We start from the raw sequence: 484,178 nt of genomic DNA on the forward strand, positions 1-484,178 counted from the left end.
TTTTTCTAAAAGATGTTTAGGGGTACTCTCATTTCATCTGAGACTTGGGAAACACCATGACAGGAAATGAGGCTGCCATCAGGGGTAGCAACGGAACTGACAATTCACCGTACTAGAGAAGAAACTATTTTTTAAAAACGTTTTTAGTTTCTTCTCCTGTTAGATTCACAAAATATTTAGGCATATGTGTCCCCCAAGAAAAAAAGCACTGTTTCTGGGTATACAGTCGCTCACATAGTGAACATGTGTAAACAGGGGGCTGCCTGTACTCAGTAAGTCAGGCTCCAGGGGTCAGCAAACTTTTTTAGCAGGGGGCCGGACTACTGTCCCTCAGACCTTGTGGTGGGCCGGACTATTTTTTTTTTTGGGGGGGGGAGAACGAATTCCTATGCCCCACAAATAACCCAGAGATGCATTTTAAATAAAAGGGTATGTTCTACTCATGTAAAAACACGTCCATGGGCCAGATTTAGAAGGCAATTGGTGCTGGATCTGGCCCCCAGGTCTTAGTTTGCCTACGCATGGGCTAGCCAGTAGGGCCAGGCAGTTACTGCAAGACCTTGGATAGTTCCGAGCAGACAAATTGTATCCACTGAGCCCTTATGTATTCCTCCTGGCTTTTACCCTTCTCAGACTCTACCCATTTCATGGGACCTAAGAACCTTAAAGAGCATAGGACTCTGCCTCCCTGTTAGATCCTGCCTAGTGTGTTGCCTGTGGTGATAAGCAGGCACTGGGGAGCGTGAGATTCCTAGTGTAGAGAGAGCGGGATCCTCAGAGGAACCTGGCTTTTTTTGGGGGGGGGGGTTCCTTGTTCAGGAGTATGTGATTCAAGGGGCTCCCAACGAACAGGATCAGGCTCCAGCTTGGTCTTGGGTCCTGGGGCCTTCATGACTTGTGGTGCTGACTCTTCTTCTCTTCCTTCTCTGGGTCAGTGTCAACAGGTGGCAGCATTGCTCAATTTTGTATAAGCAAATAAACGCACACGCTTAAAACATGCATGGGTAGTATCAAATGCTAGCTGTTGGCACAGCTAGATATGATCAGATATGTTAATCACAGTAAACTAATGGGAGCTAAGATGCAATACAGTAAGTTGTTTATTTAAGCAGACTCCACTCAACATGGGACAACTTAAAAGTTTACATGGGACATGGTAAAGCTTAGACATTCCTGAATTAATAGCTTTTGTTTTGAAATAAATAATGCAAGAACATTTATCTTTCTTTCCCCCAAACATCTCAGTGCAAGTGTGCATTCTGTATCCGAATGTTACAACTAGCAGCCTGAACATTTGCTTAAGAATTGCCATAAGTAATGCTCTCTAATAATAAAAACACTATACCATACTTCTGGTTTAATTACTGCAAATTAGCTCCTTTATATAATGACTAATGATCAGTGTGGATTCAAGGCTGCCTCAGCTATTAAGTAGGCTTAGGCTGCAATCTTATACAGCAACCTGGGAGCAAATCCTCATGAACTCAGTGTGGTATAAATTAGATGTGTTGGAATCCACCGCTAAAGAATCTGGAGCGAGCTGTAAAATCACACTCTTTCCCCCAGTCCTTCCCATTGCACACATAACTAAATCTGTCCCTTTAAGCATGCTTTCTTGACTTTTACTTTGAATATTTTAAAAAATAAAAACAATGTTTTTATAGTGCTTGGGAGAACTTCTTGTTGTTCTGAAAAGCAGTATAGAAATGCTTAAATAACCAATTAGGACACTCCAAACCTAAGCCCTTGAAAACATGCCCTAGCCTTAATTCAGAAGTATATATTTCATTTCTATCAATAGACATTTCTCTTTAGAAGAGAGACATCTTAGACTATAATTTAGGATGACTGCACATATGTGTGGGGTAGGCGGGGGTGGTGGTGTCAAAATGGCAAGTACCATGCCTAATGTGTGTTCATTCCTTTCTTTTGAAGGTTAGAGCAGTGCTTACATGGGTAGGAGCTCCCTTGCCAAATTTGGGATTGAGGGCAAATTAGTTCTCCAGCCATTGTTGGACTAAAACTCTTGTCATCCCTAGCTAGCAGGACCAGTGGTCAGAGATGGGGATTATAGTCCAAAAACTGCTGGAGATCCAAGGTTGGGGAAACCCTGAATTAACATGAACAGTGCAAACAATGCTTGATGCTCAAATGTGCTGTTTAGGCCACAGTTCTAGGCAAAGTTACCTGAGAGTAAATCTCCATTGAACTTAATGGAGCTTACTTCAGCATATACATATAAAGGATTACAGTGGTAATGTTATATGTAATGCCTAAAGATTTTGAGAGCAGCCTAAGAGAATCCCACATTTTCGGATTTCGGAGTAAAAACAATTCAGAACTAGCCTCGCTACTGGAAAGATTCCACTCTAGTTTTAAGGTTTATTACAGATCACCTGCCTATGGCACACAGATTAGCTCCTGCAAGTAAGTTGGTTTAAACAGCCCTCGTACCCCCTTCACTTCAGGGATGCTGGCTTATTAAGACTGCAATCCCAAAAAACATTTTGGAAGAAGCCCTGTTAAACTCAGTGGGACTTCTGAATAGAAATGTATAGGATTGCACTGTAAACCTACTCAAATGTGTCCCCTGGATGAATTTTTCCTGTAAATACTAGCACTTTTAACAGCAGTTCTCAAAACAGCTGGGATGGTGGTTAGCCCTGTTCCACTGATGGAGAAATGAAGGCAGTTAAGTTGATGAGCTTCTAAAACCACAAAAGAAGAAAGAACTAAGAGGAACATTTGAGACTACATGATTTCCAGTCATGTAGCATGGTTATTTGATTATACATGCATGAGGCATCAAAGCAAGAGGAAGCCACTGTCCAATGAACTTGGATAAGGTTTTTGCAGCCACCAAGCTATAGTACCTGAAGAAACTGGGGGTATATCTCTCCCCACCCCGACCCCTGCTTCCAGAAAGGAATAGAAAATGCAAGTAAAAATTAATAAGCACAGAGTATAGAAATAAGAGTCAAGGAAAGCCATGGCAGAGTTTAAGTCACCTTTAATTCCAGGAGAGCCACAAAAGAAAGGGGGCTCCAGAGCTTTTTCACCAAAGGAATGTAAAAATGAAAATGAAAACACACACACACACACACACAAAACAGAACAGGTCTGATCTGAAAACGTATTCATTTTACATTTCAGATTTCCAAGGAATTTTTCCTTAAAATTAAAAACTAAAACCAGCCACTAAGCTGCCTGTCCACAGAGGATCACCTAGCCAACCAGATCCCAGCAGGTATGGAACTTGTGTGCAATCTCTATGCCCCAGCACTAATTAAAATAACCCAGCAGAGAACCTGGATTCTAAAGCAGTTTGGGGAGGCACAACAATCCTGCTGGATACTGATTGCTCCATGTGTCTCCTCTGTATCATTATTGCAGCAAAGATGTTCCAATTCTTCTACAAGCATATCCAACACAGATGAGGCAAGAAAAGGCTTACTGCTTCCAGTTTTTGTTTTTCCAAAGGGGTTTTAGACAAATATTCATAACTACTACAGACTTCTTTTTTTGGATGGATGAGACGGGGAGATGGTTCAGCTGTGGGAGGGTTAAATCAGGTTCTTGTCAACAAGAACTCATATGAAGTCTGAGCAACCCTTGAAGCAGCAAATGGGGCGGGGGGAATTAAGAAGCTAGATTGAAAGTATTTGGGGGAAATTACCACACTGGGTGCAGAAAGCTGTGTACATCTGATCCATGCATTTTCCAGATGAATGCAGGAATTATCTTAAAGTTGCCCCCAACCTCTGCTAAGGAAAAGACGCTATACATGCTCCAAGCTTGGATTCCCTTCCATCAGAGACTGAATATGGGACCAGCAACATAGCAGAAGCAGCTTCACCTCTCTGTGGAGAAAGGTGGTGCTTATCATAGGAATCTATCTTCCATTCCAAATGACCACATTGTTCTAAAGATGAATTTTGGTTTTAATTTTGTAAAAACGAGGCAACCAAACAGCCGCAGGGGAAAAAAATACTCCACAGTCAAATATTTTGTCCTTATCATTTAGCCAATGACAAATTAAAACAGTGAGCCTCTAATAAAGTAACAATAAAATAAATACCTAGAATATTTCAGATTAGAAATAATAGTTACAAAAAAAGCCTCAATGGAATTAACTTACTGATACTGCTACAGAACTGACTCCTTCACAGACAAATGCGCCTCCAAAATCAGTTGCAGCTTCCCTCCTTACTCCCTAGGCTTGGTCAGTTTCACTTATCCTTTGGAATACTTCTAGACAACAATACAATACAATACAAAGCACAAAATACACACACACAGTCTGCTAATTCTTTTTTTTGTGTGTGTACTGCAAATGGTGTAAAATGTTTCCCTCGATACAGGTCCTTGCAACAGTGCAAAAATAATGTCACTGCACTGGAGAGAGAGGGGAGGGGGGGACTCTGGTCATTTGGACATCCTAGACTTGGCTGCGGAGCAGATGACATGATGGATTACAGGAAGAGTTCCTTGGGGTTGTCCTAAGGGTTAGCTTTGAATTCTCTCTAGCAATGACAGTAAAGTTTCTCAAGTATCTAGCCTTCTCGAACACTGTCCCGAGGTTCTGCCAACGAGCTATGGATGATCCCAGTAATTGACTCGACACCATCTCCTTCCAGGATCGTGCGATGGTCCCCTTCAACAATGTGGACAAACACTTTTCCATCACAGACCTGCACAGGGCACAAAGATATAAAAGAGAACATCACACACACACACACACACTTTTTTAGTTTCATACACCTTCGGCCTTTCCATTCAGGAGAATGAGAAGGAACTCCTAACGACCCTTTTCTTCTTTTCACTACTTTCCACATTTTCTTTGTCTTCTTTAAATCAATCACAGCCAAAGTCGTGTCAAGCAAGGCCTAAGACCTTTTTATTTTAGGTTAATCATTCCATAACCTAGCAAACTAAATATTCAGCTGCTGTTGCTGCTTCATAGGCCAGAAAAATACTTGCAGAAAGTAAAGATAAGGAGTTGCATCAAGCCTTTGAGCTCTATATCATGTGCTGTTAAGCTTTGACTTTTGGAGCACTTCAGTTTTCAGTGAGGGGCAGAGATGTTTAGAAGATGGCTGCAAACCATCAAGCAAGCTAGTTTTGTTGGTTTCAATGGGACTTAAAAGCACACATAACTAGATGATGGACTGCAACCTATGTTACTTTAAGGGCTGTGGTGGGTGAAAATCTACAGAAAACCTTCCAGTTTCTTCTGTTAATGTTACTAACCTCTGAGAGCTTGTAGTCTCCTCCAAGACCTTCTCCGTACTCATTGTGGGTCTTTGCTTTCAGTAGCATCACGTTGCCATGATACTTGCTCTGAGGCACATACTTGTCTCCTGCCTTCAGTTTCTTGTAAAAGGAAGCAGCAGCAAAGGCAAGGGCCTCGTGGCTGAGGTCTCTGTGATTTTGAGTTATCAGATCAACAGACGTGCTTATACGAGCTTCCAGATCTGGTAGGGGTAGAAGAATCTCCAGCAACTGCAAACGGTACAAACAGGAAAGCTTTACTACAAGGTGCAGTTTCTAGAGTGAAACTGTTGTGAGCAAAATGTGCTCCCCCCACCCCAGCTGTGAACGGTGCCAAAGAGCATTACCTTATTGTATTCCATGCCAGTGAACTGCTGAACAAAGGCACACAATGCTTCGGTTTCTGCTTCAGCCTCGTTTCCTGGAGTTAGCTTGGCTCTGTAGCTCTGGCGGGAGAGGACGGAGCACCAGAAAATTCATGTTAAAATAATCTTAGACACAGAATTGAATTTTAGCAAAGGCACAAGCCCAAACCCCTTTGTGCCAGGCTCAGAGAAGGTGGGTTAGATTTTCCCAGCCCTGCCTGCTTCCACCAGTCTCTGCTTGCTGAGCGACAACGATGTCACTCTATCAGTGTGGAGCTCCCTCTTTCTCCCACTAATATTCAGTGGGATCTCAGTTTGGTCTCCAGCTTGCATTACAGAAATTGATTCAACAGGAAATGGCAGGCAATTCACATATGTGCACATGCAACAAAATACATGGTTGCGTGCTATTCCTACATGGAAGTGTAATCTTTTCCAAGTGGCTCTTGTAGCTGGATTGGTCTCTTACCTGAGTATGTGCTGCTACATAGGAGTGAGAACCATCAAGCAGGAACAGGCTGTTGGGTAAATGGGAGGGATTCTGCTGAGCTTCAAGCTGACGACACATTTCAAAAGCAACACAGGCACCAAAGGAATATCCAGAAATCCGATAGGGGCCTTCTGGCTGCACTTTTTTAATGCAGTCAATGTAATAGGATGCCAGGCTCTGTATACTGTCCACAGGAGCAGCTAGTAGTGAGGAGAGGTGAAATGAGGAAAAGAATCAGGCTATGGATGATCGTGGTCACAACGTTGCTCTAAAGAGCCAAAATTCCAAACTGTGGAACTGAAATAAATTAGACAAGTTTCTACCGTTTCAAAATTGTTACTTTTTTAGAATATGGATAATTTTTGTCATGAACAGCAGAGATGTTCAGTCTGGACTTGTTTATTTCTGAGCCTCTGGCAGCAAATGCTTACTTTTTGTAACATTTTTTCTATTAAGAGCCTTATAATATATATACTTGTGCTTGTATGTGCATGTATGTTTTCAAGTGAAAGTTAACCTCAAGGTTTAGGGGGGGAAACCTACTCTATATAGTTGTAGAAATCTTAATTCTGTAATTTACTACATGCTAAATGCAATGAAGACATCTGGATTCTGCCTACATGATTGAGGAACAGACTCATAATCAACCATCATGGCTAATTTCAGACTCCACTCTTTCTGGAACCCTTTCTATGTTTTAAAGCAGACTTCATCAACCTGGCGCCTTCCACATATTTTGGACTACAAATCCCATCATCCCTAACCATTTGTCCTGCTGGCTGGCTCTGATGGGAGTTGTGGTTAAAACCATCTGGAGGACACCAAGCTGGGGAAGGACCGTTTTAAAATATACCATTTTGACTTGGTGCTCTCCTCCCCAAATTAAAGGAATAAGTGTTTTGTCCCAAAGGAATCCTTATTCCAGAAGTAAATTATCACCATATGCCTGTCTTATGGCATGGAGACTTCCCCATGTACACACACACATGGACAAAATATGCTTGTATTCAGCAAATTGGAATGTTTGTGAAAGATGTGAATTGATCCCAGCTACATTGACAAGGATGACTTCTGGATTAGACAATCAATAAGCATCACAGAACTACCTTTTGTGCACTGAAGTCCATAGGCTTGTATACGTAGTTTAGAGACAAGGTTGTTGAAAACTGAGAGAGATCCCTCAATAGGGTGAATGAGGAAGAGAGGCGGCTCCGTGCTTTTCACCTCATTCAGTTGCAGGACAGTTGGTCCATCTGGATTAACCAACAGGTTGTTAAAGTCCAATCTGGGTTGCTCTGCTTGACTGCCTTTTGTCTCATGGGATGATGCTAAAAAAAAGCAAGTTACAGAAACAGATTATGAACCAGTTAATGCCACATTCAGTCTCATAAGATGATATAAGAGCAGATTGTAGGTTGCTTTTGGGACTAGTATCACTTGGCATACCCAGAATATAATTGGGCAGGTGTGGGTAAACCTCCCATTACCAGGACCGCCTATACAGTATCTGTTTTCTAATGCAGAATCAATTGTGCAATGAGCTTTTATTTTTTTGGAATTAAACCGGTTTCTCCATAAGTTATCCTCAGGGAAAACAATACGCAATAGTTCTAGACTATATGTTGACTACACAGAAAAAGAAACAAGTACTCATTCTCTGTTGCTTCTGTAATAAAATAAAGAAGAAGAGAAGAGTTTGGATTTGATCACTACCCTAAGGAGTCTCAAAGTGGCTAACATTCTCCTTTCCCTTCCTCCCCCACAACAAACACTCTGTGAGGTGAGTGGGGCTGAGACACTTCAAAGAAGTGTGACTGGCCCAAGGTCACCCAGCAGCTGCATGTGGAGGAGTGGGGAAGCGAACCCGGTTCACCAGATTACGAGTCTACCGCTCTTAACCACCACACCACACTGGTGTTGTTGCATCTATCTTCCCTGCTCCCAGGTAGCTAGTAGCAGTTTTTGGGTGGGTATTGGTGGGGCAAACAGCATAAGAGGAAATGGTGAAAGACTCCTTAAGCCCAATCCAATTGGCAGCCCAATTTAGCTAATTTGGGAGCTCTGAATTGTGGATCACCCATGTCATGCCAAGGCTGGCCCTGGAAACCAGAAAACCCTTTCTCTGGGTAGGTAGGGAGCTCCTACCTACATCACCCCTTCCTTAAGTGTCACAAACCCAAAGTAGGGCAGATTTTAACCCACCAGACATACTTACTGTCTGTGGTCCCTGGTTTTGAAGAAAATTCTCGTAGTTTGTTAATGGTAAGCAACCTAACATCTCTCATTGACATGACAATGTCATAGTCCCTCTCCAGGGTTTGCCGCACTTCCACACCCATCAAAGAATCCAGGCCCAGATCAGCCAGGGAGGTGTCAGCATTTAGGCTGCTTACGTCACGGACACCTATGAGAAAGAAATACAAGGATTTTTTTTTTACTGCTGCTCAAGTCCCTCCAAACTGTCAATAATTTCTTCACAGATCTCTTTTCCTCGCTGACACAACATTGCTATGTTCTTATTTAAATGGGTTTTTAGCATAGCTGTCAATGTTTCCCTTTTTTAAAAGGGAAATTCCCTTATTCCGAATAGGATTCCTCGCAAGAAAAGGGAAAAGTTGACAGCTATGGTTTTTAGCCCACTCTAGCGTAAAAACCCTCACCAAGATGATTGCTACACTTTAAAATACATAAGTAAATAAGCGAGCAGTAAAAAAGAAAAGAAAAACCAAATTTTCAGTACATTAATCATTAAAATAGTAAACAAGATAATAGTAGCAGATAAAACAGTAACCTAAAATTAACAAAATGCTGACTGGATTAAATAAGTCTTTAAGATCCTATAACAGGTCAGCAAAGAAAGGGTCATGTATTTTTCCATTCAGATGCCACACTGTGTTCTCATGGCATTCAGTTTTATATGATTTCCTCCCTTTCATTAACCACATTTGATGCACTATTTCAAACTGTATAATAATCAGATCAACACCTTCAGCTACGTTCCCAAACTCTTCCTCAATGTTTTATCTGATATATTTGTTTAAACTTTAAAGCAATGGTAGCTTTACAAACTGGTAGATGCTCTTTGCCCCAAGGAGGCTGAAATATAAATTAATAAATGTCTGCTGAATTCACCCTGAAGTATTCAGAGGGCACTCTTGCCTTGTGTATGAGTTGAGTTCCTGTGGCTAAGTATGGGACTGCATGGGCATAGACCAGGCATGGCCAAACTTGGCCCTCCAGATGTTTTGGGACTACAACTCTCATAATCCCTAGCTAACAGGACCAGTGGTCAGGGATGATGGGAATTGTAGTTCCAAAACATCTGGAGGGCCAGGTTCGGCCATGCCTGGCATAGACAGAGGAGCAGGATGTCACCAAAGGAGAAAGGGACAGATGCTGGTTTTTAAATGCTTGCCTTTTAAAACTGGTGGCAAAGAGTAGCCAACATTTCTACTCAGAGTAGAATCACTGAAAATAGTGGACCTACTGGTAAGTCAGTCACGTCCATTAATTTTAATGGAACTACACTGAGTATGCCTGATGTTGGATACACAGGTTATTTAAGCAGCAGTATAAAACTAGAAAACTATAAGGAGTATATTTTGCATTCACTACAGGGAATAAATGGTTGTATTGCAGATATGGAAGAAGAATATTTCAGGAAATCAAAGTAGGATATAATGAGGCCTTTACTACATTATATAAGAAGAAAATAAGCAGATCCAGAAGGTTCCAAGTCATTTAAATGTTGGGAAATGATCTGTGCAATGGAAGAGAAAGTAAGAGCTCAAATATATGTCTACATTGCTGGTGTGTTAGGAAGGAATGATAATGATGGTGTTGACAGAGGGAAAGTGAGCAAGGTAGCAATTTTAGAATGAGATCATCAAATGATGATCATCAGAACATTCGACCAGTGTTTTTCTAAATGAGAAACAATCAACATACATTAAAGGCTATATTCAATATGCCTATTGTGAAAAGAATAATTCACACTAAATAATTTGTTATATACAAATTATTTAGAATATAATATGAAAAAGTGAACAATAACATTAGGTCAAAGCAGAGGGAAAGAATCTGCATTTGTAGTACAACACTCCCACACTATATAGCCAGTATTTATGTAAGTGAAATATACAAATGGCTGAGCATTATCTTGAAATCTTATGTTCCAGTGGTTTAATAATCAGTGTTTGAAGTCTGCTGGCCATTTTGGTGAGGAGAACATCCTTTAATTGCAAAGTTTAAACCACCCTCTCTTGGCATGACTACAAGGCGAAGACTGGAAGTTCCACTTCTGTTTTAGATTAACTACAGTTAGCAATAGCGCTGAACTTGAAACTGTAGTTAATATTAACTGTGGTTTGTTGAAAATCAGCCAGTTTCATAAATAACATTTTGAAGCCGACTGATTTCATCTCCCAACATTTAAATGACTTGGCACCTTTTCATGAAAGCACAGTTAAGGTTAATGGTGGTTTGTCTGAATTTCGTTTAGCATTATGTGCAAACGCAGCCAGTGTTGAAAGACGGTAGGAGGAAGTGGGCAGTATTCTGAATAGTCAGCTGGAGCCAAAAAGATATAAGACTTTGGACAAGAGAAGCGGGGGGAGGAGCCAGCGGTGGAAGAAGAATCTCGGGCACCTGGGGCGGCGCAAACGGCAGGGCAAGCGGTGCCTATAGGGAGGGCACACACGGTGCCCATAGGGACGGCCTGTCCGCTGCTGAGGCCCCGCGACACACCCCGTCCCTATCAGTGCAGCGGCGATCCCCCCAGGGGGGATTTTGTCACCCCTCCCAGTGATGACACCCGGGGCGAGCCGCCCCCACTTTCTCCGCCACTGGGAGGTCTTTATTTCAGAGAAAGGATTGGAGCATAGTGGAAGAGACAGTTGCATGTAGAGAAAGTGGGGGGAAACAGGAGGGTTGTAAATGCTTCCCCATAATAACCCACTGTTTTGTGTAAACCGTGTAAGATGTGACAAGAATAGTGTGTTAAAAAATCGGATTTGCAGAACAAAAATCCCTATTTACAAAGGATTTATCAGATACCAAAGTAAAAGTATTATAAAAAATGTACAAACTGTTACTAAAGTGGTAAACAAAAGAGGAATTTGTGAAATCAAGTATGATTTAGTGGGCCCAGGATGTGGGTCATAATATTAATTATGAACTATGGGAGAATTTATGGACAGTAAATATGAATTTTACGGCATGTTAAGTATTAAAAGAAAATATGCTGAAAATGACCCACAGAAGGTACTTAAGACTTGCCAAACTAGCAAAAATGTTTAAAAAGGGGGGAAAGGTAGTTCTGATAAGGTGCAATAATGTCCTTTATATAAGGGGTATAGAAGAAGAAGGAGAAATGAGAGAATAACTATTTTGGGGGGAAAGTTGTTGCTATTTTTTAGCTGTGCTAAGATATTTAGTTGTCCGGTTTTATTTATTTGCTTTTTAAAGGTTTTGTCAAGAAACCTTTTTTATGGCCAAAAAAACAAACATTGTCACTGAAGAAAAATTACCACTATGGAAGAAAAATAAACATACTATTTCTAACAGTTCTTAATGGACAATTAAAGAAAGAAAGAAAAAGGGAAAAAGGGAAATGTTGGAAATGTAGAGGGATCTTTTCCCTACATGTGGTGGTCCTGTAAAGTGATCTAGGAATTCTGGGAAGTAATTTACAATGAATTAAAAAAGAAAATTCCCAAAAAAGCCTCTTGGGAATGGTAACAACAGAAGTCCCCCCCCCCAAAAAGAGAATTTATTATTATATGCCACCACTGCAGCTAGAATCTTATTGGCACAAAGGTGGAGAACGAGGATGGTACCCACTAAGGAAGAGTGGCAGTTTAACATGCTTGAATATGCTGAATTGGCAGGTGATATGATTGCTCTTACATATGTGACCAGCAACAGAATACTGCTGGGTGGAGCAGGCGCTCTGTTCCAGCCCACCTCCCTGTTTTCCACAATTCCTCTCCTACAATCAGTCGGTATCCCTTGGCCACTTCGTCCTCATTAGGTTACACGTTAGAAGCCCTCCTCCCCTGCAAATATTTATTGTACTTCTGCAAACCTTGGGGTCCCCCAAGCCTGCTGACGCCACCCTCTGGCGCATGGATGAGGTCACATAAACACTGACAGCCTTAACACTGGAAATTGAACTGGAAACTATTCCTTTTTTTCACATGTAAAGGTAAAGGGACCCCTGACCATTAGGTCCAATCGTGGCCGACTCTGGGGCTGAAGCGCTCATCTCGCTTTATTGGCCGAGGGAGCCAGCGCACAGCATGTGGCCAGCATGACTAAGCCGCTTCTGGCGAACCAGAGCAGCACATGGAAACGTCGTTTACCTTCCCGCTGGAGTGGTACCTATTTATCTACTTGCACTGTGATGTGCTTTCGAACTGCTAGGTTGGCAGCAGCAGGGACCGAGCAACGGGAGCTCACCCCGTTGAGGGGATTCGAACCGCTGATCTTCTGATTGGCAAGTCCTAGGCTCTGTGGTTTAACCCACAGCGCCACCCATGACCCTTTTTTCACATGTAAGTTCCTGCAAAGCGTTTCCATATTCTGGTCCCTACTCTAGTATAATTGTCTCACTTATGTTCTCCCGAGTTCGTGCCTTATCCCACTTTTATTCTCTGTTATGTTCTCTGTCTCTTCCAAGTTTCAAAAATGAGGGAGGTGACAGGTCCACACCTTTAAAATCCAGTCCTGTGCAAACCTCTGGCCATATTTCCTCCCACACCTAATCCTCCTTGCATCCACTTGCAATGCACTGTTTTCCCCCCTACGAAAGCCTACGCATGGCACAACTTTTCAAGAGCAATCCAGTTCTGTGAAATCATCCCCAGGGAAGAATAGGGCTGATTGTCTTCTGGTATGAAAAAGTATAGCAGGCAGTAATCAGGCGAGGAGATATGTTGCAGTGCAAGTAGCACAATACAATCCTGAAGTAACAGCAATGGATTGTGTGAGAAACAAACCACAGGAGTTGTAAAGAGGGCAACTTTAAATCTGCATAAATTAATCAGATTTCAAAATGGTTCTCTCTTTGGCTGGTACTCTTGCAACTACTTCAGCAGCTCTGAGGGGAAGAAAAGGCCTTAATTGATGCTTCTGCTGTTTTGGTGTGCCCTCTCTCTCTCTCTCTCTCTCTCTCTCTCTCACACACACACACACACACACACTTCCTGCATATCTACACAAAGGGTGTATGGGGCCACCATTGTAAAACTGTGGCTGTGAACCTAGAGTTGCCATATGTGAAAATCCGGACACAAAAGCCGTTCAGCTTTTTTGGCAAAGTTGTTGAAATTCTCCAAAAAAAATTTGATAGTTCCTACATGGGTTGCCACATATCCATGTTTTCCTGGACATTTTCGTGATTTCCGACAGACGAATCCAGGGTATGTCAGGGAAAACACGGACATATGGCAGCCCTACCATGAACTATAATAAAATACTGTAAAAATCCCCTCAGCTACACAGTGTAGCAAATTTCCTGGGCTGATTCATTACAAGCACCATAGCTAGCTCAGGCTGTTAATTCATTTCACACCAGGATAGTTGTTTTATGCTAACCACTGGAGGTTTTCAACGAAGACAATATCACAGAATTGCCACAGTTATCGAGAGTGATATTTACCGAGAATGTGAGCAACAGCATCCACGAGGTCTTTCTGGCTGGCCCCATCACTTTTTGCCAACACTTTTTCTGCCAGGACAAAACTGGACATGACAGGCTGAGGCTGGTTGAGGAAGTGATCCAGAACTTCCAAGCATGAGCTGAGCCTCTGTGGCAGAGTCCCTCCAACCACAGTATCATTGGTGCCCATTGTCTCCAAGACGACACCCACGTCACCAATAGCGCCCCACTGCACTGCCAGGGCTGGAAAAGAAGACAGAATGCATGGTGGTGTTTATAGAGCATATGACAAAACAAAATAGAGCAAGCAGACAGAAACAGACTTGGTGGTGCACAAAAGGCATCAGGTGGCATATGCCTAGTTCTGTGAAAATCGTTTTTTGCCTTTTACTTTCAAAAAGAAATTCCTCGGGGCTGGAGGGACTGTGCTGTTACCTGGAAGCCCATCATGCCGTCTCTGTTCACAGATGCGCTCCATGGTGGAGTTGGCAAAACCATAATTGCTCTGCCCAGCATTTCCTCTTCCACAGCTTACCGAAGAGAAAACGACAAAATGGTCCAGCTCTGGGCACTTTTGACGGGTTACTCTAGGGGGGGAAACATCACAGGGAAGATGATTTGTTACTCATTTTCATGAAGATTCCTCTCTCCCTCATCTTAAGTATCATCAAGTAGAACAGTTGTTCATATTCAGTCTTCACATGCTACTTACTGGTCCAGGTTAAGTGTCCCTGAATATTTGGGTTTGTTGACTTCCTGGAAAAGTTCTGGTGTCTGATTTTCCAGCATAGCATCTTTCAAGACCTATAGGAAACCAGGAATTAGTGTTTTTCACATTTGTCCTCCACACAGTCAAGTCAAGATACAAATCATGCTTTCCTTTTCAAAACAAATATGGAAACAGAATAGCAAATTCTGGACAAAGGGCCAACCTGGATGTACTGTTGTAAATTTAAATTGCATGTCTAAAAAAGCAAATGGTAGCCGTTGCAGAAGGAGGGGAATGATAATTAGTAGTTCTGCAGCTAGGGATGGTATGGTTAAACTCTCACACAATATTTGCCCTCCAGTGTGTGCTCTTTATATATATTTTTTTTAAAAATACAAGCATACATTTAAAGTCAAGTCTAGTTTGGTCCTAATAAATCTAGCTAAGATATTTTTGAAATATAAATTAGTGATTCTTCCTGATGAGGGTCAGATACGTTCTCCTCATGCATTGCTTCTTTTACACATGTACAATATTAACAACTAATAGTTCCAGTTACAGATAGGTAGCCGTGTTGGTCTGCCATAGTCAAAACAAAATAAAAAAATTCCTTCCAGTAGCACCTTAAAGACCAACTAAGTTAGTTCTTGGTATGAGCTTTCGTGTGCATGCACACTTCTTCAGATACACTGAAACAGAAGTCACCAGACCCTTCTATATAGTCACTATATAGAAGGGTCTGGTGACTTCTGTTTCAGTGTATCTGAAGAAGTGTGCATGCACACGAAAGATCATACCAAGAACTAACTTAGTTGGTCTTTAAGGTGCTACTGGAAGGAATTTTTTTTGTTTGTTTTAACAACTAATAGAACATGCCCCTCCTCGAATTTACTAGGAAACCTCACCCCTGCCCTTGAAGTTTTTCTGCTGACTACAAAATGAAGGGTAACATTCCATTTGGTGGCTGCTGCTTCTCCTATATCATAAGCATAACCCTAGCACCTCAGTATGACTTTCCTCTTTTGACTAAACGACAACAAACATGGAGCAATGGAGCGATAGTTTTCTGTCTTCATGACCAGCCTTCCCCAACCTGGTGCCCTTCAGATGTTTTAGACTATACTAGCCCTAACCACAGGCTATGCTGGCTGGGCTTAATGGGAGCTGGAGTCCAATGATATCTGGAGACCACCAGGAAGGTTGTTCTAGAGTCTAGATCTTTCCAGAACACACTGCAGAAGAAAGCTAATCAGAATTGTTGCCTGTTAACGTGGCCCAGCCAAAGCAAACAGCAGATAAGAAGCTATCACAGCCATGTTGATCTTGAGCCACTCACCATAGCCAAGTTGAAGGTGCCCCCAACTGGTCCAAGCTGAGAAGCTTCTTGTATTAAGTCTTGTGCCCCTTCAAGAGTCCCGACATCACTGGTTGACACGAGAACTTGGACACCCAACTGTTTCCATTCTTGGACACGCTTGGCCTGATAACCTGCAAATCGTGAAAATCTAGAAATGAGAATCACTGGGCACTGGATATACTTCTCATTGCAATTATTCTTCTCAGAAGTCTCACATTGCTTCACTTTCTGGTCAGTATTTTCCCCTTCTTTCTTAATAATGGGATTAATCGTTGTCTTTTGTTTAAAGATGAACAAGTGCCTTTGCTCCTATATATATTGTGAATTTCTTATGCTAAACCTAGATGCTTCACAACTCCATTTCAGGTTCTCTCCCCAACCTCACCCCACATAATTTCCCCACCTTTTTTATAAAAAAAAGCCTGCAACCATTGTTCTTCAACATCATGAACTAACCCAATTTCTTGACTACTGCTCGCAAACTCAAATCTTTCCTTTCAAATGCTTTTCATTATCAACTCACCAGTTCGGATGCCGGAACGAGATGTTAGCACAAGCTTCTTTGCTCCTCTTTCAATCAGCCACTGAGCCAACTCCAGCCCAAATCCCCCAAGGCCTCCTGTGATAATGTACGTCTTATTTGGTGGGCAAGAAGTCCTGGATATGGCAGAGAGCTGGGTTTGCTTAGCTTCCTTTGTGGAACATTCCTCTTCTTCGTGGACCTGCAAATGATAGTGCAGACAGTTCATGAAAAACAATAATCTACAGAAAAACTGAAGCATGCTCTTTGTTTTTATAGCCTTGGTTTATGCTCTGCTGGCAAAGGATATCCCATGCAAGAAGCAAATGATAAATAAAGTGGAAGCAGGTGCTAAATGCTTTAGCTCATGAGTAGGCAAACCAAGGCCTGGGGGCCGGATCCGGCCCAATCGCCTTCTAAATCTGGCCCATGGATGGTCCAGGAATCAGTGTGTTTTTATTTGAGTAGAATGTGTCCTTTTATTTAAAATGCATCTCTGGGTTATTTGTGGCACATAGGAATTCGTTCAAATTTTTTCAAAATATAGTCCGGCCCCCCACAAGGTCTGAGGGACAGTGGACCGGCCCCCTGCTGAAAAAGTTTGCTGACCCCTGGGTTTAGCTAGTCATGCAATCCCCTTTGGGCCAAGCAGAAGGTGGGAAAAGGCAAGGGCTGAATAGCTCTGTCTAGTGAAAAGCAGGGACATCCTCAGATTTCTGTCCCCTCCGCACATCTTGTTAAGTTTCAGCAGTGTTGTTGTGTTTTTTTACTGAGAGGATGCAGGGGTATGCATACCCCTAAACATTTTGTGAATCTAAGTTTGTCCTCATTGAGGGCCAGTATTTCAATATGAGTAGGAAAATGAGAACAACCCTAAACATTTTCTTTAGAAAAAATGCACTGAGTTTCAGTGAGAACAACAATCCCTCTTCAAAGTGTTAGGGTTAGAACTGCTCACATATTCCCCACAGTGGGTCCTATACTGAGTCCGATATATCTCCAGTAAAGGTGCCAACAGATGCAGCTCCAGCTAAATCAGAATAAACTTAATCCACACTTTTGAGGTGCCCTGATATAGTAAGGCTCAACCAGCTCACTAGTTAATGATCTTCCACTGGCAGGAAAAAGATTCTTCATTTAAACAGGCCTTTGGCCTTCTGAGCCAATTTGTTTTCAACTGCTCTGTGTTTTAATCTGCATTTTAAATTTCATTTACATGTCTTTTTTAAAATCTTATTTCTCTCTGGAGTTTTAACACAAACTTTTGTTATCTCGTTTGAATATTTCTGTGGATTTTTAAAAATTGTTAGCTGCCTCCAGAAAAAGTGGAAAAGTGGGGTTTAAATGTAGCAAATAAAAAATACTAGTTGTTTAAAAACCTGTGCAAAAAGGCCTTCATTAAACACCTTTAGGCGCCAGGCAAAAACATTCCCTCTTTAACCAGGCCTTTGGCTGATTAACATCCAAAGCCCTTATAAAATATGCTGGGGAGGAGGGGTTTGTGTTATTGGGTTGTTGTGGTTGTTGTTATTATGTATTTTGTGTCTTTATATTTTGATTTTATGTTGTAACCACCCTAAGACCTGTGAATATAGGGTGGTATACAAATTTAATAAAAAAAATAAAAAATAGTGTTAACACCGCCTCTCAGTGAATTTCCCTCTCTCACTCCTAGGCCTTACTATCACCACTCATAGCTGATTAGCACAGTTTGCACACACTTGGGTCACAAACGCAGTCTTTAGATCTACCAACCATACCTTGATCACAACTTTTCCAATGTGTTTTCCTTGTGCCATGTATCTGAAGGCAGCTTCTACCTCTTCTCTGTTGAAGGCAGTGGTCCGTAGAGGTTTCACCACCCCGTCTCTTATGCCCTTCATCAGCAAGTCAGACACTCTTTCCCAGTCTTGGTTTCCCTCCTCAAAAATGGCATCTAAAAGGATCCCATGGAAAGCCACGTTCTTCAAGAAAAGGGCCATTCCTACGGGGAACAACACAGGGTTTATGGGCTTTACATATGGTCTTCACAACCATCAAATTCCATTTGAATATTAAAAACAATTCACATACCAGTGGCACAAACAGAAACAGAAGCCTTTGAAACGAAACTGCTATTTTTGGGAGTAAGAACTACTGGATTACATGAGCAAGGCTTAAGAGAGGCCAGTTCCACAGAAACACCACCCACACAGATTCACTGCAAAATGTATTAGAGACAAGCATCATGTTATTATGATGCTAGGAACAAGATGTTTAGGGAGAAAGCTAGCTCAGGAAGTGGTTTGGGGGCCACTGAAGAGTAGCGTGGTTTTGTTTCTCTGAATGACCATACTCATAAAATAAAAATCTGAGTGAAATCTTACCAAGCGGTGTATTGTTGGATAGGTCATATTTGCCTATTTCCAAGAAGCGTCCATGTTGAGCAAGGCAACGCAGACTGGCCTGGAGCTTCTCTTCTGATAAGGAGTTCAATACCAAGTCGACACCTGCAAACAGGAACAATATAACATTCCAGCACTGCACAGGATTCATGATGCCCTGTCTTCCTACTAAATAATCCACACACCCAACTTCTGATTAAATCTTAAGCCTTGGAAAAGGCTTTATTACCTCTACCATTGGTGGTTTTCAGGACATGTTGCTCAAATGAGGTATTTCTAGAGCTGGCAAAGCTATTCGCATCAAGTTGTGGGAATCTTTTTTGGAGATATTCACGTTTCTCTTTAGAGCCTGAAATCAGACAATAAGCATTTTGTTTTAGTAAGCTCCAGTCCCTTGCAGGCAACTTTCTTCTGTAGAGGCCAACACTAAAGAGGAATAGAGCTGATTGTTTAATGCTTCCTGAAGAGATTCAAGAATTCACTGCCCCCCACAAAAAAGAATGAAATAACCAGGAAAAAATTTCTTAATCACTCCCTCCATCTTTATCTCTGTGGAATAAAACATAGGCATACTTGTGATGCATACGCTCTTAAAATACTGCTTCAAAAAATAAAAAATAAACTACCTCCGAACATGAATGCCTTGTTCCAACTGAGTGTCAGAATGATCAGTAAAGGCACAAAACAAGGATAATAAGGCCCAGGGTGACTAGAAAAAGAGCGTCTCTACTTACCCACAGTAGTAAAGACACGGCAGCCCATGCTGAGGGCAATAGCAATGGCTGCTTGGCCCACACCACCTGAGCCAGAATGAATGAGCACAGTCTCGCCCTTCTTCATGCCGCCCCGGACCACCAAGGAATAGTAAGCAGTAGCATATACCACAGGAACAGAAGCTGCCTCTTCTAGAGTCCTGAAGAAAAGGAAAGAGGCCTTTCTCAGGTATCAACATATGTTTTCTGAGCCAGTCATCATCTCTCGCAACTCTTTTTTACAGAGGGAAGAGGGATGGTGAACACGCAAGATCCTAGGGAATAAATGGGCAAACTGCACTATATTTTGCATCATCCTTGATCACTGGGTTATGCTGGCTGGGACTAATGGGAGTTGGAGTCTAACAGCATCTCTGTCATAGAGTACTAGCCAATGAATTTGAAACAGTTATACTACAAAAAAAACACAACCAACCGCCACAAGATATTTCTGTTGCTAACAATGCATTATTTACATTAAATCCCAATTTGCTTTTAAAAGGTCTTCAGATCAGACAGAGTGTGTGTAACCTAGCCCCCACAAGAAAGAAAATGTAAACTAGCCTACCATTTTTGTGGAACCTCCCACAGAAACCTCTTGTCAGAGTCAACCACTGTAGCCAGTCCTTTAGCTGGTAGCAATCCCATCACTTTTTTCCCTGCAGGGTCAAGTCCTGAGAATTCCATTCCCAACATGCACTGCTGCAATGTCCAGTTTCCTGAAAAAGAATGGAATGATCCCATGAAGCTACTCCAATAAAGTGTAACGCTTGGGAAAAAGTAACATCTGATGTCTAAAAGTTTGGAACGTGGCAGCAACCAGATGCTTTTAACATCTTTGCCCCTTCCCTCTCCAAATCAGTAACCAATGATGTTACATTTCTTGATTTACTCTCAAAAGCAAGAATAAGGTAAAGGGACCCCTGACCATTAGGTCCAGTCATGGCCGACTCTGGGGTTGTGGTGCTCATCTTGCTTTATTGGCCAAGGGAGCTGGCGTACAGCTTCCGGGTCATGTGGCCAGCATGACTAAGCCGCTTCTGGTGAACCAGAGCAGCGCACGGAAACGCCGTTTACCTTCCCACCGGAGCGGTACCTATTTATCTACTTGCACTTTGACGTGCTTTCGAACTGCTAGGTTGGCAGGAGCAGGGACCAAGCAACGGGCACTCACCCCGTCACGGGGATTCGAACCGCCGACCTTCCAACTGGCAAGTCCTAGGCTCTGTGGTTTAATCCACAGTGCCACCCACGTCCCTCAAAAAGCAAGAATAAGAACTTGCTAATATAAATAAGCTTTGCATATATATATATATATATATATATATATATATATATATATAGCTCAAGGAGCTTTCCTTAGATGTTGCATTAAATTAATTATACTAAGTGAGGCAAGTGAGTTAATCCAGTGCTATCAATGACAAAAACACAACTGAAGTGAGGAAAGGCCATTTGGCCTAGGGCACAGGTGTTCAATGTGCACAGGGAAATCAGTATCAGGAGATGTTTGCCATGTGACTCTGCTTTAAGTCAGGCCATCGGACCATTTAGCCCTGTACTGAGTATAACTGGGAATGCTCTTTGTCTTAGGCAGAAGATTTTTCCTAACAACCACTACTTGAGATTCTTTAACTTGGCGAAGAAGCTAACCCAGACTTTCTGCATGCAAATCATGACTGCGGAACTCTGAGCCCTCCCCTGTGTATTTATGCCTGGTTTTAGACATGGCGCCCCTTATTTTTTGATAACACACTTGCATGAAGCCCCCAAAATGGCTTACAGACAGTGTGTCACTCACAATGTCAAAATATCGTGAGGTCTCTCTTGAAAGAAAAATCCCCCCCAGCTCACCTGGAATGGCATCTGGGGAGAGTTTTCCTGTAGCCAACATAATGTCACGGAAATTGAGAGATGCATAATAGACTTTGCAGAGCTGGACATTGCGATTGGTTGTGTGGAAGTGGCGAAGCGGAGAAGCGATCCAACGAAGTGAGGAAAGATCCCCACGTGTCAATACATTCACAAATGCATATTCAGTCAGCTCTTGAGGTTGAGCTGTGGTAGAACAGGAGACAGAGCAGTCAGCATTCTTCCATTTTTACAAATAAAAGTGTGTTTGCTTGTTAATTAATAATAATAATAATAATAATAATAATAATAATAATAATAATTTATACCCCGCCCATCTGGCTGAGTTTCCCCAGCCACTCTGGGCGGCTTCAAATCAAGTGTTAAAAACAATACAGCATTAAATATTAAAAACTTCCCTAAACAGGGCTGCCTTCAGATGTCTTTTAAAGAGAGGATAGCTGCTTATTTCCTTCACATCTGAAGGGAGGGCATTCCACAGGGCAGGCGCCACTACCGAGAAGGCCCTCTGTAGGTTCCCGGAGCCTCACTTCTCGCAATAAGGGAACCGCCAGAAGGCCCTCGGCGCTGGATCTCAGTGTCCGGGCTGAACGATGGGGGTGGAGACGCTCCTTCAGGTATACAGGACCAAGGCTGTTTAGGGCTTTAAAGGTCAGCACCAACACTTTGAATTGTGCTCGGAAACGTACTGGGAGCCAATGCAGATCTCTGCATAATCTTTATATAATAATCTTTATATACCACTAGATCATGAAAAATATCAAAGCAGTTTATAATATCTACATATAAGACAAACACACAAACATTTAATATCAGAGACCACCCACTAACCATTATGGAAAGGCGTATTTTTAATTGCCGGCACAAGCCTGGCGGCATAGAAAAGTTTTCAGCAGACATTTAAAGGTTGAAAAAGAAGGTGCCCGCTGAATCTCTGCTGGCAGAGCTTTCAACAGAACTGAACCTATGACACTAAAAGCTGTACTTTGTGTTGGTGTCAAATATGCAGGAGACAACTAATTACCCTCCTACAGATGATCTCAGTCACTAAGCTGGTATATAAGGATTCACGCAGTCCCCAAGGTACTCCCAGCCTAAATTGTTCAGGGTTTTGTAAATTAATACAAGGACCTTGAACCTGGTTTGGTAGTAGATGGGCAGTCAGTGCAGATGTTTTAACAATAGCGTCACGTGTCATCGGCCATGTGCTGTAATCACAGTTGGAAAAGAACTCATACCACTTGCTCAACAGATTCCAAATGTTCAAGAGGGCATGTGTTATTTCACAGAAGCAGGATGATCATGTCCGAGAAGAACAATTACTGAGGAAAGAGACTGGGCCAAGGAGTGTCTTCTTACTTGTTGTTTTTGTTTTCCAGGCCTTATGGCAGGAGTAGCAAGCATGGTGATCTCCAGACTGGAAGACTGCAGCTCCCACCATTCCTGGCCACCAGCCACTTTGACTCAGGCTGATGTAAGCTGCAGTCCAACAACATCTGGAAGGCACCGTGTTGGCTACCTATGGTGTTGGGGAAATAAATACAGTGGTACAGTGGTGCCTCGCAAGACGAAAAGAATCCGTTCCGCAAGTCTCTTTGTCTAGCAGTGTTTTCGTCTTGCGAAGCAAGCCCATTGACGGCTTAGCGGATTAGCGCTATTAGCGGCTTTTAACGGCTTAGTGGATAAGCGGCTTAGAAAAAGGGGGGGGGGAGGAAAAAACCCCCGCAAGCCCATAGGAAATTCGTTTTGCGAAGCACCTCCAAAATGGAAAACCCTTTCTAGTGGGTTTTCCGTCTTGTGAGGCATTCGTCTTGCGGGGCACCACTGTACCTCAAGTTAAGTACTTAATTCGTTCCAGAGGTCCTTACTTAACCTGAAACTGTTCTTATCCAGAAGCACCACTTTAGCTAATAGGGCCTCCTGCTGCTGCCGTGCCGCCGGAGCACAATTTCTGTTCTCATCCTGAAGCAAAGTACTTAACCTGAGGTAATATTTCTGGGTTAGCAGAGTCTGTAACCTGAAGTGCATGTAACCTGAGGTACCACTGTATTGCTACAAGCTCGCTGACAATAAGAATCACCTTGTTTTAGCTGGAGATGTCTGAAAGAGCCCCACTTCCCATCACGATAAACATTCATCACTAGGTCATTCTGCAGAATCGTTTGCATCTGCTTGGTAGAAGGTGTGGTGGAGGGTTTAGGAGAAGAAGAGTCCAGGTTGGAAACAAAAAGGCACCTAGGAAGTAAAGCACACACTTAATCTATGTGTTAATTCGCATACATTTCTATCAGGTGTTCATAAGTAGCAACAGAATTGAATGCTGTCACTGGATGCTGAATTTTGGTACCTGATCCTGTTGCCCCCGGGCTCTTGGCGCAGGCAATTCACCATGCCAACAATTCCTGAAGTACCACAGCTGGTAGCCGTTAGCCACACGGGATGTTCAGAAGGTTCTGCTAGCATTTCCTGCAGCAGAGATCCCAGACAAGCTGATTAGTTAACACAGAAAAGAAGGATTTCCAGAACAAAAAAAATGAAAAAAAGCAGCTCTCTCTTTCACTCGAACTGAGAGAGTGCACTTTTTAAAAAGCCAATAACTTCATTGAGAAGTAGCTGAAAGCCCTGGGAACAAGAATGGAAAGCAGCTATTTCCTATATCAAAAACCATTACCTTCAAAGGTTCCACCCATTTGTAGTGAGTCTCATCCACCGGCAGGAAAACAGGCTCCTTCGTAGGAACTGGCCGACGGCATAAAAAGATGGTTGCGCCAAAGGAGGATCTTTTTACAGCTACCAAATTCAGACCAGCCTTGCTAAGTAAGTCCTCCCATTCTACCTGCCGAGACAATAAATTTTAAATGTATAAGATGGGACCAAGCAAATGATTCTTGAACCAACGATTGTCTCAATTGCTGGCTTCACAAAACAAAGATTTTGGAAATCACCACACTATTGTTGAGAGCTGATTTTAACTGCTGTTCTTGCCTTTTTGATCTGCTCTTTGCATCTAGTGAAAAATTACTGAGCTCCATGGGGCTGCATGCAACAGATGATAGATAGATATGATATGATATTGATCATATATTGAAACATTGAAAGAATGTTAATATTTTTGTTTGGGAAGTGTATTTATAAACCAGATACTTGCAGCCCTAACAATGCAATCCTATGGATGTTTGCTCAGAAGTAAGCACCACTGACTTGCGTTGGTCTTACTCCCAGGTAAGTGTGTAAAGGATTGCAGCCTAAATTTCTTCTCCGCGACCCTTCCCCTCTGCAGGGAGGTGGGACCAATTCGGATGGTCTGCCCCCGCCACTTAATGGATCCAAATGGTTTCCAGAGAGTGGTAGGGGATGCTTTATCCCATGTTGATGGCCTTTCAGCTGATTCCCTGGTGGCCCGCTGGAATGCGGAGTTAACCAGGGCTATCGACTGTCTGGCTCCGAAGCGCCCTCTCCGATTGCATGGAGCCCAGACAGCTCCGTGGTTTTCTTCGGAGCTGAGGGCGATGAAACAATCGCTGAGACGGCTAGAGCGTCGGTGGCAAAAAACTCACTCCGAATCTGACCGGACACAGGTTAGAGCTCAACGTCGAGCCTACCAAGTGGCGATAGCGACGGCGAAGAAGACTTTCTTCACCGCCTCTATTGCATCTGCAGAAAATAGTAGCAGAAGACTCTTTCAGGTGGTTCGTAATTTAACGGAACCAACTTTACCACCGGGGCCTTGTAAAGACCCCAAGATCTCCTGCAACGATTTTGCAAAGTTTTTTGCAGATAAAATCACTCATATTCGGAAGGAGCTAGACACCACCGTGGGAGCAGTGCCGGGGCGGGAGAGTGCTAGAGCTCTGTCTGGTCAAGTTGCATGGAATCAGTTTCAATCCGTTACCCCCGAGGATGTGGGCAGGCTGCTTGGACGCGTGAAACCAACCACCTGTCTCCTGGATCCTTGCCCATCCTGGCTAATAAAAGCAAGCCGGGAAGGGCTGGGCGATGGGCTCTGTGGGGTGGTGAATGCTTCCCTCTGTGAGGGAACATTCCCAGATCCGCTGAAAGAAGTGGTCATTAAACCGCTTCTTAAAAAACCATCTTTAGACCCGGCCAGTATGGCCAACTATCGCCCAGTCTCAAATCTTCCTTTCTTGGGCAAGGTGATTGAGCGCGTGGTTGCTGAACAACTCCAGGCACGCCTGGAGGATGCGGACCATTTGGATCCCTTCCAATCGGGATTCAGGCCTCATCATGGGACTGAAACTGCCTTGGTTGCACTGGTTGATGATCTCCGGCGAGCTAGGGACAAAGGTGAGAGTTGTTTCCTAGTTCTGCTGGATCTCTCAGCGGCCTTTGATACAATCGACCATAACATCCTTCTGGACCGTCTAGAGGGGCTGGGAGCTGGGGGCACTGTTATACAGTGGTTTCGCTCCTTCCTCCTGGGCCGTGTTCAGAAAGTGGTGGTGGGGGATGAGTGTTCACACCCCTGGGCCCTCACTTGTGGGGTGCCTCAAGGTTCCGTCCTCTCCCCCATGCTTTTTAACATCTATATGAAGCCGCTGGGAGAGATCATCAGGGGGTTTGGACTGGGTGTCCATCAATATGCAGATGATACCCAGCTCTACCTCTCTTTCAAATCAGAACCAGTGAAGGCGGTGAAGGTCCTGTGTGAGTGCCTGGAGGCGGTTGGAGGATGGATGGCGGCTAATGGATTGAGGTTGAATCCTGACAAGACAGAAGTACTGTTTTTGGGGGACAGGGGGCGGGCTGGTGTGGAGGACTCCCTGGTCCTGAATAGGGTAACTGTGCCCCTGAAGGACCAGGTGCGCAGCCTGGGAGTCATTTTGGACTCACAGCTGTCCATGGAGGCGCAGGTCAATTCTGTATCCAGGGCAGCTGTCTACCAACTCCACCTGGTACGCAGGCTGAGACCCTACCTGCCTGCGGACTGTCTCGCCAGAGTGGTGCATGCTCTAGTTATCTCCCGCTTGGACTACTGCAATGCGCTCTACGTGGGGCTACCTTTGAAGGTGACTCGGAAACTACAACTAATCCAGAATGCGGCAGCTAGACTGGTGACTGGGGGGGGCCGCCGAGACCACATAACACCGGTCTTGAAAGACCTACATTGGCTCCCAGTACGTTTCCGAGCACAATTCAAAGTGCTGGTGTTGACCTTTAAAGCCCTAAACGGCCTCGGCCCAGTATACCTGAAGGAGCGTCTCCACCCCCATCGTTCTGCCCGGACGCTGAGGTCCAGCGCCGAGGGCCTTCTGGCGGTTCCCTCATTGCGAGAAGCAAAGCTACAGGGAACCAGGTAGAGGGCCTTCTCGGTCGTGGCGCCTGCCCTGTGGAACGCCCTCCCATCAGATGTCAAAGCAATAAATAACTACCTGACATTCAGAAGACATCTTAAGGCAGCCCTGTTCAGGGAAGTTTTTAATCTGTGATATTTTAGTGTATTTTTGGTTTTTATGGAAGCCGCCCAGAGTGGCTGGGGAGACCCAGCCAGATGGGCGGGGTACAAATAATAAATTATTATTATTATTATTATTATTATTATTATTATTCAATTTTATTTGCCAATATCTATTGCCGTTAGGCTTAGCAACCTGGCTACATTTCAGCTTCTGAGATTACCTCTCCTTGTTGTTGTTGTTGTAGCGCTGCATTTTTTTAAGAGGTCTGGTGAGTGTCTGTCACACCCCAGTCATGTACATCGATGGGAATTGTTGCTTCTGAGAATCACTAAGGTAAGCAGTTATATGGCTGGTTGTATACTGAGCAATCCTAACCCCAGCTGGGTAGCACTGCAGTGTGGCAGATCAGGGTAACCATTGCCACAGGCATAACCATGCTCTGTTCTATGCCAGTCTGGGGATGACAAGTGGGGCCAGCTCATGATCCAGTGAACCCTGGGATGGCTCAGCTGCTCCCCCTTTCCACCCACAGAATTCCGTTTTGGGGATTTCTGCAAGCTGCTGCCAGTGGGAATCCCAGAAACGTTACCTCCACCTGTCTGCACTTTCAGCAGGCAGAACAGGGAGTTCCATGCCAGAGGAGTGACCCTGGCATCTCTAAGGGGATAGGTAGCTGGAATTCTTTTGGGCTGAGCAGAGAGACAGTCCTCTGCAATATGAACCGCTGGATTTGGAGTTTGGATTGCAGTCTTAGTTATTGTAAATACATTGTGATTGTCCCTAAGTAGAACAACAAAATAATTTACTGTTTTTCCAAGGCAAGAATCCTCTACTGATTCATTTTCTTTTCTAATCATAAAAATGCCCCCTCCCCCAAAACAAAATACTTGATACCAGTTCATACCATACAATTAGTATGCCTTTTCAATCCCTAAGAATAGGAACCAATAATCTAAACAACAGAGGAGAGTTCTAAATCTGCCTAAAACTACGGATTATTTCTGGATATTTTTTTTTTAATGAATAAAGGTAAAGGTAAAGGTACCCCTGCCCGTAGGGGCCAGTCTTGACAGACTCTGGGGTTGTGCGCCCATCTCACTTAAGAGGCCAGGGGCCAGCGCTGTCCGGAGACACTTCCGGGTCACGTGGCCAGCGTGACATCGCTGCTCTGGCGAGCCAGAGCCGCACACGGAAACGCCGTTTACCTTCCCGCTGGTAAGCGGTCCCTATTTATCTACTTGCACCCGGAGGTGCTTTCGAACTGCTAGGTTGGCAGGCGCTGGGACCGAGCAGCGGGAGCGCACCCCGCCGCAGGGATTCGAACCGCCGACCTTTCGATCGGCAAGCCCTAGGCGCTGAGGCTTTAACCCACAGCGCCACCTGCGTCTGTTTTAATGAATAGTTATCCTTTTAAAAGGAAAATGAAAAATGAAACACCACTCCAAACTCTTTGCTCTGAGCAAAGCATGATCTAGAGCCAACTGAAGAGAAATAACAAGGGCTTATAAAATTACCTGAGTCAAGAGACCAGGTTTCTCCTTCAGCTCGGGAGATGTGAGGAAGCTGACAATTTCTCCCAGAGTTTCTCCCTTCAGAAGAGTGTGCAGTAAGACAAAACCACCATCCTTCACTGTGGCCGCCATGTTGGAGAGCACCTCTGCTGGATTCTTGAAAGGGTTCAGTGCGCAGTTGCACACGAGGAGATCAGCATTTGCTAGATTTCCAGAAGGAGGGCTTGCAGGGTCCCACTGCTCAGTATAAACACCAAGTTCTTGCAAACGGCTCTCATTGGATGCCAATATTTCTGGGGTTCTGTCAGTGGCAGTGTAGTTCAGTTGAAGCATGGGCTGAGTGTTCAAGATGCTTGTGACGCGCGAGTATAAGTGCCCGTCTCCTGCCAGGGCCTGTAAACAAAAGGAGTAGCCATTAATGAAAAGCACTGTGTGTCATTAACACATGGAGAAAGCACACTCATGGAGAAAAGCTTTGCCTCTCTGCAGAGCTGCACCCCAGCTCACCTCGACTATCTTCATCTTGCGGCTGGTGATGTTCTCCAGTGCCACGTCCACACAGGTCTTCAGCTCAGCAAAATCCAGCAAGCCATTGAGGAGGGGGTCTTCTTGAAGATGCAGCTTCTCTCGAGTCACAACCTGTTCCAGCTCTGAGTAGAGGTTTCCATTCAGCTCCAGGCGACAGATCTCAGCAAGGATGTGCAGGAGGCCCTTCTGCTCAGGTTCCGTCTGTGCAGACGTCTTTATATTCTCTAGCCCTGGAATAGCCAACTTGACTCCATGCTTTGCTATCTTCTTCTGTAATTTCTGGATCAACTCTGTAGAGGAGAGAAGGAATATGAAAACAAAATTATTTATGTTGCTGGTGCTTTTGACTTTGCTAATATTTGTTCACAGGATGCATTTGACTTCCACGTTTGCCTAAAAAGGTAAAGGTAAAGGGACCCTGACCATTAGGTCCAGTCGTGGCCGACTCTGGGGTTGCGGCGCTCATCTCGCTTTACTGGTCGAGGGAGCCGGCGTACAGCTTCCGGGTCATATGGCCAGCATATGGCGAACCAGAGCAGCGCACGGAAATGCCGTTTACCTTCCCGCCAGAGCAGTACCTATTTATCTACTTGCACTGTGATGTGCTTTCAAACTGCTAGGTTGGCAGCAGCAGGGACCGAGCAACTGGAGCTCACCCCGTCGCGGGGATTCGAACCGCCGACCTTCTGATCGGCAAGTCTTAGGCTCTGTGGTTTAAGCCACAGCGCCACCCACGTCCCTTCCACGTATGCCTACCCGGACCCAAAGTTCATTTCCTAAGGGGCTTCTCCATACCTCCTTGCCAAAAGAGGAGGGGTGTCTACTTCATACCGGACGCATCAGAAAGCATAGTTATATAAGAATCTTCTCACCTTTGCAATGGTCAAAGCTGGAGTGAAGCTGGGCATTGGAGGACAAGCAGCCACTCTCCACATACGGCACAAAGCAAAATTTCTCCAGTGTGGGAGGGGTCTGCTCCTGCTGGCGCCGAGGAGCCACACTAGCGTGAAGACCAGCGATCTGGACAGCTCCTGCTGTGATGGTGTCAAAGCAGCGGTCCACAACAGCATCAAAAGCTACAAGGCAAGGCAAGAGTCAGCAGAAAGCATTAGAAAAGCAGTGAAAATGCAGTGCAGTCAGATGGAGAAGAATCTTTCAGAATTTTGTCTAAGAGAAAATCCAGCTGCTAACAGCTTTATGACTCCCATAAATCTATCTTACTGCTTTAAGGTAAAGGTAAAGGGACCCCTGACCATTAGGTCCAGTCGTGGCCGACTCTGGGGTTGCGGCGCTCATCTCGCTTTATTGGCCGAGGGAGCCAGCATACAGCTTCCTGGTCATGTGGCCAGCATGACTAAGCCGCTTCTGGCGAACTAGAGCAGCACACGGAAACACCGTTTACCTTCCCGCCAGAGTGGCACCTATTTATCTACTTGCACTTTGACATGCTTTCAAACTGCTAGGTGGGCAGGAGCAGGGACTGAGCAACGGGAGCTCACCATGTTGCGGGGATTCGAACCGCCGACCTTCTGATCGGCAAGTCCTAGGCTCTGTGGTTTAACCCACAGTGCCACCCACGTCCTTTCCATCTTACTGCTTTAAGTCGGCACAAATACTTTTGAATATTGTTGTCCATAAAGGAGCCCCTATCTTTAAAAAAAATGGGACTGCCCATTACCTTCAATCTCATCGTTGTATTTCTGTGCACGTTCTTGGTGTGACTTTGGATCAATGCAAACAGAGCGGATTCTGGTTGGCAAGCGCAGACTTCTTCCTGTTTCCCCCAAGATGATCAAATGCAGCAGGGTGTCAAGGAATGTCACCCAATTCCCGCTCCACAACACCTTCCCAACATTCCCTGGGGACAAGAAGCAATCTAATTAGCACTCAACAGCCACCGGCATGACAACAGCAGCACAAAGTGAGAAACTATTCACATCTCTGTCTTCTGTATCAACTGCACTGGCTATGCCCCCAAAGTCCTTGTGCTTTCCAAGCTAGCTAAGGGGAAGCAATGCCTAGACGGATCTCCAGTTTCTCAAAAGCTTGCCTAATTGAGAACATCTGTTATCAACATTTATGAATTAGAATTGACTTTCGTTTCATCATCAGTCACTGAGATGAAGAAGCTTCCAAAAAATGGAAGGGTGAACAAGGCTATCGATGGCTATTGGCTACAATGGCTATGTTCTAACTACACTTTTGGAGGCTGTACATTTCTCAACACCAGTTACTGGGAATCACAAGTATTCTTTTATTATCTATTTAGTTATAAAATTTCTATACTGCCCTTCATCCGAAGATCACAGGGCGCTTTACAATATGCAAGCACAAAAATACACACCATAATAACAAATGAAAAAAAAACAACCCACATCATCATCATCATTATGAATGCTGTTGCACTCAGTTCCCAGCTTTGGAGCTTTCCTACAAAACGACTGGTTGGCCACTGTGAGAACAGGATGCTGAACTAGATGAGCCATTGCTATGATTCAACAAGGGCCTTCCTACATTCAAAATGAATAGTAATAATCCTTAGCCCTATCTTTCAGTTAAGGTACATGGTCTTACCATTACTACTAGATTCCAAGAGTCCCTGGAATGTTGGCCCGTAATCATAACCACGCAGACGAAGCTCTTTGTAAATGTCCCCCTTGGTTAAACGGACGTCTGGGCATGTGTTTGGCTGGATCTCCAAATCAATTTGCTGGTTGCGAAAGTTATTCAGAGCGGTTTCTTCCAAAGGGCTTATTTTTCCTAGGAGACACAGTATGTAGAAGAAAGGGCAAGTGAATGGCGAGGCCAACACCCCTTTGATTTCTTCAGAGTACTTGTAGTGGGAGCAATTACTTACCACTCACAGCCAGATTTCCATTCCCAGACACTTCAAAACGCTGAGAAGCTGGCATGAGTCTCACCTCTAGCTGTGTTGCACCTGCAAGGTAGACAGAAATTGTCAGGATATTAGAGTTTAAACATAGCCTGCAGAAACAGACTATGTTAATTCCCAAAGCTGCAGAGACTTTAACTAGCCTCACCTTTCTTAGGTAGTATTGTTGCCTGGTGGATTGTAACATCTTCAAACATGACAGGTATTTCTTCCATGGAGGTCCCTAGAGATCTTGCCAGAGTGCGCCAGGCCAACACCAAGTAGCCAGTGGCTGGGTACAGAACCCTGCCATCAATGCAGTGACCCACCAAATAATTATCAGGTGATTCAGGATTCACATCTGTCAATGATGATAAAAAAATAATAATGAACAAAGCATATTTTTCAAACCTACATCTCTGGCCCAAGAAGATTCCAAAGCTGTTTCCCACAAGTTGCCAAAATCCAAGCACAAATGTTCCCACTTTCCCCACCACCACTATACAGTATAAGTTTCAGTGCTGCAAACATCTAAAAGAAAGCAGCTCTTTCCCCCATTCCCTAGTTTCCCATCATCAATTTAATTCTGCTAAAGCAACAGCAGCCTTTAGAAGCTTGTTTTACTTCAATTTCCACCATCCCTTACTCATTGGTCATATTGGCTGATAGATCTAGGAGCACAGCAATGTATGGAGGGCCACAGGTCCCCCACAGGTTCCTTTGGCCTCCCAAATAAAATATTTGAGGGGGCCACCCACCCCAGTTGATGGGCATCAACATTCAAATGTGAGCGATTCAATATTTTATTAAAGTTGGCACCCCTGCCCATCCCTGTGTCCCCAAGTGATACAAGGTGTATGGTGGTTCATACATTTCCCCTAGAGATAAATTCTGAAAATGCTATTTTGAGCATTTTAAGATGATCTGCTTTTGCAGAACAAAGTAGCTGGTACACACCAATATTGTAGACTGTTGCTGATCCAGAACCACCAGCGCCCGTTGGGAAGTCTTCAGCTTTCGGGATATCCCATGTCTGACTGTGGTCCCAGAGAATGTAAGGGGAGATAAGGGGAGTCCCCAAAGGTGCAGGATATTCAGCAGGTGGAAACAGATTGTTCGCAAGGACATTGATTCTAAGAACACACATAAACATGAATTTGTGAAGTTGCATGCAACAGTAAGAAGTTATAGTAACAATAGCAAATGGAAGGCAAACCAAGAGCTAGGAGCCAACATGGGACTAAGGACCCCCAACCACTATTTTCTGTGGTCCTGGTCTCTTCTAAAAATGTGCAATATTTTCTCCCTTCTCTACAAACAGCAAAACAGCCTATCGGAACACGGCAAGGAACTCAGGCATCAATGGAAGTTCTGGTTTCAGAGACACAGAGATTTATGTCGCTATAAAAGCTGGATCCTACATAAAGCTTTTGAAACAAATACACTAGGTTTTCAATTCACCTGAATGAAAGCAACCCCTGTCCATTTTGCTACTATGCTTGTGTCATAAATGGCCCTGCAGCACTTCTCCCCATGACATTCAACCCTGCTTTAAGGTAGCAACATAGCGGGGGGGGGGGGACTACTAACGGTATAATTCAATCTATTCCAAAAATGACTTCCACTTGCACAATGGGAATTTCATTGGCTCTTCATCTCTCTTCCAGAGGGTCCCCCAACCCTTGTCTGGATTTGAGTTTGAGGGTGTCCAAGGGCTGGAGGGAACAGGAAGTTTCCATTGGGCTCATAGAAGTCTCTTGTGCAAGCAGAGCTGCAGAGCTGGATATTGCCCGATGTTTCTCATTAGCTTTCACTCATCTCCTTACCCTGTAAGGTGGATTTTTCCAATATGTGTAAGGAAGAATTCCAGGTTGTTTTTATGTTCTTTCTTCATCAAGGGTAAAATGGTGCAGGTTGGCTTCAAAGCTCTTCTCAGGATTGCCTAGACAAGTGGAGTTCAAAATGTTATCAGAAAAGAAAAGAAATCACTGGCTTCCTTCTTCTAAAACAGACCATTAGCCGAGGTGGCCAAATGTTTTTCTGGCTCTACAAGAGAAAAATGTTGGCAACCCCAGAAGGAAATACCATTTTATATAACAATAATATTCTGCCTTCTGCAAATGGAAAGGACTTCTCCAATGGAGGTTCCTGCTGAACGTGGTGATTTTTGCTAATTACAGCCCTTGGCACCACCACCCACGCTGTTCCAAAACAGTTTTTGGAAGAATATAGGGGGAACAAGGAATCAATGGAAATCCTCTCCCTTCCACCTCACTTTAACCAGCAACAGTATCCTGTGAACAGAATTGGCTCAAGTAACTTGGAATCCTAGGCATTTCCTGGAAAAATCTACAGACACCCAGCACTCAGTGAAAGTAAAACACAAATCAAGTTTTTTTTTAAAAAACAACAACAACACTAGACTCCAGCAAACACTACTGGTATACATGCATAGTTTTACAGGCTGTGATTTACACTGTGAATCCATAGTAGAAAACCACAGACTAGACTAGAAAAACTGGAAAAGAAGTTATATGCAAAATAGCCAAGAGAGCAACAGAGCTTAATAACTGTTACACAATTATAGGTTACACAAACCAAACCTTTGCATTTACATTAGTACACTGAATCCCCTCCATAAATGAGCTATGGCTTCAAGGAACCTTAAGAGGCATCCCAAACAAATACATTTTGCCAAGACCCTTTTTTCCTTTTCAATCCTGCCACAAAATAAGACTTGTGCCTTGATCCAAACTACGTTTACATGGGATTTAGTTCTATTGGTGACAGCAGAACTAACGTCCAAGAAAAAAGGCTTAGGATTGCACTCCAAGCCTGCCATTTATAAGCTTAGTTACATGGGAGTGAGCCTCATTGTTGAACTCATATTCCAATAAAATCCCTCCATTAGCAGTCTCCCTTCACTAGAAGGATCTCAATCAGAAGACAAACAAAATAGCCTAGGCATGACTCTTGTGGGAGACATGTATTTAGAAGGACCACAATGGTGGACACTTGCTACCCATCTTTTCTCCAATGGCCCCAAGGAAATGGAAGGAGTGACTACAGCCCAGCCCTTCCACAGCAACATGGGCAGCTCTTGATGCAATGCTGGGAGTAGGCTCTTATGAAATTCTATATAGCTGCCTTGTGCTGTTTTCAGACAGAGGCATTGGGCAAATCAATGCCAACATCTCTATTCAGTAACAAACTGCTACTCCTTGTGCAAAAGCAGGGAGGAGGAACCTGTGGCCCTGCAGATGTTGCAGGACTAAAATCCCTGCTATCCCTTATTTAAAAGAAAACAAAACTACCAAAGGAGAATTCTTCTCTGACATCATATCAAAAAACACAAGTTACCAACGAACCAGAAGAACTACCGTAACAGCTATGCTAAGCTCAGGTAAATAGGACAGCCTTTACCTGGCGCTTTAAGACTATAACGTAGGCGAGAAAGGCTCACAACATTTTATTGCCCAAGGTGGAGCAGCAAACAGCCACAAGTCAAGGTGTACAGTACTGAAGGCCAGTGAAGTTATTTTGGCAACTGAACACCAAACGAACACATCTTCCCCTCCCTGGCAGTAAAAATACAAGAAGAACATTTTGCCCTTTCATGATCACCCCAATTTTGTTGCCTGAGGTTGCCACCTAACTGTGCCTAACAGTAGGGTGGGTCTTGACAGCAGGCCCACACGGATCTCTTTTGGGAAGGAGTCCTACACCTGAGGAACAATAACAAAAAAGACCCTATCTGTTGTCACCAATTCTTTCACTTCCTGCAAGAAGACAGAAAATACCTCTAATTTTGTCAAAAATTCATTGCTTACGTCTTTCAATGTAAGTTGCTCGGATACCTTGGTAATAAGTGACTAAGAAATCTTAATGGTAATGATAACAAATGTAAAGATCACAACCTAAGATGTTATTTCATTTATCCTCCCTGCCACTTTCTTCTCACACATTATATTCATCTATTTGCCGGATTCTGTTTTCTTCTCCTTGGTTTCTGGCGTATACACAGCAGTGAATGAATACACTTAAATTACCAGGTTCTTGAGGGAAAGCTGCATGGAAATTTAGGATAACTGATGAGGGATGGTGGTGGGAACCAGAGTGGAAAGCATTGTGGTCACTAGAAAAAGGAGAATCTTGTCCCCATGCCTCACCAGCTTCAGGCCATGAGTGAACCCCAAGGGTAATACCTGCAGAAGGGCATGTGGGGCAATCTCCACCACCACAGCATCTTCTGGAATATGTCTCAGGCCTTCCTGGAACAAGACTGGGCTGACAAGGTTATTCACATGGTACTCAGCAGAAGAGTTCTGAGCCAGATCACTTTGCCACTGAGATTCAGGGATGGAAGTGCTGATCCAGCGGGAGGAACGTGGCTTTGGACTGGGAATAACCTAGAAATAAAGAAAATGAGAAAAATTAGACAGGAGACGTAAGCAAAAAAAAAAATAAATCACACCATACAATGCATGTACAACCTTTCCGCCCCAGTGAGAAGCTATTTAGGAGCATTACCTTCTTCAGGGCACTAAGCAGCACTGGTGCGATGGACGCCATATAGTATGAGTGGAAAGCAACTCCTGCGCTGAGCACCTCTTTCGCAAATACACCTTCTGCTTTCAGCTTGGCTACAAATTTGGCCACAGAGTCCTTAGGAAAGCGAGAAAGAAATAGCATTGAACAGGTGTTACAGGGGCCTGGTACACTGCAATAAGCCTCTGCCTGTGAAGCAACCATCATTCTCCATAACTCGCTCGTACATGGCTTATCCGACATTCCTAAGTGTATATGCAATAATATCCACTATATAAACCCAAATCCCCCGAACACTGTGGAGCTCCAAGAACAAGAAATGGGCTGCAGCTGGAAGGAGGTGAGTTTTGCATTCTGACTGGGATTTACCGGCCAAATCTTTAGATTCAGGCTGCTAGCGTTAACTTTATTGCTAGCCTTCATTTTCAGATGCAAGTGATAGCATTTCCTCTGGTGAGTTTGCTTTCATTCTCAATTCAATTTGACATTATTTAATCAGGTGCCTCTTCTTGACCTCCTGAGGTTTGGCCTGGGGGGAAATTCCAGTGATGAGGACACGTCATTCGATATCCTAAACATGTAGCAATTTAAGTATTGGTTCATACTAAGTTCTCACCTGAGGCCCTGAAACAGTGACAGTGTCTTCAGAGTTGTGACAGGCAGGGACCACTCCGGCAGGGCACTTACGTTTACACTCCTCCCACGTCAGACCTGCAAAAGACAGATTGCTTTGGATGAGTTCAGCCCTCTTAGGAGTAGTCATGAAGGAAGTTGTTCCTAAGAGCAAGTGAGGCAAAACAACTCCCAATTTCCTAATGTCTTATTCCCCAGCTAGAACTAGACTGGACATTCTAGAACACATTCCTTACAACCATTTCAGCTGCATAATACTTAGGGATGGGCAAATATATCAATTTTCGTCTCTTTTAAAGGTAAAGGTAAAGGGACCCCTGACCATTAGGTGCAGTTGTGACCAACTCTGGGGTTGCGGCACGCATCTCACTTTATTGGCCGAGGGAGCCAGCGTACAGCTTCCAGGTCATGTGGCCAGCATGACTAAGCTGCTTCTGGCGAACCAGAGCAGCGCACGGAAACACCATTTACCTTCCCACCGGAGCAGTACCTATTTATCTACTTGCACTCTGAGGTGCTTTTGAACTGCTAGATTGGCAGGAGCAGGGACCAGGCAACGGGAGCTCACCCTGTCGCGGGGATTCGAACCGCTGACCCTCTGATTGGCAAGCCCTAGGCTCTGTGGTTTAGCCCACAGCGCCACCTGCGTCCCTCCTTAGTCTCTCTTAGTTTCTCATTTTTCCAATCATAAATTTGATTTTCCACCTCAGTTTGATTTTTTTTAAAGTCCTTATGAAAATTCATCAGCATTTTAGTGTTATTTTTTTCTTTAAAATTTTTTATTCCTCCGCAAAGCAATTCCCCCAAATATGTTATATGCATCTATATGCTCACTTAACCCTAGTATAAATATTTTTAAAAACACATACATTTAAGAGAAGTGTGAGTTTCAAAGGAAGGGTAAGTTTTGGTTCAGAAATGGTTTTAGAAATTGTGATTGAGGTAAGTTCATCTGTAAGTGTGAACTGAATCCCTCATCACATTAGAGGAATTATGAGGACCAGGAATGATATTTTATATTATTTAAAATATTTACAGCCTGCCTTTCATTGCAATGTGGCACCATGGCAGGGTACAATAAAGTAAGGTAAAGGTACCCCTGCTCGTACGGGCCAGTCTTGCCAGACTCTGGGGTTGTGCACCCATCTCACTTAAGAGGCCGGGGGCCAGTGCTGTCCGGAGACACTTCCGGGTCACGTGGCCAGCGTGACATCGCTGCTCTGGCGAGCCAGAGCCGCACACGGAAACGCCGTTTACCTTCCCGCTGGTAAGCGGTCCCTATTTATCTACTTGCACCCGGAGGTGCTTTCGAACTGCTAGGTTGGCAGGCGCTGGGACCGAGCAGCGGGAGCGCACCCCGCCGCAGGGATTCGAACCGCCGACCTTTCGATCGGCAAGCCCTAGGCGCTGAGGCTTTAACCCACAGCGCCACCTGCGTCCCACAAGGCAGGGTACAATAGTATAAATTAAAACCAATAACTACAATTATAAAACATAACAGATAAAATATATAGTAAAAAAACTACAGCAGAAACACCAGTACCAGTATGGTTTAAAAACAACAACAACAACGGGCAGCTAACCCACCCCACCCCCTATAAAGACCTGCTTGAATTGATGGGTTTTCAGTAAGTGCCAGAAACTCCTAAATGTTGGCACCAATCCTATTTCACAAGGGACGGATTAATACCATAGTTGGGGTGCCACCACAAAACAAGTCCTCTCCCTGGTTGCCACATACTAGATTTAACTTAGATGTGGAACAACCAACGACAGAATCAGCTGCTGATCTCAACACACACATAGGTTCTTATGAAAGGATGTTTCTTCAGACAGCTAGATTGAATGTTGCCCAAATCTCACATCCTAATCCATAAACAAGTAGGTGTGCAGTGCAATGCTATGCATGTTCACTCAGAAGTAAAAGGTAAAGGTAAAGGTACCCCTGCCCGTACGGGCCAGTCTTGCCAGACTCTGGGGTTGTGCACCCATCTCACTTAAGAGGCCAGGGGCCAGCGCTGTCCGGAGACACTTCCGGGTCACGTGGCCAGCGTGACATCGCTGCTCTACTGAGTCATAACTAAACGTGCACAGAATTACAGCTACATAAAGCACAATAATACTCAGAGGTTAGATGCTTAGAAATCAAGCTAATCTAGCAAAAGATCAAACCAACCATATGTTGGGTTGTACCCACAGCAGTGGGAGGTCCAGTCACAAACCTTTCCCCTTTGCAGTTAATACATTTCCAAAGCTACACAAAGCAAACTGAAACCAATATGCAATATCAGTATAAAAACCTGCTGCATCCCCTCAAGGGCTCATAAACTGACCAACCTAGCAATCACTGCTGTCTGTATATGTAACAATATTTATCTGTAACTGAGCCTCTGAGGCTTAGGCATCAACACTTACCCTGTAGAACCTCACTAATTCCTTAGTGATGGAGCTACCACTATCCTAATGGGTAAGGCTGATAGGAGCTGTAGTCCAGCAACATCAGGCAGGCATCATTTTGGCTACCCATGCAGATTATGGTCTGATTGATGCACATACATTGTCCTTTTTATAAAACCTTTTGAGTGCAGGCTTCAATGAGATCTTGTTAAGGAGCTTCCTAAACTATAGCAGATTTAATATAATCCTGTCTCTCAATCGCCCTCATAACAGTCTCTTCTAGGTCTATCTCTTACCAATTTTAAAATGAATACTTTATAAAGGAAATGTTCCATAGGGTATTTTGTTGAAATGTAGCTTTACTAGAGAGTCGTAATACTACCTTGTACTATGCATTAGGATAGTTTATAGTTATTGTCTACCATTTAGATAGTATAAAGAAGATGAATTGTTACGAGACAATTTTGTGACGCTTGAATTTCCTGTTTAAAAAAAATGCTCTTATCTGATTTTACAGTGTGCAATACCAACAGCACCTTGCTAATCCTAAAGAAACTATGTAAGTAGGTGTCGGTACCAATCTGAAAAGAAAGGACCTTTGGGGCTGGCAGTAGCTCAGAAGTAGGGCAGCTGTTTTGCACGCAGAAGATTCCAGAAGATCAAAGACATCGCCAGGTAGGGATGAGAGAGAACCCTGACTGAAACCTTGGAGACTGAAACCTGCCAGTCCATATAGACATTACTAAGCTAGATGGACCAATTGTCTGACTCCTTATAAGCCAAGTGACTTATAATCAACCAGTTGTACATAACCAATTGTCAGACATATTATATATGCTCTGATGAATGCTTGCTTGCCTGCTTTTAAGCATCACAAAACCGGTCTACAGAATGTCCACTTGGAGGCCGATTAACGGCATGTAACAGCAACAAACCTCAATCCATAAAAACTCTGATATTTTTCTGAATTTTATCAAATATTGCCCAGGGTAAATAAATCCAGCCTCTTTAAACCTGCCCCATACTGCATTAAGGCAACTAGATGAGAACAGTTCTGTGAAGTGAAGGTAAGATTAAAACAGATCATCTGACAAATAAATAATAGAGCACATCTAGTTACCTACCAACAGCAGCCATGCCTCCTGGTGGTAGCTTGGCCTCTTTGATGCATCGGCCCCTCCAATAGGCAGCAAGAACAGCTTCTTCGTGACTTAAGGAGTTATCTGCATAGCCACAGGCTAGCTCCCCAACCGAGTGACCAACAATTCCGTCAGGCTGCAAACCCATGGCCTTTAAAAGATCGATCTGTGCAATCTGGAGATTAGAAAATGGGCAGCAGTCTTTTATTTATGCCTTTGTGTGGAGTTCTCGCATGCCGCTTTCTATCAGTCAAGGCGGTCTCAAAGTGGTTTTTACATAAAAACAAGCAATGTGATTTGCAGAACTCATCTAATACAATTAAAAGCAACAGTAAAAAAGGACAATAAATGTTAAAATACAAAAATGGGGGGAGAGGAAGATGACAGGCTGAAAAAAATGACTCTAAACATGGCCTTTGAAATCCTGGGAAATGAGGGGAGTTTTTACCATGTGCTGGAAGCCCCTCAGTGCCATAGCCATACAAAATTCCTTTTCACTCCTCCTCTACTGCCTTCTTCATTCCGCAACAGCACAATGCTTATGGGTCTGCTGAATAACTTATCCTATTCCTACACTTGCGGAAATCTTGCTTATCAGTTGCTTTATGCAATCCACAGTCACATTCTCTTGCATCTCCTAGTAGGCCCACACACACTGCTCATTCACCTCCTCTTTGCCCTTATGCTGCCCTCTACCTACTCCTCAGCGGGAGCCAAGCAGGCTCAAAATGTAGAACAGCGTATGCAATCTTACCTTGGGGAGTTTGCCATATGATACATGAATCTTTTATTTGTTAATTATTACATTTATATCCCACCTTTCCTCCAAGGAGCTCTAGAGGCCTACAGTGTTTCTCCCCCTTACCATTTTATCCTCACAACAACCTGCTTAGGCCGAGGGAGAATGAGTGGCCCAACATCACCCAGTGGGCTTCATGGCTGGGTAAGGATTCCAGGCCCAAATCTAATACTCTACTCACTACAAAACATTGTTCCCTGGAAACAGGAAATGCCTAATAGCATTGATCCTTAACTCGCATTTCTTTATTTTTTAAAAAATCACATCTAGTGATTTTTCCTCCTCCCACCCGGCTTATTGAATGCCTGCTGTCAAAAAGGCATCTGTTGTTTTCCCTAGCTCTTTAGGAAAGTGCTGTTACGTGTACACAAAGATCCCATCACTAAATGTACTCAACAGAAACATCCCCCTATTGTCACACTCAAATCCGGACACCCACTTAGCAAGACTCTGAGCTAACATCAAAACTTTTGTCTCTATGTGCCAACCTGCAGAATAATGGCAGCAGATAGTATGCCTATGCAGGTGCAAGCAATCAGCATGGAGGCGTTGTAAAGGCTCACATCCTCACTCGGCCACCTTAAAAGGGCTAAGGACAGGACAGCTCAGATGGTGAAATGGGAGTGTTCAGAAATGCTCCTCTTTCCATTTTGCTTCCTCTACAGTGCCAGAATAAAAGCAAAGCCTTTCGCATGGAAACTGGAGCCAGTTGCCAGTGATCCCGGGCTGAAAAGTGGGTTGCAAAGATGACTGTCTACATGATGTACATCACTAGAACTGATGAGGAAAACAGTGAGCCATCAGAAGAGTCCCTTTTCATGGGAGGCCCAAAGCAAAGGGAGAGACCTTCCTTCTTACCTGAATAGCAGCAAGTCCAACGAAAGCATTGACAGTATCGTTAAAAGTGTTCTCATCCGTGCTCTGGAGTAGATCGGAAACCTTCAGGCCCGTGTCTTTCAGAGCCTCATCTGAACGCAAGATGGATTGCCGGAAGAGATCGAGCTGCATCAGGCTAAGCCCCATTCCTTTCCACTGGGTGCCCATGCCTATGGGATGGAACAAGCCGAGGAGTACCTTTTAGCGCTGATGGGTATGTGAAGAGCACGAGGATGTGACATTTTATTTTGACATTGTGAGTGGTGCTTCAGATGTAAAAGGTATGAAACCCTTCAAGCCAGGGCTTTTTTTTTTCAGCTGGAACTCAGTTCCAGCACCTCTCAGGTGGGCACCTTTGCCATTATAAGAGAACAACAGAGGTGTTCATGGTGAGTTCTCTCACCTCTTTTTCTAGAAAAACAGCACTGCTTCTAGCTAGCTAGAAGCATCATTTCATACTACCGGTGTGTGTAGCTGCCTTTTACTGCCATTGGTTTATCTAGCTCAGTGTTGTTCATATCAACAAGGCTTCAGACAGGGAACATTCACAGCCATACTTGGGAGATCCTGGAGATCTGAACCTGGAACCCTCTGCATGCGAAGCGGATGCTCTGCCACTGAGCAGCAGCGCTTTCCTAAATCTCTCTCTCTTTCTGTGTGTGTGTGTCTGTGCCTCCTATAATCGGTGTGAGCTACTCAGCTTTATGAATGTATTAAATAAATCATAAGGCTATTTGGACGCAGGTGGCGCTGTGGGTTAAAGCCTCAGTGCCTAGGGCTTGCCGATCGAAAGGTCGGCGGTTCGAATCCCTGCGGTGGGGTGCGCTCCCGCTGCTCGGTCCCAGCGCCTGCCAACCTAGCAGTTCGAAAGCACCTCCGGGTGCAAGTAGATAAATAGGGACCGCTTACCAGCGGGAAGGTAAACGGCGTTTCCGTGTGCGGCTCTGGCTCGCCAGAGCAGCGTTGTCACGCTGGCCACGTGACCCGGAAGTGTCTCCGGACAGCGCTGGCCCCTGGCCTCTTAAGTGAGATGGGCGCACAACCCCAGAGTCTGTCAAGACTGGCCCGTACGGGCAGGGGTACCTTTACCTTTTTAAGGCTATTTGGCACGACATAAAGCTTTGCAAAATTAGAAATCTAGGCTCAAACAAAAGGAGAGTGCATGTGTGATTAGTATGCAATTTACCTGAGCAGATGTACCACAGGGGCCGCCCTGAGGACTGAGCATTCTGAACCTCCTTCACATCGCTCTCGCTGCCAATCAAGGTGTAGCCCCTATAAGGCATGGATGACACAGGTATCCCAGAGATATCATTGAGCATGCTCAGAAGTGCTGTGTGTTGCTGCAGATTTCTGCTCTGTTCTATTAACGTTTCTACTGCTTCTTGAGTCCTTCCACAAAACTGCACCAATCGTGGCAAATTATGAGTCTCTGGGGAGGAAGATGTCTTCTCGTTGGGCCTCAGAATGACATGGGCATTTGAGCCTCCAAAGCCAAAGGAATTGATACCACAAAGGTGACCTTTTGTGGGGGTTGGTTTAGTAACGACTTGTATACGACCATCTTGTAAGGCAGGAATATCTGGATTTGGGGTGTTGTAGTGAATGTTGGGTGCCCACAGACCATGCTCTAAAGAGAGAACCACCTGAGAAATAGAGAACATAACAGTGCAGGCTAAGAACATTTTTCAATATTTTGCATAGTTTGGGATAGAAACCTGAGATCCTCAGAAATCAAATTTTACATTAGAAGATAATCATTGCAGTTCAATCTACTAATATATAAACAGGACATGTATCCTCACTTAGCACCTTTTATTGTGTCATATCTAATTATCAGACTAATCAATTCTTCAGAAGTTGGCAGGTCAGAATTATCTTCTACTGAGAATTTAAGGCTCAGAATGGTGAAGCAACTTGATAAATGCCTTGAAGCAAGTCAGAATGCTTGTCCAGAACCTGTTTCTCAAATTGTAGCTCCCACTCATCTAATCCCTAAATTTTGCTGTATCATACACTGTGACATATTAATTATAGTTGACTGATTAGTGGTACTGGAGCTATGATCCTATCTGCTATGACTATTCCACACATTTTGCTTTCTCACCATCCAGCTATTCTTTCCCACTTTTCACAGGTTCTGCTCCTCTTCCTTTTAAAATGTGTGCTTTCTGACTGGCTCAGAACTGTACACACTGGTGGAAGCAAACGTGTTGATCAGGGATGCTGAAATGATGGGTGTCATGGGGCAAGTGTATTGTGAAAGAAATGCTGCTGCAAACAAAATCCACAGAGCTTCTGTGAAACAAAGCCATTGTGGTTTTGCACTGCAATGAGTCAAGGCTTTAGGTTTCAGAGACTGGCTATGCACACTTCATTGGGAATAAGCCCCATGTACTCAATGGAACTCACTCACAAGCAGATATGCAGAGGACTGCACTATTCGTGCCATCATTATTTTGCATAGCAATGAATGCACCACCAAGGCACATTTTCCTTTGACAGATGAATAAATATGACAGAAAATGGACAATTTATTTGCTGAGGCAAGCAAATGTTCTTGAGGTCACAAATCTCCAGTGCAGCTGTTGCTTCCTATATCTGTCCCAGCTGCACTGAACCCTACAGCCACAAACACCATACAAAGCCAAGGGAAGACTCTTCAAGACATCTTTCCCTTCTGTCTTTCCCCCTCCCTCCCCCCTTCTCTTCCCTCTGCTCACCACTTTATCACTCTCCTTTCATCCCAAGGGACCAAGTTGCGCAGCTCTACCTCAGTGCATTGGTTTGGTTACAACAGGCATCCCCAAACTCGGCCCTGTTTTGGGGCTACAACTCCCATCATCCCTAGCTAACAGGACCAGTGGTCAAGGATGATGGGAGTTGTAGTCTCAAAACATCTGGAGGGCCGAGTTTGGGGATGCCTGAGTTACAACAAGGCCCGCTCACTTCTAGCCTTTGAAGCGCCTAGCCATCATAAATATTAAAAATAATGACACACGGAAACAAAATAAGGTAGCCAAACCTTCCCCCAAAGAGTAAGTAGTTTGTTTACATAACCAGCTGATCTAAGAGGACTTGTTTGTTGTGGTCTAACCAGAACCAAAATATTTTTATTAATATTTATGGACATTTTAACTTTTCAATATGACAAAATCCAGATCAGTTACAGCAGCAAAAAGATCTTTTAGCAAATCACATCTCTTATTTACTTAAATCTGCAACTCAGAGTGTGTGTCACATTTTGGTCTGATGCCCATAAAAACAAGTTGTGAAACTTGGCATTTGATAATGCCAAAAGATTAACACTTAACTACATCTGAGACCCTCCCCCCCTTGAACTTGAGGTCCATGCCAAGTGACCTTCTTACTTTCCCCTCCCCCACATGATTTGCCCTAATTACAACGGATAAATCTGAAGTCCCCCAACAGATTTTGATTCAACATCTCTCTCTCTCTTTCTCCTGCCCAACACAAACAAATGGACATCAACTTTTCTTTTCTTTTTACCTTTGCTAAAGCAGCAAGACCAGAAGCAGGTTCTGGGTGACCCATGTTAGATTTAGTTGATCCAACCAACAGCGGTGGTCGATCTGATTGGCAAAAGACGTTGACGATGCCGTTCACTTCCTGAGGATCTCCAACCTAGTAACGGAGAAAGCCAGGAAGTTAGGAGGAGTTACTGGGTAGATTTCAAGTCTGATTTTTTTCTGAACAGCTGTGTATGCAGGTGTATAACTAAATGTGGGGAAAGGAATACAATGCCCGCTGCCGCTGCTACGGTGGCAGTAATGGCTGAGGCATTCTCATTAGAGTCCAGATCTGCCACTGCCTTGGCAGCCCCCAACACCACCTGTACAGCACCCTGTTGGTAAACGGAGGTGCTGCTGGTCTCCTCCCCACCCTTGTTCCTGATGTAGATCTTCACTCATCTCTTCTTCCCTGGAATGAGAGGGGCGAACGCCATTTTGCAATTCGCCCTCAGGGGCCAAAATGTCTTGGCCAGGCCTCCCCACACATGTTCACATGGAGGAATTTAACACTGTGAAACCAGGGTGCAAACCCCAACGTTTCTGAAATATATTGAGAGGAATCGTGGAGTGAGTGGAGATGAGAGGAGGTAACCTATTAGATCCAGTGATAGCGTCAAATGGGAACTGCCGATCTATGAAAGCAAAGCATCAAATGGGAAATCTAATTGCTCTCAAACCAACTACAATAAATAATATAGAACTAAAAAGAAACTAGCGTTGAATGAAAGAAAAGAGAGACAGAACAGGGGACATGGAGAGAGGGCAAACCTTGGTGCCTGTGCCATGAGCTTCTATGTATTCCACTTCCTCAGGCTTAACCCCAGACTCCCTGTACAGGGAACTGACCAACTGCTGCTGCATCCATCCAGAGGGGAACGTTACACCTGAAGCAAAAAGAATGGTCAATTTCTGGATTCATACAAGGAAATTATCCATATGTCTTCCTTTAGGTTGTGAACTAAATCTTGCTTTGGCAGAATTTGCCTCTAAGTGCAGCATGTGCTGAATGAAGTGGTCAGAGGCCTAGTGGGCGGGTCGAGGGAGACCATTTCACCAGGCACAGTTTTTTCAAGGGCATGTTTTGCTTCTTAGACTGCCCCTGCCAGTCCCACGCTGCTTTGCAAATCTGATCCCACATCCCAGACTTGCGAAGCAGGGCATCAGGAGGACACAACAGGCATGTGCCCGTCCAATCCAGTGGCTTAACCCCACTCGGCAAACTGCTCTTGTCTGTGAGCTTTGATTCAGGAAGTTTCTCAGTTCGATCAGGGAATAAGGCTCTCCTAAGGTGCTTTGAACAAAGCACCACCTAGCTGCTATGTATTTTGAGGAGGATGCCACAAATTTCACATTGAGCATCCAACACTGTAAACTGCAAAGGCTACTTTCAGAAGCACCTTCCCCACCCCATCACCGCTAACACCCAAGAGAGCTGTGCTTTCCATATGCTCCCTAGATGACACATGACTATACCGCATTCCAAAATTTAAGGAAAGGCAGACCCAGTCACTGGGACGCACCTTCGTTTTTCACAACAAAGGATATGGATTCATTCAGCTTTAAGTCAGAGACGCTGTCTCTTTAATGGATTGCTTGGGTCTAAGCTGAAGCACTCTGCTACAGAAGCCCACATGGGATGAAGAGGGACGTATTATCAGTGGCGTAGCGTGGGGGGTGCAGGGGGGGCCGGCCGCACCGGGCGCAACATCTGGGGGTTAGGGTTAGGGGGCGCAAATCCACGGGTTAGGGGGCGTAAATCCATGGGTTAGGGGGCGCAAATCACTTGCCTTGCCCCGGGTGCTGACAACCCACGCTACGCCACTGCGTATTATAAGTGAGCTCGCAGCATGTGCCTTGGCCACATAGTAAGACCGGCTTTCCCAAGGAAATGGACAGATATGCGTGCCAGCAAACTGAATGCTGCTCAGCCTTCAGCCTTGCCCTTCCCTCCACACTTCAGGCACGCTATCTAGCCTTCCATATTTTTAACTGAATATCTGGGCATTTACACCAACTTTTGTTGTTGCTTCTCAAAAAGGATGTTGTTGGGGTTTTTTTTTTTAATGGAAAATGGCTTGGTGGGGAGGGGGAAGAGGAGATAAGCACCATGATGCACCATCAGATCCTAGAGAAGGGCAAGAACTGCATGCCAGAGCGCATGCAATTCCTGGCATCTCTAGGGAAAACCTCTTTCTGAAACCCTAGAGAGCTGCTGCCGGTCAGTGTTGACAGTACTGAGCTACATGGACCAATGGTCTGACTTTGTATAAGCCAGCTTCCTATGTTCCTAATCGCAAAAAAAAAAAACAGTTAGCACCCAAACTGAACAAGGCGAGACTATTCCTAACCCAACTCCACTGGGTTACATTCCATCGTCTACCAGGATGCATCTTAGAATGTCGCAAGCTCCAGATATTAATTTTAAAGAAATCTTACCTTGCTCCTTAAATCCATCGGTATTACACCCAGCATTGACTATGGTAGCGTAAACCCGTTTGGCTAGGGACTTCTTGGTCAGGAAAACAACTACAGCAGCTTCTGATCGGCAGTATCCATTCCCTGCAGAAATCCAGAGCCATGAGAAGCACCATCACCACCCCACATGTAATCCACTTTAGATAGTTGGGTTTCTAGCCATATTTTCTCAAGGTTGCTGAGCAAGCAAAACACAAAAGCCAGCATCAAATAGCCCTTATTCATATTTAAAATGGCTGGGCACTCAAATATCCCTCAATCTACTTATTTTGAGAAAAGGCATCAAGACAAAGCAGATTTTTTTTATTATATTAGATTTATATAGCACCCTTCATCATGAGATCTCAGGGCGGTTCACAGAATATAGTAGCGTTACACAAGGCACATGCGTTTATCCTGATTTGTTTGCAGGGAGATCAGACAGTGTTGCCTATTTGATAAGAACTCACTCCCATTTGACCGTGTGGAAGTTAGGTGACGTTGCATCAAAATAAGTGTTGTTATTCCTCACTTTCCAGAACACTTTCTTTATCATACAAAAATCTGATCTTTTGGGGAAGCAGGTTGTGCAATATAATTGTGCAACCTGAATTAGCCAGTATGTGACTGAATTCCACCTGAAAACGATAACAATCTGGAAGTGCCCAGAGAAGAAGTGGAAGGAAGGAAGTCCTATATCTTGTTTGTTTAGTTTTTAAGTATTTCATTTCAAGGTATTTAAAAACCACTTAATATTTTAAAAACTCCTGTGAGAACTACTTATAAAGCTCGTAATAGCTTTACTGATTACATCTCATTATAATGCTCTGTTCAAATAAATTTGAGCACTTGAACTACTTGAATCAATAAGGTTAGCAGAAGAAAACAAATTAAACAAATCATTGTCATATAAAATGCGGTAGTTTTAACAGTCTGTCTGTGTCTCACACTTTTCCTAGTAGTTCTTCTAAAGTAACTGTACTTCTGTTATTCATATAGATAGCTAGTGATATATTTATTCCAGTATTGTTTATTATTTTATGTGGATTTGAGGTATTTCCCCTGAAGTATTCTAACAAGCAGATTAAATGATTTAGAGAAAGTATCGCGGGTGTTAAACCACAGAGCTTAGGACTTGCCGATCAGAAGGTTGGCGGTTTGAATCCCCGTGACGGGGTGAGCTCCTGTTGCTCGGTCCCTGCTCCTGCCAACCTAGCAGTTCGAAAGCACGTCAAAGTGCAAGTAGATAAATAGGTACGGCTCCGGCGGGAAGGTAAACGGCGTTTCCGTGCACTGCTCTGGTTCGCCAGAAACAGCTTAGTCATGCTGGCCACATGACCCGGAAGCTGTACGCCAGCTCCCTCGGCCAATAAAGCGAGATGAGCGCCGCAACCCCAGAGTTGGCCACGATTGGACCTTATGGTCAGGGGTCCCTTTACCTTTATCATCCAATTAAGTTATAGATAAGATCTTCCCCAGCCAGTCAGTAAAAAAAAAGGCCCATGTGTGTATTTATAATTTTCTAGCTAGTTAAAAGTCTTCCCACACACAGATAGCGAAGAACCTGTTTTACTTAACTGCAACGTTCAAACTAGTGCAAGATACCAATGATACATAACTTTGAAGATACTTTCATTTGAAAAGGAAAAAGAACAAGGTTGAGGTTACCTCACATTTCCTTGTTTCCTCTCAGACCTGCCTAGTATTATGTATTCATAATTTGGTTCCATTTTGCTGTGTTTTGTATGACATCACCCTCTAAGCTTCCCAGAAGTTATTTATTTATATCTACCTAGTTTCTTATTAAAGAGCCAATCTTTTGGGAAAAGAACAGACTATTATTCTAAAATACTCCTGTACTTTGAGAACAAGCTGCCTTCCATGCCTACTTGGTTCGGTTCAAGCTTGGTTTGTCTACGACCCACAAAGAAGCTCTTAGACAAAACAAAGCAATTAAAAGCAATTCATTATTGCAGAATAGCCTTGAAAGAACAGTGATGCCTTCTCTGTCTTTTCTGGGGACCAGTTAAACAGAAAGCTTATAAAAACAGAGAATGAAGAAAGCAAAAACCAAACGGTTTAGCTACTGGAGGAGAACAAGCCATGCAACTGAACACTGCTGTTGTCAGTTCCGATATTTGTTATCCTGAGAAGAGCTGCGACTTCTTAATTTACCAAGAGAAGACCAAGATTTACACTCCCTCAAAAATGGGAGTGCTGCTGACTGCTTCCAAAACATGGCCGAATATAAAAACAAACCCCTTACCTGAAGCATCAAAGGATTTGCAGGCACCCTCAGGACTAAGCATGCCAAGCTTCATGAACTGCACAGAAGTGTTGGGCTTCAGTACGAGATTGACTCCGCCTACAAGGGCTGAGTCGCATTGTCCACTGCGGATTGCTTTGTAAGCACTGTCCAGAGCAACGAGGCCAGAGGAACACGCTGTGTCGATGGACATACTTGGTCCTTTGGGAACGAAAACCATGAAAGAAAGAAGACAACAAGCCACCATCAGTTGTTTTGCCTTTTCAGCTTTCTTAAGGCCATAGTTTCTGTTCTTTTGGGGAACAAAACCTTTAAGATGTGATAACACGAGAGGCTTCTGTTTACAGAGAGGAAAGTTAACTATGGTGGCACATTAATTCCAGCCCTGGTTTGACCCACACATGCCGAATCATAAAGAGTTTCAATTCATTTGTCAAGTGCTGTGATTCTAAACAATGCCATAGTAATTCACCCATCAGAATTTGCAAAACATCCATCAAGAATATACACTCTTTGTACTAGAGATTTCTGCAGCATTGTTATGGATCCTGTTCACCTACATCACAAACTTTCCTGCATCTTCCCCTGTCTGACCAAACATCTGCCCTGCCATGAGATAATCAGTCCATTGGCCCTCCATAGATGCAAACTTACCTTTGAAATCAAAGAAGTATGAAATTCTGTTGGCAAACATAGCACGTTGACAGCCAGTCATACTGTACCCCAGCAACTGTTCAGGGTCTACGCTAAATGCTTCACCAGCTTCTGACCCACTCACACCAATCCACACTCCTGTGTCCGTGCCCCGAATGGAAGCTGGATTAATTCCTAAAAGGGAAGAAGTCCGCCAAATGAAAGAAAATATTAGAAATATAATAATAAATATCACTGAATATTTGGAGGTGAGAAATGAAAAGCAGGGTGTGGAATGGTCAAAGAACTGATGAGGTCACTTGAAACATTTGGCACTCAAGTGCTTGGTCCATGAACCAAAGGGTTGGGGCGGGGAGGAAACACAACCCAGGACACAGAAGTAGGGACAAGAAGCGGGAGAAAGGCAGTTTATGAAAGATCTTAACTATTATTGCTTGTAAGGAAAAGTGTGTATGATCACAGAACTCAGGTAACCATGGAATTCAGTCACATGATCCCTAAAGGTAAAGGTACCCCTGCCCATTAGGTCCAGTCATGGCCAACTCTGGGGTTGCGGCACTCATCTCACTTTATTGGCCAAGGGAGCCGGCGTACAGCTTCCGGGTCATGTGGCCAGCATGACTAAGCCGCCTCTGGCGAACCAGAGCAGCGCACGGAAATGCCGTTTACCTTCTCACTGGAGTGGTACCTATTTATCTACTTGCACTTTGACGTGCTTTCGAACTGCTAGGTGGGCAGGAGCTGGGACCAAGCAATGGGAGCTCAACCTGTCACAGTGATTCGAACCGCCGACCTTCTGATTGGCAAGTCATAGGCTCTGTGGTTTAACCCACAGCGCCACCTGCGTCCCTCACATGATCCCTACCACATAGCTAATAGGATGTGGGCAAGGATGGTGGGAAGAAGCTCACAGGTGTTGTCATTCTGTGTCATCTCTCATGCTAAGCTAAATCAATGGTCCAGAAGCAAAAAAAAGACATGGAGAAGCAAAGTGGCTGCAAGGTCCTCTCTGGGACACCCAACATTTGTGTGTCCTCACTAAGCCAAAGTTTGGTTTAGTGTATCATATGAACCAGGCTATTATATTACTGAAATAGGTGCTTTGACTTTCTTTTTCCTGTTTGCAGTCTTTCTGATTGAAAATGCTATATAAATACCTGGAATCTTTTAAAAAAACACAACTTTATAAACATGGTCCTTCCCTCACGGCCTTTTGAGTATAAAGTTTTCTTGGCAGAAATGACCCGAAGCAAAGAGACAGGCAAAAATTACAACTTTACCCCACATTGTTTCCTGAAATATGCAGTGAATTGCTGAATGGGGGGGTGGGGTGGGGAGTATATTAAATGGGAAATGTGTTCAAAGAGCACAAGACAAGCCAATGCATGATGCCCCTGCTGATTATAAAAAATGCTGGCGAACGTGATCCTCTTTCTCTCTAAAGCAGATTATGACTCCCATCTGTGACATATAGGAGAAAATGTGTGAAATGAACCTAATTCTTAAGATAATTGAATCTTACTTTATTTTTTGTAGGAAGCATTGAAGCTTGCAAGAAAAGGAACCAGCATATAAACATTATATGGAAACCCAGCCGGATATGGGCAGGATATAAACTAAACTAAACTAAACTAAACTAAACTAAACTAAACTAAACTAAACTAAACTAAACTAAACTAAACTAAACAAAAATCAATAATAATTAACAGATGATAGAATAAGAACATAGGCCCACCAATGCATCTCAACTTAGATTCCTAAAAAATGGAAGAGTGTTGTCTCTGCCAGCCATGAGATTTCAAAAAGTTTTATCTAAACTTTCCACATTATTGGAAACTCTAATGTCTCCATTTTACACCAATGAGCAGGAAGGCTTCATTCGGAGGACATAGGAAAAGAGGTTGGAAAACGTGTCTTCAAGAGATCCCAGGAGCTCTGTCAGAGAGGGACGTGTCAGCTGTGGACACATTTCCTAACACGTCTTTTCAACACTGCTACCCGTTGTTACTGATACCAGTTATTAGTGTCGCTAATATTTTTGTATAATCTTTCTTTCACTGTCAAAATTGCAAGAAGCATGTTGCAACGGGAACTTTGCAAAGGTGTGACACTAATTTCAAAAGACACAGAAATGTCAAGGCCTTCACAACGGTGGTTTCATCATTTAGTTCCAAGGTAAGTTTATCAAAATGCATGGTCATGGTGTTCTGACAAACAATAGAAGCTAGATCTCTCAGCAAAGGCCTGGATTTAACTAAACTGCTGCGCTTAGCAGAAGCCAGTGCAAGGGCTCCCACTAGCACAACAGGGTTTCCTCCCCTCTTCCCCCTAATTTACTCCAATGGATCATGTACACCCCAGAAAAGCACATGGGGGGGGGGAGAAACAATCAGAAGAGTGCAACACTGAATTCCTCCAAAAGTCTGTTTTGTTTTAAAAAACGGCCAACCCTCATGTCACAGAGTGGGGAAAACCATATTTAGATTATTTCTTCTAGATTTGGAAGCCAGAAAGAATCTAGGCAGTGGACAGAATCTTTTTGCTTCGGTTCCCTGCCCCAACCCATGTCCCCCTACATATATGCTGTCCTGAAAACAAAGTTTGGTGTGCTTTGGGTCTGTAAATAGTTTACATTATCTTGTGCAAGCGACACAATTTGTACACGATTGATTTGCATGTTAATAGGGCTTTTGGAGTAGAATTCTAGAACTCTTTGCTCACCGCCATCTAAAATGGCCTCGTACGAGACTTCCAGCAGCAGTCGGAGCTGAGGGTCCATCGTGTGAGCTTGCTTTGGGTGAACTCCAAAAAAGGAGGCATCAAACTTGCTGATGTCCTTGAGCTTCCCATTTCTCCTGGGCAGTCCGTAAAGTCCTGAAATTTCAAAAGAAGAAAGAAAAATTACATCACGTCTTCTGTGATTAGAAATTGTATCTTGGTTGTGCTAATAATAATATCTGGGCAGCTTCCAATTGAATGTTAAAAAAATACAGCATTAAATATTAAAAACATCCCTAAACAGGGCTGCCTTCAGATGTCTTTTAAAGAGAAGATAGCTACTTATTTCCTTCACATCTGGTGGGAGGGCGTTCCACAGGGCGGGTGCCACTACCGAGAAGGCCCTTTGTCTGGTTCCCTGTAACCTCACTTCTTGCAATGAGGGAACCGCCAGAAGGCCCTTGACACTGGATCTCAGTGTCCTGGCTGAACGATGGGGGTGGAGATGCTCCTTCAGATATACAGGACCGAGGCCGTTTATTATGTATGACACTGCTATTTCTACATCACTTCTGTGATTAGAAATTGCATCTTGGTTGTGCTTATTAGGTATACCACTGCTATTGCTATTTCTATTTGCTATTGTACAAAACTTCTTGCAGAGTTGCTTATGCCATCTGGAGAGTTTGCAAAAGCACCATAGTTTAATTAGGTGTTTTTTTGGTAAAGGCAGACATCATGGAACTTATTTTCCTATTCTCCGAGCTTGTATGTGTTATTTGCTTCCTATTTATACAGGGGGGAAAGCCGGACAAAGATTTGGTTGGATTAATTTAGAACAGTGGTTCCCAACCTTTTTTTAGCCATGCCCCACCTAAGCATCTCTAAAATCCTTATTGCCCCCCACCCCCATGTCATATAATTCTTATTATTCAAAAGGTGAACTCCTATTCACGTGGAGGAAGCGTAAAAGGCCATTCACTTTTAGTAACTCATTCTCGAATTGCCCCTCTTAAAAATCAAATTGCCCTCCTGTGGGGCATGTGCCCCACGTTGGGAACCATGGATTTAGATGGATTCAACCTCTGAGGCAGAAGGATTGAACAGAGTGGTTCCTGTTCCTTAAAGGTCATACAACTCAATGACCCTTAGAGTTCATTCTTTCCAGTGTTTCTGTTTCTCCTGACAACAACTTGTAATTTGTATCCCACCCATCAGACTGGGTTGCCTCAGTTACTCTGTGCGGCTTGCAGCATACAGTGGTACATCGGGTTAAGTAATTCATTCATTCCGGAGGTCCGTTCTTAACCTGAAACTGTTCTTAACCTGAAGCACCACTTTAGCTAATGGGGCCTCCTGCTGCTGCTGTGCCACCGCTGCACGATTTCTGTTCTCATCCTGAGGTAAAGTTCTTAACCCGAGGTGCTATTGGTACCACTGTATATAGGTAAAGGTAAAGGGATCCCTGACTGTTAAGTCCAGTTGTGGCCGACTCTGGGGTTGCAGCGCTCATCTCGCTTTACTGTCCGAGGGAGCCAGCGTTTGTCTGCAGACAGCTTCCGGGTCATGTGGCCAGCATGACTAAGCCGTTTCTGGCGAACCAGAGCAGCGTACGGAAACGCCGTTTACCTTCCCGCCGGAGCAGTACCTATTTATCTACTTGCACTTTGACGTGCTTTCAAACTGCTAGGTTGGCAGGAGCAGGGACCGAACAATGGGAGCTCACCCCGTCATGGGGATTCGAACTGCCAACCTTCTGATTGGCAAGCCCCAGGCTCAGTGGTTTAGACCACAGCGCCACCCGTGTCCCTTCCAGCATATATAAAGCATAGTAAAACATTAAACTTTAAAAAGCTTTCCCATATAGGGCTGCCTTCAGATGTTATACTCCTTAACATCTGATGGGAGGGCATCCCACAGGGAGGGTGCCACTACCGAGAAGGCCATCAAGATCACTAGACCTACCTGGTTTCCATCTCCGGTCATCTTCTGTAACCATGTCCACTCCATTGATCAAATTTTCCCAAAACTCTTGCAAGTTTTCTGATTCTGGCAGCTTCCCTGCTATGCCTGCAACCACCACTTCCTCCATCTCTCAACTTGTCTCTAGACAGCAAGTGGAGAAAAGAAAAATCAGGCCTATGCAGCAATAATGAATCACGCAAGAAAATTACAATGCACTTGTTAAAAAAAATATATATAATTACCAGGGAAACACCGGGCAAATGAATTTCATATACTTTTGAGCAGCAGATCAGATTCTTTTAAAGATATACCTGTAGAACAGACCACATGAGAGCTATTTTATGAGCAGATGTGGTCTTTTATATACCAGCGGGCTTGGAGATCCTAGATGCAAGTGCTGAACTCTAAGTAACTCAATAAACAGCAAGGAACAAAAACTGCTGGAAAGCTATTGGTGCAACAACACAGTGAGTGAAATTATTCAAATAGAGATAGAAGAAGGCTTTAGCCTAAGGAGTTCGTGATTTATAACATCTAATTCCATATCACGGGTGGAACCCAACGTAGTACTATGGCAATTTTTCTACCTGTACAATGATTTCTATCTGTGCAGCTGAACGTTCTCTCCCTTTCCTCCTCCCATGCACAGCCTAAATTTGTTCCATGAGGGCCCCTCCCATGATTCTATATCAATATGTTGGTGGCACCACTTGGGGAATCTTGTAACACTTGGAAAAAGCCTTTCAACACCTTGGCCAAGAATCCACCCTGTCATGTCTATTACTTCCAGCAATAGTAACAGGGTCAAACATATTGCAGTGGCTTCCATCCTAGCCAGTGCTCCGTCCCTCCTCCTGAGGGACTGTCCTTTTAAAATAATTTTATTAATTTTAGTCCATTGTAGTCAGATAACTAGGGACGCAGGTGGCGCTGTGGGTTAAAGCCTCAGCGCCTAGGGCTTGCCGATCGAAAGGTCGCGGTTCGAATCCCTGCGGCGGGGTGCGCTCCCACTGCTCGGTCCCAGCGCCTGCCAACCTAGCAGTTCGAAAGCACCTCCGGGTGCAAGTAGATAAATAGGGACCGCTTACCAGCGGGAAGGTAAACGGCGTTTCCGTGTGCGGCTCTGGCTCGCCAGAGCAGCAATGTCACGCTGGCCACGTGACCCGGAAGTGTCTCCGGACAGCGCTGGCCCCTGGCCTCTTAAGTGAGATGGGCGCACAACCCCAGAGTCTGTCAAGACTGGCCCGTACGGGCAGGGGTACCTTTACCTTTACCTAGTCAGATAACTGCAAATTTAGCAATGTAGCAAAGGGGCACACATCTGGCTTTATGTGAATTTTGTGCTACTAGTGATGAATTGACCGAGATATTATTGGGCAGCAAGTGATTTTTGCTTTAGTGTGTTGTGGGATTAATATTACTATTGACCACGTCACCTGCTGAATAATGGATATATATACTGAATAGAGCTAGTCACGCACTGAGCAGTAACATCATTATGTTTAGGTGCCTATTGAAGGCATGTTTATTCAAGAAGGCTTGCCCCGATGGGTGACCCAACAACTCATGGAATACTGATTGCATACTTGCAGATATGGTTTTGTTGTTTTCTAGCATTTGTAAGATGTTGTTTTATTGGATGGGCTCTAACTAAAATGGGTTCTGTCAACAGAAGCCCACACAAGAACTTCTGCTTGCACAATGGGGTTCCCCCTCTCTTCCCCCACATGTGCCCCCCAAAATTGGGGGGGGAGTCAGGAGAACCCCCAAAACAGCATGCAGGGGGAGGAAAGGGGAGATTGCTCCATCTGACAAGCCAAAATGCTTGCCTTGGTGGAACAATTGTCAGAGTGCAACAATGAAGTGCTCCCGATGTTTTAAGAGCTTTTAAGAAATGATTTCAGAAACTGGGCACTGTGTTTTATCATCTCGTACACTGCTTTGATGAACTCTAGCCATGAATCAGTTTGTAATTTTTTCCCCTGTTGTTGCTGTTGCTATAGATGTTGTCAGCAAATAAAACAACAAAGCAGGTTGACAATCCAGATAATAAAATTCAACATAACATTTCGGTGATCTGTGACATACCTAAAGGTATGGAGGGGAAATATTTGCTTTTAAGTAGTGAGGTAGTATATTTTAGTATATAATAACATAGTTTATATTTAGTTCTGAATGCTAAGGAACCAGTCCAAAACACTTTTTTTTTGGGGGGGGGGGACAAGCTTGACAAGAAACCCTTCAGCTATAAAACTATTGCAGTTCTCCCTTCAATCACTCTGAGCAAGTTTAACTCATTTAAAGCTATTGTTGCTACTCTTCACCAGTCTGTAGGTAGGACTTCCTAGAAGAGATCATCAGAGATAAAAAGGCAAAACTAACTGTTGTAGTCAAAGCTTTCCTTGCCTGTAGTGATTCATAGCAGAGATTTGCTCTGGAGGGCAGAGCTGAGCTTAGAGCTAAAAGTGGGAAGTAGAGTGAAGCAGTGTGAGAGTGAAGAGACTGAGCCTTTCTAGGTCTTACGCCATGTCCTTTTTATTGTGCTTACATTATACAATTTGTGCTGATGATGGTATTGAGGTGGTTACACGCAATCCCACTTTCAATAATGCTCATGCTTGCAAAAGTTCTAGGGTGATCATACCACTTCGTTTCCAATGATGGTATATCCTGTAGCTTTCAGCTGAAATCCTGTCATACCACAAATATTCTGAGCACTTTTTTTTTTTTTTTGGTCCCTCTTTTGTTGTTATAGTGCAAGAATGCCCCTCCAGATGAAAATAGTGCAGTAAAATATGTAAGAAAAAGATAAGCTCATTTAAGGGCAAATGGAATATCAGTGGAAATGCATAATTGAAGACTATAATTCCTGATCATAGTCAGTAAGTTGCAAGCCTGTTCCTGTTGAGGTTGGTATAAAAATACCCCCCTTAATTTTAATGGAAGAGGACTGCAGTCTTCCATAATTATCAGTAACAATTATATTCTTTCATTCATCTATCAAGAAATTCCTTTCCCTTTCCCTTTCCTATGCAGGCAAGTATTCAATGCATACAATGGCATCTAAATACAGTCATACCTCAGGTTACGAACGCTGCAAGTTGTGAGTTTTCGGGATGCGGACCGCACCGAACCCGGAAGTACCGGAACGGGTTACTTCTAGGTTTCGGCGCTTGCACAGAAACACAAAATGACGCCACGTGCATGCACAGAAGCGCCGGATCACGTCACGCATGTGCGCAGACACAGCACTGCGGGTTGCGAATGTGCCTCCCGCACGGATCACGTTCACAACCTGAGGTATGACTACAGCAATTTAGCCTTATTTCTGCGCTGGCTTGTCTTGTTTGGGACATTCAAATGGACATCCATCATGCTAGTAGCACAGCAGGGTCACCCCTCAGCTCCATGAGGTGACTCACACCTACACTGAAGGATGTTCAGAGAGCTCCTTCACATGAGGGGATTCCGATTGGTCCAGTGATGCCCCCTCACACATGAAAGAGCTTTAAATGCATATGTTGGCACACACAGATTCCCAAGCTCGCCAAGGACACAGCTAGTGTGTGGGGGGGGCTATCTCATGCTGCCCTACAGCCCCCCTCCCTCACACTCCTTGTTGTTTAGTGGCATCAATTACACCTTGAATGACCAAAGATTGATTGTTCAGTCACAGGTGTCAACTGTTCTTCTGTAAGATAGTGGGTGGAATTCAACATGGTGCACTTCCAGATTTCCCCCCCTGTTCCCTCTGAATTTGGGGAGCAAGGAGTTCCCTGACACACTCCAGAGACCATTTTTGGGGTGTGGGGCACATGAGGGAAGGAGAGGGGGGAAGAAATGGAAGTCCTTGCACAAAGCTAATGGTGTTGGTTAGGTTGATCCTACATTATATCCCACCTTTCCTCTAAGGCGTTCAAGGTGCATACATGGTTCTTCTCCATTTTGTCCTCACAAGAACCTTGTGAGTTGGGGCAACTCACTACCTCTCAGCTTAGCCTTTTTCATGGGGTTCGTTTGGAGTTAAATGAGGAGAAAAACCATGTACACCACCTTGAGCTCCTTAAAGAAAAGGGTGGGATATAAATCCAATAAATATATAGTCCAGGGGTAGGGCGAGGCCTGTGACTTCCAGATACTGTTGGAGCTACAACTCTACAATTCTATGAGTCTATGGATTCTCATCAGCCTTGGCTGGCATCGCCAGTAGTGGGGACTTGGACTGTGAAGATCCAAATTCAAATCTGCACTCAACCATGTAGTTCACCTTGGGCTAGTCACTGTCTCTCAGCCTAACAAACCTGACATGGTTGCATGATAAAATGGGTGGAGAACCATGCATGCTTCCTGGAGAAAAGGTGGGATATATATATATATATATATATATATATATATATATATATATATATATTAAATCTTCCTAGGTATTCTTTCTCTGGTGTCCACAAGACACTTAAAAGTGATTCAGACAGCAGAACAGAGCAATAATGAAGAGCTCCCTGTTGTACAATATAAAATTTAAAGGCAGCATTAGGGTACATTATTTAATGGAAATGCTATCATCCTAATTTAAAGCAGCAAGCAATTCTACTCCCAGTAAATTCCTAATCATTTTATAATCCAGATGTACCATTGATCATCTGCACATCCCATTCTTCTGGTCGTGCCTATGAAAGCCTAGCCATTTATTTTCACATCCTATGCTCCAGACAACTGGGTCATTTCAAAAATCTGATCCAGTGAGCCCGATAATGATCATGGGTAGGCAAACTAAGGCCCGGGGGCTGGATCCAGCCCAATTGCCTTCTAAATGCAGCCCACAGACAGTCCAGGAATCAGCGTGTTTTTACATGAGTAGAATGTGCCCTTTTATTTAAAATGCATCTCTGGGTTATTTGTGAGGCATAGGAATTTGTTCATTCCCCGCCCCCCCAAAAAAATATAGTCCGGCCCCCCACAAGGTCTAAGGGACAGTGGACCGGCCCCCTGCTGAAAAAGTTTGCTGACCCCTGCTCTTGATGTTGTAGGAATACAGCTCTAATCAGCCCCAGGCAGCAGGGCCAATAAGTTTTTTTCGTTCAGCAACATCTGAAGGGCACAGTACTAACTCCCTCTATAAAGTGAATGATTTGCCTCTGAGGGAGGAAACGTTTCTGTGCTTTGGATCATATGTATCAGAATAAAGCTGAGAAATATTGATCTGCTCAGAATATATGAACTGAGATGGCCAAAGGGAAGAGATATTACAAAGATAAAGCAGAAATCTTTCTATCAGCTTCAGTGATACAATGAAAGACAAGGCAGAGGGAGAGTGGGATGCTAGCTACAGTAATTAAACTCAAAAACACAGGCTGAAGACCAGATAATTATTTTTTTCAGAGAGCTGAAAGTGCTATGAAGTAGGCATTGTACAACCATTTCACTGTCAGGTCTGGAAAATGGGTTTGCTAGGTGCTTTTAGTGTTTCAAGACCAGACCCCATTGCATGCTCAGTCGCATGTAGTTTCACACTCATAAAAACTACTGTCCTGTCTTTCAAAAATGGTTCCTTTCTGGTTTTCTGCTTGCAACCTATTCTATCATCGATCTGATTTTACAGAGTTGCTTAAAATTATCAATCCAGCATCAGGTTTTTCACAGTGTGAACGTATCTGTCCCGTTGTAATTGTGGTCTAATTATATCAGAATGGTGCAAGAGAGAGAATATGAAGATTCAGGGTGGAGCAGAGGCCAGGTATGCAATGTGAGTTTGAAGCAAGGGCAGCTCTATCATTAGGTGAAATGATGTTGTCGTCTCATGCAGCAGATGAGCAATAGCACTTGGCCACCACTTTCTTCATCCATTTCTTCCCTGTGTCTTCTTGGCCTAGTTTTACTTGCTGGTGAATGGCTCACAGATGTCTGCCATAGACTGCGGTGCTGCTGCTGCTGCTGCCCAGTGCCACTTCCTTAGATAGTGAGTGTGGCAAGCTACACATGCTCTGTGGAGTCTGTCTTTGTTAGCCTGGCAACCCTTCAGCTTACTTTTCTGCTCTTCTCCAAAATGGGAAGGCGGGAGAATAGCTTGTCTATCTGCTCATTGGCCAACTGTCCAGGCAAACAATTGGCTGATGGGGGTCCAGCAACACAGAAAGACACATCACATGCTGCATTGTGTCATGGGTGCTGCAGTGGGTGCAGCAGAAACCACCCATCACTCAGGCTGGAGGGAGAAGAGTAGAGACGGCAGAGCAGACAGACACCAGTCACCCAGGCATCCTCTGAGCCAAAACACTGCCATGTGAGCCAAGTAACCAGTCGAGGGGCAGGGTAGGACTGGGCAAGAGTGTTGGAGGCAGATGTTGGGTACACAGTGCCTGTGATGTTGTCTGGGATGAGATGAGGGGCAATTTAGTTTAGGGGGGACGGACATGAATAAGGACATTACAGAGGTGCAAACCAAAGAGGTGCATAAAATTATGCACGGTGTTAAGAAAGTGGCTAGAGAGACATTTTCCTCCCTCTACCATAATGCTAAACCAAAGATTATCCAATGAAGTTGCACATTGGAATATTTGGGACGGACAAAGGGAAGCTCTTCTTCACACACAGTGCAAAATGTTCCTTGGGAAGAGGGATTGTGAAACCACTCTAGGAATTGTGAGGGACACAGAGGTCTCCCAACAACTCTTAGCACCCTTCACAAACTACAGCTCCCAGGATTCTCTGAGAGAATATGACTATTTGAAGTAGCGTTATGGTGCCTTAAATTTATAGTGTGACTGTGGCCTAGGGCACAGACCAGAGGATGGGCAGTTAATTTACAGCATTTGCTCAACCACACATATGCTTAAGTGAGTACAAATAAGTATTACAGTAATTATGTTGCTTCTGAGGGCAGGTTTGCATAAGCAGTCCTCAGCAACCCCAGGTATGCATTAACAGAATATATTATGCATATTAACAGAATATGCATTAACAGAATATAGGTGAGAAGCAGTTCTCATGGTCATAGCAGCACTTTATGACTGGAGGCATAATGATCAACTATCCATCCTAGCTTGGTTCATATTTTACATTTGCCAAAGTGAGCAGGCATTCAATGAGCATTTGAGAACTCTTCATGAACAGAGGAAAGTGTCTATGAAGTAGTCCTTAGCATTTTCTCCCATAGTGTTCCTTTGTGACTGGCCTTTCTGCCGAATTTCACTTCTTCTTTTCCTATTGACTTTGTCAATAAGTTTAAATGATTGCTGTTATGCAAAAGGACCTTGCAACACACCTAGACAGCCTTTGGATTATTTTTGCATGCGTTGAGATTTCTGTAATATCCAGTGCAGTATTACACAGAGCTCTCTCCAATACGGATTTCTGCATTTTCTGATCTGAAATCATCCAAAGGAGGCCACACCATTGCAAGAGGGTACCTTATTTACACAGTATCTGTGCAGCCTTGTGGCACTGTGCTAACTCATTTATCATCCATAATAACCAGTCATTCTCACTGGCATTATGCACTAGTACCTACTTGTTTCATCACAGCACTTTGAGTACATTCATCGTACATTAACTACGCACTTACTCTTTTCTTGTGATTGTCCTGCAAAAGGCCATTTTAAGTGCATTTCAACAGGTTGCTTGTAATTCATTAAGTATCTCCCCCTCCCATTGTTTCTTTTCTTAACTGGAGGATATTTTAAAGATGTGTACTGAAATTCATTTCAAGACTGTGGCTGTGTTTCGACGTCACTATAAACCATGGTTTATTATGTTGTGAATGAGCTTAACCCTAACCTCCCCTGAGTTTTCGGGCTCCCTTCTCCAGCACTGCTGTGAGGGGAATTTCAGATATGTTCACTTTCACTTAATCATTACTTAGCCTATTTTCATTTAGCTAGTTTCATAAACTATGGCTTGAAGGAGGTTGTTTCAAACAAATCATTGTTAAAATTAACCATAGTTTGTCGGGATTAGGCAATGCAACAAGTTGTGGTTAAACAAAGATGCAAGCAAATGTTTCCAGCCATCTCCTGGTGGTTGCACTGGGGACAGGGGAAACCTCCTGAGTCCGGGGGAAGACCGTAGGGCATTCTGGTCCTAAGAAACCATGATTCATCTTTATTATGATATCTGAACACAGCCACACACTGTCCTTTCCAAATTACTCTGCTCCCTCTGAGAAGGGACATCCATCATGGCACATAATGAAGGTATGGATTTTTAAACCAAACCAAACCAAACCAAACCAAACCAAACCAAACCAAACCAAACCAAAGGACTTTAGATAATTAAAGATGACACACTTCTATGTGTATATTTTGAACCTCTTTGATGTAAGCATGTTCACTTCGGGGGCATGGAAAAATTATGTGCTTATTTTGTAGTGTCAGATCAGTGGTTCCTAACTTTGTTTTTATTAAAGGGACTCACCAGCTGAGTGTTGTCTTTGGCAGCCAATCTCTTTATACTGACCTGTGACCATGCAGGGTGGCCAGGTGAAGAAGAGGTCAGGGCTCCTGCACCTCTGATAGTTGCATCAAAGGGAGAGTTTCAGCAGGTGTAACTTGTCATGCAATGTATACATGCCAATATCCTCTGTTCTACAGAGTTACGCACTGTTCTCTTTTATATGCAGCCTCCAGTGACCATGAATACGCTCACAAAAGCCACTTCCTCCTACCCATAAGTCTCCAGTTAAATTAAAATGCTTGAATGTATAGTGTGATCCTAGCTATGTTAACTTAGAAGGAAGTCCCAATGATTTCAGCTGGTTTCACTTGTTCACAGCCAATGCTCTAATCTAGGGTTTCCCAAATTTAGGCCTCCAGCTGTTTTTGGAATAAAAATCCCATCATCCTTGACCACTGGTCCTGCTAGCTAGGGATGATGGGAGTTGGAGTCCAAAAACCACTGGAGACCCAAGTTTGGGAAACCCTGCTCTAATCCTAAACAGACTTTTTAGAGTAAACTCAAAGGGACATGCTCCTGAGTTACCATGCATAGGACTGGGCTGGTACAGTGTAATTCTGTGTTCAGGATTCTTGCTTGCACAAAAGTAAATTCCATTGTGTGAAATGGGGCTTATTCAATCATTGTGTTTAGGATTGTGGCCTGATTTTTCATTTTGGTACCACAAATTCCTGGGCTAGCACATAAATACTTGGGACAGGACATAGCAATAGTTCCTCTAGCTTAGTTTAACAAAACGTGGGTGCATTTGGGCTTAAATGTGAACTTTAAGCAAACGTAAATGAAATGTAAAGAATTAAATAAATAAAACCAATACAACAATCATTTACCCTAACACAGCAAGCAGGGTCAACCTTGACTGAATTGCTTGTAAATCGAGAGATTAAGTTCTTTGCCTCAATTTGTTTCAGTGGGAGAAGGGGAACTTTTGTCACCAATGCAAGCTGCAGTACTTCTCAGTTCCTAGAGACATTAAATAAATGTTCGTTGTTTTTAGATTCTTCTAAGCAAGGTTGAGAACGTATGACAAAAAGGGAAGTATTCTGACTTCCTTGGTTTGGAATCTTACTTCAGACACTTAGGACAACAGATTTGAGGATAAGCACACAAAAAACACAGACAAGGACAACTTTGCCACGGAGCTGGGTTAGCAAAGGGGGGCGTGGTACTAGTTATCCTCTATGATTTAAAATATCTAGTAAGATAAATTGCTGTAGGACACTTTTTGTCTTTAAATTCTCCATGTTGCATGACTATGTTACCGTATAAAGTAATTTAAAAAACAGAGAAATAAGAGAACTACCTTATTTTACCTGTTTTTATGCAAGTCTGAATAAAATTAACAGGCTGTAATACAAATAGCTCAAATTGCATTACAACTGCATCCCTTAGCTCTGAGATGGACAGAGTAAGGCTGTAGGATCATACTGCCGAGCTGAGGAATATGAATACAAGGTTACATTACGAGAACAATAGAATAATCACAAGCTCTGTGAATGTCCTGAAACAAAGAGAAAATCCTTCCCAATGCTGAGCAGAAATTGCTGACTTTTATTAGCTACCTGAGAAGAAGTGAAAGACTTGGGTTGCAAGTGACGAAGTAGAAACTATCTGGTGTCCTCATTTCCTAATGTCACAATAGAGACAGCAGAGAATATCTACTGCATGTCATATACCTTTCAAACTCTCCTTCTCTGTGCTTCTGCATATTAAAGGTAAGAGCTGGAAATTCAGGGGGGAGAAAACCCCCCCTTTTTACCTAGATCTGCTGAAATAATGGGCTTCAGTGTGCCAGTGTAACTGTCTTCCTTGCCTGGTATCAAAATGGCTGGATGCAGAACACTTACAATGCAGCAAGGCTTAGCCTCCATCTCCCTTATTGCCAAACACTCCTCCCCCTTTTTATTCCATAACCTCAATACCGGGGGAGGGGGGGGAACCACACCTCAAATCAACTTCACTGCTACCACATTACATCACAAAATTTCAAAGGCAGCAATTTACCTCTGCAATTTTATTCTGCCGTTAATTAAAAAATAATAAAATTAAATTTGAAAAACACACACTGTTGTTGTTTTAATCTCAAGAGCCACAGCTTTTGTTCGTTCCCCACAGAGCTGGCTATCAAAATGGAGAACCAAAACCTGAGCTAGCATCGGAAGCTTCTCCGGTGTTACTTCTGAAAGATGTTGCGCTCAAGCCGCAGAGCCACCGGATCCCACCCGCTTGCGCCTCCAAGGCCTCCTCCGGGTCCGAGCTGATTTCACTTGGGAGGGCTCATCCAACACCTGAAAATGGATGTCGCCTTCCGATTTCGAAGACGGGCCCGGACGACCTATTCAAAACAGACGTATTTCAGTCTGCCTAGATTTGCACAACTCTATTTGCATAAGGAGGGTGGGAAAATGAAAACGCATTTAGAGATCTGGTGCCGCCAAGGCCGGTTCCCCTCCCCCACGCCGGGAGAGGAGGAGGAGGAGGAGGAGGAGGAGGAGAAGGAAGAGATCATGGCTGCTTCCAAAGGGGCCAAACCAGCCCCAGCGGGCAAAGGCACCGAGGGCATCCAGAGGGCCCCCATCAAGCCGAGGACAGCCCTAGAGGCGCCCCAAAGTGCGCAGCAGCTCTAGCCGGCTGCTCCGTTTCATTCATACAAGCGCCATCCGGAGAGGAGGGCTGCCTCTCCCTCCATCCCGGCAACCCGAGCCGGTTACCTGCTCAGGTCCTTGAGATCGGCAGCCACCGCTGGAAGGTGATCGGCGAAGGAGGCGCGCTGAAAAGCCCCGCTGCTGCTGCTGCTGCTGCTACGCTGCCGGCCGCCAAGTCCCTCTCTCCCTCCTCGTCGGTGCCCGATGCGTAACTGAGGCTGCCCGCGCCGCCTATCTGCGCTCCGCGTCCCTTTCTCACTGTCTCCCTCTAGCTCTCGGCGCTTATTTAAACAGCCACCACCTCCGGTGGCCACGCCACATGGGCTGACAGCTTTGCTCCTCGCCGCAGTCCAATGAGAGCTGGGGCTGGGCCTCCCGGCGCAGACCCTGGGGCGATGCCAGCCCCCTGGCTCACGGCAGCCTCTCGCCATCGCCGCGCGGAGGAGGAAGCAGCGAGCCAAAGAGCAGCGCCCGCCGAGCACGCGCTGCCCCATACTCAGCCCGAATGCCCAAAAGCGCAACGGTGCCTGGCAGGAACTGGGCCAGCCGGCCGGCCTGCCCCGCGCGGCGGCGCATCACATGCCCGGGGGAAGCCTCCCCGCACGCACCGGCGTGACCAGGCCTGCCCTCGACCTGCGGGATCGCCCCGTCTGTACCTTATTTTCGAGTTTCGTAGGGATCCCCCCACGGAACTGAATCCCCGGTGGGGGGGGGGTCAAGCCTGGATAGCCCAGTCGCTTAGAGCCTGGCGGTGCTGATAACGCGCAAGTTGCGGGTTCAAGCCCGCGTTGCAGAGGGTTGGACTAGATGATCCTTAGGACCCTCTGCGATTGTGTGGGAGCCATTCCTAGGCACCCCGATTTATCAACACACCCACCCACCCCGTCGAGGGCGGGGGGGGGGGAGTTAACTAGTTTGGGCCTGGGATGTGTGAAGGGCCCTGCGCGTGTCCTTGCTTCGTGGTGGGCTCTGCAGCGCCACCCACAGGCACTTCTGCCCCCGAGGATGCGCTTCCTCTGCTCGGCCAGCCCGCTAGGGGAAGCCGGCGCCTCCAACCTTGCGGCGCTGCCTCTTTTTTCAGCGTCTGGGAAGTAAATTAAAACAAATCAGCCCGCCTCTCTCGGGGGAGCAGATGGACCGAGGTGCTTGGTGCGCGCTGATGCGCTGCTGGAAATACTCGACGTGAAGGAGATTTGGCTTTCTGGGAGAGAAGTGCACTTAACCCCCCCCCCCACCGCCTTGTTGTTGTTGTTATTGGTGTAACCTCGTAGCATCCCCCCCCCCCCCGCTATTGCTGCGAAAGGGGAAGAATTAATTAGGCTGATCTCTCCCTGGCTTTGCCGAGCGCGCGGCCTACAGGGGAGAAAGGAAGCAACTGGTGTCCCCGGGAGCTGAGCGCGGCGCGCTGCTTGCCTCGTTACACTCTGACCGAGTTCTTCCCCCGTCCCCTCCCGACAGAACCCGGCAAATGCAATGTACAAAAGAGAACCACACTTTCTTTAGGGGCCTAAAGTCATTGATTGGAGGTGTCCAATCAGGGGGAAGGGGGATGTAGGAGTGTACGTTGCCTGGCCAATCTGAGAGGCTGTGTGGGTGTTGCTAGGAGATAGGGTGATGTGGTGACTGTATTGAAGGGGATGGCTCTGTTTAGGAAATGAAGCTGATGGTGATGCAAGAAAGCGCCTGTGAATTGTGGCTTATTTCAGGTCATTCACCTCAGAAGAGTGCGAGCTTCCTCGGTTACTACAGTTCAGCCTTTAAAGCAGACTCTGGCTCTGTTAAATGGGCTCCCGGGATTATGTTCTCTCTACACGGGAGTATAGAGTCCCAGGCGACAGTTAACTAGCTTTCCTTACGGTTTGGGAACAAATAATGGTCTCCTCACGGAAGGCATCACGAGCTTTTCTTTGCCTCTCCGGATCTGGAGGGGAGAAAGGCTTCTCACCTCAGTTTTAGGGTTGAGAACTTGTATGATCTTGTTCTGCTGGCGCTGAGGTCTATTGCTGTCTGCTTTCCTTCGCCTCCTTCCCAGAAATAGAGCGAGCTCTGAATTTAACTCCGCACTGATCCACTCCCACTTGCTTCTCTGAAATGTAATACTCCCTTATAATGCAACACAATAAAGCAGCCACCCATATCCACCTACCCTTCCTGTAAATGCTTAATCTTAAAGTGACTTCTTAGGTTCTTAAGAAGAGGCCTGCTGTCTCTTCTCACAGTGGCCAAGCAGAGGCCTATGGGAAGCACAGAACCACAAAATGAAAAGGAGGATGAGCCTAACATCCCTTTATTATTCAGTATGGTCACTTTGTGAATTATATCCTTGCTTGCTCCAAGCTGTACTGTATTTCAAAACAGCATGGTATGGTTTTGGACCAGAACTGAGGAGACCCACACAGAACTTCCCATTCAGCCATGAATCTCATTGGGCAACTTGCCTAGTTTTCTCTCAGCCTAACCTAATTCACAGGCTTGTCAGGATAAATTGGGGAGGGGAGTATCATGTCTGCTTCCCATGAGTAATCCTGTTTATTTTTTTCCATGTGGTGTAGAGTCATTTCTAAAAAGAAGGAAAACAGCAACTTCCAGGGCCCCATTATTTCTTTTCTCTCATATTTATCATTTTTATGTTCATGCTTATTCCCCAAAATAAACATCATAATCATGTATTTATTTATATATGTACTTCTTGGTGCCAAAAGAGGCTTTCAAGTGGTATATTAGAATAAGAAGTGTTATTTTATATGTTAGATTGGGAAAACTGATTTCCCAGTGATAATAGTTTCCTTTCCATTCTCGTGACTTGGGATATTCTATGGAACCCAGCTTCATGGTAACACGACGTGGGAGCAAAGAGGTCATGATTTAAATGGGTAGATCCCATGGCCTCTCAGTATCAATGCATATTGTTATTAAAATGATCCATATTTTATTTGCTTGGTGAGATTTTGCCACCTGTATCCATCTGGATTCTCAATGTACCACCAACCCAGGCTTGAAGGCTAGGAAGGAGGAGTTGCTGTATTCTATAAGAATCCCTTCTCCTTGCCCAGGTGGATTCTAATTTTGTCTCCCTGCTTTAACTGATAAAGGTGTTGTTTGATCTGCTGTTGTAGAGTTGTTCATCCACATTGAGGCCATCTTGTTTTGGGTGCCTTTGAGTATAGATAGGTACTGTATTTTTTGCCCTATAGGACGCACCGGCCCATAGGATGCACCTAGATTTTTTTTTGGGGGGGGAATAAAGGGAAAAAAATATTTTTCCCCCCCGGCACGGGGCTGGGGCGGGGGAAGCCCAAGCTTTCCCCGACCCCAGCCCCCAGAAGGGAGCCAGAGCGATGCCGAAGCTGCGCGCAGCTTCAGCATCGCTCTGGAAGCTTGCCGGGCTGGGGGTATAGCTTCCTGAAGCCTGCATTCGCCCCATAGGACACACACACATTTCCCCCTCATTTTTGGAGGGGAAAAAGTGCGTCCTATAGGGCGAAAAATACGGTATATATATAATTTTTATTTTTCAAGGGTGCACAGTACTTCATGACCACCATGACAACCAATAGACTGTTCCAACAAAGCCTCACACTGCAAATTGTGAGTCACACTGTTGTTCTTGACAGGGCAGGAATATGGTGGTTTGGATGTGGCAGACCATTCATGGCTCCACAGTATGTTGACATGGTTTACTTAGAACAATGCTTTTTCAGACTCTTTTCTACCTGAGATACATTGGTTACATCTGAATCATCCGGATTCATGAAGGAGAGGCACCAGGGCTTTGTTCGTTTTCCCTTCACCAGCAGCCTGAACCTAGAGCAGGCCACTCAAAAGGATTGTTTTCTGGTTCAGATGCACTTCTGTGCAATCACATGATGGGCATTAAATACCACAACCCTACACAGGAAACCTATTGATTGTTAGTTACATGGTTCCAGCTTTTTATCTAGAATACGTCATGAAATCAATTGTCCACAGCAAAGCCCTACAACTGCATCTGTTCAGATTCACCAGACAGAAGGTCACAGCTTTAAAATTTACATTAGCTTTTCCCGGACTACATTTGTCTCCCAACAAAATAGAAATAACAATAGATCATGGCCAGACTGGTACCCAGGAATAATTTACTAGAGCACAGACTTAGAGGAGAAAATGACAGAACACCCTTGTCACTTTCAGTTTCCAACTGAAACCACTTATATATACCATATTTTTCGTCCCATAGGACACTCCGTCCCATAGGACGCACCTAGTTTTTTTGGGGGGAAATAAAGGAATTTTTTTTCCTTTTATTTCCCCCCAAAACCAGGTCAGGGAAACCAAACCAGGTCGGGGAACAGCGGGATGGCGGTGCTGCGCCTCCCCGCTGTCCCCCGAGCTTGTGGGGCTGGCCGATGTCTGCCCGAAGCGCAGGGCGCTCTGCTCCAGGGCGCCCCACGCTCCGTGCAGCAGGCCGCTATCCGCAGCCTAGGGAGCCCTCCGGGAATTCCGGCAGGGCTCCCCAGGTTGCGGATGTCTGCTCTGCTTCAGGGCGCCCCGCGCGCCGGGCGGCAGGCTGCTATCCGCAGCCTAGGGAGCCCTGCGGGAACTCCCACTGGCTCCCCAGGCTTGCTGATATCTTCCTGAAGTCTGGAGAGCAAGAGGGGTCGGTGTGCACCGACCCCTCTCGCTCTCCAAGCTTCAGCGAAAGCCTGTATTCGCCCCATAGGACGCACACAGATTTCCCCTTCATTTTTGGAGGGGAAGAAGTGCATCCTATAGGGCGAAAAATACGGTATATCACCCATGTTTTACAATCCATCCTGAGGAATAACATTGATAGGTCTGTAATTGTTTAGATGCAGCTCCTTTCCAGCCTAAAACAGCTGATCATGACCACTAACATTTGACATAATAGAGATACAGACACACAGATGAGAACTTGTGGCAGATTCAGATGCCATCTTTTACCGATGTCTAGTCTAGCAAACCCCTTCATGGATCACTGCCTTGCCGTGGTGAAGGGGCTTGAATAACTCAGAGAAGCTATGAACTATGCCGAGCAGGGCACCCAAGATGAACAGGTCATAGTGGAGAGTTTTGACCAAACGTGCTCCACCTGGAGGAGGAACTGGCAAGCCACTCCAGTATCCCTGCCAAGAAAACTCCATGGACAAAGACAACAGGCATATAAAAGTTATGACGCTGGAAGATGAGCCCCTCAGGTCGGAAGGCGTCCAACATGCTACTGGGGAAGAGCGGAGGACAAGTACAAGTAGATCCAGAGCTGATGAAGAAGCTGGGTCAAAGCCGAAAGGAAGAGCTCAGTTGCGGATATGCCTGGAAGCGAAAGGAAAGTCCAATGCTGTAAAGAAAAATATTGCATAGGAACCTGGAATGTAAGAACCATGAACCTGGGTAAGTTGGATGTGGTAAAAAATGAGATGGCAAGAATAAATATTGACATCCTGGGCATCAGTGAACTAAAATGGACGGGAATGGGCGAATTCAGTTCGGATGACTATCATATCTACTACTGTGGGCAAGAAACCCGTAAAAGAAATGGAGTGGCCCTCATAGTCAACAAAAGAGTTGCGAAAGCTGTACTGGGATCTAATCTCAAAAATGATAGAATGATCTTGATACGAATCCCAGGCGGACCTTTTAACATCACAGTAATCCAAGTTTATGCACCAACTACTGGTGCTGAAGAAACTGAAATTGGCCAATTCTATGAAGACTTACAAGACCTTATAGAAGTGACACCAAAGAAGGATGTTCTTCTCATTATAGGGGATTGGAATGCTAAAGTAGGGAATAAAGAGATAAAAGGAACAACTGGCAAGTTTGGCCTTGGAGATCAAAACGAAGCAGGGCAAAGATAATAGAGTTCTGTCAAGAGAACAAGCTGGTCATCACAAACACGCTTTTCCAACAACATAAGAGAGGACTCTACACATGGACATCAACAGATGGGCAGCATCGAAATCAGATTATATTCTCTGCAGCCAAAGATGGAGAAGCTCTATACAGTCAGCAAAAACAAGACCTGGAGCTGACTGTGGCTCAGATCATCAGCTTCTTATAGCAAAATTCAAGCTTAAACTGAAGAAAGTAGGAAAAACCACTGGGCTGGTAAGATAAAATCTAAACCAAATCCCTTATGAATACACAGTGGAAGTGAGGAACAGGTTTAAGGATTTAAATTTGCTGGACAGAATGCCTGAAGAACTATGGGTGGAGGCTCGCAACATTATACAGGAGGCAGCAGCGAAAACCATCCCAATGAAAAAGAAATGCAAGAAAACAAAGTGGCTGTCCAATGAGGCCTTACAAATAGCGGGGGAGAGAAGGCAAGCAAAATGCGAGGGAGATAGTGAAAGATACAGGAAATTGAATGCAGATTTCCAAAAAATAGCAAGGAGAGACAAGAAGGCCTTCTTAAATGAGCAATGCAAAGAAATAGAGGAAAACAACAGAATGGGAAGAACCAGAGATCTGTTCAAGAAAATTGGAGATATGAAAGGAACATTTCGTACAAAGATTACCATAATAAAGGACAAAAGTGGTAAGGACCTAACAGAAGCAGAAGACATCAAGAAGAGGTGGCAAGAAATACACAGAGGAATTATACCAGAAAGATATGGATGGCTCGTACACCTCAGGTAGTGTGGTTGCTGACCTTGAGCCAGACATCCAGCCATGATATCCTTCTGAGTAGCCTGTTTAGCTGAAGAACTGGGGGCATGGTGTTTTGGTGGTTCCATTCCCACCTGAAAGGCAGATTCCAGAAGGTGGAACTAGTAGATTACCTCTAGGTAGGTATGCTGTTGCATTCTACAGGGGTCTGTCTTGTCTTGTTCCCCATTCTGTTTGACATCTACAGTGAGTGAAGTCATTGGTGAAGTCATTGGTTTTGCTCCTTCCTCCTGGGCTGTGTTCAGAAAGTGGTGGTGGGGGATGAGTGCTCAGACCCCTGGGCTCTCATTTGTGGGGTGCCTCAGGGTTCTGTCCTCTCCCCCATGCTTTTCAACATCTACATGCAGCCGCTGGGAGAGATCATCAGGGGGCTTGGCCTGGGTGTTCATCAGTATGCGGATGATACCCAGCTTTACCTCTTTTAAATCAGAACCAGTGAAGGCTGTGAAGGTTCTGTGTGAGTGTCTGGAGGTGGTTGGAGGATGGATGGCAGCTGACAGATTGAGGTTGAATCCTGACAAGACAGAAGTACCGTTTTTGGGGGACAGGAGGCGGGCAGGTGTGGAGGATTCCCTGGTCCTGAGTGGGGTAACTGTGCCCCTGAAGGACCAGGTGCGCAGCCTGGGAGTCATTTTGGACTCACAGCTGTCCATAGAGGCACAGGTCAAATCTGTGTCCAGGGCAGCTGTTTACCAGCTCCATCTGGTACATAGGCTGAGACCCTATCTGCCTGCGGACTGCCTCACCAGAGTGGTGCATGCTCTGGTTATCTCCCTCTTGGACTACTGCAATGTGCTCGACGTGGGGCTAGATTTGAAGGTGACCCGGAAACTACAACTAATCCAGAATGCGGCAGCTAGACTGGTGACTGGGAGCGGCCGCCGAAACCATATAACACCGGTCTTGAAAGACCTACATTGGCTCCCAGTACATTTCCGAGCACAATTCAAAGTGTTGGTGCTGACCTTTAAAGCCCTAAACGGCCTCGGTCCAGTATATCTGAAGGAGCGTCTCCACCCCCATCGTTCTACCCAGACACTGAGGTCCAGTACCGAGGGCCTTCTGGCGATTCCCTCACTGCGAGAAGCCAAGTTACAGGGAACCAGGCAGAGGGCCTTCTCGGTAGTGGTGCCCTCCCTGTGGAATCCCCTCCCACCAGATGTCAAAGAGAACAACAACTACCAAACTTTTAGAAGACATCTGAAGGCAGCCCTGTTTAGGGAAGCTTTTAATGTTTGATGTATTACAGTATTTAAAAAAAAAAAAAATGGAAGCCGCCCAGAGTGGCTGGGGAAGTCCAGCCAGATGGGCAGGGTATAAATAATAATAAATTATTATTATTATTATTATTATTATTATTATTATTATTATTATTATCATCATCATCATCATCATCATCATTTGGGGTTTTGGAGTGGAGTATCATGAATATGCTGATGTAACCCACCTCTGTATCTTTTTAACATATTTTTCATATAAGAGCATGATAATTTTATTGGCGGTTAAGAGCTTATAAACTGATGCTTAGTCCTGGTAAAATAGTTACAGTTTATGAACAATTAATCAGTTTAGGCAAGGGATGTTAATCTGTTCTATACGGGGTTGCATTCCATCCTACAGGACTAGAGTTTTGGTGTGCTCCTAGATCCAGCCTTGTTACTAGAGACCCAAGTGGCTTCAGTAGCACAGAATGCCTTTCATCCGCTGAGACTGGTGCAACAATTGTGACTCTTCCTGGGCAGAGATACCCTGACTAAAACAATCCATGCAAAAGCCCTACTCAAATTATAGAGGGAAGAACTGAGGCATGGCATGCACAGCCCATTTCAATGCTGCTCATACCCCCAACTCATCTTATGAAACATCTTACTCCCCCTCCCTCCCTCAAGGGAAAATCTCAGTGCTTGTAGTCCATGCCCATCATTCTTGAGAAGCCTTCTGCCACCTTTCCCTTTCTTTCTTCCTATCTGTTTGTCCTTTGGGAAAGGTGGAGGGGTAGGGCGGTGGACAGTGCAGCTGTGCTCTTTTATATACAGAGAAACTGTAGGAACTGTTCAATAAGTGTAGAACCAGGAGATCTGGGAAAATAAAATACTGGAACATATAATTGAGATGTCACTTACTAGGTCTGTTCATATTCAGTGTTTCCTGTTTGTTTTTGTGTATTTTGGGCCTATAAACTGCAATAAAGTTCTCTGTGTGTGATAAACTCTTGAGGAATCTATCTGAAGCATACTGAAACATATATTTATTTACCAGCTCAAGATGTAGAGGAAGGTGGTTTAAATACTTTCTACAGTCAAAAACATTTATCAATGAAGTTTGATTAGCAAAATTGGAAATAAGAAGGAACTTGACTAGTAACATTAATTACAAAACCAAACATGGACAGAATAGGACTTAAACTTGGTATCACAACTTAATAACAAAATACTGTGCATAATTCAGATATAAAAATTTTGACTTCACTGAAAATCTAATCCTTTATGTTGTAGTTTCGGATTTTGGCCATTCGCTGGGGAGTGTGGGGCTTTCTGGATCGGTTGTAAGATGACTTGTTTGGGTTTTGCTTTGTCTGAACTTCAAACTTAGTCCCTCTGACAGTCAAGGCAGCTGCTGGTACTCTTTCTGCGTGGGCTTCTTCCTGAGAGTCTTCAAGTCTTTTTGGTTCATGGATAACCTGGGATTTCTCTGCAAATCAAAAGGAAGAGAAAACGGATATTATTTTAGTTTGATGCCAATTGCTCAGAGCAGCATAAACATATATTAAGTAGTGGAGACAGGAACGTCTAGGGGAGTGGGCAGAACACTTTGAAGAATATCTACCTACCCCAGTACCCCTATTTGCTATTGCCACCAATCGGGGAGCAGAGCCAGAAGTCATATTATACCACTATTTCATACTATCAACAGCATCTGTTATTGTGGGGACACAACCATCTGTCTATGTATCTAACTTTATTATTGTGAACTGCTTTGAAAACCATTAGGGTTGAAAAATATTATACAAACACTGTAAAATAAATAATTTTCACTTGCAGTTAAGAAGGTTGACATAATGGTGGGGGATAAGATAACTTTTAAATCCTTGTGATTTATTGCCTATGAAAGAGAAATAGGTTTGGCTTTGCAATTTTTATTTATTTGGATTGTTTTAATGTTTTCTTCTCCTGAAGATTTTTCATCTGATGGGAAAGTGCTGTAATCTGAGGCACAGAGCCTTTCCCCACTATATTCTTAATGGTGTAGTGAAGTATAGATACATCTGTTACTGTATAGACATATCTGTTACTGAAATTCACTGATCAACAAACTTCTTATTAAGTTCACCAACCAACTACATTTTACATTTATTTGTGGGCCAATTTGTTACTTCTTTGTATGAAAGAGACCACTCCATTGTTAAACATCCTGTACTGAAGTGACCAGAACACCTATAGCAAATCCCACTTCAAATCTCATCTTTACCACAAACTCACTGTTTTAAGATGTATCAGAAAGTGCATGGTAGATATCAAACAAGACTTTGAATTTTATTTTGCCTGATATTCCTAGGTCAGAAAGATGTTTATATTATCAGCTTGAAGGCTTCCATGTAAATACTGTTTTAAGGTGAAGGAGAACAGTCTTTCTGGAAATATCAGCTCTTCATCTTACATGTTTTTTTTTTAAACTTCCAATTTTGCCTTTGGCTAGACAGAAATGCAACTATTCAAACATAACTGAATGGATGAATATTTTGCATTTGTGCACTGCATTTCCCAAACACACAACATTTGTGTGATGAATTTACCCAGTCCAGCTCTGTTACGATTATTTCCATACGAAAAATCACTCTCATACTTACAAGCTCAGATTCTGATACTAGGAATTGTCAAGTATAGAAAATCACATCAGAATAAGTTAATATTTGTAAAGCACTTGAACGATGAAAAGTCTTGCATAACAGCAAAGTAAAATTGCATTTGTAGAGCCAGAAAGGAATTCAAATCTGTTGGTTAATATTCTACTCAGACCTCTCATTGTCTGGTGCTTTACCCACATGATGGAAAAAGTGTTGAAATTTTGTCCCATAAGCAAGAGTGAAAGGTAACATATGACCCAATAAGAGCCAAATTTCAGCCAGGACAACTGGACCAATCATAATGAGCTGTAATAAAAGTGGTTCTTCAGTTTTCGTCATCCAAGTTCAAATATTGCAGCACAACATCTATTGCAGTTCTAACTATTTCCCATTTCTCTACCCTTTGGCAGCTTTTTATATGAAGCTATAATTCCCCAAGGACTGGAGCTCTGACCACAAACCATAGAAACCTAATTTTTCTCTCTCCCCACTACTCAGCATATATGTTGATGTTATCAACTTAATTCTGTCAAGAATGCGGTAATTTTCTCAACGGATAAGGCAAATCATAGTCTAACAAATAAGGCAAGAGAAGGAGCTGGAAAACATTTGGTTTGTAGTCACTTTCTTCTTCTAACAGCAGCTCTTTGAGCTACTTTTAAAACTCAGGAGATGATCAAAATCCGTGTCAACTCAGTGCTGTTGTTCGTGAGAAGTACATGCAAATAATCTTTTCTAGGTAAAGTCTCTTTGTTCACATCTATAATCTCACCAACTAAAATCCCTTTTACACTGCTAAACGCCAGCTGCTGAAAGTTGGCCAAAAAAAGAATGTGTTAGGACACAGGGAAGACCGCTCTCCAAGTTATATGACTGTTCTGGGGAATAGGGTGTTATACCAATATTTTCTTCAGCAAACTGTAGCTCTGTTCCTATTGGGGAGGGGGGATCTTGGGTACTAGACAATAGCTGCAGAGCAAAAGAAATATTTAGTTCAGAACTGTGGCTCAACAACAGTCCGTCTGTTTCCTCTTGCAAGGAAGGGCAGAGATATTTTCCCAGCCTGGACCTCTGCATTCTGAAATGAGGAGAAAGAGTGATAACTAGTTGCTATGGTGACTAGGCCTTGGCCAAGCTGTGCCACAATGGCCATAGTATGAAGAAGGTACAAACTTGGATACTTTCAGTAGCTTGGGCCCACTGCACACCCTGATAAGACCCTGGGATCATGTAAGGAGAGTAAAGTGATATGATAAACTTTTCCCTCAATACCTGCCATTCACCAATGCAGAACTAGATTTCAGTTATAAGCAAAGTAGGGAAGGGGGTGTGGAGAAGGACCCAATTAGCAAGCAAGAATTAGGGTGTCGGGAGGAGAGAAAAGACTGCATTTTTACACATACACAGTTTGCTTTTAGATTTCATTCTGGCGGTTTGTGAGAATTCTATACTGGGTTAGGTTTTACTATGCTGACACACCTCTTTACCCTGGCATTTGACACTTGAGGTGTATATTGATAGGACCCACATTCTTTTGATGATTATAAGTTGTTTTAAACCACTTTTAATGTTGTATCAATGTTGTAACCTGCTTTGGGCCTTCAGGGTAAAGGGTGGGTAATAAACAAACAAACAAATAAATCAAGCTATTGGTCCTGCCAATAAAGTGGCAGGAAGGGAACAGGCTTCTTTCTCTGAATAACATGGGTAGATTGTCAAATCTACATTGCATCAATTATGTGCCCTCTACAGTGTTCCTGAATAAATGCAGCAAAGATCGTTTAGCAATGTATAAATCGACTCAATCTTTTGTATTAAGGCAGAGATGCAACAAGGACACAAAACGGTCCTTATTTTCACCTGTGAGGTGATGGAGGGTGGCATTTTAAAGTCTTGAGATATACACATCACTTGCATCTGCATTTTGAGAGCCAGAATTTCTTTTTTGCATTCAGGTTTCCAATACTAGATTAGGTAATTGGTGTCCTTGCAAACTGCCAGTTGAGTTTCACCTGCTGACAGCATGAAACATTAGGCAAGTTACTGTGACATCTGCATGTGCAAACACTGTTTTTGCTTTAGCAACAGGTTCTTGACCTGCGGTATCTTCAATATCTTCAATGTCTCAGTCTACCAAATAATTTTGCCATAGCACGTGGGACATTGCCAACAGCACACATGCCATCCTATACTGTTATCCCTGCTCGCTGCCACAGCCTATAGAAATGCTGCTTGACCAGGACATAAAAATAATCTGCAAGTGTATTACACACATTGCATTTTCAAAGCCCTTGGTAAACATTAACCAATTAATCAAAATCCTGAAGCTACTCGGGAGAGGATTGTTCAATTTGTGAAATTGTCTGGTGGATTCATTTAAACAAACAAGCGTGCCAGTAGGGAAAAGATTAAAAGCAAAAGAGACGGTCTAATACTGTAGAGGCAAAAAAGGTAGATGAGCTAAGACAATGAGTCAAGAATACAAGAAGAACCCGCTGGATGAGGCCAATGGCCCATCTAGTCCAGCATCCTCACAATGACCAACCAAATGACTGTGGGAAACCTGCAAGCAGAATTCGAGCATGAGAGCACTCTCCTCTCTTGTGGTTTCCAGCAACTGATATTCAGAAGCATTGCTGCTTCCAACTATTGAGACAGAGCATAGTCACAATGGCTTGTAGCCATTGATAGCCTTATCCTCCATGAATCTGTCTAATCCTCCTTTAATGCCATCCAAGTTGGTGGCCATTGCTCACTGCCATTGCTAGGAGTGAGTGCCATAGTTTAACTATGTTCTATGTGAAGAAGTACTTTCTTTTGTTTGTCCTGAATGTTCCAACATTCAGCTTCACTGGATGTCCACGAGTTTGAATATTATGAGGGAGAAAACTTTTCCTATCCTCTGTCTCTATGCCGTTGTCAGAGCTGCCCAAGGTCCCAGCTCACAAAGGACCAACGCCAGTTCTTGCTATATACAAAAGTCTTTATTAAGGTTCAGTTTCCATTTCAAAGCCGCGGCGTGCAGCTCTACGTCTCAACCCTAGACCGCTGAAGCTCCATCTGAATCTCCTCCCCCTCGACACCAGTTCAAGACCCTAGCCTTGCTCCACCTCCTCCTCTGCTCCTTTCTCCTCTGGGTCCTTCTGCCCTCTGGGGTGTCGCCCTTTCTGGACTCTTCTGATGCTGATTCCCCGGATTCTTCCCCCTGTTTCCGGCGTGCTTTAGGACCTGGCTCCCAATCCGACCTCCCTGCTGTCCCGCGCTCCTGTACATTTGAACTTGGCGCGCGCGCCCAGCCGGCAACCTTCCTCCTGACCGTTACACTGCTCCTGTCACTGCTTCCCCCTTCGGGGGGGTTGGCTGGGTCTGACTTCCCCTCCGTTCCCTCACTCAGCGATAGGGGCGTGGTCAGCCCTGCCTCATCTTCTCTCCCCACTGGAGGGGAAGCCGGCCCTGACGCATGGGACTCTTCCCCCCCGCTACGCCCTGGTGGGGAAGCTGGTCCCGATCTCCAGCTGCTGCTTTGGGAGTCGCCGCTGGCCCCTTGCTTCTGGTGCGTCCTTCCCGGGACCCCCCTTGCCCTGGCCATCGGTGCCCCCTTCTGGGAATCTTCCGAATCGCTGGAGAAGCTCATGGAATCTCTCGGCCCACTGTCATACTCCCCTACGCTGCCCTCGGATTGTTCCCCTTCGCTCTCCGTTCTCTCTCTCCCCTATGCCTCTGCTCCTGAACCCCTGACAGCCGTACATAATTTTATAAACTTCTATCATGTTACCTCTAACTCACCTTTAATCTTAACTAAAAAGTCCCAAATGCAGTGACCTTTCTTGAGAGGGGAGATGGTTCCATCCCCTTGATCATTTTCCACCTGTACAACATCCATTTTTACTCAAAAAGATTGAGAGTTAAGAATATAGGCCAGTTGTTTTAGATGGGATAAAGGGAGATCTACACAAACGGGATGGCAATAATCAAGCCCAGATAAGAGAATGAAGAACTTTGGCAGCATTTTCTATGAGAAAAGAAATGATAGAAAACAACTTCATTTTGAAAGAGCAACAAAATCACACCTATATCACAAGCATGTGAAACAAAGCAGGGGGTGGGGGGTGCACACCTTCAAGAGTTAAAGATGTTTAGGAGGGGAGTCAGAAGCTCCACTTCCCATCTCCTCACATTTCTTTCAGCAGCTGTGGGGCAGTCTTTCTTTGAAGATGAAATGATGAGCGTGAATAGCTCAGTTGATTAGAGATTCAGGTGGATAGCCGTGCTGATCTGTCACAGTCATCATAAATAACAAGATGAAAGGTAAAAAAAATCTTTTTTAACAATTCCAGTGGCACCTTTAAGATCAACTAAATATAAGCTTTCAAGGTATAAGCTTTTGTGTGTAAATATACTTCGTCAGATACTCAGTTGGATGCAGGTGGCGCTGTGGGTTAAACCACAGAGCCTAGGACTTGCCTATCAGAAGGTTGGCGGTTCGAATCCCCACGACGGGGTGAGCTCCCGTTGCTTAGTCCCTGCTCTTGCCAACCTAGCAGTTTGAAAGCACGAAGTGCAAGTAGATAAATAGGTACCACTCCGGCGCTGCTCTGGTTCGCCATAAGCGGCTTAGTCATTCTGGCCACATGACCCGAAAGCTGTATGCCGGCTCCCTCGGCCAGTAAAGGGAGATGAGCAAAGCAACCCCAGAGTCGTCTGCAACTGGACTTAGCAGTCAGGGGTCCCTTTACCTTTAAAGGTGCCACTGGAATTATTAAAAAATATTTTTCATCTTTCATCTTGTTATTTATTATGTCAGTTGATTAGAACAGTGGTTTCCAGTTAGGGGTCCAGGGATCCCTGGGCGTCCGCAGAACCATCCCCTCCCTGCCAGAGGACTCACTTATCTTGTTAATTGCACAGTGAAATACTTTCACGGATCATCTAGCCTCTGCTCTTGACCAGATTGCCTGCTTGTTGGCAGGGCCAAAACTTGTGAAAGAGTTGCTGGATGACAAGTGAGCTGGGATTGGGCAAAAACCTCTGACACAGTTTCTTGGGGCTCTTGCTATTGGAGGGGGCGAGGAGAGACAGACAGCTTGCTAGTTCATATTTTTTTTAAAATGTAAGGGATCCCTTCCCTCTGCTCTCTACTTTTTAATTGAAAAGAATTTCTAATTGCTTTCAACAACTTTCAAGTTTAGATGATTCTCCCACTGCTTGTACATAGGGTTTTCAGTGAATTTGGGGTTCATATCTCATCTTGGAAATCTAAATGGAGAAATAGCTAAGCAATTTGCCACTATGATTAGAACAACAGCTAATCCAGTGTTTCCCAACCTTGGGCCTCCAGCTGTTTTTGAACTACAGCTCCCATCATCCCTGACTAGCAAGACCAGTGGCAAGGGATGATGGGAATTGTAGTCCAAAAACAGCTGGAGGCCCAAGGTTGGGAAACACTGAGCTAATCCTCTGATGATTTAGTATTGTGCAAAAGGCAGCCTGTGTGGATTTTGTTTTCTTGTTTTCTGTGGGAAGCTATGTGGCTACATTTGGGGGTAGGAAGAAGCAGGTATATGGCAGAATCCTAATGAATTAAAAAGTTTCTTGTTCCTATTGGGTAATCAGCAAGAATAAAAATCTTACTCCAATTAAGTACTGTATTTAACTAATTACTCTATTTAAGCCAGGGATGAAACTTGGGCACAAAAGGAAATAAGAATAAGAATAAGAATAAGAATAAGAATAAGAATAAGAATAAGAATAAGAATAAGAATAGTGTGACAAAATGGGAAGCCAATATATGTTACTTTTGCATACAGAAGTATGTTGGCTGTCAAGGGGAAACATACTGAAGTGATTCTTTGAGTTAAGTGAAGTACGACTTTTTCTGACAGGTTCAAAATTTCCCTCTGATCAGTTGAACAACTTTGCATGGTTGTGTATGGTAGCCTACTTAGCAGATGTTTTCACATACTTGGAATACTTTCAACACAAACCTTCAAGGTAGTGATGTTAATATTTTTTACACTGAAGATAAGATTGAGGCAATGATTAAAAAGTTATGGTTATGGACAAGCCGAGTAGAAGGTGGTAGCCTTACTAACATCCCAACACTGGAGACATTTCTGGAGGCCACTGACGAAGAACTGATACCAGAAGTAAAACATTACATAAATGAACACCTGTGTGATTTAGCAACTAGCTTCAGAGATTACTTCCCTGCACCAAATTCTGAAAACTCATGGATAAGGAATCCTTTTGAATATGGTGGTGTACAACTAACAACTTTATCTGCGGAAAAGAAAGATGCACTTGTTGACGTGACTTGTGATGGTTCATTGAAATCATTTTTCAAAGAATGTAAGCTGGACCAATTCTGGGTGAAAGTTTTTGCTGATTGGGGCTACCCCACATTTTCTGTATACATAAATATATCTTCTTCTTTGGCGATCACTTGTAGTAGTGCTGGATTTTGGACCTTGTATAAGGAGAAATGATAGACACTTTCCAACGTTACACCATTGAGTTGGATTTGTGGTGCTGCAAAGGGGTTGTTTTGTGCTTGTTGGTGCAGCACTTTGGTCTTTTGGGTGTTGAATGATAGGCCAAGCTTTTTGTAAGCTTCTGCGAAGGTATTTAGGATGGTTTGGAGGTAATCCTCTGAGTGTGCACACACTACATTGTCATTAGCATACTGAAGCTCTATGACGGAAGTTATGGTAACCTTACTCTTTGCTTTCAGCCTACTCAGATTAAAGAGCTTTCCATCTGTTTGATAAATGATTTCTACTCTGGTGTGGAGTTTCCCTTCAACAAAGTATAGGATCATGGCAATGAAAATAATAGAGTTGGGGCAATAACACAGTCCTGTTTAACACCTGATCTCACTGTGAATTGTTCACTTTGAGAGCCATTGTTATCTGCGATTGTTGCTGTCATATGGTCACAGAGGAGCTGAAGGATGTTCACAAATTTATCTGGGCAGCCGATTTTCAGAAGGACAGTCCACAGGGCATTACGTTTTACAGCATCAAAGGCCTTAGTCAGGTCAATGAACGCCATATACAGGGGCTGGTTTTGCTCTCTGCATTTTTCTTGAAGCTGTCAAGCAGTGAAAATCATGTCCACTGTCCTCCTCGAAGGTCGAAAACCATTTTGGGATTCAGGAAGGGTAGCCTCAGATATTTTTAGGAGATGGTTTGGTAAGATCCAGCCGCAGCTAATAAAAAGATGCCTCAGTAGTTTCTGCAATCTGTTCTGTCACCTTTTTAAAAGAGATTGATAATTTCGGCATCCCTAAAATCTGCTGGGGCCACCTCTTTCTCCCATATTTTTTCGATGAGCTTGTTAAGTTGTTGTGTAAGTTCAATTCCACCTACTTTGAAGACTTCGGCAGGTATCCCATCAGGTCCGCTGGCTTTGTTTTCTTTCATTTAGTTAATAGCTGTACATAATTCTCCCAAATTTGGAGATGCTGCAAGCTCATCTCTAATTTGTTTTTGTGGAATTTGTGAGAGGACTTCAGCAGCTATGGGGGAGTTGTGGTTAAGGAGATGCTGGTAATATTCTTTCCAGCACAGTGCAAGAGCTTCTTTATCTTTCAGAAGTTTGGTACCGTCTATTGAACATAGGAGACATGATTTATTGGCCCATAGATGGGCTTTGGGCTTTAAAGAAACTCTGTGCATCATGAGTGTCGGCTAAGTGCTGGACCTCTTGAGCTTTTTTTATCCACTGGGTGTTATTTAGTTCTCTGATTCTTCTTTGAACCTCAGCCTTAGCGTCAACATAGGTTTTTTTCTTAGTGGTGCAGTTTCTGTCTCTTTGCCAGATCAGAAAGGCCTTCCTTTTCTTGTCAATAATGCATTAAATCTCATGGTCATTCTCATCAAACCAGTCCTGGTGTTTATTGGTTTGATATCCAATAGTTTGTTCACAGGCTGAAATAATGGATGTTTTAAGCTTGGTCCAGTGTTCCTCGATGTTGTCAGGAAACTCCAGAAGCAGATGGTCCTTAAGAGTCGTTTGGAAGCAATCCCACTTAATAGGATCTTGAAGGGCTTGAGTGTTCATTTTGTGCCTTGGTTTCCTTCCTAAATATATAGAAAGCTCTTGGCCAGACATTAGCAGTTCAATCCTAAATATGCATGATTGGATTAAGTTCAGCTGAATTCAATGTGATTTCAATATGTTAAGAACTGAAGACTTAAGCAATGGCCATGTTTGCACATCACAGTAAACCATAGTTAACAGCTTACAGTGAACATGTAAGTTGCTCTGACTTCATGCCTCCTCAAGTGTGGGTGGAAGCAGCAAACCACATTCCCTGGCTTAGTGTTGATCCTCATAATTGTAGATTCCAAAACAAACCTTGGCATCATATTATGACTGTTCAGATTCCACCCACATTAGGAAAGGAACAAAGCAGGAGCCACTTGCACATTCATTGTAAATCATTTGTTATGGTTTACAATACTGTGAAAGTGCAAATGCAGTCAAGGCTTACAATCACAGTTCTAATATGTACATTTCACTGTGCAAGGTGAAATTTATTTCTGAGATTTTTTACTCTAATACAAAGAACTAATTCATAATAACTTCACCTTTTATAAAGTCAGCATCAGAATATATTAAAGCTGTGCTTTTATATCTGCTCCAAACAAAGCTCATGTCATGAGGACAGGCAATGAATATTTACATTTCTTTCTTGGGAGATTTTTATCAAAAGTGGAATAATGAGCTGAATTATATAACTAACTGAGAACAGTGATAGTGTGTCTCTAACAAGCTTACCTGATAATCTCAAAATGGCCTTTCTGCAGCAGTCTCAAAGTTATATATAAAACTAGAGTAAAGAGTGGATGGCTGGTTCCCAGTACTAGAAAGAGTAATTTTCAAATTTTCTACTCTTGAGGAGTAGGAAGTTGCCTTGTCTGTCAAAGAATCCCTGAGCACCAATCTTGGATCTCTATCCAATACAGAGGCTATTGAAATAAGCTCTGGGCACAACATTAGTTCATCTGGGGTACATGCAGGCTTACTGGGATCCAAGAGAAGGGATTGCACTCCCTCCTAACATTGCAGGAGAAAGTCAGTAGGGAAGGACAATATGTCTTTTGGGAAAGTTCTGCAGAGCACAGTTTGAAAACCACTGTACTAGAGTAAGTAGTGGAGCTGAAACTACAGACATCTATTAATAGGGCATGCGTGCATGTATTCTCCACTCATTTCAAAACTGGCAAACAAAGAGCAAAAACACTGTGGATTGCACCATAAGTAGGGCAGAGGCATTCCAACGTCTACTGGTATAATGCGCCAAGAAACTGCTATACTGTACCTGATTCGAATACAAAATTAAATAGCCACTTCATTCTACACCATGCTTACCTTGCTCTTTGTTGCTTTGGGGGCTGAGAATAGAAGGGCTTGATCCCATCTCTAGAATCTGCCAGATTTCCTCCAGGGAGCCAGCAGTACCAGATGATGACAACAGGCTTTGCTGGAGTTGGCTGGGACTTTCTTTTGCAAGTAGTTGAGACTGGTATGGAACTAAGGTTTCATGCCTTGGGGTATCTGCAACATGATTTCCAACAATTGATTTTGACTGAACCTGTGGAAATGACAGAATGCCGTCAGTAATGGCTAGGGATCAATAACATCTGGAAATGAGTTGAAAATATCAAAAGCCAAGGGTAGGCTTGTATGGCTAACAATGTTTCCTTCCTCAGGTTAAGTTTATGGTCTACTAAGACCCCTAGATCCTTTTCACATGTTCTTCAAGTGCCTCCCCCCATCTTTGTGTTTGTGCAGCTGGTTATTCCTGCCTAAATGTAGAACCTTACATTTGTCCCTATTGAATTTCATTCAGTTAGTTTGGACCCAGTTCTCCAATCTGTTAAGGTCATCCCAATTTTGTCTTCTGTGGCATTAGCAAAGAATGGTGTCATCTGCAAATTTGAAGAGCATCCTCTCAATTCCTTTGTCCAAGTCATTTATAAAGACACTGAACAACAACAGGCCTAGGACAGAATTCTGTGGCACCCCATTTGTCACTTTCCCCCCAGGATGACAAAGAACCATTAATGAGCACTCTTTGGGTTTGGTCAGTCAACCAGCTACAAATTCACCTAACGGTTACCTTGTCCAGCCACATTTTACCAGTTTTTCCACAAGTATATCATGGGGGACTTTGTCAAAAGCCTTACTAAAATCAAGATACACTATGTTCACAACATTCCCCTGATCTACTAAGCTTGTAATTCTATTTTTAAAAAAAGGGAAAAAAAGAAATGACATTTGTCTGGCATGACTTGTTTTTGAGAAACCCAAGCTGGGTATTAGTAATCACAGCAACTTTTCCTAAGTACTCACAGTCTGTTTACTTTTCTGTTCAAGGACCTTTCCTAGTATTGATGTCAAACTCACCAGTCAAGATGGGTTTAAGATGGGTTGGGACTGATATTTCATAACTGAATGACCTGGAAATTCACATCCAATATAAAGACAAACTAAGCTTGACATAACACTACTAACAGCATACAAAGGGGCCAACTACATGTCACATAGAACCCCAATGCTATGGGGTTTACTATGTAAAAGCAGCTTGGGGAGTTAAATATGGAGTGAAGAAACAGTGGGAAGTGCTTAGTTCTTTTCCTGTTTGTGGGGACTCTGTTCCAAATTGCATCTCCACATGGTTTTCTGTCCAATGGGGTTCAACATTATTTTATTAGCTTGATTATAGATCCATCTACATACAGCCTGCTTTATTTACAAAGAACGAGGGGACGTGTTCCTATCCCAAAGGGTTTACAATGCAAAAATAGACACAAGAGAAAAACAGAAGGTGAGAGAAATGTAGGCAGGGGTAAACAGGTGGAAAATATACAATGATTCCAGTTAACTATACTTCAGCTTAGTTAAAGGAGAGCATTGGGTCTCTAGGAGCTTGTTCAAAAGGCTTCATAAAAAAGGGAAATTTTGGTGAAGGATTTGAAGTAAATTAAGGAGATGGTCACATGGAGATTCAGTTCAGGGAGGTAGTTCCATCCATAACAGGGAGAATGGTGAATAAGGCAGAGTTGTTTCAGGGAACACAAGACATTTGGGTGGCTAGAGATGAAGGAGCTGGATGATTTAAGATCACAGATAAGTGTTTGGACATATGTGGGGCTGCCTCTGAAGATGATTTGGAAACTTCAGCTGATGCAGAATTTGGTGGCCAGGTTGCTCACCAAGGCAAGACAGTTTGAACATATTACACCAATCCTAGCCTGACAGCACTGGCTGCCAATTAGTTTCTGGGCCGAATTCAAAGTGCTGGTGTTGACCTATAATGCCTTACATGCTCAGGACCACAATACCTCAAGGACCACCTCTCCCCATATGAATTGCAATCATCATCTGAGGCCTTTCGTCATGTGCCTCCTCCACATGATGTGGCAACACAAGAATAGGCCTTTCTGCAATGGCTCCATTTGTGAAATCCTCTCTCCCTTCAATATACATCTTTAGGCTCCAAGCAATAATGTTCCTTTTCAACCAGACATTCTATGTCTTTTAATGTGGGAGGAGGGGGTTATGGGTTTGCTTTGTTCTTGTTTTTCACGTGTATTTTGTGTTTTTATTTTGTATTTTATGCTGTGGACTACCCTGAGGTCTTCAGATGAAGGGTGGTATACAAATGTAACAAACAAACAAACAAACAAACAAACAAACAAACAAACAGAGAGCTACGGGGAAGCAAAGCAATAGAAGGTTAAACACCTATAAATACAAATAATAAACAAAAAAATATTTTAAACACTGATTGGAAGGAAGCAGCTTGGGGTGGGTGTTTGAATATAATATGCTGGACTATACCTGTTTCTTAGGGATTTCTGCTTCTTCACTACAGCTGCTGCTTCTCGGGAGATTTTCGGTATTTAAGTTCTCAACAAAATAAGGACACTTTCCTGGGGCATGCTTTCTCTGTGCATACTGTAACTCCTGCCATGAAAAGGAACAGTCTAAATTAGTAGCTTTGACTTATTACAAGCTTCTCTCTCAATTCTCTAGAAATATGTTTTAATAAAATGGGACAGGTTAAGCACTAATATTCTCAGAAAAAGAACAGATAAAGCTCTCATTCCCTAACATACTTCCACTAACAGTGGTGGTCGAAACTGATTTTCTACATACAATCCCAAACTCTGGTTATTGCACTGCTCTGGAAGACTGCAGCCATGATCCGGTTATGCATGCCAAACCCCATTAACAAACTGGAGCACTTACAACACATGCAAGTCAGTGCACCATCAATTAATTCTCTTCAGTTACGAAACTAAAACAATTCTATATTGCTTATAAATATTTTAATAAGGGATCACTGTAAGATTTTGTTGTTTTTGTTGTTGTTGTTTTTTACTAAGGCTGGGCTGGTGCTCCCAAAAGCCTTGTCTTCTCATAAAAGCCCTTTTTATCACTACAGCACTTCAGTTTGCCTGCATTTTCTAAAAGTTAGCTACTAATTTGATGGTGTCTTTTGTTTGTAATTATATTACTCTCTCCATATATATACAGTGGTACCTCAGGTTACAGCCACTTCAGGTTACATACGCTTCAGGTTACAGACTCCGCTAACCCAGAAATAGAACCTCGGGTTAAGAACTTTGCTTCAAGATGAGAACAGAAATCATGCGGCGGCGGCGTGGCGGCAGTGGGAGGCCCCATTAGCTAAAGTGGTACCTCAGGTTAAGAACAGTTTCGGGTTAAGAACGGACCTCCAGAATGAATTAAGTTCTTAACCCGAGGTACCACTGTGTGTGTGTGTGTGTGTGTGTAACAGTCTTAATCTATTTGTTGTTCTCTTTTAATCAATTAAGCTTCAAATGGCTGAATAGCATATATTTTTATTAAAATGAGCAAAAACAACCAATCAATTCCTCTCCTCAGTCCACCCCCCCCCATCCTAATATTACATTCCTATACATGTCTACCCAGAAGTAAGCTCCATCGAGTTCAATGGTGCTTCATTTCACAGAAATTCTAAAACAGAATTTAAGCTTCCCTGTTCTTTATCTCTTCCCATAACTGAAAGAGGTGAATAGCTATGGACTTCGCTACCCTTGCAAACTGAAGAGAGGCACTGGACAGAGCAGCCAGTTCTGTTGGTTTAATTTTACATCATGAGCCAGTTGGCTGTTCTACAGTATGACTGTCTCCCTAGGCTTGCTTCATGTAGGTCATTGACTCCAAGGACTCATGGGAATCACAGTAATCCCAGGGTCCTTCTTAGTGCATAAAAGTGATTACCGATTAGATCTGCTGACATCTTCATCTCAAACCTTGTAATACCACATTCCTCCAATACTTTGAGCTGTCTCTGATCATGATAGAAAAGTCAGAGTTGCAGTCAACTGTGTTCCAGCATGCCATGGAAGTGACTGCTATACACAGAGATAGCTAATCTTCTTTGGTGCAAGGGCTGCATTCACCTTGGTCAACCTTCCAGGGGCTGGATGCCAGTTCTGCAGTGTGGTCACAAGCAGGTTATTTCCCCCTCTCTGCTCATGAAATTAACAATCTGAAGACTAGGAAGGGATGATTTGTACCCCCATCAGAGCACTGGACTGGGTGGAGATACTTAAACCTTTCTGCCAACCCCTGTGCTGTGTCTACTTTATTTCTCAAAATCAGTGAGATCTTGGGTGGGGTATAAAAATTTTGCTGGGGGGGGGGATGCAGCCACTCTACCTGTGTAGTGAAGAGCATACTGCATGTCACTCTCCAGTCCACAGTTTGCACAAAGTCATTGCTGTGACTAGGAGAGGGATTGGCATTCTCAGGAAAGGCTTCCCTCCGAACCAGGCCTTATGGCAATACTCCAGAGGTTCTGCACATACGGCAAGTACTGAAATGTTGCCTAAAGGAGAGGCCTACATTACCTGTGTCGTAAGCTGGTACTGGAGGTGCTCTAAAGCCAAAAGACGGTGCTTAGTCTCCCTGACAAGTTCTTTAGGATGCAGGGCACAAGATGAAGTGTGACCCTGAGGCTGCTTTGAAATCGTGAAGTCCTGAGAGCCTAGAAATCCTAAGAAAATAAATAGGTAGGAGTTTTCCACATTGCACTTAACACGGCATTTTTAAATAGAAAATGTCTTGCCTACAAGAAACTGCTGCTCACAGCTGTAAATGAATTACACTGTTGTGGCAGTGTTTCAGCATATAAGTTTAAAGAGATGTGTAGAAACTAGCCTGGGAAAATCTTTTCCAAGCAATGACCTTCACCTTGTAACTTCATTCAAAGAAGCTGGGCCACGGAACACAAACTTTGAAATGAAATTCTCATACAAGGCTTCTATTTAGGCCTCAATTTTGTTAAACAATAATCTCATTCTGCATTGTTAATTTCCAGGAAAGAAAATCAAACATACAACTGCTTATTTCAGGAATATTCAAAAATACATGATAAGTACATAACATAGTTCTTTGCTGTTATGCAACATGCAGCTGCCACCTTAACCTTTCAGTGCCAGTACCAAAGGTTTCCAAAGCCAAGAGTAAGAAACAAATACTCTGTTCATGCTTTTCCACCATATTCAATACTTGGCACAACTTAATTACTAGTACTTCATTCTCAAGTGATAACTGGGATTTCTTAATCTCAGCAAAGAGCCTACAGACAACACTTCAATTTCCTAGTGTTCTCAATCTCAGGAAGCTAAATTTCTCATAAAAGAACCAAGGTCCTTCTACCTTAATGAGATTACCTTCCTTTGAAGCTGCTCCAAGTTCTGCTCTTAGTCTGTTTACCATTTCTAGTAGCTGATGCTTCTCTTTGCTCAAACTGCAGATCTTTCTCACAGCTTCCTTCAATCTACCTTGCCTCACTTGTGCATGATTTCCTATAAGTAGGTGGGGTCCATCGCCAGCCTCCATGCCAAATAACTGTTGCCTGAGATGTACAGAGTCCTCCTGAAGCTTCCTGGTCACTGAATTCTAGAAGAATAAATGACAAGGATCAAAATAAATGAAGAGAATTTTTGGCAGGATATATATTCCATTATAACGAATAAAATCTATGCCCGAATGACAGCTACCATAAAAAGATTGCAGTGTTGAATAGTGTGTTGTGTGCACCAAAACAAAAATGAAATTCCTATACTAATCCCAAACTGTGTGCCATGAGAAGCGCTGAAGAGTGTCTTGAGAAATGAAGCCACCACTCTGGAGGCGACTTCTACTCCATAGCCCTCTGAAATGGGGAGACCCCATGCAGCACTGATTGCTCCTTAATCTGCCAGGGTCAGAGTTGGCCCAAGACATTTTGCTGCCTGAAGTGAAGGACAAAATGGCACCTCTTCCTATTCCATGTATAGAGAGTGACTAGGTGGGCAGCTGAATATTACTAAGACTAGCTTAGAGGGCAAACAATAGGTAAGTTATGTGATATACACAGCTCTGCCCCCAACGCTTTGCTGCTGCTTCCCACCCCACCCCAGCATCTGCCATCAGAGGCAGCCACCTTACTCTGCCTAATGGTAGAGCCGGTCCCGACTAGTATACAGCAGAAACATCATCCCAATAAAGACACACTCCTGAGCAAACCTGCACTCTATCAGCATTTCATCTCCAATGCTGGTTCCTGAGCCTTCTGGACACAAAATGCAACGTGCTGTTTCTAGGCTAAATATTCTAAACAGTTTGAGGCCTGTAAATCTATACCTCATTGTGATCTCTTATCTCCTCTGAAAGCAGGGGATCCCTCTTAATTATTCCACCTGTTCACCAGCTTGGTTCATGAAGGATATGCAGAGAAGCACTATTATTGACTTCTCTTCCATGGAAAATCTCAAAGCTAAGTGAGTCCTTTTTGGCTCGACTTTTTGGTGGCCATGGTTAGGCTGGTATAATTCAAGTTTGATTCTGTGGTTGACATTATGTAAAACTGGAGGTGTCTGATGTGGATAAAATACTTGGGAATATAGTAAAGTGAGATAAATCTTATCCCTTTCAGATTGAATAGCTGCAATTTTAATGAAATGATTCATCCCCCACAGTATGATGGAATAATACAAGTTATTCTCCTTTGCAACCAGTATCAGTTAAATTAGACTAGCCCTCTTATGATAGTTATTCCTGTATCCTAGTACACTGGAATACCGGTAACTGTGATACATAGAGTTACACTGCCTCCTAGTGGAAGTTGATGGATAAGTACAGATTCTAACTTTTAGATTAAAATACAGTGGTACCTCGGGTTACAAACACCGGGTTACAAACTCCGCTAACGTGGAAGAGTTACCTTGGGTTGAAAACTTTGCCCAAGGATGAGAACGGAAATCGCGGGGTGGTGGCATGGCGGCAGCAGGAGGCCCCATTAGCGAAAGCACACCTCAGGTTAAGAATGGTTTCGGGTTAAGAACGGACCTCCGGAACCAATTAAGTTTGTAACCCAAAGTGCCACTTTATTAGAGGGTGCTGTGACCAGAGAATATTATGCTTTTTACAGCAAATATATAAAAAACTAAGTACTAGCTTTATTACGAATAAAAGAAGCCCATATTCCCAACCACTCATTGGCTATTATAACTTTGTTCCCTTGAAAACATTATTTTATAATCGTAAGAGCACAAAGATTCAGCATTTTCCTACCATTTGTGTTTCTTGTGTTCTCACTGAATCCACCTGAGGATTTTTCTTTATGCTTTGCTTTTCCAATGCAGTCTTGGTAGCAACTTCATCTGGATGCAATGTACCTGAAAAACAAAGAGCAGATAAAGCAGACAGCAAGCTGAGTTTGTGCAGAATGCTAAATATTACCATAAACATGTCTTTCCTGTTCACATGCCATCTATATACAGTATTAGGGTCAAGAAAAACAGGTCCACTATTGTGAAAAGCTGTTTGATTATTCTGTTAAATATCAAGGAAATTTACCTATCAGAATAATCATACGGTTTATTTACAGGGAAACAAAATGGCTGCAAGGGAAACTGGGTTTAGAAAATATCAATAATTTCACACACATATCCCTGATATTACAGGACCTGCGTATAAATTCCACTGTATAAAACAAATCAGCCTACTGTTTTTAGAAGGAAATTGTATTGACCTTCCAAGGCTACAAAAGGTGGCTTTCTCACATGGAAAGTTCTTCCATGAAGAAAAAAAGCATGAACACTGTGATCCACATGTATACAAAATGATGACCCAAACAGTTTTCATGATTTTTCTTCGACAGAAGTAAAACTCTCTTTTAGGAAATTTATCATATTTTAAGCAGATCTGTTAACATGTTTCTCTTACTGTCTCGTCCAATGGTAATGTGGTAGGAAGTCTGAGTATTTTTATCACAACTGGATGATTTCAGAGAAGATACAGATAACTTTCCATGAACTTCAGGTGCATCTTCATGTTGTTTGTCCATGTCTTCACATTTTTTCTTCAATACTCTGATCTCCTCTTCCAAGGACTGAACATAGTCTGCAAAAAAAAAAGACAACTATCTCAGCCAGGTACTTTGCAGGTGTGAATAAAGTATTCAAAGGCTCATTGTGTGTGCAAATAAGAATTACTTTCCCCAAGAAATGCCTAATGGTAGGGCCAGCCCTGGCTGGTATATAGCAGCTGCATCATTTCAAGGGGAAGGACAGGGCATACTCCAAAGAAAGCCTGCACTATATCAGCAGGTGGTCCCTCTTAATTATTCTACCAGTTTACCAACTTGGTACATGTATACAGCTTCCCATCCATTAAAAGTCTTGAAGCTATGTGAACCAATGCTGGCCTGGCTTTTGGTGGTCACGATTAAGCTAGTGTAATTTGAGTTTGATATTGTTTTTAATATTTAGGTGGCCTTTAAATAAAACTGGAAGTGTCTGATGTGGGATTACAGCAAAGCAAGATCAATCTTGCTGTCTCTTTCAGTTTACACAGTTGTAAATGTTTGTGCAAAAACTGAAAGCTATTTTATCAAATGATTTTCACTTTCCCCACATTTTTTTTGTAACTATAGGATTTATTCTCATAGGAATGTTTTGCTGTAACTATACTGTCTCAGTAGAACATTAGTTTTGGCTGTGCTGATCCTGCCCTCAAAATGTAACTGCAATGATCCCCCATTTGTTCAAATGTAGTTTTGATTTTTATCTATCATATGATCATGGTAACTTTTTGCTATGGATTGAAGATCTTTGAGAATGCATTGTATGTTTCATTAGCGGAAATGTATGAGACAACTGAAATAAGAATCTAAACATTTATGTTAAGAAGATGATGAGTGCTAAGAGAAGGGAAGCGCCTGTTAAAAGGCAAGTGTAGAAACGGGCATATACACTCTGCAGTTAATATTTAACCCAGTCGACATTACCAGCAGTACCAGAAACTACAGTTCCATCAGCCTTACCAGCATCTTGTGCTTCCATTTTGCTTTGGTCAGATGAAAGTGCCTGAATATTAAGGGTCTCCATTTCTCTCCTCATTTCTGCAATAACAGATCGCAAGGTACTGTTTTGCTCTTGTAACCTCTTCATATCAGCAGAAGGAAAACCTAGTTCAGTGGTTCTTACAGTATCCTGCATGGTAACCAAAGAATTAAAGAAACAAACAAGAATTATACCCTGAAAGGGCTCAAGCAAGTGAAATGCACCAAGAAAGCATAGTATCTTAAAGAAACATAATTATAATAGTCTGCCATGTGCACAGTAGAAAAAGGACCAATGCTGCCAAGCATATATGATGGATTGTACTGCTCTAAAACTTGTGAAGCTGCATTGATGATATGAATGGCAACTTGAATATGTGACATGACAGCAACCCCACAGGTTCAGGGTAATATATTGGTTTGGATCCCAAGAGGTGCTGGTGGAATGGAGTTGGCAGAAGAAGAAGAAGAGTTTGGATTTGATATCCCGCCTTTCACTCCCCTTCAGGAGTCTCAAAGCGGCTAACATTCTCCTTTCCCTTCCTCCCCCACAACAAACACTCTGTGAGGTGAGTGGGGCTGAGAGACTTCAGAGAAGTGTGACTGGCCCAAGGTCACCCAGCAGCTGCATGTGGAGGAGCAGGGAATCGAACCAGGTTCACCAGATTACGTGACTACCGCTCTTAACCACTACACCACACTAAGTACTGGCGTGTACTTAGATAATCTTCTGTCTGACTGTCATCCCCGTTGATATGCTGTGCTATGAATGAATGCTTTGAGATTGACCTGCCCAATGGAAGAGGTCCTCTGCCTCCCTATGTAGAAACCCGTGACCTGCCCTGGTGGTTCAAATACACTTTTGTGTTGGTACTGAGCAAGATAGCATTCTTGAGGTCTATCTCTTGGGCAAAGTATTTGATAGCAAAGTGAGCTGACCACAACTCCAACCAATTTATGTTGTATAGACAGGTTCTCATCTTGTGGAGCTCATACATATTTCACCAACAACGACCTTTTTCACACACAATAGCAAAGAGATGCCGTAGAACAGTGTTTCCCAACCTTGGGCCTCCAGCTGTTTTTGAACTACAATTCCCATCATCCCTGACCACTGGTCTTGCTAGCTAGGGATGATGGGAGTTGTAGGCCAAAAACATCTGGAGGCCCAAGGTTGGGAAACACTGCCGTAGAACACTGTTTTGAATGTTGATGATAGCTAGATAAACATGTCAGAGAGCAGGCCCCAAAGTATGTTTTGTTCCCAACCCTACCAATGCCCTTTGAGCACCATTTAACATGCTGAGAATGTGCAATATGACTACCAGATTAAGGTTACCAGACGTCCCCATTTCCCGGGGACAGTCCCCGGATTTACAAATCAGTCCCCATACAAAATCCATTGAAGTTGAAAAGTGTCCCCAGATTCATTGAAAAAAATCTGGTAACCTTATACCAGATGTCACCACAATACCACAATGTTGTTCTTGTTGAGCAACATTAAAAACAAAATAGAAAATATAATCTGAAATACAATTATTAAAGTGTAAAACCATCAGTGATATAATTATATCAAACAGAGCCACCCTTACTGTGCCTGCAAAGTTTTAAGGTGATGCCTGAACAAAATTATGTGGAAGACAGCTGGATCTGAATAGGGAAGAAGTTCCTGTATTATGAAATCATTCAAACTGACTACCTTTTCGAACACTTTCCAGATTTACAGGATGGATATTTGTATTTTGAACAGGTACCAACCACTAGAGTGCAGCAAATACACCTCTATCATCATTCAACATTCAAAATAGTCTTTCGCAATACAGTACCACTTAGCTACTGTGTGCGGAAAAAGGTCATTATCAGTGAAAGCCATACGATCACTAAAAGATCAGAGCCTATCTACTTGGAAATAGTATGACACTTCTCAGTCATTCATATGCCAAGACAGATTTAAAACCGGTGTAGGGATTGATATTACAGATGGCAATCATGGTAACAACAGAGCACAGCACTGAGGATTTAAACAGGCTTTGGTCACTAGCTCTAGCTCACTGCCACTGCTGTACTTAGCCTGAGCAAGAACTGGGAAATGAGCAAACCTCCAAGATGAACATGAAAGCTGACAGCAACTTGAAGTCAAACAGCTGCTGCAAGAAATAAGTATTTGCTACTTACTGAAAGGCAAGAAATGAGGGGCCCAAGCAGGCCTCCTTCAGGAGGGCATGGCACAGTTTTGGGTGTTGTGACTGGAAAGGCCCTGCCTTCAGTGCTCAGCCACCATACTTCAGCTGGCAGGGAAACACTGAGCAGAGCTTCAGAATGATGGTGATTTTAGTGCATAAATGGGCTCATGCGGCAGGAGGCAATTTGTCAGATAGTCTAGTCTCAGAAGGTTTAGGGCTTTAATGGCTAATAACAACAGCTTGAATTAGGATCAAAAGGGAGCCCCAGCCACTTGTACATCTGCCTTTCTGGATTTAGTTTCAGCTTGTTCAGTCACATCCAGCCCGTTCCAATCTCATACACTTGTATAGAACTTCCATCCTGTCCCTTAGGATCAGATGGATAAGAGAAAGAGTACTTTTTGTTGTCAGGATCCAATCATACGTAAGTACAATTCACACAGGGGCATATCACGATAATGCTAAATCACTGCTCATATTTCATAGATGAATGTGCATATATTTTGTTTTTGTTTTTTAAATGATATTTATTGTAGTTTCACATAATATACAGAAAGCCAAAAACAACTTTCCAGAGAAAATATAAAGAAAAAGAAAGGAAAAGACAGAAGAGAAAAGACAAAAATTAAAAAAGAAAAGAAAACATTCCTCATTTACAATCCTAATTTTCAATAACTTTTTTCTGCGACTTCCCCTCGCCTCCCTTTCTTGTATTCCATGTCCGAATATTAGTTCAACAAGTTCTTATCCCTAATTTTTTAACCCTAATTTATTAATTATACTTAATACAATTTATATATCGAATTTTAACTTATATACATTGGTCATTATGCTTAAAGACTTTTTCTAAGATCGACCCAGTTTCCCTTCCACGGATTCCCCATCTTTGTATTGATAACAAAGCAAAAAAGAAGAAACATTAGAAAGAATCAAAATATATTTGTACACCCTTCGGATTCCCAAACCCCACCCTCTCTTTCCCGGTTTCAATCCCTAAACCATTGTCCATTAGTCCATCTGGTATCAGCCTGGATTTCTCACATCAGAGGCTCTTAATTCTCTCTCAGTTCCTATCTGCCGGTTTTTTTGATAGTCCTTTGTATTAACCACCAAATCTCGGAAGGGCTCTGTCCCAAAAATGTCCATGTTCCTTCCAGCCGGGCCTCCATATTTAAAGGAGGGACTCAAAACTTGTTTCTTAATCCTTTTAGGTCCAAATGTCCCAAAACCTTCAGATCTCCACAAAAGGGGATCTTTCCATTCCTCCTTCTTCAATTCAAACCAAATTTTCATCATCCAGTCCTTTTTTTGTTTTTCCATCTTGACAGGCCTCCGGCTCTCCTTTGCCTTCTGCAGCATTTCAGCCCCTGCTTCCTGCTGCTCCTGTTCAGCCAATATCTCTTTCTCCACTTCCTCAAATTTCTCAAGTTTCTTTTCTTGTTCAGCTGTCTGGACTGTAGACAAAACATGACTTTGCTCTACCAATTTTCTCACGAGAAAGGCAACCTCATCCAGATCAGCTAGTATTTTCCGGCCTATTTCCATTCTTGTAGTGTCCCTGAACCCCCTCTAGAGGGATTCTGGTTATTAAGTATTCCTTACGCTTCCAGCCCAACAGTCCAGTTACCTTGTTTCAATTTCTTCTTTATTTTCAACAATTTATCACTATATTGTAGCGAATGTAACCAGCAAAAACATCAGAAACAAAGTTCTCTGTTTTTTCCCACTTTGACAGCTAATTTGACAGCTGTCAAAGTCTTCTATGTCTCCTCAGCAGGCTCCTCTCACTGATCACTCCCGGGTCTCGGGGGGGAAACTTTAGCTCTCAAAGTTAGCTCTTATCCTCCAGCACAATTACTTATACTGTCAATCCGTGTAGTTAATAGTTTAGTCCAATAAAAAGGAGATATTCTCTCGACCTTAATTATTTAGTCCTTGCTTCAGATTGTTTACAAGGCAGGGAAGACGGACTTCCTCTTTGCGTCTTCCCCGATCGTGCCAAATTCAAATTTTTTTTTTTTCTTTTAGAAGTCCAATTTCCGTATTACTCACGGGTTGTTGCTTTTAATCCGAATGTTCCCAGGAAAAAGTCAGCGCTCTCCGTCCATGGCATGCGGCTTCACTCAGCAGGGGAAGCAGAGGACTCTCAGCACCACGCCGCTCCCCGTCCCCCGTTCCGGAGCCTTTAAAAAGGCTCCTTCACAGGTCGGGGGGGGCGCAAATGGTGCCCGCCGAGTCACCAGGTCCACAGGCTTCCGCGCCTGTGTTTTTTTAGGGTCCCCGCGTCGCCGCCGCGGCAGGACCCGACCCCTGCTAAGCCGATTCCCTCCGGAGCTCGGAGGGAATCCGCCATTCGGCGATGGCGCTAACCCGGAAGTGAATGTGCATATATTTTGATGACTGTATAAATTCAGGTGACCATAATTTTTATTCAGTAAATATGTGTCTGGTATTCACTAAGTGTATAAGGGCCTTTAAATGGGTGTTCTCAAGGTGTCCTGCTGAACCAAAGTGAATTAAAGAGTTATTTGATATAGATACAAATGACTAGCCCTTTATTACAGAATCATGTCGGAGTTAAATATACTACAAAAATAGGTTGGCAAGCTGTCAAACCACCAAGAAAAAAACATAATATAGCTTTTAGGCATTTATTAGACCTCTGCACACGACAACGAGGAATCTGTATTACTCATGGAAATGCATTTGTTCTTCTACCAGTTTTGACCTACAACACTTGCTTGTTTTCCTTTCCTTTCCTTTCCTTTATCCTTTTGTATCAGGGGTTGGACTAGATGATGCTCAAGGTCCCTTCCAACTCTACAATTCTATGATTCTATGTCTATTACATTGTAAGTCTGTGGACAGGAAACGTTTTTGTTTTTTAATCTTTGTACAGCACTAGAAAACTGTAGGCATAAAACTACCTATGAATGTCTATATTTGGTTTTTTTTTAACATGGAACTCATGCTTGAAAATTTTGTAGCCAGAGACACTATGCACGGGGGAATTTAGGCTACATTCTAAGTTCAACCAGCAAATGTATTCGCATTATTTTCTGGTGTTCTTTTGTTGTAGTTAGTATAACATACCATAGTCTACTTAGTCATACTGCTAGGGCAATTCATGACTGCTTACACTTGTCTTCCTACCAACATAGTAAGCAGTCCCAATCTTCCCCCCAAAATAAATAAATGTTAACATCACATTGCTTTCTTATTTGGCCAGAAGTCATTTTCCCAAGAATGTTTTCATATTATACTTTTATATTTCATCTGCTCATTCTAGACCATGAAATAATCCCTCTAGCCCAACTCCCTTCTAAAAGATATGTATTATCCTATCCAGACACTGGCCAGATAGAAAATAATGCTAATTCAGTCGTTAACACCAAGCACAGCAGATTGGAGGGTTGGGGGTTTACTATAATGTGCATGTGCAGCCAGGCATTCCTGCATTGCTCCTACCTTAGCTGAGTGGGAAAACAAACCATGGGGTGACTGTTTTAGGATTACGTTCAAAACAAAGCCTATGGTTTGTTTATGATCAGGAAGTCAAGGGGTGGGGGAATACTTTTTCCTCTTCAAATCAGAGTTTGTTTGGAGAGAAACAAACCATCAATGCTGGTTCAGATGTGACCCTAATCCAGCTGTTCTGTGGCTTCGTCCCCCACTCAACTGCTCATCCACATTGTGATTTTTTAAAAAAAAACTTATATAGACTGAGTTAGTATAACTTGTGAATGTGGCCATTGTGTACTGTTTCATACAGCAGTGTAAGTATACTTTCTTTTCTAGGCAATTCCTCAAAAAAGTTTATAAAGTTTATTTTAGATTAAGGAAGATACACCCAGGAAGGTGATGAATGGAAAATGAAGGGTCTTTTGTGAGGGCAGAGCAGAGAGGATCTCCCAGGGTGGGAGGCTGGGGAAAGAGGGGGAAGCTGCCAGGTGAGAGATGGGAGCGTTCATCCTTCTGTGTGTGGAATATGTTAATATATAATTGTGATAGAGGGTGTTGTGTCCATTTTTCTCTCTCGCTTTCCTTTCTTCTTTTCTGTTCTCTCTTTCATTACTCTTTTTTATCTCTTTTCTATAGATTAAAGGTAAAGGTAAAGGTACCCCTGCCCGTACGGGCCAGTCGTGTCCGACTCTAGGGTTGCATGCTCATCTCGCTCTAGAGGCCGTGAGCCGGCGCTGTCCAAAAACACTTCCGGGTCACGTGGTCAGCGTGACGAAGCTGCAGCTGGCGAGCCAGCACCAGTGCAGCACACGGAAACGCCGTTTACCTTCCCGCTAGTAAGCGGTCCCTATTTATCTACTTGCACTTAAGAGTGCTTTCAAACTGCTAGGTGGGCAGGAGCTGGGACCGAACGATGGGAGCTCACCCCGCTGCAGGGATTCGAACCGCCGACCATATAATCGGCAAGTCCTAGGCACTGAGGTTTTACCCACAGCGCCACCCGCGTCTATAGATTAGTTTGGCTTTTATTGTATTTTATGTTGAAAACTTTCAATAAAGCTTGATTGAAAAATAAGGAATGTTGGAAAGGTAAAGAAAAGGAGGGAGATTTTTATCACATGTGGTGGACTTGTAGTACGTTAAAAGCTCACTAGGAAATGATATATAATAAGTTTTAAATGTTTAAAAGTACATTTGTGGAAAAACCAGAGGCATTTCTGTTAGGTATAGTAGGGAATGAGATCCCAAAGGAGATATAAAACTGTTTATGTATGCGACAACAGCAGCAAGAACTCTTTTAGCCCCAAAATGGAAGCAACAGGAAATTCTGTCGCTAGAAGACTGGCAGACGAAGATGATGGACTATGCAGAATTGGCAAGGCTGACCGAGAAAATCCGAAACCAGCATGATCAAGCTTTCCAAAAAGACTGGAGTAAATTTGTACAATATCTGAAGGACAATCGTAAACAATTAACAACACTAGCAGGGTTGTTGTAAGAAAACTTGCAATGTTAAGAATTTGTACCTTTTTATATTTATTTAAAAATTTGTGAAGAAGTGAAACGTAAATGGGAAAATGTATAAATCCTATGAAGTAATAATGTATTATGGAAACCATGAGATGAAAGGGATGGAAGTCAAAGCTCGATTGAGCAAATATGTAATGAGTATAATATGGATTTGTTTAAATGTGATAAAATGGAAACTTAATAAATATAAAAAAGAAAAGAAAAAGAAAAAGAAAGTTCATAATCTTTTGGATCTGCTCGTGTAGACTCCTCAACATGTTTTCTACATACCGCTCCAAAATAGAAAGCATCCCCTGATAACTGACTGTAGCACTATCCACTACATTATTTAAGGAGGAAGCTCTGCAGAGAGATTTCAGGCCACTTTCTATTTTGGTTGTACATAAACGGCACTAGAGCCAGTTACTCACACACTACAATCTTCAAGGGCAGAAGGTAGCAAGAATGACTCTGCAAATAATAAAAAAGCTACTCTCCTTCAGCTTATGTCAGGAAATGCAAAGCCTTTCAAAAGCAACCACAACACCAAATACATGCAAGATTAAAAGCAGGAGATGCCAAAAATTAGCAATAATCTAGCTCTGCAATCACATTTTCAGAAATTGCTGAACAATTGCTTAAATTAACTTTAAACTGCAATTGCTTCTCTAACCATGCAAAATAATAAATCTACTAGGAAAAAATCCATTTTTAATTCATCCTTATTCAGAACAAGAGGCTACAAAACCTCCCCCTTTTAATGCTTTGCTTAGACCGTAAGGGCACCAGGACTTCCAGTCCACTTTGCATTGTCTTATAAAAATTATCTCAAGGCTGCATCCAGTGCTGCACAATTCCCACATTGAAAGTACTCCTGCACAGGAAACAGTGCACAATCATTCTTTTAAGTTATCAGCTGTGGAGAGTGTGTGCTTTATTGCATGTACACATAGTGCATGTACATTGGAAAGCCATCTCTCGTCATGATTTTCCAATGTCTGCAGATGCAGTGAAATGCAAATATGTGCATATATAACATATAGCCAGTGCTCCGTTAGAACAAATTAAGCACTGACCCACCAATATATCCGCTATCCACCAGTCCCTACCTGCTTGATTTCCTACTTACAACTGTCCAGGGGGTAGCACTGTCTATTAGCTTCTTCCTCCTTAATCCAAGTTTTGCCCTTGTAGAACTCAGCAGAGAGGAGGATGAAGAGAAAACTAGAAATAGCTGGCTCCTCCTGTCACTGGCTATTGTTGCTCTCCCTGCCTTCTGCTCTATGAGTCCCAACTGGCACCAGCCACCACTGCGTGTGACATGAAACCTGCATGCCAACCCCATATGGAAATGATTTCACTGGATTTTGTCACTGTTGAGGTTGTTCTCATATCCAAAGGGTCCAGAAAAAACTGTGTGCCCTTGATCACAAAACCTAAATAAAACCTACATAAAAAGCCTTTTAAAAAAATGGCTTCTCTCAAAGAACTAGCCCTGACCATAAAGTGAGTTGTTTTAGGATTAGTTCAGTTTAAGGAACAGCAATTAAGTAATTTTAACCTGTTTCACTCCTTTGGGTGTGTGACCATGCTTTCGAAGTTCCTGAACAGCTTGGTCCCTCTCATGTGTTACAGCAGAAAGGACCATTTCCATCTCATGCAATTTCTGTTCCTTCTCCTGTAGTTCAGCAGTAACCTGCAAAACAAAATGATGGCAAAACAAAATGATGGCAACTTGAGAAGATGTTCTTAGAAAAGAACATTCCCCTAGCTTCTAGTACCTTCAATATTATTTTATCACCATCAGACAACATACTATGTTTAATCTCCCTTGTCCTTTGAATTAAACTCAATCCAGAGTGACCATCTACATCGTGAATGGAAAGTATTGTGGAAGAGCTTTCCAAAAATGAAAGAACATGCCATTGTTAAATCAGTAAACAATTCACTTCCATTTATCCAAGATAAAATTTGGCAATGGGCTATTCCTTAGAGGGGATGAGGAATCTCTCGTCCACAGGCCTAATTAGGCCCACCCCATTTGTCCCTCAAGCCACATTCACATGCCAAGCACTTGCCAATCATATATGATGTCAGTGTCAGGAGCATCCTACACGCGAGTAGGAACCTGGCAGAGACACATGCCCGGCTGGCATGTTCTCTCCCTCCTGGTCGGTCATTTGGGAGAGTCAAAAGCTTTCTCCAGCCCGAACATCACAGCGACTGATACCAAGAGGCATCAGCACACTTTAGGACTAGCAGAGTGTTGGCTGTTCGCGTGACAGACTCAGTAGCGCAGCATTTTGGCTAGACTACGTTTATTTACATATATACACTCAGAGCATTGCAACTCAGCTTCTTTCTCTTCAGCGTCAGGAAGCAAAGAGAAAGAACAAAGGAACAAACGTCCTACATCATGGAACACAGTAATACAAACATCCTGTCTCCGTCACTTCCCACTATGTGGAATGAAAACATATACCGTCATGTGATAAAAACAATCCCATGACTGCAAGGACAGGAAAAGAATCCTAACAGTCAGGTGTGGGCCTTAGTGATCAGGCAGGGATATAACAAATCAGGCAGCCCTTCAGCTATCCAGGATCCAAGTTGTTAAGGGTCTTGTAAATTAATGTTAGAACGCTGAACCTGGTCCAGCAAGGTATGGGCAGCCAGTGCAAGCTTTTGAGCACTGGAGTTATGTGCTGGCAAGTGTCCACATCAACAGTCCAGCTGCAGCACTGTGCACCAGCTGGAGCCTCTGAACTGGGCCCAAGGGCAGCCCCACACAGGCTTGCCTTGCCACCTGCAAACTGCATCCAAAAAAGTTGTAGCCTAGTTTTTCCATCCTGTGTTGTATCTTATGTTGCTCCTCTTTCCTCCTCACCTGCCTCCACTCTCACCTGCAAGCAGAAATAATCCTCATGCAAAGAGCCAGCTAGTACTATACTGAGATCAGCTTGGTGCTATTTATCTAAGTTTTAGAAACTGAACCACTTTCGTGCATTATCTGGGTCAGCACAGACTGAATATGTTACAGGAAGAGAATGCCAACTCCTTGGGTATGGTGGAACCCCTAAAGTATTTGCTAGAAGCACAAAAGAATGACAAGTCCAAAGGTATAAAATCTTCCCTCATGAAATATGCCTCTGCTAATGCTCTGTGCTAAGCTGCTAAGCAAATGTGACGCAGTTCTGACCTGGTCCCTAGCTGTTGACAGGCTCTGTATTAGAGCCTCTGATTTCTGATATTGATTCCTTTCAGCATTCTCGTAACGCCGCTGCCAGTCCAGGACTATTTGCACTTTAGCCCTTTCCAGAATCTCTTCTCTCTCAGTTGCTAATGAGAGCTGCTGTTTATACCTAAGACAGGGAGAAACGAAGAGAATATTTTTTAAAAATAATAATAATGGGGGGGGGGGAATTGAATTTAATATCTATATTTTAATGTCACAAAATATTCAACAATTTTAACCCTTTACAACTGAGGTGTGCAGCATATAAGGCAAGAACCCCAGTCCATCAGCAGCCAGATACAGCAAAGTGTGAGATCACCACAAGACAGAAGTTCAGTGGGTATCTATGAGCCTCAGAACCTTCTCTGTGGTAGCCCCACTGTCTATGGAATGCTCTCCCTAAACAGGGTTGCCTGGCATTTACGTAAACATATTTTTGGCACCAAAAACCTTTATTTTTCTTTCAGGTCTTCAGTTGTTAACATTTCTAGTTCTTCTGTTATGGAATTTTTTGGGTTAATTAATTTTTACTGGTGACTACACTTACATTTTGAAGGGACGCAGGTGGCGCTGTGGGTTAAAGCCTCAGCGCCTAGGACTTGCCGATCGAAAGGTCGGCGGTTCAAATCCCTGCGGCGGGGTGCGCTCCCGCTGCTCGGTCCCAGCGCCTGCCAACCTAGCAGTTCGAAAGCACCTCCGGGTGCAAGTAGATAAATAGGGACTGCTTACCAGCGGGAAGGTAAACGGCGTTTCCGTGTGCGGCTCTGGCTCGCCAGAGCAGCGATGTCACGCTGGCCACGTGACCCGGAAGTGTCTCCGGACAGCGCTGGCCCCTGGCCTCTTAAGTGAGATGGGCGCACAACCCCAGAGTCTGTCAAGACTGGCCCATATGGGCAGGGGTACCTTTACCTTTACCTTTTACACTTACATTGTTGAGGGTGGTGGGTTTGCTTATTGTGCATTAACTTGTAGTGGCCCAGCTGAGTATCTAATGTTTTATATTTTTTATATTTATTCTACTGGCCTGGTATGTATAGCACTCTAAGCCAAATTGTTGCTTAGTGAGAAGATGTGATCTCCTGGAGGGGATGTGGCTGGTCTGGAGAGAGTTTAACCATGATCCCAGGTTTAAACACCATGCTATGCCAAACATGCTTACATGTTTACACTAAGTCATAGCTGGCTTAGCATGATTTGCAAACCAGGTCACTGTTACTGAACTGTTTAAGTCTCTTTGAAACTCTGGTGTAAAGCGATGAATAAATCTAATAAATAAAAGAACAAATAATACTAATATTGTACTAATACCAATGCTGTACTAATACTACTAGTAGTAAATGGCTGAGTATGAATTTGAACCTAATTTCCCCCAGTACTAGACTTACACCCTGACCTCTATTTCACATTGGTTTTCTGGATCACTTAATCACTGGATGATCTTAATACTCATGTGACCACCCATTTTAATATCAGGGTGGTTAGCAGACCAATTGCTGCTTGCCCACAGCTATAGCAAATCAGTGAGCATGCTTGCCTTCATGTCAACCTGCATGCTCAGCTCTTGCTTTCTTCTGTCTTAAAGCCTACTGGCTCTCTAAGGCAGAAAAATGTCAGGGAGCTAAAAGCACTGCAAGACATGCCATGAGTCAGCCCCTACCCCCTCTCCCCTGAGTTGTCTGTGGGCAGAGAGCCAGAAGTCACCAATATTATGTCAGACAGTGCACCTGCCTCTCTTTTTCCCTTCTGCCTTGAAAGGTCAGCAGACCTTAAGATAGACGGTCAGTACCATTCGCACAGCCTCATATGGAGTTTAGTCTGCCCTGGGTTTTCCTTCTGTGAGTGAAGGGCAAACACAAGGATGAACCTATATGATCTCCTCCCATGGCAAAGTGACAGCAGAGAATCAGAAGCAAGACCATCCATCTTATTGATGTGCAAATCATCCACAGCACTACTGGCACATGCCTGCCCCAGGTCCTTTATCTGTCTTCAGACCACAAGGTCTCTCTCAGTTGAGGCTGGACCATCTAGTGGTAAAAGCAGGTTTTGCTCCAAAAGAAACAGTATCCCTTTAAAGCAAGTGGTAGTGCAACCCTTCCCGACAAGACCTTTCTCAGAACTAGGAGGAATTAACAACTGTAGGTGAGTGGTAAACATCTTTTTCCTGGACCAAGTACTCAAATGAGTTGTGGTTGCCTTTGGTTGATACTGATTTTCTAGATCCATTTCAACTGAGATTTAGGCCTGGTTTTGGTGCTGACATTACCTTGGTTGCTTGTGGAATGACCTCTATCAGGAGAGAGACGGGGGAGTATGACTACCCAGTAAATTCACCTGGATCTAACAGGGGCTCTCAGGGGTTATCAATACCTTCAACCATGATCATTCTGGAACTTCCATCTGTATTGAACATGGGCAGTATTGCATTTGTTCCTGCCTAGATGGTCATTTCCAGAAAACATTGCTGGGGGAGTTCTGCTGGGCCCTGTGGAAGTCACATTTCAGGATCCCACAAAGTCTCATGCTTCCCCTCATTCTGTTTAACATCTACATGAAATGGCTAAATGAGGTCATTCAGGGATTTCAAGTGTATTATAATCAACATACAGATGACATGCAACTCTTGTATCCTTTTTCATCAAAACCAGGTGAGGTTGTGGGTGCATTAGATCAGTGACTAGTTGACGTAATGGACTGGACATGGGTTAACAAACTGAAGCTCAGCAAGAGAGGTACTGTTAGTAGGCAGTTGATCTGTCCCAATGACTGGTGTTCAGCCTGTTCTGGAGAGTGTTGCACTCTCCATAAGGATCAAATTCTCTAAAGCAGGAATGGGGAATCTCTGGCCTGTGGGCCAAATTGTGGCTGGTTGTAGGCCAAGATCGATCACGAAGAAAGATCCTGAGAAAACACTCGTTTAACCAGCTCACAAAGTCACTCACCTTTCAATATCTTGCAGTATGCTAGACAGTTGTGCTCTTAGCTTCACCTCTTCTTGTTGCAGTGCTTGAATCTGAAGGTCTTTTGAAACTGTCTCCCTGGATATCTGAGCTACTTGAGAATCCCAGCTTGTTTTCAGTGCGTCCAGCTCTTGTTGAAGTCTGTGAAAATATATAGAGAACAAAAGTTTGATTACATTAATGTGGTTTTCCATTTTAAGCAAAACAACAAGCAAAAGGGGCGGGGGACTGGCAAACAATAGTTCAGCCTCATTTATGCAAGTAGCCTAAGGGACATTCCAAACACCAAAGGATAACAGATGTCTCAGTAAAGTGAAATTGATATAGCATTACAGTAATATAGGAAAAGAGAAATAATGCAGGATTAGTGTGGATACATATAAATTTAGGATAACCAAGGTAATGGGTTCCAGTGTATTACATATGCAAACAGGAGAAGGAAGCACTTGCCATCCAAGTGTATTTTTCAGGCAAAGGCTGTTATATGTTCTACTAGTGTCTTTTATAATCAAGAATTGGTTCCCACGCACAAAATGTAACCAACTAATTGGTTCCTGATTTCTTCTGGTTTAAATGAATCTGCAATTTCAGATGTTTCATCATGTTAAGTTGTTTTTCATCAGACACGTTAGATAAGGAAGACGAGAGCAAATCCCTGGGACAGTAGGAAAACACAGTTCTTCCTTCTACTCACACAATCTTCAGTATGTATTCAGATGAGTATTGCTTCTTAGAATATAATGTGTTTCATTCAAGGAGATACAATAAGCAGTCTGTGGGTATGGGTTCCCAATGCCAAAAGATCCAAACCAATCAAAGTAAGAATCCAATCCTGATTTTTTTCATATTCTTTAAGAACAAAAGCTTTAATATATTAATATATATTTAATATATTAGGACTAGGTTGCCTAAAGGTAAAGGTAAAGGGACCCCTGACTGGTCCAGTCGTGGCCGACTCTGGGGCTGCGGCGCTCATCTCGCTTTATTGGCCAAGGGGGCTGGCGTACAGCTTCCGGGTCATGGGGCCAGCATGACTAAGCCGCTTCTGGCAAACCAGAGCAGCCCAAGGAAATGCCGTTTACCTTCCCGCCGGAGCGGTACCTATTTATCTACTTGCACTTTAACGTGCTTTCAAACTGCTAGGTTGTCAGGAGCAGGGACTGAGCAACAGGAGCTCACCCCGTTGCGGGGATTCAAACCGCCAATGTTCTGATCGGCAAGTCCTAGGCTCTGTGGTTTAACCCACAGCACCACCCGCGTCCCCTAGGTTGCCTAGAGTCAGGCAAATTCATGGAGGATAAAGTTATCACTGGCTACTTGTCATGCTGGCTATATACTACAGATTCAGAGGCACTATGAGGAATACTGCCCACATTTCCAGTCTGTAGAGTTCCCAATAGGCATTTGGTTGGCCTGTGCAGAAAAAGAATGCTGGAGAAGACAGGCCTATAAAATGATCCGGTAGGGCTCTTCTTAAGTTCTTATGTTGTTCTTAATAAAAAGTTTAGATAATAGCAAAGTGAAAGAGGTTTTTTTAAAAAATCGAAAGTGTTATTGAAATAGTAAATACAAACATTCATTCTCATAATACAGTTATTTTATTCATCCTACGAAAATAATAAACAATAAGATTAAGACGAACAAAATAAAATGTGTCTTTACATAATAAAAATATAATCTATGGAATTCACTGTCTTAATATGCACGCTGTTCATTGGGTTATTATTTAAAAAAAATCAGACAGTTATACATCTATCAATAGCATTGATAGATGCATAACTGTTTGATTTAAAAAGCTACTTTATTCCACTGCATCACGGATTAATAGTAAGAGACAGTAGGTATCACTACCTCTTCTGCACATACACAATGTAATAAGTGAATTGCATTTTCAAATGTTAGGTTGATTTACAGGCTTTGAAGTAACCATTTATACAAACCACATATTCTCCTTACCAGTCAGCTAATACCTTCCATCTAACTAGTGAGTGCTGTCTCTTCCGAACATTCAGAATGTTCTGTTGTAGGGAACAGGATTTGGTTTCTCTCAGAACTATAATTAGCACGACCACATAGGGCACCGTGCTTTCAAAAAGTATTGGCCTATGTAGAGAATAGACACAAGAGGCCTAGTTCTGCTACTAGTTTAGTGAGTGATCCAGGTTAAATCCCTATACTATTCATAAACAGGAATGCACTCCAGCTTTGTTAGAACATATAATCCAGAACACCTGATCTCCTGTTCCCCAACTGAAGTCATCTCTCAGGCATAAATGAATTATGTCTCCAACAGAGACCAATACCAGTAGTTTCGGATGGAGCATGAAATGAACAATTAAAGGCCAGCAATGACTATTTTATTTAGTATTTATACACCATTTTTAATTTGCAGAGGTTTGCATTCTGTATTGTGCTTATCCTAGGAAATAGGCTACTCATCCACATTTACAGTGAATAAATTGCTTGAAATAATAGCTTGTGTGGGTCTGCACCACAAAGTTGCTTCAATTAGCCATTGATGGATCAATCTTCTACTATATACTACTTTTTTAGGGGGGGGAAGTTCTCATGCTTTCAGATTACACAGCATCCTAAAACACTTAATTTAATGAGGGGGAAATACAATTGTGCAATGATTATTTCATAAAACGTCTGGCTTACACTTCAAGGAAAAACTTCTTAACCAATTCCACTAGTTATCTTTAATTGCACCTGTTATATTGTCTTCTAATATCATTTTAATCTCATTTTGTCTAAGTGTCCCCTCATGTGAAAGCCACTGTGCATTCCTAGTCCTTTTTATATGCCTTGCCTCCTCTGTACTTTTTCTAGTTCTGTATTGCTTTTTAAATAGATGTATGCAAGATTTTGACAGTGCTAATATATATATAGTAAATGCACACATATTTAATTTAATTTATCTAACACTATTGCAAGAGTTCATAATATTTCTATTTTCCTATTAGTTCTAAGCTTTCTGTTTAGCATTATTATCACAGTTGCACACATAAAGCTAATGTCTCAGTGAAAAACCCACAATGACATGACATTCCCTAAACACCTCCCAGCTAATGCAGAGTTACAACAGAGTAAAAAAAAGAAGGGGAAAAAAGATTATAGTGCTTTTCTCATGGTTCCATATACAGGGTAATATCCTTAAATAATTCAAGAGTATCGGTGAAATGTAGTTTCTTTTTTTAAAAGGGGGAAAACACGATACCAAGCTTTTCCTATCACACAATTTTGCTTGCATACACATTCTTCACTTTTAAGTACCTACCCACTGTATTTAGATGCTATATAAATATTATTCATTTGTTACCAACTCTTCACTGTATCTTTTGGCAGCTCTCCTGGACACAATTAGACTGTTAAATTCTCTTTCCTTCAATGGGATTTAAGGAGCCTGTGTAAAGCTTGCAGCTTTTCAGTGCCAAGTACTAAAAGCAGGCTCCAGTTTCTCCTGTGCATGAGTGCAAGGCACTTTTGTGTATGCATCAGAGAGGGGTTGATATGTATTTATACCCAGCACCAGAGCTGAGAACCTCATGGGGTGACACTCCAGAGGAAACCTTGGCCTTCAAACAGGCTTTTCTAGGGGAGCAAATGGTGGGTTCCTGCTAGAAGGTTTCATTGTCTTGTACTTGGTAAGTTTTAATTGCTTGAGTTGATTTTACTGGCCATTGTTTTATAATTATTTTTTGCTATTACCTGATCTGATACCACGAAATCAATGAAAGGTGAGATACATATTTAATTAATAACTAAGGTGGCAACTGAAACTTCTCCTAAGCAGGAGAAAATATTCAAGTGTAGCACTTTGGACCACCCTCCCCCAATTAGATTTGCTACTCTTTAAGCTAGGTATGGCTAAACTGGGCCATCCAGCTGTTTTGGGACTATAATTCTCATCATCCCTGATCACTGGTCCTGTTAGCTAGGGGTGATGGGAGTTATAGTCCCAAAACAGCTGGAGGGCCAAGTTTGGCCATGCCTGCTCTAAGCTGAAGTTTCTTTCTGGAACTTTTTCCATTTTAAAAGAAATCTGTGATGTGTATAATATCTTTGCTATCTTCTGATACATTTGGTTGATTTTGATTTTTAAAATTTTCAGTTACCACATTTGCTAGAACTGAAATGCAACACAAGTGTTTTTATTTTTTGCCAAATAATTTTTATTGATTTTCTGAATTTTACCAAATTGGCCACAAATTAAGACAAATTTAATACAATTGCACAATTGTTTTATTCTAGCAGCCTGTTCTAGACAGGGAATTACACTGTGTACAGAGAGTTTCTCCATCCATAACAGATTTCCTATTCAGTGGAGGGACCTGATCTGCATACAAATCTTTTATCACTTGCAGACTGACCTCTCCTTAAATGAAAGGAGTCTCCGGTGCACCTGTATGCTTGAGTGTATATGCAGAACTTGGCACTTTGGCAAGTGTGTTTAGGACAAGCGGCACTTCTCAGTGTTGCCTACCTGGTGGAGCATCAACCAAACTAGTATATAATGATGTACGTACAAGAACAACTGTATAATCTGTTATAATTAGTGGGATATGGACAGTACCCCAAGTCTTCTACCCTAGTATAACCCCAACACATATTCACAGCAAAAGGCAAAAATACATACAGTGGTGCCTCGCAAGACGAAAAGAATCCGTTCCGCGAGTCTCTTCGTTTTTTCGTCTTGCGAAGCAAGCCCATTAGCGGATTAGCGGATTAGCGCTATTAGCGGCTTAGGGGCTTAGCGGATCAGCTGATAAGCGCCTTAGCGGATTAGCTGATAAGCGGCTTAGCAGATCAGCTGTTAAGCGGCTTAGCGGATCAGCTGATAAGCGGCTTAGCGGCTTAGAAAAAGGGGGAGGGAAGGGAAAAAAACCCGCAGGAACTCGCAAGACATTTTCGTCTTGCAAAGCAAGCCCATAGGAAATTCGTTTTGCGAAGCACCTCCAAAACGGAAAACCCTTTCGTCTAGCGGGTTTTCCATCTTGCGAGGCACTCGTCTTGCAGGGCACCACTGTACTGACTAATACATCTAATTTTACATTTGACCTTTGTTTCAACAGCATACGAGAAATGCTGTTCTCTGGAGAGAAGATATTACAATTCCTTATCACTCAGTAATGAACTGCTACAATGTTACATGTTCTTACAATCCTAAATATAAAAAAAATTGTTGCTTGATAAAATTATAGTGCTCACCTGATAATAAATATACAATACTTTCAGAAATTGTATTCTGAGCCAAACAACCTGTGGCATGAAATGTGAACAAATTAACCAAGAGTCCCAGAGAGGCACCGCAACTGACTAAACGATGAATGAGTAAATATTTTCAGTTAATCTCTCTCTGTGAAAGGCCACGTTCTGAGTCTATTCCAAGAACTTCTTGATGAGTGCCATTAAGTTGAAATCCCAAGGCATATCAAAGATGTGGACTCGGAGCCCTGTTTCAGCCATGGTCCATTATTATGAGATATTTTCTATGCCATTAATAAATTCTGCCTCAGTGTCAATAGGAAATGATTTGGCACTGATGCTGTATACCAAATCCCAAGGATACTCCTATTCAGCCATTCCATCAAGCTACAGTGGTGCCTCGCAAGACGAAATTAATCCGTTCCGTGAGGCTCTTCGTATAGCGGTTTTTTCGTCTTGTGAAGCAAGCCCATTGACGGCTTAGCGGATTAGCGCTATTAGCGGTTTAGCGGCTTTTAGCGATCAGCTGTTAAGCGGCTTATCAGCGGATCAGCTGATAAGCGGCTTAGCAGCTTAGGAAAAGGGGGAAAAAGGGGGGGGGAACCCGCAGGAACTCGCAAGACATTTTCGTCTTGCGAAGCAAGCCCATAGGGAAATTCGTTTTGCGAAGCGCCTCCAAAACGGAAAACCCTTTCGTCTAGCAGGTTTTCCATCTTGCGAGGCGTTCGTCTTGCGGGGCACCACTGTACAGCAGAAGGAGTGGAAGGGAAGGCCACATTGGACAACTGGTTTAGTAAAGCAGGAGTACTGCATTAATTGAAAGTGGCCAATAGCTACAGATTGCAAAAGGAACAAGGCACAAAGCCTGTTCCATAGTGCACCATCCCAACTGGCTGCTGGCTGAAGCAAGCATCCTAAAACATAATGAATGAATAAAAATATGAATGTAGTGCAAGCACACAAAAAGAAACATCTTAAGTGTCTTCCTTGATTCTTTAGTTTGTATGTGAAGTTTTAGTATAACAGTTTGTTACAGGATTTTGTACCTAACAGTGTCCTCCTTCACATGTCACAGTAAACCATTATTAATGGATAACTATGAATACAGTGGTACCTCTGGTTAAGAACTTAATTCGTTCCAGAGGTCCGTTCTTAACCTGAAAGCGTTCTTAACCTGAAGTACCACTTTAGTTAATGGGACCTCCCGCCGCCACCGCACGATTCCTGTTCTCATCCTGAAGCAAAGTTCTTAACCCGAGGTACTACTTCCAGGTTAGTGGAGCCTGTAACCTGAAGCATTTGTAACCTGAAACTTTGTAACCTGAGGTACCACTGTATACCGATCTAGGCAATTTTGCATCTTTATATATAATTAGGCTTAATATATTTTGAAAAGCCAGCAAAGGGGAGGTTATATACCTGCTCTTGAGTAAGCACTAAAGCACACCACTTGCCACAATTCACAGATGGGTGTTGAAATGAACTGCTTGAAATGTCCCTCTTAATATTGCTTAGTCATCCTGAGAGGTGGGAGTGTCAGTAGCTCCTTAAACAAAGTGTTAACTTTTCAGCACTGGAACATGGAAATAAGATGCCTTATCAGGAGTAGTGCGAGGAATATACCAGCTGTGTGCACTACATCCTGGGATGTATCATGTACAAAACAAGTGAAACACCATGCTCTAAATAGGTACATTTCATCCAAAAATAAAAATGAGATCCTGTCATTTAACTTCAGATTTAATTACAGGAGAAGCAACATCATGCCTACCTGCAAAAGAGGGTACCTACAAATGGATTGTGTCATCACATGGATTCAGGGGGAAAGAAAGCCCCCTTCTCCCCTACATCCATGTGAGGATGTAATCCACTTGTTTGCACTGAAACACACATCTACATACCAAAACAGTACAAATAAAATCTAACTTACTTTTCAATGACAGCCTCTTTCTCTCTCAACTCATCTGTATGCCTCCATTCTGCCTGACGCAGTTCTGTTTCCAAAGTTTCCTTATTTATTTGCAGGTCTCGGACTTGATTTTCCCACTTCCGTATCTGCTCAGTATGGGTCTCCTTTACTGAAGCAAGTAATGCATCCTTTTCCCTGGCAAAGTGATCTATAGCTGCGTGCCTTTTAGAAAGAACAAAATTAAATTTAAAAGACAATTTGTTCTTTTGGATTTGTACTTTTTGAGACAATCAATCTACCAAAGTGAATTAAAACTTTTTTAAAAATAGAAATGATCATGCTGTACAAAGGTTTAAACAATGTACAATTTTAGAAGCTTCTGAAGTTATTTTACAGACTTGGTAAAAATCCTTCTGTTTAGCTTGTTTTTTTCCTACATGATAATTTTGATCTTTAGGTTGTCAGGTTCTGGGGCACTGAACAGTGCTAATATGATCAAAGGTAGGGATAGGCAATCCCATGAATAATCCTACTATGCGGTTGAAGATGTCCCAGTGAAAAATGGACATTCCGCAACTCCATTATGGCAAATATTTGCTATCTGAAGGCGATTAAGAATAAAACAGCAGTACCTGCTTTGCATCCCCAACATCTGCAAATAGGGCTCAGAATGTCCCCTGTCTGAAACCCTGGACAGCCGCAGCTGGTCAGTGTGGACAAACTGAGCTAGATGGACCAGTGGTCTGACTTGGTATAAGCAGCTTCCTATGTTTCTAACTATGCTGGGGGTACAAGGGGCCCTTTTTATCACAAAACACATTGGAAATGCTAAAGTTTAAAAAGTGGTTTCTTTAAATATTTCCAATGCCCTTTAGGAACACCCAAAAACCACCTAATTATATCAATGTGTTTAAAAGTGAACTACAGGAGAAAGGACCATAAATTCAGAATACAGTAACCATTTGCCTATTTTTAGGCCCTAAACAAATCAAGATGTTACTGGGTAATGAATGGAGAGGGAGCACAGATAAAAACAAATACTTAATCCACACACTACTTAAGGACTATTTTATATATTACATTCTTAATGCTAACATGCAAAACAACACATCTTTCTTAAAACTTCAATATATTCATGCAGTAAGATTACATCACTATCTGAAGACAGAAAGGACAACTTTCAGTTGCACCAAACACCAAAGTTATCTGCAGCAATTGCTTGTTGCCCACTACTTTTTTAAAAAAATGACTGCTCTTAATGAGAAAAGTACACAAAGAAGACAATGTCATCTATCCAAAGAACTCACTTTCTCTCAAATGTTTCTTTTTCTTTTTTCCAGCTCAGCTGTACTGAATCGATTTTTCTTTCTAAATCCCGTATCCTGTATTGGCAAATATTGGAGGACAATAAAATAACGCTTTAAAATTAGTTCATTTGTACTGAAGATAAAGTGTTAAGAAAAAGAGAATGATGGATCTAGCATAGCTAGGTGCCCCACTGAATATAGTTTCTGTAGTTAAATATAGGATTTGTAGTTTTTAAAGCCTTGAGGTTTTTAATTAAGGTGTTTGTTTTTTTAACCAGCTCTTGTGGTTCATAGATTTTTGTTTCTGGTTGTTTTAATGCGATTGATGGTTTTTGAGGATTTGTAACAGTATTGTGCCCTGCTCTGAGATCTGTTCTGATGAAGGGTGGGTTAGAAACATCTTAAATAAATAAATATGTGAATAGCTAAATAGTTTAGCTTATGGCAGGCCTGCAGGATCTATATTCATGTCCGGGAATCATAGCAAGGAATGTCAGCTGTGCTTGAACTGAATGTTTTTGAAGGGATGTGAACATTTAGTTGAGATGCCTGCATTGCAAGGAGTTGAACTAGATGACCTTCCAGGGCCCTTCCAACTCTACAATTCTATGATTTTGTGATTCCAATTAAAATAAATATCATTCAGTTGAATGCTGTTACATCCCATACTTCTTGTACCCCATGTTGCTATTCTTTTGCAACCTTTCCCCACTGAGCTAGGGAAAGCAGAAAAGGTGAACATATATGCAGGGCAGCCCATTTCCCACCTGGCTCATAAGTTATTATTTTGATTTTAGGTGGGGATGGGGAGTCATTCCTTGCACAGATATAGATATCAGAAACGTAGGGAAATGTGTTGTGCATTTCTCTTCAAGATTTAAATACTAACTGCTACAAAATAAGTCATGTTACCAGAACAGTCTTTGAGTAGAAAATGACTTGGAGGATGAAAACCAATCTCCTACTGGGGCAGTATTTTGACATAACCCACCAGGGGCACTGACTTGGACTCCAGGTTAAGGGTGCCCAATGGCGTCCACGACATAATATGATGTCATGTTGCGGCGGCAGCACAGCGGCGCTTCCGAGGCTTTGTGGGGTCTCAGAGGAAACATACGAGGACTCACAAGACCTCCAACGCAACTTCTGGTTTCTGCCGGAAATCGTGTTCCGAGGCTTTGTAGGAACACGAAATGTGAGTGCCCTGGCACCCAGGTCCCTGTAGAACTGGCGCCTATGTAAGCCATTGTTATGTAAGCACAGGTGGTTGTATCCAGTGCTACTGTTCTGCAATGGACTTCCCCTCGCACAACAGAACTTCCTCTTCTGTTCCTCTCTCCAGCAGTCCCCCATGCCCCCACAAAATCTACTCTGGATCAGATTTTGGGGGGGTGTCGAGAGAGGAGAGGAAGTTCCAGTGTATAAGTGGAATGCTGCTTGCATTACATTGCATTGCATTGCATACAACCCATGGTTCATTATCTAATTTGACAGAAACTAAAGGAGCAGACAAGACTGGAAACCAGCATTGCAACTTTAGGCTATACTGTAGCAGTGAAGAAAGTATGACATGAGCCACTGATGTGCCAGATGTAACCTCAAGGGCAGCAACAACAAAAATAAACACATTCCTTTTACAGACATGAAAAAAAATGGATTAAGAATATACTGGGAGGCAGAAAGGAATGATGAACTGAAAGGAAGTTTTTCTCAATACTTGATGGAATGGTACATTACTGAGCATCTTTCACAGCTGCAAGATCCTTTATTTCCCAATCCCTGCATTTGACTTCTTTCTCCAACTCCAAGTTTCTTGCTTCTGCCATTTTCAATGATTCTGCCACTTCTGTCCCAGCCTCTTTCAAAGCCTCCAATTCTTTGGTCAACAGCTTCACCTTTCAAAGGAGAACAAAAAGGCACACGGGCTGTGTTTGCATCTCACACAAAGCCAAACCAAGGCTTAGTCAGATTTGGGGAACCTCCAGTCTGCAGGCCAACCCTGGCTCACCACAGTATCAAATTTAGCCCACACAAGCATTTAAAAAACAAACACCCACCTGCCAATTGGCTTATGTCACACTGATGACAGCTATTGGCGGGGAGGGACGGTTTGGTTCTGCACTGGCCCTGTGTTTCTGTACCCTAACTGGGAACTGGCACACACAGCCAAAGCAGAAGGATTTAACCGTTGTTCATCAGCTAATGAACAGGGAATAAATCCTGCTAAGTGCAGCTGCGCCCACTTGCTTGCTCAATTGGAAAGGATACATGCAGCCAAAGCTCAAAGTGGGGCTGTTTGAAAGCCCTTTTGCAAGCAGTTTCACAGTCTTTAAAGCTCCAGTTTTCAGAAGTTCAAAGAACAGTACAGGGCTGTTAGGAAAATGGCTTTCAAACATCCCTGCACTGAGCTTTGAAGTCCCAACATACAGACATAGTTAACTGCTCATGAAAGCTGGCACATCCTAATAAAAAAACATGGTTTAAAGTGGGCTTATAACATACAGTTTTGTACGGTGTCTGAATTGACAGTCAGTAGTTATGGCATTTAACCTCATAATGTTCCATGGAAAAACAGGCCATGAGTTCCATTGATCACTGATTGCCTATACATCACAAAACACACTAAATAGAAGTAATAGAATGTAGATTGATTGATTGATTGATTATTTATTTTTGCTGTGTACATTTCAAATTTTGAGGGCACATTTACCTTAAGCTCATGAGATAGAACTAAATTGCTCATTTCATCCACTTTCCGTCGAAACTCATGCTCTCTTTTTTTCATTTCTGAATCAAATTCCGCTAGCAGTTCCTGAAATGAAGTTGACAAAACAAAGACTGAAGTAATTCTGGGGTGAGAAACAGTGGATGAGGAGGTGGATAAAGGAGTAAGTGGAGGGCAAAGAAGGCATCTGCAATGAGGGTGTCTGGGCAACATGCCCAGTGGCAAGTTTAAATTTACAAAATTGAAAAGAGTTACGGTATAAGAGAAGCCAATGATGAGAAGGAACTTTAACTTTTTATGAACATAAGTATTCAACAAACAAACCTGAAGAAGACGAAACTTTCTGGGACTCCTTAAGGGAACTCATAATGTTCCTTTTGCCATACATTCAAAACATAAGCAAGACAGAGAGAGACTTGTATAAATTAGGGCTGCAAACATTCAATAATTTAATCTGTAAATTATCAATTAAAAATTTAGTAGATTAGGGGCAATTTTAATGGATGAGGCTGTGAGATGAAAACTCATTTATTTATTGCAGCTTTTTAAATTCCAGTTGTGTGTTTTTAAGTCTTCCTTTTATTATTATTACTATTATGAAAATAAAAAAGAAACAATAAAAAAATAATAAAAGCTCACCTTTTCTCTGGGAGGTAGCTTTTGTTTATTTTTATTTTTTATACCTTCTTCAGTATCTCCAAATTTGGATTATACCTAGAATGTAATTTATAATCTTAAACTGTCCTGAAATCAACTGATATAGGATATATAAACTTTATTTAAATTGATTCTTTATTTTTTAAATATCAATTAAATCAATTGATAGCCCTGTTGGTTGTTACATACAAATCTGGAAGGAAGAGAACCCTGAAATTAGAGAAGTAGGGACTGATGCCGGAGGCCAGGGTGTTTATTTAGCCTTCACAACTGAGTAAAGCTGCTCTTGATTTATAGTTCTGACCTTCTTGAGATTTCAAGGTTGGCAAATTTAGCACAACATTTTGGCTCTACCCCTGTGGAAAGAATTTTACACCATCTCATTTTACTAGACACAATCTTACCAATTTTCCCAAGGGGAGGCTGCCAATGCGAGAAGATAACCAAAAACATAAATGCCACCTGATACCTAGAATGGGAAAGCAATTTCAGTACTGCTCATTAATCGCACATTACTTTTAATGTCAGACTAGGCAGGGGGAACTAGATGCCTGGGGAAAATTAAGTAACTGTAGAGTATAATGAACTCTCATCTGTCTGTAGGAATGGCAACAAAAAATAAAATCTATTTATCTCATTTATTAAACATACTGTACCTGTCTTTGCAAAGCAAGTTCACATTCTACTTCCTGCAGTTTTCTCTCCAGTTGCTGCTTCATATCCCCATATTCCTGAAGATGCTGATTGATATCAGAGTCCTTAGAACTAAAAATAAAAATCCAGTGACATCACATTCACTATGGCTACAAAAATAATAGTTTTAAAAATAAGCACCCTTCAATAAGAAGTTGTGGAGTGAATTAAAACTAAGTTTAATAAGTTATTGTGTTTTGGAAGAACAACGGCAACATGTAGTGTGCACTTGAGCAAATACTAATTTTTATTCACATGCTCTTGAATCAAAATGGCCTCCCCCTAATTGCAAATGTGTCTGTACACATTAATTTGCCTGAAAGAATAAGAGTATGGCATAAGCACCAATCTAAGCTATTTACCTATTTAAATAGTATAAGCAAGTATTATGTAATAAAGCGTCTCATATATGCACCACTGAATCCTGCCACAATCCAACAGGTAGCAACAGATCTGATAAGATATCTCATACCTTGAAAAGCAGAAAGATTATAGCCAAGGAAGACCCAAGATCACAATGGCCTACATTGCACGTGAAATTCTCTACATCTACAGTACGTAATGGTTTGAGGCAGCTGCATACAAGACAAAACCAATGCACAATTGCCTCAAGAAAATGGAGTAGTACAGACATTCTGTTTAGAGGGTTTGATTACAATACCCTCTAAAAAGAGATTCATATTTTTTGCGGCATAAGCATTCATTCACGAACCAGTGTACACTCTGTAAGATACACTAAGTGTTAACAGCAGTTGGAAAGTCCTTATATACAAACAAAAAAGTGGGTAAACAGGGGGACAAAGAGGCAAATGGATAAGATCAGGAGTCCATGCTACTGACTGCTCCCTCTTACCTGTGAAGCCGCTCCAACTCTAACTGGTGTTCTTTAAGCTTTTGGTGGTATTGGTATTGCAGAGACTCTTGCTTTTTTGTTTCCTTGGCAAGTGTTTGCTGCAGCTTATCCACTTGTATTCTAAGATCACTAACCTCTGCCTCTTTAGCATTTTCAACCATTTTCAACTGTATAAACAAGCGTTCATAGCGTTCCAGCTCTCTATCTCTCTCCTCTAAGACTCTAAGGTTGTAGGTGAAATCTTCCTTTAAACTGTTGAATTTCCTATGCATTTCTTGAAGCTGCTTTCTGGTTTCATGCAGTGATGTTTTCTGAAAATGGATTTGATGAGCTTGGAGCTCTTTCAGTTCTTTTTCTTTACAAATAAGAAGGTCATTCAACTCTTTCTCTGTATGGGGCATCATTGAACCTGAAAAAGAAAACCATTCATTAGGGCAGAGGATGGCATTTTATTTTTATTTTTGTATCAATCTATTCTTCTTGTTGTTTATTTACTTATACAAATATTTTTATCCTGCCCTAATGCTTTTACCCAGTATGGTAATCCCCACCTGGCAGGAAATAGCTGGGAGATAGTGGTTTCAAGAGTGTAATGGTCTGCATTGAGAAAGGGTTCAGCTCCTGCTTCCTGCTTTCAATCATAACCCACATCTTTATACAGATTAGCCATAGCTCAAGTTGAGTCTGTTGCTATCACATCTCATTTTACTCATAGCATGGTCTTTTTCTGTGTCATTTATGACAGATTATTCCATCTGCAAATGCCATGCAGAACAGAAACAATTGAATCAGACAAATCCAATGGTAGCTCTTTAATCTTTTCAAATGCAAAATAAGGTTTTCAGATCAGACAGTCTAATAAAACATCTCCAATGAGCATACAGTACAGCAGGCATATTTTTTAAATACAGATCCCATCACTGCCTGCTTAATGCTATATTTGTACTATTTCACTCTCCCACCAGTGGAGGACAGGATGCAGTTCACTGAACTGAAGTAAATAGTACCAAAAATTGTGGGATTAGTTCTGACTGTTTACTCTTTTCCGTGTTACAATGAGTTAATATTTCACATAATAAAAATAATTTTAAAATTATGCAGGATTATTAAGTATAATTTAGGAAGGGTTACTGAACTAAACGATGGGACGCGGGTGGCGCTGTGGGTAAAACCTCAGCGCCTAGGACTTGCCGATCGTCAGGTCGGCGGTTCGAATCCCTGCGGCGGGGTGCGCTCCCGCTTCTCGGTCCCAGCGCCTGCCAACCTAGCAGTTCGAAAGCACCCCCTAGGCGCTGAGGCTTTTACCCACAGCGCCACCCGCGTCCCCCATTCTAGTAAAGTAGTAACGTATAAAGTCACCAACCTTATTTCTTAAAGGTTAACAGGTGTCTGCTGTTAACAGATGTATGACAAGCAAAAAAAAAATGCAGCAAGTGAAGCTTTCATCAGCATGGAAATAAAGTGATAGGGACAGTTTCACTTGCATTCTATCTTGCTACTAAAAAAAAACCTAGCTGAGGTATTGTTTTTCTTTTATGCTTAGATTCTCAGAGTATTTATTAGACACTACTGATTTTTTTTTTAATGTATTATGTTTACTCTGTTCCTAAATGCATTCACTTGTGTGCTGGAAGTATAAATGCAATCACCTAGATATTTCTAATATTTTTAAAAGGCTAGTTTTTAGGCTGCAAGCCTAGTCACACTCACTTGGGAGTTGGGAGTAAGTCCCACTGAACTTATTGGAACTTACTTTTGAGTAGACAAACATAGTATTGCACTGTCAGTTAGCTGAGCTTAGCTCCCACTGAAGTAAATGGGAAAATTAGTCATGCCTTAAGTTTGATTGATCTCCATGGGTTTTACTCTCACATATTTAAAATGTATTGACTGTCCCCTCTAAAGCAAAATAGAATTATCTGATATTAGCCAAATGAAAGTAGTATCAAAAGTCTTTCATAAGTGGTTTTTTTTTTTAAAAAAAAAGCTTCCAACACATATCTCATTGGTTAAATTTAGTAATCTTTAGACAACATCTTTCTAACGGCACTTAGAGATCAAAACTGAGGCAACACAACTTTCCCAGGAGCCTAACTGCCAGGCCGCACTAGGCAGGCAAGTCAGGGTGAGGGCAAAAACCTTCAAGTCATTATTACAAAAGGCATCCCGAAAGGAGGAACAGGGGAACCAACCTGTGTTTTAAAGAACAGCTGGCAACCCTCTTCCTTTCCCCCTTCTGAGCATGCTATTCCCCTCCCCCTCCCCATTTTTGATGAATTTGAACCCAGAACATGTTGTGACAGGAAAGAAAGCCAGAATATGCCATTCTGGAGACCCAAGCCCCCTCCAAAACCTGACAGTCCTCCACCAGCTCCTGCAGCACCTGCCAGATGACAAAAACTTCCAAGAAGACCAATAAAAGATCCTATTGTAACAAAGGAAGAACTTTGGGAAATAGAAGGGGAGGGGGAATCAACGTTTTATTTGAGATTGAGACAATGGAAAACACGGAAAGGAAAGTGCCTCCGAAAGAATCACCAGTCCCACCTCCAGAGGAAAAAAAGGAGAAGAAAAAAGAGGACCCCACAGTGTGGGAAAGATTTTCCAGACCCAAGAGGAGGTCTCCTTCAAAAGAAGGGGGGGGGGGTAACGCACAGAACAAAGCAGCTCCCACGAGATAATTATACAAAGTTTATTTCCATCGGGAGGGGGGGTGATTCTAAAAATTAAGGCAACACAGACACCATCTACTGCTCCTTCCCCTCCTGGAATAGAAATCATACTTTGCAAGCTAAGGTTCTTTTCTTCTTCAAGAGCTTTGTGTTCAGAGTAAATTTACTATCGCATCTTTTTGTATGCTAAACATGTAAACAATAAATAAAGAAGGAAATAGTTCTAAGAGCATTAATCTATTACTATTTTAAGAAGCTGGCATTGTTATAAAGCTGAAAAGGGGCAAATTGGCCTACATAGCACCGATTAGGCTAAAATAATCCAACCAGTCCTGATCACAAGGACCATACAAAATTAATCCCAATTGTCTTAATGGAAGAAATGGGCAGAGCAATACTATACTCATATTATGCTGGGGAGGGAAGAGAAGCACCACCACTGTGCTGGTGGAAACAGTTGTGTATCCAATGTGTGTTTACCATGGAAGGAGAAGGTGAAAAACAAAACCAGAAACTACAAAAAAACAAACAAACCAGCAGGTACATTGCATGCCCCTGGAAATACCACCACAGCCCACCAAACCAGGGAGCACACCAGTGACAATGGCCACATGTCAAAAAGAGGGACCCGCCCCACACGGGCCAAGTTTGAGCGATGGCAGTCACTTCACCATACCCCCATCACACTAGAAATGGATAGAACTAGGTAGTGGCCACACACATAGGCAGTGGAGCCCTAGGGCACTGCTTGTCAAAGCAGCGACTAATGCTCTCGTGAAACTGTTGGTTTGGCAAAACAGTTTCTCTCCCCCCACCCCAACGAAAGGCACACAAACACGCTAAAGCAACATGCAAGGGAAGCCTATGGTGAAATTTGCAAGACAGGCACAAACATGCTCCAGGCCCTTCCTATTTCATATTCCCCCATGAGCAAAGTATCCTGTTCTGCCTTGCTACCTCCAGTTGCTGGAATGGAGCGTAAGGGTTGCATTCTTGTGTCTGGAGCCCCGGAGCAGAGAATACCCATTAAAGAGTACAAGTCCAGACACAAAAGTGTCGTGAGCATTAAATATGCATCAGGCGAGACCAGAGAGAAAAAAGACCCATGCTGTACACCCTACCATCTGTGTCATGGCCTCCTTCTGTGGGGGCTTATATAATAGATTGGGTGCTAGTTTCTACCATACCCTATGCTCTGTCAAGAAGGCATGGTTGCCAATGATGGGTGACCTTTTTTGTTGTTGTTAACGAAGTCAATGAGAGCGAAATGTCTTTGATCAGGTCTGGGGCTGGTGTAGAGTTGTGCCATTAACAAGAGAATGGCCAGGGACTGAAGTTATGCAGCATACAGTATAACTGTACCCCCCACTTCATGCTACCCATGTCCCACGCGTGACTTTGCCTCATTTTGTCATGCACACCCCCCTTCCAGGGCCAGATTTAGGTTTGACGAGGCCCTAAGCTACTGAAGATAATGGGGCCCTTTATATGTCCAGCTGTCCTTTGTCAACAACAAATTGTCACAGTTTTATGTGTTGAATATATCCTATATGGTAATTTATGGACCTGATAGATATCTAAAGCCATTTGCACATAACAAAATATGTACTTTATCAAAGTAATTGTTGAACTGAAATACAATTAAAAAGAAGTATATTAGTTATCTTATATTTTGGAAATTTACATCCAGTTTTTTTCCATTTTTGGGGGGCCCCCCAAGAGAGTGGGGCTATAGCTTGTTTAGCTTATAGTAAATCCGGCACTGCCCCCTTCCCCTATGTCTGTGCTTCCTAGGGTGGTGGGTTTTAGCAAACCACACAAACCGCCTAAAATCCCTCCCCCCTTCTCCAAACCTGTATCTTATGCCACACTAGACTGGCAATGAAAACACCCAGCCCACCCTTCTCGTACTACCACCCTTTTCCTTGCACGAACCCAGCAGGTTCCAAGAAACGGCTCAATCTCGGCAACGGCGAAGACCCCGTTTCCTTAGAAACCACAGCGGCTGGTGCGACGTGAAAATGCTTCCTTCCGGCAACCGGCGCTTCGGGACGTTGGGACCGCCCTTCGCTCCTCTCCGGTCGCAGCCTGTTGAGTTCTCCGTGGAAGCAACAGTAACTTCCCTAGCCACCTCCCGCTGCATCTAGCCCCGCAAGACACACAGCCGAGAGCCCACGCTTCCTATCCTACTGTTTCCAGCTTCCACCAGTGTTGAGATTTTTTTTTTTTTTTACACACACACCCTTTCCCCATCCTATAATGATCCCCAAGCGATGTTGACGGCGCTGCCTTTCGCTCAGGCATGGCCAAACTTGGCCCTCCAGCTCTTTTTGGACTACAACTCCCATTACCCATAGCTAACAGGACCAGGAGTCGGGGTTGTGGGAATTGTAGTCCCAAAACAGCTGGAGGGTCAAGTTTGGCCACCACTGCCTGCATTTCCTCTTCTGCCGACGACCAGGCTCGAAAAGGCGCTGCTCAGGCAGTTAGCGATTGCGTGAATGGCTTTTAAAAAGTTGAGGGCTTAAGGCAGGTCGGGACCCTCGCTTGTGTCCCCTACAGGGGCTTTAACATTACCTACAGACTTCCTCCACACGCAGTACTGCTGTCGTGCTTTCATTGTTCTATATATACATTTCTGCCTTCTCTTAAAAACAAAACATATTACAATGAAGAAATATTAAGGGAACCAGGTCAAGCCAGTTCAGTTCTAAACGAGGAAGTAAAGCAGTCACACCCCACACACAAATTCTGCCCTACGATTCTCATGCTCCCCCTCCTCTTGTCTACGTGAAGCTTGGAGCAACACAGGAAGATGGATTTAAACACTCATCGTTTTCGTCAGTCCCAGTGACTTCCCTGACTGGAACAGCATGACTAGTTTCCCGTAATAACTGTTAACATGTTTAAACAGTGTGCAGAGTTCGACGTGCTGGGGGGGAAATATGTTCTCGTTCATTCTTTTAATACAAAGGCAGAGAGTTAGGGGAGCTTTGGCAGGGAGGAAAGGAAAAATGTTTTCAGAAACACTTATTTGTTTTGCAAAGTCTTTGTATCCTGCCCTGCCCTAAATCATACAGATTTGGAAGGCAACTAACAAATATAAAATCGCAATAAAACATAAAAAGAGCCTGCTGGGTCAAGCTAATGACCCATCTAGTCCAGCATCCTGTTCTCACAGTGGCCTGTGGGAAACTCACAAGCAGGACCTGAACACAAGAGTTCTCTATCTTCTTGCGATTTCCAGCAACTGGTATTCAGATGCATTACTGCTTGTGATGGTGGAGACAGAGCATAACCATCATGGTAGCAGTCAAAATAAATAAAAAAATTGTCCAATAGCACCTTAAAGACCAACTAAGTATGTTCTGGGTATAAGCTTTTGTGTGGTCTCTATAGTGCTACTGGACAATTTTTTTATTTATTTCAACTGCGTCAGACCAACACGGCTACCTACCTGAATCTAACATCATGGTAGCAGCCAGTGATAGACTTATGAATTTGGATTCTTTGGGGAAAGCCATTACTGTGTAAAGTGGTACGATACTGCTTTAAATGTGTAGTGCATATGGGGCCCTTACTGAAATATGCTTAGAACTTCAGCATTAAATCACAATACCAATAGCAAATTTTATTCTTACTGGCTTTTTTAGCATTTGGGGTTATTATATTGCTGTAATAATTTTTTTCCAGGGCATTTTTTCAAAAGCTCTCTCAGAGCTACAAATCAGTTATACTATACATCAGTCTCTCTGTCTCTCTCTCTCTCTCTCTCTCTCTCTCTCTCATAACCAAGAGACAGGAGAAACTGAGGACTAATTTTGGAATCTGCAATAAACTCTGGTTGATTTAACATTTCCCAGATGCCCATAGATATGTTGTTTGCTTAGCTGCTGCAGAAAAATATACATTTTAAAACATGAACACATTGAACAGTTCTTGGGTAATAGAAGTGAGATGCTTGGTCTTATCTCTCACAGTTACCAAATTCCAGAACAACTAAAAAAAACAAAACACAGGCTATGTACACATTAGCATCTTAAAACACAGTGATCTGCATTTCAATTCACATTTGCACATTGTTGTACATACCGGAGAGAAGGCAGGCATGTCTTTATCCAATGCACTGTTACCTGTTTGGTTTCCCTGAGCCTGCAACTCCTATTCATGAAGCTGTCATCTGCGCATGCACAAGGACTGTCTGAAAAGTACACACTGCTGCTTGACTGCAAAGTGAATGTGGATTATGTTTTCAAATCAGTTAGAAGCTAGTCTGAGGGAAACATATCAAACAACAGTACAGTATTTCTAAAGAAACTAGATATGGATTGTGGCTAACAACCTGGGTATGTGATTTCAAACACCAGTGGTAGGAGGAATGCAGTGAAGCCAGAGTAAATGGTAATGTGTACACAGCCTCACTGTATGGTGTGTACAAGATATTATGCAAAAATATACAGAAATAATATTTGCCAATATGTTTCAGATCCCAGTGTGAAGTAGATCTTGGAACTGCAAGCTGTACTGGGCTACATTTTATGCAGACTGCGATTCATATTTTTACCGTTGTATCATTCTTCTCCCCTTCATGGCTTCATGGCTTTGTTGTGGCGAAGGGGCTTGAATAACTCCAAGAAGCTCTGAGCTATGCCATGCAGGGCTACCCAAGACGAACCGGTCATACCCGAGAGTTTAGACTAAATGTGATCCACCTGGAGAAGGAACTGGCAAACCACCCCAGCATTTTGCCAAGAAACCATAACAAAGGAGAAGCTTTGAGAAGAAAGTGAGCGTTTCCTAGGCATGCTCTGGTTCATGGGGTCACGGAGAGTTGAACACGACTTAGACGACTAAGCAACAAAATTATTCTTTTAAGGCTACCCCAAGTTATGGAAAGGGTCTTGTAATATGAAATGCCTGTTTTGTTACCTGTTACTGTTAACTGAAATAAATAAATTAATACAATTTAAAACATGTTTGGAAACTACAGCTAATACAAAATGTGGTGATCAATTTGTTAACTCAGCTGAATTCAAACTGCACACATTTTAGATCTGGAAGGCCATAATATGAAGTTTGGTGGGCATGCATGTCTTTGGTATGGGAAAGCTAAAATATATAAGAGCTTCATGAACCATGTTATTAGGAGAAATCTGTATAGAGTCTGGGAGAAACATAAAAACTTGTTGGAAAGAAAAACACCCCATGGTTATTGCCAACAGAAGCAAATACAATTACAATTAATTACAATTAAGAGACTAAATATGAAGAGACAGTGGGCGACTTATAGGGATTTGTTAGATTTTTCAGGGAGTGAACCCAGATTAAAACCAATGGAAGAAGTAAGGGAACCAAGTTACTGATTGGTTACAGTACCATCAACTATATGATATGTTCAGACTAGTTAAGAAAAATGGCTTTTTGGACCAAAGCTCACAATCTGAAACAGAGTTATTGCTGAATAAGAAAAAAATAATTGTCCAAAATGTACAAATTATTATTGGAATGGGAAACAAAATATGAGCTGGTTAAAGCATCAATGACCCACTGGGTAATGGATATAGGGTACAGAACATAGAATATAGAATTAAACCTCTGGGATAATCTTTGGAAGAATTATTTGAAATTTACTGCATGCTACATGCTGAAAGAGAACTATATGAAATGATTCATAGATGGTAGGTATCTAACACTGAGTAGATTGGCTAAGAAGTATAATGTGGAATCGATTTGTGTTGGAAATGTAAAGTAGAAGGAACCTTTTTCATATGTGGTGGACATGCAAAAAATTAAAGAATATTGGGAAATGATATATAATGAGATGGGGGGAAATGTTGAAAAGAACTTTCCCCAAACAACCCAGAGGGATTTCTGCTAGGAATTGTATAGGCAGAGGTTCCCAGGAGTCAGAAATTTTTGTTTATGTATGCAACAACACCTGCTCAGATTTTGTTAGCCAAAAGATGGAAGCCAAGAGACGTTCCTAGTAAGGAGGATTGGTAACTTAAATGGTAGAATATGCAGAGTTAGCAGGTCTAACAAATGGAATAAGAGAACACGAACAGGTATTTAAAGAGAAGTGGAAAATATTTGTTGAGTATATTGAAAATAATTGTATATAGTTAAAAACGCTGGCAGTATTAAAATAATTCAGAGGATGTAAGAAAGGTAAATTGAATTAAATGGGTACATTAAAATATGCAGGAATGTTGGATAAAACAAATGAACCTTGGAAGGAAAGGGAGGGAAGTCAATGAATGTTTGGTATAATAAAAGATGTTTAATTTGCAAAACAAACTGTTGGTCTTGACCTTTAAAACCTCAAATTACCTGGACCAAGGTAGCTAAAGGACTACTTCCTGTTGTGTGAACCTGTGTGTAAGTTGAGATCATCTTCAGACTCACTTTTCTGTAAGTTGCAGTACTATGTCATGTGAAGAAACCTGCTCCACTATAACTTGGAGCTGGACTTTCAGTGTGGCCAGTGCCAGATTTATGTATAGGCTAAGTAGGCTGAAACATAGGGCTTTTATATCTAGGGGGCCTTGCCAGCCCACACGCTCCCCAGCGGATAGTCTCCCCTCTCCCAAAATTGCAAACCCAAGACTTCATGTGAGGGCAGGGCAACTCAGGCTCAGCAACTATTAGACTGAGGGCTAGCCAGTGGGGCCCAATTTGAAGCAGTGGGGCACAACTTGAATTTTTTAATTTTTTTTGTAGGGCCCCAGTTCACAGCCAAAGTCTGCAAAATCTTATAGATATAAATAAAATCCATCTAGATTACCCTGGTGCAGGGGCCCCCTTAGGAGCGGCCCGCGGGGCCCAATTTGGCCCAATTGCTCCAATTGCCTTACCAGACGTCCCTGAAAACAGTCCCTGGATTCACCAATCTGTCGCCAGACAAAATCTGTCCCCGGAATGTCCCCAGATTTTAATTAATGTCCCTGAATTTATGCCTGGGGATTTCCGGCAAGGCAGCATGGTGGGCGCCATGGCAGTGAGCAGCACCGGAGGTCCCAGTCACGTCAAAGTTCCTACGGCCTGCCCTTTTTCTGTCATGGGAGAGACAGGCACCCACTGTATCTGTACTTTCCAGAAACAATTTAAGACATTTTTGTTTCAGCAAGTTTTACCAGGGAGACAAAATATTCTCTGCTTTGGTGTTTATTTTGCATTATTCTTCAACTTATCTTCAGTTGTTTTTGTAATTTTAAAGACTATTTTGAGCAGTTTTATGGTATGTTTGCAAACAACCTTAAAACATACGTTAAAGGTAATAATAATAATAATAGTAATAATGATGATGATGATGATGTTACAATGGCATTAACTACCAATGAGAACATAAGTGAATCCAAATTGTATTTAATAGCATACAGTCTCTATATTTATTATAGACAATTATTTCAATGCGATCATTTCTCTTTGCTCTGATCCCTAAATATCAGTGCTAAAATGAAGCCAATGTAAATCTAGGCCAGCCTCTATCATACAGTAAATGGGCATTTATTGCAAAGGTATAGAGAGATGCATTTATGCTTTTATCAGGAATATGTTTGAGAATCCGTGAAGAGAGAAATAAACAAGAGTTACAGTCAAGCCATATTAGAACTGAAGAAGACTTCCTGTAGTCCTTTCTAGCTGATTTGCATGTGTCCAGTTGACTGAACTCAACCCGCCAGAACCAGATTAAGTAGGTCACTTTCAAACAGTGAGTCAACAAAAATATATTGCCATGCACTGTGGAGTGCTGCATCTCTGGTGCTCTCACTGTGCTACCATATCTGCCTTCCTGAGTGCACGTATTCTTTCTGTTTCTGTCAATAACATAGCATGGGCATAACCTTTTAGAAGATAATATTGCACTATAAATTCAAACAGAGTCGTGATGTGGAATGGAAAGGAATGGGGTATAGCTTTGAAACACAACAAATCTTAACCAGAACTAACAAGGATTTAAAAATGTGACTTTCTCTACAGCAGCTGAGCCAGATAACCAGATAGGAAGATAGATTGATCCAGTAGCCGGCTGGTTATTGGGCATTACAACATGTCACAACTGGTAAAATTGGTACAGGATAAGGAGCATAATTAAATTAGGATGAAGGCTTTCTCCTTCCCCCCTAGACTAACCTCTTAATGCTGTTCTGCTTGATCAATAACTGCAACCCACTTAGGAACTGCAAGCCAGCCTCACTAATTAGCCGAGGGCTGAGGTGACTCTGACATGACTCCCTTGGCACCTCTTGGGCTGCTGAACTGTGTGGAGTCTGGGAATTGAAGTCAGCTCCATGGGTTTGAGCCAAAATGAGGTTGCCTGATATGGGTATGAGGCGGGTGGTGATTATCTCTCCATTTCTCATCTCATTAAGGATTAGATATCTACACAAGTGGAAGGCTATTTAGATAGCAGTTAAGTAATACTTATTGCTGCAGAACCTTTGTTAATTAATAACACTGCTTTCCTTTCCTCTTCCAGGAACTTAAGCCTTGTTGTCTTGAAATTTCTTTGCTTGTATGAAAACAATCGTGTAACTGGAGGGAGGAACCAAAACAGCATTTTGTCTGATTGCCTGCTAGGAAGCTGAATGTATCATCCATCCATCCATCAATTTAAGAACTACGTGAAATAAGCACGAAGCAGATTTACTGCCAAAAAAAAAAGAGTACTTGTAGAGTAGTAATGATGACTCACATGCATGAGGTAATTTATGCTCTGACAGAGTCAAACACATCCTTCATACTTGCAACATGCAGCCAGGGCCAAAAGGAAAGGTACTTTCCTATCCATTGTCCTAACTGTTAACTTCCTTCATTGTGGTAGTGGTTATGAAAAGTCTAAACAATTTTCATCAAGAACTTTCTCAAACCAGGAATCCCCAGTTGTTTTTATCTTGATGGGTGATCCTGAGCATGTCTACTCAGAACTAAGACTAATTAGGCTCAATGGAACTTATTCCCAGGTAAGTCTGTCAATATGTACAGGATTTCAGTCTAACAGTACAACACTATTCCCTTCACTTTTCTTTAAGCAACACATAACTTTAAAATCATACACCATAAAACTTTTCTTCAGATGAAGGAAATGTATATTATTAGCTAGTGGTTTCCCTTTCACCCTGTGTTGAACTGTAGGAAGTGTAGGCAGAGGAATCAATCATGTTCATAGGTATTTTATTTCTCTTGGTGACTCTTATCTCTTAGTGTAGAGCAGGGATGCCCAAACTTTTTTCAAAGAGGGCCAGATTTGATGGAAGTGAATATGCGTTGTTGACCTTTTTTTAGGATTGAAGTTGACCTTTTTTTAGGATTGAAGTTGACATTTTTTTACAATTTTACCCCAAACTTGTTGAGCTTTATTTTAGAATTAAAGTTGTTGAGCTTTTTTTTGGATTGAAGTTGTTCAGTTTGTTTTACGATTGAAGTTGTTCAGCTTTTTTAAGGGTTTTACCCCAGGAAATAAACTGCCACAGGGGCCGGATTGAACCAACCGGTGGATTAGACCCCCAAAACGGATTTTGGACATGCCTGGTGTAGAGGAAGGATGGAGATTCCCCAGGCTCGACATATGTTGCTGGACAATAGCTCCCATAATTTCTTGACCATGGAGTATGCTGGCTGGGGTTGATGAGATTTAGTCTGCCAACATCTGGAGGGTCAATTTTCCCACCCATATATGATCTTATTCTCTGGATTAACACTTAATAAAAAGCTGTTAATTGAATTGTCACAGACCTTGTGTATTTAATGGCGTTTGACCTCACTGTTTACTCCATGGTTTACATTTCTCTCTCCCTTCCCATCCTGATATGTAAATATACTTGTTAGTTAAAGATAACACTCCCTGCATCTAATGAACTGCACTCTGCTTCATGAAAGCTTATTATGCCATAACAAATGTGTACATATTTAAGACTCTTTGTTGGTATTGCTGCAACAGACTTACACATCATTTAAAAGAAATTGTAGACAGCTATGCGTTCTGGAACAGGAAAAGAAGAACCCACAGTTGCTAGCGGAAGTTACAGAGAAACCTCAGTAAACGGCAGCTGCGCCAGACTTGTAATGTTAATTGGGGGAGCACTCACTTAGAAAATAACATTTAAGAGGTCACAAAATGGCTTTGCTGTGCATGTCTCTACTGGGGGTGGGGAGAGAGAAGGTGGAATTTTGTTAGGGCAGGGATGAATGTTAGGGACACTATTGAGTAGGAGCTGTTATGCAAAACCACCTCTCCATGCAAGTAGTATGACTGATAGAAGGAACTGGTTGGGGCAAGAGAGTGGCATATATTATTTTAACCAATGGGGGTTGACTAAATAACCCTTGGGATCCCTTCCAACTGTACAATTCTATGATTCTAATACTGTGGTACCTTGGGTTACATACGCTTCAGGTTACAGACTCCGCTAACCCAGAAATAGTACCTCGGGTTAAGAACTTTGCTTCAGGATGAGAACAGAAATCGTGCTCCGGCGGCACGGCAGCAGCAGGAGGCCCCATTAGCTAAAGTGGTGCTTCAGGTTAAGAACAGTTTCACGTTAAAAAAGGACCTCAGGAATGAATTAAGTACTTAACCTGAGGTACCACTGTATTAGATGAATCTACACCTAAGGTGGGGAACTTTACAGTATTAGAAAGCAGAAGTAGCCATGGTGGCCCGTAAGAAAAACTACAAAGCCTACATTAGAGCAGTGCCTTTATTAAGACAACCAAAATGGCATGTAATACTATGCAAGCTTTTGAGTTCTTCAAAACTCTCCACCAGAGGAGATAGTAAAGAAAGCAAGGGGAAGGGCAGCAAGAAAAAAAGGCTCTTGGATGTGGAAGCCATGGAATCTGGATTTAATCAAGAAGATGGGAGGAGGGAACGGACCATAACATTAGGTGCTGCTACGCAGGTTTCAGGTTGAGCCCAGAACTGCTGGGATGAAGAAATGAACAAATGGTTGATCCGTTATATTATATCCAGTTGTTACCCAGATCTGTGTCCAACCTTAAGAAGACAGAAGTTCCTACATGGGTGGAAAACAGAAAAAGAGAAACCAGACTGTTGTTACATTAACAAAGCTGGAAATTGTATGTGATGTACTATGTAAAAAAAATGTAAGAGTTGTATCTGTTGCTCCACCCACTGGCAGAGGAAGGGGTATGTGGTGGGTGCGGCCTGAACTGGGGGTCATCCCTGAGGGGGGTGACATTGCCGTCGCCCCCCTGGGATGCTCACCACGGGCGGTACCCCCACAGGCACCTAGCCTCGCCCCTGGGTGCACAACAAGTGCCCCGCTCCACCCACTTTCCCTCTAGCCCCACCCACCAGTGATGTGCAGAACCCAGAAATCTGGCCACAGGAGAGAGTGGCCCTTAGGCTGAAATGGTCTCCCTATCCCCTTTGTACCCATCATAATAAAAAAGAATTATGGAGAGTTATGTGTCATTAATGAGCACATAATTACACAGTAATGAAAAAGTGCATATTCCTGCATTGCAAGGGGTTGGACAAGTTGATCCTCAGGGTCCCCTACAACTCTACAATTCTATGAGCTAAAGCTTGTATGTATATGTATATATATCACAGTTCAGACAGAAGTGTCATAAAATCCAGGGAAGTTCTTATCAGGCCTTAGAGCGGCCCACACAGCGCCACTTCCTTCACCCACACGGGGCTGGGAAGCCATTCAGAAGGTTTCTTGGAACAAAGGAGCCAATTTTTTTCTTTGTCCTATTCGAGCTCGAAATGGTTAAGAACGGATATCTCAACAGAGCTACAGAAGCAGGTCGCGCTTTCCCCCATTTAATGTATGATGCTGCTGCTGCGGTATTGAATTCTGATGGAATTGACATTTTTAAAAGCAGATTGTGGATGCAGCCCTGGGGGTGGGGGTCTGTTGAGGGGGATTTTGACTGAGATGTGATGATGCCCTTGGTTTTTTGGTGCACAATTTTTAAAGTGAGGTCTAAAAGTAGGGGAGTTCGCTGGGTGCCAGAAGCAGCGGAGGGAGAATGTGAACTAGCTGGACTGGCCAAGAGAAATGTCAGCAAAGCTCTGAGGGAGGCAAAAGGCATCCTGGACTGCTGTGCACAAGTGCCCTATTAAGAGATAAGCAGTGACAGGAGAGGAAAGCAAGCACTGCCATCCAAAATAGCCTTGGGTGACACAAGAGGGCAAAGGGACGCAGTTCTGGAAGCCGGCAGAGGAACCTATGGTACTGGAGCCTAGCAGAGAGATGAATGGACAGAGCCCTGGCCTGGAATTTAGTTCAAGGTGTGAAATTCCGGGCGGCATATGCATGTGATAAATGCATGCATGCAATAAGGGCGAAGAAGGAAAGCAAGCCATGAACAGCAAATCTATATGTAACTACAAAACACTGTGATTAACATACAAATGAGCTTAAAATCATTCAAATATGTATGTGACTGGCAAGTAAGAGAACTGTACTGTACAAGCAGGTATCTGACCTTGCATAGAGACTGGGGCATGCTTGCACTTGCTCACCCCCCCCCCCCGAAGACACTAAAGATCAGGCAAATCAAGTTCCTCCATATCTTTCGGTCTGTGGTGCTCTTTGATCCGAGATGCTAACATTAATGAATCCAATAAAACTGTACCAAGTTTCAAAAAATTAGCCTGTCTCAGTTTGGTCCTCTGGCAACAGACACTTGATTTATCGATTTCTCCACCAGGGCAATATTCCATGCCTCATTACACTAGTCAGTCAGTGGAAAAAACCTCTTGAATGTCTCCTGCATGTCCCTGTCTCTTGCTGCGAAAAAGTATGTCAAGTCTTTCAAGTGAGACTGCACTTGATGGTCCGCAGATATGCTCAGCGATGCCAGAGCTGCCAAAATGTAAATGCCTGTCCTAAAATCTTCCAAATTTCCCTTTCAATCAGTATGTGTGGTTTGGTTTGATATATGGTTATATTGATCAGTTACTGTTGTTGGTTAAAGGCTGGTGAATTTTGCACTCCGTAAGCTTTTGCAAGTGAAATTGAATAGGGATAGTTCATTGGTACTTGATTTCAGACAAATAAGAAGCTGAAGGGAAGCTAAATGTAAGGAGAAATATCCCTTCCCTGTGTGGGTGGTGTTCAAAAACTCCTTAATTCAAGGAAAGAGGAGCCCACTATGGAGTTACAGAGTAGGAGGGAAAGGCCAAATAATGTAATTACGTTGTATATGTGTTGGCTCTGCAAATCACATTTGTTGGTCTAAAACTGCTGGGAAAGCTTTTCACGAGTCTTAAGAATGTAAGAACTGCTGTTGGATCAGCATCTTTTTCTCACAGTGGCCAACCAGATGTGTCGGAAACCCACAAGCAAGACCTGAGCACAACGACACTCTCCCTTCCTGCAGTTTCCAGCAACTGGTATTCAGAAGCATTACTGCCCTCCAACTATAGAGACCGAGCATAGCTATTATTACGGCTAGTAGTAATTGGCAGCCTTATCCTCCATTAACTCAGCTAATCCTCTTTTAAAGCCATCCATGTTAGTGGCCAGCATCACTGCCTCTTGTGGGAGAGCAAATTCTCTAGTTTAAACTATGTGGTGCATGAAGAAGTATTTTAATTTCTCTGCCTTGAATACTGGGTCCTGGGTATATAATCCTAATTCCATACAGTTCTGGGTCTTCACACATTAATTGGGTAGCATCCTGGATAAACCTGAAATCCGCTCAGTTCTTGACCAAAAGCTGACTTGAGAACTTTTACTGTCTTACCTTAGGCAACCTGGTGATAGATAGCTAGGCATGAGTCCCTTTAGTTTCTGGTTCTGAAACTGCCCCGGTGCTTGAGCTGTGTCTGGTCCTAGATCAAGAAGGTCCTACTATTCTCATTGTTACAATGAATTCCCCTTAGCACTGCGCCCGACCAAGGTCCAGATTTCTCTGCTTCTGTTTTTCGCTTGCTCCATTTCTGGCTTAATAATAATGATGATAATGATAAAGATAATAATAATAATTTATTTGTACCCCATCCATCTGACTGGGCTGCCCCAGACAATCTGGGTGGCTTCCAGCATATATAACATAGGTTGTAAAGGGACCCCTGACCATTAGGTCCAGTCGTGGCCGACTCTGGGGTTGTGGTGCTCATCTCGCTTTATTGGTTGAGGGAGCCGGCGTACAGCTTCCAGGTCATGTGGCCAGCATGACTAAGCCGCTTCTGGCGAACCAGAGCAGCACACAGAAACGCCATTTACCTTCCCACTGGAGCGGTACCTATTTATCTACTTGCACTTTGACGTGCTTTCGAACTGCTAGGTTGGCAGGAGATATAACAACATAGTCAAACATTAAACCTTAAAAAGCTTCCCTATACAGGGCTGCCTTCAGATGTTTCCTAAATGTTATACCCTAAATCTTCAAATCCAGTTCTGTAAGTCAAGGTCATTCTGGCTGTGGTTTTGAACCAACCTGGTGCTTATGGTTCTGTCCTGCCTCCTGACCTATGGTGCCTCTGGTTCTGGTGTAATACACTGTGTTTATGCACCTCTCCACTTTCTGCATTGCCATATCCGTGTCTATATGCACTGACTGAGTGTCAATTACTCAGTTTTGGGGGTGGGGGCACAGAAAGCGAGGTTTGCCACGGCACAAAACCAGCAGAGCGCTTTGGCACTGGTTTGGAGTCAAATAAGATGAGGTTGGATTTTTGGCCCTTTACAGTGGTACCTCGGGTTACAGACGCTTCAGGTTACAAACTCCGCTAACCCAGAAATAGTACCTCGGGTTAAGAACTTTGCTTCAGGATGAGAACAGAAATCGTGCTCCGGTGGCGCGGCGGCAGCAGCAGGCCCCATTAGCTAAAGTGGTGCTCCAGGTTGAGAACAGTTTCAGGTTAAGAATGGACCTCCGGAACGAATTAAGTTCTTAACCCGAGGTACCACTGTACTTGTAAAGGGTTTTGGCCCTTTGCACAAAATGCGGGATTCGCAGCACAAAAATTTGGCGGGATCCAGAATTTCAGGGTCACACATTAGTGAAGTTTCTCCGGGTCCCTGGCCCCCGCTCCTCTGATCCTGATCGCATTGCCCACCTATCAGCTCCCTGAGTTCCCACCCTGCTCCAGGGGGCAGACCGAGTTCTGTTTTTTCTCCATGTTAGCCTTAGGCCTTCTTGCTCCCAGCTCCTCTTTCCCGTCTCGCCTCGGCGGAGGAGTCGCGGCCCACGTGCTCCCACCGACCACGCTGCCGCTCGGCCCCCGCCCCCTCGGAGAGCGGCCCGTGGGAGGCGCTAGGACCCGCCTGGCCTGGCCCCGGCTTGGCTCCCTCGGCCTCTCTGACGCGCTCTCCCGCCGAGCTGGCTGCGCGACTCTCCAGCTACAGGCGCTACATCGCCCCAGGACGGCAGGCAGCCGCGCCACCCAACCCGCCGCGCCCGGGGACGGAGCCACGCCCGAACCTGCCGCCCAGCCCAGCCCAGCCCAGCCCAGCGGTCCGGGATACCCAGGTAAGCGAGCTGTGCGCGGCGGGGAGATGCTGCTGCGGAGCGCGCGCGCTAGGGGACCGTCCGCCCAGGTCGCCCGAAGGGGCTCTGGCAGGTGGCGCTCGGGGGGCACCTGCGCGCTCTCCTGGCCCGCCGGGGTCTGCCGCTCGGCGGCACCTGCTCGCATCTGGGCGGGTCGGAGGCGAGGGCTGGCTTAAGGCTGGGAAGGAGCGGCGCCGGGTCCCCTCTCCAGCGCTTGCGGAGGGAGATGGAGGCGCCAAGCGGGCGGAGAGACTCTCGCCTGGCGGGCTTGGTGTTGACGAAGCTGTGCATGACTCAGGGCTGGTCCCCCGCGCCCCATCGCTCCCCCTTCTCTCGCGGCTGCCTCCCCAAGGTGCTCCTGATCCGGCCTCGGCGGGACCAGCAGAGCAGGGGGGAAAGTAGGCGGCTGTCTGCGCGCAACAGGAGGGTGGGGAAGTGAAAGCCGGAGGTCGGCGCGGCGGCGGGGGCGCATCCCATAGACAGACCTCCGTAAGGCTCAGGCATACATAGCCCCTTGGGGCACCGTATTGTCCAGTTGCCCTCATTTCCCCAGCAACAGCATCTCCACGATCGCGCTTTCCCAGCGCCCCCTCCCTCTCCTAGCCCATGTCACGGTGACCGCGGCTCCAAGAGGCTGGTCCTCATGATCCCCAAGGGCTCCTCTGCTAGCGCCAGGCGTCCTGGCCACCCTGAGCAGTCTGGCTCCGGCTTCTCCTCCTCCTGGAGAAGTTCATTCATTTCTCTCCCGCGCATCCTTGACCCAAGGAGCTCCGTGGCCAAGGGAGATCTGCCCAGGAGAGATGCTTGGGTCGGGACCAAGCAAAAGCCAGTCTCATCGGGGCTTTTAGACAGCCCTTTTAAAACAGGCGATCAATCCACCCGCCTCTCTCTTGCTGAGCGCATCTCCCTCCCTCTTTCAGCGAGACCGACTCGGAACCGGAGCCAGGGGCATCACAAGGAGTCCGGCTCCGGTTCCGAGAAGGTGCTGAGAGGCGTTTGCGCCTTTCTAAACATCAGCAAACACCCCAGAACAAGGCCTAGAGATAGATCTCTAGTTGGTGACGATGCTCGGCTGGGTCACAGGAGCACTCGATTTCTGGGCGCACCGCGTGAGATAAGGAGCGGAGGCTGGGTCTCCAACGAGATCCAGTTTCCTTAAATGTCACTGGGATTTAAACGCTCCTGAAGGGATGACAGACAGGGAGGGAAGGAACTGGGCTAGGAAACAAGGAGCAAACCTCGCGCGCGCCTGTTTATCAGGGGAGAGGCTGGGCAACGGGAAGATGGGTAACGTTTAATCTCTAGGGTCAGAGATTATCCGGCTCAAATCAGCAAGAGACTTGGAAGGCTTACCCTGAAACCCATTTCCCCACTCCCAGATGATCCAGGTGGGCTGTGTGAGGACGCTTTTGTCCCTCAGAGGTACTCTGCTCTGTGCTGTTGTTTCCAACCTGAACTGTGCCATTTGAAAAGGAGTTCTGGTTCTAGATGACGTTCTGGTTGGTGTGTCGTTCTGGTGTTTAGATGGTCCTCCGCTCACCTGCACTTGTATCCATGCCAGATCCTTGGATAAGATTCCAAGGTGCTTTTTCTCTGTACACACAGTCCCGGCTATGGTAAATGATTCCCTTAAACTTCATTTATCTGTAGGAATCAATCTCAGCCCATCTCTGTAGTCAGCTTGGGCCTGATTGGCTCCTCCAGCCAGTGCCCAGTTACTGATCTAATTTAATCCAATGTTTTTTGACGGATCTAGGGCATTTGCTTGGAATTGAAATACTGCGCCTCCCTGGGCATAGATGTTGTAAACAAATGATATGGGCACGATTGTACTTCTTTCTTATTTTGCTGCTTTTTTGCTTTGGTATGTTAATTTAAAAAAATACGAAATTGTAAAGAACATAAAGGCGAAGCTGCTTATATCTGCCTGTGCTGTTTGACTGGTTCTTGTCTTGAATTGCGACAGCGACATTTCTCTATTAAGCAATATCAAGTCTGACATCTGTGTTTATACTCTTTTCTTTTTCTATTTGAAGTACTGGTGGCATCAGATTGATTTTTTTAGCTGCATATGATAGTACTGTAATTAGGTAGTGCTGCGGCTACATCCTCCATTATTCATTTGGAAAGCCCACTGTAGCGAAAGGTATTTATATTTCAAAATAAGTGTGTATATTTACTATGATGGGGTTGTGGAACAGCAATCTCAGGACCCAGTAGGAAGCCAAATTTGGTGTTTGGGTTAACTAACGTATTTCTGAGCCCTTTACAAACACTATAGATCAACAATTTACTAAGCTTTCCTGTCTATAATGATAACAATAAATAATAATAGAAAGGAGAATAACTCTAAATAAAATGACAGTAAAAATGTGAAGCTGTAGATTTATTATTTATTTATCACATTTATATTCCCCCCTTCCCTGCCCCAAGGTCACCCAGATGGCTGAATGGGGATTTGAACCTTGGTCTCCCAGGTCCCAGTCCAACATTTTAACCTTTATGCTACACTGAATCAGTTATGAAGCTGGTACTGCAGTGTTCTTGCTTTTCATTTATTTATTATACTGCTTTAATACTCAAAACATTCTCTAAGCAGTTTGCCAAACCACCAAAGTGGTTTGACAGCATGAGGAAGGGTCTAGTAGGTAGCTAGGACCCGCTGGGTTTGGGGCTGTTAATGTGGTTCCCCAACTTCCATTCCCCCGTACAGTATATAACACAGGCTGCTTTTTCTGGAGGAGAAATTCTCAAGAGGTAGACTTACATAGCTTGTGGCATCATCTAAAGTGCAGTTCTACTCTGGCTGTAAAATGACACCGCCATCAGTAGATCTTCTCCCAGGGAGTATTCGGTTCTCCCCATGACTTCAGCTCTGATCAATGCTATGCAAACATTTGTGCACGTGAGTAACTTGAGCTTCGTAAGTGGCACAATCCGGTAAGCTCAGAGTGATCGCGGGCATGTGGGCCTTTACTCATCTGGCACGGAGATTCGTAGGATGGGAGCAATTAAATGGCGGTATTAAATGACCTTTGTATTGCCAGTTTGGGGCACAAGAGACTGAATTCTTACTCTATAGAGCTGAAGGCATGAGTTTTTAGTATGTTGAATGTATACAGTCACGATGACTCCCGCACAGTAGCAAACAGCAGCTTCCTTTTTTTGGATGCTTTCAATGAAAAAAGTGCAAAGCTAGTAACGCGAATAATGGCTTTCTGGCCTATCTGATGGATCTGTGCACTCAACTGCTAGGAAACAGCCTCCCCCCACCCCCAATGTGTCCACCGGAGCAGAAAAGCCTGCAGGCAATTATGCATGAAGACAGCAAGGAGGACACTGCCTGGTTTTCGGTTCCAGGCTGAATTTTGAGATTTGCAATCCTGGTAGTTAAGCATCATCTGCATATAGTATAAAACACACCCCATACCAGATGGTACGGGGGTGTTTTGTTTTTTTTAAAAAAAGAACAATTGGAATGTTTTTTAGTCATTGCAATGATTGGTTACTCTTCCTCTTTCTCATGAAAGAAAGGAGAGCAGTTGAATGAAGTGCTAAATTGCTTTAATAATAATAAAAAAGCCTTTTGGGCTGGGTGGTCATGAAGGGGCTTTGCATTTCATACTCAAGTTAAGAGCTGAGGAGTCTTGATGGGTGTTGGGGTGGTGGCAGTGATGATCTGCCCAGGGAGCCTAGCTGCCTTCCTTGCCACACAAGCCCCATTCTTTACATTGCAGGTGGTTTAGTGGTCCAAAACATGTGTTTATGTGCATTTATTTCATTTGTTGACACTATCAGGATATACAGTTTGTAAATATATGTCATTAATTTATTTCACTATACTATACCAATGTGATGGGACGCGGGTGGCGCTGTGGTCTAAATCACAGAGCCTAGGGCTTGCCGATCAGAAGGTTGGTGGTTCGAATCCCCATGACGGGGTGAGGTCCCGCTGCTCGGTCCCTGCTCCTGCCAACCTAGCAGTTGGAAAGCACGTCAAAAGTGCAAGTAGATAAATAGGCGGGTAGGTAAACGGCATTTCCGTGCGCTGCTCTGGTTCGCCAGAAGTGGCTTTGTCATGCTGGCCACATGACCTGGAAGCTATCTGTGGACAAACGCCAGCTCCCTCGGCCAGTAAAGCAAGATGAGCACCACAACCCCAGAGTCATCCGTGACTGGACCTAACGGTCAGGGGTCCCTTTACCTTTACCTATACCAATGTGATAAAACAAAAGGTGCCACGGGACATTTCAAACCCACCTTTTAATTGCAGAAGTGATCTCCTTGGGATGAGGCTGAACTAATGATTCATTGCTTAATTATTTAATAATTCAGTTTATTCCATGTACACCCCACCTCATTCCAAGGGTTTGGGGCAGGTTAAAAAAATGTTATGGCTAACTGCAACTCCCCCTCTAATTGCAGTGAATCAATCACACACAAAGTAATTTTTTGGAAGGCGGGGCAATCTTAAAATGATTCCTACAGCTGGGCTTTGGCAAGTTTCCAGGACAAGGAATTTCAGAGTTGGGGAGGAGGCAGAGGAGAATCAGACACTGGGAATGACTCTCCAGTTTCATGTGCTGCAGGTCTAGATCTGGAATGGGTGGTCTACCAACTGGCCTTCCAAGGTCTAACTAATTCATGTTGAGATATGGAGGAATCTCTAGTTCCCTACCCTCCTGGTAATTGCTTACTCTTCAGGAAGCATCTGAGGTTCTGCATCATGTGACAGTGTACTTGTTGCTTGAAACACCTGAATTGATCTAGCTACACATATTCCTTCCCCCACAATCTCTTTCCACGCAGTGCTTTGGTTGTCTTCTCTTTCTGCTTGTGGCATACTCCATTATCAATATTTAAATTAACAAAAATTATTTCTGCATTGTATTGATTAGTACATTGCACTCCACCTTTCCTCCATCTTGGAACAGAATGCAGTGTACACAGGGTTCCCAGTCTCCCTCCCTAACCCACCTGCTGATGAAACCCATACTTCTTTAGCATGAATCTTAGCTAAGCCAGGAAGCCACTGGGACATTTTGTTAAGTCATTCCCTTTTAGCACCCCCATAAATATAACTTTTTGATTGAGATTCTGTGTGTGGATTGCTTTTCAGCACGGAGAAAATTTCATATGTGTGTGTGTGTAAATATCACTCAGTAAAAGCCTGAGGATATGCTGTGAATAGTAAGTGAAAGAGAAGGAAGCAACTGAGGAGATTTGAGGAGTAGGTTGATAGAACCTGTTATCAAACAGGACCAAAAGGGCAGATTGCAGGGCGGGGGATGGCAGAAGAACCACATGTTTGCTTCAAGAGAAGGGGGATGTTGAAAGAGGATGGAAGTGGAGCAGGGGAGGATTAACCTCTGGTAAATAAAAAAGGTCACCAGTGGCAGAGACAAAGGTTTCTTTTGACATCTATGAAGTGATGTCCCTGCAGAGGTGGACCAGGCTCTGGCCTCAGAATACAAAGCCGCCAAATAATGCCTCTGTGGGAGATGGACCAAATGTCTTTCCTCCCTCTCTACACAGTTTTCAGTTCGAATTAGAATTACTTGTGGAAATGTTGTAGTGGAAAGTCGACTTTGCTAATCAGGAAGTGAAGCTCACAAATTAGCAGTGCTGTGGTCAAGTGAATGTCAGACAGAGTAGCAGATAGCATCAAGTTATAGGAGAAAGACCAGTGTTATTATAATGGGCTTGGGCCTGTGAACCCTCAGTTTGAATTCCTCCTCAGCATGGTGAGGAAGAGTTACTGTGTTTCATCCTAGCATATGCTATGGTCTTTTTTGCGAATCCAGAGTAGCAAGAGTGGGCATCTACTTATGCAACAGAGCTTCTCCTTTCTCTCATCCTCCCTGCACCTACATAATCTGGGGTTGGGGGACACTACAGAGCAGATTTTGGGGGAAGCTGGCAGAGAGAAACCAGAAGTCCCATTGTGCAAGCAGATTTCCGTTGTAGAAGCTGGCAGACATCACTGGATGTCACCCAATATTAGAAAAGACTTGCAAGGCATTTTGTACACTAAAAGGTGAAAACTATGTATCCATTCACCCTTCCACAGGTTTTATTCAATCCCAGGGCAGAGTTATTCCATAACTGGGACATCCCATAAACAACAAAAAAAAAATGGTACACATATATTTCCAGACACCTTGATTACTATAAAAGTCTGACAACGGGACACCCCCCCCCAAAAAAAAATAACCAAGTTAAGTGATGAAATGTCTACCTCAGAAGTGGGAAACCTCACCTGAGAGCCAGTGTGGTGTAGTGGTTAAGAGCGGTAGACTCGTAATCTGGGGAACTGGGTTCGGGTCTCCGCTCCTCCACATGCAGCTGCTGGGTGACCTTGGGCTAGTCACACTTCTTTGAAGTCTCTCAGCCTCACTCACCTCACAGAGTGTTTGTTGTGGGGGAGGAAGGGAAAGGAGAATGTTAGCTGCTTTGAGACTCCTTCGGGTAGTGATAAGGCGGGATATCAAATCCAAACTCTTCCTCCACCTGTGGCCCACCATATGTTGCCGAACTGCAGCTCCCCTCATCCCTGACTATTGGTCATGTTGGCTAGCGGTGATTCTTAAAAAAGAGAGACCGCATTTAAAGCATAAGTTTCAGAAAACACTAGACAATGTGTCACATGGAGTAATTCACAAAAGAATTTTAAAAAACCCAATAAAGTCAAGCAATATTAATTTAAATCTGCAAAATATTACTAAAACCCACAGTAGGTAAGCAAGGAGAGTTTTAGTCAACCGCATCCAGAAGGCCACAGGTTCTCCACCTTGGTTTCATAGCAGAAATATAGCAGCAAGGAAGCCACATCTTTTGTTACCTGAGATTAAGGACAAGATAGTATCTTCCTCCATTCCATGAACAAATGCTGACTAGACTGGTAGTCAGAATTGTATTTTAACACTGGCAGTGGGACACCATTCTCTACTGAGTGATGATGGGCTGTAGCTGAAGGCCGTGGGCTATTTCATTGGAAGATTAACTACGGATATCCCGCCTCTGGCATTCTCCAGCTTTTGAAAATAAGGTACCGGTAAATAAATACTCTGTTCCTTAGTTTAGCATGCAGTGACCACTTCTCATGGGAAATTAAGTCTGCAGTCCTGAACAAATTGGATTTTTCCTACTAAGCACAAATAGAACACCCAATATAACAACCCTAAAGAAACACACAAATATATAACCATCAGTGTTACATATAGCCACTTTGTGCTAGCCATTCTTTAACACTTCATTGCATGCAGGAGTCACCTTCAATGTACAAACTAATGTTTTATTTTATACGTGGTAAATATGCAGTTTAGGCTAGGGAGTGTCTCCAGAAGGACATATGTGAGTGTGATTGTGGGCGTGTCTGGGTTCTGAAAGTTAATATATGAAACAAAGAGCGGCCTGACTTCCTGAATGGTGTCACGTAGTATTTTGCTCTTAGCAAACCTCTTAAGTTGTTGTAGAGACAAGTACCCGTACTTGATAACCCTTTTCCATTTGAGTAGGGTTGTGGTTTTTTGTTGTTCCTTAGAACCTTCCCAAACTTGCCTCCTGTATCATTCCCCCTGCAGGGCATAAAACAACTTGAGAGGATTTTTTAACAACAAAAAGGCTAGTGGGGAGCAGATTAGGAAGCCCATCCCCACGATGCTCATTTGTGGAAGATTACATCTGATCTTATAAAAAGAAAACAATTGGAATAAGTCTACACTAGCCTCAGTGATGTGGCCCCTAAATAAGTTAATATTTGCCTTCTCCCTTAATGTTGTTTCTTCTGTTTTTATTATTGAGTAGCTCTATACTTACGGACATAAAATGAGCCTGGTGGATCGGGCCAGTCTAACCCAGCATCCTGTTCTCACAGTGGCCTGCTCAGGCAGATGCCCATGAAAAACTTGCAAGCAGAACCTGATCAGAACAGCACTCCCTCCCCACCCCACCCACCTGCAGTTTCCCATCCACTGGCATATGGAGGCATGCTGCCTCTGACTGGGGAGCTGGAACATAGTCGTCATGGTTCGTTTGTCTGCTTTTTGAATTGGTCTAATCTTTAAAGCCTTCCAAGCTGGCGACCATCACTGCCTCTTGTGTGAGCAAATTCCATAGTTTAACTGTGCATTGTGTGAAGAAGGGCTTTCTTTGGTCTATCTTGAATCTTCCAATATTCAGCACCACATGTTCAAGAGGCATGGGCAGGCAAACTAAGGCCCCGGGGCTGGATCCGGCCCAATCGCCTTCTAAATCCAGCCTGCGGACGGTCTGGGAATCAGCGTGTTTTTACAGGAGTAGAATGTGTCCTTTTATTTAAAATGCATCTCTGGGTTATTTGTGGGACATAGGAATTTGTTCATTTCGCCCCCTTTTCCTTTTCAAAATATAGTCTGGCCCACCCACAAGGTCTGAGGGACAGTGGACTGGCCCCCTGCTGAAAAAGTTTGCTGACCCCTGTTCAAGAGTTATGAGAGGTCCAGGATAACTTTTCCTTACCCACTCTTTCAGCACCATCAAACGTGGCTGGGAAAACTCAGCCAGATGGGCGGGGTATAAATAATAAATTATAATATTATTATTATTATGCCACCTTGCCTCTGCAATTGAGGGGGCTGGGGCCATGTGATGGAAGCACATCGCCTCCTTGAAAATTCGGGGGGGGGGGGGGCTTGCCCCACTCCAGATGGCACAGCAGAACACCATGCATAATTTACACACTGCTATCATTTCTCCTCATATATAGATTTCTCTAAACAGCTCCATAGAGGAGTTGCTCCATCTCCTTGATGGTTTTGTTTGCCCTTTTCTGAACATCTTCCAGCTCCACAATATCCTTTTTCAAGTGAGGTGACCAGAATTGTACTTCAAGCGTGATTGCTTTGTGTAGATTATTATATTTATATTATAAGCTAATGGTATAAAATTGGTTTTAACTTCTTATCAACAAAGTAAATTAAGAACAGAGAGGTTGGTCTGTGATATTGAATTGGCTGTTGGGATTCTGCCACAGAATAAGCATGAACAAAAACTTGAACAAAAAATGGATAATCACCTAGGATATAATTGAAACCTGTTGACAAGTCTAAGTGAAATATGGAAAGATTTTCAATAAGTTCTTTCGAAAAAGGTTTACAGCACTTCCTTTGTTGTCTTCCCTGTGCTCTTCATTCTTTTCTTTTAAAGAAGTCATGTTATCTAGCTATGGATCTTATTGCCAATGTAGGTTAAAGTCACGGGTGATACTGCTATGATAGGAATAGTAATTAAGAATTTGCTTTATTTTATTAAAATGGCCCAAATGATGCAAAACAGCAACAGGGCGTTCAAGTTTTACTTCCTGATATAGTACTGCAAAGGCAAGAAAGAGAAGGGTGAACAAACTACTTTGCATACTCAAGCCACAACTTCTTTTGTTCCTACCTACATGGGGAGAGCACTTGATTTAAGAGAAAGCAATAGGCCTGAGCTGTTTCATGTGATTTACGGGTCCAATGTATAGTGAGAGGCAGGATGTCAAGCACGCCCTCAGGGAACAACTCACAACTGAGTCAACCTGAAGTGAATGCTACATCCCATCCCCATTTGTTCCTTCTTTTGTTTCTAGGCAACAGGCTGGGGAGCAGAAGCATACTTCTGGAGCCTGCTTTTCCTCCATTTTCAGTTGGTAAGGTTACCCTGTATTTACGTGTTGGTTTGTAAATATGCGCTGGTGTGAATGAGGACTGAGGGGAAGCTACTTGGCTGCATCAGTACATGCGACTACTTTGCCAAGCGCTTCAATCTGATGGCTATGATCAACCCAGAGAGAGGTGTCACGAGTACAGCCTGCATATGCGTTTGTGTGTTTTTAACCAACATTGGAAAGAATCCTTTTTTTAATACATAGGGACAGTGCTGCTTGTAAATGTTAATATGCGATCTAAAGGGCGTGCATTTGTTGTTGTTGTTTTAAAAAACGGTGTGTATATTCCAGCAGGTGTAGGTTTTATATTCAGATTGCAGGCAAGGAGAATTGGGGGAATAAAGGGGTGGGGGGGGGGAAGCTTGTGAAAACGTCTCACAAGGCAGTAATGTGCTTGTTTCCGGCCTTTTATTGTGCACGTGCTCTCTCTCTCGCTCTCCTTATGGGCAGCTCTCGCCAAGAGGAATATTATATTCTAAAAGTAGTCATTGGTCGCTTAGTCGGTGCAGTTGCAACAAGTAAAGGCGAGGTAGGGTTGGCTGCAGATGACCTTAGGCAACCCCGGTTGCCAGATCAACGTTTGAAAAATAAGACGCCCGGTGGCAGTTTGAGAAGCCGCCTTCTATGTATTCTGTGGAATGGACCATGGAGCTCGGGGATGTTCTGTATTCTGACAGTCTGATCCATCGCGTTACGCTACCCAAACTGAAGAGCCCGGGAGGCTGAATTTAAAAAGCGTCCTCACTGAATTTGCTTCAGCCCGTTAAGAGATCGAGCTCGGCTCCTAACAGCAGTGAGTTCAGTTCTCTCCCTCCTTTCATATAAATGGATTGAATCATAAGGGTTATAAAGCATTTAAATGTATAACGGCGGTGTTCTTGTTGGAAACGCCATCTAGAGCAGATATTAAAAAAAGGCGCGTGGGTCGTCTTGGCTGCAAAGCCATTAAACTTTCAGAGGCTGGCGCCTTACTTTCTTAACAGCCAGAGGGGGTAACAGAATAATTTGATTTCCTTCAGATCTGCAGATCGCCAATGGTGCTTGGATTATGATGAGGGAGAGGAGTCGTCCCCCGCGACTTTTCTCCTCTAAAAAGCCTTATTATGTGACCACTTAACGGCTCCGGGGTTGGGAACGGCAGGTAGCTGACGATCGGACAGAGTTGTTCTTGTTTGGTTAATTATAACTTGACCCGAATTAGATATTGCCAAGCGTTGCATCCGCGTGCGTGTTTGCTGGTTCTGAAGCAGGTTTTGCGCTATCGAGATAACGATCTTAAAATCGGCTTCGAGGGAGAATGTGTGCGTTGATTTTTTTCCCCCTTCTACAGATGGCTGAGGCTACGCGCGCTTTCCCGGTAGGGAATGCAATACTATACTAGGGCAAGTGCTCCGCTCTCTCTCTCCCCGGCTCAACCACGAGGTGAGCGCGTGTATTTCTTGGTAATTGCAGCCGGCACTTCCGGCCTGCCCCTCTGTCACGTCCTGCACGTCTGCATGCGGGAAGACGTCCCCAAGTGCTCTAGCCAGCCTGTGCCGGCAGCCCTCGTGGTCTGGGCGTGGAGGCTCCGGGGTGGAGCCAAAGCCCCATTGGAACCGCGTTCCAAGCGGAGCCCCCTCCGCCCTCAGATGCGCCGCCTCCTCTGAGATGCTCTCCTGGATCCACCGTGATCCTCGTAAGAGGTTCCCGCTACCAGATGCCGCACTCCTGCCTTTGCAGCTTTGCATTAAAAAATGCAGACTTTACCCCTTGCACTGCTTGGTCTTTGGTGTGTAAGTTTTCCCGACGTGCCTGTGTGTGTGTGTGTTTATCCGTATGGCAACTGAGAGCACTTAATGCATCAGATGAAGTGAGTTGTACTAGTCCACGAAATTTTATTTTAACGGTTTTATCTAAACAAAACAAAGTTAGGTATGAAACAGACAATCAAGAAAAATACAGGTAGAATAACAGTACAGCAACATATTTTATGCCACACTATATTTGTTGGTGTTTAAGGTATCTTAAGACGTGGTTATTTAAATGGCACAGTGAAGCCTTTGGTAAGTTGTCTACCTCCTATCCTGTGGGACTGTGAAGCACCGCTTGCCTTTAAGAACTTACCACAGTGTAGTGGTAAGTCCTTAAAGGAAAGCGGTGATTCTTTTCTAAAATGAGAGGTGCTCCAGCCACCCTAGAAATCCCATTTTTGACCCAAATCCAGCTCCCTATTTGCAAGTGGATGAGGGCAACCATTTCAGGGGTATATAATCCCTGTATGTCTTCACAGGCACATAGTCCTGACATTCACAATAGCTGCTAGTAGAGCTTCGCTGTAAGCAAGCCCTGACTCTAGCCCTGCATGCAGGACTGGCCTTTGGGAATTTTGAAGGTCATGTGCAAAGTGGGCACTGATGTCCCCTATATGATGTTATAGAGGAGATAAAATTCTAGTTGCTTTAAAAATGAGGTCCAATTAAACAACTTCTAGCCAAGGCTCTAATGCTTCGTACATTACAGGTAGGTAGCCGTGTTGGAAGTGTGCATGCACATGAAAGCTCATACCAATAACAAACGTAGTTGGTCTCTAAGGTGCTACTGGAAGGATTTTTTTTTTAACATTAATCCAGTCCCTCTCATTCAGTGTCAATGTACAGCACCTGTAACTCTTTCTTACCTAGTAGACTAGAATTAATATGCTTTTAAAAGAACCCTCCTGTTCTTTCTATTGGAAGATTCTTTCAGTGCCAGTAGCGTGCTGGTCACTGTGCAGAGAGCACAAACATTACATAACTCTGCTTGCTTTGAAATGGCCGTGCTTTATTGCGTAATAACACCACAGCTCTGCAGTACGTACAAGAGAGTCAGCGGTGGCGTTATTAGATGGAGTGCTGAAATTGGTCAGGCAGATGCAGGTTTAAAATCTCTGCTCAACCATAAAGCTCATTGCATGACCTTGGGGCAGTCCCTGCTCCTGTTTACAGAGACAACGGGGAGAAAAAAACAATGCATGTGCGGTACCTGAACACCCTGGGGATGTGTGTGCAATAAAAGTGGAATTAAAGCCCCCTGCTCAGCACAATCTGCACAGAGATTTTCCTCATAGGATAAGGCTGCCAGGAGCTACAAGTCATGATGGTTTTGTGTATTGCTTCCAGTACTGGATGTGGTACCCCTCTGATTATCAGAGACTGCGGATCACTCTTTGTGTGATACTAATGTGCTGCTCACCTGGTTGGCCATTGTGAGAACAAGGTGCTAGGCTATATGGGTCATTGGCCGGATCCAGCGGGGCTCTTCTTATTGTCCTTAATAATTCCACTTCCTTGGAAGCATGTCCCATTATAATGGCTGGGATTTTAATTAAGCATGTATGGGTTGTAAGAGTTGTACTGGACCCAAAAGCAAAATACAACAAAACAAAACAAAAAGCCAGACTTGTTGAAGGAGCTGCATAGTCTGGGGAATACATTAGGACTTAGATCTCTAAATAGATTCCCCCCCCCTTTTGCTTTTTAATTGTACTGTGCAGCAGCAACATTCTGGCCACCAAAATATAATGGATGAATGAGGAAAAACCAGAAGTCAGCTTTTCCATTCATATGTTACACTCACTTGTGTTAAGATGTTTCTATATCTCCAGGCACCAGAAATATGCTCCCCACCTCCGAGGTTTGGGAAAATCCTGGGTGGCTTTTCTGAATTTTACAACCCCTGAAGCTTTCGTTGATTAAAGTAGTGGCTCTTGTAGTGGCAGGTAGTGGACACAGCTGTTCCCCTCTACAGTGAGATTTTGAGCCACCATTGCTTATCGCGAATTGTCTCTTTTTTGGCACTGGTAAAGAACAACTTGACATGATAGAATCTGTATGGGGAACAATAAAGTAAAATGGACGAGAATGTCTTCCATTCTGGATTAAAGCAAATCCCATGTGTCATTCCTTTTTAAAAATGTGTTTTCTTGAATTAAACTCTCCTAGGAATAGGCTTAGCCTTAATTGGAAAATGGCATCAGTGTTCTGCTGAAATCCACATGGGAGTTCATAATTCATTTTCATTTAATGTGTTAAATGAGAGACAACTCACACAAATTAATGAACTCTCATATAATTGTCTTGGCAAGGATATGCACAGTAGAAAATTAGTGTTGCGTGATTTGAAGGGGGAAATGGGCAGGGATTTATAGGCAGACAATTCTGGTAAAGGCCAGAGTTTCTGGTTACACATTACACCAATTCTTATTCCTGTAGAGGACATTTGTCGCACAATCTTAGACTGTCTGCTCAGAAGCCCCATTCAATTCAATAGCATTGGGTACTGTATTGCAACCTCAGTACCTTATTCGTAGGCAGAGGAGAAAATGAGCTGGAAGATGAGGAAGGAGAAAATGAGCTGATTTGAAGGAAAGGAGGAACATTCACATTTTATAAGGTAAAACCTGGAAGTTGAGTTGAAGATGAAACAAAGGAGGATGGGGAATAAGGACGTTTTTGAATGATAAGATGGTTGCTATAACACAGGGATGTCCAATTCCCAAGAGACTGCGATCTACTCCCACTATAAAAAAAACTGGCAGTGATCTACCTATTGGAATGACCAAAGTTGTTGAGCTTTTTTTTTGGGGGGGGGCAAAGTTGCTGAGCTATTTTGGGGGAGAAAACAACAAAGTTGCTGAGATTTTTGGGGGGAGAAATCACCTACGGTGTTGAACTTTTTTATTTTTTTTATGGGGGGGGGCATCACTCAGGAACACATGATAGACCAAGGATTGACCAGGCACGCCCCGTGATCGACCGGTAGATCGCGATCGACCGGATAGACATGCCTGATATAACGGATAAAAGAAGAGCAGGGAATGAAAATTTATAATCCCACAACTGTAGCAGATGTGAGCAGATCATTCCTGCTTCCCCATCTCTCAAATGTTTATTGTACCCTTTTGGCTGAAAACAGACCCTCAAGGGATCACCTCACATGTGTGTGTGTTCGTTCTCTCGTTCTCTCTCCCTCTCTGGTAATTAGGGGAGGCCCAGCTCTAAATGTCCTGACTTTCAGGAGCAAAGCTGGTACCCCCCACCCAATAAATTAATGTAAAATTAAATAAATTGAAAAACAGAACAATCAACTATCAGTACAATTAAAAAAGCAGAACACTAAAGAACAAATAGGTAAAGGTAAAGGGACCCCTGACAATTAAGTCCAGTCGTGAACGACTCTGATCCTAAATCCCTCTGAAATTATCTGGCTTTTAATGTTTTCATAAAAGTTGTGAATTTGAGGAAACTGAGTAGATAGCAAGTTCCATAGGATAGAAGGTACCAGATACATTCCTGACCCTAAGCACGTGTGTGTGTGTGTGTGTGTGTGTATGCATATATGAGGTGATACCTAATGTATCCTGGGTCCAGGCCATTATGGCCTGAAAGGTGACTCCACACCGGCAAAAAGTTAGAAACCACTGGAGCTCTTTCAAAATGGATGATGTAACATGCTTTTTGCAGTTAGCACTTGCAAAACACAGGGCAGTTGCACATCCCACTACCTTAAATGTTCCCAAGCATTCATTAAAGCAGCCCTAAGGCAGTGCTTTCTTTTCACAGCCAGTGATTTAAACAGCATGAAGTGTAGATGAAGGGGGAGAGCAGGAGATGACCCAACTATCCCTCAATCACCCAACTACCAGCTGCTGGCTTACCTGAAGAGGCGTGCAAGAGAAAGCAATGCACAGTGGTTGAATACAGGTCAGAGATCATCATCTTGCTGTATTGCTAGAAGTCAGATAGCGTCGTACTTCAGAAATATCCTGGCTAGAGGATTTTCAGGGATGAAGATTACTCCTGGGGATGGAGGATAGGATGGCAAAATATCCAGTTGAAGGAAATCCCTTAAGTTAGGAGTTCCCAAAGGGTTTCATTCAGGTGGTCCATGGCGTGTCCACATTATTCATTCATTAATTCCATTTTTGTTGCTTCTTTTATTTGTTGTATTTTATTGTATTACAATTTAAATTCCACAGAATTTAAATTGTAATACAGAGTAGGAAGTAAAAGCAGCCCCTAACAAAGCACAACACCATTACCACAAAGGACAGAAAAATCTTTCAGTGATCCGCTGAGGCCCACAGCGATTTTGTAGTGATCTGTGGGGCTGGGGGGTGGGCAAAGAGGTTGGGAGGTTAAGTCATTTCGCTTGGCAGGCAGATGGCTGCAGTTTGGAAGTGAGAAAGGGCTCAGGATGGGGGATGGAGAGAACCCTGTCACCGATGAATGACTGATGTGATGTTGAATGCCAAGTCTTCTTCATATGCTATGTACACAGGGAAGTTTGTTAGCTGGGTTTCTGCCTGAGTTGCTGTCACGCAGAACGGTGCAGGAGAAGAATGAGCAGCTGGCTGTGAGTAGGTGTATGCATGGATGGATGCAAGTTTCTATGGGGACAGAATAGCTTATCTCCTCCAATACCAGATCTGTTTTTGAAAGGAAGGGGGAAGGATTTTCATAAAGGTCTCCTGCAGCAAGAACCGATGGCTTATGGGTACTGAGTGCTTTTGTTTATCTTTAGTGAAGCTGTCTGGAGCCAATATATATTTAGATTCAGATATAGATTTGCTGTCCCTGGAAAGTGCATCCATGCCAGATAGCAAGCAAATTACCTGGTACTCTTGCATATACAAACAAAACCTGATAAAAGCATTATGTAGCACTGGTTTTTGCAGCTACAGTTCAGGAGCAATATCATGAACAATTTAATTGGCAGGCTGGCGGTACATGTGAGAAAGCCAGGGGCTTCTTTCTGAGAAAACTGCTTTTTCTCCCTCCCACTTTACTAAAGCAATAACTCAGATGGTGGACTTAGGCATTTGTTCCCTTATTAGTATTTTTATTTTTCAGCTTCTTGTGATAGTGAATGATGGTTCAAATCCAACCCTTTTTTCTAGAACACCCCCCCCACCATACTGCTGTTAAACACCGATTGATTTAATAGCCCATCTGCCTACTTAGACATTTTGCTGATGGATATTTGATTGACAAGAGCATAAACTCTGTTGGGCAGTTAAGAGAGGGACCTCAGATAACCCTTACTGTAAGTTCACTAGCGGAGACTCAGAGGATATATGTTAGGAGTATGTACAGGAAGTCATACATCAGTGCCAGAAAATGTGGTTTCATTGTAGATTGGGTAAGGATCTGCATGATACTGGGGAAAAGAATTTTCACTCTTCTTGTTGCAGTAATAAAACAGCAAGCCTTACAGTACAATAATGACACTTACCAAAATGTGGGCATCTTCAGCATTCCTTCATTTTTTTTATGGAAAGGTGTCTGTTTTGCTGTTCAAGGCCCAAAGTTTCCCTGGGCACATGGAACATGTCGCCTCATTCTTCGGATCGTGCCATTTATAATCGGAGTGTTACTTTCATGCCGGTTTCATGTTCTAACTTTATGCAGCTCAAGACAGCCTGTGTATTTACTGTAACCGAATCTTCTCCAGCAGAGATGATGAAGGAAAAGCATTTGGATGTTTTCCTCCTGAAAGAGCAGCTTCATGCAATAGATCTGCTCTGGAAGGCTCTGCCAGGTTTATTTCTGGAGCTTGACCGTGAGATTGTTTCTTGTAAATTGTGCAGCCCTGGGCCTAAATGTCACAGAAAGGACTCTGAATGATCACATACTCATCACCCAGCCGTCTAGACATCAAGTGACTTCATTTGCAGCTCTTGCAGGGTCAAATGAATCATATAGCATGTAATAATTTCATGGCCATTGTCTTGCAAGCAGTAGGTATTGCTTAGAGATAGACATATTTAATACAGCAAATAACTGAATCCACTGCCTTTGTTCCTTGACTGGTAGCATGTGGGGACATAGGAAGCTACAGTATCTTGTACCTAATCAGACTACTGGTATTTGTTTATCTAGTCCGGTATTCTTTGATTTGGCTGGCAGCAGCTCTCCAGCCTCTCAGAAAGAGAAAGGTCTTCCAAATAATTTGCTACCTGATCCTTTAAACTGGAGATGCTGTGGACGTTATGCATACAAAGCAGCACAACCGCTGAGCCTCCTGACCCTTCTGAAGCTGGGAACTTTTAAGTGATTTTTGCCATTAGCCAAACAGAAAGTTAATCTGTTCTGGATAAATTTATTAAACAAAAGGAATAGAATTACGGTAACAATATATTAACAATTAACACCTGCCTCCTTGATCCGTGCCCATCTTGGCTGATTAGGGACCCCCCTGGTTGAAATTATCAATTTGTCCCTTGACACGGGGACATTCCCAGGGGAACTGAAGGAAGCAGTAGTGTGTCCACTCTTAAAGAAAACTTCATTAGATCCCTTAGATCTATCCAATTACCGCCCAGTTTCAAATCTTCCATATCTGGGTAAGGTAATTGAGAGAGCGGTTGCTGAACAGCTTGGTAGGTTTCTGGAGGAAACATCGGCTTTAGATCCATTTCAGTCCGGTTTTCGTCCTGGTTTTGGGACCGAGATGGCTCTGGTTGCCCTAACAGATGATCTCCGTAGACAACTGGATCGAGGCGGGTCAGGACTGCTGATCCTTTTAGATTTGTCAGCAGCCTTTGACATGGTTGATCATGATCTTCTGGACCACCGCCTCGCAGACATGGGGATACAGGGCATAGCCCGTAACTGGCTGTGCTCTTTTATCTCTGGTCGGGGACAGAGGGTGGCACTAGGGAGGGAAATGTCATCACGCCATTCCTTGGTGTGCGGAGTGCCGCAGGGCGCAATTCTCTCCCCGATGCTTTTTAACATCTTTATGCGCCCCCTTGCCCAGATTATCCGGAGCTTTGGGCTGGGCTGTCACCAATTTGCTGATGACACTCAGCTCTATCTGCTGATGGATGGCCACACTGACTCGGCCCCGAACACACTGACCAGATGCTTGGAAGCTGTGGCTGGATGGTTTTGTGGGAGCCGATTGAAACTAAATCCTTCGAAGACAGAGGTCCTATGGCTGGGTCGGGATGGCATGGGGATGAGGGACCAACTCCCTTCTCTTGCGGGGGCCCAATTAGTGCCATTGCCTTCCGTTAAGAGTTTGGGTGTAATCCTTGACGCCTCCCTTTCCATGGAGGCGCAGGTTACAGCAACAGCCAAGGCGACATTTTTCCACCTTCACCGCATCAAGCAGTTGGTCCCTTACCTTTCCCGCCCTGACTTGGCCACAGTGATCCATGCGACGGTCATCTCCAGGCTTGACTACTGTAATTCGCTCTACGCGGGGCTGCCCTTGAAGCTGTCCCAGAAACTCCAGCGGGTACAGAATGCGGCAGCGAGGCTCCTCACGGGGTCTCTGCCATGGGAGCATATTCACCCAGTGCTTTTCAAGCTGCACTGGCTCCCGGTGGAGTACAGGGTCAGATTTAAGGTGCTGCTTTTTACCTTTAAAGCCCTTCACGGCCTAGGACCCTCGTACCTACGGGACCGCCTCTCCCGGTATGCCCCACGGAGAGCCTCAAGGTCCATAAATAGCAACACCCTAGTGGTCCCGGGCCCTAAGGAAGTTAGATTGGCTTCAACAGAGCCAGGGCCTTTTCAACTCTGGCTCCGGCCTGGTGGAACGCTCTGCCTCATGAGACCAGGGCCCTGCAGGATCTGATTTCTTTCCGCAGGGCCTGTAAGACAGAGTTGTTCTGCCTGGCCTTTGGCTTGGAGCCAATTTGATTTCCTCCCTCCCTCTCTTTCTTTTTTCCTTTCCTTCTCCTCCTCCGATGAGGCTACATTTTAATATTTTAATGTCTCAATATTTTAATGTTGTATTTTAATTTTGTTTTTAAGTTGTAATCATTCAACTTGTTTTTATTATTGCTTGTAAGCCGCTCTGAGCCCGGTCTTGGCTGGGGAGGGCGGGGTATAAATTAAAATTATTATTATTATGATTATGATTATTAATAATTATAATAATAATGTTTATGTGCTGCTTAATATGTGAGATCCCTAAACAGTTTACAATGGTACCTTGGGTTACATATGCTTCAGGTTACAGACTCTGCTAACCCAGAAATAGTACCTCGGGTTAAGAACTTTGCTTCAGGATGAGAACAGAAATCGTGCTCTGGCGGCGCGGCAGCAGCAGGAGGCCCCATTAGCTAAAGTGGTGCTTCAGGTTAAGAACAGTTTCAGGTTAAGAACGGACTTCCGGAACAAATTAAGTACTTAACCCGAGGTACCACTGTACATTAAATACAATAAATTCATTTTAAAAAGGAAAGGGAAATCTTAATAATAAAAGTAACAACAACAACTTTATTATTTCTACCCTGCCCACCTGGCTGGGGTTCCCCAGCCACTCTGGGTGACTTCCAGCACATATAAAAACACAATAAGATATCAAACATTGAAAACTTCCTGGCACAGGGCTGCTTTTAGATGTCTTATCAAAGTTGTGTAGTTCTTTATCCCCTTGAATAATTATTATTATTTTACTATATAAAGCATTATGATCAGGAATACAAAGAAATACATTGATTGAAAGGAGAATCCATCAAAACATTCAGCAAAACAGAGCCCTCAATGAATCTTACGAGCCTGGAAAATTCTGCCTAAACAAATAGGTCAGGGAGTGTTAAAGTTTGCCACTGTTTGTAAATGTGGGTATATAAATTTATCCACATATTTAATGATTGGAAAAATATCAACAGAACCAAACAACCAAAGCATTATGTGGACCTTACAGTTTAACAAGTCTGTGACCGTGTAATAAATGATTGATAGATAGATAGATGTCACGGTTGTACGTAAGACCAGTGTGTGAGCAGGCCTGTGCCAAGAAGCCCTCACATACAGTGAGAATGTCTGCCTTCACAGAATGCCCATATGGGGAGCAGGGAGACTATGTGCAGCTCTGTACTTACAGCGGTCTTACATGTGAGTATAACTTCTGAATAGGGCACAGCTCTCTGCTCTAATGGTACTATATTCATACACATTTTGCATGCTGACATTTACAGTTATCGCTGGTTTAAGAAACGACTCTGCTATGTAGTATTCATCCAAAATGAATTGGGTGAAGCCAGGTGGAAGTTGTCCTTTGGAAGATCTGTTCATAGGAGAAACACATCCAAACACTTACTGCATCAGATAGATAGATAGATAGATAGAATATTATAACAACAAGGAGAGTTTGGTCGGTTAGATCTTGGTGCTGATAATGTCAAGGTTGCAGGTTCGCTCCCCATTCCCCATACTGGACAGCTCCATATTCCTGCATTGCATGGGGTTGCACTACTAGATGATCCTCAGGGTCCCTTCCAACTCTGCAATTCTATAATTCTATAAATATCCCATTTCTGTCTTCTGCAAATCTTGCTCAAAAAGGACCTCCCACTTTCTGCTCCACTCTCCAAGTACACAGCTATACAGATGTTAATGCAACAATAACTGGTAGACAGTGGGGGCTGGTCCACTAGGGAGAACGAGTCACTGTCCCATCAACTTCAGTCTGCCATCAGCTAGCCCCCACTTGTCTGTCTCCTTACTTGCAACCAGTCCAAGGGTTGTTCACTGCTTGTCAGAGCTTCCTCTACCTTAGTCTCAGTGCTGGCCTTATAGAACTCAGCAAGTTGGCTCTGTCTGTTGATCTCCCTGCCTTCCACCCTACTGATCCCAATGGGCACCAGTCACCACTGCTGCGAATAGGGCAGACCTTTTTCTGCATAAGAGACCACTTCATCTAAAAAGCTAGCCTTGCCTTCCATAGGACGTCCGCTTTTATGGACCCTACTATATTAAAATTATTCATTGCATAACCAAGACTGAGCTGATCATATCTTATGGTACTGATGGAATATTTAAATACATTTCTTTTATGTCTTAGGAAACAGATAAAATCTCATCATGGGAGCTGTGGTGGTTGACGATGGTCCTAGCGGAGTTAAAGCCCCAGATGGCGGCTGGGGCTGGGCTGTTCTCTTTGGGTGCTTTGTCATCACGGGATTCTCCTATGCCTTCCCAAAGGCCATGAGCGTCTTCTTTAAAGAGCTTATCCGGGAGTTTGGTGTTGGATACAGTGACACCGCGTGGATCTCCTCCATTTTGTTGGCTATGCTTTATGGAACAGGTAAGTACTTACAACATTCTAAAACTGGGGTAGTAAATACATCAAAGAAGCATAGTACTCTATTTTATTTTATTTTTAATATTTATATATATTATAAAGGGTGGCTTTTACAATAAAATAGTTTGTTCCCCAAACCAAGAAAACAAGGGCATGAAAAATAAGCAAGTCTATAAAGGTAGCATTAAAATACACTAGTTGGAATAAAACAGACTGAAGGTGAAGGGACCCCTGACCATTAGGTCCAGTCGTAACCGACTCTGGGGTTGCGGCGCTCATCTGGCTTTATTGACCGAGGGAGCCGGCATACAGCTTCTGGGTCATGTGGCCAGCATGACTAAGCCGCTTCTGGCAAACCAGAGCAGTGCACGGAAACACCGTTTACCTTCCCGCTAGAACGGTACCTATTTATCTGCTTACACTTTGATGTGCTTTCAAACTGCTAGACTAGCACAAGTCAAAAAGTTCAAAATAGTAATAAGATCTATTCCAGGTGCTGGGAAAACATCCATGTAGGTGCCAGGTTCTAATGCTGGGGTGCCACACTTGAAAAGGCTCCTTTCCTAGTGATCACCTGTCATGGCTCAGGTGGCAGTGGAACTGGAAAAGGCTCTCCGAATATGATCTAAAATAGAGTGGGGAACCTTTCGGGGCCAGATGGGACAACTTTGGCAGGTCGGTGTGATAACCCACATGGTACTCACCCTATGTCATGGGCAGTGAGTTCAAGCCTGCTTTCTGCAGGGGTCAGCCACATGATTAAATTCACCAAGGGGAACTTGGTTGCACAACAGATCCACTGGGCTTAAACTCACTGACAGGCTTGAACTCACATCGATCCATTGGGCTCGAACTCACACTGACCTACAGCAAAGGAACCATCAGGAGCTTGCTTTAAGCTCCCAATAGTTCCTTGGTAGTCACATTGGTACCTGCTCCATCCCTGGAATCACAAATGGTGCCAGGGGTGGGGCAGGGGTGTGGTTTATAATGGAAATGTTAAGGCTACCAATATCTGTACACATTAAAAAAAAGAAAGCTAACATTCTCAAGTATCCTCCAGATGTGTTGGGTAAGCACCAGCAATCTAGAGCCTTGGTCAAATGAAAAGGAGATGGAAAATGGAATCTGACGTCTTCAGACTCAAGGTCTTCAGACAACTGAATCTGGGTGGGCCTTATGAGAAGAAATACAAACCGCAACTGATAGATATATTAATGATCTGGGAAGTTACAGAAACAAACATCTTACCCATTCTCTCTTTTGCTCAGGGCCCCTGTGCAGTATGTGTGTCAATCGGTTTGGTTGCCGTCCTGTTATGCTGGTCGGAGGCCTCTTTGCTTCATTGGGGATGATCACTGCTTCCTACTCCACTAATATAATACAGGTCTACCTTACCGCTGGTGTCATTACCGGTAAGTGCCAGTGTCCAAGAACCAGCCAGTGGGCTGACTGTGTTAAATGTAGCTATGCTAGTGGTTGCAATAGCTTGTGAGAGAGGGTGAGCCAATGCGGGGGGGACATGTGGTACGGCATCTCTTTGATGTGCTAGTTTTGTATTTGTGGGGAGACGTGTATGTAGGGGAGCACTGATCCCTTAATGGCATTCTTAAATGGTACAGTTTCACATTGCATGCACTGGTGTAAAGTAGGTCTCTCATTCACAACGCCCTTTCTGTCTACCACTTCCTGACATTTTCTAAAGCACTCCTTTTACCATATGCATTCTCTTTGTTGACTGGCCTCAGGCGTCTTCTCACTTCCTTGCAGTCAAACATCAGTTACCATTCTTGGTTCCTCTGCCAGGTCAGTGAGGTGCCTTGCTCACAACTATCCACATGTAGCTGCAAGCATGAGTCTGTTGCTGGTTGTAGGGCCCTTCCAAACTGGATTTGTTTTTGCAGGTGGGTTCTGCAAGACTGCATCAGTGCATTAGTGATGGATCTATACTGGACTGTCCACACACCATTTATTTGTTGTTCAGCGATGATTCCCCAATGTTGTTGCATTATTGTTGTCTGGAGCACTACCCTTGCACTATGGCGCAACAAGATGGGGGTGGGGATGGGAAACATGGGACACTTGTGGTATGAAAAGATACAGGATTTCAGCAGGAAGTTGAATCAGAACATGCACTGATTGAAAATAAAGTAGTATGTCCGCCCTGAAATTTTGTTGGTGGAAAAAGTATTGAAAGAGGGATTGTGTATAGGTGTCCCAACACCATCATGAACACAGATAATTATAAATGCATAATAAAAAGGATGGGGGGGGGTGCCTTCATTCCCATAAGTGTATCTGTGATTGATAAGCATCAGGTACAAAATGAAATCAAATGAGATCTCTCATATATTTATGTGATTACTATGGTTCCTTTTTTTTTGGTGGTTAGAAAATGGAATATTTCTTCCCCTTAAAATAGGCACAAAGCAAGACTGGTTCTGTATGTGTGAAAAGAGCTAGTCCAGGTATGAGCAGGTTATAGTTTCCCTTGAAATCAAGATGCAGTGCTAAGCGTGTAAGGACAAAAGAAGTAATTATAATTTAACAGTTTTCAAGTTACTCTATTTTATCAAAGCAACTAGAAAAAATATATATTGTGATGGGAAGATCTCACACAGGTGAAGGGAAGCAGTGGGGAGGAGGGGAGGGTTAGGTTGAATTTGGGAAATAAAATAATACATGGGACAGCAAAGGATTCTTATAGAATAGTATAGATATACTTGTATAGATATACTTATAGATTCTTATAGTATATAGTATAGATAGTATAATACTTATAGATATATAGTATAGATATACTTATATACTTAATAGTATAGATATACTTATAGACTTATAGATTATTCATTATTGTAATAGTTATTATTATTTCTTATTGGTAGAAGGCAATGTTAATTTAGACTTCTTTGTTTTGCTGTCTGTTTTTTTTTCTTTTTTAAGCCAATAAAAATGAAAAAAAGGAAAGAAATCAAGACGCAGTGAATCTTACCAGACTTGATCCAGGCTTTTCCATGTTTCATGGAAATATAGACTGTAAAACCTTAAAATCTGCCCTTTTAAATTCCTTCCAAAGTTTCCCACTTCCCCGGCAGGGAAAAAGACCACACTTTTGGTAACTTAAAAATGTTTTACTTACAAACTCTCCAAAGGTCAGCTTGATGTGCTTTTCCATACAGCATTCAGAAAAGTTGCACAGGTGGTAAAACTTAGCTTAGTTCCAAAGTGGTAAAAGTTCGTACATTCTTGGTATAGGAATTCAAGAGTACTTGGTTGAGAGCCATGTGGTTGAGCTGGAACAACCAGCTCACATCTCTTTGGGGGTTCTCTAGTACAGTGTTTCCCAACCTTGGGCCTCCAGCTGTTTTTGGACTACAACTCCCATCATCCCTAGCTAGCAAGACCGGTGGTCAGGGATGATGGGAATTGTAGTTCAAAAACAGCTGGAGGCCCAAGGTTGGGAAACACTGCTCTAGTAGACTGAGGGGCAACAATAGGCTTGATTACCCATTTCCTTCCAAGATAAAGGAAGTGACCCAGCTAAGCCTGGCAGGATAGCTTACTCTATGGTATTAACCCTTTCATACATTAATTAGACTTAAGCATATTGGCTATATGAGGCTGGTTATATGAGGCTAGTCTTCCTGCACAGGTTTGGACAAGAGCATGCAGCCCTTAAAGATATGCTGATGTCTTTGGCCATACCCCAAACCGTATCCTGGGCTATTTTTGTATCTTGTGCTGTGAATTGCTCACCTGCAGTATAGAGCACTCCTGTTATATATGCTGAATGTTGTTCCTGATTTAAACTCTGGCATCTGTTCTGTTTCAGGACTGGGCCTGGCGCTCAATTTCCAGCCGTCGCTCATCATGCTGAATCGCTACTTTAGCAAAAAGCGACCTTTGGCCAATGGGTTGGCTGCAGCTGGAAGCCCTGTGTTTCTTTGCGCTCTTTCACCCTTGGGGCAGCAACTGCAATATGAGTATGGATGGCGAGGAGGATTTCTCATCTTGGGGGGGTTACTTTTGAACTGCTGTGTTTGTGGAGCTCTGATGAGACCGTTGGATGCTCCTAAAAAACCTGACGCTTCCCAAGCGGCCCCTGAGAAGCAAATCAAGAAAAAGCTACTGGATTTCAGTGTCTTCAGAGATCGTGGCTTCGTAATCTATACAGTAGCTGCATCCATCATGGTGCTGGGCTTATTTGTGCCCCCGGTCTTTGTGGTGAGCTATGCTAAGGATATGAAGAACCCAGACGGCAAATCAGCTTTACTTCTGACCATTCTTGGAATGATTGATATCTTTGCTCGGCCCATTTGTGGAGTAGTGGCTGGCTTGAAGTGGGTTAGGCCCCGTTGTGTCTACCTCTTTAGCTTTTCTATGCTCTTTAATGGTTTTACTGATCTCATGGGGTCCATGGCCTACAATTATGAAGGACTGGTGGTCTTCTGCATTTTCTTTGGCATTTCCTATGGAATGGTTGGTGCTCTTCAGTTTGAAGTTCTCATGGCTATTGTTGGCACACAGAAGTTTTCCAGTGCCATTGGTTTAGTTCTCCTGATGGAGGCGATGGCTGTTCTAATTGGACCACCTTCAGCAGGTAAATGTTACATTCAGTTCATTTGCTATTTGTCAGTTAAGGGATGGAGCAGGTTTATGGGGGAAGACAGAAAGGTGATGGCAATTACCATGGGACACAACTTAATTTTATTTTGAGGAAATGAACGGCAGGCTTAGCTTTGAAGCCTCCTACATATTTGTTGGCCCCATGGCTATGTTAAGAACATAAGAAGAGCCTGCTGGATCAGACCAGTGACCCATCTAGTCTAGTAGCCTTCTTCTCACAGTGGCAACCAGGTGGCTATTAGGAAACAGGACTTGAATACAATAACACTATCCACTCCTCTGGTTCTTGGCAACTGGTACCCAGAAGCATGCTCAGAAGAGCAAAGACATGTGCAAGAGCAGACTGAGGATCAGGGACAAGGTGGAGTGGTTGTGGTTACAGGCCAGCTTTGTCAATCAGCCAAGAAGTAGCGCACTCACATGTACCATACTGAAAGTTAAAAATAAAGAGCTATCAGAATTCATAGGGATTCTAAATTTATTGAAAATGTTTCTTCAAATTAAGAGAGTTGGGAACTTAGAGAATGGGTTTGATTGAACATGTTGTTGATGAAGCTGTGAATTTTCTCTTCCAGGCAAAGTCTTGGATGCAACACACAAATATATGTATGTTTTTATTATGGCTGGCGTTGAAGTGGTCACTTCGGCTTTGGTGCTGGCGATAGGAAATGCCTTCTGTATTAAAAAACCAGCAGAAACACACACACAAGAAGATGTCGCTGAAAGAGAAGAGTTAAACAAATCTGGAAACGCCAAGGTGGACTCTATTGAAGTGGAACACTTTCTGAAAGACGAAAAGAATGGGGAAGTTGTAACTAACCCAGAAACCTGTGTGTGAATGCGACATGGACGAATGCCATATATTTAGAGGAGGAGTCAGAACATTTCAACACTTAATTTATTTTAGAAATAGGACTAGCTTAGGGCTGGGCCATCTTGTTTGGGAACTGGAGGCCAACCAGCTTGTGAGATCACCCTTTGAAAGCTGGCTTGTTTAAAAACCTTTCTCCCCACTTAAAATGGGATTGATCTTCAGGCTAAGCTGCCTGGGCATACCTACTGCTGTAAGCTAAACAAATGGCCTTCTAAACACATGTAGAGGTCCCACTATGCATCACAAGAAAATGCTCACTTCGATGAAACTGTATTTTAACTAGAGAGGAAGTGTACATAAATGTTCCCGTAATGCAGAGGAAATACCCGTCTATTTTTGTGTGTGTGGTGCACCTCAATGTATCTTCCATGTCTTTGTGTGCTTAAGGAGGAATGGCTTAGCAAGGAGAAATCTCAGGGACTTGGTTGTCTCTAATAGGTTTCCAAACCTATTCTTTTCCACATGTGTTTAGATCATTTGACTCAACCCTAATCCAATTTTGATAACCTGTACAATTTTCAATAACTTTTTGGTTTGTTAAATTGGTTTTTAATGAGTTTTGTTTTCATTGTCCTTTTTACTGGAAATATTATACATGTACCGAGAAGGAGTCCGTCCCAGGAAACTCCACAACTGCTCTTTTCAAATGACATCTGGAGAAAGTGATGTTTAGTTTTAGCAGGCCAAAAGAGCAATCCTTGTGTGCTCCCTGCTCAACTCAGCTTTAAGAACAGACCCTCATTTATAGAGGAAGCCCTTCCAAACACAGGTGATGGGCATTCATTTCTAGATGTGAGCCTCCAACATTTGCAGGTTCCAGATGATACTGGAGGAGGGGGAGCACCCACACCTTGCATGATCAGGCGCAAAAAGAGAGTTGCAAAAAGGTGCTAACCAAATGCGTTTTCATGAAACACCGTACCACCTCCATTTTGAGGCATTCATGGGATTGTTGGTCATTACAGGATAGAATGTTTGAAAGGAAAAAGAGGAGGGCAAAGGAGGTAGGTTTGCCTCCTGCCACCCATATTCTTTGGAATTAAAACTCCACTGGTGCAGCTCTCCTGCCTCTGTGACTCTCAGCAGCTTGTGAAGTAATATGTGGGCAATCAGACAGCAAATGGCACCCTTTGGGGACAGAGGTAGGGTTGTTTGCAGAGGTGAGATGGGTTTCATTTGGAAGCACAGTGTTGGGGGAGGTGAAAGCAGTTTAACTCACAGCATCTCCTTACTTAAAAGAACCGCTAGGCTTGCTCCGGGATTCGCACTACCACTTAATGCATGTTAATCACAGTCATCTCACAATTAACATGGACTCTAACCTGCTCCTTCGTAAAGTATTTTAAAGATGGACCGATGATTCTAAGGGCTTGCATACAGAATTAGAGGCATTTGAGGTTCTTCCACAGGTGGGTGTTTTAGGGTTATTAGTTCTGAATGAAAAACCACATATGCGGATAGTTGATATAAGGAATTGAGGTTAGAATTTTGAGTTGTGCATCGATCCCATCCTATGGTTTACATAGGGGGTCACCAAGTGGCAGCCACAGGCAGAAACCTGGCCTGCAACATGAAGTGTCTGGCCAGCCTGTTACTATACTACACTACATTCATGCCCTACAAGCTCACTAGACAGGTAAGATGATATGATAGCAGACGGATATTGGCTTATTCCTCTGCTCTTGTACCGTCCCTAACACCATGCGTATGTGGAAAATGTCAGGCTCTTAGTGGAAGGGAGACTGAAGAAGGGAGACTGATGAGGATACGAGATAATCTTAGTGGGAAAAGGATGGTAAAACAATTCTGCCATGCACTCTGAGCCCAGAAATGAGGTCAAATCTATGCATGTATGTCCCATCTCACGGCGTTAGAAAATTGGTTGTCACTTGCTTACAAGATCACTAAATGATGACTGGGCACATTCTGCCAGGTGTCAAAGATAATGGTTCTTTCCCTAAAAATGCAGTGAGATATTAGCCCTGTTCACTCATTCCCTCTCATGTGATTCCAAGTGTTTGAGTGAAGAGAGCAGGGACACAGTTGCTAGCACCATCCCTACATTGTGATCCCAATAGCTTGTAGTTGTGTTGCTCTCTACACAGTCAAATGCAATTTCTGCAGCAGAGAAAACAGGCTCCTCCCTAGAGAAATTCTGCTGAAACACAGAGGGATGCAGGGAGGGGATGAGGAGGACATGATGGAGGGGGTGAGGCCAACAAGCGCACTTCCTCCTCACATGCATGTGGAGGAATGAATAGGAGCATTGCCAAGACACAAAGAAAATAGTCAAAGACTTCTAATCTCTAACATAATGTTTAACCAAAGGGGGAATGTGCTGATTATTACTTTTGATAACATTACATTTAGCAGAAGCTTCTATTCTTCTGAATTTAGTAGTAGCAGCTGATGGCCAAACCTAGGCAAAAACGACTTCACAAAACTTAGGTCAACCTTGACCTGGAATGCATAGTATTTTGGGTGAAGATACCAAGATCTAAGTTAACCTACATTATGAGAAGGAATTGATTGTTCTGAGCACCAAAATGAGGTGTCAGGTTGATGCCCAGATGAAACGATTAAAAAATGGTAGGCTAAGACAGCTGTACCACATAAAACATTTGCAAGGGAGGGCATGTCAGCATCTTGGGGGGGGGGCAGTCCAAAAAAGGGGCCAGGCCAAAGCTGGCTCCTCAACATAGCCAAAATTTCATTAATATGTTCCTGTTTTTGATAAGCATTTATCTAGTGAGAACTTCATACTGGGTATTGAATTAAAATGTATTTGATGGCAGGGGCCAGATGTTTGCCTGATAATTTTATTATTTTGTATTCTCCTAGACATGCATACATCAGCTATTTATTTGTAAACCCAGTACATTATTTGTACGGAACAGTCTCCTTGTCCTCTTTCAGCTGCAGATCCTTTGCAGAATTCTGGCTATGCCTTTTGTTTTAAGATGGTTAGGAAACATGTGTTCTGCTGCACTGACTCATGTAGAGCTTATTCAACACTATACATCTGCTTCTGGACTGTGCTGGGGGCAGGGGAGCAGAATCTCATGCCCTCAGCAAATGCTGTACTCTTTATTATTAAACTGCAGTGTGGATTACACTTCCAGTCCTAGAAAGCAACATGTTGATTGTTGTGAAATAAAAAGGAAAGACCTAAATATTAACAACTTCCCTACTCCCCAAGCTTCAAAAGCTATTTGTCAAGGAGTGAGTGGGGCTGCCATTTTGATAAAAATAGTAATAATAAACGACTCAGCTCAGTAGCCCTCCGGATCATAGCTTACATATTTAGAAGAGAAAAGGAGAGAGAGAGAAAGGAGATAAGAAATGGGAAGCTAGAGCCATAGGGAAGTGTTGCTTTCACCTCACAGGACTTGGCCAAGCTAGTTTTAAACAGTCACAAATGCTGGGAGGAATGATGTACCTTTGCTCTTCCTTTGTCCAAGCTCCTACCAGGTGTCATTTTTTAAGGGACATAAATTTAACTAGCTTGTGAAGTGCAGGATTTCAGAAATCAGGGACACAAAGGAAGATCCTTTTACTGGGACAATTTGAGTCTTAGCTTCATACATTTCTTCTCAAGGCAGAAAGCTGCTTACAACGCCTTTGTTCACAAAAAGCAAGGGAAAAAACCCATCACCTTCTCATTGACTATGTATCTTAATACCTTTGAGTTCCTTTTTTTGGGGTGGGGGCAAAATCTCTAGAGAAGAAATGTACTATGCATAATGTACAATTAACAACATTTCCACGAGTTTCTACGCTAACTGCAAGGGATAAAAAGAACCCCCTACCTCTTGGTGCAGTTCTGTGAAGTACAATTTGCAACACTGTTTTCTGTTTGGTACATGGCTATAACTTACACAGTGCCAGATGACGTTTGACTATTCTATATTTGATGGACTTTTCTGTTATCCCCTCCAGCTGTTTTCTATAAGGAATGTATGTAAACATGTATGTGTGAGTGCAAATGGGCGCAAAAGGGTTGATGCAGGAGAACACGTCCGCAAATGAAAATGAGCTACAGCAGCTTACACACGTACCCTTTGATCCGGAGACTTGCATGTGCTCAAGAACACGCATAGCATCTCTTGAATGGACAAAGGTTCTGATTCTTTTCCAGGCATGCGGCACACGTATCAGGATATGCAGCCTAGGTCCCCAGCATGCCGTTCTAAGATGAATGGGGAAGATTGTGTGTGCAGGGGAAACTGTGGGTCCATTGATACTCTCGCACACAGATCCCTGCATTCAGGTATCCGAACAGACAAAAGAACCAACTTGGGTTCTCTACTACATAAAGCAAAAGTACCAAATTATTTTTTATTCTCTTTTTAAATACGTAGTATATAAAGATCTATATTTTTATCCATTTGGAGGAGGCGTGAAAGCAGTTGAACCAAATAGGTTGAATGATGCAACAGACCTTTAAATAGTGACCAAGAGCCTTGTTTTTCCCCTGCCCCCTTCAACACACAATTGCTGAAGGCACACATCACCCTGGGGCATGAGATGAGGGTGTGTGAGCACAAGATGCCTGGAAACGATCCATTCTGGTGAGTCCCTTCTATGCTATTTTATCCAGAGTCTATGCAATTCTTTTCATACTTCAACAAAACTAGCCCCCTTCAACCGTTACCGTACGCTCAGAGGTTTGCCTTCTTCATTCTCAAAAGTGCAGCAGCTGCTGCTGCTGCAGCAGCAGCTCAGTGGTGAGGGAGGGTTTCCAGGAGAACAAAGGTCTTGTGTGCTATGGGCAATGTTTTGTGCAGGATTTGTCTGTCTCAATTGTCGGCGTGTGCGTGTGTGCGTGCAATATATGGCTGTGTATGACTGTGCTCGTGACAGGTTTGAAGCAAGTGAAGTCACTTTTGTCCCTGCTTTCATGTAAATGCACTTTAATGTAATACAATGTGGATGTCATGTCAATGTAATCTGGATTTATGCTTTTCTAGTGAACTGTTACAACCATAGTGAATAAAGCTATTTATTCTGTTGTCAAAATATTGTTGCATCAGGAATTATGGCTCTGAAAATTCATTCTTCTGCTATTTTTATTTTATTCTGAGGCATAGTCAACAGCCTAATTTTCTATCCAGCCTCAGCTCAGGCATCTATTTGTCGTGCTAGGTTTCCAAACCTGAAACATAAAAATAGATAATGCCTCTGAGAAGCAGATGAAAAATAATCATGTTCACACTTCTAGAATGAGGGAGAGAAGACTTCTAGATCAGAGGTTGGTGGGTCCAGACAGATATAAGCTAGGCTATTTTTCTTGAAATAGCACACTGGGCTTGGAGGGGTGTGTTTTTTTTATTTCTGACTACTTTGCAAAAACATCTGACTTCTCCATCAGGTTGCTTTGTCACTTTTAATCTGCAGTTGTCTAGGTGATCTTTGTCTGCAATTCTAAGCTCTCCCCCACAAACTGAAGGCCAGAAATATATCATATTTTTTGCTCTAAAAGACTCACTTTTCTCCTCCAAAAAAGTAAGGGGAAGTGTGTGTGCGTCTTATGGAGCGAATGCAGGCTGTGCAGCTATCCCAGAAGCCAGAACAGCAAGAGGAATTGCTGCTTTCACTGTGCAGCAATCCCTCTTGCTGTTCTGGCTTCTGAGATTCAGAATATTTTTTTTCTTGTTTTCCTCCTCCAAAAACTAGGTGCGTCTTGTGGTCTGGTGCGTCTTATAGAGCAAAAAATACGGTACTTCAAAAATTGGAAGTTCTAATTCTTGTGACCGACCTTAAGTAAGGATGTAGGTGGTTAGTGTTCTAACTGCTTGTCCTTTCACTTAATATATGGAGCATTGATATAAAAACAGGTCAAATGAACAAGTTAAGCCAATGACCCCAAGCTCTGCTTCCGTCCTATCTCACAAGGCACACTAATCTATCTTAAGTAGCAAAAGGAAGAGTTGTGTCATTTACTGAGACACAATATGGAAACCTACATGAAGAATAACATCGAAGTCAAAGAAGTCAAAGTTCACATACACACCATACATCTAAAACACATTTAAAGCCCATGGTTTCCCTTAAATGATCCTGGAAACTGTAGTTTACCCTCACAGAGCTACAATTTCCAGCATCCTTAACAAACCACAGTTCCCAGTATTCTTTGGGGGCAACTGTATTTTAAATGTGTGGATGTAAACTTTGTTTTAAAATGGGAACATAGAGCTTTGAAAGCACTGGGTTCTGACTACTTAATACTACCCAGACCTTTAGGTTTCTGAGTTGTTAACCATTACCACTGAAACATAATCCTCACACTTCTGGAACCAAGCCTAAAAAAGGATGTACGCTGCTTTTTCTTTAACCAGTTCAGGTGCCAGGGATTTTATGCAGCTCCACAATTTGTGGGAAATGTGCCTGCTCCGTCGTATTTTCTACAGCAATACCAGTAGGATCAGGGTAACACTGGGCTTTAAATAAGGGTCTGCATAAATTTGCGGCCGCTGCTGTTTAAAGATGGGGCTACGCGCAACACTTTGCATGTTTAGCGCGCAGAACAGTGGGAGTTGTTGACTAGTGGGCAAAAGCTAAGTGTCAAAACCAGGGAAGACTAAGCATAAAGGCAGGGAATGCCGCCTTGATAATCCTAGCTCCATAAGGACGCCATGTTACTTCTATTCCTGAAGCCAAATTTGAATAGGGTAATCTTTCATAAGCTGCCCTGAGAGCCTTTCAGGGCTATGAAGTGGGATAAACATTCTAAATGAAGATATGCTGCAATACAGGGCTGGGGGAGCAATCACACAAACTGTAGCAGATTCAGGATTAGGATCACCCTCAGGTGGTGGGGGTGGTGTTGAAATTGGGGATTGAGGGATTGGAGAAGAGACGGAAAGTTCTGGCTGGGGCTGCAGTGAAGGGAAATAATTGGTTTTAACACTTTTCCTCTGTTTAACTTCTCCCCTTCAGAAGCTTTTGCAAAGGGATTTAAATTAAGAAAACCAGATGTGGAAAAGGCTTAACCCCACTTCCGTAGTACAGTACCGCACCAGTCATTAAAAAGAAAAGACAAGAGAGCAGATCCCAATATTATTCAAATACATATGTACTTTGCGTGAAAAGTCTAGAAACTAGTTTCTGCTATGGAACTAAAATCCTTAGGATTACTGATACACAAACTAGGTTAAATCTAGATTTCTTTGTTTTTGTTTATTTTGAGCAGCTCACCATATGGCAAAGTACTGTTAGGACAAAATAACAGCCAGGCTTTACTGTAGGGTGGTTGAACACTGAATGAGTGTGAATTATATGGAGGGGCAGATGGCAATAGCTTCTGCACAACCCAAATTAGGAAAAAGCACACATATTAAACTGCAGGCAAAATTAACTTGGAACGCCAGTAACTCAAGGGCTTTTCTTAAAAAAAATTAAAAATGTTTTGAAGAAATGTTTTTGCTAAATGTTAAAACACCACAGACAATTTTGTTCTTTACTCTCATTAAGTACAGGTCACATAAATTCATATAGCAAGCTTTTATGTCCAGAAAGAAGCGGTTGTTTCATCTGGAGCCCACTTAATGGTTTTAGTCAAAATTCTGGCCCCCTTCACTTTGTTCTCATGAAGCTGCAGTGTGGGGCTGTGTCTCTGGTCCCATTCCTAACAGCACACCTCTGCTTGGCTCCCCATTCCTCTTGCCTGCAGCAGGGAGGCCTCTATGTTGAGACTTCCCTGGACACTGGAAGTCTTAACAGTGCTCCAGGACCCAGGGAAGCCAACACCTGTCCAGATCTTTCTGCATAGGTTTACTTGCTTCCGATCTCCCCGTGCATGGCAGAGGGAGCCATGTATTAGGGTGGGGCCAGAGATAAAGCCCCCAAGCCCTTCTCTACCCAGGTTGCTTCCTTGTGAGACTAATACAGTAAGAGAGCTTCTCTGGATTTTAAGTTATTTGCTGGACAAAGCAACTCTAATCCTATAGCTACAGCTAGCCAGTATGAGAGAATTATGTAGCCAATGACAGGCCAGCACTTCTTCTTTATGATGAATGAACAGAGGCACTAGCATCCCATCAGTGCTGACTACCGTAAGTCTTGTGGAGGGAACACCAAGTAAGTGAAAGTAAGTAGGTTGGTGCCTGACAGTAGCGCTTCTCAAATTGGGCCATGAAAAGGCAATCCAAAAAGCACCCAAAGTAAATTGCTTCCACACTTGTAAAAAGAGAACTTGTATCAGCCTTGTATTTAAGCACTCGCCTAGTAGCTACTAGCCAGGGGTGCAGAACTTATGGTCTTCCAGATGCAGTTGAACTATAACTCCCATCATCCTGGGCCACTGACCACGCCTGATATAGCTGTTGAGAGTTGTAGTTCAGCAACATCTGGGGAGCCTCAGGTTTCCCACTCCTGCCATGGGCAATCAGGAATTGCATGCAGGTGAGGGAGCAAGCTAGTTCAGGAGAGGTGGGGTGCTGACCTCTTTCTTCTTGGCAGAAAGCGGGCTGGGGGAAGAAAAGTCCCTGACTGCACCCTGACCTTTTATGGTTGTGTTTTGTATGTGGAACTCCCTGCCTCAAAAGCTTTGATTATAATTCTTTACACTGGTATTCTGCTTCCACTTGACAACTTTGCTTTCAACAAGCTCTCAACCCTGTTCCTAGATCAGCGTTAAGTACTTATTTACTGCCTGATATTTAAAATGGTTTCCCCCACATCCTTCTTTCAATACTGTTCAGTAGTTACTGTTTTGCATTTTATTATTTTAATGATGTAGAATATTGTTGGTTCTAATTCTGAGTCCTTGCTGTATTCTGTTGGTTGTTCTGAGTGCTGCTGCAAGGAGGGAAAACAGGTACAAAACTAATGCAGCAGGCTGTTGCAAGAGGGACAGAGAAGTTCTTATTCAATAACTCTTAAAAGTGCTGTAAAAGTGAGGTGTGCCTCCAGTTGGAGAGAAAATAAGGTTTGGAAAATACTGAAACAAGAGTTCACCTCTGCATGCATATCCAGCTTCTACTGCCAGGTATATTGCTAGGTGAAGGACAAGCCCTTGTCTGTCTCAGTTTTGGAACGACCAAATACAGCCTATCTGCAGCGCAACTGAAGACGGCAGTGTAAGTGATACATAACCATCCAAGGTATGAATCTTTCACTGTTTGTTTTGCTTAGCCACTCCAGGATATAGTATTCTGCTGGGTAGTAGAATAGCGCAGCAATCTTTTAGATGAGTCAGGTCTCCCAAAGATTGACCTACTACTTTTGGAATAATCCCACTGGAGGCTTAACAGCCATGTGACTTTTATTACAATCATGCTTATTCTACATGACTGTGTAATGTCTGATTTTATTTCTGAGCTTCTACATTTCATGGTACAGTAAAGTGACTGTGACTGCCACTGGTGGTAGGAATCACTCCATTTTGTCAGGTTTTGATATTGACTAGTTTCCTAAGTTTACATCTCAGCCCTTACTTATTGACTCTTTTTGCTATATGAATGTTTCAGCATCCAATGCTGAAAAATGCATGGTACAGTGAGATAGACCCAGATATTCCTTTCCATTTTTGCCTGCAGCAGTGGTTCCCAACTGGTGGTCCATAGAACCCACGGGTCCACATAACCCACCTAGGGGTCTGTGGCACCGTCCACATAACAAAAACTACCATACAGGTATCAAAATTTTCAAAAGTAGGGGTCCGCAGTACTTAGCTAATTGGGAACCACTGACTTATAGTGTATCTCACCCTTTGGTGATAAATCCACCCTGCTTTTTCCACTTCCAACTTTCCATTTCCTCCCAATAGAACTCCCAGAAGATTTTCACATCACCTCCCTCAAATTTCAGTGGCCACACCCCAGGTCAATTTCACACTCATCTCAGCAGAATGAACACTGCTGTCTTCACAACTATCTCATCTAGAAACCAATACTGTTCCCAGAGCACACAAGAGGAGGAGAAAGGGGAAAGCATTGCTAAACTATAAAAGCTGGCAAAACAAAAATCAACTCCACAAGAAAGCTCAGAAGTCAAAGCAGATGCCTGGCCTTAAAACGCAGGTGGGGAACCTATAACCCTACAGATGTTGATGGTATCCAATTTCCATCAGGTCCAGACCGCATGGCTGATAAGACTGAGAAGATGGGAGTTGTAGTCCAGCAACATCTGGAGGTTCCCCACCCCGCCTTAAAATTTCTGGCAGTTGGCTTTGAATAAATATGTTGTTCTATAAGCAGAGAACCCATTAGATGTGCAAATAAAGGCAAAATAGATAGAAGTCCTTATGAATTTATTTACACAATTATTAAAGTACACAAATACAGTGGTAATACAAATGAGGTGTTCCGAGATAACTTGATACCAGTACACAGGTTTAGAGAGACATTCTAACTATATTTTCAGTAGGTGATGGTGGGATTTAACTATAATGGAAGGGCGCAGACTGCCCACAACCAAGTACAAGTCTAGAAATTTGCATCAGTCAACTTTTTAAGTATAGTACAGCAATTGAAGGTTCCAGATATATATAGAGAAGAAGAGGCTGCCTTTATAAGTCTCTAACATTACATCATTTGACCACAAGTATTTACAAAGAAAGCACACAGAAGTGTAGAACTGTACAAAATGGAAGTGCACATGCCTAAAGAACCAACATCCACAGTAACCAAGTGATACAGTTATGCAAAATTCTCCATGGACCAACATTTAAAAACATTCCCATTGCACTTCCCCAATTGTGGGTTGCATCAAATCAAGACTTTTAAAATACAAATAAGCACTTGGTTAATGTTCTAACATAGCTAAAGGAAAGCGACAAGATTGTTCATATCCACAAAACTAAAAAGGAACTGGCAAAGCTTTGAAACAATTTAAAAAATTGCAAATTAAGAGCAAAAGAAAACCATGGAGTTCTATTAGCCACCAAGTTTCCAAGGAAGCATGAATCTCACATTTGTTGATTAAAAAGTAGTAACACAACATATCTATGTATTGCATCTTCATTCCCAAGGTGGGACTGATGGTACTTTGAGTGGTATTTGGTATGATTCACATGCCTTCTACTTTCCCAGATTACAGTGGGATAAATATATTGCTCATGAAAACAAAGGTTCTTCCATATTTATAGCTGGCACACCCATTTGCTAAGGTAAGTGTTTTGGCCATTACTTAGGTATATCATCAGCTGAAGGCCAGTTGTTCCAGACTTGCACACTTTAATATTAAAGAATTCAACAAGCTTGAATGTTCTCTTGGCATCTTACAGCAGGAACATTTTGTTTATAGCTCGGAGCCTTGGCATAATGCAGCAAGCTCTAAGCACTTGTCGTTCTCCGCATATTCAAGAGAAGCACACCTACTACAACGCTGCTCACACCGCAGTGACAGCATTCAGATTTTATTGGCATCTGTACCAAAAACCAAGCAGAAATCATGGATCCTGTCACTCACATGGAACCCTGCTCTATGAATACATTTTACATTCACTTAATAAAACCTTCCTGAACAGGTTATTTTAGAGCTTTGACTTTTGTTCTTCAGAGTCTAGGAAGTGATCTTATCACCTCTACTGGGTTTGGCTACTTCTCTTTAAAATTATCTTCTGCTCTTTCTTGGACAGTACTAGAGACGAATAAACATTGGAATAAAAATATGTTTATGCTGCATGGTGACTGAACTTTTTTTTAAAAAAAAAACCCTGGAAGAACAAGACAGCCAAAAGCAAAGATAACAAAAATGTATTAAAAAAAATATTGAGAATGCTCCTCTGTAAAATGGGACCATACAAAAGTAAACAGTGTAAAATAAAAGCAGACTGTTCAAATTCATTTACACATTCCCTGCCTGACTTAAGTTTACAAGAAGTTTCAAGTCTTGTTTTTATTTTGTTTTAAACTTCAGGATTGTTCACATTTCTACACAGGTTCCAAATCAGACAAAAACGAGATTGATTTCTTTTTTTTTTTTACAGAGAGTTAAGCCAAGAATCTTAGCAAAATGAATACAAAACTTTCTTAAACCAAGTAAAAGATTCATAGTTACAGTAGAACAATAAAAAGGGGGGAAAGGCTGCCGCCTGTGGAGGGAGAACTGAAATGGCTATTAAATAACAGGCGGTTAATGCTGTAAACCGTCTCTTCCTTTTCCAGCTGTGTTGCTAGAGTTCACATAAGGTTATCAGGTTTCTGGCCAAAGCCTCTTGTAGTGGCAACTGCTGGATTCTGTCCATGTTCCTGCGAGTATCTTTAAGTAGCAAGGAGAGATCCAGTTGTATTATTTCTTCTGCTCTAGTTTGGGGTAGTTTTGCTAGTAAAAGCCATTGGTAACAGGAGATCAGCCATGCATTATCTGCCCCTCAATGGCAACATTTCACCGATGCACAGCAGACTGGAGAATACTGGTCGTCGCCAGAGCAGGAATCTATTGAAGCCAAGGAACAGGGTGTCAATATCAGCCCACACCTACTGAAACGGCATAAAAACTGATCCATTAAAGTCTTCTTGGCCACTCCTCATAAATACAACTGGGCAGATGCATTCACTTCAGAAGGATGAAATGAGTGTGCACAAATCTACGTCCTGACAGAATCGCTGTTACACCCAGCAGGTGGCACCCATGAAGTGAAAGGCATTTTCCTTTTGCGTAAAGGCTAAGGCAACAAAGGCACCTCATGAACAAGGAGAAATAGTATGAAGAACGAGGAAAGAAGCACATGCTGGCAAAAAAGACCGGATGACTTGGGTAAGCTCTTGAATTAGTAATGAAACCCAAATCAAGAGATAGGGTGATAAATGCAAGTGTTATATAAAAGAAATCCATCTTTTTAGCAGCAACACTGTATTGAATATGTTCTACAAGATCCTTTCCATAGCATATGCCAGTATTAAGCAAGGCCCCTGTGAACTCTGCAATCAGAAATTTGTGCCCAACCTGGCAGTGTAGATTGTCAATCACAACCAGAATGCTGAAAGTGATAAGGATTAAGTGAATTCTAGGATCTAGAAGTCATTGTCAGTCTAGTCATTGTCAGTCATTGTCAGTTTGTGGAGGCTTCAGCACACTGCATACCTGAATGAAGAAGGAACAATTTCTAAAGAATTGCCCCAACACTTTGATCAGCCATTGAGGTACCTACAAATTCTCTGAAAGTCCTCTGGCTTTTTGGTTCAAAATGAAAACTGAAGTTTCCTTTCACAAGAATGGGAATGAAATTTGCCTCAGTCTCTTCCCTTCAAATATACGTGTGTTGGATGGGAAACCACTGTTCGCCTTTTTAAAAAAACAAACAAACTATTAAGCACTCTGCAAGTTATGGGGACAGTGCAAAAGGAAGTCCCTTCCTTTACAACCAAATAATAAAATTTCAGTGGCAAAGGAATAAAAACTCTGCCAACCTAAGTGGATTTGGAAAACAGCTTGCACAAATCTGATGGTGAGAAGAACAGTTTCAAAGGATCCATCCATACTTCATTCAAGCCTTGTGGAAGCAATCCTAAATTCAATATTACAGCAGCCAAAATTAAGCTACTCAGCTCTGTGTAATGTTTGGACTGACAACAAATAGCCTGTTTACATAGTTTTGACCCTTGGAAGAATTGGGACTATTCTTTTGATGCACAGTTCATAGGGACCTGTTATTAAGTCAAACTGCAGCAGCGGTGATGTTTTGACATGCAACAAGAGGTTAATCATTACAGACAAAGACCTTGATAGTGGACTGGATTCTACAGTTCTTCACTCAGAGGAAATTTTTACCCACTTTAGTTGCTAAAATGTTGATCTTTGCTGCCTGACCCATTTCAATTCTCTGCCGCCGCCGCCACCGCCGCCGCCACCACCACCACGTGAAGTGGGGTAAGCTAGCTGAAAAATTCCCACAGAGTACAAAGTGCAGGCACTCTACATCTCTGCTGTGGTCCTGCCTTTGTTTTAACACGCTCTCAAGACATGCAGAAGCATCCCGTTAGGAGGACCCAGTGTGAACTCTTCATTCAAGGTGGTTCAGAAGAGAATCCTCTCGCTTAGTCGAAATTATGAACAGCTGGATTATCCAGATGATCTGACCCATGTGGATAATCAGTTTGCTAATGTAATTAACAAAGTAAAGGGCTATGGAATCAAACGAACACAAAAGCAGCAGGGAGAAGAGAAATAAGGTAGTGAGAGATTAGTGTAATGTGGAGTTATAACAATGGCGGGGGAGAGGGAGAGAGCCCAATAATAGGATCTAAGCAACAAGAATTCAGTCTGACCGAAAAGCAAAAGGAACAGCCTCTACAGGTTGGCAACAAGCTACAGATTGTCTACACGCACACACACGCACACACTTCATTTTGCTCTGCTGAAGCTCCTATCGTCAAGACAAAAAGATCAATCAATGGATAAGCTTTAGAACTGCTGCTGTCACAGGCATCCATTCATTTTCTATCCATGCAATCATTTAGAAGTCTCCTGTAAAGAGTCTAGAGGCACAGTTTCATCTTCATTGTCAGTTTGAAAATGTTTTTTTAATCTTTGGCTGCTTGTGGGAAGGGGACGAGAGTAAAAGGATGCATTAATGCTCTGTTCTAATCATACTTAATTTAGGCAATTGAAAGATAATATTAGCCTAACTTTTCACAGTACTGGATACTGGTGTGTGATTGAGTTTTATTGCTCTATCCAGTTTTAAGTTATTTTAAGGTTTATAGCTGTGAAAATGTTTGATCCGATTTCTGCTAAGATACAAGGAGTCTGTGAGTGATAAGAAACCTTTCATTTATATCCTCCTCAGGGAAATGGACTTGCTGAAAGTGTTGGAAGGCATGTTATTTAAAGTTCTAGTTCTGCAACAACACTTCTTGCAGGCTCTCAACTATTTAAAAAAGACTCACATGTTTTGTTGCAATAGGGTACTGTAATTGCTCAGGAATGCAGGTCTTATATAAGACACAACACTCAATTCTAACTTTTACTAGCAAACATGTAATAATCTTGTGATTAGCAGAACTAAGGCCCCCTTCAGATGTGGCATTTCTCCTATACTTGGTACAATTCCAAATTGGTTAAGATTCAATGGCCTGGTTCGTAAATCATGGCAAGCCAAAGACAGTAAGCTTATGGAGACTATGCAAATTTGAGGATTGCCAGAGAGAAGCTAGCAGCTGCTCATCTCCTCCCAAATGTAGGGGTTGTGTACCCCTACATCAGATTTTTTAAATTATTGTCTGTTTGGTTGTACGTCACTTTGGGCTGCCCTGGACAAGATAAAGTGACTAATGAATTTAATAAATAAAAATTAATAAAATGCTAAGCCAAAGTTTGGCTGAGCATGTCACCCAAGCTCAGGTTGGTCGACAAGTTCTTCTTCGCTAACCATGAGTTGTACGGGATTTTCTTGGCCAAAGTTCATGGTTATAGTAAGGAGAGGGCTTAAGCACAAGTCCAGGTTTAGATAATGCACTAAGCTAAAACTTAGCTTAGAAGCAGAAGCCTGCATATTTGAGTAGTCCTGGTAAGTCACTGCTTGGTTTACAGACATATACACTAGGCTAGTGAATTAGCAGAAAAACAGAAGGCTAAACAAGGCATGTACTCTGTCCTTTACTGGGAGATGATTTCCAAGCGAGAAAAAAATGCCACATGAAGGACCTTAAGTATTCCAGTACCACACTGTAGGTTACCCTGCAAATATACCATTTGGTCTATCGACAGTTATGGAGCAATTCTAGTGAAGTGCTACAATTTTTCAAGGGGGGGGGGGGGGAGAAATAGTTTTAATTAATTTGAAGTATACCTACTACTACGGTTATCTGCAAGGTAGAAGGAAATAAAGTGCTGAAAGACATGAAAAGCCACCCAATTTGATGTCCCCGCAGGAGTGAATCCAAACCCACCCGCCAAGCTGGTGTCTCGTGAGAATGGACTCACCCAGTGCTGCTTTCCAACGAGAAGGAGACGAGCAGCTACTTGCCATGGTGTTCGAAAGGAATGCTATTCTGAGGTGGGGGGAAAAGACAGCCATTTGTAACAATTCCACTGCCCAATATATAATTCCCAACTATGATTCTAACTGGAGCTGCTCTGAATTTGGAATGGTTCTTGATTCAGAGGTCTCGCAGACATTGATTCTTCAGCGATTTGAAAGCCCCTACAAAGCTGACAACTTCCTGACTTTAAGGTATGTGTTTTCAACAACTAGTGGTTTAAAGAAAGGCTGCTTCAGGAGCAGGTGGCAACCAACAGTTTTTGGAGGTGCTTTTTGTTCCAGTAACTCTCAGCTCAAAAGCATCACCATCATGTTAACTGTTTATCGCCAGCACTGGCCACTGATTCAAAAAACATTTTCCTGTGTCACAGCGACTACTCTGCACAGTATTTCAAAACTCTTTGCAATGGAAGAGAACCCTCATCTCATTAGCACTAAAGTGTGTACCAGCTCAATCTGAAGCCTTCTGGCTGTGATCCACAAACAAGCATATGGGCACAACTTTGAGAGTTAAAGCAGCCAGCCTTTTACACTCTCTCCATGACAGCACACAACTTAGATCTTGCAGGCTTACTAACCTTACAGATTCACCACATCTGTGTGTGTAACACTGGCAATTCAAAAGAATCTCATATTCTCAGGGAAACAGGTTTGATGTACAACACATTTCTAAAGCTAATAAATGCCAAGTTTTTCATTCAATCTGGTCAAGTAGAGTTAGTAGGGATCACAGCTTCCTGATTCAAGTCTATTCCCCCCAGTGGTTCTCAATACCCCCTTTCCTTTACACACGGAGCAATTAACACATGTTCACGCTTATACACACACCAACACTTAACAGCTGGAGGTGGAGCTTATCTATGTAAAAAAGAAAGGAGGGGGAAAGGCCCTCTTACTTTGGGGGCAATCACTGCAACATCAGAAGAAACATTCAGTTTAAGCCTTAAATGCCCTCTACCCATCTCCAAGTACGTAAAGCTAAATTCAGCAAAACTGCAGCAAAGGTTTTTGTTGCAGTCTAAGCCATCTAGAAGTGAGAGGGTCAACTGTTTATTCATAGAAGGCACACCAGCACTTCCCATCCTTCAGAAGATGGCCAAGCTTGAAAGCCATCACATTCTTCCAAAATGAGTTTGTAAAAGGCACAATGCCATTCAGGTAGCAAAAAGGAAATCTGTGTACATGATAATCAAGAACGTGACCAATTTTGTTTTCTAACCAGTGCAAGCCCCTGCATCTTTCCCATGGTAATGGAAAAGGACAACCAGAATTCCCAAAAGAACAGAACCTCTGAACATGTTTGGGAAAACTTGTGTTTGAAACGATAAGAGAGAAAGATTAGAACACACCTGATGAATCAAATGTTACATCATTTAATCAAAGGCCACTTTTACAGAAGAATGTGAAGTAAAAGGAATGGCTAAGGGAAGACATCCAAACACCACTACCTATATAGCAGCACTACATGTACATAATGAGCAAATAAAGTTCATTGATTAAGAAAAAGCAATACTGAGGATATGGATCAATTCACAGAACTGTCAGCTGAAAATCCCTTAGGAGCAAGGGGCCATTAGGCCACGTGCACTACCACCACATGTGCTATGATATGCTATGGCATGCAGATTTTCAGTTGCAACTGTTCCATCTATGGTGGTGTGCATACAGTTGCATGCACAAATATAGAATCATATCATGAGTATGATGGGGACTGTCCCTGCAGCTTCACTACACACAAAACTGCTGGCTAGCAATTCATTAAAACAGACTTTAGGCCAAGAGTGAGAATCTAATTTCATGCAGGAGAGGAGAAAAGATAGACTGGTGGTTGGGAAGCCAAAAGAGATGAAGCAATGGAGAGGGTAGAGAAGCCCTTGGTAAGCAATTCGTTCAGACCACTAGCCAAAGGGAAAATTGTCAAGAAGGGGCAAGGAGAAGAGAAGCTGAAATGGAGAGCCATGGAGGAGAGGAAGCCATCTAAAGCTATCAGTTCAAACCTTTGGCAATAGTGATCTGTCCTTCTCCAGCCAGCCTGCTAATGTGGGAGAAAATTGGGTGGCCTGTTCACTTTTGGCTTTGGTCTTGTCCACTGCCATCATGTTGCCCACCTCCAGATTAATCAGAAGGGAATGTGGCCAGTTATTCAACAACAAAAGGAAATACGGCCCACCCCTGCACATTAGATAATAGACCTATGAATCCAAGTATGTGTCAAGACTATTCTCGAGTGATCCAGAGGGAGCAGTCCTCTTTTTGTATTTTCTCAAAAGGCAGAGCCTCTGTAGTCCATTTTTTGTTAAAGTGATAAACTTGTGTGTGGATTGTACCTCTTCAGATCACGAATGGGGGCTTACATTAACAAAATACTCCTTCATACAAGAGATTCACTTCATATGTAGAAGTAGGTCAGGGAAAAGGCTAGAACCCTTCCACCAAACATCTAGTTTTCCATGTGGAAAGATTTGAGAGGTATGTGTACTGAGGAACTTTTGGTCATCAGTGACCCCAACAGTAGTCTGGAGGTATGCATATGATTGAGGTAGGGTTTTCTTGCCAAATGTCTGACAGAATGCCAACCATTTTCAGATTTAGAAATACCTTTTGTATTTTGTGAATATTGTGTATCCAATATTCTCCTCCCAACCACTATGATTTTGAAGGTGGAAAAACTGGCTTTCCTTCTATTCATCCTCTAGGGAAGGCTTTTGCCCACCCTACTTTATGACTCTCTAACTTTAGCAACCCAGCATGAACCACAACATTAATCTTTAGTGGCTCTCCATTTGATCTCTTATATGGCCACTAAGTATGGAATCGTGTCACTTGGCCCACAACCACCTACCATACCAACTGGAAGGAATTTTTGGCAGAGGCCAAAGCATGAATCTGGTCAATGTAGAGGACCTAGAAGTTTAGTAGTTTTATTTAATACTGTACAGTAGAATTCAAACATTTGAGAAGAAAATTGTCCCTCTTAAATCACTTCTCTGATCATTATTAACTCTTCTTTCTTCGCCATCTTCTGCCTTTTGTCTCATTTGCTCTTCTTTCTGCCTTTCTTTCTCTGCAGCAACTTCAAATTCTCAGCTCCCCGCAGGCTCCACACACAACCCATCCCCTGGTGTACCTGCTAGAGTGGTCACCAAGGAAATAGTTAAAGATATCATTACTGGGATTTAATGCTGACAGATGAAATATTACTGGGGTGCCAGATTAAGAATTCACATAATTTAATCATGTTTGAGATGCTTTGGAGCTGTGGAAGAGGCTATCATGCTTGGATTGTATGAAAAATTACTATATATATATATATATATATATATATATATATATCTGACTGCTCTCATGGCAACATAAGCATAGTAAGTAGGTTGTATTATACCTACTGCAAGAATTGTGATTTGTTAGGAAAGCAGGGTCTTCATGACTAAGGGAAACTCTCTAAAAGTGGTAGCAAAGACATTTAGCCAAAGAAATTAGTACTAAAGTGGAAATCTTCAAAGGAAAGAAGACAGCAAGACCTTTAATCTTTCAGTGTGTCAGCACACAGAGATTTGCAGAAAGGGACGACACACATTTGTATACTGTAGTTCTGTTAAGGGACTAGCCAACCTGTGTTTTGTTGCTGCTAAACCTCTACACCACAATGCTGAACTCCCCGCCCCTACAGGCTACCATGCACAGCACTATAGTATAGCATGGGGAAAGCAGTTCAAGCCAGTAACCAGGAAGGATGCATAGGCAGACAACTGATGTAAAATTACTGGCGGAGAGCCAGAAGCATAGCCAGTTTTCTGCTGATAGATGTTACAGTGGCAAAGGAAGTGTGGGCTGGTACCATTTGCTACTTAGCAGGGGCAACTCTCACTCACCCCAGGAAAGTGGCAAATTTCAAAAGCGCAGCCAATTTCATTGAAGAAACAACTGCACTACACTCCGTACATTTTCATTTCCAAACTCAAAAGCCTAAAGTTTGGCTAGAAGGATATTTTTGAAACAATATTTAAAAGCTATTGTGATAGGCCAATCTCTTTTCGTTCAGGAAGTGCTGGATTCCATACTCTTAATCTTCATTCTCTTTTGCAAGAGTCTGAATAGAAAAAGTAGGTCACAGAAATTTCATACATTTGTGACTTAGCAAAGAGGGTCATTTGTAATTGCATCAAGTACGCAGTGTAATGCTTCACTGCATTATGATCACCATTTTGTGAAGCACCTTGCTCAGTTTTTGAAAGAAATAGTTGCACATTACAGATTATTCAAACAATTTCTTATGAAATACGTGCCCTTTGCTAGGAAGAATGAGGTACATGCGAGAAGGCTCATATACCAAGATACTTCATTTTGTAGCAGACAAGGATCATATACCAAGGAACATCAGTGCCATCAGACTAATCATCCTCCGAAGTTTTTATAGTCAGTGGAAGTTAACATGATCTACTACAAGAAATTGGGAGTGGATCCTTTTTGGCTTGAATTCCACTGTTTAACCCACAACTACTTCTTACATATATGGAGAAGTAGCACCCCGTTGTCCAGTTACCGTATTTTTCGCTCTATAAGACGCACCAGACCACAAGACGCACCTAGTTTTTGGAGGAGGAAAACAAGAAAAAAAATATTCTGAATCTCAGAAGCCAGAACAGCAAGAGGGATTGCTGCACAGTGAAAGCAGCAATCCCTCTTGCTGTTCTGGCTTCTGTGCTAGCTGTGCAGCCTGCATTCACTCCATAAGATGCACACACATTTCCCCTTACTTTTTAGGTGGGAAAAGGTGAGTCTTATAGAGCAAAAAAATACGGTAAGTACAAGGAAGGGCAAAGGCAGCAAAGCAGCTGGAGAGGGCTACAGCTAGTAGAAGGGAATTTACCTTCATCAGTTTGGAATTTATCTACTTGGATTTTCACTTTTGGGATTCTCAACATTTAATGAGCCAGGTTTCCAAGATATTTATATTTACAAGATGAACCAACTGAAGTTTTAGTCTTGTTTGGCTTATAACCTGTCAGGTGTTTTTGGAACGAGGTCCTGAGAACAGAAGGAGCAGTCATCTCATCCTGAAATACTGCGAATATGTTTAAAGTATGTTTCTGAACCAGTTGTTAAGCTTTTAAATAAACTATTTTACTTTAAACAAGTAAACAAAAAAAAAAGTAATCAAACTGCACTAAATTCATGAGCTGGTAGAACGATTACACACTCATGAATGATTTGAAGGGGGTGGAGGGTCGGTCTATTGACACATTTTTTGTAATTGGTCCTAGGATCTCTGCTGGAGTGGTACAGAAATATTTTAAACTACTTTTTACTCACTTAACACAGCCAAGGCAAACTTCACAGTTCCACACCCATTTTTTATAAGGTAGTCATTTCAGATGAAAATGACCAATTATATGTGCAATGCAAACCATCATCACAAAGAAGAGAGCTAGGAAAGAGACACACTGATCTAGACAAGACTTATTGGACGTTTACTGCCTTCGAAGTTCCATGATCAAAACCAACAAGATTTGCAGATATTAGATGCAATTCATTCTGCTTTTCAATGGCCCTGATGTAAAGGAAAGCAAGCAACTACACCTCAGAGTCTAAAAGTGCTTTATTCCAGGTCATTTAAGTTGTTAAAATACGCACTTTCTTCCTCTTCCTTCGAGGTCTGCTGGAGCTTGGCTTTACAGATGGAAGATAAAAGAGATAGTCTCAAAACTCCAAAAGGTTTATTTTTTCTTCTTCAAAATTATCAAGTCTGCAATACACCCACAGGACACACTCATTTAAATCCTAGAGAGAAACATCTTCCCCAGCTCCATCCCAGCATGCAATGTCAGGATCTTAGAGTAGGGATCAAGGAGATCTTATCCACTGTGAATCTGGCCAGTGTATATTGAATGAAGGGGGAAATATGCTTTATACACCTCTTATTCATGTCCCTGGAGTAGACATTTGTTGGATATTAACAAGAGGAAAAAGAGATTCAGAGACTTGTTCAAAAAGCTGCCATCTGTTTTGCCTAAGACTGGAGATAGCATTCAAATCAAGCAAAAGTATGGCATTAAGAATGTATTTATAATCAGTATGACAAAGAATGCCTATTAGGTACAGACTCTGGGCTTCCAGAAAATCTTACTTGTGTTGTTTAAGGACTGGATCTTTGATTTTGAAGCCTCAGTATATAGTATAATAAACTTTAATCACTTTATTGCAAACACTAGTGATGGGTGACAAAATTTGTGCTCCTATGGAGTTGAACTTTGAAATTCCATATTATTCTACATTAAAGACTGTCTTCCCAAAAGGTTTTTGCTCTTTGTATCAGATACTATTTAGCATTTGAGGAATTGTGATGGTTCTGAACTAGAGTCAAACTACATACCTTTAGCAGTAACTACTGGTCATAGACAAAAGTTTATGATAGTTTTGATATAACAACAGCAAAAAACCCAGAAGTTTTATTTACTTTTGTGAAGTAAACAAAGAACAATTCTATGCATCTTTACTCAAAAACCAAGTCCCAATGTGGTCAATGGAACTCACTATAGCCATGATGTAAAACAATCAATCTCTCTTTTTTCTTACTGCAACAGTTAATCCAAACTAACCATAATCAACACATTTCCTCCTTTATACTTTTTACAAAAAAAAAAAAGTTTTAACCCTCAATTATCTTTCCAACAAACAGGCACCACTGGTTTGAGATTCTTCTATTTTTAAAGCTACTAAAAGCTCCTGTGTCATCTGCTGCCTTTGTCTAACATTTGTGACTGTTTGAGTTTTGATGCTTGGTGCTCTAAACACCAACTGCAACATCCACATTTATGTCCTGTTCAGCTTTGGAACCTTTTGCTCCTTTAGCAGTTCTTCAGCTGACACAAAGTCAAAGATCAATTTGCCAATGCCTTCAAATGGCTCTTCTCCTGATCTGGCCTTCCCAAAATTTTAGTGTGTTCTCTGGTTCTCACACATACACCCTTATCTTAGAATCAAACCTGAACAATATCACTGTTCAGAAATTCACAACTGGTTTTTTAGCTACTATTTTGGAATGAGAAAGCCTAGAGTCCCCTGCTGTGGCTTTCATGAGACAAAGCTTCATTTTGTAAAGTACTGTAGGACTTGCATGAAATCCAAGCCTTTTTTGGTTGTGTGTCACACATATTGTGAGGGAATCTACAATGGAATAAGAAACTGGAATGTTTCAAGCTGCAAATGTTAGTGAATATCCTCTCTTCAGGCACCAAACATTTTCCTTCTGTTTGGAAACAAACAAAAAAATGACCAACAAAATGGAGTCAATTGTCATTCCACTGCACAACCATGCAGGATATGCATTTATCTTCCAAAAATACTCTTCCTTTTATACAACATTAATTTACACTTACAGCCTGTTATGTGAGCTGTGCTGTAATTCAACTGAAATATTCTGAACATATGCCACAGGTTATTAAAATAAACCAGTAATGCATGCTGTAGGCAAAACGTTACAATCTGCAATTAGCTGTCCCATGGTCAAGAAGGTTGCTTACTGCAGTCAGGTACAGACTCATTCACAACAACTAGTCTAGTTTAGCTCCATACTTTCAACAAGGATGCATGCCCAGGGCTAATTTGGAAATCATTTTTTACTTCTAGCTTTAGTAAATTCTACAAGAAAAGAAAATCAAAGTAGTATGAATAGTACCATCACCTAACAAAGTAATACAAAGAATGCAAGACAGATCATTCCTCTTTCAACCTCGTATTGCACAGGCATAACAATTTCAGTGCTACAGTAGCTTTAAGCACACTCCTCTTATACCGGATATGATTACAGATGGTCACTTATACCAGACAGAAGCTGGTAGCTATTTTCCATAAATGGCAATTTATTTGAAAATACAGCTCAAGCCATGTCAAAATTGCCAAATGGGTGCAACTTTGCAACTAGAGACTACAGAACAAAGGACTGATGATTAAGGCTACAATTTACATTGCCCATGTGTAATATTGGACAAATTGAGTCTGTACTAAGGATAAAAGGAGAGCACTTATTGATCCTTCTTCAGCATGAAATGTAACAAGTAATAGCTTTGATTCATTTGCACAAGGCTTCTGAGATCTGCAGTGGTTAGAAGAAAACATGACATTTAAGTCAGTTGATGATTCACATAGTATAGTAAAAGTCACTGATATTTCCATGGCTGTTAAAAGTCTGTATCCTGCAAATACACAAATATCCAAAAAGGCATTAAACAAGGGAGGTACCCAGCCCTCAATTTTAATAACCTATACAACACCCTCCTTCACACTTAAACTTCAAGGTCAGAAAGCTAAGTACTTCACAAGTAGTGGTTCTTCAGCTAATTCAGATCAACTAAGAGAATGGCATGTCTAAACATAATTGTGAGACGATCTATCCTACTCAAAGAATATTTTTACTCTGATCTTGTCAAAGGACATTACTGAGCTCTTAGTCTTTTCCCCATAAAAAAAATCAGAACTGTTTTGTACCTGTGAGGTTGACATGCGTGAGGTATCTTGTCGGCCTGTTAAATCAGACGAGGAGATATTGACAGGGGCCCCACGATGCAATCGCATACTCACTTTCCGTTCTCTCTCCATTCCAGACACTGGCCGAGGAGATGTGTTTGCTGACCAAAATAGAAAGTAAAACTTAATTTTGTGCCTGTATTTACTAGACAAAATAAACTATTGCAATAAAGGGAAGCCGACAGAGGCATCACTTTATAAGCACCTTCATAATGTCAGAACTATTAAACCCACAACACTCAGTCCCCTTTGAAGCCTAACTAGGGAGAGGCTTGTAAGTCAAGAAATTAATGTTATAAAATACTTGTCAGAGCTGCCTCCAGGTCCCAGCTCACAGAGGACCAACGCTAGGCTGTAGTTATGTACAAAAGTCTTTATTGAGATTCAGTTTCCATTTTAAAGCCGCAGCGTGCAGCTCTACGTCTTGACCTTAGACCGGCGAAGTCCCGTCTGAGTCTCCTCCCCTTCCACACCAGTTTAAGACTCTCGCCTTGCTCCACCTCTTCCTAAGTTCCTTTCTCCTCTGGGCCCTCCTGCCCGCTAGGGTCTCATCCTTCCTGGACTCCTCTGACGCTGACCCTGACGATTCTTGCCCCTCCTTCCGGCGGGCTTTAGGACCTGGTTCCCTATCCGGGCTACCTTCTGTGCCGCTCGCCTGTACCTTTGAACTTGGCGCGCACGCCCAGCCTGCAACTTTCCTCTTGACCGTTAACTCGCTCTCCGATGGAGGCGTGGTCAACCCTGACTCATCTTCTCTCGCTGGTGGTGCATATGTGGGCTCTGACACCTGGGACTCCCCCCCCCCACTGCGCTCTGGTGGGGAAGCTGGTTCTGATTTCCAACTGCTGCTCTGGGAGTCCCCGCTGGCCCCTTGCTTCTGGGGTGTCCCCCTTGGGTCGCCCCTTGCCCTGCCCATCGGCGCCCCCTTCTGTGAATCTTCCGATTCGCTGGAGAGGCTCATGGAATCTATCGGGCTGCTGTCATATTCTCCTACGCTGCCCTCGGATTGCTCCCCCTCGCTCTCCATCTCCTCTCCTCCCTGCGCTCCCGCTGAGTCCCTGACAATACTGTTCTTAAATGTTCAGGGTAGGATTCAAAGATAAGCATGCCAAAACGGGCTAGAATAAGAAGAATTTCCTACCCCCCGGCCCCCTAAAAGCCTTGAGGCGTTGAATGGAGTAAGCTGTGGCGCAAGAGGAAGTGATTAACTAGAAGGCAGCCCACCTCAAGGCATTCTTTGGCTTACCTGTATGTGAAGTTGGGGTAAGAGGGGTTGGTGGAGCTACATCTTGTGTCCCCCTCAGCCTGCCAGAGGCAGTAGAAGGTAAGCCACGAACTGCAGGATTTCGTGTGTGTCTCAGTCTTTCTTCTCTCTCTCTTCGTTCACGCTCAGCATCTTCGACTGCACGGCTTGCACCCTGCAAGAACATGTAATTTGGCATTATACCAACATTTGGAATCAATTAGTTAAAAACCTGTATTCAGTGTTGAGAGTAGTTGCAGTGTCAACGCTACACTGCTGAGCTTATCTGGACCACCGAAAGACAGTCAGAAGGAAAAGCAAACCCTGGGTCCAAATCAGACACAGACTCAGAAGGTAGCAGATTATTCTCTCAGCCCCGTACCTATTTTTAAAAAGGGAAATGAATGGTGATCACAATATTTTTTAAATTTTTAACAGGATTTAGTTTTTTATATATAAAAAATACTTATTTGCCACAATTTCATAAAATATTACCTACTAAGAGCAGACATGGAACAAATCCATGATGCCAGAGGACGTGGAACTTGCAATTGCTAACAAGATACAAAGAAAACACCCGGGTACCTATAGTATTTGGCCAAAATAGCTCAAAGTTGGAAAATACATTTGTTCAAAGCTGCTGCACAACACTTTTATGACTACACTAAAAACAAAAGAACAGTGGTAGCATCGGACAATATTTTTAAAGAAAGGCAGTCCTGACGTCTTTCTTCTTCTACAGCAGCAAAGAATAAGGGGATTTATGTTGATGATTCTTGGAAATCAGTCACAAATATTCAGCCTGGTAGCTACCCAAAGTAGAGAGGAGAAATATCAGATGCTGGTTTACTTGGCAGATACCTCCAGTATTGGAAGTGCATGCATCTGAATATCAGGTCCTGGGGAGAGTGCTGTTGTGCTTAAAGTTGGTTACTGTGAGAAAATTACACTTCTTATATTCTTGGCTTTGTCAGCTGGAAGAAAGTATTCTAGCTCCACTATCCTCGGTGTACTGCACAATCTCCATATATACAAAATGCTTAACAATTTGCTTGATCAAACAAACAAACACCGTACTACAGAGATCACTATCCATGTTGCATTCTTATTCGCAAAAGGTGTGAAGCAAAGCAACAATTTTCCTGAAACCCATGTGTTGTAGTTCTGAAGTCACTGTTAAATAAAACAACAAAACCAAGTGTGCAATGAACACCAGCAAGTTATCACCTAACACGTTTTGCCTTTTCCTGATGTCTGCATAATATTTACTAATGTTACAATAGAATTAGAGAGGGAAATGCAACAGCTGAAACAGAAAGTGTGAAACTGGACTGGAAATCAATGGTTCAGAAACAAAATGGATTATGGGAGACTTCATAACACTGGTCCTAAGCAGCTAACAAATTATTCTGAAGGCCAGTTTAGGGTGCTTTGCTGCCACATCTAAAGCCCCAAGGGACCTGGAGGCCAAATACCTGAAGGAACACTTCCTTCTCTATCAGCCTACCAGGTCATTAACATCTGTAGCGGAGGTTGCATTTGTGCTTCCATCACCAAGTGAAGGTTAGGTGGTTGTGGTGCATAAGACCTTCTTGGTGGTGGCTCCTCACCTATGGGATGAGTTCCTCCTTGCTGACACACATATTGCACCAATATTATTTGCTGGGTCGACAAGTGAAGACACAGCTCTTTGCCCAGGCTTTTGAGAGGGTGTTAGGCACACTTTTGGAAACTGCAAAAAGGCAGGCAGAATAGGGAATTCTTAACAGAATAAAGTAATTACCTGATGATGAACTATCTCACTGAAAAGATACCCCTATGATCTATGGTGTGAATGATGTACAAAATATTTCTTCATTATCATGAAGAAATGTGACTGCACATGAGTATAACAGATCAATATAGACCAGCTTTGGTTCCAAGAACTGGTGTACAAGTCACACCACATGGCCTTCTAGCAAGGCTTCTGCCTCAGAGTGGATTTTCAGGGATCAAAATGCCTTGGCAAACCTAAAATGTACTGAACTGATCCAAAGGCAGTCCCCCCCCCCTTTTGGTCTGTAATGTAACCATGCTCCAGACGGAACAGAATGGTGTGACATCAACTTGTATCACATTTACAGAAGAAAGAATGACTAACACTGAGATACAGATATTCAATAGACAGAGTCTATTAGGGAAGGACGAAAGATGGATGCAAGTCACAAAGAATGGTATATTGAATCTCAGGAGTATGAAATGCATATGCCAATTATTGTGCAACATCTCATACACACTGAGTTCTTTATATTTAAAAAACATAGTTAATTTTATTTTAATCATATATGTGTGTGTAAATCAGAAACCATGGAGAGATTCACCTTAGCTCTTTATTCAAGCACCTGAGAGAGTGGTCTCTGACCCCATGAGAGTCAGAGAGTCCTCTGCCGATACGTAGACTTCAAAAGATTTTTATGCATAGTCACGTGTAGTACAGGGTTCACTTCCTTAAAATTAAATGGAAGGTACAAGCAAAAGTTTCAACATGTTTCAAATTTTTCTAAAAGAAACTGTTTACCCTGCGTAGCAATACTTCCCTGTTCTAGGCAGCTTGTGGTTACATGTGAAAGCAAAACATTGCAAATGCTTGTTCTAGTAGCTAAGTGGTGAGCTTTACCATTTTTTCTGTATGCTGCTTCTCAACCAGGTCAGAGTCCATCCTGTTTTAATCCTAAATCCCCAACCAAACTTATTGATTTCTCTAACAATGAATGCACCTACACATAGATATACAGACCCAACATCCAAATAGTGTTTTGTTAATAAAAACTAGAAAAGGTAGCAAGGTTTTTGCTTTTGGAAGAAACAAGAAACACTTTGGAAATCCAACTAGAGCCACTGTCCCAAGCATACAATATTTATTCTTTCTCGTCTGTCTTGCTGTAAATACAGAATGTCAGGCTTTTTTTCTGTTTTAAAATAGGATTTCTCGCTAATCAAAAAATCTAAACAAAATGTGAGTACTGAAAGCCTGCAAATGCAGTACAAATTTATGTCTTCTCTTTGGGTATGTGACTTCTATCTTTGGAAGTACAGTTGCTAATTACAAAGCCTTCCAAAGCTTCCAAGTTTTTGCTACAAGGTAAGTGACCGCAAGCTGACCACCAAAGTAATGCAGTTATATCATAAATTTTAATGTCATTCTACAGTCATCTTACAGCTTCCATACCCTCTGGTCATTACAAATTATAAAATAGCTGAAGACAACACCCAGAGAACCCATTTGGTCCCCCAGAGTGATTATGGTAAATGTGCACAACCTCTTACAGCTAGGCAAGGGATGAGACAACATCAGATCATCAGCTTTGATTATTTACAATGGGATACATTGCTAGCTGCCACTCATATATATAGATCCCCAGTCTTCAAGGATTTACAGAGGCATCCCAAGCCTGTTTACTACAAAGCAAATCGCCCTGTTTCAATGTAGCTTACTCCCAGGTGAGTGCTCACAGATTTGCAGTTTGATACTTTAACCACTAGTCCTGTTATAAAGCTAAAATTGGCTTCAGTTTGATTGCTTGTAACAGTTCACACCAAACTGCCATTTGCTACAAACATGAACAAGCACTGTGAAATATATTATTTCACCTCCAGCACTTAATGTCAGATATCAAGCTCTCACTCTGTTTTCCACAATTAAAAAAAAATTAAGTTAGCAAGTACTGACTACTTACAAATTTCAGCATGTTCCAGTCAAATACATAGTCATAGGAGAAGCCTTGTCTGTGGAAGAGGTTTCTGAATAATTGCCTTAGATATGAATAATCCGGTTTGTCATCAAAACGCAACGAGCGGCAAAAATTCAGGTATGTAGCAAATTCAGCTAAAAAGAAATGAGAAATCCTGATGATGTTATCGTAAAGTCAGTGCAAACAACAATATCCAGCACAGATTCATCAGCTCATCTGCTTTCCAAAGTATTGGCTCAATGCTTCTCATAGTAACCAAGGTGACAGAACCGTGAACTGCTTTTCCCATATGTAATCAGGAAGTGCTTTTTTCACATGCAGCACAATCCTTCATGACTGTCAGGGAAATTACTAGGCTACAACGGCAGAGGCAACCTGCAGACGAGTGTACAGAGCCCTATTCTAGTCCACAGTGGTATAAACAATAGAAAGATTAAGTATGGTACAAAAGTTAGCAGGTTGCTGAACTAGGATCTGGCAGATCAGGGTTAAAATCCCCACTCAAGCTATGAAGCTGTGTGACTTTGGACCAGTCACTGTCTCTCAGTAAAGATGTCTCACAAGGTTGCTGTGAGGATAAAAAGGACACAATCATGTATGCCACCGAGTTCCTTGGAGGAAAAGTACAATATAACTGCAATTCATAAATGCAATAAAACAAACAAAACAGAGAGAGAGAGATTTCTTTTTAAAGCAACGACTGGTAACTTATGCACTGTGACTGAACATGTGCTGACTGAACATGTAACTCATTTGTTCATCATGGTAAGCTGCTCATTGAATACCAAACAGTGTAGACAGAGAAAAATCCATACATATGCAGCACCTTGGAAATAGGGGAGCACAAAAAGGGGTGTGTGTGTTGAAGTTGTTTACAAAGCAGCCAAACAACATACCTTCATTTAACCATTAAATGAAATTTTAACCAAATAACAAGAAAGCGTTAGTACATACAAATAAGAGCTAGAATAATTTCTAAGACAGAGAGGTAACAGAAAATGTAACATCAAGTTAATGTAAGTTTCACTGAACAGTTAGCTTTGAAATCAATACTGAAGACATCTATTTCAGAGAATAAACTTACAAGGGTATCCTTTACACAAAACCTCAATGGGTGTGGACATTTTCTTTTCACTGATGCGTTCATATTTCTGTCTTTTTGTAGCTGCCTTCAATCCCTGCCAGGGGAGGGAGCCCAGGTTAAAATACATGAGTACATAGCCCAAGGACTCCAAGTCATCTCTGCGAGATTGTTCTACAAGGAGTAGAAGAGTGGAGCCATTAGGTTCTATCATCTGGTGAAATGGTTCAAATATGCTTAAAGCAAAAATTACACAACAAAGATCTTACCTGCAAGAAAAACATTGTTAAATAGTTAATTTCAACCTTGCCAATAAAATCAGTATGAAAAATGGTTTACTCTTGCAATTATCCAACAATTATTCCTAAAGAATCCCATACTGGAAACTGTTCAAATGGCCATATAGGTCCATACCACAACAGAAATACAGAATCATTCACCCACAACACTTGCCGATCAACCAGGGTTTTAAAGCTTTGAGCGTAAAGGCAACCATGATTTAGTTGCTTCTGGCTCCTTCCTGTCCCAAATCCTCTGAACTGAGGAGAGAAGGTGGATCTTATTTCATTTTGCTTGAACCTTTTACAGTCTCTGAATGCTGCTCCTACCATGCTAGTGTGAGGAGACCTCTCCCCAAGCATCCCCTGAAATTCATGGAGAACTCTGGGGAGGGGTGCAAAGACATCTGTGGAGCCCTGCAATCAACCAAGGCAATCCAAGCCACAGTGCCAAGAACAGACATACTGCAGAAAGCTGCTAACGATGATTCACACCACTGAGCCAAGTTGCAAGTTTAGCCACAATTTCTTGACACAGGCTGCAGTGAAAGACACACTGTTCTCCAACCCATATCTCTCAGGACTATAATCTTCTTTATGGTAAAGTTCTTTGTTGTTGTGCCATTGGAAACAGCTTCTAGCAAGGCAAGTTTTATGTCTGCATGCAAGTGGAGGCAAACGGAAACAAAACAAATCCCGAGATAACTTTTACAAGCTTGACCTGAAGGGAAATTTCTTCTCGATCCCATATATGGTAGTCTGACCCCAAGAAAAAATCTACCAAGCTATCCCAATGGAAGTTTATTGGATGAAACACTCCCAACATCTTGTTTGAGGCTGTCACATGCATTAGAGAGCATGACCATTTGATTTGTTTCACTGATGCACTTACAGGCAATTCTAACAACATCTATTCAGAAATAAGTCCTACTGGATTCAACAGGACTCACTTCCAGATCAAATCCCCCTCTTTTCAATGGTAGCCAGAACAATTTATTTTATCCAGATGTCTTATTGTATGAACACTCCTACAACAATAACCAAAATAATCTGCTACCAGCTCACCAATTCCAAGATGAGTGTTGATAGAGGCATAGCGGGCAGTTCCTGTTAAATTTTTATTTTCACGATATGGAATGTGCTGGTGCGTTCGAGCATCCCGATATTTCTTGGCCAGCCCAAAATCTATGATGTAGACAAGATTGCCCTTCTTGCCTAATCCCATCAGGAAGTTGTCAGGCTTTACATCTCGATGGATGAAGTTCTTCGAATGAATGTATTCTATTCGGCTAATCTAATTGCAGAAAGACATAATTTCAGAATTACAGCATATAAAACCTTTCAAAAACAACCAGCTTCTCCTTTATCTTGGGCTTTAATATTAAAATCCTACCTTGATAACGTTTAAGCTTAAAAGCCATTTGCTTGCTTTGTTATGCCTGAATATTTATTCTACTTAACTCCCTTTTTAAAATGCCACAAGCCAGTTTAACTTGTTTCTAACTGTGCAACTGTACACATGACAACTAGGAAGTAAGTCTAATTAAGATCAATAGGATTTACTGCCAGGTACGTGTGTATAAGATTGCAGCCTAAGTGGCTTTCCTCCTGGGTCTTTTGATGAAGCAAGAATTAATGTCTTAACGGGATCTCACTTTGGGCACTGACAGGGTGACATCCCCCCCACAAAAAGAGCTGTGTAGGGATCCTGAGGGACATCTAGTCCAACACCCTGCAATGCAGAAATCTCAACTAGAGCTTACATGACAGATGGCCATCCAACATCTGCTTAAAAACCTCCAAGGATCTTCAACTAGGTAAGATTGAGTTTTGGCTCTAAAGATTTTGCTGTAACAGCAGTACTACTACATTAGACCAATAGTTGCCTCCAAGGCTGAAGCCAGAGAGCCTTGGCATAGTGCCAACAATGAGCCCTCTCTATATCTACTTCCAATCAGGTCATGGCCCAATCCTACCTATAGACCTACAAAATCAGTAAGGCAAGACAATATACTCTGAGTAACTTCAAAATGGCAGGTGACCACTGAGGGTGAAAGGTAAGCTTGGCTCCTATTTAAAAGCAGAAACACTGTGTACTGCTGAAAAATATTGGTGGGTCCAGCAGGGAAGATGGTGAATGGTGCTACGGCTGGTCCAGGGAGGGGCTCTCTTCCAAGCCCCTGGGAGCCTCAGCCAGTGCCCAAACTGTGTGACTACTGACCCTGGCGTCATCTAGCACCATTGCTATATCATTTCAGTGCCACTTGCTTGCATAAAGCATGGTTTCCAGATGCTTCAAATGGTAGCAGTACACATAACTGGAATATTTATGGTCCTGCTGTTTTACTTAAACCTTTCTGAACCTAAGGGTTTAAAAATGGACACACATACAGACATCCTAATAGCCATTAGAGAAGATATTATTCACGGACATATTTAGTTCTTATTGTCTTCTATGTCCGTGCAGAAGTACAAACCAAGAATGTCTTCACACTTATTTTGGAAGAACAATTCACAAGTTGATTTATATAACATTTTCAGGAAGTTATTTATTATGCATAAACTGGCCAATTTTTTTGTGGCAGCAAAGTTTTAAACACATATAGGCTCAGATTCTGCAACTTGATCCTAACATAAAGTTGAAGAATCTGTAAAACTTGATGTGTTGACTGTTGTTACCCCTTGAGGGAAAGATTAGCTTTTAAAATAATTGCAAACCCTCATGTCAAGAGATAGATAAGGAATGTAGCCTAACACACTAGAAACGGGTGAATGCTTTAGAATCCAGCCCAACAACCACTAGCTACACAGCCTCCCTTTGCAACCCTGAGAACAATCCATTTTGGAAAAAGTATGTTGTCAGGGACTCAGTGGGAGCGCAGGGAGGAGAAGAGATGGAGAGCGAGGGGGAGCAATCCGAGGGCAGCGTAGGAGAATATGACAGCAGCCCGAGAGATTCCATGAGCCTCTCCAGCGAATCGGAAGATTCACAGAAGGGGGCGCCGATGGGCAGGGCAAGGGGCGAGCCAAGGGGGACACCCCAGAAGCAAGGGGCCAGCGGGGACTCCCAGAGCAGCAGTTGGAAATCAGGACCAGCTTCCCCACCAGAGCGCAGTGGGGGGGAGGAGTTCCAGGTGTCAGAGCCCACATATGCACCACCAGCGAGAGAAGATGAGTCAGGGTTGACCACGCCTCCATCGGAGAGCGAGTTAACGGTCAAGAGGAAAGTTGCAGGCTGGGCGCGCGCGCCAAGTTCAAAGGTACAGGCGAGCGGCACAGAAGGTAGCCCGGATAGGGAACCAGGTCCTAAAGCCCGCCGGAAGGAGGGGCAAGAATCGTCAGGGTCAGCGTCAGAGGAGTCCAGGAAGGATGAGACCCTAGCGGGCAGGAGGGCCCAGAGGAGAAAGGAACTTAGAAAGAGGTGGAGCAAAGCGAGAGTCTTAAACTGGTGTGGAAGGGGAGGAGACTCAGACGGGACTTCGCCGGTCTAAGGTCGGGACGTAGAGCTGCACGCTGCGGCTTTAAAATGGAAACTGAATCTCAATAAAGACTTTTGTACATAACTACAGCCTAGCGTTGGTCCTCTGTGAGCTGGGACCTGGAGGCAGCTCTGACATATGTATTTTAAAGAAGCACAAGCATGTTTCCCACTGCAGCTAAATTGGTCTGATTCACACTAGCAAAAATAACTTTAAAAGCATTATTTGTACTGGACACATTTTATTTTCTGGTATATGAAAAGAATAGCTTAAGTGGTAGGCTTTCTACCTGCCCTCTGAAAGAAAGGAGTCCCAAATTTTGTTCCATATAAGACAATTATTTATAGAATGCAGAGAGGATTTAAGGAAGCTCTCCTACCCAATAATCAAGACATGCAAAGATTTTAATACCATTTGGTCAGCAAGTAAAAGGACTGTCTTGAGGCTGAATTTTCGTGAACAGAAGTTAAAGAGATCTTCAAGGCTTGGTCCCAACAACTCCATCACCATTACATTGTAGTCACCTTCAGCACCGCACCATTTGATTGTGGGAATGCCCACTAGAAAAAAAGGGGGAAAATTACTATAGTATTTTGTGAAAACAGAAGGTATCTGCACAAAAAATGTATGACACACCCACAGATTATTATCTAAATTACAGCACATTTTTCTTCCTGAAAAATGTATGCATTTGGGGGGGAGGAGATGGGGGGAGGGGCTGGAACTGGAGGAAGGTCCTGGGACACCTTGTATAGATGTGCTTCCAATGGAATGTGATCGTCTCCTTCTATCTAAGTACAAGTACTCCCTATTAAGAAGCCAAAAGGGAGGGAAAGACCATTGTTGTGCTATGAATCCTAACTATCAGGCGTCAAATTAGTCTACAGTAGCTATGAATACTCAGAATTCAACAAATATTTTATAGCATATTTGTATATGACATTTTAAATCTGTGCTGTTTAACCTGGGCTCAGAAATTATGAGGTTCCCTTGGTTACAGCTTCAGAAGATTCCCCCCAAATAAGTTCTGAGAGTTGCTCAATTCTTTCACCACTACCTGCATTCCCCACTCTGATATTACTGTGTCATAATTCTAGGTAATTAAAGCTAGAAGATCAGAATAAAGAACACTTTAAACAAGAGATGGGTAACCTCTGACCCTCCAGGTGTTGTTGGACTCCAAGTTGCATCAGCTCTGGCTAGCAAGGTGATTGGCAGGGGATAACGAGAGATGTAGTCCAGAAATATTGATTTCCCACCCCTACTTTAAAATAATCTGAATCATGCAAGCAGCTGGCTCAGTGGTTACCAGCACAGAGCGGAACTGTGCCAGGTCTGCATTTGGCTTCTCTCTCCAGCATTGCAAGATTGTATGAGTAAGAGCACATTTATTTATGCATCATCTAGAGTAACACAATGCAGAACTGTAATAATATCTGCTGAACCCCATCTCCAGAGTATATTTGCCTAACTTGGGGAAGGCACATTCAGGTACTCTGCAATGGACAATGCTACTCATCCGAAATGAGTAGCAAATTACAAGACTTGCAAGAACTATGCCCATGTAGCTAACTGTTGTCAGTTAACAGATCCACACTCAAGGTTATAGCAAAACAAATGTAATAATTTTTGTGCCTCTGAAACTATAAAAAGCAGTTTGCAATTACTGAGAAAAAGTATAGGCCCAAACAAGAAAGCTTCTCATGAAGTTCAAGAGTGAAATGGTATCTTGCCTATATGGTATCACATGCAAAGACCATGCCTTTAAGTAAAAGGATCTGCCCAGTTTTAAGATTGTCAAACCAGGATTGACACTACTGTCAGAACATAATTTCAATAAAGACTCTCCTCCTGGAAGAGAGGGGAGTGGTTGTGGGCGGGAACCTGAGCTCTACCTCTAGCAGGGGGCGTTAGCCCCCTGCCTTCCTCTCACCTGGCTGGTGCCCACGCCCAACCAGGTGTCTCCGAGGGGGCGTGTACAGCAGCCTATATGCTGCGGCGCCAGCCCTTACTCGGCCTCACTCTTCGTCGTCCTGTTGCGAGTCACCCACCCTCCACTCCCTTTTAGCTCAGGGTCTTAGTTTTCCTTGGCCTTGCTATGGACCTTAGGTTGGTCGCCCTGGTTGTCCGGGGGGCCTGGTAGGAATTTTTCCATTTGGCATTAGGCTTTTTGGTTTTTTCGCCTACCTCGTAGCAATTGTCACAACTTTCGTGGTATTGGTGGGTAGGTTAGGCATTGGAATAATGTGTTGTGGTGTCGAAGAGCTAGGTGTGGCCATCGCCTATGCCTTCAATTTTTGGGTATTCCGTTAAAGGAATCTGGCGGTCGTGTATTCAGTCCGATGCCTGCTTGGTGGGAGGCCATGGCACGACCCTCGGTGACATCAGGGGAGAGCCTATAGTTGGATTAGCATCAACAGGCTCCACCTACTGGTGAATAAACCCCCCTTGTTTCTGACTCACCCCTCTCTGAGGGGGTGGAGTCAGTCAGCTGACGTAATCCAATGCCTAAGCCAATACCTTTTCACTTGCTGTAATCAATAAAGTTGTGGCCTTTTCTTGCCCATTAACCTTATATCACGTGTCCTTGTGTATTCATTCCACTTTGGGGGAATCGGGTCCTCGAACCACAATATATATATCTCATTTGTGTGATTGAAAACCTCTCATGTTCATGATCTACAGTTCAAGAGTTCCTTTCTTTTAACATTACAACTCAGAAATATGTCACAGATAAACAACAACTTGATTTGCATTTAAGTAATGAACAGACAGGTTGAGGTAGTGTTGGTAATCCACGGGCTCAGAGGGTAACTCTTAGTGAAGCAATTGTTTGTCAGCCTCACAACCCCCTGTGTAAACAAGAGCCTACCTTATTAGAACATTGAGAATGAAGACTAAAACTGAAGTCCCACCCATAATTACTTAGGATTAAAGACTCAATGAACTCAGTGCTACTCTTATTTCTAAGAAAGCACATTTAGGATTCTACTGCTGTAGCTCCCTAATGCATGGCAGGAAGGTAACCATGAAATCACTTGTGTACATATGCAGTGCTATCTGCCTTCTTCAGTTTATAGCTAGAACATTAGTACTCATATGACTTATCAGCACAGATAATTTTTACCTCCACCCTGCATCATTTTGTAAATTTTGCTTTCTATATGGAGTTGAGGATGTTTGGTTTTCACACATTCCAATTTGATGGCAACCTCTTCTCCAGCAGCAATGTCAGTCCCTAAAGGAGAGAAGAAAACACAACTTCAAAATCCAAGACTATCAAACATGAACTAACCAAAGAAATTGCTTATACACCCTGGCAATGTGTGTAACAGTTGCTGGCATCACAAGGTAGTTGTACGGAATAACCAAGAAGGGGGGTGAACCATGCAAGCCTTGGAGAAAAAGGTGGAGATGTCAGTCGCCAACCTGGCATCTAGAGATCTCCACGTGGTTGCAATTGTACCCACATCAGGAGCAAAATGCGCCTGGTGCCTAGCTAATTTCTAACACTGCATGTGCATTCCCCTCATGCTTTTGAACTGATGTAACTTGCATTGGTAGTGTCACCTCTACATTACTGGCAGCCCTGTTTACACATGTTCAATATGTGTATGACCCAGAAATGTCATAAAGACATCAGTGAAATATCTCTAAAAGGGTGGAACATGGGGGCAGGGCAGAGGTGGAATGGTGTGTTTGCAGGCTTTTTCAATGGGTTTTAATTATACACAATTTCACCGATGCATGCGGTGCCCGGGAACATAACCCACGCATAAACAGGATACAATCTAAGCAAACTTAAGCCCATTTAAGTCTTAGTGATTTCACAGTGGGTTGTATCCAAGGGTGTCTGCAAGTGAGCAGAACAGATTTCCTCTTGTGCAACTGGACTTTTCTTTTCTTCCTCCTGCAGTTCCCATGTCAATACCCTCAAAAACTGCTTTGGAGGTTTGGGGGAGTCTCCAGAGAAACCTAGGGTGTGCGCAGCTGGCTGCAGGGGGGAAAGATAAGAAGATGAAGTCCTGTCCACAAGCCCATTCACACATTAGCTCTTCATCAAAATCAATGGGACATAAGGGCTCTAAAATGATGGTTAAGATTCTACATTCATCTGTTGTGTGCAAAAGCAATTCCTTAATTTGTAAACAATGATTTCAATAGGTTTCTTATTACTCAATTTCTCAGTATCCACTAAGTTGCGTTTTGTAATGCAGCATGTACAGTATCATGAGCACCTGCAGATTATGTCCTATTTAATATACACAAGTCAAAGGGAATTTATTTATTTTATAAAATTTATACACCACTTGATTGTAAAAAACCTCAAAGCAGTTTACAAAAGATAAAATAGTAAAATCAAGGAAATTTCACAACCATACTTAAAAACATATAAAAGTTAAAATGCTAAAGCAGACTGAAATTACCTCAACTTTCTAAGCATCAGGGTAGGCTTGTTTAAACAAAAACATTTTTAGCAGGTACCAAAAAGAGTACAGTGAAGGCACCTGCTTGATCTCAATAGGCAGGGAATTCCAAAGTGTTGGCACTGCCACACTAAACAATCACATTCTTACATGAAAAATGTTGATGTATGTTTTTAGCTTATAGTTGATTTTATCTTTCAAATGTCTTATAGAGCTATTTTTACTGATAATGTTATTGTTTTATTCCCTTTGTAAACTACTTTGAGGTTTTTTGTTAACAATTAAGTGGTACACATAAATTTTATGAAATAAATAGACAAACATGCAAGGGCTGTAATTAACATAGAAAAAATAGTCTACTTTCAGTCTCATCTAAGTCTGGGAGCAGACGAAATGCAAGAGGAGAGAGAACATACGAGTATGGCATGCCTTTAAGCTGATAAGGACATTCCACGCTCGTGAATAGGCAGGCTCACTTGCATACAAGACACAGGAAATGTCAATGGCAAGCGACGGATTGCACACAGCACAATGACTTCTCCAGGTTCACATCTTGATTTAGCTGAGCCTTCTGGTTTAAAACACTGTCTCCCCTTTCTAAACATGATTTTATTTGGAAGGCTCTTGCATGTAGCACCAGTGTTTCACATACAGACTACATTATACACATAATGATTTTGGCTAAGAGAGAGAGGTTAATATCCGAGGTAACAAGGGATTAACTTTTTTTAACCAGAATGAATGCAACAGTAGTGTTACAATAAACAACTTGGTTTTAGGTACAGTCATACCTCGTTACGTTTGCTTCATGTTACATTCTTTCAGGTTACGTCCCGTGGCGACCCGGAAGTACCGGAAAGGGTTACTTCTGGGTTTCGCCACTCGCACATGCACACAAGCACCAAATCGTGCTGCGCACCTGCACAGATACAGCACTTCAGGTTGCGCTCTTTTCATGTTGTAAACGGGCCTCTGGAACGGATCCCATTCGCAACCAGATGTACCACTGTATATCAAGACTGTGACATGGTGTGCACACACATTGTGCATGCATGCACTCTCTCACTCAGGGAGTCTTCTTTAATATGTCCCATATTAACACTTCTATATTGTACTTATATAGGGGAGAACTAGGAAGAAGTATGCTGCTTAAAAGGGTCAAGCCATTTTACTGCATATTATCTTTAGAACAGTACATAAAATATTAACTCCACTAAGCAAAAACCACAGGCCATAAGCAATTTGTTCTTTATTCACTTAAGAAGGGGCTCAGCTGCAACCATGCACAGTTAGGTACAGATTCCTGAGCAAGGAAGCTTCTCTTAGGTAAGCACATTTTCTGCCAAAAAAAGTTTCTAGTGACTGGGCAACATTTCACAATTCTTAAGAAAACAGAAGCTGGCTAAAGGTCAAATTCTGGGATAAGTATCATGTCTATGTAAGATATACGGCATTTCACCAAATGAAGTTGTTAGCTATATTTTCAAATTAATGCACAATACTAATTTGCCATGGGACTCACAGCTTCTGCTACAATAGGAGGAGTTGGGATCTTCCTGACTAAGAAGTGGCAAAAACTACTTCTGTTGTAAAAGGAATCCACACCACTGAAAAACCAAAAACCTCAAGATCTTCCTATCAGACATTAACATTTATTTTATGACTAGCAGAAGCTGAGAAACCCCTACATCTCCTATCTAGAGACAGAACATTGCACTGGATTATCTGGAATACCTACTTACAGCCTCAAACCAAGTAACAAAGGCCAACTGACCTCTGCAACATATACAAAGAAATAACAGCATTGGTCTTGCTGATGCAGCAGAGTAACACTGATAGTGCGAGCTATACTTCCATACATTAAAAAGCTGTTCCAGAAGAACTCAACTCAAGGATTCCTAGGATCTACTTTTCAATACAATATGTAAGTTGTTACAGAGCAAGATGACTATTCACCAAAGCTATTAGGCAATATCCAACTGTTGTGCTCTGCTTGTGCAACCGATTCCCCCTTCCTCTCTTCTCTGAAGTCTCCTGGGTGACCCCCAACCCAAAATCTGTTCTGGAGGGTTAGGGACCTCTCCAGAAACTGAGAAGATTGGAAGGCATGAGTGACAGCAGAACAGCTAAGAGCAAGTCCCATCATTCCATGGGTGCAACAATGGATCTTGTGTTGGGAAGATTTTGTAACATACCAATACTCTAAGTGAGCACAAAAGTTTCTTCAGTATAGCTTAATTGTATTGTACCTGCAAGGGCTGCCTTGGAAACCATTGGTGAAAGAGCAATTTTAAATACATAAAGGAGTATAGGAAATGTTATTACAAGAAACCAATGCTTAACCATGGTTTAACACAACTGACCAACGTGCTTGTGTTCCCTGCTCAGGAGTCCCTGCTTCATTTTTCTCATGTTCCTAGCTACAACAAGCTACAAGCCTTGGACTGTTGTGCTGCCTAAACCTGGGCTCAAAGTCCCCCCCCAACAAACCAAGAATAAGGCAAGAATAAACCTTGGCTACCTATTATAATATGTTCGGAGAGAAGCAAACCACAATATCTGGTCTGAATATACAAGTCAAAGCTTGTGCCTTGTTGCTCCCAGAGCAGTATGGCCAACAGCAAGGGATGAACAAAGCAGGAAGCTTTGATCAGCAGGCACCCACTACTAATTTGCAATAAACTGTGGTTAAACATTAAATATGCTTTATTGCGACGTGGAAACCAGTTCACTTATAGGCATCAAAGACTTCACTGTGTTAGGGGAAAGTCCCAGAATTAGACATTTGGGCAGATTTTCTTTCTTTCAAGGATTACAATGGTTAAACATTTAACTATCTTCAGTGCTTTGTTTTACGCCATTCCCTGTTGTTTCACAAGTATGACAACTGAAAGACTCATTATTTGGGTGCTGATATTCTAACGAATTGCATACACATGGCCAAAATATGTACGTGCTTAATATCGATTTGACACACCATCTTTATGCAGATGCCTGCAGCCTCTCTTGTACATAATTCTCAAAATGAAAATAATCAAATAGGTAGCTCCTCCTCACATAAACTAGAAACATCTGCCTGATACTTGACAGCCAGATGGACTATGTTATTAAGAACAAGACTAAAACAACTCTTCTGATTATATACAAAGTTTCCTAACCTGCACAACGACTTTAACTACTGCTCCCATAGGTGGAGCTGCCACAGCACGACCTTTCTCCTTCTGGGGCCGCACCCTTATATATAGCTCCAAAATAACTGCTGTACTTCATAACGCTCAGATAGCTAATGATCCTGTAGTGTAGAGTAAGCAAGAGAAATACCTTAAATCTGTTCTCAAGTAGCTTTATCTGTAGGCCAAAATCAACACCAAGCATGGTGACACTAAGATTCTAGAAAACTGCATTCCCACAATCTTTGAAAACAGATGTCCAGTTTTAGAGTACAATGATTCAAAACTAAAGTGCTAGTTGTTCTCATCTGCCCCCCCAACAGTGAAGAACAAAGAAGTACACAAGTTATTTAATGTTATTAACACATCCATATTCTAAAGGCCAGCCATGCACTGAAGCAGATTTCAAGAGGGCGGGGAACCTCTCAATTAACAAGAATTAAGAAGGCTTCACAACTGGTCTCACTGCTCCTGACATGCATAAATTAGTGTATTTTTAAACGCAGGAGCTCAGACTTGGATTGACTTACACCCTTGTATAGATAGCAGCATGCACAGTCAGCAATCCCATTACAGCCACTCAATGCATACTGCAATGCATAGGCATATGCCTTTGCAGGATTGAACCATTAACTATTTGCCAGCATCAGTTTCATCTAGCAGATATTTTTTTCTGGCTTACCTTTGCATAAAGTCTATGAATTTGAAAGGCGACACCTAGACTAGCTTACAACATATAAAATGCAGGAGAAAATCCACATCATCCCTCAGGGTCTATTAAAGATTTATTACCAAAGATGTAAGTTAGCAGGCCTCTGGCTCAGGTTCACAGTTACACTGCCATCAAAATTAGGGGACTAAGCTGAAAATAACCAGGTGTGCCTTAGTTCCAGAAAGCAGCGCAAAACCTGTAATTTCTCCCCATGTTACAATTCAGCTAAAAGCTATAGCAGATATGACAAGTGACAAAAGGAGAAGAGTTACTCTGCAAAAAATAACCTAAACCTAGGCAATTATCTCTTTCAAACCAGGCTACTTCCTGGAAGCCTCACAGTAAACAACTCCATCTGAGTATTATTAATTTTTCTCCACCGACAGCTGGTGCATTTCCAAACCTCATACTTCACTGTCAGAACCCTTCGGGCCCAGAAACATGTAGTCAGGAATTTTTTTCCCCCACCCCAGTTTAGAAGCCAAATAAAAGAAGTGGGGAAGGAGGGGGGGGGGAGAGAGAGAAGAGAAGAGAAAGGAGAAGAGAGCGATTTGCCCAAGGTCACAAAGGAAGTAACTGGGCACTACTGGGGCTCTCCCAGTCCTCATTTCCCCCAGTGTCGAGCCAAGGCTAACTGTAAACACGCTTGCTCTGAAGTCAGTCTCCCTGCAACACCCAGGTCTTCCTTCCGAGTAAACCCTGACTGGAACTGCGGTGGTTGAGCAGGCGAGGGACACGACGGTTTTACTTCCCGCTACGGGGCTTGATGCGCTTCTTGGGCGTTCCTCTGTCACCTCACGGGAAAGCAGAGGGGGGGGGGCCGCGACCTGAAGGCCCCACCAGAGCGCCAGAGGCAAGGCGACCCCCGACCTCGCTCCTCCAAAGACAGCCGCTTCCCTCAGGCCGTCGTCGCGCCCCCCCCTTCCCCAACCCCCTCTCGGTTCATGCCAGAGCGGCGCCCCCTCACCGAGGTAAATGTCCCCGAAGGAGCCGCTCCCGATCTTCCGGCCAAGCCGGTACCGGTTCCCGACTCTCAACTCCATCGAGGCGGCTCGGCAGGACCCGGACCCAGTCGCGAGGGACCCTGACTCAGAGCAGGGCGACGCCAGAGACCATCTCGGCCCTTAGCCCCGCCTCTCGACGCCGGAGGGATTCGGGGGCGACAGCGCACCCCGGGTGGGGAGGATGGACGCAGATTCCCCGAGACCCGGATCCTCCCTCAGCGCAGCTAAGCCCCAGCCGCCATATTATGTGACCTCACTTCCTTGGCAACAGGGGGCGGAGCTTTGCGACGGAGGAGCATCCTCTTCTGAGGGAAAGCTGGGTCAGGGGGACCGGATTGTGAGGCCGCGCGCGCGAGCAAGAGAGACAGGGGTGGGGAGGGAGAGGGGCCGCGTCTCCATGGTAACCGCTGGGCGCTGGAACCTGGGCGCGGGGCTTCCCCTCGGCTCATTGTCCGCTTTCGTCCCGCGGTAGGGTTTGGACTTGGCCCCACCCGTGAGAAGCGAGGCAGCTGCCACCCCATAACCAGGGCTCCGCTCACGGGCGGGTCCAGCAGCAGCTGGCTGCGCCCTAGTATTGTCAGAGATAATTGGGCTTATTCACACCAACTTTTCTATAGGCTTCTGAGGCTGGAATAGCACGAGGCATGGTTGCAATACCGTCACGTAACCCCATAAAAAGATGGTGCCAAAGCACATGCTGCGGTTTGTCAACCCTCAAGATCTGAAACGGTTTCCAATTGATTCATGGATGGCAGTGTCCTTTCTTGAGGCGGGGTGGCTGGCAGTGGGAGAACTTGCGGAAATGTCATGAAATCATAAGGATGATGAAGGTGGTTCAAGGAAGGCTATTCTTGAGATGTCAAGCTGTTTCTTATCGTTTCCCCGCTTCAATTTGGGATTTGAGCTCAGGATTTGCACCCTCCCCCAGGATGTGGCTGAAAAACACAGGTTTCACATTTGGGCTGAGTTGTCTTTAATATGGGCCTTTTCATCTGGGAGAAGTGAATTCATGAATTCACTTCGTATTCATTTTATAGTGTTCTTACTCAAAGGCATGAATAGGAGGAGCCACGATGCATATGTTTTACACTGGATGTTTTGCAGCTGATAAGCATCAGTCTGACTTAATTATGGTGTTTGGTGTAGCGTGAAGAAACAAACCTTAACTTTGCTCTTTTATATCTAACTTGAGCTCTTTGGACTGCCAAGGTTAAGAATGTATTCATCAGTCTGCTTTGTGTAGTCCACAAAATTGTGTGCCCTAACAGATTTGTCTCTTGAGGTGCCACTAGACTCTTTAGTTTCTTATGAAAGTTGACATTCAACATCATTCATTTAATACAGGATGACATCATTTTAGGTTCTCTTTAGAATGGACATAGTGAAAATATCTTGTGGATCCAGAATTTTGGGAAGTCTTAGTGGAGACTTTTTATATATAAAATGCTGAAATGTATTTATAACCATAGTGTGTTAGGCACAGTACTTGATTCCTACTATTTAAGATGGTAGAAAGAAGAAAACTGTGTGTTACCACTTTACACATAAAACATTAGAAAAGTAAAGTACTTTATTTACCAATGAGTCTGAAAAGTGCTGGTCAGAGTCTTAAATGATCTGAGGCATGAGTATCTAAAGGAGGATTCCCCCAAAAAACATTTCATAAAAAAGGTAAAGGTACCCCTGCCCGTACGGGCCAGTCTTGACAGACTCTGGGGTTGTGCGCCCATCTCACTTAAGAGGCCAGGGGCCAGCGCTGTCCGGAGACACTTCCGGGTCATGTGGCCAGCGTGACATCGCTGCTCTGGCCAGAGCCAGAGCCAGAGCCAGAGCCGCACACGGAAACGCCGTTTACCTTCCCGCTGGTAAGCGGTTCCTATTTATCTACTTGCACCCGGAGGTGCTTTCGAACTGCTAGGTTGGCAGGCGCTGGGACCGAACAGCGGGAGCGCACCCCGCCGCAGGGATTCGAACCGCCGACCATTCGATCGGCAAGCCCTAGGCGCTGAGGCTTTAACCCACAGCGCCACCTGATCTGAGGCATGAGTATCTAAAGGAGGATTCCCCCAAAAAACATTTCATAGTTAACCCATATTATGAAAGGTTGTTGTCAAGATAAAAATACTGCAATAAATTGTTTTATCCAAGAATCACTATTTGAAATCACTAGGACTGTGTCTTTCAGTTAAGGTGTGGTATGTAGGGCAGTGTGGGAGAATTATGAACATATTTTGCATTGTCTGACTTCCATAGCGATTGGTTTGGGAAAGTCAAATGATGGGGGCAAAGTGACCAAATATACTATTTGATATACAGTGTTTTTAAAGTGCTGGTTTGTCTTTCGAATGCTTTAAAATGAAAGCAAACGATAAGAAATTAAGTATCCACCAGTGACCACTTGGGGTCAGTATTACACTACTGTTATTGAGCTTGAAACTAGATGCCTTCCAATGCCCACTTGGTGCAAAATATTCCCACAGCTCTGATTAAACTCAAGGTTATGTAACCCATGAAGGAGAGAAAGTAGTCAAAAATGTAGGATTCTAGTACTCAGAGGTATGCTACTTCTAAAGACAGAAGTCCCTCTTAGTTACCATATGTAACAGGCACTACTAGACCTATTCCCCATGAAGACGTCCAACTTAGCAGCTCCAGCAGCACTTCCATAAGCATGCACTGTGAAATGGTATTTACCTTCTTCCCACCATTCAAACATGTAACCCACCCATTTAGGTACATTTCATCAAAAACCAAGTGCTTCAGACTATTGAGGCTGGGTGGATTACATGTTTGAATGTTCAGTTTTAGTGCATCCTGTAAGGCTGTCCTACATAATTTCTCTGCATGTGTGGATTAGCCCCTACTTTCATGCAATATGTTCTCTTAAATAACACTGGTGATGTTATGGAGAAATATTAGAGAAGAGTTTCTGCCAAGTTATTCAAAAAGCTATGTATTGCTACAAATGCACATACATGTAAATACATCAAGGCAATGAAGAAAAGTTAATCCACTTTCTTAAAGTCACAGGGTACACCATCTGTAGAGAGAAGAGAATGAAGAGCAAGTCAGCAAATGTTCAAGAAAAAGGCTGCATCCTCCAAAAAGCCAATTAATGTATAAGAATATGAACAGTTATATTAGCAAAGATTTAAGCAATGAATAGCACTAGACTATGGAGCTGTGAGTTAAACCACTGAGCCTGGGGCTTGCCGATCAGAAGGTCAGTGGTTCGAATCCCCGTGATGGGGTGAGCTCCCATTGCTTGGTCCCTGCTCCTGCCAACCTAGCAGTTTGAAAGCATGTCAAGTGCAAGTAGATAAATAGGTACCGCTCTGGCAGGAAGGTAAACAATGTTTCCGTGCGTTGCTCTGGTTCACCAGAAGCGGCTTGGTCATGCTGGCAATATGACCCAGAAGCTGTATGCCAGCTCCCTTCGCCAGTAAAGTGAGATAAGACCCGCAACCCCAGAGTCGTCCGTGACTGGACCTAACGGTCAGGGGTCCCTTTACCTAACACTGGACTAAATGTCCAGTGAAACCAAGTAAGATTTACATTTGTTTTAATTTTTATTGTTAATAGTAAACTGTGATTTCAGTCAAAATCTGAAGAAGTGTGCATGCACACGAAAGCTCATACCAAGAACTAACTTAGTTGGTCTTTAAGGTGCTACTGGAAGGAATTTTTTTATTTTGTTTTGACTATGGCAGACCAACACGGCTACCTATCTGTAACTGTGATTTCAGTGTTATCGATTGCTACGCTGGGACCCTTGCAGGAAGGGCAGACTACAAATACTTGTACTACAAATGCATGTGCTGTTGTGTAGCATAATTCAGTGCATACATTCTCAAAAGGAAAGCCCACTTAGTTCAGTGTGCTTTATTCCAAATAAGTGCACACACTTCACTAACCATTAAAATTCAATACAAAACTGCAATGAACTGAATTTCTTTCTGACTCTGAAATTGTAACAAGGAAATTTAAACTATATTGCCCGCAATTCTCCAGTAGCATTTCTACTTCAGTTGATAATTACCTCAGTCTAAAGTCATCAGTTTAGAAATCTGAGTAGTGTTTCAACCTGCAAAGTTAAAACAGAGTTAATATGCAATAGTTTGAGATATTCCCAACTACAAGACCACAAAGCACCCTGCTTTAGCTTTCTAAATTATACCACAGTGGTTCTAATATTTTATGGCAATGTTTTCATCTAACAAGTAGCAAAGTATGTTTTTAAAAGAGACAAGGGAAATAAGAATGTGCAAGAAAATTCAAATTGTGCCTAGGTCAGTTAAATTATAAAAGCCTGTTTTATTATTATTAGGTATCAAAGGCAATATCCATCTAAGCTATACTAAGACTAGTTACTCCGAGTATGACTAACATTAATACTGCCCACAGTCAATAATATAACACAAATCTGAAGAAATCTAAGAGGTAAATATCACCGTAATTGCAGTAGCATGATTTAATACATACCTATACAATAAAGCTTTGCCTTTGTTATTTGCTATGGAAAAATATCCACTTCTGGGTGAGAAGTCCATGGAGTTAGCCAAGTATATTAACTTTCTTTTGAACACCGGGAAATTTGGGAATACAGTAAATGAAGGAATGTGCACCTGCGAAGGAGAGTGGAGCAAGGTAATGAAACTGAGGGGCGGGGTAAGTGAAAGCATACTTCATTGTCATACATGGTATTAATAATAATAATAATAATAATAATAATAATAATAATATTTTTTATACCCCACCCTCCCCGGCCAAAACCAGGCTCAGAGCGGCTAACATGAAAATAAAAAACATTCAAACATTAATTTCTACAGTTACTCTCAAGACAATAACTCTGAACCCAACAGCTTTATCTTAAGCAAAGGCTTGTGCAGAACTAGCAGGATTTTCTAACTCTTTCCCCTGCATCTGTCCATTTACAAGCTACTTTAGAAATTCCCTGAATTTTGGTACAGAGGATCTCCCAGGATGGGAGGCTGGAGGAAGAGGGGGATTGCTGGGAGGGTTCACTCTTCTGTGTGGAATAAAGGTTTAGATATTGGTCTTTTATTCTCTTTCACTTCTTCTTTCTTTTCCTTTTTCCCTACTTTTCTTCTCTAGATTAGTTTGGCTTTATGGAAAGTAAATAAAAATTGATTATAAAAAAGAAACTTCTCTGTCCAGGATCTTTCTAACTACAGATTTTGCATATACAGTTACAATTAAAACTCAAAACAAAAAAATTCCTTCCAGTAGCACCTTAAAGACCAACTAAGTCAGTTCTTGGTATGAGCTTTCATGTGCATGCACACTTCTTCTAAAACTCACTATCTCAAAATTTCTCTTGCGGGCTGCCTGTTCCTGCACTTGCAGGATATGAACCACATGACGTTTCCACCAGCTGTGTAACATCTAGGTTTTTCTGGAGCTAAATCCCACTTTTCGCCTAAATGGTAGCAATGTGAAAAGCTGCTTTAATATGATAAAATGGATGTTTTGGGGTTATCTCATTTTCCCCTGTTCCAAAACAGAAATTGGCAGACTGTGTGCACCTGGTGAAAAGGAAAAGGTTTCCCCATATAAAGCTCCTAAAGTGAGAAATGTTTGCCTCAAACCATAAAGTATAGGCATTTCTGTCTTTCTGTTGTTGTCATATTTTTGGTAATTTCCCAGAAGACTTATTCAAACTCAATACATTCTCACTATCCAAGAACCATGCAACGTGTGTGTCTGTTCTATGTATGTGAAAATGCTTGCAGCTTGCAATTACTTGAGCAACTAGGATGTCACAGAATGTTCAGACATGCAAAGCGCTCAAGGTGAAGAGGTCAGCAACAGAATGTTGACAAATAACAAAACTTCTGTAAAGGAAAATGATAATCACGAGCAGGAGAAAAATCCTCCAGTAAGCGACCTAGTTATAAGTGTTATAAGACGAACTGTTTTTTGTTTGTTTTGCTGAATTAAGGCAAGGGGAGATGAACAGGGGATCTCTGTAGGCATGGGAATCCAAGGCTGGGATGCTGAGGAGGACCTTAGGAGCTGAAAAGAACAAGCAGGAAAACTCCAGCTTAAATTGAATCGAATTAATACTTAGCCATTGAATTAAACTTAGGAGAAATTCTTACCAGCTTTACCGCCTCATCTACTTTATTAGAAGCAATTGCCAATATTTCAGTGGTGGGACTGAAGGATAACGATGTTGCAGGTGTGACCAAGTTCATTATAGCTTTAAGAGGCTTAGGACTAGTTTCTCTGAGACAGTCATCCTGAGCATACACATTCACAACTCCAGAACTAGAACTAGAAAAAAAGAGTTTGTGGTTTATAAAATGCTTAAACCATAATTAAATTAACTCAGCAATTTATATTCATGATCCTATATTTCTCCAGAAGTACCAAGCGTCATTTCCTATCAGCTATACTGAGGAAATGTTAATGCGTAACTATAGTAAAATCTTATTCATGTAAGTAAAAAGAGTGCATTTTTTTACTACGTTTATGCTTACGGTAAGTTTGTAGAAGGGAGGCTCCATCTACAGAAAGAGGTTTGACAGCTACAGCCATTCCTAGACTGGGAAAGCCATGCCACAGTAGTCCATGCATGAAGTGATTTCAAGTAGATTACTCCAATGCACTCTATGTGGGGCTTTCCTTCTGCTTGCTCTGGAAGCTGCAGTTAGTGCAGAATGACTCCTACATATGCTGCAAGAAGCTCACCTGTATCTTAGGGAGAGCAATTAGCCACAGCCATTTTTAAATCAAGGCAAGCAATATGGCAGCTCTACAGAATTTAAGGGCAAAAAGCTGCTGAATATTTACTCAGTCAAGTCTTCCAAGTCATGGGAGCTCTCTATGTATCAACCACGGACTAAAAATAAGATATTTCTGAAGACTACTTTGATAAAGCCTGGAACTTGATCTAAAAAGCATTTGCAATGTGTTTACCTGTCATACTGGCAAGTTATTTTGTTACCATATATAAAGATACACCACTAAATTATTTGTCGATTTTGCCCTCCTCTGAATTTGGCCTCTTATAGCACATTACTAAGAATGTTTACTCAAAAGTAAGTCCCACTGAAATCAAGTGGATTTAATATGCTGAGAGCTGCAACATTAGTAACGCATGTCTAAACGCATAATTATCTGATAACTCCAGTGTCTTCGAAGTAGAGAACCTTCCGGTATGATCCAAGAAATAAATTATCTTAAAATATTGGCTCTGCTTCCACTTACCCACATGCCACATACTGGTTGTTTTTGGAGACTGCAATTGATGTACCACACATACAACCTTCGTCAGAAAATCTGTTTAGGCATCGTCTGCTTTTTACATCCCATACGAAAACTTCACCCTGAACTGACAGACAGAGAGACAAATAGGGAAATTTTTTAGAGGAAGTAATATATGACATCAAAATGCTGGATTTAAAGGGGGGGGGGGCTCTGCTAAACTATGAACAACTGAAGAGCACAGCAAGGAATAACTCCATACACTACTCAGAGATAATAATAATAATAATAATAATATTTTTTATTTATACCCCGCCCTCCCCAGCCAAGGCCGGGCTCAGAGCGGCTTACAAACAATAATAAAAACAAGAAGAATGGTTACAACTTAAAAACAAAAATAAAATACAATATTAAAATAATGGAACATTAAAATATTAAAATGTAGCCTCATCGCAGGAGGAGAAGGAAAAGAAAGAAAAAGAGAGAGGGGGGGGGAGGGAATCAAATTGGCTCCAAGCCAAAGGCCAGGCGGAACAACTCTGTCTTACAGGCCCTGCGGAAAGAAATCAGATCCTGCAGGGCCCTGGTCTCATGAGGCAGAGCGTTTCACCAGGCCAGAGCCAGAGTTGAAAAGGCCCTGGCTCTGGTTGAAGCCAATCTAACTTCCTTAGGGCCCGGGACCACTAAGGTGTTGCTATTTATGGACCTTGAGGCTCTCCGTGGGGTATACCGGGAGAGGCGGTCCCGTAGGTACGAGGGTCCTAGGCCGTGAAGGGCTTTAAAGGTCAAAAGCAGCACCTTAAATCTGACCCTGTACTCCACCGGGAGCCAGTGCAGCTTGAAAAGCACTGGGTGAATATGCTCCCATGGCAGAGACCCCGTGAGGAGCCTCGCTGCAGCATTCTGTACCCGCTGGAGTTTCTGGGACAGCTTCAAGGGAAGCCCCGCATAGAGCGAATTACAGTAGTCAAGCCTGGAGATGACCGTCGCATGGATCACTGTGGCCAAGTCAGGGCGGGAAAGGTAAGGGACCAACTGCTTGATGCGGCGAAGGTGGAAAAATGTCGCCTTGGCTGTTGCTGTAACCTGCGCCTCCATGGAAAGGGAGGCGTCAAGGATTACACCCAAACTCTTAACGGAAGGCAATGGCACTAATTGGGCCCCCGCAAGAGAAGGGAGTTGGTCCCTCATCCCCATGCCATCCCGACCCAGCCATAGGACCTCTGTCTTCGAAGGATTTAGTTTCAATCGGCTCCCACAAAACCATCCAGCCACAGCTTCCAAGCATATGGTCAGTGTGTTCGGGGGCGAGTCGGTGTGGCCATCCATCAGCAGATAGAGCTGAGTGTCATCAGCATATTGGTGACAGCCCAGCCCAAAGCTCCGGATAATCTGGGCAAGGGGGCGCATAAAGATGTTAAAAAGCATCGGGGAGAGAATTGCGCCCTGCGGCACTCCACACACCAAGGAGTGGCGCGATGACATTTCCCTCCCTAGTGCCACCCTCTGTCCCCGACCAGAGATAAAAGAGCACAACCATATATAATATATAACTATTATATAGTGAGTTTCTATTAAGTAGTAAAAGGCACAACTGTTTCATGGTTTATGGGGAGGTTGTATCGGGTCACAAATTCCAGTTTCAACTTAAGGCATCTTGCTATGAGTGCTTTCTAATCAGAAAATGAGCCTGTGACGATTACTACTGTAACAGCTGCAACAGAGGCTATACAAAGTTCTCCTTTCACTAAAAATTGCACACCTTCATACAGTGATGCCACATCTTATCTGACTTACCAGAATGTGTGTAGATTTTGCTGCTATCTGGAGAGAAAGATGATTCCAAAGACTTCCCATTTATTTTCATGCTCCCAATAAGCTCTTTCGTCTAAAATAGAAATGCAATTGCTGATCAACACAAGTAGTCACAATATCATAAAGTGAAAGAGTCTGGTCTCATGAAAGGAATGTGCCCTTCCACAGTCATCATAAAAAGGAGGGGAAGAAAACTTGTAGGGTGCACACAAATGTGTTTTCATATATATATTTCTTAGTACACCACTGTGTTCCCTAATATGGTGCTCTGTTGGGTTATTTCCCTCCTGTTATTTATGGCTTTCTTCCTTTGGTTTATCTTTTTCCTTCTATAGTCTCTACCACACCAGTGACTTACTCATTTACAGTATTCAGATGACTTGTTTAATAAGAGACACTTACAACACAAAACTCTAAAGATAATCAACCACTTAACTATTTGCCACCACTATTTGGATTTAACAAAATCAAAGTCAAGAAATCCACACCATCCCTGTGACTTGTCTGCTGAAATGGCTACTGTTGAGCAGCACAGAAGTTTTGCATGAAGCATAAGACTACAAAATGCTATGTGGTTCGTATTTGCCATATTAGTATTAAAATGCATTTTTAGTATGAACTCTAGCTGATACAACTTCTCTGCTGGTAGAATTGTGTTGCTGTTTCAACTTAAAATGCTCATTTTCGGAAACAAATGCAGATTTTACCTTCATTGTCAACAAATGCAGATAGCCTGATGTTCCATTAAGGAGCAGGAATCTTCCATCTGGTGATACTTCAAAATTTTTGATAAACTTCTCCTCTAAACCTTAAGTTCAAAAAAACAATATGTGTTATATAGTTCCAGCACATATATATAGGAGCTAATTGCCAAAGCTTATAAATTATGGTTTAATCTGGGTGCTTATTTATAAAGAATAATAGAACGTTATTTCCTTGAATGTTTATTCTTTTTCTTATAGATGCCATTGTTCCAAAGACATGTCTAATTCAGAAAAAATAAAATTATATTTGAGCATTATTCGAATCTACTTAAAATTCAGTGTGTACAAAAATATAAGCAAGCAGTGAAACCTCACCTCTGATATGGGTTATAGGAATAATTTTTCCAGCCATCATGTCGTATATATAGAACCGCTTGTTGTGTATGCTAGTTGCAATAACTTGCTCTCCATCTGCACTAAAACGTGCCTTGTACACTGGAAAGCTTTCCAGATGAATGCTCTGTATCTTTGGATTAGCGATGCCATCCACCTTTAAAGAGAAAAAGATGCATTCATTTTTCACCTCAGAATGGGCAATATTTAAGAGGATTTCTAAAATACAAATGTAATGACTAGCGAATGCCAGTTTGTCTTGAATTCAAATTCCTTGATTTGACGGCAACCCAGAGTCCCACAGAAACATTGGGCTGCTTTTGCCTGCTACTGCATCATATGGAGCTCCACCATAACAAGGAACTCCTTCTGCTTCTATGCAAACAATAGGGATGACCCACTTGCTTCCATGCACTTTTGACTGTTTCCAGTCCTTAAAGTTTGGTATTAATATGCAAATTTAAACCCCCACCCACCCAACCACCACATAGGTGTCTAAAGTATGTCTCAGCCAATCAGTTCCTATAAAATAGTATACAAGAACATAGAACAGAAACAATTGCATTATATATAAGGTAATTATTCCTCACCTGGAACAGTGAAACAGACCGATCAAGCCCAGCAGTCATAATAACTTGAGCAGAAGGATGGAACTGCACGGTTGTCAGTTTTGCATCTGACAGACGTTCACTATTAGCAAACTTGCAGTTTTTCATCTAAAATGCAGAACAGGAACATGTGTGGTTGTTATGAAGCTGCATAACCACTAAGTACGTATAGAAAAGAAAAATCTACGCACTCATGACAGTATCCAACACTGCACAAGCAGCACCAAGCTACCCAAATAAGACCTCCCCTTCTGCTCCTCCCTGAATACCCCCACAAAAACTGCTCCACAGGGTCCTTCAACCGTCTGGAGCAGATTTTGAGGGTGGGTGAGAGGCTTCAAGACAGGGAAGAAGGTTCAAGTGTGCAAACAGAAATCTTCTGCCCAAGTTAAACAGCAGCTTTGGACACAACCCTATGTCTGCACTACTGAAATATATTTCAGCAAATTTGCTACCAATTCTGTCCTAACATACATTCAGTGTTCTAGGCAGTTTTCCATTTCCTAGTTTAGAGATGCATTAGCGATCCCAATTTTTATAAAATCAAGTTGTATTCAACTCTGTGCAAGTGGTGTTCTGCTCACACCTGGAACTTCCTCTTCTCACACTTCCCAAAAATCTGTTCCAGATGGTCCTCCAACCACCTGAAGCAGATTTTGAGGGTTAACAGCAGGCTTGCAGGAGAGGAGAAAATTCCCAATGATTTTTTTATTTTACTGTTGAAGCTCTACATAACTATTTCATCATACTTAAAACTTTGCCAACTAAATATTCAAAACATGAAAATGCTTTCAATGTGTTGCATGAAGGGTCTCTTGAAACCTGTTGTTTTTCTCATTTTTTTTAAAGCTTCAAAGCCTATGAATTCTAATCACAAACACATTGTGTGCATGAAAATGAAAGATTGTTTTACCTGTAAAAAGCCTCTTGGCAAGGAGTCTGACACTGTCACGAAATTGCCTGTCTTGTGCATTAGTTCATCCCCTTCATCTTCGCTGTCATCTTAAAAAGAAATTATTTCAAACATTGTATTGTTTTATCTGTGCAGCCATATGAAAAGTGGCAACATAAGCTAAATGCAATATCTGAAAAGAAGTCAGAACTTATTCAGTATACAGTCAGGTAGTGTGTCATAAACCCTGCTCCTAGTCTCTTAGAGCAGCTTGCAACGGTCAGTATTAAGACAGTCTGCGTCCTCAGGTAAACAATCTAAAACGGGGTAGGCAGCCTTCAGGGTTGTGTGATCTACTTTGTTTTTTACTTGAACCTTGAAGGCAACCAAATTGAAGACAAGTGCAAAATAAGAACTGCTTAAAATTCTCAAGGATAAGAACTGGAGTCAGATGCAAAATAAGCAGTTAAAGAAAATAAGAGTTAAGGAATGGGATGTGCAACCCAGGAAACTGGGAACAAACACCCACATACACTTGAGGAGAAGCCAGCTCCCTGTAGCTGCTCCTTCTACAGCCAATTGATGAGGCCAAGTTGGTCTCTCCCTTGCCATGATGTTCTTCCTACATTAGTCCCTGCGAGACTTCCTTAATCAGAAGTCCCAAAAACTTTCTCTGCAGAACATGTGCAGAGGATTGCATCTTAATTACTTTGTTGACTTTGGTTCATGCTGTAGAAAGTCCCACATTTACCTTCATCTCTGGATTTTCTTACTTTCTTCTTCCTGTCCCTCTGTGCCCAGGAAGGGGTTGCTCCCATTGCGCTCTGAAATCTAAGGAAGACAAGTCTGTACTTCACCCAAAACTGTTACTTAAGACACAACCTTATTCACTGAGGTAAGTAAAAAAAAACTATCAGAAATTTTAAGTAAATATGCCAGACAATTTTGAAAGATGGGTGAAAGAATGATGAGCATTAAATATCTGATGAAGAGAGGGATGCAGGGCAAGAAACTCAGGACAGACAGCCTTATAGTATCTCTCTCTCACACACCCACACACCCCTTGTGATGCAAGAGCAGATGCAAGCTGTTTAAAGGATGGATTGTGAAGGTAGAAAAACATTTTCCTCAACCCTCCCCACCTCTCGCAAGTAAGTCTCTCATTATGACAATAAATAGGGAAATGCTTTTGAAGTGTCCAAGCACCCCAGCCATTTTTGCCCTTTCTTTTTAAGTTCAATTTGAATCATCCTTGCCATTTCCCCTTTTCTCAATATTAAGCAGTAAAACTTCATAGCTGCATAAAGAAAATTGATTTTTTTTTTTGCATTTTAGTATGTATGGAAATAAATATAGACATCTTCAAAAATTCAGATTAATTTACAAATTGTCTGTTTTGAGAAAACACATATTGGAAGGCCTCTTCAAAAATGAGGTTATATGCTAACATTTTATGATGCCAATTCAAATAAATAATCAAAAATTATTTTTTCTTAAGATGGTTGTCTCTTGTCCATGTTACCATTAACACTCACTGTTCTTGAAGTCTTCTTTGAAGTTTTTCCTTTGTAAGCTTCTTTTCTGCATCACTTTTCATCATGTTTTTTCGATATCGATGGGTCATGTCAATTCTAGGAGAAAAAAGTCACATACTAAATTTGTATAGTTCTGTAAAAATATTAATTTTATCAAGATGATCACTTTACAAATTAAAGCAAGTGAATAGCTTATATTTTGAAACAGTGGCATGTAGTTCATGTTACATAGTAAGATTACATAGTAGAGTCAATGTGATGGAGTGGTTAAGAGTGCCAAAGTAAGATTGGGAGATAAAGGTTCAAATCATCACTCAGCCATGAAATTCACTGAGTGACCATAAATAAAATACTTCCTCTTCCTAACCTACTTTACAGGATTAGCATGGGGAAGAAATGGAAAAAAAGTTTATTTTATAATCAGCTATGAAGTTCTAGAATTTCCAAAGCTCTTAAAAAGTGGACAGCCTGGCAATATTTTGTAAAGACTTGCAGAAAGCACACACATTAACCTCTTCACTCAGAATGAATGGTTAAGATGATGGGTGGTATCCAATTGTGCACTGATGCAATGGACTTCCACTTGTGCAAATGTGACTTTCCTTCAACCTGCAGCCACCCAAAATCTGCTCTGGAGGATTGACAGATTGCAGGGGGAAGAGGGAAAAGGTAAGTCACAGTACATCCGCTGGTGCAACTCTTGACCTCGCACTCACAGTATGTAAGATGCTTACACCCCAAACCTACATATGTTAGGTTGAAGACAAGCCCCACAGAGTTCAATCCAACTTGCTTACAACTACAGCTTTGCTTCACCACACTTGATTCACGAGTCAATTTACAATAGGTGCATTACACATCAAAGTAAACCACTAACCATGGATTACTGTGAAATGCAAACATAGCCTATGAGTGCTGCTTACATTTCCTCAACTTCATCATCTTCATCCACCCATGCTGGTTTTTCAGATGGAAGAAAGTTGTCTTCCGTTTCATTATCCACTTCTGAGCCATCAGATTCTCCTTCAAGGAGATTCCCACTGAGCACATCACCAACCTTAAAAAAAGAAAGAATATTTTCTTTAATCTTAGAATTTAAAAACATGTTACAGATTGCCACCCATGAATCTTTAAAAATTCCTTAAAAACTTATCATTGTTTATTCTCAGACCACTTGTCAGGAGCCTGAAACAGAGATAACCGACAAGCCCAGTCTCAGCTGTACTGCCACATGAATCCTGAGGCATTTCAGACATTGTGCTGTTCTACAGCACCCATATAATAGCTTTCAGAGTTCAGAAGGCATACTTGCACTGTTTGCTGCCATGACAGGACAGTACCCCACATCTGGATACTATGGTGAATTTGCAAATATTTACGTGAACTGAAAAAGTTAGGAATTTTTTTAGGGGGTGAATAACTAATTTGCTTGAACGTTACAGTGGGTATTCAGACTTAATTTACCACCTCCTGGAATACTTTCAAAGTGGACGAGACAGAAGATTGTGACCTCTAGATAAGGCATTCACACAGCCACCTACAAAGGGACAACCATTAGCAACTTTACAACCTCAACTGTTTGACTGAAGCCACAATAAATTTATTTTTAAAAAACAGCACAAAAGAGTGCCCCTTTTCTCTGCTGTGCTATCATAACTACAGCTGCACCCCTCTCTTCTGAACATTTGCTACTGAACCGGCAGGGCCGGCACCAGTTTTTGTGGACCAATGCTCCAGGTGTGTAAGACAGGCAGAAATTCCGTAATATGTACTGGTGAAACATCCGCATCACTGTATCTGCGTGTCCATAAACATCCACTCGTGCAATTCAAGCTTATCACGCTGCCAGCAGCTCGGGCAGAGATGTGGGGCTCATAGAAAGAAGAGAAAGCTGGTGGAAAGAACCATTATCCACTAGATACCGTGAGGCTGATTATTGCTATCCAGTCGGGGGGGGGGGAGGGGACACCAAAACAGGCTTCCCGCCTAATACCTTCGCCAGCGGGCCTTGCAGACGCTGCAGGTCGTCGTCTCCTTCCTCCACGTCCCCAAACAGCAGCTCCTCCAGGCCACGCTCCGCCGCGGGCTTCTCTGCCACGAGAGCCAAGTGCTGAGCCCGACGGATCTCCTCCGCGGCAGCCGCCATGTGGCCGCCTCGCTCCTCGCCTCTTTCAAGCGGCCCTTTTCCGACCCGAGGCCGCTTTCTGCCCTTCGACGCGCCTCGCCGGCCTTCAGCCCTCGCCTCCATGGCACCTCTGCCTTCACGGGACCACAAACCGGAAGCGGAAAGGCCCGCACGTTCGCGTCACGGAAACCGGAAATGCCCTACCCGCTCAGTTACCATAGAGAGGCACGCAGGCGCAAACACGTCCGCCCTCCCAGCCACAGTACTCAATGAAGGCGCCGTGACGCCGCCTGAATGAACATGCGATGTAAACAAACAGATAGATTATCAGAGAGATACGCGGGCTGAGGGGGCTTTCGGCGCGAGCTCCTCACCCCTCCCCACCCCAAGGCAAATGGAGACCGGAATAAAACGATCTGCGTAACATTTGTCTTTTTCTCTATGTCTTTGCCTTCCCCCGCTCCGTGAGAAGCACTGCCACGTGACCTCCTTGGCCCCGCCTCTTTTTCACATGACCTCAATGTTTCAGTGTATTCCCCCCCAACACACACACACTCTCTTTCCCCCATTTTTCCCCTCATAAGAACCGCTCTCTAGGCGGGCTGTGCCATCACTTGTAAAACAGTGGGGGGGCAGGTGAAAGCACCTTTTTAAAAAAAAAGATTAACGTCTCCTCAGTTGAAGGCAAACTGAGACGGAGAGAAGCATCCCATCAAATCTGTAGCCGGTCGCGGCGACCGCTTTAACGCCGCGGCTGCGACCGTCCTCGCTCCCCGTCGCCTCTCCTCCCCCCCCCTCTTCCGCATCATAGTTCAGGCCGCCCAGCCGCGTACGGCGAGCGAGGGCGATCCAAACAGCGAGGGGGCCAATGGGAGCGCGCCGTGGGCTGGGGCCGTACTACGCGTGCGCAGTGCGGTTATGCTAATGTTGTTGATATTCTGGGGCTTGGAGTTGAATGTTTTTTCTCTCACACACTCTGCGCTCTTCCCCCCCCGTTTAAAGTGAGAGGCTGAACTTTCCTCCTCCTCCAACCTGGCTCTGCCCCTCGGAAAGGGGAGGGGGAGAGGCCGGGGGGTGGGGGCTGAGCCGAGGGGGCGGGAGGGGGGGAGGAGGAGGAGGAGGTGAGCGGCGGCAGCGGCATCCTTTGCCCATGAGGGCCTGATGGAAAACACAAAGGACCTGGTGAGTAGCGCTGAGCAGCCCCCTGGGGGGGTCGAGGGAGGCAGAGGCAGCGGCCAGCACCGGGCAGGGCAAGAGGCTTCGGCTTCCGAGCGGGGTGGCTGACCTGAGAGGCTTCAGGGGGTCACGCTGCTTTGGCTTCCCTTCCTGAGGGGGTGGGGGACCCACGCGAGAAATGGTGTGGGGAGCAGCGTTGCATTCTGTGCCGTGTGGGAGGGAAGTGCCGGACTGAGAAAGGCAACTCTGGGCAGGGAGGAGGGTGGGATGTTCTGCGAGAAATACTGTACCATATAAGCTGCCTCTTCTCCATCTGCCCCGACCCACCCACCCGTGTTTTCTGACTCCCCCACTCCCCGGCAACATGTGCAAAAGTGGCGGGGACTTGAGAGAAACTTCTGCCTTCTGCCGGAGTGCGAGTGTTTCATTCATCGATGCCTCTTCGAGGTTTCCAGAGTCCCTTCCGCGTTCCTTTGGCTGCCCGTTCCTTGCGTGCTGTGTGTGCTGTGCAGAGAACTCGATACCTCTTTTCTTGTGTGTGTTGGTACCTTGGCCAGTACTGCGGCTCCAGCGTTGCCCTAGTAGTTTAATGATCAAAAAGCGAAGAGATTTTGTGCCTCGTTGAGCATCTTGAGCATCTTTTGTACAGTGGTACCTCTGGCTACGTACTTAATTCGTTCCGGAGGTCCGTACTTAACCTGAAACTGTTCTTAACCTGAAGCACCACTTTAGCTAATGGGGCCTCCCGCTGCTGCCGTGTGATTTCTGTTCTCATCTTGAAGCAAAGTTCTTAACCCAAGGTACTATTTCTGGGTTAGCGGAGTCTGTAACCTGAAGCGTATATAACCTGAAGCATATGTAACCCAAGGTACCACTGTATATGCTTTGCAAGGGGATGTGCGGACCAGTGTTCAACAAACATTTCATTTGATTGTTTTTAGAAGGTTGAATGTGGCCTTTGAGAAGATAGAGGAAATGTTTAGGTCTGCCAATGTTCAGTAGTGTAGAAGAGAAAACCTAGTAATCCAGGAAATGCCATGACGAGTCTATTTCTTTAGTTTCCTATCTGCTTGCTACTTTTCCTCCCCTGACATTCACACTAATCTGAAGGATTCTGCAACCCGTTTTGTTGCATACAAATATCCTGGAGCAGAAAGTAAATGAGTCAGTTTTACCTTTCTCAGGGAAAGCTTTCAGGATTAATGCTATAACGAAGACTTTAAAGAGAAATTGCCAAATTAAGATATGCTGAATGCTGACAATGAGAAGTTTCACTGGATAAAGTACGAAAGATGTAACTTTTTCATTTAAAATGCATTGACTTTAATGCATTATATTTGTGACGTTGAAATGCTGATATCAGCATAAAGTTGCATTTCCTTTGTTAAATGTGGCTTATTTGTAATTAAACTTAAAATACAGAACATTCTGTTACGTATATAAAACCAGTGTGGTGTGTTGGAGTAAGACCTGGGATACCAGGGTTCAAATCACCTCTTGGCCATGAAGCTCAGTGAGTGACTTTGGGTCAGTCATTGCCTCTTAGCCTAGCTTATCTCACAAGGTTATTGTGAGTATAAAATGGAGAGAGGGAGTACAATTTATGCCACTTTGAGCTCATTGGAGGGAAGTGGGATATTAACTTAGTAGCAATAATAAGTAAACATTGAGCCCTATTTTAATGTGTGTGTTAAGAGATACAGTAGTTTTTAAAAGTTTTAAATTTGTGACAGTGTTGCTTTGGACACTGCTGATGCAGAGCTTTATTCTCAAACTTTTTAGCGCTTTCCTCCTTAACTTTCCTTTCCATTATGTATCTAGACTAAACACCTTTTTTGTCTTAAGGCAGTCTTCCCCAGCCTGATATCCTCCAGATGTTGGCCTACAAATCCCTTTATCCCTGATTATTAGCCGTGCTGACTGTGGTTGATGGGGATTGTAATCCAAAACATCAGGAAAGCATTGGGTTGGGAAGGCTGTCTTAAATGACGTGTGGCTTTGTCTTGCCTTTCTACAATACTTGATTGGGCTTTAATAGGGAAACACTCATGTGCATGTATACTGACTATTCTCATTTGCTTCAGTCTCCTGCCCCATTAATTTGTCCACTGTTCTCTATTCTGCCCATTGTGCATGGTCTGTATACCAGAACATGGTAGCATGTCTGTCTTGCAAATCTTTTACTTCCTTAAATAGAGTATCAGCAAATGCCTTACAAAAGCTTCTGAATGCATAGCTATTGGAGGGAACACTGTGTTCTCGATGTTGTGTTGTCAGTTAACATGAGAGAGCATTTGGATCTTACAGACCTAGCTGGTCCCCTATGTGAACTAATTATGCATTCTAGAATAGTCCCAAAGCCTTCTGTAATGTTTGTTGGTTCCTTGACAGATCTGTTGCTATGGAAAGTGCTCACTGAGGGTAAAAGTTCTGAAAACTTATGGATTAGTGTATACTGGAAGACAACTGGGTCATACCTTCTGCTATCACTGTTGGTACCACAACACACAACAGCATGTGCATTAAATCTTATGGGCCAATCATGCAACCTGCTGCACTAACAATAGGTTTGTAGGATACAGACCAATTATTATTCTGTTGCTTCAGTTCTTAAAACAAATTTTTATTGGCTTTACTTTTTATACAGATACAAGAACCATTAAACACTTATGCAGCAGTGCATCTAATGGTGTTTTTTTTATCCATTGACTTTAGACATGAGCTTACACATTCAATGTTCAAACATATTACTTAATGTAATCTCTCCACTGAAAAGATTGAGCCGTTAGGATAACAATGTCTTGATTTTGGTCATTAACATAGCTAAAGAAAGGGGCCCACATTTATTGGAAGGTGTCTCTTTTCATTAAGCCTTTAATTGTCCTCTTGTGTCTGGTGAGGCGCTCAAACATTGCTGCACCCCAGATATTATTTCCCCAAATGCTCAGAGTTATTTCAGTCTGGTTCTTTTATTATTGAGCTATCATTAATCATGCTGCGGTCAGTAAGAAGCCTACTAGTTCTCTGTAGTGAATAGTGGAGCCCAAGTCTATGTCCAAAGATAGTAAGGCTAAGGTAGGATTTGGAAAAAGAGGTTGGCTTGTAATTGTGGATATAATGGAGAATATTGCAAAAGTTCCCACCAAACATGAAAAAACCAAGTTTTCCATAACCATTCCAACATAAGGGGCAAAGGGAGGGATTAAATTTTGCCAGCCTGACTGTCACCCAGTGCCAGTGGAGGCCTCCTGTAAGCAGGCAGAGATTGTTTTATGAGGAGTGGGAATGGCCCAGAGACCTCATTTGTGATCTTCAATTGAGTGGCCTAATTCTGATTCCCATACAGTTTGAAGGCCTCCAGCACCCCCTGCTTCATGAACTAATAGATTGTTGTATATAGGGAAGCGGCATCTTTCAGGTCATATGCTGGTTACAGCTGCATTGTTATAATCTGTAATGATTAGCTATGGCTGTAAGACAGCAATGAGTTATTACTTTGACTTGTCAGTTGGTTGTTGTAGCTATGTAAAAATTGAGGTCACTGACAAATGTTGCCTAAAGTCAGTGCACGAAGCTGTTGTTTGACATGAGCTAGGCAGAAAAGAGGTGTTTAGAGATGGGGTTGGGAACTGCTTGTCTGCATGACATTACAGAAGACTTTTGGTCAATTTTGAAGGTATCTATGTTGGTGCAACATTATAAGCATAATGTTTAGCACTGCAGCAAATGATTATGTTGAAGTTGCTATTGACAGGGATGGATGAGCTATTGCTACAACTGATTCATATCAAAACCATTTTGTGCATCTTCACAGTCACACAACTTAAGTTTCTCTTGTCTCTTTCTTGTTCTTCAGATTGCAAGTGCCTTGGGATGAGGATGGATTTATTTATTTAGAACATTTATTGGCAACCCAAGTGACAAAGTCCTCTGGGTAGTTCACACGGAGTACAATTTAAACATTGATTTTCAGTGTTTTAATTAATCATTCCCTGCCTTTCAAAACTAGCACTAGCAGCATAACAGCATTTAAAATCAGAGAAAAACAATCAGTCTATGAGTATTCTGGGGCAATATGCATCTTGCTCTTCTTCGCCAGGACTTGTTAGATCCCTGAAATGTTTAAGCTGTAAGCTAAACTAGAAAGAATTGTAGTCTGTGGCCATAATAGTTTTTAAAAGTGGACAATCATTGCAGCATATATTTAAGTAACTGTATTAGTTATGCTGCAAAGGTAATCAAGTTCTGTGGTGCCTTAACTGCACTTGGGATAGTGGTGTCTAGCTCTCTCTCTTTTAAGTTCTCAATACCATGCTGCTATGCAAACTTGCCACCCAAGATGAATAAAATTTCAGTGGGTGATCATCACAGAAATACTAGTACTTCTTTAAAATTATAGCGGAAATTATAATAGAAAACATACTATGTATGTAACATGGATGGACGTTTCTAATTTTTGTGAACGTCCAAATATGTAAAATTTACTGTGACTTTTGCTGTTGAACACTGTATTTACTTATCCTGCCTCACCCTACAAATTATGAAAGTTGCTGTGTGAATACGTGTATGTTAAGTACTCATGTGTAATACAGTCATTACATTTCCACAGGCTCTTCTGTCATCCCAGTAGCACGTATGAGCAATTCAAGTTTGCATGACTATGCTTTGCAGGTTGCAAACACTATCTTTTTCTCTTAATGATGCTCAGGTTGTGTCTAATAGTTATAAGCAGTATAATAGTTATGGGACAGAGATAGCTTTGGTTGCCTTGGTGGATAACTTAACAATGGGAACTGGACAGGGGGAGTGTGTCCCTGTTGATTCTGCCTGACCTCTTTGTGGCCTTCAAAGCTATTGACCATGGTAGCCTTGCTGGGATAGGACATGGAGGCCCTGTTTTACAGTGGTTCCATTCCTTCCTGGAGGGGCCAACCCAGAAGTTAGTGCTGGGGGACTCTTGTTTGACACCTTGGCTGCTGGCTTGCGCAGTCCCTCGATGTTATGTTTTGTCCCTCATGCCACTGGGAGAGGTAATCCAGAGTTTCAGAGTTCGGTGTCACTAGTATGCTCTTTTTCTCCTTTCCACCTAAATCCAAGGAAGCTGTCTTGATTCTACTGGTGTCTGTGATCAGTAATGGACTGGATGAGGGTGAGCAAATTGAAATGTAATCTACAGGTAGGCAAGACGTAGATGCTCTTGGTCAGTCAGAAAGCATAACAGGGAACAGAGATTCCAACTGTGCTATGTGGGGTAGCACTCCCTCTGAAGACACAGGTTTGCTGTTTGGGCATGCTCCTGGACTCAGCCCTGATCATGATCACTCAGGTTTCTTTGGTGACCAGGAGTACATTTGCACAGTTAAAGCTAGTGTGCTAGCTGTGCCTGTTCCTTGAGATGTCTGATTTGACCACAGTGACACACACCTTAGGTACATCCCGTTTGGAGTACTATAATGCCCTCTTCTTGGGAATGCCTTTGAAAAGTGTATTGCTCTAAATGTTGGACATTCAGATACTGCTGATAGGTCTGGAACTGTTATGGGTGGAAGACACTATTTTTCAGTGGTCTGCTCCTTTCTAATTGCTCAGTATTGGAAGGTAGCATTTGATGACTTCTGTTCAACTATATACCTGCTGTATATCATAAGGAACTACTTTGTCCATCCTGCCATTGAATGGGATTGTCTGATTTATGGATTGGGGTGCTATTGATATTTGGATAACAAATGAAATTATTATTTTATTTTTACAACAATTTCAGAAGTGGCATTTGTTTTAGCAAATAAAATGTGTAGCATGATCTGCACTATGCAAGGGATATCTCCTTAGTAATGGCATTCTGAGATTGCGCATGGTAGAGCAGCCATTCACATAAAATCTAACTTTTGTGATGCTTGTTTTATTCTATCTCTGTCAGTTGCCATGGAAGTGTTTCTATGACAAATCATTAACTTTATGGGAATAGTCTACTTCAAAGACTGAGAATATGTGACGGAAACAGATGAGGGGTGGGTTGTGCTTAGTGGCTAACAAAAGGGGGGAGAATGGACCCTAGAAGTTGCAAAGAAGAACAATGATACACTCTGGCTCTGGCTTTTCTCTCTAGTTCTGGTGTGAAATGAGAATATACCACAGAAAAGCTCCACAGTTTTCTGAAGAGAAAATGGTAGGTCAGTGAGCTTAATTCCCTTCTCTGGGTTGTTACGTGGGGTTGCATCAAGTGTGGTGTAGTGGTTAGAGTGTCGGACTAGGACCTGGGAGACCCGGGTTCAAATTTCCACACAGCCAAGAAGCTCACTGGGTGACCTTGGGGCAATCACCTGGTCTCAGCCTAGCCTACTTCAGCTAATGTATGCTGCCTGCTGCTTAGCCAGAAGTGGATGAACTGTTGCTGAACAATGCTGGGTATACCAACACATGATAAACTTACCCTTGAATTCTGCAAAAGCTATTTGAGGACTTTGGTGGCATATTTGAAATCCGTAACTTCAGTACTGATGCATTCTATAGAGAAGCTAGCAAACCAACATAATTTTTGTATAGCTCATTGCTTTACATTTGCCTATATGTAAAGCAACATAAGTGCTCCTCTGTGATTTTTACAATGGAATATATAAGGGTAATAAATTAAATGTTTGTGTTTGGTTATTGAACATAATTTAGTTGGGTGCTCATCCTGAATATTGCTTTGTGTAGTGCAAAGTATTTCATTTTTAGTTTATTGTATACCATGGCACCTATGTAACATTTGCAAATTGCTTTTCATTTTGTCTGTCTACATGTGTTGTTTCTCTGTGTAACTTAAGATTATGTAGTATGGATCTTCCACACTCAGTGGAAACCTTTTAAAATGCTGAAATATCTCTTTCAGCTCCTTTTGTTGAGAGGTTTTAACATTTTAGCTTTTCTTTTTAGACTGAACATTCTTCAAGATCTGAAAGGAAGAGACGTGATTCGTTCGGGATGTTTGATGGTTATGATAGCTGTAGTGAGGATACCAGTAGTAGCTCAAGCTCTGATGAGAGTGAAGAGGAAGTTGCACCTTTACCCTCAAACCTCCCAATTATCAAGAACAATGGACAGGTCTACACATATCCAGATGGCAAATCTGGCATGGGTGAGTGTATGATTTTTCAGTGGAATGCTAAATCAAATGACCACTTCTTATTTCTCTGGTGCCAACTTCTTTTTTCTGCTTGGATGTTAGGAGCAGTGACCAAAGACTGATGCACATATGTGTCGCTTTGTGTGAAGACTGTTCTACTGTTTCATGTCAGTAAACTACAGCTAAACTGCTCCTAGACAACCATAGAAGTGTGCTTAAGTCCTAACAAAGTGCGTGCATGATTCCTTCCTTTAGCATGCTTACAGAAAAATATTCAGAGTCAGGGTCAGGAAGAAGGGGACATCGCCACACCTGAAAACTTAAAAGATATTGGCTTGGATCCATAGTTTCCATAGGTGGTAATCGACTACACTCACTCAGAGAAGGCTTACTGAAATTAATGAATTTAACTTAGTCATGTTCAGTAATTTCAGTGGATCTGCTCTAAGTAAACTTGAATATCACCCCCTGAGTTCCCCTCACAGGGCTTTCTCACTGGAGAAGAGGAGGAGGTGAATTTCGTCCGTTCCTGCATCTTACTGCAGACACTGAATAGTTGCTCTGGTGGCTTGTGGGACCATCTTGAACAGTGTTGAGGTGTTCTTGGGGGAACAGGAAGCAGCAACAATTGCCACCTTCCCTTCCTCCAGTGGGAGCCTGTACTGAATCTCAATCGCTTCCATTTGAGGAAGTTGCACCTTGGATCTAGCCCATTGGAGAGGTGGCACACGCTCCTCTACCAACGAAGCCACAATCTAAACCATCCAGCATTTCTGCTGAAATCTTCCCAAGCCATGCTCCAGATTTCCTCTCCATGTCTGTGCATGCACACAAAGTTCACAAAAATTGATACAGAAGAGGTTCTAATCCCACTTGGGATAGTAGGGGGCAAGATAAGAAAAGAAGAGCAAGATTTGGGATGAGGGAAGCTTGTGTGTGTGTTGCCTTTTATCTGAGGATCACAGGGTGGGTGACAGTATAAAAACTCAAAAATACACAACATAGTAACAAACAAGACAATAACACACCCCAGCTATTTAAAGACTTATCTGATTTTATGAAAACAAATGTTTTAAGTAATCGTTTCTAGTGCAGTATGCTGTTTATTAGGGCTTGGCAATATCTGGTTTTCAACAACGTGATATATCATCAGCTAAACATCGTGATACAGTGGTGCCTCGCAAGACGAAAAGAATCCATTTTGCGATTCTCTTCGTCTAGCGGTTTTTTTGTCTTCCGAAGCAAGCCCATTGACGGCTTAGCGGATTAGCGCTATTAGCGGCTTAGCGGCTTTTAGCGGCTTATCAGCTAAGCGGATAAGCGGCTTAGCGGCTTAGAAAAAGGGGGAGGGAAGTCGGAAAAAGTCGGAAAAACTCGCAAGACATTTCGTCTTGTGAAGCAAGCCCATAGGGAAATTTGTTTTGCGAAGCGCCTCCAAAACGGAAAACCCTTTCGTCTAGCGGGTTTTTCGTCTTGCGAGGCATTCGTCTTGCGGGGCACCACTGTATACCAGTTGAAGTAAGGTTGTAACTATTTAGAGGCGAATGGGGTAATGTGCCTGCAACTGCTACTACTTTGGGGTCTAAAACATGTTTACTTACCTTTAACATATTGGGACAACTGTTATTTTATAGTACAAAGCAACAGGGGCGTCAGGAATCATGCGAGAAGCGATGACTGGCTTCACATTTTCCCCACACCACAATTTTTTTTTACAAAGCACACACATACATCATGATTCATGATACATCACCATGTCAGATATTATGAAACCATTATCACGATGCAGACCGCAAACCAATTTTGGATTATATATCAATACATTGCCCAGCCCTACTGTTTGTAGCATACTTGTGGAGGATGCCTTCACCCAGTTTTGGAAGGGTTTTCCCCTCAGCCTGCACATTGAGTACAGGCCCTTGACTCTCCTGAGAGCCTTTATGAAGGGCTGCTGGGGAGAAGAGAAGAAGGAGCAGGGAAGTCAGCTTCTGCCAGCCTTCTTCTGTGGGTTAGATCTGGAGAAAAGCACGTTATGCTCAAATAAGTAAATTATTTGGAACATTAAAACTTTTTTTTTGTACAGTGGAAGTGGTAGTTCATTCTCTTCAACAGAAATGAATCTCCCATGTCAAATTAAGGAAAGAAAGAGAAATAAGTCCAAGATAAAAAGCTGTTTAGAATCTACATAGAAGCTATTAAATATCTGATTGATGAAGGATTGTATTATAAAGATAATATATAATGCATATTTATATTTGGGGTGTGTCTAAGTGTTGATAGCCAACACACATTTTGAGTTGACTATCTTCTATGTGGACTGCATAGAGCCATGGCTGCTTGACAATGAATGTGGCACTTTATAGTATAGATGTAATACATTGGCCATCTTTCTCCCTTTATCAGCTACCTGTGAAATGTGCGGGATGGTTGGTGTCAGAGATGCCTTTTACTCTAAAACCAAGCGCTTCTGCAGTGTTTCCTGCTCAAGAAGTTACTCATCGAACTCTAAGAAGGCCAGCATTCTGGCCAGACTTCAGGTAACGGTACAGTCACAGTTTTATTATCTTTATTATATAGATAAGCTTTAAAACAGATTTTTTACAACGCAGATTAATGCTTTTTTTTTAAAAAAAAGTTAACTGCTTTCAAGTTAAATATAATATGAGAGCCCTATTGGATTGGACCCCAAAGTCAGCATCTGGTATCCAGCACTGGCTAACCAGATGCTTCCCCAAGCAGGTGTGAAGGCAACAGCCCTTCTCTGTTTGTCAACAGCATTAAGCGCCTGCTTAACACGCATCTCTTCTTCCAGGCATTTGTTGCTTATTAATTCATTAACTTGTCCATAATATTGCAATTTCCAGAAGGGTAGCAGCATTGGCCTCCTGTAGCAAAAACAACAAAATTTGTGGCGCCTTAAAACTAACACATTCATTATGGCTCTAGCTTACTTTGTCAGACGCATGAAGTGAAATTTTAGTTGGCAGTTGTGAAAATAACCAAATTGTAAGGTGGAAGTTGAATGACAATGAGATGCCTTGGAAGGCAGGCTTGTGCTTGCTCACAGACGGCCCCCAACCTAAAACAGTTACTCACCATCAACAAAAAGCCACATAGCAGAGATAAGGACACAAGGACCAGACCTAGAACCCAACTCTACTCCCATGACCACTGCGGCAACACTGTAGCAGGATAGAATAATGTTGTCCACAACTTCATGGGCTCATTCGTCTGCTCATCTTCCAGTGTGATTTATTCCATTATCTGCCAATAATGTCCTTCTACATAGGACAACCAGTTAAGTCTCTGTGCAAAAGAACAGCAATAGATAGACACAAATCTGCTAACAGAAATGGCAGCGTTCATAAACCTGTAGGGGAATGCTTTAATATTTCAGGACACTCTGTAACTGACCTTAAGGTGGCCATTCTGGAATGAAGGAAGTTAAAGGATGTGGGTGGCGCTGTGGGTTAAACCACAGAGCCTAGTACTTGCCGATCAGAAGTTCAGCGGTTCGAATCCCCGTGACGGGGTGAGCTCCTGTTGCTCGGTCCCTGCTCCTGCCAACCTAGCATTTAGAAAGCACCTCAAAGTGCAAGTAGATAAATAGATACCGCTCCGGCGGGAAGGTAAACGGCATTTCTGTGTGCTGCTCTGGTTCGCCAGAAGCAGCTTAGTCATGCTAGCCACATGACCCGGAAGCTGTACGCCGGCTCCCTCGGCCTATAGAGCGAGATGAGTGCCGCAACCCCAGAGTCGGCCACAACTGGACCTAATGGTCAGGGGTCCCTTTACCTTTTACCACATGAAACAGCTGAGTTAGAATTTATCAGTAAGTTAGATGGCATGAGTTCTAGGTTTGCCCTTGTTTGTGTGGACAAACTTTTTCAGTTTGGTGAAAAGATCTCTGCCATAGAATTTAAAATAATACAGAATAACCACCTGTATTCATTTGTTGTTTTTGTACTGTTTTCAAAACTGTTTTTAGTTTGTGTTTGACTTGAAATGCATATGGAAGGCAATTTGTAAATTAATGAATTAAATAAAATGCAGAGAGGGCAGGATTCAGCGAAGTTGTTGCGATGGGAGAACAAGGTCTGTTTGCACACTGGGGCTGCTCTCCACCACCACCCCACACCACCTAAATCTGCTTTGCAGAGCTGGGAGAACCTCCATAACAGGTTTAGGAGGCGTGTGAGAGGAAGGGCAGGAAATATTGTTGCGCAAATGGACCTTTCCCCCCGTGTGCACTTAGTACTAAGTTGGATTTCACTCAAAGGATTTTTATTATACTACATGTGTTAATTGACTTACCTCTGCCAGGGATATCTGACATCTTGTTTCTTATGAATGGTTCCCTGCCCCATTATAGTTGTAATTCAATTACCTTAGCAAAGCTGGGTAAATTATTATCAATCTGTGATTAGAAAAGTGTGCCTACATGTTTAAGCTCTTATTATCATGGTCCGTAATCTTTGTATCTCATTGCCATTCAGCTCCCACCTTACAGTTTTCATCCTCGCTTTATGCATCTGAAATGGGCTTGAGTCCACAAAAGTATATATCGCAATAAATCTTGTAGTGTTTGAGGTGCCACAAGGCTTAGTTGTGTTTATTGGCTACAGTAGTTACATTTTATTGTATTGCAATATTTTATTATGTGGATTGTGTTGTGTGCATATGTTGTATGTTTACATAATGTAAACTGCTGTGAGATAATACAGAAAAAGAGCATTGTAGAAATGTTTAAATTAAAACTACTCACCACTTGAATCTAACCTAGTGGTTGTTACCACATCTCAGTAAAACAAAGTGTAAGTTTTACGATATGATATCTTTATTGTCATTGTCCCATACAGAACAATGAAATTGAAAAATCTACATTCAAAAGACATTCAATTTGTTATTTGTACAAATCAAGAAGTACAAACCATTATTTGGGGGATCAGGAATGAGCCATTATAGTAATAGTAATGATGATGGTGATGATGATGATAATAATTTATTTATACGTCACCCACCCGGTTGGGTTTCCCATCTATGCATGACTTCCTCTTCCTTTTGCACAATGAACTTAATAGATGCTGGCTGGTTTGTCAAACCACATTTTGCTATGACAGCAAAACTAGCAAAGTTGTTTGAGTAACCTATCTGAACCAGGATCAGACAGTTCATGGACAGATTCTTCCATTCCAAACCATTATTTGGAGGCTAAGAAAATGTGATACTGGAATGTATTTATTTAATAAGTTAATGTAAGTTAGTTTGTACAAATGTAGTTTTAGTTACCTTGGGTTGTGTACAACACTGCTGTTCCACTCACACAACATACTTCCACATGTGCAGTGGAAATGACCCTTCTCTCCCCTCTTGTGAAACCCCTCCAAATCTGTTCCAGAGAGTTAGGGGACCCTCTGGAGCAGATTTTGTGGGCATGCAGGGAGAAAGAAGACGTCCCGTTAAATAAGGGAGACACTGCTCATGCAGCATTACCTTCTTTAGATCTTCCTTTCAAACAGCTGCATTGATATCACTGTGCATATATGTCGGAGAACACTTTAAGTACAAGCTTCAGATACACAGATGAGATTGGACTGAAGAATGCTAATCTCTAGTGCCCCCTCCACTCCATTACGTAATGGGTGTAAAAGTTGCTTTAAAGCTCAGTAGTCCAAATACTTTCAATTGGCCTCTGCAAAAGCCGGTGTAAGAATAATAATAACATTTTATTTAAAAATTTTATCATGTTTGCAATGTACAGTTTTGCTAATGTATAATGCCAGCCTTGAAGGAAAGATTGTACAATGGATTTAACTGCCAAGGGCTATTTGCACCTGCAGTGTTAGATATCCTTCTAACAGCAGAATACTAATGCATTTTCATCTGAGAGCGCTTGTTAAGCTTGAAAGATCATGACTAATTCCATTGCTCTCTCCCAAATCCTAGTTCAAGAGTTTTGAATAATTAGGATTCGGTGTTACTTGTAATGTTAGAATGCAGTGATCAGAAACATGATTTTTATATATTAAGCTTATAAGCTACATTCCTCCCCCCCCCCCCATTTTTGCTTGTGTTTCCTTTGAGACATCAAAAATTAAAGAAGATATCATGCCTTGATAGGTTTTGGTAGCATCTGTTAGTTTGTACAGTCCTTCACTGAAACAAAATATATTTTTGTCTGCGTTTTGGGCTTGGATTGCACATCAGTTTTGTAGCATATGGAATGCATGCTACACCTTTCCTATTTTTGTCAGTGCACAAATGCCACGTGATTATAGTAACATTCAGTATTTAAAGAAAATTCAAATTAATGTTAAAATAGCAGCTGGCTAGGTGGTCTTTCGAATGGGATTTACCCAGAAACTGTTTTTTAAAAAAAGCTTTCTGATTAATTCTGTTTCTGAAACTGCAGTTACATTTTGTGCAGCAGATTTCCAGAAACCCTGCTTCTAAAACGGCTTGATGTGAGTTTGAAAAGAACCTTATTCAGCTCTTGTTGTTTTAGGGAAAACCTCCAACAAAGAAGGCTAAAGTGCTACAAAAACAACCTTTAGTTGCTAAATTAGCTGCATATGCCCAATACCAAGCAACGGTACAGAACCAATCAAAGACGAAAACAGGTAACGTGGATGTTAGAAGTCTCTGAGGAATCATTATTGAGTTAACATTCAGTTTTTCAACTTTGGGGAATAATTTCGAGAAGAATTGTAAGTTTCTCTAACCACATATTTCAGCAATTTCCCAATGAATAAGAGGAATAACGTTTTCTAGTATTGTGGGGTGGGGTCTTTCATCTGAAGCTGAAGGGCATTGGTTGTTGGGGTGAACCTGTGAAACATTCTGAGGGGCTTGGCTCATGTGCCCTGCTTTTCACCCTTTCAGCTGTATTGGCATTTTCACCAGAACACGTTGGCTGCTCTAGGGGTAGATAGATTTCTTTCCCATACTGCTATATCCGTTTGACTGGATATAATAACTAACTGTCATATGAATCCTGATGGCATCAGTGCATGAGTTAGAATTGGTTTGTTGCTTTTTTTGCTTCTGGCCTACATTAATTAGTTCCAGTCTAATCTATATTCTTTTGTAAAAACAAGTCAATTTTCTAGAGGATTTTCTTTGGATAATCCACCATATGTACCTTGTGGTCATGCTTACAACCCTGCATTTCTGTTTCCTCCCCCACCCTAAAAGAGACTGGAAATGAATTTATATGTATTAAAAAATTTATTTAGTAAATTATGTACACATTGCTAAATAAAGTAACTCTTTCTAGCATCTGTTCCAGTGGAAGGCTTCAGTTGGGGCAACTACATCAATAGCAATAGTTTCACTGCCGCTCCTGTTAATTGTTTTAAGCATGTAAGTATGTTGCCTTTGATTTTATTATTTTTAGTAAATAGCTATGAAATAATTGCAACAGAGAATTTACAGACAGCGTGGTGAGAGTGGACTTCCCCTTCCTCCTACAGCTCCCTCTTCACTCCCCCAAATCTGCTTCTGAGAGCCCACCATTAAAGCAAATTTTGGGGGTATGTGAGGGGCTGCAGTTGGTGGGGAGTGAGAAAGTGTTGCTGGCAGACCAGCACAACTGGATTTTATCCTATGGCTTTCCCCCCAATCCTTAGGCATATATGAAATTTTACTGATCTAACAACTGCAATCTTGGGAGCTTCCATTTCAAAGATGCATGATGCTATTCAGTTTAAATGCTAGCTGTCAAAGTTGTGTGCAAAGTTTCAAAGCAAGTTTTGGATGTGGTTCTTGCCTGTGTACATAGAACCGATTTACATACTAAGAAACTGTCTTGAAATCCTGTGGTCCTTGAGAAGCAGCCCAGTTAATTGAAACCAAGTTAGTCTATTGGTTTGTCAGGCTTGGGTGGGGACCTCAGCCCAGCCCAATCAAACAAAGTCCTTTGAAACTGCCTGCAGATCTTCTGTGAACAAAACAGAGCTCTGCACTGTCTCTCCTTAGAAGCAGCTGGAATTCAAAACAAGCGTGTTTTTCAGGTTAGTTTCACAAGAAGGAACATGTTGTAATATGCCACTCTGTCAGTAGTAAGGTGCATTGTATACAAGGCTACATAATAACAATAAGGTTGTTCCTTTTTATAACAGAGATCAAGATAAATAAATTGCTTTATTAGCAAATAGGCAGACACATCCACAGCAAGGTTGTTTTAGGAATGGGTTCAAGTGATGCTTGTAAAACAAGACTGGTTTGGCTTCTGAGTGTGCTCTTGCCAGTGGAAGAAGAACCGATTTTTGCCCATTCCTCTCCCCTCTATTGCACTGGAGGGGAAATGGGCATAAATTTGTGGCCTTTCTCCCGCCCTTCTGCTGGATGGGAAGTTTTCTGTGAATGGAGAGATAACTTCAGTTCATGGAAGTCAAACTTTCAATCCAAGCCCCTCTTCTCTAAAGCCCCAATTGTGATGAGTTCAATATTTCCTTTGTGCTGCATGTAGGGCCAGTTTAATCATTAAAATGGTGGACTGTATAGGTAATCATCAGGATTAGGAATATCACTTTGTCCTGTGTTTTTATTGATCTTAACATTCATAACTTTAAAAGACAAATTCTACTGCCATACTCATCCCTTTCCATGATCCCATTCTCTCAGCACATTATAGCTGCTAGATCAGAGGAAGCAAATGTGATAACAGTAATTCTGACTGGGTTCCTTCAATCCCTTTTATGAATGAAGCGTGACCAAAATGAGGCAGGTGCTGAATCTTTTTTGCCTTGTAGTAGTTTGCTGTTGCCACCTGCTTGTTTAACTCGTTGGTGGTGCAAGTCGTGCACTGTCAATGACTTTAGACATGTTGGGAGAGAACAGGCCAAAACCAGCAAGCACCAAGGGTGTGGCTGCAGCAAAAAGATAAATGATTTGTATCAGCAAGCAGAGATTGTTTCCTTCAACCAAATAAACCCGTGCAGCATGTGAGAGAAGAAGGATAGCTGCCTTCTTGATGGTCTGGTTATCCCTGACAGACTGGTTTGCTTAAAAAAAAAAGAAAGTTGAAGCAATTTAAATTTATATATGATTCTGGGGATTGTGGAATTGTGGAATTGTCTTTAAGGCTGCAATCCTACACATGCTTTATTAGGAGTAAGGCCCATTAAACACAGTGGCAATATCTTTTGAGTATAGAATGAAGTTGAAGGTTTCATAAGACTTATGAGTTTTCAGAACAGAACTTTGTCTTTATGAAACCACTAATTTTCAGACTCAATTTGTATCCCGTGCAGGACACAGAAAAGCTAGTGAGATACCTTGGGTGAGCAGTCATAGTCTTGGAAAAGAATTCCTTTTGATTAACACCCCCCCCACACACATTATACGTGCCCCTGTATTTTGGAGGGACAAGTGTCACTGGGGGATGTTGCCTGGAATAGTGACTTCAGGTCTCAAATGTCTTAAGGGGGCACTGATTGTACATTATATTTGTATCCCAGGTTTCAGTTCAAAAGTATCTTTCAAAGCAGCTATCACTGAAACATACAATAAAATCCAACAAACAAAAATAAATGAAACAATCAATTACTCTAACAGCAGAAGTATGGTTTAAATTGTATGCATTAAAATATCTAGAAAATAAATTCAGTTTTACATGGTCTCTAACATAGCAGGCACCAGATGATTGTCCCTGCAGAGAACATTCTGCTGTTGGACACCCCCAGCAAGAAATCTGGTATGTTTAGCCAATAGAGAAGAAGTGGGGGGAAGCACAATGGCACTTTTCAAATATGTGAAAAACTGTCACATAGAAGATGGCAAAGATCTGTCCTGGGCTCCTCAGAGGGCAGAAGTAGATCTAATGAGCATAGATTACAGGAGGGTAGATTTCACTGAGCATTGTGAAAAACCTCTTGACAGTAAGAACAGTTTGAGGATGGAACCAGTTACTTAGTTGGGGTGGGTGAATGGGCAAGCTGTCACCGGAGAGCTTAACATAGAGGCTGGACAGCCATCTCTTGAGTTTGCTGTAGCTCTGGCATACAAGCCCCCTCCAGTTCTGATTTTATTATAGTTCTTCTGCATCTCCTCCACTGGGTGATAACTGAGGACTTGGGGGAGCCCTTTCTCCCTCCTCTTAAAGAGCAGCAAATGAGTGAATTATGAGCTTTACCTAGCCAAGAAAACATGGGTCAGCTCTGTGGCAGTGAAGGTGCAAGGGTGGACAAGTGCTCTTTGCTGCTTGCCTGTGACTTGCACTTAGGCACGTTGCTGAGTCACAGACTTTGTAGCTGCTTTTTCACCAGCGTTTTGCTTTGGCTGGATGTCAATCTGCTCTGCATGCAGAGTGTCCCAGGTTCAATCTTCTGCATCTCCAGAAGAAGCTGGGAGAGACCTTTGCCTGAAATCCTGGATGCTGCCAGTCATTGTAAACAGTACTGAGGTAGATGGACCAATGGTCTGCCATGCGTAAGGCAGCCTCTGTGTTTCTATATTTGAGCATATTCTGGTGTACAGTGTAGTATTATAGAAATAACGGTGATTCATGAGGAAGGAGACCACAATTAGATGTTGTATGTTCTCTTAATTCTTTCATTTCAGCCTAGCATAGGCAGATGACAATATGTGTCTCAGAATTTCATCTTGAATTCCTTGCTTTATATGGTGAGCAACACAGTGATGAGGATTGTGTTCTGCTGCTCATACTTTCAATAATCATCAACAACATAAAAGTATAGGAGGGTTTTTTTTGGGGGGTGGGGAGATATCTAATGAAGCTAAATGACTCAGAAATGAATTACACAATACTAAGTATGCATTTGGAACCTAATTTTAAGGTATTTTCTAAATCGGGGGTGGGGAGCTGGATCCAGTCGGTTGGCCAGATCTTGCATTGCTGCACCCTTGGGCCATTTTGGTGGGTGGGGCCCTCCCACCTGACAGTCATCTGACTTCACTATGATGTCAGGTGACCCATTTTTCCTTTGTAGTGTGGCAACTGGGCTACATAGAAATTCTAAGCCAAGTAGGGGTTGAAGTTACCCTTAGTAAGCTGATAGTAGCTGACTTCAGGCTCCATTTTTGGGTGGAATCAGCTGTGGTAACTCAGTAGCACAGCATATTTGAGCTGGTTTACTTTTGGTAACGATTAGCTGATTGGTTGTGCACTGGCGAGGGAGCCTACCTGTCACCATCAGGAGTGCCTTTAAAGGTTCCCAATTATACACTGGCAGTATGCCTTTACCTGCTCCTCATCTGATGCAGCATTTGTGGGACTGTGGTTTGGGGGAAATGGCCTTGCAGACCAAATTGGAACCCCTGCCAGACGTAATTAGATCTATGGGCTGGAGGTTCCCCATACCTACCCTAAATGGATGTGCCTATTAAAACAGAACTATGTAGGCAGCACAGACCATTGCAACAAACTGTTCTGATAGCATTTTGTGCACAATCTGCTATTGATTGTGCTGGTCAACACAGTCATGTTTTTAATCTTAGTTTCCATGCCTGAAGTCATCTGTGTGTATATTCTGTTTTAAAATCTACCTCCAAGAGTGTGCATACTTGCAAACTTGCAAATCGGCATTCAAAACCAACTCTAGCAGTTCAGTGTGGTGTAGTGGTTAAGAGCAGTGGACTCGTAATCCGGTGAACTGGGCTCGCGTCCCCATTCCTCCACATGCAGCTGCTGGGTGACCTTGGGCCAGTCACACTTCTTTGAAGTCTCTCAGCCCCACTCACCTCACAGAGTGTTTGTTGGGAGGGAGGAAGGGAAAGGAGATTGATAGCCGCTTTGAGACTCCTCAGGGTAGTGATAAAGCGGGATTTCAAATCCAACTCCTCTTTTTCTTCTTCTTCTTCTTGATGTTGAGGAGGAAATGAGCTTCGTTACTTTTAATTCATTCCACTGTGCCCATATAAACAGGTATAGGGATTGCAGATGACTCTACGTAGTAACATATAGTACATTAAATAGGCTGCCTTGTAATTAGCATTCAGATGTTCCACAAAGGAGCGCAAATGCTTCCTCTTATTTATGTCCTAATTGCTGCTAGTGCAAACAAATGGTCGATTTGTTCCAAGGAAGTTGTAAAGTCTTATCTGGAGCTTTCCCTAGGCTTAACATCATTATAGGGTTGCATGATTTCTACAAAACACGCCAAATTCCATCAGTAATATTACTAAAAGCTTTGCATCTCAAACATTTTGCCCCACCGCCTTTCTGGAAGAGAGGAGGGTGTCCTATGGAAAGTATATTTTTTGTTGCACAAGTCCCATTTTTAAAGGCAATGGGCATTGGATGGATATGGAATCGTTAAATGCAATAGATCAGGGTCACTGCAGACCCAGCAAGAATCTTCATCACTTTTTGCTCACCATGCAGACCTGGCCATATGTGTTAGAACTGGGATTGGAAACTTGTGGTCCTGTGGATGTTAATGGGCTCCCAACGCCCATCACCCCAAGCTAGCACAGCCAACGATCAGGGATGATGGGAGTCATTGTCCAGACACAGCTTCTTTATCCCCCTGTACTGGTAATAGTACAACAGACAAACATGACAGCTACTAGCATTGTTCTCTGCCTCAGATAGTGGATGGTCTTAAACCTATGCACACCTGGGAGTAAGTACCACTGAACTCAGTAGAAACTGTTTATTTAGTGCATTGTAACCGGGTTTTCAGATGCAATTTATTTATAAACTGTATGTAATTACCGTACATGAGGAATATTTCCCCCCCCTTTCACTAGATGGCACTGATGCATTATCGGCTTACTAGCACTCCTCCCCCTTTTTAAAATGCAGATATTATTCTCAATCCAGAGAGATGTGTGAGGTCTGCATGTGCAGTGGGGCCTTTTCTGTCTTATTCCATGCAGCAGCTTTGTCGGAAGCAAGCACTTATTTAAATTTATGCTAGTTTTTTTTAAAAAAACCAAACAAACAGCAGCTCATTTATTGTGGGGTGGGAGAGCCTGCTCTTGGGTGGGGTAGCCTTGTGCTTGCACCCACATGAAGGGAACTCTGGATTGTGGCCACTGCACATGCAACAGATATATCAGGTGCACCTGGAAAACAAAAATCTTGCACCATAGTTCTAAAGCCCCAGAGGCCTTAAATATTTCTGCCTGGTGTTTTTAGTGCATTTGAGAAAAGCCAGTAGTAATACTTAGCTATTCCAGGCAGAGAAGTTATAGGGTCAGCCTTTTTTTTTTTGGGTTGGGAAGCCCACTTACATGAACCTGGACCTTGCCCATCAAGACCTTCCTGATTGCAACTTACCTTGCAGGGAAGGCGGCTGTCCCTCCCAGATAATTCCTCCAGAGTGTGCGCTGGATCAGAGTGGTGGCCCAGGCAGACCTTCCTTTTATTGGGAAGGAGCCCAAGATGGATGCCTTCATCATGAGTTCGAAAGGTAAACTTGTTCTTATCTGTATGCTTATGGTTCTGCTAGTAAGCGTATTGCGCAAGAGAAGACAGTATGCTGGATATACACAGTGGACCATCGTTTCAAGGCCACAAGACCCAAACCCATGATGGCTTTCTTTGGAAGCGACAGCCATATGGATTGGTGTAGGAGGAACTAGCAGAACCGCGATCTTCACAGACAAGGACAAGTTTAACTTTCTGCTATACCCCTATACCAATCCGAAACTTTGAAACCCAATGCATTCAATTTTGTTTCAATCGAACGGAGTTTTTGACAGGCATGTGCGACTCACAGGGATATATGGCCCCAGGGTTGTTGTTAGATTAATCACTAGAAAAGAATCACTGCTGTCCTCCTGGCAAAGTTCATGCGGGTAACAGTTTGGGACAGGTTGTGTGTGGAGCTGCAGTATGAGATAGGATGGGTGCATCTGTGACTCTGGGGCGTGTGGTTCCTTATGACAATCTCTCACGTGCCCATGGCTCCAAAGAGCTTGACAAGCCCTCACTGTAGCCATTGCGCCACACTGTGATATTTCGTAACTAAAGGAATAGATACCACACATACCGTCAGCTAGGTGACTCCCTCTGCAAGCATTGCCCTCCTGGCCACATTTTAGCTTCAGTCATGCCCAGCAGTATTTTTTCCAGTACTTTACTTTATGGAGAGGGGAAACCACAATAACTTTTGAATCACGGATTAGAACTTGACCACTTAAAAGGTCTACTTCACAAAAAGGCCAAACAAAGTATATTAGTACTTTTCACCAAAATTTGAAAGAAATATGTGATTTCTTTATAAATAGGAAAGAGGTCAAACTTTTAAACTTGTTGGATCTGTGATAAATTTTATTGGATTGTTCTTTTTTTTGGGGGGGGGGTACTTTCATACACCTCATCAAGTAGACCATGTGTATGCAAAATTTCAAATTCACCAGTTCTATTAGCTATAGCCTGTTGAGACTTATCATGATGGAACTTGATTTAATTGTAGAAGAACTGCCCTGCTTCTATCATCAGCATTCCCACTCCACAATAATACTCAGCCTAAATCTGTTTTCTGAACCTTGACAGCACCTGGCCATAAAGAGCTGCTGAAACCTCCTCCTCCTCCTCAAGAGATGATCTGGTAAAGACCAGAATTCATTCAAAATCAGAATGTTCCTATTCACAACTAGATCAGTTTCATTCTGGAGATGATACATTGCTGAGATACATTCATGTTACTACTTCTGTATAGTTTTCATTTGATTGTCAGTCCACTATTTTAACTAGTCAGGATTTACCAAACCAATCCTCAACATGTCCCACTGAATTCAATGGGCCTTACTACTAGTAAGTATTGAGGGCTGCTGCCTTAGGTCATAATGCCTCCAGATTTGTCACTCCCAGACTTCTATGTATAGCTTCCAAGTTGATGGCACAAATATTTAATGTGGCATGTATATTTTCTGCTAAAGCACTCCTTATTCCCTAAGAGTTTAAATAGACATGTTTTCAGTTAACATTCCCCTCATGTGTAAACTATTTACCTTGCCAGAAAAGTAAGCTTGGTTGCCCTGAAATCACTTGCTGACACATCTGTGTAAGGAGACTGACTTATTTTTTGTAGCTTCTCAAGTATACTTTAGAAGGAACTTGAGTATTTCCACAGCTGGATTAACTGCATGCTTTTCTAGCATGTGCAGAAAAGAAAGTTATTCTTGCAGTAGCCCATTTTAAAATATTAATCAGCAAATCTTCAAAGGTATTTCATCAGTTCTTCATTAAGTTAATTCATTATAGAAAACTCTACTCATTTCCTATTTAGTCCAATATCTCTTGTCATTCCTGTGTTGCGCATTCTGTTGTTGCTGTTCCTGAAGTAGTTAAAATCTGCAGAAAGTTCGTATTCCAGGTTCACCCACAAATGAAGTCATTTTCTCTTTTTTTAAAAAAAGAATTGCAACTAATTTCCACACATTGACCATTGCTAAAAAGGGAAAGGTACACAAATCATTTTCTTCACACGATACTTTAAGGAAGTGATGCTACAACGAGTCATTAATGCAACAAAGGACTTCAAGGATAATTCAGATTTTTTTAACTATGAGGTTACTGAAAAATAAAATTACCGTAAAACCTCACTGGTTGTGGCGGGTGAGAGAGGGAGGGATTCACTGTCATCAACAAAGGTAAGCCATGAATTAACCAGTTTTACAAGCAGTAACCAGATAGCTTCCCCCGGAAAGAAAAGCCAAAGAGCTTGGCTAGTATTAATAGGTGGAAATAAGTGTTTTTATGAATTAAATGGTTTCTAACTTATTTTCCTAACATTGCAGGCACCTATGGGGACTTGCTGGGGTGACATCTCAGAAGGTGTACGTGTAGAAGTCCCTAACACAGACTGCAGCCTACCTACCAAAGTCTTCTGGATTGCTGGGATTGTAAAATTAGCAGGTTACTAACTTTGCATAAAATAATGCATTTTGAAGTGTAACTGTCTCAATAAATAATTCAGGGATTTGAGCAGGTGTATATATTATTTAAAACAAAATGCATAGCAGAAGGGATAAGTCTTCTGTGTTGAATGGCCTGATCCTTAAGGTTGCCATAGTGGGGCAAGTTCCTATTAAGTCAACAGTGGTTTACCAAGCAGATCTGTTTGAAACCCTGCCTATAAGGGATGATTCTGTGGAATTTAAAAGACTGTCATATTCAGATCTTGAATGCTGAAGACACTGTTAATTGTAGGCTTTGTTGTGATTCTTCAGAGGGTGATAAGGAGTAATTGTAATTTTTATCTTATTAGAGCTACAATTTATATGTTTTCAACTTTAGATGGTTGAAAAACTTTGCCTTTGAGTAGTTTCCCTGATTCCTGATAAGTCTCTTGCTTGTGATTTTGAGCTAAGACTCATAATTTCCCTGCAGACTTCATTATGTGAAATTCCCTTTATGATCAACACACTGCTGTCCTCCAAGCAAAGCACTCTAGGTGTTTGAAACAAGGTTATACACTCATGGCTTGTGGCTCTTTCTTTCTCTGTGACCTTTGAATGTTTGCATTGAGATAGCAGTTAAAGCACCAGCATAGGTCAGGCAAATTAATCAAGCTGAATTTACCAACAGGCTCCCAACACATAGTTTGAGAAGCCTCATGTAAAACAAATTGCCTTAAAATCCAGGGAAAAATATATATTTCAAGGTCATGTCTTCTAACAGTATACTGTGCAGGAGTCGCCAACCTTTTTGAGCCTGTGAACTCATTTACAAATTGGAGAAATGGTTCCGGGCACTGCATGCACGCAATAATAGGCACCAACTCCTAGGGCCCAAGCAATTTTGGCCCCCCAAATATTTTTTTGAGGTGGCTGAGCCCCCTCAATATTCAGAGGACGTTACACAATGTCCCTCCAATCCTTTGGAGAAGCTGGTGCCTCTGCACTCACGGCAACCTATTCTATTGGCTACAATAGATTGCTTCATTCAAGCTTAATTTCCGTGGAGGAAGAGACCTACGAGGGCTATGCTGGTGACCCCTAGTATAGTACAGTCGTACCTTGGAAGTTGAATGGAAGCCTTTCTGGAAGTCCGTTCGACTTCCAAAACGTTCGGAAACCAGAGCGCGGCTTCTGCAGCCGGCAGGCCAAGCGGAAGTCACAGAAGCCCCATTGGATGTTCAGCTTTCAAAAATACTTCACAAACCGGAACAGTCGCTTCTGGATTTGCGGCGTTTGGGAGCCAAAACGTGTGAGAACTAAGCTGTTTGAAAACCAAGGTACGACTGTAACATCAATGTAGGAACTTCCCCTATTGACAAAGTACATTAATCTCCTGCACACCTACCCCAACCTCTACTGTGGTGCCTCCCTTCTTTCACAGCTCTAGTATAGGCAGTGGCAGCTGAAGACCACTTCCAACATCAGCTCGCTTCCTCTGGAAGCTGTTCCAAATGAAGGGGAGTGTGTGTTTGATTGTGGTGCATTTCTTCCTTAAGAGGAGTAGCATGGATCAGCATGAGATTTCCTTCTCTTTCAGGTTACAGTGCTTTACTAAGATATGAAGGCTTTGAAAGCGATTCAAGTCTCGACTTCTGGTGTAACATCTGTGGTCTTGATATCCATCCGGTTGGTTGGTGTGCAACAAGTGGGAAGCCTCTAGTGCCACCTCGATGTACGTAAATCTGACTTTTAACAGGCTGACCTTTAGTTGAATTTATCTTATGCTCTCTGTACTGATCCTTTAACTTGCATTACATACTCTCTTACGTTAAGTGTAAGTCTGATATCACAACATCTGTATATCTCTCTCTGTATTTATCATATGAATGGATGTGCTTGCGTCTAACTCACGTTGTTGTCAAAATAGCTAAAAGTACTTCACGATGATAACGTATCTGGATTTCCAGTAAATTCTGAAGACAATAACTTTTTGACATTGCTCATTCAGAGTCTTGCAGTACAAATTTTCAAAAGTGGTTAATGTCTGTTTGTTTTTCTGAATCTTGACAGCCATTCAACACAAATACACAAACTGGAAAGCTTTTCTGGTGAAACGACTCACTGGTGCCAAAACTCTTCCTCCCGACTTCTCTCAGAAGGTGAGGCTGGTTTCAAAGAAGACCCTTGTCAGCCTTTTTGGCTTATTTATTATAGTACTTACAAAATGCTTTTGAGCATGAATACTCTAAAATCTGTTACATAAAAACAGTAAAATGCAATATGAAAATCAGAATTGGAGCGGAAAGCAAAAGCTGGCAGCAACAACAAAAAAGCAGCAACAGTTGGACCAGAAACAAAAGTTTCCAAAGCCTAAGTTATGAGACCACCACAGGAAAAGCTCTTTTCCTAGTTGGCAGTCTAAAGTCTGAAAGTGATGGTACCTGTCTTTGTTGACTGATCATAAAACTGGGTGTGGAAAGGGGAACAAAACAGGGGAAAGCACTCCCTGTGATACTTGTGGGCAATAGCAGATTCACATAGCCATTTGCAGAGGTATATATGTTAACGCTGCACGATTATATGTTTTCAGGTGTCAGAAAGCATGCAGTATCCCTTTAAGCCTTCTATGAGAGTAGAAGTTGTTGATAAAACTCATCTCTGCCGAACACGGGTAGCAATTGTAGACAGCGTAATTGGAGGCAGGTTAAGATTGGTATATGAAGAAAGCGAAGACAAAACAGATGACTTCTGGTGCCATATGTACAGCCCACTCATACATCCCATTGGTTGGTCTCGGAGTATAGGACATCGGTTCAAAAGAACTGGTAAGCTCCTCTTGTGCAGAGTTTCCCACAAACAAATTAATATATCACATTGATGTTCACGTCAGCTTTCAAGATATGAGAGTTGGACAGAGAAAGATGCTTTGAGGTTTGCTTGCTTTTTAAGCCATCAAGTGGTGTATACATTTTATGGAATAAAAGTATTTTTTTAAAAATGCTTTATTTGGTTTTGGTAGGCGTTTGTATTTTTAAAAGGTCACATGTTTGAAGTAGTAAATTAGAAATCTTCATCTATGTTCCCCCCCCCTTTTTCACAGATATTGCCAAGAAACAGGACTCTTATTTTGATGCACCCCCACATTTATTTGCTAAGGTATGATGTTTTGCAAGGAACTTGATTTATAATGGAAGGAATTGTTCATCAGCATTGAAGCTGGAGAAGCAAATAGACTGTGATGCTGACCTGTGTTGCTTCCATTTGTTGCCTCAAAATGTTTCTTTAGGTAAAGGAAGCCGAGTCAAGTGGAGAATGGTTCAAGGAGGGGATGAAATTGGAAGCCATAGATCCATTAAACCTTTCTGCAATATGTGTGGCAACAATTAGAAAGGTAAATATATTAGTTTAATTTTGCTTGTAATTTCCGTTGCTATTGCTCTTAAGTGAATTTTCATTTTGTGTATTTATGTATTTTATTGTGTTTTGTACTTCAATATATAATTAGTTGTTTTGTGATTTTAAACTATTGCAAGGGGGCAGGGAATTGTATTAAACAAACAAATCATGTGGTCTGCCTCTGCTCCCTTAACTCATGTTTTTAAGGGATCAGGAGCATTACATAGGTACTGGTTCCAGTTACAGATAGGTAGCCGTGTTGGTCTGCCATAGTCAAAACAAAATAAAAAAATTCCTTCCAGTAGCACCTTAAAGACCAACTAAGTTAGTTCTTGGTATGAGCTTTCGTGTGCATGCACACTTCTTCAGATATCTCATACCAAGAACTAACTTAGCTCATACCAAGAACTAACTTAGTTGGTCTTTAAGGTGCTACTGGAAGGAATTTTTTTATTTTATAGGTACTGGTTGTAACCAGCATAGTGTTGTACAAAAAATTCAGGAACCATATGGACAATATTGTTGTTTGCCTTAAAACAGGGTTGCCAAATCCACCAGTAGCTGAATTTCTCTGAAGACTTTCGCTCTTCACTTTCTGGTATTTCCCCACCTTTAAATGACTTTAACTTCTAAATCTTAACTGCTGTTTGTTTGATTTTTGTTTATCTAGGTATTAGCAGATGGATATCTTATGATTGGGATCGATGGCTCTGAGGCAGCAGATGGGTCTGACTGGTTTTGTTACCATGCCACCTCCCCTTCTATATTCCCCGTTGGTTTCTGTGAAATTAACATGATTGAACTAACTCCACCCCGAGGTATTCATACCTTCTTGTGCATAAATCTATACATGTCTTGCAAGCCGTGTTATGTGAAAGAATTCATTTCTTTTTCCTTAAGCTTGTTTGCAAAAATCATATCCTTCTCATCTCTGTTCAAACTCTAGTTTGGAGTTGCCAAACCAATTGTTGTTTAGCAGACAAGTGTTTCATTATTGCTTGCTTAACTATCCTTTGGCTGGCTGGGAATGTTGCAACTCTCTTTTTCTGACTTGGTTCTCCCATTTGCTTTTTAGTCAGTGCAGAGTAAAGGAGTATAAGAATTGCCACTGCTGTGGCTTGCTGAAGTTATGTAGATGGGACAAGCAGCTAGGCTAGGTGCATTATGGTTTAATGTCACCTCTTCATTAGTTATGATATCCTCAAAGTAAGTGGCACTCTTCTCACCTGTCTAGGCCAGATTGGCCTAGTAACAGCATATATTCTGCCTAGTTTGATCAATTACTTCCTGTGATTTCCCCCCTAAAATCTGGGCTCAAGGTCATCCAGTGAATCTGGTTGGCAGGAGATTCAGGAGAGGCAAAAGGAAGTACATTTTCGCATGACAATGTGTAAAATTCTCTGCCCAATATGTGAAGGCTACTATCTTAGATAGCTAAGGGTATTGGATAAATTCATGCAGGGTAAAACTGTCAGTGGGTGTCAAGGGTTTTTTGCTTTTTTGTTTTGCATTTAAGGTTAGTGGGGTGGCCTCTTATTCAGAGCTCTGTCTGTACATTTGTGGTCCTTTATTGCACTCTGGCACTTCTGCTGAGGGAAGGGCCATGATTCAGTGAGAGATGGCATGTTTTGCATGCAGAGGCTCTAGGGCTGGATTCCAATGTTCTTCACCCCCAGTAAGTGTTCCAACTAGTGTTGTGAACTGGCAGCATCTGGAGGGCCCTCAGTTGAGTCCCTAGCATCAACAGCGAAAGGGATCTCTGATAAGGTAAAAGAGACCTCTATGTGATACCTTGGAGAGCTTTTGGCAAAGTAGACTGTGCAGGGCTAGATGGACTGATGATCCCACTTTGGAGGAGTAACTTCATAATTTATTCTAAGAAATGTATACCCTGTCCTTCCATGGTTATCAAACTGCTTGGGGCAGATTGTGTATGCGTGTGTGTGTGTGTGTCTGTGTCTGTGTACAGATCAGGGCAAATGTTTTTGTGACGTTACTACATAACTGTTAATCCCTTGTAGGTTATGCAAAACTACCTTTCAAATGGTTTGACTACCTCAGGGAAACGGGTTCAGTAGCAGCCCCTGTGAAGTTCTTTAACAAGGTAAGACCAAAATATTTCACAATTGTAGTGTACCTACAATTTGTGGTGCTCATTCCTTTGTTGGCAGCCTCATAGAATCTAGAAAATGTCTTCACATGTAGCTGTTATAGAAAAGCATCTTAACTATAAATAGAAAAGAGTACTGGCAGATAAGTACTTTCAGTAGATTCACCCTGTGGATTTAAGACTAATTAAATGCAATGGTGGTTGAAGAAGGAAAAGAGTTATCCCAGTATTGCAATATTGGCATTTGAATGCTATATGAACACCTTTAGTTGGAACAGGAATATCATAGCTGGGATGTAGTGAATGCACCCATTTCTGTGCCTCTCTTCCTTGAGGATATGCAACATTGAAAAACTCATATATTTTATGTCATGTATGCAAGTCTTGTTTTGCGTGACTGTACCAAATTAAATTAATTTTTTTAAAGAAAAGCTTATTCAATCATTGGTTCCATTCTGAAGCCCACACTTCAGTTTCCAAAAACTGAATATATTAGAGATTCAATTATCAAAAACCTTTCTGTTTAACATGTTACATTAAGGGCTTTCCATTTTCACTTATGCACCAAAGTGCTAGGAAACTACAACCTCAACAGATATATCATTTAGGCAATATTGATATGGTATCCTATCCTGTGGTTAGTTCCAGCTTTACCACTACCTTGGGGCTGGATGGCTGTCAGTGGTGGAGTGGTGGACCTAAGTATGTACCAGATTTTTCTGTTCACTGAAATACATACCTGGAGCCTATTTAACTAAAGCTTCCATTCCACCTTAAAAGTACCAACTGACAGCTAAAGTAAAGCATGACCAGGCAACTTGACTTGGGATCTCATGAACCCAGTATTTATAGCCAAAGTGAACTAAAGGTGACGGTAGAAAGCTCTAGGAGATCCCATGTGTTGTGCTGGATCATCTGTTACTACATACCTTGGTAGAATGAGAGTGCTCACGGGTCTAAGGAAATGTACCAGGAGAGAGAAGGGTTCTGTTATGGGAGAGGTGATTGTGAATGTGTTTTAATCACAAAACTTTGCTTTTCAAAGCAATATGATGTGCTTGTCTTACATCTCTGTTCCAGGAAGTTCCAAACCATGGGTTTCATGTTTCAATGAAGCTGGAGGCTGTGGACCTCATGGAACCTCGTCTAGTATGTGTGGCTACAGTAACTCGTATTATTCACCGTCTGTTGAGGATACATTTTGACGGCTGGGAAGACGAATATGATCAGTGGGTGGATTGTGAATCTCCTGACCTCTACCCTGTAGGATGGTGTCAGCTAACGGGTTACCAACTACAGCCTCCTGCGTCACAATGTAAGTTGACCTTAATTTCTCTCTGAACTTTCTATAGCTGAAATGTAGCAGACCTCTCTATGGTAAAATTTTTCATATCTTTGTTTCTATTTTTAGATTTTGATCTATTTGCTGCCAGGTTACCAGCTAGTGCAAGGGGCAATCGGCTTGGACTTACACAATGCCATTTGCTTAATACTCCAGAGCTCAATCCGTTTTGCTCTGTAGTCAGTAGTACTTCAGGGTGTTTGTCTTATTCTGTCCCTGTTCACCACTGATATTTGGAAGGCAAATAAGAAAGCAAGTTGCTTTTAATGCAGTATTATTGGGAATACTGTATGGTCATGTAGATTAGCAAGTAATTTTGCATTTATTACTTTAATTAACTAATTTCTTACATGCCCCTCAAGGTAGTTCACAAATATACAATAAAGAGATAAACATTGTATGTGTTTGCATTGTTACTATATTTTTATCCTATTGTTCTGACTTTTGGTTTATTTCTCTGGTTCATTGCAGTCTTTTAATGATGCCCTTACAATGGTCAGTTATAGTAGAGTCATATAACAGGCTTAGAAGCTTGACTCTATTAGTTATCAGTTGTACTGAGCATATTTTAAAAGGCAGAATGGTTCTGATTGGCCCAGATGGTGTGCATTTTGTATGGTAAAATGATTTTACACATGAAAGTATTAATCATTCCTGACTTGGGGCAATGATTCTATGTCGTTTACTACCCTGCAACACAGTTGTTAATTCACATCTGGATCATTTTGCTTCCTATCACGTTATAATCACTTTGTCAAATGCAGGATCAAGTAATGTGATATTAAAAGAAATGAGTGGCTCCGTCTAAAATTTCAAGGATATTCTGCAGTTTCAAGAGGCACAGGGCTAAAATTATACTGAATATAGGTGCTGCTGTCCACGAGGCTTCTGAAACACAAAGCATCTCACCTGCAGTGTTTTGCCTGCACACAAAAAGGTGTTTAAATTCACTTTCTTTTTAAAAACATATATTTCAGCATCAAGAGATGGTCAGTCAAGCTCGTCAAAGCAGAAGAAAAAGTCAAAGTCACAACAATACAAAGGACACAAAAAAAGTGGGTAACAAAAATTATTTGCTTTTACCTTCTTGCTACAAAACTGCCTTTTTCTCTCAGGAAAAATGATGGTTGCAAATGATGCTTTCTGTTGAAACGTTTTTCAAGCTTAAAGTGCATTATGGCACAAGGAAAACTTTTTAAATTGAGTATTTTTTTTGTCACATGAAATAAAATAAAGTGCAAATATGAGTATTTTTTTAAAGCAAACTTTGTGGTAGTTTCTACTTAATATCTTGGTTTCAGTTTTAGGTCCTTTCATAGAAAACTTTTTCTCTCCAGAATGATAAGAGATTGATTAATTTTTGTTTAGGGTAGTACTGTCATCTTCACCAAGATAAGATAGATGATATATTTTATTAAGCCATGTTGTTCATAGTTGTGCTTTTTTTAGATTCACATAGAACAGGCATAGGTAAACTCGGCCCTCCAGATGTTTTGGGACTACAACTCCCATCATCCCTGACCACTGGTCTTGTTAGCTAGGGATGATGGGAGTTGTAGTCCCAGAACATCTGGAGGGCCGAGTTTGCCTATGCCTGACATAGAATTAATTTCAATCTAAAGTTAGAGAATACTGTAATCGGTTATAATAAGTATACAGAGTAAAATGAGGGTGAGTGTAGAAACAGAAATGAAGAATTGTTTTTTGAAGTGAGAGCTTAGAAAAGAACTTCAGCATAGAATGTTTTATTGCGTGTCTTGACCATTATAAGGTTAAGTTTGACATTCTTTATATTTTGCTTGGTTGGTTTTCATGCTGGTATTTTCATCTGAAAGATGACAGCTTTTTGTGGCTACAGGAGCTGGCAAAATTGATCTATAGAGTTAAGACCTATGGAGGGTCTGAGACACTGGAAAGACTTCCTTGCGTAGGGAAGTGTAATGAAATTGTACTATATTTTAGCCAAATTAGATTTTAATTTGAAAATTTTATTTTGGACAGGCACACATTACAGCCGAGCTATTAAGTTTCTCTTAATGGCTCAGCCTACATGGAACTTTGAATTTAGTTCCAGGCAGTGTAGATCATTAGAATTGAAATGAAATCCATTGTACATTGTATTCCTTTGTATTTTTATTCTGAAGCAAGTCCCACAGGCCTGGTTCAGATACCTGGTTTACAGTTTGCTAAACCATGATTTTTAGGAGCTGGAAACAAGTGATGGAACCACCCCCTCCCACCTTTGACATCTTCCTTCCACCTTGCTTACACTCTGGTTTAATAAAACTATAGTTAATAGTTACTTCCAAAATAGGAAACTGTGGTTTAATGTTAATTTTACCAATAAGGATTTTAAACTCTGAAGTTGGTTTAAGATCCTTGTTGGTAAATCAGTGTTAAACCACAGTTCCCCATTTTGGAAACTGCAGAGAATGTTGGTTTGATTAAACTAGGATGCAAGTGATGAGGAAGAAACATGTGATCTCAGTGCTTGTTCCCATTGCTAAACTGGATTAGTAAGCTTGGGAGTAGAACATACAAACCAGTGGATAGCCTTACCTGAGTGTGTTTGGGATTGTAGCCTCAGCCAAATTCCTTCTGAAATCCCAAGTTTCCCACTTAGATTAACAAACGGAGAGCATGACCAGTCCATTGTATCTGGAGCAGGTAGGAGCGTGTGTGAGTTGAATGGGGATGGGGAGAAAGGTGAATCCTGGTGCATTTGCAAACATACTGTATCTTGCCCTGTAGAACTGGCACATTCTTTAGACTGAATTTATTGGGAAATGGAATGTTTCTTCTTTTTGGATTTCCAGAAAGGCTCAAACACCGGCGGTTTGAATCCCCGCAACGGGGTGAGCTCCCGTTGCTCAATCCCTGATCCTGCCCACCTAGCAGTTCAAAAGCACATCAAAGTACAAGTAGATAAATAGGTACCGCTCCGGCGGGAAGGTAAACGGCGTTTCCATGCGCTGCTCTGGTTTGCCAGAAGTGGCTTAGTCATGCTGGCCACATGACCCGGAAGCTGTACGCCGGCTCCCTCGGCCAATAAAGCGAGATTAGCACCGCAGCCCCAGAGTCGTCCACGGCTGGACCCAATGGTCAGGGGTCCCTTTACCTTACAAATATTTTAATTCTCTCTTTCCCCTTTTTCATGACAGTTAATGCATAGTCATTAATTCCAATAATGAAGCTCCTTAGCGTTGCTTTAGAGTTAGACAAATTGTAAATTCACAGAAGGCTATAGACATTTTCAAAGTAATAAGGCTCGGACAAAACCTGTTTGGTAAAAATGAGACGCTAAAATGATGTTGGAGCTTGTTACTCCTTCTGCACCTTTCTTAGCTCAACCCTTAATTTAAAAAACTCTTCTGAGATGGAGGAACTAACAACCATGGAGACTATTGTGGAGCAAGCCTCTTGTTTCATCCTCTTTGTTTTTGACTTTGCTCTATGGTGATTTTCTCCTTTGATCTGACCCCATTAAAAAAAAACTAATGTGTTGGAGCCTTAGGTGAAGTTCAGCTAAAATGCTTCATTTTATGTGGCAGGACCTAACTCCTTGAATGTGTATTATTTGACAGTGAACTACAAGGAAAGTTATTAATCTGCCTCTGTTTATTATGAGATGGAAATAGCTAGTCTGATTAGTCCTACTGTATATTGATTTTTCTGCTCTGACTCTTGGCATTTTAAGTTGAAGAAAGCTTTATTTATTTACCATGCTTTAACTGTAGGAAGCTGTAAACCAATGCAGCTGGATTAATTCACGACGGTGCCTTCTTCTTACAAGCGTTTAGTAGTCATATTTATTATATTTATATTAAAAAATATAGGCTGCTTTTTAGCCAAAGAGGCCTCAAAGCAGTGTACGACAGCTACATAATGCAATAAGCATTTTCAAAAATAAATAAATAAAAGGAATTTGCACTTTCTTCCGATGGCTGCTTAGTTCACTTGGGAATATTAGTACATACAAGGTGAGGGGTTTAGGACTTTCATGAACTTTAGTACTTTTTAATGCTGACCAAAAAAACCACACTAGCTGTTTTAGATTGTAATGATGAAGACTTTTTGCTTATACCACCTATGTCTGAGAAGTAGACAAAATGAATTGTACTAATCTAGCAAGCATACAGTGAGAATATTTTGTATTGGAATGTTGTTACCAAGTGAGAGTACCACCTTTACAAAGCACAGCTTCCTGGAATTGGGAGAATATTCTGCTCTCTGGGATACCCTCATCACCTGGCTCAGAAGGCACGTGTAGCATCTGCCAAGCTGATCCTGACTTTGATTATTAGGATGCAGCAGCTACTACCATTTTCTATTTTCTCCTGTTTCTCCCCTCGGCCCAAGCCCAACTCCCAAATTTAAGCCAGACAGAGGGAGTGAGAAAGCAAAGCGCTTGCCAGTCTCTGCTCATTGATGTGCCCATGGCAAGAAACTGTGCCACCTACCATCAGATAAGCACACAAGTACTTCGGCATGTCTTTGGTCAGTCAGATGCTTAAAACCAGGAAGGGAGGTGAAGTGATGCTTTTAGGGCAGGCTTCCTCAACCTTGGCCCTCCAGATGTTTTTGGCCTACAACTCCCATGATCCCCAGCTAGCAGGACCAGTGGCCAGGGATGATGGGAATTGTAGCCTCAAAACATCTCAAGGGCCGAGGTTGAGGAAGCCTGTTTTAGGGTTTGTGAAGGAAAAAGCAGCATTCATACCTGTCGGCCAGAGGAGTGCTTCAGGCAAGCCAGCGCTGCACATAGACTCATATGTACTGGTAGAACAAAGCAGCTTCCACTTTAAGCCTGCCAAAGAAGTTCATTCCAGGAGAAGCCAGTTCAAGGGTAGAGTGAGTATTTTCACACTTAGGTGGAGATGCCCAGATATGGGCTGAAGTGAGTTTACAGAGATTACCCCTCCCAAGGTTCCGAGATAGGAGGTTCTGAGAGCTCAGAGTTCCATAGCTGGAACCCAGGTAGGATAAGGTGGTCTGTGGAGATGGGTCCAGGTCATGATAGTGTAGGGATTATGTTCCCTATCACAATTTAGTTCTTTTTAAGGTAGTAACCAGGTGAAAGGTAAATGTCCAGACTCTTAAGGCTTCAAAACATTTTCCAGACCCTCATCCTTTAAATCTTTATTCAAGCTGGGATGAGCGAGAGAGAGTACATGCCTACAGCCCCACTACACTTTAGACCACGGCTGGTGACAGCTCCTTGTGGAGAATCTGTAAGAAAACAACTGTGGGGCCGTGACCTGCATGGGAGTGTCTATATTGCTTAGATCCCCATTGTAGTCTTGGTCTGGATTTCGCTTCTCTGCATCAATGGGAGTTTCTCTCTCAGTGCAAATAGCAGCCTAATCATTCATGCACTTAATGATTGTGTGAAGAATCTCACATCCATTTTGGTGTTGTGCGTTGAGAAAATAAAGGATCTATTTGAGCAAAATGCAGAAATCTACAGAGTTCAGTAGCTAATGTAATATTCTTGTCTTTAACCTTCCATGGCAGAAGCTTGAAATACAAATTACTTTAGGTAGAACATGACAGTTCACAAAGAGCCTCAGTAACTCTAAAGTAGCTTTCCCCCCAACTTTGCAGAGGTTTTATTAGCATGAGACATACTGCAGTGAATTTAATACTAAAAGTGCTATAAAATGGAGCCCATTCTAGTAATACAACATGGAAAATAGAATACCCACCTGCCACTCTTTGGGTGGAAATAATATGTGTTCCCAGAAGGTGGGAGGGTACTTTTGACACCACCCATTTTTGGTTCTCCAAGCATTTTTGCATAAAAACACTTGTTAGTCAAGGACATCACAGAATATTCAAATGCTATCATATTATTCGTTTTTCTCATATTAGTGTGCTGTAGTAGCTGCTGTACATTTTTATTTACATATCCATTCATGATCTGAGAGATGTTGTCTCTCAGAATCATTGACTGATGAGTCCCGCCTTCTGAGTCAAGTCAGAGAAGGTCACTTCCATAGAGTGAAGCTTCTTCCACCTGTTGAAGCAGGAATTCACAGGTAAGATCTTACCACCGCCTACACAAAAATTCTTCAGTAAACATAGATTCTCAGGGTTATTTTTTGAAGTTTCAATACATTTGCCCCATGATTTTTTGGTGGCAAATCTGCATTTTTTATGGAGCAGCTCTTCGGATTGGTCATGTAGGCACTCTTTACTTATCAAGAGACAAGGGATTAGAGGTATCGTAGAAAGTAGTTTTTTGTATAGCAGAGCATGTGCTTAATTGGTGTGACTTTAATTATATATGAAAACCCTTAGTTTGCAGGTTTTACACATACGTTAGCCTGTGATTTTAAATTTTTACTGAAGAGTAAACCCAGAGGTGAGACGAGCAATATGAAACCACCAATTTTTTCCACTAACAAATTTGCTTTTAAGGGTATTTCTTCCATAAAGAGAGTATTAAATTTAAGATGATTCCTGAAAATGTGTTGTCATAGGAGGATGTTTCATAGAGTTCTGTGGCTCTGCCATGAGTCACCAGCATCACTTTCCAAAATAATTCCTTTGGCTGTAGTTAACGAAGATCTGGGCATGCACCGAGGTGTCCATAAGTCCAGTGAGCACCAACTGGAGGCCTTTCTCAGTGAGTGATTAGTCTTGAGTTGCTTTAACACACTTTGATCTAAGTGTTTTACTTTAGTTTGACTTGATGTTTAGAGAGGAAGATACCAGTTGGGAAGAAGCCTGTCAGTTTGTCGAGCGTCCCCATGACAGGTGGGGTGCGGAGGAGCTTCTCTGGTGATGAAGAGTTGACTCCTCCTCAGTATCGAACCCTTCCAGCACAGACAGCCCCAGAGGCCTGCCAGCCTCCCAGGACTAGCAGAGAGTTCAGTCCCAGCCTCAAAACAGGTAATTGGTCATGTAAAAAACAACAACAACGCTTATTAATGGAGGGCAAAATTGATTGAGGATCAAGCATGGTCAGGCATGAAACATGCTGACTCATTGCCGCCCTCACTTTTCATTTAAAAATAGAAAGAACATCCATTTCCTCCAGTATTTGTATCAGCCCATAAGCCCATCTCATTGAATTAATCACAAGTGTTGAGTCCCTGTTTTTTCCTGCTGCTTCAGAGCTCAGCAAAACTCTTCAAAATGAACTAAATGGAAGTGCTTTCAATGTTCATACTGAAACAAAGTGAATAAGTGCCAATAGATTTCAGTTATCTCTGGATAATATTTTATATCCTGGATGTCATATCTAAAAATAATCAATGGTCACCCTAAAAAAAAGAGGGAAACTGGTTTTGGAAGATTTTAAAAACATCACCCCCCAAAACTTAATAGACCTCTGTCAACAGCTTGCCATATTTTTCTTTAAGCTGAAAACAGATTTCAAAATGAGAAACACTCTCATTTATATGTCCCCAAAATAAGTCCCTATTCTGATTATCATTCTGACACAACGAACAGGAGAAAATGAGCAGAATGAAAGGGATTGAGTCACACTTGAGATCAATACAAACTGTGTAAGGTTGACATAGATGCCTCTTTCCAGCTGTAAGAGAATTGAAAGTACAAAGCAATTTACTCTCAACAGTGTTTAGTGTGGAAATAGGTGCTTATTTAGTCTGAAGTAGACGGCTGCCTCTAAGAAAATGCAGGAGCTTATATTGTCAGTCTAATTCAGAGCTTCACTATGGAGAACTCCCCCACTTACTAGTACCTTACTGAACTTAATAGTGGAAAGGGTAGCACTGCATGTGCAAAGGATACTGGCAGGCTCATTAAAGTCTTGTCAATGTCCATATTTAGGTTGAAACAAAATGGTGCCCACTTGGAAAGGTTATAAAATATGCTAGGTTTCAACTCTAGAAATATAAACAAGTTGGGTCTGCTCCCCTTCCTTGTGAAGTCTAACTAATGCAGAAATCTGGCTAGATTGGGAGGTTCTTTTCTGGACATAACCCAATTTGGACTCCACCAGAATCTATTGTAGGATTTTTCCTGTTCCAGAAGGGGCTTTGCAATTTTCAGGCTTGGCCACAGATGCATATTGTCATGTACCTGTGGAATGATTGGTATGTTCCTGTGCATAAAGGCCACTGCAAAGGCTGCAGTTTGCTTGACATGAGTCAGTCTTTGCCTGCCAGCACCAAACAGCTGTTCTGGTATTGAGCAGGAAAGGTCCCATTTACACCATGCAGCAGGTTGCAGCGTGCACAGGGTCTCTGAACAGTGAGGAACCAAAAATCTGCAAAGCCGCTCAGTTTTACCTGCTTCTGCTGGGGTGAACAAATTGAGGATTTGTTTTATTTATCAAATTTCTCCTCACCTAGCCCTAGCTTTAACTATTCCTACTACTTGGATAGTAGTAACTATTGGAGCACATACTTACTACAGTTGTTGGTTAGAGAAAAAATGTTCCACATCTCATAAATGGGAATGAAGTGTCTTTCCCCAGTAAGCATACTGAAGACCTATGGCATATTTAAAACAATAGGCAGAAAGCCAAGCGCAGCTCATTATACATCCTCATTTTTCGGTCATTACAACATCTCTATACAGATGCATTGTTCAATGGTAACTCACCTCGCTACTTAAAAGCTGGTCTTGTTTCCTTGAGTGTTCACACTACTAACTTTGTTTGTATTTTAAATGTTAAGAATTGTAAAACTGGTTGCATTTTTTCAGCACTGAAAACTTCAAACCTTTAGGTAATTTTTGAGAGACTGGTCTCTTGGAGAACATGCAATGTCCCCAAATGAGTCCCATTTTTATACATGCATACAGTGTTAATTGATCTGACGTAGGGTCTACAATGCACTGAATTTCCAAGGTTGCAAGGGTATTGGGCTGGGGGGGGGTGTGATGGGGAATGCTACAGGACCTCAGTGAGTTTACAAAAGTTCAGAAGAAACTTACATCTATCTGCTACCTTCTTGCCTTCTGAGAATTCTCCATGTTTACCCTAACCAATAAAATATCAGAGTCCCATATATCTCCTTGTATTGTACTGTATATGTAGGAGCCAGGCCCGGCTGTGTGGCTTTTTGAGATGGCTTTTCTTTTTGCAATATGCCCTTTTCTAATCCTTCGGATGAAGTGCTTTATTTGTGCCACTGTCTCAGGCATGTTGAAAGATCAGAAAACAGGTATTTGATGATAGGGATGAAATTACCCTCTATGCTTCCTTCCATCAATTACTAAGGGTAGTGCCAGAATACCAGCTTACTTTGAACTGTAGCTGCGGAATTTCACCACTGGGATCTACATGTGAGAGGTCCATTTTCAATATGAAATAATGATGTGATGATGAAAAGCATGCTTCCCCCCCCCCTTTTTTTTTGGTGCGGCTATTAAGAGCAATGGAGCATAGCTCCATAATGAATTTTGTAACCTTAAATTTAGGTCCTCTTGCCAAATAGAAATAACTAGAATGAACTGAACAAAATATTTCCTGTGTTGTAAGATGAAAATTGAGAGCATTATAATGAGCAACAAGACTTCATTATCATGCATGATATTTTCTACCTTTGATTAACTCCTGTAGCTGCAGCTGAGTTATTTTCTTCATGTTCCCGAGGAGGTGCCTTGACTCCAATTGCTACTGCACTAATAGAAAGAAAAATATCTCTTTCCCCCCAATGCTATTGCCATTTTGTAAATCACCAGTATTTTTGTATTTGAAGCTAAAAGAAATAAAACAGGAGCTTGAAGCAAATGCTATTGTTTACTGAGCTCTTACACAAAATAAATAGGTTGCTTGCTCTTCTGTGACTCCATCCTAGTTACTGCCTTTATTAAAAAGATGAAATAGCTATATAATGGTAATGGGAAAATGATTGATGCCCCTGATGGTAGTGACCCATGAATATAATACTGTCTGAAAAACAGAACAAACTTGTTTGATAACTGGACCATCTACATATTTGTATCAAATCCTCATGAAGTTTTGAGCAGGCTTAAGTGGCTTGAGAGACCCTGACACCTGGATGCGTTTTTCCCAGGTGGCCTAGCTTTGGGGACTCCTTTATACCCCCATAAGGTATATGTAATTGAAGAATCCCAAAGCTAAAGAATCCTATTTTTTTTTAAATATTTTATTAAATTTTCAAAATACATAGTACAAAATCCCTACACCAAAAAGCCAAAACAAATACACCAAGATAAAAAGAAAGAAATAAAAAATAAAAAACAGATACAAAGATATAACTAACTGGACTTCCTCGCATCTCCTTAACCTGCATTATTTATAATCAGAATGTCAGCAAATTATTACCTTATTTCATACCTTATTTCGTACGTTCCAAATATTATACTTCTAAATTTAAAATAATTTTTACCAATTGCTCATACCTTAAAATTAAACAAAATATTGCCTTAAATTTTGACCTTTTCTTACTTATAACTTAGTTTTCTATTTTACAAAGCCTATTCGCTGGAGCTGGTATTTTCTAAATCGTGCAGATACTTAACATTCATGCAACTTATAATATTTTTGTAGATAATCCTTAAACTTCTTCCAGTCCTCTTCCATTGTTTCTTCTCCCAAGTCTCGGATTCTGCCAGTCATCCAAAGCTAAAGAATCCTAAAAGGGATTTACTGTTGGCCCTGGTACACTGCCCAGTGAGTTATTGTATGCAAAGATTCCCAGCATTTCAAAAGTGTTCTGCAATTGGCATGGAAGTGATTGCCCTTTTGAGACCTAAAGCCTTTGTAGACATGTTGGACATGTGGTCTTTTCTTCAGGGTCACTGTGACCCCAAAGTCCAGCTGCTCTCACTTTGATTGTTATGGAATAGAATATGAGACAATTTCAGTCTACTTTCATTCCCCATTTGATCCTCCATGAAGTTCCCTCTCCTTGAGAGAGTTCAAAGCCACTCCACTTGTAGGGGTAGATACAGCAGGTGGGTTACGCCTGTACAGTCTGCCAAAATGTACGGATGGAAAAAGAGTTCATCAGTCTGTGATTACTAAAAGTGACATACAAGTGTCCTAGGAATTGGGGGGGGGGGGCAGGGAAAGAAATGAATTGAGTAAATATTTATTTTGTATGTTGTAGAATGTGTATCATTCTAATGTCATGTTTTAATATTTAAACTTTTTAAATTTTATTTAGCAGAGGAATGTGAGTCAGCAAGGAAGATGAGATAGAACCATACTAAGAGCGAAACCAAGTGACCTGTGTTTTAGTAAGGTTCCAAGTAGCAACAGGTTGTACTTTTGAGACTCATTACAACATGCTCCTTTGCACTTTCCAAAGACTATTTATGTCAATGTTTGTAAAGTAAGCTGCAATATTGGATCCGAGCAAAAAACAACAACTGAACTTGCCATCTTGTCATCAAAAGCTGCCTGTAATGGATGCTTCAGAAGAAGCATAAAAGGAAAAAAAAATAGCAGTTATAGTATATTCTTTTCCCACATCAGTCCCTTTTGCCAGCCAGAGCCTTGGATTATTTTTATTAATCATTTAGTTATTTCATGATCAGTTACTTGGCCCTTTTGGATATTGTCTTTCTTATTAAAGGCTGTATATGTCTTGTTTGCTACTTTAGTCAGTGTCAACAGTTTTTATGCAGCTGTCTATGTGACTGTTATATCACATTTTTAATGGAAGAGAGTCTCTTAAAAAAAACTCGTCTGAACCATATTTGTTTCCTTTGCGTCAGATATAGCACACCTTCACCATACCATAGAATCATGGAGCTGGAAGGGACTCAAGGACCATCTAGTTCAGCCCCCTGCAGTGCAGGAATCTCGGCTAAAGCATCCATGACAGATGGCCATGTTTTGCTGGTTTGCCAGTATCAAAACAATAAGAAGCAGTATACCGTATTTTTTGCTCTATAAGACTCACTTTTTCCCTCCTAAAAGGTAAGGGGAAATGTGTGTGCGTCTTATGGAGTGAATAGCTTATGGAGCACAGCTATCCCAGAAGCCAGAACAGCAAGAGGGATTGCTGCTTTCACTGTGCAGCGATCCCTCTTGCTGTTCTGGCTTCTGGGATTCAGAATATTTTTTTTCTTGTTTTCCTCCTCCAAAAGCTAGGTGTGTCTTATGGAGCGAAAAATACGGTAATTAGTGCATTGAAATGTAAAATATTTACATCAAATATCCATAGATGGTTGGCACTATGTACAGCAGTCTTTTAAATTGACTGTGCTTCCTTTGAGATCTTTTGAAAGCATTAACTAGGGGATTGAACTTGGAACTTGGAAATCTGCCAATGGACAAGATCCCATATGCCCCGCTCCCATAGACCAACTTTGACTATTGAGTAGGACCACCCAGGGGTGTAACGTGGTGGTGGGCTGTCAGGGCGATGGCTCCAAGCACATTTTTCCAGGGGGCACTGATCACGCCGCCCTGCCAGCCCTGCACCACTTTGCAAGGCTGGGATCTGATCTGAATGTTTCACCGGGCAATTCATTTAGATCAGCTCCCAGCCTCACAAAGCAGCACAAGGCTGGCGTCACTCCACCAGCATCTGCTGTTTATAGCCACTGCTCCTGCTCTTCTTCACAGACACACAAGGACTACCTGCATGAAGCTTGTGGTCTACTTGGTAGTCTGGGGACCACAGTTTCAGAACTCCTGAACTAATCTAAATGGGGGGGATGTAGAGTATACTCTTTATTTCTAGCATGCTAGTTCAAACTTAACAACTTTAAAAAAAAAAACAGTGTAGGAGGGAGTATTAAAACATATAACCCTAGCATTGGAGATGATATTATAATCTGAACAGGCCTTTATTCTGAATTTGTAGAGAGGCTTGTGTCAAAAGGCAGCTCTGATAAATTCTTCCAGTTTCTCTCTTCCACTACAGACCATTCCATACTCTTCTAGACAGAAGTGGTTGGGACAGTGTAGGGTTTGTTTTGCAGGAGGTAGCCAGAAATCCCCATTGTGCAAGCAGAGTTCCACTTTTTCTTCTCTGGATAAAAACTTAAGAATGTCACTTGGTAAAATCATAAAAATTCAAGAGCAATATAATCCTTTAAGTAATTCATGTTATCCTATTGGCATAATAATCAATTTGCATTCCATACATTTTGACAAAAGCATTAACAAATTACATTACAAAACAGGTGATTGTATCTCATATTCCCAAAAAATAATAATGTGAGTCTACTTTTTCATAAAAACACTTTATTTGCATCCTCAGGGAATGCGTTAATTTCCCCATTATTACTTCCAATTGTAAAACTTGCAAAGTACATTCAGTGGATGCACCTTAGAATTTAAAGTGGCAGAGTAAATTGTTGTAGGGAAGGTATGAAAGGTATGAAAAATAAAAGTTTATTTTTGAAAAAGTAAGGCCACCACAGTTTGGTAAGAGGCAAATTGGCATATAATAGCAAATTGCCATTAAAATAAAATCCAAAGTAATGGCAAAAAGGCAGCAAATGCTGTTTTGAATTACTTTTTAAAGATATTACTATTAAAACTGGCATACCCAAATTTAGCAAGGGTGATCTGGACGGAAGCAGATCTCCCGGTTCCAATCACTCTCCTACATGCAAAAGGGGGCTGTGCTAGGTGAAAAGCAAAGGTCCTCATGCAACTATACCGAGCGTAGAACCTCTGACCTAGGGGTTAAATGAGGCGCTCCCTAGGCAACACCCCTAAAGGCCTTGTGCTTTTGCCTGGCTGGAGTGTACCCTACTATACAAAGACAAAGGTCACATCCACTGCATCGCCCCAAACTGGCATACAACACCCCAGACCTACACCTATGGAGATCCATGTCAGATCAGGGGTGGGTGTGTGGTTGTGTTCACCTGCCAAACAGACGAGGGCAACTTTTCAGGCTGACTCCACCATCCATCTCTTTATGGAGATACATGTGTGTTCTGTGTGGCGATTTGTGGGTCTGAGCCACTGTGTGCAACATGAAGGAGGCAATGCTGCTGCCTTATTCAGTCTAAATTGAGGCTCTTCGTAGAAGACTAACGCTCAAGCTCTGGCGATGCCGTTTTAAGAAAGGAGCAAGCAAATCTAAGAGGACTTGGATCTAGGAATCAAAATGTGAGGGATGGCTGAAAAAAGTAGAACCTAGGGAAAATGTGGGTAATACTCCTAGAAAAATACATAATAATACAGGGTGATTCATCATGAAGTCTACAGTTCCCATTCACTATAAATGGAAACTTATACTTCATGATGAATCACCCTGTACTTTTTAAATATATGAAAGGCTGTCATAATTAACATAGAATATAGGAGGATATTTGACTGTGTGACCAAAATGGCTGCTGTCGAGTGAATGATTCTGCTTGTTCTGTTGATGTCATGAAAAGTGTTCGTTATGGGTCTGAGCAATCATCTACCAAGATCAGTATCTTGGGTTTAGGCCCAGCGCTCACTGAGGTGGTAAACTCTCACTGAGATGTAGTACTTTAGACCATAGGTGAGGACCTGAATGCTCACTCTCTCTATATATATACACAGAAAACTATATATATACACAGAAAACTAGGAGAAGGAATCTAGCCTAGCTTCTCCCTACTGTAATTTGCTGGATTTCTGTGTGCAAGGAATCTTCCTTAAAACTAGGGAGGTTTTTGCTGTTGAGCAGAACAAATGATTCAGCTGTTTATCATGGGTCCATGCACGTTTTGGCTTAGTCACGACCCTTATGTAATATGTACAGTATTTGAACCTTCTTGAAACCTCTGTGTAATTGTGATTGTGTCCCACTTTGAATCCTATATAAAACTATCACTGGGGTGAAAACACAGGATTCTGGGACTGGATTCTGGGTTGCCTGTGTGGTTTTGCAACATTCCCATCACATTCTTCATCAACCAGCCTGAACACTGCTGTACCTAACATCCCCTATATTTAAATTTCACTTAATTCCTGTCTATTTGAAAAGAAATTCCTTATTTGTAATTATTGCAATTGTATGTGTTCAAGAGGGGGTGGGTACCATTTTAGCAGCTGGGAGATTATGTGAGAAAAGTTAACACATTTTTAAAAATTGTGCCTTCACCAATGAAAAGTACAATTTTAGAATTATTATTTTTTTACTAGTAAGCAGATTTATGCACATTTAATAAACTGAAACATCCAGTCAATCAACTTTTTAAAAGTTGGGCAACGGCACAAATAGCTTAGCTTGTAGGAGCTTGACAAAACATTTTCCTCCAATAAGTACTGTTTCTCATCCTGTTTCCTTGCCTTTTAGTTAGGAAAGCCAATGTGAGGTCCCACAGAGTGTTAGAATTTGATCCAATAAGATCTGAGTTCCAAATCCCATCTCAGCTGGATCTCACTGGTGTTTTTAAGAAAAATCACTCTCAGCCTGAGTTTCCCAGTCTGTTAATATACTAATAGTGGTTAATAGAAGAGGGCATGCACATGAGAGCAAATAATAGAAAGGTTGAAATACACACTGATTATTTTTTTTTTAATGGAATAGGTAATAGTAAAATGAGATAATAACTTAATACAGGGGATTTCTGCTTAGTCCTTTGTGCTGTATTCGTTCAACAATCAATGCCTTGTTTTCCTCCCAAATGTTTCTTATGATGAGTGGAAATGTTGTATCTTGAAGAGGAGGATTCTGCTGAATGGGAAGCAAATCTCTCCACAGTTATAGTACTAAAAGGTCATAACCAAATCACCTATTCTTTCCTCCTTCCTTTTCTTAGTCACATTTTCAATTACAGCCCATGAGTTCAGTATTTTTCAATGTCTGTACTTAATTTTTTCAGTGTTAAATTGTGGGGGTTTACATTTTGTTACAGAGGTAACAACAAGTTGGAGCATGCTTGAAAATTTCAGAGTCTGAACTGAAAGGAAATGTGTTGCTCCCTGTGTCTTCCAATGTTCACCAACTTTTCATTTTTTAAACCTCCTTTTTCATGTTTAGTCTCCTCACTGCAGCTGAAGGAGGAGTTGCTAGATGGAGAGGAATACAACTTTCTTCAAGGAGCATCTGACCAGGAAAGCAATGGGTCAGCCAGCCACTACATCAAACAAGAACCCTAAGGGCAGATCAGGGCAGGATGGTACAAAAAGAGCCTTTCTTCAAGACTGATGTTCCCATTCTGAAGATACAGTTTGATGGCTTCTACTAAGGGCACTTTGCTAACTGCAGATAAGATTTCAATTCAGAATTTTTGGAGGATGAGGAAACTATTTTAGTGAAAAAGATTTTTCAATTTATTAAAAATAATTGACACTTGTGTTGTATTTGAAGCTTTTAAAAGAATTTTTGTAATATTTTCGAGTTCAGATTTATTGTGCATTGTTAAAAAAATGAGATTCTAATTTTTTGGTAAGAATTAAAAGCTTAATTATAGCAGGATTGCAGGAAACCCTTTGAAGAAGATGAGGTGGTAGTATTTAGTTGAAAAAAAAAAAGCAAATGAACTGTTTGTAACAAGTGAGCCTTCTGGTACAAGCTGGGAGATTCTGAATTTAAAGCTACACTAGTCATACCCTGTCTTTTCCATGGTGAAATCATGGGATTCTGATCTTAGGGGTGGTGAAGACATACCAAAATAGGTTGGAAGAATGGAGTCTGGAAAGCGTTCCTCCTGGAAGTGGCAACATAATTTTCAAGAGTTTGTGCTTAAATTTTTGGAGAACGAAGCTGAGGTCCAAGCTTTTTGGAGGCCATTGGGTTTGGGCCGGATACTGCTGCATTGTGGTTTCCTGTTCACATTTTAAAATGTCGGGATATTCATGGAAATGATCAGCAAAGCTTCAGCACGTTTCGGCTGGAGAGGTTACAAAATGGACATGAGTTTGTGACTTTTTTTTTCTTGTGTAAGGAAAACGAGGCAGACGCAAAAGGCCCCTTTCTACAGAAACTTTGTGACAGGCCTGCTTTCCATCCCGGTGGAAGACACAGCTGAGGCAAATAGACATTTTGCTTTCCCTACCCATTTGGAAGAGCTTCTGGGTTATGAATTGAACTGGCTTGCCTAAGGATGACATGGCCCTGCTTTTAGGCCTCATGCTTTCTTTGACTTGGCTGCAGACACCATTTTCAAGCAAAAGGTTTTCGAGAGCACGTAATGACTGATAATGTGGCAAGAATGCTGAAGAACCTGGAATCTTTCCTCCGAGAGTTGAATCTGTGTGGATATTCGCAGATGGCTTCATTCTCAGAACTAACATGCTGACATTGCCACTCTGTGGTGTTGTGACAGGATGATGATGCGTGTCAAGAGTTTTGCTTTTACCAGTAAGGTTCATTAACTAAACTCTCAGGAATTAACTGCTTATGTTCTGTAACTGCTTCTGGGTCATTGCAGGTCCTCTTTAGAGCAGTATAAATGTCAAATTCTTGACTCTAGGGTAGGACTTAGAAGAAAGTAATCCTATAGATTAACCTCTACACACTTTTAAGCCTAATGCTTTACATTGGCAACTTGCAAAGCCCCAGAGATGATTTTTTGGCATATGTTTTGAATTTTTAAAAACGCATAGAAAGTTGAAAACCAGCAATTTTGATTCTTTTCTTAATTAACTTGCTCTATTGTTGGGTACATACCATTGGTGATATGCAAAGGTTTACCACATTCTATGCAAGAGGGGATAATGGTATAAAATTTTGTAACTACTGGAAGTACATTTTTTCTGTATAGTATAGGAATGTATGAGAACAATTTCTAGTCTTTCCCCCCCCTCCCCCTATAGCTGGGCCATTTTTGACTGCTTCATGTATACATATTTTTAAACTGATTATCAGGTGTCAAATACTTGTGAATTTAGGTGATAATTAGATATTCTCTCTCTCTAAAAAGATTTCGGCTTAAGTGAGCTGCCTTCATTTTCTTTTCCTTGGGTACAATGCCCGCCCGCTTCCACAAATGCTGCATTGCAGCTGTTTTTGAAACTTCTCCAGTTTGTAAAGCAGCTTCTAATGTGGCCAGAGAGGGCTGCTTTGGAGGGAGGGCAGCAAAACACTGCATTGTGTGTACACACCCACAAAGGGGTTCACTAGATTTCAACTAATATTTTGAAAAGTCACAGTACAAATGGACCTAAGAAATCCTCCCTCCCTCCCTCCCTGTATTTTTGTTAATCCTTAAACCAGTGCCTCTCAAAACCAAGGATGATCCATGCCATCAGGCCAGTCGATAGAATGATCTAAAAGGCAGAGACTCCAGAGAGAATTGGAATCAATTTTCCCCCCATTTTAAGGTGTAGTTCTGTTAGCCTTGCTCACACCTACTAAAGGCAGTATACTCTCAAGACTGTGGTGCTCTGGGGCTTTCATTCAGAGCCTGTGTTTTCATAGGGTCTGACTTGGAAAGATTTAGAGTAGCCCTTGTACAAGTATTTCTTCTGATTTCAGTAGGGACCACTTGCATAATACTGCTTAACATATAAAAAAGATACAGGAGAAGGCCTAGACTAGCGTCCTCTGTCAAGAGAAGCCAGAAAGAGAGCTTAGATTTGTGTGTAAATTGGGTCCTGTATGGTCATAAAATCCAATCTTGAGCTTCACCCAACACAACATACCCTTTAGGTGGAATTGCCCCTTTTACCTGACAGAAATTCTGTATCTAACAACTATATAACGGGCAGAAGGTACAACTTTCTTCATCACTGCACATTTAATGCTTTGAACACTGAACCTGCTGGATTTCTGCTAGTCATGCAGTCTGTCAGGATCAAAGGTGGAAATCCTCCTCGTACCTCTGTTGAAAACGGCAGCTCCTGGAACATCCATAGCCACATTTGATCCTTACCACATCAACCTGAAATAGTCCCAGGGACCTGTTGGACCTTGTCAGACCTAGAACCATGCTACAAGGGTGATCATCTTGATTAGTGCTACGTTGCTAGTCTTTGGGTTTCTGGAGGTAGATCTGCATACATGTTAAGTTGGTACCACTGCCAATCTAATCCACCCCAATTTCTGCCTGTAGGCAGAATACCGCATCCCAATACATAACGTGTGTATGATAGACTTCTTATTTGCGGAAACATCTATTAAAATTGCTTCATGATTCCCTTGTTCCAGCTTAGTTCCCTGGGGTTATTACTCCCTTCGCTTTGTTTATTCAGTGTTGATTCTAAGCAAAATTTGTCTGTGGCCTCTTAATACAGATGATTTCTGGGTGGCAGTGAGCTTGCTTAGTACTGGGTTTAATTGCTTTGGTATGCATGCATTTTTTTTTTGTATAATTTAGCTCGAAGAACATTCTCTTTATTTTACTGTGAACTAATTAACACAAAATTGGGATGGTGTGAGGGAGGGGGGAAGAGTTGGTCAGGGATTTGATGCCTGTACTGATGCAAAGGGTCAGCTATTTTCAGTATTTGGCGCACATTTTTTTTAATATATAAACAAGAAGGCACCACATACAAGGTCAAGTTGCATTGTAAGTGCTCCTTCTTTTTACAGCCGACCCTGTTTTGTTTTAAATTTCCTTGCTGAATCTGACAAAAGCAAAAGCAGTTATCAGTTTCTTGTTCTATTGATACTAACACGGGTTTCAGTGTTTGTTCGTTTTTATTGTCGTCATTTTTATGTGATGTGAACACCTTCTCCCATCAATATTTGTATTATGGTGCTAATATATTTGGTAACAATCCTTTATTGGAAAGGGATTAAAACTGTGATTAAATTGATTTTTTTTCTTTTTAATTTTCATATTTAAGTAAAGTCTCAGCCATTTATAAAAAAAGAAGAAGAAAAAGCATCAACTTTTGCCCTGGAAAAACAATCAGGGCAGAAGTTAAAAAAAAAAAAAGTTGAATAGGGTTTTTACATCATTTCTGTATGTATTTGATATAGATCAATATCTGTATAAATTTAATCTTTTATTTTCTGGTAACTTGTGTGGTCAAATGGGAGCGTTTTAAAACCTCTAATGAAATGTATATAACTCAGTGAAAATGCTTTTGATGAAATTAATGTTACTTTCATTTTTACCAGACTGCAAATTTTCAAGCATGGATGTGAAAAAAAGCATTAAAAATTATAACTTTGTGTACAAGATGAAAATAATTCACTAAATTTGCCTTTTTTACACAAAATAAAAATGTTAAAAGTAAAGCCAGGTGGGTGGACCTTTTCCTCTCTCATTTTCAGGTGACGCCAACATGAATCCTTAATAGCAGCAATTTGCTTAGAAAACCAGAGCCTGGTCACACAGAACGCCAATAAGGCTGCTGTTCTCATGGTGAAACTGCAATAATAATAAAAGGGTTTGATAAACACAGCCATTATCAGATATGGCCTAGGATCTCCTACAACAGTTTCTGGAACATTAGAATTTCACACTGTTAACATTCAATTGCAGCCCCAATATGAGTCACACAACTTAGTCTTAATCACTTAAAATTTGTGGAGTTGAAATTTCTTAAATTAGCAGCAGCTTCCTCCCTGGTCTGACAAATTTGATCAGCAGTGTTCAGCCAACATCATTATGGCTTCTAAAAGATGGCTCTCCTATAGTATTGCTGGGCTTGATCTTGGATTCTGAAAGCAGTCCTGTGGTAAGGAATATTTCATCTTCTGTCTTGTTGAAAAAGGAAGCAGTAGCTTGTTTCTTCAATGAATTGTTCAAGCTAGCTTAGACTTCCTTCAGGATCCTCAAAAGAGCTCTCACACATCTCCATTTGTAACACATATCTGAGCTAATAGTCCTAAACCACTTTGAGAAACAATGCACAAACTCCAGTGAAGCTTTAATTTGCAATAGTTACATTTGCCAGGCTATTTTTAATTTGCTGGGCACTCCTAGTAAATCTACAACAGAAACTGTTCATAAGCTACCTTTTCGTTTCTCTAAAATGAAGAAATGAAAACAACTAATAAGTAATATTTTATTTCTTAATGCCAATAATCACAAAGGTAACCGTGATAATTGCTCCCAGGACAGCAGGTGGGTGGAATGAGATGCTTTGTTGGAAGAAGGCAGAACTTGTCACCAGGACTAATCTATTCATAAACCCAATCATGAGCACAAGGTTTGTAGTTCACAAGTTCTTCAGGCTTGAACCACAGATTGATCTCTTTCTGAGCACTTTCCACAGAGTCACTGCCATGAATGATGTTCCTACAGGGAAGACCAAGGAATTCCGTTTACAAAACTTGTGTAGCATTTAGAGACATTTCTGAAAGAAGAATCTGGAACAGAATACTTGACAGCTAAACCTACACGTATGAAATGTCTAGGTTGATAAGAAAGTATCCACAAGATTCAGTCAGTTTAGCTTAAAGGATTTCTTAGTCACACACACAAAATGAACCTATCATCGCCTTTAATCAAATGACCGGCCAACTGTACAGGTAGTTTCATGAGTATATGAATGGCTATCAGCTAGCTCTTGATCATCAGTACCTTAAATAAGTGAACAGTTAAGCTGTTTGACAAAAGCAAGCAGAACGCGCAATTTATCCTGTTAACACAAAAGCATTTTATTCTGCTGGAGGTATGCTTACACTACCCAGTCTTTTGTTTTAAATAGTGAGGCATGTATTCTGAACATTTTCTTTTAAAGGTTTTGATAATTAGTAGTACTTCAGTAGCACCTTGCAAGTCTTATTTAATACAGATAAATATAAATCCCAGTACCAACCTGCCCACTTGAATGCAGAAGTCGCCACGGATAGTGCCAGGCTTGGAATCTGCTGGGTTAGTTTCCCCCAACATCACTCTGCCCGTCTTCACCACGTTGAGTCCTTCCCAAACCTGCAAGAATAAACTGGTTTAGCACATATGTTTAACCGCGGTACTTGACCAGATGAAAGTGATGAGAGCTTTTCTTATGGAGTATGTTCTTTATGAAATGAAACAGGCTCTCTGGCAGGTTGAGAGATCCTCAGAAGACCACGTTGTGGGGGCATGCGTCATTTTGTCAGGCAACTGATATGCTTGTGAAGACAGAGCATTTGTAATGGCGCAACACTGAATTACACCCTACATCTGTGCAGCAGGTCCCGGGAGTTTCTCTTTTTAAATAAGGTAGGGAATGTTTAGGGCTTTTTCCTTCTCTACCCTTTCTAAGTGAAAGATGAAGAAGCCAGTTCAAAGCATGCCCACTTACAAGTACCACAATTCTAAGTGGATTCACTTCTTAGTAAACCAAATTAGGGTCTGTCTGCACAACATTCGCAGCAGCGTTAGCAGACTGCAAGAGGAAATTATTTTGGAAACAGCCAATCACTTCATTGTTTCACTGTTAGCAGAGAAGAAAAAACAAAGCAATAAATTCAGAGTGAAGTTTTTAAAAAATATTCTAAGATGAATTAATATTTCTAGTCCCAATGATCTTTTAAAAGGCCCCATCTTAATTGGTCACCCACTCTAGAGGGCTGCCTATTCTGATCTTGCTCACCAAGGAAGGGGCAGAGCTACCCTCAGATTTCATCTCCGGTATTTCTTTCCTCTACTCTGAAACAAGAGGCGGCTTGTTAGGGAATCAGAACTAGCTGCAGATCAGAACTGATAAATTACTACAAACCTGCACCATCTCGCCTTTCCTTAAAGGTAAAGGTAAAGGTACCCCTGCCCGTACGGGCCAGTCTTGACAGACTCTAGGGTTGTGCGCCCATCTCACTTAAGAGGCCAGGGGCCAGCGCTGTCCGGAGACACTTCCGGGTCACGTGGCCAGCGTGACATCGCTGCTCTGACAAGCCAGAGCCGCACACGGAAACGCCGTTTACCTTCCCGCTGGTAAGCGGTCCCTATTTATCTACTTGCACCCGGAGGTGCTTTCGAACTGCTAGGTTGGCAGGCGCTGGGACCGAGCAGCGGGAGCGCACCCCGCCGCAGGGATTCGAACCGCCGACCTTTCGATTGGCAAGTCCTAGGCGCTGAGGCTTTAACTCACAGCGCCACCTGCGTCCCATCGCCTTTCCTTACTTTTCCACAAAGGCCTAAAGGAGAGGTAAGCTAACCTGTGGCAGCTGGGCTACAACTATATGACCATTGGGCCATGCTGGCTGGGGCTAATGGAAGTTGGAACCACACCTGGAGAATATCAGGTATGAGTCTGATGTTTAAGTTTACATAAAACCACTTACCATGGGTACTACAGGCCCAGAATTCATATATTTAACCAAACCAGGGTAGAATGGCCGATCTTTCAAGTCAATATAGTGCTGTTTGAGAAGCTCTTCAGAAGCCTGTAAGAAAAGAGATGGTTAACGCTCATGATTAACTGCAGAAAGGAGCTGCTCTGAGCCACCCCTACTTAACCTAAGTCACTTAAGAAGAGTCCTGCTGGATCAAAGCAAAACCTGTCTAGTCAGTATCCTGTTTCCCAGTGGCTAACAAAAATGCATATGGTATAGGAGGCCTACAAGCAGGACATCTAACACTGAGACAGTACACTGCCAAACAAGTAGCAAAGCACTCATAACTAAGCTCAAGAGTTAGGCTATAAGAAAGCAAACTAATGGTAGTTTGGACAGTCAGTACCAACAGATTGTCCAGCAATGCTGCTGCTGCTGCTGCTGCACAAGTTGCATATTATCTTACTCAGTATAACCTTCTAGTCCAAGTCATACCAGCTTGTATGTATTGGGTTACACAGGTAGTTTTAATAGAACCTACTGTACTTAGCAGGGAAGGGACAACCACCAAACTCAAACAGCAGGAAGACGAGGCTTGTATATGTATAATTGAAAGCCTGTAGTTTGACATATACTGAAAACAGGATACATTTTTGTCTCGTTTTCTAAAGTAGCTTTTGCTCTGCCTTAGCTTTGTGCAAGCTACAAAAAGTGTGCATAGGCCAGGGGTGCCCAAACTTTTTTCAAAGAGGGTCAGATATGATGAAGTGAGGCCAACCAGAGTTGTTCAGTTTTTTAAGGATTCAAGTTATTGAACTTTTTAAAAGGATTTTACCCCAGAAGATAAACTGCCACAGGAGCCGGATTAAACCCCCTGGCATAGGCGCTAGGCTATATTTAGCTTTCCCGCAGCTATATAAGCTAAATTAAAAAGGCAACACACATGCAAGCCACAGTGTAACCCTTCACTAAATATGTGTCCTCGAGAGCGTACCCGCTCCCAAAATAAAACATTTCTGAGTGAAACAGCACTTGAGCTCAAATCATCCACAATCTGCAACCCATGTCGTGGTTCAAATTTGAATAAAACACGAGCCTGTTTAGCTCAGTCAGTAGAATTTTAATCCCAGGATTGTGGGTTCAAGCCCCACTTTGGGTGAAAGATTCCTGCACTGCAGGGGGTTGGACCTCATGGCCCCTTCCAACTCTACAATTCCATGATTCTATGAACCGATACTTAAAAGACCGTTTAGGCAAAAGATATCCAAATGTTGAAATATTTCAAATTATGTCAGAAATAAACAATTTAAAACACAAATACAAGCTCACACCTCCATTTCTACCTTTATTTTGAGCTCTCACTGGTAGTTCCATTATGCCACCTCATATACAGTGGTATATGAAGTGGTATATGAAGTTAGGTACTTAATTCGTTCCAGAGGTCCGTACTTAACCTGAAACTGTTCTTAACCTGAAGCACCACTTTAGCTAATGAGGCCTCCTGCTGCTGCCACGCCGCTGGAGCCCGATTTCTGTTCTTAACCTGAAGCACCATTTCTGGGTTTGCGGAGTCTGTAACCTGAAGCGTATGTAACCTGAAGCGTATGTAACCTGAGGTACCACTGTATAGCACAATAACGAGCTTTCTGCTGTTAACTGGCATCATGACTCACTTGATGGGTCCCTTAGATTGATGAATGACTACTGCCTAATGTTGTACACCTCAGCCCTGTTCTAAATCATGACTAAACTTATCAATTAGGGTAGGGTGGGAGAAGCTGAAATGGATGGAGCAGCAGAAAGAGGACAAACCCTCTGCAAGCAATCAGTTCAGGCAGCTGGTAGGATTGAAAAGTTCGTCCCTTGGCAGCTTGCTAGACAGCAAGAAAGGGAGAGGGATGGATGGATCTACTTTTTGGTTCTGGCCCCGCCCACTGCTGGCCTGCAGCCTCTGATCTCTCTCTCTCTCTCTCATACACACACACACACTCTGCAGAAAAAGGTTCTCTAATCCTGCTTTACTGCACCATTTACCAAGATTAAACTTACATGCATAAATTTCATAGCCACCAGTTTGAATCCTTTCTGTTCAAATCGCTTGATGATTTCACCTATGATTCCCCGCTGGACTCCATCAGGCTTGATGGCAATGAATGTGCGCTCTGTGTTGGAAGCCATTATCTCACTGCAAAAGAAACGCTAAGAGAAGTGAGTAGGATTGGAATTATCCCCACAAACCACCACAGAAGATGAACTTATAGAGGAAAGGAGTGCAATCAAGATAAGTAAGATTTTACAGCAGGACCAATTCCACAGAAGAACCTAGAACAGATTACCCTAACCTATTGCCATCTAGTCGTCGTTGGACAGCAAATCCCATCATCCCTGACTGGTGGCTATGCTCACTGGGGCCGAGGGAAGTTTGAGCCAAACATCTTGAGGGCATCAGGTTGAGAAACGCATGTGAAAAAATGCACAAGGTACTTCCTGTTCGTCAAGGTGACTGCTGTTCAGCATTAAGAGGTCAACTCACCAACAGTAAAACAGGGCTAATGAATTATTATTATTTTGAATTTCTTGTAAAAATGTTAAGTTAGCTTTTAAAGGACAAGCTGTGTGATAAATTGTCTCCCTTGAACGGGTATACCATTAACTCTATGAGAAAGTGGCAACAGCAGTTGGCAGCCTCCAATGTCATTCCTTCTCTGCTCTTATGACTTTTGAGATCTGTCATCTTAGGAGCACACCAAGTCCTGTGTTTTCTTAAGAATCCTTTCAGTAACAATATACAGTTTTCATCTTCAAGTTGAGAATGCATGAAAATCTTACTTTAAAGAGCAACCCAATGCATTCGAACAGGACACAAAAGCAACCAGGGAACAGACTGTGTGCTCTTTGTTTCATTTTTTAAAATATCTGCAGCATCACCAAATAGATAATAAGGAATCATATTCAGGGCCAGAGCTAGGGGGTGGTAAGGTGGGCCCCTGCTAGGGGCGCAAGTGAGGGGGCGCGAAAAATCGGCTAAAAATATGTCTATGATCACATGGCATGGCGTATTTGAATGGCAATGCCCATGAACTGCGGGGAGGAGGACTGTCCTCCCCTCAAATATTTTAAGGGGCGGGAGCAAAGGTACCTCGGCCCCTAGGAGTTGACTCCTATGTTATGCGATATGATGGAGGTCGGATTTCATGGGGGGTGTTTTGGCAGGCTTTGGGGCTTCCTCCCCGCCCTAACTAGAGATGCAATTCTGCACCCCTCCCCCCAAGCACCGGGGCAGGCACCATTCGACTGCACGTGGGCAAGGCTTCCTCCACCATCCGTCCACGTGTCGCGGAAGAGCCCTTTGTTCCCCTCCCCTCGGGCGGCGTCTATTTGGGCCTCTCCGCCCTGGGGCTGCAATCCTACACCCATTTACCCGGGAGTAAACCCCACTTAATCCAACGGGACTGACTTCCGAGTAGACAGGCACAGGCATGTGCTCTGCGGCCGCAGGGCTGCCTTCTTCTTCTTCTCGCCTCGGCCGCCTCAAGTTTCAGAGGCCCCCGAGGGGAGGCGAGGAGAGGTGGCTGCGCCTCCCAGGCGGCTGCAAAATGCGCTTTTTTTGCAAAAGGCACCCCCCCCTCCCAGCCGCCATTTCCTCCTTAGCCGGCTCCAGCTGCATTTCTTCCTCCTCTTTTCTTTTTTTTGCCCCAGAACCTCGTTTTGGTTTTTTCCTCCATGAAGAAAGACCAAAGAAAGGGGTGGGTGGTGGGAATAAAGCTCACCTCAGCTGCAAGGAGTCTGGTCAGGCCCGGAGAGCGTGTCTGCAGCTGCCGTCTCCCTGCAAACCTCCAGGGGAAGAGGCGGAGCAAGGCCGGGCCGGCGCCGGAGACAAGCCGGGAGGGGAGCAAAGGAGGCGGGCTTGGTCGGGGGCTGCCGCCTCCTCCTCCTCCTACACCGCGTAGGTCCCTCGCCGCCGCTTTGGTTTTTGCAGTCTGAGCAGATGGTGGTTCCCTCCTCGCCCCAGGATCCCGAGTTGGAGGGGGAAAGCATGCCAGCAGCATTTCTGTGTTTTCTCCCCAAGCAGTGGAGGAAACAGTCTGAACAATATACAGCACAAAGCAGCCCGGAGATTGCTTATCCTCAGAACTCGTTGAAATGAATGGACCCGAGTTATATAGGGTACCCCTAATCGTGTCCGCTACTTAGAAGTAAGTCCTATAGAATTCAGTGGGACTTGCTCCCAGGGAAGTGGGGATGGGGTTGCAGGCTCAGTCACGTTCGTAGGTGACAACAGCACTACTCCAGGGATTTTAATCTGCATGGGGCCAGGGGGCTGATGGGAGCGGATAGGGATTTTGACAGGTGAGTGCTCCTGCCCACCTGTCAGATTTGGCTCACACATTTTGAGGCAGATCTTGATAAAGATCTGGCCGGTGAATCCTACCTGCTCTAGCTAGGGAGAGTCCATCAGTAGAGTACAAGCCTGCCTGACTGATGCAGAGGGGAAGCTGATAAAATCTGATAAAACATACTTTGAGGCAGACTGGCTGGGATTCCCATTTTTTTTAAACAACGGCAACTTTAATGTCCTCTGCCTTTTTGCCAAGAACATGTAAACTGTGCTATGATGTGCTCTGCTTTTTCCACCAAGCCTAAGGATGCACTCTGCTTCCCACAGTATCACAGGCTTCTCAGTGTAATAATTTCATGAGGTATTTTTGCTCCCATTAACATGTTGCAGCCTTTAACCACTTCCTCCAATCACTCCTCAAATTGACTTATTTACAAAGGAGATTCATTACTTCTCCTGCACCTACCAATAGTTAAAGGAACCCACCCCAAGTAGATCAGGCCCTCAGAAGTTATTTTTCACAATTTCCTTGCTGAAAATCTCTTCCCCTCCTGCAAAAGATGCTATTAACACCAGTTGAGGCAGGAACATGTAATAAGGATACCCATCCCCCACCACCAATACTAATAGCAGCTTCATGGATGTAATTTCTAGTGGGGAAACTGGGAAGGCGAAAGAGTTAGCACCCTTTCTTGCAGTGCTGTATCCTGGGTCCAGTTCAGGCAGCGGCGTAGCGTGGGTTGTCAGCACCCGGGGCAAGGCAAGTAATTTGCGCCGCCTAACCCGGGGCAAGGCAAATAATTTGCGCCCCTAACCTGCCGCCACTGCCAGCTTCTTCTTGCTGCTGCCTGGGCTGGGGTATTTACGGTAAGGTAGCCACAGCGGCGGGGGCGGGTCCGTGTCAGGTGATCTGAGGCGAGTTGCCGCTGGCACTGCCGCCCAAACGCCGCCGCTTGCCCGGAGGAGGAGGAGGGCAGAGAGGCGAGGAAAATGCAACATGGCTTAGCAGCTGCAGCAGCGGCGGCGGCGGCGGGGCTGTGAGGAAGGGCTGCCTGGTGCGCCCTCCGCGGCCCTGACGCGTGGGGACTACGGCGAGCGCTGAGAGCCGCTGCCTGCCGGACACTTCAGCCCGGACGCGCGCACAGCTCGTCGGTTCCGCGAGACATGGGGCTCTGCTACAGCCTGCGCCCGAGGCTCTTCAGCGACTCCGGAGGCGGCGAGCGCCCCCCCCCAGATGTTGCGCCCGGTGTGGCCGGCCCCCCTGCACCCCCCACGCTACGCCACTGAGTTCAGGTGGATCTTCAGCTACTTTTAAGTCTTGTGGAGAGAGAAAATAAACAATCATATGTATTTGATCATCAAACATGCTAAACTGGGGTTTGCACTGTGGAAAGGAACATAGTTTTGGGGAGGACTGCTCATGATTTCATGTGCTGAAGATCCCAGGTTGAAACCCAGCATTTCCATGTAAAAGGAGCAGCTGGCAGACCTCTGTCAGTACTTTGGAGAGCCACTACCAATCAGAGGAGACACTACTGGAATGACCTGGTGTAAGGCGATTTCTTATGCTCAGAGTTGAGAAATTATAATTCATGATCTGAGCTTTCAAACGTACAAGCCAATCATGCTGTAGAGCAGCCTGTCTGCTTTCTTAACTGTGATACATAGCATGAATTAAGTTTTTGTAGCTCATGTAATCAGGATAAGGAAACATGTACGCAGATGTAATGAAGCTCAACAGAATTAAGAAGCAATACTGTACAATGCCTTCCTTTCCAACAACAAACAGAGTAATAGAAATGAGTGACAGGAGGCACAGCTTAGTGAATGTCCCTCGTATTAATCGCCTTTTCTCATAATGCATTTCATAAGCATCTATACTAATCTTGCCTTAAAATGGCCTATGAGCAGAGTTAGAATTAGAGGGGATAAAAGAGTTTAATAACCATCTGTATAAAGCTTTATTTTCAAAGTGATACCGCAACCCTTGTGTAGCCACTAGAAGCAAAACTAACATTTAAAATTTGCCAATATTTGTTACAATTAAGTTTTATCCAGTGCCACTATTGAGGATGTGTTGTGGGAACACTGTCAACTTATGCAATCTGCTGATGTGGGCAAGGTGCTGGCAGTAATACATCTGACCACATGTCCCCTTGACCCCTGTCCCTCCTGGCTTACTAATTCTAGCAGAGGGCAGCTGACTTAACACTTAATTGTATGAGGGATGGCCCCTGCTGCCTTTAAAAGGGCAACTCCTAAAGTGTGGCAGCTCCTAAAGAAATTGACTCTGGACCCCTTAGGCTAGAGCAACTATCAACTAGTCACAAATAGCTGGTCAGGGGCTGAGTCTCCCTTGGTCGCCCTGATGGATGACCTTTGCAGAGAGCAGGACAGGGAGAGTGTGACCTTGCTTCTGCTTCTTGATCTCTTGTCCATTCACCACAGAATCCCTCTGGACTGGCTCTGGGGAATGGGAATTGGGACCACAGTATTCTAGTGGTTCCAATCCTACTTTTGGGACAGAGTCCAGAGACTAGCATTGGGAAGGTGCTTTTCGGCTCCCTGGGCAGCTATGTTATGGGCTGCCACACGATGTCATCTTATTTCCAATGCTATTTACTATCTGCATGAAGCCACTGGGAGCAGTCATTGGGAGTTTTAGGGCAGGGTCTATTTCTCCATAACATAACTCAGCTCTATTTCTCTATAACATCTGAATTAGGAGAGGCCATACAGGCTCTGGACTGTTGCTTGGATGCAGTGGTGAGATGGATGAGGGAAAACAAGCTCAACTTGGACCCTGGCAAGATGGAGGCACTGTGGGTGAGTAAGTCCCATGTCTGAGAAATTGGGTCAGTTGCCTGCCCTGGATGGATTGTACTCCCCCTGAAGGAAGAGGTTCACAGTTCTGGGGTGCTTCTGAATCCAATTCTGTCACTTGAGGTTCAGGTAGCCTCAGTGCCTTTTACCAGCTGCAATTGGTACAACAGCTACACCCATTCCTGGACCAGGAAAGCTTGATCACAGTAGTCCAGGTATTGGTTACTTCAAGGCTGGATTACTGTAATGTACTCTTGTGAGGCTTCCCTTGCACCTGATTTAGAAGTTGCAGTTAGTACAGAATGCTGCTGCAGGATTGCTGATAAGAGTGAGACTTTGCCAGTACGTAACACCTGTGTTCAGTGCCAGTTTGCTACCTGGCCAGGTTCACATTGTTAGTATATAAAGCCCTTAGCAACTGGGGACCAGTCTACCTGCAAGTTCACCTTATATGCCAATTCAACCACTTCAGTCTGTAGAACTGGCACTCAATATTTTAGTGTGGCAGCATCTACCCTTTGGAACTCCCTGCCTATTGATATCAGACAAGCACATTCACTGTGCACTTTTGGCACCTACCCAGATATCTAGAATGTTGATGTGTGTTTTAATCCGTTTTTAGTTTATTACTGGTTTTAATTTTTTGTATGTTTTAAGTAATTGTTTTTACTGATAATTTCATTGCTTTATTCTTTTTGTAAAGCATTTTGAGGGGTTTTTTTTTACAATCAGGTGGTGTATAAATTTTATGAAATCAATCAGTCAAATAGATTACATTCTATAAGTATTCAATATGCTGTGATTACACCATATTTAAATTACACTGTAGTGTAATGATTTGTATTGCTGCATTCATGACCTGGCATTTTAAGGTGAAACAGAAGAGCCACTCTGCTGATCCATTCAGGGAGTATGTTATTTATCACTTGTGTAATGTATTCAGTGGCAAATGGTTTGTATACAATAGCTTCTCATAATAGTAGTAGTAGTAGTAGTAGTAATAATAATAATAATAATAATAATAATAATAATAATTTATTATTTATACCCCGCCCATCTGGCTGGGTTTCCTCAGCCACTCTGGGCAGCTTCCAACAAAATATTAAAATACAATAGTCTGTTAAACATTAAAAGCTTCCCTAAACAGGGCTGCCCTAAACAGCCCTTCTCATCTTGCAAACTCATAAATATGAACAACCTAAATTAATGGTTGACTGCATTGAGTACAGTAAATATAATAAAATTAAGCATGTGCGTTTGATAGCTGCTGAAGGAGAGCAAAAGTGTGTTCTCTTCTTCAACAGCCCTCACCCCATTTACTTTTCTAATGAATAAAAGTATATTCCAGTTTAGTTAAAACCTTCAGTCAGCACAACAAATACAATTAACATTTATAAATCACACAGGGCATTTGGGGAAACAATTTTAGAGGATATTGGAGGTAGGAACTGTTTCCAGATAAACATAACAAAGGAATACACAAGTTTTTAATCATAGATCCATGGGTGCTCACAGCTTGTGTAGTCGACAATTTCTTCTGGTGTGAACCATAGGTTGATTTCAATCTCAGCATTTTCTACAGAGTCACTGCCATGAATTATATTTCTGAAAGGGCAATAAAGTTGAAAAGAATTTGATCATTATGGTAATCAAACAGAAAAACATAGAAATAATAGTTTTATTGGCTATTATGTTTTGACAAATGGACAATAACCCCTCCCCACATATTAATATACTCCATATACTGCAACAGAGAAATGTCTTTGCTGGATGTAACGTGAAACCCTTGTGTTTCAGTAATTGTTTGCTACTATAACAAGTTATTTCTTTTCCACTCCTTTGCACCCTCCTAAGACAAAGTGTTTATTTCCCACAGGGGCATATTAAACTGTGTGCAAAGTTTCCAAGTCTTAAATTTAAACCACAGTCCAAAGTTTTTCTAATGATACTTGTTAGACAAGGCTATGGCGCTTAAAGGGAAAAACAATATCGCACAATGTATTCTTTGTAAAAGAACTCTGAGGTGCTACAACAGCAGAGTTTGATGCTTTTAGCAGGCCAGCCTCTCTCCATAACCTGTGCCACCCCAAGGCCATCACATGCAGTAGCATAAGGAAATGTGGCAGGAGGAACTATGGAAAATACAGGCACTGAGACAATGAAAAAGGCAAAAGAAGCAGGGGCTTGTTAGGCTAGCTGTAATGTTGGGGAGCTACTATGAAAAGCACCAGCTGTTCAGGTCATAACTATTAATTTACACTCCAAATGTCTTTTTAAAAATACAGTCGTACCTTGGAAGTCGAATGGAATCCGTCTCCGGAAGTCTGTTTGATTTCCAAAACCCAAGTGCGGCTTCTGATTGGCTGCAGGAAGCTCCTGCAGCCAATCAGAAGCCATGGAAGCCCCATCGGATGTTCAGCTTCCAAAAATAGTTCACGAACCAGAACAGTCACTTCCAGGTTTGTAGTGTTTGGGAACCAAAACATTTGAGAACTAAGCTGTTTGAAAACCAAGGTATGACTGTAGTAGTAGTACCATAATTTTCTGTGTATAAGACGCCCCCGTGTATAAGACGCCCCCTATTTTGGGGGACTCAGAATTATTAAAATGGGGGGATTTGCACAGAGTTGTTGAGCATTTTGGGGGAAGATTACCCAGGGTTGTTTTCTCGGGGGAGGGGATTGCTTACTCACCCGCCTAAACGCTTCCTATCGCACGCAACACAGAAGCCAACAAACGTCTGACCACTCGCCCCCAAAGGCCTCCTATCACCCGCTCAGTCAATAAAAGCCCTTGATGCAGACACTTATCACATGCACTACCGCTGCTGACAATCGTGGCAGCAACCAATCCCCCGTCCCCCTCTGAACTATCCATGTATAAGAAGACCCCTATTTTTATACATTACTTCATTGAAAAAAATCCTTGTCTAATACAGTGGTACCTTGGGTTAAGTACTTAATTCGTTCCGGAGGTCCGTTCTTAACCTGAAACTGTTCTTAATCTGAAGCACCACTTTAGCTAATGGGGCCTCCTGCTGCCGCCGCACCGCCACTGCATGATTTCTGTTCTCATCCTGAAGCAAAGTTCTTAACCTGAATCACTATTTCTGGGTTAGTGGAGTCTGTAACTTGAAGCGTATGTAACCCAAGGTACCACTGTACACAGAAAAATACGGTAGTAATAATAATGATGATGATGATGATGATGCACAGATATAGTATTTGTATCCTAACTGCATGTAGACTAGTACTAGTTAGCAATTCCATTTTGTAAGATGACAATTCAGAATTTACCTGCCAACTTGCACACAGAAGTCACCACGAATTGTGCCAGGTTTAGAATCTGCAGGATTAGTTTCTCCCAGCATTACTCTTCCGGTCTTAACTACATTGAGGCCTTGCCATACCTTGAACAACCAAAGAACTGAGATTAAAACGATTGTTGCAGTAAAAGTCAATATATCACATGATTTTCACCAACTCCACCACCATCTGAATAAGACAGCAGTGTGCAAACATCCTCTCGGAATTTACCCCATCTGTGGACAGAGGAAAAAGCAGGGGACCATTTCACAAAATTCTTCCAAGGGGAGGGGGAGAAATTCTCCAACAATTGCTTAAGGGTGTGGCTTCCCACTAGCAGTGTAATTTAGCACAGTTTCAATATTTTAACCTACATCTTTTAAAAAATATCCCCCCCCCCCCCCCGGTTAGTAGCCTGGTCACCATTTTACAATCTCCATAATTCCCTAGATTATCCATAGTTCTGGGACATTGTGAAACAAACAAAAGGCTGTCATTATAAAATGCTTGAGGAAATTTGGGGAAATGGTATTAAGTGGCCTTCTTCTAGGGTGAGAAAAAGGAACAAACTCAGAAGATTTATCAGAAAATGTCTTATGAGAAATTTTGACTCAGCTGTAATTAACAGAATTTGGTTGTAACTAATTAAGCTTTGAAGCTTTTCATGGGCCTGTATAGACCGTGACCAGAACCAAGTACAGTATAGCATTATGCCCATTTAAGCCCCACAGATTTTTATGGCACTTAGATGGCCAGAATGCATGTGTTGCTCACAGGAACACATGAAGCTGGCTCTTACTTAGCAAGACCACTGGTCCATCTGTTCCATCCAGTACAGTTTACTCTGAGTATGAGCTATTCTATTTCATTTGGTAGCCTGGGGGGGGAGTCCCCTTCTGCTTTTGTGGCTGAGTGCTGTCACATTGTGTATGTCGGTGAGTCAGCCGGTCAAATTTCTTTGCTAAACACCAATAGCCATCACAAAAATGCAAATTTTCAGGTAGAGGGATACATTTTAACAGAGGCGATCCTCATTGTGTGATAATTTTATTATCTCATCTACAGTGGTTCCTTGGGTTAAGAACTTAATTCATTCTGGAGGTCTGTTCTTAAGCTGAAACTGTTCTTAACCTGAGGTACCACTTTAGCTAATGGAGCCTCCTGTTGCCGCCGTGTGATTTTTGTTCTCATCCTGAAGCAAAGCTCTTAACCCGAGGTAATATTTCTGGGTTAGCGGAGTCTGCAACCTGAAGCGTCTGTAACCAGAGGTACCACTGTATTGGACTGCTAGAGAAAACATGATACCTTATGTGTAACATATTATCCCTACTAACCAGTAAGTCACAAATTTTACAATGATACGCAGCAAACAACATCTTCCGTTTCTCTCTCTCTGGCCACAGATGCATTGAAGAACATTTACAGTGGTACCTCGGGTTACATACGCTTCAGGTTACAGACTCCGCTAACCCAGAAATATTACCTCGGGTTAAGAACTTTGCTTCAGGATGAGAACAGAAATCGCGCAGCGGCAGGGCGGCGGCAGCAGGAGGCCCCATTAGCCAAAGTGGTGCTTGAGGTTAAGAACAGTTTCAGGTTAAGAACAGACCTCCGGAACGAATTAAGTACTTAACCCGAGGTACCACTGTACAGTTGTACCTTGATTGACGGATGGAATCCATTTCGGAAGTCTGTTCAACTTCCAAAACATTCGCAAACAAAGTCACGGCCTCCGATTGGCTGATTGGCCCCGGAAACAATGCCGACAGCCAAAACGCACATTTGGGTTCCAAAGAACGTTTGCAAACCTGAACACTCACTTTTGGGTTTGTGGCATTGAGAAGCCAAAATGTCTAAGTTCGTCAACCAAGGCGTTCATCAACCAAGGTACGACTGCACAGGCATTCCATTGCATCTCTGAACATAATGTGGGCATAGTTTAGAATCTCAAAGCAGCAAATGTTTTCCCCATTGCACCAACGGAGGGCTAACAAGTCAGACACACAGTTTAGATTTTTCTCTAATTACCACTCAAACATAAATAATGTGCTCATGTAGTCCCTTAAATAATGTGTGTGTGTGAAAAGTAAACAAGCCATCATGTCATAAAAGCTCTGCTATCTTGTGAACCTTTCATTTTGTGTATTTTATCCAAAGGAAGTTTGTTCCTCCTCTTATCAGACAGTAAAGCACCCATTTTCTCTAAACTAGTACAGGCAAAATACTACATTATGGGCCAATGCAAGTATAGTGCTAAAGGGGGGGAAAAATGTTTGACATTGTTTTCAACCCCTATTGCTTGTAACACCTTTCAAACTCATTGCTTTATTCCAATATAATCTTAAAGTGCTCAGCAGATAGATAGTTTCACAATTAGCAAGAAGACATGTTGCTCAAAGCTGCCAGCAGTTTTTGTTGCTGATGGGTGCTTATCCACTTTTACAACAAAGGAGGGGGGGGGGATAAGGAATTGAACTGTACAGTGGCAGTGCCGTTTTGTAGAATCTGAACCAAACGATTGGGGTTAATTTGAATATGTAGCTGTAAGAGGCTTACACTGCAGATTCCAGAGTACATTTACAGATCTACTGCCTCCTATTTCCATTCAAAAACTGTTATTTCAAGCAGGCCACTAACTCCAGGTGTATGCTTTGACTTATACATAAGTACATAAACTGTGGCTGGGTCTGATTTCTATATCCTTGAGTCTCTCCACCTCTCCACCATGCCCACCCACAGTCATAATTTGGATGCCTGCATCCATTGTGAATTATCAAGTATGGACAGACTGTTAGAACTGAGAGATGGCAGAGCCTGGGATGGTCTGGGCACAAGATGCAGTTTTCATCTCTCAGGTAGCAAGATGCTGTGACAACGACAGTATCAGAGCCTGGACAAAGCACTGAAGGGAAGGCAGCTATTTTTGTAATTCTCGCAGGCCTTGCTCATCTAGAAGAAGATAGAGCGTTGGGAGGTTTTTTTTACACTCGTAATATTGCTGCACAGTTGCTACTTTTAACGAGCAATTGCTATGGGACGATGGGAGTTATCCCAAGGCAACAGTTCAGTTTTGTACATGTAACCTGTGTAGTTGCTATGATCACTGCTTATTTTTATTTCATTGCTATGTGACGATAAGATTCTAATAGTGGTTATCTAAATGGGGCCATAGTTTGCCAACCTTTCAAAGATCTGGGGTTACAATTAGATCAATTAATTGGCCTTTGGCTGATTAACATTCCATGCCCTTTTAAATGTGTTTGTGGGAGGGCGTTGTTGGTTGGTTTTTGTTTTCATTATGCGTTTTGTGTTCTCATTTTGTATTTTTGTGTCGTGAACTGCCCTGTGATCTCTGGCTGGAGGACAATAAACAAATTTAATTAATTATTATGACTAGTAGTATTAATATTGCTAACCCTGAAATTCTCCATTTGAAAATATATTAAAATGCCAGTCTTTCCTTAGAACTTTCTATTTAGGCAATCACATTGTGTTACATTTGTTAATCATATTTTGAATCTGGGCATTATTTAAGGTAGTCTCTTTTTATTTTATTTAAGGAATGGAAGCACTTCCACATAAAAATGTAGAAGTTAGGCTCTTAGTGATATTGTGGCCTTGTCCATTATTAGTATCAGAGGTTTATTATTATTATTATTATTATTATTATTATTATTATTATTATTCAGAGGTTTAGAACAATCATATTGTTTTATTTCCTTCCACAAGAATACATATAGCATATGTTCTGAAGATGCAACCAAACTGCATCTCTTTTCTCAGTGCTTGCTCATAGCTGTCAGCTTACAGATTTGAAAATAAGGGACCAGCAGCCTTGAAAATAAGGGACCAGCAGCCAAAATAAGGGACCTGCAGCCTCACCTGTTCCAGGCACTCCAGTCTTCCTGTCCTCCTGCAGTCTGGTCAAACTCATGCTGGTAGCTTCGAGAACACTGTCCAACCAGCTTTGTAACCAGAGGTTCAACTGAATAGAATCTGAATCACATGCACCACAAGGCCTATGCAGCCTCAACTTAAGATGGCTCTCCAGCCTGGCTTTGCACTGCAAAGTTTGCAGCAGCACGTACAACAAAATGGCATCCAGCATTCAAAAAACCCCTCAGCTTGCATTAACTAGCCACACACAAGGCATGCAAGCTCCACCCCCCAGTCGTTCTTAGACTTCTTATTGGGTGAGCAACACAGCCAAGCAACACAGTTGGAGCCTCCCTCCTCCCTGCCGGCAGGGAGGGAGGGAGAGGAGCTGCTTCCTTTGAAATTTAAGGGACATCATTTAAGGGACATTTAAGGGACATCCATCAATAAGGGACAACAGCGGGACATGGCACTGGAATAAGGGACTGTCCCTTCAAATAAGGGACACTTGACAGCTATGCTTGCTGCATAAAGTTCATTTGCTTTTTAAAGAAATCAAGGTTATTTGCTGAAGACTTACCATGGCTACAACAGGTCCAGAGTGCATATATTTAACTAGCCCAGCAAAGAATGGCCTATCCTTCAGGTCACTGTAGTGTTCACTGAGAAGATCTTCAGAGGCCTGCAGGAATAAAATGCTTAGCATAAGAACTTAAGAGCATCTTATGTCAAATAAAATTAACTACAAGAGTAGTATTAATCCTTAAATTGCACGCTTGCTTGTCAAATATTGGCCCTAGCACTTTATTACAATATTGGTTTAGCTGGCTAGTACAGATTTTAAACAATATTTATTTTGGTTCATTCAGGAAGATGATTTTCACTCAAGTTAATTGAACAACGTATTTGCACCTCCAAGAAAATCTGAAGCATTAACTTTAAAATATACCTCTAAGGACACACCTTTCCGACTAAGGACAGCTGCTTACTAAAATTAGAGTACTCAGCATGGCTTTACCTTCTGCTAGATATTGGAAAGGATCCAAAATATTAAGTTATTTTGTAAAATACTGGATCAGTGGTGTAGTGGAGCAGGAATGAAATGGGGGCTACAGCACAGTTCCAGAACATTTCTTTCAGAGCAAGAATCATAACAATAGCTGCCAAAATTCCAGGGTAATTGACAGACCCTCTGGCAAGTGAATGAGGCGATAATGAGGCTTTTGAATTTTACTACAGTTTGTGACATATTAATGTAGAGGAAGTCAGTGAATAAGGATTAATATAGAGGAAGTCTGAGAATCAAGCAGATTCTTCTTTCTTTTTTTCGGGGGGTACTTCTTCCTTGGAGGGGTGCCTACTTTGTGCTAGCAGTATCAATGGAAACATTTATTTGCAAAACTGTTTGCATTCCTAATTAAAGTTACAGTTCAATGAGTGTTACAAGTTGAACCTATTCTGTCAGAAGTAAGCAGCACTGAGTTCAATGGAGATTTCCCCCAGGTAACTATGCAAATGATTGTAGTCACTACAAATGTCTCATCGGGGGGGGGGGGGTCTGAACCCAGGTCTCTCCAACATGCTAACCACTACACCACCCTTGGCCAGGGCTCTAGGCATTGCACCATAATGCACTCTGTGTGCAATGAACTGGATATTATGCTATGTACTGCTGAGGGGTATGTATAGGTTGATCGACAGGTCATCAACCCAGCCACCTCTATTTGTGGATTCTCCTTGGGGTCGTAGCTATGGAGGCTGCAATGTGCTGCAGTTCAAAACTGACTACTTCAAATTTATTTCTGTTCAGAGTCTGCTTTGACACAACAGACCGATAAACAACGCATGGCAATTCTGCAACAGAATAACAATGCTTGGCAATACCTCGACAGAAACTTACATGCATGAATTTCATGGCTACCAGTTTGAATCCCTTCCTTTCAAATCGCTTGATAATTTCTCCCACCAAGCCCCGCTGTACTCCGTCAGGCTTGATGGCGATGAAAGTCCGCTCAGCAACTGAAGCCATTGTCCTACTGCAATAGGAAAGCAGCGATATGATCAAGATCTAAATCCTGCTATGGCAGAAGTCTGGAGGGTTTAAAAAGTCTCAGTCTGTTGCAGCATTATGCAGTATTAGACTGAGGACAACCCATCAGTTAAGTGGATTAGGCGCAGTGTGCACACACTATTCATCTTACATCAGAGGATAACCAGCACAGCAGTCGTCCCACAAATGTGCCAAATAGCTGCATATACAGTCAGTTTAGCACTGAAGAATATAGAAACATTACAGTCAGTTAGAAAGGAGTTATATTACAGGTGTACTCCAATTTACACAGAAACTGAGATATGGATATAGCCTGGTTCATAACGTTTATCTGGTTTTACAGGCATTTCCATATGTTCTCATAACAAAATTACAACACTGAGCAGATAAATGTGAAAGTTATCCCCCCACAAGGCCCAAGATACTAATTACAATTGTTCAACTTGAAACATGGCAATTTCACTTTCCAAGTAATACAGAGGGGCCATACTGCATATAAGACCTAATGCCTGAATGAGGATTATGTATTTCACTGTTCATACCAGCTGAAACTAACAGAAACCTTCTTTTCAGTTTGGTGTTTTTAGGATCAGAGTAGTTACAGATCAAGTTTTTGTACATTTTACTGATTGATTGATAATAGTTATTTTACTGTAAACAGTATGCAACCTTGTAAGCATTTATAGGCTACATGTTTCTGATATACTTATTAAATTATATTTATTATGTTAAACTTCAAAGAGCTTTTCAGAAAAGTGCACATTTTCATAGGATAGAGAGAGATACACCTCAGAGGTCATCTAGTTCAACCCCCGTACGCAGGAAATGCTCTACTATAGCTTCCCTTACAGATGGCCATTCCAGTCCCTATATATATCAAGGATACAGAACCTTTGGCCCTTCATTGGTCGGTGGACTCCACATCCCATCAGCCCCTGTGACCACTAACTATGTTGGCTGAGTCTGTTGAGAGGTTCCCTATCCCTGCTACAGCTTCAATAGCAAGAGTTTCTTATAGTTATATTATTGTACTGCATTGCATTATTTACTCATTTCACAAAAAATAGATACAGTGGTACCTCGGGTTACATACGCTTCAGGTTACAGACTCTGCTAACCCAGAAATAGTGCTTCAGGGTAAGAACTTTGCTTCAGGATAAGAACAGAAATCGGGCTTCGGCAGTGCGGCTGCAGCAGGAAGGCCCCATTAGCTAAAGTGGTGCTTCAGGTTAAGAACAGTTTCAGGTTAAGAACAGACCTCTGGAACAAATTAAGTACTTAACCCGAGGTACCACTGTACTGCTTGACTGTAAAAAAAAAAATCATCTCTTGAAGTAGTTTCCAAAAAGAATGAGACAATTAAATTTTCAGTAAAAACAGTTGGAAACATTTAAAGCATTAAAAAAATTAAAATCAAGAGTAAGCTAAAAACAAGATTTAAACACTTGTCAACATTCTACATATCTGGATAGGCTTGCTTAAACATATGGTTTTAGCATGTGCCAAAAAGAGCACAGTTAAGGCACCTACCTGTGGTCAATGGGCAGAGTTCTGAAGTGTGTCACCTGTAACAGTGCTAGTTCTGCAGACTGAAGTGATTGACCAGGCCTATATGGGGCATGGTGATCTCGAAGGTGAACTTCGCTTCCCTAGAGACTTCTCAAATGCCCATGTGCTTGCTAGACACCCCTCCCTCCCTGCCTCAAATGCCTACACACTGCCCTCTAAGTACACTAATTCCATAAATCTTCTCCTGCCTTCATCTCACGCTGTCATCCACATCCCTTTTCTGACAGCTTCTGCGGCACTGCTGCTTCTGCCACACCTTATGACCTCTGAGACATCTCTGTCTCTTCCCCCAGCATCCCGGGTCTCCTTGAGCCATCTCTCCCACCCAGTTGTGCGCCCGTACCTGTCTGCCTGCCGTTGTGAATCCGCTCGTGCTGGTGGCTGTGGTAACACTGTCGCTACTACAGCCCCCAGCCTGGCTACAGCCCAGCCTCACAGTGGGACTCCGTTAGGTACATTCCCTTCTCACCATACCCATTAGCTGCCTTAGGTCTTCAGCTTATTGGCAAAGCAGGGACAACTTCCTGGCGCTTTGGGCGCCATCTGCCGCCGGCTTCAAAAACTGCTTCACAAGTTTCTCAGACTGGATTGCTTGAGACAGACAATTGAGTGAGCCTTGGGGGTGAAGTTAGCAGCACTGCAACAAACTCCCCAGGGCGCAAGGCTGGAAATAATAATAATAATAATAATAATAATAATAATAATAATAATAATAATTATTTATACCCCGCCCATCTGGCTGGGTTTCCCCAGCCACTCTGGGTGGCTTCTAGCAAAACACTAAAATACAATAACCTATTAAGCATTAAAAACTTCCCTAAACAGGGCTGCCTTTAGATGTCTTCTAAAAGTTTGGTAGTTATTTTTCTCTTTGACATCTGGTGGGAGGGCGTTCCACAGGGCGGGTGCCACTACCAAGAAGGCCCTCTGCCTGGTTCCCTGTAACTTGGCTTCTTGCAGCGAGGGAACCGCCAGAAGGCCCTTGGCGCTGGACCTCAGCGTCCAGGCAGAACAATGGGGGTGGAGACGCTCCTTCAGATAAACCAAGGCCATTTAGGGTTTTAAAGGTCAGCACCAACACTTTGAATTGTGCTTGGAAACGTGTTCTCGGAAAAGTGTGTATGGAGGCCAGCAGGGCTGCCCAGATGACAAGGCCACCCCTGCTGGCCTCACTGATATGGTCCAAAGTAAAGCACAGCAATATGCTTGGCACTAGTTGGCTGTAGGATTTGCAGCAGGAGCTGTACAAGGCACCATCCAACCATCTTGGGGACTCCACTCCAGATTTGTGTAGGCTTTACTCCTTAGCATTTTCTTCTCCCAAAGATATCCTGCAAGGCAGCAGAGGTCTAGCATCAGAGTTTTCCTTTTCCTGGATGGGCTACCTTCCCAGATTGACCAGCCCCATCTGCCCCTCTACAGCACATAGAAGGAATAACAATAACAATAACAATAATGATATGTTAAAGGCATTCTCACCCACCTGGAGATTTAAGCCTTCCCACTGTTACCCAGGAGGGGGGAGCAGCCAGGTAAACCTCAGGACTTCAGGTTGGCCCCAAGGGTTTGTCAATCCTACTAGAGAGTGGGAGTATTTTCATCCTGATTTTCTCCCCACGCACAAAATTTGTGAAGAGACTAGACAACATCAGCTATTTATTGATCATGCAATCTGATGCATTTGCAGGGAGGTTATATACCATTAATAGATTAATTAATTAAGTTGTTATTTACTTTATTTTTCCAGTGCAACCCAAAGCAATTTACAATAAAACATTATGTCAAGCAACTGTTATTTCATACTTTCAGTGCATTCCCCCATCACTTTCCTTATTGCAAAGAGAGAGAAAAGTTTTGGAGGGAAGTAGGTTTGTTGAGCAAAGGCACCATATTAACTTTAATTTGCTGGCATGTTCTTGAATCCCACCCAAAACTAGCAGCCTGGAAGCACCCTGAATCACTAGGATCCTATTCCCTCTTTAGCATCCTCACAAGCTGTTTGTTATCACCTTTCCACATTGCATGGTATTGATATAATTTTAGTATCTTCACCTTATTTATCCTTTCGCTGCTTGCTTCTTTATTTGTACTGTACTTCAGCCTTTTGCCATTTGTCTTTTAATCCAATAATTGGATTGATCCTTGGTCTTTTTTTCTACTTCCTGTTGGTGCCCTTGATCCTTTTATCCTACCCTTTAACACCCAAGCTGTGATTCCAGACACACGAGTACCAGCATTTTCAGTGTGGCTGTTCCTACTAATAAAAGTAATGTCAGCACCATCTTTCTCTCTCTCTGTGTGTATATCCAGTGTATATATTTCCTTCCTATCATTTTAACAGAGAGAAAAACCTAAAATGGCAGATTTTCCTAAATGCAGACTTCCCATTTCTAATAATCTGTCAGTATTTTTCACCCAGATCTGTAAAAAGAATCCTTATTGGTTTTGCTTACTATAGTTGTACCTTGCATTTTTCCCAGTTGCTCTGGAGGTGGGGATTAACCATTTCCGCCTACACACTGTGGTCCTGATGAAATCCATGCCCCACTGAAGCTGCCATTGGCACCAAGTAATAAAGCACCCTTTTAGAAATAAATCCTATTTATGCGGAGAGCGCAACCAAATCCTGATAACTTATGGTATTCACAGATTTCCAGTGGTACAGTAGAGGTCCTTAGCTGTCCCTCAACTCAGATGGTTTGAAGGAATAATAATAATAATAATAATAATAATAATAATAATAATAATAAATAATTTTATTATTTATACTTCACCCATCTGGCTGGGTTTCCCCAGCCACCCTGGGCAGTTTACAGCATATCTAAAAACATAATAAATAATAATTTGGAGGAGCCTCATCTTTTCTAGTCAGATCAAAATTCAGTCTTCCATTGCAGACTGTGCAGTTTGACTCTCTTCAGACCCAAGAGGGCCATATCAAGTGCTTCATCTTCTTCCTCTCCTGTACCCTCCAGCTCCCCACTCCCCAAAATCAGGCTTGGGGATCCTCTGGAGCAGATTCTGTAAGATACTGTGGGGTGGGGTGAGGGAGAGGAGAGGAAGTGGAAGTGGAAGCAGTGGATACAACCCTTTATAATTATTTCCAAGTTACAGAGGTGTGAGTCAGAAGCTGAGTACACATGATACCTGTAAAGCACATTTGGAACACAATATTTCCCTCAAAGAATTATGGGCACTGTAGTTTACCCTTCACAGAATTACAATTCCCAGCAACCCACAACATACAGTGCCCAGAATTATTTGAAGGAAAGAATGTCCTTTAAATGTATAGTGTGTACACAGCCCATGTGGTAGCCGGCTTGTGAGAGAACAGACCCTTCATGTCACTTTTTGAGAGAGATGTGTTTTCACTCATTTCATTTCAACCATAATGAAATCATTGTTTATTTTTTCTGCTCTTTCCTTTCCTGCAGTGAAAGGCTATTAGCTCCTATCTGAAAGCCACCTGCTGCTTATTCTGGCAGCATGACCTATTATTGGATTAGAGCATGACCTGCCCCTGATCTAGGGTCATCCAGATTTGCTTTCATGCTACCTTTCTAGGCACAGGTCCCTGTCTGAGCATTTTTTAATTATTATTTTTTGGCCCCTGTGCTTTCCCCATGAAAACTTGCTCTTTACGGCTGAATTGGAGCAGACATGCTATGTGCAATGTTATTAGCATTATCTATGTGGAAGCACCCCAACACATTTTGAACCCTTTGCTGGCCATAGGTGTTGGCTCCCTGGGTGCCTGAGTACCCACAAAACTCCCCATGAAGGGACTGGGCACCCGCAAATTTCGGCGCCAGAGCCATGCATGGCCCCAGGCACTCACAGCCGCAGGGCCAAGCTGCTGGCAGAGGAGCCTGTGATTTCTACACAGAAGCCTATTGAGTTTTGGGTGATCACAGGCATTGGAGAGGGAGGCACTGTTCTATGCTAGTGGGAGGGATTGTGCTTATGCTCTGTATGTGGGAAGGAGTGACATCCATGCTGTCACTGGGCATGGATTGGTACTTTCTCTGCATGGGTAACTGGAGGTGACATAGAATCATAGAGCTGAAAGGGACCCCAACACTCATCTAGTCTAGCCTCCAGCAATGCAGCAATCTCAACTAAAGCATCCATGACAGATGGCTATCCAACCTCTGCTTTAAAACCTCCAAGGAAGAGTCCGCAAACTACCGAGGGAGTTCGTTCCACTGTCAAACAGCTCTTACTGACATAATGCCAAGGACCCTGTGGGAGTGGCTGATAGCTACCTTCTAATAGTATTATCTTAGTCTCTGGTTTGCTGCTGGGAGTGCATATGATTAGGACAATATTGTGCACTGGCCTTCTCCTGGAACAGTGGGATTGTAGGATCAACATACCCAAGCATGATGTCCTGAAATACTCCTTGTGAGTGACTGCCAGGAAAGCACCTTGATCCATGATTATGATCTTAAAGATTAAATCTTGCACTGAGACTCTGCGCATGCAACATACCAGATGATTTGAACCTCATGGTATGCATCCTTAGATAATGTCATACTCTTAGCTAATTCTGGAATGATGGTGCATTTTCTGGAATGAGCTCTCCCAATCTGATTCCTTCACTGTTGCCAGTGTATGAATAATCTAAAAGTCGCAAGTCAAATGGTAAATATTCAACTTCCTAGCCATCAGCTTGAAAATACATTCTACCTGTGATGCTTAACCATTTCCAAACACAAATTTATTAATTTTTAATGACAGCTTTTATTCTTGCCTTACAGTCACCTATGTCAAAATGCCCATGCAAAAACAGTGGGTTGAAAGTCTTTATGTATAGGTGTCTCCGGACAGCGCTGGCCCCTGGCCTCTTAAGTGAGATGGGCGCACAACCCCAGAGTCTGTCAAGACTGGCCCGTACGGGCAGGGGTACCTTTACCTTTACCTTTACAGCATGCATTACTGAGAGTGAATAAGAAAAATAAAAGTGATTAATCCAAAGGCCACATTATAGCTCCAGCCAAAACATATTATGCCAAGGCACTTCTTCCAAGTGTTATTTAATATACCCCCATAAAGGTAAAGGTAAAGGTACCCCTGCCCGTACGGGCCAGTCTTGACAGACTCTGGGGTTGTGCGCCCATCTCACTTAAGAGGCCAGGGGCCAGCGCTGTCCAGAGACACTTCCGGGTCACGTGGCCAGCGTGACATCGCTGCTCTGGCCAGAGCCAGAGCCAGAGCCAGAGCCGCACACGGAAACGCCGTTTACCTTCCCGCTGGTAAGCGGTCCCTATTTATCTACTTGCACCCGGAGGTGCTTTCGAACTGCTAGGTTGGCAGGCGCTGGGACCGAGCAGCGGGAGCGCACCCCGCCGCAGGGATTCGAACCACCGACCTTTCGATCGGCAAGCCCTAGGCGCTGAGGCTTTAACCCACAGCGCCACCTGCGCCCATACCTATTGATTTTTATTTGGAGTCCTGTAGATTCTTCTACATAGTCAGCCTTTGGGTGTGATGTAGTGGTTAGAGTGTGGGACTAGGACGTTGGAGACAAGGATTCAAATCCCGACTCAGCCTTGAAGCACACTGGGCCAGTCACTGCCTCTCAGTCTAACCTATCTCAAAGACTTGTTGTGCAGATTAAATGAGGAATGGGGAGCACCACACCACTTTGAACTGTTTGGATAAAAAGGTGATATTACATGCAATCAATCAATCAATCAATCAATAATACTTCCATCCTATACCCATTTACCTAGGACTAAGCTCACCAAACAAAGTGTTATTTCTGAGTTAACATACATAGGATGGTGCTGTAAATAAATTGCAAGTCTTTGCTGCTCTCTAGTGGAAAGTGAGAGCTGGACCATCAAGAAGGCTGATCGCTGAAGAATTGGTGCTTTTGAATTATGGTGTTGGAGGAAACTCTTGAGAGTCCCATGGACTGCAAGAAGATCAAACCTCTCCATTCTTAAGGAAATCAGCCCTGAATGCTCACTGGAAGGACAGATCCTGAAGCTGAGGCTCCAATACTTTGGTCAACTCATGAGAAGAGAAGACTCCCTGGAAAAGACCCTGATGTTGGGAAAGATGGAGGGCACAAGGAGAAGGGGACGACAGAGATGGTTGGATAGTGTTCTCGAAGCTACCAGCATGAGTTTGACCAAACTGCGGGAGGCAGTGGAAGACAGAAGTGCCTGGCGTGCTCTGGTCCATGGGGTCATGAAGAGTCGGACACGACTAAACGACTAAACAACAACAAAGTGGAAAATGCAATAATGGCTGTAATGCTGTAAAGCACAACCTCCCTCTGCCATGATAGTTGTTTCCCTTTTGACATTGAAGTAAAGGCAAGAATCAAAGGTAATTCACGCATACCCCCAGATTATTGTGTGAGCACATTGATGCTTTCTCAATCCCCTTTTCCAAGTGCTGCTTCTGCAGAAATATGTGCAAGGTTATTCTCCATTCCTCACTTCCCTCACTGTTGATTTTTTAAGCCTTGTCAAGCAGCAGTACTGTGAGCAGAAAACTCTGCTGAACATGCATGCACTTGAGGCCATTGATACCACTGCAACTCATATTTAGCTTTTGAAACCAGCAGCTTCATTGCTTGGGACTAAGAAGTACCCCTTGTCTAACTGTACCCCTGATACCAGGCAGGCAGCTGCGCTGTATCCGTTTCTGTGCCTGCTTAAAACATTTTTGTTTAGGCAAGACTATCCAGAGATGTAGAAGTAGCTTTTGAAGCTACTGTGGATTTTAATAATATTTTAATGCTTTAAAACAGGCTTCCTCAAACTCGGCCCTCCAGATGTTTTTGGGCTACAACTCCCATGGTCCCTAGCTAGCAGGACCTGTGGTCAGGGATGCTGGGAATTGTAGTCTCAAAAACATCTAGAGGGCTGAGGTTGAGGAAGCCTGTTTTAAAATATCTTTTTAACTTTTTGTTTTTGTTTTTATTCTATATTTTTGTAAACCACTTAGATGCCTCCTTACAATCAAGTTGTGTATAAATTTTGTTAAATAAGTAATTCCCCTTAATGCTGAATCACAAATGAAAATCCAGAAAAAATATACAACCTGTTTGGAAATCTGTGTTCATGTTACCTGGGAATTCAAAGGGACTTCCTTCTGAGTGGGCATGTTTTAGGGTATCAGCCTTATTTAACTTTAAAAGTTCTCCACCTATGAAAGATTCCATTCTCCACCTCCTGACCTAGAGCTTCCGGTTTTCTACCCTTGATTCATGATGCAAGTGATACTAGGGTCCTTTGCTGATGATTGAAAAAGCCACACTTTTTAATTAGATAGAATATAAGCCACGGGCAACATTTATGTATTCTGAGCTTTTTAAAGTGCTTCATTATTAAATAATAAAACTATGCTAAAATTGGCATGAACTTATTGCCAATGAAGCAAAAAAACCCACTCCTGGGTAAAAAAAGTTGACAACACAATCCTATACAGTACATATTTACTCAAAATAAATCCCTACTGAACTCAGTAGGAGTTTGTTCCAGGTGAGTGTGCAGGCTGGGGTTGTTGCAGGCAAAGGGTGATATCCAGGTATGTTTGTCTACTAGAACTTCCCTTTCCTCTCCTCCCCACTGCAGCACCACACATGCCCTGCAAATCTGCTTTGGAGGATTGGGGGACAGTCTAGAGAAAATAATTTGGGGCTGCAGGGAGAGTTAGAGAGGAAGGGCAGGTCTGTGAAGGCAATATTGGATATCACCCAAAGTCACTTGGCCTCTTTGATTCTTAATGTCATGTCTTCTTGGGGGACTGCAATGCTTGCTTTATACTTACATTGAAAGAGCTTGGGGCAGCTTTATTAAGTGATGCATTACTTTAAATAAGTTAAAGCCTAAGCATAAATGGGCCTGTAGTAACATCAAATTGGGTTCCCTGTACTTTTTTTTTACTGCCTACCCCACCCATATCCCATATCCTTCTGGTCAGTTTGCGGCATTTCAAGAAAGCCAGGTAGTTGCCATTGTCTCTTATTAGGTTCTCTCTCACTCTCTACAGATATTTCCCTTCAAAATGTAACTATTCGGTGACAGTGGCGTAGCGTGGGTTGTCAGCACCCGGGGCAAGGCAAGTAATTTGCGCCCCCTAACCCGTGGATTTGCCCTAACGCCAGATGTTGCGCCCGGTGCGGCCGGCCCCCCCTGCACCCCCCACGCTACGCCACTGTTCGGTGATGAAAAACATACTGTATTGAATGAAAAGCAAAAATATGAATATCCAGTGCTCTGGCAGGACCAGTAGAGGGAGCTCAAATCACCAACACATGTGAACTGTTAATGTAATAAATGTTGTTGCTTTCATAAACATTAATATAGACCGGGGTCAGCAAACTTTTCCAGCAGGGGGCTGGTCCACTGTCCCTCAGACCTTGTGGGGGGGCCGGACTATATTTTGAAAAAAATAATAATGAACGAATTCCTGTGCCCCACAAATAACCCAGAGATGCATTTTAAATAAAAGGACACATTCTACTCATGTAAAAACATGCTGATTCCTGGACCATCCATGGGCCGGATTTAGATGGTGATTGGGTGATCTGGTGATCTGGCCCCCGGGCCTTAGTTTGCCTACCCATGATATAGACAAAGTCAGTCCTAGCTGTCAGAAAGTCTATTGGTTACTTTAAAGTTTAAAATACTTAAGCAAACTTAAGATAGTCAGAGAATGAGATTTCAACATTCAAGAAAACAAACAAAAATAAATAAATTATTTGAGCTCGCCAGTTGCCCAAAAGAATTCTCTGCAGCATCAGTACCATAATTTGTTTTGGCTATAATGCCTTTGGCACTTCTGAGTTTTGTTTTCACAGGAAGTTTCCAGCAGAGGCAATAAGGAAGCAGAATCCAACTACAGTGCGAAATTGCCACATACATAATCTCTGCTTCACGCCCATGCGACAGACTTGACCTAGTGGCTGGAATGCATTCAGAACATCACAAGACTTAAGTTTGGACACACCCGTCATTTTCCTTCCTCTGTTGCTACCACTCAGCTGCTTCTGAATAATAATAATAATAAAAAGACAGATATGTCTTCTTCTTGTTGTTCTTCTTTTCCCCAGAAGTCCAAAAGGCTTTTTTCTCCACTCCATTTAACACATGTCATTTTCTTCACAGACAACAGTTGTAAATGTTTTTAACAAGTTACAGGCTATGCTCATTCCTGTTCTTGGCTGTTTATACTTTATAAAATCCTGTAAACTGTATTTTAGTACCTTTCTCTTTTGCCCTCTGACATTTTAGAGCATAATAGATTTTCACTGTTTCTTACATCATCCCTCTTTCTCTTGAATCTGTTGTTTTAACCCCAACCAAAAGGAGCCAAAGGAACCCCAACCAAATTTTCCTCACATTCATTCCTCATTATTTTTGTTTTTCTCCCTTCTTCATCCCCAGTGTCAAAACATATATTGCAAGCACCTTGGGGCTGAGACCTTTATTTTCAAAACATCATTCTATAGTGTGGTATACACATGATGATGTATAAATAGCGTGGGCTAAACACACATTGTGAGGGTTACTGCAATCCTAGCCACATTTACCTTGGAATAATTAAACTCAGTGATACCATTTACAAAGACATGAGACTGGTCTCCTGGCTGTGCGCGCAGACCGAGTCCAGGTTCTCCAGCATGGCCACCACCAGCGGCATCAGCTCGGCCACCACCTCCTCGTCGTAGCGCCCGATGAGCCGCTCGAACTCGCGGTAGATGGAGCCCGCCAGACTCTACCTGATTACATTTAGGCAGACAACAAAAAACATTTTTTATTCTGCTGGACTTTTAATGGTTTTTAATTTACTCGTTCCATTTAGCTCAGTTGGTTAAGAGTGTGGTGCTGATTACGCCAAGGTCGTGGGTTCAATCCCCTTACAGACCACCTCCACTGAAAATGGGTTGGACTGGATGATCCTCGGGGTCCCTTCCAATTCTACAGTTCTTTGTATTTTCCTTTTGGCAGCACCCTTTAATTCCCATCGGAGCAACCGGAGAAAGCAGAAGCTGAAATGTTTTCAGACTTGAATATCTCTTATTTTCTTAGTTGCCTGCAATAAATATATTAACATACATGACAACATAACACATACACAATTTGAAAAATTCTTATTTTGTTTTCTTCTTGGGATCCCCTTGCAAGGGGTCAAAAGCCAGTATAAATAGGTTTTCATTATATACAAAGAAGCATGCTTAGGATTGCATCTGAGGAAGTTGGGCTGTCGTGTCATCATCCTAGACCAGTCCTCACGGTGCCACAACGCTCTTGTCACTCTTTATGTGGATGCAAACCTCCCTGTGGCGCTTGCGCCTGAAGAAAAAAGACCCACCGGCTGGACCTGAGGATGTCAGAGGAGGCCTAGCCTCCCACGTTGCCCTATTTTCCCTCTCACTGACAGCGCCACGGCCACGCCCGTGTCCTGGGGCCCCGCCCAGTCCCACGCTCACCACACGTCAGTCAGCCTTAGCCCCGCCCTTCGCCCCAATTCTTCGAATACTCGGGGGCGCCGGTGCCTCCGCCCACCGACACACGTCACTGCCCCGCGCCCCCTCCCTCCACTCCGGCGCCGTGGGTGAGGTCAGTGCCGCGCGCCTGTCACCCAAGCTTCCCTCCTGTTCGCGCTGAGCTGTAATCAAGGCCCCGCCGCAGAGGGAGGCAGGCGGGCGGGCGGTGCTGCTGCTGCTGCTCCTCCTCCTCTGCTTCTTCTTTCTCCTGCCAGGGGCTTTTCGCCTCCTCTTCGGCCGGCCCGTGCTGCCCTGCGCTGCGAGGCCATGGAGCTGGCGGACGGCGTGGTGTACCAGGAGGACCCGGGCGGCCCCGGCCCGGCCATGATGTCGGAGCGGGTGTCGGGTCTGGCGGGCTCCATCTACCGCGAGTTCGAGCGGCTCATCGGGCGCTACGACGAGGAGGTGGTGGCCGAGCTGATGCCGCTGGTGGTGGCCGTGCTGGAGAACCTGGACTCGGTCTGCGCGCACAGCCAGGAGACCAGCGTGGAGCTGGAGCTGCTGCGGGACGACAACGAGCAGCTCCTCACCCAGTACGAGCGGGAGAAGGCGCTGCGGAAGCAGGCCGAGGAGGTGAGGGAGGAGGAGGAGGAGGTGGGAAGGAGCGGGGCGGGGGGCTGCTGCTGCTGCAGAGCCGCCAGGAAGGGTCCCAAGGGGAGGGGGTCCGCTTCCGCACGTCAGAAAGAAGAAGAAGAAAAAGAAATGAGGAGGGGGATGTGTATGTGTTTTGGAGGAGTGGCGTCCGGGGGTGTTGGCGGGATGGGAGGATGAAAGTTTTGGGGAGGGAGATGAGTCAACTTCGCTGGTGCAGGTTTGGGTGTGGCAGTTGGGGGACGACGACACAAAGAAGTACAGTGGTACCTCGGGTTACATACGCTTCAGGTTACATACGCTTCAGGTTACAGACTCCGCTAACCCAGAAATATTACCTCGGGTTAAGAACTTTGCTTCAGGATGAGAACAGAAATTGTGTGGCAGCAACGGGAGGCCCCATTAGCTAAAGTGGTGCTTCAGGTTAAGAACGGTTTCAGATTAAGAACAGACCTCCGGAACGAATTAAATACTTAACCCGAGGTATCACTGTAGCAGCATTGAGCCCCCATGGAAGTGGCTTATGTCAATGCAAGTGGGGTGGAAGGAAGTGGACATAAGTGGAAGAAAAACGCTGAGGGAGCAGGCTGACACAGTGACAGTGGTGTGAAGCTGCCAGAGTGGGACCTGCAAGAGAACCTGGTGTGTCCCATAACTCAGAGGATAAATGCTGTTGTGTGTGGAGCAGAGGGTCATGTGGCAGGGCTTTAGTATCTTGCCTGGGAGCTTCCTCAGGGAATTGGTTGGGCTGCTGTTAAACTCTAGAATTCTGACCAAGAAGATTCTTACGCTGTAGTAGTGCCTGGACTTCTGAAAAGTTCTAACTTCCTTAGTGGGTAGCTGTCACATGTTAATCATGCAACATGAAGCCTAGATAAATGCCTAAGATGTGGATAGTCTGTACTGCCTGGAATTGGACAGTGATTGTCTTCAGGACTGATGGATGAAAATGTCAGTTAAAGCAACAGGTGGTGTAACCAAATAGTCCTTCACTGAAAAGTCAGCATCTTAAACATCAGTGGTGAGTGCCACATTATTTATATCACATTTTAGACTTTGTTGCCACCGCATTGACTTTGTTACTTATCTCATTGTGCACTTTTTAGAAAAGGGTAGATACCACCGTTCATAATATTACTGATTTTTGAAGAGCATGTACAATGGTATCTACCCCATTTCTAGAAAAGCTGAAAACAAGCATAGTGTGATCAGTGATAAAAGCAATATAGTCCATGCTTGGCATATTTCCTCTGCGTTGGGAAAGCAGCTAGGAAGGTAGATTTTGACTGGACATAGAGCAAGAAGTGAAATGGTTAAGCAGACCACCTCACACATCTCTTCTGTTCACAATCTTCAAGGCTGCTTTTCATTAAAACAACAACAAAACCAAAATCAAACTTCAAGGGGAAGAATCACACAACTAAGCATCACGTGCAGGTTGGCCCTTGGATGCTTTGAATGCATGGAGTTTATTTATTAAAGTATTTTTTTTCTCCTACTCTCCAGCCAAAAAAGGCTCCCAGAATAGCTTTACATATCATGAAAAATACTGTCCCTGGCCTCAAACGCACAGTCTAATAAGACACAACACAAAAGGAAAATCGGGAGGGAGGAGGAAATAAGCAAAGTCAGGTTCAACTTCTGACATAAAAGATCTAATGACCTACAGGAATGGAAAAGTTCAAGGAGAGGAAGCACTTAAAGTGCAGGTCTCGCAGCTGGGCCAGTGGAGTAGTCCTGCATCCCTTCTCTTTCATCCTCTGCATCCTATTTACCGGATGTAAATACTGTTGCTAGGTAGAAATTGATGGAGGGAAGAGCCTGGCTTCTTAGCAGGACAGATAGTGGCCTTGCATCTTTTCTCCTCTCTCCCCTACAGCAGCCTGGCTTAGTGGTTGCTGGCAGGTGATAAGTGCCAGGTTCAATCCCTACAACACTTAGTTTAAAATATGAGCTGGACTGTGACCCTGCACAGCTGATACGCTGTTCGCATGTGCTTTGTTTACTTAGAGCAACAGTTTATACTATTGCAAGCAGAAGTAATCTTGGGTATCATTGGTGTTGCTTTCAATTTAGAAAAAAAACCACCTCTGCATTGTGTACCAAGCACCTGGTTATTCTGTTTAATACTGGTGCCTAGGGACAAGAAATATTTTTCTAGTGCAGTGTGTGGCTTTGAACTGAAAAATAAATTGAATGCCATGGCAATCAATAATATGCTACAATGTAACTGGATCAAGGTAGGTAAGCTACACACATTTTTAGTATGCTTTTTGTACATAGTATATGTACACCTCAGGTTTTACCTTTTAATTAGCAAGTAACATCTTTATTACTAAGTGGTCAGTCCTTTAGGATTAGGATATGGGAATAAAGTTCCTGGCCCTGCCTAATATATTTTGTGTGTGACAAACCAGCTTCATAAACAAAGATGCTGTGTGGAGCATAAATTGTGATTTAAATAGAAATTTCAGTGACAGCTATTGGTTGCATATTACTTATTGACTTGCTTTAAGTAAGGATCCTCTCACTTAGATTTTACTCATCACTGCTAGTGTGTCAAACATCCAAATGTACACCAGGAGGCAAAGTAGCAACATCACCTATGCATAGATGCTGTTGCTGTAGTGTTTTCACTATTTTGTTACTTTTGTGTTAAGTATGTACTATTTAGTAATCATGTAGAAGTTAGTTGTTAAGCCATTATGTATTGCTCTCCATAAAGTGAATGGGTTACTGTAGATGCATGCAGTGCTTGTTCATGTGGCTTGGAAAGCAGCAAAATCTATTTATACCTTGTTTGCACATGCTTGGCTGACTGTACTGCAGGTGCAAATGAAAAAATGAACTTGTGTTTTCCAGTTATGTTAAGCCAAAATTTTAAAATGTGGTCCTAATGTAGAAAGTTAATATACTTGTAGATGTCATAAACAAATGCCCAGGATTGGCTCCTCTGAGTAAAATTGTGCAACTTGTGAGACTTAGTTGATTATAGTTAAATATTTTGCTGTAAAATATTGATGATTTGTTGCTTACCCATAGGACACGTCCAAGTATATGTTTTGCATGTGGCAAGGTTCCTAGATACACTTCAGGCATTTTCAAGTAAAATGGTTGTTGAATAGTAGGCCTGGAAAAAATGACCGCTTGAGACCTTAGAACTGTTATGAATGAATAAATTTTTATCCTTCCCAATGACAAAAACAGTCTTTGGGGAGCTTAACGAGATAAAAATTACATATAATTATAAAACCACAATCATAAAGTGTTTAAATATAGGATATAAATCAGAAACAGAAATAAAAACAAATGCATAGCAGCATCTAAAGTTTCAGATTTTAAACTATATCTTGCCAGCTCTATAGATCATTAAATATGTTATTAATATTAAAATCCTGAGAAAATAAAAATATAATGCTTACCTGCTACTGAAAAAGACCTGAGCATAGGTGCCAAGAAAGCCCTTTTAGGGAAAGGGCATTCCGCTACTTGACTGCCACCATTAAAAATACACTTAATAATAATAATAATAAATTTATCTGGGTTTCCCCAACCACTCTGGGCAGCTCACAACATATATCAGAACATACTAAAACATCAAACATTAAAAACTTTCCTAAACAGGGCTGCCTTCAGATGTCTTCTAAAAGTCAGGTAGTTGCTTATTTCCTTGACAACTGAAGGGAGGGTGTGAAAAATGAATGTAATATTTTAGCTGCAGTTCATTCATTTTCAGCTTTATATTCCTGTTATAAAAAAGCGTGCCTAGACATTCCGTTGTTGTGCCCAGAACCTAGGTTTAAGGTGCCATTTGTAGCTCCTAGTTTTCATATCTCAGTTTCTAACACTGTCCAGGTCATGATGAATGCAGGAATAGCAGACCCAGGTTAGATAGTCCAAAGAACTGCCTTGGTATGAAGTAGCTTCATATGTTCATGTATGTTCTTGTTGATGACTCTGAATGTTGCTATCACTTAACATCACATTTACTCCTGTAGGGTTTTTATTTCTGTAATGAATTCAAATTAATCCTTCAGTATATCTGAAGGAGCGTCTCCACCCCCATCGTTCTACCCGGACGCTGAGGTCCAGCACTGAGGGCCTTCTGGCGGTTCCCTCGCTGCGAGAAGCCAAGTTACAGGGAACCAGGCAGAGGGGCTTCTCAGTAGTGGCACCCGCCCTGTGGAATGCCCTCCCACCAGATGTCAAAGAGAACAACAACTACCAGACTTTTAGAAGACATCTGAAGGCAGCCCTGTTTAGGGAAGCTTTAAATGTTTGATGTATTACAGTATTTTAATATTTTTATACCCAGCCAGATGGGCGGGGTATAAATTAATAATAATAATAATAATAATAATAATAATAATAATAATAATAAATTAAAGCACCTGAATTTCCCCCCTTTGAATGCTTTATGTCTGTACGTAGTGGTGAAGTGTGAGCAAATAGAAATACATGTGTGCCTTTCTTTAAAATAGTGATGCCAAAGTATCAGTCATGATGGTCTTTGCTTTTGTTCAGTGTTCCTTTAATGCATGTGGTGATTTCTCATAACTGATAAGAGTTTTCAGAGAGTCAGGTATAATCTTGGTATACTAGAAAGTTTCAGGAAATGGAAGAATCAAATGACCAGCCAGAGGTTTGCATGTGACTGCTAAGTAATGACGTTGTTTTTCCAAAATGAGCATTCTGAAAAATAACTTCAGTTGAAAAGGGATCTTTATATCTAAGATGTTCCAAAACAACAACAAAAAATAGATCTAGATGCTCTTCCTTCTGTGTTTCCCGTGCCCTGCAGGTTTCTTTGCTATTTTTTGAGTGGTGGTTTGCATTGCTTATGAATCATCTGACCATTTGTTCCTTCCAATGGTCCTGTATTAGACATTCCTGTTTATCTTCAAATATTTGGTTTTTTTAAGGGATGAATGGGGTGTGTGGTAGAGTTAGCCTTTCTCCTCGTTTCCTTCCTCTCTTTAAATCTCCTGAGAATTGCATATTTTGTGCAATCTGTGAAGGATCCCCCACAGACATTCCTTGCTTCTTGGACTGAACTTGATATGAAAGGGGGAGTGAGAGAAGGCGGTCTACAAAGAAATGACAAGCCTCTACCACTTCTGGCAATTGACAATGTTTGCATTTGGAGGATTGAATCTTGGCTTTAGAAGCCAAGATATAAATTCACCTTCTGCACCCACAAGAATCTCCTTCACTTCCTCTTTTGGGTGAGTAGGAAAGCAAGCCAGGAAGCTTTTGAGACCATGGCTTAATATCCTGGCTTGCTCCATGATTAAGCATAGTTTCTCAGTCCCAATGTAATGGGAGGCTGTGGTTCACGGTGGCTTGCTGATTTGTTTCCCTGTTTTCAGAAAGGGAGGGCTGCAGGGACTTTATGTGAATCCTTGATTTGAGGCCCCAAACTAGAGAACATGCCTCTTTATTTTTAAGCAAGTTCAGTACAGTGGTACCTCGGGTTACATACGCTTCAGGTTACATACACTTCAGGTTATAGACTCCACTAACCCAGAAATAGTACCTAAGGTTAAGAACTTTGCTTCAGGATGAGAATAGAAATCGTGCTCCGGCGGCAGCGGGAGGCTCCATTAGCTAAAGTGGTGCTTCAGTTTAAGTACAGTTTCAGGTTAAGAACGGACCCCCGGAACAAATTAAGTACTTAACCCGAGGTACGACTGTATTGAGCCATCATAACATTGTGCTTGGAGAGACTCTGAGATGTTGATCGGTGCAGGGAAATATAAATCAGAAGCATGTTATGGATGTCTCAGAGTGGCGTGGGCCTGCACGGAACAACTATTGCAAATGAAGTCCTCCTTCTCTGCCTGTGGTTTGTTGGCAAACAACCCTCATAAACCACTTTTACACACAGTTGTCTGGTACAGTAATTGTGCGATGGTTTTGTCACAAGCTTGCCTGAATCGTTATTTGGTGTATATTTTGACAAGTTTTGGGGGCCTTATTGGTTTAGTACATCCTTGAATTATGACAGTTTTCCTAACTGTTCTGCTGTTTTCATAGGAGAGAGACTTGAATGGCTATCAGCTTGACTGTATGGAGTGGTATGTTAATACAAATAGTATTTAAAGGAGGTGGAGGCAAGAGCTCGTTTATTCTGTTAAATTTCTTAATTTCAGAAGAACAGTTGAACTGAGAGTTGTTTACTCTGCAATACCAAAAATGAAGTGCTCTTAGAAAAGTAAATACTGTATGCCTTAACAATGGCATTCCTTTGTACAACTATTACACTGGTCAACAACAGATTTGTTGTCTGCATTTTTTCAGTTGATTTAGGATGAATCTGATGCGCTGAATCCAAAAATCACATTGGTTTTGCTCAATCAGGTCAATCGTGGCCACATGTCATTTTTTTACGTTTTTGTTCACATGTACGCTTGTGTGGAGCATTTTAGAAGAAGTTGGTGGGGGTAAAATGCCATGTCGAATAATTGTTTTGATTGGAAATGATTATTTTAATGACAAGAAGTATCCAGGTCCGATAGTTCTGGGTGATTATGTCGAAAAGGGATCAGTTTGAAGTCACAAAACCTCCGTTTTTCTCAGAAGAGAAGGACTTGGTGTACTGTGCAGATATTGCGCAGCTTCTGCTCAAGCTTGGAGTGCCACAGTACGAACCCAAAGATTGGAGACTGTTCATTGACAGCAGCAAGCGATCACTGAAATGTGTTCTGCTACGTAACGGCAACCAGTTTGCCTCTATACCCCTGGCTCACTCGACTACACTGAAGGAGAACTATAAAGCGGTGAAGTATGTGCTGGAGAAAATTGGTTATGATCAGCATAAGTGGTTTATTTGTGTTGACCTGAAGATGGTGAACTTTTTGTTGGGACAACAGTCTGGCTTCACCAAGTCCCCATGTTTTCAGTCCCTGTGGGATAGTAGGGACCGTGCTCAGCATTACACGAAGAAGGACTGGCCTGTGTGGGAGGAATTGGTGCCTTGCAAAGAAAGGAACGTCATCAACGACCCTCTGGTGGACAGAGACAGAATACTCTTCCCACCACTGCACATCAAGCTCGGCTTAATCAAGCAGTTCACCAAGGCTCTGGACAAGGATGGTGACTGCCTCACTTACTTGTGCCAGGCTTTTCCAGGATTGACCATGGAGAAGTTGAAAGCTGGCATCTTTGACGGTCCTCAGATCCGTCAGCTCATCAAAGATCCAGAGTTTGGAAACTCAATGAACGAAGTGGAACTGGAAGCGTGGAAGGCATTTGTTCTGGTAGTGAAGAACTTTCTTGGCAACAATAAGGCCAGAAACTACGCAGAACTTGTCAACAACATGCTGGCTGCTTTCAGAAACCTGGGCTGCAACATGAGCGTCAAGATGCACTACCTATTTTCACATATGGACCGGTTTCCTGAGAACCTGGGTTCACTGAGTGACGAACAGGGGGAGAGATTCCATCAGGACATGAAAGAGTTGGAGACCAGGTATCAGGGTCGCTGGGACGCAGTCATGATGGCTGACTACTGTTGGACTCTGAAGAGAGACTTCCCTGCCGCTGAGCATTCCAGGAGTTCCAAGAAACGGAAGTTCAAGCCCTGAAGTTTGTAAAATGGTGAAGCAACATGCAATTTATGTGTACTTACCTTTATCAATGCCCACCATTCAGTTTACAGTAAACCTGACCTGATGGAGAGAAACGGGTGCCGTTTCCTGATTCAGCAGTGCAAAAATACCCTAAATCAGTTGTAGAAATCTAGACAACATTCAAAAAGTAAAAAATAGTTGCCCAGTGTTATGTATGAAGAATTAAGATAGGCCCATGCCAGAATGGTTCACAGTGTTAAAGACTCAATGTAAAATGCATAAGGGGTAGCTAAGGGAGAACAGTCCAGCTTACTTCTAAATAAAAACTTTTTTTCAGGTTACCAATTATCATTCAGTTTCAGCTTGTACCTTTTGTGGTAGTTCTTACTTGTAGTTTCAGGTAATTGTATTGTGACCTGAAGTTATGCAGCACTAAGGAAGTGTAGGATCTATTGCTTTTATTGGTATAGAGTGTGATAATGACAGGGTCAGAGGGAAGTAGGTGATGTGATAAGAGCTTTCGATGAAGACTTTTAAGTAGTGTAGAATGACCTTCCTGGTTTGCCTTGCAAATAGTTCTTTATAACTAATTCTTCAGTTGCTAGCCCAAAACGAGTCAAGCAGACATGTGCTGAGAGTACTTCTTAGTGTCTTATGTATACAGCTATGTTGTATGAATTGTTCATATGGTGATTCATGGATACAGAATTCTAAATAAATGAATGAGTTACGCCTGTCTTCTATTTTAGGAATAATCCTGTATCTAAATATTATGTTGAATGACCCTTTCATATATAATGCCTGGCTGGTAGCAATTCAACTGTCTCCTATAAAAACAGCAAAATAGTTAGGGAAGTTGTCACTTTTCAAGGATGTGCATAGACCACACACACACACAAAATAAAATACAGTATAAATGTATATATTTACATACTCCCTTGGCAGAAAGGCGGTATATAAATATACAAAAGAAAGAAATATGAGAGAGTACATTACTTTTAAAGCAGGTGAGACATGCTGAATGCTAGAGGAAATTGTATTTGCATAAAAACTACAAGTAGAACCAAATCTGAAAATACTTCTAAAATAATGAAAATAAATGGTCTCAATTGCTCAGTTGTAGAATAACATGTGAAAGCCTTTCTTTCTCCTTTTTGGATTATCTATATCCTGAATCTCAGTATGTCACATGATAAGCAGGTTAGAAACACAATCATAGAACAATATCTTAAACATTGTAAGACAGAAAGGGCATCCTGAATAGCTTACTAGCCATCCCTATGTGTGCCCATGCAAGGTATAGTAAATCCCATAGAACAATAAAGGACTTGTGCTTTTTTACTTGTTCCTGAATGATCTAGAGCAGGGACGTCCAACTCCCAAGGGACTGCAATCTACTCACAGGAAAAAAAAATATGACAGTGATCTACCCCTTTTTTGGGGGGTTCAGTTCAAAGTTGTTAACCCTTTTTTAGGGAGGAAAGTTCCATTTTGGGGGGGTTTAGGAGAAAGTTGTTGAGGTTTATGAAGAGCTCTAAAATAATTTCTCCAGACGCTGAGTAAACTGGTAGTAAAATGGAAATGCAAGTTACTATAAGCAAGTGCAAAATGATCCACAAAAAATCTAAATTTCACGGACTCTTGGGGTTTGAACTGGCAACAATAAGACTTTGGGGTCATAGAGGATAGCTTGAGGAAGATGTCAGCCCAGAGTGCAGCAGCTGAGAAAAAGGTGAATGCCATGCTAGGAATCATTTGGAAAGGGATTGGAATGTCACAATGCCATTATGCAAATCTACAGTGCAGCTGCACTTGGGGTAATGTGTACAATTCTGGCCGCCTTACCTCAAAAAAGCTATGGTAGAGCTGGAAAGGGTTTAGGAAAGGGCAACAGAACTGATGGAGAAACTTCCCTTTGAGGAAAGCTTACAGCTTTTGAAGGCTTTTTAGTTTTCGAGAGAAGGCGAGAAAGAGGCAACATGATAGAAATGTATGCAATCATGTATGGTGTAGAGCAAGTGGCTAGAGATAGGTTTTCCTTCCTCTCTCATAGTACTAGAACTTGGGCAGGCTTCCTCAAACTCGGCCCTTTGTAGTTTTGAGACTACAATTCCCATCATCCCTGACCACTGGTCCTGCTAGCTAGGGATCATGGGAGTTGTAGGCCAAAAAACATCTGGAGGGCCGAGGTTGAGGAAGCCTGAACTTGGGGGACAGCTGCTGAAGCTGAATGTTGGGAGATTTGGGGCAGACCAAACAAAGTACTTCCGCACATGGTGGAACTTGCTTCCACAGGAGCCATTGCTGGCCACTAACTTAGATGGCTTTAAAATATGACTAGACAGATTGACGTTACATTAGGTTGAAGCTATCAGTGGCTACTTGGCATGATGGCTAAGTTCTACCTCCATTGTTAGAGACTAAAGGTAAAGGGACCCCAGACCATTAGGTCCAGTCACGGACGACTCTGGGGTTGCGGCGCTCATCTCGCTTTATTGGCCGAGGGAGCCGGTGTACAGCTTCCGGGTCCTGTGGCCAGCATGACTAAGCTGCTTCTGGCGAACCAGAGCAGCACACGGAAATGCCGTTTACCTTCCCACTGGAGCAGTACCTATTTATCTACTTGTTCTTTGATGTGCTTTCGAACTGCTAGGTGGGCAGGATCTGGGAACGAGCAACGGGAGCTCACCCCTTCGCAGGGATTCAAACCGCCAACCTTCCGATCAGCAAGCCCTAGGCTCTGTGGTTTAACCTCTACATGCCTCTAAATACAAGTTGCTGGGAATGACAAGTGAGAAGAATGCTGTTGTACTTTCAGGTTTCCCATAGGCATCTGGTTGGCCACTGTGAAAGCAGGATGCTTCTTATGTTCTGAAGGCTGGTTGCAACAAGGGAAAGTTTCTTCCCTATGGTGGCCCCCTGCCTATGTATTTTCTTTCCAATGGACCTACATTAAACTTCTGCATCCTAGGCTTTTCAGAAAGGCCCAAAGATCTCCCCCTCTACCCCACTTGACCTCCCAGGCTTAATGTTAATTAGTTGTGTGATGTTCTGATTGAATTATGTTCTTTCTGGGGTGTATGGGGTAGATTTTAGGTTTTTAAAATATATATGAATATATTATTTTTTCTTTCATTGTTCACGTAAGCTGCTTTGGATGGGCATTTGCTCCCCCAAAGAGGCCTAAAAATATTTTAAGGAACACATAAAATGCACATGCCCATGAATATTTTGTTTCTTTTTTGAAGAAATTTATTGAATTTGAAGATTCTCAAGAACAAGAAAAAAAGGATCTGCAGATAAGAGTGGAAGCTTTAGAGTCGCAAACCCGGCAGCTTGAACTGAAAGCAAAAAACTATGCTGATCAAAGTAAGTGGGACTTTATCAGTGGATTATAACTAATTATAACCATTGCATGGTTTGCATGATATTTTCACTCTTATCTCCTAATAGAAAAGAGCATAAAATGACTGCACCAGTATAATTCACTAGCGGGAGTGTTTGTCTTTTCATGTGTGTAAGTGTGATTTAAGTTTTGTTTTGTGTTGACTGATGTCCAAGCTCATCTTCTCACTAACTTTGTTAAGACTTTCTTGAAGTAGTTTCAGCTTCTTTTCTCACCTGAACATCAATGGGTGATATCCAACTATAGAGGCCCACTTGCACAATAGACTTCAACACGTGCAAATGGGATATCCCCCTTTCCCCCTGCAGCCCCACAAATTTGCTTTGGAGTGTTTAGAGCAGAAGACTCTTGCATTGTGCAGGACTAGATTATTATTGTTCTTATTGATTGATTTTATGTACTGCCCTATACTTGGAGGTCTCAGGGCGGTTCACAGAACCTTGTGGTCCCTTCCAACTCTACAATTCTATGATTCTGTCATTCTATGTCCAGAAGTTTCAAAGCAACCTTGATTCTACTGATCTTAGAATGCAAAAGTGGCTAGGAATCTTGTTCATTTAATGTTAGCTATGGCTCAGAGTTTCTTAAGCTGATAGAAGGGCCCTGTAGCTAGCTAGCCCTGTAGGATTTATTATTTGTATAGCTGACTTTATCATATCACAAACTACTTTTGAAGCCCCTTTCAAAGCAGTTTACCTTGTGGCAAGAGGGGATGGGGGATGAGGCTATTGCTAAAGCCTGAAGTCTTGTCAGCTTTCATAGTTCCTTGGATGCAGCTCAAGTACGTTTTTGTTTTTAATTTAACCAGTAGCGAATATTTTGCTGCTACACAATTGGCAAGATTATAATTGCTCTCTAAGGACACTGGAGTGGTTTATTAGCCTCAAACTAATTCTGGGAGATAGTCATATGTAACATCCTTATCTATGGTCAACGGAGCATATGATAAGCTTGTATCCCATCCTTCTCCTGGTTTTTCCATGTGGATTCCTAGCAGCTTTAAATATGGCTGCTGTTTTAATGCTAACCAGGGTTTGCTAGGATTACTACTGTATTTTTCGCTCCATAGGATGCACTTTTTCCCTCTTAAAAACAAAGGGGAAAAGTCTGTGCGTCCTATGGAGCGAATGCAGGGGGGAGGCAGGCAGGAAAAGCCCCCAAGAGCTGCACACAAGCTTCGCACGGCTCTTGCGGGCTTTTCCCCAGGAGGGAGAAGGGACCGCCGCTCCCCGACCTGTTCTGGGGGCTAGGGTTGGGGGAAGCTCAGGCTTCCCCTGCCCCCAGCCCCGCAAGCTCCGGGAGTGGAGGCAAGGTTGCCCACATAGATTGCCCACAAGGTTGCGCAGTGGGAGTTGGCGCTGCGCTCGGGGGCTTCAGGCAGCTATCCGCAAGCCTTCAGAGCGCGGTGGGAGTTCCCCCCGCGCTCCGAAGGCTTGCAGATAGCAGCCTGAAGCCCGGGGAGTGCAGCGCCAACTCCCGCTGCGCTCCCTGGGCTTCGGAGCGCGCCCCCAGCCCCCAGCCCTGCAAGCTCCAGGAGCAGCGGCAACGCTGTGCGCAACCTTGCTGCCGTTCCTGGACCTGTTCTGGGGGCTGGGGTCAGGGGAAGCTCGGGCTTCCCCCGCCCCAGCCCCGCGGCTAAAAACAAAGCCATGACAGCTAGCGGGATCCATGACAGCTAGCGGGATCCATCCCGCTCGCTGTCTTGGCTTCTGCCAAAGCCGCGCACAGCCTCTCCCGGCTGGAGAGATTGCACGCGGCTAAAGAGGAAGCCAAGACAGTCAGTGGGATGGATCCCGCTAGCTGCCTTGGCTTCTTTGCTCTTTGGGGCTGGTGGGGGGAAAATATTTTTTTTTCTTCTTTATTTCCCTCCCCCCCCAAAAAAAGCTAGGTGCGCCCTATGGTCCGGTGCGCCCCATGGAGCAAAAAATACAGTAATCAGCTTCAAACCTCATTTAAAAATCTTCTATAAGAGGGAACTCTGGTTAGTGCTAACCGTGGTTAATGTTGGTGCTGAAATAAGTCTGCAGGCCCCCAAAACAGTGACCCGGAATGCAACCCCCAAGTGAATGGGAAGTTGCCTGTAAAGTGTAAAACATTGTAATAGAATGGCCCAGTCACATGAATCCAGAATGTGCAGTCCCTGACATGGATTTTAAAAATGAATAAAGGGGTTCGAAAAACTAGCCTTTAACCCTTAGTTGCCCATTGCAACCCACCTCTGCCCCCTTTTTCTCCCTCCACCAGCATGATTGTGTTGTGGTTGCATGGATGGGGTTGTGATGAGACTGGGCACAGGAGGGAGTCAGATTGTGGAAGCAGCCACTGATGTACAGCTGCCTTATTTCAGAACCAGCTGTAACTGGCACTAATCATCAATCCAACTGCTGCACTGTACCTTGAGTGGCTTGATCACCCAATCCCATTAGAGAAAATTAAATCTCCTCTTGCATCTTGTCTCATTCTTGTTTTAACCGATAAAGAAGAATCCTCTCTAAAGATTGCCACAGAGTTTGTCGTCATGCTGTAATAGCGAAGGGAACAAAGGATTGTGAAACTGCTTGCTGCTTCATCTTCATGCTGAGAAGTCAACAGTTCTTTTTGAGACATTGCCCAAGGCTTGTGCTTTTTGAAAGCTACTCTTACTATGAATTTATGCACTGGATTACCTCAAAATGCCACTTGGGATATCTTTTTTGCTTCCATTACTTGTTTTGCAAGGTTATAAGTAAGGTGATGAACTAATGCTTTAAGAATTTCCAAAATTTGGAGAGCTTTGAACTATAGCCCGAAAACTGTAATGCTGAGAGCTGTTTCTCACGGTCACCTACAGGGAAAAAGAAACATATTTGTCATGAAATCATAAATAAGTTGTCCACTGTTCATTGAAGCTGCCCAGCAGGTTCTTAAATATTTGGATGCATTTCAGATCTCACAGCAAATACATGGTAAACACAAGGGGGAAATGAAGACCTATATGCAGTGGAGGGCCTCGGGTTTATCAAATTGTCTAGGACACAAACAGTGCAGAATATCCTCAATAGCACATTGATACAATAGCAGCTAGCTGTTCCGGTTGATTTTAAATGCCTGTTTGCAGTGTTAGTTTTGAGCTATGAAATTTACTTTGGAATATTGCATGGATGTACCTTATTATAAAACTGGAGTTTCATCATTGGTTATGCTGTTAATCCATTAGGTTTAGGTTTATAGACAATTAATACTTTGAGAAAGCAATCACATTAGTCAAACTTGCCTTCTTTAGTCCTCACGGTCTATAGCTTTAAGAGAACTTCTGTTGCAGTTGTGGAATTAGTTTTAGGAACTGTGTAGGTTTTGCCCTTTTATGACACCTGCAGTTTTTATGTGCCAGTAAGCCTGCTCACACATGTGCTTTGGCTGATTTAGGGACCGTGTATGTGTGGTTCTTACGTTTGTGGTTTCTGTTTATGGATTGGGAATCAGATGCTTAGTTCCCTGATCCAATAATCAACTTTGACAGTATAGATTTATCTACTTGGAGGATTGAAGTAGCAGAGTTTGCCTCCACACTACCCCAGAGTGGATTGATGGTGTCAGATCTGAACTGATTGACTAGTCAATCCAATGTATCTCTACTATCTCTTAAAGAAAGCTATCGGGTTTGCTTGGAGATTTTACTCAGAGCTATGTGCTTTAAAGACATCTGTTTGTTATTTATTATTTCAAATTTATAGTCTACCCTCCCCCAAAGGGAGCCTAGGGCAGCTAACAACCAGTATTAGAAACTGAGATATGAAAACTAGGAGCTAAATGGCACCTTAAACCTGAGTTGTGGACACCACAATGGAATGTCAGAACCTATCAGCTTGCCTTACACTGCAGTGATTTCTTGGAAGTCGACCAGGCAGGAATTTCTCCTCCCACACCCTCAGTGGCAGCAATAGTGGCAGTTTTAATCTGAAATCTTAGGTGCAGTACCGCACCCAGAGCTCAGAAATTGCTCGCGTTAATGAAATTCCCAGTCGCAAAATGTGCCTAGAACAATAGGAGTTTCACACGCTGATCACAACAATAAAATTACGTAAAAAAAATTAAACAACACTGTTCAGGTAATGTAGACAGTTAGTACCAGCAATATAAAAGTTTCATAAAACTACAGTTCAAAAGCATGGATAAACAGAAGTCTTTTGACACATTTCCTGAATGCATATAAAGTGGGAGACAGACTGATTTCCATTGGAAAGGGGGTTCTGTAGCTGGGGTGCTGCCCTGCCTCAGTTCCCTGTTTGTTGTGCTTCTCCTATTGATGAGCTGTGCCTTGTCCACAGATTGCAAATTTGAGGCTGGAAAATGCTGGAGAAGGCACATTTTCAGCTTGGTCCCAAGTCATTTGGGACTCTTTAGGGGAACATATTAAACCTACTCTATCCCTGTTTTCCCAAATGTGAGTGTGAACACTTGAAATTGGAAATGGCCCTGTGAATGTAAACATGACCTTCATCTATTTGGATCTCTCACTTTTAAATTTTATTGCTGTATTTAAACACAGGGAACCTCTGTTGAGACCATGCTAAATAATTTATTTAGAAAATGTTTACCCTCCCTCTCTCAGATTTGCAAGATGCTTCGTCAATAAATAATGCATCATAATGTAAATGAGGGGTTTCTGCTCTCAATGAGTGCTTTGAAACTCTTCATATTACCCTGAACATTCCCAGGAGATTTCTGTGTGCTGCTGCTGCTGCTCTCAGTTAACTCTCTTGCTACCTTTGTTTGATTCTCTGTGAAGGCCTCCAGAGAATGACATTCCAGTTTTCCAGTGACATTTGAACATCTCCTGATTTATGGGGTGTTCAGAAAGAAACGATGCAATGTTACTAAATGAAATGAAATGCATCTTTCTCCCACATTGCTTTCAAATAGCATTGCCTGAAAGCAACCACCCACAAATCACTTTTTGGCTAAGGTGGAGTTGTACTGGTGGATTACCAGGGTGGGCAGAGTCAGAGCAGCTCCTCAAGGTCCTGTACCGGGGCAGGAACAAAGGTGATCTTATATATCCTGTAGCTTTCAGGTCATGGCAGTTGAAACAGCCAGTGGATGATGATGGTGATGGTGATGATTTGACCAGTGGATTATTCAAAAAAAATGTGTCAGGGAACTGCCATCAGCTCAGAGGCGAGAGGTGGAAGGGCAGCTGGATTACAGGGAGTCTCCAATGATCGTGGGAAGCAGCACTTCCTCAGCAGAGGAGGGAAGCCCCGCCTCTAGTGGGGAAGAGCTGCAGGGCTTGGAGGATGCAAGAAAGAGCCAAGACACGGTGCATGAGCAAAGCGAGGGGGAGGGAGGTCCCCCTTTACCCAAGCCCTCCCTTCGCAGTAGGTTTTCGCGCAGAGAGGGGAGGCGTCGGATGGGAGTCAAGAGACTACTCTGCTGGGGAAAGATTAAGGACCGTCCACTCTCAGATTCTGCTAGTGACTGAGCAAGACAGGGAATTGAGGCGTTCTGCACTGTAAATAAATAATAATAATAATAATTTATTATTTGTACCCCGCCCATCTGGCTGGGTTTCCCCAGCCACTCTGGGCGGCTTCCATAAAAACCAAAAATACACTAAAATATCCCAGATTAAAAACTTCCCTGAGATGTCTTCTGAATGTCAGGTAGTTATTTATCGCTTTGACATCTGATGGGAGGGCGTTCCACAGGGCAGGCGCCACTACCGAGAAGGCCCTCTGCCTGGTTCCCTGTAGCTTTGCTTCTCGCAATGAGGGAACCGCCAGAAGGCCCTCGGCGCTGGACCTCAGCGTCCGGGCAGAATGAATGTTTTTGCACCAATAATAAAGCCTTTGAAAAGACCAGTGGAGATCTTGCCTGTTCGCTCTTGAGCAACCACGCCGATAGGCATAACAATATGCAACTTACCTTTGCCCAAACAGCAGCTTATTTTCCTGACTCCTATACAGAGGCATACATGCCTATTTGTATGTGCTGACATTCAGTGTTAGAACTGGGATAGAAAAGCTGGGAGCCAAAGGGTTTCTGGGATCTCGGTTGCGGATGCCAAAACAGAATGTCTAGTTGCCACTGGTTGGGGGGGGGGGAGTTGGCCGGCAACACTTCTTATTTATTATTTTAATAAGCATGAATTAATCTGCAATTCACATAAGTGACATATTGTTAATATCACATTTTTGGCAGAAATTGTTAATACATGTTTAATTTGGTGTTTACAATAAAAATATTGGTACCATACTTTGGTTTTCAAAACACTCTGCTCTTTATTGCTAAACTCCTTAACATGTTGTCTATCCTTAACATAAACTTTGAGGCTTCAAAGTGCATACATTGCATTAATCCTTGAGTGTCAGCCATGCGCAAAAAAATGACACCCAGACTTCTTGAAGTGCTCGCAAATGGAGAATCTTTAGGCGCAAAATGTGCTTGGTACCATGCTAATTTTGAACCCTGCTGACAATGGTGAAATATTTTCACCATTGGACTCTTAGGAGGAAGAAAGGTTGTTTACCCTACTGACTAAGAATGGGACAACTGGCTAATTTAGAGGGTGCTTACTTTTAAGCCACTAATAAAACACCATTTAGGGGATATGGAAACTTTAGGGGCCGTGGAAGGCTTTTGAGAAGTATGGGGGAATGCTTTAGCTGTGGATACCTGTCTTAGTTTGGATGAGAAGGGATTGGACTAGATTAAGTGGATCTTATAAGTGTGTGTTGTTGCCTGCATGAGCGCATGAAAAGAAAGAGACTCAGTGTGCCGTTCATTGTTGCATTCACATTGTTGCATCTGTATTGTTGCAGATATCTTTTTTTAGAAGGCAGCAGTGAAAAGACTCAGTTCCTCTGCTTCAGACAGGTGGAAGAAAGTGGAAGCAGTAGGTTGTTTCATTTTTGTTCCACGCTTCTGTTAGTTCCTCTGAGCAGTTTCATTTTAGGGAAAGCTTTAACTGGCTGAAGTACCTGGTGAATCTGTCCTGGCAACAGAGCCAATTTAGCAGGGTGCTAAGTTAGACTTGCCCATCTGTTTCTGACTTGACTTTAGAATAGCAGGGCTTTGTTTCTTGCGCAGTGTCTGCTTTCAGTGGACCAGCAGATGTTCTGATTGCTATCTTGTTAGCAAGGAAGTGTTATACTCAAGACCTCAGGTAGCCAACCTGTGACTCTCTGAGTGTTGTTGTATTCCAGCTCCCATCAGCCCCAGCCAGTATGGCCAAAGATCATGATGGAACTTTTACTTATTATTTTTTAATAACCTATGTAGCCTGCTTTTCACCACAGATGTGAAATACAAAATAAAAAATCTGGGAGGCTACTGGTTAGTGACCTCTGCTCTAGACCTATTGGATCATGAAGCAAAATACTCCAAAGATTGTGTCCATGTATTTGAATTTTCTCCCCTAATGTATTCATGCTGACCTCACCTGTTGTTAGCTGGTACTGCTGTTGATTTTGCAATTTTGACTATGGTTTGGTTTGCATGACACACTAAACTGTAGCTAAAATAAACTGGCTTAAGGGGGACAAGTAGTTTGCTGGTGCACACTGCTGAAATTGCAGGTGCTTCCCTCCTCTCCCACTTCTCTTGGTGCTACACTGCCATGAAGCAAGCTATGGTCTGGCTTGTCGTGTTGTCTGAACTGAGGCTTGTGCTTTGTTTCTGTCCAAAGAAAGCACAAATGGCGAGTTGAACATGAGGTACTTGTTCACAATAAACCATTTTTAAAAACAACAACAACAACAACAACAACAACTATGGTTTTGTTTTATGTGATGTGTGACCTGGGCCTGTGGAAGACACAGTATTGATTTTGAACAGCACTGGCGATTCTTGTGCTTATGTGAGTGGGCAACAAATATCACCTAATGTTCAGAAAATTGGTGCCTGTTATGCAACTAGATGTAAATTGACTAACACTATATAGATATCTAAAGAACACCAGCCCTGCTTATAAGGCAAAGTTATCTGTTGTTGACTATATACGCAAGTTATTGACACCTTTTACTCTGCAGGTGTCTCTACATGTTGGCAAATTAGTAGTCCACTAGATGGAGCAGAAGCTATAATTGTTGGATGGCTCAGTAAATAGGAATGGTTACATTTTGCAGCTGTGGACTAAAATGAAATGAATGGGAAAGATCTGCCTCTTCTTGTGTTTTGTAGCTGCCAAGTGGGGAAAGTGGCTTGAAATGGACATGCATTAATAGTTGTAAATGTACTCTGGGTGTTGTTAAGGTCCTATATAAACTATAGGTCTGTTATGAGTTCTTAATATGTATATTAAAAAAAAGAATGAATAGCACTTTCTAGAAAAAAGTGTCACGTGGCATCTTAATGTATAATGGTTGCTATAATAGAGATGGGTTTAGTAAATTATTTCCTGAATCCTGCATAGGGACCTAGGAGCCTAAGCACAATACATCTAAATACAGTGGTACCTTGGTTCTCGAACTTAATCCACTCTGGGAGTCCGTTTGACTCCCAAAACTGTTCGAAAACGAAGGCATGGTTTCCAATTGGCTGCAGGAGCTTCCTGCACCCAAGCGGAAGCCGTGTCGGACATTTGGCTTCCGAAAAACGTTCACAAACCAGAATACTTCCGGATTTGCAGCCTTCGGGAGCCAATTTGTTCGGGATCCAAGCCATTCAAGAACCAAGGTACTGCTGTATTCCCTAAATATGCCATAACAGTTATATGCAATCCAATTTGGTATCTCAATTGATTTGGTGAAACAGGACTCCAGCTGGTGGGGAAACACTTGAAAATTAGGAATACTAGGTGATGGTGGGTACAGTGGTACCTTGGGTTAAGTACTTAATTTGTTCCGGAGGTCTATTCTTAACCTGAAACTGTTCTTAACCTGAAGCACCACTTTAGCTAATGGGGCCTCCTGCTGCCGCCGCGCCACCGGAGCACGATTTCTGTTCTCATTCTGAAGCAAAGTCCTTAACCCAAGGTACTATTTCTGGGTTAGCAGAGTCTGTAACCTGAAGCGTATGTAACCCGAGGTACCACTGTACTGTTGTGTCATGCAAACTTGTTCACTCCATCCCAGTTTCTCTTAATGTCTTACCTTCTCTTGATAGTATGTGTGGGCTGACAATGGTATGTTCTTGGTAACCTATTGATTTGATTGCCTTTATAGTACATCTTGGCTCCCTTAATAATTTTTAGTACTGGGAGTGCCCTTTTAGCATTACAAGAACCCTGGTGGTTGAATAGTCTGGTATAGCTCTGTCCACTTGTTGAAGAGCAGCTAGCCTCCTTGTTAAAGGTAAAGGGGCAGGATGCTTCTTCCATGTCAATCAGGCCCTTGACTGGAGAGCTTTAGTGAGCACAGTTCCTTGATTCTTGTTGGGCAACTTCTTCAAGAACAGTGGAGATTGGATTATGCCCTGACTCTGGGACTAGGTTCGGTGTTCCATCCAAATTCCCTGGGTTGCAGCCTGACCTGCTCAATGCTCTCTTGAGAAAGCATTTGGAAGAGGAAGAAAAGCAGGAGCATAATTTTCTAAAAAACAGCAGAGTTGGTTTCTGTATGAATAGCTTTGAATTGTGGAAACCGGAGATGATGTCTGTAGACTCTGTTACTGTGGCTGTCAATGTCTGTTTCTGAGTGAATTAATTATCTTTTTCAGTTACCAGACTGGAAGAGAGGGAAGCAGAACTGAAGAAAGAATACAATGCTCTTCATTCAAGACATACAGAGGTAGGTAATGAGATATTCCTTGGAGCTGTGCTTTGAGAGGGCAGGGACTTGGTGGGAAGGGCATCAAGGGAGCTTCTACTGCACCAGTGTTTGCCGAGGGCTCTCTAAAGCTTTTGCTGTGAGCTTTTGGAAGGTTTTCAGTGTGTTCATTGAAATCCTTTATATTAAATTGTAGGGCAGAGTCAGATTGATATTGGCAGCATGCATGATCCTAACCTGATGTTTGCTGAGATGACTGAATTGAGGGGCAGGGGTGGGATGCAGGCTTATTAGCTTATTAGCCTAGCAGGAAACCAGAGTTCCCTCTTAGTTTGTTTCAACTCTTTCTTTGCTTGAAAAGGTAGTCTGTCACCTTAGATAGTCATGTCACCCATTATGTTTCATGTGACTTAGAGAAAGACCTGATGATTAGCAGTCAAATTTCTTGAGGTATGCCAAGGCCTTCTTTGGGGAGTATAACTTACTTTTTAATTTTATTTCCCCCCCCCCTGCAGCTTCTCTATTATATTACGCATTTTGAATTTAGTACAAATATTCTTTGTTCAAAATATTGATAAATCGAACTGCTTGTTTGCCAGAACAATTTGGCCAATGTAATTATGGTCAAGTTGATGTAAACTTGTATTAGAAAAAAGGCCTTTTCTGTCGCATGGAAACCAGCAGAAAAAACTAAGTTTTGTGACCAGTATTCATTAGCAAATATGCATGATTTTGTTGGCTAAGGCATGTTTCATTATAAGGCCTTCTGACTTGCTTAGGCATTTCTAGACAAAGACAAGTGGGAGTTACACCAGGCCTCAGTATTTGCTCCAACACCTCGTGCTCAGTAACAGATGTCATTTATTAGCAAATTGGAGGATGAGGAATTCTGAGGTGGCTGGTCCATCTCCCCGCCCTGCACTAAGTCCCTCTAATAAAATGGCTGCCCATTTGGTTCTGTAGGGGCAGCCATGTATTTTTCTTGGCAGAGTCAGCATGTTGTAATTTGCAGCTCCATTTTCAATGTGTGCTGTTGTAGCAGATACAATTTTAAGCTACTTAGAGTAGCTATTACCTGTGAGGGAAGAAGAAAAATGGAAAAGGCAGCATTTGGAGAACTTCATAACAGTGTTAGTATTCGGAAAACTTGAAAAATCAGATCCAGGAGCGCTTTGAGGAAACCTGATTTTCTAGATCCATTTCAGTCGGGGGTTTAGGCCTGGTTTTTGGCACAGAAACTGCTTTGATTGCCCTATATGATCTGTGTGGGACAGGGGAAATGTGTCCTTGTTAATTCTCCTCGACCTCTCAGCTTGGAAACTGCAGCTGGTTCAGTGACCAGGTTTCTCACTAGGACAATACAATTTGAGCATGTCATGCCAATCCTGGCCCAACTGCACTGGCAACCAATAAATTTTTGGGCCCAATTCAAAGTGCTGGTTTTGACCTTCAAAGCCTTAAACAGCTCAGGACCACAATACCTCAAGGACCACCTCTCTCCATATGAACTGACCTGGAACGTGTGATCATCAGTTGAGGCCCTTCTTCGTGTGCCGCCTCCGTGAGAGATCCAGAGGGCGGCAACATGAGAACAGGCCTTTTCTTCAGTGGCTCCCTGTCTGTGGAATGCTCTCCCCAGGGAGGCTTTCCTGGCACCTTCATTACATATCTTTAGGCACCAGGCAAAAACATTTCTCTTCTCCCAAGACCTATGGCTAATTAAACAGTCTAGGCCTTTTAAACTGTGTGCGTTACTGTTTTTGTTTGTTACTATTTTATGTATTTTTAATGTTTTTATATTGTAAACCACCCTCTGGATCCTTGCATAAAGGAAAGTGATTTATTTATTTATTTAAAATAAAAACTCGAAGGCTGACCATGTTCCAGTATGTACGTTTGAATGCAGATTGATTGAATTCCTCAAGCCAACTCTAGATGTTTTGTGTGCCTAGTGTTGTCAGCTGGAACTTCATAACGAGTAGAAAAAATGCAGGGTACAACAGCTTTATATTTTTTGCTTTAAAGAGCGAAAGCAGTCTTTCGAAATAGTATTGTTGCCAATGCTGCAGCCCAGGTTCTGGTTGTTAGAAAAACCCTTGGTGATGAAAAAGGCTGTGAAAGGAAAATACATGTACTGTTGGTGTTGATTGCAACCAGCAAAACCCTTTCCTTCCACACAACTACTTATGTAGCTTATATGTTGAGTCGCCCGTTGACAGATCTTGACATTATGTGAGTGGACATAGAGAAAAGTACACAGTAGTAGAAGATAAATATTCAGCTTGATAAAGAAGGATGAAGATCTGTAGGTTTTTCACAGGAATATTGTGTAGGACCATATTTATTTTTAATCCATTTTTTCAGACGTCAGTTGTGAGTCACTCTGGGATATGCTAATAATTCTGTACAGTGCTGGTAGCTGGCGCTTGAACATAAATGAAAATGAGGGTTTAGCGAGCAGGAAGAGCCTGTGACAGGGAGCAGTTCAGACTCCAAAGCTGCAGCAGAGCAGGCGGTCAAGAGACTTCTGAAGAACCCAGAGAGTCATTCTCTCCTGCTGCAACAAGTGCAGGATAATGAGGAGAGCAGAACAGAGACCAGAGGGAAACATCCAGGAAAGGAGGAGCCTTAGTAAGGGTGGAAGGCAGGGACCTCTGTCCTGGCAACTGCTCCATAGGGGCAGGACCTACTGGGAAATGTTGCTGAGTTGTATGCCATTTCCTGGAATAAAGAGTTAACTTCACTGACAACAGAGCCCTGCGTCTTTCACGCTGATTTGTGTCTATGACTCCCACCCTGACACTTGATATGTCTCATTCACTTACACTTAGTACAGTACTTAGGAACCTAGAGACTGTAAGGCAATCTGATCCAGGGCTTGGTGGACAACAAACTCTATCCCCAGCGAAGTCAGAAAGCATCTATGGCTTCAGCTCATTGGGAAGATGATAGGTACACTGTCAGAGAAGGAGGTGAACCCAGCCGTTCAGAGTCAGGATTGTGTGGTGATTTAAAACAAAAATCAAAATCCTTACTGATATATTCACAGCTAAGTCCTCTTTATGTCGTGATTTACTGAGGACAAGGCAGAAAGGGCAGATTCGAATGCTGTCTACTCTCACTTCTTGCAGGACACACGCACACAAAGTCTGTTATCCTGCCTTTCTCTGATTTTTTGATTTTTTTTTAGAGGGTCTTGAAATCTGAGTAGCTTAACCTCCCACCATGCAATATGACTGTGAGTTATAGTTTGTAGCAAACTATGGCTTACCATAAACAAGCAAAAGAGAAGCCTTTGGAATGGAGTTTTATCATTATTGTGGACCATAAGTGGCAGAATAAGTTCTTCAAAAAGAATCACTTCATGGTAGAAACAATCCTACCAGCAATAGATGTACAGAACTTTCTGCCCATCTTCAATCTTTGAGGTGTATTTGCATGTCCCAGTAAGAATCAGTCACAGGTGTTACCTTCACTTTTCATACACATCAAGGACAGAGCATCGTTTCTTGGATTCACTAGTGCCCAGTGAGTTAATTAGACCATTAGCCGTCTTCGTGGCCCAACTGGTGGGGACATCGTGGCATCCAGGGACACATGTTGGAAAGTATTTGGGAAAGTACCCCAATTTTCAGAGTTGTCTGCTCTGAGCTATGTTGCATTTTATAAGAAGGAAACATTCAGGTATGGAGTGATATCTTTGCTAGCTTGTAATCAATAACAGTATTGGAAAACCATTGTGGTAGCTTCTGTACAACCAGCCAAGAATGAGCTGAAAGAAATGGTTGTAATGATGGGAGAACTGCACACATGAAAAAGCCACCTTGGATCACTTGGTTATCTTGTCAAATCAGTTTGTGTCAATATTCTCCATAATTCTCATCCTGATTCTGTAAATCATTAATGCAAAACAAAGAGTAGTCTTCTTGACACTGATTAGGTATTGCATATGACATCCTAGTAGAAGTACTCCATGTTGATTCAGCTGATTCAGGCAATGAAAACTGTAATGTGGATGCTGTTGATTTGTAGCATCCAAGTGCACAGCGGAATGATGAGGAATACGTGCCAACATGCTCTATATTGCTTTATTTACATTTCAAAGCTGGTAGATTACAGAAATGCATCTTTCCTCTGCCGGAGCAGAAAAAAACATCCTCTCTCCTCTGAAGCACGGAGAGAAACACACTGAGAGAACAGTGAAAAACAGGAAACCAGTGTACGTCACATCCAGCCTCCCCTTTCCCGTGGGAAAAACCAACAGTAACTCTGTGGAATGTAAACATTGTCTTGTGACAAGCCTTTCGCTGCACAGTGAAGAGAGCAGAAACCAACATCCTCCCCCTTTCTGTGAACACCACTGGGCAGCGTGTTCGTACAACATCAGTACAAACCCAACTTCTGCACATAGGTACAGTGTTGATCCCTTGATACAATCTTGGACAATACATCAGCAGGAATTTCATTACCTGGCATATAGGACACCGTTACGAGTCCCTTCTGAATACGTTCCCTAGCATGTTGCAACTTCAATTGCAAGTGCTTCGTGCTTTGCTTACAACCTTCAGAATTCAGCAAAGCCAAACATGCTTTGTTGTCCTGGTAAACCTGGATTGGACATTTGACAGGAATTTTCATGTCTTTGCACAATTGTAACAACCATTCACAATCCTTGAGTGAATAAGACAGTGCATTCAGTTCAGCTTCACAAGTACTTAAGCTAACTGTTGTTTGCTTCTTGCATGACCAATCAAATAGAGCCTGATTGTACATATAGCAAACTCCAGACGTACTTTTCCTGTCTGTAGTGTCACTTCCAAAACTTGCATCTGCAAATATCTCAAGACCACCAGACTTCTGATTGTTAAATCTCAGTCTGTAATGCATAGTGCCTTTCAAATACCGCGCTATGCGTTTCAGAGCTTTCCAATCCTTAACAGTAGGATTGTTGACTTGTCTGCTTAGCAAATTACAGCTAACAGCAATGTCTGGTCTTGAACATCTGGCAATGAAGTTTAGTTTGCCTAGCACACTTCTGTACAGTGTAGTGTCAGAAAATGCTTCTTCAGTGTCATCTACCTGATAACCTGTTATCATCGGTGTGTCTACAGGGTTAGCATCCATCAGGTTTAGTTTGCCTAACACATCAGCAACTTTCCGTGACTGATGTACTAGAATGTTACCATCTTGATCTCTTTCTATTTCCAGAGATAGGTAGTTGTTTACCTCACCAAGATCTTTCATGTCAAAGTGTTCTTTCAGTTGGGCTAGGGCGTTATTGTACATTGTGACATCATCCCAAAAGAATAATAAATCATCAACATAAAACAAACAATACAGTTTCTTTTGCCCCTCCTCTTTGACAAACACACATGGATCAGCTTTCCCTTGCTTAAAACCTAGAGAAAACAATACTTCAGTGAGTTTTGTGTGCCAACACCGTGCACTTTGTTTGAGACCATAAAGGGACTTTTTCAGAGCACAAACAAATCCCTCTTTTACCTGTACGCCATCAGGTGGAAGCATATAAAGTGATTCATTTAGAGATCCGTACAGAAAAGCTGTATTCACATCATGGTGACTAATGTGTAGATTCTCCTCTGCAGCTAGCTTGAGCATAAGCCTAATGCTCTCATACCTCACTGTGGGTGAGTAGGTCTCGTGATAGTCTTCACCTGGTACCTGTGCAAAACCTCTGGCTACCAATCTGACTTTGTGTCTGACTATCTTGCCATTTTGATCAGTCTTCGCTTTGAAGACCCATTTGCTTCCAAGCAGTTTCATTCCTGGAACTACTGGAACAAGTTCCCATGTTTTGTTCCTTTCCAAGGAATCAAGCTCAGCCTTCATGGCATTTAACCATGGCTCAGCTTCCTTTGAATCCAAATCCTGGATTTCTTGGAAACTTGAAGGTTCAAATACCTTCTTGGAGCTTTTAACAGCTGTTACTGCTATCTTAGCAAACTCATCAGCAAATCTCTTTGGAGGTCTGCCTTTTGTTGCTCTTTGTGACCTACGAATTAGCCTTAGGTCTTCAACACTCTCCTCTTCCTTCTTAGGAGAAAAGCGACCTATTGTGAACAATGGTTCCTCCAATTCTTGATCAGAGCTTTCAGAGGGTCGCATAGAGGCTTTCGCACTCTTGAAATCCTCTGAATCACCTGATTCAGTTTCAGACTCAGATTCAGAACTTTCATCAGTGGGTGTGGGTTGCTGTGGTTGCTTTTGACTATCCTCAGTCTCATCACTGTCATCAGGATAACATTGGAAAATTCCCACATTCTCCCCCCACTTGGCATTGTACTCAACACTTCTTGTGAGCTTAATGGTCTTAGAGTCAGTCATCCTTATTCTGTAAGAACCTTTCTCATAACCTAGAAAGATACCATGCAAACCACGCTTGTCTAACTTGGAGTTTTGTGGTGAGTGAACCCACATGTCAGAACCAAAAATTCTCATGTGTTTGATGTATGGCTTTTTGCCAAACATCTTCTCATAGGGGGTACAACCAATCGCTGAAGATAACCTGCGATTGTAACTGTAAGTGAAACATGAGAGAGCTTCGGCCCAATAACTCTCTGGAAGATTTGCATCATGTAGCAAGGTTTTTAACCCTTGAAGCAATGTTTGATTTGCTCGTTCCGCAAGCCCATTCTGCCATGGCGAGCGAGGACTAGACAAATCGTGTTGAATTCCTTTCTCAGTCAGAAAAGCTTCAAACTGCTGAGAAGTGAATTCTCCCCCACGATCAGTGAAAAGAGTCTTTACCTTCTTACCATGCACATTTCCCAACCAAGCACAGAATTCCTTGAACCTAGGAAAAGCCTCTGATTTCTGCTTGAGGTTGTACACATAAATATACCTGGAAAATGCATCAATGAGAACCATGAAGTACCTATTTCCTCCCAAAGAGGGCGCTAGTGGTCCAACCAAATCAGCATGAACAATTTGGTATGGTTCTGTAGCTTGCCTACTAGACACCTTACCTTTCGCAGCCATTTTCACCTTGTTTGCTGCGCATGCCTTGCACTTCATGTGGTACCTGCAGGGTTTAATAGTCATACCTTCAACCAAGGCAGGCATTTTAGATACTGCCTCAAAACCCAAATGACCAAATTTTCGATGAAAATCATGAATACATTCTGCATGCAAACTTTTGTTAGAACCTGCAATGCAACAAGTGTCATCCTGCACAACATCATCATAATACAAAACATATAAACGATCAACATATTCAGCATACAATACATAATCATTTTTCTTTGTGATGATGCACCTTTTGTTCTTAAAAGAAACGTCAATGTTCCGCTCATTCAGCTGTCCAACGCTGAGCAGATTATGTTTGGCATCTGGAACATAAAGTACATTCTGTATCGATAAGTCCAAACTGTGAAGAACAACAGTTCCGTAGCCTTTACTGGGAATTGTGTGGTCATCCGCCTGGTGAATCGCACCTTCCTGCGGTGTAAAAGACACGAACAGTCGCTTATCGTTGCACATGTGGTGCGTTGCCGCTGAATCAACAACGAAGAAAGATCTAGACGTCTTCTGGACCTCTGCAACTTTTGGTGTGAAGCGTGAGACCATTGCTTTGGGCTGCGTTGTCCTGGACACCGGACCTTTGCCTCTGCTTTGGCCTTTTCCACGCGATGAGCTTTCGCTGCGCTGCTCTGTCTTGGCCCTGGGATATTTGCATTCCCTCTTCATATGGCCTAGACGTCCACACGAGTAGCATTTCACTGCCTTCAAAGCTTTGGCGCCATCTGGTGGTTCCACTGCACTCTGGGATGACGTCTGTGAAGACTCCCCCTTACCCATGCAGCTATCACCCTGGCAATCTGCTTCATTCTGAATCATGGCAGTATCACAGGCTACTCTGAGCTGAGCATGTGGCTGATTGGCATCAGATTCCCCATTTGCATCAGCCAGCCTTCTGCAGCTAGCCATCTTATGCAGCTTGTTAAAATAAAACATAGTAGATTCAGCTTCTGTCCTCAAGTGTGCCTCTCTCAAAGCGCCCCAAATTTCTCTGGCTGAGGTCTTATCACGCAATAGACAGAGCTCTTCTGGGGATACTATCAATGTAAGAGTTCCCCTTGCTTTGGAATCTTTAGCCTTCCATGCATCTGTAACTGGAGCTGGGGGGGTGTCTGTAATAACTTCAAACAGACCCTCTTTCCGCAGAATAGCCTCTGCATAGATAACCCAGTCCGTATAATTTTTCTTATTGAGCTTGGGAATCCCACAAGCATCCTGAAGGGCCATCATGACTCTGGCATTAGCCTTCTGCGTCATCTCTGCTGCTTTAAAGCAAGCTGCTTTATACAAGCTGCGTCTGTGCTGCTTCAAGCCTCATTCCAAAGGCAAGTTCAAAACAGCTTTCTCTCTGCTGCCTTTAAAACAAGCTGCGTCACTGTTATCAGCAGCTGCTTCAGCCCAAAAGCACTTTCAAGAGTTACTTTCGATTTCCCCAGCATAGGCATAGCCGCTGCCTGTTCCCGGCAAACGGACTTTAAAAGTTCAAAGTCCAGCCATAAAGCCATTAAATAGAAGCTGGCAGGCTGCCCGGAGCAGTAGCACATACCTCATCAATCATCTTGACGCGCAGATATACCGTCCGATCCGTCCCTTTGCATTCCGATCCTTTTGCCGGCATCAGATGACTGCGTCTTTGCTCCTTTGCCAGGAGCCCGATTCGACTTCTGGGCCCATAACCAAAATGTTGATTTGTAGCATCCAAGTGCACAGCGGAATGATGAGGAATACGTGCCAACATGCTCTATATTGCTTTATTTACATTTCAAAGCTGGTAGATTACAGAAATGCATCTTTCCTCTGCCGGAGCAGAAAAAAACATCCTCTCTCCTCTGAAGCACGGAGAGAAACACACTGAGAGAACAGTGAAAAACAGGAAACCAGTGTACGTCACATCCAGCCTCCCCTTTCCCGTGGGAAAAACCAACAGTAACTCTGTGGAATGTAAACATTGTCTTGTGACAAGCCTTTCGCTGCACAGTGAAGAGAGCAGAAACCAACAGATGCTGCCTTAGTGCTCCTTTTAGAAGCAAAAGAGAGAATAGAAATTTCTAAACCAAAAAAATGACATTAAACCAGTTGTGATTTATGAGGACTTAAGGTGTGATAGCCAGCTAAGTCATACTTTGGGTAGACCCACTGAAATCAGTGGGCAAGTTATAGCAGTTTATTGATTTCAATGTGCCTATTCCAAGTATGGCTTAGTTGGATATCATTAATGTATGTCCAGCCTGGCAAGTGTAATAGAAAAACTTAAATGATCAAGACTTCATAAAAAAAGAACAGAGCAGCAACTCTATAGCTCCAAGATATGAATAGGATTAGAATATTGAAAATCACATTTGATCTCAATAATGGAAACTAACATCTCTACTATTTTTTTAGGTATGCTTGCTTTCTTTGCTATGTCTGGTTACATGTGCTGATTTGGTTCAGCTCTTCCTTCAACAGTTGCAGCAGTGCAAAACCTGCTATTTTAACAGATATTGAGTAATTATACAAGGATTAGAAGGACTCATCTCTAGGCTACTTGTCATAGATTTCCCTCCTGGAGAGCAGCCAAGTATGAACAGAATAATTGGTTGCAAGCACATGAATGAATGCTGGTAAAATTGAAGCATTAGTTTTTAAGATATGATTGGAAGCAATTATATTTTGGGTGGGGGAGGAATTGTGTACCACTATCCAGTGGTTCACATTGATCCATCTCTGCCTTTTCGTGACTGTTGACCAACACTCTGTGTTTTGACTTTATGTGGCCACCCCTCCTTGTTGCTTGAGTCATAGATTACTTCAGGTCAAGAAGGTGATAAATTTACACTGACATATATGTCTTTGGGAGAGAAACAGATTGTCTAAAAACAGAACTAGCGAAAATATTTTTGTGTTAATGATCATGTTTGGCTGTTTTGGCTACATGGCAGTCTATGTGCTACTTTTGATAATATTTTGACTTTTGTGAACAGTAAGCTAAATCAATTTTTATTCCTGGTTTATTAGCCAGGGAAACACATAACTTGATTACCGTATTTTTCGCCCTATAGGACGCAATTTTTCCCCTCCAAAAATGAAGGGGAAATATGTGTGCGTCCTATGGGGCGAATGCAGGCTTTCGCTGAAGCCTGGAGAGCGAGAGGGGTCGGTGCGCACAGACCCCTCTCGCTCTCCAGGCTTCAGGAGAGCCGCAACGCCAGTCCCACAAGGTCGGGGGACAGCGGGGAGGCGGAACGCCGCCATCCCGCTGTCTCCCGATGTGGTTTGGAGGCTGACGGCGGGGAGACGCACGCTTCTCCCGGCCGCCAGCCCTGCAAGCTCCGGGGACAGCTGGGAGGCGTAGCGCGTCCTCCCGCTGTCCCCGGACCTGATCTGCAGGCGGGCGGTGGGGAGAAGAGCGCTTCTCCCCGCTGCCGGCCCCACAAGCGCCTGGGGGGGGGGGAAATTTTTTTTTTCTTTATTTCCCCCCAAAAAAAACTTGGTGCGTCCTATGGGGCGAAAAATACGGTATTTATGAGCAAATGTGGTTAATGCTTCAACTCTTGGAAAACCTAAGTTTGATTCCTGTCTCATCACACCTTTTGAACATGTGTAAAACAATTTGATTTTCAACAGAACCACCATGTTAATGAATAAAAGGATAAACACATTTTTGAAATGCAATTTCCTTCCAGATCCTGGTAGGAAAAGCTTATTTGTAAGTTACACAGACCTTTCTCCCCAATATATTGAACTAGATGCATTAAATATCTTGTACTACAAGGATGCAGGATCTGTTGCTCTTCAAAATCTTGGGCTGTCAGCCCCAGTTGCTATGGCCAGGGACCAGGGATGGTGGAATTGCTAGTACAGCACCATCTGGAGGGTGCTGGGTTGGGGAGGCTGATGTATTCTTAATTTGGAAGGGTGGTTTGTAATAATAGCAGGTATGTATAAATCACTGGTTATGAAATGATAACCAGAAGGATAATTATGTATTTGTTTTGTAAACTTTATCTTCTGTTGGATTGTTTTTGAATGATGAGTGGGTTACAAATTATTGATCTTTAATATTCTGCATTTCAGCATTAAAAAGTTTGGGCAACAATTGCAAATATCCCAGTGAGGTTAACTTAATTGAAGCCATTACATTATCAGTACTGGCAAAGCAAAAGTCAACAATAGCGTCATAACTGTTGCTGTTCGGGGTGCTGAAAAGACAATTGAAGAAAAAGAGCAAGTGGAAGCCATTGTAACTATTCTTACATAGCTCTGCTGTGCTAAGTGCATGTAGCTTGTGTCACTTATCTATTGTCTTGAAAAAGTCTTGCTACTCTTCCAATGCTTGTCAGCTGACAATGGTTATTTGTAATACTGAACGAGTTTAATGGTTCATAGTATGGGGGTAGCAAATAAGCAGGGTTCCAACCATGAGCCATTGTAACTTGAGAAGACTAACTTTAACATATGCAACTCCCTGCTGTGTAGAAAGCATGATTTCTCCCTACTACAGAAAATCTGTCACTGTATAGGATTTCAGCAGAAGCTCCTCCAGGGAATTGGGAACCCCATTCAAGACCCAGGAGAAGCATCACCTGAGTATCCGTTATGAAGGTGTTGGTCTCCCAGACACAATTGAGATGATTGAAGTTGGAGCAATACGAATGTGCATAATTTTATGGCTTCTTCTCTTCCCAAAATGTCAGGGACAAGTTAACATGCACCACCAATTTTGAAGTAAAGAAGAAATAGTTTGAGGGTGTTGTAGTCATATGTGGTTACATGGGTTGGAGCAGGGAGAGATGCATTTTTTGAGGAACAATGAAGGTAATCTTTATGCCTCCATAAATCTGAATTGTAATATATGACTCTATTCTGATATGGTTGGCTGTGTCTTCTAAAATCTGATATAAAATGGCATACATTTAAATTTTATTTATAATTCCTTTTAACTGTGCATCCGGTTGAACTCTCTTACAAGCTTTATGGGCCATGAGTAAATCAATTTGTAAGCTGAAGAACTTTAAGTACCTGAAGTTTTTTTAGACCCAGTAACAAATTGACTCAATACATTTTTTAAATCAGATATTTAAGAAGGTGGTACACATAGTTTCAATTGTGATATAATTATTTTTTATCGGAAGCAATCTTGTGGGCATATTTAGCAGAAACATGCTTAGTAACTGCACTTGCCAGTCCTTAATGAGAAAAATAATGTTGTATCCAGTGCAGCCATTTTATTCCAGTGTAGATTTTGGTGACATGCAGGGAGAGGAAGGGAAACAAGTTTAGATATTGTCCTTAGTGTAAAGAAATAGTATTTTAATGTTTTGAAGTTGGTTGGTTTATTTATTGTTTGTTTGTAAGTCATATTGGAAATAGTTGTGTATTTTAAAGGTGGAATATAAATGATAAATAATTGTCATTATATTTCCCACTGTGTTTTAAAAAGAAAGAGTGGCAGATGTGTCACATGTGTTTGAGATGCAGAATATTCACAAATCACTTAAACATTCAAATTGGCTGACGGTGCAAACAAGACCTCACAATATCATCAGTATAACAATGTTAACATTTTTTAAAGTATTCTGTTGGTAGTTATTAATGGTAAACATTATTTCTTCTGCTTCTTTCATTATTTGGGCACTAGTAATGCAGAACTAACCGCTCGCAGCTTAGAGCTTAATCTAAAATGGCCCCGAAGGCTGGAAAAAACAATCATGTGGCATATTGAGTGACCACAGTGTGATATTATTTGATGTGATGGTTTGTTCAGCTGTAAATAGTTGAAACTCAGAAGGATTCATTTGCGCTAGTTATTAGTTCTGCTGTGGAGGGAATTGTATTAAAATGTTGCCTATTGAAAAAATTGTATTTTCATGTTAAGGTCATATGTTCCTTCAGAGAGACTGAGAGAATTTTTTCTTCTATATGTTTTAATCTCAGAGATATTTTAGGTACCTCTTGTAAAGGTGCATCTGAATCCTGTGGACATGTAACCTTTTTCTCTGCATCTTGTTGTCCTCCGTCATGGCCAGAAATGTTCAATGTTTCCCTCGTTGACCCCCTTCCTAGCCACTTAGGGGAAACAACACATTTAGAACACATCTTCTGAGAGAAGATTAAAAAAAACGCTAAACAAACCTCTTGAATTAAGTTACCTTACCTTGGAATTTGGACAGGTAGGGCACAATTTCAGACCCTTGTGGAATGGTGGTGCCTGCCTTTAATTCTCAGATTAAAAAGAAGTCCATGGGGTTGTTAGGATGCTTTGGAGTACATTTCCTTGTGATGAAAACTTTAAAGAGTACAACTGGGTGAACTGGGTCTGGAATCAGCCTAGTGTGACTGATTATGGAGCCACACAAAATCAACAGATTTGGGACGAGATGTGATGGAGGATAACATGCCAAGTTCAAGGGGAATAAAATCAGAAACTATTTGACATTTTACCTTTTCCTTATTGCTTTTAAGAGGTGATGCACCTAGGACCCCCACTTCAGTATGGAGCAGGTTTCAGGCTCATATCTGCCCTGCTCTGCCCTTTGTACATGAAAGAATGCATAGGAGTCGTGCCTGACTGGAGAAACCTGTTCATTTTGCAAAATACATGAAAGATATGTGTACTGTGTGTTTTCTCAGTTTACTCTTGCATCTCTTCCACTCACTGGGCCTCCTGTCTATTCTGTCAATTTGCACCCGGGTGAAAAACTATTGGTGTGTATTTGTATTGTGCTGCTCAGATTGCTGTTTGCACATGCTGGAATGGGGAGACCTTGGAATACTCAAGACAGTCAGTGTAAAAGATCAACGAATAGCCTTCTCAAGGTGTGTTGGCAAGGTGAAATTTCTGTGCATACTGGGAGGGGAAAATAACATTGCTGTAAAGAAGATATTTAATGGTAAAATGTTTTGATACTTGGGTTACTTCATAAACGGAATTAAGTTTATGATCTGAAAACAAAATACTCATAGTACCTTAAGAGAAGGTTTATTCTTTGGGGCAGGTGGTGGAGGCATATATTGTATTTCCATTCTGCTTAAACAGATATGAATAGTTTTCTAAAGTAATCCCCCCTCCTTCTTAATAACAGATGATTCATAATTACATGGAGCACTTGGAAAGAGCCAAACTTCATCAACTGACTGGGGGTGATCAGCTAGAACCCATCATGCACAGTAGAACTAGGTAAGCTTTGCTGATCTTTGGCTGAAGATAATTATTATATTTTATCTTAAAGACTTCGTTCTTTGACTTCAAACATTAGGCTGAATGATGGGGTGGAATTATTCAATATTGCAGTACAGTGGTACCTCGGGTTAAGTACTTAATTCGTTCTGGAGGTCCGTTTTTAACCTGAAACTGTTCTTAACCTGAAGCACCACTTTAGCTAATGGGGCCTGCTGCTGCTGCAGCTGCGCCGCCGGAGCACGATTTCTGTTCTCATCCTGAAGCAAAGTTCTTAACCTGAGGTAATATTTCTGGGTTAGTGGAGTCTGTAACCTGAAGCGTATGTAACCCGAGGTACCACTGTATATGAGGGTTTATCGGAAGGGGCGGATAATGTTTTAGCTGTTGGGACACTTCAAGGCCTGGATTGGCTATCCATTAATATTTTAGGTTTAAGCTTGTACACATAGATCTGGTATGGCAAGCTGTCCCTCCTTTTCATTTTCAAAAAAAGCAGCAACGAAAGGATTAGCAATTAAAGGTTTTGAAATAATTGAATCACAATTGTCTGATGTGTACCTTGTGCACATGTCTGTGAGAGGGCGTCTCTGGAGGAAGCTCTGTGACTACATTATGTAGATGTCGGGGCCTCCCATCCAATGAACTGGAGCTGAGCAGCCGAGGTTTGAAGTAGTGGGGAGGAGAAAGAGGCGAGCAAGCTTGCTTGTATCTTTAGGTTGCTGCATAGATGCTGGGGAGAAGAGAAGCAGCTCCATGGTGGTTTTTTCTCCCGGTTAGGTGGGGGAGGAGAGTGAGGTGATGTCATTTTGCTTTGGAGCGGCTGCGGAAGAGAGTGGAAAGCCGCTGCTGATGGCATTGTTTTTGTGGCAGCAAGTGAATGACAGACACTCACTACAAAGATACTCCCTTGTCCCCTGCGTAGCCTTGGTTCTTGCAATTCACCATGCCAGCGCAGCGCCATGAGTCCTGGATGCATGCTGCTATTGGTGTTTGGCTTCGTTGGCGGGGCGGTGGTCATTAATTCAGCTATTTTAGTCTCTCTCTCTGTTTTGCTGCTTGTGCACTTTTCTATATCCACTGGCGTGCCAGCTCTGACGCAGAACTTACCAAGGATTCTCAGGTACCCTGAACTACGGAGCCTTCTGTCATTTTTGTTGTATTCTTTGTTCCCTGCTTCCCATTATTTCTCTTCTCTTGGAAGGGGAGGCAGGAAGGAGAGGGTGGGACGATGCTAATCTCTTAAGTGTCTGTTTCAGGCAGAATCTAGTCTCGGTGTCTATAGGCTGTGCAAAAATCATAAAATGCCTGTTTTAAAATGTAAAAATTGGCTTCATTGTGCTTTCTTTGAGACTACAAAGTCAGTTGTGTTCTTGAAGGCTATTCGCTTTTCTCTTTTTATTGCTGAATCCTGTAAATGGCATAAAAGTGCTATGTGAATACATTGTGGACAAAGCTTGTATTCACTGTATTGTCAGGTGCTTGACTAATGCTGGGCAGCCTTGCTTCTGTGGTCGTTTAGGCCTTTCATTTATTCGGTCTGTGTTTTACTCCAGAGAATTCTGCAGAATCTGCTAGCGGATAGTCTGTGAAACTATTATAATAGCACCTTTGCGTCTTTTTGTAAATCGAATGCTGACAAGCTAAGGTGTAGACTGTAGAGTGAAGAAATAGGGTTTAAATATCTTTAATTATAAGAGCAATGGCAAAACTCTTTTCACAGCAGATTGTAATTTGACCAGTAATATGGCTTTCTGAAAACTTCTGTTATGTATTTAAAAGTATGTAATCCAGTACTTTGATGCATCAGGGCAGAATTTGATTGTGCTTAGTAAGCAAAAGTAAAAAATCAAAGTGCAACTTTTTACAATATAGGAAACACTGTTTCTAACTTTATTATGGCTAATATAATTAATAGCATCCATACTACCCATTGTGAATAATTTTACCTTTGTTGTTACGTAAAAACAATGTTGTTATGTAAAGTGAGCTTCATCCATGTCTTTAAAACAGCATTGTTGACCAAATAGACATTGCTTTACCTCTGGATTCTTAGATTCTGCTGCGGGAGGATTCCCAAATATTTCATGTTACCCCAGAATTGCAGGGGTTGGACTAAGTGACCCTTGTGGTCCCTTCCAGCTCAACAGTTCTATGATTCTAAGTGCAGGAAGGAATGATGAGGTGGAACACCACCAGGAAGTGCAGGAAGGAATGATGGTGGAACACCACCAAGGGAATGCAAGAATCCGATCTCATTAGAGTTAATTTCACATTAGCAGTAGAAGAAAATGTAAAGTTTTATTCACAAGGATCTGTGTGGTTCTCTTGGTGTTTTATCTTCTAGCAAGCTTTTAGTACTTCGAATGCATATGTTTAGACATAATGCTAAACCAGGTTTTTAGAATATAGATTTTGGAATATCATTCAAACTCTAAAGTGTAGTTAATTTTTTCTGCTCGTACTAGAATTAAATCGACTTCATTAACTGTGGTGTGATGGTCATAGAATCGTAGAATTGTTGGTTTGCTTCTGCTAACCATAGCTAAGATTAACCACAATTTGTTCAGGTTCAGACAACATGGCAAGCTGCAGATAATTAAAAAGATGCAAAAGTTTCTAGACTCCTCACTGTAGGAGGAGGGGAAAGAAGGGAGCTTGCAAACCCAGGGAAAGGTTTGGCTCATTTTTGTAATTCTAAACTATGGTTTAGCATTGCATCCAAACCAGCCATGTGTGTTGGTGTGTTCAGTATTTTGCCTGTTGTTGAATATGGGTTATCTGCAAGTACTTTTTAAAGGTTTTGTTGTAAATAGAAAATTCAGATCATGTAAGTTTGCCTAGAACTATAGAGAATTTGGCTGCAATCCCTCATAGCTGTAATTTTCAGTAGCTGACCGCTAACCTTTACTTGGTTTAGTGGATTAACAATGAATGTGTGACTTTGTATTGAATCAATGGTATGTTTTTAGATAATGGCATTTACAGAATAAAAAGAGCTCTTAATGTTCTTTCATGGCATGGCATGTGTATATAGGAAAATGCTGTGTGGGAGATAGCATTTAAGAAGTCCTTAGTATACAGTACTTGCTTATTTTGAGTATTTTTATTACAATATTTTGTTTGTAGAATTCAAATATTTATAAAATAATATTTATACAGCAATAGAAAACATCAAGAGTAATTAGTTTTGGGAAGTAGTTTTGTAGCAGGGTACAACAGGCAAGTCTTTCCAAGGTCATTCTGGTTTCTACATCTTTAGCAGATGCTAGTCTGTGCATCTTGAATCTTTTCTCTCTTTGACAAACATGAAAATTAATATTAAAAGTAGATGAAAAGTTCCCTGACCTCAGAGCTTCCTTTAATTAAAAAAATAAATAAAAATGACATGCACAGTAAGAAGATCATTGGTTAGCATGATCAATAATCTCAAATGTATGTGTCCTGGTCCCTTATCTTTAAATAAAATTTTTAAAAGGTAAAAAATACATTGCAGAAACTGGTGTTCTAACACGCCCTGTGTGTAAACGAGTTGACTTCATTTTGAACCCAGAAGGAGAGAGAATTCTCACCTCCTCATTCAGGATTCTCCAGTCGCCTGTTTTTGACCCTAAAATGTAGCGTAGTGAAACTTTATCAAAATAATTTGAAGAAGGCATCAATAACACAGGCTTAAGTGGAGCTTCTTCCCCTCACTCATATGCTTTTTACAAATGTAAGAATACTGAATAAGCTACTTGAATGATTTCTAACACTCATAGCAAAAAGTCTGGTCAGTTGTGCCACAATTCCTACAGAATAGTTACATTGACAAGCTTTGCAGTGCAGCTTCAGTAATTCATCCATGCATAGTAGAAAAATTAACCCGTCACTCAACCAAAACCCCCTTATTATCATTGCTTGCACAGTTACAAAATTAGACAGATTGGCAGACAGTAAAGTCACATAAACAAGAATTTGCCTAATTATCTCTCCTTTGTTTCTGTTCCAGTAAATTAAAGTTTAAATAAAAGATTACGTTGGCCAGTTAACCAAGATGTGTTTTATCATTTCTTCATTGCCAAGCTTAGTAATGATGCTAAATAGGTATTGCTTCTCCATAGCACCAATTCTGTGTGAGTTTTATAGAGGAGGGTCAACTGCATCATGCTAGAGATAGATTTCTGCACTGGGGAGGAATATGAAGAGACCCCTTGTATTATACGACGGGAAGATGTTTGTACTGTCAAAGTAAACTCTTGGATCATATGTACAAACCAGTATTGAAATAAGGAATGTTGCTTCAGTTTAGCACTGGGGATTCCCGCTTTTGGAAATTTGTGTCCAAAAAGAGCCTTTAATTGTTCCTGCATTGGTTGAAAGACCAGATATTTTCTTCTTCTTGGATTTCTCTAACTAGAGACTTTTTAGAAGTTTTAACACTCTCCTAACAAAACAGCATTGGATAGAAACTTGCACTCTTGCTGATTATATATGCTTGATAGTGTACATGGCTAATATTTAATCACTTGCTCAGTTACACTTTTGTTTTCCTGCTGGTAGTTTTCTGTCCTCAGTTCATTATACAGTCTAAGCTGAATCTGTTTGAGATCCAGGTATTTTGCATTGTCTTGTTAATCAGACCCGAATGCTTTTATTCTATTATCTTTCAAAATCTGCTGTTTTCAAATCTGATGTCTAGCACTTTTACATGCTGCCATACATTTGAAGTATGTCTTTGCCCACATTGTTTTGCGGATGCTTGCAAATTTTAAGCCCCACCTCCACAGCACTGGTGTAAGCTAAGGCTTTGTTGTCATAGCTACTGACAGCCAATTTAATTATAGTAAAAATCATTACAAACAGCACCCTGAGAAACGAGTGGCTATAATCTAATACTTACATGTAGAAACTTGTGAGAGAACAGTTATCTGAAATGTACTTTGAAATTGCTAATTATTCTTAACTCTTTTATTTCTAATCTTCCGTTTCATAAAGTATTGAAGTGGCTTACAACATACAAAATATAATAAAACCACTCCATAAATATCCATACAGCATAATTAAAAAGTCAATAAAACAGATAGCAGTTGGTTAAAAAGAGAAATTAATATTGTGAAGACCTGGTTACAGGAACCAAATATCAGCTTTTACTACTTCTCCTGAGATTCGAAGGTCTGTTCAGTGTAAGAAACGAAAGCAAATAACTTGGTTTTTCCTTCCCAGCAGAAAGGAACCTCCCATATCATTGGGCATCTTCCCACTACCTCCAGGAGATGCACTTCTCACACCTGATAATCACAGAGGAACAGTGGAAACTCCTGGGTCAGATAATTGGAAGTTCCGTGAACTAAGTCAGCCACGCTCCCGCACCAGTTTAAAGGTGACCTAGTGCTTTTATTTTCCCCATCTGGTGAGGTTTTAATAATAAGTTTCCTATGATGCATTGTGCCCAGTTGAAACCTAAACCCCAAACTATCTTTCTTTAGTTCTTAATCTTCTTAAAATGAGAGTCTTTCCAGGTGAGTTGAAGGTGAGTCTTTTTTTCTGTTATATGTTTTGATGAATGGGTCTCAGGTTGCACTGGACTATGGGGGAAGACCAGGATCTCAATTCTGGTTTTCCAGATACACCACACTCCTTTTCACCAGTTTTCTAGATGGGTAGAGGGTTATGTATTAGGTTTTTTCAACTACACTATACTGTTAGGATAACTGTTGCATAATGTCTGTAACCTTTAGATTGTACAGTATCCACCTAGCAGACATTTGTTAAGCTCTGAAGTGGTTTACTAAAATCCACTGAGTACAAGTCGGAAGTCATTTCCATTTAAATTCCTTAAAATTCTTTAGGCAGTTCAATATCGAAATCTTTAATCAGTTGTTACAGCTTGGGATTGATTATCCAGCAACCAAAATGTGATGTTCCTTGATCATTCTTCCATGTCTGTGTACAGCTAGGTGGATTATGTGCAAGTCAAACTGTCTGGTTAAGGGACATCTTTTGCACTCTTGGGACACTGTGAAACCTTATTCTGAAATGCAGAAACTAAAGTACTGTAAAGTAAACTGAGAAAAACAATGTCTCTGAACTTGTGCCTGATGCTTATTCTTTCATCATGTGTGCCATTTGACACAGCTCTAAAACCCCTAGTTGCTCCACAGTTTGTGCCAGTACATTCTGTGCCCCCACATCTCTCTTAGATCCTATGTATGTAGCCCATAGGAGGCCTTAGGTGAGTTGCATCCTTATAGAGTGTCTCCCTATCCCTTCACAGTTGTAAAGTGGATTGTACACATGAGTGTGGAAGGTAACTTTGAACTACAAGGCAAAGAATAGGTAAAGGTAAAGGATCCCTGGACGGTTAAGTCCCGTCAATGGTGACTATGGGGTTGTAGCGGCCATCTCGCTTTCAGGCCGAGGTAGCCGGTGTTTGTCCACAGACAGTTTTCAGGGTCATGTGGCTGGCATGACCAAACTGCTTCTGGTGCTATGGAACACCGTGACGGAAACCAAAGCTCACGGAAACGCTGTTCACCTTCCCGCCGCAGCGGTACCTATTCATCTACTTGCACTGGCGTGCTTTCAAATTGCTAGGTTGGCAGGAGCTAGCAGCGGGAGCTCACCCCATTGCAGGGATTCAAATCATCAACCTTCTGATTGGCAGGCCCAAGAGACTCAGTGGTTTAAAGACCATAGCGCTACCCGCAGGTTCAGACATATCACCAAACTGTAATTAAAATGAACCACAGTTTGTAAGCAAACAGCAAACCATAGCATTGCATTGTGGCTTGTTACCAGAAAACAAAAATGGTTAGTCTGCTGGGCCGGGTTCACACTTTGGCTGAATAGGCAATGGTTTTGCATTATGTGCTCAAGTCCCTTGGCTAGTCCAGTGAGCTTCACTACCAAGTGGGGATTTGAACCCAGGCTTTTCACTATTCCAAGTCTGATATTCTTGGTGGTAGTCAACTTAAGGTATACTCTGGGTAGACCAACTGATATTAATGAACCTAGCTTAGCCATATTAATATCAATGAGCCTAAGTAAATCTTGGTTGAATGTCAGCCCCTATTTGCCAACATACCCGCTGTTTGCCTATGACTGTGCCTTCTGCCCCAGATGAATAGAGGAAGGGAAGAGAAGTAGGAGAACGCAGGATTTTTGAGGCCAGAATAGATGTCACAACACTTTAAATCGTAATGAGAAAGTAAGGAAAAATAAATTAATACCCGCAGTCAGTTTTGGATGAAGCATTAGCTAATGTTTGCCCAGGCAGTTGGATAATTCAAGTGCAGGAGCAGAAATGCAGCAGTTGCAGTAGATCAGTAGAATTCTAATTCTCTGTTAAACTATTCAAACTAAGCTCTGAGGTTTTCCTTGGCCCCCTTCTGTTGGCAGTTGGGCCATTTGTTGTGAGCGTTTTGTCTGCTAAGGTCAGTGAGTGGTCTGTGTGCTGCATTCTTTCCTGGATGCAGCTGGAATACAGACGTTGGGAAACGTTTAAACAAAAGTCAAGTTCTTATTCCGCTTGAGTGCGGAGCTCTGTGGATGCACTTGGTTACGACTGCAGTTTCCTCTCCATGAGTGATTAGGCTAAATTATTGAGGAGTGTCGGAACTGTGTGGCTTTTTTTGGAAGAGTGGGTGAGATCCGAGAAACTGGGAGAGGAGAAGGGCTGTTGTCTTAAATAGTGTACAGTACTTTTAAATTCTTCTACGAGTTTCTGACTGGGGCAGGCTGTGAAGACATGTTACTAGGCTCGACCATTATCATTTAGTATGCCCTGGACTGGGAGGCACTACATGATGGAGATGCTCATCAGTTTCCAGCATGGAGTTATCTGATCTGCAGGAAATAGTGAGGAACACTGGCTCAGGGCTGAGTGGTTGCAGTCCTAGACCAGAATCTAGTAATTTTCTCAGCCAGTTCAGAGTGAGACATTGCGGCAATGTATATATAGTTTATATTTAGAGCTCTCCTTTTATTTTAACATTTTATCACTTGAGTTTGGTCTTTAATACGGTTTAGATAATTCCCTCGAAATAGGATGGAAAATCAATCCATATAAATACATGCTGCTATCAATTCACTACATTTTCCCCCAGGAGGTAGTATTTATTAAGGTTTAATGATTAAAGTGGTCTTTATCTCTGCTTCATACCGATGTACTTACTACCTAAATGCACTAACTAGAGAGTAAGCTCAATTTAACATAGTGGGACTGACTTCTGAGTACACACAAATTTGTCCTTTCAACCCTCAATTTTGTTTCCTTGTAAGCAGTTTTGGAAGAAATGTTGCCTCATTCCACAAAGGCATGAAACTACAAGCTTCTCCTTAAGTGGGTTTATTACAGGCTGGACCAGGGAAGATACTTTATGACAAAACTAGAAGGATATAAACCCAAAGATGTCTGCATTCTCCGAATTGTCAAGCTTAAGCTGGAAGGATAGTTATACTGTGGGCAAAAACACTTTGCTAAAGGGACGGAATTCACATGGCCCAAATCTGGAAGCTGAAAGAAGTGTTAAGATCGAGGAAGCGAGCCAAGAGGGAGCTCTCCAGCTCGTGCCTCAGTTTAAATGGGGCCCGGCCACACCTCCCCAGCCAGTGGATTGTCTGGCTGGCAAATGACGTGGCTGGGAACCTCCAAGTGACATGGGACTTCGTCCCCCGCCCCCAGAGGGTAGTGGGCGGCCATGTGGTCCACTGCAACTCCTCCCCACTGGGAAGTGGAGCGGATTTGCTAAAGGGACGGAATTCACATGGCCCAAATCTGGAAGCTGAAAGAAGTGTTAAGAGGGCAGGTCAAGTGCCAAGGAAATGGGGGTGGGGTGGTTTGGAGCGAGTAAGACAGTCTGCTGGCAGGAGCAAGGGGAAACACAGGTGTGATTCAGAGAACAACCTGTGATGGTGGTTGCAATGATGGAAGAGTGAAACAGAATGCTTGGATGAGACCTAGGTTAGGTGTTGGTGAATCTGGTACTTCTGGGCAAGGCCAAAAAGCTATGGTAGAATTGTTCACCAGGTCCAACAATTGCCCTGATGCTGCAAGATTGCTGCTGGCCAAAGTGCTTCAGTGTACAGGCACTGATATTTGCATCTGCCATATGTAGTATCTTTGTCACAGAGGAATGTGCTACCGCTGATGTTCTTCCCTCTTATTAGTTTCTTGGCAGACACCCAAGCTTGGATCAGAATTATTTGCTAAGTATTTCATTGTCTGCAGTTGGGGCCATACTATATATAATGATACAGAAAACTAGTGCTTTAAGCAAGAGTCTGTCCCATTCATATGTAAAGCAGGGGATACAATTGAAATCTCAAAAGGGGCATAGGCAAGGAGTTGCTTGACCCTTCACCTTTCACGTATCTGACCTTGGAGAAGTGTCGTGAGAGGATTCTTGACATAACATTGAAATTGAGATTTTCTCTTTTTGTCATATGCCACTATAAATGGATCTGTTGAAATGCCACTCTGATGTACTTCTTTATGCAAATGCTAAGCAAGTGTTCTGTAAAGCTTTGAAATTTAACGCTGGATTGCCCAGTGTTGCATTTGTAGTTTCAATCTGTTTCAACAATATGGTCGTAACCCGTTATTTTGCAGTATGAAAGAGGATCACAAGGACTTGTGCAGGCAAAATGTCTCTTAAATTCAGCTATGTTTTCTGCTTGCAATACACTTAGTTCTTACATTAGTTCCCGGAAAAAGTACGTTTTCTGAGCCATTGAGAATGATCTTGGAACTTTCCATGGCACAGTTTGCTCAACTGAATACTAAGAAGAAGCAGTACAATTTCTGTGTTGACCATTATTTTTTTACCTAACTTATAGAATTTCTCTCTCTCCTCCCTCCTTTCACTGTAAATGATTTCAAAGCACCTTGCAACAACAATAAAAACAAATAAATCAGACAAAAATGCACTGTCAAAAAGCATTTAAATCACACGTATAGAAACAGCAGAGCCAGTATAAACAGTATCTAATTTTTTTTAAAGAGATGTTGAATACTATTACAACCATGGGAGAATAGGACAGATTTTTCCTCGCTCCTGAAAGGTAACTAAGATGGTGTTATGCAGACATGTCTAGGAGGAGAACTGGCTCCAACAAGTCTAGTATCTATCCGGTGACTGGGAATGTTATCATATAAATTCTGTAATTACTTTGAATTTCTCTACACTTTAGGATGAACTTTCTGATGTTAGCCAAGCAGGTTCCAAATGTACTACGCCAGTCTTAACTGCTGCTTCAGATGTCCTTGCGCCTGCTGAATCTCCCTCAAAAGAACACAAGGAAGGGCTTGAGAAGGACTCCGATATAGGGAACAAGAACATTGAAGTGCAAGTAGCCCAAGAAACAAGAAATGTGTCTATTGGTAAGTTCCTAGAATAGATTGTGTGGCTAGAGCCAATACTATGCGCACTTTAAAACTGAATTTTTTTCCTGTCTTACGTGTAAATATGTGTGCGTACTAAGTTCCAGAAGAATAGTTATTGATTAATATTTAGAGGAACGGGTGATGTTCTTGATTAATATTTAGGAAACATGGTGTTCTTGTGTAATAAGGTGCAAGTATGTTTGGGTGTGGTTATCACACTGGGGTTGGGGACAAAATTGTCCCCATGGCTTCCAAATCCATTGTATGGTCTATGAAGTATAAATATTCATACCTCCTTTATGTATTTAAATTAATAAAATGTACTTAGTATGAATTAATAAAATGTTAAAGATCTATAAACTGGAAAAAACTATTTCTTATATGGAAATGTGTTTTGTGCAGAAAGTGTCTTCTTTGTGAAGTCATCCTTGCAGTAAAAAATTACTGTAACATTTAAGGGGCAATGGAGTGGCCATTTAACTTGTTGCCAGTGTAATTTTATAGTTCAGATGTCTGTTCAGCCGTGAATCTCTCTGGTCTTTGGCAGTGCTTAATCTCATAATTTAGCTATTGCTTCATTTGGGTTGCTGTGAAATTAAAATAAGATACATAGTAGTTCCCTTAAGCTCTTGGAATAGGATGAAAAAGAAATGGGAATAAATAAAATAAAAAAATTCCTTCCAGTAGCACCTTAAAGACCAACTAAGTTAGTTCTTGGTATGAGCTTTCGTGTGCATGCACACTTCTTCAGATACCACTCCTTATCTGCAGTGTATCTGAAGAAGTGTGCATGCACACGAAAGCTCATACCAAGAACTAACTTAGTTGGTCTTTAAGGTGCTACTGGAAGGAATTTTTTTATTTTCTTTTGACTATGACAGACCAACACGGCTACCTATCTGTAACTGGGAATAAATAGTTACTTCTGATCTGTTCCCCAGGTTCTAATGAAAATGAAGACCAATCTGAAGTTCAGGCAATCATCGAATCCACTCCAGAGCTGGATATGGATAAAGACCTTAGTGGATATAGAGGTTCAAGGTATTTTGCTGAACACTTCTCATCCGTAAAGATCTTCGGGTGGGGGAATGTACAGGGCAGGGTTCAGCTAAGTTCTTGCATGTGTGGAAGAGGTCCATTCATGCACTGGGCCTTTCCCCCCACCTCCTGTGCACCCCCATACCCCCTGGGCCTGCTCCGTATGACTGGGGAAACCCTCCAGAACAGGTTTAAGTGAAGGCGGGGGTGGGAGGAAGTCCCATTGCGCAGCAGACCTTGTTCCCTGCATGCATACTTAATGCTATGTTGAATTCCACTTATAAGCCCCCAACCTTCTTGTTGGGCTGATGCCAGGGCCCCAAAGGCCCATACGTGGCCCACGTTGCATAGGACGCTTGGGAATGTCTGAAGCAATACAGTTGTCCACTGTGCTGTTGCTCTGCTTTTGACTGCCTGTCCGCCCAGTGCAAAGGGTCCTGATCTGCCGAGAAGATCAGAGCAGTGTGTTATGCAGCAGTCATTGTCCTTTTACTCAGGGTCTTCCAGAAGAGCTAAGAACAGTGTGTGTGAGAGCAGGGGCGAAGCTGCATGCTCTGCTACTGGGGGCAGAGAGCAGGCGGGGTGTGGCTGGCGCCCCGGAGGGCGTGGCATGCTGTCCGCAGGGGTGTGGCACGCATCCTGAGGGCGTGGCTTGCGTTCTGGGGGCATGGTGTGCCACCTGTGGGGCCGTGGCGCCCGGCACGCGGGTGGGTGCGCGCCGCATGTCCGGGGAGGCCGCCATGATGGCACCCTGCTGGAATAGTGGTGCCAAGGGTGGTCCGCGCCCTCCGCACCCCGTTCCTCCGCCAGTGCAAGAGAGAGAGTCTTGTGCTGCTTCTGATCTGCTTAAGTGCTCCAGAATGCAAGGGCAGAGGATTCTTGGAGGGAGAAGTTAAGGAGAGCTGACCTCCTACTGGTGCCGTGGGGAGGTGGGCCAGAGGAAAGGAGTGAAAGCCAGACAAGTGAATGAGAGGAAGAGTAACCCAGGTGACGAGCTGTGCATTTGGGGTAAGTGGGGAGGAAGCATTACCTTGACACATGTGCCTTATGCTTCTGCCCCTTGACAGTTAAGGGCACCCACTGGTAGGTTTCTGGCACATAATTCTAGAGCCACACCTGACTGTATTGCCTGACTTATATTGGCGGTTGCCAATGTCGCGCCCTCCAGATGCTGTTGGACTACAACTCCCATCATCCTCAGTTGTTGGCCGTGCTAGCTGAGGGTTTATGGATGTTGTAGTCCAACAAAATCTGGAGGGCACCACATTGGCTACCACTGCTTATTGCAGCATTAGCTTTTATGGGCTAGAACCCACATTGTCAGACACATGAAGTGATTTAGAAGACCATGTGCCCGCACATATTGACACTCATTTGTGTGCGTACATTTACATATTTTTAAAACTTTTATTCCCCTGACTTTTAAATTCCAATTCTGTTGTGCAGCACACCTACCAAAGGCATAGAGAACAAAGTATTTGATCGTAATACAGAATCACTGTTTGAAGAACTATCTTCTGCTGGCACTGGTCTGATAGGGGATGTGGATGAAGGAGCAGACCTACTGGGTAAGTGGGTATTGTAAAAAAATCCTGTTGATTTCCATCCATTTCTTCAGCTTAAGAACTGTGAAGGTAATTTTTCTGTGAGAGTTGAGGAATGAAGTTGTTGAGAAAAGTATTCATGTTCAGTACTTCGTTTTAAGTAAGTTTCTTCTATATATATAAAATGCTTACTAATTAAAAATGGTGAAGTTGAAAACATTTATGAGGTTTTTACCAAAGGGAGTCTTTCGACTATTTATTCAGATCTCTGCTTTAGTGCAGTCCTAGGTTGCACTCAGAAGTAAGTTCCATTGAGTCCCTGATAGGTTTAAGAGCATGTGTAGCAGCTACTCACCAGGTGAGAAGGAAGTCATGTGACATGGGGAGGATATCTGAAACAGCCCCCAGAACCATCAGCCTGTACAATAATAAGCAAAGGCACAAGACTACCCAAATATGAAGTGAATGTAGCATTTGCTCTGAGTTTTTAAGGACTGGTGAAATAACCAGTTTAATTTGGTAAATAGCAAGCTGAAAATAGAGCCCTCATTGGCTACTCCTGTCTCTATCAGTCATCAGCATACAAGAGCAGGAGGGGTCTCATTTCTGAAATACAGTCATCCTCCATTCTTTGATATGCAGAGGTCCCTCTCGATACCCTTTCTAACGACCCCCATCCAGATCCATTACAGCCTAGATGATTTTTCCAGATCGGAACTTCTCCACCAGTTATAGTTAAAGGAGATGAGCCCAGTTCCACAGTCAGTTCTGTTAAAGAATGTAAGAATATCCCCATTAGGAGAATTGTTAAACCTACATAATAAATAAACCTAGCACTGCTCAAACTTTGTAGATTCCAATTTGATGCAAATCAAGGCCCAATAGCAGTTTGGTGGGTTGGTTCTTGCAGGCTGTCAGCAGATGTCTTTTGCAGTGTCAAACATTGGCATCATATGGAATCAGTAAGCCAGATGCCTCTATAGCAGCCCTATACTCCGCTGTAAGAGGGGCACATTTTGTAATGTACACTATTTCCCCAAGCAGATTTTCTATTTTGGGTCACAAAGAAGACCAAAGAGGCCCATTTAAAAGGGTCAGAAAAAGGCAAATGTTTGTAATTGCTAAATATTATTTTGGATAGTGAGCCTAAGATTCTAGCTAGCCATGGGCACAATAGAAGATGAAGGTTTGGTTACTGAGTGGAAAAACTCAAGCTGAATGGTAGTCGTCTGCCCCTCTCCCTCCTGTGCTTCCGGAAAAGTATCTAGAGGGTCAGTGGCCCCTTCTGAAGAGCATGCGATGAGAAGTGATGGGCTGCAGTGGGAAGAGGGAATCGCCCAAAATCAGCTGTAGGCCAAGTTTGCAAAATGTCATATTTGCAGAGCTACAAGCAAGACCTCGAATGCAGATTTAAATTCAGCAAATGGAATAGTAGTAGTCTATAAGTACTCACAGAAGGAAACAATGTTGACAAGGGAGTGTTTCCAGCTGATCAGGAAGAAAAATAGGCAACTACCCAGTTGTGTCACATCTCTGGGATGGTTGCCATGACTTTGTGTGAAAATGTCAGAATTGTTCAGGTTAGCCAGAATCCTCACTTCCTTTTAGTGTACATGCCTGAACTGTGTAACCCAAGCACAAGCGTTAAAGGGCCAGGTGGTTGAACTCAACTGCTCGGCTGTTGAGCAATTGAGGTAGGCCAATATCACTTGGCAACTGCAGCTAGTGGGATTGCTCTTTTGTCTGCTTCCCTATGGTGCACCTTCATTTTGATGCCATAATGCCAGCACAGCACTTATATGCCAGGCACTGCTGCAGTCACAGGAATGAAAATAAAGGTTTCAGTAGTAGTTCTGCTCTTTCTGGAGTTGAGCAGGAAACATGCCCTGGCATAGCCCAGGTGCCAGGATTTTTTTATTATTATTATTGGAAGGTAGTTACCCTAGTTACAAAACTCTGCATGTAGCCTCGGCTACAATTATGTGTTTCAACAGATGTGCTGCAGATACTCAAGTACATTTTATTCTCTTTGTGGTGGGCAATATAAATTTCATTCATCTATTTCAAACAGCATTTATGATTTGACTTTATTTAAAAAAGATGAGGAACCTGCTACCCTCCTGATGTTGGTGGAGCACAGTTTCCATCACTCCTGACCTTTGGCCATCATGGCTGGATGGGAATAGAATCCAACATTTGAAGGGTAGTAGGATCCCAGACTTTAGCCTGGATCTTCTAGGATTTGAAGGGAAACGACTAAATGCGGCACAATAATCCTAATGTGTTTATACAGAAGTCCTACTGAGTTCAGTGGGACTCAGTTTGAAATAAGTGTGCATTTTGTATGAAATGCCTTATTTTGTAGCGTGATATGCAATATATCTGCTGTTTGACTTATGGAGCATGGTTCCACAATGTTAGTTTACATGGGATTCTCCAATTTTCTTTCTCTTGGGCTGCATACCCAGGGGAATATTCTGGTGTGTATGCTTTTTATATTTTCGAAAGTGATTGTTTTGAAGTTCAATATTCTTGGCTGCTGCTATCATAATATATGTTGTTATTTTGGTTTTTATCCTGCTTGGTATCTCCCCCCCCCCAACCATTTTGTTTGATAATCGTTTCTCTGTTAGGGACACCAGCAGTTAAAAGTGTAGTGCAAATAAGTTTATCTTTACGAACAGCACTTTTTGAAATCCTCTACAAACTCAAACTTCAGCCACTTTTGAAGAAAAGACCCATTATTTTCTACAGATATAGGCAGATACTGGCCCAAGTACTGTCTTGTGAAATGACCCAAACATGGAGAAGCAGTTGGAAATAAGAACAGGGTTTGAAGTATTTTGTATTCTCATTTTGTATCCTCCCTGGGATCTTGGGATGAAGGGCAGTATAAACAAACAAACAAACCTTCTGAAACCATCATGACTGTTTGCTGATCACTGAGTACAGGGCCCCCTTCTAATGTATTTAAAGCACAAGCACATGTCAAACACATTGCAGGATGTAAATTGAAGAGCTGGCTAGTTGGAGGGCATGAAGAATGCATTGTGATGCTGCTATCCTGGCAGAATGAGGGCAGAGTTCCTTTCTCCTGTGCAGCAAGTGCAGCACATAGAAAGCTGCCTTATACTGATTCAGACCACAGGTCTACCTAGCTCAGCATTGGCAGCAGCTCCTAGGGGTTTCAGGCAGAGTTCTCTCCCTTCCCTACCTGGAGATTGAACCTTCTTGAGACCTTCTGTGTGCAAAATAAATGCTCTGCCACTGAGCTGCAGCCCCTCTCCAACAGTGAGACTTCTTGCAGGTGGGTTTTGATCTGTTCATCTGCATCAGCACTGTGAGAGCGGCCACATTAAAGCGAGATACCTTGTTTCCCTGGCATCAGTCAGCATTCCATGTGTTGTAGAGAATATGATCCTTGTTTCTCAAAAGAGTACGTTCAGTATGCTTAAGGAATCGAGGAGCAAGATATTGGCCTTGTTCCAGTGACTTTGTGCACTACTCCAGTGGGTGCACAGAGCTCCCCTCCTTGTTCATTTCAATAGAGTGGGCAGCTTGTGGTGTAAATATATGGACCTGCCCTCCCTGCCTCCCGCCAGGTGAGCAGGGCAGCCCATTTGCTGTGGAGAAGCACTAAATTACTACGTGCTTATTCTGTTTGAGGAGCTGGTCTCATTTGCTCAGTTTTGCAAATACATGTGTAAATAGCAAATACGTTCCAACGCTATACACATTTTAGCAGGGTCTTAATTTTCCTAGATTTGCCCAGAAACCTGTAACCTTTTATCGACCTGTGTTCTAAGATTGATGTAAGAAGGGAAGCCCAGTTTAAACACCCATTGTTTTTTATGGTGAGCCATCAAGAATGTAGCTATGACATTGCCGCTTCCCCAAAATATTATTGGAGCATTATAACTTTAGATACCTTTCAGAGGTCTGAAATGTGTAACTGTTGGTATATTATAAGCTGTAAAGGTCATTCCCCCCCCCCCCACGCACACTTTAACAAAGTAACCGCTGCCAGTGTTTGTAACACCATTTATACCAAGCATCCCCAAACTCGGCCCTCCAGCTGTTTTGGGACTACAGTTCCCATCATCCCTGACCACTGTTCCTGTTAGCTATGTATGATGGGAGTTGTAGTCTCAAAACAGCTGGAGGGCCGAGTTTGGGGATGCCTGATTTATACCAACAAACCAAGTACGGTCTTCACTGTCTCTTCCCTAAAAAGATACTGCAGAGATGGGAAAAGTGCAGAATAAGGCAACTAAAATGGTCAGGAACATTTTCAGCCTTGTGGAAACCCTTAAGCATTTGAGACTTTAGGAAAAGAAAAAGGGGTGATGTGGGACAGGTAAATTATGTGTGGCTTGGAAAGACTAGATGGGTGGGTGTGTCCTTTTGGCTTTGCCTTGGGGTCATTCAGTAAAATTGGGCACTACCTTATTTTCATATGTGTGTGTGAGTGTGTGTGTGTGTGTGTTCACACCCACCCACACCCATGCCTTCATCAAAAAGAACCAAGGAAAGTAATTCAAAAGGGACCAAAGAAAGAAGTGTGTGGCTGACATGCAACCCATAATTAACTGATTAAATTCCCTATTTTAAAATGTGGTGATGGCCATGGGCAGGTGGCTTCAAGAGGCAGTGGCAGGAGGTGGGGATTAGTCAGTCTTGAAGGGTGTAGGTCTTTCTACAACCTCCCTGGCTAAATGGAACCCCTAGTTTCAGCAGTGTTACCTTTTGGGATTTAGATTCCTGGGGACAAACTGAAGAAGAAAGCCTCATAGCCTCTTTATGGGTTTCTTGGAGGTTCCAATGTTAGAGATGGGATGCCGGACTAGAGCAATGCTTGGTCCACTGAGGCTTCTCCTAGATCTTGACCATACTTTTTGACACTACGCTCTTTTAACTGTTTTTGTCTTACTATATGAGTCATTTTTAAATCAGAACATAATTTGGCTTCAGGCGTTTACTGCTGGCTTTGCTTTGAAATCACTCATATCTCTAGTATTGTGCTGTACCTCACTCATACTGCTCTCCTTACATAAAATATTTCTTCTTCTTCTTGCTCTTCATGGGATTCATGGGCTTTAAAGACCATAATTTCTTTGGTAAGGTGTCATCTCATTTGGGGAACATTTGCAAGGGCATTGCATTGTCTTTGAGCTTTTTCACATTCTGCATCTCTTCTCTGTGTTGTAACACAGCTTTCATCATCAATTATACGTAATTTAAATTTGTAGTGTCAACTTTAATCGATTTTCAACACTTGTTGTTTTAATACAATTTATATTCTGCAAGAGCAGTTAAACATTGGATTCTTGGACTGAAAATATTTCGCATTCTTCTTCTGGGCTTCAGAGAGCCTACCTGTTGAACACTTTAAAAGTCCAGCAGCAAGATTTAGTTTTGAAAACTGCCGTTTCAGCTATTAAGGAATCAGGTGCTTAGATAAACTCCAAGAACAATCCTACCTGCATAGGTTGTTCTTCCATTTTTATATTTTATTGAAGGTTTGACAGGTGGCTTGTAAACCATTTTGGAAATGTTCATTGAGAAGCAGTATGCAACTCTATTAAATAAATGATTGAATACATTTCAGTGGAGGAAGCTAATCCATGTGCAAGCAGGGCAGTTTCTTCCATTGAAATTAATGTGGAGTCCCACTTACATAGTAGCCCCACATGAACCTCGGAGCACCATACACTAAACTCTGTATCAGGGTACATAAGTTTGAGAACTAGCACTTGCACTAGTAATTTCAATGTTTTTAAGCTGTTTACTCTGTTCTGTCTTTGAAAGGAATGGGTCGTGAAGTTGAAAACCTTATCTTAGAAAATACACAACTGCTAGAAACCAAGTGAGTAACTTTTTCAGCTGTTGAACATAGAATTGCTTCTGCTAAACTTGTTTTAAAATTGATCATGAGACTGGTTGTTGGTTCATAAAGGATATAATCAATTATTCCCAAGGCCCTTGTTCCGTATATCTAGGTGACAGATGTAGGTTAGTTGATGCTTTAGGTGTTTGCACTATTTTGATCTCTAATGGCTAATATAATTAATATAATAGGCTGTCTAGTCATGCTGGCCACATGACCCAGAAAGCTGTCTGTGGACAATCGCCAGCTCCCTCGGCCTAAAGTGAGATGACTGCCGCAGCCCCATAGTCTTCTTCGGCTGGACTTAACCATGCAGAGGTCCTTTACCTTTTACCTTACATATTCCTTTAGTTCATGAAAGGTACAAAATTACAAAAAGCACAGGGAATCTCAGAACACTAGAGCTTGGGTTTCTAAAGTGTAGCTGACCAATAGCTTCAAGACAGTCAGAAACAACTCGCCCTCATTCACTAATTTGTTTGTTCCCAAGAGCAGTGCTTTTTTTTCTTTAAAAATGTTTAGGTTTACTCTCATTTTCCTACTTGAAATACTGCCCCTCAATGAGGCCAAACTTAGATTCACAAAATGTTTAGGGGTATGTGTACCCCCAGAAAAAAGCACTGTCCAAGAGGATCTGCTTAGATGTCGCAGAGCTAGACTAGTTTAGGTGAGGTTGGCGCTTTTGGGGCACAGGGTTCACCAACCCTCTGGGGCCATACACAGTTGTGGAAATGGCCAAAAGAGGGCGTGGCCACTCAGCACTCTCACATGTGCGCAGACACCCACAGGCATACTGCCCCCCCCCCCAGGTGTACAGATCAGATAAGGAGGTGGGTTATTGCCCAGTACTGTGTTCACTTACTGTATTTTTTGCTCTATAAGACGCACCAGACCATAAGGCGCAATTAGTTTTTGGAGGAGGAAAACAAGAAAAGAAATATTCTGAATCTCAGAAGCCAGAACAACAAGAGGGATTGCTGCAGCGAAAGCAGCAATCCCATATGCTGTTCTGGCTTCTGGGATAGCCGCACAGCCTGCATTCGCTCCATAAGACGCACACACATTTCCCCATACTTTTTAGGAGGGAAAAAGTGAGTCTTATAGAGCAAAAAATACGGTAATCATTTTTGCTGCTGTCAAATTTAGAGGGGTCCTGGGGGGCAATATTAGACACACACACCCCAAACTGAGTGTTAGACAACCCTGAGCTAGTCCAATATGGCATATTATACTATTTGCCGAATCAAAACAAATGTTGTAAAGTAAGTTTTGTACAAGCTGTTGCAACTGACGCTATGAATAGAAACGGGACACAAAATATGAATCTGGGGCAGCCAGTGCCAGCGTAGTGCTGCGGCAATTGTTCCATCAGTGCAAACATTTCAGCTTGCCAGATGTGGTGATGCACCCTCCCCATACTGCTCTGGGGATTCTCCTGGTGGAAGGCATAGTGCAGGCTTCCGCTAGTGGGACTCATTAGTTTAATACTGCCCAAAGCTAGTTTTGTAAGTGGGGGGAGGGGCATAACTCTTTGCCGCTTGAATTCCTGTGATGGGATTGAAATAACGGTAGTAAAAATAAATAGATCAATTTCTGTGATACTGGTAAAGGTAAAGGGACCCCTGTTGTGACCAACTCTGGGGTTGCGGCGTTCATCTCGCTTTATTGGCCGAGGGAGCCGGCGTACAGCTTCCGGGTCATGTGGCCAGCATGACTAAGCCGCTTCTGGCGAACCAGAGCAGCGCACGGAAACACCATTTACCTTCCCGCCGGAGCGGTACCTATTTATCTACTTGCACTTTGATGTGCTTTTGAACTGCTAGGTGGGCAGGAGCAGGGACCGAGCAACGGGAGCTCACCCCGTTGCAGGGATTCAAACCGCCGACCTTCTGATCGGCAAGTCCTAGGCTTTGTGGTTTAACCCGCAGCGCCACCCGTGTCCCTCATGTGATACTGGTAGAAATGACCTAATTACAGCTATCTTCGTTGTCTTCAGAAATGCCTTGAATGTGGTGAAGAATGACTTAATAGCAAAAGTAGATGAGCTCACCTGCGAGAAGGATGTGCTGAAAGGAGAGCTGGAAGCTGTAAAACTGGCCAAACAAAAGCTTGAAGAGAAGAACAAGGAATTGGAAGAAGAACTTAGAAAGTGAGTGTAATCCGCTTGTTTCATGTACAGCAGAGAAGATCTTACCAGGGATTCTGCAACTAACTTCATTGATAACTCTTGCATCTTGTTTAGAGCCCGAGCGGAAGCAGAAGAAGCGAGGCAAAAAGCAAAGGAAGAGGATGATGTATGTAATTGCACTGGCAGCTTTTTATCTAATCCTGTTTCTTATTTGTGTAACATTGCTCTTAAAATACCCTGACCTTTTGAAAGAGTTTTTGAGAAGAAGTGTGCCCTTGTCCTTTCTTTATCTGCTGCAACTCCTCCTGCAGTTGTAGAGTGGACTATGACATCTGGGGGATGCTGAATTAGTCTGCTTCCTCCACCCCACCCCTCCTTTGGACACCAAGGGGCTGTGAGGGGCCGCTTCCATTGTTGGCACTGTTTCTTCCCATTACTGCACTTTATATATAGCCATAAACACCTGTAAATTATTTCGAAACGACTGTCTTAGGCCCTTAGTGCAGTTCATTGGTGATGGAAGAGAAAGTAACTCCTCCTTAAACTGCACATAATTTGCTACGTGAAGCATTCTTGGTTCTCTTTTCCCCCCACCCCCATGTGCAGAGTGACATTCCTACTGCTCAGAGAAAGCGATTCACTCGGGTTGAAATGGCCCGTGTCCTCATGGAAAGAAATCAGTATAAAGAGCGGCTAATGGAGCTCCAAGAAGCAGTGCGATGGACTGAGATGATACGGCAAGTGCAGTTTTCTTATGCTTGTTCATAGTATTTTACGGTTATGGTTGCAATGCTGGATAGCGCTCTCTCTCTTTCTCTTTCTCTTTCTCTTTCTCTTTCTCTCCTTCTCTCATATAATTGCAGTGGGTTGGACTAAATAATCCTTTGGTCCCTTCCAACTCTACCAATCTGTGAATCTGTGAAACTGCTGCTATTATTGTACAGTGGTACCTCGGGTTAAGAACTTAATTAGTTCTGGAGGTCTGTTCTTAACCTGAAACTGTTCTTAACCTGAAGCACCACTTTAGCTAATGGGGCCTCCTGCTGCCGCTGCACCGCCAGAGCACAATTTCTGTTCTTATCCTGAAGCAAAGTTCTTAACCCGAGGTACTATTTCTGGGTTAGCGGAGTCTGTAACCTGAAGCGTATGTAACCTGAAACGTATGTAACCCGAAGTACCACTGTATTGCGTTGTGGAGAGTAGATTATTTTTAACAGTCAAGGGGGCCGGACCATCAAAGAGGAAGGGCTGTAGCCCTTCTACATACTTTGCATGTAGAGCATCCCAGGTTAACTTCCCAAGTAGGGCTGAGAGAGTCCTGCCTGAAAGCCTAGAGCAGTGGTTCTCTCTTTTTTTTATATAATAATTTTTATTGAATGATTTTTATGTTACAAAAACAATACAACCATACTACCACTAAATATAATTAAGAAGTAAAAATTACATACATCAATATTTAGTTTGTTATTTGTTATTTACTGTCTTATTTCCTCCCAAACATTCCATACAAAAACACACATATGTGCAGAGACCCACACACCCACACCCACACAAAAATTGATAATAATGAAAGTAAATATTTTCCCCCTTTTATCTTCCAAAATATTTTATTCAACTTTGACTTCCTGTGGTTCTCAATCTGTGGGTCCCCAGATGATGTTGGACTACAACTCCCATCATCCCTGAGCTCTGGCCTTGCTAGCTAGGGGTGATGGGAGTTGTAGTTCAACAACATCTGGGGACCCGCAGGTTGAGAAAGGCTGCCCCAGAGAGTTGCTGCCTGTCAGGGCAGAAAATAAGGAGCCAGTGTTTCTCAAGCTTGTGTTTCCAGCTGTTGTTGGACTACAACTTGTATCATCCCTGACTTCTGGTCCTGCTAGCTAGAGATGATGGCAGTTGTAGTCTGGCAACAGCTGGGGACCCAAGTTTGAGAAACACTGATCTAGATGGACCAGGCAGCTTCATACCCTCCCCACCCATTGCTTAGCTCTTAGCACCCCCCCCCCCAAAAAAAAAGCTGGGCACACATTTAGTATCATATCTCTGAATGAAGAGATGGTGCTTGGCAGACAGACTCCAAGGAGATGATCTGCAGCAGTAGGAGGGGCGTACTGCACCTCTCACTTTGAACTTCTTCCCTAGGCACTCCTGTACTTTTAACATCTCATTTGGCTGCCACCTAATGGTTGGATGTGATTGCTGCAGTTTAGTTTTACTATGGAAAGATATTTAGACCTCTTTGTGACTAAGTTGACTTGTTTTGCATGAGCCACATTCTACCTTGGAGCAGTCCCCGTATTCCTTGCACATGCAGCTTTTGCAGCCATAATGCTTGGTACTTCCTCTGATGAAATTATTTTGTACACTTGGCTGTTTGAACTGCTTTCCTAATGCATGCATGAGGTGGACAAAACCATCATCGAGCAGTGGATGATCTTGTCAGGAACTTAACCTTCTGTAAAATCGAACAAGTGAACAAAAAAACAGATTGAAAAGCGCTTGATGCCCTTACACTGTTTACCATTCACCAGACAGACTTCACCAGATATATGTTTGTGTGTTTTTAGAGGATGAGCGGTCAAAATAGTAACTTGAATTTTTAGAATATCCAGATACTAATTTTGTTGAACAGTAATCTTACTTCATGTACAACTAAACCCAGAACAGGTTTAGAGGGCATGTGGCAGATACACAGGAAGAAGTGAAGAATGGAAATGTCTTTCTGCTCAAACAGGCCTTGTTCTGCACACACATGCCCCACTTAGCACTATGTTAAATTGCACCCTGTTTATTCAGCAATCCCTCCCCACCCACCTCATCAATTTAATAGTATTGTATCTTGCAATCAGACAAGAGCCATTTGCTACTTTGATGTGTCGTGCAGAGCATTCTAGGTCATCCTATTGCTCAGCTAATTAGCTTTTGATTTTTTTTTTTCTTCAGGGCATCACGAGAAAATCCAGCCATGCAAGAGAAGAAGAGATCAAGCCTTTGGCAGTTGTAAGTACTGAAACGCAATCAGATGCTGGTATTATACACAAAAGCCATTTTTGTTTCTTTACTGCGCAAGGAACCAATAACAACAAACCTATTTTCTCTTTGCCATCTAGAATGCCAACTGGGTAAGACTGACCTTAAAGACAGATTGTAAGATGCATCTTGCAATGTTGGTTATGCACTTGGCCGAGAAACATGACTGCCTTAATCTAATTGTGGCATTAAAAAAAAGAAACCAGAATTCTGACACAAGAGTGCAGAGTTTTGTTAGCAGCTGTTCTATGAATATGAAAGTAAACTGAAGTTTGGGTAGCTTTTGGTGTGGTTTGCATATAATTTCAAGTACCCCAGAACTTGGTGTGAGAATTTTTGAAGTGCTAATTTATGTTCCTTGTTCTAAACGTAATTAATGAAGCCAAATGTGAGAGAGTACTAAAATTGTGAGAGATTAATTATTGTGTGATTAAATATTAAAATCTTGTGGATCCCAGAAGTTATTTTGTTTAATACTTTTTTGCGGTTTAAGATTTAATAGAAATCTTTGGGCTCCTGTCTAAATAGTAGTGAATCTGCAGGACTTGGATGTGAAGGTGCTGGATTCTTGTGGAATTGTGTTTCTTTTACCTTTATTGTAGTTCATATTCTGAACTGAAACCAATCTTGTCCATCCCTGCCTTTTGCTGTGGGGAAACAGAATTCATTGAAGTTATGGATCCTCTATATCTGGACTCATAGTCTGGTAGTCTAGTAAACTTGTACTCTGTGGCATACACATGATATACACAATGATATTTAGGTTACATGAAATGTTTTGGGCAAACCATCTGCAATCCTTACAACAATCTTGTGGGCTATGCCAGATTTATCTCCATGTTATAAATAATGGTGAGATGGAGGCAGCATCCTGCCTAAGGAACATTTACCAAGCTCCGTGATGAGTTGTGTGACTTACGGAGCAAAGCTCATGCTTTTAATCACTATGGCACATCAACTCAGATAATGATCAAACTGCTTCTGTGCCTATAAGTTTTGGGGAAACTATACTGTTTATCAATGCTTCAGAGCCTGAATTACTGAGTGGTGTTGCCTATGGTGGCCTTAACTATCTCGGGTCTAGAAATTTGCTATACAGATAGAGAAGCATTTCAGATTTTCAGGCGCAGGAGTCCAGCCCACCCTGTGACCTCAGGATGAAGGGCAGGCAATAAAAAGATGGAAATTAAAGTAAATACATGAAAATAAAAATAGGAACCAGCATCACTTTTTTTTGTACCAGCCCTGTATGTATATAGAAAGCTGTTTTTGACACCACATTTTCAGACACCAGAGCATTCTCTAGCCCCTGCGTAAATGCCAAGTCTTTATCTTCATTCTTGGCCTGGATGTGCATGGAATAGTTATTATGATTGTTGCAAGCGTAATGCTGCTGTTCTGATGGTGTGAGCTGTGTGGGACAGTTAATGGCTGCTCTGTTTGGGCCCATTCCTTTCTTACTATGTTTCCTTACTCATTGTTGTACATTTGAAGCCAGTTTGGCTTTTGGGTGTGTCTGTGTACTCACATGCCTCTACTTTTTTTGTGGTCTCCAGTTTTAGCAGACTATTCAGCTCATCAGGCAATACTGCTAAGAAACCAGAACCACCAGTTAATGTTAAGTACAATGCTCCAACCTCCCACATTACTCCATCAGTCAAGAAAAGAAGCAGCACTTTATCCCAGTTACCCAGTGACAAATCAAAAGCCTTCGATTTCCTCAGTGAAGAGTAAGACTTGCTTTGCTTATACAAACTAAAAGTATGCCAGCAATATAGAATTATTTGACTATATCAGCAATGCCAGCATGTATTGTAGTAGAAATATCAAAACCAGGGTTCAGGTTGATCAAACCTTGAAGTATTGGAATAACAGATAGTAGCTGTTGGATTTTTATGGACAAAAAGAAGACTGTGTGCTTAAATGTGGTAGCCTCTGTTGCATAACAGTTACAACAATTTATTCTACTTATTATATTATTATGCTTGGGGGCTGCATAACTAGTTAGCATGCCATGCCAGAATCTTGCTTGTTCTCAGAAATATCCTCGCCCATATTTATCTAGTTATCTGGTCCAAACATGGAATTAAGCAGTACCCTTGTCCCTTTATGATACTTCTGTGTAAAATAACCCATGATATCCATACAGCACACACTAATGGGAAGGGGTATACCTTAAGTATAATGCCCTTTACTGCCTTACTTGAACTAATGTAACTTGTGCTTAAAATCCCTCATTGCCTTTCAGCACCGACTTTCATTTCTTCAACAGTGTTTCCATTCACAGTGCTCAGTTTGTATGTTTTGCCCAGGTAGAGCTTTTGTTAACTGTGTTTGCAAAGTTAACATGAATCAGAGGACGTAGGCCAGAAACGCATGTCACTGGTGCTCTGATGTATCTGTGGCTGGCTCCTCCCGGCGCAGTGAAAGGTGCTATAATCTGTACAGCTCTAAATGGTTTAGGACCAGAGTAGTTCAGGGACAGTCTCCTCCAGTGGTACCCCATTAGGAACCCTATGATCTTATTAGACCAAAGGAGCCAAGAGAGAACTGAACTGGGACCTTTGAAAAGTTTGCCAGGATATGCACAACCTCCTAACAACTTTTGAAATTGCTAAAAAGTAGCCCAGCTTGGTTTGGGCAAATATTTCAGCAAGCAAAAGAATGTGGTTGTGGAGTAAAGTGGGGCGGGGGGCAGGAAAGCGCTGTTTTCCTCTCCCGTCATAAAACTACACCAACAAATACCAGCCAGTTCTATACTAACTGAAGCCTCCATACAGTTTTGGGAGGCACCTTCATGTAGAGAACATTAGAGTAGTCTATCCTTTAGATAACAGAAGTCTGAATCAGCATTGCCAAGTCCTCATCAAATAAAAGTGTTGCTGTCCTCTCGTCAGGGGTTGGTAGAAGGCATCCTGGGTTTCCAGGTATAACCAGAAGCCTCTTAAGGCTGTTAATGTGAGAGATGAAGGGGTGGAATGGAAAATCCTCTCCATGATTAGAATTCCCAAATCCTCAGGTCATATGGCCTGATTGTTACATTAGCCTTTGGGTGGAATACAGAATATGGGTAATTTAAAAAGACCGTCAAATTAAAGCTTTCCACCATACCAGTTTGGTTGCAGCGTCAGACGTTGCTTCCCCCTCTTCATCCAAATACGTTACCAGATGCAGACTTCAGCAGCAGGTTGTGCCGGAGAGCCATGCTGCCCTAGAAACCTTAGAAGTATTGTGCTGACAGTTTCTCACTGAGAGAAAAAAACAAGTACCTTGAAGGAAGTATGGTGTCCGGGGAGTAATACAGATTTCACTTGCGTATTAACTTTGAAAAACCTCTTCTGCCACCCCCTACATAACTTTGAAAAGTTTTTTGGGGCTAATGGGGATTGGAGCCAATGTGGTGTAGTGGTTAAGAGCAGTGGACTCGTAATCTGGTGAACCGGGTTCGCTTCCCTGCTCCTCCCTGCTGGGTGACCTTGGGCCAGTCACACTTCTCTGAAGTCTCTCAGCCCCACTCACCTCACAGTGTTTGTTGTGGGGGAGGAAGGGAAAGGAGAATGTTAGCCGCTTTGAGACTCCTTCGGGTAGTGATAAAGCGGGATATCAAATCCAAACTCTTCTGGAAGATATAGAGGAACTTGGAATTTTTTTTAAAAAGTGTCCTTCCCTTTTGCCAAGGTCTGAGGCCAGTCTTGCCTCACGTAGGGAGCAGAAGAGAGAACAGTACCGCCAAGTGAAAGCCCATGTTCAGAAGGAAGATGGTAGAGTGCAAGCTTTTGGTTGGAGCCTTCCTCAGAAATATAAACAGGTATTGTGTTATCAACTGTTCATCCCTGTTCATGTGTTTTAGTTTGGGGATATTGTGGTGGCAGGTCACCGAAGGCAATTTCATTTTCAGCAAGGTGGGAAACCTGTAACCCTCCAAATTCCATCAACCTCAGCCAAAACACGGAGCTATTTAAAATACCTGTGCAGATATTATCATGCCTACAAATTGCCATATAGAATTATTATTCTTAATTATATTTCTATACCACACTTCATCTGAGGATCACAGGACAGTTTACAGTATAAAAACGCAAAAATGCATACTACAGTGATACCTCTAGATACGAACGGGATCCGTTCCGGAGCCCCGTTCGCATCTAGAAGCAAACGTAACTAGCGACGGCATGTCTGCACGCATCGCTTCTCGCCGCTTCTGTGCATGACGTCATTTTGAACGTCTGCACATGCACAAGCGGTGAAACCCAGAAGTAACACACTCCGTTACTTCCGGGTTGCCGAGGAGCGCAACTCGAACACGCTCAACTCGAAGCGTATTCAACCCGAGGTATGACTGTATAGAAAGAAAGAAAAATAACACACACACACCAGTTTGAAAGGCCATAGATTGTTTAATTAGCCAAAGGCCTGGGAGGAGAGGAATGTTTTTGCCTGATGCCTAAATACATGTAATGAAGGCACCACACAAGAATAATACCCTGACAAAGCTAAAGCAAAATCGACAATTAAAAACAGCAAGTCTGGGGCACTTTAAAGACGAGCAACTTTATTGTGGCACAAGCTTTTGCGGGTAGCAATAATGTTAAGAGTGGCCATTCATAAAAATTAAAAAGATGTTAAAAACACAGGCATCCTGGTATTGGTAAGCCAAGTAACAAATGTAGAGTGATAAAAATCATTTATCTCCACAAGTTGATAGTGTTGAACCTCTCATCAGTTTCACATTGCAGTCTTTCTTTAAAACCAAGTATTACCTAAAGCCACCTTACAGCTTCACAGAAAACTAAAGCACCCTTGAAAGGTTTAGAAAGTATTTTAAAAGCCTAGTAAAATGAAGGCAGGATTAACATAGTGCAGGTATGGGACTGAGCAAAGCAGTTTAGCACTGCATTGTGAAATTCCAGGGCTGCTGCTGAAAGGAGACCTAAAACAAGGAAACCCTAAGCAGGGTCCCATCTGAACCCAGGGACCTGCATGTTACACAAAGGATTTCTGGTTAATAGTTGAAGGCAATTCCTTTGTGGTGATCACAAAGCGTTGGTGATCTGTGGAGCTATCGTGTTTACTTGTAAACATGAAATCTGGAACTAGTTTAAACTGGGAAGTTGGGCTTTCTTTATCCTTCTTATTAAAAGGCAGAATTTCCCCATTTAAACACAAATGCTGCTGTTCAGAAAGAACAACTAGCAGTAAAAGGTCACTGAGCTGTGGGAAGAGTGGGATGGCTTTGTGTTCAAACCTCTTTGTAATGGAATGTTGTTACTGCACATTTTTCTGAAGTTTGAGAACATGTGTGCTACCTTGCATATTTTTATGGAAAATGTTTCAAGGTCTTAAACCATGGGTAGACAAACTAAGGCCCGGGCCCCGGATCCGGCCCAATCGCCTTCTAAATCCAGCCTGCGGGGTGGTCTGGGAATCAGTATGTTTTTACATGAGTAGAATGTGTCCTTTTATTTAAAATGCATCTCTGGATTATTTGTGGGGCCTGCCTGGTGTTTTTACATGAGTGGAATGTGTGCTTTATTTAAAATGCATCTCTGGGTTATTTGTGGGGCATAGGAAGTAGTTCAATTCCCCCCCCCCAATATTGTCTGCCCCCACAAGGTCTGAGGGGCAGTTGACTGGCCCCCTGCTGAAAAAGTTTGCTGACCCCTGTCTTAAACTATGATCTGCATAGATAAATATAGCTTTAACCCCCTCCCAGTCTTTGTGCATAAGGCTTTGTTTATTTTACACTCCCCCCTTTTTTATATATATTAGCTGCTGAGAAGGGCCTCTTAGCTAATCTGGCAAGATAGACTTTTAAAATTACAATACTGCCCCCCTCTGGCTTTGATCTCACTAGTGTATGACTTTAAACTGAGTGGATCTATGATTGTTCTTCCCAGACAGTCTAATATTCTGGTCATCTTGGCAAACCTATCAAATTCTGATATGGGCTTGTGACAAACTGGTCTGTAAGATGCCAGAAACATTTTGAAGCAAAGTAAATATTTCTTTCTCACTTTTTAGGTTGTAAATGGTGGTGGCCAGGGTGATAACAAAATGAAGAACTTACCTGTGCCTGTTTACCTAAGGCCACTCGATGAAAAGGATACATCCATGAAGGTACATCTGTCTTTCTTTTTCTCCAGTTCCCTCTTTTCAAATAAAGAATGCCCCAGTAGTGATTTTTAGATGAGGCCTAATTCTGCACGAGCAAGTTATAGCCTTGTTAGGTTCTGAGCAATGCCTAGTTTAATTTAAATTGCAGGTGCTTAATAAATACTTTTGAGAAACTCTGGTTTTTAAATATTGTCATATTGTTATTTCCCTAAAAGCATAATGTATGATAGGGTGCAACGAATGTTTGCTGTCTTTTTATGTCTTATAAAAAGAAATGATAACCAGGTTTTCCCAGTAGGTTTTGATAAAGTTCACTTGTTTTGTAGCTTTGGTGTGCTGTAGGAGTTAATTTATCAGGAGGGAAGACAAGAGATGGCGGTTCAGTGGTTGGTGCCAGTGTGTTTTACAATGATGTGACGACTCTAGATGCAGAGAGCAACAAACAGAGGAGCGCATCACAAAGCAGCTTGGATAGATTAGATCAAGAACTCAAGGTAAGGTCAGAGGTATAATCAAAATGTGAAACTGTTTGCAAATCTATTAACACTTCAAGAAAATAGAAAACTTCAATATTGTGTTCATAATTCAATAATTATGGCATGATTGGTTCAAAAACCTTTCGGTGCCTGCTCATGAACAAGAACCAGTATTTGCTTGCTAGTTCACTAGTCTTCATTAGACCCCAGATTTCCATGGAAAAACATTCATTTGCTTTTACAACAGGTTTTGTATTGTATCCGTCCATCTAGGTCTAGGTTCCATTAGATGCTTCTTGGTTCCAAAGCTTTTATAGTGGCTAGGTGGAGCATTTGGAGAAGACGAAAAAATCTAGTTCCACAAGACCAGCATGTTTATGGCGTGACAGAAAACTTGCCTGTTCGGTTTAGTTCATGAAAGTGTATTTTGCATAGCTATGAAAATAATGTGGGGGAGTTTGTGTGTAAAACTACCTGCAACACTCCTGGTATTTAGTAATTCTGGTTGTTTATTCGTCTGCATTTGTAGAAAATACACCTAGCAATTCACAATGTGATTCTCTGCCACCCCCCCACCAAATAAAAATAAGGTTGAATTAGTAAACTCTAAAATGACACTGTGACCCAGTTGGCAAAGCCCAGTGATGGCTTCAGATGATCAGGCAAACATGAGGGTTTCCTAGCAGAGAATACTGTGGCTGCAGTGCTCCTCCTGCCATCCTGCTGGTGCCTTTCTTCCCAGGGCTAAACCAGGGATTGTTTTGATCATTGCAAAGCTAGTTGTCTCACTTCAGACAAACTATAAACTGTAACTGAGGCTTGTTCTTGGTTGTGGGCAGTTTGTTTGATGGAAAGCAGTGTCAGCCTGGGTTTGTACATAACCTTGGCAGGATCATGGCATCGCTCTGGGTAGCGCAGTAGAACCAGGGGAAGAGTTCAGTAGTCTTAATCTTCTTTCTGGGAATCCCACACCTTTGCTCATTCACACTAATACACGGTTTAGGTTAGTGTTATATGCAAACTAGGCCTGCATATTGTGTAACATTTACATTGGTTGGTCTTGGTTTCTGCCTACACAGGACCAGCAGAAAGAGCTGAGAAACCAGGAAGAATTGTCAAGCCTTGTGTGGATCTGTACTAGCACCCACTCTGCTACAAAAGTCATCATTGTAGATGCCAACCAGCCAGGAAACATCCTCGACAGTTTCATTGTTTGTAATTCTCATGTGCTTTGTATAGCTAGTGTACCAGGTAAAAGACTCATGTGAGGGGGGCAATTACTTGAGTTAACATGGGTTTGCTTCTGTCTGTTTTGGAACTGTTGTTAAAATTCAGCTGGGCAGTAAGCCTTTTTCAGGTAGTCATAATGTGTGTAAATTGGCCAGTAAACTCCAAGTCAATTCAGCTTTTGCTATGGATTGTTACTGAACAACCTGATTCGTTCAAAACCTGGCTAAGCCATGATTTGTTTAACTTCCAACTTTTTTTGTACATCCATACCCACTTTTTTTGTACATCAGACAAAACAAGCTGCAATGACTTCGCTATGATCTGTAAGGTTAAGCCTGGTTTCTTTAACCAACTATGGTTAAAACAAACAAATGTGCATTACCTGCAAGCACAACCAAGGTGTAATTTGCTATGTAAAGTGTGAAAACCCTCAATTTAATGTCTGAGGGTAGAATATAACATAGTGCTAAGTCCTGTGTTCTGTCAGGACAAGAATTTCTGCTTGTGCAATGGAGCATTCTCCCCTATTCCCCTAAACCAGTTTTAGGCTTCACCCAACTCTCAGGAGCAGATTTGGGGAGGGTGTGAGGGAGGAGGGTGGACGTCTGGTTATGTAAGTGGAAATCCTTATAGAATAATAATAATAATAATAATAATAATAATAATAATAATAATAATAATAATAATTTTATTTGTACCCCGCCCTCCCCAGCCGGAGCTGGGCTCCAAGCAGCTAACATCATATAAATAATAGAATATGCATAAAAATAATCCTGCCCTGTATTTTTAAAAGAAGCTAATAATTGCTGCTATAGGATAGACAAATATATACTTCATTTACATTATTTATTTTGGAGTTTTTGGTGGTGCTGTTACATTGTGTTCTATACAGTCTTTTATCTCTACCTGAGCCTGAAGCCCTAACTCCATTAAAGCAGTGCTGTAAATTCTTCCTAAGAACCTAATATGAAAAGTTAAGTTAGTCATGGATATGTCATCTCTGCACCAACAATTAAAACCTTTGCTGTCAGAAATGCTACTTTGTTTTGGCTGTTTAAAACAAGTAGAATCCTAGTAACTAGACAAGTTCAACAAGTATGTTTTAGGAACTCTCCCTTTTATTTCTGAACACTAAGAATTAATTGCTTTGTTTGTACCTTTACATCATAGCAACCATACATATAACAATTCCCTCTTCTTAATGCCTGTTTTCACATCTACTTCTGACTTGTTCTTCAATTTCACTGAAATCTGGTGGGTAAGCTATGTGAAGGCATGCATTAGCTTCGCTAGATTTTGTGTTATGATAACAGCAAATTGCAAGTATTTTATGAAGATCACCAACCCGCAAAGGGCACCGAAAAGTTAACTATCCAAGGTACTGAATGAAACCTTACATTTTTGTTTCAGGAGCCCGCGAAACTGACTATCCTACAGGAGAAGAAGGGTCACAAGAACTGGACTCTGGTCTGGTGGACAAATCATCCTTGTCTGGCAGTATGAATAGCAACAGCTCAGCAGAAACAGACAGTCTTTTAGGAGGAATCACAGTAGTTGGTTGTACGGCAGAGGGCATTACAGGGCCTTCTGCTGCCCACAGTGCCAATGGTGCCTCCCCCGAGACAAATAAACAGCCAGGTATGAAAACATTCACAATTTTTATTCAAAATGTAGTTTGTTGCAGCATGAAAAAAATGAGTTATCGCATTTTAAAATGGAAGCAAAAACTTTCAGATCTCCTTGCAGGGAGGAAAGATGGTTTACTGGAGGGAAAGTGACCAAGCATGAAGCCCTTTCACATAATGCTTTTATCATATAGTTTAGTGTTGCATCCAAACATGGTCTGAAGGAGAAGCCTTGCACTTCTCCTAAGTGATAATCACAGGGTTAATTTTCTCTCTCTCCGAATATCCTTTATTAGGCATAGCAAACCACACACTATCAAACAGACACCATATTCAAATTGTGCAAAATACGAGCTCAGCATAACAATGTTTGTCCCAGTCAGATCTTTAACTCCAGAGAAAATCAATTTGCAAAAATAATACAATATAACACTACCACATCACCGATCAATTAAGAACCACTAAATCTCTTTATAATGGCCCAGTCTTTCTACATGGACAGCACTCAAGAATTCAGCCACTATTAAAGTAATTTGATCATTCCTGTCCGAGAGCAGGTCCAGAGGGTTAATTATAATTGAACCTCTTCACACCTCTATCCATCCAGGGGATGTAAAAGTATATCTTTAGGAGCAGACAACATGCTTGTAGTCCATTTGAGCTTATTAATTCAACATGCTGATTTGTTACAGAAGAAGTGTGTTCTTTGTAGCAGGGATGGAGCATACATAATACAGTGGTGCCTCGCAAGACGAAATTAATTCGTTCCGCGAGTCTCTTCGTCTTGCGGTTTTTTCGTCTTGCGAAGCACGGCTGTTAACGGCTTAGCGGATTAGCGCTATTAGCGGCTTAGCGGCTATTAGTGGCTTAGCGGCTTAGAAAAAGGGGGGAGGAAGGGAAAAAACTCACAAGAACTCGTCTTGCGAAGCAAGCCCATAGGGAAATTCGTCTTGCGAAGCACCTCAAAAAACGGAAAACTCTTTCGTCTAGCAAGTTTTTCGTCTTGCGAGGCATTCGTCTTGCGGGGCACCACTGTACAATGATGCTGCTTAGCAGACAGACTTGACACAGACTAATTCTGCCACTTGGCCATTCTACATACATCACCTTATCTTCTCAGTTTAGATACGTCTCTTCTGTATAAAAAACAAAAAGGAACGTAGAAAGAACCAAAGGAGTGGCTCATTAGGGCACACATTTTCATGCATGCTTTCTTGTGTTAAGGAACTGAGTGACCTATAACTGAAAAATGTACCTTAGACGTTTCAGCTGAGAATGATGCAGTGGACGAGAACATTCAGACGGCAGAGGAAGCGACCGAGGCGACAGAAGTCAATGCTGGCTCAGGAGAAGAAGCTGCAGATATTGCACAAACTGGAGTCTACACAGAACATGTCTTCACAGATCCTTTGGGAGTTCAGGATACCGTAGAGGGTTCTCCAGCATTTCAACCTAGGTATGCCCCCCTTGGCATGAACAGAAAAGGAGAAGTAAAGGCAGAAAGAGATTATACTGCATTTCTAATGACAAATGTATTAACATCTTGTGGTACTGAGCTCCTAAATTTAAGTTGGAATTACTAGAATGTGCAGACTAAGTAGAAGAGTATTGAAACAAGCCTAGTGTACTTTGAACAACCTTTTCATATTTTAACCATTTGACTTTCCCCTTCCTCTCAGCAACGAGTCAGATTTGTATAAGGATGTTGCTGTATTGCCAAATGAGCAGGATCTCGTAAGAGAAGAAGCACAGAAAATGAGCAGCCTTTTGCCAACAATGTGGCTTGGAGCCCAGAATGGATGGTAAACCAGGAACCTTAATTCCAAACTATTTCACTAATGGAAATGTGTCTAGTGATCAGTTCACTTTTTTTCCTTTTCTGAGGCTGGTAAATAATTTCTCTCCTTTTTTAAAAAAATGAAACCTCAACCTTGAAATTTGCTCTGAATTACAGATTCAGGTGAGATTTTTAAACAATTAACACCGATGATTGACTAAGCCCCAATTAATCTTGTCACCCAGTCATCTGCATATTCAGTCAGTGATGTGAGACCCAGCCAAATAACTTAAACCTGGCACTTGAAAGTGGGAGGTTAGATAAGAGGTTCTGCTGTTACAGTATTGCACCTTTGTTTTAATAAGTAAAGTTTTATAGCCCGCCCTTAAGCAAGAGTACTGTTGGGTCAGCTAACAATAATAAAAAAACCACAATACAGTCATACCTCATGTTACGTTTGCTTCAGGTTGAACGTTTTCAGGTTGCATCCTGTGGCGGCCCGGAAATACCGGAATGGGTTACTTCCGGGTTTTGCCGCATGCGCAGACGCGCAAAATGACGTAACACACATGCACAGAAGCGGCGAATTGCGACACACGCAGATGCGGGTTGCATTCTGCTCATGTTGAGAACGGGCCTCTGGAACGGATCCCGTTCGCAACCACTGTAGTTATACATAGGATTTTAAAAGCAGAGCAGCAGCTAAAACCAATTTCTGCTAAAAGAAGACAGGGGGAGCTTAAAAAAACAGTCTTCCACTCTATTTTTTACATTTCTGTCCCACCATTCCCCCCAAAGGAGTCCAGTGAACCTGCTTGAGGAGAGCATTCAGTAAATTAGAGCACCACTGTCAAAAAGGCGATTTTCTTGGGTTGCCACCTGCATAACTTTTGACAGGAAGCACTCAGAGAAGGCCCCCTGACAACAGTCTTAAAGCATGGTGGATATTTACTGTTGCCTGTCACATCCCTGCCTCCCTCCAAAAGCCCAGGATAGAAGCTTTGCCACAAGCCTAATTGCAACAGGGATAGGGTGGTTTTGGAGGTTAGCTCTCCCCTAGCTAGCTGTGATACACACCCCTGCCGCCACCCCCTGTTGAAAATGTCCCTGCCACAAGTAGACTTGAAATAAACCTTCTTCTTGGCACTTTGTCCCATTCCCTGCTGCAGTTAGACTCAGAAATTGATTCCAATTAAAGGCTTTGTTCAAGTCTAATGGTAGTGTGAGAGGGAATGAATGTGAGAGGGAGGGAGGGTGGGAGAGGGAGATCTTTCAGGAAGACCGCACCACTTCCATCCTGTTAGGCATGAAAAAAGCTAAAGCATTTTTGTCCAGCCCTAATTACTGATGGCTGGGGCTAATGCGCAATGTGGTGCCCACAACAATTTATCAAGTTCCCAAATGTGCCTGCTATGTCAAAAGGGTTTGTGCCCTCAGTAAAGGTCTTTAAAGGTAAGCACTAGCATTTTGAATTAAATGATCCATTAGCTACTGACAGCAAGTTTAGATTCCTGAAAAGGGCATCAGCAAAGCTGAACAGAATTAAGCTACTGAAATAACCTAATTCAGGCTGGGCAAAGCAATATTGCTTAAGCCAACTTGTGATTTATTTATTTTTAAGCTAACAGCTATAAACAATACTGCCATTTTTAAATGCTAACATGGATTTTGGAATATTGGATTTTTAATTAATCTGACTTTATCGTTACAGCTTATATGTTCATTCTTCAGTGGCTCAGTGGAGAAAATGTGTTCATGCAATTAAACTTAAAGATTCTATACTCAGTATAGTGTAAGTTGCTATAAAATTATTTTTTTTTTCCATAATGACATTCACATTTCTGTAGTTTAAAATGGAGTTAGCCGAGCAGAAAATAATTACACTAAAAATAGCTTCTGTGAAATGCTGGTTCAGAAAAGTTTTGGGTTTTTTTGGAGGGGGGTTTGAAGAAGAGAATGGCACATTGGGAATTGTCAGCAAGAAAATAGAAAGTGATGTATTTGTTGGCAATCATAAAGCTGTCATTGAGGATCCTACTAGGAATGTTTGTAGCTGGGATGTCATACCAACTGAAAGCTGGGAGGGAAAAGTGTGCAAGCAAATTTCCCCACAGTCTTTAAGTAATATCACTGGTTTAGCAGGACAGTCTGTGAGCAGAGATAGATTCACAAAAATCTATCTTCCCACATCACAAGCACGAAATGTTGCTGTGGGAGCCCCCCCCCCCCAAAAAAAAAAAAATACTGGTACCTGTTCCAGGGTATGTCCTGTGTGATGCTACATTTCATGAGCATGTGGTTTGGTGTTTGTTTGTTTGTTGATCTCCTTCAGTGGTTTGTACCATAGTGTAAGCTTGGGGAGGAAGGCGCTTTTGTAGTAGCCATGCATATTGTCTTACAAAATAGGAAACTCAATAAATCTTCTGCTGCTCTGAAATAGTTGACTGAGGTTCTTTGGGGCTTGGTTAAGAGATAAAACAATTGCTTAAAAGACCATGAATAAATTTGATACAGTATTATTACCATTTCTTCGTATGCTAATTATGATAACAATTTCAGTTGAGTCTCATTTATATGTGAAGTTTAGACAGATGGCATGCACTGGTCACCTGTTAGGGGTCGGAGAGGGTACCAACATAGGATGTGTTTGCTTTTGTGTTTTTGTATGTAGTGTTGACAGGGTTTAATGAGCACAACAATCTATTACTATGGTCAGAGTTTCCTCATAATATACATTTTGCCTTTCTTTCTTTTCTAGACACGTAAAAGGAATAGTATTAGTTGCACTAGCAGATGGAACTTTAGCAATATTTCACAGAGGAGTAGGTAAGCCTTCTATTTATATACCCTAGAACTGTCACATATTTATATGTCTGGTCTACTTCTAGAATGTGGACACATTGCAGACCTTTACAGATCATCTGCTCAGTGGGAAATCTTGTAATTCTTGGGATAACATTGACCAAAAAATGAAGTCCTCCATTATTATTACTATTATTATTACTACTACTACTACTATTACTACTACTACTATTACCACTACCATCATCATCACCATCAATTTATTTATTTATACCCCACCCTTTTCTCTGATGGGACTCCATGTAGCTTTATTCCATCTCCAAGTAGTATAAAGAGTCATCAAGAATGTTCACTTCCCTCTCTTCCCATTCATCTCTATTCTCCTTAAAATATGCGGTTTCATTGCGGGCTTCATACTTGCAGTCCTTTGGGTAGCCTGGTGCTGTTTTCGCTGCTGTCCTGTACATGAGCAATGGATGGGTAGAGGCTCATTTGCCTGTGTGTAGCATCCTTTTAGGAACTGATGCGCCATAGAGCACCTTGAGGATACCTAAATGTGAAGGTATCTCTATTGCTTGTTTGTGTTCAAATATATCTGAACTATTGCCTTACGTACAAGTCAGTGTGTCATGGTTTCTAAACATTCACTGTTCTGTGGGTGGTATTGCTGTTTTGGGTTTATTTTGCCTATCAGAGCACTTGAATGCCTATAAAGAATACACGACATAACTTAAATGAGTATTCCTTGAATGTAAGGCATGTGTGTCTGGGCATTTTTTCTTTGTCACCCTTCCTGCGTTTGGTGCTACCCAGATGTTTTTGCACTACAACTTCTATCTGCCACAGCCAGCATGGCTAGCGGTCAGAATTGATGGAAGTTGTGACCTGAAACTTCTTAAGGGCAGGTTGACAGAGGCTTCTTTATGCCATTATGGATTTTATCTGTTCCCTATAAAGTTATAGATTTGAATAATGGAAAATAAGTGAATAGAAATGTAGTAGTATACATATTTTAGTCATGTACACAGATTAACATTTGCAGACAAGGTTTGCTCATTCCCTTAATAATTTCTTCTTCTTCTTCTTCTTCTTCTTCAAGATGGGCAATGGGACTTGACAAACTATCACCTTCTAGATTTGGGCCGACCCCACCATTCAATCCGGTGTATGACTGTGGTACACGATAAAGTCTGGTGCGGCTACAGAAACAAAATTTATGTGGTTCAGCCGAAAGCCATGAAAATAGAGGCAAGTTAAAGCAACCATTTAAAATTGGTGAATAATGAGGGAGAACTCATTTAGAAGGAAGGAGGTTAAGTAGGAAATGAGATTATATGGCATAAAGAGAACATCTATGAAGGCCAAGCAAGCAGGATCATAAGTTATACATGACCATGAATATGTGAAAAATCACTGTCAGAAGATAGCCATTAGTAAATATTGCTAATTCAGTAGATTTACCTTTGATCCATTGAAGGACGGCTGGAGGAGATCACAGGGGGCTCACAGGATCAATTTTTTTTAAAAAAGCAGATTTTAGAGCACTGATTCATACTAAATAAAAGAGCCTTTGCTGATCCTCTCTTAACAGTGTTACTGAGAGAGGGGGAAAAGATGAGATCTTATTTTATCTTAGTAATGTGTAAACTGGAGGCATTGGAGAAGTATTTTATTATGCGTCCCTTAATTAAACTATAATTCATTTCAGAAATCATTTGATGCACACCCAAGGAAGGAGAGCCAAGTGAGACAGCTGGCCTGGGTGGGAGATGGAGTGTGGGTATCAATCCGTTTAGATTCCACACTCCGCCTTTATCATGCTCACACTTACCAGCATCTGCAAGATGTCGACATCGAACCCTATGTAAGCAAAATGCTAGGTAAGTCATTGGCCTGAATCGGACAAGTCACCTTCTTGTACAAATGAAAAGACATGGATGAATTATGTTGCTGGCTGAACACCCTACAAATTACTGCATAGTGATGCATAATTACTGCATAGTGATGGCATGTAGTTCTATTTGCACTACAAATAGTAGTAAGGTCTTGTGTAGTAGTAAGGTCTAAGGAATAGTAGTAGTAAGTAGTAGTAAGTAAAGTAAGAATAGTAGTAAGGTCTAAGGAAAACGTGAGGCCTTCAAGGGCATAACGGAGGCACTAAGAAGACCATTGACTACAGTGTCAACAGAGTGTAAAGTCCTTTATTTTGTGCTTCGAAATGAGGAAACAGTCTCCTTGGGAAAAGAAGAATAGGAAATGTTAGGCGCCATTTTTCATGGGGCAAAACAAGTTGAACTTTACTATACTTTGAACTTTGGGAGTTTCCTCTTCATATCTTTATTTCAATCTTTAAAAGCTCCAGCTAGCTCAGTATTGTTGACACTGGCTGCGGCTCTCCAGTTTTTCAGTGAAGTTCTTTTCCCATCACCACTTGAAGATTTGGGGATTGAACCTGAGATATTCTGCATGCAGAGTATTGTGTCTGCCATTGAACTACATGGGGACGTCCATGGAGCTAAGGAACTGTTTGGAGATTTAAAGAACCCCAGTCATTCAAAGAACAAAGAGTTTCCATAACTTCTCTTTTTGTTTGTTTATAAAACATGGAGTAAAGTTAGGTTTAAAATGAGACATTTCCTGCAGATATGTATCTTTTGGTTTCTAATGAGTGCTGCTGTGTTTGTTTCAGGTACTGGAAAACTGGGATTTTCATTTGTGAGAATCACAGCTCTCATGGTGTCCTGCAATCGGTTGTGGGTTGGGACAGGCAACGGCGTCATTATCTCCATTCCATTAACAGAAAGTAAGTGCAATAAGAAAAGTAGATTAAACAAGAGTGCCACTATTTCAGACCACATAAACTCTTGTGCTGGCCCGTGTTTGGTGTTCTCCAGCAACTCTGGTAAATCTTCTGATTTCAGTCTGGTCCGATTCTGTAGTTTTCACAGGGATTCTCAGGGACTGGCAGCTTCATATACTAAAACAACAGCAAACCTTCTCAGAGATTTGATGGTACTCCTCTGTATTCACAAATGCAAGCAGATGGAGGTGGGCACACTAGATGTAATGCTAAGTAAGTCATTGGAAAACACATCAGTTTTTTAATTTAATAGCAAATGAGGGGCTTATCTAACAACTTTGTGCCTCGTCATCTTCCCACTGCATCAGCCACTTCTCCCTCTTCAATAGACCCCACCCAAATGTAATCCTGCTGCTTTCGTCCTTCTGCCCTGTTTGCTCTGGAATTCCTGATAGATTCTGCAGGTGATGACTTTCTCTTCTCTGGCTGCCACAATCCCAGCCCCTAGCTAGAAAAACAGACATAGAGAGGGAACTGCTTCTGTAAATGCTAGGGACAACTAGATTCAATTTCTAACTATTTTCTGGATCTGCCTAAAATGAAAAGGAAAGTGTTATAAAATACTATTTTGTTTAATACCCAGCCCACTTCATTCCATAAATCCTTGCCCAAAAACTCTCTGCTTGGGGCTTCCATTTTTGAATACTTATTTAATCATGTTTAAATAACTACAGATTTTTCTCTCACTATGCTGAAAATGCACACTTTCCTAGTATAATATTGGTGTAATGCTGGGGTGGACTGTTGTGGGTTGTCATGGTATATTTTGCTAATGATGAATTCTTTCATATCAGTTGCTTTGAACACCACATGCATTGTTTTCCATGCTGTCCCATTACATTGATCATCCATTAAATGTCCGGTTTTGCGTTGCAATTATGTGCATTCAATCAAAAACAACTACTTTGAATTGTAACAGTTTTTTAAATGGTGAAAATGTTCCCGAAAATCAGCTACATTCACCTTAGGCAATTTTCTTATAAAATGCAGTTAACTTTTGTTAGAGGATAGAAAAGAGGAATTGGTGTTCTTTTTTATATATGCTTCTAGGACTAAATAGGCAAGAATATGTAGAGATTGCTGAGCTGGACAGATATCCTTACCACCACCAGTTGTTTTAGCAACAGGTGCTCCCAACTCCAGATAAGGTGTTCTAACGATTGTGACGATAATGTTTGTGACATTATCCTTAGCACCTAGACAGCATCAGTGGAGCTTCGGAGGAATAGGTAAGTAGGGGGGTGGTGGAGGGGGAAAAAAGTTGGGTGACAGCTACCCACCCCCTCACCTAAGACAATGTCCACTGCTTGTTGGCACACAAACTAAAATGTGAGAAACAGAGCTGGTGGATCTTTTTTTTCCCCTTTCCTGGAGGAGGAGATGACAGTCTTATTCCTATCAAATTTGATGGTGTCCGTTCTTGAAGAAAAGAGAGAAAGGGGAAACACAGTTTGCCAATATGTCAGAATATTAAAGGTGCTCCTACTTCCTTTGGCCACTGAAGCTGAAAGAAAGATGTTCATTTATCTTCTTCTGATTGTACCTTCTTGTAGTTAGGAGCTTACTATATAAAGCTCTTATCAAAAACCAGAACGCAAGTGGTGGGTTCTCATTAATCCTTCTCCTCTGCTGTCACACCTATCCATTTTCCCCTTTCCTCCTTTCTTACTTTAGCTGTAATCCTCCACCAGGGACGTTTACTGGGGCTGAGGGGTAAGTGCTGATCCCAAACAAAAAAACAGTTCTGTTTTCTCAGGCTTCTCTAATAGCCACTCTTGAGGCTGTTTCCCATTTCTCTAAAATTTACTCCCCCCCCCCCCCGTTGTATGTTCCTAAACCGTTTTTCCACTTGAGGTTACCTGCATTGCAGTTTTTTATGTTTGCTAAATGACCACCAAACCCGCTGAGCAGTTTAGTGTCTTCATCTTTTGTTGCAGCTGAACTTTTCATGCCGGCTTCTTGTTTTTCTTCCAGCACCATTTGTAATATCATCACCTTATAAGTGTCATTAATCCACATCATATTTCTCTTGTTACAAATCACATTTCTTTCCCTCTTCTGATACTGTTACGAGTGGAGATAGTTTTGTGTGTCTAGCATACAAAATCACTTTGTGGAATTGAAACTAAGGACTTAAAATACGCCCCCATTCGTTGCCTCTCTCTCCTTCCCAACTCTTGGCTTTAAGAGATCTTAAGAATCATGGTTGCCAAGAAATATTTTCTTTAAAAGGAGAGTACTGTGGCAGTTTAAAGGCAGGCTAAATTTATTGGGGCAAAAGCCTTTGTGGACGTCCATTGAAACCAATGTCACAATAAATGTGTTTGTTTTTAAGGTGCCAAAGAACTTTGGAGTGTTGGTTACAGCAGACTAACAAGACTATCCTCTGGAATTCCCTTCTTGAGTGTCATTTACCTATGTTAGAAGTCTATATTTCATTGATAAGCCCAGTCCGTGGATCCCCTGTGGAAAAATCTGACATGCACACTTTTTGTGAATATAGGATTTGTTTTGCAAAAACGTACAATTTATGCTAGACTAGCAAACTACTCCCTTTCTTCCCTGAGGTATTTCAAATAACTAAGCATGCTGTCTTATTCCTTTCCAGCTCTGTCTTGAAACAGCATCTTCTTGCCCTTTTGTTTCATTTATCTAAGTTGGCTTTAGCTTCTAGACTGGTAACCGTGCGGTTTCGTGATGAAACCGAACTTTGCCATATTTGCAGCTGTCCCTTTCAAGTGGGAAACATTTCCTTTCTCTCTCCCTAGCTAACAAAGCAGCAGCAGGTTCTGGCAACCGTCCAGGCAGCGTAATACGTGTATATGGTGACGAAAACAGTGATAAAGTGACACCCGGGACCTTTATACCTTATTGCTCAATGGCGCACGCACAGCTTTGTTTCCATGGGCATCGTGATGCTGTTAAATTCTTCGTTGCAGTACCTGGTAAGTTTTGTGCAGGACTCCTCCGTTCAGTTTTCAGGGTTTTTTTAGAGTTAACGTGCTGGGTGTGACGGTCATGGATGATATTCCACATGGTGCTAGCAGATAAAACGTAGCTCTCCCTTCTGCTCCTCCCTCTTGCAGCTCCCCATGACACTCTTAATCTGCTCCAGAGGAACTTCCAAACGTCTGGAGCAGGTTTTGGCATGGGGGGGGGAGAAAGGAAGGGGAAGTCTCATTGCGGACAATGAAGTCTGTTGTGCAAACGGGCTGGTGAATGGATGGAAAGACCAAGGAGATGATTACCAGAGTCTAGACAAGAACTGACTAGAGCATTGTTGGCAGGCTTTTCAGTTCCATCATCTTATGCAGGAGGAAAATTATAGTTAGTTGCTTCAGCAAAAGAGCCGGACTGCTGAACCAATTGTACCAGCAAGGTGCAATTCAAAGGCCTCGTTGAATCCCAGCCATCAATACTACCCTCAAGTATTGTTAATATTCAGGGAAAGAGATACCAGCTTTGCTGCATCTCTCAATTTTCACAAGTATGCCATAGTTTTAATTTTAAGAGGGTTACCTATACAGTGCAAACGTTAAGCAATGTGTCACTACTCAGAAATATTTATTTATGAAAGGCACTTAATCACTAGCATATCTAAGCGGAGTGCATAAAAATAAACCATACAGAGAGTAAAACAATTAAAAGTCGTCATAAAACTGAATGCTACCTCAATTTTTGCTGTCCCAATGTTTACAATTTCTTTTCATGCTTCATGAGAGATGACAACAGTTTAGCAAAGATGTTTAAGATTATCTAGGCAAGAAGGTCAGACACACTTAGGAGTGAAGCAGGGAGTGACAGCCATTAAGTTTTTTTTTGTAATACAACAAGAAGGGTTTTTCTTTTTATTTGGGGGGGGAGGGAACTGTTTGCCAGCATCTGCTTAATCACTTCAGAAAACTTGTTTGTCAAACTACAGTACTCCATAAATCATAATGTTGTTGATGCTTCCCCCCAACATTAGGTCAGGTTATTTGTCCACAGACAGGAGGAGGCCCAGAGCCACCCAGTGATAAAGCTGCCGTATCTGCGCAGGAATCCAACAGCCAGGCTCCCTTAAAATCCATGTTGGTGATAAGTGGAGGAGAAGGGTACATTGACTTCAGGATGGGTAAGATCCTTTTATTAACTTAGAACACTTCAATAAAATGCTAGAAGATATGACCACTTCTTTCCACCCCGACTGAACTATAAGTAGATTTGAGGATGGTTTGATTTCAGAAGGTTTCCCAAAACTCCCTAAACAACATTTCTGTATTGTTGATGAACTTGTATCAGTGACAATTTAGACAGGCCAGATTATACATAGCAATGGATTGGAAATGGAAAATATTCTTGCGGCTTGATGGGCCATCAAATATCCTCAACAAGCGGCAGGTACTACTCACCTCATCTCTGGCTGTGTCTCAAATTGCAACCAGTTCACTCTGTCCCATAAAACTCTATGGAAGTCATTGATAACTAATCCCATCACTGTGCCTCCCCTGTTTTCCACTTAATCCCACTCTGGGTTCCTAGTTTTGATAGCAATGCGGCGATGAAGGTATGAACCTGATGCACCTTTCCATAGTTTTAAAAATCCCATTTTTTCAAGCCTGTGATTATCAGAACATTTGACCCCCCCCCCTTTCATAAATCAGATTGTACTGAATTATACAAATTATTCCAATTTTGTTCCTAGTAATTCTGGTATAGGGACGTGGGTGGCGCTGTAGGTTAAACCACAGAGCCTAGGACTTGCCGATCAGAAGGTCAGTGGTTCGAATCCCTATGACGGGGTGAGCTCCCATTGCTCGGTCCCTGCTCCTGCCAACCCAGCAGTTCGAAAGCACGTCAAAGTGCAAGTAGATCAATAGGTACCACTCTGGCAGGAAGGCAAACGGCGTTTCCGTGTGCTGCTCTGGTTCGCCAGAAGCGGCTTAGTCATGCTCACCACATGACCCAGAAGCTGTACGCCGGCTCCCTTGGCCAGTAAAGTGAGATGAAGGCCGCAACCCCAGAGTCGGTCAGGACTAGACCTAATGGTCAGGGGTGACTTTACCTTTACCTAATTCTGGTATGCTGCTTCTTCCAGAAGCCCTTGTTACAGATTAATGCCAGGAGACTACAAAAGAGTTTAGATTTTTCTCTGTCACTGTTTTATGCTGGTTTTCATATATGTGTCATTTGTTTATTGTTGGGAGCCACTTGGAGTTGCTTCTCAAATGTGTCTAGCAAGTTTAATAAATCAGTTTCGCTTCCAAGTGGGTTGCGCTCGGGCCACCAGGTCCCACCCCTGCCTCAGCATTGTGCGGGGTAGCATCCCGCGTCACGCTGAGGGTGTCCCGGCCATGCCATTTGCCAGGTGACCAATCAGGACACTGTGGGGGCGTGGCTGGGGCCAATTTAAACCTCGGCACAACTCTGGAATCATGTGTAAGGGTATTCTGTTAAAGGAATCCAGGGGTGTGGATCTTGTCCGAAGCCCAGGGAGGGGCTAGGGCCATGCCACAACCCAAGCAGGAACCCAGGGGGGCTCGAGTTGACCCACATCGGTGGGGCTCCCCCTACTGGTGGTTTACCCTTCCAGACTTCCTGCAAGGCAGGCAGGAGTCAGATATAGTCTGTTGATGCCAGTGCCTAAGCCAATACCACTCACATTCTGCAACCAATAAAGTTGTGGCCTAAATTTTGCCCATTAACACTAACCTAAATTCTGTGTCCTTGTGTCTTTATTTTCCTGGGGGTGGCTTGGGGGTCTTGAAGTGCAAATAATAATGAGAAGAGAAACCCGTCTGTGTTAGGGGCAGGCCACTGTTGTATTCTTTAAGAGCTCTCTGGTTCTTAAACTTTAGCAGTACCATTGCAGACATGGAGGGCAGCAGATGTGTGCTTTTATGTGCATACATACAACATAGTGTATTTTAGTAATATTTCTGTTTTCATTGAGTTCAGGCGACAGCTGTTTTTCCTTTGGACTCGCATTTCTAATGGGCTGCTGCAGCCTTTCTTTGTATCCCCTGGAATCGCCTGTTCACGTACAATGTTTTGCCTTCCTTCCCAGGTGATGAAGTTGGTGAATCAGAAATCCTTGGAGAGGCACTACAACTAGAGCCTTCTGTAGCCAAAGCTGAGAGGAGCCACCTGATAGTGTGGCAGGTTATGTGCGGCAGTGAATAAGCCCCTCCCTCGAAAAGCGGCTTGAGACTGCAAAAGCTTTTGCATGTCTTTTGTTTTCATTTTGTTTCTGTGGAACCTGTTTCACTACATTTGAGCATTTCTTTGCCATTTGACTTTATATCACATACCTCTCAAACCTTAACAATACAAGAAATCTGCTTGTGCTGTTTTACTGCATCAGTGTTACGTAGCAAGAACAAATTGGTTTCCCCAGACAAATGCTGTACAGTAATTAGGTCTCCCAAATGCCCCACTGCAATAGAATTCAATTTATTTTATGGTGTCACTTTTACGACAAATTTAGTTGAAGCATCTTGAATTCATCTGCACATTTGAGTAAAACAGCAAAGTTATTTCCGGTGTACTGTTTCAAAAATATCAGATGAATTATATCCAAGTGTCTGTGCGGATTAAAACAAGATGTAAGTTCTTTATTTTTTCACTTCCAAATCCTATCAAGCTTGTTTGCCCTGATGTATTGAATGTGCTTTGCTCATATCAAGATCCATGGGCTGATAACATAAAGTTTCTTGTTTACTTGCCAGTAGCACTAAAGATGAAAAGTACTGCCCTTAATAATGAAAATTGTGGTATTTTAAGGGGAGAATGCTTTCCTCGTTTCCCTATGTACCTGGGACATAATCAAGCTGTTCCCATCTTGATTAATCTCAAAGGACATTCTTGGAATTATTTGCAGCCTGATTATATGTTCCTTGGGCAGAGGATAGGTCACCTTTGCACGCCTATCATCTTGGATCCCAGCTGGTCAGGTCCATGATACGTGACGTAAACAGACTCAAACAGGGAACAAATTAGCTGAGAGCTTTTAACTACTCAAGTGAAAAATCACCCCTAAATTGGTTCCAGATGCATTGTTGTTCATAGTCCATTTAACTATGTATGTGAAATTGTATGCAGAGAGTTGCCGATCACTTGCAATGGTGTGGTCACTTACATTAATGGGACAGAATCACTGTAAATGGTCTGGGAGTCTACCCCCGAGTCCGAGGAAACAAAAATAACTCCATCCATCTCATTCTGTTTTACTACAAGCTTTGGAAAGCATGATCTCCTTTGCTACAGATTTCCCCAATTGAATGCTATCCTTTTAATTCATTAAAAGGTGTAGCAGCTTCCTAATATTTCATTTCTTGGAAAGTATGAATTAAAATATTTATGTTCATCTGATACCTGCCAAGAGACTGTGGCTATTCCCATTAGATGGGAGCAGATTTTAGTGACAGAATGGAAGAATTTCATAAGCGTTTCAAATAAAAAAAAGGAACAGTCTTGAAAAACTGCCTAAACATTTTTATGCAATAGGAGCAGTTTGTGATCTGTCAAGGAAACATGTATTTATATAATATATATATATATACACACACACACATTAATTTTTTTAAAATCATGTTAAGCTGAGATCTATTGTGTAAATATTTATTTAGGCAGCTTTTTAAAAAAAGAAATGAGCGTCTTACCTGAGAAAAAAAATTAGTAAAACAACATTCAGGTCTATTGGTTATAGATTTATATGTATAAATACTTTTTAAGCACCATATTTTGTACACAACAGATAAGTTCTGGTAAGTATGTATTTAGACCATGAAATGTGTGGTTAAAATTTATTGAATGACTAATATCTTTGGTAATAGAATTTTTTCCTCCAATATGCCAAAAGCGATAAGTGATCACAATTTACTCAACATTTTCAAATAGCTAAACTGTGTTTAGAAAATTTGAGAAAAAGAACCCTGATCTAAGAAACCTTATGGAAGATCCAGAAAAGCATGTAGCTTTTTCTCTTCTTTGTTTTCCAGAATGCTCTCACATGCATAAATACACCACACTCATTTGTGTTGCAAATCCAAGCACTTATCCAACACTGGAGAGAATACAATTCAATTTGGAGAGGATGTTCAGAGGGGGAAAAGGCCTTTTGCTGCATGTGCCTAACTTGGCGCAGAGAACTGTATCAAGACACACATTTTGGCTTTTATACTACCCACTCCTAGCTGTATGTACACCATGTAATATTGTGTGTCCAAATGAAAATGCTCAATAATTCTTCACAGTTTCACGAGCCCATCAACTTTAAATCCTGCACTCTTGTGGGCACCTCTAATTCTTTCATGGTATGATTTCTTGGAAAGTATTCTCCAGATCTTTTATGGGTGGCTGAATCGCTACATTCACATTCTTGGAAAAACATACTTATTTTCCATTTTAGTGTGGTGCTTTCCTTTAAAAAAAATTTTGGAAAAAAATTTAATGAGCTATTTCTCCGAAGTGCTTCACTGCTGTCAGACAATAGATGCACCTGGGTAGCATTTTTAATAGCTTGCCAGTCGCAGTGAGTAAACTGAGCCATTGTGTTCTCATTGAGTCAAGTGCTATTCACAGCAGAGGAGTCGACGGTCCAGCAGAGACTTCAGCACTATTTTTCAGTGCAAGTGAGAGATTGGCACATGTTCCCTTTCCCTTGTTCAATTTTAAATGTATCCCTTGTTGTAAAGAATAGCAGGTTTAGATGGTGGGCGTCACCACCATTCACAAAGATTTAAACACTCCCTGTTCCAGCGCACTTTTTAAACGATAGGTGGTAAAGCTCGCTAAATTTCATGCATCAAATGATTCCCTAAAAGAATAACCTGTTTTGAGAATGTCTTATGTATCACGTACTCATAGTTCTAAAATCAGGAGTTGGAATGAATCTCTTGATAGTTAACAGTTTGTTAATAGTTTGAGAGAGCATTTCAAGCACAAAAATATGCAGCACATGATTTGTCTGAATAGATGTGTCTTGCATGGTAAAAGGTAAAATGAAATTTATATATCCTGCCATACTGTTCATTTCTTTGTAAGGTCTCCCTGCGTTGGATCAGTTAGAACTGGCAGAGTGTAGACACTTTATCATAGGCTGCCTTAGTAACTATAAAATGTTTTTATAATCTTCTAATATGCTAACTGTTCTAATGAACATGGTGTCTTGAAGATAATGTGTAACTGAATATTTATTTCCATGTGAGTATTATGAAAGTTACCAAAGGACTGAAACTGACTTGGCACTCTTGCAGTTGACCCTGTGCATAAAGGATCTTATAAAGATCCTAAATTTGTAAAAATGACACAGAGTGGAAAAAAACACATTTCTTTGTGGATGCTAACTTTATTTTCCTAACAGGGTTATGCCATATTGTAACAACCTATGTTGCACCTCAAAACTTTGTTCTATCCACTAAATATTTTTCCTTCCCTCTAACAATTTCTTTGCTGCACATTTCTCAATCTTTTAAACATGTTTTAACACATTTTATGGTCTTTAATTTTTCTGAAAATGTTGTCTAGACACTTTATGCTGAATCTTAATTGCCTCTGTAACCTTGAGATGGATACTGCAGCATTAAAATTGCTGTCTGTTTAAAACTTGAGGCTTCTTTCTGTGAGCCAGAAAGCTCATATAGCAGTGAAGTTATTTCAGTATTTATTATTGAATCCTTGGGGGTTCAGAATGTAACTTTGTACATGAAATATATATAAATATGTATATGAAACGCATCCTTGCTTTAGTGTCTTTCTTACACCCCTGTGATGAGTGCAGGTTATAATAATTAAGGATTTATTCCATCTTGTCAGAAACAGCTTTTTGCAAGAGTAATGCAAAGATGACCACAGATTGATTTTTATGCTGTCATGTATTCAGCATGGATTTGTGTGGTTAAGGAAATGTAGGTGATTACACCTATGCAACCCCATACTTTACCTGACCAAATTGGCCATGGTAAAAGCCACTTAACAACAATAATGAAAAGACAAAACTCCAAATGTCATTTTGTAAGCACCCATTGATTCATATTGTTGAAGTATGTAATGTCTTCATGTCATTGGGTAGAAGAGATGCATGGAGAAAGGAGGACTCAAGGCACCCTTTGTAACAACAACAACAACAACAACAATTTATTATTTATACCCCACCCATCTGGCTGGGTTTCCACAGCCACTCTGGGCGGCTTCCAACAGAATATTAAAATACAATAGTCTATTAAACATTAAAAGCTTCCCTAAACAGTGCTTTCTAGCAGGTACCTTGCACCCCCATTAACTGTATGTAATGAGGATATCATGTGGCTAACCTAAAAGCCTTATATATCAATCTCTTATCTCATAGGATTCCTCTTAGATAACAGTTGTATCAGCCATTTTATTTTTGTTCTTACATTTACCATCTTTCCCTCAAGGATTTCTACCCACCTTATTCTCACAAGAATGCTATTCCATAGGCAAAGCTGAGAGAGTGTGATTTGCCCTGGTGAATTTTATAGCTGAGCAGAGATGTGAAACTGGTTCTTCATAGTCCAAGCCTAACAACTCTATCCCAGTTTACACACACTGGTTTACCATGAATACACCAATCTGGGCTCTCTTGCTCTTCCTCACTAGATGCACAAAAGAAACAGCAACCCCTGATTTAGTATTATGTCTGAACTAGAGATTGTGGATTTTGGGGGAGCAAACAAACCATAGCTTTCGATCAGACATAGTGCTAAGCCAGGGATTACTTTCTGCAACTAGTGGGAAGGAGCAAAGTGGTTAAGATCAGCAGGTATGTGGTAAAAATGTAGATGTGCAAACCAAGCTCAGTCTTATTATCACTTAGACTTGCAATTTAAAACCCTGGATTTACTTTCTTCATATTTTGAGAGAGATGCAACAAGAGGAATGTGTATGGGGTCCCATCATTCTGGTCTAGTGATCTGTGGATTATAACTAGTCACCTGACAGGTAAAAGGAGTATTGTACTTCAAAACCAGAGTTCACCATTCTTTTGAGTCCTAGGAAGTGCTCTGTGGTGTAACCATTACAAAATTAATCTGAAGACAATTATGGTGCTATTCTGCCATCGCTTCACTAGAAAAATCTGCATATACTACAGATCATACTCTATTCTCAGGTGATACCATAAATTTATGGCACCCCATGCTTTGCCCCAGTGATGTCCAAAAGTAGTGATTGGCCACTGGGTCGTAGATCAATCTTTTGAGTGTCAGTATTTGAGAATAGGATTCCCAGCAGAATACTTTGTGTTCGAATTACCAAAGGTTAAACTTTCCCCTCCCAAGGAAAATTTGTGTTTCTAGTACTGTAATATTTTTTTTAAAATGTTAACTTCCAAAGTTCAAAGAGGACAGTTAGTATAATTAGATTTTGTCAGTTCCCAGCAAAGTATTTCCATATCTGGCGGAAATTCCCTTAGTTTGTTACATGGGCACTTCTGTCAGAGAAATCCAGTTTGCAGTTTTAAAAACTCAGTTCCACCATTCATTATCTTTGTTTCCCCCCAACATCATTTCTCTTCATTAAATAGATGGCCTTCACATGCCAAAAATTAGCTGATGAATCATAGTCTAAGCATGAGTAGGATTTCCCACATGATTCCAGCTGGGATGGAAAAGTTGGGCGTTACTTTTTTCTGTCCATGTTGCCAAACTGCTCGACTTGGCAGTTAAGCCAGTTTGCACGATGGGCTGTTGGAGTCTCTGAAGTGAAAATATAAATCAGCTTATTAAGGTCAAGAGGAGAATGTGAGACTATGAATGAGGTCTGATTTGCCTCTTATACCAAAGTCTCTTTACAAAAGTAAAAGTTTCTGCTTCTGTGTTTGGCATCACCTGTTACACAAGAGCTTTGTTTTGATTTTTAACAAGCAGTTAAAATGTTGGACATTGAAATATATATTTTCTGGAAGGTTATAAGGAAAAGTAAGTCATTTCCTGCAAACCAGATGTTTCTGTTTCTTTGGGCTTGCAGTACCTTAGTGGCCCCCAAAAAGGGATGCAGAGGTGTGAAGACAGAGGGCCGAACTTAATGGGACATGCAGTCATACGCCTCTATTTTTAAACTAAAACAGCCTCTGGAAGCTGTGAGCTTGAACAGAGGAAGGGAACAGACAGAGAGATGGCTGCTTAATCCTGTCCCTCATTCTTTCCATTTAAGATCCCTCTCACTCTTCTCAACTGCTTTTCTGCCTGCAATATATATATATATATATATGGATTATTTTGGCCAGAAAAAAGTGGCTTAAGATAAAAGGGTTAAGGAGTCTCTTCTGTCCTTCCACCCCCATTTCTCTGTTCAAGCTCAGGCTTCCCCCATGCTGCTTTTGGTTTAAAAATAAAGTTGAAAGATAAACCCGATGTACCTCTGTCACTCCTTATCTTGGCTTGCCCTTGAACAAATCAGGAAGCAGTCGCAAGTTATTTGTGGTTTCAGCATGACTCCTCACCCATCTAAGTGGTGTTCTCCCTCCTATGGCAGACAGCCTGATAGGTTGTTGGCATTTCTCACATTGCAAAGCAGCCCCCCCCAGCCCCTTATGGCTGCTATTGTAATCTGAGACACGAGTTGGAGTGGGGGAAGGGACCTAAACAGCATTGTGTATCTTATTGGTAATATGCCTAGAAAACAGTCAACTATGGCTGCTGCAGCATCAGTTACCTCAGGCTGCAGATTAAGGAGTTTGGTACTATCCCATCTGCCTCAGACTACGGCCTAGCCTGTTTGTGAAGCATTATAGCATTTATTTACTGTATTTTTTAAAAAATAAATTTTCTAAATGAGTTAGGGACACCCCCCCCAAAAAAAAGAAAGTTGCAGATTTTAAATAAAAGACACGGGGGGGGGGGAGGATTGGGAACTAGAGAGCCTGAAGAGGGAGAGGGGGAAATACCCTAGTCTCAGTTTCCTCTAGGCCCACAGGTCTTGATTATTTAACAGATACAACCTGTTTGAGGTTGAGTGACAAGATGAAGCTGCCACTGCTTCTCAGATAGTTGTTAAAGGAGACCGTGTGGGGCAAACAGGAGCTGCTCTTCCAGGACTTGAGGTAAAAGAGTAGGAAGGTAAGGACAGAAATACTTTAAGGTTGCTTTTTAGAAAGGTGTCAGAATGTTCAAAGCTGAGGAGCAAACCTGGAACCAAGCCAGGGCCATAGACTCTGATTTCTGAAGTAATCTAGAAGTCAAAGCCCACAAAGTGCAGTGTCTTTACCACAGTGCCTTCTAAAATAAATGGGTAGCTTTGGGAGACTCTCTCCTTTTAAGAATTAGTCCAAAATTTTGTTTCCTGTTGTTGCCAATTTCACTCATTTTTACCACCGACGACTAAGTTGCTCTGGAAAATGTCTTCAAAGGCATTGACCACAGCCGCACTTTTTGGTAAATAAGCTAGGTTTGTCCTGAGAAACTGGACTGCTCTGTTCAGTGTATGCAACTTATTTCCAGAGCTGTTTGCAGGATGGATTTTAATACCAAGAGCTGCCACAATTTTGTGGCTAAATGTTCTGTGACATCTGTATAACAGGCTGAAATCCATGTGAAGCTTCTCTTATGATAGCAAGTGTGGTGATATGTTTTAGCTGTTTGATTTCCACCTGAATTGTAGCTGTGGTTATGTAATAAAAATACAGCATTTTTTAGCAAGCCAGTCCTGTTATTATTTCAGGATGGGTGGGACAGAGGATTATGGCAGGAGTATTTTGACTCTTAGCACTGATCAGTGAAACGAGAAAGTGTGGTAGCTTCCACCATTTGGTTACACAGGCTCCTAAAACAGGCCATTTTAATAAACCACTTAGAGGTTCTTACAGCCAAGCGGTATATACATTTTATTAAATACATAAATATTGTTGAAGGAGAGTCTTCATTTGTAAAGAAGCTGAGGAATGTAGGAAGTATCTCGCAGCCAGATAGTTTTAAAATGGCTTTTGTAGATACTGTGAGGAGATAAAGGAGGCAGGAGAAGTGAGTGGAGGTTTTGGGAGACATGGAACAAGATATGGGTGGGTAGGAATTAGACTGAGTACATAGACACATCATACTCCATTCTTTAGGATTTGTGACTGCAAAATCCTATCCGTGCTTCAGCTTTTTGTCAAATGGATACATGTGCAAATAAATTGTTATGGACTCTTATTTGGCATATCTGTAAATGCCATTCATGTTGACTACTGGACTACTCAGAACAGGTAAGTAGGTTCTTTATACTCAAGACTGTGCAAACCTTGTAATAGGCCCAGGCCAGATGGGAGATGTAGGCCCCATTTCAATAATCTTTACCAGTGTTCCCCCTTTGCATCTACTAGGGCAGACCCTCCAAGTGTCCCTATTTTCCAGGGGTGTCCCTGATTTAGAGAAGCTGTCCCAGTTTCTAATTTGATCCCAGAATGTCCCACTTTTCCTTAGGATGTCCCTATTTTCATATGAGAAAGTTGGAGGGTATGGAGTTATGCAACCCCTGAGCCGTCTGAAGGCAATCCTGTATAGGGAAGTTTTTGTTTTAATGTTTAATGTTTTATTGTGTTTTTATATATGTTGGTTGGGGCAACCCAGTAAGATGTGTGGGGTATAAATAATAAAATTATCATTATGGAACAGGATGTCCCTATTTCCATTGGAGAAATGTTGGAGGGTATACCAGGGAGACTTGGAGTAGGCCCGCTCAAAATCATAGGCCCATGTCAATTGGCACTCCTGCCCCCCCCCCAAAAAAAAATTCTGGCCCATTTATACCATTACTGAAAGCAACTCAGTTTTTCTCAGGGTGCTCGCAGACCACAACACAGGCAGGTTTGAGGAGATTTCACACAATTTCTGTGAGCTTTATCACAACAAAACTTGAATTGTGTGGGGGGGGGGTTGGTCTTGTAATTGTAACCCAATGAAAGTGTTTAGATTGAGGAGGCTAAAACTATTAATTGACATTCAAGAGGCTATGGGTAGAATTCAGTGTAGCATTAGGTGGGTAATGAGGTCTGCTCACAAAACTGGACTCCTCACCCCTTGCACCCCCTAAACTTGCTCTGAGTGTTCCTCCAATTTCCCAGAGCATGTTTAGGGGGCGCGGAGGGCAAGAGTTCTGAGGTATTTCTGAGACATCTACCAAGATCAAGTAATTTTGGCTTTATTAAATTAACCTTGTGAACGTTATTTATTTAGAACCATTAATAAACTGCTTAATATTTAAAACACCTCCAAGTGGTAAATAATAGAAAAACAAAACAAATACAACGTAAACCAATAAAACAGCAGTAGAAAAACATGTAAGAGCATATAAAAGCAAAAAAAATAAAAATCAAGGGACTCAGACAGGTTCCAGTCTTATGGGTCTAGGAATATATATTCTTTAGAAATTATGTTCAAATGCATTTATCAAACTACTTTGATAAATTATTTAGACTACTACAATCATTGTCATTCCTGCTGAACACAAGATGGCACTCTTGCATTTTCTTACACAACATTCAATATTAATTTCCTTCTCTGCTAATCTTCCTAATTCATGTTCTCTCTCTTCATACCAGTTTGAAAAGACATGAGTATATATATTGGTTTACACAATGCCTGGAAATAACACAGTGGTGAGAGGCTGAAATAAACATGTTTATCTTTTAGCTGGATCACCTATTCTAAAGAAAACTGGTATGCATGAATGGCAAAAGCAATAAAGGGACTGTCAGTAATTAAAAGGACACTTAGTTTGAAACCCTGCCTCTTTCAATTATCTGGAGCAATCCTCTTATCCATTATGGAAAAATCAAAACACAACGTTATTACATAAGAGCATAGTATGTTACAACACACAGTGTCCTGGTATGCAACCTCAAGCCTTGTTTGTGTACATATATAGTTCCCATGTTCCCTGAAGGCTGCTGTGGTTTCCTATGTCATTTCATTTGAGGGAGAGAATGGTTCTGTGTATCCAAACTGATAATTAGTGGTATGATAGAAGAGATACATGTATAAAGGCTGCCTGTTCTTTCCTATTTCTTGCCCTGAAACATTTGAAGATGATTTGGCTGCTCAGGAAGTAGCAAGAACTTCCTGAGTGCACTCTCTATCGGGCGAATTAAATGTTCTGGCCTTTTTAGTTTTACAGGGATTATGAACCTCTGGCACTGCAGATATTGTTGGATTCCAGCTCCCATTAGCCCCAGCCATCAAGGACAATAGTCATAGGAATGATGGGAGTCTGAAAAGTCCATAGTTCCTAATCCCAAAAGATTACGCAAGGGACTTTGTGTTGAAGTTTGTAAAATTATGAATGATGAAAGGGGAAATGCAGGGAATGGGATCTCTCTCTTGCAGTACTGGAACTTTAATGTCTGGAATTTACTACCTCAAAATGTGATTATGGCTCATGGTGGCTGGTGTGCATTGTGACTAGTAGGCAGAAGGTGGGAAAGCCAACGGTAGCTGCAGCCAGAGCCAATGACAGGCAGTGCCAACTCATTCTAGTTTTGTCCCCATCCACTTCCTTGCTGAGCTCTACAAAGGCAACACTGAGTGCCACCCTCTGCACTGGTTATATGTAAGAAGGCAGGCAAGTCGGGGTTGGCTGAGGTTGGTTGGGCAGTGTCCCATGTGCTCAAATGGACCAGCCTCCCATCTTACTTTATTTTTTAATAAAGAGATTAGACAAAAGCACTAGGAATGGTGTCTCTCAATGGCTCATCACAGCTATCTGCCAATCACCCAATCCCACCACCCTTCTGAGTAATACCCCTCCCCACCTTCTCACTATATAGAAGGGTCTGGTGACTTCTGTTTCAGTGTATCTGAAGAAGTGTGCATGCACACGAAAGCTCATACCAAGAACTAACTTAGTTGGTCTTTAAGGTGCTACTGGAAGGAATTTTTTTATTTTGTTTTCTCAATGGTATGTTAATCATGGCAGCTAAATGGAACCTCAGTGTGCAGAGACGGCATATTTCTGAGTAGCAGGTGCTGACAATAAACAATAGGGAAGGCTATCATCTTTGTGCCCTGCTTATGTGTGCTCAGAGCTTATCTGTCTGTCTGATCTTGGAACAGACTGAATAGATGGATAGTTCGTCTGATCCAGCAGTGCCATTCTTATTCATCTATAGTCAGGCACAAGCTTATACAGCCTTGTCTGCTTGAGTGGTTGCCATCCCAAACTTGGAACATACTGCATATTTGTTTAGCCAACGAGCAGGATCCAAGCGTGCCTATGGTGTGGTCCAAGAACAAGCACTTTAGGAGAAGCATAAGCTTATCATTGTATCATTCCCCCTTCACGTAACACTTGAAAGAGGGAACAGGTGGTCTCCCTAAGCTTACCTGGCTGTTAGACCTATGGCAGCAAAATGCATATCTGGGGCCCTCTTGTTACACTTGCTATCAATAGGCTGGCTGTTCGATTTTGGCATCTCATGAATGTGCTTTTCACCATACGACATGCATTCCAGGGCAAAGGGACGAACCTGGGATTTCTAGATAAACAGTATTTTTAAAAAAACCCCACAAAGAGCCAAAAATGTTAGAAATAAGGGGTGCTCGTTATAAACTATTAAAAATGTGCATTTCACATACTTTCATTTCGTTTTTTGCACGTTTATTTTAAAAAGCAAGGTGATGCATCACAGCTATTAAAAAAAAGGTTGTCCCCCCTTCCCCAAAGTAAGAACATAATTGCAGGCCTGAACTGCCACTTACAGTGTCATATCCTATCTTCATATAATGGAGGAGTAAGTGAGAGTAACGTGCTTGATTAATTTATTAGTATTTTTGATCGACTGAAAAAACCATCGGTAATTGGGCAGCAAATTTAATTATCAATTAACATTTGTGTGGTCAATTACAATAATTTTGTAGGTAGGTTGCAGCCCTACTCCCCCCCCCCCCAACCATGTGGTCCAGGAAACAAACAGTCCCTGGATCTCTACCTCAAACAGAGAGAGGGAATCTGATGTTCTCTGGATGTTGCTTGGAATACAACTCTCACCACACATGATCATTGGCCATGCTGAGTAGGCCTGATGGGAGTTGGAGTGCAATATTATTTGCAGGACCATAAGTACCTTATCCCTGACCTGGAACCATCCAGCCCCCCTGTGTTTTCCAGAGAGGAAAAGATTAGCCAGTGAACACAACAGCCTGCTCATGCTATTCATTTTAAAAACCATTCAACTCTTGTCTCAGCCACGAAACTCTAGGAACAGTGATTCTGTTAAAGGGTTAGAACTCCTTTCACCTCCACAAAACTGCTCTTCCAAGCAGGGCTGGCCCACCCATGAGGTGGGGTGAAGCAGCCACCCCAGATGGCAGAAACACAAGAGGTGGTGCCCCCAGAAGTGGCTGCCCACCCTGTTGCTGCCACTGAAGCAACACAGGTATGGGAGGTTTCAGCAGCGGCAGAGTGGTCTGCCATTGGCCGCCCCTGCCCCTAGGGGCAGAGAGACACCAAAAGCAAAGCTCTGCAGAACGCCTCCCCTCCTGCTAAGATAGCAAGGGAAGGTGTTATACTGTCCAGCTTTGCTGCTGGTGGGAAGGGAGATTCGGAAAGGGCTGCTCCTTAAGGAGATCTTCCTCCCACCCCAGCCTAATGGGGAGAAGAGGCTTTGCAAGCAGTGGCATTGCAACCTTTTATGGCACCCGGGGTCAGAAAATCTACCGCGCCAGGCCAGGTATGTGCTTATGGGGTACGGAGGGTTCACAGAGCCTGCACACCAGCTCAGCCCTGGCCACCAGAGCCGAGCCCTGTGTGTGTGTGTGTGTGTGATTTTGAGTGGGAAAACAGCTAGTAGGGAAAGAGTTGAGAATCTGCTCTTCTGAAACTATTTTTTTTTAAAAAACTGTTGGAATAATGTTTATAGGATTTAGACTCAAGGGATATATAGATAGTTCAGCGCTGATGGTAAGACATGGTTTGTTTATTTTTCATTCTCCTTTTCAGGCCATAAAATAATAAAACGTTAAGAAGTTCTGCACCTGTAGGTCTTTTCCATGCTGAAAGGTATGTGGCTCTCCAGAGCAAGTGGAACATAGCAATTGCTGGCAATTTTGCCTTTTTCTTGGTTGGAGCTTGCCCCGTTCTGCCAGTGACTATTTGTAGACAAAAAGGGGTCTATGCTAAAAGTGGCAGCTCTAGAAAAAGTGTATCTCAGATTTTAATTCTCTGGCCGGATTCCCAGACTCCACATCTGCTTTTCACTTCTACCTTTCAGTATTCAGAGGCCGGGAGCTCATGCTGAGAGAATGCAGAATCAGCAGCCCAGTGGTTGTTAAATGGGTGAAAGAGTGAGGACTTACCCAGATGAGCAGTGAGTGTATCCTCTAAATACATTTTTGGGCCTTTGTCTTTGCAAGTCCCTTATTTAAAGCTAACAGTACAATATCCAAATAATGTATGGTTGTGGATGGGGAGAGGTGAGGGGAGGACATTGCTTTTTTCTCTCCTGTTATAAATAGGATTAGATACATACTATTGCATTGGAAATGTTCTTGCAAATACAGTGGTGCCTCGCAAGACGAAATTAATTCGTTCCGCGAGTTTTTTCGTCTTGCGATTTTTTCGTCTTGCGAAGCACGGACTTTGGAAAAGCTTCAAAAATCACCAAAGTCTTCAAAAACCTCAAAAAAGGCTACCACACCACGTGCTATGAGTTGCTCCTCGAAGTGAATGCACGGTTTTAAGAAAAAGGAAACGAACTTGCAAGACAAAGGAAACAAACTTGCAAGACGTTTCCGTCTTGCGAAGCAAGCCCATAGGGAAATCCGTCTTGCGAAGCAACTCAAAAAACGAAAAACTCTTTCGTTTTGCGAGTTTTTCGTCTTTCGAGGCATTCGTCTTGCGAGGTACCACTCTATATAAATGTGTGTGTGTGTGTATATACCCATAAAGATGTGGTGGATAGTGCTACACACATAAAATTGGTTGTAGTGAATGAATGCATCTGTTATCCCTGGTCCCAGCAACCACATGCAGAAATAAGTGAGTGGATAAGAAGAACCTAAAAGGAGCTCTGCTGGACTAGATCAATGGCTCATCATGTCCCAACACCCAGTGTCCCACATTGCTCAACTGTTGCCTATAGGAAGATCCACAAACACAGCAAGAAAGCAACGGCCCTTTCCCCTTATTGTTCCCTGGGGCAAATGCTATTCAGAGGCATGCTGCCTCTGGTCCTGGGGCCTTATCCATCACAAACGTCTCTAATCCCCCTTTACAGTTCTCTAAATTAATCTAAACAGATTCCAGCAGCAAGTTCTATAAACTCATTGGACAGATCCACATCGTACGTTTAAAGCACATGCCTTCCCGCAGAGAATCCTGGGACCTGTAGTTTGTTAAGGGTGCTAAGAAATGTAGCTCTGTAAGAGAGAAACCACAGTTCCCTCACATGCTTTAAATGTGTGGTGTTTGAAGGAGTACTTCTCTGTCTTTCCCAGATCTACTTCCATACAACTTTGTGGGATGGCTCCAGGTTCCAGTACTATTCTTCATGTCCTCTGTAATTTCCTAAACCTCTATCATGTAGCTTTTCTTAAAATCTAAAAAGTTCAAATGATGCAGCCTTTCCTCACAGGGAAATCATGATAGTTTCGTTCATGGCCTTGCATATTTTCAGTTTACATATGAGGTCAATGGAGGAGATGCATAAATCTATTGTGACTGTACCTTAGAAAATCCCTCTGGTGGTGTTGAAGCACAAAGCTGTATTGAAAGTAACTCAATCCATTAAAAAACAGAGGAGGGGCGGTTGGAAGAGAAAGTCTCTGTGGGTTATTAAGCAACTCATGTGTGCATGCATGCTAATGATACAGAAAGCAGAGCTCTTTGTCATAGGAGATAATGCAAAAATCATGAGACAAAAGGGCAAATTATACTTTGCATGAAACCAATTAAAATTTGGATTAGCTAGCTTGTAATATAGTCTCTACTCAAGCATCTTTCAGAAAATGACTGTCATCCATTTATGGGGGATTTAGATGGTCCTTACTCCAGTTAAAATTGAGTTGCTATACTAGAAAGCATGGGATTTTTTTTTTACTTTAAATTCACTCAGGGCAAAACAAACTCTTGAACACCTCAAGAAATCATTGTGTTTAAAAAAATTAAGTTGGTTGGCATGAGCGTAGCCAGGATTTTTGTTAGGGGAGGCAGAACTTCATATTTGTACTGAATTTTATTGATTGGGGGGCAGCTACCCCCCCCCTGCCCCAGCTACACTCATGTTGGTCGGTTTAGCCTGGAAGCTGAATCCACTCAGTCTTTCCACCACCTGTTATGCCTCCTCATTCACACATCACTAGCATTGCTTTAAAAAGGTAAATAAAACACACAGAGTTCCCATGGGTAAGGAAAAATGGTTTTTTACTTAGAGGGGTATTTTGTACAGTATTTGCAACGATGGCTTCAGATGCGTACATGGTTGGGAGCTAGTTTCTCATAGCTACCTCATGTATGAGGTAGGGGAAGGGACAGAGCTTGGGGGCTTAGTGAGAAACCACAAAGTCTGTTTTCCCCTCACAGTCTGTTAGTCTCAACCCTGCCCTCTTTCTCACAACCATGGTTACAGAAACCCAGGAAGGTATTATTGTATCCCTGTGGAGGCTGGGCGCAGGACAAGCAGGTGTGATCCTTTCCTTCGTGTATTCAGAGAAGGTATGAACAGAACTAGAGATTCCCTCATCCGCCTTCATTTTCTTGCCTAACCAGGCCTAACATACCAAAGGGGCCATCTTTTTGCAAAATAAGGTGAGCCCCTTTTCTGTCACAATCAGAGACAAATTTATAGTTGTGGAGAAGATAGCAGGGATTTTTTCAAGTCTTACCAAGCAAGTCCCAAAATGCACATTACAAGTGCTCATCCATACTTGTCTCCTACTTTTTAGGCATGAGTCCAAAAGCTTTTTTGTTTCCACTCCCACCTGCCCCATGAAAACTGGCTGTTTACCGCTAAATCACAACAAACGTCAAATCAGGTTTTCTGCGGATTGACATTTGCTCCAATTCAGTGGTAAACTGCAAGTTTACCCAGGGAAAGCTGTGGGGAAAAGAATAACCTCTTGGACCTTTGTCTAGAAAGCACGGGGCAAGAAGTGTGGATAGGATTGCAGCTTTAGGCCATCAAAGGTGGTCATAGTGGGACTTACAGCAGCCAGGACCTCTAGTTCTTTATTATGTATCATTTCCAGCTCCTGGGGGCCTGCTCTCCCTCCATTACCCCATACCATAGCAGGTGTTTGAAGAACCTCATATTTTGCTACCAATGAAGGTTTAGCACAGAGCTTCCCAAACTTTTCATGTTGGTGACACACTTCTTAGACATGCATCCTTTTGTGACATAGTAATTCAGTTTTACTAGCAAACCAGAAGCTTAAACTAACCTCTTCCCAGCCCTAGAAGGAGTGTGGGGAACATTCATGCAACACACCTATACACAGCTGCTGACACACTAACATATCATGACACACAGTTTGGAAAGCTCTGGTTTAGTACATCAAACCCATAAGGATTTTTAGGGGGTGCTGGTTATATTTCTGTGGTTGGAACAAATCAATCTGCATGCTTGAATTAATTCCTGTAGATAAGCTTCCGATTAGAAAATCTACTAAACAAACATTTTGCCATTGTACAGTCAGTGTTATTCTAATGTGAACAGTTCAACACCTTTAAAAAGTTGGTTTTTGTGTCTGGAATTAATAGATTTATGATGCAGTAAATACATCCAGCCTGTTTAAATAGAGATCTTTATATGTCACTACTGTTGTTAGTGACCCTTTAAATGTTAATTCTCTATTACAAGGATGAGCAAAATCGGTCCCTGAAGCACTTTAATGTTGCCTACAAGCTTAATTTATATGCTGAAATTTGACCTTTTAAAAATTAAATCCTGCTTTAACCACTGCGGCTGTTGGTTGGGTAATAGCCATATATCAGAAAACAGACTCACAAACCAGAAGACAAATTTCCACCTACTGTTTTCAAAATATGATTATCTTATAAGCTTAGCATATAATTTTGAGAAATTTATCATGACTGAGAATATTAATTAATTACTTAATTAAAGGTGGTAAAGGTAAAGGGACCCCTGACCATTAGGTCCAGTTGTGGCCGACTCTGGGGTTGTGGCGCTCATCTTGCTTTATTGGCCGAGGGAGCCGGCGTACAGCTTCCGGGTTATGTACATTAATTAATTTCATGTATATACCACCTTTTTCTTCCAAGGAGCTCAAGATGGTGTACATGGTTCTCCCTTCCCCATTTTATCCTCACAACAACCCTTTGAGGTAGGTTAGGCTGAGAAACAGTGACTGGCTCAAGGTCCTGGTTGAGTGGGGATTCCAACTCTGGCCTCCCAGATCATAGTTCAACATATGCATACAACACCTGAAGAGGGACTTTCTAAATTTCCAGCTATATGATAGTTGGGAATGAATTGTCAAAAATAGGAAGCAGCCAAAGGTTCATAGGTCATATGGGATCACAGAAGAGATTCATATCCATCCATCCATCCATCCATCCATCCATCATGGCCTGACATTTACTACTCTGCAATGAATTCAAGTTGTGCTAATCATGTGTCTATAAATATTAAAATGAGCTGCAGTTTCCCAAAAGATTTGCCACAGAGTATGTGAATAACTGTTTGCCTGTACCAGATTTTGGGGAAGCAGCCTTGCTACTCTTGTACTCTCCCCACCCCACCTTACCCACTGCCTCAAAGGTCCCTTCCTGAATGAGTTTCACCAGGTTTCTAGAACTGAGGCAATACAAGCAGGAGGTGGGTGTTAGCTTGCTCTTTACCCATAAGAATACCCTGGACAGTTCAAAAGCTCTCCAGTACTCAAAACATACACAAAAAATAGGAAGCATAAGTATGGCAAAGGAAATTATATATTATGGTCACTGAGCATGAGGTGCAGCTGGCATTAACGCAGTGCACAAAACTGTTGTTCACACATCCCTCAACAAGAAACATTTTCTGAGAAACTTAAAAAGCAGTTACGTTTGTTTATTTTCAAAATGTAGTATATAAGAATCAATGACAACTGTGCTTGGAGGATATGATTTCCTTATAATGGATAGGCTAATGGGGGATAGATATCCCCTGTGAGAACTCAATAGCTAATTCTAATTTTCTTTGTATGGTCTGAAGGCATATGATGCAGCAGCAAGTCTGGGTTGGGTTAGCACCTAGGTCAGGCCACCATCTGAAAATTATATATATATAACTGTTCTTTAATTTATTGGTTTTTTTAAATTCACTTCTGTATAAAGTCATGAAACATACATTCAATATAACAAGAAATACAAAAATAAACAACAAAATGTTGTTGTTTTAAATGTTTAAATATCTTGAGTTTTGGCTGAGATCTGATTAAACCTGGAACTCACAAAAATAGATTCAAGCCTTATGATGACATGAGAGGACCATCACTCTTAATGATGGGCAAAATTATACGACATTTTTGGCAGTGTTTCATAAGTGGATATGCTTATGGCAAGCATTAATAAGTAGGAAACGATGGACATGCTATTTATGTATGTGTGTTTATGTTCCGGGCACCACATAGGGGCAATATTCCTGTGCTTTCCAAACTCAAGTGCAGCCCAGGAGCGGATAAAAGGATTAAGAGTTATTTACATTCTGTCTGCAGTTCCGTTCTGGAAAGTGGTTAAGAAAACTAATTGCTCTCATAACATTACTGCATAGCTTTTACATTTAAAGAGGGACATTCAGTACTTAATAAAGACTACCTATGTTATATTTCTGACTATGAGCCCCTGTATTTGATGATAGCTTTGTGCTGTCCTTAATATTAGAGTGGCATACTGAATAAAGAGAACCTGGTTTAAAGTTGCGGCTCATCCAAGGTGATGCTCCAACATCACCACCATCCATGACGGATACGGCATCACTTTGAAAGCTGGAAATTGCAGATCGGTCCTAATTATAAGTGTACAGTGGTACCTCGGGTTAAGAACTTAATTCATTCTGGAGGTCCATTCTTAACCTGAAACTGTTCTTAACCTGAGGTACCACTTTAGCTAATGGGGCCTCTCACTGCTGCTGCCATGCGGCCGCCGCACGATTTCTGTTCTCATCCTGAAGCAAAGTTCTTAACCCAAGGTACTATTTCTGGGTTAGCAGAGTCTGTAACCTGAAGTGTCTGTAACCTGAAGCATCTGTTACCCAAGGTACCATTGTATACAGTATAAGGTTGAGCAAGATGTGCAGGGGAAAGAAGAACCACCAGCATCAGATTGCCATTAGTGTCTTAGAGATTAACTGGCCACAGTCCTGAAGATGCTCCCATACAAGTTATACTGAAAGGAAGGGGCTGTCTATGTAAGAGCACTCCTGGTAGATTGTACCCATAGTGGGCATTTAGTGTGGGGTGGATAATTTTTTTCAGTCCAAGGATGGGGATATGCACCAGTGGTGGGTGGGATCAGAGGAAAAAGTGGATGAAGCAATTAATGTAAAACTTATCTTTGAAGAGGAGGCTAGTTTCTATCCAAACACACCCCTCTCTATCCCCTATCCAGGCAAGCAAGAGGCATGATCAGAGTTCAAGGGCATATTCCAGCCAGGCAAAACACTTAAGGGGGGCATAAAAGAGGGCCATTGAGGGCATGGCCTGCAGAAAGTCCCAAGGACCAGATAGAGAAGCAAGATGACCACAAATGGCCCCAGGTCTGAGGATCTGCAGCTCTGGTGGATAACAGACTGTCCGTGCCTCAACAGTGTGATATGATGGCACATAAGGTCAATACTGTTTTGGGAATATTTTCACTGAATAACAGTTTCCAAGATTTCATGAGTAATATTACCACTTAAGGGGAGGACTGGAGCTTTGTACTTACTGCACTTGCAACCCAATTATGCCTCTTATTATTTCTCACCACCACCACGACACTTTTATGAAAAAAGAAAAGCAGTTTGGAGAGTTGGAGGAGCAGCAGAGAGAGTGTTCTTAACTGTTCTCCCAGCTGCCATTTCTTAACTTTCAATCTCTTCCTAAGGGCTTTTTCATTGTGTGGTTGAAAATCAAGTGAACACAATGAGGTAGCCCTGTGAGGTAAGGGAAAGCTATGAGGCACACAATTTTGAATGGCAATAGCAGGCAAGGGAAAACAACAACAAAAGCTGGCCAATGGGCCTTGATTACATTTAATATATAGTTAGCCAGTAACTTTGTATAAGACCTCATCTGGAGTACTGGGTTTTAATTTGGGCCCCAAAGTAAAAAAAAAAGTTGTGAACAAGTTTGACAAGATTTTTAGTGTAATAACCTGCAGTTTCATAAGAGTATATATTTAAAGGAGATGAATAAATGACCAAATTAAGTTAATTTGGATATGCAGATATATTAAAAATAAATTTAAGGAACCCCAGAAAGAGGGGGAAGGAAGCCAAGTTTTGAAATGTTAAAATGACTATTAAATTAGTGAAATGTATAAACCTGAAAAGCATAATTTTTTAAAAAAACAAGTTTGACAAGATTTAAAGGTAAAGGTAAAGGTACCCCTGCCCGTACGGGCCAGTCATGTCCGACTCTGGGGTTGTGCGCCCATCTCGCTTAAGAGGCCGGGGGCCAGCGCTGTCCGAAGACACTTCCGGGTCTCGTGGCCAGCGTGACAAGCTGCATCTGGCGAGCCAGCGCAGCACACGGAAACACCATTTACCTTCCCGCTAGTAAGCGGTCCCTATTTATCTACTTGCACCCGGGGGTGCTTTCGAACTGCTAGGTTGGCAGGCGTTGACAAGATTTAGACAGTGATAATAGTGATAATGGACCCAGAAAACAAATTGTGCAAAGGAGGGCAGAATGAACTGAGTGTGCTTGGCTTTAAAGGAAAGATAAGAAGGAATATGGAAAGCTTTCAATGTTTAAAGCCATCGGAAGCACACAGGGAACAATTATTTACCTATCCACTAGACAAGAAGCAATGGATTTAAAGGACTGGAAAGTATACTTAAGCTAAGCATTAGTTATCTAACAACACACCAACCATAGAGGTTGAAAGATCTCCTTCTTTTCAAGGTTTCTAAGGAAAGTTTAGGCAAGTCTCTGCTAGAATTTGATGCTGGAGGTAGATGAGACCCTCCATAAGGTCAGCTCTTGGCCTAGATAATCCTTTTGGTGCCACTACCTCTGTGATTCGAAACAGCAACAAAAAAATCTTCCGATCTACAAAAGTAGCAACATTATTGAATTGCCCTGCAGTCACCTAGAAATAGCAAGGCTGGCTGCCAAATCTTTGAACTTTCCTTGGTATTTAAAAGGTCAGTTCACCATAGCAACCTTGACACTTCTCCAGTAAAGCCAGAAACATCAACATTTTGTTAAAAGGCAGGGTTTATCCATTACAGAATAATATAGAAGGAGTCTTTTGTTTGCCAGATTTGAATTTTATCATCTGCTCCATTTTCCTTGCCCATCTTCCTTTTTAATATCTGATAAGATGGGCCCAGACGTGAATAAACCTTAGCTTTCCTATACTTGCATTCTCCTGTCCCAGGGCCTCACATTACTAATAATAGGTTCAGAAGATGTGTGTGAGTGATTTAGGTTGGAAAAACTGCACAACAATAGAAGGGTTAAATGTCCCTTATCCTACTGCTGTTTGGAAAATTGCCACCTTTCCCCTCCAGTACCTGCATTTAAACAACCTCGGTGGGTGGTCTTGATCCAGTCATGGATCTTCCCCATAGTTTGTAGTCTAGCCCAACACATGAAGAAAATGAGCAGTGTATACTGATGAGTTAAAGTACCCATCTGTATTTGCTTGACAAAATGGCTTTACAAAGCAAATACATTACTCCCTGAGAAATTAATTGAAACGGCAGTCTTTCCATGCCAGCAAAACAGCGATTTTAATAATTTATAATATATCAACCTGGCCCTGGGCAAGCCGAAGATCTTTAACAATGCCCCAATTTCAGCAATCAGCTAAATTTAGGAGGAGTTGTACTGGTAGCTATCCTAATTATTTTTTAGTAGATTCCTACTACTAGATTTCTGTGATCATTGCCTATAATTTCTGATAGATCGGTAACAGGCTATAAAAATCCCTGACCCATCTTTTCTGTCTTGAAAGTCCAAATATTTTGGGTACAGAGAGACTAAAGAAATCTGTTTTCATCATAACTGGAAACAAACTGTCCTCTGGCTGGCTGGCTAATCTAAGCCAGTGTCACGGCAATTCCTATAAGGACTGGAAATATCCCCTTAGGATCTGAGTGATTTAATTCTCTTCTTCCTCTGTCTCATCTGAATTGCACCTAGCAGTGCTTTAAGAATGACGAAACTGGAACATTTTGCTACACAAACCTGTCCTTGTTGAATTATTTTCCCTAGTTCAGGTTAAGGTTGGTTTAAACACCACCACTTCCCCATTGTGTATTAGCTACTAATTTCATAATTCATAGCAGTTCCATGGTGCCAGAAAACTCCTAGTGATTTCTAAGCAGGTGAACTAACTAGTAGAGAATCTGAGCTCCTATGAATGACACACTGAGCACAATCCAAATCAAGTTAGGCATGCATATCTGTCACATTGAGATCAATAGAGTTTAATGGCATTTCCACATGGCAGTTTATTGCAGACTTGCAGTTGCTCATTCGTGCAAGTTCTGCACAGCATCCACACATTGCCCTCATCAAAATGCCATCACATATTAGTTTGCTATTTAATATGGATTTACCATTTCCATGGAAAAATCTAATAAGTTTACATGCCCCCCCCAGCCAGCCAGCAACAGTAAATCAGGATTAAATATTTGTGATATATGGGATAGCATGTTTAACGAGGATGACACTGTAAAAATCTTGCATGAATCCACAATATACTGTCAATACATGTATGATTAATTCATAAGAACATAGGAAGAGCCTGTTGGATCAAGCCAATGGCCCATTTAGTCCAGCAGCCTATTCTCACAATGACTGGCCAGATGTCTATGGGAAGCCTGCAAGCAGAACAGCACTCTCCCCTCCTGTGCTTTGCAGCAAGTATTTTTTTACTCAGAGTAGACCCATTGAAATTAGTAGACTTAAGTTATTTCATTAATTTCCATCTGTCTACTCTGAGTAAAAGCTAGTTGATCATAACCCAATGTTATTAACAAGTGATAGAAGGTAAAAATAATTCTTTCTTCATGTCTGAATTTTCTTATAATTCTATATTATTCCAGATGATTGCATTTGGATTAATTAATTCTGAGTGTGTTATAACAGCAACTAATGCAAACTGGGATAGTTATGTCACCTTTTAAACACATGTTACTATACAGGGAAGTTGGTATTTTTACAGTTTCTTCTAATTTTAACTCTTGGATTGAAAGAGTGGTTAAGTGTCTTAAGGAGAAATTTACAGACTTCCTTAGGCAGGGCTAAGGAAAACATTTGAATATCATCCTACTTTGCTGTAAGAGTAACCAGTGGCGTAGCGTGGGTTGTCAGCACCCGGGGCAAGGCAAGTAATTTGCGCCCCCTAACCCATGGATTTGCGCCCCCTAACCCGTGGATTTGCCCTAACCCCAGATGTTGCGCCCGGTGCGGCCGGCCCCCCCTGCACCCCCCACGCTACGCCACTGAGAGTAACAGCACCCTACTACAAGGTTACTTGGTTTCTCTTCATTCAGAACGTTTGAGTGGCACTTCAAAGGGCAAAATGTTCAAACCATCTTTGACTTGAATGGATCTATACTTAATAAATGAAAAAATACAACTATTCTCCTTCCTCCCCACCTACTCCAATCCTTTTTGAAGGATGCTAATAACCTCCATTCTCTCTGGTCCTCAGTACAGCCCTTTATCAAAATCTTTCAAATAACTGAATGATTAACATTGTTGTTGCACTTTTGATATCAGCTGTATAAACAGAATGCTAGAGAATAAGATTAGCAGGTTGCCTGAAAAGCAACTTCATACAAAGGCAGTTACATAACCTAGTAAGTCACTTCTCCAACTAACCCTTTTACAGGCCATGAATCCAGATTTATTTCCCGGAAGTTATAGCTTCCATGTATGAGAGTGTTTTTAAAGACATTATGTGACTAGAATCACCCTTGAAGCCTGTTCTCCAATTTTTAGATTATAACCACCCTTCTCTAAAAGACTCTGCTCTTCCTCTGTACGATTAACTTTCAAACATGTATAGTGCACTTCTCTGCTTGCAGACTATAAATCCATTCACATTAGTAAAGGTTCAGGAGGGGAAAAAGTTCAGCACTAAATCAGTGTATGTCACAAATAGTGGTTCTTGGTCAGCACCATGCATCACCTTTGACTTGAGAGGCATGGATGGAATTGCTGTCTTGGCCTCATAGTAATTATACTTGGAAAGCAGCAATAGGTTGCAGCTCATGAAGCCTAGATGGCTGTTTTCGAGGAAAGAAATTTAGCTGACTTTTCATTATTTTGAAGACTCGGTTGTTTAAAGATTTTAGTATCTAGGAGCAACAAGTTTTACTGCCCATTCTGAGGGCTTTCATTGCAGAAATTACCTAAAGCCTATATTTTGCAAACGTATTGGCACAGGGACTATAAAAACTGTCATTAGGAAATGCACATGCAGGGAAAAATCCAAGCTCCTTTTTCATCATTGTCAGGAAGACATTGGGTTAGTACCGTACAGTATAAAAATCAGAACGTTTCTGAAGCCTTGAAGGTGAGTGCATGCCTTTAGTCTTTCCATGAGAACAGAAATTATGATTCAGCTTTAAAGAGAGGCATTATGGTAGACTGGCCAAAGCATTAACCTGGGACCTTGGAGGACATGGGTTCTCCCACCATCAGCACTGCTTAGAATCATATAATGTTTGTTGAAGCTGCTGGAGGCAAAGTTGTCATGTTGGAATAGAATAAAACTATTTACAATTATTATTATTATTATTATTATTATTATTATTATTATTATTATTATTAATTAGAGAACCTCTTTTAGACCTTTTTGTGTGGAAAGAAAAATGAATGAATTTGAGACATTTGGGTCCATAGATTGGGAAAGTATCACTTAACAGAAGGAAAAACAGCTGGATGTCTTTCTAGAGTGAATACTTTGAATAATCTTTTTATATGAAACTGAATTGGAAGTCAGTTTTATTTATATTTTTTTCTTCCTTGTTCTCTGCCTTCTTCCTTTCCTTTTTCTTTTTTTGTGTTCTTTATTGTGGGTCACTATTGGGATTATACACACATGAAGGTAATGGACAGTTAGTGAAGGACCTTGTGTTAGAGGCAGGGAAGAGAAGATCTCCCAGCGTGGCAAAGTGGGAGAAGAAAGGAAAACTCCCAGGTTACAACTTGAGGGTCCACCCAGACACACTTTTGTTCTGGGTCCTCCTCTGTTCTCCTGCGTGTGAAGAGGGCACCCTGTTGCAACAGTTTAATAAAGATCGGGCTTACTAGCTGCTTTGCTTCTCAATATTCTCTGGTTGGCCTCTGTTATTTTCTCCTACTGATGGAGAACCTACAAAGGACTCTATAAGGGCTCTTGTATACCCCATAAGGGAATAAGGGCAGATTTTGTTTACAGCACAAGCACTTATCCTATTGAGGGAACGGTCAGATTTGGGGGAATCCAAGTCTGTTAAAGTTCTGTTACTGAATAAAAATAATTGCTCATGGGTAATGACTAAGCCTTAATCCTCAATCATCGCTCACCTTTCCAGTCCCCTGGTATGTGGAGGCTATATAAAATGGAACCTTCCCAAGAGAACTTTCTTGTATTTGTTTCACACACTACAGGGAGGCAAATCCAAGGTTGCCATTGCATGTACACTCAACTAGAAGCTGTAACCAGTCCTGGATCCCCAAATAAGTGTGCCCATAGCTGCTCAATACACCTCTTTGCAAGTATGTGTGTGTCATGCTTTATGTTTTTAGGACCACATTTGAAACAGCTGGAAAGAAAATGTAATGGACAAAGCAGCCTTGCATGTCATCAAATTTCAAAAGTGCATTGTCCGTCCCCCACCCCATTTTTTTTTTTTTTTTTTTTTTTGTACATTTGCAACTGAAATGTAGTGGGGTAGAAGCTTTTGTACAGTGATACCATTAGCAGGGCCAGGCTAATACATTTTCATGCCTGAGGCAAAGAACAAGATGGTTCCCCTCATTCTTTGAACAGGCAGTACTTTGGCACTGGTGATGGGAAAGTATTCTTCACTGCTCTTGAGGGCAGCAGGAAAGTGAAGTGGGGATGTGTAGGCCATGTGGGACACACAGCTCTGTCCATGACCAGAGGAGAATGCCTATGGGGGCTCAGGAGGAAAGGCTGGGTGGCTGCCACTCTTACCCACCAGCATCTGCCACTTGAGGTGTTTGCTTCACTCAGTCTAACAGTAGAGCCATCCCTGCGCATGAAAGCCATATTTTTAAAGGAGTTGCACACATACAATACAATAGGCATAGCTATTTTTTGTTGTTGTTGTCCTAACGCTTCACAACAGATTTCCTCTGTAAGGGAGCTCTGTGCAAATACTGCCGTCCAATACAAACTGTACAGCAGTTCCACAGTTAGTTGTTTCTCTTAGAACCTCTGTTCAGGAAACTGTAATTTTCCCCATAACCTTTTTATGAAGACTCAAATGTATTCTACATTATTTGGATGAACTATATTCTGCTGTAGCAGATTTTTAAAAAAACAAAACAAAACAAAAGTCAGAGTCCATTAATTTAGGTTTACTGTTTCTGCAGTCCAGTTCTCTCATTCATTTTCCACATATTTATGAACCCCATTTTGATGGGCGTGCCAATTTTTCACTCTGCTGGAGTGAAATTAATGATTTAAGTGTATCTAATTCCCCAATTTTTCACAATAGTGGAGGTTGAGTTACACTGTTGTGTAAATGTTATGCATTGGGACTGCCTTACTCTACAAGGCAGATTGAAATCTTATAAATTAACCAAAAGTTGGTTGTGTACATTTGTAGATGTATGATGCACATGCAGAGGAGAAAAAGAATGACCAGACCAGACCTTTTAAATGTTGGAAATGTATATTGGCATCTCACTCTGCACAGTTGTTCTCTTACATGATTCCAAATCCAGTGTAATTTATTTTACCTCTGCCTGAAAACACCTTATGGGTAGAATTCAACGTAGCACTAAGTTGGGATATACATGCAGAGAACGAGGTCTGCTTGCACAACATGATTTCCCCCTCTGTCCTCCCTCTATGTGACCCCTAAATCTGGGGGGAGGACAGGGGAGGAAGTTCCATTGCACAAGCAGACCTTGTTCCATACAAGCAACAATTTAGCTTAATCCCATCCCAAATCCATATAATTTATCTGTGAATTTACCTCTCAGGTACTAAAAAATAATACTTGTGTTTATATGTGAGAATTCCAATGTAATGTTTCCTAGTAATAACTTTATACTAAGTCAGAAAATTGGTCCATTGACCTCAATATCATCTGTACCAACTTGAAGCAGCTCTCCATTATTTCAGACAAGTCTTTCCCAACCCTACTTGGAAATGTGATTAAGTGTGATATAGTGGTTAGAATGTTGGACTAGGGCCTTGGAGACTAGGGTTCAAATCCCCATTCATCTATGAAGCTCATTGAGTGAATTTGGACTAGTCAACTACTCTCAGCCTAACGTACCGGTACGTCACAGACTTGTTGAAAGGATGTGGGAGACTCATATATGCCACCTTGAGGTCCTTAGAGGAAAGGTGGGATATAAATGTAATAATGAATAATATAAAAGAAACGAAGGACATTTTGTTTGCAAAGCATGTGTTCTAACCTCTGAGCTTCAACCCTTCCCCTAGTAATGTGCTGTAATCTGGAGCATTTTTAGATCCTGAGCATAAGAACTTGTTCACACTCTGGGTGGAACTTTCAAGAAGAGCTCCTTGAGTTGTGCTGCAGTGGAGGATCTTCAAAGTTGTTCCAAATGTTGTGGGCATGTTATCAGGCAGTGGGAAGTGCTGCTTTTAGAAGCCTTGTGTTGTGTATGGAGCATTGCACACCATAATTAGAGCCAAGGCTCTTTGTGGTCAAGTTGATATTCCAAATTATTCTGCATGTGTTTTTCAGGTTTACTTGCCATAATTTTTGTGGAATGCTATGAGCAGAAAATGTTGGACACATACATTCATTGTTTTAGTGAGTGCGAAATCTGGAGTGCTTCACACATATTTGAAAACATATTTCTGGACTGCTGCTCACTTTGTGATTCAATTTAGAGTTCCAAATCCGTTATAGCTTTTGGCTTTGCTAGCCCACAGTACTCTCAACAACACAAATGCTGAACCACAAGCTGCAACTCCTTATGCAAATGAATTTTGCTTTCAACCTCCAGATCTAAAACTGATTGGCATCTTTTCTGTCGGAAATAAATTTTCACCTAGGTCAGGTTTGCCTTTCCTCATATAAATCAGGACCTGATTTAGGCTGGTGATCATGATGGGTCTGGAGGATCCTGATCTAAAGCAGGGAATTGGACCAGATAGGCTTCAGGATTGACATAATATTACACTTCTATAATTTGAGACCCCTATAATTCGTGAGGCCCAGCATTTTATAACCTTACAAACGAGTTTGGAATTTAAGAAGTTCTGCTCACTACTGAGTGGCAAATGTGGAAACTAAAATTAGGCAGATGTTGTGATGTATGGCACCAAATACATCACAAACAGGCTGCTAATGGGTTCCTTTAATTTAATGGCTTTAGCAATCTATTCTGACATCTGATATGATAGTCCAGAAAGCAATAGGACAAGAAGTGGCTACATCCTTGGGGGTCCATCTGCTTTTCCACTCTCACTTACAGGACAAGCAATGGTGCATACAGGCAAACCATGCAGAGATGTGCTATCAGTTTGGTTCACCCCATTTGAGGGCAAGTGATCCTGCTCCAATAACCTGGTACAATTTGTTATGTGGTCATGAATCTCCGTAAGCTGAAGTTTCCACATTGTAGGTGCAGAACCTATGTCAGTCTTTACAGATTGTGACCCTATTGCACTTATTGGTGGGAGTTGGAGTCCAACAACATCTGGAGGGCCACAGATCCCCCACCCCTGTAGCCGAGCTTAATCCAATTATGTTTGCACTGCTGCCTCTTCCTGTACTTGATACTAGGATTGTGACTAAATGCAGACTTTATGGCTGCAGCATCAAACCAGGTTTTCCACATACCTCACATCCTTTGCTTAACATCCAATGTGATGAAAAGTTCTGGAGAACTCAAAAGCTTGCTCCTTCTTTTGTGACATTTTCGTTGATACTAATAGATATATTGCCACCTAAAACTTTGGGCATTTTCCCAGTGGACCAACATGGCTTTTTGTGCAGCCAGGAGTGAGCAACATAATTAAAAAAAAAAAATTACAAAGCTTTAAGGATGCTGTGGCAGCTCCATGTGACATCATTGGTTTATTCCTATCACATTCTTCCTAGCTGCTTACACACTTTAAAAGCTTAAAGACGTATCATATGATTTGTGCCACAAATACATAGCCACAAGTTAGGATTCTACTCAGATATATTTAGTTCTGTAAAGAGATTCTACCAGCACCCTTAACTGGCCCCTAGTTCCATACAGACTTTTTGACATGGCAAGGACAATTCTGCAGTACTGTCTGAAGCAACAGTTTTCCCCAGGAATGAGTTACCATTCGTCAGTGGTCTGAGATTAAGGGAGTTGGGAGTCCCATAATGTATCTGGAGGGTCACAGGTTAGCCCTCCTGTACCCCTGAATAAATCTTGGGCTTGGGCTCTTGAAATATGGCAACCCTAACACTGGCAACACTATTTTAAAATATTGTTGTTGCTTAGTCGTTTAGTTGTGTCCGACTCTTTGTGACCCCATGGACCAGAGCTCCATGGAGTTTTCTTGGCAGGGATACTGGAGTGGCTTGCCGGTTCCTGCTCCAGGTGGATCACTTTGGTCAAAACTCTCCACTATGACCCGTCTATCTTGGGTGGCCCTGCACGGCATAGCTCATAGCTTCTCTGAGTTATTCAAGCCCCTTCGCCACGGCAAGGCTACAGTCCATGAAGGGGCTACAGTCATACCTTGGGTTGAATGTGCTTTGGGATGAGTGCGTTCAAGTTGCGCTCCACGGCAACCCGGAAGTAATGGAGCGTGTTACTTCTGGGTTTCGCCACTCGCGCATGCGCAGGCGCTCAAAATTACGTCATGCGCATGCACAGAAGCGCCTAAACGTGACCCACGCACACGCAGACACGTGGGTGCGGGTTATGTTTGCTTCTAGATGCGAATGGGGCTCCAGAATGGATCCCGTTCGCATCTAGAGGTACCACTGTATTTTAAAATATTGATTTCTTAATTTGAGGTTAAAAAAAAATAGGAGTCGTCTTATACATGGGGGTTTCCTATACACGGAAAAATACGATATTATGTCCTCTACCCCTGCCAGCTTTGTCCCCTGTTGTTGCTAGTGGACAACAGAAAGGGGGTGACAGTGGTTCTCCTTACACCCCAACACCTCCACATAGTGGCTCATTGTGTGGTGGGTGGGACTCACCTGTTCTAACAGGCCTATTTAACTATCTGTTGCCTTTCCTCTGCAAGAAAAAAGCCCTCTGATAGAGTGTCTGGCTCTTCTGCTCTTAGTATCAAAGGGGTTAAAACATCATGATGAATCACAAATGGGAGGGGGCAGGAAGGTGGGGAGGAGGAAATGCTGGCTTTGGAATTCTGTCTGGAGCCACTACCTATGCTTGACATCAGTATATTTGGGGTCAAGCTATGGCTGTTCTATTTTGAGCCCTGGAATGCCAGGACTGCTGGGCATTCTGTCTGCAGCAGTCATTAGAACCATGTGAGTTTTCTGTTGCTAGGCATAATGCCTGCTGCATGGGCTTAGATGCTCAAGATGGTACGTCTGTGCTGTAGTATTAGTGCAGCATAATAACATCTCTTTGCTAGCGTTGTGCTTGGGGTGGGGTTATCTTTCTGTTCTCCCCGCCACACACACACACACACACCGGTCTCTTCTGCAGTTTATTTTCAGCTTCCTTGTTCTTTTGCCCTAAGCTTCTCTTTGCACCAGGTGGTCAAGCAGCTGGTGAAATATTTTTATATCTCTATAAAGTGAAATGAGATTGGGAAAAGGGGTGTGAGTGAGTGTGGCAGTAGTGAATGAGCAGCTGAACGCATGGTAGTGGAACAGATTGCTCAAAAGCAGTTGACTCTCAGACCTCATATTCAAGGCATACAATTTGGCAGCTATTAAGAATTGCAGAACAGGTTGCGCTGCAGAGTTCCGCAGTTGGAATAAATTATTATGAACTGGGCCCACTTGCTTGAGTGCATCCCACCCCAGAGGAAGCATTGGAGCAAAGGTCAAGCATGTTTTCTCTGGTTTGATGTTTGCTCCAATTTATCACTAAAGAGCGGATTCCCCCTTGGGGAAATGGTGGGGCAAGGGCAAAAGCACTCAGATCCATATCTAGAAAGCACAGGAAAACCACTCAGACCCATGCTTCCTAGGCATGGGGCAAGTAGAAGTGTGGACCAGCCTCTAGTTAAAGGTAAAGGTAAAGGTACCCCTGCCCGTACGGGCCAGTCTTGACAGACTCTGGGGTTGTGCGCCCATCTCACTTAAGAGGCCAGGGGCCAGCGCTGTCCGGAGACACTTCCGGGTCACGTGGCCAGCGTGACATCGCTGCTCTGGCGAGCCAGAGCCGCACACGGAAACGCCGTTTACCTTCCCACTGGTAAGCGGTCCCTATTTATCTACTTGCACCCGGAGGTGCTTTCGAACTGCTAGGTTGGCAGGCGCTGGGACCGAGCAGCGGGAGCGCACCCCGCCGCAGGGATTCGAACCGCCGACCTTTCGATCGGCAAGCCCTAGGCGCTGAGGCTTTAACCCACAGCGCCACCTGCGTCCAAGGAAGTAATCCAAACTCCCACTTTTGGGCTTTGTTAGTGCCTGTCTCACCTGAGAAGACCTTACCTGTTGGTGCCAGCAAAAGCCTGCATGTCTGGAGGCCAGGCTAGTGATAAACAATAGCAGTACATGTGGATGGCTGGAGCTGTCCTCTGCCCAGTGGAGTCCTTCTGCTTATCTGGATGAGGTGGGGCACCAGTGCTCTTATTAGTGCAATCGCACAGTCCCAGCTTTACTGTTGCCCCACCCTGTTCAGGTAGCAGCATTATTATGGTGGGGAGGGGATGTCGCCTGTGTCCTATGGTCCAAGGCCCCCAAAGCTGTCCATTCGCATGAGAAAAGGAATTGAAGCTAAATTGCAGGTCCTGCTTATGGGTGTTTATGCAGACTCCCCCCCCCCCCCCGCATCTATGCATGTTGTACAGATGCTCTTAGATTTTGTGAGATTCGCTGGAGCCAATGAGTAGGCGGTGTTAAAACAGAGCAAGCAACATACCCTATGTGAGATGCTCTCTCAAAAGAGCCTCATAGTTCCTGGCATTTCCTGTGCATTGTCAGGAGGAACCAAATGGATGTGGTTGCTGACTGGCAGCAAGAAGAAAGGTTAATAATAATAATCATCATCATCATTATCATCATCGGAGACATTGAGGTACCAGGGACAGAGGGAGCTAGTACTGGCAGGTTTTATAGGCCTTAAAACATAGGCAAGTATGCAGGTTAGGCCTCGGGCCTATTCAGAGCTCAGGGAAGAATGTAGAGTAGATTACAGGGATACAACAGGGGCACTACAGGGAGCAGCATCTGAAGGGTTTTGTTGCTCATTTATAATTAGTATACATGCATCATACTATACTACCATGTCTGGCAATAAGTATAAATTAAGCTGAAAAGTCATGTAAGCAAATACTATTTCTTGCCCATTTATAAATCCAGTCAATGGCTTTGTTGTGTCACATACAACTGCAGGGCACTGCACAGCCCTAGCAATATGCCATGTGTTGATCCCAAGGCTTCTTGGACCTTCTGCCATGCTTCTTCCAGGGTTGCTGATGTGGCCATGGTCTTTGTGGCACCTGTTCTGTCTGCCAGTTATTTCCAAGGACGTTTGTATGTGACTTAGATTTTTATATGGACATTTTTAAGAGCTATGGTTTATAACACTTAGATTTGTTTAGTTCATACGTGACCGCTGATGGAAACTGCTCTCTATTGTACGTGTGACTCCTTCTCACCAGTGTTGTTGTGAGTAACTGAAAACCTCGTTCATGAGATGAGTAAAACTAAATTCTTGGTTACATGTTTGGTACACAACTGGGGGGGGGGGGTATAATCTGAGCTTCAGTACTTAGGAACAGCATAGAAAATTGCTGGACAGTAAAATCCACATGTGTCATATACTGCTAGCAAGTAGAAAATGTTGAATCCTCTCCAGATTTACCGGTAAATGGTTATTCTAAAAAGAAGGTTGCTTGTATAAGCTGCTGGAAAATGTTAATTGGCAAGGAAAAATTATGTTAAGTAAAGTACTCTGGGGGCTATTCAGAACCATAAAATAAGATAAGGGAAACAGTGAGTGTTGATGTACCCACATTCTTTAAAGGCCACTTAACCAGGCTTGTCAGTGACTTCCTATGTGCTAATTATAGCATGGAAATACATTCAGGCCGGCATATGACATATGCAATTACCTTGGGAATTTGGCAGAGATTTAACCTAGAAACAAATCTCCAAACAATTAATACAGGATACTTAGAATGGTGATGGATGGAACCCATGATCGATGGGAAAAGCAGATGGAACAACATAGGAGGAGGAGGAGGAGGGAGAGATGAGAGAAGAGCCTAAAATCTTGTTGGAATGTGAAGAGAGTGTAGCTGACAGTAACATGAAAGAGCCAGGAAAACAGGCTGACGTGTACAACACTGATGATCTCTCTAGTACAGTATGTTCTAATCACACTGAAGGGAAAGGGAAGCCTGGTCACAATTTTAAACACGAAATCCTTTCTTCAGTTTCAAGGGCAGGGTTGGCTTCCCTTCCCTCCTCCCTCCTTTCAACTCCACCTCCCTTTTTTAAATCAACCGTGATGCTGTGGACTGATCGTATTAAATTTAGTGCCATATTTTTATGACCCAACTGTGCACTTTGCTGCTGGCTGTTGTTATAAATAGTAAAATTGCTCTTGCCTAATGGTGCAGAAGGCAACTTGGTCCTTCAGTGGGTTCTGAAAGCTCGGAGTAGTTCTCATTGCATCAACAACATCCTTATAGTTGGTTTTCAACATCTTGTTTGGCTTTCTTAGGTAACAGAGGAAGTGGCTCAGATTATTAATCCATCTAGCTCAGTATTGCCTGCTCTGCTTGGCAGGTGGCCCTCCGAGGTCTCCCCTTCACCTGATCCCGAAAGGGCTTCCAGATTGTCACTATTGCACAAGTTGGATTAAATCTCAAACCAGTAAATCCAGTTTGTGCATTTGAAATGGATTTGGTGCTCTTGCAGAACAAACCCACTTCCCCCAAATATTTACTGTTATGGGACGCGGGTGGTGCTGTGGGTTAAACCACTGAGCCTAGGATTTGCCGATCGGTGGTTCGAGTCCCGGTGACGGGGTGAACTCCCGTTGCTCGGTCCCTGCTCCTGCCAACCTAGCAGTTCAAAAGCACATCAAAGTGCAAGTAGGTAAATAGGTACTGCTCCGGCGGGAAGGTAAACGGCGTTTCCGTGCGCTGCTCTGGTTTCATCAAAAGCGGCTTAGTCATGCTGGCCACATGACCCGGAAGCTGTACGCCGGCTCCCTCGGCCAATAAAGCAAGATGAGTGCCGCAACCCCAGAGTTGGCCACGACTGGACCTAATGGTCAGGGGTCCCTTTACCTTTACCTTTAAAGTAACAGCAAAATGCATTGGGATAAAATGCTTGATGCAATGTTGTATTAATTATCCAGAAACCAGAACAGAATGAATGCTTAATAAACAGGTTGTCTGGAAATAACCTGAGATCCCCCTTTAACAGGAATTATTAGGGGCTGCACTTGACATATTCTGCAGACAAAGAGTGTAACCAACTAAGCCCTATTCAGAGTAGACCCATTTAAGTTAATGGGCCTAAGTTAATCATGTTCATTAACTTCAATCTGTCTACTCTGAGTAGGACTAGCATTGGCTACAACTCAAAGCATGTGCTCTACCACTGAGCTATAGCTACTTATGGAGAGTATTGCAGTGTTTCTTAGCTCATATAGGCTAACAGACCAATATAGGCAAGTGTTTGGACAGTGCAATAGAATATGTTCAGTTTGAAGAAGAAAGAAGTGCTGAGGCTTGCTGCATCTCAGGGTATATGCTCACAGTTATGTTCAATTTGTTGCTCAAATATTTTGAATACAGCAAAAGTCACCAATGATCTTCCAAAGGAAGCAGAAGCTTGGACAATGCTGATGCCCTTGAAACTTTTAACCACTTTGGGATGTGAAGAACACATTACAATATAAAAGGAGCATAAGTCCAGAAAAACAGAGCCATATGAAACCTTGCACAGCTTCCTTCACTTTAAAGTTTTAACTTGTTGAATGTTCTTTTTGAGTGTTCAAAGCACTTCACAGACATTCTCAGTAGTACTTAAAAGAAGTACTTATGGTAAGTCAATATGGTTATCTCCCCCATATTGCAGAAGCTGGGGGAACAGTGGCTTGTCTGAGGCCACCTGCTGGTGAGAGAAGCAGATTAAAGTCTGTGGGGAGGAAGCAGATTAACGTCAGGGTTTGTGACTACTTTCCTGCGCTCTCAGAGGTTGATTAGTGGTTTTCCTGTTGGAATGTGACATTTAATGCTGTTTTAAACGATACTTTTAAGTCTGGTTTTTATTGTACAACACTTGGAGTATGTAGATAGAAAATAATTTTATAAATACGGTAATAATACTAATAACTATATTATTATTGATCCTGCCCTACTTGGGCTGTAGCTCTCCCTGCTCCTAGTCCTCTATGTATTATTATTATTATTATTATTATTATTATTATTATTATTATTATTATTTACTTACTTACCGTACTTATAAGACACATAACATTTTGTTAAGTGCTGTAGAGTCACAAAACTAAGACAGTCCCGTCCTGTAGGCGCACAGTCTAATAGATGCTCTTGTTACATATCACAAAAATGGCTTTGGAACATCCTAACATAAAATCTTCCAAGGTTGATTTGTATCATGTGTAAGCTCAACAATGTGAACTGAGTTGTGACTGTGTGGGCAGTTAAGTTATTTGGCAACATTGGCCCAGGGTGTTCCAGAGGTGACGTTCGTACCTGGCATCGTTGCTTCACTTAGTAAAGTCAAACACCAGTTCAGGCGCATTTCTAGAAGTAGGAAGACTTTGTCTGTGATTGCCTTGGATACCCACGACTTCCAGAAAGCTTCCCTTCTCCCCATCCTGGAGAGTGGAGATCCTGTAAAGAAAAAAAGGAAGTGGATCTCTGCAGACCTCTGCTAGCCTTTTATTTTTTTCTGTGTTCACCACATGTCATTCTCACATGATTTTAAGACAGATTTCTAGTGCTGTGAGAATGTGCAGTTTCTTCCAACTTGTCAGACTGCTAGCAGGCTTCATATTAGCTTCCTAGGGCTCAGTTTCCCTGTTTCAGGGAATCTTGTTTTAAGGCAAGATTCTTCAGTTGTGCCCCTGCTTTGCTGTAGCTATCAGAACTAGCCTTATTTTGTATGTTGCTTTATAGAGAGGCATATGATGTTCATGTCAGGGCTTGCTATAAAGTCAGCTGTGGCTTCTTGGATTACATAGGATGATATATAAAGTCCACAAACGTATTCCCTCATCGTTACCATCTCCAACAGCTGCACTAGGTCTCACTGAGGAGCATGCATGACACAACACACAGATCAAGATGGCAGAACAGATTATGGAAACATTTGTTATTTTCAACTACGTAGAGAGTAATGAGACTGAACAGCTTTGCAAAGAGCTCCAGCTATTACTTACAAGTGTTCCAACAGGAATGCTGCCCTGGGTATAGGTTAGCCTTTTGATTTTGGACTTTTTTTAGAATGTTTATTCTTTAAATTTAAGGGGTAGCATTGGATAATGGAGAGTAATTAATGGGTATCTCAATCTATGTGAATGTTTAATGAAGAAAAGATAGTATTAAATTAAAAATACAAATTATTACCTAAAAAGGAATCTAATACACTCTGCTTGAATTTTTAAAATGCACATCTGGGGTTGTGGGGAAACTGTTCTCTGTAAGACCAGCATCAAATACAGTGGTGCCCCGCAAGACGAATGCCTCGCAAGACGAAAAACTCGCTAGACGAAAGGGTTTTCCGTTTTTCGAGGTGCTTCGCAAGACGAATTTCCCTATGGGCTTGCTTCGCAAGACGAAAACGTCTTGCGGGTTTGCTTCCTTTTTCTTAAAGCCGTTAATACCCAGGGAATCCGCGCTCTGCAAGATGAAAAAATCGCAAGACGAAGCAACTCGCGGAACGAATTAATTTCGTCTTGCAAGGCACCACTGTATCTGCAAAGCTGGAAATCTGCAAGCTCCCATATACCAAAAGTGGGGCCCCTGCAGACCCCAAATTTTTTTTTAAGTATGCATGCATGGAAACTATGGTGAAGAGAGGGGTCTGGTCCCATCTGGGTATTTGGTGGTCTCAGCCCCACATAGTTTGAATAGCTGGCAGGCTGCTTTCAAGACTGGGTGGTTTCTCCGAGTCTCCTGGTGGCAGGACTTGCAGAGCCAAGCCAACAACTGCAACAGCTCCTGGCTTAATTCCGCCTGGGGACCACTGTGGAGATCAGGAGAACCTGAACCCTAAGCCTATCCTTCATGCTAGGATCTTATTGCTCTTGATAATGGCCATTGTGACATGCAGGGCAGGACATGCAGACAAGCTTAGGTAGAGACTCCTACAACCCAGCAGCTCCAAGAGCAGCCTCTCTGCTCATTTTCCCATGGGAGCAATATTATGCAGGAGCCTCAGGTCAGGCTGTGTGTGTGTGTGTGTGTGTGCGCGCACACACGCACGTGCATGTGTGTATGAAAAAGAGAGAGAGAGATTGAGACAGAGAGTAAGATTTGAAGGAGCACTGCAAGAACTGCAAAAGCTTGGCAGCACTGCCAGTCCTAGCCCTCTGTAATTAATGCTTGTTTATTTAATTTGCCATATTTAGTAACCACACTTTCAGTTATTGAGGCAACTCAAAAGGCGGTCATGCTTGCATGTTGTGAAAGTCCTCTCAGGTATTCAACATGAAGGCTGACACTAGGCATTACTATTCTGATGCCTTGAAAGACACTTGGTTATTCTGATGCATTTTGGAAACCTGGTATATGCACAGCGGTTCTTACTGCCCATTCTATGTGTGGGTAGTGTTCAAGTGTGGGTCTAAGGCAAGGGTGGGCAGACTTCAGGACTGCGGGATCCACTTTGTTCTTTACTAGAACCATGAGATCCACCAGATGGTAACTGGTGCAAAGACATACATTTACAAATAGAGAATCCTCAGCCTAAGAATGTTGTTTTGAGTACTGGAACACATGGTTTCCCTCCCCCAACCCCACTTTCTTTGGGCAATATAATGTAAAAGGGGATTTTTGCTGCTATTGTTGGTGAGCAATTGGGAATCCAAAATCCTTGCCGGTATACTTAAAATCAGCCAGAGATCTCCCTTCAGATCCCAGTCTACCTTCTGCCCTCCCCTGTTTTAAGCCAGTGCTTCTCAATTTATCTGATGTGGTGGACCAGTATTCCCACCCCTAATGTGTCAGGGACCAATACCATATTTGATCCCTAAAGTGTCTCACCTGATCTGGGCTGTGTGGGACCTACTGTGGACCAGCAGGCGATGGCTTGTAGACCAGCACAGTTCCGTGGACCACCACTTTTAGTAGCACTGTTCTAAGCCACAGAACATTCCTGATGATATGATACCAGTCTACTAAAATTACCAGTTATTTTTCCTGGAGAATAAACTGAAAAGGGAGAGCTCTATTGGCTGAAATCCATTTAAAATTAGTGGTGATGTTAAGCAGTGAAAGTCAATTCAGTACAGTTGTTCCATTTGTTTCAGTGATACTTTATCCAGGAATAAATGTGAAGCTGTTGTCTTTAACAGAACAGACTTATTCCTGTTTGCTTGGAAGTCCCATTTTTGTCAAAAAGAGCTTACTTTCCCTAGTATGTGTTTAGTTAGGACTGAAGCCCAAGGGCTTCACAACCAGCATCTCCATGTTATTCATCTACCTGTTGCTGGCAGTACCACTTTATCCTTTAGGTAAGGCTCAGATGTCCAAATGACAAATAACCCTCTCTGCACTTACAATGACCACACACTGAGAGGGGCTGTTGTAATTGTTAGAGCCCTGCTGTTGAGAGAAATTCGCCTCTGATCAGCAGCTTCAGCCTTTCCCTTCCTCAGCGCTGCCCACTCTACTACTGAGTGGTACAGCCAACAGCCTTTCCTGTCAATAGGAAGGAAGGGAAGACACCGACCTACCAAAATGAAACATAACTTGTTTTCTGCAATAAGCCTGTTAATGTTAAAATAGGCATATGTACAGGGGAGAAGGAATTTATCTTTGCTTGTATGTTGATTATGCGGGCAGTCAGTTGGGGTTATAGCTAGATCTTGGAGACAGGGGCAGGTGGGCTGAGACACAATGCCTGTACATGGCATTGGGATGTTGGGATAGGGGATAGGTGTCTGGGTGTGTGTATTTGTACCCCAGAGTAATCGGGTATTATTATTTTTTTAGGCGTATATATCTAGGAGTTCTGGTTCTGGCAATTTACATTGGCAGAGTTGTGGCAAGTCTGGAGGAAAAAATATTCTTCACACCTTTTAAAAAAGTTTAGGAATATATTATCTGCTGATATATTTATTCTCAATGAATGTGTAGTGTGTGATAAACGGGAGGATTTGCATACTGAACCATTAAAAGGTCTGCTTCATTACAGAGAGACAAATACAGTGGTACCTCAGGTTAAGTACTTAATTTGTTCCAGAGGTCCGTACTTAACCTGAAACTGTTCTTAACCTGAAGCACCACTTTAGCTAATGGGGCCTCCTGCTAATGGGGCCTCCACGCCTCCAGAGCACAATTTCTGTTCTCATCCTGAAGCAAAGTTCTTAACCTGAAGCACTATTTCTGGGTTAGCGGAGTCTGTAACCTGAAGTGTATGTAACCTGAAGCGTATGTAACCCAAGGTACCACTGTATTTTAAACCTAGAATTTTCAGGAAAAAAATATAAATCTCGAAATCTTTGTAAGGCTGCTTGCAGGCAGACATTTCATGAGTTGCTAACATCTTGCCTGTGCCTTTGGGGAGAAAGCCAAAAATAGTAATAATAATATAAAAGTGCTAACAAAAAAAAATCAGTGCTACCATCTTCTCAAAAACCTATTTCTGGTTAATTCTCTTGGGGGTATGAGTTACATAACATTTGGAGAAAATAAGACCACACTCCCTGTCCATCATTCTGCAGCCTTCTTGAGAGAAGGTTGGGGGAAGGGAGAAGATCAAAACAACAGTCACTGCCACGCCTCTGCAATTTAAAAAGGTTTATTTTGGGTTGAGACATCTGGTTGTTCTAGTTTAAGGCAGCATTTGAGCTTTTGGTTGCAACAAATAGCACAGATGGCTATGCTGATATGCCTACCGTATAACTGAATATGGTCCTGTACCTTGCACCCCAAATATCTAATTACTGCATGCTGCCTTGTAGACCTGGTTGCTTTTTATGAGTCTCAACAAAAGTGGATATTGTGAGCCCTTCTCGTTGCCAAGGGACTTGTACTTCAAGGTACCCTTGCTATATTTGAACATATTTTTAAATACACGCCAATTTCATATAGATACCTATTTGAACATCTGGAGGGCTTATATTGACATATGCTTAATTTTATATGAAAATACTGGTGGCTGTTGTATTTGCAAAGTGAACTGACAGCATGAATTATTGTTATATGTTTTTCTTTATGCCGTTTTTTAAAAAATCTATCCTTTTTCCATATACACATAAACTTTTTATGCTTTTCTGATTACCCCTGTCAGAATGAAAGCCCATGGCCTCTGCATTTTATGTATTGGATAGAACATCAAGAAAGATGAGAAATTCTACCTTCTGACAAAGGCAAAGGGATGTTCTAACCTTACATACCAAACCAGCAGATCCTACTTTGGCCTGAGAAGCTGTTTTCCCCCTGCCATGCCTCCTGTCACTTACCTTGATGTCATATGATATCAGGTATTTATCAGGTGAAGCTGTGACTGCAAAGGAACCACCAGAAACCTTTCAGTGCCCTCCTGATTGCACCTTTCAAAGTGTGGCTTGCATTTGGTGCTCAATGCAAGCCACACAGCTGGGGTAGATCCATTCAGGAGCTCCGAAATAGATCCAATGTCTGTTGAAAGCATGAGGAGCTCTGGAATAGATAGTGCAACTTGTATTCACCACCAAATGTAAGGTTCTTGATTGTTCCTTTTCAGAGCTGTTTCAGTTAGTGCTGGATGCAGGGCTTTTTTTCAGCAGAACTCAGTTCCAGCACCTCTCAGATGCGAGCCATTGCCATTATAAGAGAGCAAGGAGGCGTTCATGGTGAGTTCTGGGACCTCTTTTTCTAGAAAAATAGCATTGGCTGGATGCAAGCCTCACTGCTTTCTGCAGTTCTAATTACAGGTAGGTAGCCATGTTAGTTTGCCATAGTCGAAACAAAATTAAAAAATTCCTTCCAGTAGCACCTTAGAGACCAGCTAAGTTTGTTATTGGTATGAGCTTTCGTGTGCATGCACACTTCTTCAGATACACTGAAACAGGTGCTACTGAAAAGAATTTTGCTTTCTGCAGTGGTGGTGGGGGTGTCAGCTGGGATCTAGAGGGCCTGGCAACAATTGAATCTGGCCTGCTAGTTAGAAGGGATTTCCCACTCCTGTTCTAACATCCATCTTTGTTTTTATTTCCCTGTTCTGCTTGAGCTAGGTGATGTGCAGAATTCTGCCGTATCTCAACAGGAATTCTCTTCCACAGAAAAGGGCAACCATACGGAAAGCCCTGCTCCAAGTTGCTGTGAAATGGGTTTCTGAAATCTTTGGAACTTTCAGGAGAAGCTCTCCTGCAGACCACAGTGACCCACTGGGTACATAAGATATAAGGCAGTCTCTCAATTCACCATGTCCTTAGCCATATAGGGCCTTATAGGTTAGTGCCAACATCTTGAACTTGACCCGGTAGTAGATTAACAGTCAATGCAAGTCCCACAAGTAAGGTGTTGGCAGTAGTTTGCCCCCACAAGCATGTGCCTTCCATCTCTCTTTAAATTCTTGCTCCTGTTTGAGTACCAAAATTAAGTCTTCATTTTCTGGTATTAAGAACCCCCAATCTCATTTGTTTCTCTGATTGTTAGAACAATTATGTCAGTGATGTCACAAGCCCTATCCAGAGCAGCAGCCTGGACTTTGACTCCCATGCATATGAGGAAGATCCACCAGACCACAACCATCAGAAGCAGTGGTACTAGAAACTATCTCAGGCCACAGCCTCCTGACCTGGCCTGAGCCTCAGGGGTTCTTTGGCCATGGACTCCTGAGTTGGGACATCCAGAGTCTGTGTCCTTGGAGCCTTGACTCCCTGAGAAACTAACCCACTGCCCTCTGTACCATGAACCCATGCCCATGGTGACTTAGCAAGGTACATAGGAAGAAATGTCAGAAAGCAGTAGTAGAGCTGGTTCCAGATCAGCAGTCTGCCCCCTTAAAGCCTACCATTTCTCAAGAACAGGAACCTGGAAGGAGTGATTTGGCCCTGAAAACACAAAACCCCACAATCCATTATTAGACTTCATTAGAGCAAGTGGTTTGCCTGGTGTTTTCCTTGCTGATTCCTCTCATGGTGCCCTGTGGGTGCCTTGCCAAGATCAGTATAGGTCAAGCATTCTCAGATCGCGTAACCATCAGTCTTGGAGCACTCATTGAGCAACATGGATATGTTCCTGCCACCCACTCCCTTGCCTCACCTTTCCCCTCCAGGGTTTGGGTGACCTGTGCTTAAGATTTTTCTCCACCCTCAAAATTGCTTGAAGATTTATCCATCTTCTGCATCATGTAGGAGTTTTAGACAGACCAATTAATAATTAAAAGAACTTGATGTGCTCAGTTATTTGGATGCCCGTGAAGAAGGATGTTATATTACCCAGTGGACTGAGTTTGTGCTATCATGGACTGAGTGAGCTATCCTCTCTAGTCTCACAGATTTAGTCCTTAGGGGTGTTTCTTCAGAGTACATGCTTGTAGCTGAATGTTATTAAATCAAAGCACAAAAATAGCAGGACAATTCCCGTGACAATCTTAAGAGCCAGCAGAATGAAAGGAGCAGGCTAAGTTTAAAAACAGCTTGGTAAATATATTCTCTGGCACTGAAAGAACAAGCTGCCATGTTTTGCCTGTGACGGTCAGTGCTCACTCCAGGTTTTGGTGGGCCTTTGGGCAAAGCACTTTCAGTGCTCCTCCTCTCCCTCAGTGAATCTACCTCCTAGCTGCTATGGTTGCTAGTGGCTCCACCTCCTCTGCCTTACCTTGTTTCATGAGTATCACCCACTTGTTTGCCAGTCAAAGCCAATGAACAAGTAGGCAGTGACAGCTCTTTCTCCTGCTTCTCACTACTGTTTCTTGCTTGCTTGCTTTCTTGCACATTCCTGCAAAGTCAAGAGTGAGGAACAGGTGATCAAGGAGGTTGCACCAGTGAAGAGAGAAGCAGACAGGTGGCTCTTGTCATGCATCCCCTGCCAAGATGGGAGCCCTCAGCAGATGCCCAACCATGCCAACTGTTGATGCCAGCCTTGATCACAGTCCTCTGGACCACTTTTTGCAATAGGCTTGTGTGTGTTTTTTTTTTTTTGGGGGGGGGGTTGGGCAACTTTGCAACGACCCACTAGTGTCCACTTCTAACTGTGTGTCAATGTGCCAATGGCAGTTTTCCTCCTGGACAAATGGCAGCTGCAGGGGCCTCAGAGCTTGACCAGGGCCATGGAAGCAGTAAAGGTTAAAGTTTATTTCATCTACCCACCCTGCAGTCATGATGCCAAGTATGCAAAATGCAATCCATACAATTAGTTTCCTGACATGCCTATTTGCCCCTCTGTATGAGTAGGTGTTAAGTGTGTTTAGCCATAGTCATCTCTTTATTTCCTAGTCTCTTCCCCTTTTTGTGTGGATTTCCCCACTGTATAGTTTAGATTGTAAGATTCTGCAAGAGCATTTCTTTTTTGCCTAGGAAACTCTGTAACATGACATGCACAATTATTATCCTTCATTATTATTGTTGCTATCAATAATAGTAGTAATAGTGAGCAATGCACAATTATTTTCCATTTCTTGCATCTACTATCCATAACTTCCCCGCCTGCCTGCAAGGTTGCACTATTGTGGAGATTTCTGCAGTGTATATTGGGGGGGGGGGGAGATGCAATGCGCCCTCACAGATAGCCCATACATTGCAATTCTAGAATTGCTGTATTGAATGTGATTATACAAGTATTATAGGTAGCTACTGGCTACGTGCCATAACTGGAGCTGTGCAATTACAAACCCACACCACCCATGCCTGCACCATTTTATGAATTTGCTGATTTTAGTTTCAGATTTTTTTGGGGGGGGGATTGTGTTGCCTGTGGGCTCCCATGCCATATGGCCAGCTGTCTTTGCCTGAGAGGTTTGGTAACATCAAACCTTTTCCCTTGCTGCAAAATTATCACTCTCAGTCACCAAGGCTAGATTCCCTGTCCCTTCCTCATCAACATCAAGATATACTGTTGTCGATGAAAAGCCATTTGTGAGAAGCCTGTGTGTTCCCAAAAAAGGAGATCCAGGCTAAGTAATATATCAGGAAGAATTTAACTATGACAACACTTCAGAGCTATCTCTAATCACTGAACGTTCAGGGATGGGTGACTTGCCACTTTTAGAATGTTGTAGACAACAAGACAGGAGGTGCCTGTAAAGAACTGAGGATGAATCTATGACAGATGTGAGCAAAGATAATTATAATGCAAAAACATGTGTTAGGGCAATGGCTGTACTTAGGCTATTACTACTGGTATTGCTATTAAGATTTCCTTTGGCATGAACTATGGAAGCTTACTTTCAGTGTAAATAGATCGTGGACTGTTATACTGTCACCTAGGACTATAGCTTAGAAATTTGTAATAGTGTACTCTGGTTAGTACAGTATTGGCCATTTTTAACTCACTCATTCAGTCCCAAGCCCAGAAATGGCACCCAAAATTAACTACAATCACATAAACCAAATGAATAATAATGAAATTTGTCTGTTTTCTGTTGCCAAAACAATGGAGCTATTTGTGGTCACCCTCCTCAACAGAAATGTGAGGGGAGAACTGGGATGCTGTCCTTCCTTTCCCATGACATGTCATTAGCCAAACCTCTGCTAGTTAGCAAGTGCTGGGTGGGTGCCCAGTGTTCTGTTTTGCTTTTTCATTGTTAGCACTACTTATAATTTGTGCATAACACCCTCAAGCCTTCATGCCTGTTTTCTATTCTAAGCCAGCAGCAGACTGTTCATTTTCCCTGTCCTATTCCTGCACTATGTTGTAAACATGCAGATCTAGTCTAGTGTTTGCACAAGACAGCATTAGGCTTTTCTTCTTGTGTCTAGTTCAGAAAACATCATAGACTTCCTGGTCCTATGCTAATCCTTTTTTGGGGGTCCCTTTCACCCTCTGTTCATCTTCACTAGCTCTCGTCCTCTCTTCAGGCTGAGACTGAGCCAGCCACAGTCCTAGGATATAACAAAACGACCATATTGTATAAAAGGCTCCCCTTGCACATACAAAATGATCTAGCTCCAGCTGCTATGGTTTTTCCAGGACACCTGAGCTTTAATATATGAAAGCTAAGACCCAGGGTTTTAAAAAAATAACGTCGTACTCAAGCCAACACAGTGCATATAAGTATCAACTTTTCAGTGTGGTAACAGGTTTCCAAATCAGGCTGAGGCACAGGTCAGCTTGACTTGGAATTTTAGTAGCACCCTCTTAAAAGACCTTGATTTGGAGGAACGAGCCATTGTAAAGTATACTAGTCAAGGGAATGAGCTCCCTCTTTCTTCCCCTGCTCCAGAAGATGGATGCTTTTATGGACTCTCTCACATAATGACCGCTCCCCACTTAAAACGGGGGGCGCCCTTTGCGGGGAAGCGTGCAGCCCTGGATCTGGAGCGGCCCCATCAGCATAGGCTTTGCCTTCCCTCAGGTGGGATACCTGGAGGTCCCCGCCTACCCCAGTGAGTTGTCCAATCCCACCTGGGGGAAGCGTTGCCAGGGAAACCAGGCCAGGTAGGGGGAGGGATTACCTGCCCACACAATAGAGGGTGGATCTTAATTGTTAATCCTCAGTTGGCTCCAGAGCTTCTCCCACCCTACCCACCCTCAGTTAATGCCTTCTTTTGCAGGTTATCTTTTCTTCATAGGTTTTGCAGGTTAACCTTTCTCCACAGGTATGCGGGCGCTGCTACGATAAGGTCGCTGTTAAAGGGCCGGAAAGGAATTTCCCTGCATTGGCAGGTTTCGCCTTTCCCGTAGCAAAACGTCACAACTTTGGCGGTATCAGGCCTTGGGCGGAATCCTTTAGTCCATCTTCCTCTTTGCGGCGGCGATACCAGGGTTCCCCGTTAAAGGGGTTTTTGAAGGGAGGCTTTGGCCGTACGCCGAAAGGTCGTCATTGCTCTCCCCTGCGGCGGCGTAACGGGGGCGGCTATCTCTGCTTGAACATATGTTCTCCAGAGCCGGCCCATCCCCCCCCCACACACTGGATAACCCTGATGCTCCCTAGGTCCCCGGCTGGGGACTAGGGAGGGAGAACGCCCAATGCCTGAGCCAAGGTCTACCCACATTTGAAATTTAATAAAGTTGTGGCCAATTTAATCCCATAGCGCGTTGTCTAGAGTCGTTATTCCACATGACGGGGGGGACCACTCAGGATCTGGGGACTCCGCCTGTCCACACAAAAACAAGCTCTCCCCAATTCATGGAACACCACCAGCACACCAGAGTGGACTCTAGGGTAGCCTTCTCCTTGACGTGTTAACCTTATACATCCAAGTAGTACAGATGAGGGGGAAATTGAATTTAGTTTGCACTTAAAGCCTAATTTCTCAAAATCACACTTTCCAAAACAATATGTGAACTGAAACATAGCCATCCTTTTTAAAATTTGCACTTACAGTGGTACCTCGGGTTACATACGCTTCAGGTTACATATGCTTCAGGTTACACACTCTGCTAACCCAGAAATAGTGCTTCAGGTTAAGAACTTTGCCTCAGAATAAGAACAGAAATTAGGCTTTGGTGGTGCGGCAGCAGCAGGAGGCCCCATTAACTAAAGTGGTGCTTCAGGTTAAGAACAGTTTCAGGTTAAGTATGGACCTCCGGAATGAATTAAGTACTTAACCTGAGGTACCACTGTATCTGAATTTGTAATGCAGTTCTGCAACCAATCAGTGTTTACAAAAATGTGAAAATAATGCAATATATTAGGCAAAATTGCTTGCAAAACAGTGTTCTTTAGTTGTTGTTTTTTTAAAAAAAACCATACAAAGATGTGTCCATTTTGAGAAACCCACACACACAAAATGCTGATGAATTTTCATGAGGATTTTTTTTAAAAAAGAAAACTTTCAAATTGCTGCAGAAATGTAGAGAACTGAATTTAGCATTCAAAAAATGAGAAGCTGAGAGACCCAAATTGACAGATTCTTCCTTCTCTACCAATGAGATTTGTTGTGATTGATTGACTGATTGATAAATAATGTTTGCCTGATGACATGTATAGATGTATTGCTTGATGGCTAAGGTCTTGTGCAAACATACAACACACATGCGGCTTCGACAAAAAGGTGATTTATCATGAGCTCCGGCCCCTAATTCTCCTGTGTGCTGTCCATTACTCCATCAGGTTCTGCCCCTTTGCTTGTTTGGGCTCTTTCCCCCAGGTTCTGCTCAGGTACCAGAATGTTCACTTTCATGAATTTGCAACCACAATGAATATTGATTATTTGGAAATTTGAATCATCCTGGGTGCAAATGCGCTTATGCTCTTTGTTCTAGGAAGAATTTTACCATATATTGATGATATGAAGCATGCATTGCCACATCTGATTTGGTGTCAACATCAAGTGCTCAAACACCCCTCCCCCCATGTTAAATGTGTGGTACTTACTGTAACGGGACGCGGGTGGCGCTGTGGGTAAAACCTCAGCGCCTAGGACTTGCCGATCGTATGGTTGGCGGTTCGAATCCCCGCGGCGGGGTGAGCTCCCGTCGTTCGGTCCCAGCTCCTGCCCACCTAGCAGTTCGAAAGCACCCCTAAGTGCAAGTAGATAAATAGGTTCCGCTTTATAGCGGGAAGGTAAACGGCATTTCCGTGTGCTGCGCTGGTGCAGGCTCGCCAGAGTAGCTTCGTCATGCTGGCCACGTGCCCCGGAAGTGTCTGTGGACAGCGCTGGTCCCCGGCCTCTTAAGCGAGATGGGCGCACAACCCTAGAGTCGGACACGACTGGCCCGTACGGGCAGGGGTACCTTTACCTTTACCTTACTTACTGTAACAACTTCACAGTGAGTACTGGCATCCTTTCACACCATACATTTAAATCACTATGATACCACTTTAAACAGTCATGGCTTCCCCTAAAGAATTCTGGGAGCTGTAGTTTGTTAAGGGTGTTGAGAGTTGTTAGGGGACACCATATTCCCCTCAGAGAGTTACAATTCCAAGGATGGTTTAACAGCCAATCCCTCTTCCCAGAAAACTCAGAAAGGGGAAGAGATGTCCCCTAACAATTCTCAGCACCCTTAACAAACTATACTTCCCATGATGCCTTGGGGAAAGCCATGATTGTTTAAAATGGTATCATTGTGCTGTAAATTTATGGTGTGAATTGGGTCATAATCACATGGGCAAAAATTCTCAACTTCACCTTACAGTGTTTCAGTCATTTGTGCAGATGCAAGTTGTATGCACATAAAATGATGGCAGCTCTGTGCCCCGTGTCCACTTTGATCCCTTCATGTTTGGGGCAATTCATTTTCTTTTTGTTTGTATTTTAGACATTTGCATAACTCTGCAAATTCATTTGCTGAGCCAATGTGAATGATGCCAGATCTTGAGGAGTAAAACAATAACAATAACCATGTCCACATAGTCTATATGGATAGCCCATTTTTCTCACACTAATGTTTAATGTGTACTTTTGGGGGGGAAAGATATTTGAAAGAAGCAAATAAATATTATTTGCACTGTATATAGCACAAACACTTCCCAGAATAAAAACACAGTAACAAATTATGCAGACATAGCCCTGGCCACTGTAAATCTGCCTCTTCTTCTGGTGTTAACTTGGTTCCAATTGGGGGATGGGTAGTGCAATTTAGACAAGGCAGATGATCAGTAACAAGAGAGAGCATGTTATGTTCCAGACAGTTATTGGCCCATGTTAATCTATACTAAACCCTTTTTAAACAAGTTGCAATCAGGATGATATTGCTCTGCTTTAATTCATTTTGTAGATCTCTAAATACAATGTCAAACCTCACATTTTCTTCAAACTAATAATAAATAAGGGAAAACTATATAGGATGAAATCCTTGTTTCCGTGACATTCATAGGTGTATTGCCACTGATTTTACGGAAATCATTATACTAGCACAAACTGAAGGAACTGTGTATCTAGCTCTGTTTAAATCAATACCAAATATTAAGCTGATTATTAGAACCATTTCCCCCCTTTGTTTTGAGAAATATTAAAATGGGTCATAATTTTAGCCTTTTGCTAGCAATTTCTGCAGTTTAATGCTAAATCCTTGTAGCTTTAGCCTTTACTCTACCCAGTCAGGCAGCAAAATAGGGAAATCCCAGCAATTTGAACTTCTGATGATCCCTGAGATTTGAGGATTTTGTTCCCCACTCAAGCTAGATGTTGATAATGCTTTGGATTCAGCTCTGCCAATCACATCCTTTATATCTAGGGAGTATGACAAAAACAACGCATTAAAATTTACTTTCCTAGGAGGAAACGAGAGTGAAAGAAAGAAGGATCAATTTGCCAGTTTTGCCTTGCTGAGTATATAGGTCAAGTAGTTAAAACTTTCCTATTTACAGAGCTGTTTGTTATGCTGGGTAATCAAATAAGACCCTGCTATGTACTAAGTCCAAGGGACGCACGGGGCACATAGCCTGACCTATACTTGAAGAATGGTATGTACTTTGGGATGCTACTGAAAAGCTAGAAGGTTTCAAAGAATTGAAAAAAGAGTTTTCAGATTCTTAGGAAATGAACATGGAAGCAGGGTATGCAGCTGCCATTCATGGCATCTGGCACCTCTAGGGTTACTGAGACTCACACCACTCCTTTGACCTTTGGCAAAACAAGTATTACTGCTACTGACAAAGAGGAATCTATGCTTGTGCTGTAATTGGTTATTTGCGTTTGAGCTTTCTCCTATCAAGGCCAAACATATTGACAGCATATTCCCAGCTCATTGGAGCCGAAAGGGCAGTTGTTGCTTGCTTTTACAGAATCATAAGCTAAATTAGTTATCATTTTCTCTTTGGGCTGTTGGCATGGATATTTTAAAACTTCCTGTGGGGAAGAAACTGCTAGATCAGCTGCTTGCGCGTGAGTAGCCCAGCCAATCAGCCTGCATAAGCTGCAGGTGGATATGGGGATGATGAGAGGCTGCAAACTTTCAGCCTCTTCTCTTCCTGACAGCTTATAAAGGGAAGGTGGTAGAGTACAGAGAAAGAAAATGGATTTGGGGGTGAAATTTAGCCAGGCTTCAGATTTGCACTAAAATGCAGTTGAATTTTCACAAGGATTTCTTTTTTAAATTGATGTAAAAATTTTAAGAATTGACGTTAAGACTGGAAAAAATAAGAAACCAAAACTAACAGATTCCTCCATCCATTGCAGGCAGTGGTAGATGTGTTGTCTACCTCTTTCCCCCTGATGAACATGGTTCTCTGGTCCAATGGGAAGGAGGTAAGAGAATGCATGCAGCCTGTGCTTCTGAAGGAAGCTCTGAGAGTTGTGGACTCTGGAAACTGTGACCACTTCCGTTAGAAATCTTGCAGCCCTTTCCTTAAAAAATAGAATAAAAATCTGGCACACATATCAGTAGAAACAACACTTACTAATTTGAGGCACAAATCTACTTGAGAAGACAGTTTCATTACCATACTAGTAGGCCTTCTGGTATTATTCATTTATTTTTAAACTGTACAGTATACCACCCTTTACCATTGTTTCCAGGTCAGCGTGCAACAACAAATAAAATAGCATGAAAGAATTGTAGCTGCAGAAGGTAGACTTCAAAAGGCTGCAACCATATGTAAATTTACCTAGGAGTAATCCCCACTGAGCTCACTGGATTTGCTTGTGAGTAAGCATGCATGGTAAAATACTTTGAAATATCTAGAATTTAGTCTCCATCTAAAAGGGTAATGATGTGGGTTGGTTGCTGACGTGAGCATCCTTAGGGAGGAAGTAATACAGGTGGGATATTACAGCCCCTAAAGCCCTTTCACTGGTCACTTCACCTCCAGTAGTGGGAGCACCTGAAGGAGGGTTTCAACGCCGTTGAATCAACGGACGACTGCAGACATGCATCTAAAGGCACTGTTTTCCCCACAACTTTGGGAGTGAATTACTCACATCATGTAATGTTCCATGCTAAGCAACAAGTATAAGATAACAAGCCACCCCAAAGTGGCCCCACTAATCCTTTGACAACCATTGCAGGTTTGGAAAATCATACAGAAAGCTGAAAGGGATTGTAGGCTTATTTTTAGTCACATCAAGTCTTTATCTTTAAACAAAAACAAAAACCTTGTGTTTATGTGAGAGCACCGATGAAAAGTGTGGGAGAGCGCAAACACACACACACAGTTCTTGGCTAAATAATGAAAAATACACTGCTAAATAATGAAAAATATGCTCACTGGGACATAATGGAACATAAAAAGAAATGCTGAGTGTCAAAGATCAAGCTTCTACTGCAGGTCATCAAAAGTTCAACAGAGTGGATCATATTTCACGTTCCTTGCAGCTGTTCAGAGCTAGTTGCAATCAATTGGAATATAGTCTGTTTTTATTCTGGGATTATCCCATAAAAAATTGCAATCTTTAGTCACTTAATCCACCAGAGAGAGATGCTGATTTATAGTGGAATGAAATCTTCAATCCTTAGCACATGGGGTGTTTTAGAGTTAAAACAACAATTGAGGTTGAACTGCTGTGCAATGTTCCTTCCAGCACTCAGAGCTGTTCCTTCCAGCTTCAGTCCATTCACAGTTTGCAGTGCTGACCTATTGCAGATTTATGATTGGAAGACAACAATGAAACTTAATGTGTTGCACACCTCCCAGATCACCTGCTACTGAAGCAGATGGGCTAGTTCTTGGCTCCCCAAGTGTATGGTTTGGTGGCGGGTTAAAGACCACTGTGGACTGGGAGCAGGACAAGACTGACCAGGCATTTGAGAGATTGAGTCCCTTTTCATGAGTAAACTGTTCATATTATATAGTGCAGAATAAATCCTCCTTGGTGAATAACATTTTTCAACTCACAGTTTAACACGGTTTAAATTAGCAAGGGGCAGCCTTGTTGTCTGGACAGACTAGGTTACCAACTTAATTTGAGCACATGCACACATATCTGGTTGCTGGGGATTTATCTAGCTAAGTTTTACTTAAGAGCAGACCTATTAAATGAATGAGCATGACCAATGTCCATTAATTTCAATTAGTATATCCTGAGTAAAACTTAGTTGAATACAACCCTGTAATCTTTAATCATATTTGGATAATAGCTATTTTAGGGTTTCAAATGGATGTCTCTGTGACCGGAGGTCTATTCAAACAATAATATGCATGTGGTGAATGAAAGCCCTTTCTGTCATGCTAGCTCACCAAATCTCCATAACTGAATAGCAGTGCCTATGGCATTGAACACAATTATTACATAGGCCTATAGGGAAGCAAGTGGTCCCTAAGGTCACCTGGTCCTAATGCAACTATAGCATTAAAAGCCAGAATCAGCATTTTGAACAGAGACCAGAAGCACAAAGGAAGCCAAAGGAGCTGATATAAAAATAGGTGTTATGTGCCTTAAGCTGTAATTGCTGTATTTTGCATTAGTGGAAGCTTCCGGACTGGCTTCTAAGGCATCCCAATGTCTAGCAATAACTAAATCATTAATGACTGAGACCAAGTCCGTCTTCATCAAGAAATGCCAATCCTGATAAAAGGCACTCCTAACAACTGCAGTCACCTGGACATCCGGGGGAGTGATGAATCAAGAAGTACTCCCAAGCCATATATCTGTTACTTCCAAAGGGGAGTGCAACCCCAATCTAGAACATGTTGAATCGCCTTATTTAGATCGTATCTATGCTTGACTAGTAGTACTTGCATCTGGATTCAGTTTGTTTGTTAATCCCCACCTGAACTACAGGAGCTAATGCAATTTAATTTCACAGGGTCATATAGTTTCTGTCAGAATATTCTTCAGATTTTGTTAAAATCCTATGGCTTCTGATGGAGGAAAATTCTACTTTTGAAGCTTACTTACTTGGAAGTAAGAGAGTCCTGAGTTGTGAATCTGATACCAGTGTCCCCCAGCTGATGTCACTATTTTCCTCACAGATTCATTGCATAACAGTAGAGTGATTGAGGCTATCTAATGATCAAATTCTCCATGCCATTTCTTTTTATCAAGGGAAGAATATGGTTAGATGCCTGCAGGTCTTATCCCTTACTTTTATATTAGCTGCTAACAGTGATCTCCCCATAGTATGCAGAAAAGTAAAATATGCTTAACATCTAATCAGTGCATTTCTGAGTGGTACACACACACACACACACACACACACACACACACACACTACTTGATACAGGACACATTATAACTTTCTGAAAAGGATGACACATGTCACAGTTATTAGAAACTGTATTATGACCGGTTTTGACTACATTAAATGCTATCCTGCCAACTGAGCTGGAATTCTAGGGCTATGTTTGCACACCACGTTAAACCATAGTTAAACTTGTCATGGGCACCACAAAATACCCATTAAACAGAGGAAAAAATAGCAGTGCTCAGATCCTTCCCCTCAAAAAACCCAGGCAAAACATTACCCCCAACCTCACTCCACAGACAAAAAGAGCCTGCAGACACACCCATACCAAAGTGGAGGGGGGCAATAAAACCTTTATTTTTTAAACAAAAATATTGATTGGGGCAGTGAGCCTTAGGGATGTACCTGAGGGTGAAATGGTACCCAAGGACATCAAGTTGGAGACTCCAGGTTTAATGTGGCCTGAAGTTGAACTTAAATCCAGCCAGACTGATCACAGACATAAGTCTGAGGTATACAGTTTAACTCTTGCAATAATTAGAATCATAGAATCATAGAATCATAGAGTTGGAAGAGACCACAAGGGCCATCGAGTCCAACCCCCTGCCAAGCAGGAAACCCCCTGCCAATTACAGGACACTACTGGCCACCTTTTCTACAGTGGCTTTGAAACTCTCTGTAGAGGTGATTCTGTCTTACTATTGTTCACCAGAGTTAGAGTATGCTTCTGGGGAAGGAGGCAAACAGTGTACTGTATTGTGACCACCCCCCTTGGTTGCAAGACATTGTGTTGTTAACATCAGAATGTATGAACAGCTACATTACTACAAGTAGACATCTCTGCAATACCATAAAAGATTATTTGTTCTCAGTTTTGCAATGAACTAAGTGTCTAAAAAGCAACCAAGATTACACATCCTTACTTGCAAAAAAGGAGAGAGACATTTGATGATTGCTGAAAGACAGTTATAATTCTGAAGTCGGAATAGCTTTAGGAACAAAACACCTCAGCACTTTTTCTGCAAAGGTCACTTAAATCTATGGGGAAATTAATACTGTATTATGTTCCAAGGATGCTATGAAGTGATTTTGTCATCTAGTCTTCTTCTTTTTTTTTAAGTGAAAAAATCTAAATTGTGTTCCAGAAGCAAGTTCTCTGGAGACAAGGCTGATGCTAATTTTAGTCACTGTGTAAACTAATGTTCTGTCGTTCAGTTATTTAAGTTCCAACATAAATTTACCTCCCAGTTGCTCCTTTCTACTGAGCTTTTATCCTAAGGGGCTTACATTTACAGATACAAAATGAAAGTTTGTAACTGGAAATACAATTTAAAAAATCCTCATTATTTGATCCTTGTACTATAAATCAGGAAATATCCATCTCCCTTGGGCCCATTAGAGGCTTGTTTAATATTCAAGGCATGTGTGGCAAATGGCTTATCCCTAGTCGGTGACTCCCAAGATGGCTTCTATCTGAAGCCACCATGAGGCCAGACACTAAGCCTAGTTCAGGAATTGCTGTGCTGACAATCAGCTAGGATGAAGATAGCATAGCCTGGTGATTAGCTGTTCTTTGTGTGGAATGCAGCTCCTGAGACAATAAAAGCAACCCTGGGTTGTGTGACCAGAGCAATTGAGACAGCGGGTGTACGGGAGATGGGGCAGTTTCTAGAGCCTGTCTGGCTCCCCTAAAACAATGTGGAGAGCAAGAGACTTGGGAGAGTTTCTGTGAGAATTTCCACAATGGCAGAGTTACACTCAAGGCCTGTGTGCCCTTTAACTGCCAAGATTTATATAAGCAAGTGTTAATGTATACACAATCCACAAGAATAATGAGCTGGTTATTTTCCTGTCCAGGTGTTCAGGAATACAGCCTACTGAGCTAGAATAGTAAATATAGATAAGAACAATGGGTTTTTAAATAGAGGGCACACTGTTCCTTGCTATCAGCCCATGCAAATATTGCAGATATGTGTGTGCGCGTGTGCGCATCCATGCACACTCACCTAGCTTGCACATGCTCATTATTTTGCGGCCTCCTTTACTCAAAAGGATAGTCCACACCAGAAGCTGCCATGTGTCAGTATGAAAACAAGCATATAGGATACTTTTTAACAATCAAATAGGAAAATGGGAAACTTATGTATAAAAGCACCTTATATGGGCTACATACTTTACATTAATTAAACTCAAATCCTTGACCACAGACTCATCATCTTAAAGCCAGCTTCAGTGTAAAGGAAAGCAAAACAATTTTAAAAAACCCTGTGAAAAATCAGAATTTTATATCTTTAAAATATAAAAAATATATCCTAAAAACACTTACTGGAGATTTGGTCCCATTGAGCTGATTGTATTTTACTCTGAATAAACATGCTTAAGATTACTTTGCCAGGCTGTGATCCTAGACACACCTACCTGGGTGTAAGCACCAGTGAATGCAGTGACGCTTACTTGTGGGTAAACATTTATAGGACTACACCCCCTGTTATTTCTTTCAAACAGTTTTGAAAGTGGGTTGAAAAACTGCAGAATCCTTTGTCCTCTGCCAACACAATTCCACAGAACGCATGCAGAACCGTTATTTAAAAATTCCCTAGTCCTAGGAAATACCACAAAACAGATATCACTACTGTACTACTTCTGGCATTTTCATATTGACATGACTACCTGTCTTGCAGAAGACCTATAAGCAATCTAGCCACCCTGACTGTCCACTGGAGGTCACTGGTTCTTTGCAGTGACAGTACTGTTTTGGGGACTGAATAGATTGGTTGTAGAATAGAATTGTGGACAATTGGGGCTGTTTCTGTGGGTCCCTTTAACACGTATCTATGTAAACCTGCGGGCACTTTGAACATGGTACCCAGCGTTGTGGTGGCTGCTGTTGTATGGTGTGATCCCACAGTGCAGGGGATGTATGTGTGAATAACATGAAATTGTGGGTGGGGGCCATCGTTCAGCACTTGCCAGGAGGGATCAAACTATGTACAAGCACACACTTGAATAGGGTATGTGAATAGAACACTTGTTATAGAAGTATGAGAAAAGTAGTATTCAGTGTTCTGAACCTTGGGAAGTTAAGCATCTGAGGGACACTGTAGATACGAGAAGGAGCCTTTTTCTAGTGGGTGTTTTACAGGCAAGATGAGCCACTAACCTTTATGAACATCTGCATTCTATTTTCGTTTGCTTATGTGTGTCATTTGATAGCCATCTTGGCTGCTCATTAACTTCAGCTGCTCTGTAGAACATGACTGAGGAAGTTCCTCCCTGAGGTCTCAGTAAGGGAAAGTTGAATGGTGGTGTTGGAACTGCAGCCTCAATACTGAGGTGTTACAAATTCCATATGTGCCGAGTGAAGTTGAAATAAGATAGAGTGGACATTTGTACGCTCACTTTCCATATCAAGATGATCCAGCGGTATTAAATTCTTTTTGTTAATCTGCCCCTTTCAAATTTCATTGCAGTCAACACAGCAATGCACTTAGGAAGCTGGTTTCAATATAGTCTGGAAATACAAAAAAAAAATCTATTAGATTATAATTTGTGGGAGGAGAAAAAGTACTGAAATTTAGCAGTGAATCCACTATGGAAGTGCTATGCACATTTTAGGCAGACGTACAGTCTTCTCCACTAAATCAAGCATGTGGGAAGCTTATTATGAGCACGCATCAATGCAGTAAAACCTCAGTGACCCCTCTTTTTATAAGTACATCTTTGAGAGCTTGTACAGAGTAAGTAGAACTACATCAAGGCTCAGGCCAATATGATGCAGTAGTACAATCCTTAGCGCAGAACTGTTGTATTAAAGCTGCTTTATGCAAACTAACTTAGCGACCCGAAAGGAGGATGCAATCACAAGACATTGTTGCTTTCACAAATGTGGTTTTGGATTAGAGCTGCCAGACACAAGATGCTTTCTGCTCAGTAAAGATGGCAGAGGCATTGTGCTTGAAAGGCATCTCCACGAAGTAATTGAAAATTACATGCAGAACGATTATAGGTTGGATGTGTACCAAAGGGTAGGCACCAACAGAAGAAAGCTTTGCATTGATTAGATTCTCTTTAACTTAAGCTGGTTAGAAATACTATATTCCTTTCTTCTGCCTGCCCTTTAAAGCACTTGGCAATATTTCCTTGCAACCCATGAATAAGAGACAAAGATTCTTCACCATGAAAACACTTACTACTTGATTGTCAGAAAAATGGTTGCTGGGGAAAGCATGTGTGAACTCACATGCTGATTTGTGATTGCACATACAAACTTGGCTGAGGAAACAAGCAAGCTAGGAAAGGGGAAAAGTTGCAGAGAGATCCCACCCTGAAAAAAAAAAAGGCAGTTTATTGAGACCTTGTATACAGTGGTACCTCGGGTTACAAACACTTTGGGTTACAGACTCTGCTAACCTGGAAGTATTACCTCGGGTTAAGAACTTTACCTCAGGATGAGAACAGAAATCGTGCGCCAGCAGCAGGAGGCCCCATTGGCTAAAGTGGTACCTCAGGTTAAGAACAGACCTCCGGAATGAATTAAGTTCATAACCAGAGGTACCACTGTATTTTCAGTAGAAGACTCTTCCTTGTGGCAACTATTTCCTGAAAAGAGCAGCTTGAAACAGTCACACTGGGTTTGCTAAAATATCTTCTAGTTCCTAGGACAACTCTTGGGGAACTTCGGCTAGGTTGAAAAAAAATGCATGAATTTCACTTCCATAACGTGTTTATATATGCATGAAGTGTGTGCTCATATATGCTATTTTGCTGTCCCTCCAACCTGTCACCAGGGACATGTGCCCCCTTTTGTGTCCCCCCCCCCACGGGCACTGCTGGAATGTATCATTTAACTGTGATCATGCTTGCCTGGATGGAGAGATAGCGGGATGGCGGGAGTCAGGTACAGGTCAGCCATAACTCACAAGGTGTCAATGAAGTTAACTCTTTATTCAAATAAACAAAACAGCTCAGGCCTCATGAGCACAGCAACTATTTCCTAGTACAGTGGTACCTCGGGTTAAGAACTTAATTCATTCTGGAGGTTTGTTCTTAACCTGAGACTGTTCTTAACCTGAGGAGCCACTTTAGCTAATGGAGCCTCCTGCTGCCACTGCGCAATTTCTGTTCTCATCCTGAAGCAAAGTTCTTAACCTGAAGTACTATTTCTGGGTTAGCGGAGTCTGTAACCTGAAGCGTCTGTAACCCAAGGTACCACTGTACAGTCGTACCTTGAAATTCGAACGTAATCCATTCTGGAAGTCCGTTCGACTTCCAGAAAGTTCGGAAACCAAAACACGGCTTCTGATTGGCTGCAGGAAGCTTCTGCAGCCCATCGGAAGCTACGGAAGTCGTGTTGGGATGTTCAGCTTCCAGAGGAATGTTTGAAACCCGGAACACTCTCACTTCCAGGTTTTTATTGTTTGGGAGATGATTTGTTCAGGAGCCAAGGCGTTTGAGATCCAAGGTACGAATGAATGTCTCTCCCCACTAAGGCAGTTGTGAGGACTGAAGGCCCCCACCTTCCCATAGCTCTAGTCCCCTCCTCCCCCAGGTTCTTCCCAAGCACCTGAGACTTCTTTGCCTTATCTGCCTTTGCTCCGCCCTCTTCATACCTTTCTGGGAAATCAGGAGGGAGGAGAGCTGGTCACCACAGGAGGAGAGACTTCTTCAGCAGCCTGCCTCATCTCTGCCTCTTGCCCCCTCCCTCCGGCCTCCATTTCTACCTCTGATTCTGGACTGCCTTCTGCCACAGCCCCTTCCTATTCACTAAGCCCTGTTACCTTTAAAGCTTCCAGCACCTGCTCCTCCTAGTCTGCTCCCTCTTCTCCTTCTGACCACTCATCTTCATCCCACCACCAATCCCCTGGCTCTGGCCTTCTTCTCTTGGGGATTCTCCAGCTGGTGCCTCCCATCACTCCTCTGCATCCAGCCAGTCCATGACAGTGTGTAGAAACCTCTGACTTTTGCATGGCCCACTGTGAATGAGCAACAGGCTGATGAACACTTTCAGTTGTTCCTGCTTTGCTCCACGCTCACTGTAACGGAGGGAAACAAACCATGAGACCTCCTTTAGCGTTATGTGCAAAACAGCATTCATGGTTTGTTTCTCCCAAACAAACAAGCACCAAGGTAAGAACAAACCATGGCTTACTGCTTGTGGGTTGGAGAGAAACAAACCATGAATACTGGTCCACACATAATGCTAAGCCAAGCCTTGTGGTTTCCCCCACCTGCAGCTGCAGTGACAGTGAGGACTCACACAGTCTTTCTTTTGCTCTGCATTTCTAGACACAGGTCTGGGCTTTAAAACTCTGTGTCTGAGTGTGTGTTTGTTTGTTTGACCCAGCACTTTCCCTGGGAAAACCCACTTTCACCTGCTGAATCAGAGCAAACAAAAACAGGGTTTCCAGTGAATTGCCGTTTGCTCCAATTCAGCGGTAAAACACTGGTGTCCCCGAGGAAAGCACCAGGACAAAAGAAAAACCTGCTTGGACTGGTGCCTGCAAAACGTGGTGCAAAAGGAAGTCTGGATGAGCCCTGACTGAGCAGGGTGTACCAGCATACTGCTTCTTCACAGTAAGCTCTGGTTTATGTCTTACTTTGGCTTACTGTGACATGCACACCAGTCCACTGATTTCCCAGCCTGACAGCAGTCATGTCCTAGCAAATCATGACAACTGTGCCTCTCCAGTAAAACAAACAAACAAACAAACAAACAAACAAACAAACAAACACATTTTTATTCTATTCCAGTTAAAGCTAGTTGTGTGACTAGGGAAGTTGCTGAAGTTTGTAATTACTTGGCTTGGAATTTGAATTCGTCCAGCTTGTTAATGCTCAGCTCTGTTATAAATCAAGTGTAATTTCACCCAGACTTTCTTCCCTGGCTCGGAATGCAAAATGAGATTCTGCACGTGTGAGATCAGCATTCAGGCTGCTTTTGCTTGTGCAAATGTTCTTTAGGTTAGCCCCATTTGTTGTTGTTGTTTAGTACTAGAGGCTATGGAGATGGAACTCAGTCCCAGTTCTGCCTACTCCAATGGAAAGTAGCTCTCCAGAGGTCTTTCACAGAATCTGCTACCTGATCTGTATACAGAGGTCACACTGTATGTCATGTCCAGTTGTGGTCTTTCTGGTGCTATGCAGGAAAGGAAAATGAAACTCAAAATCATTGGGGTGGGGTAGGGGCTCTTTTTAAGCTAATGTAAGGGTGCCCTGTTTAAAATCAAACCATTATGTAAGCAGACCAGCCTTGATATAGATGAACCATATGGTTACCTTTTCCTCATTCTGATTTTATTTAATTTTGTTTTACATTTATTTTCCCATGTGTTGCAGAAGGGCTGAAGCTTTATGGTTGCCTCTGGGATCACTAATAGAGAACATTTCTCTCTCTCTCAGCTCCCACGTTCATGAAAATCAACAGGAGGAGCCACAGTGATGTGTATACCAATGTTTCATGCCTCAAGATTCAAAACATCTCACTCAGAAGTAAGTCCCACTGTTTTCAGTAGGGCTTATTCCCAGGAGTGTAGGTATCAGCTTGTTCTGTTAATCTCTTTGGGTTACAGTCCTTAAGAGAAGACAATGTGAGCATGTCATAGAGCAAGTCTAATCACTTTTTAAAGCTATATCAAGCACTGAATACTTTAACCTTCATCTCCCATCCCCATCCTTTTCTTTGAAAATGTCTGTTTTGGGGTCGGGTGGGGGAAATGTTTGCTTTTAAATAGTATTGTTTGCAGCAACTACAATATAAAAGTTTTGGCAGCTGTTTTTAACTGTGGGGTTTTGCAGGAGGAGAGAAGTGCACACAGCATTGTATTTATAGGCTTCTGTAGGATTAAATACAATGTGTGGGTGTGTGCAAACAATATGATTGCTGTAGTTTTGTGCTTGATTTTTTTTTTTTTTAACGTTCCTTATGTAACAAAAACAACTCAAGAATTAAGTCCGTATGAACACTAGACTCATTAAAAAAAAATCTATTTGAGCTTCCATAAAATTATTCATGGTTATACCCTCTATACTGTATTGTGTATATTGGAGAGATTGGGATGGGGGAAGGTGGCGTTCACACAAGCCACTATAGGCACATCTTTTTTATTAGAATCTGTTTGCACAGGTGCTGGGTAATTATTTTGTGTGTGTATGTTTTGTACTGTGAGGCTGAATTGTCCTGAGAGTTGCTGTGGCATAGTGAATACAGTGTTGGATTTCAACCAGAGAGGCTTGTGCTCCAGGCCCAGGAATGCAGGCTATTGGGAGCAAAAAAAGCAGAACAAAACCCACACAAAGAGACTGGGAGTGGGTGAAATCAGGGCCACAACTTACAATCATAAGTGGCATTAGTATTGGGCAAGGATCCTGGCTGGATACTTGGAGGGTGTTGCTGGTCAGCAGAGTCCTGCCCCAGTTCAGCCCAATCTGGTGGGGACTCTCGCCAGAACTTGGGAACCTTGGGCAAATATCACTCAGCTTCACAGCATTGTCACAATAATAAAATGGGGGAAACTCACCTCTGCCACCCTGAGCTCCTTTGAGGATGGCAGGATATAAATAAGAAATATTTATTTAGCAGGAATGGCATTAGATGAAGGAACACCATAACAGGCCAATGCCTAAAGGGACTTTTCCCATAGTGGTATCCCAGCTATAGAACTCCCACCTCTCTGAGTGCAGTGCAGACTCCCTCCATGTCTAGCGCAGACTTTGTTCTCATTTAAAAGGTAAAGGTAAAGGGACCCCTGACCATTTGGTCCAGTTGTGGCCGACTCTGGGGTTGTGGCGCTCATCTCGCTTTATTGGCCGAGGGAGCTGGCGTACAGCTTCCGGGTCATGTGGCCAGCATGACTAAGCCGCTTCTGGAGAACCAGAGCAGCACACGGAAACGCCGTTTACCTTCCCGCTGGAGCGGTACCTATTTATCTACTTGCACTTTGATGTGCTTTCGAACTGCTAGGTTGGCAGGTTGTTCTCATTTAGGCACACGCTAAAAACATGGTTATTTGGTAAGGCTTTGGGAAGTAACTGAGTGTTTCAGCTGGAACGGAATGTTTGGAGTTTAATTATGTGCCTTATCTGTGTGTTTTATCTGCTTTTCTGTTTTAATGTTGTATTTTAACAAGTGTTTTACTGGATTCTTCACCTAAGAGATGGACTATACTTTTAATAATAAAGCAAGTGGTGTGGAATCTGCACTGATTCCCATCTGCAGTGCTCTGACTGACAGGAGCAAATACAGGTGAATGACGCTTGCAGTGGATCTGATCCTTGGGTTTCTGCCAAGAGGACACATGCACCTTATCTCCTTCTGCCTCAGCCTATCTGGATCATTTCATAGCCAGCCTGAATGTCACATAGTTCTAAGATTATACCCTTCTAGCTGACCTGGAAACAAACAGGCCAGACAGAACTGATAGAGAATTAACTGCATAGCACAGCCAGTTTGGAAAGAATGCATTGTTCTGTCACAGTCAGGAGTCCTAGCTGGGAGACAGGGCTCCAGCCAGCTGGGAGCTTGTACTAGGGATAGAGACTAGGGAATACCAGATCACATATCACTAGCACTAGCTCAGTCAAGCATAGGTCATGTTCCAGCAGGGCAAGGTCAAACACAGCAGAGCATAAGTCCATATAAGCAAGGTCTGACAAATCAGAGGTCAAAGTCCAAAAGGCAAAAAGCAAGCTATGTAACGCCTGGAAAGCTCCAAATTGTACCTAGGCTGTTCATCAGACAAGGCAGGCACAAATATTGCTCCAACAACCACCGAGGGTGGCGCTGTGGGTTAAACCACAGAGCCTAGGGCTTGCCGATCAAAAGGTTGGAGGTTCAAATCCCTGTGACGGGGTGAGCTCTCATTGCTCAGTCCCTGCTCCTGCCAACCTAGCAGTTCGAAAGCACATCAAAGTGCAAGTAGATAAATAGGTACCACTCCAGCGGGAAGGTAAACAGCGATTCCATGCGCTGCTCTGGTTTGCCAGAAGCGGCTTAGTCATGATGGCCATGACCCAGAAGCTGTATGCCGGCTCCCTTGGCCAATAAAGCGAGATGAGCCCAACAACCCCAGAGTCGTCCGCAACTGGACCTAATGGTCAGGGGTCCCTTTACCTTTACCTATTGCAGTTTGTAAAACAGTGATTTAATTGCCCCCCAAACCTCAGGCTTTTATATACATTATTTACACAATGAGTCCTGTCTGATTGGCTGGTTCTGTTTCCCTCCTGGAGCCTGATTGGTCTTTTCCTGCAGGCCAATCAGTTGCTGCATTCTAGGATCCTACTTGCCTATTGTTCTAGGATCCAAGCTTAGTACACAACACTCCCTAAGTGCAGTCACTAATTAGGATCATGCCAAGTGTTCATAATTGACTTGTCATTGAAAGCCCTATAAAACCTACTATTCTCTGTTAGGGATGTCGGAGAAATCTGCTGTAAGCAGACAGATACAGAAATTCCCTTGTTTTGCTAATACACTTGCTTGTCAGGATAGAATTTCTTCTTGCAAATGCAAGCAGCATTGTTGTCAAGGGTCTTGTCCCCACACCCTGAAGTCCACAGGTTATACTTAATTAATGATGTCTTGTACTCTTCTTTGGAATGCCTAAAAAAGAAATCCCATGATACATCAAAAACCACACATTGTTCTGTACACCTATATGATGGACCCAAAACAAACCCTTTTGCTGTGGGCTTTTTTCAGCCAAGGTATTGAACTGTTTGTCCAGCTTTTCTGTTTTTAACATGAAAAAATGTTTTACTTTCCTCCACCAAAATAGAAATGGCCTCAGGTGTGTGTGTGTGTGTGTGTGTGTATAATGTGTTAGAAAATTTCTACACCAGCTCTTAATCCCATTAATGCTCTTGCTGATTTTATACTACTCATGTTTTTAAAGTTGGTTTTATCCTGGTTTTTTTGGTTGATTGTAATTTACTTCTAAACAAAGTGTACTTCCCCACCCCACCTTGTATTGTAACCCCCTCCCCCTTGGATATTCTACAGGCAGGGGTATACTTTAAAATAAGGAATGAGTAAATTGCAGGGTAGTGATAGCCTGCAATAGAATACCATGATTTTAAAAATGAACTTGCACTCTAAGTTTTGCCTAGCTTCCTTTAATACTCTGTGGGAACTTTATACATATTCATAAACACCTATAGTTCTGACAATAGCATGGTGATATTCCTTCAGTTATGCATTCTTCTAAAATTAATATATTTTTAATTGTGTACCTCTCTATATAGTGTAACTCTGCTTCGCTAGAGGCACCTTAGCTGCTGGCCATATTCAGTAGTACAGGGATAACTGTCAGGAGAATCTCTGATGCCATTCATGTTGTGATATCACTCATCCATTACTAGTGCCTTCAGCAACCCAGTATTTTCTGATAGTATCAAGAAGCTGCCTCCGGTGAAAAATATTGGCTTGTTGTACCAGAATGCCTTGTAAAAAACCATCAGCACTGCAGAAGGCAATTCACTCATTTGCAACAGAAAACTCCAGTTGTTACCCTGGCAACCAACCAATGAATTAGTCAGCATTATAATTATGAACACACCATTTTTTAGCAGCTTCAGTAGCACTTTAACAGGGTTTTTCTCTTACTATTATTTTTGTAAGATATAAAGTAGAAACAAAAAAGAGAAAGGGGATTACAGAATTTATACAATATTTAGTATACCCTAATATACTCATTTGTATGTTTTTTAATCCTGTTCCGGTATAGTCACAAAAGGTCTCCAGTTGTCCATAAGTGAGAACTGTGTATTTTAAAAATAATTATCAAAGTCTGCCTCTGTATAGAGGTCCTCCTGGCTGCCCAGATGACAAGATCCCTCTGTTGGCCTCCATGTTGTGGTCCAAAGGAAAGCAGAGCAAAACATTTTGGCACCAGTTTAGCTGCAAGAGTTGCTAGAAGGAGGTGTACAACCATATTAAAACTGCAGAATCTCCTTCAGTCTAGATCAGCTTCTAACCTTTCCTTATCAGCTAAATGCCAGATGCTGAGTCAAAACAGGTTCTCTTCCAGCACCTGTCTTTCAGTTAAAATCTGTGGCTTTTAAGCCCAAGTAAAAGTAAAGCAGATAAAACAGACATTGCCTGTATGTTGCAACTAATATTGACAACTGAGCCAAGTGACTTTAAAACTATTCAAAATAAAAACAAATTAAAACAGATGAGGAACTCAAGGACAAGCAGCCTTACTCATTGCCATCTTCAACTGGAAGTCTTCTTATTGTGGCCTATGGGGCTCATGGTAATCATGGTCCAAAACATTTAGGGAGCACCCGGCCGGTGAAATTGCACAAAGTAGCATATGGTGCAAAACTAAGGCAGAATAGCCTATCCTTTCTAAATTGGTTTAAAATTCAAACATAAAAATGTTTCAATGGCCCTCCTGATGTGTATTGTTCAATCCCCAAACATGCAGTGAAAGTTACAGAATCTTTTTGCCAGCTTTTGTTTTGGCACACTAGCAGGGGGAAAATCCCAGCTGAATCTGCAAGGCCACCACTGTTGAACAAGTGACTACTGGCAGCATATTTTTAGATGAGCTATGGTTCTCTGTGTTGTTTTTTTCAAAGATCCCGGTTATTTGAAATGATTTAAGCTGTGGGATATGGTGCTATCCTACCAATATTTATACAGTACTTTGTTCATATAAGTCTGAGCTACCAGATTTACTACTTGCAAAGCATATCCAAGTGTATTTTTGGTTTAACACATGGGGAGATGTTCTGCAACAAGACTGTCTGGCCATGCAGCAAGAATTAGTATGCAAGCTATATGGAGCTATGTAATGAAAACCATTAGGCTGGATGCCGTCCATGAGCCTAGTCCAGTTCTCTAGTGCATAATGAGACCAAGATGCAGGTCCAGTCATAAATCTGTCTGCTTCTTAACAGTGAAATATATTGTTTTTATAAAGTTTTTATGGCTGAATGTGCAGTTGTGTGAATCTTTCGCTTTGACTGCTTCTTTAATGAAAAGCAGCATTGGATGCTAAAACCAAGACCAGGAAGAGAAGGGAAGTTGCTCAACCCTTTTTTCACTTGTCTATTCCCCCCACAGCTCTTTTTCTTTCCACGTAGGAAAAGATATGAGAACCCTGTGTCTTTTCCCTTGTGGCTGGTAAAACAGCGTGAAGAAGTGATTTTGAGTGAAGTGGCAAAAGCCCTTAAAAAGGGCAAAGAATGGGCAAATGAGGGGTATTGCCCAGGAAGTGAGTGTTGCCAAGTGAGAGCCCCAAGGACCAGATAGAGGGGCCTGGAGGGCTGCCTCATGCCCCTGTCCCTGAGACTATTGTGATGTTTAGCAGCAATATTTCTAATAAATTAATCACATAAGTTTGTTGCAGAGCCCAGTTCAAATTGCTAGTTGTCACGTTTAAAACCCTAAACAGCTTAGGGTTATCTGAAGGCCCACTTGCTGCCCTGTTATCTGCCCAGCCATTGAGGGTATCACTTGGATTTATGTCCCAGCATTGTCTGAGGTTAGGCTAGGTGTTCTGGACAAGGCCTTCTCAGCAGTGGCACCTCTGTTCACTCTTTGGACCTCCTTCCCTCAGGTGATGCATTTGTCTCCCTCCCTTTTTTCCCCTTCAATGGATGATAAGCTTTGTACGATGACTGAGGCTTTCTCTTGTTTTCTCCCACATGTTTGCTATGTTTAATCTGTGAATGAGGCTATTGCTAGATTGTTGTTTTTGTAAATTTGTTTGGTTTTGATGTTAGTAGTGCTGTATTTTGTTATGCACTTTTAACTCCTTGTCTGCTTGCTATGAGAAAAGTGCAAATTAATATTTGTACTTTTGGCTGAAAAGTACAAATAAATATTAACATAACATATAAAATTTCCTATGACATTTCAGATACATGTCGCTTTTAAGAGTTCATCATGTCAGTGCAGTCTAGAGCCAGTAATTTGTTAATTTGACACATTTCAGTTGTGCAGTGCAGTAATCAGTTTAAGCTTTGCCTTGCCAAATATAGCTCACTGAGTATTTTCAGATTATGACTTTACCCAGGGTGTTACTACAGGAAAAGACTCCTGCTATAAAGGTCTCCCTTGACTAAGTGAGCATCCTGTGAAAGATGTCACAATGTTCATAGTTTCAATGTTGATATATCACTCATCCATAGGAATGGCAAAGTTGTTTCCAGAAGGTGAAATAATCTGATAAACAAAGGGAATTTGCAAAGGCAGCCACTGTGAAATATGGGTATAGCTGGAATAAATTAATCAACAAAGAGCTATTGGTATTTAGGTGTTGTGTTGATGAAGCTTCAGTCCTATATCCTTTTACCTACAGTAACTCCAGCTAAACACATTGGGGCTTACCTCCACATCAGCGAATACTTCATATATGAAGAAACTACTAACCTTGTTTTCTGAAGGCAGTACCCCCTTTGAATTTTTGCCTCCTTAAGGCCTTACTCTGCCTTTAAAAAAACACAACAGCCAGCAACCCTTCTGCTCTGGGCAAATGTACAAAACCAACATGATGAGCAGTTTATTTTGCTTGTAGACTCACTACTGAGCACTATAAAGAGCCATGAATATTTAAACACTGGCTGCCTAGTCATCTTCTGTTTGCATTCCACTGAACATTCTACTGATGTAGCACGCCAACAGGGATGTTTGCGGGAGCATAAAAGAGAATGTGAAAAATATATATTAAAGCAATGCGTTTGTTCTAAGAGTATTCACTCCCGCAGAAGAAAAAGACTAGCCTTTCTTTCAGCCTGCGTGTGTTTTCAGCAACCAGGTTGGCAGTCAATGCCATGTCCAAGTTCCAAGTGAATTTTGAGCAATTGCATTTTCTCTCGGTTTCAGGTCACTGAAGTTTTCCCCCCAGCTCCCAAACCCATGCAAGGCAAATGAACCTGAGTCTCTGCCAGCTTTATTTTGGAGCATAAGTAACCTGGACATTTCGCCAGCTGTTGCTTATGCTTTCATGGGAATGTTTTATATTGTGCAGGTGATGTGTACAGATTACACAATAGCTGTTCCTTCTATGAAATATGCAGCATTAGATATCAGAATATTGATTTCAGCCAGGCATTTAGGGTATTTTCAGACATGAGTTTATTGTGGAATTGGTGATGTTCATGCATGCAAGAGTATTGGAGTCTACACAACATTGTCATCAAAATGCCAGCCTATGCTTTTTTAATGATTGTAGGGGAGGAAGCGCTGAGTGACATATTGTTTGCCAGTTAGCTCATGCTGTCTACCTTTCTGGTTTTTTCACTTAGCAGCAGCTGGCAAAAGCTTCTACATGAAAGAGAACAGGTTAATGGTTTGGGAAAGTCAATAGGAAAGTTTCTTAAGGACATTCTTAAGGATATCAGAAGGATCAGCTGGCATTAAAAGCGCCACTGGATTTAAAATATTTATATCTCACTTTTCTAGTTATATTGTTTCATACAATAAAGTGTGGACACTTTCTGTGGTTGCTCCCTGGTCCTAGAATTGCCTCCCAAAGAAGTTAGTCTAGCCCCATCCCGGATAGTTTTTAGGTGGATAGTAAAAATTATGGTTTATTTTGTCTCGTTTTCAGTGGTTTTAACATCTCTGCTTTCTTTGCTTTTACCCTTTCTTTGCTCTTAATTTTTGCTTAAGTGCTTATAATTTATTAAATTGATGAATGGTTTTATTGTTTTAGCGTCACAAGTATTGCTTGGTTGGCCCTTGTTTAAGAATGAAGAGAGGCTTAGAACGCTCTGAGAAATAATTTTTTTTTTAAGTGTAGAAAACATCGCCAATCAGGAAAATAGCACCATGTGGCAACCTCAGAATCAGCAGTGGCATGTGAGGAGGGTGGATTGGCAGTGTCACCCTCTCAGTGGCAGTGCTGTGTTCACCTGGATGAAGATGGGTGAGATGGCATCAAGATTGGGGTGGTTTCAGGTTGGTGGCATCTCCATGGGTGTGGAGGTTCCCCAGATAAGTAATGTGTAAAAAAAAAAAAAAGCATATACTAGGGTAAAATGTGCATAAAAATACATACATTAGTGAAAACAACATACAAAAATGCATTATATTAAGAAACATTGCTTTGCAAAAGTGTGTAGGTTAGGAAAAATTGCATACCTATGTGTATATTATGAGATTGGCATTTTGAAACGTTGCTAAATTTTCATGAAGACTTTTTTTAAGCAATGCGGAAAAGTGGAGAACTGAACTTAAGACTGGAAAAATGAAAAACTAAGAGAATCCAAAATGATCAAATTTTCCTATCCCTAAAAGTATGAAAGAATATCTGTGTTTGAACATATGAATGAATCTGAACCTTGTAAATGAAACTCGAAATGTAGTCGAAAAGTTGAATAAAGGATTAGGGAATGAAGATGAAAAGCCTTCAGGACAACCATTTTTAAAATGCCCCAGCAATGGGTGAATGAGTGTTTTGAGGTTATTCAGTCAAAAGCTGTCTTTCATAAAAAAAAAGCACTCTGTACCTATTACTTACCCGTGACATTAGCTGATCAAAGAAGCTGTGCAAAGCCAATGTAAACATTCTGATTCCGTATAGAAAGCACTTGTTATCAGGGATGTGTTGGGATTGGAGTTCATAGCACAGAGGATTATTTATCCAGTATGACGATAATTTTTCGTTGGCCCACACTGGATTTTCCAAAGCTGAGAAATGAAGGTCAGGAAGTAACTCTATCTGGAGTTATTTATAAACCAGGTGCTTGCCACTTATAATAGTGACATTTGACATGGGGAGTTGTGGTGGGGGCGGCACACCAGTGGTGTGTATTGATTACCAGCAGTTTAACAACCGCTTCCTTTCAGGACCTCACCAAAGGGCTAAAATGTGAGAAAGGGTGAATTGGGCTGCTGATACTCAGTGGCAACACTGATAAATGTAACTCATTGAAAAATGCAATCTAGACAGACATGATCTGCCTAAACTAAAGGCATCTTTCATTCACATCCAAATAATCAAATAGTAACATTTATTTTTCTTTCCTTAAACTGGATTGATGTCTTGCCCTCAGCTTAATTATTTCCTTGGGGCTTTGTGTTTATGTGAAGTTGTTTGTTGTTTTAAGTTCTAGGCAGATCAGAACTGTTTAAATGTGGTCCTAGTCAAAGATTTTGTGTTGAGGATCTTGGAAAGAGCACTGTGTACATACCTAGCAGGCCAGCTCAAGCAACCGTCTCATAAAGCTTGTGCCAAAGCTCATCCCATATAATTTGTTGACACTCAATAGTGAGCAATGCCTATTGCTTTAGCACTGAGGTTCTCAGACTTCATACTCCTTCATGCTACCATTAGGCAGAGTGAGGTGGCCACTTCAGGCCGCTGATTTGACTGCTGTGCAAGGGCAGCTAATTGTTACTTAAAGTAAAGGTAAAAGGACCCCTGACCATTAGGTCCAGTCGTGACAGACTCTGGGGTTGCGGCGCTCATCTCGCTTTATTGGCCGAGGGAGCCAGCATACAGCTTCTGGGTCATGTGGCCAGCATGACTAAGCCACTTCTGGCGAACCAGAGCAGCACATGGAAACGCCGTTTACCTTCCCACCGGAGCGGTACCTATTTATCTACTTGCACTTTGACGTGCTTTCGAACTGCTAGGTTGGCAGGAGCAGGGACTGAACAACAGGAGCTCACCCCGTCACGGGGATTTGAACCTCTGATCTTCTGATCGGCAAGTCCTAGGCTCTGTGGTTTAACCCACAGCACTACTTACTTCATAGTTATATTTTTACTTCCAGGCAAGGAGAGAGGTACTTGTGGAATTATCTACATCAGGTGCCAAAATGAACTTGCTGGCTTGGTTGCTCTATACCTTACTGTTGGGGGGGAGAGGGGGCACCATTTGCTCTTCTGCCTCAGGCAGTGAAATGTCTTGGGCCAGCTCTGTCTGAGAAGAGACCATTGTTCCTGCTTATACTGTATCAGCAATGCTAAAGAGAGAATTAAAATGGATTTCCCTTTCCAAAGTTTATTTTATTTCTTAGCTCACTCCTCATTGGTGGGAGGTCAGGGTACAACATAAAATAAGTTATAAAATAAAAAAAGTAAAACAAAAAGAAAAAATATGAAATACACTGTAAAACAAAGACAACTAAGTACAACTAGACAGATAGGGAGGCTAAAATAATTTAAGCAGCGCACAACACATTATCTGTATACATGTGTGTATGTGTGAGGTTCCAGTTTCTATCCTCACCCTTCATTTTTGTGATGAATTAAGATGGCTATCCTATCACAAGTATTTGATCTGAAAGTAAAGGTAAGTTTTATTTGTTCTTTTATGCTTTACCATATTGGCTTATGGCCAAGCCTCAGGCCATCCTCATTCTGCTGCTTTTAAAAAACCATACAAATGTTGCCTGTCATGTTAATACAATGGGCTGGAGTCAAGCTGCTTTCTATTTATAGCTTTCTTGGAACTAAGAAAATGAGACAAACTGAAAATATATGCTTAATCACCCCCAGGAAAAGCTACCATTATATTTTTGGTTGCATAAGCATACTAGATTGGAAAATCTGGGATCTGTTCAAGACCTTTTGATCAGAGCTTTGCAAGTGCAGAAAATTAAAAACACAGACAGATGGGGATTAGAGTTGAGCATCGGGAGAATAATTTCCTTTTTTAATTTTAGTTCCACCCATGTATAAAAAGTATTAACAGCCCAGTTATGTAACTTGCATCAAAGCTCAACTATATATGGAACAATAATGCTAAATGTAATTAAGTCATTACACATTCTGTGTTTGTTTTTATGGAGAGAGGATTATTTTCACATGCATGAAGAAAATGCACCAAGCATCCAGAAAGATAAACAGATGGGCCAAAATCACTCATCCAAACTTTTTTGGATGTTGAGAGTTTGGATACCCAGTGCTTTTTTGTGGGGGTACTCAAGGGTACACAGTACCAGTGCCTTTTTTTTTCAAAGTTGAAGACGGTTGGGGAAAACCAATTTTGCAAGAGATACAAAGAAGAAACACCTGCTTCTTGTTCCCTTAAGAAACCTCTCATTTTAAAACAGGATTTTTTCCTTACAATTATGTTGCATACACAAACAGAACACAACTTACATGTTCTAATTCATCTGAATTCAGTTTTAAGAAATGAGAAGTCATCCAGGAGGAAACAGAGCATGTATATAAATATTGTAGCTAAGAAAGCAAGAGTAAGATGAGGTGAACAGCAACAGAGTTGAAGATCAGCACAGAAATAATCCTGGAAACAAAACAACCCCCCCCCCCCAAAAAAAAATCCCCCTGCAAAATATTAGATGCAGAGGGGAAATATAACATTAAAAAAGAGATTGAACTGTGGACAAAACTTTCAGGAACAGGAAAGGACCACAGAAAAGTTGGGGAGAGAGAACTGCTCACAGAAACTTTGAAGCAATTACCTGGCTTTTAAAAATAATAGCAGATGGCTATACTAAGGACTATCAATTATACTGCAGTCCCCTGCCCCCACCCTGCCAGCTTATTTCCTTCTCATTAGAATCAATGTGAGGGTAACTGGCATTTCTCTTTTGCCCTGTTGGTACAAACTGAGCAGAATACAGGAAATGGTGCTTTGCCTGCCTTTGGCTCCATCTCCCCCTTTTTTGGGGGGTCCTGGAACTCTGCCCAAAAGTCCCGCCCTGATGTCATCATCACTGTTCAGTGTTCACATAGGCATGATGGTGGTAGTTTGCCTTTGAGAACATGAAGGCAAAACTTTTGTGTTGTACCACCAAAAGATAAAAAAAATCCAGACAGACATGTCTATTTTAGCCTGTTGTAGCCAAAACAGCAAAAGGACCTGTGGCACCTAAAAGACTAGCCAAATTATTGTGCCATAACCTAAGAGAGAAAAAATATTGCCTTCATTTGGGAGCCAGACTTCCCCAACACTCAGCTTCCTGGCTTTGTTTCTTTGATAGTTTAGATAAGCAAACACTGAGTGAATTCTAGACAAGGGCCCTTTGAAGGCCCTTCAAATATCATCGGAGCAGCTCTGGGACTATCTGTTCTGCAGCTGCAAGTTCCTAGGGAGGAAATGGAGGGTGAAGCTCAACTGGAACAGGAAACAGAATGCCTTGCTGCTCTAGAAGAAAGGGCAGGAGCTAGAATTCCACAGATCCTGGTGTTTTCCCCAATGTAAGCAATGTGAGCATCTTCATAGCCACATATGTGTGTGCAGAACTAGATAGATATATCCAAAGGCATGCATCAACAACAAAATTATATTTATCTAGTAGCTACCTGAAAGGAAACACTGCTCAGCAACTGCTCTATTTTATTGTCATGGTCACAGACCAGGAATCCTCACAGATGCAGAGCCCTCCTACAACAGCTCTAAGGAGAAGATGGATCCACTCCCTATTACTTCATCCTCATCCCCTGAACCCCCAAAAGACACATCTGCCACCAGATGCTGATGAAGAGAAAACAGTCTCTTCAGAGGACCGGGAAAATTCCAAAGAACTTTCCCCAAAACAGACCCCACAGCTTGAAACCCCACTGTCTAGAGCACAGTGGTGTAGCGTGGGGGGTGCAGGGGGGCCCGGCCGCACCGGGCGCAACATCTGGGGGGGCGCTCGCACTCGCAGCTCTCTGCCCCTACCTGGCTCGGGTAGGGTTAGGGGGCGCAAATTACTTGCCTTGCCCCGGGTGCTGACAACCCACGCTACGCCACTGCTAGAGCAGCCTTTCTCAACCTGTAGGTTCCCAGATGTTGTTGAACTACAACTCCCATCACCCCTAGCTAGCAAGGCCAGAGCTCAGGGATGATGGGGGTTGTAGTCCAACAACATCTGGGGACCCACAGGTTGAGAACCGCTGGTTTAGAGAAAGCCTCCAGTTAAGAAACAGTCTTTGGTTCTTTAACTGGCCATTTGTGGCACTTGGGGCATGGAGCTTCTAGCTTGACTACCTCAGCCAAATTATAAAGTTCTACCACTTGCTCCAATACAGTGCTGAAACAGCTTGTATTTTTTTACTGGTTCTGCAGGACTCTAACAGTAGTTCAGAATCAGCATTTTGGTCTTTGTCCACGGTCCTGATCTTTCCTTGCCTTACCTTCCTGTTCCAGAACCCCAGGCCTGCAAATCTCCACCATGGCTTGGGCTATCACTTTCCCTTAGTGGTGGACCAAGACCTTCTCCTGTGCTTCCTAGGCGTGGGTCCAAGTGGTTTTTCGTTTGTCCAATCTTTTTCCTAGGGGAATCCCGCTGTTTATCACCAAATCAGAACAAATGTCAGTCTGCAGAAAGACCAATTGATGTTTGTTCCAATTCAGTGGTAAGCAGTGGGTTTTCTTGGGAGGAAGTACCCAGACAAGAAGAATGGATGAGCCCTTTTAAATGGGTCTATTCTGAGTAAAACTTTAATTGAATACCACCCATTGCATGTACAAAGAGCAGAGAGGAATGATGTATAAAACTGGCAGTTGAGAGGAACAAGTCAACTCTCACTGAATGAGATGGCAGTGGGGTACAACTAATAGATAGCTAATGTTAGCACAGGGCTAACAGAAACTTTCAGAAAACCTGTGGCAGTCTGCTCTCTTTTTGCAAGTGCTCTAAAACGGGTGGGCAACCTAAGGCCTGGGGACCAGATGCGGCCCAATCACCTTTTCAATCTGGCCCATGGACAGTCTGGGAATCAGCATGTTTTTACATGAGTAGAATGTGTGCTTTTATTTAAATTGAATCTCTGGGTTATTTGTGGGACATAGGAATTCATTCATTATTTTTTTCCAAAATATAGTCCGGCCCACCACATGGTCTGAGGGATGGTGGACCGGTCCACAGCTGAAAAAGTTTGCTGACCCCTGTTCTAAAACTCTGACAAGGGAGGCCAGGTCAGTGGAAATAATGTCAGAGAAACCTGAAGCAAAACTGACAGGCTACAGTTCTTGTTTGTACCAGTATTGCAAGGGGAGGGGGTTCACCATTTTATTATAAGTTGACAGCCCTTAGCACCAGCTAGGTACCAATAAGCTTGCCTTTTGTCTAAAATTATATTATTATGAAATATGCTTTTTGTTTGCTATGCTACAAACTGCTCTTGATTTTATTCTGGGGATAAAATGTTCCTTGCGTAAAGAGTCCATTTGCATTAAATCAGTGAGCATGTACCCAGAAACATCAATTAAAGTTAATAAGATACTTTCGTATGGCATCAGGAAAGGTGGAATCATTTAAAAACTGTTAAAACCACTTCCCTCTGGTGCTTATAGCAGCAGGGTAGCTGTAATCTCTTGTTTTTCCTTTCCTCCCTTGGAAACAATAAAATCCCTTAAAGTTTACCTTTTGAAGCATTCTTAAAATACAATCATATTAATCTTTAGTCAACCCAAAACCAATCTACAGTTTTTGCTTATACAGTAAAATATATCTTATCCTGAATTCACTAATCCTTGCTCTGGATGTTGCATTATATAACTCCCACACAGGTCTGGCCCTACCATTAGCCTGAGTGAGGTAGCTGCCTCAGACAGCAGATAGGAGGACTGCAGCCCCACTGATATTCCTCCTGTGTCCTTCAGCACCTATGTTAGCCTGCTGCCCTCAGATGTAATGATATGCACTAGCCCATTGCTAGTGTTGAAGTGAGATTCAGTTGCAGCACCATCTTGTCCTTTGCCCCAGGCAGTAAAATGTATTGAGCTGGTTCTGCTCCCACAATAACTACCATGGACAATTATATGTATACAAACATGGTAGTGAGTTTCCTACTGCTCACTTGTTCTCACTTGCTGTCTTTTTTTAACAGACTCACAAGACATTCACTGTTTTCTTACAGTGCCTGCCATTTGCTGGAAACTGGCAAAGTTTTACTTAAAATTAGAATAAGAATTCTTTCCCAAGAGATCAAGCAAATCTCTGTACTGTTCTAATAACTGGCCCATGTTCCTTCATAAAAGAATGTAAGTGATTTGCCATTGGAATGGTTCTCACATAGGTTTTCTTCACCTGATAGCCCCATTTAGTGCCAACTACGTGAGAGGGTTCTGAGAAGGCACCCAGGTAACCCTATCCATGAACACTGACATGCACAATAGTAATAAAGAGTTGACATCAGACTGAATGGGGCCCTATATGTATGGACGCAGACATGTCTGGACAGCTTCTATGGGGATTTAACCTGGGGTGAAAAGAAGTGTAGGGGGTTAGGAGGTAGGAGGCTATCCAACAGGTGCATCACTACTTTAAAGATTAGATCAGGATATAGATTTCTTCAACATGCAGTGACAAAGGCAGTTTAGATCAAATGTTTTGGGATCAGTCCAGTTTTCTTCTCTAAAAAGCTGTTCCCATCAAGTTGCAATGATGGGTTTTCACTTTCACAGTATGCCCTAATAGGTGTGTAGGTGTGTGTGTGTGTGTGTGTGTGTGTGTGTGTGTGTATTCAACTGAACAAACTATTTGGAAGCTATTATTCATACGCTTAACTTCACAGTGGATTGCATGCATGATTCAGCAGCTAAAATAGTTCTACTATCTTCACCTTCAGATATTCATTTTATTGTTATTGTTACTGTTATGGGTTGTTGTTTTTAATCCTTACTCCTTAGGGCCATACCTGTTCCTATTTCATCACAGCACTATAATGAATTGTGGCATACAAAGCTTGTCAAACAATATGCAGTGCTAGAGCAGAGCAGAGAGAATCTTTGGGGTAGGTTACCATAGAAACACTGACGTACTGCCTGGCTAACAGGACATTGAGTTCTTGAATGAGAGGCAGTTTAAAAAAAGAAGAAGAAGCTGTTAAATGGCTGAAAGCCAATCCAGCTAAACCATAGCTTTGGATCTTCCTGCAGAGTACAACTCTAAAAGCTGGGGAGAGGGGGTGGGGTGGGATGGGGAAACTGCCCTTCACTTTATAAAGTTATTACTGTTGGACAGCTGTATTTTATAAATAAGGGAAAGCAGCAGCTCTAGAAAATAATTAAACTGCTAATCAGAACAGAGTCAAGTGAGAGTGCCAGAAACATGTCAGCACCTGAGGCTGCAAAATGTCTCAAACCTGCTTTGCTTCTGTCACCAGATGCAGTGACCCGGCTGCCTTTATGTCAGTAGAAATCCAAGCCGCAGGGTTGCAACCCAGTGGCGAAGTCCCCAGGCTGGCCCTGGAATTAGGCAAGGTATTTTCCTCAAGTTCTGCATCTGTATTTTGAAATGTGTCATCCTCTTGTCTGAGGAGGAAGAACCTTCTTGGCTGGAATACGATGCCTGGGGGTGATCACTCAGAAGAATAAAACAGGACTGCTGTTCTGCTTTCCCCATGTATGAAAGCTAAAAGAAAAAGTAGGTCTGACAACTTTTTCTATTGGCTCCCCTTTTGTACCTTTAACAACAGTCTGGCATACAGGATTTGAACAGAGAAAGATTTGATGGCATGGTGATAAAATGATGAGAAAACTTCATTTGCTTTATTTCTGTTAAAAGAGCAGGCCCAATAAATTAAAAAATATGGCAAACTAAGAAAATTTAGCCTGGTTCAGATGTAACCTGGCTATCTTGGTCCAAGAAACCACGGCTTGTGCCTGCATATTCCCTCCTCCACTTTCTTCATGTGCCATAATGCAAAATTTCCAGTTTGACAGAACACAGTTTCCAGTTATGCCCCAAGCTGCAATTTTAGATGGTTGCAGTACACTTGGGAATAGTGGAACCACATGGAGATAGTCAATGGCATGCATCTTTCTTACACAAACTCTGCCTTCCCTCCCAGCAGGGTGAAGGTTGAATTGGATGAGAAAGGCCCAAATGATTGGTCACACCCACATGGTTCTTCAGTGCTGTTGTGTGGCATCAGGACACTCAGAAGTGCCTTCCCATCTGAAGGAAGCTTCCAGGTATTCTATCTCCTGGTGGCTAGAACAGCAACTGCAATACCAAATCAGTAGTGGGGAAAACAGTTGCTACTGGAAGAGGTGCTTCCTAACCTGAGGGAGTGGCACTCTTCCCTCTCCCAATTACTGCTGGTGATCACTGCCATCATTGCCTATGTGGCTTATGGGTGTTGGGCATGCTGCAAATAGCACTCTCAATACTACCTGTCGGAAAGTTGTTACTTGGATTAAAAACTATTTCACATTCCTGTTTTTCATTACATTGCCAGATATTTTTCTGAATTGTATCTAGTTTGACATCACTATTTCTTACCAGAAAAATAGTCAAATATTAAATAATACATGGTGTGGAGGGAAAGCCACTTTTATTCAAGTGGCAATTTGCATGTGTGAATGAGCCATCAGAGAGCAATCCACTCAGACAGAACTTTAGTAGTACCCCACATAAAGCATTTCAGTGGAGTCAGTTCACACATATAGGGCACTTCCAGACTTTCAGATATCTGGGTAGTTGAAGTTTCCCATGACTACTATATCTCTCATTACAAAGATAACTTTACTAATATTTTGTTCATTTTGCATCCTGCTCTTTCTTGTGCAAGTTCATAACCCTTCAGAGCAGTCAGCAATATATATATATATATTCCACAGTGCAAATACTTACAAAATGCTTTTGGTATGTGCCACATTGCAAGCACTTCAAAGATAATTGCTACTTCATAAATAAGAATATTCTTCAGAGTCAGAACACATAGATTGCTTTCATCTAGGAACCATGAAGCAAACCTAGTGAATGCGCAGCAAAGGCAACTAAGATTCAGTGCCAGTAAATAATGCAAATTGAGGCAAATAATAATAGCTAGATTGAGTAGGCCTTTAATTCAAAGGTTTAAAGAACACTAAGTAATGCTGCCTCTGTTTAGGGTTCAACAACTTTTGGCCCTTCATTTAACATGAAAGAGGCTGCCTATATATATAAGCTGGGAAACCAAATATGCTCCCTTAATTCTTCTCTCTAGTTGGAAGGTTAGAACTGATCTCTCCAAAGCAAAAGCATCAGGAAAACTCATTAAAACTCCTGCATGCCTTTACAATTATGCCCAAGCCACCAAAGTCTTTGAAGCAGAAACCACAGCGTAGAGAAGTATTTTTTTTACTGACACCAATTTAACAAAATAAACTATTATTTTCTGCCAAGTTTGCTGAAGCATTGTTATATGCGGTGCTTATTTAATCCTGGAAGTACAGGAACAGCAAGTTCAGTTATCTAACTAAAGAAATAAAATGAAAATTGGAGTGGGGTATGAAAGGGGTGCTTCTGCCTGATCTCCAATGTTTGTGTGTGTGTGTGTTTTAAAAATAACAACATAGGAATGTGAGCCACACTCCCCCCTGTAACAGCTGAATGCCTTTTAAAATTATGTAAAACCACCAGAAGGTTGCCGGTTCGAATCCCCGTGATGGGGTGAGCTCCCGTTGCTCGGTCCCAGCTCCTGCTAACCTAGCAGTTTGAAAGCACATCAAAATGCAAGTAGATAAATAGGTACCGCTCTGGCGGGAAGGTAAACGGCGTTTCCGTGCGCTACTCTGGTTTGCCAGAACCGGCTTAGTCATGCTGGCCACATGACCTGGAAACTGTCTGCGGACAAACGCCGGCTCCCTCGGCCAGTAAAGCGAGATGAGCGCCACAACCCCAGAGTTGTTTGCGATTGGACTTAACAGTCAGGGGTTCCTTTACCTTTTAAAACCACCACAGGGCGGCTTGTGAATATTACATTCATTTAATCGATCCTGATCTTGAATACCAGCCTTTGGTTCTGTTTTTATAACAGTCAAGTCAGATTAAACATATACGCCACAATTTGTTTTCAAGATCACCTAATATGGATTTAACACAATTTAAATATCTTCGCATAGTGAGGATGGTTAAACTGAGATTCCCCCCCTCCCCCTCTTTGTCAAAAATTCTGATTCAGTAAAACTGGAATGGTTTTGCAAACATGAATGTAATTTAGAATGACTTGTTTTCCTGAGAAGGACCCTGTAACTTTTGAAGAGTTGTACAAAGAGGTAAGCTAGAAAAGGTGACAGCACTAGGTCCGCCTAGCCCTGCGGTCTCCAAGTCTGATGTGGGTTTCATCAGTGAGGCATGGGCAGTTGTTGCCAGGTTAGTTATACAACCTCTTGCCTGATGCTTCACAGATAAGTTTTTGTGCACATCTTGCTTGGCCAGAAAGCAACATGCTAGCTATGCAAGCAGCACCGTGGCCTGAGAACCAGCTCTGCCACTAAATCTCAACTGAAGTGTGCCATAGATAATTGCTTCATCCTGTAGCAACTTGCATCAAATGAGTTAGCTGTGAATGCACACTTGCTATGTACCTATACACAGTAACCTATGGTTTGTTGTCTGCTGTTTTTAAAATCTGCTTTTCACTGTATAGTCTTTCTGAAGAAACGTGAGGTCCCCATTAGTTTGGAAGGAGAGGCATTGGGAGCCCCAGTTAGCTGAGGCTTACTCAGTTCTAACTTTGAGGCCACTCAAGGAGCTCCATGCTGAGATCTCTTACTGAATAGGAGTTCCTTCTTTGCCTTTCTATAGCACCAGACCCTCAATTCGACCTTCCACTCAAGGCAATGGTGAGTGTGAAGACAGAGAATTTCTATCAGCTGCTGCAGTGAAAGTGCTGCCAAAGTTGGTGGGAGAATTTTCTTGCTTCTGCAGAAGGAAGGAAGGAAGCAGAACCTCATGGTCAATAGCAGGAGTGAGCACTGCAGGTTATCTCCTTTGACATGAACAGGAGGAAATGTTTTACAAAACAGAGGTGGTCTGTGGAATAGTAGACAATTGGAGTTACACAAGATACCTCCCTAGATAGGCTGGTAGTACCACTCTGTAGGCCTCATTATCCTACCAGCCCCCCTCAGGGTGTTCTTCAGTCTTCCAACTATAGAAATAAAGTGCAGAATTCACACAGGCATGCAGAGCTTTGAAATTCTCTATTGTGTGCCTTCAGCAAAAGCAAATATTCAGGGAAGCATTTATTTAAAGCCAGAAAATGTCTGGCAGAAGAGAATATGGTTGAAATACGACCGCTTTGCAGAACCTGTTGTGGATTTTGATTATAACTTGGATCTCATTGACTACTATAATCACCCAGACAAATCTATACATGCCAACTCATATCTTCACTCCCCACTCCCCAGGTACACCTTTGACATGGTATTTAGAAGCAGACAGGTACATTATGAATTTCTTTGCTTTTGAAAATGCTGTACTGCATCCTTATGTGGAATTTTATGTAGCAGTTGAGCTACTTTTTTAAACGTATTCTCATACCCTCCATCTTTTCTCCAATTAAAATAGGGACATCCTATTCCATAATGATAAATTTCTATTTATACCCCACACATCTTATTGGGTTGCCCCAGCACTCTGGGCATCTTCCAGCATACATTAAAAAAATAATAAAACATTAAACATTTATTAAAATACTCATACAGGATTGCCTGCAGACACCTCAGGGGTTGGATAACTCCATATAACCCATCATTTCTCCAATGAAAATAGGGACGTTCTAAGGAAAAGTGGGACATTCCATGATTAAATCAGGGATGTCCCTGGAAAATAGGGACACTTGGAGGGTCTGTACTTGCTAATATTTGATGAACATGATGAGAGGAAATATATGATCCATTGAAAACTTTCAGTACAATTCAATGCACGGTTTTTACTTGGGAGGGTAGTTAGATACAGTATGTCAGTGGCCTTTGTTGTAAGCATAAGAACAAAATAAGTGCCTGCTGGATGAGGCCAATGACCCATCTAGTCCAGCATCCTGTTCTCACAGTGGCCAACCACATGCCTGTGGGAAGCCTGCTAGCAGGACAGGAATGGCACAGCTTTTAAGTGGGGTAAGTAGGATTGATTCCTTTCAAATATTTTGTAAAATGAATATTTTACTTTGTGCTTGCTGCTGTTGTTGTCTGACTTTAATGTCTTTGTTAGTTTATTTTTACTGTGCATGTCGCTTTAAAGCACTTAATTACAACATGTGACTAAAACAACAACTTGGATGTAAGCCCCTTTCTTCAATGAAGCTTAATATCCTAGTAAGTATGGACTGCAGGTAAGGTAAAGGTAAAGGGACCCCTGACCATTAGGTCCAGTCGTGGCCGACTCTGGGGTTGCGGCGCTCATCTCGCTTTATTGGCTGAGGGAGCCAGCGTACAGCTTCCGGGTCATGTGGCCAGCATGACTAACCCGCTTCTGGCAAACCAGAGCAGCACACGGAAACACCGTTTACCTTCCCGCCGGAGTGGTACCTATTTATCTACTTGCACTTTGATGTGCTTTCAAACTGCTACGTTGGCAGGAGCAGGGACCGAGCAATGGGAGCTCACCCCGTTGTGGGGATTCGAACCACTGACCTTCTGATCAGCAAGTCCTAGGCTCTGTGGTTTAACCCACAGATGCCCTAATTTGGATTGTGATCACAGCAGAAGGAAAGGGTTAAAATCCCCCCATCTCCCCCAGGCCTCCTGCCCCAGCTGTTTACTTTTTAAAAGGTCATTCACACAGTTACATGAATGGTGTTGCATCTAGCTTCACCCTGTATTTTGGTGAAAATAGAAACTCTCAGCAGGGGATGTTTATAGGGCAGTCTTATAGTGTCATAACCTTTTGGGAATAAAATCCATTCATGGTGTTGCTTCTAGTAAGATCAAACACAGGCATCTGCAGAAGAATCAGAGTTCAGAAGGCGAAATCTGAGCAATACTGCAAAAAATAAAAATAAATCACTGTGTGAGGAAGAATGATATTTATTGTGTGAATGAAATTTGCAAGTGACCTGTCTAAGAAATTGCTGCTGCCACCATCCTGTGCTCTGCTTTTATAGTTGCTTTTTGGAGTGCTGGGCCCAAAGTTGGAACACTGTGCTAGGTTAGGGGGCCTGATACATTCTGCACTGCAGGCAATGAGCTTTAATAAATAAATAACCTCCTGAAAAGCTATGGTTGTAGTTCAGTGTATTGCACTGGCAAATAATGAGAAACAAATTTCTATATCAAAGAGATCCAAAAATAGACCAGGGCCAGGCACAAACACAGTCATGAAATTATTTGTCCTTGATCTCTTCAGTACGTCAGATTCAAAGCCAGGCCTCCTGCTTCCACTCTGGCACCTTATCCTCTAGAGTAGACCACATTGACTCTACAGAATTGTCCATATAAATTGCTTACAAATTGTTTGTCTTGCCTCCCCTGCAAATTTATAAGCAGGCCACACAATGTATTCTTCGAGTTAAAAGGAAATACCTGCAGAGGCTCCATGTTCCTTGCTCAGCAGAACATCATTCATTTTGATTTGGTTAGAACTTTGTGCAGAGGTCCTTTTTAATTTTAAAAATAAAATAAAGAGCTACAGGAGAGCTGTTGATGCAGGAGAAGTTCAACAATGAGCATTCAGCCTCTAAGGAAGTTTTATTTAAAGTGTACAGTCACAAAATGGTGTGGGCACAGGGTGAGGTGTCACTCCCAACGTCACCAAATATTGGGTAAGCCATTGTTTTTCTAAATGTTTCTCCACACAGAAAACGTGACGGGTAGAGGCGATTGAATTCATCTCAACTTAGTCCAGCAGACAGTTTAGTTCTGAAAGATACACCTAGCAATTTTCACAGTGATTTCTGTCTGAACCAAAATTGGCAGCCATTTCATAGAACTGCTATCTGGGTGGGTATAGTAGGACAATTATTGCCTGCACCTAACCACAGATAGGAAAGGAAAGGAAAGGAAAGTGGACATCTAATTTCCCTGAGAAATTTTTGTCTCCTCTGTCGTTTTCTGAGTCCCTAGAGAAAAGCAATGCATGCCATATGAGAGCATGGGAAATACTTTGTGCTGTTGTATTAAAGCCAACCTTTTTGTCCTCTGTATTTAAAAAAGTGGAACCTATTTAAAATGACATGGATATGTTGAAAGTATTCAATGACCTTTGCAGGTCATTCTCTAAAAATGGATTTTATCCCTAGCATCATACCTATACATGCTCTGAGTCAGCATGAGTGGTGTGAATGACAACTTTTCCCCACATAATGGACTGGAGCGGTGGAGAAGGACCTCTCTCTCTCTCTCTCTCTCTCTCTGTGTGTGTGTGTGTGTGTGTGTGTGTGTGTGGACTATTCTGCTGTTTCCAGCTTAAAAATACTAATTGCTAGAGGAGCACAGCAGGGGAGTGCATAGTTAGGAATAGTGAATCTGACATCACAGAACAGTATTTCATAGACTGTGGGCATCAAGAGATTCTTCTCATAGGTCAATCCTAAAAAGCTGAGCAGAGCCAGCTCTGCCATTAGAGTGAGGCAGCTGCCTCATTCAGCAGAAGCCCCCGAGGCAGCAGCCTCATGGCTGTGCTGTCTGCCCCACCACCGGTGCATAAGCGGCACTGGTATTGGCTGAAATCACACAAGATCTTGTAGAGCATGCAATATCTCATGCGATTTTGCTGAGATCTCATCCAAAGTGGACAAGATCTCACCCGAAACTGATGCCGATGGCAATGCCTCTTCTCTGCCAGTGGCAGAGGCGGCAGAGGTGACGGGGCAGGCAGAGAAGCGGTGCCAGCAGCTGCAGGTATGGAAGCACTGGCGGCAGCAGCAGCAGAACAAGGCAGCAATTCCTGTTTTGCCTCAAGCAGCAAAACAGGAGGTGCCGCCCTGGATCTGAGCATCTGCGGTGACATGAACAGTACTTTGCTCAGTAACAGCAACTGCCTAGGACTGGGAAGGGCAGTGCTGTCCTAGTAACTGGGATATTCACTATTAAGAAGAAAAGCTTTTTCTGAAAGCCCTTTTGGAACTGCAAGAACACCCAAACAAGCATGCAATGGGTTTGTGGAGGAAAATGTTGATTTAAGCATGTTAGGTGCTGACTAATCAATGGCAGGGCATCTGGAAAATACATTGCAACATATGGAAGGGCAACTCTAATCCATGTTAATGATTTTGGGTGCTAAGCATGTATTAAACAATGGCAGTGAAACAGACCTTCCAAGTGTCCCTATTTTTCAGGGACGTCCCTGTTAGAGAAGCCGTCCCGGTTTCTGATTTGATCCTGGAATGTCCTGCTTTCCCTTAGGACGTCCCTATTTTCATTAGAGAAATATTGGAGGGTATGGTAGGATGCTCCTATTTTCAATGGAGAAAGTTGGAGGGTATGGAGTTATCCGACCCACGAGCCGTCTGAAGGCAATCTTGTATAGGGAAGTTTTTTTAAAAATGTTTTTTTTATTATTATGTTTTTATATATGTTGGAAACTGCCGAGAGTGGCTGGGGCAACCCAGTAAAATGTGTGGAGTATAACTAGTAAAACTATTAATATGGAATGGGACGTCCCTGCTTTCATTGGAGAAATGTTGGAGGGTATGGTGAAACAGTGATGGTAGAGCTAGAGTTGGGGGTGTTTAGTTCAGATTAGTTCATACAAAAATAATACTGAAAATCTGCTAGGAAAACGATGCTCTGCCTAAGAAACTAATCTCTCTCCTTCTCCCTGCTCCATTAGTTACAGGACTAAATTTGATATAAAATGGGAAAAGAGGAAGGACCTGAGTTTGCATTGGTTGCTGGGGAATAAGCATCCCATTACCTATCACAGGTTTATAGATGACTCTCACCATTGTAGCTCATATGCTTATTACTACTCTGGCAATGCCTGCGAAGTTGCATTAGGAAGAATGGCAGTGCATCAGACACTTTAAAACATTACCGGAACATCCTATCCCTCAAAATATAGCTGCAAAAAATATCCATTGTGGAAAGACATGTGTCTGTGTGAAATGCTTCTTTAGGGAAGCTATGCCTCTTGCAGAGCAGCAACATACATGTGCAAACAGAAAAAGCAGAAAACACACACACAGACAGACAACCCCCCACTGCTATTCTTACAAGTGTTCTGTGTCTCTCAGATGCTGAGGCTGCAGAAACAGTAGATGGTGCTGTGGGAGTGTTCCTGGAGATACAAGGGAGTGATTGTTTTTCAGCTGTAACAAATGCTGGCAGCTAGGATGTCCTTCCCACTACAAGTGGGCCTGGTAATGGATGGACATTGGGATCCCATGCTTTGAGACAGATGATATATTTCCAGGTTTCTCCTAGTCCTGAGCAGGCATGCTGATCTTCTTTCTATCATTCCATTTTTAGTTTGTGCTGCCAAAATGAGACAATCCAAGCCAACAATATAATCTTCTTCACTGGATTTTGCATTGAACATTCCCCCCCCCCCCCATAGCAGGCCTTCCACATTGTCACTATTGTGTTTGGGTTGGAAGATGTTCTCAGTTATGGAGCAATGTGGTTTTAAAAAATACAAACATGCTAAAAAATAAACAATTTCTCTTCTCCACATGCCACAAGTCCACTTTTTATGTACCCACTAGCAGTGCAACCTAGTCATGGCTGAACTGCAAACACAAGATTCCAGAAGGGTTAGAGTTGCCAATTTTTGTCCTCAGAGAATCTGCCACCTTGAGGTAATCACGTCCATGAGGTAATCACCTTGAGGTAATCACACTCATGTCCAGAGTGTGTTTTCTCTATGGAAAGAATCTGACCTTGCTTCTGTTGCCAGAAGCTACCTGGCCATCAGTCATTAGATCTGGTATTCAGTATCTGTATTTGTTTGTTGTTATGTTATATATTTTGTGTTTTTATACTGTAAACCGTCCTGTGATCTTTGGATGAAGGCTGCTATTTATTTATTTATTTATTTATTTATTTATTCATTCATTCATTCATTCATCACTTCTGTTTTCCTGCCCAGGGCAAAGTAGCCACACAACGGCATTACAGGCCAAGAAGCAGCCTGGAATAAGATCAAGAGGCTTGGACGCTCTTTTAGGTGGTTGCTTTGGCTGGTAAACCAATGTTCACACTTGGTTCACACTTGTTGTAGAATAATTATTTTTATTTTTACCCTGCCCATCTGGCTAGGTTTCCCCAGCCACTCATCAGATGTGACCTGCAAACAGTATCAGCCACTTTCATAGTTCTCTTTTTAATGGTTTGATCTTATGTGGTAGCATCATGCACATACATACACATTCTGAACACATAAATGCCCTATATACAAGCACTCAGGTACTCCCCACACAGTGCTTTTGTGTTAATGTGTTTATTGTGATAGCTCAGCTATATGTATCAATAGGAAAAGTGGAGTGGGGGAAAGGTCTTCTGAATTTTTTTCTCCAGCTCTGCATCCTTCAGTTATGATAAGAAGATAAAATGATGGCCCAGCTCAAGAAATTCTAGCCTGCTGGGAACCCTAAAAAAAGAATGTGAGACTTAACCCCTTATGATTCAAACCTCATTTATTAAATATGTGTTAGCCCTTATTAGTATGCTCCCTTCAGTTCTAATGATTTTTTTAAAAAACCTCATGTACTTCAGTTTCAGTTTCATAGAATATAATCATAGAGGTGGAAGCAGAAGAGTTTTCTATCTGATTTGCAATAAGTTCTCCCTGTTCTTTGGATGTGCAATGCAAACAGGCAAATCATTTGGTCACCTACTGACCCATGAAACACGGCTGCACTTCAAAGAGGAGTACTGTACTTTGCAATAAAGATTAGTTTCAGAGCAGCCAGAAAGAAAGAAAGAAAGAAAGAAAGAAAGAAAGAAAGAAAGAAAGAAAGAAAGAGCAAAGTACAATGAGTGCAGTGCTCAGGGACAAGTTTGAATGAATGTTCTCTTATACTATAGCTGGACATCTCTAAGCACTAAAAGTGCAGGTCATTTGGAAATGTTCATTTTAACACCAAGTCCAACTGTGTCTAGGGTCATTGCAAGTCAATAGAAGGGGTCAGGTTTTGGGGGCCCAAGATGAGCAGGGGCCCCAGGCTCTCAGCTGTCATTTTTAAAAAAGAGAGTAAGCTGACCAGGCGTTTCTCAAGAAAGTTAGTGCGCAAACCATGGAAGCAAGCACTTGGCAGGCAGCACCATTGCTAAGGACACTTAATCACTTAGTTGTTGTTGCTAAGCAATCAGTGAAAGGCACGTTGACCACTCCCACCTGTCCCCCTCCCAGAGCAGCAGAAGCTGAATGAGGGAGGATATTGGGGTATATGTCCACATTTGCTCCCCAAGTGTGCTGCCTTTACAGAATAAAACACAACTGGCAGGTTTTAGTATGATTTACTTTAAAGTAAAAATAAGTGAGGTTGAAATGAGTTAGGTTTCCTCCCTACTGATTTTTTTGAAAGTGACATCAAAATCATCATCTCCCCCACCCACAATTTTCCATGTTCTCTACACAACCACAAGTGGTCTGCTTGTAATCACTGGGCTGTTATTTATTAATATACGGTAACCATAAAACAAAAATGCAAAATGAATCAGCACATACAATCATAAAATTATTAAACACCTTACTGATGCAACAAATTAAAACTCCTAGATTCTGTACTTTAACCCAAGGATGTCTATATTTCTGTACTGAGGTTGGCAAAAATTTTGTGCATATATATGTTTCGCTGAGAGTTGTGAAATTGCACATACACTTGTTCAGCTTTTGTGTTTTGGATTTTCCTCCCAGGAGTTCAAGTCTATGTACATTGTCTCCCCCCTTTGCTATTTGATCTTCACAACAACCCTTTAGGGTTGGGTAGGAGAGTTGGCAGTTCAGGCATCAGAGTTGTAAAACCACACAGAGTACTTTTTGCTTGTTGTTATTTAATCAGGGTTCGTTTGGGTATATTGCTGTAAATATCAGGACTATGAAATGTAGTCCAAGGCTGCTTTTCTAGCTTCCTTTACATGAACTGTGAATAATAATAATAATAATAATAATAATAATAATAATAATAATTTATTTATTATTTATACCCCGCCCATCTGGCTGGGCTTCCCCAGCCACTCTGGGCGGCTTCCAACAAAATATTAAATGACATTACTTAAGAATATAGGAAGAGCCCTGCTGGATAAAGCCAGTGGCCTATCTAGTCTAGCAACCTGTTCTCTCAATGGCCAAACAGATGCCCGTGAAAAACCTGCAACCAGGACCCGAGCAGAAGAACACTTTCCCCTTCTGTGGTTTTAAGCAACTAATATTCAGAAGCATACTGTTCTAACTATGGAGGCAGAAGCATAAACATTGTACCCATTTGCCACTGAAAGCCTTATCCTCCATGAATTTGTCTTTTAAATCCACCCATTTTGGTGGCCCTTACCGCCTCCCATGGGAGCGTATTCCATAGTTCAACTATGCACTGTGTGCTGTATATTTGCTTTTCCGCCCAGGAGCAGAAGGTTCTTTACGTTTCCCTCCCCTCCCCACATTTCTGTTTGCAACAGCCCTGTGAGGTAGGCTAGGCTAAGTTAACAATTGTACATAAGGAGCAGCCCTTGTCCATAGATTGTAAGGGGGTGGGAGCAGAGTATAAGGTCCCTGATCCAAATACAGTATCAGTATCAAACTTTATTTTGGTCACAGACCAGCATAAGATAAAACATACGGATAAACTGAACACAGAAGACTTAAAACAGGTAAGGAATAAAAAACCTAGTAATAAAAAGGTGATTAGATCATACATACTTAAAAAGATAGAAACAGGGACAAACAGTTCAAAGTGACTATAAAGGAGGGAGTGTGAAGGAGCACAGGCCTTGCCTTTTGGGCCTAGTTTGTGGCGCAAACCATCCTTTGGCGAATATCCATCACGGCAGCACAGAAACTAGCAACTCAGTATGTAACACCTGTGTTTTCATCTTGAAGTAACAGGGAGGTATAGAGTTCTTCTGTGCAGCCTGGGAATTTGTGTAGTATAGGCAAGATGAACCTAGCTCGTATATCTGTATAGTATTGGCAGTGAAAAAATACATGTTCTGTTGTTTCCAGTTGCCCAGAGCCACATGGGTATTTCCTCTCCTCGTACACTCCAAATACAGTGTACCAGGCTAGGAAATCCTGTTGGCATCCCTGACACTGTCTATGATAGGCATATTCTTTCGTGCTGGCAGAAGAAGCACCTGTCGGTTTTCAATTTGTTAGGCTAAAGTAAACAAAAGCAGCCTTTGTGGCAGAAAATACTAAAACTGAGTGTGTTGGGTTAAGAGTTTTAGTTAGATGTCCAATGAATCTGTGATGAATTCCTTGGACTGATTTGTGTGATTCAGTGCTCTCATTTCCAGAAAAGTTACCAGCGTGCATGTTTATCAGACACATCATTTGGGCTGTAGCTGCAGGGGATTTTGCTCTTCTCTTGCTAGACTGATAGGCTAGGAGGACTGGTAGAGTCAGAGCCATAAATATAAGCATTGGTGCAGGCTATCCCAACCTGGTGCTCGTCATATGTTCTGGATTGCAACTTCCAACATCCCTGACCATTGGCCATGTTGGCTAGGACTGATGGCAGTTGTACTACAAAACATCTGTAGGGCACCAGGCTGCGGAAAGCTGCATCAGCATGTTGATGTAGAAACGTATGAGATGCCAGTGAAAAGATTAATAATAATAATAATAATAATAATAATAGAGAGCCAGTGTGGTGCAGTGGTTAAGAGTGGTAGACTCATAATCTGGTGAACCGGGTTCGCGTCTCCACTCCTCCACATGCAGTTTCCAGTTCTGTGAAGTCTCTCAGCCTCACTCACCTCACAGAGTGTTTGTTGTGGGGGAGGAAGGGAAAGGAGAGTGTTAGCTGCTTTGAGACTCCTTCGGGTAGTGATAAAGCGGGATATCAAATCCAAACTCCTCTTCTTCTCTTCTTAATAATAGTAAATTTTATTATTTATACCCCGCCCATCTGGGTGGGTTTCCCCAGCCACTCTGGGCAGCTTCCAGCAAAATATTAAAATGCAATAATTCGTCAAATATTAAAAGCTTCTCTAAACAGGGCTGCCTTTAAATGTCATCTGAAAGTCAGATAGTTCTTTAATTCTTTGACATCTGATGGGAGAGCGTTCGACAGGGCGGGCGCCACTACTGAGAAGGCCCTCTGCTTGGTTCCCTGTAACTTCGCTTCTCGCAGTGAGGGAACCGCCAGAAGGTCCTTGGCGCTGGACCTCAGCGTCCAGGCAGAACGATGGGGGTGGAGATGCTCCTTCAGGTATACTGGGCCGAGGCCCTAAGGTAAGCAACAACACTTCAAATTATGCCCAGAAATGTACTGGGAGCCAGTGTAGGTCTTTCAGGACCAGTGTTGTGTTGTCCCGGCGGCCACTCCCAGTCACTAATCTAGCTGCCGCATTCTGGATTATGTGTGGACAACATGATTAAAGTGAAAAGGAGCAGAAATCATTTGAGAGAAAACTGCTGCTTTGTTTTACTAAGGATCAACTACTTTTAAATTGTGTTTAATTGCCATGGAGACGTCACTGTTGCAAATCAATTACTTTGTGCATATGGAGTTGTCTAAGGCTAAAGAGCAGGAAAAAATATCCATGTTTCTCAAGTAGGGCCAGTACTTTCTTCCCCAGCTGTCAAAGTCATAGGAAAAGGCATCTGAGGAGATGTTTTGAATAAGCAAGCCTATGACCCCATCCGCACTATATTTTTAAAGCACCATGGTGCCACTTTAAATAGCCATGGCTTGCCCCAAAGAATTCTGGGCAGTGTAGTTTGTTAAGGGTATTGAGAGTTGTTAGGAGACCCCTATTACCCTCAAAGAGTTGCAATTTCCAGAGTGGTTTAACAATCCATTTTCACAGGGAACTCTGGGAATTGTAGCTTTGAGAGGGAACCAGGGGTCTCTGAACAACTCTCAGCACCCTTTACAAACCACAGTTCCCAAGATTATTTGGGGGTAACCATGACTGTTGAAAGCAGAATGATACTGCATTAGATGTGTAGTGCAGAGGGAGCCTATGATGTTAGAGGTGCAAACAGCTATTTCAAGTGTATGCATGTGAGGGCATGGGGAGTGGTAGTACAGACATATGATTATGATTACCAAAGTACAGCAGAAAGTGCCATATGACAATTACTACCTCTTCCATTGCTCAAAATTTTGGAGTGGTATTCTCAATCCTAAAAACTTCCATGGATGCAATGATATATTTTGAGGGTTTTGCACTTGTAAAGTGCAAAGTGATATGCCCTGTTCCATCTTACTTATTTGCTTATACAAAATGCCAGATGCTATTTTTCATACATGGCA

General features: G+C 42.3%; 9 protein-coding genes and 2 long non-coding RNA genes across 43 annotated transcripts; 4 read left to right on the forward strand and 7 right to left on the reverse strand.

Annotated features, from left to right (window-relative positions):
- Window positions 1-2,993: 2,993 nt before the first annotated feature.
- FASN (fatty acid synthase) lies at window positions 2,994-67,047 on the reverse strand. Its single transcript, XM_079967353.1, has 43 exons — window positions 66,850-67,047; window positions 55,691-55,831; window positions 53,729-53,881; window positions 51,008-51,181; window positions 50,354-50,554; window positions 48,070-48,192; window positions 46,402-46,517; window positions 45,611-45,745; window positions 43,287-43,746; window positions 42,083-42,270; window positions 40,411-40,600; window positions 36,873-36,967; window positions 36,239-36,373; window positions 35,914-36,117; window positions 33,535-33,650; window positions 32,666-32,841; window positions 31,878-32,069; window positions 31,694-31,774; window positions 31,411-31,596; window positions 30,515-30,694; window positions 29,709-29,912; window positions 28,816-29,126; window positions 28,312-28,701; window positions 24,052-24,216; window positions 23,728-23,846; window positions 23,461-23,615; window positions 21,363-21,566; window positions 20,077-20,227; window positions 19,491-19,669; window positions 18,986-19,105; window positions 18,739-18,861; window positions 18,133-18,356; window positions 16,376-16,574; window positions 15,832-15,983; window positions 14,499-14,590; window positions 14,222-14,373; window positions 13,787-14,029; window positions 8,342-8,530; window positions 7,233-7,454; window positions 6,106-6,326; window positions 5,619-5,717; window positions 5,251-5,502; window positions 2,994-4,691 (listed from the first exon to the last, which is right to left on the reverse strand). The coding sequence occupies exons 2-43, from the start codon at window positions 55,815-55,817 to the stop codon at window positions 4,554-4,556; spliced, it is 7,536 nt and encodes a 2,511-aa protein (XP_079823479.1). The 5' UTR covers window positions 55,818-55,831; window positions 66,850-67,047; the 3' UTR covers window positions 2,994-4,553.
- An 8,631-nt stretch (window positions 67,048-75,678) lies between these two features.
- On the reverse strand, window positions 75,679-142,017 carry CCDC57 (coiled-coil domain containing 57). Of its 5 annotated transcripts, none has more exons than XM_079967375.1 (18): window positions 141,891-142,017; window positions 122,392-122,800; window positions 121,502-121,610; window positions 120,174-120,275; window positions 119,201-119,358; window positions 117,464-117,538; window positions 116,178-116,378; window positions 109,022-109,180; window positions 106,044-106,206; window positions 104,406-104,540; window positions 95,673-95,841; window positions 94,574-94,750; window positions 93,920-94,023; window positions 92,035-92,263; window positions 91,210-91,355; window positions 89,147-89,272; window positions 86,672-86,894; window positions 75,679-76,143 (listed from the first exon to the last, which is right to left on the reverse strand). In XM_079967375.1, the coding sequence occupies exons 1-18, from the start codon at window positions 142,000-142,002 to the stop codon at window positions 75,929-75,931; spliced, it is 3,012 nt and encodes a 1,003-aa protein (XP_079823501.1). In that variant the 5' UTR covers window positions 142,003-142,017; the 3' UTR covers window positions 75,679-75,928. The 5 variants fall into 5 exon arrangements, with proteins under 5 accessions (XP_079823501.1, XP_079823502.1, XP_079823504.1 ...); XM_079967376.1 differs by lacking the exon at window positions 141,891-142,017 and adding an exon at window positions 126,999-127,286; XM_079967378.1 differs by lacking the exon at window positions 141,891-142,017 and adding an exon at window positions 126,975-127,286.
- Window positions 140,385-172,801, forward strand: SLC16A3 (solute carrier family 16 member 3). Of its 5 annotated transcripts, none has more exons than XM_079967446.1 (5): window positions 140,385-140,519; window positions 162,043-162,285; window positions 163,554-163,697; window positions 166,115-166,882; window positions 167,484-172,801. In XM_079967446.1, exons 2-5 carry the CDS (start codon window positions 162,063-162,065, stop codon window positions 167,744-167,746), a joined length of 1,398 nt encoding a protein of 465 aa, XP_079823572.1. In that variant the 5' UTR covers window positions 140,385-140,519; window positions 162,043-162,062; the 3' UTR covers window positions 167,747-172,801. The 5 variants fall into 5 exon arrangements, with proteins under 5 accessions (XP_079823572.1, XP_079823574.1, XP_079823571.1 ...); XM_079967448.1 differs by having other exon boundaries at window positions 140,402-140,490; window positions 162,041-162,285; XM_079967445.1 differs by lacking the exon at window positions 140,385-140,519 and adding an exon at window positions 150,021-150,204.
- On the forward strand, window positions 151,642-277,629 carry MBTD1 (mbt domain containing 1). 11 transcript variants are annotated; one of them, XM_079967400.1, is made up of 18 exons: window positions 151,642-151,652; window positions 227,790-227,845; window positions 234,755-234,956; window positions 237,348-237,487; window positions 241,450-241,564; window positions 242,221-242,306; window positions 250,659-250,776; window positions 252,358-252,492; window positions 252,831-252,919; window positions 253,351-253,585; window positions 253,861-253,916; window positions 254,047-254,151; window positions 254,827-254,974; window positions 256,178-256,260; window positions 257,347-257,581; window positions 258,586-258,663; window positions 264,311-264,502; window positions 273,481-277,629. In XM_079967400.1, exons 2-18 carry the CDS (start codon window positions 227,825-227,827, stop codon window positions 273,597-273,599), a joined length of 2,157 nt encoding a protein of 718 aa, XP_079823526.1. In that variant the 5' UTR covers window positions 151,642-151,652; window positions 227,790-227,824; the 3' UTR covers window positions 273,600-277,629. The 11 variants fall into 11 exon arrangements, with proteins under 11 accessions (XP_079823526.1, XP_079823525.1, XP_079823522.1 ...); XM_079967395.1 differs by lacking the exon at window positions 151,642-151,652 and adding an exon at window positions 233,946-234,005 and having other exon boundaries at window positions 227,777-227,845; XM_079967398.1 differs by lacking the exon at window positions 151,642-151,652 and adding an exon at window positions 233,946-234,005 and having other exon boundaries at window positions 227,777-227,845; window positions 237,348-237,481.
- On the reverse strand, window positions 172,834-211,654 carry CSNK1D (casein kinase 1 delta). Of its 7 annotated transcripts, XM_079967462.1 has the most exons (10): window positions 211,325-211,647; window positions 205,176-205,286; window positions 202,460-202,608; window positions 199,635-199,863; window positions 198,295-198,465; window positions 197,196-197,344; window positions 193,483-193,654; window positions 192,198-192,337; window positions 183,653-183,720; window positions 178,018-180,163 (listed from the first exon to the last, which is right to left on the reverse strand). In XM_079967462.1, the coding sequence occupies exons 1-9, from the start codon at window positions 211,398-211,400 to the stop codon at window positions 183,688-183,690; spliced, it is 1,230 nt and encodes a 409-aa protein (XP_079823588.1). In that variant the 5' UTR covers window positions 211,401-211,647; the 3' UTR covers window positions 178,018-180,163; window positions 183,653-183,687. The 7 variants fall into 7 exon arrangements, with proteins under 7 accessions (XP_079823587.1, XP_079823588.1, XP_079823586.1 ...); XM_079967461.1 differs by lacking the exons at window positions 178,018-180,163; window positions 183,653-183,720 and adding an exon at window positions 172,834-172,937 and having other exon boundaries at window positions 211,325-211,652; XM_079967460.1 differs by lacking the exon at window positions 183,653-183,720 and having other exon boundaries at window positions 211,325-211,649.
- On the reverse strand, window positions 214,299-227,173 carry UTP18 (UTP18 small subunit processome component). Its single transcript, XM_079967420.1, has 14 exons — window positions 226,532-227,173; window positions 225,462-225,595; window positions 224,539-224,634; window positions 223,755-223,834; window positions 223,025-223,113; window positions 222,094-222,219; window positions 221,486-221,660; window positions 221,114-221,214; window positions 220,389-220,479; window positions 218,595-218,718; window positions 217,484-217,658; window positions 215,844-215,986; window positions 215,401-215,445; window positions 214,299-214,401 (listed from the first exon to the last, which is right to left on the reverse strand). The coding sequence occupies exons 1-13, from the start codon at window positions 226,784-226,786 to the stop codon at window positions 215,421-215,423; spliced, it is 1,614 nt and encodes a 537-aa protein (XP_079823546.1). The 5' UTR covers window positions 226,787-227,173; the 3' UTR covers window positions 214,299-214,401; window positions 215,401-215,420.
- A 759-nt stretch (window positions 277,630-278,388) lies between the features above and the next one.
- Window positions 278,389-284,508, reverse strand: LOC307211151 (nucleoside diphosphate kinase). 2 transcript variants are annotated; one of them, XM_079967483.1, is made up of 5 exons: window positions 284,367-284,508; window positions 282,646-282,781; window positions 280,606-280,707; window positions 279,159-279,271; window positions 278,389-278,635 (listed from the first exon to the last, which is right to left on the reverse strand). In XM_079967483.1, the coding sequence occupies exons 2-5, from the start codon at window positions 282,772-282,774 to the stop codon at window positions 278,518-278,520; spliced, it is 462 nt and encodes a 153-aa protein (XP_079823609.1). In that variant the 5' UTR covers window positions 282,775-282,781; window positions 284,367-284,508; the 3' UTR covers window positions 278,389-278,517. The 2 variants fall into 2 exon arrangements, with proteins under 2 accessions (XP_079823609.1, XP_079823608.1); XM_079967482.1 differs by having other exon boundaries at window positions 282,646-282,795; window positions 284,367-284,466.
- Window positions 284,509-284,645: 137 nt separating this feature from the next.
- LOC307211167 lies at window positions 284,646-308,294 on the forward strand. The gene is made up of 3 exons (XR_013836331.1): window positions 284,646-284,792; window positions 287,661-287,761; window positions 307,380-308,294. It is a non-coding gene; the product is annotated as an uncharacterized lncRNA (long non-coding RNA).
- Window positions 288,546-306,594, reverse strand: NME1 (NME/NM23 nucleoside diphosphate kinase 1). 5 transcript variants are annotated; one of them, XM_079967502.1, is made up of 5 exons: window positions 305,645-306,594; window positions 296,840-296,975; window positions 295,520-295,621; window positions 291,055-291,167; window positions 288,546-289,363 (listed from the first exon to the last, which is right to left on the reverse strand). In XM_079967502.1, the coding sequence occupies exons 2-5, from the start codon at window positions 296,966-296,968 to the stop codon at window positions 289,246-289,248; spliced, it is 462 nt and encodes a 153-aa protein (XP_079823628.1). In that variant the 5' UTR covers window positions 296,969-296,975; window positions 305,645-306,594; the 3' UTR covers window positions 288,546-289,245. The 5 variants fall into 5 exon arrangements, with proteins under 5 accessions (XP_079823628.1, XP_079823625.1, XP_079823627.1 ...); XM_079967499.1 differs by lacking the exon at window positions 305,645-306,594 and adding an exon at window positions 301,012-301,239; XM_079967501.1 differs by lacking the exon at window positions 305,645-306,594 and adding an exon at window positions 300,042-301,239.
- Window positions 308,295-309,180: 886 nt separating the features above from the next.
- On the forward strand, window positions 309,181-395,113 carry SPAG9 (sperm associated antigen 9). Of its 4 annotated transcripts, XM_079967371.1 has the most exons (30): window positions 309,181-309,641; window positions 320,479-320,599; window positions 330,273-330,343; window positions 344,425-344,519; window positions 349,728-349,881; window positions 354,693-354,882; window positions 355,827-355,926; window positions 357,370-357,491; window positions 363,276-363,333; window positions 365,351-365,503; window positions 365,597-365,648; window positions 366,089-366,219; window positions 368,426-368,482; window positions 370,069-370,242; window positions 372,191-372,320; window positions 374,534-374,629; window positions 374,953-375,120; window positions 376,182-376,353; window positions 377,743-377,970; window positions 379,218-379,413; window positions 379,637-379,759; window positions 381,446-381,526; window positions 382,493-382,560; window positions 383,636-383,784; window positions 384,245-384,416; window positions 385,226-385,339; window positions 387,071-387,109; window positions 388,165-388,341; window positions 389,364-389,510; window positions 391,443-395,113. In XM_079967371.1, the coding sequence occupies exons 1-30, from the start codon at window positions 309,336-309,338 to the stop codon at window positions 391,556-391,558; spliced, it is 3,960 nt and encodes a 1,319-aa protein (XP_079823497.1). In that variant the 5' UTR covers window positions 309,181-309,335; the 3' UTR covers window positions 391,559-395,113. The 4 variants fall into 4 exon arrangements, with proteins under 4 accessions (XP_079823497.1, XP_079823498.1, XP_079823496.1 ...); XM_079967372.1 differs by lacking the exon at window positions 387,071-387,109; XM_079967373.1 differs by lacking the exons at window positions 309,181-309,641; window positions 320,479-320,599; window positions 330,273-330,343; window positions 344,425-344,519 and adding an exon at window positions 345,223-345,642.
- LOC307211168 lies at window positions 393,820-398,127 on the reverse strand. Its single transcript, XR_013836332.1, has 2 exons — window positions 397,755-398,127; window positions 393,820-397,092 (listed from the first exon to the last, which is right to left on the reverse strand). It is a non-coding gene; the product is annotated as an uncharacterized lncRNA (long non-coding RNA).
- Between the last annotated feature and the right edge of the window lie 86,051 nt (window positions 398,128-484,178).

This window comes from Podarcis cretensis (genome assembly GCF_951804945.1).
Source record: "Podarcis cretensis genome assembly, chromosome: 2".
Lineage (NCBI taxonomy): Eukaryota > Metazoa > Chordata > Lepidosauria > Squamata > Lacertidae > Podarcis > Podarcis cretensis.

Excerpts from the sequence above, each read along its gene's own strand:
- FASN (XM_079967353.1), bottom strand. The coding sequence starts at position 55,817 with ATGGAGGAAGTGGTGGTTGCAGGCATAGCAGGGAAGCTGCCAGAATCA. Across the intron at positions 23,616-23,727 it reads CCCGGGGGCAACAGGATCAG|GTGCCTTTTTGTTTCCAACC; the intron begins GTACCAAAATTC and ends TTTACTTCCTAG. Across the intron at positions 14,030-14,221 it reads ACGGCATGATGGGCTTCCAG|CCCTGGCAGTGCAGTGGGGC; the intron begins GTAACAGCACAG and ends CTTCTTTTCCAG.
- CCDC57 (XM_079967375.1), bottom strand. The coding sequence starts at position 142,002 with ATGGCACAGTTCAGGTTGGAAACAACAGCACAGAGCAGAGTACCTCTG. Across the intron at positions 116,379-117,463 it reads AAAGAAACATTTGAGAGAAA|GCACGCAGCTATAGATCACT; the intron begins GTGAGTTCTTTG and ends TCTTTCTAAAAG. Across the intron at positions 91,356-92,034 it reads TGGAGCAGCTTCAAAGGAAG|GATTTCTAGGCTCTCAGGAC; the intron begins GTAATCTCATTA and ends TTATTTTCTTAG.
- SLC16A3 (XM_079967446.1), top strand. The coding sequence starts at position 162,063 with ATGGGAGCTGTGGTGGTTGACGATGGTCCTAGCGGAGTTAAAGCCCCA. Across the intron at positions 162,286-163,553 it reads GGCTATGCTTTATGGAACAG|GGCCCCTGTGCAGTATGTGT; the intron begins GTAAGTACTTAC and ends TCTTTTGCTCAG. Across the intron at positions 166,883-167,483 it reads AATTGGACCACCTTCAGCAG|GCAAAGTCTTGGATGCAACA; the intron begins GTAAATGTTACA and ends TTTCTCTTCCAG.
- CSNK1D (XM_079967458.1), bottom strand. The coding sequence starts at position 211,400 with ATGGAGTTGAGAGTCGGGAACCGGTACCGGCTTGGCCGGAAGATCGGG. Across the intron at positions 199,864-202,459 it reads TTTTACTTGCTGACCAAATG|ATTAGCCGAATAGAATACAT; the intron begins GTATTAAAATCT and ends TTCTGCAATTAG. Across the intron at positions 197,345-198,294 it reads TTTGTGTAAAGGATACCCTT|CTGAATTTGCTACATACCTG; the intron begins GTAAGTTTATTC and ends ATTTCTTTTTAG.
- UTP18 (XM_079967420.1), bottom strand. The coding sequence starts at position 226,786 with ATGGAGGCGAGGGCTGAAGGCCGGCGAGGCGCGTCGAAGGGCAGAAAG. Across the intron at positions 215,987-217,483 it reads TAGATGAGGCGGTAAAGCTG|GTGCACATTCCTTCATTTAC; the intron begins GTAAGAATTTCT and ends TCTCCTTCGCAG. Across the intron at positions 215,446-215,843 it reads GGCAAAGCTTTATTGTATAG|GTTGAAACACTACTCAGATT; the intron begins GTATGTATTAAA and ends TTAACTTTGCAG.
- MBTD1 (XM_079967395.1), top strand. The coding sequence starts at position 227,825 with ATGGAAAACACAAAGGACCTG. Across the intron at positions 252,493-252,830 it reads GCCTCTAGTGCCACCTCGAT|CCATTCAACACAAATACACA; the intron begins GTACGTAAATCT and ends GAATCTTGACAG. Across the intron at positions 254,975-256,177 it reads TGAACTAACTCCACCCCGAG|GTTATGCAAAACTACCTTTC; the intron begins GTATTCATACCT and ends AATCCCTTGTAG.
- LOC307211151 (XM_079967483.1), bottom strand. The coding sequence starts at position 282,774 with ATGGCTTCCAACACAGAGCGCACATTCATTGCCATCAAGCCTGATGGA. Across the intron at positions 280,708-282,645 it reads TGGCTATGAAATTTATGCAT|GCTTCTGAAGAGCTTCTCAA; the intron begins GTAAGTTTAATC and ends CTTTTCTTACAG. Across the intron at positions 278,636-279,158 it reads TTCTGCATTCAAGTGGGCAG|GAACATCATTCATGGCAGTG; the intron begins GTTGGTACTGGG and ends TCTTCCCTGTAG.
- NME1 (XM_079967499.1), bottom strand. The coding sequence starts at position 301,064 with ATGGTTAATCCCCACCTCCAGAGCAACTGGGAAAAATGCAAGGTACAA. Across the intron at positions 296,976-301,011 it reads AAATGCAAGGTACAACTATA|TAGGACAATGGCTTCAGTTG; the intron begins GTAAGCAAAACC and ends TTCCTATTGCAG. Across the intron at positions 289,364-291,054 it reads TTCTGTGTGCAAGTTGGCAG|AAATATAATTCATGGCAGTG; the intron begins GTAAATTCTGAA and ends TTGCCCTTTCAG.
- SPAG9 (XM_079967371.1), top strand. The coding sequence starts at position 309,336 with ATGGAGCTGGCGGACGGCGTGGTGTACCAGGAGGACCCGGGCGGCCCC. Across the intron at positions 309,642-320,478 it reads TGCGGAAGCAGGCCGAGGAG|AAATTTATTGAATTTGAAGA; the intron begins GTGAGGGAGGAG and ends TCTTTTTTGAAG. Across the intron at positions 388,342-389,363 it reads ATTCTTCGTTGCAGTACCTG|GTCAGGTTATTTGTCCACAG; the intron begins GTAAGTTTTGTG and ends CCCCAACATTAG.